The 464,106-nt window shown below is 50.7% G+C and overlaps 65 protein-coding genes, 2 long non-coding RNA genes, 48 other non-coding genes and 3 pseudogenes across 116 annotated transcripts; 65 read left to right on the top strand and 53 right to left on the bottom strand.

The window, feature by feature from the left end:
* Window positions 1-8,182: 8,182 nt before the first annotated feature.
* Window positions 8,183-15,570, top strand: LOC100091501 (low affinity immunoglobulin gamma Fc region receptor III-like). The gene is made up of 5 exons (XM_029055502.2): window positions 8,183-8,312; window positions 9,813-9,833; window positions 11,988-12,245; window positions 12,486-12,740; window positions 14,298-15,570. Exons 1-5 carry the CDS (start codon window positions 8,282-8,284, stop codon window positions 14,771-14,773), a joined length of 1,041 nt encoding a protein of 346 aa, XP_028911335.2. The 5' UTR covers window positions 8,183-8,281; the 3' UTR covers window positions 14,774-15,570.
* Window positions 15,571-20,645: 5,075 nt separating this feature from the next.
* On the top strand, window positions 20,646-29,725 carry LOC100090849 (high affinity immunoglobulin gamma Fc receptor IB-like). Its single transcript, XM_029055501.2, has 5 exons — window positions 20,646-21,421; window positions 22,997-23,017; window positions 26,620-26,880; window positions 28,251-28,535; window positions 29,417-29,725. Exons 1-5 carry the CDS (start codon window positions 21,391-21,393, stop codon window positions 29,539-29,541), a joined length of 723 nt encoding a protein of 240 aa, XP_028911334.2. The 5' UTR covers window positions 20,646-21,390; the 3' UTR covers window positions 29,542-29,725.
* A 4,938-nt stretch (window positions 29,726-34,663) lies between these two features.
* LOC120638152 (low affinity immunoglobulin gamma Fc region receptor III-like) lies at window positions 34,664-40,474 on the top strand. 2 transcript variants are annotated; one of them, XM_039910782.1, is made up of 5 exons: window positions 34,664-34,899; window positions 36,117-36,137; window positions 37,144-37,404; window positions 37,636-37,920; window positions 39,591-40,474. In XM_039910782.1, the coding sequence occupies exons 1-5, from the start codon at window positions 34,869-34,871 to the stop codon at window positions 39,710-39,712; spliced, it is 720 nt and encodes a 239-aa protein (XP_039766716.1). In that variant the 5' UTR covers window positions 34,664-34,868; the 3' UTR covers window positions 39,713-40,474. The 2 variants fall into 2 exon arrangements, with proteins under 2 accessions (XP_039766716.1, XP_039766717.1); XM_039910783.1 differs by lacking the exon at window positions 36,117-36,137.
* A 2,003-nt stretch (window positions 40,475-42,477) lies between these two features.
* LOC100085993 (histone H2A type 1-H) lies at window positions 42,478-48,206 on the top strand. The gene is made up of 3 exons (XM_029055500.2): window positions 42,478-42,482; window positions 42,855-42,878; window positions 47,758-48,206. Exons 1-3 carry the CDS (start codon window positions 42,478-42,480, stop codon window positions 48,188-48,190), a joined length of 462 nt encoding a protein of 153 aa, XP_028911333.1. The 3' UTR covers window positions 48,191-48,206.
* A 3,261-nt stretch (window positions 48,207-51,467) lies between these two features.
* Window positions 51,468-58,800, top strand: LOC103169645 (low affinity immunoglobulin gamma Fc region receptor III-like). The gene is made up of 5 exons (XM_007665291.4): window positions 51,468-51,707; window positions 53,010-53,030; window positions 54,181-54,447; window positions 57,067-57,321; window positions 58,638-58,800. Exons 1-5 carry the CDS (start codon window positions 51,479-51,481, stop codon window positions 58,763-58,765), a joined length of 900 nt encoding a protein of 299 aa, XP_007663481.2. The 5' UTR covers window positions 51,468-51,478; the 3' UTR covers window positions 58,766-58,800.
* Window positions 58,801-64,370: 5,570 nt separating this feature from the next.
* Window positions 64,371-64,848, bottom strand: LOC100093382 (histone H2B type 1-O). The gene has a single exon (XM_001514690.4). The coding sequence runs from the start codon at window positions 64,814-64,816 to the stop codon at window positions 64,436-64,438; it is 381 nt and encodes a 126-aa protein (XP_001514740.1). The 5' UTR covers window positions 64,817-64,848; the 3' UTR covers window positions 64,371-64,435.
* Window positions 64,849-65,095: 247 nt separating this feature from the next.
* On the top strand, window positions 65,096-65,663 carry LOC100093253 (histone H2A type 1). The gene has a single exon (XM_001514662.4). The coding sequence runs from the start codon at window positions 65,120-65,122 to the stop codon at window positions 65,510-65,512; it is 393 nt and encodes a 130-aa protein (XP_001514712.1). The 5' UTR covers window positions 65,096-65,119; the 3' UTR covers window positions 65,513-65,663.
* Window positions 65,664-67,809: 2,146 nt separating this feature from the next.
* Window positions 67,810-68,192, top strand: LOC100093250 (histone H4). Its single transcript, XM_001514647.4, has one exon. It carries the CDS (start codon window positions 67,851-67,853, stop codon window positions 68,160-68,162), a length of 312 nt encoding a protein of 103 aa, XP_001514697.1. The 5' UTR covers window positions 67,810-67,850; the 3' UTR covers window positions 68,163-68,192.
* A 197-nt stretch (window positions 68,193-68,389) lies between these two features.
* On the bottom strand, window positions 68,390-68,946 carry LOC100093379 (annotated as a pseudogene).
* Window positions 68,947-69,117: 171 nt separating this feature from the next.
* On the top strand, window positions 69,118-69,547 carry LOC100093239 (histone H2A type 1). The gene has a single exon (XM_001514562.3). The coding sequence runs from the start codon at window positions 69,149-69,151 to the stop codon at window positions 69,539-69,541; it is 393 nt and encodes a 130-aa protein (XP_001514612.1). The 5' UTR covers window positions 69,118-69,148; the 3' UTR covers window positions 69,542-69,547.
* Window positions 69,548-71,205: 1,658 nt separating this feature from the next.
* Window positions 71,206-72,355, bottom strand: LOC107547715 (histone H1.4-like). The gene has a single exon (XM_016226983.3). It carries the CDS (start codon window positions 72,294-72,296, stop codon window positions 71,628-71,630), a length of 669 nt encoding a protein of 222 aa, XP_016082469.2. The 5' UTR covers window positions 72,297-72,355; the 3' UTR covers window positions 71,206-71,627.
* A 5,965-nt stretch (window positions 72,356-78,320) lies between these two features.
* Window positions 78,321-78,703, top strand: LOC100093232 (histone H4). The gene has a single exon (XM_001514496.4). The coding sequence runs from the start codon at window positions 78,360-78,362 to the stop codon at window positions 78,669-78,671; it is 312 nt and encodes a 103-aa protein (XP_001514546.1). The 5' UTR covers window positions 78,321-78,359; the 3' UTR covers window positions 78,672-78,703.
* Window positions 78,704-80,246: 1,543 nt separating this feature from the next.
* On the bottom strand, window positions 80,247-80,686 carry LOC100093370 (histone H2B type 2-E). Its single transcript, XM_001514455.5, has one exon. It carries the CDS (start codon window positions 80,650-80,652, stop codon window positions 80,272-80,274), a length of 381 nt encoding a protein of 126 aa, XP_001514505.1. The 5' UTR covers window positions 80,653-80,686; the 3' UTR covers window positions 80,247-80,271.
* A 234-nt stretch (window positions 80,687-80,920) lies between these two features.
* LOC100093226 (histone H2A type 1) lies at window positions 80,921-81,404 on the top strand. The gene has a single exon (XM_001514438.3). The coding sequence runs from the start codon at window positions 80,954-80,956 to the stop codon at window positions 81,344-81,346; it is 393 nt and encodes a 130-aa protein (XP_001514488.1). The 5' UTR covers window positions 80,921-80,953; the 3' UTR covers window positions 81,347-81,404.
* A 6,147-nt stretch (window positions 81,405-87,551) lies between these two features.
* On the top strand, window positions 87,552-92,027 carry LOC100093369 (procathepsin L-like). The gene is made up of 7 exons (XM_007665288.1): window positions 87,552-87,677; window positions 88,425-88,547; window positions 89,979-90,134; window positions 90,684-90,908; window positions 91,072-91,240; window positions 91,359-91,476; window positions 91,928-92,027. Exons 1-7 carry the CDS (start codon window positions 87,552-87,554, stop codon window positions 92,025-92,027), a joined length of 1,017 nt encoding a protein of 338 aa, XP_007663478.1.
* Window positions 92,028-93,975: 1,948 nt separating this feature from the next.
* LOC100093222 (histone H4-like) lies at window positions 93,976-94,290 on the top strand. The gene has a single exon (XM_001514290.2). It carries the CDS (start codon window positions 93,979-93,981, stop codon window positions 94,288-94,290), a length of 312 nt encoding a protein of 103 aa, XP_001514340.1. The 5' UTR covers window positions 93,976-93,978.
* A 746-nt stretch (window positions 94,291-95,036) lies between these two features.
* On the bottom strand, window positions 95,037-95,504 carry LOC100093365 (histone H2B type 2-E-like). The gene has a single exon (XM_001521636.5). It carries the CDS (start codon window positions 95,469-95,471, stop codon window positions 95,091-95,093), a length of 381 nt encoding a protein of 126 aa, XP_001521686.1. The 5' UTR covers window positions 95,472-95,504; the 3' UTR covers window positions 95,037-95,090.
* Window positions 95,505-95,763: 259 nt separating this feature from the next.
* LOC100093220 (histone H2A type 1) lies at window positions 95,764-96,186 on the top strand. The gene has a single exon (XM_001514230.4). The coding sequence runs from the start codon at window positions 95,789-95,791 to the stop codon at window positions 96,179-96,181; it is 393 nt and encodes a 130-aa protein (XP_001514280.1). The 5' UTR covers window positions 95,764-95,788; the 3' UTR covers window positions 96,182-96,186.
* Window positions 96,187-98,631: 2,445 nt separating this feature from the next.
* Window positions 98,632-99,403, bottom strand: LOC107547714 (histone H1.4-like). The gene has a single exon (XM_016226981.3). The coding sequence runs from the start codon at window positions 99,351-99,353 to the stop codon at window positions 98,676-98,678; it is 678 nt and encodes a 225-aa protein (XP_016082467.1). The 5' UTR covers window positions 99,354-99,403; the 3' UTR covers window positions 98,632-98,675.
* A 6,885-nt stretch (window positions 99,404-106,288) lies between these two features.
* LOC100093210 (histone H4) lies at window positions 106,289-106,687 on the top strand. Its single transcript, XM_001514136.5, has one exon. The coding sequence runs from the start codon at window positions 106,317-106,319 to the stop codon at window positions 106,626-106,628; it is 312 nt and encodes a 103-aa protein (XP_001514186.1). The 5' UTR covers window positions 106,289-106,316; the 3' UTR covers window positions 106,629-106,687.
* A 382-nt stretch (window positions 106,688-107,069) lies between these two features.
* LOC100093356 (histone H2B type 1-O) lies at window positions 107,070-107,497 on the bottom strand. The gene has a single exon (XM_001514042.2). The coding sequence runs from the start codon at window positions 107,487-107,489 to the stop codon at window positions 107,109-107,111; it is 381 nt and encodes a 126-aa protein (XP_001514092.1). The 5' UTR covers window positions 107,490-107,497; the 3' UTR covers window positions 107,070-107,108.
* A 257-nt stretch (window positions 107,498-107,754) lies between these two features.
* LOC100093204 (histone H2A type 1-like) lies at window positions 107,755-108,230 on the top strand. Its single transcript, XM_001514006.5, has one exon. The coding sequence runs from the start codon at window positions 107,778-107,780 to the stop codon at window positions 108,168-108,170; it is 393 nt and encodes a 130-aa protein (XP_001514056.1). The 5' UTR covers window positions 107,755-107,777; the 3' UTR covers window positions 108,171-108,230.
* Window positions 108,231-111,930: 3,700 nt separating this feature from the next.
* LOC114808004 (histone H4) lies at window positions 111,931-112,322 on the top strand. The gene has a single exon (XM_029055183.2). It carries the CDS (start codon window positions 111,963-111,965, stop codon window positions 112,272-112,274), a length of 312 nt encoding a protein of 103 aa, XP_028911016.1. The 5' UTR covers window positions 111,931-111,962; the 3' UTR covers window positions 112,275-112,322.
* An 844-nt stretch (window positions 112,323-113,166) lies between these two features.
* LOC100093353 (histone H2B type 1-O) lies at window positions 113,167-113,633 on the bottom strand. Its single transcript, XM_001513886.4, has one exon. The coding sequence runs from the start codon at window positions 113,603-113,605 to the stop codon at window positions 113,225-113,227; it is 381 nt and encodes a 126-aa protein (XP_001513936.1). The 5' UTR covers window positions 113,606-113,633; the 3' UTR covers window positions 113,167-113,224.
* Window positions 113,634-113,906: 273 nt separating this feature from the next.
* LOC100093161 (histone H2A type 1-like) lies at window positions 113,907-114,362 on the top strand. Its single transcript, XM_001511136.2, has one exon. The coding sequence runs from the start codon at window positions 113,931-113,933 to the stop codon at window positions 114,321-114,323; it is 393 nt and encodes a 130-aa protein (XP_001511186.1). The 5' UTR covers window positions 113,907-113,930; the 3' UTR covers window positions 114,324-114,362.
* A 1,567-nt stretch (window positions 114,363-115,929) lies between these two features.
* Window positions 115,930-116,750, bottom strand: LOC100093195 (histone H1.4-like). Its single transcript, XM_001513912.5, has one exon. It carries the CDS (start codon window positions 116,695-116,697, stop codon window positions 116,026-116,028), a length of 672 nt encoding a protein of 223 aa, XP_001513962.1. The 5' UTR covers window positions 116,698-116,750; the 3' UTR covers window positions 115,930-116,025.
* A 5,914-nt stretch (window positions 116,751-122,664) lies between these two features.
* On the top strand, window positions 122,665-123,040 carry LOC100093192 (histone H4). The gene has a single exon (XM_001513870.2). The coding sequence runs from the start codon at window positions 122,696-122,698 to the stop codon at window positions 123,005-123,007; it is 312 nt and encodes a 103-aa protein (XP_001513920.1). The 5' UTR covers window positions 122,665-122,695; the 3' UTR covers window positions 123,008-123,040.
* A 513-nt stretch (window positions 123,041-123,553) lies between these two features.
* Window positions 123,554-124,020, bottom strand: LOC100093349 (histone H2B type 1-O). Its single transcript, XM_001513760.5, has one exon. The coding sequence runs from the start codon at window positions 123,986-123,988 to the stop codon at window positions 123,608-123,610; it is 381 nt and encodes a 126-aa protein (XP_001513810.1). The 5' UTR covers window positions 123,989-124,020; the 3' UTR covers window positions 123,554-123,607.
* A 261-nt stretch (window positions 124,021-124,281) lies between these two features.
* On the top strand, window positions 124,282-138,877 carry LOC100093191 (histone H2A type 1-like). The gene is made up of 2 exons (XM_001513819.3): window positions 124,282-124,669; window positions 138,767-138,877. The coding sequence occupies exons 1-2, from the start codon at window positions 124,292-124,294 to the stop codon at window positions 138,779-138,781; spliced, it is 393 nt and encodes a 130-aa protein (XP_001513869.2). The 5' UTR covers window positions 124,282-124,291; the 3' UTR covers window positions 138,782-138,877.
* On the top strand, window positions 126,400-126,811 carry LOC100093188 (histone H3-like). Its single transcript, XM_029055170.2, has one exon. The coding sequence runs from the start codon at window positions 126,401-126,403 to the stop codon at window positions 126,809-126,811; it is 411 nt and encodes a 136-aa protein (XP_028911003.1). The 5' UTR covers window position 126,400.
* Window positions 127,290-127,960, bottom strand: LOC100093183 (annotated as a pseudogene).
* LOC100084219 (histone H3) lies at window positions 135,332-135,814 on the top strand. Its single transcript, XM_029055189.2, has one exon. It carries the CDS (start codon window positions 135,361-135,363, stop codon window positions 135,769-135,771), a length of 411 nt encoding a protein of 136 aa, XP_028911022.1. The 5' UTR covers window positions 135,332-135,360; the 3' UTR covers window positions 135,772-135,814.
* Window positions 138,347-138,835, top strand: LOC100093180 (histone H2A type 1-like). The gene has a single exon (XM_001513680.4). The coding sequence runs from the start codon at window positions 138,389-138,391 to the stop codon at window positions 138,779-138,781; it is 393 nt and encodes a 130-aa protein (XP_001513730.1). The 5' UTR covers window positions 138,347-138,388; the 3' UTR covers window positions 138,782-138,835.
* A 3,423-nt stretch (window positions 138,878-142,300) lies between the features above and the next one.
* MCM10 (minichromosome maintenance 10 replication initiation factor) lies at window positions 142,301-167,576 on the bottom strand. The gene is made up of 20 exons (XM_029055121.1): window positions 167,531-167,576; window positions 166,051-166,110; window positions 163,974-164,282; window positions 162,364-162,471; window positions 161,390-161,533; window positions 159,332-159,509; window positions 155,765-155,930; window positions 154,552-154,719; window positions 154,244-154,360; window positions 153,713-153,912; window positions 153,477-153,577; window positions 151,877-151,987; window positions 151,659-151,764; window positions 150,690-150,918; window positions 148,168-148,315; window positions 147,026-147,144; window positions 145,952-146,065; window positions 144,691-144,836; window positions 143,819-143,861; window positions 142,301-143,066 (listed from the first exon to the last, which is right to left on the bottom strand). The coding sequence occupies exons 2-20, from the start codon at window positions 166,055-166,057 to the stop codon at window positions 142,983-142,985; spliced, it is 2,598 nt and encodes an 865-aa protein (XP_028910954.1). The 5' UTR covers window positions 166,058-166,110; window positions 167,531-167,576; the 3' UTR covers window positions 142,301-142,982.
* Window positions 167,577-170,912: 3,336 nt separating this feature from the next.
* On the top strand, window positions 170,913-171,426 carry LOC114808000 (histone H3). The gene has a single exon (XM_029055171.1). It carries the CDS (start codon window positions 170,956-170,958, stop codon window positions 171,364-171,366), a length of 411 nt encoding a protein of 136 aa, XP_028911004.1. The 5' UTR covers window positions 170,913-170,955; the 3' UTR covers window positions 171,367-171,426.
* Window positions 171,427-172,574: 1,148 nt separating this feature from the next.
* Window positions 172,575-189,916, top strand: LOC100092203. The gene is made up of 3 exons (XM_029055191.2): window positions 172,575-172,903; window positions 175,291-175,630; window positions 189,544-189,916. Exons 1-3 carry the CDS (start codon window positions 172,597-172,599, stop codon window positions 189,860-189,862), a joined length of 966 nt encoding a protein of 321 aa, XP_028911024.1. The 5' UTR covers window positions 172,575-172,596; the 3' UTR covers window positions 189,863-189,916.
* LOC100089376 (histone H2B type 2-E) lies at window positions 173,935-174,401 on the bottom strand. The gene has a single exon (XM_001512933.4). The coding sequence runs from the start codon at window positions 174,361-174,363 to the stop codon at window positions 173,983-173,985; it is 381 nt and encodes a 126-aa protein (XP_001512983.1). The 5' UTR covers window positions 174,364-174,401; the 3' UTR covers window positions 173,935-173,982.
* On the top strand, window positions 179,811-180,607 carry LOC100681347 (histone H1.4-like). Its single transcript, XM_003430273.4, has one exon. It carries the CDS (start codon window positions 179,864-179,866, stop codon window positions 180,548-180,550), a length of 687 nt encoding a protein of 228 aa, XP_003430321.1. The 5' UTR covers window positions 179,811-179,863; the 3' UTR covers window positions 180,551-180,607.
* On the bottom strand, window positions 180,765-181,546 carry LOC100093165 (histone H3). The gene has a single exon (XM_001513310.4). The coding sequence runs from the start codon at window positions 181,506-181,508 to the stop codon at window positions 181,098-181,100; it is 411 nt and encodes a 136-aa protein (XP_001513360.1). The 5' UTR covers window positions 181,509-181,546; the 3' UTR covers window positions 180,765-181,097.
* Window positions 184,510-185,002, bottom strand: LOC100093173 (histone H2A type 1). The gene has a single exon (XM_029055174.2). The coding sequence runs from the start codon at window positions 184,956-184,958 to the stop codon at window positions 184,566-184,568; it is 393 nt and encodes a 130-aa protein (XP_028911007.1). The 5' UTR covers window positions 184,959-185,002; the 3' UTR covers window positions 184,510-184,565.
* LOC100093163 (histone H2B type 1-O) lies at window positions 185,243-185,678 on the top strand. The gene has a single exon (XM_001513488.4). The coding sequence runs from the start codon at window positions 185,262-185,264 to the stop codon at window positions 185,640-185,642; it is 381 nt and encodes a 126-aa protein (XP_001513538.2). The 5' UTR covers window positions 185,243-185,261; the 3' UTR covers window positions 185,643-185,678.
* An 812-nt stretch (window positions 189,917-190,728) lies between the features above and the next one.
* Window positions 190,729-191,192, top strand: LOC100093170 (histone H2A type 1-like). Its single transcript, XM_001513380.4, has one exon. The coding sequence runs from the start codon at window positions 190,744-190,746 to the stop codon at window positions 191,134-191,136; it is 393 nt and encodes a 130-aa protein (XP_001513430.1). The 5' UTR covers window positions 190,729-190,743; the 3' UTR covers window positions 191,137-191,192.
* A 2,108-nt stretch (window positions 191,193-193,300) lies between these two features.
* Window positions 193,301-193,711, top strand: LOC114808073 (histone H3). The gene has a single exon (XM_029055498.1). It carries the CDS (start codon window positions 193,301-193,303, stop codon window positions 193,709-193,711), a length of 411 nt encoding a protein of 136 aa, XP_028911331.1.
* Window positions 193,712-199,288: 5,577 nt separating this feature from the next.
* On the top strand, window positions 199,289-199,642 carry LOC100093160 (histone H4). Its single transcript, XM_001513274.3, has one exon. It carries the CDS (start codon window positions 199,310-199,312, stop codon window positions 199,619-199,621), a length of 312 nt encoding a protein of 103 aa, XP_001513324.1. The 5' UTR covers window positions 199,289-199,309; the 3' UTR covers window positions 199,622-199,642.
* A 2,306-nt stretch (window positions 199,643-201,948) lies between these two features.
* LOC107547716 (histone H1.4-like) lies at window positions 201,949-202,929 on the bottom strand. Its single transcript, XM_016226984.3, has one exon. The coding sequence runs from the start codon at window positions 202,893-202,895 to the stop codon at window positions 202,233-202,235; it is 663 nt and encodes a 220-aa protein (XP_016082470.1). The 5' UTR covers window positions 202,896-202,929; the 3' UTR covers window positions 201,949-202,232.
* A 13,832-nt stretch (window positions 202,930-216,761) lies between these two features.
* Window positions 216,762-217,124, top strand: LOC120638155 (histone H4). The gene has a single exon (XM_039910785.1). It carries the CDS (start codon window positions 216,765-216,767, stop codon window positions 217,074-217,076), a length of 312 nt encoding a protein of 103 aa, XP_039766719.1. The 5' UTR covers window positions 216,762-216,764; the 3' UTR covers window positions 217,077-217,124.
* A 767-nt stretch (window positions 217,125-217,891) lies between these two features.
* On the bottom strand, window positions 217,892-218,349 carry LOC100093150 (histone H2B type 2-E). Its single transcript, XM_001512753.4, has one exon. It carries the CDS (start codon window positions 218,325-218,327, stop codon window positions 217,947-217,949), a length of 381 nt encoding a protein of 126 aa, XP_001512803.1. The 5' UTR covers window positions 218,328-218,349; the 3' UTR covers window positions 217,892-217,946.
* Window positions 218,350-218,612: 263 nt separating this feature from the next.
* On the top strand, window positions 218,613-219,122 carry LOC100093148 (histone H2A type 1). The gene has a single exon (XM_001512977.3). It carries the CDS (start codon window positions 218,662-218,664, stop codon window positions 219,052-219,054), a length of 393 nt encoding a protein of 130 aa, XP_001513027.1. The 5' UTR covers window positions 218,613-218,661; the 3' UTR covers window positions 219,055-219,122.
* A 6,703-nt stretch (window positions 219,123-225,825) lies between these two features.
* On the bottom strand, window positions 225,826-226,383 carry LOC100093142 (histone H2B type 2-E). The gene has a single exon (XM_007665289.3). The coding sequence runs from the start codon at window positions 226,351-226,353 to the stop codon at window positions 225,973-225,975; it is 381 nt and encodes a 126-aa protein (XP_007663479.1). The 5' UTR covers window positions 226,354-226,383; the 3' UTR covers window positions 225,826-225,972.
* Window positions 226,384-226,647: 264 nt separating this feature from the next.
* On the top strand, window positions 226,648-227,250 carry LOC100093145 (histone H2A type 2-C). The gene has a single exon (XM_001512953.4). The coding sequence runs from the start codon at window positions 226,691-226,693 to the stop codon at window positions 227,078-227,080; it is 390 nt and encodes a 129-aa protein (XP_001513003.1). The 5' UTR covers window positions 226,648-226,690; the 3' UTR covers window positions 227,081-227,250.
* Window positions 227,251-227,269: 19 nt separating this feature from the next.
* Window positions 227,270-227,815, bottom strand: LOC100680946 (histone H2A type 2-B). The gene has a single exon (XM_003430278.4). The coding sequence runs from the start codon at window positions 227,774-227,776 to the stop codon at window positions 227,384-227,386; it is 393 nt and encodes a 130-aa protein (XP_003430326.2). The 5' UTR covers window positions 227,777-227,815; the 3' UTR covers window positions 227,270-227,383.
* Window positions 227,816-228,092: 277 nt separating this feature from the next.
* LOC100093337 (histone H2B type 2-E) lies at window positions 228,093-228,521 on the top strand. The gene has a single exon (XM_003430272.3). The coding sequence runs from the start codon at window positions 228,108-228,110 to the stop codon at window positions 228,486-228,488; it is 381 nt and encodes a 126-aa protein (XP_003430320.1). The 5' UTR covers window positions 228,093-228,107; the 3' UTR covers window positions 228,489-228,521.
* Window positions 228,522-229,252: 731 nt separating this feature from the next.
* LOC100093154 (histone H4) lies at window positions 229,253-229,650 on the bottom strand. The gene has a single exon (XM_001512871.3). The coding sequence runs from the start codon at window positions 229,618-229,620 to the stop codon at window positions 229,309-229,311; it is 312 nt and encodes a 103-aa protein (XP_001512921.1). The 5' UTR covers window positions 229,621-229,650; the 3' UTR covers window positions 229,253-229,308.
* A 1,813-nt stretch (window positions 229,651-231,463) lies between these two features.
* Window positions 231,464-232,158, top strand: LOC100093134 (histone H1.4-like). The gene has a single exon (XM_001513062.2). The coding sequence runs from the start codon at window positions 231,490-231,492 to the stop codon at window positions 232,156-232,158; it is 669 nt and encodes a 222-aa protein (XP_001513112.2). The 5' UTR covers window positions 231,464-231,489.
* A 1,077-nt stretch (window positions 232,159-233,235) lies between these two features.
* Window positions 233,236-238,873, bottom strand: LOC100093334 (histone H3-like). The gene is made up of 2 exons (XM_039910864.1): window positions 238,792-238,873; window positions 233,236-234,050 (listed from the first exon to the last, which is right to left on the bottom strand). Exons 1-2 carry the CDS (start codon window positions 238,871-238,873, stop codon window positions 233,602-233,604), a joined length of 531 nt encoding a protein of 176 aa, XP_039766798.1. The 3' UTR covers window positions 233,236-233,601.
* Window positions 238,874-240,648: 1,775 nt separating this feature from the next.
* On the top strand, window positions 240,649-241,553 carry LOC100076871 (histone H1.4-like). Its single transcript, XM_001505637.4, has one exon. The coding sequence runs from the start codon at window positions 240,701-240,703 to the stop codon at window positions 241,370-241,372; it is 672 nt and encodes a 223-aa protein (XP_001505687.1). The 5' UTR covers window positions 240,649-240,700; the 3' UTR covers window positions 241,373-241,553.
* An 802-nt stretch (window positions 241,554-242,355) lies between these two features.
* Window positions 242,356-242,828, bottom strand: LOC100076913 (histone H2A type 1). Its single transcript, XM_001505543.4, has one exon. The coding sequence runs from the start codon at window positions 242,790-242,792 to the stop codon at window positions 242,400-242,402; it is 393 nt and encodes a 130-aa protein (XP_001505593.1). The 5' UTR covers window positions 242,793-242,828; the 3' UTR covers window positions 242,356-242,399.
* Window positions 242,829-243,079: 251 nt separating this feature from the next.
* Window positions 243,080-243,546, top strand: LOC100076942 (histone H2B type 1-O). The gene has a single exon (XM_001505608.4). It carries the CDS (start codon window positions 243,113-243,115, stop codon window positions 243,491-243,493), a length of 381 nt encoding a protein of 126 aa, XP_001505658.1. The 5' UTR covers window positions 243,080-243,112; the 3' UTR covers window positions 243,494-243,546.
* A 604-nt stretch (window positions 243,547-244,150) lies between these two features.
* Window positions 244,151-264,061, bottom strand: LOC100080645 (annotated as a pseudogene).
* On the bottom strand, window positions 251,224-251,627 carry LOC100080622 (histone H2A type 1). Its single transcript, XM_001506251.4, has one exon. It carries the CDS (start codon window positions 251,614-251,616, stop codon window positions 251,224-251,226), a length of 393 nt encoding a protein of 130 aa, XP_001506301.1. The 5' UTR covers window positions 251,617-251,627.
* TRNAE-CUC lies at window positions 253,305-253,376 on the top strand. The gene has a single exon. It is a non-coding gene; the product is annotated as a tRNA-Glu (tRNA).
* On the top strand, window positions 253,870-253,941 carry TRNAD-GUC. The gene has a single exon. It is a non-coding gene; the product is annotated as a tRNA-Asp (tRNA).
* Window positions 256,032-256,103, top strand: TRNAG-GCC. Its single transcript has one exon. It is a non-coding gene; the product is annotated as a tRNA-Gly (tRNA).
* Window positions 260,111-260,570, bottom strand: LOC114808002 (histone H2A type 1-like). Its single transcript, XM_029055176.2, has one exon. The coding sequence runs from the start codon at window positions 260,534-260,536 to the stop codon at window positions 260,144-260,146; it is 393 nt and encodes a 130-aa protein (XP_028911009.1). The 5' UTR covers window positions 260,537-260,570; the 3' UTR covers window positions 260,111-260,143.
* On the top strand, window positions 260,820-261,285 carry LOC100089126 (histone H2B type 1-O). The gene has a single exon (XM_001511875.3). It carries the CDS (start codon window positions 260,851-260,853, stop codon window positions 261,229-261,231), a length of 381 nt encoding a protein of 126 aa, XP_001511925.1. The 5' UTR covers window positions 260,820-260,850; the 3' UTR covers window positions 261,232-261,285.
* Window positions 264,062-267,267: 3,206 nt separating the features above from the next.
* TRNAN-GUU lies at window positions 267,268-267,341 on the top strand. Its single transcript has one exon. It is a non-coding gene; the product is annotated as a tRNA-Asn (tRNA).
* Window positions 267,342-268,976: 1,635 nt separating this feature from the next.
* On the top strand, window positions 268,977-269,048 carry TRNAD-GUC. Its single transcript has one exon. It is a non-coding gene; the product is annotated as a tRNA-Asp (tRNA).
* LOC120638156 lies at window positions 268,983-283,783 on the top strand. The gene is made up of 3 exons (XR_005659661.1): window positions 268,983-269,048; window positions 278,062-278,064; window positions 283,771-283,783. It is a non-coding gene; the product is annotated as an uncharacterized LOC120638156 (long non-coding RNA).
* TRNAG-GCC lies at window positions 269,455-269,525 on the bottom strand. The gene has a single exon. It is a non-coding gene; the product is annotated as a tRNA-Gly (tRNA).
* LOC100090698 (histone H2A type 1) lies at window positions 271,989-272,469 on the bottom strand. Its single transcript, XM_001509561.4, has one exon. The coding sequence runs from the start codon at window positions 272,441-272,443 to the stop codon at window positions 272,051-272,053; it is 393 nt and encodes a 130-aa protein (XP_001509611.1). The 5' UTR covers window positions 272,444-272,469; the 3' UTR covers window positions 271,989-272,050.
* Window positions 272,764-273,146, top strand: LOC100087345 (histone H2B type 2-E). Its single transcript, XM_029055665.2, has one exon. It carries the CDS (start codon window positions 272,766-272,768, stop codon window positions 273,144-273,146), a length of 381 nt encoding a protein of 126 aa, XP_028911498.1. The 5' UTR covers window positions 272,764-272,765.
* On the bottom strand, window positions 274,876-274,947 carry TRNAP-AGG. The gene has a single exon. It is a non-coding gene; the product is annotated as a tRNA-Pro (tRNA).
* TRNAG-GCC lies at window positions 277,105-277,175 on the top strand. The gene has a single exon. It is a non-coding gene; the product is annotated as a tRNA-Gly (tRNA).
* Window positions 278,083-278,154, bottom strand: TRNAD-GUC. Its single transcript has one exon. It is a non-coding gene; the product is annotated as a tRNA-Asp (tRNA).
* On the bottom strand, window positions 279,463-279,545 carry TRNAL-CAG. The gene has a single exon. It is a non-coding gene; the product is annotated as a tRNA-Leu (tRNA).
* TRNAF-GAA lies at window positions 282,364-282,436 on the bottom strand. Its single transcript has one exon. It is a non-coding gene; the product is annotated as a tRNA-Phe (tRNA).
* TRNAK-CUU lies at window positions 283,756-283,828 on the top strand. The gene has a single exon. It is a non-coding gene; the product is annotated as a tRNA-Lys (tRNA).
* A 1,661-nt stretch (window positions 283,829-285,489) lies between these two features.
* On the bottom strand, window positions 285,490-285,563 carry TRNAI-AAU. Its single transcript has one exon. It is a non-coding gene; the product is annotated as a tRNA-Ile (tRNA).
* Window positions 285,564-292,095: 6,532 nt separating this feature from the next.
* TRNAL-UAG lies at window positions 292,096-292,177 on the top strand. The gene has a single exon. It is a non-coding gene; the product is annotated as a tRNA-Leu (tRNA).
* Window positions 292,178-296,197: 4,020 nt separating this feature from the next.
* Window positions 296,198-296,269, top strand: TRNAD-GUC. Its single transcript has one exon. It is a non-coding gene; the product is annotated as a tRNA-Asp (tRNA).
* A 977-nt stretch (window positions 296,270-297,246) lies between these two features.
* TRNAR-CCG lies at window positions 297,247-297,319 on the bottom strand. The gene has a single exon. It is a non-coding gene; the product is annotated as a tRNA-Arg (tRNA).
* Window positions 297,320-302,142: 4,823 nt separating this feature from the next.
* TRNAV-CAC lies at window positions 302,143-302,215 on the bottom strand. The gene has a single exon. It is a non-coding gene; the product is annotated as a tRNA-Val (tRNA).
* A 3,534-nt stretch (window positions 302,216-305,749) lies between these two features.
* Window positions 305,750-305,822, bottom strand: TRNAR-CCG. The gene has a single exon. It is a non-coding gene; the product is annotated as a tRNA-Arg (tRNA).
* Window positions 305,823-306,513: 691 nt separating this feature from the next.
* On the top strand, window positions 306,514-306,585 carry TRNAP-AGG. Its single transcript has one exon. It is a non-coding gene; the product is annotated as a tRNA-Pro (tRNA).
* A 3,039-nt stretch (window positions 306,586-309,624) lies between these two features.
* On the bottom strand, window positions 309,625-309,698 carry TRNAN-GUU. Its single transcript has one exon. It is a non-coding gene; the product is annotated as a tRNA-Asn (tRNA).
* A 3,412-nt stretch (window positions 309,699-313,110) lies between these two features.
* Window positions 313,111-313,183, bottom strand: TRNAV-CAC. The gene has a single exon. It is a non-coding gene; the product is annotated as a tRNA-Val (tRNA).
* A 1,683-nt stretch (window positions 313,184-314,866) lies between these two features.
* Window positions 314,867-314,940, top strand: TRNAI-AAU. Its single transcript has one exon. It is a non-coding gene; the product is annotated as a tRNA-Ile (tRNA).
* A 2,540-nt stretch (window positions 314,941-317,480) lies between these two features.
* TRNAR-CCG lies at window positions 317,481-317,553 on the bottom strand. Its single transcript has one exon. It is a non-coding gene; the product is annotated as a tRNA-Arg (tRNA).
* Window positions 317,554-318,286: 733 nt separating this feature from the next.
* Window positions 318,287-318,359, bottom strand: TRNAK-UUU. Its single transcript has one exon. It is a non-coding gene; the product is annotated as a tRNA-Lys (tRNA).
* A 620-nt stretch (window positions 318,360-318,979) lies between these two features.
* TRNAP-AGG lies at window positions 318,980-319,051 on the top strand. Its single transcript has one exon. It is a non-coding gene; the product is annotated as a tRNA-Pro (tRNA).
* Window positions 319,052-320,775: 1,724 nt separating this feature from the next.
* Window positions 320,776-320,849, bottom strand: TRNAN-GUU. The gene has a single exon. It is a non-coding gene; the product is annotated as a tRNA-Asn (tRNA).
* A 3,602-nt stretch (window positions 320,850-324,451) lies between these two features.
* TRNAG-GCC lies at window positions 324,452-324,522 on the bottom strand. The gene has a single exon. It is a non-coding gene; the product is annotated as a tRNA-Gly (tRNA).
* Window positions 324,523-325,224: 702 nt separating this feature from the next.
* On the bottom strand, window positions 325,225-325,296 carry TRNAP-AGG. Its single transcript has one exon. It is a non-coding gene; the product is annotated as a tRNA-Pro (tRNA).
* Window positions 325,297-326,305: 1,009 nt separating this feature from the next.
* Window positions 326,306-326,378, top strand: TRNAK-UUU. The gene has a single exon. It is a non-coding gene; the product is annotated as a tRNA-Lys (tRNA).
* A 4,228-nt stretch (window positions 326,379-330,606) lies between these two features.
* Window positions 330,607-330,679, top strand: TRNAV-CAC. Its single transcript has one exon. It is a non-coding gene; the product is annotated as a tRNA-Val (tRNA).
* A 1,485-nt stretch (window positions 330,680-332,164) lies between these two features.
* On the bottom strand, window positions 332,165-332,238 carry TRNAI-AAU. Its single transcript has one exon. It is a non-coding gene; the product is annotated as a tRNA-Ile (tRNA).
* A 1,096-nt stretch (window positions 332,239-333,334) lies between these two features.
* On the top strand, window positions 333,335-333,405 carry TRNAG-GCC. The gene has a single exon. It is a non-coding gene; the product is annotated as a tRNA-Gly (tRNA).
* Window positions 333,406-333,802: 397 nt separating this feature from the next.
* Window positions 333,803-333,876, top strand: TRNAN-GUU. Its single transcript has one exon. It is a non-coding gene; the product is annotated as a tRNA-Asn (tRNA).
* A 1,642-nt stretch (window positions 333,877-335,518) lies between these two features.
* Window positions 335,519-335,590, bottom strand: TRNAP-AGG. The gene has a single exon. It is a non-coding gene; the product is annotated as a tRNA-Pro (tRNA).
* Window positions 335,591-336,954: 1,364 nt separating this feature from the next.
* Window positions 336,955-337,028, bottom strand: TRNAI-AAU. The gene has a single exon. It is a non-coding gene; the product is annotated as a tRNA-Ile (tRNA).
* Window positions 337,029-340,276: 3,248 nt separating this feature from the next.
* On the top strand, window positions 340,277-340,349 carry TRNAV-CAC. Its single transcript has one exon. It is a non-coding gene; the product is annotated as a tRNA-Val (tRNA).
* Window positions 340,350-341,197: 848 nt separating this feature from the next.
* Window positions 341,198-341,270, top strand: TRNAV-AAC. Its single transcript has one exon. It is a non-coding gene; the product is annotated as a tRNA-Val (tRNA).
* Window positions 341,271-342,158: 888 nt separating this feature from the next.
* Window positions 342,159-342,232, bottom strand: TRNAI-AAU. The gene has a single exon. It is a non-coding gene; the product is annotated as a tRNA-Ile (tRNA).
* A 1,731-nt stretch (window positions 342,233-343,963) lies between these two features.
* On the top strand, window positions 343,964-344,036 carry TRNAR-CCG. The gene has a single exon. It is a non-coding gene; the product is annotated as a tRNA-Arg (tRNA).
* A 378-nt stretch (window positions 344,037-344,414) lies between these two features.
* Window positions 344,415-344,487, top strand: TRNAV-CAC. Its single transcript has one exon. It is a non-coding gene; the product is annotated as a tRNA-Val (tRNA).
* Window positions 344,488-345,650: 1,163 nt separating this feature from the next.
* TRNAI-AAU lies at window positions 345,651-345,724 on the bottom strand. Its single transcript has one exon. It is a non-coding gene; the product is annotated as a tRNA-Ile (tRNA).
* A 719-nt stretch (window positions 345,725-346,443) lies between these two features.
* On the bottom strand, window positions 346,444-346,526 carry TRNAL-CAG. Its single transcript has one exon. It is a non-coding gene; the product is annotated as a tRNA-Leu (tRNA).
* Window positions 346,527-347,376: 850 nt separating this feature from the next.
* TRNAR-CCG lies at window positions 347,377-347,449 on the bottom strand. The gene has a single exon. It is a non-coding gene; the product is annotated as a tRNA-Arg (tRNA).
* Window positions 347,450-351,326: 3,877 nt separating this feature from the next.
* On the bottom strand, window positions 351,327-351,409 carry TRNAL-CAG. Its single transcript has one exon. It is a non-coding gene; the product is annotated as a tRNA-Leu (tRNA).
* Window positions 351,410-352,610: 1,201 nt separating this feature from the next.
* On the bottom strand, window positions 352,611-352,684 carry TRNAN-GUU. The gene has a single exon. It is a non-coding gene; the product is annotated as a tRNA-Asn (tRNA).
* Window positions 352,685-354,097: 1,413 nt separating this feature from the next.
* On the top strand, window positions 354,098-354,169 carry TRNAA-CGC. Its single transcript has one exon. It is a non-coding gene; the product is annotated as a tRNA-Ala (tRNA).
* A 2,646-nt stretch (window positions 354,170-356,815) lies between these two features.
* On the top strand, window positions 356,816-363,695 carry LOC114808143 (40S ribosomal protein S3a). The gene is made up of 6 exons (XM_029055859.2): window positions 356,816-356,926; window positions 357,107-357,210; window positions 361,518-361,705; window positions 362,663-362,871; window positions 363,105-363,214; window positions 363,526-363,695. Exons 1-6 carry the CDS (start codon window positions 356,865-356,867, stop codon window positions 363,645-363,647), a joined length of 795 nt encoding a protein of 264 aa, XP_028911692.1. The 5' UTR covers window positions 356,816-356,864; the 3' UTR covers window positions 363,648-363,695.
* LOC114808353 lies at window positions 361,796-361,866 on the top strand. The gene has a single exon (XR_003756199.1). It is a non-coding gene; the product is annotated as a small nucleolar RNA SNORD73 (small nucleolar RNA).
* LOC114808364 lies at window positions 362,947-363,017 on the top strand. Its single transcript, XR_003756210.1, has one exon. It is a non-coding gene; the product is annotated as a small nucleolar RNA SNORD73 (small nucleolar RNA).
* Window positions 363,696-368,514: 4,819 nt separating the features above from the next.
* Window positions 368,515-383,287, top strand: CD244 (CD244 molecule). The gene is made up of 9 exons (XM_029055858.1): window positions 368,515-368,626; window positions 372,690-373,010; window positions 373,646-373,912; window positions 377,197-377,343; window positions 379,196-379,263; window positions 380,939-381,007; window positions 381,534-381,599; window positions 382,249-382,308; window positions 383,189-383,287. The coding sequence occupies exons 1-9, from the start codon at window positions 368,575-368,577 to the stop codon at window positions 383,267-383,269; spliced, it is 1,131 nt and encodes a 376-aa protein (XP_028911691.1). The 5' UTR covers window positions 368,515-368,574; the 3' UTR covers window positions 383,270-383,287.
* A 2,388-nt stretch (window positions 383,288-385,675) lies between these two features.
* On the bottom strand, window positions 385,676-390,749 carry LOC114807943. The gene is made up of 3 exons (XR_003755941.1): window positions 390,563-390,749; window positions 387,256-387,329; window positions 385,676-385,873 (listed from the first exon to the last, which is right to left on the bottom strand). It is a non-coding gene; the product is annotated as an uncharacterized LOC114807943 (long non-coding RNA).
* A 2-nt stretch (window positions 390,750-390,751) lies between these two features.
* Window positions 390,752-409,145, bottom strand: LOC103169027 (the record flags this gene model as incomplete). The annotated part of the gene is made up of 12 exons (XM_029055497.2): window positions 408,857-409,145; window positions 407,937-408,023; window positions 406,762-406,878; window positions 405,088-405,224; window positions 402,809-403,018; window positions 397,947-398,133; window positions 396,094-396,354; window positions 395,139-395,459; window positions 393,838-394,110; window positions 392,114-392,230; window positions 391,650-391,691; window positions 390,752-390,897 (listed from the first exon to the last, which is right to left on the bottom strand). Coding segments are annotated over exons 1-12 (2,187 nt in total), but the record flags the coding sequence as incomplete, so codon positions are not given.
* Window positions 409,146-432,121: 22,976 nt separating this feature from the next.
* CD48 (CD48 molecule) lies at window positions 432,122-441,611 on the top strand. Its single transcript, XM_029054613.2, has 5 exons — window positions 432,122-432,689; window positions 436,257-436,568; window positions 437,179-437,490; window positions 439,944-440,204; window positions 441,386-441,611. The coding sequence occupies exons 1-5, from the start codon at window positions 432,629-432,631 to the stop codon at window positions 441,466-441,468; spliced, it is 1,029 nt and encodes a 342-aa protein (XP_028910446.1). The 5' UTR covers window positions 432,122-432,628; the 3' UTR covers window positions 441,469-441,611.
* Window positions 441,612-464,106: the final 22,495 nt, after the last annotated feature.

Here is a 464,106-nt window from a genome sequence, read left to right as displayed (position 1 = left end):
CCTTCTTAAACACCTCGGGTGGTTGCCTATCGACCTCCGCACGAAACAAAAACTTCTCACTCTAGGCTTCGAGGCTCTCCGTCACCTTGCCCCCTCCTACCTCTCCTCCCTTCTCTCTTTCTACCGCCCACCCCGTAGACTCCGCTCCCCCGCCGCCCACCTCCTCACCGTCCCCCGTTCTCGCCTGTCCCGCCGTCGACCCCTGGCCCACGTCCTCCCGCGGTCCTGGAATGCCCTCCCTCCTCACCTCCGCCGAAGTAACTCTCTTCCCCTCTTCAAAGCCCTACTGAGATGTACATCATCCTGATTCTATTTATTTGCCGTTGTTTTTATGAGATGTTCTTCCCCTTGACTCTATTTATTGCCATCGTTCTTGTCTGCCCGTCTCCCCCGATTAGACCGTAAGCCCGTCAAAGGGCAGGGACTGTATCTGTTGCCGACTTGTACATTCCAAGCGCTTAGTACAGTGCTCTGCACATAGTAAGCGCTCAATAAATCCTACTGAATGAATGAACCTCCTCCAAGAGGCCTTCCCAGACTGAGCTTCCCCTTTTCCCTCTGCTCCCTCTGCTGCCTCTCTGCCCCCCCTTCACCTCCCCTCAGCTAAGCCTCCTTCCCCCCCTTTTCCCTCTGCTCCCCCCCCTCCCTTCCCCTCCCCTCAGCACTGTGCTCGTCTGCTCGTTTGTATATATTTTTATTACCCTATTTATTTTGTTAATGAGATGTCCATCCCCTTGATTCTATTTATTGCTATTGTTTTTGTCCGTCCGTCTCCCCCGATTAGACTGTCAGTGGGCAGGGATTGTCTCTATCTGTTGCCGAATTGTACGTTCCAAGCACTTTGTACAGTGCTCTGCACATAGTAAGCGCTCAGTAAATACTGTTGAATGAATGAATGAAAGTGTCAGAGCCGGGATCAGACCCCAGGTCCTCTAACTCCCAGGCCCGGGCTTCTTCCACTAGGCCACGGTGATTCTCTAGACTTGTGAGTCCTGTGTGGCGGGAGTCCTTTGCCCGGCTGACTATCTTGTATCTTCCCCAGGGCTTAACGCAGAGTCAGTCCACAGTAAATACCACCTCGAAACTAACTCTGGTCTCTGCAGCGGGTGTGAAGTGGGTGTGAAGTGGGTGTGTGGGGAGGAGACAGCTTTCTACCCCCATTACACTCTGTCCAAGTTTTCTCCCAATAGTCAATCAATCAGTCGACGGTACTTATAGAGTCCTTACTCTGCGCATGGCACTGTACTAAGCACTCGGGAGAGTACGACGCAACAGAAATAGTGGAACCGCTTCCTGCCCCTAACGAGTTTACAATCTAGCCTAGTTTACAGTCTAGTCTGGTCTGATCTGACTCCGAAAATCCCCCTGACCCCCCGATAAAGACCACCCCATGTTCCTTGGGGACAGATAGGGCTCTCCCACAAGATATGAGAGTCTTGGAGAGGGTCCATCAATTAATCAATGGTATTTATTGAGTGCGAGCTCGCTGGGATATGGGAACGAATCTCTGTTGTAGTGTACTTTCCCAAGCGCTTAGTACAGTGCTTCGCACCTGGTAAGCGCTTGGTAAATACCACGGATTAATTGATCGCTTACCGCGCGCAGCTCACTGTACTAAGCCCTTGGAGAAGACCCACCCAATCCTATTTTTCTTGGCTTGTTAGCCTCTAGAAGCCCATCCCAAGTCCCACACCGATTGTTCCCTACCCAAGAGCCCCCCCAACGCCCCCCTGATTTCCCTCTGCCCCTGACACTCCAAATCTGTGGCGCCTGGAGCTATCAGCTCAAGGAAGCCAAAAAGGCCACACCGAGCCATTCGGTTTCATGTACTTGGGCCGGTTTCTCTTCCTCTTCCTGCTCCACTTGACCCTTGAAGTAAAATCTTGTGATTCCTTTTAGGTTCATCGGGTTTCTCGGCAGGAACAGGGATATTCCTCTTCTGGGCTGCCAGAAGCTTCCGGAAGGAGCCGGGGAGAAGGGCGAAGGGGGAGCGAGGGGTGTGTGTGGGTGTGTGTAAGCCGCAGATCGCCGCTGGTGGAAATCCAGATGTCAGGCTGAAACTTTGTCCGCTTCAGGTTTATCCTTGCGTTCTTCAACTCTGCCTTCTCCTCTGCCCGATAAATTTAATTCTCCACCCTTATCGACACCCTTGCCCATCGTCCTTTCCAGTTGTTCCAGACATTTAACTCCTTCCTCAAACCCCCTCTCTCAGTCTCCTCCCTCATCCCTTGCCCCTAATAACCTGGCCTCCTACTTTACTGAGAAAATTGACACTATCAGGTGTGATCTCCCTAAAATTTCCCCTATCCCTCCCCACTCCCTCCCCCAGCCTGCCCCTTCTCCAACTCTCCCATCTTTCCCAGCAGTATCTCTAGAAGAGAAATCCTGCCTTCTCTCAAAATCTACGCCATCCCCCTGCGCATCTGACCCCATTCCCTCGCACCTCATCACAACTCTTGCCCCCTCCCTTCTTCCCTCCCTAAGCCATCTTCAACGGATCGCTCTCCAGTGGCTTCTTCCCCACTGCTTTCAAACATGCTCGTGTCTCCCCTCTCCCATCTTCCTCCAGTTCCTCTTCCTTGGCTTCCTCCAGTTATTGCCCCATCTCCCACAGACCATTCCTCTCTAAACTCCTTGAGCAAATCGTATACATCCGCTGCCTCAAGTTCCTCTCCTCCAATTCTCTCCTCGACCCCCTCCAATCTGGCTTCTATCTCCTTCACTCCACAGAAAGCGCCCTCTCGAAGGCCACCAGTGATTTCCTTCTTGCCAAATCCAACGGCCTCTACTCTACCCTAATCCTCCTCGACTGCTCAGCCGCCTTTGACGCTGTCGACCAGACCCTTCTCTTAGAAACAATAACCAATCTTGGCTTCACTGACACCGTCCTCTCCTGGTTTTCCTAGCTCTCCGGCTGCTCATTCTCAGTCTCTTTCACGGGCTCCTCCCCTGCCTCCCACCCACTGTGGGACCCTCCTCTTAAACGGACCTTCTCACTGTACCTCGACCTCGTCTGTCTCAGCTCCGACCCCTCGCCCACGTCCTGCCTCTGGCCCGAAACCCCCTCCCTCCTCCTTACCTTGGGCAAGCCACTTCACTTTTCTGGGCCTCAGTCGCCTCATCTGTAAAATGGGGATTCAGTCATTCAATCGTATTTATTGGGCGCTTCCTATGTGCAGAGCACCTTACTAAGCGCTTGGTTTGTACAAATCGGTAACAGAGACGGTCCCTGCCCTTTGACGGGCTTACGGTCTAATCGGGGGAGACGGACAGACGAGAACAACGGCAATCAATAGAAGCGAGGGGAAGAACATCTCATTAAAACAATAGCAAATAAATAGAATCAGGGTGACGGACAACTCATTAACTAAATAAATAGGCTGATGAAGATATATACAATCGAGCGGACGAGTACAGTGCTGAGGGGATGGGACGGGCGAGGGGGAAAGGGGGGAGAAGAGGGTTTAGCTGCAGAGAGGTGAAGGGGGAGGGTAGAGGGAGCAGAGGGAAAAGGGGAGCTCAGTCTGGGAAGGCCTCTTGGAGGAGGTGAGCTTTCAGTAGGGTTTTGAAGAGGGGAAGAGAATGAGTTTGGCGGGGATGAGTCTGATGTGGGACGGGGGCTGTGCCCAACCGGATTTATAGCAACTCCAGCGCTTAGTACAGTGCCCGGCACACAGTAGGCGCTTAACAAGTACCAGAGTTAGAGTGTCACCGAGGCCAGAAGGGGGCGCTGTTAGGCCACCGTTGGCCTTCTGCAGAGGTAACAGGAGAGAGCAGCAAGGCTTTTCGTTTGGGTTCCCCCTCGGGGCCCTTCCTTCCTCCTGTCCAACCCCCTTTGGGTCCGTCCCTCCAAACCCGGAATGGTCCCCAAGGCTCTCCGATGCCAAGCCGGTGTGGATGTGCGGGTCCCTGTACTTTAGGGAAGCAACGTGGCCTAGTGGAGAGAGCACAGGCCCTGGCAGTCAGAAGGTCGTGGCTTCTCATCTCCGCTCTGCCCCTCGTCTGCTGGTTGACATTAGGCTAGTCACTTCACTTCTCCGGGCCTCAGTTTCCTCATCTGAAAAATGGGGATTGAGACCGGGACTCTGTTAAGCACTTACTACGGGCGCCGTTCTAAGCGAAGATACAGGGTAATCGGGTTGTCCCACGTGAGGCTCACGGTTAATTCCCATTTTACAGGATGAGGGAACTGCGGCACAGAGAAGTTAAGTGACCCGCCCACAGTCACACAGCTGACAAGTGGCAGGGCTGGGATTCGAACCCATGACCTCTGACTCCCAAGCCCAGGCTCTTCCCACTGAGCCACGCTGCTGATGCCTGCCACATAGTAAGCACTTCATAAATACCGTGATTATGATTATTATTTCACAAATACTTGTGACACAGGCTGCTCCCTGTCAGACCGGACAAAACGGCTTCTTTTTAAAAAAAATAGTATTTGTTAAGCGCTTACTGTGTGTTTACTTAGGCACTGTACTGAGCACTGGGGTAGATAGAAGCACATCAGGTTGGACACAGATCACATGGGACTCACAGCCTCAGTCCCCATTTTGCAGAAAAGGGAAATGAGGCCTAGAGAAGCAAAATGATTTGCCCAAAGTCCCACAGCAGACAAGTGGCAGAGCCGGGATGAGAACCCAGGTCCTTCTTATTCCCAGACCGTGCTCTATCCACTAAGGCACGCTGCTTCCCAAACTGATGATCTTGTAACTATCCCAGCACTTTAATATAGTACCTGGTACGTAATAAGCGCTTAACAAATACCATAAAAAAGGAGACTGTTTCATCTGCCTAGAGTATGTCTATCCCAGTGCTTAGTACAGTGCTTGGCACATAGCAAACCCTTAGAAGATAGCACAGTTAGTATAATTATTATCTGGGGTGCAAGGAGGAGGAGACAGGATAGAAGCTGGGGAGAAGGTCGAACTCCATTTTCCCTCTGGGTTTGAGACTGAATCAGCTGGATCACCACATGGAACTTTCATGCGATTCACTCAATTGTATTTATTAAGCGCTTACCGTGTGCAGAGCACTGTACTAAGCGTTTGGGAGAGTATTATGCAACGGTAAACAGTGACAATCCCTGCACACAATGAGCTCACAGTCTCGGGGGGGGGGGGGGGGAAGGGGACGGGGGGGGGGTGTTATCCCCTGAGCCATCAACGATGAGACATGAGACAGAACCATGGTGGGGCGGGGAGGAGAGGGGGGTTGGTTGGGAGAATTCTAGAAACTTCTGGCCACAGCAGCTTGGGCCCGCTGGGGGAAGTGAGAGGTCCCAGCAACCTGAACTGGGAGAGGGGCTGGGGGGAAGAGGGGCACTCATCTGTAAACTCAGACTGTAAACATATCTCAGTCAATCAATCAATAATTGAGCACTTACTGTGTGCAGACCACTGTACTAAGAGCTTGAGAGAGTAGAATATAGTCATAAACAGACACATTCCCTGCCCACAGTGAGCTTACATAGAGATGTGTCTCTAGACCGTAAGCTTGTCTCTAAATTGAAAGCTCACAGTGGGCAGGGAACATGTCTGTCAGCTCTGTTATATTGTTATAGTGTAGTCTCCCAAGCGCTTAGCACAGTACTTTGCACACAGTATGCACCCGATAAATGAGATTAATTGACTGATACAGTGAGAGAGGCTTTCAACCTGTCTTCCTTCCTTTCCTTTGGGGGTAGATGGCTGGGAAGCAGTGTTGCCTAGTGGACGGAGCCCAGGCTAGGGAGTCGGAAGACCTTGTGTGGTAATTTCCCAAGGGCTTAGTACAGGGCTCTGCACACAATAAACACTTAGTAAATACGATTGATTGATTGACCTGGCTTCTCATCCAAGCTCAGCCGATTGTGTGACCTCAGGCAAGTCACTTAATTTTCTCGTGCTTCAGTTCCCTCATCTGCAAAATGGAGATTTAATATCCGTTTTCCCTCCTGCGTAGACTGCGTCACGTAGGACCCTTTTGTTCCGATAAAACGATACGTGTTAAGCATTTACTATGTGCCAGGCACCATATTATCATTCTATTAAGTGCAGGGGTTGACACAAGCTCATCAGGTTGGAGCCCCTGTCCCACGTGGGGCTGGCAGTCTTAATCTCCATTTTACAGATAAGGGAACCGAGGTTTAGAGAAGTGAAGTGACTTGCCCAAGGTCACAGCGGACAAGTGGCGGAGACAGGATCGGAACCCAGGTTCTTCTGATTTCCAGGCTCTATCCGTTAAGCCACGCTGCTTCTCAGACTACTAAGGCCCAGGGCAGGATGCGTACACTGAAAAGAGGAGTGAAAATGTCGATAGAGCCAGTGACGACGGTAAGCAGTAAACAATAAACTGCTAACCACACGAGCTTTTTTAGGTAGCTGAAGGGATGACGCGAACAGAGGATGAATCAGACAGGGGATCTAGAGTCGCTAGCCAACTGAGGGCCGAGGTGGATCGGGATTAAACGGGCCTCTGCTCTGCCTGCCCTGTTGAGATGGGGAGGAGAAAGAAATCAGGCAGAGGGTCTCCTGGAAAGCTTGCCTGCTGTGTGAGCTTGGGCAAGTCACTTCACTTCTCTGGGCCTCAGTTCCCCCCATTTGAAAATGGAGATTGAGACTGGGAGCCCCAGGACAGAAGTGGACTGTGTTCAACCTGATTAGCTTGTTATCTTTCCCAGCGCTCAGTACAGTACCTGGCACATTGTAAGCTCTTAAATACCATAAATAAAACAGAACAAAATAGTTGGCGAGGGTAGTGAGGCTTTAAGTTATCTCCCAACTCTTCTTCCACCCCTTTTCCTCTCTCTCTCAGCCCCTTCCTCCCTCCCTCCCTCTCCCACTTCTTCCCTCTTTCAGCCCCTTCCTCCTTCACAACGCTCCTCCCTCCCTCCCTCACACCTCCTTCTCCCTTTTCTCTTTCCTTCCCTCCTCCTTCCCTTGACCTGCTACTGTCATTCAATGTCTCCCACGACCCTGGGGAGGAAATCCAACCGGTCTCCACGTCCTCTTCTTTCCAGGCTTGTCCTAGAGCCAAGGCTGGAATGGAGGAGCCGGCGGGGGGGGGGGGGGGGGCGGGGGAAGAGATTGAGGGGAGGTTGGGGCAGCTAGAGGCACAGCTGTAGGCTTTTGGGGGTTCCCCCTAAATTTTACCCTCCTGCCACTTCCTCTCCCTCTTCAGGAACCCAGCTAATTCATTCTATCCCAACCCACCAGACTTTGATCTGGCATGTCCCTGCCCAAATCCATGCAGAGATCACCAGTTGATGGTATTTTTTTTTAATGGTATTTGTTAAGCGCTTATTATGTGTCAGCCACTGCACTAAGCACTGGGGTAGATAGGAGCAAATTAAGTAGGACACGGTCCCTGTCTCACATGGGGCTCGTAGCCCCAATTCCCATTTTACAGATGAAGTAACTGAGGCCCAGAGAAGTGAAATGACTTGCCCAAAGTCTCACAGGAGACAAGTGGCAGAACCGGGATTAGAACCCAGGTCGTGCTCTATCCACTAGGCCATGCGGCTTCTCCCAGTCGATCAATCAAGGGTATTTATTGAGTTCTTACTGTATGCAGAGCACTTTACTAAGTCAGAAGGACCTGGGTTCTAATCCTGACTCTGCCATATTTCTGCTGTGTGACTTGGGCAAGTCACTTCACTTGTCTGGGCCTCAGTTCCCTCATCTGTAAAATGGGGATGAAGACTGTGAGCCCCCAGTAGGACAGGGCCCGTGTCCAGCCCGATTTGCTCGTACCCGCCCCCCGGCGCTTAGTACAGTGCCTAGCCCACAGTAAGCACTTAACAAATACCACAATTATTACTGTCATCGATTAACTCGAATGGACACCTCCCACTGGGAGAAAGCCACCAGGCTAGGAAGCGGGAGGACCTAAAGAGCCTAACCTCAGTTTCCACGGGCATTTCTCAGCAATGATCTCCCCCAGATCCCTCTCAGGTTTTTATTACCCCTCACCCCCGTTTTACAGATGAGGAAACTGAGGTCCAGAGAAGTTTCACAACTAGCCCAAGGTTGCACAGGAGACCAGTAGCACAGCTGGGACCCAAAACCCGGGCCTCTCAACTCTTTCCACCAGACCGCACTGCCCCTCCAGTTTCTCTTTTGATTCACCGGGCTCCGCCGAGGAGTCTATCTTCAAGAAACGGCCAGGGAAGCTGGTTGGGTGAGAGAGGAGTGAAGGCAGAGTGGGGAGTTTCCTTCCTCTTTTCTAATGCTGCCTTAGGCATTTCAGCTACCGGGGGGGCCCCATTCCTTGGGCCGCTCCCGACCGGCTTCATCCGAGGACCATGTGGCTGTTGGTAGCCCTGTCAGTCCTGGGTGAGTAGGGGGTAGGGGGCCGAGTGTGGGATGGGTTGGTCGCCTTCCGGCTGTTGGTTCTGCCTGTATTTCGTGTGTGTGTGTGTGTGTGTTAGGAGGGAGCAATTGAATTGCCTCTAGAAAGAGCAGGCCACCAGCTCTGAGTGGACTCAGGATACGGCAAATCCTGGATCACGTCCTCTGGACCCTCCCGGGCCGAGAAGCCGGGTGGCTCAGCGGAAAGAGCACGGGCTCTGGAGTCAGAGGTCACGGGTTGGAATCCCCGCTCGGCCACTGGTCAGCTGTGTGACCGGGGGCAGGTCACTTAACTTCTCGGTGCCTCAGTTACCTCGTCTGTAAAATGGGGATTAGGACTGTGAGCCCCACGTGGGACAACCTGATTCCCCTGTGTCTACCCCAGCGCTTAGAACAGTGCTCGGCACATAGTAAGCGCTTAACGGATACCGACATTATTATTATTATTATGGAGCCCGGGCGTGGAAGTCAGAAGGACCTGGCTTCTCACCCCCAGCCTCTGCCACTCATCTGCTGTGTGACCTTGGGCGTGGCTCAGTGGAAAGAGCCCGGGCCTGGGAGTCAGAGGTCACGGGTTCGAATGCCGGCTCTGCCACTTGGCAGCTGGGTGACTGTGGGCAAGTCACTTCACTTCTCTGTGCCTCAGTTACCTCATCTGGAAAATGGGGATTAACTGTGAGTCTCACGGGGGACAACCTGATTACCCTGGATCTACCCCAGCGCTTAGAACAGTGCTCTGCACCTAGTAAGCGCTTAACAGATACCACCGTTATTACTTTGCTTCTCTAGGCCTCGGTTCCCTCAGCTGTAAAATGGGAATGAAGACCGTGAGCGCCTTGTGGAACGTGGGCTGGGTCCAACCTGAGTAGCTCATATAATAATAACGATAATAACGACGAAGGTATTTGTTAAGCGTTTACTATGTGCCAAGCACTGTTCTATGCTCTGGGGTGGATACAAGGTAATCAGGTTGTTCCTCGTGGGGCTCACAGTCTTAATCCCCATTTTGCAGGTGAGGCAACTGAGGCACAGAGAAGTGAAGTGACTTGCCCAGAGTCCCGTAGCCGACAAGCGGCAAGGTCGGGATTAGAACCCTTGACCTCTGACTCCCAAGCCCGTGCTCTTTCCATCAAGCCACGCTCCTTCCCTAATCCAGCCCGGCACTTAGTACAGTGCCCGGCACACAGTAAGTGCTTAACAAATACTGAAAAAACAGAAAAAGGAAGGGGGAAGGGGATGACGAGGGAAAGGGAGGGAGGGAGAGGTCTTGCCATTGGCCCTCCGAGACCCCATCGTAACAGCAGGATACAGGAGACAGGTGAATGGCAACTGGAGTGGGCGAGGGGGCGGGTGGGAGGGAGTCTGGTCCGTGGATTCCCATGTAACCCCTGTGCCCATCCCGCCCCGGGCCTGTGATCATTCAACTTCCCAGTTTCACCCGCTCTGCAGGATCTGAGCTCATCTCTGCTCTGTGCTCTTTTGCAGCTACAGGAAACGGTGGAATCGGTAAGTGTGCGTGTGTGTTCGCGTGCTCTGAATTCTCAGAAATCCTCGGACCCTTCCCGGAAAGCCCGTCGGCCCATGCCCGATGTCGTCGCTGGTCTGTTCCCATCCAGCGTCTGCCTCAGTGGCAACAGGGTCCCCGCAGGAACCGGGTCCCGGCTGCCCTGCCGGACCAACGTTCTCATGGGCCATCCCGGGGGGGAGTTGATCATCCAACCCCTCTCCTCCTCCCTAGCCTTTCCTCTAATAACTGGGTATTTGTTAAGCGCTTACTATGTGCCTCTGTACTAAGCGCTGGGGTGGATACAAGCAAATCGGGTTGGACACAGTCCCTGCACTACATGGGGCTCATGTTTCAATCCCCATTTTACAGATGAGGTAACTGAGGCCCGGAGAAGCAGCGTGGCTTAGTGGAAAGAGGCCGGGCTTGGGGGTCAGAGGTCGTGGGTTCGAATCCCGACTCCGCCACTTATCAGCTGGGTGACTTCGGGCGAATCACTTCACTTCTCTGTGCCTCAGTTACCTCGTCTGTAAAACGGGGATTAAGACTGTGAGGCCCCACGTGGGACAACCTTCTATCTCCTCCAGCGCTTAGAACAGTGCTTGGCACATAGTAAGCGCTTAACAAATTCTATCGTCATTATTCTGCCTCCCAGGCCCGTGCTCTATCCATTATGTCATGTGGCTTCTAGTGCCTTAGTGTGGACTACTCTTCCGTACATTCATCCGTACCCTTCTGGCCCACCTGCTATCCCCCCTCCTCTCTAGATGTCCCCGCAAACCCAAGCCACCCTCTGTCTGACTGCAGGACGAGGGAAGGGAATATGATTGACTAACTGTGCAGGAGCACTGTACTAAACGCTTGGGAGAGTACAGCGCAACAGAGTTGCTAATCGTGTCCATAAGGAGGCCAGTTTTGCTTATCTCGGTTCTGAGAGTTTCCGGGCAGGGCTGTTGGCCTTAACTGAGCTGAAAGGACCCCAGATTGGGTTGGTTTTTTTTTTTTAGAATGGTATTTGTTAAGCACTTCCTAAGTGCCAGACACTGTACTGAACGCTGGGGTAGATAAAAGCTAATCAGGTTATACCCGCTCCCTGTCCCACATTGGCCTCCACAGTCTTAAATCCCATTTTACAGATGAGGTCACTGAGGCGTGGAGAAAGGAAGTGACTTGACCAAGGTCAGCCAGCTGACAAGTGATTAGAACACAGGTCCTTCTGACTCCCAGGCCCTGACTGTATCCGTCAGGCGACATTCTTCTCTGGAGCCCCATTCCGCTTTACTCCATATATTAAAGCTCCCTCCCCTCTCCACCCTTGGCGATTCCCAACCTCTGTACTCAAAATGAAAAGGTCCCACTAGGAAGATTGAAATCCCACAAAACCCAAAGGAGATGGGCTGTGTGAGCGTATTGTTGGCATTTCCTTAAATCTCCCCGTAGTCTGAGGTGGAAGTTGAAAAGGGCAGCCTCCCAGTCGACAGAAGGAAGCATTTCTTCTCTAGGTGGGTGAATTTGTTTCCCAAAGGAAACTGGACTGGTCAACAGGTTCTAGACTGTAAGCTTGTCCTCTAGACTGTATGCTCCCTGTGGGCAGGGAATGTGTCTACCATTGCATTGTGTTCTCCCAAACGCTTAGTACGGTGCTCTGCACACCGTAAGTGCTCAATAAATTCGACTGAAAGAATAAATTCACAGACGAGTGGTCCCTAAGGGGGAGAAAACTAGGGGTAGAGAGAGGAAAGTTAAAGGGATGAGAGGAGGGTGTCCAAGCCAGCATGGCATAGTGGATAAGAGCACCGACCTGGGAGTCAGAAAGTCACGAGTTCTAATTCTGGTTCTACCACTCATCTGCTGTGTGACCTTGGACAAGTCACTTTACTTCTCTGGGCCTCGGTGACCTCATCTGTAAAATGGAGATTGAGAACCGTGAACCCCACGTGGGACAGGGACTGTGTCCGACTTGATTTGTTTGTATCCACCCCACACTGCATGGCACATCGTAAGCTCTTAACAAATCCCATCATTATTATTACTAACCAAGAAGGACAGAGGTCCGGGACAGTCGGGTCCAGGACAATCGGCTCATGATTTTGCGATGGAGATGGAATGTTGGGCTCCTGTCTTTAAATGGCTCTCCCCTCTCTATCCCTCCTAAGCTGGTGCCCAGAAGTCTAGGCTGACCCTGGATCCAATATGGGTCAATGTGTTCACTGGGGACAAAGTGACCCTGAAATGCGATGACCCCAATTCACCGGGGATCACCCCCACCCAGTGGTTCCATAATGGTACGGCCTTGGAGACCCAGACCCCCAGCTACAGCATCGGGGCCGCCACCTTGGACGACAGTGGGGAGTACCAGTGCCAGATGGGGGACTCCAAGAAGAGCGACGTCACGCGGCTGGATGTGAGCCAACGTGAGTGAGGAGGTCGAAGGGGCTGAAGCTGGGGGGCCGGAAGGGAGACGGGGGCTCCCCAAGGGAACGGGAAGGAAAGAGAGTTTGGAATTCTCTGTCCGGGTCCTCCATTGGGGGTTGGAATCTGCCCGCTTAGGCTCGGGTCCGATTCAGATCCCCGGGCTTGGGAGAGTTTAAGAAATAAGGAGCGGTCAACCCGACAAGGCTCCAACCCCTGTGGCTCTGCCGTGTCTCTTCTAGATTGGCTACTCCTGCAGACGTCTGGCTGGGTGTTCCTCGAGGGTGAACCGGTGTTCCTGAAATGCCACAGCCGGAAGTACCAGACCTTGACCAAGGTGACCTTCTTCAAAGACCAAGAAGTAAAACGGTTTTTCAGGAGGAATTTCAACTTCTCTATCCCCCGTGCCACTCACAGTGACAGTGGGTCCTACCACTGCAGAATATGCATGGGCAGCCAAGACTACGAGTCGTTACCCATCTACATCACCGTCCAGGGTGAGGATCAGTCCAGCCCTACAGGAGGTGGGTGTAGGGGATCCGTGGGCTGGTCTGAAGAGCAGAGTAGCGGGAACCAGGGAGGAAAGTGGACCCTCCTAAGAGTCTCTAAAACTCCCTAAAGTGCAAAGGCCAGATTGAAGAGAGTGACATTCACTCATTCATTCAGTCAGTCATATTTATTGAGAGCTTATCGTGTGCAAAGCACTGTACTAAGCACTCGGGAAAGTACAATGTAACAATAAACAGACTCATTCCCAGCCAGGTGACAACCGGATAGCGGATCGAGCCCAGGCCTGGGAGTCCGAAGCATCTGGGTTCTAATCCCAGTTCCATCACTTGTCTGCTAGGTGACCTTGGCCAGTTCGCTTCACTTCTGTGGGCTTTGGATACCTCGTTTGTAAAATCAATCAATCAGTAGTATTTATTGAGTGCTTGCTATGTGCAGAGCATTGTTTAGATCACTTGGGAGAGTATGAAACAACAAAATTAGTGGTCACGTTCCCAGCTGATACAGGCTTATTGTTTAGAGGGGATAAATCGGGATAGATACTGTCAAATGGGTGGTGTCAAACCCGATTAGCTTGCATCTACCCCAGCTCTTAGTACAACCTGACAACCTGATAACCTTGTACTTATTCCAGCACTTAGAACTGTGCTTGGCACATAGTAAGAGCTTAGCAAATACCATCAAAATATCATCATTATTATTGCAGTGCCTGCCACATAGTAATTCCTTACAAATACCTTTAAAAATGCTTAGTAGAGTGCATTGAAATCAGTGGCCACTTAATATATGGTATTAGTTTCATCATTATTATAGTATCACGGTGTGATATTAAGCACTCATTTCTAGACTGTGAGCTTGTAGTGGTCAGGGAATGTGTCTACCTCCTTTTTGTATTGTTCTCTACCAAGTGCTTAGTACAGTGCTCTGTGCACAGTAAGAATGAGAAGCAATGTGGCCTAGTGGATAGAACCCAAGCCTGGGTTCACGAAGGTTCACGAAGGTTCTTCTTCGTGAACCTTCTTCTTCTTCTTCTTCTTCTTCGTGAACCTTTTTCTTCGAAGGTTCACGAAGGACCTGGGTTCTAATCTTGACTCTGCCACTTTGCTGTGTGACCTTGGGCAAGACACAACTTCACTCTGCCTCAGTTCCCTCATCAGTAAAATGTGCATTAAGACTGTGAGCCCCATGTGGGACATGGACCGCGTCCAATCTGATTACTTTGTATCTACTTCAGGGCTGAGAACAGTGCCTGGATTATAGGAAGTGCTTAACAAATACCATAAAAATAAATATTATTAACTGATAGATGCCAAAGCACCACACAAAGTACTGGGGTAGAACCAAGATACTCAGGTCAGACGCAGGCCCCCTCCCACACAGGGCTCACATCTAAGAGGTAGGGAGAGAGCAGGGATATTATTCGTATCGTATAGAGGAGGAAACTGAAGCTGTGTTAATCGGTAGCATCTGGAAGCCCCGGATATCTTCACCACCCATTTCCCAACCTTGATCCCAAAGACTGGAACTGTTCCCTGTCTCCTCTTCAGGTACCTCATCTTCATCCTGGATCCACATCCTTGTCTCCTTGGCAGTGGGACTCCTCTTTGCCATTGACACGGGCCTGTATGTCATTCTGCGGAGAAGGCTCGGCACACCGGAGACCAATAGGAAATTTCTAGAAATAAATGAGTGCCAAGAGAGCGGAGCCCATTTACCCCTTTCCCCGGAGGCCAAGAAAAGCATCGGCGGCAGTGGGAGGACACGATCCAGCCCTCCTTCTTCCCCTCCTTCGCCTCCGCCTCCGAGGACCCCCACCCCTGCTTCTCCCCCTCCTCCAGCTCAGGCCCCCAGGAGCCCCAAGAGGCTGCAGTTGGAGTCATCTCTTCCTTTCCTTAGCTCTTCTCCTAAAACTAGCACTTCCAAATCAGAATACCAACTCTTCCCACCCACATCCTGTCCTCCCCCAGACTGTCCAATCCCCGGAGACACCACCAACCCACCTCCCACCGTCCCAAGCCCGTAACCTCGGTTTTATCCTTGACTCATCTCTCTCGTTCGACCCACGCCATCGGGGGCTTTCACCGAGTCCTGTCGGTTCTTCCTTTGCAACATCTCTAGGATCTGTCCCTTCCTCTTCACCTGAACTGTCATCACGCTGATGCAATCACTTAACATATCACACTTTGCTGCATCACCCACCACTGACCTCCCTACTTCCTGCCTCGCTCCACCCCAGTCCTCTGCTGCCCGATTCGTTTTTCTCGAAAAAAACCCACCAAAAAACATTCAAACCAGGGCTCCCCATCCCTCAGAAGCCTCCAAGCGTTACCCATTCAGCTCCATATCAAAAAGAAACTCTTTGGCTTTAAGGCCCTCAATAAGCTCTCTCCCTCCTACCTTACTTTGTTGATTTCCTCTTTCATCCAAACTACACATTTAGTTCCTCTAACTCTAGTCTACTCACTGTACCTTCATCTCATCTGTGTTCCCACTGACCCCTTCGCCCACATCCTCCCTCTGGTCTGGCACTCTCTCACCCTTCATATCTGACAGACCACAATGCTGCCCCACACCAAAGCCCTACTAAAAAAAAAACCTCCTCCGAGAGGCCTTCCCTAACTAAGCCCTCATTTCCCTTATTCCCCTTCCCATCTGTGGGTCCTGTGCACTCAGCTCTGTTCCCCTTCAGCAATTGATATTCACCCACTCTCAGCACCACAGCACTGGTGCACATATCCTAGACTCTACCGTTTCCCCTTTTGGTAATTTATTTTAATTTTATTCTAGATTGTAAACTCATTGTGGGCAGGGAACGTATCTACCAACTCTGTTATACTGTGCTCTCCTAAGCCCTTAGTACAGTGCTCGGCTCATAGAGAGCACTCAATAAATATCATTGTTTGATTTACCTGTATTTTTCCCCTCAAGACTGTGAACACCTACCACTCTTTTTTCCCCTCAAGACTGTGAACTCCTACCATTCTACTGTATTGTAGACTGTAAGCTTGTTGTGTACCTGTTTATTGTTGTATCGTACTCTCCCAAGCGCTTAGTACAGTGCTTTGCACACAGTAAGCCCTCAGTAAAAACGATTTAATGATTGAACGACTTGGACTCTTCTTCAGTAAATACCACTGATCGATTTTTCGGCTCCTTCCTCGTTCCTTGAAGAACAACGTGCCTTAGTGAAGCAGCGTGGCTCAGTGGAAAGAGCCGGGCTTGGGAGTCAGAGTTCATGGGTTTGAATCCCGGCTCCGCCGCTTGCCAGCTGTGTGACTTTGGGCAAGTCACTTCACTTCTCTGTGCCTCACTTACCTCGTCTGTAAAATGGGGTTTAAAACTGTGAGCCCCACGTAGGACAACCTGCTCACCTTGTACCTCCCAGCGCTTAGAACAGTGCTTTGTACATAGTAAGCGCTTAACAAATACCACCACTTTTTAAATTTTTATTTTAGTGGATACAGCACTGTCCTGAGAATCGGAAGGACCTGCGTTCTAACGTCAGCTCCGACGCTTGTCTGCTGTGGGACCTTTGGCAAATCACTTCGCTTCTCTGTGCTCGTTTCCTCATCTGTAAAATGGGGAATGTCTATGAGCCCCACGTGGGACACCCTGATTCCTTGTATCCGCTCCAGCGCTTAGAACAGCGCTTGGCACACAGTAACCGTTTAACAAGAACCATAATTATTATTATCACTATTATGTGGGACATGGACTGTGTCCAACGTCATTACCCCCGTTTAGACCGTGAGCCCGTTATTGGGCGGGGATTGTCTCTATCCGTTGCCGAATTGTACATTCCAAGCGCTTAGTACGGTTCTCTGCACATAGTAAGCGCTCCATATATACTATACTGAATGAATGAATTCCCGCGTAACTATCCCAGCGCTTGGTACAGGGCCTGGCATATAGTAAGCACTGAACAAAGGATATTAAAAAATAAAATCGGCAACTCTAACCCCGTCCACCAATGAGCAGCGCGGAACTGAGTGGCGGACCTGATAGAAAACTGATCATCCCACGTCCGCCCCTCCTCCCGGCGCCTGAAGTCTTAGCGAACAGTGAGCGACTTAGCGAACAATGAGCTTTGCGCTGCTGGTGCTGGGGCGGTGGCGCGTTTAGCGCAGTGTCAGAAGGGGAGCCATGGTCTCTCTTCCCAGCTCCGTCGGGTAAGAGACCCCGGGTTAGGTTAGGTAGAGGGTTAGGGGCCCCCCGAAGTGAGAGACGGGGCTCCTCCCGCCTCCTCCCGTTCACGGCCTACTGCCCTCCAACATCTTAAGGACGGCGAAGTGGTCCAGGGAACGGTTCTCCCCGCCTGCTTTCGTCCAGTTCAGCCCTGAACTCATTCGTTCAATCGTATTTCTCGAGCGCGCATTCTGTGCCAAGCACTGGACTAAGCGCTTGGGAGAGTACAATAATGTCGGTATTTGTTAAGCGCTTACTCTGTGCCGAGCACTGTTCTAAGCGCTGGGGTAGACACGGGAATCAGGTTGTCCCACGTGGGGCTCACAGTCTTCATCCCCATTTTACAGATGAGGTAACTGAGGCACCGAGAAGTTAAGTGACTTGCCCAAAGTCACACAGCTGACAAGAGGCCGAGCCGGGATTCGAACCCATGACCTCTGACTCCAAAGCCCGTGCTCTTTCCACTGAGCCACGCTGCTTCAACGAACTGATCCATTCTTTGCCCATAGCGAGCTCAGTTCGTTTCTCAGAGGCAGCTTGGTATCTAAGGTTAAAGGACTTGTTTCTGCAAAAGCTGCGTGAACTTGGGCATGTCACTTCACTTCTTTGGGACTCAGTTGTGTGTCGACTGTGAGCCCCACGTGGGATATAGACTGTTGTCTAACCTATTTAGCCTGGGACTCAGAAGGTCACTGGTGCTAATCCTGACTGCCATTTGTTGGCTGTGTGACCTTGGACAAGTCACTTCACTTCTCTGTTTTTCAGGTCCCTCATCAGTAAAATGAGGATTGAGACACTGAGCTCCACATGAGACAGGGGATGTGTCCAACTCGATTTGCTTGTATCCACCCCAGATCTTAGTACAGTGCCTGGTATGTAGTAAGCACTTAACAAATACCATTATTATTATGAGTTTGTCAGCCCTTAGTTAAGTGCCCGGCACAAAGGAAGTGCTTAACAAATGTCCCCCACCCCCTAAAAAGAATGCTATGGAATGTAATGAAGATTTAAAGTCAAGTTTGTTTGGCAGTCGGGTGTTCGAACACCTGCTCAAAAGTCACCGATGATCTTCTTGCCAAATCCAAGGGCCTCTACTCCATCCTAATCCTCTTTGACCTCTCAGTTGCCTTCAACACTTTTGACCACCCCGTGCTCCTGGAAACATTATTCCGCCTCGGCTTCGTTGACACCGTCCTCTCCTGGTTCTCCTCCTATCTCTCTGGCCGCTCATTCTCGCTCTCCTTCGTGGGCTCCTCCTCTGCTTCCCACCCCCTAACTGTGGGAAGGGGGTCAGTTCAAGGTTCAGTTCTGGGTCCCCTTCTATTCTCCAACAACACCCGCTCCTTGGACAACGCATTCACGCCCATGACTTCAACTACTATCTCTAAGCAGATGACAACTCAAATCTTCATCTCCAGCCCTGATCTCTTTCCCTCTCCGCAGTCTTACATTTCTTCCTGTTTTCGAGACATCTCTACTCGGATGTTCTCCAGTCACCTCAAGCTTAACATGTTCAAAACAGAACTCCTTATCTTCTCACCCAAACCCTGTCCTACCCATGACTTTCCCATCACCGTAGAGGTCACCACCATCCTTCCTGTCTCACAAGCCCCTAACTTTAACGTTTTCCTTGACTCCTCTCTCTCATTCAATCCACATATTCAATCCATCGCTAAATCCTTTAGGTTCCACCTTCACAACATTACTAAAATTCACCCTTTCCTCCCCATCCAAACTGCTTCCCTGTCAATCCAATCATCTTAACCTGCCTGGATTACTGTATCAGCCTTCTCGCTAACCTCCCAGCCTCCTGTCTCTCCTCACTCCGCTCTATATTTCACTTGGCTTCCCGGATCATTTTTCTATAAAAACGTCCAGGACATGTTTCTCCGCTCCTCAAGAACCTTCAGTGGTTGCCCATCCACCTCCACATCAAACAGAAACTCCTCACCATCTGCTTTCAAGCACTGGATCACCTTGTCCGCTCCCACCTCACCTCACTACTCTCCTAGTACAACCCAGCCTGTGCACTTCACTCCTCTGGTGCTAACCACCTCATTGTACCTCGATCTCATCTATCTTTCTGCCAATCTCTCACCTATGTCCTGCCTTTGGCCTGGAACACCCTCCCTCCTCAAATCTGACAGACAATTATGCTCTCCCCATTCAAAGCCTTATTGAAGGCACATCTCCAATCCAAGCGCTTAGTACAGTGCTCTGCACATAGTAAGCGCTCAATAAATACTATTGAATGAATCTCCTGCGAGAGGCCTTCCCTGACTAGGCCCTCCTTTCCTCTTCTCCAATTCCCTTCTGTGTCACACTGACTCATCCCCCCTCCCTACCCCACAGCACTTATGACCATATATGTCATTAATTTCTAATAATATCTCTCTCCCTGTCTAGATTTTAAGATTAATTTGGGCGGGGAATATGTTTATTGTTCTTTTGTACTCTCCCAAGCACTTAGAACAGTGCTCTACACACAGCGAGCACGCAATAAATACGATTGAATGTATGAATGAATCACTCAATTTGCTTCCAATTGAGGATGCTCAAAACTTTTAAGCCCAGAGATAAGCGAGGTGGGGAAGAGGATGACAGTTTCTGACCTGATCTGTAAATATTTCTGTCTGACACCTCCCGTTAGAGGGTAAGCTCCTTGTAGAAGGGTAATGTGTGTTGTATATCATGTGTACCTACCCTAGAATTTGGTACATTTGCTTAGTAGATACTTCATAAATTTCATGACTACTCCTACCGCAAGCCTGGGGAACTTTCTCAGGTCCTTGGTGAAGTGCATTGTTTCCAATGACTGCTCAGTAAGTATTATCACTACTAATTAAAAAAAATGGTATTATGAACTTACTACACGCCAGGCACTGTGCTGAACGCTGGGCTAGACACAGTCCAACTGAAATGCGGTAGAGATGTTCTTCCCCTTGACGCTGTTTAGTGCCATTGTTCTTGTCTGTCCGTCTCCCCCGATTAGACTGTAAGCCCGTCAAACGGCAGGGACCGTCTCTATCTGTTGCCGACTTGTTCATCCCAAGCGCTTAGTACAGTGCTCTGCACATAGTAAGCGCTCAATAAATACTATTGAATGAATGAATGAATGAATAGAGTTGGTAAACATGATACCCGCCCATGAGAAACTTACAGTCTAGAGCGGGAGACGGACAAATAAACTGAAAAGCAGCATGGCTTAATGGCAAGAGCCCGGACTTGGGAATCAGAAGACGTGGATTCTAATCCTGGCTCCACCCCTTGTCTGTTGCGTGACCTTGGGCAAACCACTTAACTTCTCTGTGCCTTAGTGATCTCATCTGGAAAATGAGGGTTAAGACTGTGAGCCCCACGTGGGACGGCCTGATGACCTCGCATCTACCTCAGCACTTAGAACAGTGCTTGGCATATAGTAAGCGCTTAACAAATAGCGTAATTATTATTATTAATTTTTATTTAAATTAGAAATGGGGAAATGGCAGGGTATAAGGATGTATACGCAAGTGCCGTGGGGCTGAGGATAGGGCGAATGCCGTTGTCAAATGCCGTCGAGTTGTTTCCGACCCGTGGCGGCTCCAGGGACAGATCTTCTCCGCAACACCCCATCTTCATTTTGGTATGTAGTCCATAGAGTTTTCTCAGCAAAAAATACGGAAGTGGTTTACCATTGCCTTCTTCCAAGCAGTAAAAACTTGAGTCTCCGCTGTTGTCTTTGATCAAAATTTTGATCCCTTGATCACCCGCCTTTGACTCTTTCCTATGCCGTTGCTGCCCAACGCAGGTAAATCGACTTTAGCTGATGCTTCGGCTTAGACCATTCCATTCTGGGTAGCTCTGGCGAGAGAGTATCTCTCAGTGCTCTATGCTCTAAGCTTCATCGACGTATGTAAACTTTCCTGTCACAATCAGGAATTGATCCATAGGTGAGAGCACATAGTAAGTGCTTAACAAATACAACAATTACTATTATTATGGATTAACTCAACTGGACACCTTCCACCAAGAGAAGACTTCCACGCCGAGGAAGCGTGAGGATGTAGAGAGTCGCTTTAACTTCGGTTTCCGCAAAGATTTCCTGGCTACGATCTCCCTGGGTCCCTGCGAAGGTTGGTCAGGCTTTACTCCCCCCCGACCCAGCCCCATTTTACAGATGAGAAAACTGAGGTTCAGAACAGTTTCACGACTTGCCCAAGGTCACACAGCAGGGAAGTAGCAGAGCTGGGATTAGAAACCTGGATCTCTCTAATCTTGCCACCAGACCCCGCTGTCCCTTCAGTTTCACTTTTGATTTTCCGGGTTCTGCTCAAGAGTCTATCTTCAAGAAATGGCCAGGGAGCAAGGCTGATTGGGTGAGAGCAATTGGGGGAGTTTCCTTCCTCTTTTCTAATGTTGCCTTAGACATTTCAGGGCATTCCTTGGATTGCTCCTGCCGTCGACCGACTGAGGACCATGTGGCTGTTGGTAGCCCTGGTGGTCCTGGGTGAGTTGGGGGTCGGGGGCGGAGTGTGGGATGGGATGACAACCTTAGTCTCACCTTCCAGCTCATGGTTCTGCCTATGAAGTGTGAGTGAGTGTGTGTGTGTGTTGAGAAGAAGCAGTTGAACTGACTCTAGAACAGGCCACCAGCTCTGAGAGGGCTCCAGATGCAAGAAGTCATTCATTCATTTGTTCAATCATTTATTGAGCGCTTACTGTGTGCAGAGCACTGTACTAAGCACTGTACTAAACGAAGTCCTGTCTCGTGTCCTCTGGACCTTCCCGAGCCGAGAAGGAGCATGGCCTAATAGATGGAAGACAGGCCTGGGAATCAGAAGGATCTGAGATCTCATTCTGTCTCTCCCATTCACCTGTTGTGTGACCTTGGACAGTCACTTTGCTTCTCTGGGCCTCGATTCCCTCAACTATAAAATGGGGATGAAGACCATGAGCCTCACTTGGAACGTAGGCTGTGTCCAAGCTGATTCACTTATATCTATCCCAGTGCTTAGTACAGTACCCGGCACACAGTAAGTGCTTAACAAATAATAATAATGATGGTATTTGTTAAATGCTTACTATGTGCCAAAGATTGTTCTAAATTCTGAATACTAAAAAAAAAAAAAGTGGGGGGAAGGAATGAACCAGGGAAGGAGGGCAGGAGAGGTGGTTTCATTGGCTCTCTGGAGGATTCAGGCAGCAGGTGAACGACAGTGGGTGTGGGCATGGGTGAAGGGGTGGGTGAGAGGGAGTCCAGTATGTGGACTCCTGTTTAATCTATTCTTCATTCCACTGCCCGGATCATCTTCCTAAAGAAACGCTCTGGGCCTGTCACTCCCCTCCTCAAAATCCTCCAGTGGTTGCCTATCAACCTTCGCATGAAACAAAAACTCCTCACTCTTGGCTTCAGAGCTCTCCATCACCTTGCCACCTCCTACCTCACCTCCCTTCTCTCTTTCTATTGCCCACCCTGAACGCTCCGCTCCTCTGCGGCTCACCTCCTCACTGTCCCCTGTTCACGCCTATCCCGCCATCGACCCCTGGCCCACGTCCTCCCGCTGTCCTGGAACGCCCTCCCTTCTCACATCCGCCAAACTAACTCTCTTCCCCTCTTCAAAGCCCTACTGAGAGCTCACCTCCTCCAGGAAGCCTTCCCAGGCTGAGTCCCCCTTTCCCTCTGCTTCCCCCTCCCCCCCACCCTCTGCTCTTCCCCCTTCCCCTCCGCACTGTGCTCATTTGCATATATTATTTATTACCCTATATATTTTGTTAATGAGTTGTATATCCCCTTGATTCTATTTATCTTGATGATGTTTTTGTTTTGTTCTGTTTTGCTCTGCCGTCTCCCCCGTTTAAACTGTGAGCCCGTCATTGGGCAGGGATTGTCTCTATCTGTTGCTGAATTGTACGTTCCAAGTGCTTAGTACAGTGGTCTGCACAGAGTAAGTGCTCAATAAATACTAGTGAATGAATGAATAATCCCTTTGCCCATCCCTCCCTGATCCTGTATTTGCTCAACTTCCCAGTTTCACCTGCTCTGCGTGGTCTGAGCTCATCTCTGCTCTGTGCTCTCTTGCAGCTGCAGGAAATGGCAGAACGGGTAAGTGTTTGTGCCTGCTCTGAATTCTCAGAAATCCGTGGGACGCTTCCCAGAGAGAGACTGATGTTTTCATCCAGAGTCTGTCTCCGTGGCAACTGGAAGCTAGGAGGAAATGGGTGCACTGGCTGCACTCCTGGGTCAATGTTCTCATAGGTCATCCATCACTTCTCCTCCTCTCTAACCTTCTCTCTAGTGATTCAGCGTGGACTACTCACCCATGCATTCATTTGCACCCTCCCTAACCTTTTCTCTAGCGACTCAGGGTGGACTACTCATCTGTGCATTCATCCGCACCTTTCTAGCCCACCTGCCATCCCCCTCCAGTGTCTGTCACTCATGACAAAACAGCTGTCGAGAGGACAGAGGGCTGCAGCCTCCACCATGAATGGTCTGTTTTGGGGCGGGGCTTGGGGGTATTTGTTCAGTGTTTACTTTGTGCCAGGCACTGTTCTAAACACTGGGATAGATATAAGGTGGTCAGTCAGTTGTGTTAGCCGATTGTATTTATTGAGAGCTTACTGTGTGCGGGGCACTGTACTACGCGCTTGGGAGAGTACAGTCTCACAATAGAAGAGATTGCACACAATGAGCTTACAGTCTGGAGGGGGAGATGGACAATATAAATTAAGACAGTACAGATATGTATATAAGTGCTTTGGGGCTGGGAGAGGGGATGAGTAAAGGGAGCAAGTCAAAGTGGCTCAGAAGAGAGTGAGAGAAGAGGAAAGGGGGGCTTAGAGAAGACCTCTTGGAGGAAATGGGCCTTCGATAAGGCTACGGGGGAAGATTCATCAGTTAGATATGAAGAGGCAGGATGTGGGTGAAGTGTTGGTGGCCAGATAGATAATAACGTTGGTATTTGTTAAGCGCTTACTATGTGCAGAGCACTGTTCTAAGCGCTGGAGAATCAGGTTGTCCCACGTAGGGCTCCCAGTCTTAATCCCCCTTTTACAGATGAGGTAACTGAGGCACAGAGAAGTTAAGTGACTTGCCCACAGTCACACAGCTGACAAGTGACCGAGCTGGAATCGAACTCATGACCTCTGACTCCAAAGCCCGTGCTCTTTCCACTGAGCCACGGCCCAGAGAAGTGAAGTGACTCGCCCACGGTCACACAGCCGACAAGTGGCAGAGCCGGGAGTCGAACCCATGACCTCTGACTCCCAAGCCCAGGCTCTTTCCACTGAGCCACGCCGCTTCCCTATAGATGAGATGAAGGTCCGGTGAGAAAGCATTAGAGGGCCAAAGCGCATGGGCTGCTTTGGAGTAGGAGAGCAGCAACCCGTCACCCTCACGTTCACGGCTTTTTGAGTTGGGGTCTCAGTTACCTCATCTGTAAAATGGGGTTTAAGATTAAAAGGATTAAGATTAAGGGGATTAAGAGTGTGATTTATGAATCGATGCCTTGATCATGGCAGGAAAATTTGCGTACGCTGATGAAGCTTAGACTCAAGCTACCCAGAATGGAAAGGTCTAAGCTGAAGCAGCAGATAAATTCGCTTTACCTCTGCTGAGCAGCAGTGGTTTGGGAAAGAGTCAAAGGCGGGTGATCAAGTGATCAACATGTTGATCGGAGACAACGGCGGAGACTCAAGGTTTTACTGCACGGAAGCAGGCAATTCATTCATTCAATTGTATTTATCGAGCACTTACTGTGTGCAGAGCGCTGTGCTAAGCGCTTGGAATGTACAATTTGGCAACACATAGAGACAATCCCTGCCCAACAACGGGCTCACAGTCTAAAAGGGGGAGACAGGCAGCAAAACAAAACAAGTAGGCAATGGTAAACCACATCCGTATCTTTACCAAGAAAGCTCTAGGGACACACAGACCTTATGACAGAAGATGGAATGTTCTGAAGAGGGAGTCAGAGGTCGTGGGTTCTAATTCTGGCTCCTCCACTTGTCATCTGTGTCACTTTGGGCAAGTCACTTAACTTCTCTGTGCCTCAATTACCTCATCTGTAAAATGGAGATTAAGACCGTGAGCCCCATGTGGGACAACCTGATTACCTTGTATCTACCCCAGTGCTTAGAACAGTGCCTGGCATATAGTAAGTGCTTAACAAATACCATAATTATTATGGAGTCGCTATGGGTCAGAATCAGCTTGATTCATTCATTCAGTCGTATTTATTGTGCGCTTACTGTGTGTAGAGCACTGTACTAGGGCTTGATGACATTTTGAAGAAGAGGAGCGAGCACCCATGTGGGCAGGGACCGTGTCCAACCTGACTGACTTGTACGTACCCCAGAGCTTAGGAGAGTACATACTAAGTGCTTAACAAGGATAGTAATTTATGTATTTATGTATGTATGTATGTATGTATTTATTTATTTATTTATTTATTTATGTATTTATGTATTTATGTATTTATTTATTTCCTCCCCATTGTCATCATCACCATCATCATCATCAATGGTATTTATTGAGCTCTCAAAACTTGTCATGGGCAGGGAATGTGTCTGTTTATTGTTGTATTGTAGTTTCCCAAGCACTTAGTACAGTGCTCTGCACACAGTAAGTGCTCAATAAATATGATTAACTGACTGTGTGCAAGAGAACTTTACTAAGCGCTTAGGAGAGTACAATTCAGTAGTGTCAATAGTCACTTTCCCTGCCCACAGGGAGTCCGACCTTGCTTATCCCAGGTCTGAGAGTTTCAAGGCAGGACTGATGGGCCCTAACTGAGCTGAAGGGACCCCAAACTGTGTCTTTTTTATGGTATTTGTTAAGCATTTACTAAATGCCAGGCACTGTACTAGGCGCTGGGGTAGATATAAGCTAATCAGGTTGGACAGATTCCATGTCCCACATAGGGCTCATGATCTTAAACCCCATTTTCCAGATGATGTAGCTGAGGCTCAGAGAAGTGAAGTGATTTGCCCAAGGTCACCCAACAGACAAATGGTGGATTTGGGATTAGAAACCAGGTCCTTCTGACTCACAGGTCCCTGCTCTACCCACTAAGCCATGCTGGGAGTCAGAAGGTCGTGGGTTCTCATCCCGGCTCCATCGCTTGTGGCTGTGTGACCTTGGCAAGTCACTTCTCTCTGCCTCTGTTACCTCATCTGTAAAATGGAGATTGAGAACCGTAATAACAATAATAACGTTGGTATTTGTTAAGCACTTACTAGGTGCAGAGCACCGTTCTAAGTGCTGGGGAAGATACAGGGTCATCAGGTCGTCCCACGTGAGGCTCACAGTTAATCCCCATTTTACAGATGAGGTCACTGAGGCACAGAGAAGTGAAGTGACCTGCCCACAGTCACACAGCTGACAGGTGGCAGAGCCGGGAGTCGAACCCATGACCCCTGACTCCAAAACCCAGGCTCTTTCCACTGAGCCACGCTGCTTCCCAACGAGCCCCACACGGGACAGGGGCTACGTCCAACCCCATTTGCTTGTATCCGCCCCAGCGTTCAGTTCAGTGTCTCGTACAAAGTAAGTGCTTAACAAATATCATCATTATTAATATTAACCAAGGAGGGTGGAGGTCCAGGACCGCCAGCTTATGATTTCACCAAGCATCCTGTTGCCTTGGAGACGGAATCTTGGGAATCCCGCTCTTAAGTGGGTCTCCCCTCTCTCTCCCCCCTAAGCTGGTGCCCAGAAGTCTAGGCTGACCCTGCATCCAAAGTGGGTCAATGTGTTCATTGGGGACAAAGTGACCCTGAAATGCGACGACCCCAATTCACTGGGGAACATCACCACCACCCAGTGGTTCCGTAACGGTACGGCCTTGGAGATCCAGACCCCCAGCTACAGCATCCGGGCCGCCGCCTTCGACGACAGCGGGGAGTACCGGTGCCAGATGGGGGACTCCCACAAGAGCGACGTCATGCGGCTGCATGTGAGCCAAGGTGAGTGCCGAGTTCCCAGGGGCCGAGGTTGGGGGGGTGGGGAGGGAGACGGGGGCTTCCCAGGGGAACGGGAAGGAATAGGAGTTTGGACCTGTGTTCGTGTTCCGGAAGAAAAACCTCACAAGAAACACCTCACAGAACCTCACAACCTCACAACTCAGTGTTGTGTTAGAGCGGGTGTGTCCGAGACACGTTTATTACTAGTAGCGTTTCTTCTAGCCAGAGTAGGGAGTGACGGACGGGATTTCCTCGGCTAGACAAGGCCAGCTCAGCTCTAAGCAATCCAGAGTTTCTTCAGCTACAGCTGGTACAGCATCAAAATTGATCGGAAATTTACAGTGCAGGATAAATACACTAGGAAGGGCAGCAATAAGTCCACAGGGGAATTTTCCCATCCAGCCCCTGCTTTGTTCTCTAGGTTGATTAGATCCCAGGAGCAGGGCCAGATTCCTGATTAGATCAAGGGAGTAACTTCATCTGGTTTTAAGGTTATATGCTGCTTCTTCTGGAAGACCAAAGAATGAAGGAAAGAAGATAATAATCCTTGTGGTATCTGTTAAGCACTTACTATGTGCCAGACACTGAACTAAACGCTGGGGTGGATGCAAGCAAATTGCGTTGGACACAGTCCCTGTCCTAAATGGAGTTCGCAATCCCCTTTTTACAGATAAGGCAACTTTGGCCCAGAGAAGTGAAGTAACTTGCCCAGGGTCACTCAGCACACAAGTAGCAGAGCCTGGATTAGAAGCAGCATGAAGCAGGATGGTGTAGTGGATAGAGCGGGGACCTGGGAGTCAGAAGGTTATGGGTTCTAATCCTATCTCCACCATTTGTCTGCTGTGTGATGTGGGGCAAGTCACTTCACTTTTGTGGGCCTCAGTTACCTCATCTGAAAAATGGGGATTGGGACTGTGAGTCCCATGTGGAACAAGGACTGTGTCCAACCTGAGTTGTTTGGATCCACCCCATTGCTTAGTACAGTGCCAGGCACATAGTAAGTGTCTAACAAATACCACAATAATGATAATAGTAATTATTATTGTTAATAACGCAAGAACTTCTGACTCCCAGGCCTGTGCTCTATTCATAAGGCCATGCTGCTTCTGTGTTGTGAATTGCTTGCCTTGAGTTAATCAAATAACATACCCAGAGGCAATCAAGCAGACCTAGAGCTGAAACGGCTCTGGGAGAGAAGGGGGGGCAGATGCAAGACCTTGACCATTGTGCTTCTACAGTGTCCATTAGGGGATGGGGTCTGCCTGCTTAGGCTGGGGTCTGATACGATCCCCGGACTTGGGAGAGATTGAGAACAAAGGCGCGGTCAATCCGACTGGCCTCCGGCCCCTGTGGCTCTGCCGCGTCTCTTCCAGATTGGCTACTCCTGCAGACTTCCGGCTGGGTGTTCCTAGTGGGCGAACCGGTGGACCTGAGATGCCGCAGCTGGAAGGACCGGCCCTTGACCCGGGTGACCTTCTTCAAAGACCAAGAAATAATGAAGTTTGTCACAAAGAATTCCATCTTCTCCATTCCCCATGTCACTCGCAATGATCGCGGGTCCTACCACTGCACAGGACATCTGGGCAGCCAACTATTCGAGTCATTACCCATCAACATCATCGTCCAGGACGAGGACCGCCCCGCTGAAGGAGGTGGAGGTATGGGATTGGGAGGCTGGCCCGAAGGGCACAGGGACGGGAATTAGGGAGGAAAGTGGATCATCCTAAAAGTCTCTAAAACTCCCTAATGGGGAAAGGCCAGATTGGAGAGAGTGGCAGGTGGCAACTTCCGCTCCCCTCCCCCACACCCTCTGCTCTTTCCCCTTCCCCTCCCCTCAGCACTGTGCTCATTTGTATATATTATTTATTACCCTATTTATTTTGATAATGAAGTGTACATCTCCTTGATTCTATTTATCTTGGTGATGTTTTCCTGTTTATGTTTAGTTCTGTTTTGCTTTGCCGTCTGTCTCCCCCGTTCAGACTGTGAGCCCGTCATTGGGCAGGGATTGTCGCTATCTGTTGCCGAATTGTACAATCCAAGCGCTTAATATGGTGCTCTGCACATAGTAAGTGCTCGATAAATACTACTGAATGAATGAGTGAATGAAACTAGAGAAAAGGCATGACCTAGTGGTTAGAGCATGGCCCACCCCACCCCAATTTTTACTCCTTTCCCCCTCATCCTGCTCCCCTCAGGAGGCTGCCATCTGGAGCCCCCATTTTTAATAATAATAATAATAAATATGGCACTTTAGTGCTTACTATGTGCCAAGCACTGTACTAAGCGCTGTGGTACATCCATGTTAGGTGGACCCAATCCCTGTCCCACCTGGGGCTCACACTCTTAATCCCCATTTTACAGATGAGGGAATTGAGGCCCAGTGAAGTGACTTGCCCAAGATCGCACAGCAGACGTGCGACGGAGCCCGGATTAGAACCTATGACCTTCTGACTCCCAGATCCATACTATGTCTTCGCCCGCCCCATTTCCAAACCCTGATCTTAAAGGCTGGAACTGTTCCCTGTCTCCTCTTCAGGTACAACCCCATCTTCATCCTGGATCCACATCTTTTTCTACTTGGCAGTGGGACTGCTGTTTGCCACTGACACGGAGTCCATATATCAATCCGCGGAAAAGGTTCTGGACACCAGAGACAAATAGGTAAAGTCCAGAAACAAATGAAGAGAGTGGGGGCCATTAAAATGTTCTCCCGAGGGGCCAAGAGCAACATTGACAAGTACTGGTAAGCACTGAGAAGCAGCTTGGCACAGTGGAAAGAGCCCCGGCCTGGGAGTCAGAAGGTCATCCCTGATTCACCATTGCCTGCTGTTTGACCTTGGGCAAGCCACTTCACTTCTCTGTGCCTAATTTCCCTCATCTGTCAAACGACGGTGAGCCCCATGTGGGACAGGGACTGTGTCCAACCCGATTTCCTTGTATCCACCCCAGCGCTTAGTAACCATCCTCCCTCTCTCAGAAGCCCGGAACCTCGGTATTATCCTCGACTCATCCCTCTCACTCGACCCACGCCTTCCGTCTTTCACTGAGTCCTGTCGGTTCTGTCTTTGCATTACCTCTGGGATCTGTCGTTTCCTCGCCCACCGAACTGCCATCACGCGGATCCAAGCACTTAACATATCCCACTGACTGCTGCATCAGCCTCCGCACTGTCCTCCCTACCTCTGGTCTCTCTCCACTCCAGTCCTCTGCTTCCTGGATCATTTTTCTTAAAAAACAGTTCAACCCAGGTCTCCCCACCCCTCAGAAACCTCCAAGCATTGCTCATTCATCTCTGTATCAAACAGAAACTCCCTACCATTGGCTTTAAGACCCTCCATTAGCTCTCTTCCTCCTACCTTACTTCGTTGATTTTCTCTTTCAGCCCAGTCTACGCACTTTGTTCCTTTAACTTTAATCTACTCACTGTATCCCCAACTCACCTGTGTCACCACTGACCCCCTTGCCCACATCCTCCCTCTGACCTGGGACTCTCTCCCCTTTCATATCTGACAGACCATAATGCCGCCCCACTCGAAAACCGTACTAAAATCACATCTCCTCTTAAAGGCTTTCCCTGACTATGCCCTCATTTTCCCTATTCACCTTCCCTTCTATGTGGCCTCTGCCCTAGGATCTGTACCCCTCCAGCAACAGATATTCACCCACTCTCAGCCCCACAGCACTCATACATACGTATCCTAGATTCTGCAGTTTCTCATATCATTTCTACCATTTATTCATTTTAATTTTATTCTAGTCCGTAAGCTCACTGTTGGCAGGGAATGTATCTATCAACTCTGTTATATTGTACTCTCCTAAGTCCTTAGTATAGAGCTCTGCACATAGAAAGTGCTCAATAAATACCACTGATTGATTTATCAGTAGGCCTCCCCCTCAAGACTGTAAACTCCTACCAGGTTTATTGTATTATGTTGTGTTGTACACTCCCAAGCCTTCTATATATAACAGGAGCTCAATAAACACCACTGATTGATTTTCTGACTCCTTCCTCCTTTCTTAACCCTCGTTCCTTGAGGAGCAGGGCAGCCTAATGTATAGAGCACTGGCCTGGGGTCAGAAGGACCTTCATTCATTCATTCAGTCGTACTTATTGAGTGCTTACTGTGTGCAGAGGATTATACTAAGCACTTGGGAAGTACAGTTCAGCAAGAAATAGAAACAATCCCTGCCCACAATAGGCTCATAGTCTAGAAGGGGAGAGGCAAACATCAGAACATCAGTATCAGGCATCAGTAGCATCATTATAAATGAAAAGATTTATAGATATGTAGATATACACACAATAAAAATAAATAGAATTATAGTTATAAATATGTACATATATGCACACAAGTGCTATGGAACGTGGAGGTGGGTAGAGCAAAGGGACCTGCGTACTAGTGCCAGCTCTGGGACTTGCCTGCTGTGTGACCTTGGATAAGTCACTTCCCTTCTCTTTGCTTCAGTTATCTCACCTATAAAATGAAGACAATGAGTGAGCCCGTTATTGGGTAGGGATTGCCTCTATCTGTTGCCGAATTGTGCTTAGTACAGTGCTCTGCACCCGGTGAGCGCTCAATAAATACGAATGAATGAAGGTGGGACATGGATTCCGTCCAACCTGATTACCAGACACCTTCCCCAGCACTTAAAGCAGCCACAACAAAGCGTTGTGGGTGGAGATTGTCACTGTTCATTGTTGTATTGTTCTTTCCCAAGCAGCGTGGCTCAGTGGAAAGAGCGCAGGCTTGGGAGCCAGAGGTCATTCATTCAATAGTATTTATTGAGCGCTTACTATGTGCAGAGCACTGTACTAAGCGCTTGGAATGAACAAGTGGGCAACGGATAGAGACAGTCCCTGCCGTTTGACGGGCTTACAGTCTATGGTTCCGAATCCCGCCTCTGCCACCTATCAGCTGTGTGACTGTGGGCAAGTCACTTTCCTTCTCTGTGCCTCGGTTCCCTCATCTGTAAAATGGGGATGAAGACTGTGAGCCCCTGCCTGGGACAATCTGATTACCTTCTTTCTCCCCCAGCGCTTAGAACAGTGCTCTGCACACAGTAAGCGCTTAACAAATACCAACGTTATTACAGTGCTCAGCAGGCAGGAAGCGCTTAGTAGATACGATTGAATGAATGATTGAATATTGAATGAACGAACGAACGAACAAATGCAATTTAAAAAAAACCCAACCCAACCCTTTCACCAGCCTAACCTTTCTGACCAATGGGAAGCGTAGAACTGCTGGGCGGACCTGATAGGGAACAGATCAGCTCACGTCCGCCTGACCATGCTGGCTCCTGCCGTCTTTACGCGAATCATAAGCTCAGCACTAGCGGTGCTGGGGCGTCGGTGCGTCTATGGCAGCGCTCGCAGGCGGTTCCTCCCCACTCCCCCCATCCGCTTCCAGCTCCTTCGGGTAAGAGAACGGACGAGTGTCCGCAGCCCCGGAGCGGGAGCCCCCCCCCCCGCCCCCCGAAATGAGAAACAGGGCTCTTCATTCATTCATTCATTCATTCATATTTATTGAGCGCTTACTATGTGCAGAGCACTGCACTAAGCGCTTGGGATGAACAAGTCGGCAACAGATAGAGACGGTCCCTGCCGTTTGACGGGCTTACAGTCTAATCGGGGGAGACGGACAGACGAGAACAATGGCAATAAATAGAGTCGAGGGGAAGAACATCTCGTAGAAACAATGGCAACTAAATAGAATCAAGGCGATGTACCCTCACGGCCTACTGGGCCTCCTTGGAGGAGGGCGAAGTGGCCCAGGAAACAGTTCTTCAGCCTGTTCTCGTTCATTCACTCGTATTTATTAAGCACCTACCGTATGCGGAGCATTTTATTAAGCGCTTGGGAAAGTACAACAATAAGGAGTGACAGTCCATGCCCATAATGAGCTCGCAGTCTGGGGGTGGGGGAGACAGACATCAATACAAATAGACATCAGCACAAAGAAATAAAATTACAGATATATACTTAAGTGCTGTGGGGTTGGGAGAGTTTGGCACTGAATTCATTCCTCAGGGTCAACATGGCATTCAAAGATGAAATCAAAGGACTTGTTTATGCAAATGCACTTTCTGTCTGATGTGTGACCTTGGCAAGTGACTTCATTTCTCTGGGACTTAGTTATCCTATTTGTATAATGGAGATTGGCTATGAGCCCAGGTGGGGCATGAGCTGTCGTCCAACCTGTGTAGTTTGTATCCGCCCCAGCCCTTAGTACAGTGCCTTAGCACATAGTAAGTGCTTAACAAATACCAGCATTATTATTATTATTATTATTGTTACTGATTAATTCAACCGGACATCTCCCGTCAGGATAAAGCCACAAGGCTGAGAAAGTGTGAGGACCTACGGAGTCCCTTTAACTTCAGTTTCCGTAGGAATTTCCCGGCAGTGATCTCCCTGGGTCCCCGTGAAGGTTGGTCATGCTTTATTTACCCCCCCAACCCCATTTTACAGATGAGGAAACAGGTCCAGAGAGGTTTCACAACTTACCCAAGGTTACACCGCGCACTAGTAGCGGAACTGGAACCCGAAACCCGCGTCTTTCAACCCTTTCCACCAGACGACGCTGACCCCCAGTTTCTCTTTTCATTCATTCATTCTTTCAAACTTATTTATCGAGTGCTTACTGTGAGCAGAACACTATACTAAACGCTTGGGAGAGTACAATAGAACAATAAACAAACACTTCGCCTGCCCACAATGAGCTTAGATTCTAAGCCTCCTCATTTTAACTCCTCCACCACTGGCATCTTTGGTTTTGGTGAGAAGAGGAAGAGTACAAATTTAGGGGGAAGAGGTGTGTGGGAGAGAAGATAGGTGAGAAGGTTGTGGTCAGAGAGAGGCATTTCAGAGTTGGTGAGGGTAGAGATTGTGCAGTGGCTAGAGATGAGCTAGAGTGGGTGTCCAAGTTGGTGAGTGGGGGAGGTTGGGTGGAGCAGGAGGTCAGTGGGGTTGAGGAGTGATTGAAGAAGGGCGGCGGGAGGGTCGTCGGGAATATCTATGTGGGTCTTGAGGGTCATCGGGAATATCTATGTGGGTCTTGAAGTCCCCAGGGATCAATGTCGGCATGGAGAAAGAGAGAAGGAATGTGAGAAAGGGCTCAAAATGGTTAAAGAAGTTGGCGGCGGGACCTGGGGGAAGATAGATGACCGTTACTAGAATCAAGAGTTGGGGTAGAGGCGGATGATATGGGCTTCAAAGAAAGGGAAAGAATGGGATGCGGAAGATGGAATGGCTCAAAAGCCGAATTGGGACGTGAGAAGGAAACCGACACCTCCTCCTTTCCCTGTGATCCTGGGGGAGTGGGAGAAGATGAAGCCCTCTCTGAAGAGAGCAGCAGGGGAAACCGTGTCATCTGGGGGGAGTCAGGTTTCAGTGATGGTGAGAAGGAGCAGTGGCTGAGTCAGGAAAAGATCAAGGATGAAGGGAAGCTTCCCCACGATGGAGCGGAGGATCCACGGGCCACACTTGTTTGAAGACGTCGGGTGGGGCTGGGGGGTGGCGAAGAACGGGGGAGAGGACGGCACGAGGGTTGCCGTCCCTCGTGAGAGAGGTCGGATGGGAGTGAGTTGACAGGGCCCGGCTCGGGGGTGGGGAACGAGGGGTGGGGCTGTAACAGAATGAGAGCGATGAGGCAGAGAGGAGGAATGGGAATGACACAAGGGGTGGGTAGGGGTTGGGTGGAGGAAGGGAAGGGGGAAGTGTGGAGGAAGGAGAGGACTGGGCTGAGTCAACTGGTGAGGGGGTCGGAATTGAAGGGTCTTGGTGGGGTCAGTGAGGTTTAAGCCTTGCAGCGGCTCCGTCGAAGAGTCTCTATTAAAGAGTCGGCCAGGCAGGGAAGCTGGTTGGGTGAGAGCGGAGCGAAGGCCCAGTGAGGAGTTTCCTTCCTCTTTTCAAATGTTGCCTTAGGCATTTCGACAACCCACTGCTCCATTCCCTGAGCAGCTCCCGCAGGCTTCGTCTGAGGATCATGTGGCTGTTGGTAGCCCTGTCGGTTCTGGGTGAGTCAGGGGTCGGTGGCTGATTGTGAGAGGGGTTGGCGACCTTAGTTTCGCCTTCTAGCTCATGGCTCTGCCTGTAGTATGTTTGTGTGTGTGTGTGTGCGCGCGTGTGTGTTGGGAAGGAACAGTTGAACTGGCTCTTGAAAGAGCGGGCCGCCAGCTCTGAACGGGCTCTGGATGCCGGAAGCCCTGGCTCACGTCCCCTGCAGCTTCTTGAGCCGAGAATCGGCGTGGATAGAGCACGGGTCTGGGAGTCCGAAGGACCTGGGTTCTAAATCAAGCCCACAGTCTTGGCTCCTCTTATGCAAACTTCTCACTGTACCTCGATCTCATCGACCTCGCCTCCGACCTCTCACTCCCATTCTGTGTCTGGCCTGGAGCACCCTCCCTCCTCATATCTGACAGACGATGACTCTCCCCCCTTTTAAAGCCTTATTGAAGGGACGTCTCCTCCAAGAGGCCTTCCTTGACTAAGCCCTCTTTTCCTCTTCTCCAACTCCCTTCTGCTTCACCCTGACTTGCTTCCTTTATTCATCCCTCCTCCCAGCCCCACAGCACTTACGTAAATATCGGTAATTCATTTATTTCTATTAGTGTCTGTCTCCCCTTCTAGACCGTAAGCTCACTGTGGCCAGGGAATGTGTCTGTTTAATTGTTCTACTGTACTCTCCCAAGCGCTTAGTACAGTTGTCTGCCTGCAGTAAGTGCTCCATAAACCTGATTGAATGAATGAAGGGATGTATCCCTCCTCCACCACTCATCTGCTGTGTGACCCTGGGGAAGTCACTTCACTTCTCTGGATCTCAATTACCTCAACTGTAAAATGGAATGAAGAGTGTGAGCCCCATGTGGAACATAGGCTGTGTCTAACCTGATTTGCTCGTATCTATCCCGGTGCTTAGTACAGTGCTTGGCACACAGTAAGCACTTAACAAATACCATTTTAAAAAAGGGAGAGGGTAGGGGATGATCCGGGCAAGGGAGAGAGAGAGAGGTCTTCTCATCGGCCCCCTGGGGCCTCAATGTAACAAGAGGGTACCGGAGGCAGGTGAAGGGCAAAAGGTGTGGATGTGGGCGAAGGTCAGAGGCAGGGGGTGGTCCGAGGACTCCTGTGTAACCACTGTATCCATCCTTCCCCGACCCTGTGATTGTTCAACTTCCCAGTTTCATCTGCTCTGCAGGATCTGAGCTCATCTGTCTTCTGTGCTCTCTTGCAGCTACAGGAAATGGGGGAATTGGTAAGTGTGTGTGCATGCTCTGAATTCTGCATTCTCAGAAATCTCTGGGGCTCTTCCCAGAAGGACATCGGCCCATGCCCTACGCCATCGCTGGTCTGTCCCCATCCGGAGTCTGCCTCCTGGGCAGCACGATGCTTGGAGTAACCGGGTACTGGCTGCCCTTTCAGACCAGTGTTCTCATGGGTCATCCCGGGGAGGAGGAGCGGCGTCATCCAACACCTCTCCTCCTTCCTGACCTTTTCTCTAGTGCTTCAGCATGGACCACTCATCCATGCGTTCATTTGCACCCTCCCTAATCTTTCTTCTAGTGACTCAGAATGGACTACTCATCCGTGTATTTATTTGCCCACCTGTTCTCTCCCCCCTAAGCAGTAAAAGCCCATCAGGGATCCCTGGCTAGATCTCCCCAAGCTCAAGCCACCCTCTCTTTCTGACTGCGGGCAAGGGAGAGGGGAAGAGAGGAGGGAAACAGTCAAGATCTGCACCAAGAGGCTCAGTGAGTGGGCTTCATTTCCACCCAATGCAGATTTCATGTTTATCTGGAGGACAGAGATTTCCATAGTGAGTGGGGTCAGGGAGAAGGAGAAGGGAGGGGCGACTTCCTCCTGGGGATGGCCGGAAGGAGTCAGGAGAGTCTGAAAAATAACTTTCGGATGTGCCAAACCGTGGGGATAGAGGAAGCCAATGCTCTTTCAGGGTCATTTCCATGGCTACTTGGATTGGGCCCTCAGTCTCTTAAAGGGAAATGCGGATGAAGAGTGTGAGCCCCATGTGGGACAAGGACTGTGTCCTACCTGACTGACCTGTATCTACCCCAGGACTTAGAGCAGTGCTTGGCCCATAGTAAGTGCTTAACAAATACCATCACTAGCATTATTATTATTAACCAAGAAGGATGGAGATCCGGGACAACCAGCTCATATTTTCGCCAAGCATCCCTTTGCCATGGAGACTGAATCTTGCATTCCCGTTCTTGAGTGGCTCTCCCCTCTCTATCCCTCCTAAGCTGGTGCCCAGAAGTCTAGGCTGACCCTGCATCCAAAGTGGGTCAATATGTTCACTGGGGACAAAGTGACCCTGAAATGCGACGACCCCAATTCACTGGGGAACATCACCACCACCCATTGGTTCCATAACGGTACGGCCTTGGCGATCCAGGCCCCCAGCTACAGCATCCGGGCCGCCACCTTCGACGACACTGGGGAGTATGAGTGCCAGATGGGGGACTCCCAAAAGAGCGACTCCGTGTGGCTGGACGTGAGCCAAGGTGAGTTCCGAGGTCCAACGGGCCGAAGTCGGGGTGGGGGGAGGGAGAAGGGGGTTCCCCAGGGGAACGGGAAGGACCAAGAGTTTGGAATTCTCTGTCGTCCTCCACTGGAGCCCGGCCTGCTTAGGCTGGGGTCCGATTCAGAGCTCCGGGCCTGGGAGAGTTTGAGAACGAACGTGCGGTCAACCCGATGGGCCTCCAGCCCCTGTGGCTCTGCTGCGACTCTTCCAGATTGGCTACTCCTGCAGACCTCCGGCCGGGTGTTCCTGGAGGGCGAACATGTGCACTTGAGATGCCGCAGCTGGAAGAACCAGAACTTGGTCAAGGTGACCTTCTACAAAGACCAAGGAATAATGAGGTTTTACAGCCACAATTCCAGCATCTTCATCCCCCATGCCACTCACAGTAACAGCGGGTCCTACTTCTGCAGGGGATTCTTGGGCCAGGGAATCTATTCGTCTTTGCCTGTCAAAATCACAGTCCGGGCTGAGGGCCAGCCTGCTTCAGGAGGCGAAGGTAGGGGTTCCGTGAGCTGGTCGGAAGGGCACAGGGGTGGGAACAAGGGCGGCTTAGTGGCAAGAGCGCAGACTTGGGAGTCAGAGGTCATGGGTTCTAATTCTGGCTCCGCCACTAGTTAGCTGTGCGACTTTGGGCAAGTCACTTCACCTCTCTGCGTCTCTCTTACCTTATCTGTAAAATGGGGATGAAGACTGAGCCCCATGTGGGATAACCTGACTACCTTGTATCTCTCCTGGTGCTTAGAACAGTGCTTGGCACATAGTATGCGCTTAGCAAATACTGTCATTATTATTATTATTATCCTCTTAAAAGACTCTAAAACGCCCTAAAGGGGAAAGATCCGATTGGAGGAAGTGACATTCATTCATCATTCATTCAATCGTGTTTACTGAGCACTTACTGTGTGCACAGCACTGTATTAAGCACCTGGGAGAGTACAGTATATTCACTGTTATATTTACGACAACAATAACGTTAAGAATTAATTATTAATATTATTGATTAATAAATAATGAATAGTAATCATAGCATTATATGTATAATATTTATTTTTATAAACAGACACATTCCTTGCCAGGTGACAACTTCTCCTACTACCTAGAGAAGCAGCGAGGCCTAGTGGATAGAGCGTGGGCCAGGGTCCCAGTCCCATCGCTTGTCTGACGGGTGACCTTGGGCAAGTCACTTCACTTCACTGGGCCTCGGTTACTTTGTTTGCAAAATCAATCAGTCGACAGTACTTACTGAGCGTTTGCTATGTGCAGAACAATGTACTAAGCACTCGGGAGAGTATGATATGACAAAATAAGCAGACGTGTTCCAGCCTAGAGGGGATAAATTGGGATAAACCCTGTGACAAGGACTGTGTCACACCTGATTACTTGAATCTCCCCCAGCGTTTAGTACGGTGCCTGGCACATAGCAAGCGACTAACCAATACCTTTAAAAAAAGTGCTTAATAGAGTGTATTGAACTCAATGGCCGCTTACTATATGGTATTTAGTGTCATCATTATTCTAGTGTCATAGTTTTAGGGTATTAAGCATTTACCTCTAGACTGTGAGCTCGTAGTGGGCAGGGAATATGTCTACCTCCACTATAGTACTGTTCTCTCCCAGGACTGTGCTCTGCGCCTAGTAAGTGTGAGAAGCAGCGTGGCCTAGTGGATAGAGCCCAGGCCTGGGAGTCAAGAAGGACCTGGGTTCTAATCTTGCCTCTGCCACTTGTCTGCTGGGTGACCTTGGGCAAAACAGTTAACTTCCCTGAGCCTCAGTTCCCTCATCAGTAGAATGGGGGTTAAGACTGTGAGCTCCATGTGGGACACGGACCGCGTCCATCCTGATTGCTTTGTACCTACCTCAATGCTTAGAGCAGTGCCTGGCATATAGCAAGCGCTTAACGAATACCATAAAAATAAATAAACGTGATTAATTGGTAGATACCACAGCACCGTGTAAAGTACTTGTGTAGAAACGAGATAATCACATCCGACACAGGCTCTGAGCCACATAGGGCTCACATCTAAGAAGTAGAGAGAGAGCAGAGTATTATATCTATTTTATAGAGGAGGAAACTGAGGCACAGAGCGACCATGTTAATCAATAACTTCACCGTCCATTTCACCACCTTGATCCAAAGGCCGAAACTCTTCCCTGTCTCCTCTTCAGGTACAACCCCATCTTCGCTCTGGATCCACATCTTTTTCTACTTGGCAGTGGGAATCCTGTTTGCCATTGACACGGGCCTGTATGTCACTCTGCGGAAAAGGCTTTGCACCAGAGACAAATAGGAAGAGTCCAGAAAGAAATGAAGAGAGTGGGGCCCATTAAGATTTTTCTCCCGGAGGCCAAAAGCAGCACTGACAACAGGGGAAGGGAGCGATCCAGCCCTTCTTTTCCCCTTCCTCCAGTTCAGGCCCCCAGGAGCCCCCAGAGGCTGCGGTCGAAGTCAACTCTTCCTTCCCTTCGATCTTCTCACGGTAGCACTTCCGAATCAAAACTCTTCCTCTTCCTCCCCGAGACTTTCCCATCGCCGGAGACCCCGTCAACCTCCCTCCCTCCCTCCCTCCCAAGCCCGGAACCTCGGTATTATCCTCGACTCATCGTTCAGCCCTCGCCTTCGATCTTTCACCGAGTCCTGTCGGTTCTCCCTTTACAACGTCTCTGTCCCCTCCTCTTCACCTGAACTGTCACCACGTGGATCCAAGCGCTTATATACCACTTGGCTGCATCGGCCTCCTCACTGACCTCCCTACCTCGGGTGTCTCCCTACTCCAGTCCTCTGCTGCCCGGATCATTTTCCTCAAACAACAGTTCGACCCGGGCCTCCCCACCCCTCAAAAACCTCCAAACGCTGCCCATTCATCTCCAGAAAGTCTTTGCCATTCGGATCAGATCTCTCAGATCTCTCCCTCCTACCTTCCTTTCCTGATTTCTTCTTTCAACCCAATCTCCACACTTTGTTCCTCTCCCTTTAACGTGTTCACTATACCTCCATCTCATCTGTCTCACCGCTGACCCCCTTTGCCCACATCCTCCCTCTGGCCTGGGACTCTCCCCCTTCATATCTGACAGACCACAATGCTCCCCTCTCCAAAGCCCTACTAAAATAAATATCCTCCGAGAGGTTTTCCCTAAGTCCTCATTTTCCACATTCACCTTCCCGTCTTTGTGGCCTATGCCCTTGGATCTCTATCCCTTGAACAGTTGATATTCACCCACTCCCAGCCCCACAGCACTCGTATACATATTCTAGACTCTGACATTTCCCCTGTCGATAATTTATTTTAATTTTATTCTAGACTGTAAACTCGCTGCGGGCAAGGAACGTATCTATCATCTCTGTTATGTTGTACTCTCCTAAGCCCTTACTACAATGGTCTGCACTCAGAAAGTGCTCAGTAAACACCACTGATCGATTTAACTGTATGTCTCCCCCTCAAGACTATAGACTCCTACCACTCTACTATATTATACTCTCCCAAGCCTCCTGTACACAGAATAAAATCCATTGATTGATTTTCTGGCTCCTTCCTCTTTCCTTAACTCTCCTTTCTTGAGGAGCAGTGTTTCCTAGTGGATAGAGCCCTGGCCTGAGAATCAGAAGCACCTGCATTCTAGGGCTTTATCTGCTGTGGGACCTTGGGCAAGTCATTTCATTTCTGTGTGCTTCCGTGACCTCATCTGTAAAGTGGGGAGTAAGACCGCGAGCCCCCTGTGGGACGTGGACCGTGTCCAACGGGATGATGGTGTTCTTATCCCAGCGCTCGGTACACTGCTTGGCTATCTAGAGAAGCAGCGTGGCTCAGTGGAAAGAGCCCGGGCTTGGGGGTCAGAGGTCATGGGTTCGAATCCCGGCTCTGCCACTTGTCAGCTGTGTGACCGTGAGTAAGTCGGTTAACGTCTCTGTGCCTCAGTTACCTCATCTGTAAAATGGGGATTAACTGGGAGCCTCACGTGGGACAACCTGATTACCCTGTATCTACCCCAGCGCTTAGAACAGTGCTATGCACATAGTAAGCGATTAACAAATACCAAGATTATTGTTGTTGTTCTTCTTTCTTCTTCTTTCCTCTTCTTCTTTTTTCTTTCTTCTTCTTCTATAGTAAACGCTGAAGAAATGTAGTAAAAAAACAAACCCAACTCCTTTTCCAACCCTAACCTCTTCCGCCAATGAACAGAGCGGAACAAAAGCAGACCTGATAGGAAACAGGTTTGCTCACATCCGCTCAACCAGCCTGGCTCTTGACATCTTTGAGCAAATAGGAAGCTGAGTTTTCCTGGTGCTGACAGCGCCCGTTTATTGCCGTGATACTTTCATCCCTGTCGGGTAAGAGAACGGATGCGTGTCCGCAGTCAGGGAGCGGGACCCACCTGAAGTGAAAAAATAGTAATAATAATGGTGGTATTTGTTAAGTGCTCACCATGTGCCAAGCACTATTCTAAGACCTGGGCTAGATACGATAATAATAATGTTGGTATTTGTTAAGCGCTTACGACGTGCAGAGCACTGTTCTAAGCGCGGGGGTAGATACAGGGGAATGAGGTTATCCCACGTGAGGCTCACAGTCTTCACCCCCATTTTACAGATGAGGGAACTGAGGCACAGAGAAGTGAAGTGTCTTGCCCACAGTCACACAGCTGACAAGGGGCAGAGTCAGAACAAGGTCATCAGGATATCCCAAGTCGGGCTCATAGTCATAATCCCCATTTTACAGATGAGGTAACTGAGGCCTAATGATGTGACTTGCCCATAGTTCCACAGCTGATAAGTGGCGGAGCCGCGAAAGACGGGGGCTCCTCCTTCCTCCCCCCCCCCCCCCCCCCCCTGCTCACGGCCTGCTGCATCTTCAATGTCCTTAGGGGAGGGTAACAGTTCTAAAGACCGTTTTCTCCCCGTTCATTCACTCAGTCGTATTTATTGAGCGTTTAGTGGGTACAAAGCACTGTACTAAATGCTCGGGAAGTGCAATGTAATAAGCAGACACATTCCCTACTATAACGAGTTCCTGTTTGGCACTGAATTCGTTCCTGAGGGACAGGATGGCATCCAAAGATGAAGTAAAAGGACTCAGTTATGCAAAAACAGTTTTTGTGTGACCTTGGCAAGTCACTTGACTTTGAGCCTTTTTTTACTTCATCTGTAAAATGGGGATGAAGACTGTGAGCCCCTTGTGGGACATGGACTGTATCCAGCCTGATTATATATACCCCAGTGCTTAGAAAAGTGACTGGCACGTAGTAAGTGCTTAACAAATACCATAAAAAAAGAGTGCTTAGTAGTAGACTGTAAGCTCATTTTGCACAGGGAATGAGTGTAGTAACTCTGTTATATTGTCCTATTGTATTTTCCCAAGCACTTAATAGATTTTTCTGCACAGATAGTGCTCAATAAATACAACTGATTGATTGATGATTGGTTGATTAGCCCAGAGGCAAAGGAGAAGCAGAGAGGCGGCAGGGAGCTGAAGCCTCAATCAATAGTCAATCAAGGATGACGAGGCTTCCCCCCAGTCAAGATTCTGACCCTCTAGAAGCAGCATGGCCTAGTGGGTAGACCATGGCCCTGGGAGTTAGAAAGACTGTACTAAGTGTTTGGGAGAGTCCAATATAACAATAAGCAGACACATTCCCTGCCCAGAGGGAGCTTAAAGTCTAGAAGATGGGGGAGACAGACCTTAATATAAATAAATAAATTACAGATATGGACATAAATACTGTGGGGCTGGGAGGGGGGATGAATAAAGGTAGCAAGTCAGGACAATGCAGAAGGGAGTGGGAGATGAGGAAAAGGGGGGCTTAGGGAAGGTCTCTTGGAGGAGTTAGGCCTTCAATAAGGCTTTGAAGTGGGGAGAGTAATCATCTGTTGGATATGAGGAGGGAGGGTTTTCCAGGCCAGAGGCAGGACGTGGGCGAGAGGTTGGCAGCGAGATAGATGAGATTGAGGTACAATGAGGAGGTTGGCATTAGAGGAGTGACGTGTGTGGACTGTAGTAGGAGAGTAGTGAGGTGCGGTAGGAGGGCACAGACCGCCTGAATGCTTTAAAGTGGATGGTGAGGGGTTTCTGTTTATTAATGTTGGTATTTAATGTTGGTATTTGTTAAGCGCTTACTATGTGCCGAGCACTGTTCTAAGCGCTGGGGTAGACATAGGGGAATCAGGTTGTCCCACGTGGGGCTCACCGTCTTAATCCCCATTTTACAGATGAGGGAACTGAGGCACAGAGAAGTTAAGTGACTTGCCCACAGTCACACAGCCGACAAGTGGCAGAGCTGGGATTCGAACTCATGAGCCCTGACGCCAAAGCCCGTGCTCTTTCCACTGAGCCACGCTGCTTCTCCAGTTGGATGGAGAAGAAAGGGTGAATTTTAGCGAAGTTGTGACGGTTGAAATGACAGGATTTAGCAATGGGTTGAATATGTGGGTAGAATGAGAGAGAGAAGTCAAGGTCAACGCCAAGGTTACGGGCTCGTGAGACAGAAAGGATGGTGGTGCTGTCTACAGTGATGGGCAAGTCAGGGGGAGGACGGGGTTTGGGTGAGAAGATAAGAAGCTCTGTTTGAGACATAAATTAAGTTGAGGTGATGGCAGGACATCCAAGTAGAGATGTTTTCAAAGCAGGACGAAATATGAGACTGCAGAGAGGGAGAGATTAGGGCTGGAGTTGGAGGTTTGTTTATCACCTGCAAGGAGGCGATAGTTCGAGTCATGGGAGGAACGAATGAGTTCTCGGAGGAAGTGAGTGGGTATAGATGGAGGAATAGAAGGGGTCCCAGAACTGAAGTTTGAGGAACCCCCAAAGTTAGGGGTGGGAGGCAGAGGAGGAGCCAGCAAAAGAGGCTGAGAATGAGAGGCCAGAGAGATAGGAGGAGAACCAGGAGAGGATGGGGTCAGTGAACCTGGGGTTGAATAACGTTTCCAGGACAAGGGGGTGGACCACAGTGTAGAAGACAGCTGAGGGATCGAGGAGGGTTAGGATAGAGTAGAGGCCGTTGGATTTGGCAAGGAGATCATTTGTGGCCTCTATAGGCTAGAGGGTGAGAGAGACATTGATAAAAATCAATCGGTGGTATTTATCGAGCGCTGTACTAAGCACTTGAGAGACTACAGTGCAATAGAATTAGCAGACACGTTCCCCGCCCATAACGAGTTTACAGTCTAGAGGCTGAATGAATAAATACATTATAGATATATATATATAAGTGCTGTGGGCCTGAGGGTTTGAAGATGAGGAAGTTGTGGTCTGCTGGTTGGGAAGGCTTAGGAAGTTCAAAACAGGAGGATGGGCATAAACCGGAAGTCAGAGGCAGGAGAGACAAGAGCGAGGAACAGTGATTCGGTTTGCTCTTTTCGTTTGTTCGTTCCGCTGCTTTTTGTTCAGCGCTTACTCTGTGCCAGGCACCGTTCTAAGCCCTGGCATAGATGCAAACTAAATAGGGTGGACACAGTCCAAGTCCCCCACGGGGCTCACGGTCTTGTTCCCCACTTGACAGATGAGGTCACTGAGGCACAGAGAGGTTAAGTGACTTGCCCTACGTTCCACAGCGGGCAAGTGGTAGAGCCAGGATTAGAACGCAGGCGCAGGTCTATCCACTTTGTGACGAAAATGGTGTGTGAAAGGAGTTCACCTTGGGCCGGACCTAGGCTTCCCGTGGGGATCAATCGCTCAATCAACCGAATTTATCGAGCACTTACTGTGTGCAGTGCACTGTACTAAGCACTCGGGAGAGTATCCTACAACAGTTGGAAGACATGTTCCCTGCCCACAATGAGTTTACAGTCTAGAGGGGGAGACAGACATTAATATAAGTAAAATAAAATTACGGATATGTACGTAAGTGCTGTGGGATGAGGGAGGGGTGGATGAAGGGGGGCAAATCCAAGTTCAGGGGCGATGCAGAGGGGAGGGGGAGAAGAGGAAAGGAGGGTTTAGTTGGGGAAGGCCTCTTGAAGGAGATGGGCCCTCAGTAAAGCTTTGAAGCGGGGAGAGAATGTTAGGATTTTAGAACTCACCCAGACGAATCAGACTGAGGTGTCCAGGGCCCAAATAAGTCCTCTTTGGAACCCAATGGTAGCACCAGGCCGAGATAGGGCCCGGTGCAGCATGGCTTAGTGGTTAAAGCCCGGGCCTGGGAGTCAGAAGGCCCTGAGTTCTAATCAATTTGTCAGCTGTGTGATCTTGGACAAGTCACTTCACTTCCCTGGGCCTCATTTACCTCATCTGTAAACTGAGGATTAATGCTGGGAGGCCCATGTGGGACATGGACTGTGTCAATCATACATTCATATTTACTGAGCGCTTACTGTGCGCAGAGCATTGTGCTAAGCGCTTGGGGAAGCACAATACAACAATAAACAGACACATTTCCTGCCCACAAAGACCTTACAGTCCAACCCTTTAGCTTGTATCAACCCCAGCGCTTAGTACAGTGCATGACACACAGTAAGTGCTTAACAAATGCCATCGTTATTTTATGGTCATGACAGCCTTAAAATCCCAGACAGGATGGAGGCTGAACAGTAGAATGGGAGGCATTTTTTTTTTAAATGGTATTTTTTTTAATAGTGTTTGTTAAACCCTTACTAGATGTCAAGCACTGTTCTACGCGCTGGGGTAGATACAGGTTTATCGGACTGGACGCGATCCCTGTCCGATTTGAGGCTCACAGTCTTAATCTCCATTTCCCAGATCATAGTAATAATAGTATTTTTTAAGAGCTTATTATGTGCCAGGCACTGTTCTAAGCGTTGAGGTGGATACAAGCAAATTGGGTAGGACAGAGTCCCTGTCCCACGTGGGACTCACAGTCTCAATCCCCATTTTACAGATGAGGGAACTGAGACCCACAGAAGGGAAGTGACTCACCCAAGGTCACAGAACAGCCTCATGGCAGAGCTGGGATTAGAACTCGGGTCCTTCTGTCCCAAGTCCGGGATTTTTCCACTAGGCCACGCTGAGCTCTGGAGTGGATACATGATAAGGTGTCTCAAGACTAGTGCTGGAGAAAGCCCCAAGACCTTCCTCCAAGGGTGTGAAAAATGGTGTCCGTGGTTTTTAAAAACTAAGATTTGAAAGTTAGCACCAGATATTTGCCTGGGAAAGAGATTCAAGCTGAGAGTTGGGAGTGCTTGGAGCTTGTTCATCTCCCAGCCAGAAAGGGAGTTTTCCCATCTCTGTCCATGACCTCACATCTCCCTAACCACTAGGTCACTCAGTCAGTCAATCGTACTTATCGAGCGCTTACTGTGTGCCGAGCACCGTACTAAACGCTTGGGAGAGTACAATATAACAATTTAGCAGAAACAGCCCCTTCCCCCAACGAGCTTATAGTCTAGAAACTTACAGTATTTATTTCTAGAGAAACAGATAAAATTACTAAGTGGCAGATCAACCTTGCCTAGGTCATTGAGGACACCTGCCTGTGAAATTTGAGTAGTTATAATAATAATGATGGCATTCGTTAGACACTCACTATATGCTAGACACTGTTCTAAGCGCTGGGGTTGATACAAGCTAATCAGGTTGGACACAGTCCAAATCATCCATTCATTCAATCGTATTTAATGAGCCTTATTGTGTGTAGAGCACTGTACTGAGCTCAAGGAAAGTACAGTTCAGCAACAAATACAGTCCTTCTCCCACATGGGGTTCATAGTCTTAATCCCCATTTTCCAGAAGAGGCAACTGAGGCACAGAGAGGTGAACTGTGGGCAAGTCACTTAACTTCTCTGTGCCTCAGTTCCCTCATCTGTAAAATGGGGATTAAGACGGTGAGCCCCACGTGGGACAACCTGATTCCCCTATGTCTACCCCAGCGCTTAGAACAGTGCTCGGCACATAGTAAGCGCTTAACAAATACCAACATTATTATTATTTGCCCAAGAACTCACAGCAGACAGGGTGTGGAGCTGCGATTAGAACCCATGACCTTCTGACTCCCAGGCCCATGCTCTATCCACTACACCACGACCGAGTGCTAATTAGGGAGAGAACACTGTACTTAGCACTTGGGAGAGGACAATAGAACAATATAACATATTGTTCTCTCCCAAGTGTTTACTACAATGCTCTATCCCCAGTAAACGCTCAGTAAATATCACTGATTGATGTCTCTAGGCCTATAAACTTCTCTCTATACTGTCACCTTGTTGTGGGTAGGGAATATGTCTGTTTATTGTTCGGTTGTACTCTCCCAAACCCTTAATACAGTGCTCTACCCACAGTAAGCACTCAATAAGTTCAATTGAATGAATGAACGAGGCCCTTCACGCCATTTTCTCAGTGAAACACTCCCCAGGCGGAAGAAGCCCCGTCACTACTTTTGGCCGGCTAAGTACCGCCCGTCCCGGCCTGCGGTTCCCCCTCGGCCACAGGCACCCTCTGCTCCTCAAGGGGGATTACCCCGAGAGGGCCGGGGGCGCCACGCCCGTCTACCCGGCCCCCGTGCTCGAGCACCCGACGGCCGAGATCCTGGAGCTGGCGGGCAACGCGGCCCGCGACAACAAGAAGACCCGCATCATCCCGCGGCACCTGCAGCTGGCCGTCCGCAACGACGAGGAGCTCAACAAGCTGCTGGGCAAGGTCACCATCGCCCAGGGCGGCGTCCTGCCCAACATCCAGGCCGTGCTGCTGCCCAAGAAGACCGAGAGCCACCACCAGGCAAGGATCGGGACTCCCAGTTGCAAAACCCAACCACCGGAAACAGAGGACTCTTCTCAGAGCCACCCTTGCTCGGAAAAAGAACCGACTCCCGCTCTCTCGGCCTAGTGAGTGCACCCTGCGCTTGTCACGGATGAGGTCGTTTTTACGTGGTTTAATGATAATCTACGAGGAACCCGGGAGGCTGACCAGTGGAAACCTCACGGACGACAGCAAAGACGCACTCGCTTTGGCCTTGCGGCACAATTGCCCGCAAGCTCTGAGCCTCCCCCTCTTCTGTTCCTTTTCCCATGACAGAGCAGTTTCTCTTAGAATAACGTCACGCAGGCTTCCTGTCTTCTCCCCAGCCAGTGCGGCCTGGACCTCCTACAAATGTCCGTCGATCAACCATCTATGGTATTTGAGCGCTTACTGTTGTGCCGAGTGCTGTGCACCTGTGGATAGAATGTGGGCCTGGGAGTCAGAAGGACCTGGATCCCCGCTCCAACACTTGTCTGCTGGGTAACCTTAGGCAAGTCGCTTCACTTCTCTGGGCCTCAGTTACCTCATCTTTAAAATGGGGATTAAGAGGGTAAGCCACATGCGGGATGGGGACTGTTTGCTTGAATCCACCCCAAAGCTCAGTACAGTGCCTGGCACATAGTAAACTCTTAATACTACTACTACTAATTATGGTATTTGTTAAGTGCTTACTATGTGCCAAGCACTGTTCTAAGCGCTGGGGTAGATACAAGGTAATCAGCTTGTCCCACGCGGGGCTCACAGTCTTCATCCCCATTTTACAGATGAGGTAACTGAGGCACAGAGAAGTGAAGTGACTTGCCCAAGGCCATGCAACAGACAAGCGGCGGAGCCAGGATCAGATCCCAGGTTTGTGCTCTCCATGTTGGACTGTCTGACTCGATGATCTTGTATTATCACTCCAGCACTCAGCCCAGTGCTTGGTCACTCAATCAGTAGTATTTATTGAGTGCTTACGATTTGCAGAGCACTGTACCTAGCACTTGATACGCAGTATGCACTTAAATGTATGTCTTCCTTATTACTTAATGTTATAATTCCCCTTTTCTGTTTGGTCCCCAGTGAACTAAAAGTCTTCGGTCTGCCAGGAGGGCCAATTCAGTGCCGCGATCCAGTTCGGAGTGTTCCAAACGTGGTCTCCATCTGTAGGGCTGATCCAGTGATCTTAGATTTTTCAGGTCTGAAACTATGGTGGTCAAACTTTCAGAGGAACAGGCACCTGCCTGGGTGTTCACACACCCCCTTCTCCAAAATAAGGAAGTAGAAAATGAACAGAATAACCATTTCCTCATAGGTAGAAGCCTCTGAGATGTTTGTTGATGCCCGGATGAATCCACTGCCCACTTGAATACAGAAGTCTGTGGTTGGTAAAGGCTTTTTATGCATGTCTGCCCTGTTGGACAGTAAGTTTCTTGTAGGCAGGGGATGTGTTTCATTTCTGCTGTCCATTTCCAAGCACTTAGTAAGCGCTCTAGAATATAAGCCCCCTCTAGATTGTAATAATGATAATGATGATGATGGTATTTAAGTGCATACTATATGCCAAGCACTGTTCTAAGCGCTGGGGTAGATACAAGGTTGTTCCTCATGGGGTTCACAGTCTAAATCTCCATTTCCCAGATGAGGTAACTGGGGCACAGAGAGGGTTAAGTGGCTTGCCCAACGTCACAGAGCAGACAAGTGGCGGAGGCGGGATTAGAACCCATGTCCTCCGACGCCCAAGCCTGGGCTGTTTCCACAAAAGCCACTCTGCTTGGACTGTAAGCTCACTGTGGGCAGGGAACGTGTCTACCGACTTTGTTTTATTGTACTCTCCCGACAGTAATTATGATAATAATAATTAAGGTATTTGTTAAGTGCTTACTCTGTGCCAAGCACTGTTCTAAGTGCTGGAATGGACGCAAGGTTTGGACACCGTTCCTGTCCCGCATGGAGCTCCCGGTCTAGGTAGGATGGAGTGGAATTTAATCCTCATTTTACAGATGAGGAAACTGAGGCGCCAAGAAGTGAGGTGATTTGCCCCAGGTCACCCAGCAGTTATGCACCAACTAATAAATAAATACCATTGATTGATTAGTACAGTGCATTGCACTAATGGGTGTTCAATAAATACTGTTACCCCTTAAGAGAAGCAGCATGGCTCAGTGGAAAGAGCACAGGCTTGGGAGTCAGAGGTCGTGGGTTCAAGTCCCGGCGCCGCCACTTGTCAGCTGTGTGACTTCGGGCAAGCCACTTGACTTCTCTGGGCCTTAGTTACCCCATGTATAGTGAGCCCCACGTGGGACAACCTGATCACCTTGTATCCTCCCCAGCGCTTAGAACAGTGCTTTGCACATAGTAAGCGCTTAACAAATGCCATCATTATTACTAGTCACTATTAATGCTAACTACTCTTCTAATCCTGGGTCCCCCACTTGTCTGCTGTGTGACCTCGGGCAACCCACTTTACTTTTCTGTTCGCCAGCTACCTCATCTGTAAAATGGGGATTAAGGCTGCGAGCCCCACAGGGACAGGGCCTGTGTCTTACCCGACTTGCTTGTTTCCACCCCAGCGCTTAGAACAGTGCCTAGCGCGAAGTAAGTGCTTAACAAATACTACGATTCCTCTTCTTCTTCTTCGTCTTATTTCTACGGCTATTACTACTTTTGCTTCGAAGCATCAATTCCCAGACTGATCAAGGGCTAAGAGCAGTCAGATGGTTGGACAGTGCTCTGTACAGAGTAAGCGCTCAATAAATATCATTGATTGAGAAATGAATCCAGGAAATTCCCACCAGTGGTGATTATTTTTTCACGGCATTTTTAAGCACCTACTGTGTGTCAGACAGGGTTCTACCGCTGGGGCAGGTACAAGTTAATTAGGTCAGACAATCCCTGTCCCTCATAATAATAATAATGATTAATTATGACATTCGTTAAGCGCTTACTATATGTCAGGTGCTATTCTAAGCGCTGAGGTAGATGCAAGCAAATCGGGTTGAACACAGTCCCTGTCCCATCTAGGACTCACAGTCTTAATCCTTATTTTACAGATGAGGGAACTGAGGCACAGAGAAGTTAAGTGATTTGCCCAAGGTCACACAGCGGACGTGGCAGAGCTGAGATCAGAACTCATGACCTTCTGACTCCCAGGCCCCGGCTTTATCCCTGCTGCTTCAGCCCCGCATGGGGCTGGTGGTCTAAGTAGGAGGAAGAGCAGGTATTGAACCCTCAATTTACAGTTGAAAAAACCGAAGCGCAGAGAAGCGAAGGGACTCCCAGCAAGCAGCCGGCGGAGCTGGAATTAGAACTCTGGTCTTCTGACTCCCAGACCCGGGGCTCTTTCCTCTAGGTCACGTCGCTGCTCCATTTTGGTAGCTGAGGATTTCCCTCTGGATGCCTTTTGGACCCTCCCTGGGGGAAGAAGGAATTCTTGGGGTGCCGGCGGGAAACGCGGGCATTTCCCAGAAAGGGAAGCTAGTGAGGGTTAAGAACAGAGTTGGGGTAGCTTGGCTTCCTTCCTCATTTTTTTCGACTTGTCTCAAGAAGCTCCCTCACCCTGGCGCCAGTTCTTCTGGGAGGCTCACAGTGATCATGTGGCAGCTGATGACTCTGCTGATACTGGGTGAGTTGAGTTTCCGGTTTTTGAGGCTTTAGGAGAAGGGGGACTGAGACCTTGGGGGGAGATGGGGGAGGAGAGCGGGGGGCAGGGAGGAGGCCTTAGAGCGGTTGATGTGACCAGGGTAGCCTGAGCCTGGCTACCCGCATTTCAACGCCTGATGGAAGGCCCATCTCCTCCAAGAGGCCTTCCCTGACTGCATCCTCTATTCCTCTTCTCTCCCTCCCTTCTGCCTCGCTCCCTTTATTCATCCCCCCTCGCAGCCCCACAGCACTTATGTCCATAACTGTCATTTATTTATTTCTATTCAAGTCTGTCTTCCCACCTCTAGACCATAAGCTCGCTGTGGGAAGGGAGTGTGTCAGTTTATCGTTGTCTTGTATTCTCCCGAGTGCTTAGGACAGTGTTCTGTACACATTAAGTGCTCAATAAATACTACTGACTGACTGATTGACTTCTCTGCTGGTGTGAGACTTCTAGTGACAGGAAGAAAAGGGCAGAGCTGGCTCTGGGCAAGCTGACTGTGGTGGTGACTAAGTAACAATGGGGAACTGAGCACGAGCCTAAGGACAGTTTTTTCAGGGTATTTATTAACTGCTTACTATGTACCAGACACTCTACTAAGGGCTGGGGCAGATACAAGTTAAGCAGGTTGGCCACAGTCCCTGTCCCGCAAGGGGCTCACAGTCTTCATCCCCATTTGACGGATGAGGGAATCGAAGCACAGAGAAGTGAAGCGATTTGCCCAAGGTCACCCAGCAGACAGATGGCGGAGCTGGGATTAGAACCCAGGTCCTTCTGACTCCCAGGCTCGGGCTCCACTCACTAGGCCATGCTGCTTCAGGATCCAGGAGCATCCTGAGGATTAGGAAAGGGGGAAAGAGAGGCAGCTGTTTAAGGTTTGGGAGATGGAGGGGTCGCATTAAAGCATCTTGGGGTACCCTGGGGAATATCTGTAATTTATTTATTTCTATTAATGTCCTTCTCCCCCTCTAGACTGTAAGCTCGTTGTGGGTGGGGAAACGTGTCTGTATATTGTTGTATGCTCCCAAGTGCTTAGTACAGGGCTCTGTACATAGTAGGTGCTTGCTAAATATGATAGAATGAATGAAAGGGTGATATTTGTTTGCGGGGGGAAGAGCAAGGCTGGGAAGCAAGGATGGGCAAAGTGGGTTGCGCTGTGAGCAGATTCCTTGGATCCTTGGTGTCGGGCCGGGTACCCCCCTCCTGTGGCAACTCCACCCCCGCCAGATGATCCCCCCACTCGCCCTTACCTGCCGTTGACTCATCTCCTCTGCTTTCTTGCAGCTTGCCGTAGTGTGAGAACAGGTGAGTGAGTTGGACACTTTTTCCAAGAGAAACATTTGCTATCTTCACCCCGAATGTCACAGGATATGATGAAAGAACTGCCCTGCAGGGAGAGCAGGCCGCCCTCGCCCAAACCACAAACGGGTTCCTCGTGTATCTGTCTGCCCGAACCCACTGTCCTGGGGAAACCAACCGGTCAGTGAGTCTCACCCACCCACTCTCCCCTTGGAAGTGGGCCCAGGCGCAGCCGAGCCCTTTCTAGCGCAGAATGTGAGAGTCCATCTAAGTCCCGTTTCCCTGGGTGATCCCCGACGGCACCTACCAGGGAAGGTGAACGTGTTTCGTTTTGTTTTTAATGAGTTCAGCGCTTACTATGTTCCAGGAACTGTACTGAGCGCTGGAGAAGATACAAGCAAATCAGGTCAGACACAGTCCATGTCCCCCACGAGCCCCCCGGTTTTTCATCCCCATTTTACAGATGGGGTAACTGAGGCACAGTGGAAGTGAATAACTTGCACAGCTGACATGAACTGTGTCCAGCCTGATAATCTTTTATCCTACTTCAACACTTAGTACAGTGCCTGGCATAAGTATGTGCCAGGCACTGTACTAAGCGCTGGAGTGGATATGAGCAAATCAGATTGGACACAGTCCCTGTCCCACATGGGGCTCACCATCTTAATCCTCATTTTACAAAGGAGGTAACTAGGGTCCAGAGAATAAGAATAATGGCATTTCGTTAAGCGCTTACTACGTGCAAAGCACTGTTCTAAACGCTGGGGGGGGGGGGATACAAGGTGATCAGGTTGTCCCGCGTGGGGCTCACAGTCTTAATCCCCATTTTACAGATGAGGGAACTGAGGCACAGAGAAGTGAAGCGACTTGCCCAAAGTCACCCAGCTGACAAGTGGCGGAGCTGGGATTAGAACCCATGACCTCTGACTCCCAAGCCCGTTCTCTTTCCACTGAGCCACACTGCTTCTCTAAGTAAAGTGACTCCCCTGAACTCAGACAGCAGACAGATGGTGTCACCAGGATTAGAACCCATGACCTCCTAACTCCCAGGCCCATGCCCTTGCTTCCCGGCCCGGCTTCCGCATCCCCCTTTCCCCGCTCAGGCAGCGTTTTGGGGGTCCCGTCCCTCACCTGTTCTCTCCACCCTGCCTCCCAGCCGACCTTCGCAAATCCGTGGTGACCCTGAATCCGCCGTGGGTCAATGTGATCAGGGGGGACCCAGTGACCCTGAGCTGTTCGGATCCCGGCTCCCCGGGGGACGCTGGCACAGTCACTCGGTGGTTCCACAACGGCACGACCATCCAGGAACGGACCTCCAGTTACAGCATCCAGGCCGCCAGCTCGTCCGACAGCGGGCGGTACTCGTGTCAGAAGGGGGACTCTGCCCAAAGTGACCCCGTGAATCTGGATGTGATGGGTGTCGGTGAGTGCGGAAACTGATGAGACAGCGGTTGGGGTGGAGGGTCAGAGATTGGCCGAGAATGTCCCCGGGTGGGGGATGGGTTTGAGACGGCCTGTCCGGGCTCTGATGTGTGAGGGGAGAATATACAGCAAGGGGCGGAATCATAATAATAATAAGCGCTTTGATAAGCGCTTACTACGTGCCAGGCACTGTGATAATAATAATAATAATGTCGGTGTTTGTTCAGCGTTTACTATGTGCGGAGCAGTGTTCTAAGCGCTGGGGTAGATACGGGGTAATCAGGTCGTCCCACGTGAGGCTCGCAGTTAATCCCCATTTTACAGATGAGGTAAGTGAGGCACAGAGAAGTCAAGTGACTTGCCCACAGTGACTCAGCTGGTGGCAGAGCCGGGAGTCGAACCCACGACCTCCGACTCCGAAGCCCAGGCTCTTTCCACTGAGCCACGACTGTACTTAAAGCTGGGGTGGATACAAGTAAATAGGACTGGACACGGTCCCAGTCCCATGTGGGGTTCACAGTCTCAATCCCTATTTTACAGATGAGGGAACTGAGGCACAGAAAAGTAAAGTGACTTGCCCAAGGTCACACACAGACAAGTGACTGGTGGCCCCGTAGGCCTCGGGAAGAAGGGAGATGTGCGAGCTATAGTTTCTTACGAATTATATCTGCCTCCCCCTCTTGGTTCATGTTTTGGATGCTGGGGTTGTCTTGTTTTTTATAATGATAATAATAATAACGATGGTATTTGTTAATTGCTTACTATGTGCCAAGCCCTTTTCTAAACACTGGGGGGGATACACATTAATCAGGTTGGACACAATCCCTATCCCACATGGGACACTCGTGGCTTAGTGAAAAGAGCACAGACTTGGGAATCAGAGGTCGTGGGTTTTAATCCTGGCTCTGCCACTTGTCTGCTGTGTGACTTTGGGCAGGTCACTTGTCTCTGCCTCAATAACCTCATCTGTAAAATGGGGATCAAGATGATGAGCCCCACATGGGACAATCTGATTACCTTGTACCTACCCCCAGAGCTTAGAACAGAGCTTGGCACATAGTAAGCACTTAACATATGCCATCATCATCATCATCATCGTTTTAAAGCAAAGGCAACTGAGGCACAGATATTTTAAGTGACTTGGCCAACACACAGCAGACATGGGGCAGAGCTGGGAATAGAATCCAGGTCCTTCGGACTCCCACGCCTGCTCTATCCACTGATGGTATTTGTTAAGTGCTTACTACATGCCAGGCACTGTACTAACTGTTGGGGTAGATACAAGCTAGTCAGTTTGGACACATGTGGCTCATAGCGGCTCAGTGGAAAGAGCCTGCGCTTCGGAGTCAGAGGTCATGGGTTCGACTCCCGGCTCTGCCACTTGTCAGCTGTGTGACTGTGGGCGAGTCACTTAACTTCTCTGTGCTTCAGTTACCTCATCTGTAAAATGGGGATTAACTGTGAGCCCCTCGTGGGATGACCTGATTACCCTGTATCTCCCCCAGCGTTTAGAACAGTGCTCTGCACATAGTAAGCGCTTAAAAAATACCAAGAATATTATAACCTTAATAGGCATAGAGAAGCAGTGTGGCCTAGTGGCTAGACCCTGGGCCTGGGAGTCAGAAGGACCTGGGTTCTCATCCTGGCTCTGCCACCTGACTGTTGTGTGACCTTGGACAAGTCACTTCTCTTCTCCATGCCTCAGTTCCCTCATCTGTCAAATGGGGATTAAGACTGTGAGTCCCACGTGGGGCAGACACAGGTTCCAACCTGAAAGCTTGTATCTACCCCTGCACTTAGTACAGTGCCCGGCATATTCATTCATTCAATTATATTTATTGAGCGCTTACTGTGTGCAGAGCTCTGTACTAAGCACTTGGAAAGTACGGTTCAGCAACACAGGCAATCCCTGCCCAAAACGAGCTCGCAGCCTAGGAAGAATCACTGGGGTAGACACAAGGTAATCAGGTTGTCCCACATGGGGCTCACAGTTTTAATACCCATTTTACAGAGGCGGTAACAGAGGCACGGAAAAGTGAAGTGAGTTGCCCAAGATCACACAGCAGACAAGAGGCGGAGCCGAGATTAGAATCCATGACCTCTGACTCCCAAGCCCGCGCTCTTCCGGCTAAGCCGTGCTGCTCCGTGATTTGTAATTATTAGCTGCCCCCAACCACTCACTCCGCGCATTTGATCGAGAGCTGAGCGGTGGGGAGAGTCCGAGCCCAGCCCGGACGGTGGCCTGGCCCCTTCACGGGCCCCGGGGGGTTCAAAGCGCTGGGGTAGACACAGGGCAATCCGGCCGTCCCACGTGGGGCTCACGGTCTTAATCCCCATTTTACAGATGAGGTAACTGAGGCACCGAGAAGTGAAGTGACTCGCCCAAAGTCACACAGCTGACAAGTGGCAGAGCTGGGATTCGAACCCATGACCTCCGACTCCAAAGCCCATGCTCCTCCCACTGAGCCACGCTGCTTCTCACCTCACCGTGGGTAGGGAACGTGTCCGTTAGTTCCATTATCCTCCCCCAAGGGCTTAGTACAGTGCTCTGCGCCCAGTAAGTGCTCAATAAATACGACTGTCTGACCAACTTTAACTCTTTCGACTCTGTTTCTTCCAGACTGGGCGAACCTGCAGGTTAACGGCTACGAGTTCCCAGAGGGGGGGAACCTGTCTCTGAATTGCCGAGGCTCGAGAGACGTGTTCAGTAGAGATTACAAATTCTTCCGCGACGGCAAGACCTTGAAATACTCCTTATTTCCCCAGCACTTCATCTCCCATCTTAACTCCAGCCACAGCGGCTCCTACCACTGTAGCATCCGATCAAGAGATTCGCCTCCCATTACCATCACCGTCAAGGCTGGCATTTCAGCAGGTTGGTAACGGAAGCGTCAAGGTGGGTCCTAGGGGGACTGAGGATGGAAGGGGGCGGCTTCTCCTCCTTTCTCCTCCTTCCTTCTCCGTCTCTCATCTACCGCTCCCCTCCAAGAGTCCAAACCCTCGCTGTCTATCGGCCCACATGGGACAACCTGATTACCTTGTATCGACCCAGAGCTTAGAACAGTGCTTGGCACATAGTAAGCGCTTAACAAATACCATCAGTATTCATCTGGAAAATGGGGCTTAAGACCGTGAGCCCCACGTGGGACAACCTGATTGTTTGCACCTTCCCCAGTGCTTAGAACGGTGCTGGGCACGTAGTAAGTGCTTAACAAATATCGTAATTATTACTGGCCAGCCAGTGAGGCAGTTGTATTTATTGAGAGCTTACTGTGTGTACAGCACTGTACTAAGCGTTTGGGAGAAGCAGTGTGGCTTAGTGGATAGAGCCCCGGCCTGGGAATCAGAAGGATCTGGGTTCTAATCCTGGCTCTGCCACTTGTCTGCTCTGGGACTTCTCTTCTCTGGGCCTCATTGACCTCATCTGGAAAATGGGGATTAAGACTGGGAGCCCCATATGGGACAGGGGCTGTATTCAACCTGATTAATTTGTATCTACCTTAGCGCTTAGAACAGTGCTTGGCACATGGTAAGCGCTTAATAACAAGTACCATTCATTAATTACATTTTATTTCATTCATTCATTCAATCATTTATTGAGCGCAGAGCACTGTACTAAATGCTTGAGTCATTACAAAACAACAATAAACAGACACATTCCCTGTATTTATTGTACACTTTACTGTGTGCAAAACATTGTACTAAGCTTTTGGGAGATTACAGCATAACAATAGATGGACACATTCTCTGCCCACAATGAGCTTAGAGTCTAGCGGGGGAGACAGACAATAATACAAATAAAGAAATGACAGATATTATTTCAATTCAATTCAATAGTATTTATTGAGCGCTTACTATGTGCAGAGCACTGTACTAAGCGCTTGGAACGAACAAGTCGGCAACAGATAGAGACGGTCCCTGCCCTTTGACGGGCTTACGGTCTAATCGGGGGAGACGGACGGACGAGAACGATGGCAATAAATGGAGTCGAGGGGAAGAACATCTCGTAAAAACAATGGCAACTAAATAGAATCATTTATTATCAATTATTATCATTATCGCTATTATATTGTAACAATAAACAGACACATTCCCTGCCTACAGTGAGTTTACAATCCGAGGGTGGGGATTAGCAGTGCTGACGGTACATTGTACCCCCACATCTCAAACTGTTTTGTCCCTCCCTTTTAGTAAAGCCAAGTCACTTTCGTTCCTGGATTTTCCTCATTTTCTACCTGGTGGTGGGACTCCTGTTTGCCGTGGATACATTTCTCTGCGTCACCCTGTGGAGAAGGCTCAAGAGTCCGGTGTGGCAGTAGAAGCCTCAAGTAATGAACCAGTACGAAGAACCTCAAGGGAACCTCATTTGAGCAAGCGTGGCCTAGTGGATAGAGCCCGGGCCCGAGAGTCAGAAGGACCTGCGTTCTAATTCCGGCTCCGCCGATCGTCTGCCGGGTGACTCTGGGCAAGTCACTTCTCTATGCCTCAGTTCCCTCATCTGTAAAATGGGAATTATGCCCGTGAGCCCCGTGTGGGCCAGGGACCGTGCCGATCCTGATTACTTCTTTGTGCCTCAGCTACCTCATCTATAAAATGGGGATTAAGACCGTGACCCCCACTGGGGACAGGGACTCTATCCAAGCTGATTACCTCTCTGTGCCTCAGTTAGCTCATCTGTAAAATAGGGATAAAGACGGGGAGCCCCATGTGGGACAGGGACGGTATCCAACCTGATTATCTTGTATCTACTTCAGCGCTTAGTACAGTTCTTGGCACATAGTAAACGCTTAAAGGATACCATAAAAAAACGAAATTCCTAGCCTGTAGGGCAGCGTCGGCCTTGTATCTGTTCCTGGCATCTGTCCACGTTCCCCCCGGCTGGTCTCTGTGGCAAAGAAACATTTCAGTCCTTTCGTTTGGGTCTTGGGGCGAGAGGTCTCTCGTTCATTCAATCATATTTATTGAGCTCTTACTATATGCAGAGCCCCGTACTAAGCACTTGGGAAAGTACAACTCAACAAATAGTGACATTCCCTGCCCACAAAGAGTTTACAGTCTAGAGGTCTTTGAACCTGTCCAGGCCCTCATGATCAATCAATCAATGGTCGTTACTGAGCACCTACTATGTGCCCAGCACTGTACTAAGTGCTTGGGAGAGTAAAATAGAGTTAAAGATCCTATCCTTGACCCTCAAGGAGTTTGCCATCTAGAGGACCCTTCCCACAGGCTCTCCTCAGTGGTCCAGCAAGCGATCGATTTGGAGGCAGTGTGGCCTAATGGAAAGATCACGAGGCTGGGCGTCAGGAGACCCTGCTCCAGCTCTGCCACTGACCTACCGTGTGACCTTGGCCGAGTCACTTAATCTCTTTGGGCTTCACTTTCCTCATCTGTAAAGTGGGAGTCAGATTTGTGAGGCCTGTGTGGGACAGGAATTAAGTTGGATCTCAATCCTTGTACCTACTCCCAAGCTTAGCACATAGTAAGGACTTAATAAGTGCCATTATTGATAGTCATTTTGATGTGGATCCAGTGATATGGGTGAATAGATACCTTCCTCAGAGAAACAGCCCAGTGGATAAAGCACAGGCTTGGGAGTCAGAAGGACCTGGGTTCTAATCCTGAGCTCCGCCACCTGTCTACTGGGTGACCTTGGGCAAGTCACTTCATTTCTCCGGGTCTCCATTACCACATCTGTAATGGAGACTTTCTAGGCTGTAAGCTCGTTGTGGGCAGGGATGTGTTTATTTTTCTTTTGTTCTCTCACAAGCACTTAGTACACGGGAAGCAGCCTGTCTCAGTGGAAAGAGCACGGGCTTGGGAGTCAGAGGTCATGGGTTCGAATCCCGACTCCGCCACTTGTCAGCTGTGTGACTGTGGGCAAGTCACTTAACTTTTCTGTCCCTCAGTGACCTCATCTGTAAAATGGGGATTAAGACATTAAGCCTCACAAGGGACAATCTGATTACTCTGTATCTACCCCAGCGCTTAGAACAGTGCTCTGCACATAGTAAGCGCTTAACATTACAGGGCTCTGCATACTGTAAACTCTAAATAAATACAATTGAAAGAATAAAATGGGAATCGAGACTGTGATCCCTATGTGGGGTAGGGACGGTATCCAGCCCGATTTGCTTGCACCTATCCCAGCGCGTAGTACAGTTCCTTGCACATCGTGAGGACTTAACAAATACCACAATTACTATTATTCGCTGGGAGAAGTGGCAAGCGAGGTATTTTTTATCATATTTCATGCCAAATCCCAATCTTTGGTCCTTCTTTTGATATACCAGGGAATCCTTGTTCCAAAGGTCTTTCTGTGGCCCTAAAGAATTCTATTACACTTAAGGCGTCTTCTCATTTGCAGATTTCACATCTTGTGGGAGACTTACCTTACCTCAATTACCTCACTGCCTCTTCCTCTCCCCTTAAACCTCTGAAGTGCTCTTACTTGAATAGAGATTATAATCAAGCTTGGATTTCAGCGCTTAGTACATTATACTTGAGAGAGTACAATAGAATTTGTACTTAAGATCTCTGCCTTTGATCATTTGACAATCTATCAGGATTAAAAAGCCCATTTCCACGCTCTGTCATTAAGTAAGGAAAGGTCTTGAGTAAGTGATTGCAAGGTGTTAAAAGCCCATTTCCACGCTCTGTCATTAAACAGGGAAAGGTCTTGAGTTTGTGATTGCAAAGTGTTAGGATGTGAAGGGAAACCCTTTGAAAATTGAATGTGTAGATGTGTACATCAAACAAAGTAATTCGTAATCTTTTCATGTTACATGTTTGTATTACTACTTGATCATGTTTTTGAATTATTCAATCACCATTCAAAAATAAAAGTGTATATTGGTTAATTTTGGGGGGGTCTTGGCTATAAATTAATGTACTTTGAATTCCAATAGGAAACTAGACTTGGCTTAACTCTCTTGCTTAAGCCTCAATTTTCATGGCATCAATTGAGAACGCTAGCTGGGGTGTATCAGTAAAGGAATGAACCCCTTTCTTGGACGTTTCTCCTCTGGAGAAGAGGATGAAGGTCTGGGGTGTGGGTAATCATGAATCAATCATATTTATTGAGCGCTTACTGCGTACAGTAAGCTTGGGAAAATACGCTATAACAGAGTTGGTAGACGCATTCCCCACCAGCAAAGAGCTTTATCATCGTTATTAGTGTTATGCACACAGTAAGTGCCTAGTAAATACTATTGAATAAATACGATTGAATGAATAATGGTCTTTGTTGAGCACTTGCTATGTGCAGAGCACTGTACTAAGCGCTTGGGAGAGCACACTATCGCAGAGTTGGTAGGCACAGTCCCTGCCCACGACGAGTTATGCTATCCTTAATAATGATAATAATAATGTTGGTATTTGTTAAGCGCTTACTATGTGCCGAGCACTGTTCTAAGCGCTGGGGTAGACATAGGGGAATCAGGTTGTCCCACGTGGGGCTCACAGTCTTCATCCCCATTTTACAGATGAGGGAACTGAGGCACAGAGAAGTTAAGTGACTTGCCCACAGTCACACAGCTGACAAGTGAGAAGCAGAGTGGCTCAGTGGAAAGAGCATGGGCTTTGGAGTCAGAGGTCAGGAGTTCGAATCCCAGCTCTGCCACTTGTCAGCTGTGTGACTGTGGGCGAGTCACTGAACTTCTCTGTGCCTCAGTTCCCTCATCTGTAAAATGGGGATGAAGACTGTGAGCCCCACGTGGGACAACCTGATTCCTCTGTGTCTACCCCAGCGCTTAGAACAGTGCTCTGCACATAGTAAGCGCTTAACAAATACCAAATACCAAGTGGCAGAGCTGGGATTCGAACTCATGAGCCCTGACTCCAAAGCCCCGTGCTCTTTCCACTGAGCCACGCTGCTTCTCGGATCCTTCTTCTTGGACTCCCAAAGAGACGCTTTAAAATCTAGATTCTCAACCTGGTGTTGTGGGCAGTTGACTTCTTCAAGGGGGAGATCACACAATATACTCCTGGGGATCCCCAAGCACCTTGTATAAAACTCCTTTATTGTTTTCCCAAAGAAAATTCCCAGAGCCATTGGATCCAGGCCCAAGCATGACTGTGAACTGCGATTAGGGGTGAAAGAGGTAAAGGGAAGGGTGATTTAATAATGATGGCATCTGTTAAACGCTTACTACGTGCAAAGCACTGTTCTAAGCGCTGAGGTGGGGGATACAAGGTGATCAGGTTGCCCCACGTGGGGCTCACAGTCTTCATCCCCATTTTACAGATGAGGGAACTGAGGCACGGAGAAGTGAAGTGACTTGCCCAAAGTCTCACAGCTGGCCAGCGGTTTAGCCGGGATTAGAACCCACGACCTTTGACTCCCAAGCCCGGGCTCTTTCCACTGAGCCACGATAGCAGCGTGGCCTAATGGATAGAGCCCAAGGCTGGGGAGTCAGAAGGACCTGGGTTCTAATCCTGACTCAGCCACGTGTCAGCTGCGTGATCTTGGGCAAGTCACTTCACTTCTCTGGGCCTTAGGTCCCTCATCCCTAAAATGGGGATAAAATGCGCGACAGAGACTGTCCTACCCGATTTGCTTGTATCCCCACACAACGCTTAGTACAGTGCCCGGCGCATCGTAAGCGCTTAAGCACCAGTTTGAGGGCATAAGGACCGACCCCCTTCAATTTAGAAAAGGGGCACGCTGAGACTGTGAGCTTGTGGCGTGCAGGGATCATACCTACCAACTCTGCTGTATTGTACTCTTCCAAGCGCTTAGCACAGTGCTCTGCGCACAGCGCTCAATAAATGCCACTGATTGACAGACGTGGGTGGACATTCTACCAGAAGAAGGGGACAGAGAGAGGAGGCCAACCCACTTTTTGGAGCCTGCTTGGTCTCGGGCTCCATCTTCTGTCAAAATACGAAACCTTTCCGCTGGAAATTTGGGATTCGATCCCTCCCGTCTCCGGCGGATTTGAATACCATCGTATTTATTGAGCGCTCGCTGTGTGCAGAACAGTGTACTAAGCGCTTGGGAGTACGCTAAAAAGGCACATTCCCTTTATCCACATATGCCAATGGATTTTAGCCTAGCTTTAGAGCGACCTATTGGAAAGCCTCATTTTATTTGTATTGCTGTCCGTCTCCCTCCCCTGTAGACTTGAAGCTCGTTGCCCTCCCAAGCGTTTAGCACAGTGCTCTGCACACAGTAAGCGCTCAATAAACAGTCAAATGCAGAGCACTAATAGGGGAGAAATTTTGTTAGGAATTGTTAAGCGCTTCTGTGGTAGGGGGTCCTACGCGCTGGGGTGGTGGCTTAACGGAAAGAGCCCGAGCTTGGGAGTCAGAGGTCGTGGGTTCTAATCCCGGCTCCGCCATTCGTCAGCTGCGTGACTTTGGGCAGGTCGTTTTCACTTGTACGCCTCAGTTGCCTCCTCTGTAAAGTAGGGATAATAATGTTCGTACTTGTTAAGCGCTTACTATGTGCAGGGCACTGTTCTAAGCGCTGGAGGAGATACAGCGACATCAGTCAGGTCGTCCCACGTGAGGCTCACAGTTAAACCCCATTTTACAGATGAGGAAACTGAGCCTGGGGGGGGGGGTCACACGAGGGACAAGCTGATGACCTCGTTTCTATTCCAGCGTTTGACAGAGTAAGCGCTTAACAGAGCGAAGCAGCGTGGTTCAGTGGCAAGAGCCCGGGCTTTGGAGTCAGAGGTCATGGGTTCGAATCCCCGCTCTGCCACTTGTCAGCTGGGTGACTGGGGGCGAGTCACTTCACTTCCCTGTGCCTGTTACCTCATCTGGAAAATTGGGATGAAGACTGAGCCCCACGTGGGACAACCTGATTACTCTATCTCCCCCAGCGCTTAGAACAGTGCTCTGCACATACTAATCGCCTAACAAATACCGATACTATTATTATACCGTTATCAGCCCATAGAAAAGAACTACAGCAGTTTTGCGAGCGAGTGGGTGGCTCTGAAAAGAGCCTTTGGGTTCGTTGAGCGAGAAGCCTCAGGGGCAGCTTACTTGGAGCTGGTGTACTTGGTGACGGCCTTGGTGCCCTCGGACACGGCGTGCTTGGCCAGCTCCCCGGGCAGCAGCAGGCGCACGGCCGTCTGGATCTCCCGGGACGTGATGGTGGAGCGCTTGTTGTAGTGCGCCAGGCGGGAAGCCTCGCCGGCGATGCGCTCGAAGATGTCGTTGACGAACGAGTTCATGATGCCCATGGCCTTGGACGAGATGCCCGTGTCGGGGTGGACCTGCTTCAGCACCTTGTACACGTAGATGGAGTAGCTCTCCTTGCGGCTCCGCTTGCGCTTCTTCCCGTCCTTCTTCTGCGCTTTGGTCACCGCCTTCTTCGACCCCTTTTTGGGGGCTGGGGCGGACTTGGCGGGGTCAGGCATGGTTGCTACTACTGCCCCTCACAGACTACCAGTAACAATACCTCTCCGTCGAAGGGCCCTCTTATTTATAGGATTCCTTATGTAAATGAGGGTTTGATTTTGCTTCAATCTGATTGGAGAGTAAGCGGGAGTTCCGTATGCAAACGACAGGATTCCAGTTCTGCTTTTCTATTGGATAACACGAGCAGGGTTCATTCTAGCCAATCAAAACGCTTCACTTTGACTCCTCGCAGAACGTATAAAAGGACCGCGCTCGCACTTTCTTAATATTTTTTCTACTTGATTTTGTTGGTTGTTGCCGCTATGTCTGGTCGGGGAAAGCAGGGAGGTAAGGCGCGCGCCAAGGCCAAGACCCGCTCGTCCCGGGCCGGGCTGCAGTTCCCGGTGGGCCGCGTCCACCGGCTGCTGCGCAAGGGCAACTACGCGGAGCGGGTGGGGGCGGGCGCGCCCGTCTACCTGGCCGCCGTGCTCGAGTACCTGACGGCCGAGATCCTGGAGCTGGCTGGCAACGCGGCCCGCGACAACAAGAAGACCCGCATCATCCCGCGGCACCTGCAGCTGGCCATCCGCAACGACGAGGAGCTCAACAAGCTGCTGGGCAAGGTCACCATCGCCCAGGGCGGCGTCCTGCCCAACATCCAGGCCGTGCTGCTCCCCAAGAAGACCGAGAGCCACCACAAGGCTAAGGGCAAGTAAAGCCGGAAAAACCTAGATTTCTCAAACCCACTGAAACCAAAGGCTCTTTTCAGAGCCACCCACCCTGTCAAAAAAAGCTGTTACTACTGAATTTTTGCAGGGGATGTTGACAGTGTAAAATGCTACTAACAAAAAACTCTTTCCCACCAAAGATGTGTTCATTCATTCATTCACTAGTATTTATTGAGCGCTTACTATATGCAGAGCACTTTACTGAGCGCTTGGAATGTACAAATCGGTAACAGAGACGGTCTCTGCCCTTTGACGGGCTTGCAGTCTAATCGGAGAAGACTGAGCAATTGTGTGCTAAACATTTGTGCCAAATGCTGTTCTAAGCTCGTGGAGTGCAAGTACAGTCAGGGTGGGATACGGTAGTCCCTGTCCCTCATGTTCACATTTCTGATCCCCATTTTATAGATGAGCTAACTGAGTCACCTGCCCATTTTCACTCAGCGGATGAGAGAGGATCAGAACCCAGGTCCTTGATTTCCAGGCCTGTGCTGTATCCACTAGACCATGCTGCTTCTTGTCTTAATCGTCTCTGACCCATAGCGACACTATGGATACATCTCTCCCAGAGCGCCCCATTCTCCATTTCCATTCGTTCTGGTAGTGTATCCATAATTTTTTTGGTAAAGATACAGTAGTTTACCATTGTCGCCTTCTGCGCAGTAAAGCACCCTCGACTCCCATGCCGCTGCTGCCCATCACGGGTGAGTTTTGACTTGTAGCAGATTGCCTTCCGCTCGCTAGCCACTGCCCAAGCTACTAATGGAATGGTAGCCTCTGCTTGAGTCTCCCTCATGGGTTCGAATCCCGGCTCGGCCACTTGTCAGCTGTGTGACTGTGGGCAAGTCACTTAACTTCTCTGTGCCTCAGTTACCTCATCTGTAAAATGGGGGTGAAGACTGTGAGCCCCACGTGGGACAACCTGATTCCCCTGTGTCTACCCCAGCGCTTAGAACAGTGCTCTGCACATACTAAGCGCTTAACAAATACCAACATTATTATTATTAGCCGAGACTGGTAGATTACTGGAAATCTGTAGGTGTGACCTTGAGAGGGGATGCTGCTTCTAGTCAACTTCAAGTAGGTAATAGCCAGTTCACTAAATTAATGTTAGAGAAAGCTAATAGTTGATATCTGGGGTTGAGCTCCTAAGACATGAGATCGCAGAGTTGTAGCCTTGCCTCAACTTTATAACAGCTCTGATCTTAGTACAGAGGATAGGAGTAGGCGAAAAAGGAACAACAGTGAGATGAACGTGAGCTGCTAACTCATTTATTTACTAGCTGAGGCATCCATTCATTTGCATTTCATTCAAACGTATTTACAGAGCACTTACTATGAGCAAAGCACTATGTGAAAGCAATGGGGGAGCCAGGGTCAGCTCCTCTAGATCTAGGAGCATTCATGCTAATAGTCTCCCTGATAATTAAAATTCAGCTTTCAGTCCTGAACGTTATATTGGGAGACATGAAAAGATGTTCTCGAATGCAATTAAAAATAGGAGCAGTAACTGGAACGCTTTAACCATCAAACAAGAGTCCTAATGAATTGGATTATCGATGAAATGGTAATCAACCACGTCCCAACGTGGGATTTTCTAACGTTTTCATCCAATCAACTCGGACATTTCATTATCAGAGGCCCGGGTAAGCCAGTTCTATGTGATTCTCACTGCTGTAGAGGTAATTTTTGAATGCAATCTTCGCCCCCTATCAAGTATGCAAATTCAACTGATTGAAGCGAAAATTGTTTAAATAACGTCCTTGCAGGCCAGAAACATTTTTGAATCCAGACCAGTTCATTTAAGTCTTCCCCAACTAAGCCCTCCTTCCCCCAACTCCTTATTCATTCATTCAGTCGCATTTATTGAGCGCTTAGTGTGAGCAAAGGACTGTGCTAAGCGCTTGAGAGAATACAACATAACAATAACCAAGCACAGTCCCGTCCACAACCACCTCACAGTGGAAGAAAACCAGTGAAATTTTCGAACAGAATGCAAACATGATATGCTTAATGGAGACGGGGGCGAAACGAAAACCAGACAAAAATCTATAAAAGGTAAAAGGTTTGCCTTCTCTACCCTCGCCTTCTGTGAACTTAAGCGCTTAGTACAGTGCTGTGCCCAGAGTTAAGTGCTTAATAGAGATGAATAAATGAAATGTGACCGTTAGAAGCGTTTAGAAAAGAAGGGGCGGGGTTTGAGGCGGGGCGGACCTCGTGAACGCTGGTTTCAATCAGGTCCGACTTTGGGCTATATATAAACGGCGGCGCGCCGTTTTCTTACCGTTGTTCTTTGGGTTTTGAGGGAATAGTCTTTTAGCCTTTCAATATGTCTGGGCGTGGTAAAGGCGGAAAGGGACTGGGAAAAGGCGGTGCTAAGCGGCATCGGAAAGTGCTGCGGGATAACATCCAGGGCATCACCAAACCCGCTATCCGCCGTTTGGCCCGTCGTGGAGGAGTCAAGCGCATCTCCGGGCTGATCTACGAGGAGACCCGCGGGGTGCTCAAGGTTTTCCTGGAGAACGTGATCCGCGATGCCGTCACCTATACGGAGCACGCTAAGCGGAAAACCGTTACCGCTATGGATGTCGTCTACGCCCTTAAACGCCAGGGCCGTACTCTGTATGGCTTCGGTGGCTAAACTTTTCTTTTATTAACCCAACAAACTAAAAGGCCCTTTTCAGGGCCGCCCACAGTATCACTTAAAAGAGCTGGAGCGTTCAATTTATGTAAGCTATTACTAAGCTGGTCAAAACTCCCAACTATAAGGACGTCTAGGTTATAGTGTTGAAGGATGGTTAAGGAAGGTAAAGAGAATCTTGACTTCCGTTGTGGTGTAACCGTTGGGAGGTGAATCAGGTGTACAGGTCACCTAACGGGTAGCCAAAGGGTAGTTGCTACGGCCTTTTCGTGAATGAGTATGTGGGGCTGAAGGGAGGTTTTAGTTTTGGAGCGAGAAGCATAGATATAGTACTTAGAGCTGGTGTATTCGGTGACGGCCTTGGTCCCTTCGGATACGGCGTGCTTGGGTTGCTCCCCGGGCAGCAGCAGGCAGACGGCCGTCTGGATCTCCCGGGACGTGATGGTGGAGCGCTTGTTGTAGTGCGCCAGGCGGGAAGCCTCGCCGGCGATGCGCTCGAAGATGCCGTTGAGGACGAGTTCATGACGCCCATGGCCTTAGACGAGATGCCCGTGTCGGGGTGGACCTGCTTCAGCACCTTGTACATGTAGATGGAGTAGCTCTCCTTGCGGCTTCGCTTGCGCTTCTTGCCATCTTCGGCGTTTTGGTCACTGCCTTCTTGAAGCCCTTTTTGGGGGCTGGAGCGGATTTGGCTGGCTCAGGCATAGCGTTAAGAAACGACTACGGCTCTTAAAACAGCGCCTTCTTTGCGAGGAAGGTAAACTTATGAATTCTGGTTAAAAATAGCTCATTCTGATCAGAGGATGCTCTTTATTTTACGCAAATTAACGGATTCTAAATCCTACACCTTATTGGATGACCATAAAATGGAAAAATTTTAACCAACCAAAAGACTCCCTGCGTTACCTATATAAGGTCACTGTTTTACTGAGGTCTTAATATGTTTTTAGGATTCTTCTGAAGGTTGTTGGGTCTTGCCATTCACTATGTCTGGCCGCGGAAAGCAAGGAGGCAAGGCTCGCGCCAAGGCCAAGACCCGCTCGTCCCGGGCGGGGCTGCAGTTCCCGGTGGGCCGCGTCCACCGGCTGCTGCGCAAGGGCAACTACGCGGAGCGGGTGGGGGCGGGCGCGCCCGTCTACCTGGCCGCCGTGCTCGAGTACCTGACGGCCGAGATCCTGGAGCTGGCGGGCAACGCGGCCCGCGACAACAAGAAGACCCGCATCATCCCGCGGCACCTGCAGCTGGCCATCCGCAACGACGAGGAGCTCAACAAGCTGCTGGGCAAGGTCACCATCGCCCAGGGCGGCGTCCTGCCCAACATCCAGGCCGTGCTGCTGCCCAAGAAGACCGAGAGCCACCACAAGGCCAAGGGCAAATAAAGCCGGGGAATGCCAGACTCCTCAAATCTAGTGAAACCAAAGGCTCTCTTAAGGGCCACCAACAACCTCAGAGAAGGAGTTGTTCCCTGTTTCATTGTGTTCAATAGACAATGAGTTGTCTATGCAAATATAAGTGGAAAGTCAATACTAACTCACAAACTACTACTAATGGAAGCGCTAGTGTTTTTATTTGGGGGTGATAATTAGCCTAATCAAAGCATCAGTCTTCCAAACCATATTCGTTGTCCCCAAACTCCAGACACTTTTTGAGGTTTGCACAGAAGGCAGGAACCGAACATTTTCTCACGCATTGCCCTCCAAACTTGTTCAAAAATCGTGCCTTTGTACATAGCGTACGGAGGTTGGATGAAGGGAGGATAGTGGTGGGAGCTCTCAATGTGGGGAAGACTAGTGAAAAAGAACAAATTTAAATCAATAAGCACGTCCCTTGGGAAACGCTCAGTCACAGAAAAGCAATGTTGGTGATAGTGCAGGGAGGCCGCGATTGCTCTGAAAGAGGTGATTGGTGATCGTTCCCAACAGAATTGTTGAGCAGGCATTCCCAACAGAATTGTTGAGCAGGCACTGAATCCCCATTTTACAGATGAGGAAGCTGAGGCATAGAGAAAGGTCAGTGAGGCATGTATCTTGCTCGAGGTCATACAGCAGGCAAGTGGTGGATTTGGGATTAGAACCCAGATCCTTCGACTTCTAAAAATAAAAATGGTATTTGTTAAGCGCTTACTATGGGCCAAACAATGTTCTAAGCACTTCCAGCTGATCTTTGCTGACCAAAAGGAGGTAGAGACCCTGAAAAATAAAATATCTCAGAACTCCATGTAATGCCAAAACAGAGGAACAATGAAGTCCTGGGATTTAACTATGAAGGCGAGGGGAAATTGGCGCGCGCGGGAGCTTTATCCAGGAGAGCGGCACATTATAAAGAGGATTGAAAGTCCCCAATCCTGGAAGACGACGGGAATTTCGTCTCTTTTCACAGCCAATGAACAAGAACCTCTATCCATATAAGAGGTGGAACAGCTCAAAACTGCTCCTATTTCCAGGAGGGGCGAGCAAAATCGAGTAATCACGTAGTTATGGCACGTACCAAGCAGACGGCCCGCAAGTCCACCGGGGGCAAGGCGCCCCGCAAGCAGCTGGCCACCAAGGCGGCCCGCAAGAGCGCCCCGGCCACCGGCGGCGTGAAGAAGCCTCACCGCTACCGGCCCGGCACCGTGGCGCTGCGGGAGATCCGCCGCTACCAGAAGTCCACCGAGCTGCTGATCCGCAAGCTGCCCTTCCAGCGGCTGGTGCGGGAGATCGCCCAGGACTTCAAGACGGACCTGCGCTTCCAGAGCTCGGCCGTCATGGCCCTGCAGGAGGCCAGCGAGGCCTACCTGGTGGGGCTCTTCGAGGACACCAACCTGTGCGCCATCCACGCCAAGCGCGTCACCATCATGCCCAAGGACATCCAGCTGGCCCGCCGCATCCGCGGAGAGAGGGCTTAAATATTTCATCGCAATCACCAATCTCGGATACCCAAAGGCTCTTTTCAGAGCCACCCACATCTTCCGCTGAGGTGCTGTGTCACAAATTACATGGTCATTTAGAACTCAATGGGGGTGAGCAGGTTAAAAATACCTGCCTGATGCCGAGGATAAATAGGGTGGAGAAAATGAGCCAAGTTGGCGAAAGGCCCAGTTTTATTAAACGTTAAACAGAGAGATCCGAGGGTTCTAATGAGGTTCCTGCCCCACATGAGCTCCCACTTCGAGGATGATGTAGCAGGCACATAGAAGGCCCCAGGGCATACAACAGCAGCGACGGAGCTAGCATTCAATGTTGGCGGGGCGTCTAAGTTGGATGTGTAAGTAAATGTGTATTTGTGTTAATGTCTTCCTTTCTAGACTCGCTGAAGTTAGAGAATGACTGTTGGACTATACTAATTGGTCTGCAGAAAAGAAGCGCTCAAAAACTGATGGAATGAACCCCCACCCCCCCACAAAATGTTTTTAGCTCTTTTTCTGAAATTTGTGGGTGGCTCTGAAAAGAGCCTTTGTGGTCCTAGAGTTCGCAGTACAGCACCTTACTTCTTCTTGGACGCAGCCGCCTTCTTGGACTTGGTGGTTTTTGGTTTCGCAACCTTTGGCTTGGCTGCTTTAGGCTTTACCACTTTAGGTTTGGCGGGGCTTTTAGCCGCTTTTTTGGGCTTGACAGCTTTGGTCTTTTTCGGACTCTTGGCCGCTTTCTTGGCTGCCACCGCCGCCGGCTTCTTGGCTTTCTTCGGAGTCTTTTTCACGCTCTTTCTGGCCCCGGAAACCGCAGGCTTCTTGGGCTTCTTGGCAGCGCTGGCGGGTTTCTTGGGCTTAGCCGCGGCCGCCGGTTTCTTGGCTTTGGGCTTGGCCTTGCCCTCGGAGCCGGCCGCCTTCTTGTTGATCTTGAAAGAGCCCGAGGCGCCGGTGCCTTTGGTCTGCACCAAGGTGCCTTTGGCGACCAGGCTCTTGAGCCCCAGCTTGATGCGGCTGTTGTTCTTCTCCACGTCGTAGCCGGCGGCGGCCAGCGCCTTCTTCAGAGCGGCCAGGGACACTCCGTTGCGCTCCTTGGACACGGACACCGCCTTGGTGATCAGCTCCGACACCGAAGGACCCGCGGCCTTGCGCCGCGCTCCGCCCGCAGGCTTCTTGGCCTTCTTCTTGGCCGGAGATTTCTCCACCGGTGCCGGGACGGCGGGTGCAGCAGGAGCCGTTTCCGACATGGTGATAGGTCTTTGTCCTCTAAAACCGCAAATAAAAAAATAAGCCCCGCAAAAGAAAGTGGCAGCCACTAGTGTAAACGGACCCCCTCGGAGGGTTGTATTTATAGGGCGGAGCTGCGCTGTGATTGGTGCGCTCTGTAACCCCCTCGCTGGCCGCCAAGGACTTTCGTCTGGGCTCACGAGTTGTGTTTGTTCCTCCCGAAAAATCCAAATAAATATAAATCCCCCCACATGTAATCCATCATTTTTTGACCGGAAAACTACTAGGAGACGCTAAATATTCGGACTCTTTCTTTTGGTCCATGAAATAGAAAGCGCGTTGATAAAAATGCTGAAAGTCTCCTCAGGTGTGGACAAAACTCAGTGGGCAGGAATAGAACTTTCTATTTTCTTTCTCTATAATATACTGTTTTTTCTTCCCCGCGTTCTGGGATCGCTGCCATAGTGTTCCACGGGTTCCCTAGCTCCGATCTGCGCTCTGAGTAAAGTTCAGATCGCAATATTTTCACGATAAACCTTCGTCTCCGCGAGACAAGTAACACAAACTCCTCGGGCACGTTGCTTTGGAAATTGTTGGCTCCCGGGGTCCATAAAACTCGCTTAGTTTCACCGTGAGCGGGTCCCGAACCTAGTCGACTTGGTTTTCTGTGCCAGAGCAGCCCAAGGAGAATACACATTTTCCTTTTTTTTTTGTTTCGTAGCAGTTTTACATTGGTTTTGACTCGCCTTCCTATTCATCGATCTCATTCGTGTCTCCCCGTATTTACCATTGGATTGTAAATTCCTCGAGGCCAGGGACCATGACTTGACATTTTATCTCAATCTATCAATTAATCAATGGTAATTATTGATCGCTTACTATGTCCAGAGCTTGGGAGAATGCAACAGAATTATCAGACGTTCTCTGTTCACAACGAGGTCACAGTCTAAAGGGGCTTTGGTCTTTAGGACCTAGAACAATGCAGTTCAAACTAACATTCAACAGCAATTAACATTTTCATATTTATTTCCCTGCAATTTTTTGAGAGACTGTCCTCCCCTCTAGACTAAAACTCCTTGAAGGTAGGGAGCATGTATAAAGTCTATTACACTGCGTGATCCAAGATCGTAGTAAAGTGCTCTCTCCAGAGTAAGACTTCGTTACCATTATTATGGTATTTCTTGAGCTCTAACTGCATTTCAAGCAATGGTATTTATTGAGTGCTTACTATGTGCAGAGCACCACATATATAGTGTAAATGCCTGTCTACTTCTTTTGTTTTGTTGTCTGTCTCCCCCATTCTAGACTGTAAGCCGTTGTTGGGTAGGAATTGTCTCTATCTGTTGCCTGAATTGTACTTTCCAAGCACTTAGCAAAGTGCTCTGCTCCCAGTAAATGCTCAATAAGTACAATTGAATGAATGAATGAGTGAAGGGGTGAATATCAAGTGCTTAAGGGATACAGATAAAAGTGCAAATATGCTTCCATAAATATGAGATTAATAATAGGAACAATAACAGGTAATTATAGGAAGCAGGATAACCTAGTAGATAAGGTTTAGGCCTGTAAGTCAAAGTTACCTCAACTGTAAAATGGGGATGAAGACTGTGAGCCCCATGACGGACAGGGGCTGTGTCCAACCTGATTACCTTGTATTTACCCAGTAATAATTATGGTATTTGTTAAGCGCTTACTATGTGCCGAGCACTGTTCTAAATGCTGGGATAGATACAAGGTAATCAAGTTGTCCCATAAGGGCCTCACAGTCGTAATCCCCATTTTCAGATGAGGTAACTGAGGCACAGAGAAGTGAAGTGACCTGCCCAAAGTCACACAGAAGACAAGTAGCAGAGCTGGAAATAGAACCCATGTCCTCTGACTCCCAAGCCTGGACTCTTTCCACTGAGCTTGGAACAGTGATCAGCATATAGTAAGCACTTAACATATACTATGATTATTATGATTATTATTAAGACCTGGGTTCTAAACCCGGCTCTTCCATTTACCCATCGTATGACCTTGGGCCACTCACTTAACTTCTCTGTGCCTCAGTTTATGCAACTTCACAAATGAGGATTCAATATCTGTTCTTCCTCCTTAGACTGTGAGTACCGTGTGGGACTTGATTATCTCGTATCTGTCCCCGTGCTTAGTACAGTGGTTGGCACAGAGTAAGAGCTTAACAAATACCACAGTTCTCATTATTATAATTATTAGGTGAGAAATAGTGTGCTAAACGCTAGAGTGGATACAAGGTAATCAGGTTGGACAAAGTGATGATGCTTCAAAGCTCTGCCTTTGTTACTGGGAGGTGGTAGAACAGAAAGACCGTGAGCTCCACATGAGTCAGGGACTGTGTCCAGGCTGGCTACCTTTTATCTACCCCAGAGCTTAGAACAGTGCTTAACACCTAGTAAGCGCTTAACCATTATCATCATCATCGTCATCATCACAGACCTCTGCTTTCCTGGAGAGGAGTCACTATACTTCAAAACACGAGAATCATCCTTAATGATATTCATTTGGAGAAAAATGCCTGCACAAGATATGACATATCATTATACGTTATTACCTGGCTATTAAATGCTTCACAACCACAGTGACCTGGAGTACAGTGCTGGTACAATAAATATGATTGAGTGAATGAATCAATCACTTCATTGGTGGTCTTTATTGAGCTTTATATTAATTGCTTGGAAAATGCCGCCCACCTCCTCACCGTCCCTCGGTCTCGCCTATCCTGCCGTCGACCCCTGGGCCACATCCTCCCTCGGTCCTGGAACGCCCTCCCTCCTCACCTCCGTCAATCTAGTTCTCTTCCCCTCTTCAAATCCCTACTTAAAGCTCACCTCCTCCAAGAGGCCAACCCAGACTGAGCTCCCCCCTTTTCCCCTCTGCTCCCTCTACCCCCCCCTTCACCTCTCCGCAGCTAAACCCTCTTCTCCCCCCTTTCCCTCTCCTGTCCCACCCCCTCAGCACTGTACAGTTGGCACTCAACTGTATATATCTTCATCACCCTATTTATTTTGTTTATTTTGTTTAATGAGATGTACATCACCCTGATTCTATTTGCCATTGTTTTTATGAGATGTTCTTCCCCTTAACTCTATTTATTGCCATTGTTCTTGTCTGCCTGTCTCCCCTGATTAGACTGTGAGCCCATCAAAGGGCAGGGACCGTCTCTATCTGTTGCCGACTTGTACATTCCAAGCGCTTAGTACAGTGCTCTGCACATAGTAAGCGCTCAATAAATACTATTGAATGAATTGAATGAATGAATGGAGGCAATTCCTACCCACTAGCTTTACACTCTTCAGGGGTAGATAGATATCAAACTGCAGAGGCACATAATTAATCATTGGATTGGTGTGTTATAACTGTGGTATCTGTTAAGCACTTACTACGTGCCAGGCACTGTACTAAGTCCTGGGGTGGATACAAGCAAAACTGGGTTAGCAAATTCATTCATTCAATAGTATTTATTGAGCGCTTACTGTGTGTAGAGCACTGTACTAAGTGCTTGGAATATACAATTTCACAAATTGCATTGGACACAGTCCTGTCCCACACGGGCTCACAGTCTCAATCCCCATTTTACAGATTTGAGGAAACTGAGGCACACAGAAGTGACTCACCCTAAGGTCACACAACAGACAAGTGGCAGAGCCGGGATTGGAATCCATTAGAATTGACTCCCAGGCCAGTGCTCTATCCACTATACCATTACATATGTCATCTTTGATCTTGGCACTGAGGTGCCTCCTTAACGTTTCTCACAAATGTCAGAATTCTGTCTGCTCATTTCATATTAAATTGCTCACGTGTGCCAGCAAGAGAAGCCTCCTGGGGTTAATTTTTTTTATTCTTTTGAACACACTATGATAGATACTGAAAGTCAGGTTGGATTGTCTCCATATGTGATTCTAGAGCTCCATGGAGACCAACCCATAGTACGAAGTGATTATCGAGTTCTGGAGTTCCTGGCTGTTCATTAGATTGGGAACATCTCAAGGGCAAAAATTACATCTCATCGTTTCGTTCTTCTATTTTTTTTAATGGTATTCATTAAGCGCTTCCTAGGTCAGTCAGCTGTAAGTCAATTGTAGCTACTGAGCACGTATGTTCTACTTCCCAAGATTAGCAAGATTTCAGGGCCCCCAGGCTATCAAAAAAGGAGCTTCTGTGATACTGTTTATATTCGGATCTGAATTCAACGTTAATGGCCATTGTTAGGTTTTCTGCATGAAGAAATTTGAAGAACTGCAAAACTCAGCTTGTTTTGGGGAGAGAAGTGGCTCTTTGTGTTTTTATCAGTGTTTTCAGTCTACCTACCCAATCTATAAAAATCGTAATGGCACATTTTATAAATATAAACCTGGGCCTGGTGAATAACTTCATAGGCAAATGAAAGATGCGATGTAATATTAATGAGAACAATCCTTGTCTCTACTGAGGCTAAGTCTAACTTAACAACTCAGAAATAATGATGGTATTTTTTAAGTGCTTACTATGTGCCAAACAATGTTTTAGGCACTGGGGTAGTGAGGTTGGATACAGTCCCTCATCCAAATAAGGCTCACACTCTCAGTCGTCACTTTACATATGAGGTAACTGAAGCCCAGAGAAGTGAAGTGACTTGCCCAAGTCACACAGCAGACAAGTGGGGGGGCTCCCATTTTATGTCTTTATTGAAACTCCCATTTTATTTCTTTAGCCAAACAGAATGAGCAAGGTCAAAAATGAACAAAACCGGCAGTAGCAAACCAAACCATACTGTTTAAGATGGGCCAATCATACTGTTTAAGATGGGCCAATCTTCCTTGCTCTTTAAATATCTGTAAAAACCAGGCTAACTGGTTACGGTCTGAGTAGATCGTAGTCACTTCATAAAATGGGCCAATTTCAAGATGAACTCCACCAACTCCGAAGAATCAGAACCAATTTTAATGAGAATGGTACTGCACGAAATTTGCCTTTTCCTAATCCTGATTATCTTTCTACAGAAACGCTCTGGGCATGTCACTCCCCTCCTCAAAAACCTTCAGTAGTTGCCTATCAACCTTCACATGAAACAAAAAATCCTCACTCTTGGCTTCAGAGCTCTCCATCACTTGACCTACTCCTACCTCACCTCCCTTCTCTCCTTCTCTGGCCCACCCCATACACTCCGCTCCACTAACGCTAGCCTCCTCACAGTGCCTCGTTCTTGCCTGGCCCGCCATCGACCCCTGACCCACGTCCTACCATGACCTGGAATGCCCTCCCTCCTCACATCCACCAAACTAACTTTCTTCCCCCCTTCAAAGTCCTATTGAGAGCTCACCTCCTCCAGGAGGCCTTCCCAGACTGAGCCCTCTCTTTCCCTCCTCCCTTCCCCATTCCCCCTACTCCCTTCCTCTGCTCTTCCCCATTCCCCTCCCACAGCACTTGTGCATATTTGCATATATTATTTATTACTCTATTTTATTAATGATGTGCATATATCTATGATTCTATTGATCTTGATGGTACTGGTGCCTGACTGCTTGTACTGTAAGCCCGTCAAACGGCAGGGACTGTCTCTATCTGTTGCCGACTTGTTCATCCCAAGCGCTTAGTACAGTGCTCTGCACATAGTAAGCGCTCAATAAATACTATTGAATGAATGCTTGTTTTGCTGTCTCCCCCTTTTAGACTGTGAGCCCGTTGTTGGGCAGGGATTGGGCCGAATTATACATTCCAAGCGCTTAGCACAGTGCTCTGCACACAGCAAGCACTCAATAAATATGAACGAACGAACGAACGAACGAACGAACGAACGAACGAACGAATGAACGAACGAATGAATGAATGAATGAATGAATGAATGAATGAATGAATGAATGAATGAATGAATGAATGAGTGAGTGAGTGAGTGAGTGAATGAGTGAATGAGTGAATGAATGAGAAGCAGGAAAGGGGCGTGATTACAGAGTGAACCACGTGATGTGCTACGGGTTGGTGGTTTTCAATCAGGTCGGACCATCTCTTATATAATTAGATTGACTGCTCTTTTGGCCTTTACTCGGTATTCGTTAGTAAGTGTGCGACTTTAGCTCTTCATTATGTCTGGACGTGGTAAAGGGGGCAAAGGGCTTGGGAAAGGAGGTGCTAAACGGCACCGTAAGGTTTTGCGGGATAACATCCAGGGTATTACTAAGCCTGCTATCCGCCGCTTGGCCCGTCGCGGAGGAGTTAAGCGTATCTCCGGTCTGATCTACGAGGAAACCCGCGGGGTGCTGAAGGTTTTCCTGGAGAACGTGATCCGGGACGCCGTCACTTACACGGAGCACGCCAAGAGGAAGACCGTCACCGCCATGGATGTGGTCTACGCCCTTAAGCGGCAGGGCCGTACTCTCTACGGCTTTGGGGGCTGAGCTGCCTTCAACATCCACTACAAGAAAGCAAACAAAGGTCCTTTTCAGGGCCGCTAAATAATCCAGAAAGAGCTGAGCACTCGCTCCTGTAACTTACCGCAATGTGTAAACCAACCGACACGGGTTTAGTGTTGGCTACTTAAAGCTGTAACGCCTGGGGCAATTAAAAAGTAATTGCTTGGGTTTAGACCCTGTCCCCATGGGGTTCACACTAAGAAGCAGCGTGGCTCAGTGGGAAGAGCCCGGGCTTGGGAGTCAGAGAGCATAGGTTCGAATCCTGGCTCTGCCACTTGTCAGCTGTGTGACTATGGGCAAGTCACTTCACTTCTCTGTGCCTCAGTTACCTCATCTGTCAAATGGGGATTGGGACTGTGAGCCTCACGTGGGACAACCTGATTACTCTGTATAACCCAGCGCTTAGAACAGTGCTCTGCATATAGTAAGCGCTTAACAAATACCAACATTATTATCTCCCATTTTACAGATGAGGTAATAGGCACAGAAGTGAATTAAGGCTAATTGCCATGCAGCACGATAGTCCTGAATTAGAACCTAGGTCCTTCTGATTGTCAGGCCCAAGATGTTTGCACTAGTCCTGATTCTCTTAAAACTCCGCTAACGTTAGTTGACAAGTGTTTTGTGCATAGCTTAGGTATTGGGAATATTCAATCTTTGGTAAAAAAAAAAAAAAAAAAAAAAGGAAATAATGGTAAATCGCACTCGTGAAAGAGCAGTTAAGCCATATTGTGGGTTGTGCAATTTTTAAGTGTTCGAAAAGCTGGTGAAATGACTCTTTAGTGAACGTAGGCATTTGGAAAGGGGATGAGCCACTGGTAGGGGACAATATTACGAATTGATTCCTAGTTTCAAGTGGTTTGATGTTTTCAAATTTCCTTTTGTGGCTACCTCACCTATCGATCAGCCAAGTCCATTTTTCTCCTATAGTAGTAAACTAAAATTGAAGTGATGATGCCCCCCTCCTTATCGTGGCACAAGGTTTGAAACTGTATCTGGAAGCAGCCCCGGAATGGAGGTGTTACCCTAAATGTTTCATCTCAAAACGTAGACACCCAACGTTAGCGCTTACTCAACGATTATGCTAGTAACGAAATGAGTGGTATAGCTTTTACGATGTCAGGTGTGATTCTGAATAGTCTTTGTGCTTAATTCATTTTAGTATTTATGAGCAGTTCACTCAGAACGGAGGTAGTTGGTGATGCCATTAGTGATGTCATTGGCCAAATCCCTGGCCAGCAGCGTTTGTCCCAAAATTGCCAAATCTGCATATAGCATAGTAGTTATAAATAATGATGACATTTAAGTGCTATGTGTCTAGCACCGTTCTAAGAGCTAGGGTAGGTACAAGTTAATCAGGTCGTCCCATGTGGGGCTCACAGTTTTAATTCCCGTTTTACAGATGAGGTAACTGAGGTAGACAAGAAGACCCGAAGTCAGACAGCCGTTAAGTAGCAGAGCCGGGATTAGGAAAAACCTGACACCATTACAGATTGAGACAAAAGCGACTATAGCTCATTTCAGGAAGATGTGGGTGGCTCTGAAAAGAACCTTTGGTTTCAGGGTGAGAAATCGGATGGTCGTTTTACTTGGAGCTGGTGTACTTGGTGACGGCCTTGGTGCCCTCGGACACGGCGTGCTTGGCCAGCTCCCCGGGCAGCAGCAGGCGCACGGCCGTCTGGATCTCCCGGGACGTGATGGTGGAGCGCTTGTTGTAGTGCGCCAGGCGGGAAGCCTCGCCGGCGATGCGCTCGAAGATGTCGTTGACGAACGAGTTCATGATGCCCATGGCCTTGGACGAGATGCCCGTGTCGGGGTGGACCTGCTTCAGCACCTTGTACACGTAGATGGAGTAGCTCTCCTTGCGGCTCCGCTTGCGCTTCTTCCCGTCCTTCTTCTGGGCTTTGGTCACCGCTTTCTTGGAGCCCTTTTTGGGGGCTGGAGCGGACTTGGCGGGTTCAGGCATTGTGAGGGAGACCACACAGCAAACAACACGATAACGACATGTCGACTTTGGCGGGTCTGTCACTACTTAAAGGGCACATATGCAAATTAGGGCTTTAGTCTACGAAAATCCTATTGGAGGTTACCGGTCGTCACGTAATGCAAATAAGAGGATTCTAATCGCTGCATTCTATTGGTTAAACCTCACATTTGTAACCAATTAAAGGCTTCATTTGTGCTTCTAGCGTAAGCTATAAATTCGCCCCCTTGCTTTCTTCATTTATACTTTTGTGGAGTCTCTTCGGGAAGCACATACGTTCACGATGTCTGGTCGAGGAAAGCAAGGCGGGAAGGCTCGCGCTAAAGCCAAGACCCGCTCGTCCCGGGCGGGGCTGCAGTTCCCGGTGGGCCGCGTCCACCGGCTGCTGCGCAAGGGCAACTACGCGGAGCGGGTGGGGGCGGGCGCGCCCGTCTACCTGGCCGCCGTGCTCGAGTACCTGACGGCCGAGATCCTGGAGCTGGCGGGCAACGCGGCCCGCGACAACAAGAAGACCCGCATCATCCCGCGGCACCTGCAGCTGGCCATCCGCAACGACGAGGAGCTCAACAAGCTGCTGGGCAAGGTCACCATCGCCCAGGGCGGCGTCCTGCCCAACATCCAGGCCGTGCTGCTGCCCAAGAAGACCGAGAGCCACCACAAGGCCAAGGGCAAGTAAAACAGGACTCCTGAGTTTCTCCAAGCGACGGCAACCAAAGGCTCTTTTCAGAGCCACCCATATTTTCAAAAAAAAGGTTGTAACATGTAAGTTCTTAAATATGAACTCCTTTGCCGCTTATTTGATCAAGATTAATTATGGGTTCCCATTATGTGCAGGCTATGAATCATTCTGCAGATTGGATACAATGCGCTTGGAAGGTTTTATTGGAATAATTTGGGCAAGGTCTCCTCCCACAACGGCCCTAACTGCTAGAGGCTATTCGAGTTCTGCCTAGAAGTCTTGATGTAGCATTAATTGTACACCGTGAGTAATTAGTAAAGTGCCACGAAGGGCTTTAACAAATACCTACGTGACACAGGAGACGAATGCATGCTCAAATACAAAGTAAGTAATAATTTGGCATCAGGCAATGACAAGATCAAAACATTCAGCGCTGCTGACCAAGTTCAAGCGAGGTACTCCATTTACTTGTGATGGCATTTTCATTCTCTAACCTCCCCTCTCCTTTCCCCCAGGCTCCATTGTTCATGCGGGAAACATAACCGTCCGCTAGTAGTCTACTCAGAGCCGTTTTAAAGCATAAACATCTGAAAAATTTATGAATCTCTCTAGGTGTTTTCCTCACTAGAAAGGCCAGCAAGAGACGCACCACTAAAATCGGTGAGCTCGGGTTACTAAATTAATAATGGAAACGGCACTAAACGCCCTGACCAATCTGGTTTCGGCGCGGGCTTTTCAAACAACAGGAAAAGCCCACGAAATGGAAAAGGGGGAGGGAATGGCTAGTAGGAGAGAGATGAGCTATGGTGGATTCCCAACAAAGGATATTGTTTTAAATCAGTCGATTTTCCTAGTGACGCGAAAGTGGTTAATATGCGCTATCGAGCTATAATTTAATAACGAGAGAAGCAAAGAGACGTGCCCAGTCGGATGCTTGGGGGAGGGCCAAGTAGAGCGGATTTTTAAATTAAGAAAGTGGGAATTTGAATGGCCATTCATTAACCAACCAAATTGAAGAATGAGGCCGCGTTTTGAAAGGAAAGCCAATCAGAGCAGAGCACTGGACTGTCGCATGTTGCCATGTCCAATCAACGCAGGCTATTGTCTATAAGAGTAGGCAGCGCGCGCTTTCCACTTATTTTTCTTTATCATGGCTCGTACGAAGCAGACGGCCCGCAAGTCCACCGGCGGCAAGGCGCCCCGCAAGCAGCTGGCCACCAAGGCGGCCCGCAAGAGCGCCCCGGCCACCGGCGGCGTGAAGAAGCCTCACCGCTACCGGCCCGGCACCGTGGCGCTGCGGGAGATCCGCCGCTACCAGAAGTCCACCGAGCTGCTGATCCGCAAGCTGCCCTTCCAGCGGCTGGTGCGGGAGATCGCCCAGGACTTCAAGACGGACCTGCGCTTCCAGAGCTCGGCCGTCATGGCCCTGCAGGAGGCCAGCGAGGCCTACCTGGTGGGGCTCTTCGAGGACACCAACCTGTGCGCCATCCACGCCAAGCGCGTCACCATCATGCCCAAGGACATCCAGCTGGCCCGCCGCATCCGCGGGGAGAGAGCTTAATAACCTAGAGAGTCTACTTGCTTCACAATCTAACGGCTCTTTTCAGAGCCACCCAATTTCCTATTCAAGGACTGTAATGCTGTCACAACATTTTTTTTAATGTGTTGATTTGATTGCCTTTCAATTCAATAGTATTTATTTGAGTGCTTACTATGTGCAGAGCACTATACTAAGTGCTTGGAATGTACAGTTTGGCAACAGATAGAGACAATCCCTGCTCATCGACGGGCTTAGATGACAAGATGTGTTTTAAGTTCACATGGTAGGTAAGAGGCACAGACAGGATTAGAACTCAGGTCGTCTGACTCTCAAACTCACACCCTTTCCACTAGGCCCCACTGCCAAATTGTACATTCTAAGCGCTTAGTGCAGTGCTCTGCCCATAGTAAGCGCTGCTCAATAAATACTAATGAATGAATCAACACTACCTTTTCACATAGTAGGTGGTTTTGAATCCTCCTGAGGGGGAGAGGGAGTCAGATCATGGGTTCTAATCTCAGCTCCTTGTCTGCTGTGTCATCTTGGGCATGTCACTTTGTTTCTCTGTGGCTCAGTTGCCTATTTGTAAAATGAAGATTGAACCTGAACCTCCAGGTGGAACAGGGACTGTATCCAACCTGATTTGCTTATATGTACCCCAGTGCTTAACATAGTGCCTGACACATAGTAAGTGCTTAAACACTACAGTTATTAAGTGATGATGGGTGTGGTGGGTAACTATCATCCTAACCATTGGATTGTCCTGCGTCTGCCATGACTGGGCCTGTCTAGATGTTTTCCACTGCCCCATCAGGGGAGTTGTCTGTTTTCTCACTATACTGCTAATAGCAATTCATGACATGTGTTGAGTGCTTACACTGCAGAAAACAGTTCCAAGCACTTGGGAGAATGAGAGTTGCTAGAAATTACTTCTTCTCTTAAGGATAATAAAAATGACTAATAATGATTATTGTATTTGTTAAGCTCTTTATTCGTGCCCAGCACTGGGGTAGATGCAAGATACCTCCTACTTCACCCCCCTTCTCTCCTTCTACAGCCCAGCTGGTACACTCTGCTCCTCTGCCACTAATCTCCTCACGGTGCCTCATTCTCACCTGTCCCACCGTCGACCCCTGGCCCATGTCCTACCACTGACCTGGAGCGCTCTCCCTCCTCACATCCACCAAACTAACTCTCTTCCCCTCTTCAAAGTCCTACTGAGAGCTCACCTCCTCCAGGAGGCCTTCCCAGACTGAGCCCTCCCTTTCCCTCTGCCCCTCCTCCCGTCCCCATTCCTCCTACTCCCTCCCTCTGCTCTACCCCTTCCCTTCCACACAGCACGTGTATATTTGTATATATTATTTATTACTCTATTTTGTTACTGATGTGTATATATCTATGAGTCTGTTTATCTATTCTGATGGTATTGATGTCTGACTATTTCTTTTGTTTTGCTGTCTGTCTACACCTTTTAGACTGTGAGCCTGTTGTTGGGCAGGGATTGTCTCTATAATAATAATGTTGGTATTTGTTAAGCGCTTACTATGTGCCGAGTACTGTTCTAAGCGCTGGGGGAGACACAGGGGAATCAGGTTGTCCCACGTGGGGCTCACAGTCTTAATCCCCATTTTACAGATGAGGGAACTGAGGCACCGAGAAGTTAAGTGACTTGCCCACAGTCACACAGCTGACAAGTGGCAGAGCTGGGATTCGAACTCATGAGCCCTGACTCCAAAGCCCGTGCTCTTTCCACTGAGCCACGCTGCTTCCAAATTGTACATTTCAAGCGCTTAGTACAGTGCTCTGTAAGCGCTCTATAAATACAGTTGAATAAATGAATGAAAGATAATCCATTCGGGCAACTAATACTAATAATGATGGTATTTGTTGAGTGCTTATTGTGTGTCAAACACTCTTAGTAAGTGTTGGAGTAAATACAAGATAAGTCTCATAGACTATGAGCTTGTTGTGAGCAGGAATGTGTCTGTTATTATGTTGTACTTTCCCAAGTGCTTAGTACAGTGCTTTGTACATAGAAGGTGCTCAATTAATATGATTGAATTGCATAAATACAATACATTGGGATCACAGTTTAAGTAGGATTCAATCCACATTTTACAGTTGAGGAAACTGAGATACAGAGAAGTAAAGTGGCTTGCTCTGGATCACACAGCAAACTAGTGGTGGAGCTGGGATTAGAAACCAGATCCTCTCTGACTCCCAGGCCCACATTCTTTTGACTAGGTCTTGCTCCTGCAGTTACAAGAGCACCTGAAATTCCTTTCATCCCTGGTTGCTGATGCTGCCATTACCTGATCAATAAAAATGAACCAAATCAAGATGGGAAATTAGTGCAACCTCCTGAGAATAATAATTATGGTATTTCTCAAGTTTTCACTATGATCCAAGCACTGGGATAGATACAAGATTGTCCTCTCACCCGAAGTCCCTGTCCAACATGATTATACTGTATCTACCCCTAAATGTGGTAGAATGCCTGGCACAGCTGCATCTCATCTGTAAAATGGGGATTAAAACTATGAGCCCCATGTAGGACAGGGACTGTGGTCTTTCATTAGGCCAAGAGGGCAGGGTTCACCATGGAAGGGTGATGAGAGGGAACAGAGGAGCTTGTTCTCTCACTAATTCCTGCAAGATCATGGAAGAGACATAGCTAAGTGTGCTCTGCCAACTAAGGGAAATTGTTGCGTAGTTTCCCTGGGAGTTCAGCTGGGCCGGAAGGAGGATGCCAAAAGCTTGGAAATGTTTCACTGGACGTCTGGTTCCTAGAGGCCGAACACTTCTAAGGTTTGTTTCCCTGCACAGAAGTGCTACCGAGATGATACTAATAATGATAATCATAAATGCGGGTTTTTTTAAGAGCTTGCTAAGTGCCAGGCACTGTACTAAACTCTGGGATCAATATAAGCAGATCAGATTGGACCAATCCCTATCCCACGTGGGGCTCACAGTCTTAATTCCCATTTTCTAGGTGAGGTAACTGAGGCCCAGAGAAGTGAAGTGACTTACTCGAGGCCACACAGCAAACAAGTGGCAGAGATGGGTTTAGAACTCAGGTACTTCTGACTTCCAGGCCCAAGCTCTTTCCATTAGGCCATGCTGCTCATGGAGGACTTAATCATAGGCATCTGCCCGGCGGGCAGAAAGGATTATCTCTTCTGGATGCGGAGCGAAGGAGTCACTGGCCAAGCTCTGGCCCCAGTAGGGCCACACATGTCTCTTTCTGCAGCTCAGAGACTTCAGGTTTCCTCCAATGGAGAGAAGCTGACCATGGGGTTCAGCGTTCCTCTGAGGGGGTGGGTGAAAACTGAGCTCAGGGTTGAGCTTTTTTATCTTCACGCTGACTTCTATAATGTCCCCTCAGCTCTAGGCCTCTGCCTTACCTGGTGCTCACAATCAGCTGAGAACTGAATAATAATAATGGTATTCATTAAGCGCTTACACTGTGCCAGGCACTGTACTAAGTGCTGGGTGGTTACAAGCCAATCAAGATGGACAGGGTTCCTGTCCAATATGGGGCTCATGTCTCAATCTCCATTTGTCAGATGAGGGAACTGAGGCCCAGAGAAGTGAAGTGACTTGGCCAGGGTGACACAATTTCCCCGGGATCTCACAGGGGCAGCTCAGCCTGGCAGCTGATGATGGGCATCGAGAATCTGCATTGATGCCAAACTTCAGGAAACAGACAATGCCCTGAGCCTGCTGGGGATCCCCTCAGGACCATCCCCACTGTTCACAATTAATGTTGGTGTTTATTAAGTGCTTACTATGTGCCGAGCACTGTCTCTGGCACCCCCTAAACAGCTTCCCAGGGCGATGATATGGTTTGAACTTGTCCCTGAAGCCCCTTGAGCGTGATTCTAACTTGGTTGATCCTCCAACCTTGGACTGAGATTCAAAACAATCAGTGAACGCCACTGATTGAATTAGGCCGGAGACAATGCAATCAGCCCTGTCGAAAGGGGTTGAGGGCTAAGGGAGGGGTGGGAGAAGCTGATGTCCCACAGGATAAAACTGGTATTTCTTCACTCCCTGGGTCCCCACCCAAGCCCTCTCCCGGGTATTACACCCAACAGGAGAGAGGGGTGACACCGGCGCCCCAAGGACTGACTGGCACGAGGGCTGCCTCCCCCCGGACCGAATAGGAGCTGGTGACTGGTGTGGCAGAGTCAGGCAAGGCCTGGTATGGGCCCTGAGGAGTCATTCACACCCTCCAGCTCAGGGGGGTTAACTGGTTTAGGGTCAGTGCTGGAATGTGATCAGAGGAGGAGGGGAAGGGGAGAGGCTGGGTCTAGAGAAGGAGCATAAAAGGAGGGAGGGAGGCCAAAGCGAACCAAACTCTCAGGGTGCTCTCAACATTCTTTCAGAACGGCAACTCTCTTCAAGTGAGTCCTGGGCCATGGTGAGGGCATCTAACAGGATGGAAGGGGCAGGACCAGGGAGACAGTCTTGGTGGGGAAGATGAGGAGAAAGGGCAGAAGTGTTTGGGGGTGGGGGGGAATCCTCTGCTCTGAGGGGTGGGCCTGCTTGAGTCGGAGGGGCACGAGAAGGTGGATTCTGGCCCGGAAACATGTCCAGTTTGTGTCCTGTGGGAAGAGCCGCTGAACAGTTTCCTCCCTGTTACTCTGTAGGGGACAAGCCATGAAACTGCTTGTGTGTCTGCTGTCCCTGTGCTGGGGTTTAGCAGTCAGCGCTCCGCTGGGTGACTCTGAACTGGACAAACACTGGGAGCTATGGAAGAACTGGCACCAGAAGAGCTACCACAAGGTGAGAGATGTTATCTGAAAGAGTCGGGGATGTGAGATGCTCTATTATCAGTTGGGGTTTGTCTCTAAAATATATCTGCCCACCTCCCACACTGAGAACCTGGGGACTGAAATCGTGATTGAACTGTTCATGATGTATTTTCGTTAAAGGCAGGTCTGTTAATTCTGTTGTATTGTACTCTCCCATGCACTCACGCAGTAAATGCTCAATAAGTACCACTGATTTATCGGTTGATTCATCCCAGTATCTAACACAGTGCTTGGCTTAAAGGAAGCACTTAAAAATACCACAACCTAGAGTCAGGTTCAGGCTGAATTGGACAGTGTCCAGTTTTATCAATCAGGTCATCATTTCCGAGAGGTTTACCATGACTTAGCCCACATTTCCTTTTCTCCCACTCCCTTCTATGTCCCCCTTGCATTTAGATTTTCACCCTTCCTGACCCCATCCTCAGCCAAGCACTTTTGTATATATTCATAATTTATAATATGTCTGAGATTCCTCCTCTAGACTATAAACTCACTGTGGGCAGGGAGCATATCTTCCAATTCTGTTACATTGTTTTCTCCCAAGCACTTAGAACAGTACTCTTCACACAGAAAGAGCTCAGTAAATGTGACTGGTTACTGAGGTCTCTAAACAATGGGACAAAACAATTCCTAAGACTCAGAAAGGAGCCCCAGACTGGAGAGAAAGGTCATAAAAGTGAAAACTCAACCAGGCTCTGATTTCTGGCTTTCCCTCAAGGCGGAGGAGGGCTGGAGGAGAATGGTGTGGGAAGAGAACTTGAAGGTAATTGAACTGCACAACCTGGAGCAGAGCCTGGGGCTCCACACCTACCAGCTGGGAATGAACCAATTTGGAGATCTGGTGAGTATGGGTAAGGCCCAGGGGGTTCGTTCCGAGGGAAGCAAAGTGGCCCAGTGGATAGAGCCTGGGCCTGGAGTCAGAAGGCCCTGGGGTTCTAATCCCATCTCACAGCTTGTCTGCGTGTGACCTTGGGCTAGACACTTACTTCTCTGGGCCTCATATCTCATCTGTAAAATGGGGACTAAGACTGTGAGCTCCTTGTGAGACAGGGATTGGGACCAATTTGATTAACTTGTGTCTACCCCAAACACTATAATAATAATAATAATGATAATAATAATAATGGTATGCGTGGCTCAGTGGAAAGAGCACGGGCTTTGGAGTCAGGGCTCATGAGTTCGAATCCCAGCTCTGCCACTTGTCGGCTGTGTGACTGTGGGCAAGTCACTTAACTTCTCTGTGCCTCAGTTCCCTCATCTGTAAAATGGGGATTAAGACTGTGAGCCCCATGTGGGACAACGTGATTCCCCTATGTCTACCCCAGCGCTTAGAACAGTGCTCGGCACATAGTAAGCGCTTAACAAATACCAACATTATTATTATTATTATTAAGCACTTACTGTGTGCCGAGCACTGTTCTAAGCTCTGGGTAGTTACAAGGAAATCAGGTTGTCCCAAGTGGAGCTCACAGTTTTAATCTTCATTTTACAGATGAGGTAACTGAAGCACAGAGAGATTAAGTGACTTGCCCAAAGTCACACAACTGATAAGTGGTGGAGCTGGGCTTAAAACCCATGACCTCTGACTCCCAAGCCCGTGTGCTTTCCACTAAGCCACTCTGCTTCTATGGATACACTACCAGAGTGTTCTGAGAGCCCGGGGACTTAAATCGTGACTGAACTGTTTATAACATATTCTTGCTGATGGAGGTGGGGTATTCGGGAGGAGATGTGTCCGTGGTGTCGCTATGGCTCTTAGACGACTCGGCGGCTTAAGACAAGTCAAGACCCCCAGTATTCAATACAGATTAGTTTGTATCAACCCCAGTGCTAACAGTGCTTGACACACAATAAGCACTTAACAAATACCATTGTAATAAAGAGAACCTGGAAACTCCCTGTTGGACTGTACTTTCCTCAATTTATAATGACTGTGGTATTTTTTTAAGGGCTTACTTCACGCAAGCCACTGTACTAAGCGCTGGGGTGGATACAAGCAAATCAGGTTGGATACAGCCCCTGTCCCATATAGGGATAACAATCTCAAGCCCCATTTTCCAGATGGGGAAACTAAGGAGCAGAGAAGTGAAGTGAATTGCCCAAGGTCACCCAGCAGAGAAGTGGCAGCCAGGATTAGAACCCTGGATCATCTGACTCCCAGCCCCATGCTCTATCCACTACGAAATGCTGCTTCTCCTCTGCCTGGCGCCCAAGCTCAGTGCTCCGAACAATCCCATGGATGCTCAGTCTGCTCTGTTATTGCTCATTTCAGACCAACGAAGAGTTCCAACAAATGCTGATCAGTGAAAGACACTTCTCGGAGGGAAACAGGATCAACGGCTCGGCGTTCCTGGAAGTCAACTATGTCCAGGTCCCCACGTCGGTGGATTGGAGGGATCACGGATACGTGACTCCTGTGAAGAACCAGGTATAAGCTCTTTCAGTTGGACCCAGGAACCAATAGGCTGATAAACTGAATTCTCCCTGTGGGCCACCTGAGGGGGAAGATAGGATCATAGCCCTGGTACACCGGTCATGGCTGCTCCCAAATTAATTCACTCCATCCTATTTATTGAGCGCTTACTGTGTGCAGAGCACTGTACTAAGTGCTCAGTAGAGTACGAAATAACAGTAAACAGATACAATCCTTGCCCACAACGAGCTTACAGTCTGGAGGGGGAGACAGACTGTAAGAGAAATAAATAAATTGCGAATACGGACCTAAGTGCCGTGGGGCTGGGAAGGGGGGATGAATAAGGGAAGCAAGTCAGGGTGACGCAGAAGGGAGTAAGAGAAGAGGAAAAGAGGGCTTAGTCAGGGAATGGCTGATAAAAGAGCAGATCAGCAGCTCTGGGCATGGGGTGCTCACTTTTCACAAATGTTCAGGCTTTTCTCTCAGCAAAAGCAATCTTGGGATTGACCATAGCAGCCCTATTTCCCAGCAACCTCTCAAGCGATCTTCCTGTCTCCCCCTCAGGGTCACTGCGGATCCTGTTGGGCCTTTAGCACGACCGGTGCCCTAGAGGGTCAGCTTTTCCGGAAATCGGGCCGGCTGGTCTCCCTGAGTGAACAGAACCTGGTGGACTGCTCTTGGCAGCAAGGGAACCAGGGCTGCAATGGGGGGATCGTGGATTTCGCCTTCCAGTACATCTTGGAGAACCGGGGCATTGACTCAGAGGACTGCTACCCTTACACGGCCAAGGTTGGTGGAAATTCTTCCCGGTCCCTCAAGTTTAGTTGTACTCTACAGTCCCCTGAGAATCTGGGAGTCGATGCAGCTTCCGTGGAGCTGGACTGTCCCAGTAGGAATTCCGGGACCTGTTTGGTGGCCTGTGGGATAAGCTGGACTTTCCTTTCTCCTGCAGGACACCGCCCAGTGCGCCTTCAAGCCCGAGTGTGCCACGGCTCGTGTGACTGGCTTTGTGGACATCCCTCCCCACAGCGAGGAGGCCCTCATGAAGGCCGTGGCCACCGTGGGGCCTGTCTCCGTGGCCATTGATGCCCATCCCACCTCTTTCCGCTTCTATCAGTCAGGTGAGCCCCTTTCTCGCCTCTGAGTTCGGCTTCGATCTTGTTCCTTCTTGTATCCGTGAGGGACGGGGTAGGGGTGGGGGCTTCGGTTTCATTTTTGACTGTAGCTTGCCTTTTCTAGGAATTTTTTATGAACCTAAGTGCAGCAGTGAGAGGCTGAATCACGCGGTCCTGGTGGTTGGCTACGGCTATGAGGGAGAGGATGAGGCTGGAAAGAAGTATTGGATTGTGAAGAACAGGTACACGGGGTGTGATGGGTGGGCTTGGAGGCCCTTCTGATTGGAGGAGAGAAGAGGCACGGTCTGGCACATCTTTCTCAACTCCGGACTGTCTGCAAGGCATTCTAGGATTTTCAGACTCTTCTTCAGCTCCCCTCCAAATTCATTTTTCCAAATGATCTGTCCAGTCTAGAGCTGATACCTTGGAGTGTGGTCAGGGTTAGAATACCCACAGGATATTTGGGCATCTGTGGAATAGGCTGACATTTCTACGGTTTTCCAGAGGGAGCCCGGACAGAGACATCACTGCCCTACTCCTTCCCTGACTGCTACAAAGGACACCTCCTTTGCAATGGCTCAGCCTGCAAGGTGGAAGTGGTCCAGACCTGGTTAGGGGCCTGCAGGGGCAAGTTCTCAGCTCAGACCCCGTCCGGACCCCACCTGCTCACTCGGCTGCTCTGTTTCCTTCCAGCTGGGGCAAGCAGTGGGGAGACCATGGCTACTTTTACCTGTCTAAGGACCGGGGCAACCACTGTGGCATTGCCACAACTGCCAGCTACCCTCTGCTGTGATGATGACACACGTGTTCCTGAGACCCACCCCTCCGGCCCCAAAACACTGCCTACGAGGGACCTGGCTGTGTAACTAAGACATGGCCATAGAGGAACTGTTCACCTCCCAGCTCCCGGAAGGTCTTATTCTGTGTAATCTTGTCTCTATACTGTAAACTCGTGGCTTTATTGTGTTGTACTCTCCCAAGCACTTAGTACAGTGCTCTGCACCCAGTAAGCACTCAGGAGGCCTGGAGGCCTGATGCTATCTGGATGTTCGTATTTGGAATTTGTATATCCCTAATTTGTCAACCTGCAAATAAATTTTCTTTTCTAAAGACAAATCATATCATGGTGTCCTGGTGGAGTGAGTGACTCAACATCCTTAGCAGAAGGCAGAACTTCTTTTGGAGGGTGGTGGGAAAAGAGAGAGGGCCATTATGCCCAGGCTGAGGTGGGGGGCTCGGTTAGTGAGGATTAGGAGGGGCTGATCACAAATAGGGTAGGGGTCTTGCACATGTCTACTGTGTGATCTAGGACAAGTCTCTTCTCTGGGCCTCAGTTACCTCATCTGTAAAAGACTGAGCCCCATGTGGGACACGGACTATGTCCACTGCTTAGTACAACACCTGTCACAAAATAAGTGCTTAATAAATACCATTAAAAAAAGAAACAGAGTGGCCTAGTTTCCAAATCTATAAATAGGAACTAACTCCCTTTTACTCCTAATTTAGGCTGTGAGCCCCATGTGGGACAGGAACTATATCCAACCTGAGTAACTTGAATTCTAGTACTTAGTACGTTGCTTGGCACATAGTAACTGTTTAAGTATCATTAAATAAAAACAACCAAGTACCATAATGTTGAATTTTGCATCACACTGCGGGAGAAGATAAAGCCGGCCCTCTGGTTTCTCGCCTTGTCTGCTCTGTGACCTTGGGCAAATACTTCACTTCTCTGGGTCTCTGTTCCTTCATCTGGAATAGTAATAATAATAACAATAATTCTGGAATTTGTTAAGTGTTTACCGTGTGCCAGTCATTGTACTAAGTGCTGGGGTGGATGTAACCAAATCGGGTAGGACACAGTCCATGTCCCACATGGGGCTCACAGTCTTAATCCCCATTTCACAGATGAGGGAACTGAGGCTCAGAGAAGTGAAGTAACTTGCCCAAGGTTATGTAACAGACAAATGATAGCGCTAACTATGTGCCAAACCTGTTCTAAGTGCTAGGATGTGAGTCCTTTTTGCGGACAGGGACTGTCTAACCTGAGTATTTTACAACTACCCCAGTACTTAGTATAACTCCTGGCACATAGTAATCGCTTAACAAATACCCCCCTAAAAGCGGGGTCGGGGGGGGAGGGAAACAGCTTGGCCTAGTTACCTAATCTGTAAAATGGGAATTAACTTCTCTTGCATTCTAATTTAGACTGTGAGACCCATGTCTAACTGGGTCCAACCTGATTAACTTGATTCCCAGCGTTTAGCAGTGTTCTTGTCAAATAACGAGTGCCATTAAAAAACAGCAACGAAGTACCATATTGATGAACTGTGAATCACATAGTGGAAAGAGACAAAGACCACTTCTGGTTTTCTACTACCTGTCTGTTGTAGGACCTTGGCCACATCACTAAACTTCTCTGTGCCTCAATTCCCTCATGGGGATTGAACGCGATCCCTACGTGGGACAGGGGTTATGTCCGACCTGATTATTTTGTATCTACCCCAGCTTTCAGAACAGTGCCTAGCACATAGTAAACACTTAACAAATCCTTTTAAAGGCAGATTAAAAATCCCACCACCAATGAAGACCTAATGTTAAACTGTGAACCGCTTTGTGGGAGGAGACAAAAACCAGGTCTGATTTCCCGCCTTAATTCCGGGTTTCATTCAGGTCTAACTATTGCTTATATAAGGCGAGAAACAGGCTACTGCTTACTGCAGTTTGGTTGTGGTTAGTATTTAATCATGTCTGGCCGCGGTAAAGGGGGAAAGGGTCTGGGAAAAGGGGGTGCTAAGAGGCACAGGAAGGTGCTGCGAGATAATATTCAGGGCATAACTAAGCCTGCTATTCGCCGTTTGGCCCGGCGTGGAGGAGTTCAGCGCATCTCTGGGCTGATCTACGAGGAGACTCGTGGGGTGCTTAAGGTTTTCTTGGAAAATGTCATCCGGGAAGCCGTCACCTACACGGAACACGCCAAGAGGAAGACCGTCACTGCCATGGATGTTGTCTATGCCCTCAAGCGCCAAGGTCGTACTCTCTACGGCTTCGGTGGCTAGGCTTTCTTAATAGCCCATAATATGAAAAGGCCCTTTTTAGGGCCGCCCACCATATCACCTGAAGAGCTGCAACTTTAGGTTTCTAAAGTGAACGGGTAACGCGTACCGTTTCTTCTATACTGTAAAACCACTTTTCAGGTTGCTTATTTTGGATATAAGTTTTGAGGAAAGTTATGCGATCTTCTTTATAATAGCAGTGGAGACCCATCCTAAAAGTTTGGACTAATCCAAGTTGTGGTGCCATTTTATGAGGATTTATTTTATAAGGATAGGAGCCTGGTTCGTCAGAGAGGTGTGCATAGTTCTGAAAGGACAGTGATCAGACAGTATAGAACTGGTGGTTTATTCTCAAATTGGAACTGGAAGATGATCAAGTCAATCGCAATTTAGAGCAAGCTTACTTACGTTCGCTGTAGGAACTGTGTCTTCCCAAGCAGCGTGGCTCAGTGGAAAGAGCCTGGGCTTGGGAGTCAGGTCATGAGTTCGAATCCAGATTCTCCACTTGTCACCTGTGTAACTGGGCAAGTTACTTAACTTCTCTGTGCCTCAGTTACCTCATCTGTAAAATGGGGATTAACTGAGCCTCATGTGGGGCCACCTGATTACCCTATATCTACCCCAACGCTTAGAACAGTGCTCTGCACATAATAAGCACTTAACAAATATTATTATTAAATGACCTTTAGGCAACTGGAAGCATTTCATCCTTAATAAAAGTGCTCATAACTCTTTTGAGGGAAAGTGTGGGTGGCTCTGAAAAGAGCCTTTGGGTTCAGAGTGCGAGAAGGCTCGCGATCGATTTACTTGGAGCTGGTGTACTTGGTGACGGCCTTGGTGCCCTCGGACACGGCGTGCTTGGCCAGCTCCCCGGGCAGCAGCAGGCGCACGGCCGTCTGGATCTCCCGGGACGTGATGGTGGAGCGCTTGTTGTAGTGCGCCAGGCGGGAAGCCTCGCCGGCGATGCGCTCGAAGATGTCGTTGACGAACGAGTTCATGATGCCCATGGCCTTGGACGAGATGCCCGTGTCGGGGTGGACCTGCTTCAGCACCTTGTACACGTAGATGGAGTAGCTCTCCTTGCGGCTCCGCTTGCGCTTCTTCCCGTCCTTCTTCTGCGCTTTGGTCACCGCTTTCTTCGAGCCCTTCTTGGGCGCCGGGGCGAATTTAGCGGGCTCAGGCATCTTGGAAGAGAACACTAACAGCAGTGATTCAGGGAAGAATAGAGCAGCTAGCGGAGCCACAGTACTTAAATTGAACGTATGCAAATATGGGTTGGACTCTGTGAAATCTCATTGGAGGACACTCATCGACGCGTAATGCAAATGAGAGGATTCTAAGCGCTGCATTCCATTGGTTAATACAACATGAGGCATTTCTGACCAATTAAACGGTTTCATTTTGGCTCCCGATACAGACTATAAATAATCCTTGTAGTTCTTTATGTGTTCACTGTCTTCTAGCCACTTAGAGACTTATATAGCAGTCAGTTCTTATCACCATGTCTGGACGCGGAAAGCAGGGAGGTAAGGCGCGTGCTAAGGCCAAGACCCGCTCGTCCCGGGCCGGGCTGCAGTTCCCGGTGGGCCGCGTCCACCGGCTGCTGCGCAAGGGCAACTACGCGGAGCGGGTGGGGGCGGGCGCGCCCGTCTACCTGGCCGCCGTGCTCGAGTACCTGACGGCCGAGATCCTGGAGCTGGCGGGCAACGCGGCCCGCGACAACAAGAAGACCCGCATCATCCCGCGGCACCTGCAGCTGGCCATCCGCAACGACGAGGAGCTCAACAAGCTGCTGGGCAAGGTCACCATCGCCCAGGGCGGCGTCCTGCCCAACATCCAGGCCGTGCTGCTCCCCAAGAAGACCGAGAGCCACCACAAGGCCAAGGGCAAGTAAAGCCGCATCGAAGTGCTACGATTCCCGTAGCCAAAACCCTTGAAACCAAAGGCTCTTTTCAGAGCCACCCACTCTCTCGAAAAAGAGGGCTGCTCACGTGTTTTGTCCAGCGTTTCGTAAAATTGATTTCGGTATAAATAACTAGTAGAAGTCGACAACAATTTGGGGAGAGTCCAATCCCATTCAAATGTTACTTTAATTACGGATTGCAGTAAAATAGTTTCACTAAATGACTTTAGTACTAGTACTTTAAGACGTTAGTAAAGTTTTACTAAAGTTGCTTCGCTTAGCCCATGAACGCCATCACCCTGTCCCCAAAATTTATGTACATCCTTTGGAACTATTCTGCATCCCAAAAATGCACTTATTTCATCTAGCAGAGGATAGCTGGGTAGGGAAAACTCACAAAGCCAACTCAGAAAACATAACTTTTCTCACCGGATGCCTGTGCCCCCTCAGTAATTTTCCCCTTCAGAAATTGTTTCCGAATTTCCAAGCTCATTCCTGTGGAAGGTATGCCCGCTTTGGTCAGGGAGTGGGCCTACCAACTCAAGAGCTAAGTACAATACACTGTAGGCGCTCCATATGAGATTCATTGATTTATTCATTGATTTATTCATTTATTCATTGATTTATTCCAGTATTACAGAGGGAAAGAGGGATTAGAACTGAATTTTCTAAGGGAACCGAACAGTAGTAGGGCAGGCTTTTCAAAATAACAGAAATAAATGACAAAAGCAAGGCAGAGAGAAAGACAACTGGGTAGTGGGAGGAGGAATAGCATGTTGGAAAGAAGAAATACGTAAAAATGGGGCTCGGAGTAATTTAATTTCAATGGGAAGTGGGAAACAAATCACCGAAGAGGTAATTCTACTGGCTCTGCAAAAAGCAAAATCCAAGGCAATGGCTTTGAGGGAGAGGAAATGGGCGGGGAAATTAACCTTGAAAGTAAAAGGAGAAGGAGGGGTAGAGGGAGGGGGCTTGAAGGCATTATTTATTATCCAATCGAACAAAAGAATGCTTAAAAAAACCGCGGTTTTGAGTACCCAATCATGGCAAAGGGCGGAAATTTTAAATCTTTTCGCATCCAATCAAGGGAGATCTTTGGCTATATATATACAACGATAGCAGCAACAGAGCTTATTTTGCCTTTCAGTATTTCTGAGGAGGTGTTTAGGTAGTAGAAGATGGCTCGTACCAAACAGACCGCTCGTAAATCCACCGGCGGCAAGGCGCCCCGCAAGCAGCTGGCCACCAAGGCGGCCCGCAAGAGCGCCCCGGCCACCGGCGGCGTGAAGAAGCCTCACCGCTACCGGCCCGGCACCGTGGCGCTGCGGGAGATCCGCCGCTACCAGAAGTCCACCGAGCTGCTGATCCGCAAGCTGCCCTTCCAGCGGCTGGTGCGGGAGATCGCCCAGGACTTCAAGACGGACCTGCGCTTCCAGAGCTCGGCCGTCATGGCCCTGCAGGAGGCCAGCGAGGCCTACCTGGTGGGGCTCTTCGAGGACACCAACCTGTGCGCCATCCACGCCAAGCGCGTCACCATCATGCCCAAGGACATCCAGCTGGCCCGCCGCATCCGCGGAGAGAGAGCTTAAATATTTCATCGCAATCACCAATCTCGGATACCCAAAGGCTCTTTTCAGAGCCACCCACATCTTTCGCTGAGGTGCTGTGTCACAGATTACATGGTCGTTTGCAACCAAATGGGGAGGACAGGTTAATAATTAAAGCTTCCATTTTCTATAAAACGCTGTGCTGGCGTTATCAAGTCTTAGGAGAGTTGGTGAAAGGTGGATAGAGCACAGTGTTTGGGAAGTTAGTAAAATTCATTCACTCAATAGTATTTATTGAGCGCTTACTATGTGCAGAGCACTGTACTAAGCGCTTGGAATGAACAGGTCGGCAACGGGGGAGACGGACAGACAAGAACAATGGCAATAAATAGAGTCAAGGGGAAGAACATCTCGTAAAAACAATGGCAACTAAATAGAATCAAGGCGATATACAATTCATTAACAAAATGGTTTCCCTGCTCCCAAGGAATCGTCAACAATATGGGTTTTAAATGCTGCCCTCGTCTGCGAGAGCAAATCAATGTGAGCCCCCACCCAGGATAGGGACTGTGTCCAACCCGATTTGCTTGTATCTTCCCTAACGCTTAGAGCAGTGCCTGGCACCCAATAGTAATGAATACCAGAGTGTATCCGAAAATGGACCACGGAGAAAAAATTCACTACTAAGTAGTTGATTCCCCTTAAACTGACTGTAAATTCCTTCTGGGTAGGCAATGTCTGCTAATTCTTATTGTGCGCGGTCACCTGCTCACCATAAGGATTCTGTAACTACCGTTAATATGTAAGGAGGCTGCTTTATCTCCCTCTCGCCAGAGAACAAAGTAGTAACAGTGTGTACTTGGCTCTTTATCTGAGATCTATGGGTGGCTCTGAAAAGAGCCGTTGTGGTGGAAGACAAAGTTTAAGGCAGGACCTTCCTACTTCTTCTTGGCCGCCGCTGCCTTCTTGGGCTTGGCTGCCTTAGGCTTTGGAGCCTTCGGTTTAGCCGCTTTGGGCTTGACGGCCTTAGGCTTGGCCGGACTTTTGGTTGCTTTTTTGGGTTTGGCTACTTTGGCCTTTTTGGGGCTCTTGGTAGCTTTCTTGACTCCCGCCGCCGCTGCCGGCTTCTTGGCTTTCTTCGGGGTCTTTTTCACGCTCTTCTTAGCTCCGGCGGCCGCCGGCTTCTTGGGCTTTTTGGCGGCCCCGGCGGGTTTCTTGGGTTTCGCGGCGGCGGCCGGCTTCTTGGCTTTGGGCTTCCCTCTGTCTTCTCCGGCCGCTTTCTTGTTGATCTTGAAAGAGCCCGAGGCGCCGGTGCCTTTGGTCTGCACCAAGGTGCCTTTAGTGACCAGGCTCTTGAGCCCCAGCTTGATGCGGCTGTTGTTCTTCTCCACGTCGTAGCCGGCGGCGGCCAGGGCCTTCTTCAGGGCGGCCAGGGACACGCCGTTGCGCTCCTTGGATGCCGCCACCGCTTTGGTGATCAGCTCGGAGACCGAGGGACCCGCGGCCTTGCGCTTGGCTCCGCCCGCCGGCTTCCTGGCCTTCTTCTTGGTCGGGGCCTTCTCCGCCGGGACCGGGGCTGCGGGAGCGGCCGGTGGAGCGGGAGCCGTCTCGGACATAGCGACTGCAGTCGGGAAAAAAAATTCCCAAAAAGAGAAAGTCAGACGAACCCAAAGAGTGAGAGACCTTTGCAAGCGCGGGGTGTATTTATAGGGCGGAGCTGCGCTGTGATTGGTGCGCTGTCCAACCCGCCTCGCTCCCGGCCCAGACCTCTCCGCTCGGCTCCGGAGTTGTGTTTGTTACCTCTCAAAAAACGATAAATATCGAAAATTCTCGGGACTACTTGGACTTGATTTCTAGCGGTATATGAGGGGAGAACCCTCAAGCTTCCCTCGGTATCCTTTTCATTCGTGAAACCACACGCTTTCGTTCAAAAATCTGGAAAAATCCCTTCGGTTGCAGGCGAAATTCGGTCAAGATGGACAAAACTTTCCGATTTCATCGTAAATTGCTAATTAACCATTATACCTGCGGTTGTCGGACCACTTGGGGTTGATTCCCTAGATCCTTGGACTCTGTACTGGACAGAAAGCCAGCAGCTGCTCCCGAAATTTTCGGGATAAACTCGTGTCTCCGTGGGGGAAGTAACACAGCTTCCTCGGTGGCTTTGCCTGAGTAGGTGAAAGCTCTGCTTTCGCTCAGATTCATTTAGTTGCGGGGAATTGGGGGTCCCTGGTGGGTTTTACTGGGGGCAGGGGCTCTGAGCACGTACCTAGGCGGCATCATGGCATTTGTCGGTCGTGAATCCGTTTTTTTTAATCAGTCAAGGGGTCAAACCGGGATTTTTATGTTCCCAAGGACTGGGAATGGAGCAACTTCATCTTTTTCTTTCAGGCGTAACAAAGCAGGTGGGGAAAAAGTTAATAATAATAATAATGGTATTTGTTAAGCGCATTCTATGTTCCAAAGACTGTACTAAACGCTGGGGTAGATACAAGGTAATCAGGTTGTCCCACTTGGGGTTCACAGTCTTAATCCCCATTTTTCAAATGAGGTAACTGAGGCACGGCAGAATGAGTAGTGAGGGTGAGTGGGAGGAAAGTGAGGAGTCTACGGGTGAGAATATTGTCCTGTGTAAAATGACACATCCAATCTATGACCACCATTAGACACCATTCCTGCCCTTTAAAAGCTTACTAAACGCTTGGGAAAGTATCATACAACAGATTTAGCAGACATATTCCCTGCCCACAGTGAGTTTTTAATCTGTATTTCCTTATATACAACTTCAGCATGTGTGTATATATGTTCATACTAGTAAAATTATTATTATTATTGTTATTATTATTAATAATAAACTGCACATTCAGAAAATCTGAGTAGTCCCTGTCCTACTCAGTCAGGACAACTATATGGTGCAACTCAGATACTCAAATGGACAGGCCCAATGGGTCACTACCCGGAAATCCACACATAATTGATCCATAATTAACAAATACCATCATCATTATTATTATCATTATTATTAAATCACCACATCCTGACATCATGGTCCCACAGACCTTCCCCGACCCATAGGACCTGACCTCACAAGCCTTGTAATGTAGGAATGTGAGTTCAAAGCCCATGCTCTCAGGTCTAGCAGCTGTCAATCAATACTCATTGTCAAAAATCTATATAATAATAATAATAATGATGGTATTTGTTAAGCACTTACAATGTGCAGAGCACTGTTCTAAGCGCTGGGGTAGATATAGGGTAATCAGGTTGTCCTACGTGAGGCTCCCAGTCTAAATCCCCATTTTACAGATGAGGTAACTGAGGCACAGAGAAGTTAAGTGACTTGCCCAAAGTCACACAGCTGACAAGTGGCAGAGCCAGCAATCGAACCCATGACCTCTGATTCCCAAACCCGTGCTCTTTCCACTGAGCAACACTGCTTCTACAATCTCCTATTCACTAAGTCAGATTTAATGGCACATGGTGGTAGATCTTTATACAATCAATCCAAATCCAGAACCATTCAGTCACCAATATTTAATCAAATTGGAGATAATATCAAACAATAGCCAATAATCAGAATATGATTATACGGGGCTTGGGGGTGAGGGAGTCAGAATAGGACTCTTCTCTGGTGTTATCAGTGAAACTGGACCATCCAATCACACCCTTGACTGCCACTGCCCACTCTGATCTGCCATCCTAGCTCTTTAGGGAAAGGGGAACTGGGCCTCTGAGATGGAGGTGATTGGGCTGGTCTGGGAGCTGTTTTTATGGGAGGGGAAACCTGATTGTGCTCTGCTTTGTGTGGGAGGGGATAGCAGGGAGAGAGAAAGAGAGGCTCAGTGGACGGTGGAACCCCATTTGATGGGAAAATTGATGGGGGGCAGTCTCCCCTGGCGCCGGAGCCCTAAGAACAACACTACACAAATCCAGATCTTCAAAATGAGTGTTTCCAGAAGGTCTGTAAAGGGGAGAGCATTGGGAAGCTTGGCACAGAAGAAACATTTACTAATTAGCACAATTATTATGATGGTTTGGACACAGGAGACATCCTGGGTGAGAGAGAAGCAGTGTTGCCTCCTGGATAGAGCACAGGCCTGGGAGTCAGAAAGACCTGTGTTCTAATCCCCGTTCTGCCACTTGTCTGCTGTCTGATGTTGGGCAAGTCACTTAACATCTCTGTGGCTTAGTTACCGCCTCTGTAAAACGAGGATGAAAAATGTGAGCCCTTTGCGGGACCAGGACCATGTCCAACCCAACTTGCTTGTATCCATCTCAGAGTTTAGTACAGTGGCTGGCACATGTAAGAGCTTAACAAATACCACAATTATTACTGTTATCATTATTATTCATGGTAAGTTACTCTAAGAGGAACGAACAGTGAGAGCTAGGTGTAGTGGGAGAGGAGTAAGGTCAAGTGGGAAGGATGAAATTGAGTGAGTTCCTTAAAGCCAAAGGTCAGAGGTTTCTGCCTCATCTGTCTTGTCAGGAAGTTCAAGAATTAGGGAGGAGGGAGGGTCGAGCCCCAATCTTCCACTTCCAACAGGGCGGAGGATGTCTGTAAATCTACCAAACAATCAGCTGTATTCATTTAGGGTTTACAGAGTACAGGGCACTATACTAACAGCTTGAAAGAGTGCAAAATATCAGAGATGGAAAACATGTTTCCTGCTCACAAGAAGCTTATCTTGTAACTACCACAGTGCCTTGCACACACTAAGGCTTAACAAATAAAACCACTATATCAATCAATCAATCAATCAATCAATCAATCAATTACATTTATTGAGCTCTTACTGTGTGCAGAGCCATGGAAATGGGGATGATCGAGGGGGAAGGGGAGGAAAGAAAGGGCCCTGTTACTCTGTGGATAAGGATGGAGGATGAGGAAGGGAGGAAGTGGGTTTAGGAATCTATAACAAGTGGAAAAGCACAGGCATGGGAGTGAGAGGACCCGCTGTCTACTCCCAGCTCTGCCATGTGCCTGCTGTGGGACCTTAGGCAAGACACTTTTCTGGGCATCAGTTTCTTCATCTGTAATATGGGGATTCAATACCTGTTCTCCCTCCTACTGGATCCCATGGGCATCAGGGATAGTGTCTGACCTGATTATTTTGCATCTACTCCAGAACTACAGTGACTGGAATATAGTAAGCATTCTTTATTTTAATGGTTTCTGTTAAATGTTTACTATGTACACTGTACTAAGCCCTGGGGTAGACACAAGGAAATCAGGTGGGGAAGCGACCCAGTAGATAGCCCAAGAGCCTGGGAGTCGGGAGATCTGGGTCTAATGCTGGCTCTGCCACTTGTCTGCTACGTGACCTTGGGCAAGTCACTTAACTTCTCTGAACTTCCTTTAAATTCTAGCTCAGGACCACTTCCTTCAGGAAGTTTCCCGTGATGACCACCACCCACTAGCCCAGTCTTTGTCCTCCTCCTTCTCCTTCTCTCTCCCCAATCCCTGAACCTACCCTTGTCATGACAAAAACCTTCACAACTTACTCCTGTGGGCAACATGTCTCTCTTGTCTCTGCTATGTTTTCTATGAGCAGGGAATTACTGAATTTTCTACAAGATCTCAAGATCCTGGTTTTATAAACCCCCTAGTGCTCAGAACAATCTTTCCTGAATGAGGGGCCAGGAAGGAGATCTCAGGGAAAGATGGAAAACCATGGAAAGAGGGGGATCATATTATGACCTCGTCGAGCAGAGACTCGCCCATCATTGTCAATTTGAGCAATGTCCCATGCAGATTCTGCCACTCTTTCATCCTTTCCGTGGTGAGAAACTGGACCCGGTAGAAGTACCAGCTCCCATCTACCTTCGTCAGGTCTCTGATCTGCAGAGACCCGGTACGTTTCTCTGGGTCCCTGACCAGAGAGTGGAACCACCGCTTGTCCAGAGTGGAGTCGAAGATCACTGGCTCGTGGAAATCCTTCCATATCCAGATGAGGGTCACCTGTAGGGGCCGGACCAGCCTCCAGGTGTGGAAGAAGCTGCAAGGGAGGGTGATGGCATTGCCCTCGGGGGCCAAGATATCTGGGGTCTGAGCCACGCCATAGTTTCCTGCAGAGATACCGAGGGAGACAGAGACCGTCTGGCTGCCCAGGCTGGTGGGGGAGATCCCCGGTCTCTGCCACTCAAGAAGATCTCGGGCAGTGGGTGGGTGCAAAGAGGCAAGTGTGAAGCTTCTCAGGATGGCTAGGTCCTAGGGAAGGGAAATCTGGGGGCTGTGGGCTGAGCCCCGGGGACTAGGTGGGCAGAGGGCACCTGATCCCAGCCCCAGTGGCTGTTGGGGTAACACTGGGACAAACTTCCTCTGCTGTCTCTCAGTTTTCGGGGCACAAATAACACTACCCTTTACTAGGCCCCCACCACCTTCCATGAACCCAAACACAGACACACACACACATACAAACACACACACAAGCCTTCAGCTCACCTTGCTCTTGCTCCACACTCCAAAATGGCCACCCCAAGCAACTACAAAGCCAGGAGAGGCCTCACTGCCCCACCCCTAGCGAAGTTGCTGGGGGTTCCTGTCCATCCTCCCCCTTTCTTTCTGGTACTCACAAACCAGGAGGAGGAGAGATGAGTGGCCTGATTCTGTCAGGGAAATGAATAGTCAGGTGAGGAAAGAAAGTCTTCCCCCCACACCACCAAATGCCTCACCCCCCCCTGGATCCCCAGATATGCTGGAGTCAGGACTCTGCTGCCGAATTGTATATTTCAAACACTTAGTTCAGTGCTCTGCACATAGTAAGCGCTCAATAAATACTATTGAATGAATGAATGAATGAATGACCTGGCTGTAGCAGGTATGGGGGTGAGCCCTAGAAGGGGCAGAAAGAGGCAGAAGCTTTAATGTCCCCAGCCCCTGGCACCAGAAAAGAGTGGGGTATGTTGGTGTCGGAAGGTGGTAAGAAATCAGCCATTTCCCCTTGTAAATTCTTCTTTCCTCTTCTGTAGAAAACTTCCATGACCTTCCTTGCATGGGTTTCCTAGTTCTCAAATTCTCTATCTTTCAGACCACCCACCACACCTCTGCCCATGATTGCTTATGGCTACACCCTCTGTTCCTCCTCCCTCTTTACTTTTTAATAGTATTTGTTCAGCACTTTCCTTATGTCAGGTACTGTACCAAGTTAATCAGATTGGATATAGTCCATTGCCTATATGGGACTCCCTATCTTAATCCCCATTTTACCGATGAGGGAACTGAGGTTCAGAGAAGTGAAGTGACTGGCCCAGGGTCACACAGCAGACAAGTGTCTGCTAAGGGAAACAGCATGCATAATGGTTAGAGCACAGGCTTGGGAGTCAGAAGGTCATGGGTTCTAATTCCAGTTGCCCCCTTGTCTGCTGTGTGGCCCTGGACAAGTCAATTAACTTCTCTGTGCCTCAGTTATCTCATCTGTAAAATGGGGATTAAGTCTGTGAGACCCATGCAGGACATGGACTGTGTCCAACCTGATTTGCTTGTATCCACCCCAGGGCTTAGTACAGTGTCTGGCACATACTAAGCACTTAACAAATACCATCATTATAAGTGGCACAGTCAGAATTAGAGCACTTGACCTCCTGACTCCCAGGCCCGAATTTCTCTTTGTCTCGTTGCGATATCTGTAAAAGGGGGGGGTATGTGTCCCTTGATTATCCAGAGGCCCAAAATGGTGTACTAATGTTTTTTTATGGTTTTTTTTATGGGGAATCAGCCACTGTGTAAAGGAATCCCATAGTGAAACAAACGCATTCATAGGATCTTCTGGTCAGTATCTATAAATATCTATAAATGATATCTATAAACTGTGAGCTATTTCAGGGCAGAGAACGTGCTTTGCTTATGTTATATCTTCCCAATGCCTTTCCACTTAGGCATTCAGTAAATACCAATGATTAAGTGATTAATTGTTTAAAAACATCGCCGGATAATGCTTGAATGACAGTGGCTGGCAGTATTGACTGCTCGTTTTATCCTAGGGAATCGAGGAAAGCAGGACAATGCTAGAGAATTGAAGCTTAGTGGTCTGAAAGGCAAGCAAAACGAAGCTTTCTTTCCATTACTTCTGAAAAAAGAGTGGCTTCCGAACTGATATGGAACATGGACTATATCCATACCGATTACCTTCTAACTACCCCAGTGCTTAGAACGGTGCCTGGCACATAGTAAGTGCTTAACAAATACCATTTAAAAAAACCCACCCAAAAGACAATTCGCCTGATTCCCCGCCCCGTGCATTTTCCAATAGGCCACACTGCTATAGCAGTCTCATGAGTTTTCTCGGAAAGACCTACAGATGAAATCGAAAACTAAATATTTCTCCTTTGAGGGAGCAGTGAAATATCGGCAACAGTACTCGGTTGGATTTCAATACATTTCGGCTGCCCTCTTTTCCCCCCTCCTTTCGGCTCCCCCCTCCCTTTCGCGCGATTCGATCCCACGTGACCACAGGAGCCGAAATTCGAAGCCCGCCCGCGCCCTTTCAGTTTCCAATCCGGTCCGACCGCGGGCTATATAAGTGCGCGTTGCGGGGGCGGGAAGGTAGTTCGTTTCAGACGTCTAAGCTTTAGTCAGCATGTCTGGTCGTGGCAAGGGAGGTAAGGGCCTCGGAAAGGGTGGCGCTAAACGCCACCGTAAAGTGCTGCGCGATAACATCCAGGGTATCACAAAGCCCGCCATCCGAAGACTAGCCCGCCGCGGCGGAGTCAAGCGCATCTCCGGCCTCATCTATGAAGAGACCCGTGGGGTGCTCAAAGTGTTTCTGGAGAACGTGATCCGCGATGCCGTCACCTACACGGAGCACGCCAAGAGGAAGACCGTTACCGCCATGGATGTGGTCTACGCTCTCAAGCGCCAGGGCCGGACTCTCTACGGTTTTGGTGGTTAAAATAGCCTGTGTTTCCTTATTCTGACAAGAAACCCAAAGGCCCTTTTAAGGGCCAACCACATTCTCACTTAAAGAGCGTAGACTGGGGAAAAACTAAGAATGGGAATAGAAGAATTTTCTATTAATAAAAAAACTGAAGGGGAGGAGTATATTCTTGGGAGGTAAATCCTCATGAACTGTTGAGGCCCAGGGAAATTGACCAGCTCATTCTGGTTCCCAGGGCCGTGCTTTCTTTAGAGGCTGTCTTCACTAAATTATAAGCGCGTAAGGGCCTTCGTATCCCGTCGTCATCAGTATTTTTAGAGCGCTATGTTACTAGCGTACGACGGAGATGACTGTTCTAAAGAGTCATACACGATGGTAGATACAAGCTAAAACACGGGGGCCAAAGGTAGTGATGCATTATAGCCCTTCCGAGAATACGTGGGTGGCTCTGAAAAGAGCCTTTGGGTTCAGAGTGCGAGAAGGCTTGCGATCGATTTACTTGGAGCTGGTGTATTTGGTGACGGCCTTGGTGCCCTCGGACACGGCGTGCTTGGCCAACTCCCCCGGCAGCAGCAGGCGCACGGCCGTCTGGATCTCCCGGGACGTGATGGTGGAGCGCTTGTTGTAGTGCGCCAGGCGGGAAGCCTCGCCGGCGATGCGCTCGAAGATGTCGTTGACGAACGAGTTCATGATGCCCATGGCCTTGGACGAGATGCCCGTGTCGGGGTGGACCTGCTTCAGCACCTTGTACACGTAGATGGAGTAGCTCTCCTTGCGGCTCCGCTTGCGCTTCTTCCCGTCCTTCTTCTGGGCTTTGGTCACCGCTTTCTTCGACCCCTTCTTGGGGGCGGGAGCGGATTTCGCGGGGTCAGGCATACTGAATTCGTGGCTCTTCAGTCAAGATTTGTACTTGTTGACGGACAGCTAACGATACTTATAGGGGGCATATGCAAAATAGGGTTTCCCTGTTCTCGATTTGATTGGAAAAAACACGGTGACTGTAATGCAAATAAGGGTTTTCTAAACCTCTCAATCCTATTGGCTTGTAGGGCAGAGACCATCCCGAACAACCAACTGGGGCTTCTCACTTAATCCTTGCGAAACGTATAAATATACTCCAGATCACCCCCATTTTACATAGGCATTAGTTTAGTGTCTTTAAGCATGTCGGGCCGTGGAAAGCAGGGAGGCAAGGTTCGGGCCAAGGCCAAGTCCCGCTCGTCCCGGGCCGGGCTGCAGTTCCCGGTGGGCCGCGTCCACCGGCTGCTGCGCAAGGGCAACTACGCGGAGCGGGTGGGGGCGGGCGCGCCCGTCTACCTGGCCGCCGTGCTCGAGTACCTGACGGCCGAGATCCTGGAGCTGGCGGGCAACGCGGCCCGCGACAACAAGAAGACCCGCATCATCCCGCGGCACCTGCAGCTGGCCATCCGCAACGACGAGGAGCTCAACAAGCTGCTGGGCAAGGTCACCATCGCCCAGGGCGGCGTCCTGCCCAACATCCAGGCCGTGCTGCTCCCCAAGAAGACCGAGAGCCACCACAAGGCCAAGGGCAAATAAGCCCCACGCGGAGTAGCCGAGAAACAATCTGAACCCAAAGGCTCTTTTCAGAGCCACCCACACTATCAGTTAAAAAGAGTTGAGCATTTTGAATCGACCCTCGTTGCCGAAGAGTGCCTCGCCACTGGAAATATTTCATTATTCGGGGGGCTCGTCAACTGGGAGAAGTTTGTAAAAAGGAGCGAAGGCAAGTCCTGCAAGTTTTGGTTACTAGTCTTCACTTTTTAACGATTGCTTTGTGTGTGACCTTGAGCAAGTCACTTAACGTCTGTTTCTAATTCCGCATCTGCAAAATGGGGATTTGATGCCTCTTCTCTCCCAGGTCTGAAATGTGAGCCCCATCGTGGGCAGGGACTGTCTCCTACTTGACTAATTGCTATCTCACCCACGGTTAGAATAGTGCTTGATACAGCAGAACGGGCCAAGGGAGTCACGAGGATCTGGATTCTAATCCCGGATCCACCGTGTACTTGCTGTGTAACCTTGGGCAAGTTACTTCACTTCTCTGTGCCTCCGTTCCCTCATCTTCAAAATGGGGCTTCAATACCTGTTCTCAATCCTAATTAGGCATTGATCCCCATATGAGACCTAATTATTTTGTATCTGCCTCTCCAAGTCCCCCTTTCCTCTTCTCCCACTGCCTTCTGCATCACCCTGACTTGCTCCCTCTGCTCTTCCCCCCTCCCAGCCCCACAGCCCTTATGTACATATCTGTAATTGTTTTTTATATTAATGCCTGTCTTCTCCCCTCTAGACTATAAGCTCATTGTGGGCAGGGAAAATATTTATTGTTGTATTCTCCCAAGAGTTCAATACAGTGCTCTGCTCCATAAGCGGTCAATAAATACGATTGAATGAATGAATACCCCAGTGCTTTGGACAGTGCTTGGCACATAGTAAATGCTCGGCTAACAATAATAGTAATGATGATAATATTTGTTAAGCCCCTATTTTGTGCCAAGCACTGTTGCTTTCATTCAATCCCCCTGTAGACTGCAAACTCATTGTGGGCAGGGAATGTCGCTGTTTATTGTTGTATTATACTTTCCTATGCCCTTAGTGCAATGTTCTGCACACAGTAAGCACTTTATAAATACGTTTGAATGAATGTGTGCAGCGTAGTGTTCTAAACACTAGGGTAGATGCAAGGTAATCGGGTTGGACGTAGTCCCTGCCCACATGATTAGAACCCATACCATCTGACTCCCAGGCCCGTGTTTTTTCCACTATGCCACACTGCTTCTCATTGTTCAAGTACTATGATGATGATGATGATGATATAGTAAGCGCTTGACAAGTAAGAAGCAGAGTGATGTAGTGAATAGCACATGGGTTTGGGAGTCAGGTCATGGGTTCTAATTCTGACTCTGTCGCTTCTCTGCTGTGTGACTTTGGGTAAGTCACTCAACTTCTCTGTGCCTCAGTTCCCTCATCTGTGAGACAAGGACTATTATATTGTATCTAACCCAGTGCTTTCAAACATGCTTGTCTCCCCTACCTTAAGAAACCCTCTGGCTCCTTCCAGTTATTGACCCATCTTCCTCCTACCTTTCCTCTCCAAACCCTTTGAGCGAATTGTCTCCGTCTATTTTCTGTGTTCCAATTCTCTCTTTGGCCCCCTCCAACCTGGTTTCTGCTGGCTACATTCCACAGAAACTGCACCCTCAAATAATCTTTCCGAATCCAACCGCCCTTACTCAATCCTAAAAAAATCCTCAACCACTCAGGTGCCTTCAACACTGTCGAACACCCCCTTCTCCTGGAAACATTATCCAAGTTTGGCTTCAACTTTCCTCTAGTGCTTCTCCTCCTAACTCTTAGGCTGCTCCTTTCTCAGTTTCCTTCGCAGCCTCCTCTGCTGACTCCCACCCTTTAACTGAGGCCTTCAAACCTCAGTTCTGGGTCCTTCTGTTCTCTCTCTACACCCACTCCTCTCTAGAGAACTCATTTGCCCCTCTAAGATGCCATCTCTGACCAAGCCCTCATTTCCTCCTCTCCTACTGCCTTCTGTACTGCCTTTGAGCTAGGATTTGCCACCTTTATTCACCCTTCCCTCTGTCCAATAGAACTTTTCTTATAGTATTTGTTAAGAGCTTGCTCTGTGCCAGATTCTGTAATAAAATCTCAGGGAAGATGCAAGATAAGCATAGACTTAATCCTCATTTTACAGAGAAGGGACTTAAATATCAGAGAAGTGAAGTGATGGGCAGGGATTGCCCCTATTTGTTGCTAAATTTTACTTCCCAAGTGCTAGTACAGTGCTCTGCAACACAGTAAGTGCTCAGTGAATATGATTAAATGAATGAATGAATTAGTGAAGTGGCAGAATGGGCATCAGAACCCAGGCCCTTCTGATAATGATGATGATAAATGGTATTTGTTAAGTGTTTACCATATGCCAAGCACTGTTCTCAGCGCTGGGGGCGATTACAAGATAATCAGGTTGTCCCACATGAGGCTCACAGTCTTCATCCCCATTTTACAGATGAGGTAACTGAGGCACAGAGAAATTAAGTGACTTGCCCAAAGTGACACAGCTGAAAAACTGGCAGAGCCTGGATTAGAACCCATGACCTCTGACTCCCAAGCCTGTGCTCTTTCCACTGAGCCACATTTCTGATTCCCAGGCCTGTGCTCTTTCTGCCAGGCCATCCTCCTTCTAGATATGTACTTAATGTTTGTCTCCCCCTCTAGACTGTTAATTCATTCTAGGCAGTGAAAGTGTATACAAACTCTGTACAAACTCAGTCTTAATCCCCATTTTACAGATGAGGTAGCTGAAGACCAGAGAAGAATAATAATAATAATATGAAAATAATAATGATAACTACAGCATTTGTTAAGTGCTTAGTATGTGCCAGACACTGTACTAAGTGGTGGGGTGGGAACAAGCAAATTGGGCAGGATGCAGTCCCTGTCCCACAATGAGCTCACGGTCTCAATCCCCAATTTACAGATGAGGAATCTGAGGTCCAGAGAAGTGAAGTGACTTGCCCGAGGTCACTAAGCAGACAAGTGGCAAAGCTGGGATAATAATAATTGTGATATTCAGTTACCTCATTTGTCAAATGAGGATGAAGACTGTGAGCCCCATGTGGGACCTGATCACCTTGTATCCGCCCCAGAGCTTAGAACAGTGTTTTGCACATAGTAAGCGCTTAACAAATGCCATCATTATTATTATATTTGTTAAGCGCTTACTATGTACCAGGCACTGTACTAAACAGTGGGGCGGACACAAGCAAATCCGGTTTGAATTATTCTTTGGTTCCACGGGAACCTGTTTCAATTCATTCCTCATTCTCATTCAATCAATCAATCAATCAGTAGTAATTATTGAGCGCTTACTATGTGCAGAGCACTGTACTAAGCGCTTGGAATGGACAAATCGGTAACAGATAGAGACAGTCCCTGCCCTTTGACGGGCTTACAGTCTAATCGGGGGAGACGGACAGACAAGAACAATAGCAATAAAATTCTCGTGTCCATTTTCGAAACGATCGATGAAATAAAAGTGTGAAACTATAGAAATAATGAAAAAATGAAAATGCCATCCTCCACAGTCTTCTCCCCCTTACCCCATTTTCTTTTTCCTCCCCCTCCTGCCTTTCACCATCAACCTCAGATCTTGAACTCAACCCTCCTCCACTGCGGGGGGAGGAGGCTGCAGCTGCATCAAGTTTCCCGCCTCTATCTAGGGGTTTCCAATCAGGTCGGGTCGGGAATAATATAAGGAAGAGGGGAAAAAAGCGGCAGCATCATTTGGTTGGGGACTTTTCCCATTTAGTCGCGATGTCAGGACGCGGCAAGGGGGGAAAGGGGCTGGGAAAAGGAGGTGCCAAGCGGCACAGAAAGGTTTTACGTGATAATATCCAGGGCATCACCAAGCCTGCTATCCGCCGTCTGGCTCGCCGTGGAGGCGTCAAGCGCATCTCCGGGCTGATCTACGAAGAGACCCGCGGGGTGCTCAAGGTATTCTTGGAAAATGTGATCCGGGACGCTGTCACCTATACGGAACACGCCAAGAGGAAGACCGTTACCGCTATGGACGTGGTCTACGCTCTCAAACGCCAGGGCCGTACCCTCTATGGCTTTGGCGGCTAGATTTGCTTTTCAATTGCCCGCAGTACCAAAGGCCCTTTTCAGGGCCGCCCACAATGTCATATAAAGAGCTGGAGCCTAAGATATACAAAATAGGTCAATAAGGCCTCTATGAAATTTCAAGGTGAAGGGTAGGGAGTGCTTTTCAGGGCTTGGTAAAGATAAGACAGTGCGCCTAGAAATCTCAGGTCTGAAGTTGATGTAACTGGAGTACCGCCTTCTTTTATCGGGGTGATCAAGTTATGACGCGTCAATGCAGTGACTGGGCTGAACGCTTGACAGAGTACAATAGAATTCGAAGCCCATAGTGAGTTTATGTATTCAGGCGGGAAGTCTTGGAGTGCTAGCATATGAATGTGGAAGCAATGGTCAAAGCACTGCATTTGTCCCCCTTTCCGCCCTTCCCCTCTGCCCTAGGCTTGCTTGACTACGAGTGGTATGCCTGATGACTTGATCCAAGCAAATCGGGTAGTCAAGAGGAAACTATTCCCTTGTAGTATCTACTTAGAACAAAGTCCAGGGCTCAATGGAAAACTGGCTTTCTACCCTAAAGTATCCTATTATATCCTTATGAATGCTGCACCAAGTTTGTATTGGTTGAAACTGAGCTGGCATGGAGTAACAGGAATCTCTGCCTCTCACCCACCTCTGCCTACTTGTGCCAAAAGAAGTGTCTGACATATGCTCTTTAATTAAATACAACACAATCTGTAAAAAGCTTTTCTCCCAGTTTTCTATATAACAAAAACTGTTAGGCGCTTCCTATCTTGCGAGCTCTACATATGTTAAGATGCTAAATGACTTTTGGTGACACAGCGAATAAGACATGTTAACTTCTTAAAATGGTTGGGATAAAAGATGGGAATAGCAGTGTATTATAGCTCTCTTGAGAAGATGTGGGTGGCTCTGAAAAGAGCCTTTGGGTTCGTTGAGAGAAAAGCCTCGCGGTCAGTCTACTTGGAGCTGGTGTACTTGGTGACGGCCTTGGTGCCCTCGGACACGGCGTGCTTGGCCAGCTCCCCGGGCAGCAGCAGGCGCACGGCCGTCTGGATCTCCCGGGACGTGATGGTGGAGCGCTTGTTGTAGTGCGCCAGGCGGGAAGCCTCGCCGGCGATGCGCTCGAAGATGTCGTTGACGAACGAGTTCATGATGCCCATGGCCTTGGACGAGATGCCCGTGTCGGGGTGGACCTGCTTCAGCACCTTGTACACGTAGATGGAGTAGCTCTCCTTGCGGCTCCGCTTGCGCTTCTTCCCGTCCTTCTTCTGGGCTTTGGTCACCGCCTTCTTCGAACCCTTCTTGGGGGCGGGAGCGGATTTCGCCGGGTCAGGCATTATAAGATTCAATCGCTCTCTCAAGCACCTAGGAAAATGCTAATTTCTGGTCGGCACACTGATACTTATGGGGGGCGTATGCAAATAAAGGCTCGAAATCTGCTAGCCTGTAATTGGATGGAATTTAAAGTTTCGTCATGAACTGAGAGATAATATGCAAATATTAGGATTCTAATTCAGCTCTCCTATTGGTCTATGTAGTGATATTTCTAGACCAATTAGAGTATTTCACTTTGACTCCTGCGTTGTCTATAAAAACGGTGAACTAATAGCACCCCTTTCTCATTTCTGTTTTAGCTTCGATTGTTAGTGCTTTTGTACTACTATGTCTGGCCGTGGAAAGCAGGGTGGAAAGGCTCGGGCCAAGGCCAAGTCCCGCTCGTCCCGGGCGGGGCTGCAGTTCCCGGTGGGCCGCGTCCACCGGCTGCTCCGCAAGGGCAACTACGCGGAGCGGGTGGGGGCGGGCGCGCCCGTCTACCTGGCCGCCGTGCTCGAGTACCTGACGGCCGAGATCCTGGAGCTGGCGGGCAACGCGGCCCGCGACAACAAGAAGACCCGCATCATCCCGCGGCACCTGCAGCTGGCCATCCGCAACGACGAGGAGCTCAACAAGCTGCTGGGCAAGGTCACCATCGCCCAGGGCGGCGTCCTGCCCAACATCCAGGCCGTGCTGCTCCCCAAGAAGACCGAGAGCCACCACAAGGTTAAAGGCAAATAAACTCCACTCGCAGTGGCAGAGAGAAACAGTTTGAACCCAAAGGCTCTTTTCAGAGCCACCCACACTTTCAGAAAAAGAACTGAATGCTCGCTATTACTCCTAAAGCAGCTCGATAGTTCCTTGTCCCTAGTGTGCCAGATAACTACAGTTGTCACGTTCTTATGAAAACATTTTACTTAGAACAGATTTTTCCCATAAAGAAGTCAACCCAGACCTGTAGCTGGCAGTTAACATCCTTAATGTTTACCCATAGAATCAATTAGCTAGAAACAATATAAGATTTTAATCTACAATCATTTTCGAGATGAACTTGTTTACATCAACTAAGATGATCTAGAAGATTATTTCCGAGGAACGAGCATTGTTACATACCTATGGTTCACTTTATTCGTGTTTGTTGCTATGTGCACGGGAAGGAGATTGTAATGATTTTCCCCCTAGCCAAGGAACAGGGAAATCTGGACTGTATACAATGGGACAATAACCCGCTGCTATCCACTCTAGGCAAAGCGCGGGTTTTTCCAAATAAGGCAAACGAAGACGCGCCTACTACCGCCACTCTGAGAAAGTAGCCCCTCTGGAGTAGCATTTTCTATGTTGGGGATTGTGCGCAGATCTAAACAGAATACGAAGAGAATAGAGGAGGCGGGGAATACATTACCCAATCACGAAAAAGTGCGGGATTTTCAAATATCTCTCCATCCAATCGAGGAAGACATCTGTCTTTATAAAGAGGGAAAAGGCTGTTGCTGCTTACTGTTCTTACCGTCAACTAGTTGGAAGATATGGCCCGGACTAAGCAGACGGCCCGCAAGTCCACCGGGGGCAAGGCGCCCCGCAAGCAGCTGGCCACCAAGGCGGCCCGCAAGAGCGCCCCGGCCACCGGCGGCGTGAAGAAGCCTCACCGCTACCGGCCCGGCACCGTGGCCCTGCGGGAGATCCGCCGCTACCAGAAGTCCACCGAGCTGCTGATCCGCAAGCTGCCCTTCCAGCGGCTGGTGCGGGAGATCGCCCAGGACTTCAAGACGGACCTGCGCTTCCAGAGCTCGGCCGTCATGGCCCTGCAGGAGGCCAGCGAGGCCTACCTGGTGGGGCTCTTCGAGGACACCAACCTGTGCGCCATCCACGCCAAGCGCGTCACCATCATGCCCAAGGACATCCAGCTGGCCCGCCGCATCCGCGGGGAGAGGGCTTAAGTGTTCCCGAATAAGCATTCTTTTGATTATACCACCCAAAGGCTCTTTTAAGAGCCACCCACACAGTCTTTAAAGAGTTGTATCACTGCACCCTCAAACGTGGTGTTTGTTCAGCCCCGATTTGTCTCTTGCCGAATTGTACTTTTCAAGGGATTAGTACAGGACTCACCTAGTAAGCGCTCAAATATGAATGAATAAGCTGGGATTAGAACTCGGGTCCGGGTTGCTTTCTTACCACCCGTGTCTGAGTTTTCTCTATGGAACAGCTTCACCCCCTTTCCACTAAGCCCTCCTTTTCTTGATGTGATGTGTCTCCTCATAAGAGCTCACTGACTGACAAAATACACCCCCCTTCAGGACAGGTAACCCAAATCAGGACAGTGAGATAAACAGCCAAGTACACCTTTTACCCGGTTCATAAACCAATGTATTTAGCTCTTTCTCTGAGATCTGTGGGTGGCTCTGAAAAGAGCCGTTTGGGTGTAGAACATAGGAGTAGTCACTTCCTACTTCTTCTTAGACGCCGCCGCCTTTTTGGGTTTGGCCGCCTTGGGCTTCGCAGCCTTAGGTTTGGCCGCTTTGGGCTTCACAGGCTTCGGCTTGGCCGGACTCTTGGCTGCTTTCTTGGGCTTAGCCGCTTTGGCCTTTTTCGGACTCTTGGCCGCCTTCTTGGCCCCCGCCGCCGCTGCAGGTTTCTTGGCTTTCTTCGGGGTCTTTTTCACGCTCTTTTTGGCCCCGGAAGCCGCAGGCTTCTTGGGCTTCTTGGCGGCGCCGGCCGATTTCTTGGGCTTAGCCGCGGCCGCCGGTTTCTTGGCTTTGGGCTTGGCCTTGCCCTCGGAGCCGGCCGCCTTCTTGTTGATCTTGAAAGAGCCCGAGGCGCCGGTGCCTTTGGTCTGCACCAAGGTGCCTTTGGCGACCAGGCTCTTGAGCCCCAGCTTGATGCGGCTGTTGTTCTTCTCCACGTCGTAGCCGGCGGCGGCCAGCGCCTTCTTCAGCGCGGCCAGGGACACCCCGTTGCGCTCCTTGGACGCCGCCACCGCCTTGGTGATCAGCTCCGACACCGAGGGACCCGCGGCCTTGCGTTTGGCTCCGCCCGCGGGCTTCTTCGGCTTCTTCTTGGTGGGCGTCTTCTCCGCGGGGGCCGGGGCTGCGGGCGCAACGGGAGCCGTTTCGGACATCTCGAGAAAGTCCGGTCCTACGAGAAGGGGACAAAAAGGCAAAATAGAAAGTGACAGGAGCTGATGTGGCCCTCCCCTCGGCGCTCAGTCTATTTATAGGGCGGAGCTGCGCTGTGATTGGTGCGCTGTCCAGCCCGCATCGCAACCACTGAGGACTCTGCGCTCAGCTCCCGAGTTGTGTTTGTTAAGCATCAAAAAAAGTCAAAAATATCAATATTGGACGAATAAATCCATCCGCTTTCTCTCTCGGACTCTATAGCGAACTCTCAGGTTCCCCCCAGGCTTCTTGGGATTTTGAAAACCTGGCGTTTTATGCCGTAAATCTGCAAGGATCCGTGCAGTTCGGGACAAAATTCAGTCGAGAGAAACAAAACTTTCCGTTTTCCTTATAAATTCCCAATTAATTTTAAAACCTGCCGTTGCCGAACCCCTTGGGGTCGATTGCCTAGGTTGTTAGCTTCCTGCGAGTCCAGAAAGCTAGCTGTTACCCCCGAGATTTTGGGTACAAACTCGAGTCTTCGTTGGGGAAGTAACACAGGCTCTTCTGTAGCTGGGCCATTGTATTTGAACGCTCCCTTTGGCTTAAACTCCTTTAGTTTAGGGAAATTGGGGTGATTAGGGGTTTGACTTTTGACTTGGTCCCTGGGCAGGTATGCCAGACTGTTTCCCTGGGGCTGGAGCTCATAAAATGGCCAATTTCGAGGAGTTAGAGGATTTCTTCCGACCAAGGGTTGGTGGAGGAAGGCTCTCTCACTTCTTACAATATAGGGAATCTGTTTAGTAATAAGGGGAAAGTGTCTGGATTGAGACGGGACATATTAACCTTTTCTGATGGGCTAAAGGAAACCACAGTAATTTATGTATCTGGGCATTTCCAGTCAGTGTCCACGGGAATTCCAGGGGAATTTTGTGTTTTGCATCATCCTTGCGCTTAGATTTGTTCCCCTTTATTTACCCCTCCCTCAACTCCACGGCATTTATGTACATGCCCGTAATTTATTTATTTAAATTAATGTCTGTCTCCTAGACTGTAAACTCGTTGTTGGAAGTCGGTCAGTCAATAGTATTTATTGAGTGATTAATTTGTGCAGGGCTGTGTACTAGCGGATGGGAGAGGGCGATATAATAGATGCATTCCCCAACCACAACAAGTTTACAGTCCGGAGGAACTACAGGTAGGGAATGTGTCTACCAACCCTGCTTGTATGGATATATTGTAGACTACCAAGCACTTAGAACAGTGCTCTGCACAAAGTAAGGGTTCAATAAATACGATTGATTGATTGATGTTGGCTTCACAACAGATGAGAAGATGCAGCCACTGGGCTTCTGCAATTAAGTGACTGAACTTAACAGGATAACGTGGCGGGAAGTGGGTGAGAAAGGATTCTAGGAGAGTTCGGGAGAATCAACAATAACAATTAACTTGAGGTACAAATCTGAGTTGAACGCAAGTAAATGTCGAACCCTAATTTCCTGCCAATTGGACATCCATCCTAATGGATCGTAATCTATCCAGATCCCTATCAATTTACTGATAAATTCAGGAGATTTAAGAGTGAATGGGCCATGCTGCCTCATTCCCCTACCTCTTCTTGCTTTTCTTACTGCTTCCACATCCCCCTGCCCTCCAGCTATTCACTCTCTAATCTCTCCTTCTCTCTCTCATTCATTCATTCAATCGTATTTATTGAGCTCTTACTGTGTGCCCAGCACTGTACTAAGTGCTTGGAAAGTACAATTCGGCAACAGGGACAATCCCTAACCTTCAGCGAGCTCACAGTCTAGAAGCGGGGACATGGACAACAAAACAAAACAAATAGATGAGCCTCAATAGCGTCAATATAAATAAATAGAATTATAAATATGCACACAACATTAATAGAATTATTCGAAAGATGAATATGTACTTATACACACAAGTGCTGTGTGTCAGGGAGGGGGTAGAGCCGAGGGAGGGAGTAAAGGCGATGGGGAAGGGAAGAGGAGAAGAGGAAAAGAGGGGCTTAGTCAGGGAAGGTCTCCTGGAGGAGGTGAGCTTTTAGTAGGGCTTTGAATGGGGAAAGTGAGCTAGTTTGGTGGATGTGATGAGGGAGGGCTCTCTCTCTCTCTCTCACACACACCCATCAACTCTCACTGAACAGAACGACCAGTATTGTACTGTACTTTTCAACGATGAATTCTGACCCATATGATAATTTGGGTATCAGACGCTGGAAAGAGCAGGGGCCTCAGAAGCAGCATGACCTTGTGGGTAGAGAATCTACCAGGGAGTCTGCAGGACCTAGCTTCTAATGCCAGCTCCGCCGTTAGTCAGATGGGTGACCTTGGGAAAGTCACTTCACTTCTCTGTGCCTCAGTTACCTCATCTGTCAAATGGGATTTAAAGCCGTGAGCCCCACGTGGGACAACCTGATCACCTTGTATCCCCCAGCGGTTAGAGCAGTGCTTTGCACATAGTAAGCACTTAACAAATATGACAATTTATTTTTTTAAATTTCTTTTGTATCTACCCCGGCGCTTAGTACACTGCTTGGCACATAGTAAGCAATAACAAGTACCATAATAATAATAATAATAATAGTTAGGAAAGTTCTTTGACTTCCAGCCAAGAGCATTCTCCAAGACCCCTGTTGGCTTTAAAATGAAACCCTCCAGGTCAACTCGCTTCATTTGGGGCTCCGTATATTTAGGCTTGGAAGGGAGTTAGCTGGATCTCTCTCAGTGATACTAACTAAGAGCTTACTCTGTGTAGAGCACTGTACTTAGCATTTATCATGAATCAATCTGTGCAGAGCACTGTGCTAAACCCTTGGGGTAATGCTGCATAATTAGTGGACATAATCCCTGCCCTCAGTGAATTCCCGGTTTAGCAGGGTAGCCTAATTATTTTACGCTATCTGTTATTACAGATAAGAGGAAGATGGAAAAGAGGTAAGTATATGAGCTGGTGAGTTCATTTTGGGCAGAAATGTCTGTTATCATATATATATATATAGGTATTTGTTAAGTGCTTACTATGTGCAGAGCACTGTTCTAAGCGCTGGGGTAGATACAGGGTAATCAGGTTCTCCCACGTGGGGCTCACAGTCTTCATCCCCATTTTACAGATGAGGTCACTGAGGCACAGAAAAGTTAAGTGACTTGTCCACAGTCACATAGCTGACAAATGGCAGAGTCGGGATTCGAACCCGTGACCTCTGACTCCCAATCCCGGGCTCTTTTCACTGAGCCACGCTGCTTCCCATATTGTACTCTACCAAGCACTTAGCACAGTGCTTTGTACAGTATAAGTGCTCAATTAATGCAAATGAATGATTGAATGGTACTGAAGTAAAGAAGTTTATAAAATCCACACAAAAATGCTCTCTCATTGGTTTCTCCCTCTGTCAGCCTCTCTTCTTCTACCTTTCTCACCTTCAAATGGAGTCATGAGGCAACTCAGCATAACTGTAACTTCTCTGGGCCTCAGTTACCTCATCTATAATATAGAAATGATAGCTGCTTCTTCCTATACCACAGGGATCTTACGAGGACTGCAAGGTCACTGTGGGCAGGGAACGTGTCAACCAACTCTGTTAAAGATTTATATTGTACTTTCCCAAGAGCTTTTTACAGTGCTTTGCAGATACGAAGCCCTCAGTAAATACAATTGATTGACTGATTGATTAAATGAGACCATGGATATGACAGGGTCTGGGAAAAATAAAAGTGTTCGACAAATAGGAAGCGTGGCTCAGTGGAAAGAGCATGGGCTTGTGAGCTAAAAGTCATGGGTTCGAATCCCGGCCCTGCCGCTTGTCAGCTGTATGGCTGTGGGCAAGTCACTTCACTTCTCTGAGCCTCAGTTCCCTCATCTGTAAAATGGGGATTAAGATTGTGAGCCTCATGTGGGACAACCTGATTACCCTGTATCTACCCCAGACCTTAGAACAGTGCTCTGCACATAGTAAGCACTTAACAAATACCAACATTGTTATTATTATTATTAATCATTATTAGGCCTGGTGTATCAGAGGACCTGGGTTCTATTCCTAGCTCTGCCACTTCCCTACTGGGTAACCTTGGACAAGTCACATCTATACATTCTCCCTTCTACCTGGGGAGTGAGTGAGATAGGGGCTCTGCACAAGCTGATTATCTTTTATCTACCCCAGCACTCTGTAACCTGCTTGGCATATAGAAAGTGCTAACAAAGCACAATTATGATCATTTTTATTATTGAGAGAGGCCATAATTACCAACACCATTGCCCAGTTTTCCATAATTTTACCCCCAGATCTCAAACCCTCACCAGACTCCCAATTTCCAAGCAACTCTAGCCTGTCATTTTTTTCCCTCAGCCCCACAGTTTAGAGCTGAGTTATCCCTAAATCAGGGAAATCAAAGAGAGATGGTACTGTGCTTTAAAGGTGTTGAACCCCATGTGGGAAATGGACTATGTTCAACCTATCTGGATCTCCCCTAGTGCTTTGAAATGTCATATAATAAGTACTTAACTTACTATAAGAAAAAAACATAAAAAAATGGAAATCTGGCTACACTGGTTGCAGCAGGGAGAGGGGAGAGGAAGGGGGGCAAGATTTGGGACTGATAGAAGTTATAAGGGCAAGATAGAGCAACAAATGAGAAAGGATGGGTTGAGGACAAGGCAGAGTTGAGAGCAGGGCGCTACTAATATTAATTATGGTATTTATCCAGCACTTACTCTGTGTCAGGCACTGTACTAAGCCAGGCACTAAGCCCGGCACTATATTGGCTTCCTTTGCTCTCAAAACATACAGGGCCCTAAGCACCAGACTGTGAGGACAAGTAGATGGTTCCCTGCCAAAGAAATACCTTCCTATTTTGTTTTTTATGTCATGCGTTAAGCGCTTAGTATATGCCAGGCATACAAGTTAAGCAGTTTGGACACAGTCCCTGCCCCACCTGGGCCTCACAGCTTTAATCCCCATTTAGGTAATTTAGGCACAGAGAACAGAAGTAATTTGCCCAAGGTCACACAAACAACAGAGAAGTGATGGATCTGAGATCGAAACCCAGGTCATCTGACCCCTAATCCTGGACTCTTTCCACTAAACCACACTAGTGCTGTTTTCTGAGTCAAACTCTCCGTCACACACATCCGGTAAAGTCCGATGCTGTTTTCTGACTGTCAGGAAAAGTCCAGGTCTGTGCTTCACCGGATGAAATTATTGTTTCCCCCCTGGTGATTTTCAAATTCATTCTCCGCCACCTGTCAGCTGTGTGACCTTGAGCAACTCACTTTACTCCTCGGTGCCTCAGTTACCTCATCTGTAAAGTAGGGATTAAGACTGTGAGGCTCACGTGGGACAACCTGATTACTCTGTATCTGCCCCAGCGCTTACAACAGTGTTCGGCACATAGTGAGAGCCTAACAAATACCAACATTATTCTTCTTCAGATGGCCGTTCTTAGATGACTGTCCTTTTGACGCTATTGATGTCTACCTGTTCTTTGTTGTCTGTCTCCCCCTTCTAGACTGTGAGGCCGTTGTTGGGCAGGGATTGTCTCTGTTGCCGAATTCATTCATTCATTCAATAGTATTTATTGAGCGCTTACTATGTGCAGAGCACTGTACTAAGCGCTTGGAATGTACAAATCGGTAACAGATAGAGACAGTCCCTGCCCTTTGACGGGCCTACGGTCTAATCGGGGGAGACAGTCTAATCGGGGGAGTCTAATTGTACTTTCCAAGTGCTTAATACAGTCTCTGAACACAGTAAGCGCTCAATAAATACGAATGCAGGAATGAATGAATAAATAAAACGGATGAGCAAAGCCCAACGGGGGGAAAGGGGGCGGGTCACCTTTTCTGTTTACCGAGAGTCAATAAGGGGGAGGATCCACCCCGTCTGGCTTTCCCGCCTTCTCTTCAAGGTTTCAATCACGTCGGAACCATGGTTATAAAAGATTTAGTCGCAAGCCTGTTTAGGTTACTTTTCTGAGGGTTTTGTGGTCTTCTACTTCTGCTGCCATGTCTGGACGGGGAAAAGGCGGAAAGGGACTTGGAAAAGGGGGTGCTAAGCGGCATCGGAAAGTACTGCGGGATAACATCCAGGGCATCACCAAGCCCGCTATCCGCCGTTTAGCCCGTCGTGGAGGAGTCAAGCGTATTTCGGGGCTGATCTACGAGGAGACCCGCGGGGTGCTCAAGGTTTTCCTGGAGAACGTGATCCGCGACGCCGTCACCTACACGGAGCACGCCAAGAGGAAGACCGTCACCGCCATGGACGTGGTCTATGCGCTCAAGAGACAAGGACGCACGCTTTACGGCTTTGGAGGCTAAACTTTCCTTCCTATTCAACAATTCCAAAGGCCCTTCTCAGGGCCACCCACTTTCTCACTCAAAAGAGTTATTCGCTTAGTCTAAGTGCGTATTTTCTAAAGGGGGCTAGAGTTGGCCCTCACTTCGTAGTTATGAGTTCAGTTGTATTGAGCGCTTACGGTGTGCAGGACCCTGCACTAAGGCTTTAGGGAAGTGTAATACAGTAAGGAGTCAATTTCTGCCCACATGAGCTCCCAGTCTAGAGGGGAATACCGTAGAGAATGTTGGTTATTAACACTATTAGGTCCCCTTTGCCAGTGAGCGTCTCAGCACCGGTCATCAGAAAATCAGTTTCATGTAAGATCCCAATGTTTCTTGCATAAGTCTTCCACGTCCTCCGACTCCCATTTCCCTCGATCCCGTTCCCCTCCGGTTAAGACTACTCTTATTGATATCAACCTATATCCAACTCGAACGTTTATTAGAAATAAATGATCACCCTCACAGGATGCAGAGAAGAAAATAACGATTGAGCTCAGGTAGCACAGTTCTTTCGGAGAAAATGTGGGTGGCTCTGAAAAGAGCCTTTGGTTTCAGGGTGCGAGAAGGCTCGCGATCGATTTACTTGGAGCTGGTGTACTTGGTGACGGCCTTGGTGCCCTCGGACACGGCGTGCTTGGCCAGCTCCCCGGGCAGCAGCAGGCGCACGGCCGTCTGGATCTCCCGGGACGTGATGGTGGAGCGCTTGTTGTAGTGCGCCAGGCGGGAAGCCTCGCCGGCGATGCGCTCGAAGATGTCGTTGACGAACGAGTTCATGATGCCCATGGCCTTGGACGAGATGCCCGTGTCGGGGTGGACCTGCTTCAGCACCTTGTACACGTAGATGGAGTAGCTCTCCTTGCGGCTCCGCTTGCGCTTCTTCCCGTCCTTCTTCTGCGCTTTGGTCACCGCCTTCTTCGACCCCTTTTTGGGGGCTGGGGCGGACTTGGCGGGGTCAGGCATTTTAGGGAATATCTACCGATGGTGTCCTCAAAAAGAATACCACTCATTTGGTCTCTCCACCCGTACTTATAGGAGAGGAATGCAAATACGGTTTTCACCACTGTTCCATTTGATAGGTCCTAAAACATGCAAATATAGGGATTCAAATTCCCAGTTTCCATTGGACAAGTCATAGGGGCGGATGGACCAATCAAATGTCTCTCTCGTAAGCCTGCTACAAGGTATAAAAGAGCACCGCAGCGGCGAGGAATTCGCTTTCTTTATAGTCCTTCATAGCAATACTTCCCGCGTGCTCTTGTAGGCATGTCTGGCCGTGGAAAGCAAGGCGGGAAGGCTCGGGCCAAGGCCAAGTCCCGCTCGTCCCGGGCCGGGCTGCAGTTCCCGGTGGGCCGCGTCCACCGGCTGCTGCGCAAGGGCAACTACGCGGAGCGGGTGGGGGCGGGCGCGCCCGTCTACCTGGCCGCCGTGCTCGAGTACCTGACGGCCGAGATCCTGGAGCTGGCGGGCAACGCGGCCCGCGACAACAAGAAGACCCGCATCATCCCGCGGCACCTGCAGCTGGCCATCCGCAACGACGAGGAGCTCAACAAGCTGCTGGGCAAGGTCACCATCGCCCAGGGCGGCGTCCTGCCCAACATCCAGGCCGTGCTGCTCCCCAAGAAGACCGAGAGCCACCACAAGGTTAAAGGCAAATAAACTCCACCCGCAGTGGCAGAGAGAAACAATCTGAACCCAAAGGCTCTTTTCAGAGCCACCCACACTTTCAGTTGAAGAGTTGGGTCACTTAATATTGTTTATTGATGTCTGCTTCCCAAACGTGAAGAAGCCTCGCTAATCACATAGGGTTGCCAATGAGCATCACAACAGCGGGAACATTTCTTACACCGGGGTAGTCTCAGATGGCGAGCTTATAAAAAAGTGAGTAAAAGCCCCTACAGCTTTTTTCCTGGATACAACGTAATTATAACCAATGAAAAAATCAGCTCCGGGAGGGAAGGTATGTTCGGGAATGGATGATCAAGTGATTTTTTGAAAATTTATGACAAGGGGAATTTTAAAAACTAAAGTGGAATCACCCAATGAAGCAAGTAGGCAGTCCCTTTATTTGGGCGGGGAAATAGCTCGTCTAAAGAAGGGAGGGAAATGGAACAGCTGCGAAACGGTGGCCAGCGGCGGGAAAGGCGGAGTTGGAGCCAGAATTTTTCATGGGAAGCCAATCATTCATTCATTCAATAGTATTTATTGAGCGCTTACTATGTGCAGAGCACTGTACTAAGCGCTTGGGATGAACAAGTCGGCAACAGATAGAGACAGTCCCTGCCGTTTGACGGGCTTACGGTCTAATCGGGGGAGACGGACAGACGAGAACGATGGCAATAAACAGAGTCGAGGGGAAGAACATCTCGTAAAAACAATGGCAACTAAATAGAATCGAGGCGATGTACAATTCATTAACAAAATAAATAGGGTAACGAAAATATATACAGTCGAGCGGACGAGTACGGTGCTGTGGGGATGGGAAGGGAGAGGTGGAGGAGCAGAGGGAAAAGGGGAAAATGAGGGTTTAGCTGCGGAGAGGTAAAGGGGGGATGGCAGAGGGAGTAGAGGGAGAAGAGGAGCTCAGTCTGGGAACGCCTCTTGGAGGAGGTGAGTTTTAAGTAGGGTTTTGAAGAGGGAAAGAGAATCAGTTTGGCGGAGGTGAGGAGGGAGGGCGTTCCGGGACCGCGGGAGGACGTGACCCGGGGGTCGACGGCGGGATGGGCGAGACCGAGGGACGGCGAGGAGGTGGGCGGCAGAGGAGCGGAGCGTGCGGGGTGGGCGGTAGAAAGAGAGAAGGGAGGAGAGGTAGGAAGGGGCAAGGTGATGGAGAGCCTCGAAGCCTAGAGTGAGGAGTTTTTGTTTGGAGCGGAGGTCGACAGGCAACCACTGGAGTTCTTTAAGGAGGGGAGTGACAGACCCAGATCGTTTCTGCGGGAAGATGAGCCGGGCAGCGGAGTGAAGAATAGACCGGAGCGGGGCGAGAGAGGAGGAAGGGAGGTCAGAGAGAAGGCTGACACGGTAGTCTAGCCGGGATATAACGAGAGCCCGTAACAGTAAGGTAGCCGGTTGGGTGGAGAGGAAAGGGCGGATCTTGGCGATATCGTAGAGGTGAGACCGGCAGGTCTCGGTAACGGATAGGATGCGTGGGGTGAACGAGAGAGACGAGTCAAGGATGACACCGAGATCGCGGGCCTGAGAGACGGGAAGGATGGTCGTGCCATCAACGGTGATAGAGAAGTCTGGGAGAGGACCGGATTTGGGGAGAGCGCGACTTTAGAAATGTTTTTCGTCCAGTCATGACGGACTTCATCCTATATAAGCCGGTACAGCCTTTTCTCTTTAGTTCCTGTTGTAGGGTCGAGTACTAGCACAATGGCTCGTACGAAGCAGACGGCCCGCAAGTCCACCGGGGGCAAGGCGCCCCGCAAGCAGCTGGCCACCAAGGCGGCCCGCAAGAGCGCCCCGGCCACCGGCGGCGTGAAGAAGCCTCACCGCTACCGGCCCGGCACCGTGGCGCTGCGGGAGATCCGCCGCTACCAGAAGTCCACCGAGCTGCTGATCCGCAAGCTGCCCTTCCAGCGGCTGGTGCGGGAGATCGCCCAGGACTTCAAGACGGACCTGCGCTTCCAGAGCTCGGCCGTCATGGCCCTGCAGGAGGCCAGCGAGGCCTACCTGGTGGGGCTCTTCGAGGACACCAACCTGTGCGCCATCCACACCAAGCGCGTCACCATCATGCCCAAGGACATCCAGCTGGCTCGCCGCATCCGCGGCGAGAGGGCTTGAATCTCCCTTTCAGCTTGTAAGATTTAACCAAAGGCTCTATTCAGAGCCACCCCACGTTCTCATAAAATAGCTGTACTGTCAGCGCTCTCCTATTCAAGGAAAGCTCAGGTTACCTCCCCCTAGAGTCTCTTGCGTCTGCAAGAATTCTGCAGTTCTCCGTGCACCTCCCCCAACCTGTACTTTTTCTAGAAGCATGTTTATTCCCCTCTTTTCCCTCAATTATTGTTCTTGTCCCCTACTATGTGTCAAGCACCATTGGACAGTCCCTCTCCCCCACGGGTTTCAGTCTCTTCCCTTTTTATACAGGAGGCAACTGAGAAATGACGGAGATCAGCACCCAGGTGCTACCTCTCCAACGATTCCGAAGGGGATGTCCCCGCCTCAGTACAAGGTGTACTCAGCCCTTTTTTTTGAAACTTGTGGGTGGCTCTGAAAAGAGCCTTTGGGGGTAAAAGAGAAATATCACGAGGAAAACCCCTTATTTCTTCTTGGCAGCCGCCGCTTTCTTGGGCTTGGCGGCCGTCTTTGGTTTCGCCGCCTTGGGCTTAGCGGCTTTGGATTTCACCGCCTTCGGCCTGGCCGGGCTCTTAGCTGCCTTTTTGGGCTTAGCGGCTTTAACCTTTTTCGGGCCTTGGTGGCCTTCTTGGGCCCCGCCGCCGCTGCAGGTTTCTTGGCTTTCTTCGGGGTCTTTTTTACAGACTTCTTGACACCCGCTGCCGCTGGGGTTTTAGTCTTCTTCGGAGTGCCAGGTTTTTTCGGTTTAGCCGAGGCCACCGACTTCTTGGCTCTGGGCTTGGCCTTGCCCTCGGAGCCGGCCGCTTTCTTGTTGACCTTGAAGGAGCCCGAGGCGCCGGTGCCTTTGGTCTGCACCAAGGTGCCTTTGGCGACCAGGCTCTTGAGCCCCAGCTTGATGCGGCTGTTGTTCTTCTCCACGTCGTAGCCGGCGGCGGCCAGCGCCTTCTTCAGCGCGGCCAGGGACACCCCGTTGCGCTCCTTGGACGCCGCCACCGCCTTGGTGATCAGCTCGGACACCGAGGGACCCGCGGCCTTGCGTTTGGCTCCGCCCGCCGGCTTCTTGGCCTTCTTCTTGGCCGGGGATTTCTCCACCGGTGCCGGGACTGCGGGTGCAATAGGGGCCGTTTCGGACATGATCGCTGTGCTCAAAAACAAAGCGAACACAAAAAAACGGGAATCAACAATGCGAAAAGCGAGCGTCACCGCCCGGTGTATATATAGGGCGGAGCTGCACTCTGATTGGTGCGCTCTGCCACCCTCCTCGCCGGCTGCCAAAGATTCTCCTCTCAGCTCCCGAGTTGTGTTTGTTACAGCTCGGAAAAAGGAAATTATAATAAAATCTCATAAATAGTTTCCCTCGAATTCTATCTCATAATGAAGCCAGAATCCTCAGGATTTACTCGTTTTCTTTTTGCCTCAGGAAATGAAAGAATTTAGGCCGAAACTCGGTAAGAGCCCCCTCGACAAGCACCAATATTCATCCGACTGGAATGACAGTTTTAGGATTCTATGGAAATTGCTAATTGATCTTAATAGCTGCGACTACCGGACCCCTTGAGAGTGATTCCGTAGGTCCTTGGCCTCCGTCCTGGTTAGAAAGCCAGCTCCTCTCCCCCCAAATTTCATGTTAAGGTCGAGTGTCTTTGGGGTAAGTAACACAGACCTTTCGTTCACTCTGACCATGTAGCTGAAAGCTTTGCTGTAACTCAAACTCTTTGAATTTAGGGAAAAGGGGGTTACTGGAAGCTCGACCTCGGAACCCCATTGCTGAACAGGGTCCAGGGCGGCTTCTAAGGGTTTTGTGTTTTTCACTAGGGATCTTAGAGTCATATCTGGGGGTACGGGAGGTCTGATTCTACCCTTTAGAAAAACATGTGAGGGAGAGTGCTCTTGGATGAGAACTGTACCCCTTAAACACTTGAGAGTCACCCCACCCCCAGCCCCATAGCACTTATGTACATATCCTTATGCTCTTCCATTTCCCTGTCTTTAACTTATTCTAAGGTTTGCTTCCCTGTGTATACTGTAAGATCCTTATTGTTACAGATCACATCTATCAGTTCTGTGGAACTGTATTTTCCCAAATCTTCAGTATAGTCTTGTGCACACAGCAGTCATTACAACTGATTTTTAAAAGTCCTTGAGGTTCATTAGTTTCCTCCCCGGCTTGGATCTTTACCAATTCATTCTTTCTGGTAATAATAATAACCATGGTATTTGTTAAGTGAAGTGAAGCAGTGTGGCCTAGTGGAATAGCACGGGTCTGGGAGTCACAACCTGGATTCTAGTCCCTTTCTGCCACTTGTCTACTGTACGTCCTTGGGCAATTCACTTAATTTCTCTGTGCCCCAGTTCCCTCATCTGCACAGTGGGAATTCAGTATCTGTTCTCCTTCCTACTTAGACTGTGAGACCTGATTATCTTGTATCTACCCCAGCACTTAGTTCAGTGCTCGACACCTAGTATGGGCTTAAAAAGTACCACAGTTACAATTAGGGCTTTACTCTGTGCCAAGCACTCTACTAACTGCTGGGTTAAATACAGCAACAGCAAAAGATCAGACACAGCACTGTCCCCACATGGGACTCGTGATCTACTTGTTATTAACAATAATAATAAATACAATTGTGGTATTTATTAAGCACTTACTATACACCGAGGTCTGTACTAAGGACTGAGGTACATACGAAGCAGTCCTTGTGCCACAATAAGACTCATATTGATCCCCATTTTCCAGATGAGGAAACTGAAGCCTAGAGAAATTAAGTGATTTACCTAAGGTGAGCATGCAGGCAGTGTCAATTAGCCCTCCTTTTTGATCACTATTTCTTTTCTCTTCCTCCCTTTAAATATGGGTCTACTACAAATCGCCTGGTTTTCCTTGTGGTGGAGGGGGAGATCCTTGATCAACTCCCATTCCTCTCCCACCTCACCACCACACCCTAGTTAAGGACGTTTTATCTTCTCAGCTGGAGTACTGTACTAGCCTCGTGATTGGACTCTCAGTCAATCAGTCACTGAATCGTATTTATCGAGCACTTAATAATAATGATGACAATGGCATATGTTAAGCGCTTACTATCTGCCAAGCACCATTCTAAGCGCTAAGGTAGATACAAGGTAATCAAGTTGTCTCATGTGGGGCTCACAGTCTTAATTCCCATTTTACAGACGAGGCCATTGAGGCACAGGGAAGATAAGGAATTTGCCCCAAATCACACAACTGATAAGTGGAGAAGTCGGGATTTATAATAATAATGTTGGCATTTGTTAAGTGCTTACTATGTGCAGAGCATTGTTCAAAGCCCTGGGATAGATACAAGGTAATCAGGTTGTCCCATGTGAGACTCACAGTCTTAATCCCCATTTTCCAGATGAAGCAACTGAGGCACAGAAAAGGTAAGTGACTTGCCCACAGTCACAGAGCTGACAAGTGGCAGAGCAGGGATTCAAATCCATGACCTCTGACTCCCAAGTCCAGGCTCTTTCCACCGAGCCACGCTGCTTCTCTGACTTCTCTCTGCTTACGGTATGCAGAGCACTGTATTTAGCATTTGGGAGAGTACATTATTACAATACTCCCTGCCCCCAGAAAGCTTACAGTCTAGAGGTGGAGACAGACATTAATACAAAAAAATAATTTATAGATACGTACATAAGTACTGTAGGGCCAGGAGGCAGGATGAATTAAGGGAGGAAATCAGGGCAACTTGGAAGAAAGAGGAGGAGAGCTTAGTCAGAGAAGGCCTCTTGGAGGAGATGTTCCTTTAATAATGCTTTAAAGACAAGGTGTGCCCAATCAAAATATCCAGGCAAGATGAGAATCAAAAGAGGCCTACGGCAAGATTCTGGTTTTCTAAACCAAGCTTCCTGGCTCATTTCCTCATCACCTGGAATTCTAGTTCTGTGAGAACACCGACCTAAAGAGCCACCATGATTTACCCTGAACATGACTGGAGCTTCACTGTAGGCTAGAGTCCCAATCCCTTTGCAACATGGGCTTTTCAAATATTACCGCACCCGATTTAGGAAAACATAGTATTCGCTCACCTCCATTCAAGCCTTAACAGGAGCAGGGAGAAGTAAATCCCAAACTGCTTGGATTCGGGAGCTGCGTAAAAATTGCTAGGGGTCAGGGTTTCATTGAAGGAGGACAGATGGCTAAACAAAAGAGCAGCTTTTATACCATAATCGTCAGACTTCAGTCGCTGCCATTGTTCTTATGAACGATTATTAGTTGATAATTTTCCACTGAGTTCCTCCATTTCAGTAGGTTTCACCACGACGACTAACCCTGATACCTTCTATGCTTAATTTCTTTATTGTAGTAAGAAATAATAATAATAATAGTATTAGTTTAGCGCTTACTGTGTGTTAAGCACTGTTCTAAGCTCTAGGGTAGGTACAAGGAAGTCAGGTTGCCCCACGTGGGGCTCACAGTCTTAATCCCATTTTACAGATGAGGGAACAGAGAGACAGAGAAGTGAAGTGACTTGTCCAAGGTCACACAGCAGACAAGTGGCAGAACTGGGATTGGAACCCATGTCCTCTGACTCTCAAGACCCTGCTCTTTCCACTAAGCCACACTGCTTCTCTAAGAGAGGAGAGAAATGAAACTGAACCTTTTAATTCACAAAGCACCTAAAACCTCATAGTGAGAAAATGAAGCACTATTTATAAGGGGACAAGGGATTTGGGGGAAGCAAATGAGAAGGAAAGCCCCATTCATCTTAAATGGTAAAATAAAATAATTCATAGTACGTGTGATGAAAACGAAAGAAAAAGACACCGCCATGCCTACAAATAAAATTTATAATTATAAATAAATAGAATAGAACTGTCGTCGGGCGGGTTAGCGGGGAGCAAAGTGAGTGAGTCGTGGTGACGTGGAAGGAAGGCAGCTGAGGAAACGTGGGGCTCAGTCTGGGAAAGGCTCTGGGAAGAGGTGCACCTTCAGTAGGGTTTTGAAGGGGGGAAGAGTGATTGTCTGGTGGATTTGAGTAGGGAGGGTGTTCCAGCCCAGAGGTAAGACATGGCCCAGGGGTCGACAGTGGGACAGGTGAGAACAAGGCACAGTGAGGAGATTAGCGGCAGAGGAGCAGAGTGTGCGGGCTGGGATGTAGGTGCCCGCCCCTTGAGTAGGTAAGCCGAGCCACCCTGGCGGGCAGGGAAACGACCTCCTCCCTCTCCCCCTTCTCCCCTTCCTCCTTCTCCTCCGCTCCTTCCTCTTTGCCCCTCACCATCCTCCTCTTCTCCTCCCTTTTCCCTCTCTTCTTCCTCCTCTTCCCCACCTCCTCCTCTGCTCTCCCTCCTTTTCCCTCTTGTCCCCTCCTTCCTGTTCCTCCTCTCCTTCCTTTTCCTCCTCCTTTCTCCCTCTCCTGCTCCTTCCCTCTCCGTCTTATCTTATTCCTCCTCCTGCCCCCATCTTTTCTTCCTCCTCCTTTTCCTCCTGCCCCTTTTTCTCTTCCTCCTTTTCTTCCTCCCCCCTTTTCCTCTTCTTCCTCCTCCTTCTCTTCCTCTTCCTCCATCTCCTCCTTCCTTTTCCTTTCTCCTTCGGCATTCTCTTTCTTCTCTTCCTCCTCCTCCTTCCAGACTGAGCTCCCCTTTTCCCTCTGCTCCCTCTTCTCCCCCTCTCTCCTTCTCCCCCTTCCTTCACCTCTCCTCAGCTAAGCCCTCTCCCCAATCCCTTCCCATCCCCTCAGCACTGTACCCGTCTGCTCAACTGTATATATCTTCATTACCCTATTTATTTTGTTAATGAGATGTACATCACCTTGATTCTATTTATTTGCTATTGTTTTAGTGAGATGTTCATCCCTTCCATTCTATTTATTGCTATTGTTCTTGTCTGTCTGTCTCCCCCGATTAGACTGTAAGCCCATCAAAGGGCAGGGACTGTCTCTATCTGTTACCGATTTGTACATTCCAAGCGCTTAGTACAGTGCTCTGCACATAGTAAGCGCTCAATAAATACTATTGAATGAATGAGAGAAGGGAGGTGAGGTAGGAAGGGGCAAGGTGATGGAGATCTTTAAATGAATGAATGATTTAATGGTATTTGTTAAGCATTTCATTCAATAGTATTTATTGAGCGCTTACTATGTGCCGAGCACTGTACTAAGCGCTTGGAATGAACAAGTCGGCAACAGATATAGACAGTCCCTGCCGTTTGATGGGTTTACAGTCTAATCGGGGGAGACGGACAGACAAGAACAATTGTGTCTCAGTTCCATTTTGAGGCTGTCACTATTTATTGCGTCCATCAATCCAGAGAGGAACATTTATAATAATAATGATAATAATGTTGGTATTTGGTAAGCTCTTACTATGTGCAGAGCACTGTTCTAAGCACTGGGGTAGATACAGGGTAATCAGGTTGTCCCACGTGAGCCTCACAGTCTTCATCCTCATTTTATTCATTCATTCATTCAACAGTATTTATTGAGCGCTTACTATGTGCAGAGCACTGTACTAAGCGCTTGGGATGAACAAGTGGGCAACAGATAGAGACAGTCCCTGCCGTTTGACGGGCTTACGGTCTAATCGGGGGAGACGGACAGACGAGAACGATGGCGATAAATAGAGTCGAGGGGAAGAACATCTCGTAAAAACAATGGCGACTAAATAGAATCGAGGCGATGTACAATGCATTAACAAAATAAATAGGGTAAAGAAAATATATACAGTTGAGCGGACGAGTACAGTGCTGAGGGGATGGGAAGGGAGAGGGGGAGAAGCAGAGGGAAATGGGGGGAAAAGAGGGTTAAGCTGCGGAGAGGTGAAGGGGGGGTGGTAGAGGGAGAAGGGGAGCTCAGTCTGGGAAGGCCTCTTGGAGGAGGTGAGTTTTAAGTGCTCAGTGCTTAGAACGTGCTTGACACATTTACTATGTGCCAAGCACGTTCTAAGCACTGAGCACTGCTCTAAGCCCATCTTTTCCCAAAAATATTCAGGAACATAACTATCATATCAAGGCACCCTTTTAGAATTCCATGACCTTTTCCCATCCAACCCCCACAGTGACATCCTAGAGCTGTAGCCCTAGATGAACTCTGGCGTACATCTACCATGAAAAATTTCTTACTTGGCAAAGGTCAAATAAGTAGCATGGCCTGGTGGAAAGATCATGGACCTGGGAATCAGAGGACCTGGGTTCTAATACTGGCTCTGCCACATGACTGCTGCGTGTCCCTGAGCATTACTTAACTTCACTGTGCCTCAGTTACCTCATACATAAAATGGAGACTAAGAGGGTGAAACCCCCATGGGACTTAGACTGTGTCCAACCTGATTAGCTTTTATTTCATTTATTTATTCTTTCAAATGTATTTATTGAGCACTTACTATGTGCAGAGCACTATACTAAGAGCTTGGGAAAGTACAATAAAACAATAATAAAGAGTGACAGTCCCTGCCCACAACAGGGTCAAGTCTAGGTTGGGATCTAGTACCACTTTGGGAGTCTAACTAGTGACCTATTTATTCATTCAATCGTATTTATTGAGTGTTTACTTTGTGCAGAGCACCTATGATTCTCCCCTTCTCCCAACACCCTCTCCTTATATATTATTATTATTGTAATGTTACTTGTCAAGCACTTACTAGGTGCCAAGCACTATTCAAGCTCTGGGGTAAACACAAGCCAATCAGGGAGGAGAGAGACCCGCACTACATGGGACTCATAGTTACCCCAGCCTTTTAGTACAGTACCTGGCACATAGTAAGCACTTGACAAATACCAATTAAAAAATATAAAATTAGCTCCAGAGGGAGCCACAGGATCCACTCTACCCAAAAAAGGTGGTAAGTACCTTTTACAGGGCTTAAAGGATGAAATGCCATCTTCCCCTGTTAGAGTAAAACGGTACGATTTTAGGGCCAGATTCTTCTCATTGCTGATAAAGCAAATCACATCTCTTCAGTTACCTAAATTAGAAAACAAAAGCGTGTTCCTCCTGATTTTAGACTCTAGGCAGATTTATTCTTCTCCCTGCCTCAGTTCAAATCTCTTAAAACAAAGATTAAGACTGTGACCCCCCACATCGGGCAGGGACTGTGTTCAAATCGATTGTCTCGTAGTGGGCCCCAACCCTTAGTTCAGGTCCTGGAACGTAAAAAGGGTTTGACAAATACCAAATAAAACCCCTCCAAAAAGTCCCTGTGAGGCTCTGCAGTCATTAGCAGTAACTGTTTCCATCAGAATGTAGACTTTGTAACGCTCTGATTCCCAATACGAAATTGATAGACCATGAAAATAAAATGCGGGAGAGATAGCAGACGGTGAATGGAACAAAGGACACATAATCTGTTTCGATAAAATGGGCGGGGGGGGGGGAACCACGAGGAAGAGGTGCAACGAGAGAGATTACAGAGAGATTAGTAAATCAACGAGCTCTTTGATGACAAGGAGGATTGTAACAGTAACCAATCAGAAGACAGCGTGGTAGTAACCAATCAACGAGCTTCTTCGCCTATATAAGGAGCTTCAACGTGCGCTCGGCTTCACTAGCCCTTGCAGTGGTCAACTGGGACTAGTTATGGCTCGTACGAAGCAGACGGCCCGCAAGTCCACCGGGGGCAAGGCGCCCCGCAAGCAGCTGGCCACCAAGGCGGCCCGCAAGAGCGCCCCGGCCACCGGCGGCGTGAAGAAGCCTCACCGCTACCGGCCCGGCACCGTGGCGCTGCGGGAGATCCGCCGCTACCAGAAGTCCACCGAGCTGCTGATCCGCAAGCTGCCCTTCCAGCGGCTGGTGCGGGAGATCGCCCAGGACTTCAAGACGGACCTGCGCTTCCAGAGCTCGGCCGTCATGGCCCTGCAGGAGGCCAGCGAGGCCTACCTGGTGGGGCTCTTCGAGGACACCAACCTGTGCGCCATCCACGCCAAGCGGGTCACCATCATGCCCAAGGACATCCAGCTGGCCCGCCGCATCCGCGGGGAGAGGGCTTAAAATTTGTTCTATCTAACGAAACCAACGGCTCTTTTCAGAGCCACCCACATCTTTCGCTGAGGTGCTGTGTCACAGATTACATGGTCATTTGCAACCGAAGGGTTTGGGCGAATTAAGTTTTCATCATCTATTCAATAGTATTCATTGAGCGCTTGCTATGTGTAGAGCACTGTACTAAGCGCTTGCAACGAACAAGTCGGCAACAGATACAGTCCCTGCCGTTTGACGGGTTTACAGTCTAATCGGGGGAGGATCACTCTAATCATGATGCTGGCAAGGACAAATGGGGTGGGGAAAATGAACCAGGATGGCCAAAGTTTCAACTTTATCAGCATTAGACAACCAAGTTTAGCCGGTCGGCCGCATCTGCTGCGGGAGGACTTAAATTTATCCTTCAAAGTGCCCTTCTTATTATTCCATCCAAAGATTCTTATAACCACTGTCCCCAATTGCACTGGAAAGGTGTAATCACTTTAACAGTTGATATCAATGTTTTGGAGTAAAGTAAGATGGACACAGCATATCCTAGTCTGTACATTACTCCTAATGTTTTAAGCTTTGCGAGCAGGGAATGTGATTAATTCGGTTAAATTGCACTCCCAATTGGTCAGTACACTGCTCTGTGCACAGAAAATACTTGGTAAATACGGTTGATTAATTTCATGGGGCTCACAGCTTAATCCCAGTCTTACAGGGCACAGTCACCGAGGCACAGTCTTCCAGTCCGTTGTTGGGTAGGGATTGTCTTTTCCCAAATTGCAGTTTCCTAGTGCTCAGTACAGTGTTCTGCACACAGTAAGTGCTTAGTAAATGCAGTTGAATGAAAGAATGAATAGAGAAGTTAAATGAGTTGCCCAAAATGACAGCAGACAAATGTTTAAAGTGGGATTAAACATTTTAAACCAGGATCTGATTCCAGGGATTTCCAGGTCCATGCTCTTTCCTCTAGGACCTCCTACTTCTCTAGGTTTTTTTGGCCTTCTTTACAATTTGCCTCTTGATACTGACAGATAGTTCACTACTTGTGACTAAAGGTCTAGTGAGAGTTGTCAATTATATTTATTGAGCACTTTCAGCCTACAGAGCACTGTATTAAGTGCTTGGGAGAATATAACAGTCACATTCCCCGCCCACCATGAGGTTAGAGAATAGAAGGGGAGACGGACATCAATATAAATTGCTATATGTTAGAATGTGTTATTTACTGAGTTTGAATTTTAGTCAGAAGAGAAAGGTAAAATCATCTAGGTAAGAACACAGAAAAAAAGGGAGATCTGTATATGAATTTGTGTTTAATAGGATAAGAAACATTTGAGAAGCAGTGTGGCCAAGTAGAAAGAAGACAGGCCTGGAGATCAGAGGATCTGGGTTCTAATTCTGCATCTGCTGCATGTCTGTTTTGTGACTTGGTCAAATCACTTTAGTCTTCTATGCCTCAATTGTCTCATCTGTAAAATGGGAATTAAATACCTGATTTTCCTCCTATTTAGATTCTGGGTCCCATGTGGGATAGGGACATTGTTCAACCTGATTAACTTATATCTAACCCAGCACTTAGAGCAGTACTTGACACATAATGGGTGTTTTATAAGTACCATAATTTAGTACTGATGACAATTTAGGGGTAACAGTCAATGCAAAGAATCAGCAACTTAAGCCTTAATCATCTCCATTTAGATGCCGTTGAATTTATGATGCTCATTGCCTTGGACGAGATGCCCCTGTCCGAGTGGACCAGCTTCAGCACCGGGTACACGTAGATGGATTAGCTCTCCTTGCTGCTCTGCTTGTGCTTCTAGCCATCTTTCTTCTGCACTTTAGTAATGACTTTCTTAGACCCGTTTTTGGGCGCTGGAGCAGATTTAGCTGGCTCAGGCACAACGAGCACTTTTTGTTCTCCCTAAGAAAGTAGGGGTGTGTACCTTATGCTATTGATGCCTATTCGTTTTGTTGTCTGTCTTCCCCTTCTAGACTGCAAGCCTTTTGTTGGGCCTCTGCCTGTTGCCTAATTGTACTTTCCAACCTCTGAGTACAGTGCTCTGCGCACAGTAAGCGCTCAATAGATACGACTGAATGAATGAACACAATGCGATTGAATGAATGGATGGATGAATGAATGAATAGCTGATCACCTTAGTTAAGGAGCCTGCATGTAAATTAAGTATCCCAGGCTACTTGTTTTGTTGTCTGTCTCCTCCGTTTAGACTGTGAGCCCCTTGTTGGGCAGGGATGGTCACTATCTGTTGCCGAATTGTTCATTCCAAGCGCTTAGTACAGTGCTCTGCACACAGTAAGCGCTCAATAAATACGATTGAATGAATGAATTACATGATTGAATGAATGAATGAATAGCTGGTCACCGTAGTTACGGAGCCTGCATGCAAATTAGGTTTCTCTAGAGCTTCTCCCTATTGGACAAGAGGGGAAGGCGGAAATGCAAATGAGAGGATTCAAAATCTCACTCTCTATTGGTTGTCGACTTTGGCAGGGCCAATCGACCAATCAAATACCTCGCCTTCGTGGCCGCGCTCATCCTATAAAAGGGTGCGGTTTTCGCCCCGTCTGCATTTTGTTTTCCGTTATTGGGGAGACGTAGCTCTTGGCTTCGCTGGTCGCCATGTCCGGTCGCGGAAAGCAGGGCGGAAAGGCTCGCGCCAAGGCCAAGTCCCGCTCGTCCCGGGCCGGGCTGCAGTTCCCGGTGGGCCGCGTCCACCGGCTGCTGCGCAAGGGCAACTACGCGGAGCGGGTGGGGGCGGGCGCGCCCGTCTACCTGGCCGCCGTGCTCGAGTACCTGACGGCCGAGATCCTGGAGCTGGCGGGCAACGCGGCCCGCGACAACAAGAAGACCCGCATCATCCCGCGGCACCTGCAGCTGGCCATCCGCAACGACGAGGAGCTCAACAAGCTGCTGGGCAAGGTCACCATCGCCCAGGGCGGCGTCCTGCCCAACATCCAGGCCGTGCTGCTCCCCAAGAAGACCGAGAGCCACCACAAGGCTAAAAGCAAATAAGTTCGAGGAAAACCCCTACTTTTAACCACCTCCCCCCCAAAGGCTCTTTTCAGGGCCACCCACCACCCTCGATGAAAAAGCTGTTGCATTTTTTCCGTTCTCTTTTTAATAGCACTAATCCTTTAGAGAGAGGAAGGCTCTTGGAGAGCCTTCAGCACAAGGTGATTCGCCACAACGTTGTCTTCATTACACTATTTTATTGTTGAGATGTACGTCACCTTGATTCTATTTGCAATTGTTTTAATGCGATCTTTCCCCTTGATTCTATGTATTATTGCTATTGTCTGTCTGCCCCGATCAGACTGTAAGCCCGTCAAAGGGCAGGAACTGTCTCTGTTACCGATTTGTCCATTCCAAGCGCTTAGTACAGTGCTCTGCACATAGTAAACGCTCAATAAATACTATTGAATGAATGAAAGTCAAAGTCTCTTTTTGGAGTCATTCACACCGTCAAGGGAAAAAAAACCGCTGTTACTCCCGTTTTATTGTGTCCAGATCGGTAACTGAGTCCAGCCGAGCAGAGGCCTTATCTCTTTTTTTTCTTTTTTTTTTTAGGGAGGACACTGCTTCCTAACCCCTGAACCAGCTAACTCTGGTTCTGTGCCCAAGAAAGGGTCAAAGAAGGTGGTGACAAGCGCAGAAGAAAGATGGTAAGAGGAGCCAGCGGAGCCGTGGAAAGGGCTACGTTTACTTTTATTATTATTGAGTGCCGTCGAATCGTTTCTGATTCAGTTACTCCATGGATATACTTTGTCAAGAACGTCCTGTCCGGTGGCAGAATGCGCAACCTTACTGGTTTTTCGTTGTCATTTTAGTCTCATCTAGCTGCCGGTCTGCCCCTTCTACGTTTTACCAGGACTTTTCCTAGCATTAGTGTCTTCGCCAGAGAATTAGTCCTCCTGATGGTGTATCCAAAATTTGCTAATCTAAGTCGAGTCATGTGGCCTTCCAAAGACCACTTTGGTTTAATCTGCTCCCAAATCCAATTATTTGTTTTGCGGGCAGTCCGTGGTATTCTCAAAAGCCTTCCCCGCCACCACTTTCCCCGAATTCCTGTTCTTTCTATACTGCTTTTGCAAGTTCGGCTTTCAGATCCGTACATCGTCACTGGAAATACCATAGAGTTGACAATTTGTACTTTTGTGGTAGTTGTTACATCAGCTCATGTCATGAGTTTTTCCGGGCTCTTCATAGCAAGTTTTCCTAACATTAATCTTCGGCGTATTTCTTGGCTACTAGTTCCTTTATTATTGATTATCGATCCCAGAATAATGATAATGTTGGTATTTGTTAAGCGCTTACTACGTGTTCTAAGCGCTGGGGGAGATACAGGGTAATCAGGTGGTCCCATGTGAGGCTCACAGTCTTAATCCCCATTTTACGGATGAGGTAACCGAGGCACTGAGAAGTTAAGTGACTTGCCCAAAGTCACCCGGCTGACAGGTGGCTGAGGCGGGATTAGAACTCAAGACCTCTGACTCCCAAGCCCGTGCTCTTTCCACTAAGCCACGCTGCTTCTCCATAATAATGGTATTTGTAAGTTCTTACTATTCCAAGCACTGGGGTAGAAATAAGTTAATCACGTTAGACACAGTCCCTAGTCCCACAGCGGGCTCCTTGTCTAAATTTCCATTTTACACGTGAGACCCAGAGCAGTGAAGTGAATTGCCCAAGGTCACACCGCAGAAAGGCGGTGGAGCAGAGATTAGAACCCAGGTCCTTCTGACTCCCATGCTCTTGCTTTATCCACTAGGCCAGGTGGCTTCTTGGTTGTAGACTCATTAGCTCACCTCCTCCAGGAGGCCTTCCCAGACTGAGCTCCGCTTTCCCTCTGTTCTACCCCTCCCCATTCCCCCCTCCCCCCAGGACTGTGCATATTTGTATATATTATTACTCCATTTTGTTAATGATGTGTATATCTCTATGTGTATATATGTGTATATCTTCTATTTCTCTTGATGCTTCATTCATTCATTCAATAGTATTTATTGAGCGCTTACTATGTGCAGAGCACTGTACTAAGCTCTTGGAATGGACAAATCGGCAACAGATAGAGACGGTCCCTGCCCTTTGACGGGCTTACGGTCTAATCGGGGGAGACGGGCAGACGAGTACAATGGCAATCAATAGAGTTGAGGGAAACATCTCATAAAAACAATGGCAAATAAATAGAATCAGGGTGATGTATATCTCATTAAACACAATAAATAGGGCGATGAAGATATATACAGTTGCGCGGACAAGTACAGTGCTGAGGGGGTGGGACGGGAGAGGGGGAGGAGGAGAGGGAAAAGGGAGAGAAGAGGGTTTAGCTGCGGAGGGTAGAGGGAGCAGAGGGAAAAAAGGGGGGAGCTCAGTGTGGGAAGGCCTCTTGGAGGAGGTGAGCTCTCAGTAGGGCTTCGAAGAGGGGAAGAGAGTTAGTTTGGCGGAGGTGAGGAAGGAGGGCGTTCCAGGACAGCCGTAGGATGTGGGCCACGGGTCGACGGCGGGACAGGCGAGAACGGGGGACGGTGAGGAGGTGAGCGGCAGAGGAGCGCAGTGTGCGAGGTGGGCAGTAGAAAGAGAGAAGGGAGGCGAGGTAGGAGGGGGCAAGGTGACGGAGAGCTTTGAAGCCTAGAATGAGAAATTGTTGTTTCGTGCGGAGGTCGATAGGCAACCACTGGAGGTGTTTAAGGAGGGGAGTGACATGCCCAGAACGTTTCTGCAGGAAGATGAGCCAGGTGATGTCTGCGCCAGACTGCTTGTTTTATTTTGTTTTGTCTTGCATTGCTGTCTGCCTTCCCCCACTTAGACTGTGAGCCCGATGTTGGGCAGGGAATGTCTCTGTTGCCAAATTGTACATTTCAAGTGCTTAGTACACTGCTCTGCACACAGTAAGCACTTAATACTGTAATATCCCCGCTTCATATCAAGCAACGTTGGATAGTAGCTAGCTTGAGCATATTCACTAGCCCAATATGGGCTCACTTTAGCCAGGGCAGTTAGATTTCTTCACCTCTAAAATGAGGATGTTGCCCTAGTTAACCTCAAACCTTCACTCATTCAATCATATTTATTAAGCACTTACTCTGCGCAGAGCACTGTACTAAGCACTTGGAAAGTCCTATGTGGCCTTCGGAATCCATTGTATTTTGCTTAGCTATTAGCACCTTTTTTGTAATGAATTTAAATTGCAAAAGAGAGTCCCTTAAAGGGTCAGAGGCTTATAATTCTCCTGCATCTATTTAGGGACTGAGTGAATGCTCTATTTGGATGATCAGACTGGCCCCGCTAGAGCAACCCTTGCTTTTAGCTCCTTTTTTGAGGTCTGAGTGGCTATGCCCGATTTAATACTGTACCCAGCACTTGGTAAGTACTTTAAGAAATACCACAACTGATCATTTGCTGTGTGGGGCAACCAAGGGTGAAGGTTCTGGTCCAATATCTCCATGGTCAATAACTGAGTCCTTGACACCATCAGCAGTTGAGTTTTGGAGCTATAAAAACTGACTGTCCCTGGGAAGAGAGAGTAATCGGAAGCAGGTTTTACTGGGAAATATTTATTGTCGTTTTTAAAAAATATACTGTTTGCCAATGCCTTTTGCCAGTTAGTCGGCTATTCTTCCCTCAAAATACAGGCTGTGCCTTTCCTGTCCTTGGCAGGAGGTGGGCAGGGTTTGACACTGGGAAGGGAATCGGCCGCGGAGACGGCCAGAAAGGGATGGTGTCGCCCTCTGAGACAACACATTTCATTGACATCGGTGACAAGGGAAAACTTAAGGGATGGAAGACAGGCGTTCGTAGGACAAAAAATGTGGGGAAATGTTTTTGCTTTGACAAACAGGTAGGGCACGAGTAGTTGCTTTAGGGGTGAGGAGGGAGAAAGAGGTTGAGTCAATCGATGACACCTTCTTGCCTCCAGCATATCTTCAAGGCAACAAGCGGTAGAGGCTTCCAGCACCATCATCCTTCCGGAGATGGAGTACACCGATTACGAACTCCGGGAGCAATCAACACACGCTCGGCCGTTCCCCGATCCCCCACGCCTCTGTTGTTTGAACTCCGTTGGAGCATCGAGGTACGTGTTTCAAAATCAGGGAGCTGCGCGTCTTCCGACGCCGCATCCCATCCCACGTTCATAGATGTGGGTTGCCGATTTCAATCCTCGCAAACAAATCGCTAAAATCTCAGGCTATCAGTGATCATCACACTTGGGTGCGTGCTATTGCAGGCTGTTCAGAAACCGGGGGTGCTCTTCTCCTCGAGGTAGCAGCGTCTCGGCACCGATTTTTGGTCCAGATTTCTCCTGGGGGAAGGAGAATGAGATCGGTGTGAGGAGGTCAGGCCATGAGGGATCCCGATACCTATTTTTTTGGTATCAGTTAAGCGCTTACTAGGTGCCAGGCACTGTACTAAGTGCTGGGATAGATACAAGCTATTCAGACTGGTCACAGTCCTCGTCCCACATGATAATGGTCCTTGTTAAGCGCTTACTGTGTGTCAAGCACTGTGTCTAGCATGTGAGGCTCACAGTCTTCATCCCCATCTGGAAGATGGGGATCTTTTATCTTCCCCCCTAGACTGTAAGCTCGACGTGGACAGGGAACATGCCTACCAACTGCAGTAATAATAATGTTGGTATTTGTTAAGCGCTTACTATGTGCAGACCACTGTTCTAAGCACTGGGGTCAGGTTGTCCCACGTGAGGCTCACAGTCTTAATCCCCATTTTACAGATGAGGTCACTGAGGCACAGAGAAGTGAAGTGACTTGCCCACAGTCACACGGCTGACAAGTGGCAGAGCCGGGATTCGAACCCATGAACTCTGACTCCCAAGCCCGGGCTCTTTCCACTGAGCCACGCTACTTCTCAAAGTAGTAGTAAAGCGCCAGGTGTGACCCCGGGTGAGTCTTTTCACCTCTCTGGCCCGAAATCGTATTGCAATTCTCCCAACTCTTAGTGTCCTCTCCCTTACGCTTAGTACAGTGCTCTGCCCGCAGTAAGCGCTCAATAAATGCCCACGATTGACTGGGGATGGCCGGACGGGAGGTTACTTACCTTAAGCATCCCGTCCCGCTCCCACTTGAAGAGACCACAGTTGCTGAAATGGGAAGGAGAATCATCAGAGGTGTTGCCGTCTGCGGCAACCCCACCAGTCCCCATTTTCCAGATGAGGTAACCGAGGCCCAGAGACGTTAAATGACTTGCCCAAGGTCACGCAGTAGACGAGTGGCGGAGCCGGGATGACCTTCTGACTCCCAGGCTCTATCTACTGTGCCATAGTGCTCCTTGCCACGTCTGCCAGGTGACCTTGGGTAGGTAAATGGGGATTACGACTGTGAGCCCCATGCGGGACTGGGACCGTGTCCCCCCCGATTTGCTTGCATCCACCCCAGTGCTTAGTACAGTGCCTGGCACATAGTAAGCGCTTAACAAATGCCACAGTGATTATTGTGGGCAAGCACTGCTAGCTTTCTGTCGACAGACACTGTCTCTCCCCACTTCAATCAGTCGATTGTATTCACTGAGCACTTTTGATCTGAGCAGCGGCGTAAAGTATGGACTGGAGGCGGGAGAGACAGGAGGCGGGGAGGTCGACGCGGAGGCTGATAGAGCGATCGACGGGATGGGATAAGTGCTTGGATTAACGTGGATTCGGTTTGGATGGAGAGGGCGGATCTTAGCAGCGCTTTGCAGGTCGAGGCGACACTTCGTCCGGATCCGAACTGCTGACCGAACAGAAACGTTGGGTCCACGTTTCCCCACTCCTCAAGAGCCTCCAGGGGTTGCCCATCCACTCGGACGTCAAAGAGAAACTCCTCCCCATCGGCTTTAAAGCCCTCCATCCCCTTGCCCCTTCCTACCTCACCTCGATACTACCGTCCCAACCCAGCCCACGCGCTTCGCTCCTCTAACGCCAACCCGCTTACCTGCAATGCTTCTTGGGGAGCCTGTCCAGGGAGACGCTTCGGTTGCCGCAGGGGCATTTGAAGAAACGCTTCAGCCCGTCGTGCCACTGATAATTGTGGTTCTCGCTGACGCAGGTGTCCAACGGCTTGAGGTGGGTGTAGCTACACTGTACCCAAACCAGAAGAATAATTAGATTAATAATAATGATTATAATGGCATCTGTTACGGGCTAGGTGCCAAGCAAATTGGATTGGATGCAGTCCCTGAGTCACAAGGGGCTCACAGTCTTCACCCCCATTTTACAGATGAGGGAATGATAATAATTATTATCATTATGGTATTTGTTAAGCGCAGTCTCTGATTCAGAAGGGGCTCACAGTCTTCATCCCCATTTTACAGATGAGGGAATGATAATATTTATTATTATGGTATTTGTGAAGCGCAGTCCCTGAGTCGCAAGGGGCTCACAGTTTTCATCCCCATTTTACAGGTGAGGGAATAACAACAATAATGGTAATAATGATAATTATGGCATCTGTTAAGCACAGTCCCAGAGTCACAAGGGGCTCACCAGTCTTCATCCCCATTTTACAGATGAAGGAATAATAATAATAATTATGGTTTTTGTTAAGTGATTACTATGTGCCAAGCGCTGGGGTAGATACGAGGTAATCAGGTTGTCCCACGTGAGGCTCACAGTCTTCAACTCCATTTTACAGATGAGCTAACTGAGGCACAGAGAAGTGAAGTGACTGACCCGAGGCCCGAGAGGCAGAATGGGGATTAGAACCCACGACCTCGGACTCCCAAGCCCACGCTCTTTCCACTGAGCCACGCTGAACTGAGGCACAAGAGTTAAGTGACTCGTCCAAGGACCTTCCGACCGCCGGGCTCTACCCGCTAGGCCACGCCGCTTCTCGGTGTATTCGCGGCGAATGTTAAATTCCGGGGCCGTGGGGCAGGATGGCCCTCTTGATAAAGTCGGGGTTCGCTTCTGCTGCGACCCTGCACCCCGCCTGGCCGCACCAGCCCCCCTCCCGGAGGGCGGAGGCAAGATTTCCGGATGCCACCGTCAGAACGCGTGGGGAGCTCTGGGAGGCTCCAAACCTCGAGGAACGGCCGGGAGCGGAGGGGATCGTCCCTGACAAGTCGCACTGCTCTGCTGTCGCGGTCGCATCCACCCAGAGTCCTCTGAGTTCTCGCCCTGCCAAGCCAATGGAGGCGCTCCCCTCCCCGTCACAGGCCTCGGGGATCTGCGCTCACCCTTCCTCGGACACTCACCGTCTTGCACGTGACCACCCGGCACTTGACCTCCTTGGTGTTCCTCATCTTCTCCTCCATCTGCTCTTTCTTCACCAGAGGCTCGAAATAGCGTTCCTGGAGCTCCGCCTCGGCCTACGAGAACATCGCGGGGCGTGGGGAGAGGAGGAGGGGGGTGCTTAGGATGCTGCCCCCGAGGCCTCACGTACTCTGTCGACACTTCGGGTCCCTCCCTCCGTCTCCCCGGTCCCGGTGGAAGCTCCTCGCACGGAGGGATCGTGAGTTCGGAGCGAGCGCTTAGCACGGTGCTCTCCACCCCGTCGGGGCTCAATCAGTTGCATTTATTGAGCGCTTCCGGTGTGTAAGCGGTTGGGAGGGGACAGCGTAACGGAGCTGGTAGACCCGTTCCCTGCCCACCACGAGCTTACAGTCTAGAGTCAACAGTCAATAAATAGGATATTAATACTAATAATCGTGGTATTAAGTTTTTACTATGTGTCAGGCGCTGTACTAAGCGCTGGGTGGACACAGATCGGGTTGGACGCAGCCCCTGTCCCACTTGGGGCTCACAGTCTCGATCCCCATTTTCCCGATAACGGAGACCCAAAGTGAAGTGACTTGGCCAAGGTCACGCAGCAGACGAGTGGCGGGGCCGGGATTAAAAGCCAGGTCCTTCTAACTGCCAGGCCCATGCTCTATCCGCTAGGCCATGCTGCTTGTCTTTGATTCCCCCGACTAGACCATAAGCTCTTAGAAGCAGGGATCATGTCTTCAAACCCTATCGAATGCCCCCGAAAGCTCAGTTCAAGTGCTCTGTACCTAGAAGACTGTAAGCTCTTTGAGGGCGGGAAGTGTCTAGCTATTGTACTCTCCCAAATGTTCAACACAGTGCCGTTCACCCAGTAGACGCTCAATAAATATTACTGACGGACTCCCCTGCCAGTCTGTGAGGTCCAACAAGCTCCTTGAAGGAAGGGATCGTCTCGGTGGCTCCTTCGGTAAACAGGGAGATGGTCTCCACGGCTCCCGCCCGCTCAGAGATGGGTGGGGAGAAAGATTTCAAGCGCCGGATTGGCCTGGTGGGTGGCCCCTCACCTGCTTCAGGACCCCCGTGTGTTTGGACCTGGCTTTCAGGATGGTCTGGAACTCCTCCGATTCCAGGTAGGCCAGCTGTTCACGTCGCCTCTTCTGGGATGGTTCCAGGTCGTCTTCGCCTGGGGGGAGGAGAGAGGGAGAGGGGGAGATGGAAGTGGGGGGAGGAAGAGACGATGGAGGAAGAGAGAAAGGAAGAGGGGGAAAGAGAAGGATGGAGAGAAAGAAGGAAGGAGAGAGGGATGGATCGGGGGAGAAAGACACATCAAGCCTAAACGGTGGCTTTCTTTGGGCCCTTGTTTTGCTGTCTCCCCCGCTTCTAGACTGTGAGCCCGCTGTGGGCAGGGATTGTCTCTTTTTGCTCCTGAATTATACTTTCCAAACGCTCAAAACAGTGCTCTGCACACAGTAAGCGCTCAACAGATACGATTGCAAAAATGAACGAATGGGCCCACCAAAGCAATGGGTCCGGTGGAAATGACGCACTCCACCGTGGTGGTGTGCGAATCTCCCGGGAGACCGGCGGGCTGCTGACGGGGCCAACGGAGACAACCTGGTCCCCGCTCACGGTTTACGGCCACCGTCTCCCTCGGTTCCCTCGTCTGCAAAATGGGGAATTCAATCCCTGTTTTCCCTCCTGCTTAGACTAAGAGTCCCGTGTGGGGCCTGATTAGCTTGCATCTATCCCAGTGCTTAGTACAGTGCTTGGCTCAAGGAAACCGCTTTAACAAATATGACAACCGTTGTAATTATTGTTAAGTGACTAGCCCAAGGTCACCCAGCTCTGGGAATAGAAAGCAGGCCTTCTGACTCTCAGGCCCAAGCTCTTTCCAGAGTGGGAAGAAGAGACAAGACAAGAAGAAGGCGCGCAGGCTAATGGATGGAGCCCGGGCCTGGGAGTCAGAAGGACCCGTGCACTAACCCGAGCTCCGTCACGCGTCTGCTGGGTGACCTCGGGCGGGTCGCTTCACTTCTCTGGGCCTCCGCTCCCTCATCCGTAAAATGGGGATTGAGACTGTGAGTCCCACGCGGGACAGAGACCGAGTCCGACCCAATTCGCCTTAGCGCTTAGGACGGTGCCTGGCACATAGTAAGCGCTTAACGAATACACGATCGGGACCGCTCGGTTAGGGCGGGAGCCGAACCTGGTGGCGAGGAGGTAACAGCGTTGATTTCGGCCCGCTCGGCGACTTCCAGCACCTGGCCGGGATCCCGCTCTTTCCGTTTCACACCGTTGGGGTCCGACTTGGGAAGGATCTGGCCCTTGGCCCTCAGCTTGGTGATGGCGGCGAGCTGGGGAGGGGGAACGATATTAATGGTAATTACGATAGCGATCGTCACGTATAACGGTGATCACCAGAGAAGCAGCATGGAGTAGCGGATAGACCGGGGGCCTGGGAGTCAGGAGGTCATGGTTTGGATCCCGGCTCAGCCGCCTATCTGCTGTGTGATCTTGGACGAGTCACTTCACTTCTCTGGGCCTCAGTTAGCTCATCTGGAAAATGGGGATTGAGACCGTGAGCCCTGTGTGGTACAACCCGATAGGCTTGTAGCCACCCCAGCGCTTAGGACAGTGCCTGGCACATAGTAAGTGCTTAACAAGTACCGTAATTATTATTAAGCCATTTCAATTCTCTGTGCCTCGATCACCTCATCTGTAAAATGGGGATTAAGACTGTGAGCCCCACGTGGGACAACCTGACTACTTTATATCTACCCCGGTGCTTCAAACAGTGCTTGGCACATAGTAAGAGCTTAACAGATATCATCATTATTATTGTTGTGCTTTTTGTTAAGCGCTTACTGTGTGCCCGGCACTGTACTAAGCACTGGGGTGCTTAGTTCCCCATTCACCCCATCACTCCTTGCTTCCACCCCATCACTTATTACGATTAGAAGCACGGCACGCTAATCAGTGGCTATTTCTGGGTGGCTCACCCTTCACCTTGACTTTATCAAGCATCGTAGACAAGGGCATTATTGGGCTGGTGAAGCAAGTTGGGGATTATAGATCCCTAACCAGGAGAATGGAGGCTAATCAATCAAACAATTCATCGTATTTATTGAGCGCTTACTGTGTGCAGAGCCCTCTACTAGAGCCTCTCCCAGGCTGCCTGGGAGAGAAGGACATAACAGAGTGGGTAGACACTCTCCCTGCCCAAAGCTCACAGTCTAGAGAGGGACATCATTATTAATAATTGATCATTCTTATTAATAATCATGTCATATTACTAATAATAATTCTGGGACTTAAGTACTTACTATGTGCCGAGCACTGCTCTAAGCACCGGGGTGGATCAAAGTTATTCGGGTTGGACACGGTCCCTGTCCCACATGGGGCTCACGGCCTAAATAGGTGGGAGTAGGATTTGATCCCCATTACCCTATTTTGTCATTACCCTATTTATTTTGCTAATGAGATGTACATCACCTTGATTCTATTTATTTGCTATTGTTTTAATGAGACGTTCATCCCCTTGATTCTATTTATTGCTGTTGTTTTTATCCGTCTCCCCCGATTAGACTGTAAGCCCGTCAAAAGGTAGGGACTCTATCTGTTACCGATCTGTACATTCCAAGCGCTTAATATAGTGCTCTGCACATAGTAAGCGCTCAATAAATACTATTGAATAAATGAATGAATGAATCCCCATTTTCCGGATGAGGTAACTGAGGGAGGCACAGAGAAGTGAAACGACTTGTCCAAAGTCACACAGCAGGCATGTGGCAGAGCCGGGATCAGAACCTCTTGTCAGTGGGTCACCCCGCTTCTCGATATCATTAATACGATGAATAAGTGACAGATGGGTACGTAAGTGCCGTGGAGCTGAAGGAGGGGTAAATAAAAGGAGCAAATTCAGGGGCAAGGGTGACCCGGAAGATCAGTGGTATTTCTTGAGCGCTGACTTGACGGGGGTCCTGTCCTAAGCGCTCGGGAGAGTCCTGTGCGATACGATGAGCAGATACGTTCCCTGCCCCCCGCCAAGGAAGCAGCGTGGCTTAGTAAATAGAACATGGGCTTGGGAGTCAGGAGGACCTGGGTTCTAATGCCAGCTCTGCTGCGTGACCTTGGGCAAGTCACATCACTTCTCTGGGCCCCAGTTCCATCATCTGGAAAATGGGGATTAAGACTAGAAGCCCCTTGTGGGACAGGGACTGTCTGACCTCAGGGCTTCGAACATAGTAAGTGCTTAACAAATACTAGTGATATTATTATTATGTGGGACAGGGACTGTGTCTGACCCGATTATCTTCTATCAACCTGAGCCTTAGAACAGTGCTGGGCACATAGGAAGCATTCATTCAATCGTGTTTATTGAATGCTTACTGTGTGCAGAGCACTGTACTAAGCGCTTGGAAAGTACAATTCAGTAACAAATAGAGACCATCCCTACCCAACAGGCTCACAGTCTAGAAGGGAGAGGCAGACAACAGAACAAAACAAATAGGCATCAATAGCATCAAAATAAATAGAATTATAGCACTTACCAAACACCCCAATTATTATTATTATTATTATTATTGCGTGCAGAACGCTGTCCTAAGCGCTTGTGAGAGTCTGGTACAACCCTGCCTACAATGAGCTTACAGTCTGCTGGGCAGGGAGGAAACCCCCCAAGCTAAACTTCAACCGGGCCAAGGTGGTCGGGGGGGAAACACCGCTTACTTTTTTGGCTTCGGCGGAGGCGCTCAACTTCGGCCGCGGGCGGGGAGAATCGTCGAAGAGGAGGACGTCGTCTCCCTTGGAGAAGCCGCGGCCCAGCTTGGGGATCGGCGGGGAGGCTTTTCTCGCCTCCTCGGGATTCTCGGTCCAAGGCGGTGGGGACCGAAGGGGAGGCCTGTCAGGGGAGGGCCCCGGCGGCCGATTCTGCCCTTCGGCGGAGCTCTGGAGAAACCTGGAACGGTCGACGATGGGGAGCGTGCTCAGAGCCCGAGAGGTGTGCCCGATCCGTCCGTGATGTATATTGCACCAAATTCATCTGCGCAAAATTAGTGCTCCGCAAATGGGGGGTATTTAGTAAACCCTCGATCAATCAGCAGATGGGATTTAGTAAGTGCTCAAACGGTGACACTTTAGTCAGCACTCAGTGAATCAAAAGTATTTAGTAAGTGCTCAATCGATCAATAGGATCTAGTGAGCGCTCAATCGATGGAATTTCAAAAAAGCCTCAGTGATACTTACTGAGGGCTTACTACTAATAATAACAACTATGGTATTTGTTCTAAGCACTGGGGTAGATGCAAGGTAATCAGGTTGTCCCACTTGGGGTTCACAGCCTTAATCCCCATTTCCCAGCTGAGGTAACTGAGGCACAGAGAAGTTAAGTGACTTGCCCAAAGGCACACAGCTGACAAATAGTTACTCTGGGCATAGCCCTACAGAGAGCACTTAGGACAGTACAATATAACAACATAACAGACACGTTCCCTGCCCACAGTAAGCTCACGCTCTATAAATACCACTGATCGAGTGCTTATTTTGGGCAAAGCACTGTACTACGGTTTCAGGAGAGGCTCGGTAGACACATTCCCCGCCCACAGTGAGCCACGGCGATCGATCGGTACAGTGCCCCGCACGCAGTAAGCGCTCAGGACATAGGATCGAATGAACAAATGAAATCCCCGCGGCCCTCACCGCTCCTGTCGCTCTTCCGACCGCTTCTTCCTCATCTCCAACATCTGCTGCTTCTGCTGTTTCAGCAGGGCCGAGGCCGAGATGGAGCGGATGGGAGCGGTGGTTCCTGAAACCCGGGCCCCCCGCTCAGTGAGGGTCTCGCGGAGGGTCCGGGGCCGCCCGGGGCGAGGGTGGCGAGGTGGGGGAGGGGACGGCCGGGGGGGGGGGTGGGGAAGTACCTGGCACCTTCGCCTTGGCTAGATGCTGCTTGAGGTTTCTGGCCCCGAACGTAGGTAGATCCATGAGCTCCTTGAACTCGTCCGAGCACGCCAGAGTCTTCCGCGGGAGACCTGCCACGCACCGCCAGATCAGCACCCCCCACATCAGGGCAAGCCGGGGAGGCATATGACACCCCCAAAGCCCCAACCCATCAGTCCTTTATCCCAAGAGCCAAGCAAGTCTGGGCTTAAATACGCACACGCCATCAAGCGCTTACTCTATGCCAGGCACCGGCCTAGGCGTTGGGGTAATAATAATAATGTTGGCATTTCTTAAACGCTTACTTTGTGCAGAGCGCTGCTCTAAGCGCTAGGATAGATACAGGGTAATCAGATTGTCCCACGTGAGGCTCACGGCCTTCATCCCCCCTTTCCAGATGAGGGAATTGAGGCACAGAGAAGTAAAGTGACTTGCCCACGGTCACACAGCTGACGGGGGGCAGAGCCGGGATTCGAACCCATGACCTCTGGCCTCCCAAGCCCGGGCTCTTTCCACTGAGCCACGCTGCTTCTACTAGGGGTAGATACGAGCTAATCAGTCAGGCCTCTTGGAGGAGATGAAGCAGCGTGGCCCAGCGGATAGAGTGCGGGCCTGGGAGTCAGAAGGACCTGGGTTCTTAATCCCTGCTCTGCTTCTTGTCTGCTGGGTGACCTTGGGCAAGTCACTTCACTTCTCTGGGCCTCAGATCTGGAAAATGGAGATTAAATCCTCCTCCCTCACACTTTCGGCCCCACGTGAGACAGGACTGTATTCAACCTATCTATCCCAGCCCTCGGAACAGGGCTCGACACGGCGCAAGCGCTTAGTAAACGCCATGATAAAATGTTAATTATCTACCCCAGTGCAGCGTGGCTCAGTGGAAAGAGCACGGGCTTTGGAGTCAGGGCTCATGAGTTCGAATCCCAGCTCTGCCACTTGTCGGCTGTGTGACTGTGGGCAAGTCACTTAACTTCTCTGTGCCTCAGTTCCCTCATCTGTAAAATGGGGATTAAGACTGTGAGCCCCACGTGGGACAACCTGATTCCCCTATGTCTACCCCAGTGCTTAGAACAGTGCTCGGCACATAGTAAGCGCTTAACAAATACCAACATTATTATTATTATCATTACAACAGCGCTTGACGGAAAGGGCTTGAAAAATAATAATGATGATGATGATGGCATTTGTTAAGCGCTTTCTATGTGCCAATCTCTGTTCTGAGCGTTGGGGTAGATACAGAGTAATCAGGTTGTCCCCCGTGGGGCTCGCGTTCTTAAAACCCAATTTCGAAATGAGGTAACTGAGGCCCAGAGGAGTGACCTGTCCAAAGTCACACAGCTGATAAGTAGCAGAGCCGGGATTAGAACCCATGACCGCCGACCACGTGCCCTTTCCACTAAGCCACAATAATAATTATAACAACCTCTCCCAGCGTTTAGAACAGTGTTGGCTCAACGGGTACCGGCAAAAAAAGGAACGTGCGTCTTGCGCTACTGAAATATCACTTAATGGGAAGGAGGGGGAACCCCCATCGTGGATGGGGTTCGGGCGGTGGGGGGGTGGGGGCGCCCCACGACTCACCCAGCTTCTCCCTGGTCTCCTGAACGACGGCCCGTGAGCCCTTCACCACCAGATGGGTCAGGGTGGTCTGCGTCTTCTTCTTGGGAGCCGCCGCGGCCGCGCTGCAACGGCCGGAGGGACCCGGTGAGCGGTCCCGAGCCCCCTCCCAAGCGTTTAGCGCAGTGCCCCGCGCACAGTAAGCGCTCAACAAATACGACCGAGCGAACGAACCCTCGCCCGGGCCCCGCCCGCCTTACACAGAGGCCGCGTAGGAAGCCGAAGACACCCCTCCGTAGTAAAACCCGTCCTGGCACAGCCTCTCCTTCAGGCCGGCCCCCCGCCGGGCCATCTTCTTGGGGACCCGGCCCCCCGAGAACGAAGACTGCAGGTCGGCTCTCTTGGCGCTGAGCTTGCGGTACTGAGACTGCACGTGATACTGGCAAAACTCGCAGTCGCTCTGAGAGGCGGAAGAGGCACGGCGTGAGGGGCGGCGGAGCGGATGGAGCCCGGGAGTCGGAAGGTCGTGAGTTCTAGTCCCGCGCCGCCGCCTGCCTGCCGCGCGACCTCGGGCAAGTCACTTCACTTCTCTGGGCCTCGGTTCCCTCCTCTGGAAAACGGGGATTGGGACCGTATCCACCCCAGCGCTTAGTAAAGTGCCAGGCACGTAGTAAGCGCTTAACGAACGCCGGGATTATCGTGATTATTGTTAGGAGGGGTTCTAAGGCAAAGGAAGGGGGTGCCCCTCTCAAGCTCGACCCGCCAGCCCCCGCGGACGATGCAGTACCCACCAGGTTGACGGTCTGGGTGCAGGGCTCCCCATTCTTCTTCTTTGCCCGGCAGGTCCCCAGATCCAAGGCCTCTCCCACGATCAGGATCTTCTGAGCGTGATCCACCGTCAGGCAGACCTAGGACATGGGCAGGACACGGGGGGAGGAGGAGAAGGAAAAGGAAGAGGAGGAGGAGGAAGAAGCCGGGGAGAGACCGGGAATCCCTAATCGACACTGGAAGCTCCCTGAGAGCTCCAGTCCGTCCTTGCCTCGGCTGTGCCCGGTGCGTTCTTCTACGGAAACGTTCAGTCCTTCCCGCCCTCTCTCACCTCGTCCGAGCCCTCTTTCGGCTTCATGGGGTTGGCGTTGAGCAGGCCGATGACGGTGCCCTTGTCCGTCTTCCAGTGCTCCCTGTGAACCTCCCCGAACAAGAAGAGCGACACGGACTTGTCCAGGTTGTGCAGGTCGTTCAGGCTCCAGATGCTGAAGGTCTTCCCCTGCAGGGACCAGATCGGTCCATTCGTTCATTTGTTCAATCGTATTTATCGAGCGCTCACTCTGTGCAGAGCACTGTCCCGAGCGCTTGGGAGAGGACAGTGTAACAACCAACAGACCCATTCCCGGCCCACAAAGAGCTCACTGACCGGGCGCTTACTCCGGGAGGAGCGGCCGACGAGGGCCCTGCCCACAATGGGCTGCCATCTAGAAGCGCCATACCTGTAATCTATTATATATCCGCAATTCATTTCGTCATAATAACGCTAAAGATGATGGTGCTGGTTTAAGCGCCCACCATGTGCCAGGAACTGGTCTAAGTGCCGGGGTGGATACGAGCAAATCGAGTTGGAAAAGGCCCCTGGCCCAAGTGAGGCAAACTGAGGCCCAGAGAAGTCAAGCGGCTTGCCCAAGGTCACCCATCAGACAAGTGGCGGAGCCGGGATTAGAACCCATGACCTGACTCCCAGGCCCAAGTTTTATCCACTACACCATGGTGCTCATATACACAAATACATACGGAAACACATATACCCGTGTGTGTGTGTGTGTGTGTGTGTGTGTGTGTTTTATTGGGCTTGCTATGTGCCAGATCCCGACTCTGCCCCTCGTCAGCTGTGTGACTGTGGGCAAGTCGCTTCACTTCTCTGTGCCTCAGTCCCCTCATCTGTAAAATGGGGATGAAGACCGTGAGCCTCACGTGGGACAACCCCGTTCCCCTGTATCTCCCCCAGCGCTTAGAACAGTGCTCTGCCTGTAGTAAGCGCTTAACAAATACCAACATTATTACAATTATTATACTGTACTAGGCGCTGAGGCGGATACAAGGTAATCTGGTCACATTCCCCGTCCCAGAGGGAGGTCACGGTCTTCACCCCCGATTTCCAGATGAGGAAACCGAGGCCCCGAGAAGTGAAGTGACTGGCTCAAGGTCACACAGGAGACGAGTGGGGAAGCCGGGATTAGAATCCAGGTCCTCGTGGCCCCGCTGGCCCGGGGCTCGCTCAGAGCCCTCCCCCGACCCCGGAATGGAAGGAGATGGCTCACGCTGCTGGCGCTCTGCGGGGTGACTTTGTTCAGGATGACCCCGAACGTCACCCAGTCCATCTGGTCCAGGTTGCCGCTGGCCAGCTTGTCCCGGAGCTGAGGCAGGCGGATCAGCTTCCGGCCCGCCATCTTCCGACACATCTCCTCCGACGACACGCGGGGTCTCCTGGCGGCCCGGAGAAAAAAGCCCAAGTGTTCATCAGTGGCATTTTTTGAGTGCTTTCGGGGCCCGGAGCGCTGTGCTAAACCCTTGGGAGAGGAGAATAGGACAGGGTTGGTAGACACGTTCCCTGCCCACAACGAGCTAGAGGGGAGACAGAGATGAGGGCTTACTGGGTGCAGAGCACTGTACTAAGCACTTGGGAGAGGACACTGTAACACCGTGAACGCACCGTGGGTAAGAGAATTGTCTGTACTGTACAGTGCTTTGCACATAGTAAGCGCTCAATAGATACGAGGAAGTGAATGAATGAATAATAGAGTTGGTAGACCTGTTTAACTGTCCAAAAGGAGCTCACAGTTTAGAGGAAGTTCAAGCTACAATCAAACAATGATATTTATTGTGCCTTTATTGTGGACACACTGTTCTAAGGTCTTGGGAGAGGACACGTTAAAAGAGTTGGTAGACCGCCCCGGCACTTAGTACAGTGCCTGGCACGAAGAAAGCCTTACAGATACCATTATTATTTATTGAGCTCTTGCTGGGCGCAAAGCACTGTCCTAAACACGTGGGAGAGAATACTACACCACAGAGTTGGTAGACACACTCCCTGCCCGCAGAGAGCTTCCAGGGAGACAGACATCAGTGTGCTATTTATTGAGCACTTACTGGGTGCAGAGCACTGTACTGAACGCTTGGGAGAGGACACTATAACAGAGTTGGTAGACACACTCCCTGCTCACAAGGCGCTTCCAATCTAGATGGGGACAACCAACCCTTTCATCCTTCAACACAAGGGACTGTGGTCGATCTGTTTCTCTCCAATCCAGCCCGGCGCTCCGGCTTAATAAACAGAATAATTATTCCCCAGCAACCACACACATCCACGACCCCGATATCAATTCTTTTTTCTTGCTCACTGCTGATGTACTTACCCTGGGCATAGATCTTGGCACGCAGGACATGCTTAACGTAATAATTAGTTATTCCCAAGCATCCGCACATCCACTACCTCAATACCCGTTCTCTGATCCGTTTTCTTGTTTGTTGCTGATCTATTTTCCTCCTGGGCATAGATCTTGGCACACAGGACGTGCTTAATCCATATAATATTATCATTCCCAGGCACACCCACATCCATTCCCCCGATACCAATTCTTTTCCCGTTTTGTTTGCTGATGATCTATTTACCCCTCTGGAAACAGATCTTGACACGCAGGACATGCTTAATGTAATACACTGATGATAATAACGATTACGTCCACAATCTCGATGCCAATTCTTTTCCCTTTTTTTCTTGTTAGCTGCTGCTGTACTTTATCCCTCTGGGCACAGTTCTTGGCATATAGAACATGCTTAATATAATAATTATTATTCCCAAAGAGCCACACATCCACGGCTTAAATACCAATTCTTTTATCCGCGTTCTTCTTTGCTGCTGATCTACTACAGCCCTCTGGGCCCAGCTCTAGCTACGGAGGAGATGGTTAATATAATAATTATCCTACCCAAGCATCCACACGTCTTCTTCCCCAGTATCAATTCTCTTATCTATTTTCTTGTTTGCTGCTGATTTATTTATCCCGGACATAGATCTCTGCACTGAGGACGTGCTTAATACAATAATAATTATTCCCAAGCGGCCAGACGTCCACTACGCCAATTCCAATCCTTTTATCTGTTTCGTTTGCTGCTCGCCTCTTTAGTCGGTCAGTCAGTTGCAATCATCGATGACTTACTGTGTCCAGACCACTGTACTAAGCGTTTGGGAGCGTACAATATCACAAGCTGCCCCCGATCTTAAAGTCTAGATGGGGAGACGGTCCATTAAAGGAAATAAATGAATGACGGACACGGACATTAGTGCTGTGGGGGCTGGTGGATGAATAAAGAGAGCAAGTCAGGGTGACGGAGAAGGGAAAGGGAGAAGAGGAAGGAGGGCTACGTCGGGGAAGCCCTCTTGGAGGAGATGGGCCTTCGATAAGGCTTCGAAGTGCGGGAAGAATAACTGTCTGCAGGATATAAGGAGGGAGGGCGTTCCAGGACGGAGGCGGGACGTGGGTGAGAGGTCGGCGGCCAGATAGGTGAGATGGAGGCCCAGTGAGAAGGTTGGCATTAGAGGAGCGAATTGTGTGGACTGGGATGGAGCAGGAGAGTGACGAGGTGAGGTAGGAGAGAGCAAGGCGATCGAGTGCTTTAAAGCCGATGGCGGAGGAATTTGTTTGAAGCGGAGGTGGATGGGTAACCACTGGAAGTTCTTGAAGGGCGGGGAAAATCGGCCTGAGCCGTCCTGTAGAAAAACGATCTGGGCAGTGGAGTGAAGTAACTCTGTTTCATCACCTTCTCCCCAAGCGTTTAGGGCAGTGCTTTCCATCCAGCAAGCGCTCAATACATACTACTGACTTCCTGAAAGCAGTGGTGGCTGATGGCAGGTAAGGGGTCTACCAACTCCCTTATGGTGTACTTTTCCAAGCGCTTAGCACAGTGCTCTGCACACAGTAAGCCCTCGATAAATACCACTGACTGATTGAAATCAAGAGTGGCGGATGAAGGCAGGGACTATGTCCACCTACTCTGTCATGCTGTACTTTCCCAAGTGCTCAGCACGGTGCTCCACACACAGAAGCAGAAAAACAGCGTGGTGGAGTGGAGGGAGCAGGGGCCCGAGAGTCAGAAGGTCATGGGTTCTAATCCCGGCTCCACCACTTGTCTGACCTTAGGCAAGTCACTCACTTTTCTGTGCCTCAGTTACGTCATCTGAAAAAATGGGGATTAAGAGTGTGAGCCCAATGTGGGATGGGGACTGTGTTCCTACGTGACTAACAACCATCTACTCCAGGGCTCAGAACATACTAAGCGCTTAAAAAGCTCTATTATCAATAATAATAATCACTCAAATACCAGGGATCGGTATCATTCCTTACGGCTTCTAGTACGCATACCATGCGAGCCAGACCAGACCATCCCTCCCTCATTCATCCATTCAATAGTATTTATTGAGCACTTACTATGTGTAGAACACTGTACTAGGTGCTCCCTCCCCACCCGATCAAGGATAAGAGTCCCCTCAGAGGGGCTGACCAGACCTGCAGAATCTGGCCTGGAGGAGACCCCTCACGGTGGGGGAGGGAGGGGGGGCAAAAAGCAGCAGCCTGGGAGTCAGAAGGCCGTGGGTTCTAATCCTGACTCCGCCACTCATCTGCTGTGTGGCCTTGGGCCGGTCACGTCACTTCTCTGGACCTCAGTCTCCTCATCTGGAAAATGGGGATTGAGACGGGGAGCTCCACGTGTCCAACCCGATCTGCTTATATCCACCCCGGTGCTTAGTCCGGCGCCTGGCACGTAGTCAGCGCCGAACAAATCCCGCAATTATTAGAGACGCGGCAGAGATCCGCAGAGACGCTGACCTTAATCGAAGGCCGGAGAAGGCCTCCACGGGGACCGCCTGGCTGTTTTTTCCGGGGGATTTTCCGGGCGGCCCTGCGCTCCGGTGTCCGGGCGTCCAGTTCGTCTTGTTGCCAGGCACGGACCGGAGAGGCTGGGCAGGTCCACTCGGGGCGGGGGCCACCGGCGGCTTCCGCTGGGCTGGAAACAAGCGGGGACTCAATCGGTCAATCCACCAATCAGTCAGTCAATCCATCCATCAATTCATTCATTCATTCACATTTATTGAGCACTTACTCTGTGCAAGGCACTGTACTAAGCGTTTGGGAGTGTACAGTAGAACAACAGACACCTTCCTGCCCACAACGAGCTCACAGTGTCGAAGGGGAGAGAGATATTATTATAAACAGATGAATAAATACCGTCTAACCGCTTGGGAGAGCATCATAAGAAAGGGATGGTCGATAGGTTCCCTGCCCACAATGAGCTTACAGTCTAGGTAGTTCAAGCTATAATCAATTAATGGTACTTACTGAGCGCTTATTATGTGCAGAACACTGGTCTAAGCAATGGGAGAATCCGATACATAAGAGTTGGTAAATAATAATGATAATACTAATGGCATTTGTTAAACACTTGTTATGTGCTAAGCACTGTACTAAGCGCTGGAGTGGATATAAGCAAATCGGGTTGGATAAAGTCCCTGTCCCGACAGGGCTCACAGTCTTATGCTCACATTTAACAGATGAGGTAACTGAGGCACAGAGAAGTGAAGTGATTTGCCTAAGGTCACACAGCCGACAAGTGGCGGAGCCGGGATTAGAACTCATGACCTTCTGACTCCCAGGCCCGGGCTCTGTCCACTAGGTAGAAACTTTCCCTGCCCACAGTGAGCGTTCAGACTAGAGGGAATAATAATTGAGTTGTTTCTTAAATGTTTACTCCTGAGCGTGAAAACCACATACCAGGACATGGACCTGGCCCAATCCATCAATCAGTCAATCAATTGCATTTATCGAGCACTTGTTCCGTGCAGAGTAATAATAACGATAATAAAAATGATATCTGCTAAGCGCTTAGTATGTGCCAAGCACTATTCTAAGCGCTGGGGGAGATACAAGATAATCAAGTTGGCCCACGAGGGGTTCACAGTCTTCATCCCCATTTTACAGATGAGGTAACTGAGGCACGGAGAAGGGAAGTGACTTGCCCAAAGTCACACAGCAGACAACTGACGGAGCCAGGATTAGAACCCACGACCTCTGACTCCCTAGCTCACGCTCTTTCCACTGAGGCACGCTGCTTCTTAGCACTCTGAGAGCTCAGGCGAGTACAACACAACAGAGTCGGTGGACAGGTTCCCTGCCTTCACCCGCCACTCTGTTTTCACTCAGTGGTATTTACTGAGTGCTTACGGTGTGCTAAGCGCTTGGGCGAGCGCCACCACAGTCGATAGACACGTTCCTCGCTCTCGATGAGAAGCAGCGTGGCCTAGTGGATAGAGGACGGGGCTGGGAGTCTGAGGACCTGGATCCTCCTCCTGGCTCTGCCACTTGTCTGCTGTGTGACCTTGGGTGAGTCTCTTCTCTGTGCCTCAGTTACCTCACCTTCATAAAGAGGATTAAAGCCCCATGTGGGACAAGGACTGTGTCCAACACCATTGGCTCGTATCTAATCCGGGCACTTAGTACAGTGCCCGGCCCTAGTAAGCGCTTCACAGTCTGGAAATGTTATTTCTCTACGCCTCAGTCTTCCTTTCTGCACAATGGGGATTCGATTCCTGTTCTCTCTCCCCCCTTAGATTCAATTCCTGTTCTCCCTTCCCCTTAGACTGTGAGCCCCGTGTAGGAGGGGCCTCCATCCAATCCGTCTTAAGTCTACCGCGGCGCTTCGTACAGCGCCTGGGACATAGCGAGCGCTTCTCGAACACGAGTGAAAAACAAAATTTCGCCTTCACCTCATGGAGGGGGCCCACAGGAACTTCGGTTGCACACGCCCTCTCCACCCGGCTGCCCCTTCGAGGGGGCTTTAGGGGGACAACCCGGCTCCTACCCCCAGCCACCGGGGGCCGGGCAACCTACCCGCAGGGGCGAGCCGCTTGCTTTTCGGCAAAGCGGGGACGTCCAGCTCGGTCGAAAAAGTGTCCGACTCCCGGAGGTTCTGGATCTTCTTTTCCCTCAGGGGGGCGGGTGCGGATCTGCCTGCGTCCGCGACGACGTAGCCAGCTATAAACCGACCCGGAAAAGGCGCTGAGAGTCGACTCGCCCCATCGATGGTATTTACTGAGCGCTTGCTCTGCGTCAGTCCGTCGGTCAAAGGAATTTATTGAACGCTTACTATGTGCAGGGCACTGTATTAAGCGCTTGGGACGGTCTGATAGATGCTTTCCCCGCCCACAACGAGCTTACGGTCTAGAGGGGGAGATCGGACAGTAATAGAAATAAAGAAATGACAGATACGGATGTAAGGGGCTGCGGGGATGAGGGGGAGGTGAATATCAAGTGCATAAAGCAGACCCTCCTTGAAAGGGAGCAATGTATAAATTGCCATTATTACATTTTCCCTGGCACTTAGTACAGCACTTAGGACTTAGCAGCCTTTCAATAAATGCTACCGATGGGTTGATTAATAAGGCTTCTTGTCTCTCTCTCCAACTGTAAGCTCCTTGAGGGTAAAGAACATTCATGTTACTTCGACTGTACTCACCCCTTAGTAGGCATTGAAGAAATACCACCGTTCACTCATTCAATCGCATTTATTAAGCCCCTACTGTGCGCGGAGCACTGGACTAAGCGCTTGGGAGAGTCCACTACGGTGGACATCTTCCCGCTCCACAACGAACTTACAGTCTGGAGGGGGAGGCAGACATTAATGTAAATAAATAACTGATATCGTTAAGTGTCGCGGGGCTGGGAAGGGGGAGGAAGAAAGGGAACGAGTCGGGACGACGCAGAAGGGAGAGGGAGAAGAGGAAAGGAGGGCTTAGTCAGGGAAGGCCTCCTGGAGGAGAGGCGCCTTCGATAAGGCTTTGAATCGGGGGCCAGTCATTTCTTACTGAGAGGTTTCCGGGGAGGGGGAGGCGGGCTGGCCGACTTGCTGATGGTCGTCATTTTCAGCTGCTCCTGTAACATCTTCATCTGCTTTTGAAGTTTCCGCAATTCCTCTGGGGGAGAGAAAGGTCAGAATGAAGGCCAGAGAGAGAGAGAGAGAGAGAGAGAGAGAGCTAAAATGCCCCATCGTCACACTGCAAATGTGGCATTAAAGTCCCAAATAAGGGATAAATTCAGGAAGCGGCTTCCAAATATTTGATATTCGCCCCACGCCCAACGCCACAGCGCTTAGGGTCATAGTTTTAAATCATAAATTATTTGTTTAGATTAATATCTGTCTACCCCTCTAGGCTGTAAAGCTCACTATGGGCAGGGACTACGTCTAATTGTTAGAACAGTGCTTGGCACATAGTAAGCGCTTAACAAATACCAACATTATTAATAATTATATTATTACAATATAGTATATAATTATATATTGTATAATTATATTACATTATTATAATAATAATGTTGGTATTTGTTCAGCGTTTACTATGTGCAGAGCACTGTTCTAAGCGCCGGGGTAGACACAAGGGAATCGGGTTGTCCCACGTGGGGCTCACAGTCTTAATCCCCATTTTTACAGATGAGGTAACTGAGGCAGAGAGAAGTTAAGTGACTTGCCCACAGTCACACAGCTAACAGGTGGTGGAGCCGGGATTCGAACCCCTGACCTCTGACTCCAAAGCCCGCGCTCTTTCCACCGAGCCCTTATTACTGTATCCTCCCAAGCGCTTACTACAAGTAAGCACTCGATAACTACCATTGAGCCATCGTTCGATTGAAGAGCACAACTGAACCTCATCGATTTACATTATCTTCTCTTTTTCATGTCTGTCTCCCCCTCTAGACTGCAAGATTTTGATGGGCAGGGACCATGTCTGCTAATTCTCTGGTAGTGTACTCTCCTGAGTGCTTAGTACAGTGCCCTGCACATAGCAAGCGCTCAATAAATATCACCGAGCGATTGATTGAATAAAGTATCTCACTCACAACTGAACCCGCGAATCACGTCACTCATTCGTTCCTATTCACGTCTGTCTCCCTCTCTAGACTCCAACTTCTTTACGGGCAGGGAATGGCGTGGTTCAGTGGAAAAGAGCCCGGGCTTCGGAGTTAGAGGTCATGAGTTCGACTCCCGGCTCCGCCACTTATCAGCTGTGTGACTGCGGGCAAGTCACTTCACTTCTCCGTGCCTCAGTTACCTCATCTGTAAAATGGGGATTAAGCCTTTGAGCCTCACGTGGGACAACCTGATTACCCTGTATCTACCCCAGTGCTTAGAACAGTGCTCTGCACATAGGAAGCGCTAACAAATACCACCATTATTATTACCATCTCTTTTGTACTGTACTCTCCCAAGCATTCAGTACAGTGCTCTGCACATAGCGAGCACTCAGTAAATACCAATGAGCGATCGAGTGACGTCTGTCACTCCCCAAAATTCCATCGATCGAGTGATGGAGTGAACTATCTCTTTCCCGACTGAACCTTCGCCCGACAACGCCCGCCGGAAAACCCAAAACTTCGGTGCGATGGAATCCAGGCCCCTTTATCCCGGGGGGACTGTTACCTTGCAAATCCTCGTTGCTCTTTTGGGGTGCAGGCCCGGGGAGGCTCTTGGGCTCCTCTGCCCCCTCCTCATCTTCAGAGAGGTCACCCACGTCGCCGAAGAGCGTGGCCACATCCTCTCTCCGGTTCTCCTTCTCCTCCTCCACGGGCTCCTCCTCCACGGGTTCCTCCTCCACGTAAGCTTCGCCGTCGTCCTCCGCATCAAAGAGCTCATCGTAGTCGTCGGGCTGGCCCACCCCGGGACCGCCGGGACCCCCGTCCTCGTTCTCCTCCAGGAGGGCGGCGAGCAGGGCCAGGTCATCCTCTTCCCCTGCACAGATAATAATGATAATCCCGGTATCTGTTAAGCGCCTACTACGTGCCCGGCACTGTTCTAAGGGCTGGGGGAGATACAAGGTTATCAGGTTGTCCCAGGTGGGGCTCACAGTCTTAATCCCCATTTTACAGATGAGGGAACTGAGGCCCAGAGAAGTTAAGTGACTTGCCCCAAATCACAGGGCTGATAAATGACGGAGCCGGGATTGGAACCCACGACCTCTGACTCCCAAGACCTACGCTTTCCACTAAGCCACGCTCCTTCTCTGATGGAAACCGGGGTCACGGCCTTCAATCCACCCATTAGTACTTCTTGAACGCTTACTGATAATCATAATTCTAGTAACAGTTCAGCGCTTAATAATAACAATGCACTAGTGCAGAGCACTGTTCTAAGCACTGGGGTAGATATAGGGTAATCAGGTTGGCCCATTTGAGGCTCACAGTCTTAATCCCCATTTCCCACATGAGGTAACTGAGGCACAGAGAAGTTCAGCGACTCGCCCACAGTCACACAGCTGACAAGTGGCAGAGCCGGGATTCGAACCCATGACCCCTGACTCCCAAGCCCGGGCTCTTTCCACTGAGCCACGCTGCTTCTCTAAGCTTACTTGGCTTACTGTGGGCCAAGCACTGTACTAAATGCTGGGGTGGATACAAGCTAAGTGGGTTGGACACAATCCCTGTCCCACCTGCGGCTCACTGTCTTAATCCTCCATTTTATGGAGGAGGTAACTGAGACCCAGAGAAGTGAAGTGACTTGACCAAGGTCACAAAGCAGACAAGTGGAGGAGCCGGATTAGAACCCAGGTCCTTCTGACTGGCAGGTTTGGGCTCCATCCACTAGGCTACAGTGCTTTCCATACTGTGGGCAGGCCAAAGTCCTAAGCGCTTGGGAGAGTAGGACACCACGATAATAATGGACATATTCCCTGCAGGGATGGTCGCTTGCCACAGAATAATAAAAATGTCGGTATTTGTTAAGCGCTTACTATGTGCCGAGCACCGTTCGAAGCGCTGGGGTAGATGCAAAGTAATCAGGTTGTCTCACATGAGGCTCACAGTTAATCCCCATTTTACAGATGAGGGAACTGAGGCACCGAGAAGTTAAGTGACTGCTGACAAGCGGCAGCCCCGGGATTCGAACCCATGACCTCTGACTCCGAAGCCCGTGCTCTTTCCACTGAGCCACGCTGCTTCTCTTAGCACCAACGACCATGACCGTGACGACGTCCTTGGAGTAGCACTGACTCCTAGTGACCGTACTAGCCTCTCCCCACACTAGTTAACTCAGCCCACCTATAATTCGTCGTGGGCAGGGAACGCGTCCGGTTATTGTTGTAGCTTGCTCTCCCCAGGTTTTCAAAAAGTGCTCCACACACGGTAAGCTCTCAATAAATGCGATCGAATGAATCACTGACATCGTAAGTGCTCAATAAGTACCATTAATTATCTGACCACCCAGTACCCGGAAACGCAGCACAAGAATAGCGGACAGAGTCTGGGAGTCAGAAGGTCATGAGTTCTCATCCCGGCTCTGCTGGGTGCTGCTGGGTGACCTTGGGCAAGTCACTTCACTGGGCCTCAGTTCCCTCATCTGTCAAATGGGCACTGAGACTGTGAGCCCCAAGTGGGACAGGGACTGTGTCCAACCCGATTTGCTTGCAGCCACCCAGTACTTAGAACAGTGGCTGGCACGTAGTAAGTGCTTAACAAATGCCGTAATTATTATTATTACTATTATTATTCCACCCTGTACTCACCATCCATTGTGTGAAGGTGGGACCTTCCGGAGAGTGGGAAAGCGGACCAGGTTGCCTTCACTGAAAAACGAGAGAACACCTGCATTAGACAGGCCCAGCAGGGCCTTTGCTAACAATACTAATAATTGTGGTGTTTGTTAAGTGCTTGCTATGCGCCAAGCACTGTACTAAGCGCTGGGGTGGATAGAAGAAAATCAGATTGGACACAGTCCCTGTTCCCCTTGGGGCTCACGGTCTTAATACAAAAGCAGCATAGCCTAGTAGAAAGATTTTACAGGCCTGGGTGGCGGTCAGATCACCGAGGTTTTAATCCCAGCCCCACCATTCGCCTGTTGCGTGAACTTGGGCAAGTCACTTAACTTTTCTGTGCCCCGGTTTCCTCGTCTGTAAAATGGGGCTCCTCTCTCCCCCTTTGATTGGGAAACCATAAGGCGCTGGGACAGGACCACCCTGATTTTCTCACATCACTTAGTATTATGCTTGGCGCTGAGTAAAGGCTTAGCAGATATCACTATTATCGTTCTGTGTCCGTCTCCTGCACTAAAGTACATCTCTTTGAGGGGAGGGGTTGCTTCCATTAATTACATTTTACTCTCCCAACCGCCTAGTGCAGGGCTCGGCACACAGTCAGTGCTCAATTAACATTACTGATTAATAAAATGACCAAAGTACTATTGGTTTACATAATTGCCTAAATCACTTTACAAGGGTCCGTGAGGTTGGCCCCATTCCCTGTCCTCGTCCCTATCAATCACTCAGTATATTTGTTGGTGCTTGCTATGTGCAGAACACTGTACTAAGCGCTTGGGAGAGTACAACTGAATTGGCAGATGCATTCCCTGCCCACAACAAGCTTCCATTCTAGAAGGGAGATGTAAGCAAATCCCCTCTCCCTCGCCTAGTCTTTTGGCTACCAGGATTCAAGGTTGAAAAGATCAAGTGATGAAGAGAAGCAGCAGAGCCCAGGCCTGGGAGTCAGAAGGATCCATTCATTCAATAGCATTAATTGAGCGCTCACTATGTGGAGAGCGCTGTACTAAGCGCTTGGAATGCACAATTCGGCAACAGATAGAGATCTGGGTTCTAATCCCACCACCGCACCTTCCCTGTGAGCGCTTAGTTCAATGCTCCGCTCCTAGCGAGCTCTCAATAAATACTATTGAATGAATGCTGTGCGACCTTGGACAAGTCACTTCACTTCTCTGGGCCTCAGTTACCTTCTCTGTAAAATGGGGATTGAGACCGTGAGCCCCGTGTGGGCCGGGGACTGTGTCCGACCTGATACAGAGCAGTGCTTGGCACACAGTAAGTGCCAAAAAGGACCGTTATTACTATCATTTGCGCGTACCTACCGCAACGCTTAAGGAAGAGTTTTTAAAATACCGCGCTTATTATTATTGCTCTTATTATCATTATTATTAGTAGTAATAAGACTAGCTAGATCCCGTTCCCCCCGACCTTAGAGGCGCCCCACACTCACCCCTGCGCTGCGAACAGGCCCCCAATCCGAAGGGCGCCAAAATTTTAACGAGGCCCCGCCCCCTGCGGGTCACGTGTCCCTCCAGACCCTCCCGGATTGGCTGATGGCCACAGAGGGCGCCACAGCCCTCCCGCCCCCGCTCCCTGGCCGAGGAGTGGGATCACGTGACGGCGGCCATGTTTGTTCGGGGCAACTCCATTTCCGGTGTCCGATTCGCTGGCATTGGTTCATTCATTCATTCATTCATTCAATAATAATAATAATGTTGGTATTTGTTAAGCGCTTCCTATATGCCGAGCATTGCTCTAAGCGCTGGGGTAAATACAAGGTAATCAGGTTGTCCCACGTGAGGCTCACAGACTTAAACCCCGTTTTCCAGATGAGGTAACTGAAGCACAGAGAAGAGACTTAATAGTAATAGTAAGTCCCTGTCCCACGTGGGGCTCAGAATCTCAATATCATGGATCGATTGATCGATTGACTGACTGATTAAAAGTTGACGGGTTTGTTGGCAAACCAGGCGAGGGAAATGAAGTCATGGGCAGGTCTTATCCCGGCGATTGCCCCTTATGGCCACACGATGGGAGTAGAAGATCAGATAATAAACCCAAATCCTTGAAATTTCTTTGACCCAACTCGGTAGGTCAATCACTCGTATTTATTGAGCGCTTATTATGTGCAGAACACCGTAATAAGCGCTTGTAACGGACACACTCACCTAACCACAACGAGCTTACAGTCTAGCCCGGGAGTCAGACATTAATAGGAATAATTATGGTACTTGTTAAGCCCTCACTGTGTGCCAGGCACTGTTTTAAGCACCGGAGAAGATACAAGTTCATCCGGTTGGACACAGTCTCTCAGTTTCTCAAACCAGGGCCCTGAAACCTTCCTTTCAGCCCTGGAGGCAGCAATCCACAGCTCGTTAGCTGTCCCTTTTTGACTTGTGAACATGCAGCTTTTATCTCCTTTCCCTTCCACCTGGATCCCTGTCCTGGCCTATTTCCCAGATCCTCTTACCTCTCTACCTCTCACCAACCCCCAGGCCCGGGGTCGAATAAGATTAAATGAATCTTATTCAGGGCAGTTGAATATGATTAAATGAATGAATGAACTTGGGGCAAAAACGGAGAAAGGAGAAACTCCCCGCTCCCCTTACTGTGGTATTTGTTTAAGTGCTTATTATGTGCCAAGTATTATACTAAACACTGAGGTACAAGCAATATATATGGATCTGACAAAGTCCCTGTCTCATTTGGGGTTCACAGGCAAATTAGGAGGAGCGGTAGTATTTAATCTCAATTTTATAAATGAAGAAACTGAGGCACAAAGAAGATAAGGGCCTTGCCCAAAGTCACAGGAGCAGCCAAGTGACGGAATGAGGATTAAAGACCAGGACCTCTGAGTCCTAAGCCTCTGCTATTACCAGTAAGCAACGGATAACAATTATAGTACTTGTTAAGAGCTTACTGTGTGCCAAGTACTGTTCTAAGCACTGAGGTAGACACAAATGAATCAGTTTGAACACAGTACCACAGTCCCATGTGGGACTATATGATATTCACATCAAAAACAAGTAAACAGGTTGGACACAGTTCCTGTCCTATGTGGGGCTCACCGTCTTAATCCCCATTTTAAAGATGGAGTAACCAAGGCACCGAGAAATGAAGTGACTTGCTCAAGGTCACACAGCAGACAAGTGGCAGAGGCAGGATTAGAACCCAGGTCCTCTCACTTCCAGGCCTGGGCTCTAGCCACTAGGCCAACTGCTTATGTAATTGACTAATTTCTTAGTTAGTACTAATAGACAAACTTAACACCGTGAGCAGCAAACTGTCTCCCTCCATGCCCCAGAGGTTTACCCCCCCGTTTCCTTTTTTGACAACAAGAAAGATACTCTGTATGTACCACAGCACTGAGAGCACTGGTAGAAACATAGTACGTACTTAACAAAATATCAGTTTTTAAAATACAGGTAATTAGGACCAGAAAATGATGACAAAGTAGATCCAAGCACTTATCCTATCAAACGTTGATTACTATATCAGCCTCCTTTTTGACCTCCCTGCCTCCTGTCTCTTCCTACTCCAGTCCATACTTCACTCTGCTGCCCGAATCATTTTTCTACAAAAACGTTCAGTCCATTTTGCCCCACTCCTTAAGAACCTCCAGTGGTTGCCCATCCACCTCTGAATCGAATAGAAACTCCTTACCACCGGCTTGAAAGCACTCGATCACCTTGCCCCCTTGTATCCTACAATTACTCTCCCCCTTGAAAGCCTTATTGAAGACACATCTCCTCCAAAATGCCTTCCCTGATTAAGTCCTCTTTTTCTTTTCTTTCTCTCCCTTCTGCATCTCCCTGACTTGATTCTTTCATTAATTCACCCTCCCAACCCCACTTAACATACACATAAGTAGTTTATTTCTATTAATATCTGTCTCACCCTGTAGATTGTAAGCTCCTTATGGGCAGGGAATGTGAGAGTTGTAGTCTTTTCCCCTCTTCAAAGCCCCACTGAGAGCTCACCTCCTCCAAGAGGCCTTCCCACACTGAGCTTCCCCTCTTCCCTCTGCTCCCCCTCCGCCCTCCGCTCCTCCCCCTTCCCCCTTCACCTCCCCTCAGGTGAGCCCCCTTTCCCTCGACTCCCCCCCTTCCCTCCCCTCAGCACTGTGCTCATTTGTATATAGTTTTATTACCCTATTTATTTTGTTAATGAAATGTACATCCCCTTGATTCTATTTACCGTGATAATGTTGTCTTGTTTTTGTTTCGTTCTGCCGCCTGTCTCCCCCGATTAGACTGTGAGCCCGTCACTGGTCAGGGATTGTCTCTGTTGTCGAATTATACATTCCAAGCGTTTCCTACAGGGCTCTGGACATAGTAAGCGCTCAGTAAATACTATTGAATGAATGAATGAATATTGTACTCCTCCAAGCGCTCAGTACCGTGCTCTGTACACACTAAGCGCTCAATCAATAAGAGTGACTGACAAGAATCTAGAAAAGTACCATTTAAGGAACACCGTTAGGGAGGAACAGGAAAAAAATAGGATTTAGTCAAAGGAAAATCCGAACGTGAAGCTGAAGTGGACGTGGGTTTCTAAATCACTAAAAGTGACCAAAGTGCTTAAAAATAGACCGATTTATAAATTAGGGGTGCTCAACACGAGGCTAAAGAGGAAGAAGGAGACGGGAGGGAGGGGGGACAGTAAAAGGGGATCTAATTGTCCAATCAAAATACAGCGGTGACGTGCTGAGTCGGATTTGGAAGGGACCAATCAGATCAGCCCCCGGGGTCTGTGTATGTTACGGCACCCAATCAGAACGGATTACGCTCTATATAAGCAGGCAGCCCGGGGTGGGCTTCCTACTTTTTAAAAAATCTACTTCGGTGCTATTTGAATTTCATCTTTTGTAGTACCATGGCTCGTACGAAGCAGACGGCCCGCAAGTCCACCGGGGGCAAGGCGCCCCGCAAGCAGCTGGCCACCAAGGCGGCCCGCAAGAGCGCCCCGGCCACCGGCGGCGTGAAGAAGCCTCACCGCTACCGGCCCGGCACCGTGGCGCTGCGGGAGATCCGCCGCTACCAGAAGTCCACCGAGCTGCTGATCCGCAAGCTGCCCTTCCAGCGGCTGGTGCGGGAGATCGCCCAGGACTTCAAGACGGACCTGCGCTTCCAGAGCTCGGCCGTCATGGCCCTGCAGGAGGCCAGCGAGGCCTACCTGGTGGGGCTCTTCGAGGACACCAACCTGTGCGCCATCCACGCCAAGCGGGTCACCATCATGCCCAAGGACATCCAGCTGGCCCGCCGCATCCGCGGAGAGAGGGCTTAAGTGTCCATTGCACTACAGGGGAGGAGAATCAGGAAAACACAAAGGCTCTTTTCAGAGCCGCCCATAACTTCACTGAGGGGTTGTTACACGTGTCTATAGAGTGTCCAAATTCTATTCCTTATTCGGGACATTAAACTAGTACTAAAAGAACTTCTACCGTAAGCACACAGTTTTGCAGGGCGTTATCGCCGTTTGTAACTTGGTTTAGTGCGATACAGGACCTAGGCTCGTCAAAGCGTAGAGCACAGGACATACGTGGGGCTTGTAAAAATAAGCTTTTCTCTGACCATTTCTCTCGTTGCTAGCTCTTGCCCTCAAATCACCATGTGAAGAAATTTCTCCCTTTACTCAATGAGGCCTGGCACTGTAGAGCAAGGTAAACGTTGGGTTTTGGTTTTAAAGCTAGATTTATTTTTTTTTTGCATCAAATCCCTGGAATGTGGGGTCCTGAGACCGAGGCTTCTCTTATCGATTCAAATCACAGATGTGCCTTCCAGTTATTAGCTATACCGGAAGCCCCTATAGAAATTATTAAGGCGCAAATGCTCAACTAGTAATTGACCAGCTGAATGACTGTTACTCAAGGTGTTGCACCGTCACTTGGTCTTTTCAATTTCACAAGGGCTCTTTTTTTTAAGTGTCGGTGTCCCGAAGTCTCCAAATCCATGTGGAAACAGAACGATAATTTTCCTTATATGGTATCAGTTAAGCGATTTCCATGTGCCAGGCACTGTTTTGGGCATCGGAGTAGATACCCCCTAACTAGACTGGACATAGTCCATATCCCACGTGGGCCTCCCAACTCAGTCTTTATCCCCCTTTGTAGATTAGGGAATTGAGGCACAGAAATGAAATCCCCAAGGTCCCAGCAGACACGTGGCAGAGGCGGGATTAGAACTCAGGTCTTCTCTCAGGCTTATTCCACTAGGGGGATCTTCCTAGTCAGAACTGCCGACCCGATGAGAATCGGCTCAGTCTGAACGGGGGGCAGGAACCCCAAAAGGGCACCGTTTCTTTATTAAGAAACGGCATGATAGATTTCTCCCGCCCCCTAAATTTCTCCATCTTTTTCCTCCGTCTCTTCCTGCCTCTCGCGAACAAAGAAAAGGGGCGGGGAGAACGGTTTCCCTCCCGCGCCCTTTCAGTTTCCAAAGAGGTCCGATAAACCTTCATATAAGCTTGGGGACGGGGAGGACGCTTTTACTCTTTGTAACTTTGACTTTTGCAGCCATGTCTGGTCGTGGTAAAGGGGGAAAGGGCCTTGGCAAAGGCGGCGCTAAGCGGCACAGGAAGGTTTTACGTGATAACATCCAGGGTATCACCAAGCCTGCCATCCGCCGCCTGGCTCGCCGCGGTGGGGTCAAGCGGATCTCTGGGCTGATCTACGAGGAGACCCGCGGGGTGCTCAAGGTTTTCCTAGAGAACGTGATCCGGGACGCCGTCACCTACACCGAGCACGCCAAGAGGAAGACCGTCACCGCCATGGATGTTGTGTACGCTCTGAAACGGCAGGGTCGCACGCTCTACGGATTCGGCGGTTAAAGACTTGAATAGCCTTTTGAAAAAAAAGAAAACCCAAAGGTCCTTTTCAGGGCCACCCACAGTGTCACCCAGAGAGCTTAATTGGCACTTTTCCTGAGGTGAGTGATTTCGACGGGCAAGAAGTGGCTTTCTGAGGAAGAAACTCCGAGTATGTTAGAGGCAAAGGAAGGGACCGAGTAATGTGCTAAAAGTGGGAAACGGGGAGGTCAGTGAGGGTAGGTGCCCGCAAGTATTTGAGTAGCAGCCCATGGGTGTCAGTGGGAGTTGGGGTTAGCCATGGTAGCAAATGTGATACTGGCTATGTCCACCTAATAATTGTATTTTTCAAGTGCTTGCTATGTGCTAGGCACTGTTATACGGTGGGGTGGATGCAAAAAATGAGGTTGGCTATGTCCCGGTCCCACATGGGGCTCACAGCTCAATCCCCATTTTACAGATGAGGGAACTGAGGTCCAGAAAAGTGAAGTGAATTGCCCAGGGTCACAGCAGGCAAGTGGCGGAGCTGGGATTAGAACCCTTAAACATCTGTCCACTACCCCATGCATAAGTGCCCACCACTTGAGGATAATCAAGTCCCACTAGCAGCTCACAGTCATTCTACACTTTTTTGCAAGTGAAGGACCCTGAGCCACAGCACTGACTTTTCCAAAGTCACAATTCCTGCCTCTCTCCCCTAGGCTACGGCGCTTAAGTAACCAGTGGAGAGTCTCAAAACACAAGAGATTGAAACTCTTTTTACCTCCGTTTTAGGACCAGGAAAAGGGTAAAGGTATCACAGACCTAATGTCACATCGCGCAATTGGTGGACGTTTTCCAAATAAGATAGCTGGCCCTGGGAACCATTACGGTAATGGTACGAGACCTTACTGGTATTTGCAGTTGGTTCATTCCGTAATTCCGTGACCTTGCAGGTAGCAAGACACCCTTACCAACTTTTCCTTTATATTTAAGGGAAAAACGCATGCAGCATTTTAAATCTAGACAAAGCAAGTGACTATAGCTCATTTTATGAGAGGTGTGGGTGGCTCTGAAAAGAGCCTTTGGGTTCGTTGAGCGAGAAGTCTCACTGCTAGTTTACTTGGAGCTGGTGTACTTGGTGACGGCCTTGGTGCCCTCGGACACGGCGTGCTTGGCCAGCTCCCCGGGCAGCAGCAGGCGCACGGCCGTCTGGATCTCCCGGGACGTGATGGTGGAGCGCTTGTTGTAGTGCGCCAGGCGGGAAGCCTCGCCGGCGATGCGCTCGAAGATGTCGTTGACGAACGAGTTCATGATGCCCATGGCCTTGGACGAGATGCCCGTGTCGGGGTGGACCTGCTTCAGCACCTTGTACACGTAGATGGAGTAGCTCTCCTTGCGGCTCCGCTTGCGCTTCTTCCCGTCTTTCTTCTGCGCTTTGGTCACCGCTTTCTTGGAGCCCTTCTTGGGGGCCGGAGCGGACTTGGCCGGTTCAGGCATTTTTACAGCAGAACAAACTCTCTATTTGTCTCAAAAGAAAGTAAACGTAAAGCGCCCTGTCCCCACTACTTAAAGGGACGGTATGCAAATTAGGGTTTTACTCAACGACGATCTCATTGGAGGATACTTATCTCCAATGCAAATGAGCGGATGCTAAACTCTGCATCCTATTGGGTCATTTTCCAACTTGCATTTCTGACCAATGAGGGCTTTCAATTTGGCTCCGGGAACAGACGATAGTTAGTACGCTCCGTGGGCTCGCTCACAGCTTCCTTATTTCTTAGGGGTTGTATTCGCTGCAGTTTTTCTTCAAAATGTCTGGCCGCGGAAAGCGAGGAGTATCTTTTCGGAGCCACCTACGTCTTCAAGGAGGGAGCGCTTTGTCATTCATTCAAATCCATGATGTTTGTTGATACCAGGAAACCCCAAAACGAGATATTCAAATTCACGGACTGAAGAGAATGGAGACCGTTAGTGAAGGACAACAGGAAAGGTGAAAAAGTTGAGGATTGGATATCCTGTTTCCACAGTAAAGCGGGAAAAGCTAAGAATCCCTGAACTCAGGGATCCTATCACTATCCTATCACTACTCAAAGTTCGGGCTCAAAGTAAGAGGCCAATTAGAGTGGCCAATCACAGGGCTTGTAAGCAGTTTGGAGACAACCAATCAGAGAAGAACGCGCGTTTTTCAAATTTCCAGCCAATCAATTAAAAGGAGTCTCTATATAAGAAGAAAGCAATTCTTTTCTAAGCATTACTAGAAGGTTGTTCCTACTATGTGACTTTTTTCTTCTGCTATGATCATTTCCTGCAGTGGGGTTAAAGACATTCCCCTACTCATCTAATTGAGCTGTAGTGCATTCGATTGGCATAGGGGCTAATCGTCTAAGTAGTAGCCGCTACCTTATTGTTCCCGGTTGGAGTGAGGTACCTCGACAATGGCTCGTACGAAGCAGACGGCCCGCAAGTCCACCGGCGGCAAGGCGCCCCGCAAGCAGCTGGCCACCAAGGCGGCCCGCAAGAGCGCCCCGGCCACCGGCGGCGTGAAGAAGCCTCACCGCTACCGGCCCGGCACCGTGGCGCTGCGGGAGATCCGCCGCTACCAGAAGTCCACCGAGCTGCTGATCCGCAAGCTGCCCTTCCAGCGGCTGGTGCGGGAGATCGCCCAGGACTTCAAGACGGACCTGCGCTTCCAGAGCTCGGCCGTCATGGCCCTGCAGGAGGCCAGCGAGGCCTACCTGGTGGGGCTCTTCGAGGACACCAACCTGTGCGCCATCCACGCCAAGCGGGTCACCATCATGCCCAAGGACATCCAGCTGGCCCGCCGCATCCGAGGCGAGAGGGCTTAAATCCTTTGCCCAATACCCCATGGCTCTTTTAAGAGCCACCTACATTTTCCATGGAAGTGCTGTAATGACATTATTTATCAATCTTGGGAGGGTTCGTAAATGAGTGGCATGTTTACAGGTGATTTAATCCCAAATTTTCTACTTTGCCCATAGTAATGCCACACACTAAATAGGATTGATTGCGAGGGGCTCATAGTCTAATCTCACTTTTACAAATATCTTCTCTATGACTTAATGACATTAAGTTGCCCAAGATAATAGTGACTATAACTCTAATCTAGAGAAGCAGGGTGGCTCAGTAGATCCAGCCCGGGCATAGAAGCCAGAGGTCATGAGTTCTAATGCCAGCTCTGCCGCTTGTCAGCTGTGTGACTTTGGCCAAGTCACTTCACTTCTTTGTGCCTCAGTTACCTCATCTGTAAAATGGGGATTAATTGTGAGCCTCACGTGGGACAACCTGATTACCCTGTATCTACCCTAGCTCTTAGAACAGTGCTCTGCACATAGTAAGCGCTTAAATGCCAACATTATTATCATCCCCTGTTACTATGTGATCTCTCAAAGGGAATTCAAGCTATAATCAATCAGTGATATTTATTGAGTGTTTGTGTTTGCAGAGCACTGTATTAAGCACTTTGGAGAGGGCTGTATAACAGAGTTGGTATGGTTGTATAACCCAGTTACTCTCTCGGCTTCAAAGCCCTACTGAAGGCACAGCTCCTCCGAGAGGCCTTCCCTAACTAAGCCCTCCTTTCCTTTTCTTCCATTCCCTTCTGTGTCACCTTGAGTTGCTCCCTTTATTCATCCCCCCACCCTGCACCACAGCATCTATGCACATATCTGCATTTTATTTATTTATACAATAATGACGGTTTTTGTTAAGTGCTTACTATGTGCCAGTCATTTTACAAAGCACTGAGACACTCCGTGTTAATGTCCATCTCCCTCTCTAGACTGTAAGCTCATTGTGGGCAGGCAATGTGTCTGTTTATGGTTCTATTGTACTCCCCCAAGTGCTTAGTACAGTGCTCTGCACACAGTAAGTGCTCAATAAATATGATTGAATGAACTTTTGACTGACAGGCTGCCCCATTGTCATAGTGGACTACTTGACCCTCTCACTACCAAGTTTCTCCTCTCTACTCCAGCTATATGCCTCTTCCTAGCCTTTTTCTTTTTTTTTAAAGGTATTTCTTAAGCACTTTCTAAGTGTCAGGCACTGTACTAAGTGGCAGGGTAGGTACAAATTAATAGAGTTGGATGCAGTCCATGTCCCACTTGGGCTCAGAGTCTTAAACCCCATTTCACAGAGGAGATAACTGAGTCACAGAGAATTTAAGTAACTTGTTCAAGGACACAGGGCACATAGAGTGGGGATTAGAGCTCTGATTCTCTGACTCCCAGATCTGAACTCTATCCACTATGTGACAATACTACTGTTGGAGAAGTACACTGGAGAAGTACTGTTGGAGAATACACTGCTGGAGAAGCAGCGTGGCTCAGTGGAAAGAGCATGGGCTTTGGAGTCAGGGCTCATGAGTTCGAATCCCAGCTCTGCCACTTGTCAGCTGTGTGACTGTGGGCAAGTCACTTAACTTCTCTGGGCCTCAGTTCCCTCATCTGTAAAATGGGGATTAAGACTGTGAGCCCCACGTGGGACAACCTGATTCCCCTATGTCTACCCCAGCGCTTAGAACAGTGCTCGGCACATAGTAAGCGCTTAACAAATACCAACATTACTGTCCTTTTTGATTTATTTAAATAATGATAATAATGATGTAAACAACAGCAATAACCATAATGGTGATATTTGTTAAGTACTTTTTACATGCTAGAATGGTAGCAAGTGCTGGATTAGTAATGGTAATTATGGTATTTGTTAAGCACTTAATTATGTGCCAGGCACTGTACTCAGCACTGGGGTGGATACAAGAAGATCAGGTTGGACCTAGTCCCTGTCCCACGTGGGGTTCACAGTCTCAATCACCATTTTACAGATGGAGGAACTGAGGCCCAGAGAAGTTAAGTGAGTGGCCCAAAGTCACACAGCTAACAAGTGGCAGAGTCGGGATCAGAACCCATGACCCTTGATTCCCCAGCCCAGGCTCTTTCCATTTCTCATTGGTTAGGTAGAAGATAATCAGATCAGACACAGTGTCTCTTCCTCATGAGGCCTCCAGACTACTTAAGAAGGGTGAACAGGTATTTTAATCCCCATTTTACAAATGTGGAAAACTGAAGTGAGGCAGTTAAGTGACATGGCCAAAGGCATGCAACAAAGTGGCTGAGATGGGATTAAAGCCCAGGTCCTCTGACTCCTAGTTTGAATCAATCAATGGCATCTATTGAGTGTTCACTGTGTGCTAAGCACTGTACTCAGCACTTGGGAGAGTGCACTACAGCAGAATTTGTAGACATGTTCCCAGCCTAGAATTAGCTTGCAGGCTCAGGGGGGAAACAGTCACCAAAACAAATTGTGGAAATGTAAATTGCTATGGGGCCGAGTGGTGGGTGAATAATAATAAATACTTATGGCATTCGTTAAATGCTTACTAAGTGCCGAGCACTGTTCTAAGCACTAGAGTAGATACAAGGTAATCAGGTTGTTCCACCCTGGGCTCACAGTCTTATTCTCCATGGTACAGATGAGGCAACAGAGGCACAGAGAAGTTAAGTGACTGGCCCAAAATCACACAGCTGATAAGTGGCAGAACTGGGATTAGAATCCATGACCACTGACTCTCAAGCCGGTGCTCTTTCCACTAACCCACACTGCTGCCAGGAGCTGAAAGGGAAGTAGCATGGCTTGGTGGACAAAGCTTGGGCCTGGGAGTCAGGAGGACCTGGGTTCTAATCCTGCCTCTGCCACATGTTGGTACTATTAATGTTATCACGGTATATGTTAGGGGCTTACTTTGTGCCAGGCAGGCACTGTACAGAGCGCTGGGGTGGATCCAAGCAAATAGGGTTGGACAGAGTCCCTGTCCCATGTGGCGCTCACAGACTCAGTCCCCGTTTTCCAGATGAGGTAACTGAGATGCAGAGAAATAAAGTGACTTGCCCACGGCCGCAGACCAAATGGCAGAGCTGGGATTAGAACCCCAGAGCCTAGTACATAGCAAGTGCTTAACAGATGCCATTATTATTGTTATCATCATTATGATCATCAAGTAAAGCACCCTGCAAACTGAAGAAGTCAATTCACTCATTTGACGACAGTGGTGATGTTGGTGATTTTGTGATAGTGATGTTATTTAAGTAAGGGATTTTGAGCTTTACAATAAAATCCCACCTAAAACGTTTTCTCAACCCTCAGAGGGGATATTTAAGCTCCCCTATCACCTCCTCTCACTTTGCTCCTAATAAGTGTGTATTTTGTGTCTGAGGGAGAGACAGAACGGCCCAGCCCCTGACTTACGGGTCACAGAAAACCTGAATTTATTCCAAAGCTCCGGATGCATCATTCCCAAACACCGTGAAGCCACCTCGGTACCACCTCAGGGACCCAGGTCCAAGGAGACGACCCCCCCAGGTGACCTCCATTTCCCTAAACTAAACATGTTTGAGCAATACGGGAGCGTTCAGCTCCACGACCAAAGGGACCGAGGAGTCTGTGTTACTTCCCTCACGGAGACCCGAGTTTACCCCGACGATCCCGAGGGCAGAAGCTATTTTCCAGGACGAGCAGGAGGCCAAAGACCTAGAGAATCACCCACCCGGGATCCGGAAGCCCCACCTATATAGATTCATTAATAATTTAGAAAGAAAGTCGAAAGTTTTGTGCTCGGCGCCTGGATATTGCCGTTCAGCGGGGGGATTCTTGCGGGTTCTAGAGTCGAGGCTTTACCTTTTTTCTTGGAAAATCAAACCGATGGAGGCCCAAGAGCCCCCTGCTCGATTTCGGAGGGAAATTGGGTGAGATGCTATAGGGAAATATGAAATGCTTCACCTTTTTTGGACGGGAACAAACACAACTCGGGAATCTGAGGGAGCGTTTCTGGCCGTCGGCCAAGCGAGCTGGACAGCGCACCAATCACAGCGCAGCACCGCCCTATAAATAAGACCCGCCGCAGAAGCGGGTTCATTCATACAACTTCTTGTTACTTTCGTTTTTTCGCGATCTTTTTCGGGCAGATTTGTTTTTTTCTACCATGTCGGAGACAGCTCCCGCCGTACCCGCCGCTCCCGCAGCCCCGGCCCCCGCGGAGAAGGCCCCGGTCAAGAAGAAGGCCAGGAAGCCGGCGGCGGGTGGAGCGCGGCGCAAAGCCGCGGGTCCCTCGGTGTCCGAGCTGATCACCAAGGCGGTGGCGGCGTCCAAGGAGCGCAACGGGGTGTCCCTGGCCGCGCTGAAGAAGGCGCTGGCCGCCGCCGGCTACGACGTGGAGAAGAACAACAGCCGCATCAAGCTGGGGCTCAAGAGCCTGGTCGCCAAGGGCACCTTGGTGCAGACCAAGGGCACCGGCGCCTCGGGCTCCTTCAAGATCAACAAGAAGGCGGCCGGCTCCGAGGGCAAGGCCAAGCCCAAAGCCAAGAAGTCAGCGGCCGCGGCTAAGCCCAAGAAATCGGCCGGGGCCGCCAAGAAGCCCAAGAAGCCCGCGGCCTCCGGAGCCAGGAAGAGCGTGAAAAAGACGCCCAAGAAAGCTAAGAAGCCTGCAGCCGCGGCGGCCGGAGCCAAGAAATCTGCTAAGACCCCGAAGAAGGCCAAGGCTGTTAAACCCAAGAAAGCGGCCAAGAGCCCGGCCAAGCCTAAGGCGGCCAAGCCCAAAGCGGCCAAGCCCAAGGCTGCGAAACCCAAAGCGACCAAGCCCAAAAAGGCAGCGGCGGCCAAGAAGAAGTAAGGTGTTTATCTCGTTGCCTTTCTCTTGAACCCCAACGGCTCTTTTCAGAGCCACCCACAGATCTCAGGAAGAGCTGATTACACTCTATTGCATCACTGGTGTTTTATTGGGCGTTTAGTTGCAGCGCAGGGGAGGGAAACCGGAAGGCCTCGGGGGGTGGGGGGGGAGGCTGTCTGGATGCTCAGCGAAGCATAAAGGGTTTTGGAGACATGTCCCCGCCCCGCAATTTATCCACCTAGCGTTTAATATACAGTGCCTGGAACGTTATTAAATTCCTATCCCGATTTTACAAGCGAGGTAATAAGCACAGGTAATAAGACAAAAGTAAACTTTGCTAAACTTCAAATACCCAAAGATGCCAGGTGAATTGCGCGGGTTGGAACACGGATACCCAACACCACCTATTATCTTCCCCCTCATCTGGAGACTCCTCTCCCACTTACAGTCCACATACTGCATTTTTTCAATGTGGCAGCCCCTCAGGGAATATGGGAGTGGCTCTTAAAAGAGCCTTTGGGTGTTGGAAAATCAGGCGGCGGCAGGAAATCTACGCCCGTTCCCCGCGGATGCGGCGGGCCAGCTGGATGTCCTTGGGCATGATGGTGACCCGCTTGGCGTGGATGGCGCACAGGTTGGTGTCCTCGAAGAGCCCCACCAGGTAGGCCTCGCTGGCCTCCTGCAGGGCCATGACGGCCGAGCTCTGGAAGCGCAGGTCCGTCTTGAAGTCCTGGGCGATCTCCCGCACCAGCCGCTGGAAGGGCAGCTTGCGGATCAGCAGCTCGGTGGACTTCTGGTAGCGGCGGATCTCCCGCAGCGCCACGGTGCCGGGCCGGTAGCGGTGAGGCTTCTTCACGCCGCCGGTGGCCGGGGCGCTCTTGCGGGCCGCCTTGGTGGCCAGCTGCTTGCGGGGCGCCTTGCCGCCGGTGGACTTGCGGGCCGTCTGCTTCGTACGAGCCATCGCGGAAACAAGAGATCACAAAAAGCAGCGAAAGGAACACTTTGTAAATGGGCCGACTGCTGGCTCCTTATATAGACGAAAGTCTGAATTGATTGGTCAAAAGAACTTCCTTCTCCTCCTCGCTCTATTCTCATTGGTTGTCATTTCAAAACCAGAGCTTCATTGTAGAGCTTGAATAGGTCGAGAATCGTCCCCTCACTTCACCAATCTCTCCTTCTCCCTCCCCCCTCTTTGCTATAAATTCATATTTCCGTAAATTGTCTTCCTCGAAACCCAAGATACACGACCGACCGACTGAGCGCTGCTTGTGAGAAGCAGCGTGGCTCAGTGGAAAGAGCATAGGCTTTGGAGTCAGGGCTCATGAGTTCGAATCCCAGCTCTGCCACTTGTCGGCTGTGTGACTGTGGGCGAGTCACTTAACTTCTCTGTGCCTCAGTTCCCTCATCTGTAAATAGGGATTAAGACTGTGAGCCCCACGTGGGACAACCTGATTCCCCTATGTCTACCCCAGCGCTTAGAACAGTGCTCGGCACATAGTAAGCGCTTAACAAATACCAACATTATTATTATTATTATTATTAAAATTAATAATAGTAATAACGATAATAATAATGAGTGTGGTACATGTTAAGCGCTTACTAGGTGCCAAGCACTCTGGGGTGAATACAAGGGTGGAAAAAAAATGTTACGACCTCTGCGTTGCGTATAAAAACGACATGTCAGAGACGAGGTTATTACTGTCTGCTGTGTGACCTTGGGCAAGTCACTAAACTTCTCTGTGCCTCAGTTACCTCATCTGTAAAAATGGGGATTAAAAACTGTGAGCCCCATTTGGGACAATCTGATTACCCTGCATCTACCCCAGAGTTTAGAACAGTGCTCTGCACATAGTAAGCGTTTAACAAATACCATAATTATTATTATTACTACTAGAGCTTCTTCCAGGACTAGTAGTAAGAGACTGTTGAGTGGCAGAGATTACCCTGGTAGTCAAGGCCAGCTCCGTTCCGATTAAACCAGAGCTTTCAGCATCTAATTTAATCAAAGAACAATACAGGATAAATAGATCAGGATGGGCATCAACTCCCCTTGGGGTGTGTTTTTCTACATCGTTCTCAAAGTGATTAAGCACACTCAACCCCACTAAAGGAGTAGCTTTTGTTTTTAGCTACTTCTACAGAAACAAAGTGAAGATGGGTTGTTAACCAGAGGCAGGCCTGCAGCTGAGACTAAATGCAGGTTAATGCAGGACCTTGGCCATTATGCTGCTACAGGAGCAAACCAGGTAGGACAAAGTCCCCAACCCATGTGGGCCTCGGTCTCAATTCCCGTTTTACAGATGAGGTAACTGAGGCACAGAAGTGAAGTGACTTGTCCAAGGTCACACAGAAGACATGTGACAGATGAAGGAGTAGAACCCATAACCTTATGACTCCCAGGCCTGTGCTCTACCCACTAAGCAATACTGCTTCCGTAGTATGACACATTTCCCTTTTTCCCTGGCACTAAAAATTTGGTTCCTTTCAGGTTTTCATAACATTCAACCTTTTTCCCTTTCCCCCTATCTCTCCAGTTCAGGACTTTATTTTAGACGATTTGAAAAGCCAGTGTATCCAAATTGACTTTACACTCAGAACCTCTGAGGGGTGAATGATCTAAAAATGGACAAGAATGGGGGCTCTTTTTCCCAGTCTACTTTTTCATTTAAAAAACAGAATCTCCTTACCCTCGGATTTCAAAGATCTAATCAACTCTTCCCTTCCCAAATGGACTGCACAGGTCTCCTAGTTCACACCCAGCACACTTCAATCCTCCAACTGAGATCTCTTCTCTCCCACCACTGACCCCTGACTAACCCCTGTCCACCCTTTGGCCTGGAACTCCTTCTCCTTTCTTATTTAACCATTCAACTATCTGTTCATCTTCAAAACTTTCCCAAAAATCACCTAAAAGCAGCGTGGCTCAGTGGAAAGAGCACGGGCTTTGGAGTCGGAGATCATGGGTTCGAATCCCAGCTCGGTCACTTGTCAGCTGTGTGACTCTGGGCAAGTCACTTCACTTCTCTGTGCCTCAGTTACCTCATCTGTAAAATGGGGATGAAGACTGTGAGCCCCACGTGGGACAACCTGATTCCCCTGTGTCTACCCCAGCGCTTAGAACAGTGCTTGGCACATAGTAAGCGCTTAACAAATACCAACATTATTATTATTAAAAGCAGTGTGGCCTAGTGGAAAGAGTAGGGACCAGGGAGTGAGAGGATCTCATTTCCAAATCTAACTTTGCTACGGGTTGGCTGTGTGACCTTGAGCAAGATACCTGTCTGTGCCTCAGTTCCCTATAAAACGGGACTTCAACTCTACTCAGCCCCAATGGGCCAGGGAGGGTATCCAAACCAATCAACTTGTATTTACCCCAGTGTTTAGTACTAAGTGCTTACTAAGACAAGTACAATAATAATTACCTCCTCCAAGAGGCCTTCAATAGCTAAGGCTTCATTTCCTTTACTCTCCACTCTGCTTATAATAATAATGGCATTTGTTAAGCGCTTACTACGTGCAGAGCACTGTTCTAAGCACTGGGGTAGATACAGGGTAACCAGTTGTCCCACTTGAGGCTGTCAATCCCCATTTTAAAGATGAGGTAACTGAGGCACAGAGACGTTAAGTGACTTACGCAGGCACACAGCTGACAAGAGCTCATGATACAGGCTGGGTTCCATCACCCTTAAACACTACATCACTCATCACACGTATATTCATATCCTTATACACTGCCACTATTCATCTCAGTGTTTGTCCATTTCGTCTTGGACAAGGCTGCGTTCTTTGGACAAGGAATGTACTAACTCTGTATTCTACTCTCATAAGTGCATTAGATTTTAAACACTCAATACCATGGATCAATCCATTTAAAATCTGTAACGAGACTGTCCCCCTCCCCCATTTCGCTTGATTTCATACCGTATTGCACAACTCTTTTTTGAGGCTGTGGGTGGCTCTTAAAAGAGCCTTTGGTTTCAAGTCGGGATTCGAAGAATCCTGGAGATCTGCTTGGACCTTATTTGCCTTTAGCCTTGTGGTGGCTCTCGGTCTTCTTGGGGAGCAGCACGGCCTGGATGTTGGGCAGGACGCCGCCCTGGGCGATGGTGACCTTGCCCAGCAGCTTGTTGAGCTCCTCGTCGTTGCGGATGGCCAGCTGCAGGTGCCGCGGGATGATGCGGGTCTTCTTGTTGTCGCGGGCCGCGTTGCCCGCCAGCTCCAGGATCTCGGCCGTCAGGTACTCGAGCACGGCGGCCAGGTAGACGGGCGCGCCCGCCCCCACCCGCTCCGCGTAGTTGCCCTTGCGCAGCAGCCGGTGGACGCGGCCCACCGGGAACTGCAGCCCGGCCCGGGACGAGCGGGACTTGGCCTTGGCCCGAGCCTTCCCGCCTTGCTTTCCACGGCCAGACATGCCTACAAGAGCACGCCGGAAGTATTGCTATGAAGGACTATAAAGAAAGCGAATTCCTCGCCGCTGCGGTGCTCTTTTATACCTTGTACCAGGCTTACGAGAGAGACATTTGATTGGTCCATCCGCCCCTATGACTTGTCCAATGGAAACTGGGAATTTGAATCCCTATATTTGCATGTTTTAGGACCTATCAAATGGAACAGTGGTGAAAACCGTATTTGCATTCCTCTCCTATAAGTATGGGTGGAGAGACCAAATGAGTGGTATTCTTCTTGAGGACACCATCGATAGTTATTCCCTAAAATGCCTGACCCCGCCAAGTCCGCCCCAGCCCCCAAGAAGGGCTCGAAGAAGGCGGTGACCAAAGCGCAGAAGAAGGACGGGAAGAAGCGCAAGCGGAGCCGCAAGGAGAGCTACTCCATCTACGTGTACAAGGTGCTGAAGCAGGTCCACCCCGACACGGGCATCTCGTCCAAGGCCATGGGCATCATGAACTCGTTCGTCAACGACATCTTCGAGCGCATCGCCGGCGAGGCTTCCCGCCTGGCGCACTACAACAAGCGCTCCACCATCACGTCCCGGGAGATCCAGACGGCCGTGCGCCTGCTGCTGCCCGGGGAGCTGGCCAAGCACGCCGTGTCCGAGGGCACCAAGGCCGTCACCAAGTACACCAGCTCCAAGTAAACTAGCAGTGAGACTTCTCGCTCAACGAACCCAAAGGCTCTTTTCAGAGCCACCCATAGTTTCTCAAAAAGAGCTATAATTGCCTTAATTTATTTTTTGAGATAGTACCGTATTCCACCGAACGCTTAAAGAATGTACACCCCACTAGGCTAAAAGTGTGGCAGAATGCTGTAGAGTTATGAACTCCAACTCCTTTTCAGGGAGTTTCAGATTGTAGACCTGCTCTGAGTTAGAAACTCTGTAATACTGCGTGGCCTGAAACATCTACCTTCGTCGGGGAGAGGTGGACCTGCCTTGAGCTTATTAAACAGCTTTCCTCAGGGCCTAAAGCAGTTATTAGTTTGCTTCTCCCATATTCTTGCTTGTTCCCCATACTCTACATTTTTTCTTTCCATGGGATAGGCTTTAGCATCTGTATCACCCACTAAATTACATGTTCCTGGAGGCCCGGGATTCATTCATTCATTAAATCGTATTTATTGAGCGCTTACTCTGTGCAGAGCAATGTACTAGGTGCTTGGAAAGTACAGTTCAGCAACGAAGAGAGACAAATTCCTGCCCAAAACTGGCTTACAGTCTAGAAGGGGGGAGATGGGCATCAAAACAAGTAAACAGGCTTCATTAGCATCCATATAAGTAGAAATATATGTATCAGTAAATAGGCATTAATTATAAATAAATGGAATTATAGATGTATACATATTTACACAAATGCTGTGGGGCAGAAAGGGGAGATAGATCAAAGGGAGAGAGATGGGGACGGGGCAAGGTGAGGAAAAAATGGGTGCTTAGTCTGAGAAAGGTTCCTCAAGGAGTGAGCATTCAGTAGGGCTTTGAGGGGGGAAGTGTCTTAATTTGGCGGATTTGAGGAGGGAATGGCATTCCAGGCCAGAGGTAAGATATGGGCCAGGGTTTGACAGCGGGACATGGGAGAAGGAGGCCCAGTTCATTCATGCATTCATTCAATAGTATTTATTGAGCGCCTACTATGTACTAAGCTCTTGGAATGTACAATTCAGCAAAAGATAGAGAAAATCCCTGCCAATGACAGGCTCACAGTCTAAACGGGGGAGATGAGAAGGTTAGTGACACCAGAGGAGCAGAATGTGTGGGTTGGGATGTAGAAGGAGAGAAGGAAGGTGAGGGAGGAGGGGGCAAGATGATGGACAGCCTTGAAAACGATAGTGAGGAGTTTTGGGTTGATAGGCAACCAGTGGTGATTTTTGAGGTGGGGGGGGGGGGTGACATGCCCAGAATGTTTCTATAGAAAGATAATCCTGGCAGCAGAGTGAAGTATAGACTGAAGTGAGGAGAGACAGGACTCTGGGAGATCATCAAGGATGCTGCTGCAGTAGAGTGCTTCGGTACTTAAGTACTAAGCAGTACAGTGCTTAGCACAGTATTCTGCACATAGTAAGCCTTAAATAAATACCACTGATTGATCAATGGGGATGTTAGCAGAAGCCATGGGAGCACATGAGTTTTCAAAGAGAGTGTAGGAGAGAACTCAGAAACGAGCCTTGGAGGACTCCCACAGATAAGAGGCAGAGCCTGTGAGACAGAAGGATCAGAGATATAGTGGAACCAGGAGAGGATACCTTCAGTTAACCCTTATCTGAATAATGTTTTGAGGAGAAGTGGGGAGTCGTCCATGGGTTTCAAAGCATCTTTAAGCATTATAATCATATTATCTTGTACCTACCTCAGCACTTAGAACAGTGTTTGATGCACTGTAAGCCTGTAATATATACCATTAAAAAAGGAGGATTAGGATGGAGTAGCGGCTTAAGCTTTTAGTACGGTGTAACACACATTAACTGGCGCTCAATAAATGCCGTTGACTGAATTTGGAGAGGACCCAGTACTGCTGTTGAAGTCTCGGAGATATTCAGTGGCCACCCCTAAAAAAGCAGGTCTTCTCTAGCTGGCAGTTGTGACACCTTCAATAGAGAATTCATTCATCCATTCATTCAAAAGTATCGATGGCTTTCTGTGTGCAAAACACTGTATTAATGTGGCTCAGTGGAAAGAGCACGGGCTTTGGAGTCAGGGCTCATGAGTTCGAATCCCAGCTCTGCCACTTGTCGGCTGTGTGACTGTGGGCAAGTCACTTCACTTCTCTGGGCCTCAGTTCCCTCATCTGTAAAATGGGGATTAAGACTGTGAGCCCCACGTGGGACAACCTGATTCCCCTATGTCTACCCCAGCGCTTAGAACAGTGCTCGGCACATAGTAAGCGCTTAACAAATACCAACATTATTATTAAGTGCTTGGGAGAGCACAATACAACAATCAACAGACACATTCCCTGCCCACAAGGAGAGAAGGCTGGTGGATACTGTTCACAGCTCTTTTGTGACTCCCTTTGGTCTGAGAACGTTCCTAAGCTTGATTCCACATAGGTTTGTCACAGCTTATTTTTCTCCTCTCCTCCAGCCCTCTGCCTTTTCCCAGCCATAGTGGAGAGACCTAGAGGGTCCCTCTGAACCGGAGATAGCGATTTAAAAAGGAATCTTCTCTTTCTTTCTAAAAGGTCAGGAGTTTTTAGGGATATTGTTGATTTAGGGGAAAGGAAAGCCAGGATTCAAGGATGACCCAACAGGGAAAAGAAAAAGTTAAAGCAAAGCAGAAAAAAAGGAATTATATTGCGGGGCTCAGTTCCAGGGGCTTTGGAGAGGCGCCCAGTTGAAATGTATTATCTTCATTCAGAGGAAATTAGATAAGTAGGGTGGCCTGGTGGATAGAGCAGGCCTGGGAGTCAGAGGAACCTAGGTTCTAATAACTCCTCAGCAAACTGTTTGCTGTGTGACCTCGGGCAAGTTCATTAATTCATTCAATCAATCGTATTTATTGAGCATTTACTGTGTGCAGAGCACTGTACTAAGCATCTGGAAAGCACAATGCAGCCATAAAGAGAGACAATCCCTGCCCACAATAGGCTCACAGCCTAGAGGGGGAGAGACAGATATCAGTATAAGTAAACAGGCATCAATATAAATAGAATTATAGATATATGATTTAACTACTCTGGACCTCAGTTATCTGTAAAATGGGCATTTAAATTTTGAGACCCACATGACAGACATCAATATAAGTAAACGTGACTCAGTGGAATGAGCCCGGGCTTGGGAGTCAGAGGTCGTGGGTTCTAATACCGCCTTCGCCACTTGCCAGCTGTGTAACTTTGGGCAAGTCACTTCACTTCCCTGTGCCTCAGTTACCTCATCTGTAAAATGGGGATTAAAACTGTGAGCCCCAAGTGGGACAACCCGATCAGCTTGTATCCCCCCAGCACTTAGAACCGTGTTTTGCACATAGTAAACACTTAAATACCACCATTATTATTTTTATTATTATTAAACAGGCATCAATATAACTAAATAGAATTACAGATATAAGGCTTAACTACTCTAAACCTCAGTTATCTATAAAATGAGCATTTAAATTTTGAATTCCACGTGGCATGTGGACTGCGTCCAACTTAATCGGGTTGAATCCACCCCAGAGTTTAGTACAGTACCTGCCACATAGTGAGCGCTTAACAAAACCCACAAAAAATATAAACTTTAAAAAGCCTGGGGTTGCATCAACTCAAAAACCGCTGGGGTTGCGGAGAGAGGGAGAGAAAGATAGAAATCTCTTTAAAAAAATCGCGATGAGGTATGAATTAGAGAAGGTAAGGTGAAAATGGGACAGCAATTAAGAAAAAAAAAGGGGGTTTTCCAGGCTGTTATCAAATTGAGTCTTTTTCCTGTCCTCGCTTCCTTCCCGACTTGAAATCAGAGAGGGCGGGTGCTTCCCGCCCGCGCTCTTTCAGTTCTCAAGCAGGTCGGACGTCAGGGTTTATAAAGAAGTGACGAAAAGAGTTCCACAGTTAGTTTTCTACTTGTGCTTGCTACAGCGCCAACATGTCTGGACGGGGGAAGGGTGGTAAGGGTTTGGGAAAAGGGGGTGCCAAACGCCACAGGAAGGTGCTCCGCGACAATATCCAAGGCATCACCAAGCCCGCCATCCGCCGCCTCGCTCGCCGTGGCGGTGTCAAGCGTATCTCTGGCCTGATCTATGAGGAAACTCGCGGTGTTCTCAAGGTTTTCCTGGAGAATGTGATCCGCGACGCCGTTACCTACACGGAGCACGCCAAGAGAAAGACCGTTACCGCCATGGATGTGGTCTACGCCCTCAAGCGTCAAGGCCGCACTCTTTATGGATTCGGGGGTTAGATTTCAAGTTGTATTGGTGGACAAAGAAAAACACAAAGGCCCTTTTCAGGGCCGCCCACAAATTCGTAAAAAGAGCGAGTTGCACTGTTTTTGACTCATTTCCCTTAAAGTGCTGGGGGTAAGTAACTTCGTTGTGAGTTACGTGCATAGTACAATTTTGGCTATTACAGTGTATTGATTATCGATAACGATTAGGCTTTGTGAAGCCTGCGTTGAGATTGAGGAAGAATTTGCCGCCTCCGCTTGTGAGGTGGCAGTTGTTTTATGGTAGCGAGAAATATCCTAGCGGAGGAAGCCTGGCCACAAATTAACACTCGGCAAATGGACTGTGGAGTTGTGCAGGGATTAAGACAGCCGCACGTGGAACAACGCTCCCCTCGTCCCCCTTCCCCTCCCCTAAACTGAGCCCCCTTTCCCTCTGCTGCTCATAGTAAGCGCTCAATTAATGCTATTGAATGAACGACCTATATCTACCCCAGCATTGTACGCATAGATGGAGTAGCTCTCCTTGCGGCTCCGCTTGCGCTTCTTGCCATCCTTCTGCGCTTTTGTCACCGCTATCTTGGAGCCTTTTGGGGGGGCTGGAGCGGATTTGGCGGGCTCAGGCATAGTGTCTCTGTTCTCACCGTTGCTCAAACAATAGTTATCAGAAACAACTTATCGCGACTGTATGCAAATAAGGTTTTGGGTTTTCCTCGTTCCAATTGGCCAGCACCCGCCGACACGTAAGACGAGTAAGCTCTTTTCATTGGTTAATGAGGTGCGAACCAATCAAACAGCTTCGTTGGCATCCCTTCAAGTGCTATAAAAGACGGGCAGCTACGCTCAATCTCACAGTTTTCTCCTCGACTTCAACTTGCTGCCTTTTTTTTTCTTTCAATATGTCCGGCCGCGGCAAACAGGGAGGCAAGGTTCGGGCCAAGGCCAAGTCCCGCTCGTCCCGGGCCGGGCTGCAGTTCCCGGTGGGCCGCGTCCACCGGCTGCTGCGCAAGGGCAACTACGCGGAGCGGGTGGGGGCGGGCGCGCCCGTCTACCTGGCCGCCGTGCTCGAGTACCTGACGGCCGAGATCCTGGAGCTGGCGGGCAACGCGGCCCGCGACAACAAGAAGACCCGCATCATCCCGCGGCACCTGCAGCTGGCCATCCGCAACGACGAGGAGCTCAACAAGCTGCTGGGCAAGGTCACCATCGCCCAGGGCGGCGTCCTGCCCAACATCCAGGCCGTGCTGCTCCCCAAGAAGACCGAGAGCCACCACAAGGCCAAGGGCAAATAAGCCCCACGCGCATTAGCCGAGAAGCAATCTGAACCCAAAGGCTCTTTTCAGAGCCACCCACACTTTCAGTTAAAAGAGTTCGTGGCACATATTTACTTTCTATATTCTCTTAAAAATCAAAAGGAAAAAGCTAGAACCCAGATTATTTGACTCCCAGACCCGAGGTCTTTCGCATAGGCTTCAGCTCTTTAATCCGTTATTATTTGAATTCTATTCTGACAACCCATCCCTCAGAGCTCTTGGCGGGAAAAACAGCTGATGCTAGATACATCATATTTAAGAACAAACCTGTTGCACTATAAATACTGTCACCCACCACATAGTAAGCACCTAATACCACCTAAAGAACGAAAATCGAGGTGAGACTCCTTGCCAGTGAGAACACCTGAAATATTTCGTCATCGAAGGGGATCTCAAATTGCGAGAGCAGTTTGTGTAGAAAGGTAAGGGTAAAAGCTCCTCTCCCATAGCATAGTAATAATAATGTTGGTATTAAGCACTTAGTATGCGCAGAACACTGTTCTAAGCGCTGGGGTAGATACAGGGTAATCAGGTTGATCCATGTGAGGCTCACAGTCTTAATCCCGATTTTACAGATGAGGGAACTGAGGAACAGAGAAGTTAAGTGACTTGCCCAGTCACACAGTTGACAAGTGGCAGAGCCGGGTTTCAAACCCATGACCTCTGACTCCCAAGCCCGTGCTCTTTCCGCTGAGCCACCCTGCTTCTCTAGTAGTCCATAGTAGTAGTAGTAATAGTAGTAGAATAGTAGTCAAACTCTACTGTTTGGCATTGTTCTGCTAAGTGTTCATGTACCATCGCATGGGGCCATAAAAAGGGAGAAGAATTGTTTGTGGTATTAGGTGCTTACTATGTGGTGGGCACTGTACTAAGCGCTGGGGTGGATCCAAGCGCTCAATAAATACGATGAATTGTTTGATTGATTAGCCTCCATTCTCCTGGTTAGGGATCTATAATCCCCAACTTTCTTCACCAGCCCAATAATGCCCTTGTCTACGATGCTTAATAAAGTCAAGGTGAAGGGTGAGGCACCCAGAAATAGCCACTGATTAGCGTGTCGTGCTTCTAATCGAGGGGGGTGGTGCCCCCGTCCCACGTGGGGCTCAGTCTCATTCCCATTTTACAAATGAGGTAAGCGGACCAGAGAAGTAAAGTGACTTGACCAAGGTCACACAGAAAAACGGTGGGATTTTAACTCATGACCTTCTGAGTCTCAAACCCATACTCTATCATTATGCCATGCTAGTTCTCCCAGTATTTAAACCCTATTATATAATTGAAGAAACAGGCCCAAGAAAGTAAGCGCCTCGTTCATGTTTCCCCAGTAAGCAAGGTACAACTAGAACCCAGATTATTTGACTCCCAGACCCGAGGTCTTTCGCATAGGCTTCAGCTCTTTAATCCGTTATTATTTGAATTCTATTCTGACAAACCATCCCTCAGAGCTCTTGGCGGGAAAAACAACTGATGCTAGATACATCATATTTAAGAACAAACCTGTTGCACTATAAATACTGTCACGACTAGAATTTTTCAGAGCCCAAACAAAAGCTGGCGACTCTGGAAGAATTTAAAATGATCACCTTAGTGGTCCGGTTGGGGTAGACATTCATTCCACTGATCGTATTTATTAAGCCCTTACTGTGTGCAGAGCACTGCACGAAGCGCTTGGGAAAGAGCAATAGAACAATAAACAGTGACAGTCCCTGCCCAAAACGAGCTCAAAGTCTCGAGGGGGGAGAGGAATCTGAGGGCTAAATCTAGAAATGGGAAGAATGTGAAAAATATGAGTAAAATAGCTCGAGGTTTAGGGCACGGCTACTTGGGCAGGGGGGTAGGACGAGACGGGTGATTGGGCATGAAAATTCGTCTGTAAAAGGAAAGTAGGTGGGCATGGAAGGGGGGGAAAACGGGGTGGAGCTAGATGGGGGCGGATTTTGTTCACTCATTAGCCAATAAAAGGTAGAAATGCTATAGACGGCACACGACCACTAAGCACTGCTTGGCTACCTGAAACTTACATTGTTGTCAACCAATCAACAAGAGATTTGGGTTATATAAGGGAACAACAGTCGCCCTCTAAGCATTCATTTGTTTAAGAAAAAGTAATTTTGGATTCAGCTATTGTGTTCTCTATTGCCCTATGGCTCGTACCAAGCAGACGGCCCGCAAGTCCACCGGGGGCAAGGCGCCCCGCAAGCAGCTGGCCACCAAGGCGGCCCGCAAGAGCGCCCCGGCCACCGGCGGCGTGAAGAAGCCTCACCGCTACCGGCCCGGCACCGTGGCGCTGCGGGAGATCCGCCGCTACCAGAAGTCCACCGAGCTGCTGATCCGCAAGCTGCCCTTCCAGCGGCTGGTGCGGGAGATCGCCCAGGACTTCAAGACGGACCTGCGCTTCCAGAGCTCGGCCGTCATGGCCCTGCAGGAGGCCAGCGAGGCCTACCTGGTGGGGCTCTTCGAGGACACCAACCTGTGCGCCATCCACGCCAAGCGCGTCACCATCATGCCCAAGGACATCCAGCTGGCCCGCCGCATCCGCGGAGAGAGGGCTTAGGCTTCTTTCTGTGCCCCTTCGGCTTTTGCCAACCCCAAAGGCTCTTTTCAGAGCCACCCGCTTTCTCGTTAAAGAACTGTAACTGCTGCTTGTTCATGTTCCAAACGTATACTGTTGTCGTGGTCCTTAAATTACTCTCACGGTCTCCGGATCTCGCTAGTCAAAACCCTTAAGTTCTAATTATCGGGCGGCCCAAAGGCTTTTCAAAGCCATCCACAATTTTATTGGGGTTAAGGGTAACGGCGGGGGCGGAGAGGGTAGCATTGAATCCCTGAAAATAGGACGGGGGAAAAAGGGATTAAATCCTATTTCCCCCTATTTGTGAGCCCCATGTGGAACAAGGACTGCATGCAACCTAATTCTCTTGTATCTTAATTCTCTAAACTGTAAACTCCTTGTCAGCCGGCAATGTGACTGTCTATTGTGATATTGTACTCTCCCAAGCTTTTAGTATACTTTTCTGGACATAGTAAACAGTCAATAAATATGATTGAATGAAATAATGAATAAATGAAAATTCCCCAGTGCTCAGTAAAGTGATTGGCACATTTTCTAGACCATTAACAGGGTATGGGCAGAGAAGGAGTTTAATAATAATAGTAATTATGGCATTTGTTAATCACTTACTACATGCCAAACACTGTTCTAAGTGCTGGGGTAAATACAAGGTAATCAGGTTGTCCCACGTGAGGCTCACAGTCTTAATCTCCATTTTACAGATGAGGTAACTGAGGCCCAGAGAAGTAAAGTGGTTTGCTCACGGTCAAACAGCAGACAAGTGGTGGAACCGGCATTAGAACCCACCTCCTCTGACTCCCAAGCCAGTGTTCTTTCCACTGAGCCACGCTTCTTCTCATACCTACGAACCAACTCCGTGCTTAACAAGTACCGAAGTTATAATAGTACAGTCGAACGCCTCACTCATAAGCATCCACCATTTCATTTTCATATAAATTGGTAGAATTCTATAGTTTGTAGGTGATCCCTGGGGACTTTAAGAAGTGTGAAACATGATTCCCCTAGACTGTAAGCTTCTTGTGGAGAGGGACCATGCTTACCAATTCTTTTATACATGCGCTTTTCCCAACACTTAGTACAGTGCTCTGCACACAGTAAGCACTCAATAATGCTACTGATTTCTTCCCCCCAAGAAACTTGGAGGAGAAAAGAAAACACAGTAGCATAAATGAGTTTACATGCTAAGTCACATTCAGTTCATCATTCAGTAGATGGAGAAGTGGACAAATTAATCAATAACAAATATGCAAATGGACCCACTAGAAAGTGTAACTCAGGGATATACATTTGGTTACCAATTATCATTAATTTTTTGTGGTATTTGTTAAGCACTTACTATGTGCCAGGCACTGTTCTAAACGCTGGGGTAGATACAAGGTAATCAGGACACTGTTCATATCCGCACATGGGGCTCACAGTTATAATCCCAGCTTTACCGACGAGATAACCGAGGCACAGACAAGTGAAGTGGCTTACCCAAGGTCACACGACAGAGCCAACACTAGAACCTAGAGCACAGTACTAAGCATCTGGGAAAGCACAGTATAAACAGTGACATTCCCTGGTCACAGTATATCCAGCATAACTCAGGACCTATTCATCCAGGATCCTCAGTATGTGGAGAATTGCTTTTTTGGATACTATAGTTTTTATTAAATTATTAATAAGTCTTTCAGTAGTGCAGTGGTTAATACTTGTCAACAGACTCAGTTCCCCTTTATGTTCCTTGACTTTTTTAATGCTAATTTTTAAGCATTCACTATGTGCCAGGCACTGTGCTGAGCTGAGGAAGATACAAACTAGTCAGGTTCATTCATTCATTCAGTTGTATTTATTGAGGGCTTACTGTGCGCAGAGCACTGAATTAAGCACTTGGATCCAATTCAGCAATAGAGACGATCCCTGCCCACAGTGGGCTAACAGTCTAGAATGAGGGAGACAAATATCAAAACAAGTAAACAGGCATCAATATAAATGAATAGAATTAGAGAAATATGCCTCTATACATGAGTGCTGTGGGGCAGAGAGAGGGGGGAAGAGCAAAGGGAGGGGGAGCTGAAGAAAAGGGGGCTCAGTCTGGGAAGACCTCTTGGAGGAGGTGCACCGTCAGTAGGGCTTTGAAGGGGTGAAGAGTGATTGTTTGGCGGACTTGAGGACGGAGGGTGTTCCAGCCCAGAGGTAGGACGTTGGCCAGAGGTCGGCTGTGAGACAGGCAAGATGGAAGTAGAGTGAGAAGGTCAGCATCAGAGGAGTGGAGTGTATGGGCTGGGATGTAGAAGGAGAGAAGGGAGGTGAGGTAAGAAGGGGCAAGGTGATAGAGAGCTCTGAAGCCAATAGTGAAGAGTTTTTGTTTGATATAAGGGTTGATAGGCAACCACTGGAGATTTTTGAGGAGGGGAACGTTTTTGTAGAAAGATAATCTGGGCAGCAGAGTGAAATATGGATTGAAGTGGGGAGAGGCAAGGGGTTGTAAAGTCAGAAAGGGAGCTGATGCAGTAATCCAGTTGGGATAGGATGAGTGATAGTCTCAACTGTATTTCTGGGTGGCCTTTGGAAAATTCATTCATTCATTCATTTAATTATATTTGTAGAACGTTTATTGTGTGAGAAGCACTGTACTAAGCGCCTGGGAAAGTACAATACAACACTCATTAGTGATATTCCCTGCCCACAATGAGTTCACAGTCTACAGCAAATTAGTTGACCTCTCTGGGCCTTGGTTTCCTCATCTGTACAACGATGACAAAATTCCTTTTCCCCTACATCTTAGGTTGTGAGACCCATATGGGATAGTGCTGGTATCCAATATGATTACATACATCTACTCCAGTGCTCTGGAACATAGGAAGTTCTCGATACGATGACAATTATACCTTGTGTTTAAATAATATTTTCTTTTGCATTACAGATATCTTCAATACTTTCTTTATGATCATGCCATCTGGATGATGGGGAATACATCTAGTATCATGTCCATATGAAGGTTAAAACTATACCTCGTGTTTCGCTAGGCTAAACGCTGCATAACTCAATTTCTGACAATTTCCCTGCGCAGATAGGAACTGAAAAGGGAGCTTTGCTGGATGGCTTTGAAGGCAACGCAGACAGGGAAGGGTGAGGGGAGGTTGATGTAACCTCGCCTAAATAAAAAGAGCATGGGTCTGGGAGTTAGAATTTCTAATCCTGGTTCTACACCTGTCTGATCTGTGGCCTCAAGCAAATCACTTAACTTCTCTGTGCCTCCGGTTACTTCAGTTGTAAAACTATGAGACAAGGACTGTGTCCACCCTGATCATCTTATATTTACCCCAGCATGTAGTACAGTGCCTTGCACATTGTCAGGGTTTAAGAAATTCCATTTATGACTCTCCTCTGCTTCAGAGTCCTCCAAGAGGCCTTTCCTGACTAAGCCTTCTTTTTCTCTTCTCCCACTCCTTTCTGCCTCACCCAGTCTTGCTCCTTTTTTTCATCCCCCCTCCCAGCCCCACAGCACTTATGTCCATATCCGACATTTAATAGTTATGGTATTTGTTAAGCACTTAACTATGTGCCGGGAACTGTACTAAGCACCACTGGGGTGGATACAAGCAGCTCGGGTTGGACACAGTCCTTCTCCCACGTGGGGCTCACAGTCTCAATCCCCATTTTACAGATGAGGTCGCCGAGGCCCAGAGAAGTGAAGTGACTTGCCCAAGGTCACACAGCCAAGTGACGGAGGCGGGATTACAACCCATGACCTTCTGACTCTCAGGCCGGGGCTCCAGCCACTACGCCACTCAGCTTCTCAATATATCATTTATTGATATAAACCTCTGTCTCTCCTATAGACTGTAAGTTCTTTGTGGGCAGGGAATGTGTCGGTTTATTGTTCTATTGGTTTCTCCCAAGCGTTTAGTACAGTGCTCTGCACACAGCGCTCAATAAATACGACTGAATGAATGTGAGTGTGTTGCTATTAGGCTCTAAGGCCACAGGGTGGCAGCAGAGCTTCGTACATTATATTAATGCCATAAATAAGAGGTTTTACCGCCCTCAACTCCTCTCCCCCAGATCCCATTTTCTCCTCCTTCCCTCCCGTCCTCCATTTGCAGGACAAAAGCTTCCAGAATCGGGGATCTCAAAACGAGCACAGAACATCTCAAACAAAACCGCATCCAACCTGATTCACTTGCACTATGCCAGCACTCGGAACGGTGTTTGTCAAAGAGTAAGTACTTAACAAGTACCATAATTAGAAGAATCAGTGTGTTTTAGTGGAAAGAGCCTGCCCTTGGGAAACAGAGGTCGTGGGTTCTAATCCCGGCTCCGCCACTTGTCTGCTGTGATTTCTTCACTTCTCTGGGCCTCAATTCCCTCATCTGTAAAATAGGGATTAAGACTGTGAGCCCCACGTGGAACAACCTGATTACCTTGTATCTGCCCTAATATTTAGAACTGTTCTTGGCACCCAGTAAGCGCTTAACAAATGCCATCATCATCATTATCGTCGTCGTCATCATCAACAAAACTGAGTTGTTCACAGCTCTTTTGCAGTTCGTGACAGCTATCACACACATTCGTGACCCCTATCACACTCTCCACACCAGTACCCAGCAACTAGCTGTCTTCCACTACACTGGACCTCGTCCAAGTGGCAGCAGAGAATATGATCAGTGCGACCGGAGGGCGATGGAGGTGAAAGAAAACATCTCTCTCCTCTTCTAAACGTTCGGGGGATTCTGGACAGCACTAGTAAAACCATAAATGGGGGCGGGGCAGAGAAGAGATCTACTCTTCCGGGTAATGGCAACGCGAGGAAGAGCAGTTTATAGGGAAAGAGATTGTTGGCAGGGGGAGGGATGGGTCTGAGGAAAATGAAGCACATTTGAGAAGCAGCGAGGCCTAGCAGAGAGTCAGAAAGACCTGGGATCTATTCCTGCTTACGCTACTTGTGACCTTGGGCAAATCCCTTTACCTCTCTGTTACTCATCTGTAAAATGAGAATTAAGACTGTGAGCCCCGTGCGGGAAATTGACTGCATCCAACCTGAGTAGTTTGTTTCTACCCTAGTGCTTAATACAGTACCTGGCACCTACTAAGCATTTCACAAATACAATAAAAGAATAAAAGATCTTCAACGCATTCACCGATTTCGCTGAGAGAATCCAACACGTCTTGTCTACCCCATCGACCAACCCTATTTATTGATCCCTTACTGCCTGCGGAACACTGTACTGAAGTGTTTTGAAGCAAACGATAGAAGACACATTCCATGACCACAACGAGCTTGCCGTCTAGATGGGGAGACAGACATTAATCTAAACGAGTTACAAATACGTACGTGAGCACTTTTCAGATGGGGGAAAGGGTGAAAATCTCTTCACGGATTACAAAAGCAACTGTGAAATAAACGATGAACTCAGGACATGAACTGGCATAGTTAAGGCACCCTTTCCCCTCCCCCGCGTGAACAAAGGCCGCTGAGGGAGGGAAAGGCAGTTTTTTCGCGCCCTTTCAGTTTTCAAACAGGTCCGCCGATAAAGGTTATAAGCCAGGCAGCTGGGCTACTGTTTCATAGCGCGAAAGGCTTAGCTTCTAATCATGTCAGGGCGCGGTAAGGGAGGCAAAGGCCTTGGAAAAGGAGGAGCTAAAAGGCACCGGAAGGTTTTGCGCGATAATATCCAGGGCATCACTAAGCCCGCTATCCGTCGCTTGGCCCGCCGTGGAGGTGTTAAGCGCATCTCTGGTCTCATCTACGAAGAGACCCGCGGGGTGCTCAAGGTTTTCCTGGAAAATGTGATCCGGGACGCCGTCACCTACACGGAACATGCCAAAAGGAAGACTGTCACGGCGATGGATGTTGTCTATGCCCTCAAGCGCCAGGGCCGCACCCTCTACGGCTTCGGCGGCTAAGTAGATCTATCCTTCTCAGGATATCAAACCCAAAGGCCCTTTTCAGGGCCACCCACAGTATCAGCAAAAGAGCCTAAGGGCACTGCTGTGTTTACGCCTACTCGATATTGGTACAAGCGTCTAGTCCAATAGTCGGCATTAGGGATGAATAGGTGGTTCAGCGTGCGATGTAGCCTCGTGGAGGAACTGATGAGAGGACTGCAGCTTTCTGGTTTGTAAATGTCGTTTCTCATAGAAAAGCCTTGGTCTCTTACGTCCACTTAATTCCCCACGCTGTTTGTCGTGTAGAGTTTGCTTCATCTCTAAAAGAAGTTCTCTCCTTTGAAGTCCTATGTAGATGGTTACCATGTCTGAAATACTTAGATTGTATCAACTACAATGCCCTATAAATGGCAAGTAGTGCTATTAATAAGCACCATATTGGGTTTATGAGGTCTCAAGGTTTTCCTTCCAGATTTGTCATTTTATGTCGATCCTCACAACTGTAAATTCTACTTATTTTGATTATCCTGTTTGTAAATGAACGCATATTTTGTCTTCCCTTTTTCTTCAAGGTATTAGGGGCTTATGTGCTATGCACAGTAAGACGCTAGTCAGGTTGGACCCAACCATTAATGCAAGATGGGGTCTCGGTCCTAATTCCTATTTTACAGATTAGGTAACTGACAAGAAGTGAAGGGACTTGTCCAAGGTCACACGAGGCAAGAGGCGGGGCTGGAATTAGAAATCAAACCTTGGTCCTCTGACTCCCAGGTCTGTGCTGTTATCCACTAGGTCAAGCGACTTGTGTAAACTCATTATCTACTGTGTGGCACACTACTAAGTGCTTGGAAGAGTACAATATAAGCTGGTAGGCACATTTCCTAGCCAAAAAGGCTACCCGCATTTAAAATTCATTTACTACTCGCTGCGACCGGAATAATCAGGCAGCGTTTGATATGAAAACCCAAAGCAGATCGATACATTGTCTACTAAGAGCTTTAAGTCTTTACCCAGCACTTAGTACAGTGTTTGGCACATCGTAAGCGCTTAACAAATACCATCATCATCACTTACACCAAAAGAGCAAAAGTTGACAATATTACTCGGGGGTAATCCTTGGTCTGGGAGTGGAATAGCATCCTTCCTGCCCAATCCAGTTGAGTGTCGATTTTTCTAAATCCTATACCTAGAAAAGCCCGCGACCTGGTTCATGGAGGAGAGGCGGGGGACATGACGTAATTTATTTAGAAGCAAGACCAGGTATCTTTGAAAACTAGAATAAATACAATTACTTGAAGTAATGCAGTTTCACAGAGTGGGGCTGAAATTGTGGAATTGAATTGAATTGAAGACCGGGCACCTGGTATTCGAGGAGAGGAGGAGGAGATTGGGATGGGAAATTAGGGCAGGGTTGGAAAAGGGCCGTTCTAGTCCAATCAAAATGGAGAAATAATTCTGAAGTCACTCTCAGGAACGAACCAATGAAAAAATTCGGCGGAGCATTCGAATGGTATGGCGTCCAATCACCTCGGCCCTTCGTCTACATAAAAGTCAGCCTAAGCAACCACTTGCTTCGTTTTCCTACTGGAGAAACGTGCTACCTCTTAACTCTCCTGATCATGGCTCGTACGAAGCAGACGGCCCGCAAGTCCACCGGCGGCAAGGCGCCCCGCAAGCAGCTGGCCACCAAGGCGGCCCGCAAGAGCGCCCCGGCCACCGGCGGCGTGAAGAAGCCTCACCGCTACCGGCCCGGCACCGTGGCCCTGCGGGAGATCCGCCGCTACCAGAAGTCCACCGAGCTGCTGATCCGCAAGCTGCCCTTCCAGCGGCTGGTGCGGGAGATCGCCCAGGACTTCAAGACGGACCTGCGCTTCCAGAGCTCGGCCGTCATGGCCCTGCAGGAGGCCAGCGAGGCCTACCTGGTGGGGCTCTTCGAGGACACCAACCTGTGCGCCATCCACGCCAAGCGGGTCACCATCATGCCCAAGGACATCCAGCTGGCCCGCCGCATCCGCGGGGAACGGGCATAAATCTTGCTAATCACACCACCCAAAGGCTCTTTTCAGAGCCACCCATATCTTCGTTAACGGAGCTGTATGACTTGGAGCGGTTTATCAATTCTTAAACTGGTAGGATTTTAGCTGTTACATGTCTTTGTGGTGCGCTTAGGGACTAAAAGTTCGTTTAGTCGTTTAACCAGGGGGCGTAACTAGCCCCGCCAAGGTCGCCTACGTGACAAAACTCGACTGACAACCCTCCCAATGAGCCCCAGTGTCCACACAAGGTTATGAATTTCCCCGTCCCCGAAAAGCTTAGTGGAAAGAGGACAGGTTCTAATCCCGAATTGTGCCACTTCTCTACCTCACTGTGACAACCACGTGGGATAACCTGATTCTCTTCCTTACCTTCCCCACCCTCAGCTGTTACTCTGATATTCCGGGATCCATATACACGCGCCACGCAGCACTTTAGAAATAAGCCTATACCAAACCTGGCGCCAAGTGCCTCTTTGGCCCCAAGCCAAAGTCGACTCGACCCACAACTCGCAGTGCGTTTAGCCCTTTGTTTGAGATCTGTGGGTGGCCCTGAAAAGAGCCGTTGGGGTTTCGAATAGTCTGGGGCCAACTCCTTACTTCTTCTTGGGCGCCACTTTCTTAGGCTTAGCCGCTTTAGCCTTGGCAACCTTGGGCTTCGCCGCTTTGGGCTTCACCGCCTTCGGCTTGGCCGGACTCTTGGCTGTTTTCTTAGGCTTCGCGGTTTTGGCCTTTTTCGGACTCTTGGTGGCCTTTTTGGCTCCCGCTGCCGGCTTTTTGGCTTTCTTCGGGGTCTTCTTCACGCTCTTCTTCGTAGAGGCAACGGGCTTCTTAGGCTTCTTAGCGGCGCTGGCCGATTTCTTGGGCTTAGCCGCGGCCGCAGGTTTCTTGGCTGTGGGCTTGGCCTTGCCCTCGGAGCCGGCGGCCTTCTTATTGATCTTGAAAGAGCCCGAGGCGCCGGTGCCTTTGGTCTGCACCAAGGTGCCTTTGGCGACCAGGCTCTTGAGCCCCAGCTTGATGCGGCTGTTGTTCTTCTCCACGTCGTAGCCGGCGGCGGCCAGCGCCTTCTTCAGGGCGGCCAGGGACACCCCGTTGCGCTCCTTGGACACGGACACCGCCTTGGTGATCAGCTCGGACACCGAGGGACCCGCGGCTTTGCGTTTCGCCCCGCCTGCCGCCGCCGGCTTCTTCGCCTTCTTCTTGGCCGGAGACTTTTCGGGGGCCGGGGCTGCGGGCGCAACGGGGGCCGTCTCGGACATGACGGTGAGAAATAATCCTAAATGGAAGAAAGACACTGCGACTAATGTGGCGGGCCGGCCGAGGTCGGGGGTATTTATAGCGCGGAGCCGCGCTGTGATTGGTTGCGCTGTCCAGCCCTCCTCGTTGCCAGCCAAGGACTCCCCTCTCGCCTCCGGAGTTGTGTTTGTTCCAGCTCGAAATAGGTCAAATATTAAAACTTTCCCCCAACCGATTCGCCCCATTCAGCCCCGGAAATGAAGAGAGGACCCTCCCGTCCCCCCTGAATGTCTCTCGATGAAAAACCCAAAACGCTTTCGATCAAAAAGCCGCCAGATAGCCTTCCGTTCCCCTCAGGATTCACCCGAGAAGGACAAAACTTTCTCATTTCCCGGGAAATCGCCAATTAACCTTTGTCACCGTGGCCGGCGGACCCCTTGGGGATGAATCCCTGGGTCCTTGGCTTCTCTCTTGGGCAGAAATCTAGCTTCTGCCCCCGAGATTTTCGGGACAAACTCGTGTCTCCGTGGAGGAAGTAACACAGCCTCTTCGGTCGTTTTGCCTGTGGAGATGCACGTTCTGCTGTTTCTCCAGCTAGTTTACTTTAGGGAATTTGGGGCTCACGGCGAGGCGGGGTTTGAGTTAGGGCTGGAGAGCTTGACCAGGTAACGAGACCTATTTTTAGTGTTTGGGGCTGAGAAATCGGAATGCGATTGATGCCTGTCAACTTGTTTTATTTTGTTGTCTGTCTTCCCCCTCCCCCCACTCTGGACTGCGAGCCCATTGTTGGGTAGGGATTGTCTCCATCTGTTACCGAATTGTACTCGCAAGCGCATAGTACAGTGCTCTGCACACAGTAAGCGCTCAATAAATACGATTCAATGAATGAATAAATCTTTGAGGAGTTCAGGCGATTTGATCGGGTTTCCTGCATCCCAGGGGACTCATAATAATAGTCATAATAATGATGATGGCATTTGTTAAGCGCTTACTCTGTGCCAAGCACTGTTCTAAGCGCTGGGGTAGGGCGGTTGGTTCAGTCTTCTATCCCTCAGACGCATTAATAAGGGATTAGTTTGGGGGTAATTTTCCTAGGCGTGGAGGTAAAGAAGCCTGTAGGAGAGTGGGTCCGTTGAAGAATTGGGAAAAGAAAACAATCTGCTCGCAAAAGAGCAGCAGAAGTGTGCCTCGCTCTCCCCTGAACCACCGCCAACCCCTAAGCCAAGTCCTGCCTCTGGCCTGGAACGCCCTCCCTGCTCTAAGGATGATGATGGTATTCGTTAAGGGCTTACTATGTGCCAAGTACTATTCTAAGCGCTGGGGTAGATACAAGGTCATCAGGCTGTCCCACGTAGGGCTCACAGTCTTCATCCCCATTTTACAAATAAGGTAACTGAGGCCCAGAGAAGTTAAGTGACTTGCCCCAAGTAACACAACTGATAAGTGTTGGACTGGGATTAGAACCCACAACCTCTGACTCCCAAGCTGGGCTCTTGCCACTCACCCACTCTGCTTTTCTATTCTGTCAGACAACCACTCTCCCCCGCTTCCAAGCCTTACTGAAGGCCCATCTCCTCCAAGAGGCCTTCCCAGACTAAGCCCCACTTTTCCTCATCTTCCACTCCCTTCTGCGTCACCCTGACTTATTCTCTTTGCCCTTCCCTCCTCCCAGCCCCAAATCACCTATGTAAATATCTGTAACTTTATCCATATTGATATCTGTCTCTCCCACTCTAAACTGTGAGCTCATTGAGCACAGGCAATGTGACTGTGTATTGTTGTACTGTACTTTCCCAAAAGCTTAGTGCCGAGGACAGTGTAAGTGCTCAATAAATACGATTGAAGGAATGAATGAGAGGCAGGAGGAAAATCAAGAAAGCACCGGGGCTGTAAATTCATATACTAAGTGGAGGGGAACCTCTTTGCGATCAAAAGATTCTGGATGGGCAATCGATCAATCAATCAATTGAATGTATTGAGTTTTTACTGTGTGCAGAGCACTGAAGTAAGCAATTGGAAGAGTACAAAATAACAGAGTTGGTAGAGATGTGTTCTGCCTACAGTGATCTTACAATCTAGAGGGACTGCTTGGTGGAGAGAACTAGGTTTCTTCATCTCCATAAGTAGCAAGAGCAAACAGCAGGAGTTTTCTGGGTTCTACTAGGTCGGGGAGGTTTAGGACTGAGCTGAGCCTGAGATTTTGTCAGGATGCCATTATAGAAATGAAGCCGAGAAGGCAAAATCCAAATTACAGGCAGCCTACAAGAAGTAGGAAGATGGGGTACTAATCCACCCCATTTCCCAGACTGCCCTTAGTACTAACATATCAGGAGGACTTAGATTCTAATCCCAGAACTGCCATTTGTCTGTAGTGTGATCTTTCATTCATTCATATTTTTTGAATTGAGCACTTATCGTGTGCAGAGCACTCTATTAAGCGCTTGGGAGAGAACAGTACAGCAGTCACATTCTCTGATCTTGGGCAAGTAGCTTCATTTCCCTGTACCTGTTACCTCATCTGTAATTAATTAATTATGGTATGCATTAAGCACTTACTATGTGCCAGGCACTCTACTAAGTGCTAGATACAAACCAATCGGGTTGGACACAGTCCCTATCCACGCAGGGCTCTCAGTCTTAATCCCCTTATGAGGTAACTGAGGAACAGAGAAGTGACTTGCCCAAGGTCTCACAACAGACAACTTGTGGAGACAGAATTAGAACCCATGACTTTCAGATTCCTAGGCCCATGCTCTAGCAACTATACCACACTCTTTCTCTGTAAAATGGGGATTAAGACTACGAGCCCCATGTGGGACATGGACTGTGTCCAAGCAGGGATTAGCTTGTGTCTATCACAGCCCAAGTACAGTGCCTACCACATAGTAAGCACTTAATAAATACCACAAAAAAGCAGGTATATGTCATTACCAAATACCTGGACCTAGATGGAGATATTGATCCCACCAAAAAATCTAGATTATTTTATGTCCACACTAGCATTTACCACAGTGCTTGGTTCCTAATAAGGGCTTAAAGAATACCTTCATCCTTATTTGTATTCATATTTTATGGGCCCACCAATCCAATCAATCAATCATATTTCCTGAGCATTTACTCTGTGAAGAGCACCATTCTAAGTGCTTGGTTGAGGGTAATATAACAATATAATAGAATTTATTCCCTTCCCCAAATTATCTTACAGTCTAGAGGGAAATCACCATTATTTCCCCATGACCTCTCTCTTAGGAAAGAATCTTCTGAGGAAATCCACACATGCTTCAGTGTTCTCTCATCAACAGCATAACTATCTTCACCATCAATATCCTCCTTATTATAATCATGATTATTGTGATTACTGTTATTGTTTTCTATAGAGTGCCTTGACCTAGGGATTCATTATGTCTAAGGAGACACTTGTGTGTCAATGAATCATAAATTCTTCCGGCAGGGGTCTACCTCATTCAATCAATCAATAAAAACAATGCTATTCATTGAGTGATTACTATGTCCAGAGTACTGTACTAAGCACTTGGAAGAGAACCATGCAACAGAATTAGCAGATGCGTTCTCTGCCCTTAACAAGATACAGTCAGAGGGGAGTCAGCATTATTGCCTCTTGATCTCTCTCTTAAAAAAGCATCTTCTGAGTCTGCTCTGAGGTGGAGGAGGGTAAATGTCCTCTTGAACTTCTAGCTGTTAAGACACAATTACTTTGAAAGGCATTTGTTCAGCGCTTACTATGTGTCAGGTGCTGTAAGAAGAGCTGGGGTAGATAGAAGCCGATCAGATAAGACGCAGACCCTGTCCTACATGAGGCTCACAGTCTTCATCCCCATTTCACAGATGAGGGAAATGAAGTACAGAGACGTGAAGTCATTCAATCGAATTTATTGAGTGCTTACTGTGTGCAGAGCACTGTACTAAGCGCTTGGGAAGTACAATTCAGCAACACAGACAATCACTGCCCACAACAGGCTCACAGTCTAGAAGGGGGAGAGAGACATCAAAACAAGTAAACAGGCATCAGTAGCATCATTATAAAGTGACTTGACCAAGGTCAGACAGCAGACAAGTGGTAGAGGCAGGAATGGAACCCAGGTCCTTCTGACTCTCAAGCCCGGGCTCTATACGTTAGGCTGCTCTGCTTGTTACGACACCTACCTGACTGGATTGCACGCAGTATATATGCACTGCCAGTATTACAAACAATAACAACTGTGGTCTTTCTTTATGAGCTTAGTATCTCCCAAGAACTGGGGTATATAATCAAGTTAGTCACAGTCCGTGTTCTACATGAGAAGCAGCTTGGCTCAGTGGAAAGAGCCTGGGCTTGGGAATCAGAGGTCATGGGTTCTAATCCTGCCTCCACTGCTTGTCAGCCGCGTGACTTTGGGCAAAGTCACTGAAACTTCTCTGTGCCTCAGTTACCTCATCTGTTAAATGGAGATTAAATCTGTGAGCCCTGTGTGGGGCAACCGGATTACCTTGTATCTCGCCCAGCGCTCAGAACAGTGCTTTGCAAGTAAGTTAGTAAGCACTTAACAAATACCACCATCATCATCATCATTATGGGGTTCCCAGTCTGAGAGGGAGGGACAACAGGACCTCATTTTACAGGAGAGAAAACAGAGAAGTTAACTGATTTCCCCAAGGTCACACACCAGACAAGTAGATGAGCAGGAAATGTATGTCAACTCTGCCTCAGTTGCCTCATCTGTAAAATGGGGATTGAGACTGTGAGCCCCATGTGGGACAGAGACTGTGTCCCACCTGATTTGCTTGTACCCACCCCAGTGCTTAGTACAGTGCTTGGTACATAGTAAGCACTTCACAAATACCATTATTCTTATAGTAAGAACTCAATGAATACCACTGATTGAGAACAGGGATAATAGTAATCATTATCATCATGGTATTCATTAAGTGCTTACTCTGTGCCAAGCACTGTTCTAAGCGCTGGGGTAGATACAAGGTTATCAGGTTGTCCCATGTGGGGCTCACACTTTTATTCCCCATTTTACAGATGAGGTAACTGAGGCACAGAGAAGGGAAGTGACTTGCCCACGGTCACACAGCTGACAAACAGCTGAGCTAGGATTAGAACCCATGACCTCTGACTCCCAAGCCCGAGCTCTTTCCACTAAGCCATGCTGCCTCTAAAAATAATAATAATACTGGTATTTGTTAAGCACTTAGTATGCACCATGCACTGTTCTAAGTGCTGGGAGAGATACAAGGTAAATAGTCTGTCCCTCATGGGGCTCACAGTCTTAATCCCCATTGTACAGATGAGGGAACTGAGGCACAGAGAAGAAAAGTGACTTGCCCAAAGTCACACAGCTGACAAGTGGCAGAGCCTGGATGAGAACCCATGATCTCTGACACCCACGCCCCTGCTCTTTCTGCTAAGCCACAAAGTCAGGTCCTTCGACTCCCTGGCCTGAGCTCTTTCCACTTTCATCTTTACCTATGTTTTTTTTTTTAAAGGATATTTGTTAAGTACTTACTATGTGCCAAGTACTGTACTAAGCACTGTGTAGATGCAAGCTAAGTACTTTGCTCACCATCCATGTCCATATTAGTTACATTCCTCTTTTTCCTTGTTGGGTAAATTTAAATTACTTAAGCTTTAATCCAATGTGCTACCCGTACTTTTTCCCAGATTTTTTTTTTTTTTTTGCTTGGAGATTTCTTTGGAGAACTGAAGTGCAGAGAAGTAATGTGGTCTAGTGGGTAGAGCACGGGTCCGAGCAGTCAGAAGGACCTGGGTTCAAATACTGCCTCTGCCACTTGTCTCCCGGGTGACCTCTTACTTCTCTGTGACTCAGTTCCGTCATCTGTAAAATGGGGATGAAGACTGTGAGCCCTATGTGGGAGAGGACTGTGTCCAACCTGATTCGCTAATATCAACTCCAGTGCCTAGTACAGTGCCTGGTATGTAGTAAGTCCTTAACAAATACCATAAAAAAAAAACAAGAAGTCACCATAGCTGAGGAAAACACAAGTGCTATGTAAGGAGAGAGACCCATCTGGCTAAGAATGGCTGAAGGATTCTTGATTATTAGGCTTCAGATTACTAAATGTTTCTTCCCCAAATGTCTTTCACCATGTGCAATGTAATCTTTAATAAAAAGACAGAGATTTCCTTACACCATGAGTACTCTTACCAGATTTACTGGAATGAGAACCTGCCATCAAATAGTTTCTTACCTTTCGTGAATACTGTTTTAAAAGCTGAAATTTATTTTAATGAGGAAGTCTGAACTTGTAACCCAGCTAAGAGTCTCTTTGATGTCACTGAAAGTTTTATATGAGTTGAGAGGACTGGGAAGATAATAATAATAATAATGGTAAGCATTTACTATTATTATTATTAGTTAAGCACTGACTGTCTGTCAAGCCCTGTTCTAAGAACCGGGGTAGGTACAAGTTAATCAGGTTAGACACAGTCCCTGTTGCACAAGGAGCAAGTAGGAAGGAGAACAGGTATTTGATCCTAATTTTAACCTGGGGAAACTGAGGCACAGAAAAGTTAAGTGATTTGTCCAAGGTCACACAGCGAGCAGTCGGCAGAGTCATGATTAGAACTCGGGTCCTCTGATTTCCAGGCCCAAGTTCTTTCCACTAGGCCATGTTGCGTCACTAATGATGATGATGACAGTTGTTAAAGTGCTTACTATGTGCCAGGCACTGTTCTAAATGCTGGGGTAGATACGGGAGAATCAGGTTGTCCCACATGGGGTTCACAGTCTTAATCCCCTTTTTACAAATGAGGTAACTCAGGGACAGAGAAGTTAAGTGCCTTGCCCAAAGTCACACCGCCAATTCCCAGGCCCATGCTCTTTCCACTAGGCTACGCTGCTTCACTAATGTAGGTACAAGATCATCAGACCACACTCCATCAATAGCATTTATTGAGTGCTTATTGTGAGCAGAGTATGTACTAAGCATTTGAGAGAGTACAATATAATAAATAGACACATTTTCAGCCCACAACAAGCTTACGGTCCCTTTTCCACATGTGGCTGATGGTCTAAGAGGGACTCAGAATGGGTTTTTAATCCCTAAAATTTCACTTGTCTTGTCTTATGCCATCAAGTCGTCTCCAACCCAGAGAGATTCCATGGACAGAATGCCTCACCTCCATCTGCAAACATTCTGGTGGTGAATCCCTAGAGTTTTTTTGATCCCCAAGTAGTTTACCATTGCCTTCTTCCGTGGAGTAAACTCGAGTCTCCGCCCTCGACTCTCTCCCATGACGCTGCTGCCCAGCAACGGGTGAGTTTTGACTTGTAAGCAGATTGCCTTCCCTTCACTAGCCACTGCCCAAAGCTGGGAATGGAATAGGTCAGCCTCTGTTTGGCTCTCCCGCCCGTATTCCAGACTGGTAGAATACTGGGAACTCTCCAGGTGCCATCCTGAGAAGAGAAGAGTCACCTGCACAAAGAATCCTGTCCACTGTGGGGAGTGAAACCGCCCCCCCCCCCTTGTTTTCCATCACTACAGTGGAAATTCCTTCTGGGTAGGAACTGTATTTTGAGCTTCTGGGGTTGCCCATCCACCTCTGAATCAAAAAGACACTCCTCACCATCAACTTGAAAGCCCTCCATCACTTTGCCCCCTCCTACTTCACCTCACTACTCTCCTACTACAACCCAGCCCATACACTTCGCTCCTCTAATGCTAACTTTCTCACCGTTCCTTGATCTCATCTATCTCACCGCTGACCCACATCCTACCTCTGGCCGGGAATGCCCTCCCTCTTCATACCCGACAGACAAATATTTTCCCCCAACTTCAAAGCATTGTTGAAAGGCCCTCCTCCAAGAGGCCTTCCCAGACTAAGCTACCTCTTTCCTTTTCTCCCACTCCCTCTGTGCCACCCTGACTTGCTCCCTTTATTCATCCCCCCACTCAGTCCCATAGCACTTATGTACATATCTCTAATTTTATTTATTTATATTAAAGTCTGTCTCCCCCCCGTCTAGATTGTAAAGTCATTGTGGGCAGAAAATGTGTCTTTTAATTGTACTCTCCCAAGCGCTTAGTACAGTGCTCTGCACACAGTAAGCACTCAATAAATACCCTTAACTGAACGAATGATTGATTGGCGAAGTTTGAGGAAGCAGCATAGCCTAGTAAGAAGAGCATAAACCTGGCATCAGAAGACCTGGGCTTTCACCCCAGTTCTACCACAGGTCTGCTCTGAGATCTGGGGCAAAATTCAGTGCCTTAGTTTCCTCATATTAAAAAGAATGTTAAATCCTCACACCTCCCACTTAGAATGTGAGACCCATATGGGATAGGGACTGTGTTCCAATTTAATTATCTGGTATTTAATCCAGTGCTTAGTAAAGTGCTTGGCACCTTGTACCACAATCACTTTTAAAATAACATCCGATTCACAAAATGGCCCAGCAAAACTTACTTTGAATTTTGGGAGGGTTTTGTTTCATCTCATCACCTAAAAACTGGTCCCAGCTCTGCCAGCGGCCTTCTGTGTGACCTTGGAAAAGTCGCTGAACCTTTCTGGTCTTCAGTTTCCATATAATTATCATTATTACAATCATTATTCTGGTATTCACTAAGCACTTACAATGTGTCGATCACTGCTCTAAGAGTTGGGGTAGATACGTTGAGTGCTTATCGTGTGCAGAGCACTGTACTAAGCTCTTGGGAGAGTACAATATAACAAACACATTCCCTGCCTGCAACAAACAGTCTAGAGGGGGAGGCAGATATTAATATAAATAAATAAACTTACAGATATGTACATTAGTGCTGTGGGGCTGGGAGGGGGAATGAATAAAGAGAACAGGTCAGGGCGACGTAGGATGGAAAGGGAGAAGAGGAAAGGAGGGCTTAGTTGGGGAAGGCCTCTTGGAGGAGATAGAGTCACTGTCCTTCTTGGGCTCGCAATCTAAAATGTGGATGAAATACCTAATCTGCATCATAACACTGGTATTTGCTAAACACTTCCTTGGTGCCTGGCACCATTTTAAGTGCTGGGGTAGATATGAGATAATCAGGTTGGACACTCCAAATGGGGCTCAGAAGTCTAAATCCCCATTTTACAAATGAGGGAACTGAGGCACAGTGAAGTGAAGGGACTTGCCCAAGGTCACACAGCAGACAAGTGGCAGCCCCAGATTTAGAACCCACATCCTTCTGACTCCCAGGCCATAATCTTTCCATGAGGCCCACAGCTTCTCCCAGATAGCAGTGGCATCTGATTCTGATTAATTTCTGTCATGAATGAACCACTTGGAAAGATTCGGGCTTGAAAAGGACTCGACCATCTGGATGCTGATGATTCCCAAATCTACCTCTCCAGACCTGACCTGGCCTGTCTGCTTGTTTTGTTTTGTTGTCTTTCTCCCCCTTTCTAGACTGTGAGCCCATTGTTGGGCAGGGATTGTCTCTATCTGTTGCCAAATTACACTTTCCAAGCGATTAGTATAGTGCTCTGCACACAGTAAGGGCTCAGAAAATACGATTGAAGGAATGCAGAAATGACCTTTTGCTTTCTCTGCAGTCTCTCATTTCCTCCAACTTTCATCGATGTCCTGTCAACACCTCCAACTTCATGTGTCCAAAATAGAACTCCTCTCCTCACCTTCCTTCCCCAAAATCTGTCCTTCCCCTGTCTTCCCTATCACTATAGGCAATACGACTATCCTCCTTGTTTCACAAGCCTGTAACCTTGGGCTCACTCATTCAATCCACATATTTAATCTGTCACCAAATTATTTTGCTTCTATCTTCAAAACTTTTCTAAAATCCAGGCATTCTTCTCCATCCAAACTGGTATCACACTGTTCCAAGCACTTATCCTGTCCTGCCTTGACTATGAGAAGCAGTGTGGCCTAGGGGCCAAAGGATGGGCTTGGGAGTTAGAGGACGTGGGTTCTAATCCCAGCTCTGCCACTTGTCTGCTGTGTGACTTTGGGCAAGTCACTTAACTTCTCTGGGCCTCAGTTACCTCATCTGTAAAATGGGAATTAAGACTGTTAGCCCCATGTGGGACAACCTGATTCCCTTGTCATCTACCCCAGTGCTTAGACCAGTGCTTGGCACAAAGTAAGCGCTTAACAAATACTGTAATTGCCATTATCATTATTCCATCAGCCTCCGCACTGACCCCCTGGCCTCCTCTGTCTTCCACTCTCTTGTATAGAAGGACTATTAAAGCCACAAACTTGTAATAATTGTGGTATTTGTTGAGTGCTTACTTTGTGACATGCACTGGGTGGATATAAGTAAATTGGGTTGGACGCAATCCTTCACCCATATGGGGCTCACAGTCTCAATCTCCAGTTTACAGATGAGGCAACTGAGGCACAGAGAAGTGAACTGATTTACCTAAGGTCACACAGCAGACAGTGGTGCCAATGTTTTGGTTTCTGAGTGGAACATATGGAAATTCTCAGAGACATAGGGGAAATTACAGCCACTTTGTAAAGTAAATACTACCCCTCATCATAAGGCCTTGCGCCATAAATGCAGCCAGGCTTGTCAGTGCTAGGAAATAACTGTCACGTATGAAAATAAACGCCCTCCCTCCTCACCTCCGCCAAACTGATTCTCTTCCCCTCTTCAAAACCCTACTTAAAACTCACCTCCTCCAAGAGGCCTTCCCAGACTGAGCTCCTCTTCTCCCTCTACTCCCTCTACCACCCCCTTCACCTCTCCGCAGCTTAACCCCCTTTTCCCCCCATTTCCCTCTGCTCCTCCCCCTCTCCCTTCCCATCCCCTCAGCACTGTACTCATCTGCTCAACTGTATATATTTTCATTACTCTATTTATTTTGTTAATGAAATGTACATCGCCTCGATTCTATTTAGTCGCCATTGTTTTTACGAGATGTTCTTCCCCTCGACTCTATTTATTGCCATTGTTCTCGTCTGTCCGTCTCCCCCGATTAGACCGTAAGCCCGTCAAACGGCAGGGACTGTCTCTATCAGTTGCCGACTTGTTCATTCCAAGCGCTTAGTACAGTGCTCTGCACATAGTAAGCACTCAATAAATACTATTGAATGAATGAAAATATCCAAGTAACTTTAAAGGCAGAACGAGAGGGCTATGACTGTCCTCTTTTTGAGTGAAATTCCAAACACAGCCACTGACCCACATGGGGCTCAGAGTTTAGTTTATTGTTATATTGTACTCTCCCAGGCACTTAGTATATGGCTCTATATACCATTGAATGAATGAGGTGGCTGAGTCAGGATTAGAACCCAGGCCTTTAGAATCCCAGGCATGTACTCTTTCTGCTGACCATTCAGAGAGAGCTTTGTAAATGTTCTGAAGACGGTAAACAGTCAGTAAATGCAATTGATTGATTGATTTTACTGTCATTATTATTGTTATTTTAGATTCCCCTTTAGCCATTAAAAAAGTATATAGTTCCAGATCACATATTCGCTTTCCATTGGATTCTTTGGAGCACTGACCCATTGCGTCCTGAGACGCAGGACGGTGTGGTGGATAGAGCCCAGGCCTGGAAGATGGAAGGTCATGAGTTCTTATCCCGGCTCCACAATTTGTCTGCAGTGTGACCTTGGACAAGTCACTTCACTTCTCTGTGCCTCAGTTCCCTCACCTGTGAAATGGGGACTGAGACTTTGAGCCTAATATGAGCTAGGGTCCTTGTCTACCCCGATTCGCTTGGGACAGTGACTGGCACATAGTAAGCACTGAACAAATACCATAATTATTAATAATTACTACCCTCCCACCCACTCCATCCCTCTGTCCCTCCTTTAACCCCACAATAGGCAAAATGCTCATGCTCTTTCCCAGCAACTACAGGCTGTCACCGATGAGGAAACAGTGACTGGAAATGTCTCTTGGTTTATGCCTCCAGGGTAAGACTGTGTCCCTGGAATTTCATCCACCCTGTCTGCAAAGAAGAAATTAAAGCGATTTTCAAAGAGGGGCCCAATTCCAAAAGCTCAAAGCAGTTGTCTGACTGAGAGGCCATTTTCCAAAACTAAAGATTTTTCTTTCGGTTTCTTGTTTGTGATATTTGTTAAGACCCTACTATGATCAAGCACTGCTCTGAGCATTGGGGTAGAAACCAATCAGGCCGAAAATCATCCCTGTCCCATATGGGGTTCACAGTCTAGGTAGGAAGGAGAAAGTGTCTACCACCTGTTAAACTATACTCTCCCAAGCTCTTACTACAGTGATCTGCACACAGTAAGCGCTGAATAAATACGACTGATTGATTGAGAACATTCATTCATTCATTCAATAGTATTTATTGAGCGCTTACTATGTGCAGAGCACTGTACTAAGTGCTTGGAATGAACAAGTCGGCAACAGACAGACAGTCTCTGCCGTTTGACGGGCTTACAGTCTAATCAGGGGAGACAGACAGACAAGAACAATGGCAATAAATAGAGTCAAGGGGAAGAACATCTCGTAAAAACAATGGCAACTAAATAGAATCAAGAACAGATATTGAATTCCCATTTTACAGTTGAGGAAACTGAGGCGCAAAAATAATACTAACTGTGGTATTTGTTATTGCTTACTAAGCGTTGGGGTAGATACAGGGAATTCGGGTTGGACACAGACCCTGCCCACATAGGGCTCAGTCTTAATCCCCATTTTACAGATGAGGCACAGAGAAGTTAACTGACTTGCCCAAGGTCACACAGCAGGCAGGTGACAGGGCCAGAATTAGAATCCAGGTCCTCAGACCACCACTTGCTTGCTGTTTCTAAGTGGCTTTCCCCAGATCACACAGCATCCCCACTTTTTGCTCGATACACTTTCCAAATTCATAGTTAAAGCTGAAGACTTAAAGCTGTAAGACTGAAGACTAAAGACTGTAAGCCCGGTGTGGGCAGAGATTGTCTCTCTGTATTGCTGAATTGTACCTTCCTAGCGCTTAGTACAGTGCTCTGCACATAATAAGTGCTCAATAAATAGGATTGAATGAAATAAATTATCTTTGAGGCACAGAAATGCAGACGGCTCTACGTGGTTCTCCCCTCTCTATTTCTCCTAGCGCTTAGTACAGTGCTCTGCACATAATAAGTGCTCAATAAATAGGATTGAATGAAATAAATTATCTTTGAGGCACAGAAATGCAGACGGCTCTACGTGGTTCTCCCCTCTCTATTTCTCTTCCCTCCCCTCCCCTTTTATCCCCTCTTTTCCTGTCCTCTTTCCTCCCCCTCCTCTCTCCCCACTTTCCTCCCCTCCTCTCTCCCCACTTTCCTCCCCTCCTCCCTCTCCCCACTTTCCTCTCCTTTCCCCTGTCCTCCCCTCCTCCTCTCCACTTTCTCCTCCTCCTCTCCCCACTTTTCTCCCCTCCTCCTCTCCCCACTTTCCTCCCCTCTTCTCTCCCCTTCTCCATCTCCCCTATCTCCGCTTCCCTCCCCTCCATCTCCCCTTCCCTCCACTCTTCCCCCCTCCTTCCCCTTCTCTCTTCCCTCCTCCCCTTCTCTCTCTTGCTCTCTCCTCCTCTCCTTTCTCCCCCCTTCCTCTTCCCCCCCGCCCCCATCCTTTCTCCTCCATCTCCCCTTCACTCTTCCCTTCCCTCCTCTCTCCACTCCACTCCACTCTTCTCCTCTCCTCTCCCCTCCACTCCCCTTCCTTCTCTTCTCCTCTCCTCTCCCTCTCCTCTTCTCTCCCCTCCCCTCCTCTTTCCTCCTCCCTCCCCTCCATCTCTCCCCTCACCTCCCCTGACTCCTATCCCCTTTGTCCTGCTCCTCTCCTTTGTCTCTCTCCCACCAGCGCGGAAGACCCACGTGATCGATCCCAAGCCCTGTGGCGCTTTAGGTTTCAAACCGGTCAGGCCCCAGTCACTATAAGGCTTTGCAAAGGCCGTAATCGCATACTCTTCTACAGTAATTGTAGGATTCGGAGTTGCAATTATGTCCGGTAGAGGAAAAGGTGGTAAAGGCCTTGGGAAAGGGGGTGCTAAGCGGCACAGGAAGGTTCTGCGCGATAACATTCAAGGCATTACTAAGCCCGCTATCCGCCGCCTGGCTCGTCGTGGTGGCGTTAAACGTATCTCCGGGCTCATCTACGAGGAGACTCGTGGGGTGCTAAAGGTTTTTCTGGAGAACGTCATCCGCGACGCCGTCACCTATACCGAACACGCGAAGAGGAAAACCGTTACTGCCATGGATGTGGTCTACGCGCTCAAGCGCCAGGGTCGCACTCTGTACGGTTTCGGCGGTTAGGATTCCAACAGCCTTAGTTAGAACTTGCTCAAAGGCCCTTTTCAGGGCCGCCTATTTTGTCACTTAGAGAGCCGTAACTAGGTGACACCTACCTAACTCTAAGGTTATATTGTGAAAAATTTAAATTGATGGCAACTCAGAATACCTAGGAAGATATTCTGAGACAACGTATACGGATGGAAGCGGGTTTGACTTCATTCTCTATTAATGCACTAGCCAGGAGGGGAGAGTGGTTGCCTAAAACTTTACCCTAACGATTTACATGAGGGAGACTATCAATAAAATGGGTGAGTCGGGAAAAACAGTTAAGTGGTTACCTTTTTCCCAATTCTCCAGAATCCCGTATTAAAAGCAGTTGACCTCAAAATCTCCTCTCCCTGCTTCCCTCTGTAGGCCTTGCACTTTTGTACTTCTCTCTATAGCAGCTACGTACGTATCCAGAATTTTAGGTTACTCCTATCGTGTCTCCCCATTTAAACTGTCGGTAGAAAACCCGTTTAGAGCATTCCTCTCCAAACGCTTATAATGATGATGGTATTAAGCGCTTACTATGTGCACAACACTGCTCCAAGCGCTGGGGGTGGGGGGCTACAAGGTCATCTGGTTGCCCCGCGTGGGACTGTCTTAATCCCCATTTTACAGATGAGGGAACAGGCAGAGAAGTTAAGAGACTTGCCCAGCGAGCTGACAAGTAGAGGAGTTAGGATTAGAACCCAGGACCTCCGCCCTGCATCTCATTACAGTGCTTATAATACTCCATACACAACAGTCGCTTATAGAGAAGTAGTGCTCAGACCCTTCATTATGAAAAGGTGGGTGGCTCTGAAAAGAGCCTTTGGTTTGAGAGCGCGAGAGGCCTCCCGATCGTTTTTACTTGGAGCTGGTGTACTTGGTGACGGCCTTGGTGCCCTCGGACACGGCGTGCTTGGCCAGCTCCCCGGGCAGCAGCAGGCGCACGGCCGTCTGGATCTCCCGGGACGTGATGGTGGAGCGCTTGTTGTAGTGCGCCAGGCGGGAAGCCTCGCCGGCGATGCGCTCGAAGATGTCGTTGACGAACGAGTTCATGATGCCCATGGCCTTGGACGAGATGCCCGTGTCGGGGTGGACCTGCTTCAGCACCTTGTACACGTAGATGGAGTAGCTCTCCTTGCGGCTCCGCTTGCGCTTCTTCCCGTCTTTCTTCTGGGCCTTGGTCACCGCTTTCTTCGACCCTTTCTTAGGAGCTGGGGCAGACTTTGCCGGTTCAGGCATCTTGGAAATGGTTTAACAGTAACAAGAAGTACACTGATTTCGCCTCCGGGTTACGCTTATTTATAGACACTCTATGCAAATCAGGCCTTGAGATTTGCTTCGTTGTGATTGGGCGTTTTTCAAAGATGCTGCCATCATTGGCTGAGCTCTATGCAAATTAAAGGATTGTAGGCGCATATTTCCATTGGCTGCTGAAACAAAGACTGTCTTAGGCCAATAGAAAACCTTCCCTTTCCCTACCAGCACAAGCTATAAATGTCCCTTAAATAAAGTGCTTTGAGTCAGCAGTTTATTTTGTTCTACGCAACTACTGCAGGAAGGCTCCTTTGTCGCCATGTCTGGACGCGGAAAACAAGGAGGCAAAGCCCGTGCTAAAGCTAAGTCCCGTTCCTCACGGGCTGGTCTGCAGTTCCCGGTAGGGCGTGTGCACCGGCTGCTGCGCAAGGGCAACTACGCGGAGCGGGTGGGGGCGGGCGCGCCCGTCTACCTGGCCGCCGTGCTCGAGTACCTGACGGCCGAGATCCTGGAGCTGGCGGGCAACGCGGCCCGAGACAACAAGAAGACCCGCATCATCCCGCGGCACCTGCAGCTGGCCATCCGCAACGACGAGGAGCTCAACAAGCTGCTGGGCAAGGTCACCATCGCCCAGGGTGGCGTCCTGCCCAACATCCAGGCCGTGCTGCTGCCAAAGAAAACTGAGAGTCACCACAAGGCCAAAGGAAAGTAAAGCTGCTGCAAAATAAACCGGGTTGTTAAATCCTCCATGAAACCAAAGGCTCTTTTCAGGGCCACCCACACTCTCATAGAGAGAGCTGCTACCATACTCGTAGTATGTAAATCAACCCTATACGACTGCACCGACTTTAAAAAACTGGCATTTTATCAGTATTACGCGTATCTAGAATCAACGAGAAAATTGGTACAATTGAGGTCCTCGCTTATTCCAATTTGCAGTAATAAGCAGGGAAAGACAAGTTGATTCCCTAAAACCTTAAATTAAGACCGGGGGTCTAAATAGAAATACCTAATAGGGTATTTACTATATGTTAAGCGGTGGGTAGATGCACAGTTCTTGCCCCACCTGGGGCTCACATTAATACCCATTTTACAGATGTAGCTGATTTTTTAAACATGGTTGGAAATAGTGCGAGATATTCGCCATTCATACAAATGCCCTTTTGTGGATTTTTGTGTGGGTGGGTTTCCATGGAACCTTACCGTTCAAGTTATTAGAGCCGCATCACTCCGGTCTCCTGCCCATTTTGCTCTCAAGGAGGTTTTGTACACACTGTGAAGAGAATACAAAGCCTGGGTCCGGATGAAATGGGGAAAGCCAACAACGGACGATTCCCGGTTACCGTACATTATTAAATCCCCAAAATTAAAAAAAAAATTGGAAGGAGGGGGGTGGGTGAAGCCCATCAAGCTTAGGCCCTGTGTGTAATGGTGAGTCATGCCCAATGAAACCGTAGGGTGGGGAGAGTTTTGAAATCTAACCAATCATCGAAGAGCGCGGGCACGCGAAAGTTGCCTCGTCCAATCAAGTCAATGTGTGTGCTATATAAGGGCCAGCAGAGGTTCAACTTCCTACTGACTTTCTTCAAGTGGACGTTTTAGGTGCTCCCCTGGTTCTCTTACTATGGCTCGTACGAAGCAGACGGCCCGCAAGTCCACCGGGGGCAAGGCGCCCCGCAAGCAGCTGGCCACCAAGGCGGCCCGCAAGAGCGCCCCGGCCACCGGCGGCGTGAAGAAGCCTCACCGCTACCGGCCCGGCACCGTGGCGCTGCGGGAGATCCGCCGCTACCAGAAGTCCACCGAGCTGCTGATCCGCAAGCTGCCCTTCCAGCGGCTGGTGCGGGAGATCGCCCAGGACTTCAAGACGGACCTGCGCTTCCAGAGCTCGGCCGTCATGGCCCTGCAGGAGGCCAGCGAGGCCTACCTGGTGGGGCTCTTCGAGGACACCAACCTGTGCGCCATCCACGCCAAGCGGGTCACCATCATGCCCAAGGACATCCAGCTGGCCCGCCGCATCCGCGGAGAGAGAGCTTAAATCCCTGACGTCCCTAATCGCCCTACCTCTACATTACCCAAAGGCTCTTTTCAGAGCCACCCACGATCTCACGAGGAGTGGCTGTAATGTGGTAATTTAACAGTTAAACGATTTCATAAACTCATGTTGGGGGGGTCTGGTGACCTTAAATAATGTTGGCGTTTGTTAAGCATTTATTATGTACAAAATATTGTTCTTAGTGTGGGGGTAGGTGTAAAGTAATCGCGTTGTTCCACACGGGGCTCAGTCTTATCCCCATTTTACGGAAGAGGTAACAGACAAATTAAGTGGCTTACTGCAGGTCACGCAGCAGGAAAGAACTAGAACCCACGTCCTGACAACCAAACCCGTGCATTTTCCACTAAGCTACGCTACTTCTCAAAGTATATCGCTTTTATTAGCGAAGTGTGCTCACATCCACTTCGTCCAGCGCTTACCACTTCGTAAATCCTTAACACGAACGTTGAAATGGCTATTTCTCTTTCCGCAAGGTTTATAAAAGGAGCCTCTGCTTTTGGTGGCCGCCATTTCGTGAACTGACAAAATGGTTTCTTCATCCTGCGGCTGCACTGCGGAATCACATCTTGTTGCCCTGCTTTAAGATGGCCGCTTCCTGTGTGTTTTTCTTGGAGGAAGTTCTCGAGCGATAGTTGCCATTACCAAAGATGGCACTGAGCTGCTGCAGAAAACCCTGCATTTTTTTTCTTTCATTTGTTAAGCCTTTATTATATGCCAGGCATGCCCTTTCCCAGATCTTTCACTTGCCCCATTTGCAGAGAAGAGGTTATGTCCCTTATTACCATCCAGCCTCTCAATCAGTCTGGTATTTACTGAGTTCTATGTGTGCAGAGAACTGTACTAAGCACTAGAGAGAGTATGGTACGATAGAGCTGATAAACATGATCCCTGTTCTCAATATTAGTAATGATTATAATCTTGGCATTTGTTAAGTGCTTACTATATGCCAAGCACTGGGGCATATTCAAGATAATCAGGTCCCACATTGGGCTCACAGTCAAAGTATAAGGGAGAACAGGAATTAAATCCATATTTTTCAGATTTGAGGCCCAGAGAAACGAAGTGACTTGTCCAAGGTCACACAACAAACAAGTGGCAGAGTTGGGATTAGAACCCGGGTCCTCTGACATCCAGGCCCATGCTCTTTCTATTAGGTCAAACTGCTTCTCGGGCAGCATGTTAAAATAAATTACATAAGGTAAATGACAAGGTATCAAGCTATGTTTGTAAATGTTCATTCATTCATTCAATAGTATTTGTTGAGCGCTTACTATGTGCAGAGCACTGTACTAAGCACTTGGAATGTACAAATCGGAAACAGATAGAGACAGTCCCTGCCCATTAATGGGTTTACGGTCTAATCGGGGGAGACAGGCAGACAAGAACAATGGCAATAAATAGAGTTAAGGGAAAGAACATCTCATTAAAACAAGGGCAAATAAATAGAATCAGGGTGATGTACATCCCATTAAACAAAATAAATAGGGTGATGATATATACAGTTGAGCAGACGAGTACAGTGCTGAGGGGAGGGGACGGGAGGGGGGAGGAGCGGAGGGAAAGGGGGGAGAATGTGAAACTGAGGGTGGATGAATATCAATTGTTTAAGGGGTATAGATCTAAGTGCATAGGCAAAGCGGAAGGTAGGGTGAGAAGGGGAAATCGGAGCTTAACCACAGAAGACCTCTTGGAGGAAATGTGATTATAGGAGGGTGCTGAAGCAGGGGAAAGTGGTCTTCTGTCTGATATGAAGGGGGAGGGAGTCCCAGGCCAGGCCAGAGGAGGAGGTGTGGTCAAGGTAATAATAAAAATAATAATGGTATTAAAGTGGTTATTGTGGGTCAAACACAGTTCTAAGTGCTGGGTTGGATACAAGGTAATCAGGTTGTCCCACATGAAGCTGACAGTCTTAATCCCTATATGACAGATGAAGTAACTGGGGCCCAGAGAAGTGAAATAACTTGCCCTAGGTCATACAGCAGTCAGCAGCGAGATAGATGAGATCGATTTAGAGTGAGTTGGCTTTAGAGGACCAAAATTTGCAGACTGGGAGATAGTCTGTAGACCGTATACTCGTGAGCAGGAAACGTGTCTCCCAACTCCGTTACAGTGCTCTGCATACAGTAAGCCCTCGCCAAATATCATTGCCCGATTCATGGTGGAGACCAGCGAGGTAAGAGAGGAAGGGGAGAGCTGATCAGATATCTTAAAATGATGGTAAGAGGTTCCCCTCTAGTCTGTTGTCTGATTTTGGACAAGTCAATTCACTTCTCTGTGCCTTAATTTCTTCATCTGTCAAATGGGGATTCAGTCTTACTCCCTTCCTCCTACACTGTGAGCCCAAGGGGACAGGGCCTGTGTCCAACTGGGTAAAATTGTACATTACCTGGCGCATCCTCAGTGCTTGACAAATACCATAAAAAATACATAGATTGACTTGGCATCGATTGCTGAAAGAATGTATTTCTCCATTAGCATTTACAAAACAAATTTGCCAGTAAACTGGATACAGTGGGGTGGGGGAGGGGGATTCCCTTTTGCTGCAGTGAAACAGAAGGTGTATTCTAGAAGAACCTATTTTATTTATATTTTTGTAGCCTCTGATTTGATGGAAACTGTCGGTTTATGTGATAGTTTCCACCCCGACCGGCATTTTTATATACAACTCCCTCCATGATTTTTATGTCTGCCATGAGCTGAATTCACGCTTGCTGCTCATCGTTATTTTACTTTATTAAATAAAACACACAAGAACACTAACTAAAACGAGGCAGAGGCTGGGAAACACTAAAGAATGAGGCGTATCTGCCTCTGTGCACATGGCTGCTTCATTCTATTCTATTCATGGGGCTCACACTCTCAATCCCTATAAGGTAACTGAGGCTCAGAGAAGTGACCTGCCCAGGTCACACAGCAGAAAAGTAGCAGAGCTGGGATTAGAACCCATAACCTTCTGACTCCCAGGCCTGTCTGTGCTCTATCCACTATGCCATGCTGCTTCTCCAAGGTGCCTCTCTCCCATTCTGTATCCACTCTCAAGATTGTTGAAAAGCACTCCTCCTTCGCTATGGAAAGTATTGGGAGAGGAGTGACGGAAAAAAGAGCTATTATGACCTGAGCTTTTAGACTGTGAGCCTGTTGTTGGGCAGGGATTATCTCTGTCTGTTGCCGAATTGTACATTCCAAGTGCTTAGTACAGTGCTCTGCACATAGTAAGCTCTCAATAAATACGATTGAATGAATGAATGAATTTCTGAGTCAGAAGGACCTGGGTTCTAATCCCAGCTCCTCCACTTGGTGTTGGCCTCAGGCAAATCACTTCACTACTCTATGCCTCCGTTCTCTCATCTGCAAATTGGGGATTCATACCATGAGCCCCATGTGGATCAGGGACTTTGTCCAACTCGATTTGCTGGTTTCCACCCCAGTGCTTAGTACAGTGCCTAGCACATAGCAAGAGCTTAACAAATACTATTATTATCATTGAAGCTAATAAGGTTGGACACCAACATGGGGCTCACAGTCACAGTCCCCGTTTTCCAGATGAGGTAACTGAGACGCAGGGAAGTGAAATGATTCACCCAGGTTCACACAGAAGACAAGTGGCAGAGCCGGTATTAAAGTCCAGATGCTTCGGACTCCCAGGCCTGGGATCTAGCCACTTGGCCACAACAGTCACCATTTCTCATGGAGAGTCAAGCAGGTAATCTCGGGGTGGGTGACACAAGGAGGATGATGTTTTATTCTGGGTGTGGAAAGCTGCTCTGGGAAAACAGTCTGAGATTGAAATACAGCAAGTGGGGATAGGATTGATCACCTTGCCTTGGGGGAGGGAATCTGTCCGGCCTGATTAACTTGTATTCATTCAATTCATTCAATAGTATTTATTGAGCGCTTACTATGTGCAGAGCACTGTACTAAGCGCTTGGGATGAGTTGTATCTATCTCAGGGCTTAGAACAGTGCTTGACACATAGTAAATACTTAATAAATAAAATAACAATGATGATGACGATCATCCCCATCGTGCAGCTTTAACAAAGCAAATAATGTGGCAGTGGCTAAGCACTCGCTATGTGCCAAACACTGTTAGGCATTTAGGTGAAAACAATTCAGTCACACTAGCTGGGCTCAGTCTTATAGGGAAAAAGGACAGTTAATAATCCCCATTTTACCATAAGGATATTGAGGCATAGCAGGCAGGTGGTGAATCCATAGCTAGAACACAGGTCTTCTGACTCACAATTCTATTCTAAGCCCCTCTTCGGGACACATTTCCCTGGAACTTTCAACTCCCCCAGCCTCCATCCCTTCCCACCAGAGATGACTTCTCCCCCAGCTTAGTTGCAAATAAGGAAGGTAGCAGAACAGTGACGGAGACAGGGTGGGCCGCGATCAATCAATTAATAAATTAATCGAGGCCCGGTACTTCACAGTTGGGACAGTACACTACAACAGTTAGCAGACATGTTCCCTGTCCTCAGTGAGCTTACCATCGAAAGAGGGAGATACTAAAGTACATAACATTTAGCATAATTTAAAGGTATGTATATAAATGCTGTGAGGTTGACGGGGGAAGGGGGGTGTGAATATCAAATGCCCAAAGGCATTTTCACAGATCCAAGTGAAAAGACGGGGGAGAAGGGAGAGGGAGCCGCACACTTAGACCAGTGCTCGGCACATAGCAAGCGCTTAACAAATACCAACATTAAAAGACAGCTTAATCGGGGAAGGCCTCTCGGGAGACCTGTGACCTTATAATGCTTGGAAACTAATGGTTATTTATTGAACACTCACTATGTGCAGAGCAGAGATGGTCCCTGCCCAAAGCCTTACACTGGGCAGTGGATAATTGAGAGCTTCAGATGGGCTTGAGAGTTAGAAGGTCCTGGGTTCTAATCCCTCCTCCACCACTGCTCTATGTGACCTTGGCCTAGTCACTTTACTTCCCTGTGCCTCATTTCCCTCATCTGTAAAACGGGGATTGAGGCTGTGAGCCCCACGTGGGACAAGGACTTGATTCGCTTGTATCTACCACAGCGCTTAGTACAGTGCCTGGCACATAGTAAGAGCTTAACAACCACCACCGTGGGTTGGCAAATATCGGCATATCAAAAAATTACTTATATATACTTAGGTGCTGTAAGTCTGAGAAGGGGTGAATAAAGGACAAGAGGTTGGATGAGTGCTTGGGGTACATGGACAAGGATGCAATTTGAGGAAAGGTGGTGGGAAACGCCAGATTCCCGGCCTAAAAAGATGCCAAAGGAGACACGCATGAATCACTCCACCACTCGGCAGCTTTAGTGCCATAGGCGGAATTCCTTAGGTCGGTGCGTGGGCGACCCAAATTTGTTAGTGGACTAGCTAAAAATAATACACTGAAATCCGATAATCAAGAATAAGCTTCAGGGATATTGATTATAAGCAACGAATACACATATAATTCACTCGTAGCTAACACAATTGATGCTTACCCTGGAACACCAGGAAAAGGGCAACAGCTGCTCTCTGTGAGATAGTGGGCGGCTCTGAAAAGAGCCTTTGGGTTCAAAGTGCGAAAAGCCTCCCGGTCGTTTTACTTGGAGCTGGTGTACTTGGTGACGGCCTTGGTGCCCTCGGACACGGCGTGCTTGGCCAGCTCCCCGGGCAGCAGCAGGCGCACGGCCGTCTGGATCTCCCGGGACGTGATGGTGGAGCGCTTGTTGTAGTGCGCCAGGCGGGAAGCCTCGCCGGCGATGCGCTCGAAGATGTCGTTGACGAACGAGTTCATGATGCCCATGGCCTTGGACGAGATGCCCGTGTCGGGGTGGACCTGCTTCAGCACCTTGTACACGTAGATGGAGTAGCTCTCCTTGCGGCTGCGCTTGCGCTTCTTCCCGTCTTTCTTCTGCGCCTTGGTCACTGCTTTCTTAGAGCCCTTCTTGGGGGCCGGAGCCGACTTGGCGGGCTCAGGCATTACGACAAGACAAAAAGGATCGAAGACGAAAAAGAAAAAGAACAAAAAAAGGCCCTATTTGCCTCCTTTTATATCCCTCGTATGCAAATGAGGTCGTCTAAGGAGCCTCTTTTCTATTGGACAAAACGACGAAGGGGTGACAGGGCATGTGAATACCCCAAAAATTGCCTGAATGCTTTTCTCTCATTGGATAAATTTTAAAACTAGCCTGGGCCAATAGCCTTATTTCGATACTAACCCCGCCCCCCTGGAAGGCTATAAAGAAGCGTTCCGGGCTCATTTGCCGTTTTTCTCTTCTCCGCTTGCCCGTGTAGTGTGAGTCTGTCTGTCTTTTGCAATGTCAGGCCGTGGGAAGCAAGGTGGAAAGGCTCGCGCTAAGGCCAAGTCCCGTTCGTCTCGGGCCGGTCTGCAGTTCCCGGTGGGCCGCGTCCACCGGCTGCTGCGCAAGGGCAACTACGCGGAGCGGGTGGGGGCGGGCGCGCCCGTCTACCTGGCCGCCGTGCTCGAGTACCTGACGGCCGAGATCCTGGAGCTGGCGGGCAACGCGGCCCGCGACAACAAGAAGACCCGCATCATCCCGCGGCACCTGCAGCTGGCCATCCGCAACGACGAGGAGCTCAACAAGCTGCTGGGCAAGGTCACCATCGCTCAGGGCGGCGTCCTGCCCAACATCCAGGCCGTGCTGCTCCCCAAGAAGACGGAGAGTCACAAAGCTAAGGGCAAGTAAATCAATTCTGCTCGTCAGCAAGCGCCCGGATAACAACCACCAAAGACCCAAAAAAGGCTCTTTTCAGAGCCACCCACAACCATCAAAAGAAGGGCTTGTTTCGCTCTTTTCTGTGTAAAAGTATCTCGTCCGTTTTCACCATTAAATTATTAAACGATTATACAATACCATGAAACCGGATTCTTTTCTAGCGACTTTGAGCTTTGAAGGTTTACTAGCTCCTTTATTTGACCTTTTGGGTGGCTCTAAAAAGAGCCTTTGAGGAAGAGGTAGCCGAATTAGTGAACGGAAGGGGTTTCCGAATTATTTGCCCTTGGTAGGCTTATGGCTCTCGGTCTTCTTAGGCAGCAGCACGGCCTGGATGTTGGGGAGGACGCCGCCCTGAGCGATGGTGACGCCCCCGAGGAGCTTGTTGAGCTCTTCGTCGTTCCTGACGGCCAGCTGCAGGTGGCGGGGGATGATGCGGGTCTTCTTGTTGTCGCGGGCCGCGTTGCCCGCCAGCTCCAGGATCTCGGCCGTCAGGTATTCGAGCACGGCGGCCAGGTAGACGGGCGCGCCCGCCCCCACCCGCTCCGCGTAGTTGCCCTTGCGGAGCAGCCGGTGGACGCGGCCCACCGGGAACTGCAGTCCGGCCCGGGACGAGCGGGACTTAGCTTTAGCGCGGGCTTTACCACCTTGTTTGCCTCGGCCAGACATACCGACGGGAGATGACCGCACGACTTCTTCCTAAAGGAATAGAAAACGGACTGAGGGCAAGCATGAGCTTACGGCAATTTATATGGACTGCTGGCCGGGTAGAGGAGAAGTCTTTGATTGGCTCAAAGAAGCGCTGGGGGAAATAGCCAATGACAGAGAGAAATTAGGATCTAAATATTTGCATATACGAGGATGACGACAGAAGTAACAAAGCCCAATCGGAAAAAGACCATAGGGGAGAGTCATTTGCATATATTCTCTATAAGTACCAGGAACTGGGCCCTCCGTCGAGCTTATTTTCTTTATCTTCCTTGGAAAATTCTCTTTCGTAATGCCTGAGCCCGCCAAATCGGCTCCGGCCCCCAAGAAGGGGTCGAAGAAAGCGGTGACCAAAGCGCAGAAGAAAGACGGGAAGAAGCGCAAGCGGAGCCGCAAGGAGAGCTACTCCATCTACGTGTACAAGGTGCTGAAGCAGGTCCACCCCGACACGGGCATCTCGTCCAAGGCCATGGGCATCATGAACTCGTTCGTCAACGACATCTTCGAGCGCATCGCCGGCGAGGCTTCCCGCCTGGCGCACTACAACAAGCGCTCCACCATCACGTCCCGGGAGATCCAGACGGCCGTGCGCCTGCTGCTGCCCGGGGAGCTGGCCAAGCACGCCGTGTCCGAGGGCACCAAGGCCGTCACCAAGTACACCAGCTCCAAGTAAAGCGATCGTGAGGCCTCTCGCACTTTGAACCCAAAGGCTCTTTTCAGAGCCACCTACTTTGTCCGTAAAAGAGCTACCACTAGATTCTGCATGCTACTAGGTAGGATTGCCGTCCTTTTTTAGATAGGGGTTCTTTTCTGGCCCTTTGCAGCTGACACTTGGGTCTCTTTTTATAACTTCAGCAGAAGCGACCCATGGCAATTTCCACTTTTAAGATTAGACTAAAAAAAATTCACTTTGGGCTGCGAAGTAATGAACCCTATGGTTCTTATCCTCCCTGTCAGTCGCCATCAGTGGCTGACAAGTTTTACAGTTTGCTGCGGTGTAAGGTTGGGTGGACCTCCTTTTACTTAGAAATCTTACACTACAAAACTTACCCAGTGGAACTGCTCGGCGATGGGTTGGTCAGTAGTCGAGAATAAATTAAAAATCGGTGGGAATAACACATTTGGTAGGTTATTGATCATTTTATGGCGCAGGCCGGAAGGCAGGCATAGTTCTTTGGACCCTTTTGCCCTTTACAAATTAACACAACAACGTTATTAGACTACCCGAAGATCCTACGGTGCCCAATTCTTCCCCACACCCCCTTAAGTTTCATTTGCTTCTCAACTTACTTTGACATACTAACAGACTACCTAATCGCCCCTTCTAAGAAAGTACCATTAGGTTGTACCACCCCTTCTGGAAAAGAAAGTAGCATTTTGCAGCAGTCATTCAGGGGTAATGTAAAATTTAGCGCACGGCTCTTTAAGGAGAAAAGGTGGGTGGCCCTGAAAAGGGCCTTTAAGTATGCTATTGAGTCGAGAACGAAAAAAATTTAACCACCAAAGCCGTAGAGAGTGCGACCTTGGCGTTTCAGGGCATATACGACATCCATGGCAGTGACGGTCTTCCTCTTTGCGTGTTCCGTGTAGGTGACAGCGTCCCGGATCACGTTCTCCAGGAAAACCTTAAGCACCCCACGGGTCTCCTCGTAGATGAGTCCGGAGATACGCTTGACGCCACCACGGCGAGCCAGGCGGCGAATAGCAGGTTTAGTGATGCCCTGGATGTTATCGCGCAGGACTTTCCGGTGCCGTTTGGCACCTCCTTTGCCCAGACCCTTTCCGCCTTTACCCCGTCCTGACATCTTGCTATAGTTATCAGCCAACGAGCGAAAAAAGAGAGCTAACTGGTAAGGCTTATATAACACCGAGCCGGTCCTGTTTGAGAACTGAAAGAGCGTAGGAAGGGCGGGGTCGCAAAGGAGGCGGGTTTCAGCAAATTTACGTGGGAGCGGAGATCAGAGAAACGCCTCTTGCTTCATCTTGCTTATTCTGCTTATTGGTTCCCCGAAGCCTAAAGTATCTGGGTTCTGAAATCAATTGGACTTACTTCAGATTCAGATTTAATTGTTCCCTCTATGTAGCAGATTTGGCGTTTCTGGAGAACAGGATTAGAAACCGCGCTCGTCACCTCTGTGTCCTTAAAAGCGCTTCGCTGCCTATAGAGGAAATTCATAGATGACGTAGAATGAAGTGGAAAATAGGGTGATAAGGCGAGAGATTAGTCAAGGAAGGCAATTTGCAAAACAATGTGTGTGCTTCTCTCTCCCATTAGACTGAAAATTCATTGAATTAACGGATCATTTAAAAAGGTGATTATTCCTTCTCATTTTACTACCACTGCCAATATTGCCTTCTCTCTCCACCTCATAGCTTCCCACATGTCTCGTTACCTCTTCTACCCCGTTCAAGGATTTTTTTCACGCTCCTCAGCCCCCTTAGCATTTAAGTATATACATATCGTGGATTCTATTATTCCCCATACATGAAATCTACTTTAGGATCTCTCCGCTGTCAGATTACACATTGCTGGAGATCATGGATCATGCCTAGCAATTTTACTTTCATGAGTGCTTAGTGTATCGCTCTGCGAACAGTAGATGCCCAGTAATGTTAATGTTGGTATTTGTTAAGCGCTTACTACGTGCCGTGCACTGTTCTAAGCGCTGGGGTAGATACAGGGTAATCAGGTTGTCCCACGTGAGGCTCACAGTTAATCCCCATTTTACAGACGAGGAAACTGAGGCCCAGAGAAGTGAAGTGACTTGCCCACAGTCACACAGCTGACAAGTGTCAGAGCCGGAATTCGAACCCATGACTTCTGACTCCGAAGCCCAGGCTCTTTCCACTAAGCCACGCTGCTTCCCCAATATATACCAGTATATATGCCTTCCCCAGTATATACCAGGGATGGATCGATTGCGTATTATTGCTGACCGTGAACTCTGCAAGAACTGTTCTGACATCTCCCTGCAGACCTGATTTCAGCTCCAGCGTTGCTTAGCGATTCTGTAAATGCTAAAGAATTTTCTCCCAACCTTTTGGGAGACCGAGACCTAAAGACATTCCAATCCAGAGTTAAGTCTGGGACTCAGCTAAGTAGGGTGGATATACCCGAGAACCCCCTTCATCCACTGGTAAAACGACGTAGCAGACTGTGTTACTTCCCCCAAGAAGACACGGGTTGGTCCCGAAAATTTCGTGTGCAGGAGCTGGCTTTCCGGACAGAACTGAGGCCAAGGACCTCAGGAATCCAGGGGATGAGGTTGAAGAACGGCTGAAAAAGGAGGAAATTTCTAATTTACAAAGGAAAATGAAAATGCTATTTCCCTTGACAGAATCGTGAAAACGGATGAGGGATTTCTTGAATATTTTTCTCATAAAACGTCCGTCTGTGTGAACCAGAACAAACGTATCTGAAACCTGAGAGTTCTCGGGTCATTTTATGATTGAAATGAGTGCATTCCAGGTGGTTAATGGTGGTATATTTTGAGGTTTTTGAAATGCAACAAACACAACTCGGGGGCTGAGCGATGAACTCTCGGCAGGCAGCGAGGCGGGCTGGACAGCGCACCAATCACAGCGCAGCTCCGCCCTATAAATACACCCCGCGGTGCCAGCAGGTCCACACTGGTCATTTTCGAGTTTTTTCTCGTTTCTTACGCCTTAACACAATGTCTGAAACGGCTCCTATCGCGCCGTCTGCTCCGGCCCCCGCGGAAAAGTCGCCGGCTAAGAAAAAGGCCAAGAAGGTGGCGACGGGCGGAGCGCGGCGCAAGGCCGCGGGTCCCTCGGTGTCCGAGCTGATCACCAAGGCGGTGGCGGCGTCCAAGGAGCGCAACGGGGTGTCCCTGGCCGCGCTGAAGAAGGCGCTGGCCGCCGCCGGCTACGACGTGGAGAAGAACAACAGCCGCATCAAGCTGGGGCTCAAGAGCCTGGTCGCCAAAGGCACCTTGGTGCAGACCAAAGGCACCGGCGCCTCGGGCTCTTTCAAGATCAACAAGAAGACGGCCGGCTCCGAGGACAAGGACAAGCCCAAAGCCAAGAAACCGGCGGCCGCGGCTAAGCCCAAGAAATCCGCCAGCGCTACCAAGAAACCCAAGAAGCCGGTGGCTTCTGGGACCAAAAAGAGCGTGAAAAAGACCCCGAAGAAGGCCAAAAAAGCGGCAGCTGGAGCCAAAAAAGCGGCCAGGAGCCCGATGAAGGCCAAAACTGCAAAGCCCAAGAAAACAGCCAAGAGTCCGGCCAAGCCCAAGGCGGTAAAGCCCAAAGCTGCCAAGCCCAAGGCCGCAAAACCCAAAGCTGTCAAACCCAAAAAGGCAGCGGCGCCCAAGAAAAAATAAGGTGTTTATACTATTTTATCTTATACCCTCAACGGCTCTTTTCAGGGCCACCCACAGATTTCAATGAAAGAGCTAAAAACACTTTGCATTGCTTTTGGGGTGGGGAGCTCGGTGGAGAGAAAGGAGTTACCTCGTTAGTCCGAGTTAACGACCAAATGCAGCCTCCAGAAAATAATAGACATTCGGGAAACCTGGTCATTAGTGATGATTAATAGAGATAGAGAAGCAGCGTGGCTCAGCGGAAAAAGCACGGGCTTGGGAGTCAGAGGTCATGGGTTTGAATCCCAGCTCTGCCACTTCTCAGCTGTGTGACTTTGGGAAAGTCACTTAACTTCTCTGTGCCTCAGTTACCTCATCTGTAAAATGGGGATTAAGACAGTGAGCCTCATGTGGGACAACCCGATTACCCTGTAACTATCCCAGCGCTTAGAACAGTGCTCTGCACATAGTAAGCTCTTAACAAATACCAACATTATTAATTAGTGATAATGTGGTTATTGGATTCTGAGGCACCAAAAAACCTAAGGTGCCACGATATCTTGCCTAGTTTAAATTTTATCCTTACCTTGTTTGCTGGTCCTGTTTCATCGGTCTTAGGTTTGCCTCCTAAAAGACCTTTGAGGTTTCGGGGCCTTGATGAATTTTCATTCTTTCCCAGCTCCCGCGATTTTGCATTCCAAGTTTTAACATTACTATCCATAATGTCCAACTCCCAAAGGCCACCCGGCCTCAAGTCCACACCCGGCCCCATTCATCCCCTTTCTTTTCCACTTCTGTCCCGCCCTCTGGGAACGGATTTACCGAGTAACCCTTGAAAGCTGTAGGTCCTCCTACAATTAATTAATTCATTTAGTCATATTAACTGAGCGCTTACTATGTGCGGAACACTATACTAGGCGCTTGGAAAGTACAATTCGGCAACAGAGACAATCCCTACCCTACAACGGGTTTACAATCTAGAAGGGATAGACAGGCAACAAAACAAGAAAACGGACATCAATAACATCGATATAAATAGAGTTATCGATATATACACATCATTAATAAAATAAATAGAATAATAAATATGTACTCAATTTCTATCGGCCTATACAGAATGGTACAGAGCTACGATCGCTATGATTTAAAATCAAAAACGGAGCCATGCTACCCTTACTTTGAGTGCTGTGGAATAAAGGTGATAAAGACCAGTGATAAAGGTCTAATGACTGCAAGGACAAACTTTGTAGCGGGAGACAGCTCTTACAGGATGAATGTAGATTGAGTCAGTGTGATGCAAAAGACTCCCTCTAAGGCTCGTTGTGCACTGGAAACATGCTTACCAAGTCAGCTGTACTGTACTCTCCCCAACACAATAAGCGCTCAAATACGATTCACTCACTCTTTCAGGCAGCGGATCTATCCTGATCATATCGGTGGCTCTGAAAAGAGCCTTTGGTTTCGTTAGAGCAGAGGGATAGAGAGCAAGACTTCAGGCCTCTCGCCTCGGATGCGGCGGGCCAGCTGGATGTCCTTGGGCATGATGGTGACCCGCTTGGCGTGGATGGCGCACAGGTTGGTGTCCTCGAAGAGCCCCACCAGGTAGGCCTCGCTGGCCTCCTGCAGGGCCATGACGGCCGAGCTCTGGAAGCGCAGGTCCGTCTTGAAGTCCTGGGCGATCTCCCGCACCAGCCGCTGGAAGGGCAGCTTGCGGATCAGCAGCTCGGTGGACTTCTGGTAGCGGCGGATCTCCCGCAGCGCCACGGTGCCGGGCCGGTAGCGGTGAGGCTTCTTCACGCCGCCGGTGGCCGGGGCGCTCTTGCGGGCCGCCTTGGTGGCCAGCTGCTTGCGGGGCGCCTTGTGACCGGTGGCAGTGGGTAGTGCACAGGCCTGGGAGTCCAAAGGACCTGGGTTCTAATCCCGACTCTGCCACTTGTCTGCTGTGTGATCTCGGGCAAGTCACTTCACATCTCTGGACCTCAGTTCCCTCATCTGTAAAATGAGGATTGAGACTGTGAGCCCCACGTGGGACAGGGACTGTGCCCAACCCGGTTTGCTTGTATCCACCCCAGCGCTTAGTCCAGTGCCTGGCACATAGTAAGCGCTTAACAGATACCACAATTATTAAGATACCTGATGGGAGAAGGAGGGGAAGTGTTCGATGTTCACGAGCAGAAAGGAGCCTCAAAAAAGATGTTAACAATAGCCAAACTCTCCTCCCATGATCTCCAAAAAGATTTCATAGCCCAGTTTTAGGAAGCTTGTCCTGGATGTGAGGAAGTGGGGAAAAGACGATTTTCTCTCTTTACTGCTGTATTGTACTTTCCCAAGCTCTGAGTACAGAGCTCTGCACGCAGTAAGCTCTCAATAAATACGATTGAACGAATGAATTAAAGTCACTTTTGTAATAATAAGGATTAGTATGGTACTTGTTAAACTCTTGCTATGTGCCAAGGTTTGTTCTGAACTCTGGGGAAGATACCAGATAATCGGTCCCACATATAGCATTCATAATCAAAGAGCGTAGGATTTCATCCCCCTTTTACAGACGAGGTAATTGGGGCACAGAAAAGTTAAGTGTTTTGCCTAAGGTCACACAGCAGACACGTGGCGGTTAGAATTAGAACCCAGGTCCTCTGACTCCCAACCCAGGCTCTTTCCACTAAGCCACCCTGCTTCTCTTTATAGACCGTAAGTTCCTCGTGATCAATACTTAGACTGTACTTTCCCGAGCGCTCAGTTCAGCTCTGTGACCTTAGCAAGCGAGTAATAAATTTTGCTTGTTTCTTGTATTATCCTCTACTCCCATCATGTGGACATTTACAGCAATAGCGAGGATAATAGCTGCTTTCACTTCACTTCCCCCTCTCAGCTCCAAATAATTTCAACCCTAATAATAATAACGATATTTGTTAAGCGCTGACTATATGTCAAATACTGTTCTAAGAGCTAGGATAGATACATGCTAATCAGGTTGCCCACTTGGGGCTCACAGTCTTAATCTCCATTTTACAGGTGAGTTAACCTGAGACCCAGAGAAGTGAAGTGACTTGCCCAAGGTTACACAGCAGACAAATGGTGGATCCGGGACTGCAACCTAGGTCTTTCTGACTCCCAGGCCCGGGCTCTCTCCATTAGGCCACACTGCCTCCTTATCTTCCCTACCTTTCGGCAGGGGCACAGGAGTCTCCCTTTGCAATATCCCTAATCTTTTCTAAATCACGACCCTCTAGTTATATCAGGTAGCAAAGGCTCAGGGAGGTGCCCTGCCACTCACTATTGAATTCCTGGTAACTTATTTTCACCCATCTCTCTGGAAATACGTCAAAGTGGAAATGATGTTTTTCTATTCTGTGGAGGGAAGATGTAGAGAAAGAAGGAAGCTGCAAATGAGCAAACAAAAGGGAAATAATGTAGCCTAACGGATAGAGCCCGGGCCTGGGAGTCGGTAAGATCTGGGTTCTAATCCTGGCTCTGCACGGATGGTGTACGACTTGATTGGCTTGTCTCTACCCCAGCTTTCAGAACAGTGCCAGACACATAGTAGGCACTTGACAGATTAAAGCAAATTTTGCAAGATGCTTTTGGTTTCATTGCCAAACCAACCCTTCATCCAATTGACCAGTGAAGCAGAGAAGAGGGACTCCACCATGAGAAAATAAGCAAATAAGTTAGGGCCAGAGATTCAGGCTTCCAAAAGGAGGATCCTCTGTGAATTTCCCGCAAAAAAAAAAAAAAAAAAAAATGATTGTCATCCATCTAGGGGTAAAATTGAACTCAACATGCTTTAAAGAGAGGAAAGGACAAACCCCTCCCCCCCAGATCAATCAATCGTATTCCTTGAGTGCTCACTGTGTGCACAGCACTGTACTAAGAGCTTGGGAGAGCACAACGCAACAACAAACTTGTCCATCATGAGTTTCCAGTCTAGAGGGAGAAACAGACATTAATATAAATCAATTATGGATATGGACATAAGTGCTGTGGGGTTTGGTGGGGGCGAATATAGGGAGTGAGTCAGGTGATGCTGAAGGGACTGGGACCAATTTACCTGGGACTGGTTTGAATTTACCCCAGTCCTCAGTAGAGTGTTGGTATTTGTTAGTATTTGTTAAGCGCTTACTATATGCAGAGCACTGTTCTAAGCGCTGGGGTAGAGACAGGGGAATCAGGTTGTCCCACGTGGGGCTCACAGTCTTCATCCTCATTTTACAGAGGAGGGAACTGAGGCACAGAGAAGTTAAGTGACTTGCCCACAGTCACACAACTGACAAGTGGCAGAGCTGGGATTCGAACCCATGACCTCTGACTCCAAAGCCCGTGCTCTTTCCACTGAGCCACGCTGCTTCTCAATAATGTTGGTATTTGTTAAGCGCTTACTATGGGAAGAGCACTGTTCTAAGCGCTGAGGAAGATACAGGGTAACCAGATTGTCCCACGTGAGGCTCACAGATTTAATCCCCATTTTACATTTTAGAGTGCCTGGCACATACTAAGCGCTTAACAAACGCCATTTGAAAAAAAGAAATGAAGGTTAAACAAGCAGCTAAAGGGTCTTGACTCATCTGTAAAATGGGGATGAAAACTGTGAGCCCCACATGGGACAACCTGATCACCTCGTATCCCCCAGCGCTTAGAACAGTGCTTTGCACATAGTAAGCACTTAACGAATGCTACCATTTATTTAGAGAAGCAGCGTGGCTCAGTAGAAAGAGCATGGGCTTTGGAGTCAGAGGTCATGAATTCAAATCCCAGCCCTGCCACTTGTCAGCTGTGTGACTGTGGGCAAGTCACTTCACTTCTCTGGGCCTCAGTTACCTCATCTGTAAAATGGGGATTAAGATTGTGAGCCCCACGTGAGACCACCTGATTCCCCTGTGTCTACCCCAGCGCTTAGAACAGTGCTCTGCACATAGTAAGCGCTTAACAAATGCCAACATTATTGTTATTATGACTCTCTGAGGTTGCGACAGTGCTTCAGTCTTTATTACACACAGTCACAATTATCCATTAATTAGGGAATTTAGCACCTCTTCCACCTAAAAGAGTTACAACATTGTGCTAAGCCGCGGGGAAGAGACAGATAATCAGTTCGGTCACAGTTTCTGACCCACGCGGGGTTCACAATACAGGGAAAGCCAGAATCTTCTCCGCATTTTAGAGATGAGGATGATGATGATGACAATAGTTAAGCACTTACTATGTGCAAAGCACTGTTCTAAGCGCTGGAGAGATACAAGGTGATCAGTTTATCTCACGTGGGGCTCACAATCTTAATTTTACACATCCCATTTTACAGATGAAGTAACTGAGGCACAGAGAAGCTAAGTGACTTGCCCAACGTCACAGAGCTGACAAGCGGCGGAGTCGGGATTAGAACCCATGACTCTGACTCCCAAGCCTGTGCTCTTTCCACTGAGCCACGCTGCTTCTCAATGAATGCCTCTCTAGACATGAGGAAGGGAAGGGACAGAGAAGTGATGTGATCCATTCATGGTCACACAGGCGACGGGCAGAGCGGCAATAAGAAATAAGGTTTTCTCCTTCTCGGTCCTGTGCTCTTTCCACTAAACCTACAGCCTTGAAAAGCATGAAGATGGACAAGGACCTGTCCTTATTTTATGGTATTTGTTAAGCAGTTACTATGTGTGAATCACTGTTCTAAGTCCTGGTATCTCCCAGTTAATCAGGTCAGACACAGTCTCTTTCCCACAAGGGGCACACAGGCTAAGTAAGAAGGAGAACAAATACTGAATCCCCATTTTACAGTCGAGGAAACTGAGGCACACAGAAGAGAATTGATTTGGTCAAGGTCACAGAGCAGGCAAATGGCACTGCTGTAATGAGAGGACAGGGCCTCTGACTCCCAGGACTCTTTTTTTTTTTTCTACTAGGCCATGCTGCCTCCCAAATGGGAGAAGATCTATTGATCACCACAATTCCAGATACTAGGTCCACCCCCCAACCCCCCCAACCTCCAACCCAACTGCAAGCTAATTTTTCTCAGGGTGTTGGCAGGCCAAGATAGAGAAGAGAGAGAAGCAGAGGAAGCAGGGTGGTCTAGTGGATAGAGCCCAGGCTTGAAAGTCAGAAGGAACTGGGTTCTATGACCGCCTCCACCACTTGTCTGCCGTGTGACCTTTGGCAAGTCATTTCACTTCTCTGGGCCTCAGTTACCTCATCTGTAAAATGGGGATTAAGACTGTGAGCCCCATCTGAGACTAGGACTTTATCCAACCTGATTAGCTTGTATCTACCCTAGCACTTAGAACAGTTTTTGGTACTTAGTTAAGTGCTTAACAAATACCATTATTATTATCATTATTATTATCAATGGTGTCGAGCATTTTGGAAAAATAAAAGTGCTAACTGATTTTGGTATTTGGTATTTGGTATGGTATTTGTTAAGTGCTCACAATGTGCCAGGCACTTTACTAAGTACTGGGGTAGATGCAGGCTAATCAAGTTGGACACAGTCTGTGCCCCATAAGGCACATAGTCTTAATTCTCATTTTACAGCTGAGGTAACTAAGGCCCAGAATAGTTAAGTGACTTGCTCAAGATCATACAGCAGACAAGTGGCAGAGCAGCAGTAGAAGCCAGTTCCTGACTACCCGATCCATGTTCTATCCCCTAGGCCATGCTGCTTCTCACTATAGACATTCAAGGCACTCTCGTGATCATCATATGAATTCTTGGACTCATTGTCTCTCTTCTGAACCTGTAAATGGAACATGGCTTACTTCCATCACCATTTCCCACACCTCCTCCTTTTCCTGTGTCACTCCCAACCCTCCTTCCTATTGGAACGCCCTCGTTCCAATATATCCACTATCCACTATATAGAGCAGGAGCGTGGAAATCAGAAGGTCGGCGCAGCTTCGCCACTTTGTCTGCTGTGTGACCTTGAGCAAGTCACTTCACTTTTCTGGGCCTCAATTACTTCATCTGTAAATTGGGGATTGAGACTGTGAGCCCCGCATGGGACAGAGACTGGGTCCAACCCTGAATTGCTTGTATTCCCCACAGTGCTTAGAACAGTGCCTGGCACACAGTACGTGCTTAACCAATACTATTTTCTTTGTGCCCTGTCTCACAGTCAAACCCTCCCCTTCCAAAAGGTCACCTACTCCACCAAGCTATTTGTCATTAACCATTACCCCAAAACCTGTTCTACTATCCTTTTAATTTCCTCAACACTCTTGAGCACTTACGTATTTAGAAATCTAGTCGACCTTGGGACCTTGGGAGTCAAGACATCTGGATTCTAATCCCGGTTCTACCTTTTGCCTTGGACAACTCACTGAAAATTTCTCTGTGCCTCAGTTTCCTCTTTGCAAAAAAGGGGATTCGACACCTCTTCCCCTTCATACTTACACTGTGATCCCCATGTAGGACAGGAAATATGTTTGAAGGCATTGTCTTTTATGTACTGCAGCTCTTCATATAGTGTTTGGCGGATAGTCGAGCTTAATGAATACCACTATGATATTATTATGAACTATTATTGTTAGTGCAAATGGACAGGGAACCTGTCTGCCAACTCTGTGCTGTATTCTCCCAAAGGCTTAGTACGGTGCTCTGCACACAGTAAAAGCTCAATAAATGGTATTGATTGATTTCAGTTTATAATTCCTGGCACTATTTAATGATTGCCTGCAAGTGAATATAGGACCCTAAGCTTCTCATTTGCCTTTTAACTCTCTGCGGACAGGGATTGGGTCCAGTACGAATTCTATATGTTGCCCGGTACCATTATTTTACATCCATAATATCCAAATGGTCAAATTGGGCCAAGGGGAAAAAACAGAGCCGCCCCGCCCCCAGCCCATGGAAGATAGAGATCCCTTATTGACCCTCTGACTCCCCAAATTTGCGGATTCACAACCTCCAAATGTCGCGAAATCGCCCGGGCACCCCCTTGGAGTCTCGACCCCAAGACTAAACCCCCAGGGACCCCAATTTCCCTAATTTAAATGAGTCTGAGCACCAGCAGAGCTGGCGCTTAAACAGGCAAAGCGACCAAGGAGCCTGTGTTACTTCCCCCACGGAGACAGGACATTGTCCCGAAAATCTCGAGGAAAAGAGTGGGCTTTCGGGACAGACCCGCGGCCAAGAACCTAGGGAATCAGCCCCAAGGGGTCCGACAGCCCCAAGTAGAAAGGTTAATTAACAATTTACGCAGAAATAGGCAAGTTTTCTCCCTCTGGGCTGGATCCTGCCTTGAACCGAGGGGGTTCTCCCAGGATTCCAGCCCGAAGCTTTATGTTGCGGGAACCAAACTAGAAACGGGAGAAGCCTGGGGGTCGTATCTAACGGAATCGCTCGAAAAACAGTCCTTCTGCCGAGAGGAATTGTGAATATTTTACCTTTTCCGAGAGGCAACAAACACAACTCGGGAGGCGAATGTCGCGTCTGCGACTGGCGGCGAGGCGGGCTGGACAGCGCACCAATCACAGCGCAGCTCCGCCCTATAAATACACCCGGCCTCGGCAGCGGGGGCCCATTCGGCCAACTAGTTTGGCGACTGCTTTTTGCGTCTGGGATCTTCTTAGCCCTCGTCATGTCTGAGACGGCTCCAGCTGCCCCCGCGACCCCGGTCTCGCCCGCCCCCGCGGAGAAGACTCCGGCCAAGAAGAAGGCCAGGAAACCGGCGGCGGCGGGCGGAGCGCGGCGCAAGGCCGCGGGTCCCTCGGTGTCCGAGCTGATCACCAAGGCGGTGGCGGCGTCCAAGGAGCGCAACGGGGTGTCCCTGGCCGCGCTGAAGAAGGCGCTGGCCGCCGCCGGCTACGACGTGGAGAAGAACAACAGCCGCATCAAGCTGGGGCTCAAGAGCCTGGTCACCAAAGGCACCTTGGTGCAGACCAAAGGCACCGGCGCCTCGGGCTCTTTCAAGATCAACAAGAAGGCCGCCGGCGCCGAGGGCAAGGCCAAGCCCAAGGCTAAGAAGGCCGCCGCCAAGCCCAAGAAAGCGGCCGGGGCCGCCAAGAAGCCCAAGAAGCCGGCGGCCTCCGGGGCTAAGAAGAGCGTGAAGAAGACCCCGAAGAAAGCCAAGAAGCCGGCAGCGGCCAAAAAGGCAGCCAAGAGCCCGAAAAAGGCCAAAGCCGCAAAGCCCAAAAAAGCGGCTAAAAGCCCGGCCAAGCCGAAGGCGGTGAAGCCCAAAGCGGCGAAGCCCAAGGCCGCAAAGCCCAAGACGGCCAAGCCCAAGAAGGCAGCGGCGGCCAAGAAGAAGTAGGGAGGGCCTGCGCCAACTTTCTCCTACACCCCAACGGCTCTTTTCAGAGCCACCCACCGATCTCAGAAAAAGAGCTTAAATGCACGGCGTCACTGCCCTATTCCATTGTGGGAGGGAATGGGGAGAGGTCACTAACCGGGTGCCATACTGTTTCCAAAGCGGTGAATAAATATGGTATGTGTTAAGCGCTTACTATGTGCAAAGCACTGTTCTAAGCGCTGGGGGATACAAGGTGGTCAGGTCCCACGTGGGACTCACAATTTTAATCCCCATTTTGCAGATTAGGCCACATCTCAATCTAAATGTATCTTTCAAGTAGGAGGAGGTTGGGAAGTTTTAAGAGGATTCAGAGTTCAGTCCTGTGTATTTAGTAACCAAAAGGAAAAGATTTGAAAGGCAAGGTAGCGAGTTAAGTAATCTTACTGGAGAAATTGCACTGCTCTCGCTTCTAATTTGAGCAGCCCACCAATTTGCCTGAGTTACCGGTAGCGCTAACGGTATGCAAAGCGTTGGGAGAAAGTGCCCACCGGTTCCTGTACTAAGGCAGGGATGCAAAATGCCACAACACGAAAAATCACGAAGTGCGCGGGAACAACTGTTGGGAAGCTGCATAGGGCAGATAAATGAGCTGGAAAGAAGCATCGTTGAAAACAGACTTGGGTTCTAATCCCGAAAGTGCTATGTAATAATGTTGGTATTTAATATTGGCTATGTGAGCTTCACTTCTGGGATTCAGAATGAAAAACCCCATGTGGCACATGGATTTTTATACAGCCACTATAATTTCTCCTCAGAGGAAGTGATTGTTAACAGGGATTTCAGAATAAAGGCAATAGAGGCAATCTCCCTCTACTCTAGTGCTTAGCCTGGCTTAAGGCCTGTCATTAAAGTTGAAGCAATGGTCCCCAAAAATACCAACTAACGCAACAGCTCTTTCACTGAGAGTTGTGGGTGGCTCTGAAAAGAGCCTTTGGTTTCAGGTTATTTAGGTGGAAACGTAGGAATCCTACTGTTCCTCCTCAACTTTTTATTTGCCCTTAGCCTTGTGGTGGCTCTCGGTCTTCTTGGGGAGCAGCACGGCCTGGATGTTGGGCAGGACGCCGCCCTGGGCGATGGTGACCTTGCCCAGCAGCTTGTTGAGCTCCTCGTCGTTGCGGATGGCCAGCTGCAGGTGCCGCGGGATGATGCGGGTCTTCTTGTTGTCGCGGGCCGCGTTGCCCGCCAGCTCCAGGATCTCGGCCGTCAGGTACTCGAGCACGGCGGCCAGGTAGACGGGCGCGCCCGCCCCCACCCGCTCCGCGTAGTTGCCCTTGCGCAGCAGCCGGTGGACGCGGCCCACCGGGAACTGCAGCCCGGCCCGGGACGAGCGGGACTTGGCCTTGGCCCGAGCCTTTCCACCCTGCTTTCCACGGCCTGACATAATTCCACGAAGCTGTTTCAAACAGGTGCAGCAGGAAAAACTAAAATAGATTGGGAATGCGGCCTTTACCGCCTCTTTTATACCTTTTGGGGGTAGTTAAATGGAGCTGTTTGATTGGCCGGAGTTAATTGGGTTGTCAGCTACCAATAGGAGGTAAGGATTAGAATCCTCTCATTTGCATCAACTCATCACAGCACATCGTCCAATTGAAATTAAGTATACCGACGACCTAATTTACATATCGTTCGGTATAAATAATGGGACTGTAGTTTAAAATGTTCATTCCTCCTGCTTTTTTGTTAGCGACCTCTTTTCACATTATGCCTGATCCGGCGAAATCCGCTCCCGCCCCCAAGAAGGGCTCGAAGAAGGCGGTGACCAAAGCGCAGAAGAAAGACGGGAAGAAGCGCAAGCGGAGCCGCAAGGAGAGCTACTCCATCTACGTGTACAAGGTGCTGAAGCAGGTCCACCCCGACACGGGCATCTCGTCCAAGGCCATGGGCATCATGAACTCGTTCGTCAACGACATCTTCGAGCGCATCGCCGGCGAGGCTTCCCGCCTGGCGCACTACAACAAGCGCTCCACCATCACGTCCCGGGAGATCCAGACGGCCGTGCGCCTGCTGCTGCCCGGGGAGCTGGCCAAGCACGCCGTGTCCGAGGGCACCAAGGCCGTCACCAAGTACACCAGCTCCAAGTAAATTGACCTTCCGATTCCGCACCCTGAAACCAAAGGCTCTTTTCAGAGCCACCCAAGGATTTCCTAAAGTGAGCTATAACATTTACCCACTTTCACTTACTGGCTGTCATAAGAGTCTTCACTCCTTTCCGGAGTTTCCAATTTAGGAAAAACAGCCAGTGATTTTACAATATACGAAAAGAAATCAGTAATTTCTCGAGTCTCTTATTGAACTTTCCTGCTTCCCCAGCGGACGTGAGCAAACACGGTCACTCCCTCTTGCAATTTTCTTGATCGACCAACAGTCTGGGATAACTACATGTTAATGGGGTACAGGGTTTTAATTCATCCTTTATGAGAGCACATTCCCTACTTACTAGGAAAACATAGGAGTTAGGTAATGGGCTCTAGTCCCCACTCCCGAAAGAGCACGGGCTTGGGAGTTCTAACCCCACCCCCCCCCCCATTTGTTTACTGCGTGACCCTGAAACTTAGCCGAACCTCATCTGTAAAACGGGCATTGAGATTACTACCTAACCCAATCTTGCTTGGGTTCACCTCAGCACCTCGCACACAGTAAGCTTTTAAACACACGCACTTCAGCCCAATCCCCTTTTCGTTTTACTGAAATACCCTCCACAACCTTCAAGAATGTTCCAGCTCTTTGCTTGAGAAAGTGGGCGGCCCTTAAAAGGGCCTTTGGGTTTTTGCTGTGGTTTTGAGAAGAGCTCCTACAGCTCAGCCGCCGAAGCCGTACAGAGTGCGACCCTGGCGCTTGAGCGCATAGACCACATCCATGGCGGTGACAGTCTTCCTCTTAGCGTGCTCCGTGTAGGTGACGGCATCGCGGATCACGTTCTCCAGGAAAACCTTGAGCACCCCGCGGGTCTCCTCGTAGATGAGACCAGAGATGCGCTTGACGCCCCCGCGGCGAGCCAGGCGGCGGATGGCGGGCTTGGTGATGCCCTGGATGTTATCGCGGAGCACTTTCCTGTGCCGCTTAGCACCGCCTTTCCCCAGCCCCTTACCACCCTTCCCGCGCCCAGACATGATGCCCTCTCTAATCCTCCTCTAATGAGTAAACTAGAAGCCGCTCAGCCGTGCTTATATAGCCAAGAGATCGACCTCGTTGAGAACTACAGAGACACCACCTGATATTATGTCATTGCTTCTTTCGCCTCTGATTGGCTCTTCATCTGAGGACTCCATTTCCCCCTCCTCTGCCTAAAAAACGTTTCTTCACCTTATTCACCTCAAGTGGGGGGGTTGGGGTCATCAATCCGGCCCCCCCATCCTCAACTTAATTGGGGATTGGGTTATTGATGATTATAATAACAGTTATTATTACTAAGGGGGTTGCGGTTATAATTATTATATATTACAAATTCTTACATAATGCATCATATTATAATAACTATAGCATTATTATTATGGCTATTACTAAGGGGATTGAGTTATTCGACTCCCGGGAATGTGTGCATAGCACTGAACTAGGCCCTTGAGAGAGTACAGTAAGTATAGGAGGGAAAGCAAGTTCTGAATCCTCATTTTACAGGTGAGGAAACTGAGCCACTGAGGTTGATTCAATATAGATTGCAGCAAAACTCCCTTTCCTATATGCCCCAGTAGCTCTGAGTTGGTTTATTATCATAATAATCATTATATATTATATCATATGTTATTATATATTATACATTATTGCTACGGGGGTTGGGGTTAGCAATCCGTAGACTTCATTAGGGGAGGGGGGGCCACTTAAATTTTGATTAGAGGGGTTTTATTTATTTTTTCATTTTATGATTATTAGACTGCCTTTGAATAATGGACATTCTGACTCTGGGAAGAGTATCTGCCCTGTTCCTACAAGGGTTACCATGGCAGTGGAGGAGTGGGACTGAGAAGGAGCAGAAGCAGTAAGGCCTAATGGTAAGACCGCAGTCCTGGGTTAAAGGGTTCTAAGGCCAGCTAGACCAAATTGTGTTTGTGACCTTGGGCAAGTCACTTAACTTCTAAATGTCTCAGTGACCTCACCTGGGAATTAAATCTTCCTCCCTCTAACTTTGACTGTGAACCCCACGTGAGACAGGATCTGTGTCCAACCTGCTTATCTTGTATCTACCACAGCTCTTGTTACAGTGCCTGGCACATAGTAAGCACCAAGTACCATTAAAAAAAAAAGCAAACTGACTTCTCCCAAATCATCATCATCTCTGTAACCTCCTAGTCACAGCTTCTGAAGGAGCTAAAGTCCAGGCACTCCTCCCCACCCAAGACCATCACCCCCTCTAAAACTGGAGTCAGTCAGTCAGTCAGTCAATCGTATTTATTGACTATTTACTCAGTGCAGAGCACTGTGCTGAGCACTTGGGAGAGCAAAATATAACCATAAACAGAAACATTCCCTGCACACAGTGAGTTTACAGTCTAGAACAGGAGACAACCCCAAAGAGGTAACCACAGCCACACTGATGGCAACGCTTCGCTTTTTATATCGCAAGGTTAAAAGGGATTCTTGATTCTTTTCTGTGACAGGTGTTGATGATTACTGCAGTATTTGGAAGTGTTTACTATGTGCCAAGCACTGGATTAAGTGCTGGAGTAGATATAAGGTAGTCAGGTCGGACATATTCCTTCCCTGCCCCACATGGGGCTCACAGTCTAAGTATCTATCAATTAAATTAACTGAACGTATTTATGCATTCATTCATTCACTCCTATTTATTGAGCACCTGCTGTGTGCAGAAATCTCAGACAGAGTTCTTCATCTTCCCTCCCAAACCCTGTCCTCTCCCTAACTTTCCCATCATCATGGACTGCACAACCATCCTACCCATGACACAAACCTGCAAAGTTGGTGACATCCTTGACTCTGCTCTCTTATTCACCCCACACGTCTAATCCGTCACCAAAACCTGCCGGTCTCACCTTTGCAACATCGCCAAGATCTGCCCTTTCCTCTACATCCAAACCACTACCATGTTAGTACAATCACTCAACCCATCCCAACTGGTTTACTGCATCAGCCTCCTTTCTTGCCTCCCAACCTCCTGTGTCTCCCCACTTCAGTCCATACTCTGCTGCCCTGATTATTCATTCAATAGTATTTGTTGAGCGCTTACTATGTGCAGAGCACTGTACTAAGCGCTTGGGATGAACAAGTCGGCAACAGATAGAGACAGTCCCTGCCGTTTGACGGGCTTACGGTCTAATTGGGGGAGACGGACAGACGAGAACAATGGCAATAAATAGAGTCAAGGGGAAGAACATCTCGTAAAAACAATGGCAACTAAATAGAATCGAGGCGATGTACAATTCATTAACAAAATAAATAGGGTAACGAAAATATATACAATTGAGCGGACGAGTACAGTGCTGTGGGGATGGGAAGGGAGAGGTGGAGGAGCAGAGGGAAAAGGGGAAAATGAGGGTTTAGCTGCGGAGAGGTAAAGGGGGGATGGCAGAGGGAGTAGAGGGAGAAGAGGAGCTCAGTCTGGGAACGCCTCTTGGAGGAGGTGAGTTTTAAGTGGGGTTTTGAAGAGGGAAAGAGAATCAGTTTGGCGGAGGTGAGGAGGGAGGGCGTTCCGGGACCGCAGGAGGACGTGACCCAGGGGTCGACGGTGGGACGGGCGAGACCGAGGGACGGCGAGGAGGTGGGCGGCAGAGGAGCGGAGCGTGCGGGGTGGGCGGTAGAAATAGAGAAGGGAGGAGAGGTAGGAAGGGGCAAGGTGATGGAGAGCCTCGAAGCCTAGAGGGAGGAGTTTTGGTTTGGAGCGGAGGTCGATAGGCAACCACTGGAGTTGTTTAAGGAGGGGAGTGACAGGCCCAGATCGTTTCTGCGGGAAGATGAGTCGGGCAGCGGAGTGAAGAATAGGCCGGAGTGGGGCGAGAGAGGAGGAAGGGAGGTCAGAGAGAAGGCTGACACAGTAGTCTAGCCGGGATATAACGAGAGCCCGTAACAGTAAGGTAGCCGTTTGGGTGGAGAGGAAAGGGCGGATCTTGGCGATATTGTAGAGGTGAGACCGGCAGGTCTCGGTAACGGATAGGATGTGTGGGGTGAACGAGAGGGACGAGTCAAGGATGACACTGAGATCGCGGGCCTGAGAGACGGGAAGGATGGTCGTGCCATCGACGGTGATAGAGAAGTCTGGGAGAGGACCGGGTTTGGGAGGGAAGATGAGGAGCTCGGTCTCGCTCATGTTGAGTTTTAGGTGGCGGGCCGACATCCGGGTGGAGACGTCCCGGAGGCGGGAGGAGATGCGAGCCCGAAGGGAGGGGGAGAGGACAGGGGTGGAGATGTAGATCTGCGTGTCATCTGCGTAGAGATGGGAGTCAAAGCCGTGAGAGTGAATGAGTTCACCGAGGGAGTGAGTGTAAATGGAGAACAGAAGAGGGCCGAGAACTGACCCTTGAGGAACTCCGACAGTTAAAGGATGGGAGGGGGAGGAGGCTCCGGCGAAGGAGACCGAGAATGACCGGCCAGAGAGGTGAGAGGAGAACCGGGAGAGGACGGAGTCCGTGAAGCCAAGGTGAGATAAGGTATGGAGGAGGAGGGGATGGTCGACAATGTCAAAGGCAGCAGAGAGGTCAAGGAGGATCAGAATGAAGTAGGAGCCATTGGATTTGGCAAGAAGAAGGTCATGGGTGACCTTAGAGAGAGCAGTCTCGGTAGAGTGGAGGGGACGGAAGCCAGATTGGAGGGGGTCTAGGAGAGATTATCTTTCTACAGAAAAGTTCTGGGCATGTCACTCCCCCAGTTGTTTCCTATCAACCTCCATATCAAACAAAAACTCCTCACTATTGGCTTCAAAGCTCTCCATCACTTTGGTCCTTTTTATCTCACCTCCCTTCTCTCCTTCTCCATCCCGGTCCGCTTACTCCGCTCCTCTGGTGCTAGCTTTTCACTGTGCCTCATTCTCATCTGTCCTGCCATCGACTCCGGGCCCACGTCCTACCTCTGGCCTGGAACTCCCTCCCTCCTCAAATCTGCCAAACAATCACTCTTTCCCCTTCAAAGCCCTACTGAAAGCTCACCTCCACCAAGAACCTTCCCAGAATGAGCCCCCCTTTTCCTCAAATCCCCCTTCCCTCTGGGTCGCCTCGACTTGCTCCCTTTGCTCTACTCCCCTCTCCTCATCCCACAGCACTTATGTACATCTGTATATATCTACAATTCTATTTGTATTGAAGTCTGTTTATTTGAATTGATGTGTATATATCTATAATTCTATTTATTTGTATTGCAACCTGTTTACTTTTTTGAAGTCTGTCTCCCCCCTTCTAGGCAGTAATCCCTATGTGGGCAGGGCTTCTCTCTTTATTTCCAAATTGTACTTCCCAAGCTCTTAGTACAGTGATCTGCATACAGTAAGCATGCAATAAATACAATTGAATAAATGACTAAGTGCTTGGAAAGTACAATTCAGCAATAAAAGAGAGATAATCTCTGCCCATTCCGTGCTTACAGTCTTGAAGTAGGGAGAAATCAAATAAGGAAACAGACATCAAGAACTTACCGGGTGCAGAACATTGTGCTTGGGAGAGGACAGTATGACAGTATAACAGACACATTCCCTGCCCACAGTGAGTTTACAGACTAGAGGATCAGCTCTCAGGAATGAGGGGGCAAGAGCAAAACAATTGAGAATTAAGGTCCCTAATAACCCTGCACCTACATGTCTCTGATGGATCTCTTATTAATTGGGACACCCCTTAATTGGAAAAAAGAAACCTCAAAATAAAAAAAAAAAACACCCAAACACTAACGTTGTGGAGCTGGGTGGGGGGAGGAAAGAACAGAGGGAGGGCTCCCAAACACCGTCCTGTTCTAAACAGTGGAACAGATACAAGGTAATCAGGGACTGCCCCACCTGTGGCTCAGTCTTTATCACCACTTTAGATATAGTAACTTGAGGCACAGAAGTTAAGTAACCTGGGCAAAGTGACAAAGAACATGGGGCAAAGTAGGAACTCTTTCCACTCACACTACTGCCTTAACTAATTGAGGACTTATTGTGTGCAAAGCACTTGAGAGAGGACAATTACATCAAATCTATCCCTGCCCAAAATAAGTTCCCATGGTGCTTAAGCCTTTGCCATGATACAAGGTTGGACATCCAAGGAGAACCACTCCACTACGTTTCTTACTTACATAGCTGGATCAGTACGTTTCACTGTTTCTTTAATGTAACGGCTCTTTAATGAGTAGATGGGTGGCTCTGAAAAGAGCCTTTGGTGTTACTAGAGCAAAGTGGAAAAGATTTAAGCTCTCTCGCCTCGGATGCGGCGGGCCAGCTGGATGTCCTTAGGCATGATGGTGACCCGCTTGGCGTGGATGGCGCACAGGTTGGTGTCCTCGAAGAGCCCCACCAGGTAGGCCTCGCTGGCCTCCTGCAGGGCCATGACGGCCGAGCTCTGGAAGCGCAGGTCCGTCTTGAAGTCCTGGGCGATCTCCCGCACCAGCCGCTGGAAGGGCAGCTTGCGGATCAGCAGCTCGGTGGACTTCTGGTAGCGGCGGATCTCCCGCAGCGCCACGGTGCCGGGCCGGTAGCGGTGAGGCTTCTTCACGCCGCCGGTGGCCGGGGCGCTCTTGCGGGCCGCCTTGGTGGCCAGCTGCTTGCGGGGCGCCTTGCCGCCGGTGGACTTGCGGGCCGTCTGCTTCGTACGAGCCATAACCAACAAGCAAAATCACTTCAGAAGCTCGAAAGAGAAATAGAAAGAGGCGCCTTGGCCTCTCCTATTTATAGAACTAGCCCTCTCCTCATTGGTCAGCAAATTTCGAAAATCCCGCCCAAACAGACAATTGGCTCCTCCGCCCCAATCCTTTCAAGGATCATAGACGCCGCTTTTTGATTGGCTTAGGCGTCATTCCTTCCTATTCTCCCCTTTTTATCTCCTCGTTAGTCATTTTAACTGCTCGTGGGTTTTCTTACCCGCCGACCTACGTTCTTCTTTACTTTCCCACCATGAAAAACTGCACGCTTAAAGATAACCAGATCTTACTCGCCTCCCAGCCAACTTTTTTCTAAAACTTTATCAACTTTCAGAAACGTCCTGCCCGCGGTCAGACCTCAATGCCCCCCAAAACGGGGGGGAGTATCCATTTACCATTTGAAAAGCCCGCGTTGAGACGGGATTGGATGATTTTAGGAAACGTTTCAGGGCCTCCCTTCCACGGGAAAACCAGTGTTGAACTCGGTTCTCAATTTTTGTTGAGCCAATGCATATATAGCTTTTTTAAAACTGAAAAAACTATTCTGAAGAGAGATTTATGTAACCTTTCCCATAAAGATTCTAATCCCAGCTCCGCTACTTGACAGCTGTGTGACTTGGGGAAAGCCATTTCTCTGTGCCCCAGTTAACTCATCTTCATCTGTAAAATGGAGATTAAGATGAGTGCCACGTAGGACAACCTGATTGCGCTATCTAACCCCAGCCCTTAGAACATGGCTCAGCAAATAGTAAGCTCTTAAATACCACTATTGTTATAATTAGAAATAAAGGCAAACAACGCACAAATTAGGGAATGTCCAAATAAATCCCCACCGTCCCCCGACCTGAAAGCTACAAGCCTAGCGTTTGATTTCCTGTACGTGAGACCCCTATTCTTTGGAAAGGTTGGGGCTTGGAATATATAGGTTTGAAAACTGCCACGGCAAGTGCTTCATCTCTTAATCTGAGAGTGTGGGCGGCTCTGAAAAGAGCCTTTTGGTTTCAGAAGCTTTTTTTAAATTAGACACAGGATAAATAAGGACTTCATTTGCCCTTGGCCTTATGGTGGCTCTCGGTCTTCTTAGGCAGCAGCACGGCCTGGATGTTGGGCAGGACGCCGCCCTGGGCGATGGTGACCTTGCCCAGCAGCTTGTTGAGCTCCTCGTCGTTGCGGATGGCCAGCTGCAGGTGCCGCGGGATGATGCGGGTCTTCTTGTTGTCGCGGGCCGCGTTGCCCGCCAGCTCCAGGATCTCGGCCGTCAGGTACTCGAGCACGGCGGCCAGGTAGACGGGCGCGCCCGCCCCCACCCGCTCCGCGTAGTTGCCCTTGCGCAGCAGCCGGTGGACGCGGCCCACCGGGAACTGCAGCCCGGCCCGGGACGAGCGGGACTTGGCCTTGGCCCGAGCCTTTCCGCCCTGCTTTCCACGACCAGACATAGCGATAAGACTTTTCTTCCTAGCGGCAAGTAGAAAATGCTAAAAAAAAAAACCTGCTTCTAACCGGGTGCTTTTATAGGTCGTATAGGTAGGCAAACGAAGTCTTTTGATTGGTTAGATTTCATTATCATACTGGCCAATAGAAAGCCAGCTTTCGAATCCCCTTATTTGCATACAAGTTAACCCAGTTTCTTCCAATCAAAAGAAAGTATAGACAAAACCTTATTTGCATACACTCCCTATAAATACCGGACCGCCGGGAGCTGGCTACACTATTTTCTCCATTGGCTAATTAAATTAAGATTTTCGGTATGCCTGAACCAGCCAAATCAGCTCCAGCCCCCAAAAAGGGCTCTAAGAAAGCGGTGACCAAAGTCCAGAAGAAGGACGGGAAGAAGCGCAAGCGGAGCCGCAAGGAGAGCCTACTCCTCTACGTGTACAAGGTGCTGAGCAGGTCCACCCCGACACGGCATCTCGTCCAAGGCCATGGGGCATCATGAACTCGTTCGTCAACGACATCTTCGAGCGCATCGCCCGGCGAGGCTTCCCGCCTGGCGCACTACAAACAAGCGCTCCACCATCACGTCCGGGAGATCCAGACGGCCGTGCGCCTGCTGCTCGCCCGGGAGCTGGCCCAAGCACGCCGTGTCCGAGGCACCAAGGCCGTCACCAAGTACACCAGCTCCAAGTAAAACGACCGCGAGGCTTTTCGCACTCCGAACCCAAAGGCTCTTTTCAGAGCCACCCACACCGTCTCAAAAGAGCTTTATCGCTTCTGTTTGACTTCCAAATTATTGTGTGGGGGGAATATTTAAAGCAAGTCCTGCTCTTGAGGTCAGCCAGTGGGTTTCATTTGCCCCGTTTGAATAATAACTTCCTACTTAAATATTTTAAGCTTTCGTGTGTTAGAGTAAGACGGAGGCTGCTTAAAAGGGTGGCAAATGCCTACTTTGCCTTTTAGGGAAGGAAATTTTAATGCGTTATTTCTTAAAAAATTTACTGTGACCACTTTTGCCCCCACCCAGGATCGGTCCGAATTCACTCGGTTCAGTTCCTAGGGGAATTGAAAGTTCTCCATTAAGGGATTAACATTGTTGGGAAGCGTTCTTAAAGAAATAACTACCGAAGGCGGGAAACAAGACTTGGGAGGGCGGGAAATTCAGAAACAAAAGGCTAATATAGAATTGGGCGCTAGGGGGTGGGCTCCTACCGCGAATATCTATTATTATAGTATTTGTTAATAATAATAATTACTGTGGTATTTGTTAAGTGCTTACTATGTGCCAAGCACTTGGATGTATTCAAGGTGATCATGGTGAATACAGTTGGGTCTCACAAGTCTAGATGGGAGGTAGTAGGATTTAGACTCTTTTTTACAGCTAAGGAAGGTGAAGCACAGAGAACCTAAGCGATTTGCCCAAACTCACCCAGCAGGCGCGTGGGAGAGCTGAAGTTAGAACCCAGGTCCTGTGACTCCCAGGCTCGTACTCTTGCCCAGGCTCGGAATCTTGCCATCTGGCCATGCTGCTTCTCAAGGCAATCTCCATTGCTGAGGCGGATCCAATTCATTTGTTCACCGCTTCGCTTTCATAGAAACTCCTGCCTTAAGCTTGATTTTCTTATCTGGATTCTGTGGGCGGCATTGACATTTTGCATGATATGCTCTGTACGAAATGCATAGGTAAGTTTCCCTGGTGGTCTAGTGGTTAGGATTCGGCGCTCTCACCGCCGCGGCCCGGGTTCGATTCCCGGTCAGGGAAGGAAATTTTTTTTTTCCCCTTACACACAATGGAATCTCCTTTTCTAAATTGTAAACAACTATGAACCAAGGATTTTTCAAGCATTCGTCCTCTGCTGCTTCCTCCCCTGAGCCTCTGGTCTGTAGCTTTTTGCGGCCAGGAAACGATTCTACTGTGTTTTATTGTATGCTCCCATGCGCTTAGTGCAGAGCGCTGCTCACCGTAAGCCCTCAGTCAATACGATTGATTGCTTGATTGGTGGCTATCCCGGCAAACGCTAAACCTAAAGCCTTGCCCTCGTCCGTTGAAATTATCCGAGCTCCCACCCTGTCACTAAGGGATCTTTCTCCGCTAGTGTGAACAAACTAACCCAGGAGGCCGCATTAGATGCTAATATCAACCTCGATTTAGCATCCCGCACTAAGGCTAATTGTTACAAAGCGATCCTGATTGTTCTGTTTGCCTTCCTATGCTTTTGTGAAGGAGCACAACTTCAGGTTTTCTTATAAAGTCATCCTCGTTAGTATAGTGGTGAGTATCCCCGCCTGTCACGCGGGAGACCGGGGTTCGATTCCCCGACGGGGAGGCCTTAATATTTTGGCGAGCCTTTTGTTTTGATGCTTGTTGGTAAGCGCTTGCTTTGTGGCTTAACAAATACCATCATTCATTCATTCATTCCTTCGTGAGCAAAGGGGTTGTGTGGTTGGAAAAGCTAAAGAGGTGAGATCGTAGTAGAAAGGATATTACCTGGGGAGAAGAAACAATTAACCTGAGAAGTACTCCTAGAGGAGGAGAGCTCCCGTAACGCATTCCGGCGATGCCAGAGGAGAAGCAGGATGTCTCACTGGATAGAGCATGGGCCTTGGAGTCAGAGGACCTGGATTCTTGCCCCAGCTCCACCACATACCTGCTGTGTGATCTCGGGTAAGTCACTTCACCTTCCTGGATCTCAATTCCCTCACCTATAAAATGAGGATAAAGACTGGAGACCACCTAGGCCTGGAAGTCAGAAGGACCTGGATTCTTATCCCAGCTCCGCCCCTTATCTTCTATGTCACCTTGGACAAATCACTTAACTGCGTCTCAGTTACCTCATCCGTAAAAGGGGATTGAGACTGTGAGCTCTATGTGGAACAGCGTCTGTATCCAACCTGATTAGCTTTATCGACTCCCGGGATTAGTACAGTGCCTGGCACATAGTAAGCTCTCAGTAAATGTACCTTTTTTTTAAAAAAAAAAAAAGGAGCCTCAAGTAGAACTTGGACTACATCAAACCTGATTAGCTTGTATCTACCCTGATGCTTAGTAGAGTGCCTGGCACATAGTAAAGCGCTTAACAAATAATTAACGATCCTCTTCCTAGTTGAAAGAGCCCGGCCCGGGAGTTGGAGGACCTGGGTTCTATTTCCGGATCTGTCAGTTGCTTGTTGTGTGACTTTGGTCAAGGCGTTTAACTTCTCTGTGCCTCGGTTTCCTCAACCGTAACATGGGGATTAAATACCCTCCTACGTGGACGGTGACCCCTGTGAGGGATAAGGACAGTGTCCGAACTTATTAACTTGTACCTAGTCCAGGATGTTAGACACATAGTAAGAGCTTAAAAAATACCATGAAAAAAACCTACCCCCAACCAGAATGTTTAAACCTTCTAGTTCTGTTGGCTAGCCACCCTTACACTTCTGCCCCTCCCCTGCTCTGCTTTGTCTAGAATCAAAACACTGAGATCCTACAACTTTCCAAGTATGTGCATCCTGCTTCTCTCCCCACTGCAGTCATTAATTCATTCACTCAATTGTATTTATTGAGCGCTTACTGAGTGCAGAGCACTGTACTAAGCGCTTGGGAGAGTCCAATACAACAACAGACACATTCCCTGCCCACAATCACAGTCGAGAGACCCGAGTCAATTGCCCACACATCCTCCCTCCCCGGCAAAATCCTGCCTGAATCTGAACTCCCTAAACAATTTGAATAACCCACTATCCCCACAACACATTAATATACGTCATCATCAGCCGTATATATTTATATTAATGCCTGTCTCCCCTTCTAGACTATAAACTCGAAGTGGGCAGGGGACATGTCTACTAACTGTTATATTGGACTCTCCCAAGAGCTTAGTACAGTGCTTTGCATACAGTAGCTCTCAATACAGACTGACTGAGAACTGTATTAGGCGCTTGGGAGAGTACAATACAACAGAATTGGTAAAAAAAAATTCGCTGCCCACACCGAACTTACAGTCTAGATTCAATCGATCCAACTGACTATGAGCAAAGCCACTGATAAAGGATAGTTGCTAACATATCCCCTGTTGCTTTTCCTATCTGAATTTATGTAAGCAGATGGATATGGGGAACTCCCTTGAGTGAAGATCAGAAGGTCATGGTTCTAATTCCGGCTCCGCCGCTTGTCTGCTGTGTGACTTGGGGCAAGCGACTTGGGCAGTGACCTTGGGCAAGAGATCCAGATCTCTGCGCCTGCAGTTCCCACATCTGTAAAATGGGGATGAAGACTGTGAGCTCATAGTGAGACACAACTGATGAACTTGTATCTACCCCCAGCGCTTAGAACAGTGTTTGGCACATAGTAAATGCTTAACAAATGCCAACATTATTATTATTATTATTATACGGTTTAGTTTGATAAAAGGTATGCATAAAAGCTGTTTCTGTAGCATTGGTGGTTCAAGTGGTAGAATTCTCGCCTGCCACGCGGGAGGCCCGGGTTCGATTCCCGGCCAATGCATTGGTTCTTTTTAATTTTGGGTTGCAGCCCAAATCATTTTGAAATCAATCCAAAAAAAAAATTTCTGTAAAAATCATTCAACACCATCCTTTCCCGCTGAATACTGTCGCTTTAGAATGGAGTAGAAAGTTTGATGATGTCAGAAGAGGGAAAAGAAAGAAAAATTAATCTCCCCGTCGGGGAATCGAACCCGCGGTCTCGCGTGACAGGCGGGGATACTCACCACTATACTAACGAGGATGTGAATAGGAGGTTTTTTTTAAGATTTCAGTTCTTCGAAAAAAGACATTCCAAAGTGGTTATTGTGTCTTTATTATCAAGGAATGTGTCTGCTTATTGTTATATTGGACTCTCCCAAGCGCTTACAGTGCTTTGCACACTGTAACCGCTCAATAAATAGGACTGGATGGAAGAATGCATAAGCGGATGAATGAACGAACGGACGGACGGACGGACGGACGGATGGACGGATGGATGGATGAGTTCATATTAGTAGAATTCTACAGAAACGCTCTGGGCATGTCACTCCCCTCCTCAGAAACCTCCAGTGGTTGCCTATCAACCTAAGCTTGAAGCAAAACCTCCTCACTCTTGGCTTCAAAGCTCTCCATCACTTGGCCCCCTCCTACCTCACCTTCCTTCTCTCTTTCTACTGCCCACCTCGTACACTCTACTCTTCTGCCGCTCATTTCCTCACGGTCCTTCGTTCTCGTCTGTCCCGACATTGACCCCTGGCCCACGTCCTTCCTGGAATGCCCTCCCTCCTCACATTCGCCATACTAACTTTCTTCCCCTCTTCAAAACCCTATTGAAAGCTCACCTCCTCCAGGAGGCCTTCCCAGACTGAGCCCTGCCTTTCCCTCTGCCTCTCCTCCGCTCCCCATTCCCCCTACGCCCTCCCTCTGCCCTACCCCTTTTCCCTCCCCTCAGCACTCGTGTATATATTATCTATTACTCTATTTTATTAATGATGTGTATACATCTATGATTCTCCTTATCTTCATGGTATTGATGCCTGACTACTTGTTTTCTTTTGCTGTCTTTCTCCCCCTTTTAGACTCTGAGCCCGTTGTTGGGTAGGGATTGTCTCCCTTGCCGATTTGTACAATCCAAGCGCTTAGTACAGTCCTCTGCATACAGTAAGTGCTCAATAAATATGAATGAATGAATACCTTCAATTCTCTGCTTTAGGCATTGCTTATTTCCCGGGCCTTCTGGATAAGAGAATGCTCTCCCTCCTCACATCTTCTAAACTAGCACACTCCCCCCCTTCAAAGCCCTACTGAAGGCTCACCTCCTCCAGGAGCCCTTCCCAGACTACGCCATTTTTGCTTTTGCTCCAAGCCCCCCCCCCCCAGCACGTGTTTATATGTACATATTTATAATTCTATTTATTTTATTAATGATGTGTAGACCTCTATAATTCTATTTACTTATATTGATGCCTGTCTCTCCCCTTTTGGACTGTGAGTCTGTTATAGGCAGAGACTGTCTTCACTTGTTGCTGAATCGTACTTTCCAAGCGCTTAGTAAAGTGCTCTGCACACGGTAAGCATTCATTAAATACGATTGAGTGTATGAGTAAATAATAAAATAAGGTCAGTAGTGACATCACAGCTCCTCTGTGGACACGTGAGCGGCTCTGAAAAGAGCCTTTGAGTATTGCAGTTCGAATTGGATGAGGCTTTAAGCCCTCTCGCCACGGATGCGGCGGGCCAGCTGGATGTCCTTGGGCATGATGGTGACCCGCTTGGCGTGGATGGCGCACAGGTTGGTGTCCTCGAAGAGCCCCACCAGGTAGGCCTCGCTGGCCTCCTGCAGGGCCATGACGGCCGAGCTCTGGAAAGCGCAGGTCCGTCTTGAAGTCCTGGGCGATCTCCCGCACCAGCCGCTGGAAGGCAGCTTGCGGATCAGCAGCTCGGTGGACTTCTGGTAGCGGCGGATCTCCCGCAGCGCCACGGTGCCGGGCCGGTAGCGGTGAGGCTTCTTCACGCCGCCGGTGGCCGGGGCGCTCTTGCGGGCCGCCTTGGTGGCCAGCTGCTTGCGGGGCGCCTTGCCCCCGGTGGACTTGCGGGCCGTCTGCTTCGTTCGAGCCATGACCTAGAAAGCACAACCACCCAGAAGAGATAGGGGAAAAACGATGGGTCATCCTCTTAGCGCGGAAGCGCTTTATTCACAACGTCGCGTCCCGTTTGGATGCAGCAATATTTAAAATTCCCTCCTTGTGAGCCGCTTGGATTCTTCTCCTCATTCATTCCGGTTTCAGCTGGACAGTCTCTTGGGTTATTGAATTTCCAAACCCCTGCACTTATTATTTCACCTTATAATAATAGTAATTGTATTTGTCAAGCGATCACTACCTGTCAAGCACTGTTCTAAGCGCTGGGGTAGATACAAGGAAATCGGGTTGTCCCACTTGGGGCTCCCAGCCTTATTCCCCATTTTACAGATGAGGTAACTGAGGCACAGAGAAGTTAAGTGGCTTGCCCAAGGTCCCACAGTAGACAAGTGGCGGAGTCGGGATTAGAACCCATGACCTCTGACTCCCAAACCTATGCTCTTTCCACTAAACATCGCTGCTTTTCCTCTTTCTCTGCAGCCTGACCTACCTGATTCTTCAATTCATTCATTCAGTTCATTCATTTGCGTTTATTAAGCACTTACTATGTGCGGAGCACTGTACTAAGAGCTTGGGTAAGTACAATACAATAAAGAGTGACAATTCCTGCATCAGAAATCGTCTCTAAATTGTTCTTAGGTAGGGTATAACATGCTGCAGCTTAGTCAGCAATGATATCTCGGGCAGACTCGCGTCCGCAATTGAAAAGGAACCAATTACATACACATTCAGTTTGTAAAGTTGATTGCTTTTGAGAATTTCATTTGGAGAAGTGGGAAATGGTTTATTCATTCATTCATTCATTCATTCATTCATTCAATCATATTTACTGGGCCCTTACTGTGTCCAGAGCACTGTTCTAAGCGCTTGGAGAGTACAATTCAGCAACAAAAAGAGACAATCCCTGCCCACAACCAGCTCACAGCCTAGAATAGGGAGACAGACATCAAAACAAGTAAACAGGCATCAATAACATCAATATAAAAAACTAGAATTTGAAATATCTATACACATCAGAAAAAATAAAACAGGCATTAATATGAATACATAGGATTATAAATATGTACATATATACATAAGTGTTGTGGGGCAGGGATGGGAGTCGAGCTAGTTGGGGCAGGGTTGGGTCGGGGGGAAGCTGAGGAAAACGGGAGCTTAGTTTGGGAAAAGAGATTCCATACTAGGTACTAATGTCTGCTATCAGAGAAAGAATCATCACAAGGTGAAAACCTGACAAGAAATAAGTTTTATAAGGTTTGATTATCTTCTATAAGATGATTGGAGAAGCACCATGGTTTAGTGGAGAAAGCACCGGCCTGGGGTTCAGGAAATCTAATCCTGGCTCTGCCACTGTCTGCTGTGTGACATCAGGCAAGTAAGTCACCTCGCTTCTCTGGGTCTCATTTACCTCATCTGTAAAATGGGGATTAAGAGTGTGAGCCCTGAGTGGGATCAGATAAGGGATGAGGCACAATAAATACGATTGAATGAGTCAACGAACAGGACTGTATCCAACCTAACTTGTATCTACCCCAGTGTTGGGCAGAGTAAACGCTTAACAAGGACCATAATAATTTTTCTATAACCTTCTTAAACTTCCAACAGGGTGAAAGTTGGCCCATTTCTACTTTTCTCCAAACCCCATATTCCTCGGTAAAACACTTGTTGATAATACACACTTAACAAGGGGTATTGCAGGAATGCAACTATCAGGTTGCAGAACAGAAATCAGCTTCGATTTTGAAAATTCGATAGTTCACTGCCTGGAAAACACCTAGGGACCAGTGGTCAAAAGGCTGCCCCCTAAGAGATGACTGGAGATAGAGTAACAGCTCTTTTGTGAGAATGTGGGTGGCTCTGAAAAGAGCCTTTGGTTTCAAGCTGTCTGTCCTTGTTCTTATTAGGTTGTTGTTTCTTGAATTTATTTGCCCTTGGCCTTGTGGTGGCTCTCGGTCTTCTTGGGGAGCAGCACGGCCTGGATGTTGGGCAGGACGCCGCCCTGGGCGATGGTGACCTTGCCCAGCAGCTTGTTGAGCTCCTCGTCGTTGCGGATGGCCAGCTGCAGGTGCCGCGGGATGATGCGGGTCTTCTTGTTGTCGCGGGCCGCGTTGCCCGCCAGCTCCAGGATCTCGGCCGTCAGGTACTCGAGCACGGCGGCCAGGTAGACGGGCACGCCCGCCCCCACCCGCTCCGCGTAGTTGCCCTTGCGGAGCAGCCGGTGGACGCGGCCCACCGGGAACTGCAGCCCGGCCCGGGACGAGCGGGACTTGGCCTTGGCCCGAGCCTTTCCGCCCTGCTTTCCTCGACCAGACATGGCGACGAATAGTATAAAATCCAAAGCTTGTTTACTAGAAAATAAAAACGTAGAGTGAGGAGTTGAGCTAAGCTTTCTTATAGAATTTGAAAGGATCCAAAGGGAGCGATTCTATTGGCCAGAGCATCCTTTGTCCTCCCAGCCAATAGAAAGATGACATTGGGATCCTCTTATTTGCATACGAAACAATAGTATCTCCTCCAATCAGAAAGGGCAATCCAGAAAACCTCATTTGCATGTGAGCCCTATAAAGGTAGAGCCCCGGAGAGGAAATAATATTGTTCTCTAAGTGGGTCTGTCTGTAGTCTCCTGATATGCCTGATCCCGCCAAATCCGCTCCCGCCCCCAAGAAGGGCTCCAAGAAAGCGGTGACCAAGGCGCAGAAGAAAGACGGGAAGAAGCGCAAGCGGAGCCGCAAGGAGAGCTACTCCATCTACGTGTACAAGGTGCTGAAGCAGGTCCACCCCGACACGGGCATCTCGTCCAAGGCCATGGGCATCATGAACTCGTTCGTCAACGACATCTTCGAGCGCATCGCCGGCGAGGCTTCCCGCCTGGCGCACTACAACAAGCGCTCCACCATCACGTCCCGGGAGATCCAGACGGCCGTGCGCCTGCTGCTGCCCGGGGAGCTGGCCAAGCACGCCGTGTCCGAGGGCACCAAGGCCGTCACCAAGTACACCAGCTCCAAGTAAAACGACCGCGATCCTTCTCGCACCCTGAACCCAAAGGCTCTTTTCAGAGCCACCCATATAATCTCAAAAAGAGCCATATTCACTTTTAATCCTAACCCTCTCTTCAGGCTCGCATCTCTTCCTGCCTCCAGGACGTCTCCACCTGGATGTCGGCCCGCCACCTAAAACTCAACATGAGCAAGACTGAGCTCCTCATCTTCCCTCCCAAACCCGGTCCTCTCCCAGACTTCTCTATCACCGTGGATGGCACGACCATCCTTCCCGTCTCTCGGGCCCGCGATCTCGGTGTCATCCTTGACTCGTCCCTCTCGTTCACCCCACACATCCTATCCGTTACCAAGACCTGCCGGTTTCACCTCTACAATATCGCCAAGATCCGCCCTTTCCTCTCCACCCAAACGGCTACCTTACTGTTACGGGCTCTCGTTATATCCCGGCTAGACTACTGTGTCAGCCTTCTCTCTGACCTCCCTTCCTCCTCTCTCGCCCCGCTCCGGTCTATTCTTCCCTCCGCTGCCCGGCTCATCTTCCTGCAGAAACGATCTGGGCCTGTCACTCCCCTTCTTAAACAACTCCAGTGGTTGCCTGTCGACCTCCGCTCCAAACAAAAACTCCTCACTCTAGGCTTCGAGGCTCTCCATCCCCTTGCCCCTTCCTACCTCTCCTCCCTTCTCTCTTTCTACCGCCCACCCCGCACGCTCCGCTCCTCTGCCGCCCACCTCCTCGCCGTCCCTCGGTCTCGCCCATCCCGCCGTCGACCCCTGGGTCACTTCCTCCCGCGGTCCCGGAACGCCCTCCCTCCTCACCTCCGCCAAACTGATTCTCTTTCCCTCTTCGAAACCCTACTTAAAAATCACCTCCTCCAAGAGGCGTTCCCAGACTGAGCTCCTCTTCCCCCTCTACTCCCTCTGCCATCCCCCTTTACCTCTCCGCAGCTAAACCCTCATTTTCCCCTTTTCCCTCTGCTCCTCCACCTCTCCCTTCCCATCCCCACAGCACTGTACTCGTCCGCTCGACTGTATATATTTTCGTTACCCTATTTATTTTGTTAATGAATTGTACATCGCCTCGATTCTATTTAGTTGCCATTGTTTTTACGAGATGTTCTTCCCCTCGACGCTGTTTATTGCCATTGTTCTTGTCTGTCCGTCTCCCCCGATTAGACTGTAAGCCCGTCAAACGGCAGGGACTGTCTCTATCTGTTGCCGACTTGTTCATCCCAAGCGCTTAGTACAGTGCTCTGCACATAGTAAGCGCTCAATAAATATGAATGAATGAATGGATGGATGGATGGATGGATGGATGGATGGATGGATGGATGGATGGTATCCTGTCAATTACTTTACTTCTGGTCTATGTGCTATGCGAAATAGGGGCTGTATTCAGTCGGATTTATTGAGCGCTTACGAATACCTATATTTGTACCTATCCAAGCATTAGAGTACTTGTTCAAATTAAAGCTAAAGTGCTGTTGTAGAAAAAATAATTTCGGTTGAACCTCCAATTTGTTCCATATGGAGCTCACCTTAATCTGCATTTGCAGTCAAGTGCCTTGTCGCACAGCAGGTAAGTGGGGGAACCGGTATTGGACCCCAGGGCTTAAGCCTACCAGGTCACACTTGGTGTTAGGTACACGGTGATAATTATATTGGTTAAACGCTTACTAAGGTAATAATACAATTATTGCAGCGAAGGGAAATGACCTGCCCCAAGTCACCCAGTAGAGAAATGGCAGTGCTGGGATTAGAACCCAAGTACTATGACTTTCAGGCCCATACTCTTTTCCACTAGGCCAATATATCTGGCTGTCTGAACTGGCCTTTCAGAGATCTAAGATGGTCTACCACTTACCTCTCGGGACACAATCATAGCCGCTAGTTCCCATCTTCCCCCTATCCAGTGAATAGAGGTGGGGAGATATACCCGTGATTCTTAAGCATCCTATTCCACTACATCTGTGGCCCAGAGACTGTTCTGAACCCTTAACTCGGTTGGTTGGCCTCTGCCCACCTCCCTAGGCCTTGGAAACGTACCCAAAGTAACTTGAGGCCAAAACTTCCACTCCGCACCCGCGATCTTGCCCTGCCCGAGTTTTTCAAACCAACGTCTACATGGGTTCAATAGCTTCCAACACTTGAATGCCTTCCGCCGATTTTAACCGTCTACACTCCCTATGCTTTCAACCACCTGCAGGCCCAACAGGTTTCACCCCGCCGGGGTCCACCGACAGGGGATAACGGACCATGCCTTGGCCTATCTTAACAAAGAGTTACGCGTTTCACGGTGCAATAGGAGCAAATTGAAGCGAGCTAAATAGGCTCGTTAGCGAAAGAACTAGAAATAATTAACTAGTTCGTACTCCATTCCCCCCCATTAAAAGCTCCATCATTCTACCTGGTGGTTTTGCATCGTTTCAGCTCTTTAAGTGAAAAGGTGGGTGGCCCTGAAAAGGGCCTTTGTAGAGCTATGGGGTCAGAACTGGACTTGGATGTTTAGCCGCCGAAGCCGTACAGAGTGCGTCCCTGACGCTTGAGCGCGTACACTACATCCATGGCGGTGACGGTTTTCCTCTTAGCGTGTTCCGTGTAAGTGACGGCGTCGCGGATGACATTCTCCAGGAAAACCTTAAGGACCCCGCGGGTCTCCTCGTAGATCAGCCCGGAGATGCGCTTAACTCCTCCACGGCGAGCCAGGCGGCGGATGGCGGGCTTGGTGATGCCCTGGATGTTATCACGGAGAACCTTGCGGTGCCGCTTTGCACCTCCTTTCCCCAGCCCTTTACCTCCCTTACCCCGGCCTGACATGGTGGTGAACAGAATTGAAGCAGCGCAAACAAAGCCTTTTTACTAAAGTAAGGCGGAAAGCGGCTCCACTGCCTTATCATATGCTTTTGCGGACCTGATTGAACACCGCAGACACGAGGTCCGCCCCCAGTTCGTCCCAACCCCGCCTCTTCCACTACGTGCTTTTCAGACCCACCCACCTCCTCAGAGCCAGGAGTTTCCTCTCCCACAGCGCTACCCTGACAGCGCCCCTAAAATCCGACCTCTCCCTCGGGAATCAATCTATCCACCAGTAGTATTTATTGAGCGCTTATATGCAGAGCATTGTAGTAAGCGCTTGGGAGAGTAAGCGCTTGTGTCTGTGCCGAATTGCACATTCCAAGCGCTTGGTACAGTGCTCTGCACATAGTAAGCGCTCAATAAATACTAATGAATGAATGAATGAGAGTACGGAGAAGCAGCGTGACTCAGTGGGAAGAGTGTGGGTTTAGGAGTCGGAGGTCATGGGTTCCAATCTCGACTCTAACACCTGTCAGCTGTGTGTCTTTGAGCAAGTCACTTAACTTCTCGGTGCCTCAGTTACCTCATCTAAAATGGGGATTAGGATTAATCACGTGGGACAACCTGATTATCCTATATCTACCCCAGCGCTTAGAACAGTACTCGGCACATAGTCAGCGCTTAACAAATGCCAACATTATCATTATTACTACAATATAGCAGATTTAGCAGGTACGTTCCCTGCCCATAATGAGTCGTTAGTGACTTGCCATGGAATTCTCATTCATTCAGTCAATCGCCTTTATTAATTCAACGGTATTTATTGAGCTCTTACTGTGTGCAGAGCACTGAACTAAACGTTCGGAAGATACAATTCGCCAACAAATGGAGACAGTCCCTACCCAACAACGGGCTCACAATCTAAGAAGAACTCTCTTTGCTGGAATGGTGCAGTAAACGGTTGCCTATTTCTTTCACAAACTCCTAGAACGTGTCATCTACACTCGCTGCCTGGAATTCCTCAACTCCAACTCTCTCCTGGACCCCTTCCGATCTGGCTTTCCGTCCCCACCACTCCACCGAGACTGCCCTCTCAAAGGTCACCCATGACCTCCTTCTTGCCAAATCCAGTGGCTCCGACTCTATCCTAATCCTCCTCGATCTCTCAGCTGCCTTTGACACTGTCGACCATCCCCTTCTCCTCCACACTTGGCTTCACGGACTCGATCCTCTCCTGGTTCTGCTCTTATCTTTCTGGCCATTCATTCTCGGTCTCCTTCGCGGGCTCCTCCTCCTCCTCCCATCCACTAACTGTAGGGGTTCCTCGAGGGTCAGTTCTTGGCCCTCTTCTGTTCTCCACCTATACTCGCTCCCTTGGTGAATTCATTCGCTTCCACGGCTTAAACTATCATCTCTACACAGATGACATCCAAATCTCCATCTCCTCCCCTGTTCTCTCCCCCTCCCTCCAGGCTCGTATCTCCTCCTGCCTCCTGGACGTCTCCACCTGGATGTCTGCCCGCCACCTAAAACTCAACATGGTCTAAAACTGAGCTCCTCATCTTCCCTCTCCCTGACTTCTCTGTCTCCACCCTCTGCTCCTCCCCCTTCCCCCTTCGTCTCCCCTCGGCCCTGTGCTCATTTGTATATATTGCTTATTACCCTATTTATTTTCTTAATGAGGTGTACCTGCCCTTGATTCTAATTATCTTGATAATGTTGTCTTTTTTTTGTTTTGTTGTGTTCTGTTTTGCTTTGCTATCTGTCTCCCCCGATTAGACTGTGAGCCCGTCATGGGGCAGGGATTGTTTTCTATCTGTTGCCGTATTGTACATTCCAAGCTTTTAGTACAGTGCTCTGTACATAGTAAGTGCTCAATAAATACGAAAGAAAGAAAGAAAGAAAGAAAGAAAGAAAGAAAGAAAGAAAGAAAGAAAGAAAGAAAGAAAGAAAGAAAGAAAGAAAGAAAGAAAGAAAGAAAGAAAGAAAGAAAGAAAGAAAGAAAGAAAGAAAGAAAGAAAGAACAGTAAGTGTTTAACAGATACCATTTAAAAAAAATACTCTAGCCCACCCTCCCCAGTCCCCAGGAAGGGCAGTTGAGTATCCCCAGCAGGGGCCTACAGGACGGACTCCCAGAACACTTCCATTGTATCCCAGATTTCTCCTAACGCAAAGAGGGAGAATCAGGGTTAGGGGAATTCCCACTTTTATGGGATTCCCCATTTTCCAGACACAAAGTCTGTCCCTTGGTCCCATCAGATAATTCTTAATTCCCACATCAGCGCTATTGCTGTTGTGGCTTTTTGTTTGGGTTTTGGTTTGCTTTGCTTTGTTTGATTTTTGGTTTTATTTTAGTTTTAATTGCATTCATTATGTGCTTACTATGGGTCAAGCACTCTTCTAAGTGCTGGGATAGACACAAGTTTATGGGATTCGACACAATCCCTGTCCCAACTGAGACTCACAGGACTTCAATATTCACCACCATGCATTCGCTTGTATCCACTCCAGTGCTTAGTACAGTGCCTGGCACCTATTAAGCCTTAACAAAAGCCATCATTTTTATTATTGTTATTAATAACAAATACCACAATTTTTGCTAATAGTAGTACTTGGACATCCGATTTCCAAGCACTAAAATTACCTGTGTTTGCAGCAAAATCACTCACCTCCCCGTCGGGGAACCGAAGCCCCATCTCCCGAGTGACAGGCGGGGATACTCACAACTATACTAACGAGGACCTGAGTGATAGATTTTTTAGAATTTCGGTTCTTCCAAAAGAGACATTCCAAAGTGGTTATTAGTGTCTTTATTATCAAGGAATGTGTCTGGTTATTGTTATATTGGACTCTCCCAAGCACTTACAGTGCTCTGCACACAGTAAGCGCTCAATAAATAGGCCTGGATGGATGGATGAATAAGTGGATAACTGAATGAATGAATGGATGGATGGATGGATGGATGGATGGATGGATGGATGGATGGATGGATGGATGGATGAATGAATGCTATCAATGAATAACAATGCTATCAAACTCCCAGAACGTTCTAAAGAGAAAATCCCAAGACTCCCACAATTTTTAAAAATTTGCTTAAAAGCAAGGGTAGAAGAATGTGCCGCTATTTAGGCCGGAAAAAGGGAGACTGAAGAAAGCTTTGACAACCTCCAGAAGCAACGATTCCTGATCCTTTAATTTTTTTCCATGCGTTCTTCCACATTTAAAGATATCCCCAAAAATGAAGCTTGTGGATGTCTCTGTGGCGCAATCGGTTAGCGCGTTCGGCTGTTAACCGAAAGGTTGGTGGTTCGAGCCCACCCAGGGACGATGATTTTTCTTTACTACACCTTCAATTTTGTTTCTGGCTCCAAATCCTCACTGACTCATGTAAGCAGGGGTATACCTTCTGCCATTTTCATGGCAAAAAAAAAGACCTCACAAGGGCAAGCCAATTATCCATCCCAAAACTTACTGTTTCTCCGAGGTTGGACACCACACAACTACTGAGGGAATCCAGCTAGATTCTAAACTCCTTGAGGACAGACAAGTGTCCTCTTGAACACCTCTGGGCATGTGGCCTGACATGAGTTGGGAGTCAGGAAACAGACCTGAGTTTGCATTTCAGCTCTGCCCTCACCTGCAGTGTACTTTGGGAAAATCACTTCATCTCTCTAGGCCTCAGTTTTCTCATCTGTAAAATGAGGATACCATGCTCCTTAGATTCTCAACCATGTAAGAGACAAGGACCGTAGCCATTCGTTCGTATTTATTGAGCGCTTACTGTATGCAGAGCACTGTACTAAGCGCTTGGGAAGTACAATTCAGAAACAGAGACAATTCTCTCTGATCTCATTATCTGTATCTACTCTAACCTTTAACCCAGTGCTTTGATGATAACAATAATAATAATAATATTTGTTAAGTGCTTACTGTTTGCCAGGCACTGTACTAAACACTGTAGTAGTTACAAGATAATTGGGTTGGACACAGTCCCTGTTCCACATGGGGTTCAAAGTCTTAATCCCCGTTTTACTCATGAGGTAAATGAGGCACAGAAAAGACAAGTGACTTCAAGGTCACACAGCAGGCAAGTGGAAGAGCCTGGATTGGAACCCATGTCCTGTTTCTCCCAGGCCCGTGCTCTTTCCCATAAATCACACAAACTGTTTCCTATCATTATTCTTAATAATTAGCCAGATACTGTACAAAGCCCTGGCGTAGAAACAAGTTGTTAGATTCGATACATTTCCTGTCCCACAAGGGGCTCACAATCTTATTCCCCATTTTATAGATGAGGTAATAGAGGCCCAGAGAAGTGAACTGACTCCGGCGAGGTCACACAGCAGATAAATGGTGGAGGCACTAGGCCACGCATCTCTAATCATCCTTATCACTGTCTCCGGATAGATCTTCACTGGAGAATAAGGACACAGGACTGGGTCCTGGAGAAAGTCAGAACAGTTTAGAGATTTGCCTTTCCTCTTATTCCAATCTAAACTCCTGGATCAGGATTTGAACCTCATTTTCCCCATCCTTGTCCCTCCCTCAACCCATGCCCCCTTTGTCAGTCACCTCAACAATACGGACGATGAAGCAGGGTGGTCTAGTGGGAAGCAGTGTGGCCTGATGGTGGATAGAGCACAGGCTATGGAGTCAGAAGGACCTGGGTTCTAATCCAAGCTCTGCCACTTGTCTGCTGGGTGACCTTGGATAAGAAATTTCCCGGACCCTTGGTTAACTAACTCATCTGTAAAATGGGGGCTAAACCTGTGAACCCAATTAATTGGTATCTACACCAGTGCTTAGTAGAGTGCCTGGCCTATAGTTAGGGCTTAACAAATACCACAATTATTATTATTATTGCTAACGAAGGTGATTCGAATCCTCCAAGAAAATTAGATTTCGAGGGCATATTCTCGAAAATGTATTTGGAGAGAAAATGCAAAACACTTTATACAGATTTCCTCGTTAGTATAGTGGTGAGTATCCCCGCCTGTCACGCGGGAGACCGGGGTTCGATTCCCCGACGGGGAGGTTAACGCATTTTTTAAAAAATATAAAAAAAAAGTTAATGCGTTTATTATCTGTCAAAAACTGCTCTAAACGCTGGGAGAGGTACGAGATAATGACGTCGGACAGAGTTCCTAATCCCTCATGGGGCTTCCAGGGACTAGGACTGAAAATTTGCAAAATGTCCCATCTACAGTCTAATCTAGCTCTGCCACATGTCTGCTGTGTGACTTCGGACAAGTTACTTCACCTCTCTGAGCCTCGGTTCCCTCATCTGTACAACGGGGATTAAGACTGTGAGCCCCATGGGGGACAGGGACTGGGTCCCACCTGATTAGCTTGTATCTACCCCGTCGTATAGTGCCTGGCATATAGTAAGACCTATCAAATACCATTTTTTTTAAAAAGTGTGGATTGACAAAACAGACTTTGCATTGGCCGGGAATCGAACCCGGGCCTCCCGCGTGGCAGGCGAGAATTCTACCACTGAACCACCAATGCTTGATAATTATACTTTCTAGGACCACCCTTATTACTTTGGTCCACCACAGATTTGCATTTTATTTAAATTTTTTTTAAATTTGGCAGGTCACTGGAGCAGAGAAACGATCCTTTTAGAGTTTCAATCACTTCCTCTTTCTCCTCTCAAACTCACCCTAATATGGAGGTTATTGCATTGTACTAAGAACATGGGAAATACGAAAGAGAAATATAAAATAGCAAGTCCACGAGACCTTACATTCTAACAGGGGACCCAGACACAAAAGCAGTGGAATCAGAATAAATAAATGGAAAAGTGAATGCACTACGTTCCTCTCGAGAGAAATAATTTTTACTCAGAACATAGACAATAGGAGCACTTGAAATCAAAGAATAGAAAACAAGGACATTAAAAAGGTAAAGTCCATGGAAGGAGTTATGGGGGAGAGCGGGGAAACATGCTACTGCTTGGTTGGTGTTTCAATATATTGCCATCCCGTACACATTTTGGATGAATGGAAGAATACATTTATTTGTATTGATGCCTGTCTCTCCCCCACTAGTCTGTGAGCTCATGTGGGCAGGGAATGTCACTGGTTATCATTGTAGTGTTCTTTCCCAAGCGCTTAGCACAGTGGAAGCACGGGCTTGGGAGTCAGAGGTGATGGGTTCTAAGCCCGGTTCCGCCGCTTGTCAGCTGTGTGACTTTGGGCAAGTCACTTAACTTCTCTGTGCCTCAATTACCTCACCTGGAAAATGAGGATTAAGACTGTGAGCCCTACGTGGGACAAACTGATCACCTCGTATACCCCTCTCCCCGCCCACAGCGCTTAGAACAGTGCTTTGCTCATAGTAACCGTTTAATAAATGCCATCATCATTACAGTGCTCTGCACACAGTAAGTGTTCGAGAAATACGAATGAATGAATCCACATTCTATATGGTGTGACTTCCACTTTCTCTTTTTCCCCTAAACCCGCGCTTTTTTGTCTCTGTTTTTGAAAAGCCCGCGCTGATCCACGATTGGTCAGAACGATTATAGGCGGGAGGTTTCCGAGAGAAACGCTAGATCCCGAGCGTCCCCTTGTGAATCTTTCGTGGAGTTTGAGGATTATGTGAGAAGAAAGGCAAAACTGAAATTTCACAACCCGCCCATTTTATTAGGTGTTTGCGCATCCAGGCCTAGGTAACTGCTCATATTACTACTACTATTAATAATAATAATGATGTTTGTTAAGCGCTTACTACGTGCCAGGCGCTGTTCTAAGAGCTGGGGAGGTTACAAAGTAATCGGGCTGGACACAGTCCCTGTCCCACACAGGGCTCACAGTCTTAATACCCTATTTATTTTGTTAATGAGGTACACCTCCCCTTGATTCTATTTATTGTTACTGTTTCTGTCTCCCCCGATTAGACTGTAAGCCTGTCAATGGGCAGGAAATGTCTCTATCTGATGCCGAATTGTACATTCCAAGCCCTTAGTTCAGTGCTCTGCACATAGTAAACGCTCAATAAATACTATTGAATGAATTTTACAGATGAGGGAACTAAGATAGAGTTGACTTGGACGAGGTCGCACAGCAAATGGCGGAGCCAGGGTTAAAACCCATGACTTACTGACTCCCAGGCCCATGTTGCTTCTCTAAATTAAGCTACTAGAGACTGAATTTATTATAAACTATTATGATTTATTTATATTAGTCTCCACCTCTTAACTATAAGGTCTTTATGGGCAGGAGATGGGTCTGCTAATTCCCTCACATTGCACTCTACCGAGCGCTTAGTACAGGACTCTGCATTTAGTAAAGCGCTCAATGAATATAATTGATCTAAGTCTCCCGCCCAGACTGTAAAGTCGTTTAGGAATGGGAAAATGTTCGCCAATTCTGTTGCACTCCCAAGTTTAGTACAGGGCCCTGCCGGTGATAAACGCTCCATAAATGCCAGATTGATCGAAACCCCCTCGCGTTTCCCCAAGCTCCCTTCCTCGTGAAACAGAGAATTGGGTGATAATTACGACTATCCATCCAGAAAGAACCTTAACCGCACCTACTTATTCGGTGCTAAAACATGAGAGCAGCATGCTTTAGAGAGAAGCCGCATGGCTCAACGGAAAGAGCCCGGGCTTGGGAGTCAGAGGTGGGTTCTAATACCGGCTCCGCCGTTTGCCAGCTGTGTGCCTATGGGCAAGTCACTTAACTTCTCTGTGCCTGTTACCTCATCTGTAAAATGGGGATTAAAACTGTGAGCCCCATGTGGGACAACCTGATCACCTTGTATCCGAACAGAGCTTTGCACTTAGTAAGCGCTTAACAAATTCCACCATTATTATGTTCGCAAACAACTATTGAACTTGATAGATCACAGGTATTGAGGGCTTATTAAGTGCAGAACACTGTAACAAACGAAAAACTAGCAGACGCGTCTGCAGCTTCCGGATAGAGTAAGAGTATTACCTCTTTTTCTGAGGGCGTGGGTGGCTCTGAAAAGAGCCTTTGGTTTCAAGTTGTCTGTCCTTGTTCTTATTAGGTTGTTGTTTCTTGAATTTATTTGCCCTTGGCCTTGTGGTGGCTCTCGGTCTTCTTGGGGAGCAGCACGGCCTGGATGTTGGGCAGGACGCCGCCCTGGGCGATGGTGACCTTGCCCAGCAGCTTGTTGAGCTCCTCGTCGTTGCGGATGGCCAGCTGCAGGTGCCGCGGGATGATGCGGGTCTTCTTGTTGTCGCGGGCCGCGTTGCCCGCCAGCTCCAGGATCTCGGCCGTCAGGTACTCGAGCACGGCGGCCAGGTAGACGGGCGCGCCCGCCCCCACCCGCTCCGCGTAGTTGCCCTTGCGCAGCAGCCGGTGGACGCGGCCCACCGGGAACTGCAGCCCGGCCCGGGACGAGCGGGACTTCGCCTTGGCCCGAGCCTTTCCTCCCTGCTTTCCACGGCCCGACATACTACGAAAAAAAACGCGGAAAACACAGGCAAAAAAACAAGATAAAATAAGGAGCGGCCCGTGCCTGAGCTCTTTTATAGCTTATGGCAGGACTCTAAAGGAGGCGTTTGATTGGACAGAAGTCGCTTTGTCACTTCAACCAATAGGAAGTGGACATTAGCATCCTCTCATTTGCATTACCTAACTAAAAGCATATCCTCCAATCAGAAAGAAATGTTCAGAACACCTCATTTGCATGCTGCCTCTATAAGTAGAGGCGATCTAGCTGACTTAGCAGTATTGTTCTTAAAGGAAGAAGAGGTGTTCTATATTTTCTTCTACCATGCCTGAGCCCGCCAAATCCGCTCCCGCCCCCAAGAAGGGCTCCAAGAAAGCGGTGACCAAAGCGCAGAAGAAAGACGGGAAGAAGCGCAAGCGGAGCCGCAAGGAGAGCTACTCCATCTACGTGTACAAGGTGCTGAAGCAGGTCCACCCCGACACGGGCATCTCGTCCAAGGCCATGGGCATCATGAACTCGTTCGTCAACGACATCTTCGAGCGCATCGCCGGCGAGGCTTCCCGCCTGGCGCACTACAACAAGCGCTCCACCATCACGTCCCGGGAGATCCAGACGGCCGTGCGCCTGCTGCTGCCCGGGGAGCTGGCCAAGCACGCCGTGTCCGAGGGCACCAAGGCCGTCACCAAGTACACCAGCTCCAAGTAAATCGATCGCGAGCCTTCTCGCACTCTGAACCCAAAGGCTCTTTTCAGAGCCACCCACATTTTCTTAAAAGAGCCTTGTTCACTACATTTCGGTTGGCAGGCTAGACTCTAGTGCTAAATTTAACGGTATCGAGCGCATTCTGTGTGCCAAGCACTGCGTTAGGCGTTTGGGAGTGTACAGGCATCGTAGCCTAGTGAAGAGTACGAGTCTGGGGGTCATTCATTCAATAGTATTGAGTGCTTACTATGTGCAGAGCACTGTACTAAGCGCTTGGAATGTACAATTCGTCAAAATGTCAAAACGTGGGTTCATATTATCAGCTCTGCCCCTTACCCTGCTATGTGTCAGTTCACTTCTTTGGGCCTCAATTATCTCATTTGTACTAATAATTGATGGTATTTGGTAAGCGCTTACTATGTGCTGAGCACTGGGGTAGATGGTTGTCTCAGGAAGGGTTCACAGTCTTAATCCCCATTTGACAAATGAGGTTACTGAGGCAGAGAGAAGTTACGTTACTTGCCCAAAGTAAAACTGGGGACTAGGACCGTATCCAGTGTGGGACAGTGGCAGTCTTATCGCATTTTGTGCAGAACACTGTACTAAACGCTTGCAACAGACACGTTGCCTACTCATAATGATTTTACAGTGTAGCTCATCAAGGGCAGGTGTTCAGTTGCCCCTTAGTTCCCTAATGGCCGTTTCTCATCTTTTCTGACGCTGTTTAATCTCGAGTACTTGAGTGGAGATTTACCTCAGTCCGATTTCTTCTCGGAAGTGGGATCGATCAATTGCTGAACCAGTCGCCTTAGGTCGACAGGCAGAGAGATTCACAATCGTAGGGATAGTATTAAGGGTTTATGTGCAGGGTGCTGTGCTGAACGCTGGGAAAGAGTACGTTTGAGATACTGTGGCCTAGTGGAGAGAGCTCAGGCCTGGGAATCAGAGGCACTGGGCCCCAAACCCAGCCCTGCCACTTGTCTTTTGTGTCACCTTTGGCAAGTCACGTCACATCTCTGGGCCTCAGTTCCCTCATCTGCAAAATGGGGATGCAATGCCTGTTCTCCCTCCTTCTTAAGACTGTGGGATTTGATCTTAATAATAATTATGGTATTTTTTAAGTGCTTACTATGTGCCAGGCACTGTACTAAGCACACTGTACAGGCATTTCAGGTTGGGCACAGTCTCTGTCACACATGGAGCTCAGGGTCTCATTCCCCATTTTATTGTTAATAATAATAATAGTATTTGTTAAGTGCTTACTATGTGCCAAGCACTATTCTAAGTGCTGGGGCAGACACAAAGTAATTAGGTTGGACACAGTCCCTGTCCCAAATGAGTCTCACACTCCTAATCCCCATTTTACAGATGAGGTAACAGGTATAGTGAAATTACTTGCCCAAAGTCACACAGCAGACTCCAGCCTTACTACAGTGCTTGGCACATAGTAAACGCTTAACAAGTGCCACAGTTATTACTTATTATTCTTTATTATTATCATTATTAGGTATAAGTGAGTTTTTTGCTCAGTAAAATAGCTCTAAGAATAGGAGAGGGAAGGGGAGTTGGCTCCAGGCAAGTCAGAAAAAGCACACAAAAGACTCCCTGGCCACAGAGAAAGGAGAACATCTAAAAGCAGAGTATTCTGGTTCACGGTTGTTGAGAATATTTCTCCCTGGATAGACAAGGCCTGAGTTTCCTTTGGGCTGATAGAGATTTAAAAAGTAAAAATGGGCTCGTCCGGGATTTGAACCCGGGACCTCTCGCACCCTAAGCGAGAATCATACCCCTAGACCAACGAGCCAGCTGCTTAAGTGATGTAGAGACGATTTAATCCAGCTGTGCTGCGGGTTGAATCTTTGCCAAATTTCCAAAGGCCTTTCTAAGCGGATAAACATGCAGGAAAAGTAAAGATGGAAGCTTCTGCTCACTCGGCACCATCAATCAGAGGTATTTATTGAGCGTTCACTATGTGCAGAGCACTGTACGAAGCGCCTGGGAGAATACGATACAACCAAATTAGCAGACACGCTCCCTGCCCCTAACGATCTTACAGTCTAGAGGGGGAGACAGACGTTAATATGAACAAATAAGTAACTTGCAATATATAACTGAAAGATACGTGCATAAAGTTTAAGTGGGAGGGGGGGTTGAATCCATTTTACAGATGAGGTAACTGAGGAACAGAGAAGTAAAGTGATTTGCCAAGGTACACAAGCCGACATGTGGGAGGATTAGTTCCCAGAATTAGCAAACATGTTCCCTGCCCATCATGAATTTAGAGCCTAGAGTCTCCCTCAACATGGGGCGGAAAGGGAGACATATTATGCAGAAATTTTTAGAACCCCACTGCTGTGAGGAAGTGGGGAAAAGGGGCTGCGGAGCTGTATCAAGGAGAGTGAGAGCCAGCTGAGGGTTTGGTAGAGAAAACTTCAGTGAACCTCCTCTGATTTCCCGAGCTAATAATAATAATAATGATATTTGTTAAGCATTTACTATGTGCCAAGCCCCGTTCTAAGCGCTGAGTAGATACGAGGTAATCAGGTTGTCCCACGTGGGGCTCACAGTCTTAATCACAGGTGAGGGAACTGAGGCACAGAGAAGTTAAACGGCTTGCCCAAGATCACACAGCAGAGGTGGCAGAGCCAGGATTAGAACCCATGTGCTCTTTCCACTAAGCCCTGTTTTCCTCTGCCTCCCCTCACCCTCCTTTTTTTCCATAGTATTTGTTAAGCGCTTAGTGTGCGTCAAACACTGTTCTAAACGCTGGGGGGGGAGATACCATTTAATTAGGTTGGACACATTCCCTGTCCCAGTTGGGCTCACAGTCTAAGTAGGAGGGAGAAAAGGAAATTCCATTTTAAGGTTGTGGAAACTGAGGCACAGAGAAGTCCATTCATTCATTCCTTCAATCCTATTTATTGAGCATTTACTGTATGCAAAGCACTGTACTAAGCGTTTGGGAGAGTACAATATAACAAGTGAAGTGACTTGCCCAAGGTCACCCAGCAAACAATTAGCAGTGTCGGGATTAGACTCCAGGTCCTCCTAACTCCCAGTCCCGTGCTCTTTCCACTAGGCCACCCTCTTCCAAACCCCCTATTTTTCCACCTTTCTATAATATATAGATCAATGCTATTTATTGAGCGCTGTGTTGCAGAGCATCGTACTAAGCGCTTGGTAGAGTAGAATATAACGATATATAAATATATGTATTGTGTTTTTCTTTCCTGCTGGACTGGAAGCTCCATGGAGGCAAGGATCAAGTCTACTGATTCTATTCCACCCTCCCATAGGATTCTAAGCACAGGAGGAGCTTAATCAATATGATCAATTAATAATGGATTGATAACTGACCGAACTCCGCGAAGCTCAGAACTTTTCACTGTGAAACTATTTCGTGCTCCCTCCTTCTAGAGTGTAAACTCTTTGTGGGTTTATGTGTCCACCAACACAGATATGTGTCTACCAACTAAGTAATATTGGAAAGGCAGCGTGGCTCAGTGGAAAGAGCCCGGGCTTGAGAGTCTAGAAGGCATGGGTTGAAATCCCGACTCAGCTACTTGTCAGCTGTGTGACTTTGGGCAAGTCATGCAACTTCTCTGGGCCTCAGTTACCTCGTCTGTAAAATGGGGAGTAAGACTGTGAGTCCCATGTGGGACAACCTGATCACCTTATACCCTCTACAGCGCTTAGAACAGTGTTTTGCACAAAGTAAGCGCTTAGCAAATACCATCATTATTAATATACTCTCCCAAGAGCTTAGACAAGTGCCCTGCACACAGTAAGTTCGTTGAAGGCAGGGAATGTGTCTATTGTTGTATTGTCCTCTCCCAAGCGCTTAGTACAGTGCTCTGCACTCAATAGGCACTCATTAAATAACGATTGATTTTCAAAAATCTTTTATCCGCTTCAGGTCCCATTATCATGGTAAGAGTAAAGGAGGGAAGTTGAGGCGTGAGCATTGGTGGTTCAGTGGTAGAATTCTCGCCTGCCACGCGGGAGGCCCGGGTTCGATTCCCGGCCAATGCAACCTTACTTTTTTTTCTGGCTCCGGACTAATAATTGTCCCCTTATAGTCTGTTTCAATAATAACGATAATAATGATGGTATTTGTTAAGCACTTACTATGTGCCAGGCACTGTTCTAAGCGCTGGGGTAGATACAAGTAGATCGGGTCGTCCCACGAGGGTCTCACAGTCTTCATCCCCATTTGACAGATGAGGTAACTGAGGCACAGAGAAGTTAAGTGATTTTCCCAAAACTATACAGCGGATAAGTGGCGAAGCCGGAATCAGACCATGACCTCTGACTCCCAAGCCCGGGCTCTTTCCACCAAGCCACCCTGCTTCTCTGCTTCAACTATGAACCCTCCCCGCCCGACCCAATTCTGTTAAACGCTTACTCTATGCTAGGCACTATATTAGGCGGTGGGGTAAACAGGTTGGACACAATCCATGTCTCTTTAGGGGCTCGTAGTACGAGAAGCAGCGTGTTATAGTGGCTGGAGCATGGGCCTAGGAGTAAGAAAGTGATGGGTTCTAAAACCGAATCTGCACTAGTCTGCTGTGTGACCATTTCACTTCTTTGTGCCTCAGTTATTTCATCTATAAAAAAGGAGATTAAGACTGTGACCCCCAAGTGGGACAACCTGATTATTACCCCAGCGCTTAGTAGAGTGCCTGGCACATAGGAAGCGCTTAGCAAATACTATTTCCATTATTAATAAACCCCATTTTACTGATGAGATAATTGAAGCCGGAGACTTTGCTCCTCTGGGGTCTTCGAGGACACAAGACATTCAGGGGACGAATCCCTGGGATGGATGGTGAAAGCGGTTCTGTGAGTTTTCAAAGAAGTGATTTGTCTGCGTTTCCCCGGAAGCCCGGGCTCTGGGAAAAGTTTTTACAAGAAAAAGAGAGTGAAAAAAGTTTTGCACCTCCCCGTCGGGGAATCGAACCCCGGTCTCCCGCGTGACAGGCGGGGATACTCACCACTATACTAACGAGGAGCTTGCTGGTGGGGTTTTTCCAATTATGTAGAGGTAGTGAAGGCTGGAATATGTATTTTGATAGTATCAGTTAAGTGTTTATTACGTGCCGGGCACTGAACTCTGGAGTAGATACGAACTAATCAGTCTTGTATTACAGTCTTAATCCCCATTTTTAGAGATGTGATAACTGGGGTACCAAGAAGTTAAATGACTTGACCAAGGTCAAACAGCACACACATGGTGGAGGCAGATTTCCAGACTGAGCCCCCTTTTCCCTCTGCCCCTCCTCCCCTCTTCCCCAACCTCTGCTCTTCCCCCTTCCCCTCCTCTTAGCACTGTGTTCATTATTTATTCCCTATTTATTTTGTTAATGAGGTGTACATCTCCATGATTCCATTTATCTTGATGCCGTTGTCTTGTTTTTGTTCTGTTCTCCTTTGCTGTCTCCCCCGTTTAGACTGTGAGTCCGTCATTGGACAGGGATTGTCTCTATCTGTTGCCGAATTGTACATTCCAAGCGCTTAGTACAGTGCTCTGCACATAGTAAGGGCTCAATAAATACTATTGAATGAATGAATGATTTTGCAAGCCATCGAGGACTGAACCCAGATCAGTGGCGGGCGGGGAGGAGACGAGGTTCTTGGTGATTTCCAGAAGTTCCCCCGTGGCAGTTCCATGCTCCAAACCCCTAGTGAATCCCGAAATTAGGGCAGAGGGATTCTCAACCTCGGGGGAGGGGAGACGGAGCCCTGGGAGAGATGAGGCTCGACGACAGAGCGGTACATTTAAGGATTATTATGATTGTGGTGTTTATAAATGTTTTCTATTTGCCAGGCACAGCACTAAGTGCTGGTCCTACGAGGGTCTCCCAATTCATTCATTCAACCGTGTGTGCAGACCACTATACTAAGCGCTTGTCCCAGCTCTGCCACTTGTCTGCTAGGCGACCTTGGGCAAGTCACTAAAACTTCTCTGGACTTCAACTACTTCATCTGTAAAATGGGGGTTAATACTAGGAGCCCCATGTGGGACTTGGATTGTGTCCAACCTGATTATCCCAGCGCCTAGTACAGTGTCTGGCACAAAGTACGTGCTTAACGAATACGATATTAACAGGTATTTAACCTCAATTATACAGATGAGGACACTGAGGCACTGAGGCGTGAAGTGACACAGGAAGACTTGGAAGAGGGAAGAGAGAGGACCTCAAAAAGTGGGTGACCCCTTCTTTGTTGAGATGATGAGGCGCAAAAGCAAGCTATAGACGGATCTGGAGCTTGGTGTCTCCGGAGAGACAAACTGGGATCCTCAGCAACGAAAAACGATTGTCAGAAGTGGGATTCGAACCCACGCCTCCAGGGGAGACTGCGACCTGAACGCAGCGCCTTAGACCGCTCGGCCATCCTGACTCACATTTGAGCAACTTACACATGTGGGATGTGGTAACCCGTTTTTACATCGGATTGTGAGTTCTAATCCCCATTTTAAAGCTGAGAAGTAGATGGCTTCCTGGCAAGAGCATGACCTTGGAAGTCAGACGACGTGGGTTCGAATTCCGACTCTGCCACTTGTCTGCTGTGTGACCGTGGGCGAGTCACTTATCTTCTCGGTGCCTCGGTTACCTCGCCTGTAAAATGGGGATTTAGACTGTGAACCCTATAGGGGACAACCTGATCACCCCAACTCTTAGAGTAGTGTTTGGCACATAGTAAGCGCTTAACAAATATTATAACTGCTATTAATTATTATTATTAGATGAGAGAACTGAGGCACAGAGAGTGCCCAAGGTCACACAGCAGACAAATGTTCATGCCTTCCTTCTAGACTTTGAGCCTGTTGTGGGCCGGGATTGTCTCTGTTGCTGAATTATACTTTCCAAGCGCTTAGTACAGTGTTTTGCATACAGTAAGCGCTCATTAAATACGATTAAATGAATGACTCCCAGGCCCGTGCTCTATCCACGAGGCCATACTGTTTCAACACATGTGAGCCGCTCTCACAATTCCGGGCTTTGTTATCTCCTTCCTGTCCAGGGACCCTCCACTTTCATCCCCAGTGGGATTTTTGAGACCTCGTTTCCCTGTGGTCCTCCCTATTCTTCGCGGCGCAGCAGCTTTAACGTGTGCTTGCAGGTTCTAGGGAACAGTGGGCAGTGCAGAGAAGAATCAATCAGTTGTGTTTATTGAGCGCTTACTGTGTAACTAGCAATGTTCTGAGTCACTCAATCGTATTATGTATTTCTTTATTTATTAAGAGCTCTGGAGAAGCCAAAAATACAGTTGGTAGACACGCTCCCTGCTGATAACGAGCTTACAGTCTAGAGGCTTTCCCCTTCAAAGCCTTACTGAAGGCCTGTCTCCTCCAAGAGGCCTTCCCAGACTAAGCCCCACTTTTCCTCATCTCCCACTCCCTTCTATGTTCTTCTGACTCACTCCCTTTGCTCTTTCCCCCTCTCCCCGCCCCACAGCACTTACATATAAAGCTGTCATTTTGCTTATTTATATTGATATTGATGTCTGTTTATTTGTATTATTGATGTCTGTCTCCCCCCACCCCCAACCAGACTGTGAGCTCGTTGTGGGCAGGGATTCTCACTCTTTATTGTTGTATTGTATTTTCCGAAGCACTTAATACAGTGCTCTGGACACAGCAAGCGCTTAATAAATACGATTGAATGAATGAATAAATGAATAGAGAGAGTTAGGAGAAGGGTAAGAACTGCGTTATTTGGGATTTCCTGCCTCCGGAGATCCTTTCAACCCCTGGAAAAGGCAGTGAGAGGAGATAGGGATAGTTCAACAGAGAGGCTTCTGTGGAGACCGAAAGAGGAAAAACTTCCCTCTTTTTCCCATGCCTCTGTATTTCTCTGGCTCCCCATCTCCCTCCTCCCCACCCCCGTCAGCCTCTAGACGTATAATAATAATAATAATAGTATTTGTTAAATGCTTACTATGTGCCAGGCAGAACACTAGAGTGGATACGATCAAATCGGGTTGGACACAGTCCCTGACCCTCATGGGGGCTTCCAGCCGCAATCCCCATTTTACAGAGGAGGTAGTGAGGCACAGAGAAGTGAAGTGACTTGCCCAAGTTCACACAGCACACATGTGGTGGAGCTGGGATCAGTGATCAGTCTCCCCATTCCCACCTCTCCCGCTCTCTGCTCTTCCCCCTTCCCCTCCCCTCAGCACTGTGCATATTTGTATATATTATTTATTACCTTATTCATTTTGTTAATGAGGTGTAAATCTCTATGATGTCTGCGTTAGACTACTTGTTTTGTTTTGTTCTGTTTTGCTTTGCTGTCCGTCTCCCCCGTTTACACTGTGAGCCCTTTATTAGGCAGGGATTGTCTCTATCTGTTGCCCAATTGTACACTCCAAGCGCTTAGTACAGTGGTCTCCACATAGTAAGCGCTCAATAAATACTTTTGAATGAATGAATGAATAATAATTGTGATATTTCTTAAGAGCTCACTAAGTGCCAGGCAATAAACTAAGAAAATCAGGACTGTGTAGACCTTAGCCCAGGGGGTCTTAATCCCCATCTTAGAGATGAGGTAACAGGCACACAGAAAAGTTGTGACTTGCCCAAGGTCTCACAGTAGACAAGCAGCAGAGTCGCAATTAGAACCCAGTTCTTTCTGACTCCCAGCCCTTTGCTCTATCCACTAGGCCATGCTGCTTCATCAGAATAAACAAAGCGAAAGGGGAGGACAATCACTCACCACGTGACTGCAACCGCCCCAGCAATCAATCAATGGCATTTATAGAGCGCTTACTACGAGCCGAGCGCTGTACTGAGCGGTTGGGAGAGTACCATATAACAATATTGGGCACTTTCTTACTCCCAGATCCATGCTGCTTCTCATACCACGAGCCCCAAGTGGCACATGGATTGCGTCCAACCAGATTACCCCAACGACTAGTACAGTGCCTGGCACGGAGTAAGCGTTTAGCAGAATTGGGTCTTTGGGGTGAAGGTTGATAGGTGAAGGTTGAAGGAAGTCGGCCCCAGCGCCCCCCCGAAAAAAACTTTTAAACTCGCTGGGGGCAGGGAATATCACTCTTAATTGTTGTAGTGGCCTTTCCCGAGCGTTTAGTACAGTGCTCTGCACCCAGTAGGAGTTCGATAAATACGATGGAATGAATGAATGAGTGAAAAATAATAACGGAGAGCAGTTCCTCGCTTTATCAGAGAAGGGATTTGCGCGGGGAAAAAGGTAACTGCCGAAACCCGGGATCGAACCAGGGACCTTTAGATCTTCAGTCTAACGCTCTCCCAACTGAGCTATTTCGGCCCGTGAAGCTAGAGGTTCCAGTCACCAGTACTGGTCACGTGCCTGAATAACCAGCGGCCTACCGGGGAGTCGTGTCATTGTATGGCTTTTTTCCCCTCCCTTTCCTGAATTTATCCGCATCCTGTTAGCAGATCAGTTCATTCATTCATTCAACCCTATTTATTGACCGTTTACTGTGTGCGGAGCACTGTACTAAGCGCCCGGGAAAGTATAATACAGAGCACCGCCCCTCTTTCGCTTGAACAACAGGGAGCAGTGCGGAGAGAGGCCCGCGGCTCCGCCATCGTGGGAGAGAGAGATCTGGGGAGGGCAGATAATATTAGTCTTCTTCTTATTATTCTTGGTGTTATTACTGATGATGATAAGAAGAACCTTGATAATGAACATGATGACGGTGATCATAACGATAGTTGTATTTGGTAAACGTTGGGATGGGTTCTAATCCCGGCTCTGCCACCTGTCTGCTATGTGACCTTGGGCAAACCGCTTCACTTTTCTGGGCCTCAGTTACCTCATGTAAAATGGGGATCGAGACCGCGTGCCCTCTGTGGGACAGGGACTGTGTCCAACCTGATTACTTTGTAACCACCCCAGCGCTTAGTACAGTGCCTGGCACATAGCAACCTCTTAACAAATGCCGTTATTATTATTATTATTACGTGTAACAACCCCAGCGCTTAGTATAGTGCCTGGCACATAGCAACCGCGTAATAAATGCCATTATTATTATCATTATTAACTTGTAACCACCACAGCGCTTAATACAGTGCCTGGCACATAGTAACCGCTTAACAAATACCACTATTGTTATCACTATTATCTTGAAACCACCCCAGCTCTTAGTGCAGTGCCTGGGACACAGTAACCGCTTAACAAGTACCTTTATTATTATTATCTTGTAATCACAGTGCCTGGCACAGAATAACCGCTTAACAAATACCATTAATATTATTATCTTGTAACCACCCCAACGCTTAGTACAGTGCCTGGTACATAGTAAGTGCTTAACATATATCATAATTATTATTAGTATATTATGCCCCCGAGCACTGTACTGAGCCATGCAGTCGATACAAGATAATCATAGAGCTCAAGGTCTAAATAATCCTTCTCTCCCCGCTGTAAATTCCGGCATTTCTCTGGCTCCATCCTAAGGGCCTGGGCACTTTTTGAGGGCGTTGGGAGGGGATGCCAATGTAAAAACTGCGAAAAGATCGGGTAGGCCAGGAGTTGGAAGGAAAAAGAAAGAGAAATCACTTTCGCAACCCCTGGATCCTGGGAGAGTTTGGATATGGTCACTGAAAAGCTAATCGTCATGTGCCCGGCTAGCTCAGTCGGTAGAGCATGAGACTCTTAATCTCAGGGTCGTGGGTTCGAGCCCCACGTTGGGCGCTAAAAACTTTTTCATTTCCAATTAGGTCTCACTAGGAGTTAATTCGGAAAACGTCCCCATGCACCACACCTCCGCATCTGCCCTTTTCTTTTGTACCTTAATTATCTTTTTGGCAATAAATCTATGGTGTTTCTAGAATGCTTACCATCTTTAGGGCACTTTAGGGTGCTGAGCAGCATGGCCTAGGGGCAAGAGCACGGGCTTGGAAGTCGTGGGTTCTAATTCCGCTTTTGCCACTTGTCTGCTGTGTGACCTTGGGCAAGTCACTTCGCTTCTCTGTGCCTCAGTTACCTCATCTGGAAAATGGGGATTGAGACAGTGAGCCCCGGGTGGGACAACCTGATTTGCACCTGATTACTTTGTATCTACCCCAGCGTTTAGAACAGTGCCTGGCACATAGTAAGCACACAGTAAGCACTTAACAAACACCATAATTATTATTATAATCGAAGAGAGTTTCCTGCCCACAAGGAATTTACGGCATAGAGGGGGAGAAAGGTATTGAAATAAATCTCCGACGCCGACAACACCAACCAGTAAATCGTGTTGAGCCCTTAATGTGTGCAGAGCACTGTACTAAACACTTGAGAGAGTATAATATAACGGAGTTGGTAGACACGTTCCCTGACCATAACAAGTTTACTGTCTAGACAGGGAGACAGACAGGAATATAATATGAATGTAACAATATTATAGATTTAACAAAAAGTGGAGGATATTGCACGGGCTTGAGAGTCAGAGGTTGTGGGTTCTAATCCCAACTCCACCACTTGTCAGCTTTGTGATTTTGGGCAAGTCATTTTACTTGTCTTTGCCTCAGTTACCTCATCTGTAAAATGGGGATTAAGACAGTGAGCCCCACGTAGGACAACCTGATTACTTTGTACTACCCCAGCGTTTAGAACAGTGCTTAGTACATACCATTATTATTATTACTATTATTATAAGTGCTGTGGAGCTGAGGGAGGGTCATGGGTCCCAATCCCGCTCCACCACTTTTCTGCTGTGTGACCTTGGATCTGTCACTTCACTTCTCTGTGCCTCAGTTATTTCATCTTTAAAATTGGGATTGCTCCTGGGAGATCCACTTGGGTCAGGGACTGTGTCTGACCCGATTTGCTTGTATCCACCCCAGCGCTTAGTACAGTGCCTGGCACAGAGTAAGCGCTTAAATAACATTGCTATTATTATTATTATTACTATTAAAGGGTGCAAATCTAAATGCAAGGGCTATGCAGAAGGGAGTGGCAGAAGAAGAAATGAGGGCTTAGTCAGGGAAGGCCTCTTGGAGGAGAGGCGCCTTCAATAAGGCTTTGAAGGTGGAAAAAGTGATATTCTGTGGAATATCTGAAAACAGTCTGAAAATTTCGGATACCTTATCCTCAATCTCCTCAATATTACGCTGAGAAATCGCGTCCATAAAGGAGCCGGTGTGACGTGAGAAACCCGATCTCTTCGAAATCCTTTGCATTTTCTTCCAGGGATTTCACTAGCTTTCGGCCTGCTTTCCAGGATAAGCGCTTATGGACTCTGTCGCCACTGAAAAGAAGACAAGATTTACGACCTTCAGCACTTAGTACAGTGCTCTGCGACACAGTAAGCGCTCAATAAACACGACCGAATGATTTGCGGGGGGGAGGGGGAAAAAAAAAACCTTGAGTGGCCCGTACGGGGATCGAACCCGCGACCTTGGCGTTATTAGCACCACGCTCTAACCAACTGAGCTAACCGGCCCCTGGGCTGCAGGCTTTCTTGCAGTTTGGAAATGGGTATGGTAAGTGTGCAGTGCAAGTTAAAATGAATTAATTTGTTCATTGAATCGTATTTATTAAGCGCTTAGTGTGTGCAGAGCACTATACTAAGTGTGTGCTCATTTGTATATATTATTTATTACCCTATTAATTTTGTTAATGAGGTATATATCTCCTTGATTCTATTTATCTTGATGATATGATCTTGTTTTGTTTTGTTCGGTTTTGCTTTGCCGTCTGTCTCCCCGGTTTAGACTGTGAGCCCGTCATTGGGCAGGGATTGTCTTTATCTGTTGCCGAATTATACAGTCCAAGCGCTTAGCACAGTGCTCTGCACATAGTAAGCGCTCAATAAATACTATTGAATGAAAGAATGAATAAAATACAACAATGAACAGTGAAACTGCCTGCCCACAATGAGCTCACAGTCTGAGGGGGAGACAGACATCAATACAAATAAATAAAATGACAGATATATAAAGCAGGGCTGGGGGGGGTAAGGGGAAGAGCAAAAGGAGTAAATCAGGGAGACGCAGAAGGGAGTGGGAGATGAGGAAAAGTGGGGCTTAATCTGAGAAGGCCACTTGGAGGAGATGGGCCTTCAATAAGGCTTTGAAGTGGGGGGGATACTGTACTAAACACTTGGGAGAGTACAGTATAAAAGAGTTGGTAGACACGTTCCATGCCACAGCAAGCTAACAGTCTGAAAGGGGAAATAGACATAAATATGGATAAATTATGAATGTATGCGTAAGTGCTCTGGGGCTGAGGGAGGGGTAAACGAAGGGTGAAAATCCAAGTTCAAGGGCAACGCGGAAGGGAGCGGGAGAAGAGGAAATGAGGGCTTAGGCCGGGAAGGCTTCCAGGAGGAGATGTGCCATCGAAAGGTGGGGAGAGTGAAACTCTATCGGATAAGAAGAGGGAGGGCGTTCCAGGACTGAGGCAGGAGAGGGGTGGGGAAGTCGTGAGCAGGGATTGTCTCTATTTGTTGTTGTATTGTATTTTCTAAGCACTTAATACAGTGCTCTGCACACAGTAAACGCTCAATAAATACGATTAAATGAAAGCTAAACGAGATCAGGGCACAGTGAGCAGGCTGCCATTAAAGTAATAAAGTAATTACTCATTAAAGTAATAAAGTTTTAGACAATCTCAGCGAGGAGGTCAGGGCAGCACGGGAGAATACTTTGTGTTTGTCAAAGATTTGGCCTAGTGACATGCCCTTCTTATCGTCCAAGTCCTCCTAAAACCCGACCTCCTCCAGTAAGCCTTTCCCCATTAACTCCCAAAGCTGCAACCGATCAATCACAATAACACCTATGGATCAATCAATCAATCAATCAAGATATTTATTGAGCACTTACTGTGTGCAGAGTACCATACTAAGTGCTTGGGAAAGGACAATATAACACTGTAACAGGCGCATTCCCGGCCCACAAAGAGCTTGAAGTCTAGAGGGGAAGACAGACATTATTATAAATAAATTACAGATATGTTCATAAGTGCTGTGGGGCTGGGATGGGGGATGAATAAAGGAGGAAAGTCAGGGTGAAGCGGAAGGGAGTGGGAGACAAGAAAAAGAGGGCTTTGTCAGGGAAGGCCACTTAGAGGAGATATGCCTTCAATAAGACTTTGAAGGAGGGGGAAATAATTGCCTGTTGGATATGAAAAGGGAGTAAGCACTCAATAAATACGGATGGATGGATGGATGGATGGATGGATGGATGGATGGATGGATGGATGGATGGATGGATGGATGGATGGATGGATGGATGGATGGATGAATGGATGATGAATGGATGGATGAATGGATGGATGGATGAATGGATGGATGAATGGATGGATGAATGGATGAATGAATGAACAGGCCCATAGGAAAAATGAAGCAAAAATACAGGAGACAAGGGTGACAATCAAAGCAACCAGAGCAACAGAGTTCGGTAGGTGTTTTTATAGTATTTAATAAAAATGGTATTTGTTAAGTGAGAAGCAGCATGGCTTAGTGGAAAGAGCACAGGCTTGGGAGTCAGAGGTCATGGATTCTAATTCCGGCTCCACCACTTATCAGCTGTGTGACCTTAGAACAGTACTTTGCACATAGTAAGTGCTTAACAAATATCATAATTGCTTGCAGGGGTAGATACAAGGTAATCAGGTTGTCCTACGTGGGGCTCACAATCTTAATCCCCATTTTACAAATGAGGTAACGGAGGCACAGAGAAGTTAAGTGGCTTGCCCAAGTTCACATAGCAGACAAGTGATAGAGCCGGGATTAAAAACCACATCCTCTGCCTCACAAACCCGTGATCTTTCCCTTAAGCCATGTATTTGTTAAGTTTTTACTGTGTGCCCGGCACTGTAGTAGATAAAGATAAATGGGTTAGGCACAGTTCCACGTGGGGCTCACAGCCTTAATCCCCATTTTACAGATGAGGGAATTGAGGCCCAGAGAAGTGAAGTGGCTCACACATCAGACAAATGACAGACCCGGAATTAGAACCTAGGTCCTCTGACTCCCAGGGCCGTGCCTTATCCACTAGCCCAAGCTGCTTCCTGGTGGCCCAGACCAGCAGTCACAGAAGAAACAGCCACAACCATGAAGGACAGGTTTCCAACATTTTAAGAGGTTATAAGGCCTCATGTGGCCTGTGTTTCAGTCCTTCCTGGGCAGGACCAAGGGCTGGTGGGGGTCCAGGTGGCATTTGTTGTGCTGTTCTTTCTTGTATTTTTCTTTCTCAAGCACTTAGTACAGTGCTCTGCACACAGTAAGTGCTTAATAAATATATTGAATGAATGAATGAATGGACAGGCAATCGATTAATCATATTTATAAAGGCCCTACTGTGTGCAGAGCTAAGCTCTTGGGAGAGGACAAAATAACAGAGTTGGTAGACATATTCCTACCCACAGTCTGTTTATTCATTCATTCATTCAATAGTATTTATTGAGCGCTTACTATGTACATACCACTGTACTAAGTGCTTGGAATGTACAATTTGGCAACAGATAGAGAAAATCCCTGCCCATTGACGGGCTTACAGTCTAATCGGGGGAGACAGATGGACAAAAACAAGACACCCTAATCGCAATAAATAGAATCAGGGGATGTACACCTCATTAACAAAATAAATAGGGTAATAAAAATATATACAAATGAGCACAGTCCTGAGGAGAGCGGAAGGGAGAGCTGGGGAGACAGATTTCAGTTTAAATAAATTACAGATATGTTACTAAGTGCTTTGGGGATGAGGGAAGGGTGAATAAAGGGAGCAAACCAGAGTGATGCAGAAGGGAGTGGGAGAAGAGAAAATGAGGGCCTAGTCAGGGAAGACCACTTGGAGGAGATGTACCTTCATTCAGGTTCTGAAGGTGGAGATAGTAACTATCTGTTGGACATGAAGAGGGAGGCCTTTCCAGGTCAGAGGCAGGATGTGGGCAAGAGGTGGGTGGCGAGATAGATGAGGTCGAAGTACAGTGAGTAGGTTGGCATTAGAAGAGCGCAGTGTGTGGGCTGGGTTGTAGTAGGAGAGCAGTGAGGTGAGATGAGATGGCAAGGTGATCGAGTGCTTTGAGTTTCTATTTTATGCGGAGGATGATGGGCAACCACTGGAGTTTCTTGAGGAGCGGGGAAACATGGACTGAATGGTTTTGTCGAAAAATGATCCAGGCAGAAGAGCGAAGTATAGACTGGAGAGGGGAGAGACAGGCGGCGGGGAGGTTAGTAAGGAGGTCGATAAAGTCAAAGCTACGGTCGAGTTTAAGGATAGCAGCCAATGGCTCATTCATTCACTAGTATTTATTTAGCGCTTACTATGTGCAGAGCACTGTACTAAGCGCTTGGAATGTACAAATCGGTTACAGATAGAGACGGTCCCTGCCCTTTGATAGGCTTACAGTCTAATCGGGGGAGACAGACAAGAACAAAGGCAATAAATAGAATCAAGGGGAAGAATATCTCATTGGAGCAGAGGGCAGAAAAGATTAATTTTGTTGTTACTGTACCTGCCTAAATGCTTACCACTTACTAGGTGTTTAGTAAGTACCATGGATGGTCCTGGGTTCTAATCCCGGCTCCACCACTTATCTGCTGGTGGATTTGACCTTGTCCAATTTGTCCAATTTGACCTTGGACAAATCACTTCACTTGGGCCTGGAAGTCAGAAGGTCATGGGATCTAATCCCAGCTCTGCTACTTGTCTGCTGTGTGACCTTGGGCAAGTCACTTAACTTCTCTGTGCCTCAGTTACCTCATCTGCAAAATGGGGAATAAAATTGTGATCCCCATGTAGGGCAGGGACTGTGTCTAACCTGAATACCTCGTATCTACCCCAGTGTTTGGGGTAGAACAGTGTTTGGCACACATTAAGGGCTTAACAAACACCATAATTATTATTATTATTCTCTGGGCTTCAGTTCCCTCATCCGTGAAATGGGGATTAAGACTATGAGCCCTATGTAGGACAGGGACTGTGTCCAAACTGATTAGCTAATATCTACCCCAGTGCTTAGTACAGTGCCAGCCATGTAGTAAATGTTTCCCAAATACCATTTTTTAAAAAGCTGTATTTATTTAGTGCCTGCTATGTGCACAAAGCTGTACTAAGTGTTTGGCAGAGTATGCAATGCAGTTGGTAGACATGTTCCCTGCCCACAGCAATCTTACACTGTAGAGGTGGAGACAGGCATTGACATATAATAAATAAATTTGCATGTTGTAGGGCTCAGGCAGGGGTGAATAAAGTGGGAAAATTGAAGTGCAAGAGCAGTGCAGAAGGGAGTGAGAGAAGAGAAAATGAAGGCTTAGTCAGGGAAGGCATCTCAAAAGAGATGTGCTTTTAATAAGGCTTTTAAGAAAGGGAGAGTGAATGTCTTTCTGATATGAAGAGGGAGGGTGTTCCAGGCCAGAGGCAGGACTTTGGCAAGGGGTCAGCAGCAAGATAGAGGAGATGGAGGCACAGTGAGACGGTTGGAATTAGAGGAGCGAAGTGTTGCAGGCTAAGAGAGTAGTGAGGTGAGGTAGGAAGGGGGCGAGGTGATTGAATGCTTTTAAAGCTGATGGTAAGGAGTTTCTGTTTGATGCAGAGGTGGATGGGCAACCACTGGAGGTTCTTGAGAAGTAGAGAAATACAGACTGCACGGTTTTGTAGAAAAATGATCCGGGCAGCAAAGTCAGGTATGGACTAGAGTGGGGAGAGACAGAGAGGTCAGTGAGGAAGCCAATTCAGTAATCAAAGATAGGATAAATGCTAGGATTAACGTAATAGCAGTTTGGATGAAGAGGAAAGGGTGGATTTCAGTAATGTTGCAAAGGTTAAACTGACAGGATTTGGTGACAGATTGAATATTTGAGTTGAATGAGAGAGATGAGTCGACGATTACGCCAAGCCTTCTGAGACAAAGGAGGATGGCGGTGCTGTCTACCGTGAGAGAAAAGTAGGTGGGCAGGAACAGGATTTGGGTGAGAAAATGAGGAGTTCTGTTTTGGATTTGTTAAATTTGAGGTGTTGGGGGGAAGTCCAAGAAGAGCTGTCCTGAAGGCAGGAGGAAATGCAAGATCGCAGAGAGGGAGAGAGATCAGGGCTGGAGGTGGAGATCTGGGAATCATCCGAATAGAGAAGGTAGTTCAAGCCAGGAAGATGAAATGACTTCTCCAAGGGAGTGGGTGCAGAATGGAGAAAACAAGGGGATCTAGATGGGATGGGAGTGGAGGAGGAGCCTGTGAAACAGACAAAATGAAAAGCCAGGGAGATAGGAGGAGAACCAGGAGAGGACAGTGTCAGTGAAGCCCAATTTGGATAATGTTTCCAGGAGAAGGGGGTGCTTGACAGAACTGAAGACAGCTGAGAGGTCAAGGGGAATTAGGATGGAATAAAGGCCATGGGATTTGACAAGAAGGAGATCTTTTGCGTCCTTTGAGAGGGCGATTTCTGTGGGGTGAAGGGAGAGGAAGCCATATTGGAGGGGGTCAGGGAGAGAATTGGAGGAGAGGAAGTGGAGGCAACGGGTGGAGACAGCTCGCTCAAAGGAGTTTGGAGAGGAATGGAAGGAGGGAAATGGGGTGATAAATGAAGGGAGCCATGGTGACGTGGGGGGGGGGTGGTTAGGAAAGGGGAGACAGCAGTCGGGGGGAAAATAACCCACTGGAGAGTGAACAGCTGAAGATGGTGGTCAGGGAGGGATGGATGGCTATGCACCACCTCCCTACTCTTGAGTTTTTTTCCGGTGTCAATAAAAAGCCAATACTTGACAACCCAATTCTGGCTCCAGGATGGTGCCAACTGGCTATGGGAGAACCACTCCGTTATCTCCTGTGCTCTTCTCCCCTTCCCCCCGTCTGGAGCTCTGTTTTGGAGAACGATTCTACACCCCTCCCCGGGGTATCCCGTTATCGATGGAGTCACAGCACTAACGTCATCGTGACAGTCTCGCAAACAAGGATCCGGAACACGTTTCCCTGTAACAGAGTGAGAACGAGAACCTTACCTGGATGTGCTTGGTTTTTCTTATTATCTGCTGGTAGCGTGGCCGAGCGGTCTAAGGCGCTGGATTTAGGCTCCAGTCTCTCCGGGGGCGTGGGTTCGAATCCCACCGCTGCCACATGCACTTTTGCACCTCTACACGGACCTGTGAGTGTGGTTCATTTCCCTCAGGAAATTTAAACTGTAGTCGACTGAGGGGCAGGAGTTGTGTCAATTCCTTCTATAACTTTTCTTTATGGTAATTCATACTGTGTGCAGAGCACTGTCCTAAGCGCTTGGGAGAGGACACTATAACAATAAACAGACACATTCCCTGCCTACAACAGGCTTACAGTCTAATAATAACAATAATAATGATGGTGGTTGTTAAGCGCTTACTATGTGCCAAACACTGTACTAAACGCTGGGGTGGATGCAAGCAAATCGGGTTGGACACGGTCCCTGTCCCGCATGGGGCTCACAGTCTTAATCCCCTTTTTACAGATGAGGTAACTGAGACACAGAGAAGTTAAGTGACTTGCCCAAGGCCACACAGCAGACAAATGGCAGAGTCGAGATTAAGGAGACAGACACGAGTAAAAATAAATAAATAAATTACAGAGATGTACATAAGTGCTATGGGGATGAACAAAGGGAGCAAGTCAGAGCGAGGCAAAAGGGAATGGGAGAAGTGGAAAGGGGGACTTAGTCAGGGAAGGCCTCTTGGAAGAGATGGGCCTTCAATAAGACTTTGAGGCGGTGGAGTGTGGGCCTTCAATAAGACTTTGAGGCGGTGGAGTGTAAACGTCTCTCAGATTTGAGGAAGTCACGACCATCATCGTGATAAAAAATGTCTGAAATCGGGCAAAAGTCATCAGGGCAATCTCCAAGCATGTAAAACCCAAGGGATGGATGTTTATCTCCCTCTCTACTCTCCCAAGCGCTTAATACAGTGCTCTGCACACAACAAACCCTCAGTAAATACCATCGGTCGATTGACCGATTGATCCAGAATGCTCCACGAACAATAAATAGTCATAGAAACAAAGAAATGGAAGGAGGATTCATATTTGGTGATTTGAAGGACTTAGACCTGTACAGTGCCTGTGCAGTCGTGGAAGAGATTGTGGGGGGTTGAACTGTGCAGATGGCTGGTGGCCACAAAGTCTGGGGATCACAGTCTACAAGGGAGGGAGAATTGGGATCCCCACTTTACAGATGAGGAAACTGAGGTGAAATGATTTGCCCAGGGTCACACAGAAGGCCAGTGGCAGCCAACAGGAGAAAGGCCCAGGATATTTGCCCTGGGGAAAGGCAGTGGAAGTAGAATGCCAGCTTTTGGTAGGGCGATTAGGAGAAGCAGTGTGGCATCCTGGAAAGAGCCCAGGATTGTGGCCTCTGGAACCTGGATTCTAATCCCGACTCTGCCGCTTGTCCGCTGGGTGATTCATTCATTCATTTAATCGTATTTATTGAGTGCTTACTGTGTTCAAAGCACTGAACTAAGCACTGGGAGAGTAAAATACAACAACAAACAGACACATTCCCTGCCCACAATGAGCTCACAGTCAAGAGGGGGTGATCTTGGACACATCACTTAACTTCTCTGAGCCTCAGTTTCCTCATCTGTAAAATGGGGATTAAGTGCCTATTGTCCCCCACCACTTAGACTGTGACCCCCATGTGATCCAGGCACTGTGTCCAACCTTCCCAACAATCATCTTGTATTTATCCCAGTGCTTAGTACAGTGCTTGGCAAATAGTAAGTGCTTAACAAATATGATGATGATGATGGTGGTGATTATAATAGCAGTCATAATCATCTATTCATTCAAGGTACCCAGGCTGGGACAATGAGCATGACACAGGACAGATGGGGGATAATGACCTTGGGTGTGCATGAGTGTAGGGGGGTGGGGGGGTTTGGGGTGACTATGGGTCACTGCTATGTCTTCTAGGGGAGTCGTGGAGATATGGTGTCCTCTATGTCTGCTAGGAGAGGGGTTTGTGTGTGGCTATTCTAGGGGTTGCCATCAGAGAAGCCTGCGTCAGCAAAGCACCCACACTGAACCCTATCTGTAATAATTGCCTGCCGAAAAGATTTGGGGATCACCCCTGTCTTCAGAAAGACATGTTCCCTAAGGCCAATATGGGGAAATGTAGATCACCTTGATAAAGGTGAAGGAGTTCTTCTTCTTATTATTATTAATATTGTTGTATTAATTAAGTTTTTACTATGTGTTAAACACAGTTCTTAGCGCTGGGGTAGATACAAATTTATCAGGTTGGACACAGTCCCTGTTCCACTGTGGAGCTCACAGTCTAAGTGTGTCAATCAATGAATCAATCAATCAACTGCTAAGCGCGAATGGGAAATCTGGAGGTCCCTGGTTTGGGCTGCTCTGCCCCTGGACTTGCCCATTCTCACTGGTGTCGCCAAGACAGAATAGAGCAGGCTCCCATGAGGTAACAGAGGAGGAGCTTGAAGTTTCCCTGCTCTTAGGGAAGCAGAGGCCAGGACCCCCTCAACCCCCACCAACCTCACCCCCTCCTACGTCACTTCGCTACTCTCCTACTGCAACCCAGCCCGCACATTTCGTTCCTCTGGTGCTAACCTTCTCACTGGACTTCGATCTCTTCTATCTCACCACAGACCTCTCACCCATATCCTGTCTCGGGACTGGAAAGCCCTCCCTCCTCAGATCCCACAGACAATTACTCTCCTCCCTTTCAAAGTCTTACTGAAGGCCCATCTCCTCCAAGAGGCCTTCCCTCACTAAGCCCCTTTCCTCTTCTCCCACTCCCTTCTGTGTCACCCTGACTTGCTCCCTCTGTTCATCCCCCTTTGCTCCCTCTGTTCAACCCACAGGACTTATGTACATATCTTTAACTTATTTATTTCTATTAATATCTGTCTCCTTCTCTAGACGGTAAGCTTGTTGTGGACAGGGAATGTGTCTGTTGTATTGTTATGTTGTACTCTCCCAAGCGCTTAGTACAGTGCTCTGCACACAGTAAGCACTCTATAAGTACAATTGCATGAGTGCGTGGCTCAGTGGAAAGAGCCTGGGCTTGGGAGTCAGAGGTCATGGGTTTAAATCCCAGCTCTGCCACTTGTCAGCTGTGTGACTGTGGGCAAGTCACTTAACTTCTTTGTGCCTCAGTTACCTCATCTCTAAAATGGGGATTAAGACTGTGAGCCCCACGTCAGACAACCTGATTACCTTGTATCTACCCCAGTGCTTGGAACAGTAAGCGCTCAATAAATACTATTGAATAAATACTATTGAATGAACAGTGCTTGGCACACAGCAAGTGTTTAACAAATACCATAATTATTATCATTATTGTCACCCACCTCCTGGGATTCAGAGGACCTGGGTTCTAATCCCAACTCTGCCACTTGCCTGCTACGTGACTTCACTTCTCTGTGCCTCAGTTACCTCATCTGTAAAATGGGGATTAATACTATGAGCCCTATGTGGGACACAGATTTGTTCCAACCTGATGATCTTGAACCTGTCCAGTGCTTAATACAGTACCTGATATATAGTAAGAGCTTAACACATATCATTTAAAAAAACAACCCTTCCTTTTTCTTGGAGTCCCTCTCCTTTCCCATCCCTCAGGCCATTGCTCTCCCTATCTCCAGGAGTTTTGGTGGATCCAATAACGGTGAATGGTCCTTCAGGCCATCGGCCTTCGAGTCAACCCCCGATTGCGTGCAATATTTAAATCCACCCCCCACGACCACCAGACAATTAGTCTCCCCCCCTTCAAAGCCTCACTGAAGGCCCACCTCGTCCAAGAGGCCTTTCCAGACCAAACCCCACTTTTCCTCATCTCCCACTAGCATCTGCGTCGCCCGGACTCGCTCCCTTTGCTCTTTCCGCCCCAAGGCATTTAGGTAGATATCCGTAATTTTATTTATTTATATTGATGTCTGTTTATTTGTGCTGTCTATCTCTCCCCCTCTAGACTGTGAGCTTGTTGTGGGCAGGGATTATCACTCTTCATTGCTGTTTTGTACTTTCTCAAGAGCTTAGTACAGTACTTTGCACACAGTGATGGCTCAATAAATGCAATTAAATGAAGTAATGCATGACCACTCTCCAGACAACCCTTCCTCTCGACAATTGGAAAACTTTAGGTAACCTGTTCCTCGTTAGTATAGTGGTGAGTATCCCCGCCTGTCACGCGGGAGACCGGGGTTCGATTCCCCGACGGGGAGGAGGGAACTCTTTTTTCCCCCATCTTTTCCTGCAAATATTTTCCCCCAATTCCTTGGTACCTCGGGAGATAGCAGCGCAGAACTTGCGCCCAATTTAAAGCAGCCTGACACGTCTGCCAGTTTAGACACTAGCGTTGGCCTTCAAAAGTGGGACCCCCCCCCAACAAAGCAAAGGAAAATCTGGCTTCTTCCCGCTCGTTCCTTTCTCCTCTCCACTTCACCGAGCCTCTTCTCCATCTTCCCGGCTTTCCCTCTTCCCTCTCGGCGTCGCTTCTATTCTGTTGGCTCCTTTTATATCCGTGAACCGACAGCACTTATATACATATCTGTAATTTATTTAGATAAATTTCTGTCTCCTCCCCTCTAGACTGTAGACTCATTGTGGGCAGGGAATGTGTCTGTTTATTGTTGTATTGGCCTCTCCCAAGCGCTTAGTACAGTGCTCTGCGCACAGTAAGCGCTCAGTAAATATGAAGGGATGGATGGATGAATGGATGAATGGATGAATGGATGAATGAACCCTTCACTTTCTGGTCTTCGGGAGAAAGGGAGGAGTGTTTTGATTTTGGGTTTTTTTTAGATGTGATAGCTTGACTTACGTAGTCGGTTCGATCCCCGTCCTCCCCTCGTTTTTTTTATTTTTGGTTTTGTTTTTGGTTTTGATTGTGTTTTTATGGTATTTGTTAAATGCTCATTATGTGCCAGGCACTGTACTAAGCACTAAGATCGATACAAAACAAGACAGGCACGGTCCGTCCCATGAGGCTCACGGCTTTAGGCTCCCGTCTCCGGGAAGCACGGAGGAGGGAAAAAGGGTCGCAGAACATTGTCTCCTTTTGCGTGAAAACAGATTTCTCCAAACGATTTCGGTGGATTGCGGGCAGGAAAGGAGCCGATCCTGGTGGGGTGATCGGGGGCATTAGGAGAGTAAGAAGGAAAAAAATAAATGAATATATCCCGGAGGAAAAAAAAAATTCCGACCACGAAGGGACTCGAACCCTCAATCTTCTGATCCGGAATCAGACGCCTTATCCATTAGGCCACGCGGCCACCCGGAGGAAGAGCTCTTCATGGCCATCTATATCCTAGGTAAATCAGTTCTACCAGCTTTAAAGTTTTTTGTTTCTGATTTTCGGATCTACGAAAGGGTGAAAAAAAAGGATCACTGCAATAAGTGGAGAGTAACATTCAGACAGCAATAAAGGCATTTATTTTAGAGAAAATCTCTCTCTCTCAACTCTCTCCTCTATCTCCTGCGCAAATGTTGTGGGAGTGGGTTGCATCAGAAGGGCTTAGTGGATAAAAATAATAATAGTAATAATAGCAATAATTAGGGTTATGTGCCAAACACTGTACTAAGCCCTGCGGTAAAGACATTAAAATCCGATCAGACATAAGCACTGTCCCACAAGGAGTTTTCAGGCTAAGCGGTGGGAGGGAAGTACAGGTGTTTAATCCTCATTTTGCAGATGAGGAAACTGAGATACAGAGAAGGTAAAGGGTTTGCTCAGGGTCACACAGCAGGCAAATGGAGGAGCAGGAATTAGAACCCAGGCTAATAACTGTGAACTCCGGGTGGGCTGCCACACGATAAATATGATTGATTTGAAGTTGTAATTTTAGTAGGATTCTGAATAGGAGAGAGTAGTGGTCTCTTTCGGCCTCTCTCTCCCTTTCCTTCTTTCTTTGTTTCTCTTTCTGTCTCTCAAATAGAGACAGAAAAGATAATGTCTGAATGTTTTCCTCTGTCTCTCCACACCTCTATTTCTTTTTCAGCCTTTCTCAGTATATTTTTTCTCCCGCTATTTCTAGGTCTCCCTTTCTCCCTTATTTTCTCTCTTTCTCTTTCCATCTTTCCATCATTTTGTTTCAGGCCATGAGCTCTGAGTGACAGCCACGACCTGAGGGAGTATGTGTTGCTTATTCATTTACGTCCGTAACCCCTAAGTACTTGATAATCACACCACACCCATCCTCCGAACTCTTACGTCTCTATCTTATTAATAACCACAATAATTATAATGATAGTATTATCACAATAATAATAATATAATAATAACAATACTTGTTGAACGCTTACTATATGCAAAACACTGTAGTAATCGCTAGGGTAGATACAAGATAATCAGGCCGGAAACAGCGCCTGTCCTCATGGGGCTCACAATCTGAGTAGCAGGGAGGGGGATTTAATCCCCATTTTAAAGATGAGGAAATTGAGGCCCAGTTAAATTAAGGGAGTTGTCCAAGATTTCACCTTATAATAATAATAATGTTGGTATTTGTTAAGCGCTTACTATGTGAAGAGCACTGTTCTAAGCGCTGAGGTAGATACAGGGTAACCAGATTGTCACATGTGAGGCTCACAGTCTTAATCCCCATTTTACAAATGATTGAGGCACAGAGAAGTTAAGTGATTTGCCCACAGTCACACAGCTGACAAGTGGCAGAGCCGTGATTCAAACCCGTGACCTGTGACTCCCAAGCTCGTGCTCGTTCCACTGAGCCACGCTGCTTATCTGCAATTTGTTTTAATGTCCTCTAGACCGTGAGCTCATTGTGGGCCGGGAATGTGTCTGATGTTATATCATACTCTCCCGAGCGCTTAGCGCAATGCTTTGCACACAGTAAATGCTCCGCAAATACGATTGAATTGAATTAATGTCAGCTTCCCTCACCAGACTGAAAACTCTTTAAAGACAAGGATCGTGTCTTCCAATTCTGCTGCATTGCCTTTATCCAAAACTTAGTACAGTGCTCTGCACAGATTAAGATCCCAATAAAAACTGAATAGAGAAACAGCATGACCTAATGAAAAGAGCACAGGCCTGAGAGTTCGAGGACCTGGGTTCTATTCCCGGCTCCGCCACGTGACTGCTGTGTGACCTTGGACAAGTCACTTAACTTCTTTGTGCCTCAGTTTCCTCATCTGTAAAATGGGGATTAAAATTCTACTCTCTCCTACATAGCGAACCCCATGAGGGGCAGCGATTGTGTTAATCGATCAATCAATCGTAGTTATTGACTGTTTACTACGTGCAGAGCACTGTACTAAGCGCTTGAAAGAGTACTATATAACAATATACCACCGTCCCAGCTCACAACGAGTTTACAGTCTACAGGGTGTCCAACCTGATAAACTTGATACCACCCCAATGCTTATAGCAGTGCTTGCCACATAGGAAATGCATAGCAAACACTATAATAATGAAAATAAAATTAATAATGATTATTATTCATTAGAAGGACTTGGGTCCTAAGTCCGACTCTGCCACTTTTCTGCTGTGTGACCTTGGGCAAGTTACCTCACTTCTCTGTACCTCAGTTACTTCATCTGAAAAGTGGGGATTAAGACTGTGAGCTCCATGTGGACAGGGACTGTGTTCAATTTGTTATGATTGTATCTACCCCAGCGCTTAGAACAGTGTTTGACACATAGTAAAGGCTTAAAAAATACCCCTATCAATTGGTGGATGGAACATTGTAGAACCGCAGAAAATTGCGTTAAAACGTGTGGAAAAAAGGCCAGTTAGCTCAGTTGGTTAGAGCGTGGTGCTATTAACGCCAAGGTCGCAAGTTTGATCTCCGTATGGGCCATTGGATTTTCCATCCATTTTCTTCGATTCTAGTAGATTACAAGAAGGCCAAGGGTGCACCTTGGTTTTTCCTAAAATAAGAAAGCTGAGGATATCTTTACTTCTCTGGTATTGTACCCGACCTCGACCAAGCCAGGCCCCTTTGGTGGCCCCTGTTCATTCTGGAAATGAGACTTGGAAATCTCCCTTTTTAGAGGTAACAAAGGGGATTATTTTACTTTAATGTCCCCCCTGTCTGTCTCTAACCTGTAAACAGGCAGGCATCATGCTTACTAAACTCTAATATAACAATAACAATAATAATAATAATGGTCTTTGTTAAGCACTTACTATGTGCCAGGCACTGTTCTAAGCGCTAGGTTGGATACTAGCAAGTCGGGTTGGACACAGTCCCTGTCCCACATGGGGCTCACAGTCTCCATTTAACAGCTGAGGTAACTGAGGCCCAGAAAAATGAAGTGGTTTGCCCAAGGTCATGCAGCAGACAAGTGATGGAGTGGGGATTAGAACTTAAAACCTGCACTGTACATACCCCCAGCTACATAAAATGGGTATGCAATAGATAGAATATTGATTATTAATTGATTAATGGCTGGGAATAGTAACAGGCCTGAACAGGAGCTTTGTTAGAAGGCCCAGGAATGAGGGGAGAGGTGAAAGAGAAAGAAAAGGAGAAAAAAGATCTGGAAGGGGGACAATTACAACCACAAAGGGACTCAAACCCTCAATCTTCTGATCCGGAATCAGACACCTTGTCCATTAGGCCACGTGGTTATATGTTATAAAGTTTTAAGGAACTGTGAGGGGCCTTTCCACAACTCTCTCCTCTGAGCCATGGTTCCTCTGTATGCCGTTTTTCTGTGGAAAAAAGGAGCAACTTTCTCTTTACTTCTTCCAGCTCTTCTCTCTGTTCCAATCCACTCCCGGGGTCGGCTGCACTTCTTATTGCTGTTTCCCCCTACCGGTCCTTGATTACCGTATGTCTCCTTGGTGACCTCGCTGCCTCCCACCTCTCCCCATTCCAGTCTAAACTTCACTCTGCAGCCCGGATTAATTTTCGACAAAAACGTTGAGGACATGTCACCCCGCTCCTCAAAAAACTCCAGTGTTTGCCCATCCACCTCGGCATCAAAAAGAAACTCCTCACCAATGGCTTTAAACCATTTAATCAACCTCTTACCTCACTTTCTACTCTCCTACTACAACCCAGCCCACACACATCGCTCCTCTAATGCTAAACTTCTCACTGCACTTCCATCTCGTCTATCTCGTCGCCGACCCCTAGCCCACGTCCTACCTCTGGCCTGGAATGCCCTCCCTCCTCACACCCGACAGACAATGACCTCTCCCCACCTTCAAGGCCTTATTGAAGGCCCACCTCTTCCACGAGGCCTTCCCTAAGCCCTCCTTTCCTCTTCCCCCACTCCCTTCTGCATCTCCCTGACTTGCTCCCTTTATTCATCCCCCCTCCCAACTGCACACCATTTATGTCCATATCTCACCTCCTTCAGGAGGCCTTCCCAGATTAATCCCCCTTTTCCTCTGCTCCTCCTCCCCCCGCATCCCTCTGCTTTACCCCCCCGCCCCACAGCACTTGTGTGTATATATGTACATATTTATTATTCTATTTATTTTATTAATGATGTGCATATGTCTATAATTCTTTTTAGATATTTGTTAAGCACTTGAGGTAACTGTTGTTGTTATTGATGCCCGTTTACTAGTTTCGATGTCTATCTTCCCCCGCTCTAGACTATGAGCCAGTTATTGGGCAGGGATTTTCTCTATATGTTGCTGAATTGTACTTTCCAAGTGCTCTGCATACAGTAAGCGCTCGATAAATACTATTGAATGAATGACTAAGCGCTTGGAAAGTACAATTCGGCAACAGATGGAAACAATCCCAACAACGGGCTCACAGTCTAGGAGTGAGGAGACAGACAACGAAACAGAACAAAAAAAGTAGACAGGACAGGCATCCATAGCATTAGTATAAATAAATAGATTTATAGACATATGCACATCAATAATAAAATGAGTAGAATAGAAAAAATAAGTAGAATAATAATAATACAGCACACAGTAAACGCTCAAAAATACGACTGACTGAGTGATTGGCAGGGGGTCGCGACCCCCGGGAGTGGGAGTTGACGGAGTTGACGGTGGTTTCGTTCACATTCCTCGCCCTGATCTGTTCGATTGCGGCCTGAAGAGGGTGGAAACGTTGTTCCCGTGAACCCACGAGAGAGAAAAATTTTAAATGACCCAAAAAGTTAAGAGTGTTTCCGCCCGGTTTCGAACCGGGGACCTTTCGCGTGTGAGGCGAACGTGATAACCACTACACTACGGAAACCTACGTTGTGGACTTTTCCCCGTGTCCTCCCCTCTGACGCGGCAGAATCGCAAGTGGACAAATAGATTTTTCTATTCTTCATTCATTAATAATAACATAATAATAATGATAAATATATTTGTTAAGCGCTTTCTATGTGCCAAGCACTGTTCTGAGCGCTGGAGAAGATACAAGGTAATCAGGTTGTCCCATGTGGGGCTCCCAATCTTAATCCCTATTTTACAGATGAGGGAATTGAGGCACAGAGAAGTGAAGTGATTTGCCCAAAGCCACACAGTTGACAAGTGGCGGGACCGGGATTATAACCCATTCAGTCGTATTTAATGAGCGTTTACCGTGTGCAGAGCACTGGACTATGTCTTTGGAAAGCACAATTCAGCAATGGAGGCAATCCCTGCACACACCGGCCTCACAGTCTAGAAGAGGAGAGAGTCATCAAAAGAAGTAAGAAGGCATCATTCATTCAATCGTATTTATTGAGCGCTTACTGTGTGCCGAGCACTGTACTAAGCATCAACAGAAATAAATAGAATTATAGATATATATATGCATCAAAACCAGTAAACAGGTATCAATAGAAATAAGTACAATTATAGATATATACATATATACATAAGTGATGATCAGGTAAAACAGGAACTGTGTTCCATCCGATTGCCTTAAAGTTACCCCAGACCATAATAATAATAATAATAATGATAATAATAATAATGGTATCTGTTAAACGCTTACTATGTGCCAAGCATTGTTCTAAGTGCTAAGGTAGAAGCAAGGTAATCAGGTGGCCCAACATGGGGCTCACCTTAGTGCAGTGATGGGCACATTTTAGCAAATATAATCACAATCATCATCAGCATGATAATGTATTTCATTGTGATTTTGCTCGAAGAGAATTAATTACTCCTGTCTTGATAGCAGTAAACCATGCTGGTCAGTTCTTAGCCAAGGCCTCCCAGTTTTCAGCCGGAATGCAGCACCGTGTGAGATTTTGTTTTACTGGGCCCTTAAAATGCTTCCTCTGCCCTCCTTCCTAATTTCAGGTCACGTTTGTGGAATGGTTTGGATTTCTTCGTGCTATTTCCTGGTTATAGATAACTGCGATCGGCGATATAGATAGCAGCAGGTTAGCTCGGTTGGAGTGTTCAGAGCCCTATTCTAAGCGCTTGGGAGAGGACAAGTCAACAAAAATAGGAGACATTTTCCTTGCTCAAATTGAACTTGCATTCTGGAGGGAGAAGAGTTCCCGCCCCTTTTCCCCCTCTAGACTGTAAGCTCGTTTTGGCCAGAGAATGTTACAGTTTATTGTGTTGTACTTTTCCGAGTGCTTAGTACAGTGCTCTGCCCACAGTAAGGGCTCAATAAATACCACTGAATGAATGAACTGGGGACCTTTCGTGTGTTAGGCGAAGGTGAGATCCACAATTATTATTAAGTGCCGTCAACTCTATGACCCACTACACAGCGGTAACCAATAAATAAAAATGTCACTGGAGCGGGACAAACGAGAATTCTACCCATAATTAATGTTGTTATTATTAATAATAATATGAAGCAGCATGGCGTAGTGAATAGAGCACGGGCCTGGGAGTCAGAAGCCATGGGTTCTAGTTCCAGCTCTGCCATGTGTCTGTTGTGTGACCTTGGGCAAGTCACTTCACTTCTCTGGCCTCAGTTCCCTCATCTGGAAAATGGGGATGGAGACTGAACCCCGTGTGGGACAACGACTGTGCCCAACCGGATTTGCTTGTACCCACCCCAGCCCTCAGTATAGTCCCTTTACATTCCATTATTAAGTGCTTTGCACACAGTAAGCGCTCACTAAATACGATTGAATATTAGTATTTATTAAGTACTTTTTATGTGTCAAGCAGTATTCCAAGTGCTGGAGTAAAGCCAAGCTAATCAAGTTGGACGCAGTCCCCTGAACCACCAGTACAGTGCGGGGAGGTATTGTCTCTCTTTGTTGCTCAATTGAACTTTCCAAGCGCTTAGTACAGTACTCTGCAAACAGTAAGCGCTCAATAAATACGATTGAATAAATAAATGAATCTACTAACTACTAAGTGACAAGGTCGCGCAATTGATTCTGTGTGAGCTACTTGTGCTATGATCCACTTTTTTTTTCGGCTCTAATGGAGTACAAAAAGGCCGAGGGTGAATGAGTCAACCCAAAAGTTGGCGGCGTCGATTTCGGGGAAGGAAAAGGCTCGCAAAGTTGTTTTCTGGAATTGAAAGGTCGCCCCTCTGGCCCCAGTCTTGAGAGCAACAAAGGAAGGTCGAGACGGGACACAAAAGTCAGGATGGGACAACTCCTTTCTTTAATTTATTTTAGCGTTCTTCCTCTCCATTTGGTTAGCAAACAGGCCTCATGTCCACTAGCTCTACTGTGGACACCCACGTTTGCACGAAGTAGGTGCTCAATAAATAGTATGAATCGATTGATCGATTGGAGAATGCTGGTGGGTCACGCTGGTTAGGGAATGAAGCAGGATTGAACAGGAGCTGGGCGACCCGGAGGTGACCCGGGAGGTGAAGAAGAAGGAGGAGGAGGAAGAAATGGTGTAGAGCACGGGCCTGGGAGTCAGAAGGTCATGAGTTCTAATTCCACTCCACCACTTGTGAAGGTCATGGATTCTAATCCAGCTCCTCCACCTGCTGTGTGACTTTGAGCAAATCACGTGGCTTCTCTGTGCTTCAGTTACCTCATCTGTAAAATGGGGATTAAGACTATGAGCCCTACGTGGGGCAACCTGATCACCTTGTATCCCCAGTGGTTAGAACAGTGCTTGGCACATAATAAGTGCTTAACAAATGCCATTATCTTCTAGACTGTGAGCCTGTTGTTGGGTAGGGATTGTCTCTATTTTGTTGCTGTATTGTACTTTCCAAGCGCTTAGTACAGCGCTCTGCACACAGTAATTGCTCAATAAATATGACTGAATGAATTAATTAACTAATTCTCTGGGCATCAGTTACCTCATGAGTGTGAATCCAATGTGTGACAGGGACTGTGTCCAACCTGATCATCTTGTATCTATCCCGGCGCTAAAACCAGTGCTTGGCACATAGTAAGTGCTTAACAAGTACCACAATAATAATAATTATTATTATTGTTATTACTTCTCCTTGCCTCAGTTACCTCATCTGGAAAATGGGGATTGAGATTGGGAGCCCTACGTGGGACAGGAACTGTGTCCAACCTGATTTGCTTGTACCCACCCTAGTGCTTAGTACAGTGCCTGGCACACAGTAGATGCTTAATAAATACCTTAATTATTATTATTCTAATCCAGGCTCCACCACGTGTCAGCTATGTGACCTTGGGCTAATCATTTCACTTCTCCGCGCCTCAGTTACCTCATCTGGAAAATGGGGACTGAAACTGTGAGCCCCACGTGGGACAGGGATTGGGTCCAACCTGATCACCTTCTATCTCCCCCATAGTTTGGCCCATAGTGAGCGCTTAACAAACCCTAAGAGGGGAAGGAGGAGGGATAGGAGAAAAGGGGAGAAACTTCCCACCAAGAAAAGACCTAACCACGAAGGGACTCGAACCCTCAATCTTCTGATCCGGAATCAGACGCCTTATCCATTAGGCCACGCGGTCGTAGATGAAGGAAGGAAAAGAATGTCTCAATGCGACTCTAGTGATCTGCGCGGGGGGGTGGGGGTCTTCCTGCACTTCTCCCCCCTAGTTATGCCTCCTTCGGTCTCCACTCATCGGTGGAGAAAAGAGGAAACTTTGTTTTGTCTTCTGCCAACTCTTCACCTTGCTCCCATCCTCTCTGTCTAAACTTGAACCCTGGACCCTCAGAGTCAAAATCTGATGCTGGACCGACCGAATAGAAAGTGCTGGTACAAGACGGAGTGGAGAGGTCCATCTGTCGTACTTATTGAGCGCTCACTGTGCGCAAAGCACTGGACTAAGCACTTGGGAGCATACAATACAATAGAAGAGAAGCAGCATGGCTTAGTGGAAAAAGCACGGTCTTGGAAGTCAGAGGACGTGGGTTCTAATTCCAGCTCCACCAATCGTCTGCTGTGTGACCTTGGGCTAACCATTTAACTTCTCTGTGGCTCAGTTATCTCTTGTGGAAAATGGGGATTAAGACTGTGAGCTCCAAGTGGCACAATCTGATTACGTTGTATCTACCACAGCGCTTAGAAGAGTGCTGAGCACATAGGAAGCGCTTAGATGCAATTATTATTATTACTATTATCTAAACCCTTCAAAAATGCAAATCCTTCCATGGAGAATCTTTTCCTTCAGGAGAAGTGCCTGCCTCATATTACATCTTGGCTCGTTGGTCTAGGGGTATGATTCTCGCTTAGGGTGCGAGAGGTCCCGGGTTCAAATCCCGGACGAGCCCATTTTTTTTTCCATTTTGATTCTTCTCGAGTGGGTTCTCAGAGCTCTCCTCGATTCGAGAGATATTGATAGCGCGGGCAAGTGAGACCAAGGGGAGCCTGTTGAATTTTGAATGGCGTAATTTGTCTCCCCCATTCTAGACTGTGAGCCCGTTGTTGGGTAGGGAATGTGTCTTGTGTCGAATCGTACTTTCCAAGCGCTTGGTACAGTGCTCTGCACAAAGTAATTGCTCAATAAATATGATTGAATGAATGAGTGAATTGGGGCATTCCCTGGGTCACGACCCTCCCTCAAGAGGACGCAGAGACCCCCCGAACTAGCTGGGTTGGCCCATGACTAAGGGGAGCAGACCCACCCTCACCTCTTAGGGGTCCAGACCTTGATTCCACCCTTTGCTTTCCATCCAAATTGCTACCATCCGTGAATAAAGCAGAGGAAGCCCTCTCTAGACCTTGAACTCATTATGAGCAGGGAATGCATCTGTTTGTTGTTATATTGTACTTTCCCAAGCGCTTAGTACAGTGCTTTGCACACAATAAGCGCCAATAAGCACTCAATAAATAGGATTGAATGAATGAATCCTAACTTGTATCTACCTCCTCGCTGACCTCCAGGTCTCCTGCCTCTCCCCGCTTCCAATCCATTCTTCACTCTGCTGCACGGATCATTCATCAACAAAGGGGTTCAGTCTATGTCTCCCGACTCCTTAAGAACCTCCAGTGGCTGCCCATCACCTCCTTAACACGACCACTAAATCAGCTTGCCCAATCGTATCTCACCTTCCTAATCTCCTACTACAACCCAGCCCTGACACTGGCCCTTCTGGGCCAGTTTGCTCACTTTGCCCCAGTCTCGTGTATCTCGCCATCTACTCCTTTCCCACATCCTCCCCTTGGCCTGGAATTCCCTCTCCTTCCATATAGGCCTGACCATCACTCTCTCTACCTTCAAAGCATTATTAAGTTCACATCTTCTGCAAGAAGCCTTCCCTGATTAAAGCTTTCTTTCCCTCATCTTGTTCTTTCTTCCGCGTCTTCTGTGCACTTTGACCTGTGATCTTTGAACATTTGATATTCACCCCCAGCTCCAATCCCACAGCACTTATGTGCATATCTTTAAATTATATATGATAAATGACATTTATTCATATTGCCTATCTCCCCTTCTAGACTCTAAGCAGGTTATGGGCAGATAATGTGTCTGCTAATTCTGTTGTATTTTATTTCCCAAGGGCTTAATACAGTGCTCTGCACATAGTTAGTGCTCAATGAATTCCACTGATTGATTGATTCAACCCACAGACACCCATAAACCCCCTGAGATGGATTCCGATTACTGGAGCAATCCATGTGGATAATCAATCAGTCAATTATATTTATTTCCTCTTCTCTCACTCCCTTCTGTGTCTCCTTATGTTTAGATTTGCAATTTCCACCCTCCAATCCCAGGCTCACAGCACTTACATACATGTCCATAAAGTATTTATTTTTATTGATGTCTGTCTCCTGTCTAGACTGTAAATCTGTTGTTGCAGGGAACATGTTTACCATTTCTGTTACACTCTTTTCTCCCAAGTGCTTAGTATAGTGTTCTGCACAAAGTAAGTACTCAATAAATATTATTGATTGATTGATTGATTGCTAATAATCCAAGTACTGTACTAAACACTGGAGTAGATACAAGATAATCAGGTCAGACACAGTTCCAATCCCAGGTTGGCCTCACGGTCTAAGTAGGACAAAGGACAGGAATTGAATCCCCATTTTACAGCTTGGCCACCAAGGCCTAGAGAGGTGAAGTGGCTTTGCCAAGGTCACACAGCAGAAAAATGGCAGATCCGGGAGTACCCAGGTGCTCTGACTCCCAGGCCAGTGCTCCGACTCCCAGGCCAGTGCTCCTTCCACTAAGCCACGCTGCTTATACTTCTACTGTTGCTGCTCCTCATCCTCTTTCTCCTCTTTTTCTTCCTCCTCTTCCTTTTATCCTCCTCTTATTTCCCTTCTCCTCATCCTCCTCATTTCTCATCTCTCTTCTTCCTCTCCTCCTCCCCTTCCTCCTTCTCTTCTTTTTCCTCTACTCCTCCTATTCTCTCCTCCTCCTCCTTTTTCTTCCTCCTCCTCCTTTTATTCTTCTCTTCATCTTCCTCTTTTCTTCCTCCTTATCTTTCCTCCTCCTTCCATTTTTCCTCCTCCTCCTCGTTTTCCTCGTCCTAGCCCTCCCCCTCCTCCTCCCCCTCCTCTTCTCTCCCTCATCTCTTCTCCTCCTCCTTCTCCTCCAGCACCCACTGATCAGGGAGACACAGAATTTTTATAATAGAGGAAGCAGTTCCCGGATAGGGCAGTGTAAAAGAGCTATTCTGAGGAGATTTATCTCCCCTTTACATTCACGTTAACAATGATTAGGTAACTGATTTCTCGCTGAAATCAGTTGGACTGAGTCGTCCAGTTCGGGAGAGGAAGCAGAGGAACCATACAATCCTGACTCCGTCACTTGTCCGCTGTGTGACTTTGGGCAAGTCACTTCACTTCTCTGGGCCTCAGTTACCTCATCTGGAAAATGGGACTTAAGACTGTGAGCCTCATGTGGGACAACCTGATTACCTTGTATCTACCCCAGCGCTTAGAACAGCGCTCGGCACATAGTAAGCGCTTAACAAATACCAACATTATTATTGTACCTCCTCCCCCACCCTTGCCCCCATCCCCAGCGCTTAGAACAAGTGTCTGGCACATAGTAAGGGCTTGACAAATAGCATCATTATTATTATTATTATTATACAATGCCTGAGAGATGCCCAGTGCTTCGTGACGTCGGAGCACTTCAACCAATCAGAGCGAAGATGGGAAAATATTCTAAGGAGACTCCCACCGCATGGTCCCCAAGACTCGACTCCGACGCTCTCTAATGGGTCAATTCATTATCATTCAAATGAATGCTATTTAATGAGGTTTTGTTGCTGAACGAATCTGATGAACAGAGCACTGAAGGGAACGAGTCTGGTGAGCACTTTTGTTTTCTGATTTAAAATAGTATAGCCATTCGTCCCTGGGTGGGCTTGAACCACCAACCTTTCGGTTAACAGCCGAACGCGCTAACCGATTGCGCCACAGAGACCTGCCTTAGAGGAATTATCTTCATTCATTCAGTAATCGATCACTTACAATAGTGTTCTATCAATAATCAAATTAATTGAACACTTACTATATCCAAAACACTGTTGGGTGTGTACTTTCTGTTCAACTCTGTACTGTTCCAGGTCAATACAGCATAATCTGTTCTTGAAGATGCTGCAGTTATTTTGTTACAATAATAATGCTAATAACGACAATTGTGGTATTGGTTCAGCCCTCACTATGTGCCAGACACTATAATAAGTGCTGGGAAAGATACGCATAGGGTTTACAAGTTTAATCCTCATTTTCCTGATGAAGAAACTGAGGCACAGAGAAGGAAATAGACTCGCCCAGGGTCACACAGCAAACAAGTGGAGGAGCCGGGATTAGAGCCCAGATCCTTGTTCTATCCACTAGGCCATGCTGCTTCTCTAATTACCTAGTATATAATTATCAACAATGATAATGGTGGCATTATCATAATTGCTAAACATTGACTTCATCCGAGGCACTGTGCTAAGAGCTGGGGTGGATGTAATACAATCAGAATGTATTGGGAATTAGAAACGTCGAATCAATTAGGAATTCGTTTTTATAACGAATCTCCCTGAATAAATCACAAAGTTGCCTTCCACCTCTGAGCCACCGTTTTACGGTCTCTGACACGAAATAGCCCCTTTTTCCTGCTGTCACAAGGAGGTGACCCACAACGAGTTTACAGTCTAGAGGTTATGCTTCGAAAGTAGTTTGAAATAACATTCCATAACATGGGGGAAATTGACTAAAGCATTTTGTGGGGATTTGAATACAGAATCAATCTGGGCCTTGGATCATTATGCAGATTTGACTTCCAAAAACACATTGATGCATTGGCCAGAAATTGAAACCGGGCCTTGCGAGTGACAGGTGAGAATTTTACCACTGAACCACCAATGCTCTGAGGACTACCTTTCCCGTGTGGCCTTATCACTGAACTAAGCGCTCGGGCTTGTACTGAGCTGTTTTAGGGTCGAGAGTTAACCTGGAAAAGTTATTTGCAGACCTCTGAAGTAATAAGGCCTCCCCGCCCCCGACATTTTCAGGCCTGAACCCTGAACCTGACTATATTGCCCAACCCCCTGCCCCTCCCTCTACCCCCCAGCCCATTCTGGCCTCCCCCAAATCCACCTCCGATTCCCCTGGTGTCCTGAACAATGACCAATTTTAGAGAGTTTTAATGCCTCCTTCCCCTCACTTATCTGCTGCTTCAAAACTCCAGCCGCAGGCCTTCATCCCACACCCTCCCCTTGTTGGCCAGACAAATTGTTCCTCCTCTATCGATCAATCACTCGATCCCAAATAATGTCTGTGTGACTATGCGCAAAAGCACTATACTGAGCTGTAAGAAGGTATACTAGAACTCGTACACTCAAAGTCTAGGTAGGGTATATGTGTAATTGTCCTTCAGATACAGTCAAGTCTCTTCACCTCTCTGTGTCTCCGTAACCACATCTGTAATAATAATAATAGTAATGATATTTTGTTAAGCGCCCTTTTCCTTCCTAACTTGGTAGTCGAAAGTGTTTTGCCTTCTGGAAATGAAAGCCTGGAAGTCTCCCCTCTGCTCCGAATTTGGAGGATGAGGAAAGGAGAGACGAGAGCAATGACCAGAGCAGGAAATGGGCTTCCTCTTGTCTGTATTTTATGTTTTGGGCTCTAATCTTCTAGACTGTGAGCCCGTTGTGGGGAGGGATGGTCTCTGTTGCTGAATTGTACTTCCCAAGTGCTTAGTACAGTGCTTTGCACACAGTAAGTGCTCAATAAATAAGACCGAATGAATAATCTGCCTTCACCTCTTGCCAGCTGTATGACTTTGGGCAACTCACTTCACTTCTCTGGGCCTCAGTTACCTCATCTGTAAAATGGGGATGAAGACTGTGAGCCCCACGTGGGACAACTTGATTACCTTGTATCTAACCCCAGCGCTTAGAATAGTGCTTGGCACATAGAAAGTGCTGAACAAATATTATTATTATTATTATTATTATGTTATTAGTGTCTCCCTCTCTAGTCTGTAAGTGAACAAGCATTGTGTCTACTAGATCTACCGTACCCTCCCACCTCTGCACAAAATAGGTGTGCAATAAATAAGATTGACTGATTAATTGACTGATTGATCAGTTGGAGAATGTGGTGTGTGTCCCAGTGGGTCACAGTGGTTGGGGATTGTAAGGGGTCTGAACAGGATCTGGGAGTCCCGGAGGTGACAGGAAGGTGAAGGAGAAGGAGGAGGAAGAGGAGAGGAGGATAAAAGGTGTTGGGTAGGAGTAAGGGGGAGTGGGTAAACCTTCCACCAAGAAAAACTGCAACCTGTAAGGTCTTGAATCCTGAACCTTCAAAGTCTTATTGAAGGCTCACCTCCCCCAAGAGGCCTTCCCAGACTAAGCCCCCCTTTTCCTCAGCTTTGCTTCCCCTCAGCGTTTCCCCAACTCGCTCCCTTTGCTCTAGCCACCTCTCTCAGCCCCACAGCACTTGTGTATGTATGCATATATCTATAATTCTATTTATTTGTATTGATGCCTGTTTACTTGTTTTGATGTCGGTCTCTCCCCGCCCCAGGCTGTAAACTCAGTGTGGGCAGGGATTGTCTCTCTCTATTGCTGAATTGTACTTTCCAAGCTCTTAGTACAGGGCTCTGCATACAGTAAGAGCTCAGTTAATACGATTGAATGAATGAATGAATGAATGAATGAATGAATGAATGAATGAATGAATGAATGAATGAATGAACCTCCTGATATTGAATCAGACACCTTAGCCATTAGGTCAGAAGGTCGTATCCTAAAGGGCATTATGGTACTTGTTAAGCGCTGAACTGTGTGCCAAGCACTGTTCTAAGTACTAGGGTAGATACAAGTTAGGTTGGACACAGTCCTTGTTCCACATAGGGCTCACAGTCTTCATCCCCATTTTACAGATGAGGTAACTGAGGCCCAGAGAAGTGAAGTGACTTACCCAAGGTCACACAGACGTGGTGGAGCCGGGATTAGAGGCGCCACCCCACAACTCCATCCCCTGGGCCAGGCCTCCTCAATCAATCAATCATCCATTCTTTCAATCGTATTGATTAAACGCTTGCAGTGTGCAAAGCACTGTACTAAGCGTATGGGACAATCCGTGGAGAAAAGAGGAAACTTTCGCTTTTTTTTCTTCTAAATCTCCCTGCCCCTATCCGATCCTAAGCTTGACTAGACTGCTCATTGCTGCGGCCGAGAAGCCCCAGCCCGAGCCCTAGGGCTGTCCTGCCGGAATCAGGGGGCTGCCAGGATGGTGGATCCGCCCATATCGTCCCCTGGTCTTCTTAGCTTCTCAAGACGGTGGAAACGTTGTTCCCGGGAACCCACAGGTGAAGAAAATTGAAAATTAAGATCCACTGTTTCCGCCCGGTTTCGAACCGGGGACCTTTCGCGTGTGAGGCGAACGTGATAACCACTACACTACGGAAACTCACAACTGCACCTTCTTTCACACGTATTTCTCCTCTGATGGCCGCTGAGCTAGAGCCAGGAAAAACATCTCTTTCTAATAATAATAATAATAGTACTTTAAGTGCTTACTATGTGCCAAGCACTGTTCTAAGTGCTGTGATAGATGTAAGGTAATCAGTTGTCCCGCGAGGGGCTCACAGTCTCAATCCCCATTTTACAGATGAGGTAACTGAGGCACAGAGAAGTTAAGTGACTTGCCCAAAGTCACGCAGCTGGTAAGTGGGGGAATTGGAATTAGAACACATGACCTCTGACTCCCAAACCCGCACTCTTGCGACTGTCACGTCAGTCAGTGAATGCAGAATATTGATTACGTGCAAGAGCACTATACTAAGCGGGGGGAGAGTCCAATACAGCTAGAGGGGACGCACAAGGATGTCCTTTGTGATTGTTGTCTTTGTTTAATGCTTACAGTGCCCGCGGCTGTTTCCACTTTGGCTTCCTCATTTCTCGTTCCTTTTGGAGCTGGTGATCATCTAGGACAATAATAATCCTGGTATTTGTTAAGCGTTTACTATGTGGCAAGCACTGTAACAAGAACTGTGACCGATAATAATAATAATAGTACTTGTTCAGCGCTTACTATGTGCTAAGCACTGTGGTACATATAAATTAATCACGTTGGATGTCGCCTCTGTCCCACGTGGGGCTCATAGTCTCAATCCTCATTTTAATAATAGTAATGGTGGTATTTGTAAAGGGCTTCCTATGTGCCAAGCACAGTTCTAAACGCTGAGTTGAGGTACAGAGGAGGTTACAGATGAGGTAACTGAAGCACAGAGAAGTGAAGTCATTATTCATTCACCCATTCAGTCGTATTTGAAAGCTTACTGTGTGCAGAGCACTGTACTAAGCTTGGGGAGAGTACGATGCAACAAGAAACAGACACATTCCCTGTCCACAGCTAGTTTACAGCCTGGGGGAGGGGGCCATCAATACAAATAATAAATTACAGATATGGACAAGGTGCTGTTGGGATGAGAGGGGGGAAATACAAAGGGAGGAAGTCAGAGCGACACAGAAGACAGTGGGAGAAGAGGAAAGGCCTCTGGGAAGGCCTCTTGGAGGAGATGCGCCCTCAATAAGGCCTTGTCATACAACACTCCAGCGCCGTAGACCTTCAGTTTGGTCTGCGGTCTATTTCACTGGCCCCACGCACTGTTTTGACCGCCTCCCGTGGATGTGCTGCCCTCCTTCATTCCGTTTTCTACTGACTTGTCTCTCACGGTCTCATTGAGCTGTGTGCAGATTGGGTAACAAAAATTCTGTGACAGCGTTTAGCTCTGTGTGGCCAACACAAACTTTTGGGTGTGTGAAAGTCTTCCTTGGTTCCCTCCTGAAGATCACCTCGGTTCTCTTTAAATATATCATCATTCCCTTAAGCCTGGTTGCTTTGGGGCAGCAGTTTTCCATCATTTGCCTATGGTATTTCTGGGATAGAGTTGTCTTGTGATCGTGCAGTATTGTACTGTCCCAAGTGCTTAGTACAGTGCTTTGCAGCGGGTAAGCACTCAAAACATACCATTGACGGATCGATAAAGCCTAGCTCTTTCAGGGAAATAGTTCACACATATTTTCATCTCGTTTTGGAAGCATTCAATGCTATGAGCACAAATAATTGCAGTTAAACGCTTGTTGCAGAGGCCGGTTAGCTCAGTTGGTTAGAGCGTGGTGCTAATAACGCCAAGGTCGCGGGTTCGATCCCCGTACGGGCCACTTACGTTTTGATCCAATTCACTTCAGCTCTAACCGGCTGCAGCGGGCAGAAAGTTTGCGAGCATCAGGCCCCGCCGATAATAATACTACTAATAGTACTTGTTAAGCGTTTGCTGTGTGCCATACACTATTCTAAGATCTGGGGTGGATCCAGGTTAAGCCGGTTGCAACCAGTATCTGTCCCACATGGGGCTCACACTCTTAATCCCCATTTTACAGATGAGGTAACTGAGGCCCAGAAAGGTTAAGTGATTTGCCCGTCACAAAGCAGACATGTGATGGAGTCGGACTTGGAATCCAGATCCTTCTGATTTCCAGGCCCTTGCTCTACCCATTATGTGACACTGCTTCTTGTTTATTCTAGAAATGAAAGGATGGAAGTGTCCTCCGAGAGGCCTTCCCAGACTGAGCTCCACTTTCCCTCGCCTCCCACTCCCTTCTGCGTCGCGCTGACTTGCTCCTTTTGTACATAGTAAGCTCTTAATAAATACCATTATTATTATTATTATTATTCCCTTCTCTCAGCCCCACAGCACGTATATGCATAGCTCTCATTTTATTTATTTCTGTTGATGTCTGTCTCCCCCGCCTCTGGACTGTTCGCTCATTGTGGGCAGGGAATGTCAATATTTATTGTTGTATTGTACTTTCCCAAGTACTTAGTACAATGCTCTGCACACAGTAAGCACTCAATATATACAATTAAATGAATGGATTAATTTATTTATTTATTTGTATTGATGTCTCTCTCCCTACCCCTGGAATGTAAGCTCATTGAAGGCAGGGAAAGTAAATGTTTATTGTTACACTGTACTTTCCCAAGTGCTTAATACAGTACTTTGCACACAGTAAGCTCTCAATAAATACGACTGAATGAATGAAGTCTCCTCTGGGCCCCAGTTTGGAGAGCGACAAAGGAGAGAGAGGGGCCATAAAAACTGGGATTATATTTCCTCAAATCTGTATTTGATTTTAGTGTCTGTCCCCCTATCCAGCCTGTAAGTGGACAGGCATAATAATAATGTTGGTATTTGTTAAGCGCTTACTATGTGCCGAGCACTGTTCTAAGCGCTGGGGTAGACACAGGGGAATCAGGATGTCCCATGTGGGGTTCACAGTCTTAATCCCCATTTAACAGATGAGGTAACTGAGGCATAGAGAAGTTAAGTGACTTAATAATGTTGGTATTTGTTAAGCGCTTACTGGGTGCCGAGCACTGTTCTAAGCGCTGAGGTAGACACAGGAGAATCAGGTTGTCCCACGTGGGGCTCTCAGTCTTCATCCCCATTTTACAGATGAGGGAACTGAGGCGCAGAGAAGTGAAGTGACTTGCCCACAGTCACACTGTTCTAAGCGCTGAGGTAGACACAGGAGAATCAGGTTGTCCCACGTGGGGCTCTCAGTCTTCATCCCCATTTTACAGATGAGGGAACTGAGGCGCAGAGAAGTGAAGTGACTTGCCCACAGTCACACAGCTAATAAGTGGCCTAGCCGGGATTCGAACCCATGACCTCTGACTCCAAAGCCCGTGCTCTTTCCACTGAGCCACGCTGCATCATCTCTACCAATTCTACTGTGCACTTTCACCTACCTTGCACAAAGTAGGTGTTCAGTAAATAGTATCGATTCATTGATCGATTGAAGAATGCGGCGTGTGCCCTGGTGGGTCACCCTGGACTGAAGAGGAGCTGGGAATCCTGGCTGTGATCGCGCAGGTTCAGGCATTCATTCGGAGTTACTGAGCGTTTACTGTGTGCAGAGCATTGTACTAACCGCTTGGGAGAGTCCACTACAACAATAAACAGACACGTTCCCCGTCCACGATGAGCTTACAAACAATCACACCTATCCGGCCAGCGTGTCTTAGTGGAAAGAGGCCGGGCTTGGGAGTCAGAGGACGTGGGTTCTAATTCCGACTCTGCCACTTGGCTGCTGTGTGACCCTGGGCAAGTCACCTAATTTCTCAGGGCCTCCGTTACCTCTTCTGTAAAATGGGGATTAAAACTGAGCCCCACGTGGGACAACCTGATTCCCTCTACCCCAGCGCTTAGAACAGTGCTTGGCACATAGTAAGTGCTTAATAAGACCCATTATTATTATTATTATTCTTAAAGCCCTACTGATGGCTCACCTCCTCCAAGAGGCCTTCCCAGGCTAAGCCTCCCTTTTCCCTCCCCTCCGCTTCGCCCCGACTTTCTCTCTTTGCTCTCCCCCTTCTCCCCGCCCTCAGCACTTGTGTATATATGTACATAGCTATAATTCTATTTATTTATATTGATGCCAGTTTACTTGTTTTGATGTCTGTTCGCCCCCTCTGGACTATAAACCCGGTGTGGGCAGGGATTGTCTCTCTTTATAGCCGAATTTTACTTACCAAGCGCTTAGTCCAGTGCTCTGCACACAGTAAGCGCTCAATAAATACGATTGAAGGAATGAATGAATAAATATGGTCTCGAGGTGAAGGAAAAGAAGGAAGAAGAGGAAGAGGAGAAGTAGGAGGGAGAGGAGAAAAGGAGGAACTTCCAAACTTGTAAAAGTTGCAACCACGAAGGGACTCGAACCCTCAATCTTCTGATCCGGAATCAGACGCCTTATCCATTAGGCCACGCGGTCCGGGACACTAGGAAGTAGCATGATTTAGTCAAACGAGGATAGGCTTGGGAGTGAGAGGTCGTGGGTTCTGATCCTGCGTCCGCCATTTTTTTCAGCTTTGTGACTTTGGGCAGTCACTTAACTTCTCTGTGCCTCAGTTACCTCATCTGCAAAATGAGTTTTAAGACTGTGACCCCCACTTGGGACAACCTGATTACCTAGCATCTATCACAGAGTTTAGAACAGTGCTTGGCACAGAGGAAGCGCTTAAAAAATACCATCATTATTATTAGTAACTCTCAGCGTTGCTATAGTGAGCTACTAAGGGACTTTCCACCAGCTCTCTCCCCCGGTGAAAATTTCCAAAAAGGAAAAGCTACACCACAAAGGGACTCGAATCTTCAATAATCTGATGCGGAATCAGACGGTTTATCCATTAAAACTGCAGAGTTTTCACCCACTTTCAAACGGGGAACGTTTAGAGTGAGAGGTGAAGATGATAACCACGACTCTACGGAAAGGTCACTTTATATAATTGCCCCTGTAAACACATCAGAGAACCGCTGGACCAAAATCCCAGAAATTCTGACAAGTTTTACCTGATGGGTAGATGGATTCAGACACAGTTGACGTGGACCCAGCACGGTGTCGAAGCTAGGCCGCGTAGCGCCAATGCTCTCCGTGTTAGCAGAGGGAAAAACGCCAAATCCCAAACGGGGACGTGGTCAGGTGGGAGGGAGGAAAAAGAACAAGCCGCCCGAACAGGGACTTGAACCCTGGACCCTCAGATTAAAAGTCTGATGCTCTACCGACTGAGCTATCCGGGCTCTGAAAAGTACTTTTGTAAGAACTCTTTAGACTGAAACTGTGCGTCTTCTCCTTGAAATTTGTTCTGTCTTTAATTTCCAGGAGCAGGAATCGGGCTACTAACTAAATGACACTCTTCCAACCACTTGGAATTAAATATTCTAATGTGAATGAAATGTTAAAGATGGGTACGTAAATGCGGGGGGCTGGATAGGTGAGTACACGAGTGCTAAGTGGCAGTGGAGGGTGAAATGGGGTGGGAAGATGATGATGATGGTATTTGTTAAGGGTTTACCATGTGCCAAGCACTGTTCTTGAGGAATTAATCAGGGAAGGCCTCCTGGAGGAGATGTGATTGGAGAAGTTCTCTGAATATGGGAAAGGCTTGGGTCTGTCGAATGTAGAGAGGAAGGCATTGGCCTTTCCCTAGAGCTTAGTACAGTGCTTTGCTCCCAATAAGCGCTCAATAAAGATGAATGAATGAATGAATGAATGAATGAATGAATGAATGAATGAATGGAAGGCAGCCGCCTCGGGCCTCCAGGGGGAGACCCCAGGGGGTCCTACCTGTTGCTGTTTTTCCGGCCCCGTCCAGAGACCCCCCCGAGGTCAGAATATAAAGTTTGCAAACAGTTGTATCGGCTCGTTGGTCTAGGGGTATGATTCTCGCTTAGGGTGCGAGAGGTCCCGGGTTCAAATCCCGGACGAGCCCTCTTTAATTAAAAAAGAAACCAACTGATTTTTCTTGAGTGGATTCTCAGTACAGTTCAATAAATAAGGTTGAATGAATGAATGATCAGAACCCACCAACGGAAGACAGTTGCTCTCTCCATCTCTCCAAAATCCTTTAGTTGGTCGGTCAATTGTATTTATTGTGCACATGCTGTATGCAGAACACTGTTATTATATAATGCATTGAGTACATTCTATTAAATATTATACTGCTGTAGTGTACTCTCCCAAGCTCTTAGTACGGTACAGTAATGCAATTGACTGGCTGACTCTGGCCTGGAATTCTCTCCTTCTTCATATCCGACAGATATCGCCTCCCACCTCACCTCACTACTCTCCTACTACAAATCCAGCCCGCTCACTTTCTTCGTCTAATACTAACCTCCTCAGTGGACCTCGATCTCCTCTATCTCGCCACCGACCTCTCTTCCACATCCTATCTCTGGCCTGGAACGACCTCCCTCCTCATATCAGACAGATAATTGCTCTACCCCACTTCAAAGCCTTAACAAAGGCCCATCTCCTCCAAGAGGCCTTCCCTGACTAAGCCCTCCTTTCCTCTTCTCCCACTCCCTTCTACGTCGCCCTGACTTGCTCCCGTCATTCATCCTCCTTCCCATTCCCACAGCACATATGTATCTGTTTATATCTGTAATTAATTTATTTATTTTTGTATACAAATGTCTGCCTTGATGCTGTTGATGCCTGTCTACTTGTTTTCTTTTGTTGTCTGTGTCCCCCTTCTAGACTGTGAGCCCCTTTGTTGTGTAGGGATTGTCTGTAGGGATTGTCCCTATCTGTTGCCGAACTGTACTTTCCAAGCGCTTAGTATACTGCTCTGCACACAGTAAGCGCTCAATAAGTACGATTGAATGAATGAATGCCTCACCTTCTGGCCTGTAAACTCGCTGTGGGCAAGGAACGTGTTGTGTTGTACTCTCCCAAGCGCTTAGTGCTGTGCTCTGCACACAATAAGCGCTCAATAAATACGATTGATTGGTTGATTGTTTCTCTTCTTTTTCCTTCTCTTCCTCCTCCTCTTGTGCCTCTTTCTCCTTCTCCTTCTGGGCAAGTTTAACTTCTCCATGCCTTAGTGACCTCATCTGGAAAATGGGGATTAAGACGGTGAGCCCTCCCTGGGACAACCTGATTATCTTGTATCTACCCCAGCGCTTAGCAAGGTGCTTGGTACATAGTAGGCGCTTAACAAACCTCATCACTATCATTATTATTATTCTCCTTCTCCTCGAGCATGCAAGAATCAGGGAGATGCAGATTTTTTTTTATAATGGGGGAGCAGTTCCTGGTTAGAGGACAGTGTAAAACGACTATTTCTGAGGGCGACTTCTCTCCCCTTCATTATCGCTGAAAAATAATGTACCAATAATATACCAATGTACCAATTCCCCTCTGAAGGGGAATTAGTTAGGAAGAGGAAGCGGAGAAATTATACGACGTTTGAGAGGTTCCTTGTGCTTCGGCACATCAGACTATTTCAGCCATTCAGGACAAAGATGTGAAAATATTTTACAGAGGCTCCCCGCGAAAGGGGTGACAGTTCGCTTCGGAGGCTTTAGTGACATAGTCCATCGATCAATTTTATTTATTGAATGTTTTCCCCAGAGCTCCTGGTGCTCAAGGAGTCCGGTAAATGAGGAGGGTGAGGGAAAAATGAGGGAAAAAGGGAGAAACAAACAAATCCAGCGTCCCTGGATGGGCTTGAACCACCAACCTTTCGGTTAACAGCCGAACGCGCTGACCGATTGCGCCACAGAGACCTACTTCTTAAAATTAATCCTCACCAATTAGGTAATCGATGAATTACGATACTGTTGGGTGTGCTAAGTGCGGTATTAAACTTTGAGCTTTTTATTATGATTAATAGTAATTATTAATTATAGATCATAATTGTTATTGATAATGGTATTTGTTAAGCGCTTACTATGTGCCAAACACAGTTCTAAGCGCTGGGGGGGATACAAGGCAAGCAGGTTGGCCCACATGATGATGATGGTATTTGTTAAGTGCTTACCAGCTGTGTGACTGTAGGCAAGTCACTTAACTTCTCTGTGCCTCAGTTCCCTCATCTGTAAAATGGGGATGAAGACTGTGAGCCCCACGTGGGACAACCTGATTCCCCTGTGTTTACCCCAGCGCTTAGAACAGTGCTCTGCACATAGTAAGCGCTTAACAAATACCAACATTATTACTATGTGCCACGCATTCATTCATTCATTCAATAGTAATTGAGAGCTTACTATGTGCAGAGCACTGTACTAAGCGCTTGGAATGTACAATTCGTTAACAGATAGAGACAATCCCTGCCCAATGACGGGCTCACAGCCTAAATGGGGGAGACAGAGAGCAAAGCAAAACAGAACGAACAAAAACAAGACAACATCATCAAGATAAATAGAATCAAGGGGATGTACACCTCATTAACAAAATAAATAATATATACAAATTAATAATAAATAATGTATACAAATGAGCACAGTGCTGAGGGGAGGGGAGGGCGGAAGAGCAGAAGGTGGGAGAGGAGGGGAGCGGGAGCAGAGGGAAAGGGGGAGTTCAGTCTGGGAAGGCCTCTTGAAGGAGGTGAGCTCTCAGTAGGGCTTTGAGGAGGGGAAGAGAGCTAGTTTGGCGGAGGTGAGGAGGGAGGGCATTCCAGGACAGCAGGAGGACGTGGGCCAGGGGTCGATGGCGGGACAGGCGTGAACGGGGAACGGTGAGGAGGTGGGAGACAGAGGAGCGGAGTGTGCGGGGTGGGCAGTAGAAAGAGAGGAGGGAGGAGAAGTAGGAGGAGGCAAGGTGATGGAGAACTTTCAAGTCCAGAGTGAGAAGTTTTTGTTTGGTGCGGAGGTTGATAGGCAACCATTGGAGGTTTTTGAGGAGGACGGTGACACGTCCGGAGCGTTTCTGTAGGAAGATGAACGGGGCAGCGGAATGAAGATTAGACTGGAGTGGGGAGAGACAGGAGGAAGGGAGATCAGAAAGGAGGCTGACACGATAATCCAGTCGGGATATTATGAGAGCTTGTACCAGCACGGTAGCTGTTTGGATGGAGAAGAAAGGGCGGATCTTGGCAATATTGTAAAGGTAAGACCGGCAGATGTTGGTGACGGATGGGATGTGTGGGGTGAATGAGAGCTGAGTCAAGTACGACACCAAGGTTGCGGGCCTGTGAGACGGAAAGGATGGTCGTGCCATCCACAGTGACGGTGAAGACTGGGAGAGGACAGGGTTTGGGAGGGAAGATAAGGAGCTCAGTTTTAGACATGTTGAGTTTTAGGTGTCGGGCAGACATCCAGGTGGAGACGTCCAGGAGGCAGGAGGAGATAAGAGCCTGGAGGGAGGGGGAGAGAACAGGGGAGGAGATGGAGATTTGGGTGTCATCTGCATAGAGATGATAGTTGAAGCCGTGGTAGCGAATGAGTTCACCAAGGGAGTGAGTAGAGATGGAGAACAGAAGAGGGCCAAGAACTGATCCTTGAGGAACCCCTACAGTTAGTGGATGGGAGGGGGAGGAGGAGCCCGCGAAGGAGACCGAGAATGAACGGCCAGAAAGATAAGAGCAGAACGGGGAGAGGACCGAGTCCGTGAAGCCAAGTGTGGAGGAGAAGGGGATGGTCGACAGTGTCAAAGGCAGCTGAGAGATCGAGGAGGATTAGGATAGGGTACGAGTCATTGGATTTGACAAGAAGGAGGTCATGTGTGACCTTTGAGAGGTCAGTCTCGGTGGAGTGGAGGGGACGGAAACCAGATTGGCGGGTGTCCAGGAGAGAGTTGGAGTTGAGGAATTCCAGGCAGTCAGTGTAGGCGACTCGTTCTCTAGGAGTTTGGAAAGGAAGGATAAGAGGGAGATGGTAGGATAATTGGAAGGGGAAATGGGGTCGAGAGAAGGTTTTTTTAGGATGGGGGAGACATGGGAATGTTTGAAGGTAGAGGGGAAGAAACCATTGGAGAGTGGATGGTTAAAGATAGAAGTTTAGGAGGGGAGGACGCACTGTTCTAAGCCCTGGGGGAGGGACAAGGTTGTCCCACATGGGGCTCAGTCTTAATCCCCATTTTATAGATGAGGTGACTGAGGCACAGAGAAGTTAAGTGACTTGCCCAAAGTCACACAGCTGATAAGTGGCAGAGTCAGGATTAGACCTAGACCGCTGACTCCGAAGCCCGTGTTCTTTACACTGAGCCACGCTGCTACAGATATTTTATTCTACTCCCTCTTTTTCTACTTATTATTAGAGTTATTACATTATTATCAACAATTATAATGGTGGTATCGTGTTTGTTCAACATTTACCATGTGCCTTCAAGCACTAAGAGCTGGGGTAGGTGTAATACAATCAGAATGTATTAGGCAATAGGAATGTCGAATCCATTAGGCAGTAATATTCCTACTAATTAGAAATTTGCTTTTACAACGAATGTCTCCGAATAAACCACCAAGTTGCTCTCTATCTCTCAGCTACCGTTCTATCTTCTCTGTCACGAAATAGCTACTTTTCCACGCTATCACATCAGGGAGTTGAAAAAGTCTGTCTTCTAGATCTTCGATAGTATAGTGCTGATTATCCCCACCTGTCACGCGGGAGACTGGATTTTTTTCTATGCCATACTCAGCCTGCCCTTTAGACCATGCACAGATAAGATAATCAATCCATCAATCAGTCAATAATCAAGCAAACATTTACTGAGCGCTTACTGAGTGCAGACCATCGAACTCAGCGCTTGCGAAAATGCAATATAACCTTTGGTAAACCCAACCCCTGCCCACAGAGAATTTACAGTCTATAATAATATAATAGTATTCGTTAAGCGCTTACTGTGTGCCAAGCACTGTTCTAAGCGCTGGGGGAGATGCACGGTAATCAAGTTGTCCCACGTGGGGCTCACAGTCTTACACTGATGGTATTGATGCCTGTCCACTTGCTTTGTTTTGTTTCGTTGTCTGTCTCCCCCTTCTAGACTGTGAGCCCGTTAGGTAGGGATTGTCGCTATTTCTTGCCGAATTGTACTTTCCAAGCGCTTAGTGCAGTGTTGTATACACAGTAAACGCTCAATAAATACGATTGAAAGAATGAATGAATAATCCCCATTTTCCAGATGAGGTAACTGACGCCCAGAGAAGTAAAGTGACTTGCCCAAAGTCACACAACTGACAAGTGGCAGAGTGGGGATTAGAACCCACGATCTCTGACTCCTAAACCCGTGCTCTTTCTAGAGGTTATGCTGCGAAAGTAATTTGAAACAGCCTTTTGCCACACGGGGGAAAATGCCTAAAGCATTTTGGGGGGATTTGATACCAAAATCAATCTGGACCTTGGACGCTTTAAGCTGTTCCGCTAATACTTACTAGATCTCCAAAAGATTCCGCTGCATTGGCCGGGAATCGAACCCGGGCCTCCCGCGTGGCAGGCGAGAATTCTACCACTGAACCACCAATGCTACGAAAAATGGAGTTGCCACGTAGCCTTATCAATGTCCTCCGACATCGCTGCTCTTTTTAGCATCGGCAATTAAACGGGAAAAATTCTTCGCCGACCTGCCTGAAACCTAAACTTGATTACAATCCCCTCCCCCCCTTCCCTTTATCACTCCCTAATCCCTTCAATCCTGGCCGCCCCCACCCCACCTCCGGCTCCCCAGTTTTGCCCACTTCCCCCAACCTGCTTCCTCTTCTCACGGGAAAGAGCACGGGCTTTGGAGTCACAGGTCATGGGTTCGAACCCCGACTCTGCCACTTGTCAGCTGTGTGACTTTGGGCAAGTCACTTCACTTCTCGGTGCCTCAGTGGCCTCATCTGTAAAATGGGCATTAAGACTATGAGCCCCACGTGGGACAACCTGATTCCCCTGTGTCTCCCCCAGCGCTTAGAACAGTGCTCGGCATATAGTAAGCGCTTAACAAATACCGACATTATTGTTATTATTATTTTCCCCCTCTCTGCTTCTTCTGGCCTGCAATTGCTGTTTTGGAGCTTTTTAACACCTCCTTCCATAGACTTAGCCTCTGGTTCAAAACTCCTTCCTTGGGCCTTTATCCCGGAGTCATCAGTAAATACCCACCGAATCGAAGCAGGGTCTTGGAACCCACTCAGAAAAAAAAAAAAAAATCAAACAAATTACAAATAAATAAATTTTTAAAAAGGGGCTCGTCCGGGATTTGAACCCGGGACCTCTCGCACCCTAAGCGAGAATCATACCCCTAGACCAACGAGCCGATACCATAAGTCCTCGTAATTGTAGTTGATGAGGCGAATAGGGATGGATTTATTGTGAAACGTTTCTTTGATTGCAGTTCTTATAGCTCTTAGTGGGGGGTCTCTCGGTTGCAGGGAAGGAATGGTAAACGGGCAGAAACACCAGTGTTCCTCCTAGTTATTTCACTAGTCAGTCGATCGCATTAATTGAGCCCTTACTGTGGGCAGAGCACTGTACTAAGCGTTTGAGAGAGGACAGTACAACACTATGACGGTCACATGTTCTGTCCACAACGGGGAATCATGGGTCCTAATGTCTGCTCCGCCACTTCATTCATTCATTCAATCGTATTTATTGAGCGCTTACTGTGTGCAGAGCACTGGACTAAGCGCTTGAGAAGTACAGTGCAGCAACAGAGACAGTCCCTGCCCACAACGGGCTCACAGTCCAGAAACTTGTCTGCTGTTTGACTTTGGGGAAGTCACTTCTCTTCTCTGGGCCTCAGTTCCCTCATCTGTAAAATGGGGATTAAGACTATGAGTCCCACGTGGGACAGGGGCTGTGTCCAACACGGCTTGCTTATATCCACCCCAGTGCTTAGGCCAGTGCCTGGCACCTAGTAAGCGCTTAACAAAGACCAAAATAACAATACTTAATATTAATAGAATGACCAGATAATCGAGCCTATCCAGGAGTACAAGGCTGCCATCGCGTCTACGCAGCCCCAAATCCAATACTTGAGGTCTTTAAATATGTACATTTACACATCTCCAAGTATGTATATAAATTTAAATTTTACATTATGAATTATTTCTTTATGTTATTGAGTGCCTCCCCCTGTAGATTGAAAGCTCTCCGTGGGCAGGGAACTAGTTTCCTGTAAGGTCGTTGTGGGCAGGGAATGTATTTATTGTTCTCTCCTAAGTGCTTATAATACAGTGCTCAGCACACTGTAAGCACTACCAAGACTACTATGCCCGTGTTTTTGTCGTACCATCTATAATATTTCTTCAAAACTGGACTTATGAGCCCGGATAGCTCAGTCGGTAGAGCATCAGACTTTTAATCTGAGGGTCCAGGGTTCAAGTCCCTGTTCGGGCGGGTAAAGCTTTTTCCTCTTTGATAAGAGATACTCGTCTTAAATCCACCACCCAGTTTTTTTAAAATGGTATTTGTTAAGCATTTACCGTGTGTCAAACACTATTCTGAGAGGTGGAGTATATACAGACGAATTACACTGGACAGAGCCCTGTCCCGCATGGGTCTCACAATTTAAACGGGAGGGAGAACAAGAGAACTGAGGAATAGAGAAGTGAAGTGACTTGCCCAAGGTCACACAGCAAGGAATTGGATGAGTTGGGATTAGAACCCAGGATTAGGACCCAAGAGTAAAGGGAGCGAGTTAGGGCGAAGCAAAAGGGAATGGGAGATGAGGAATAGGGGGGCTTAGTCTGGGAAGGCCTCTTGGAGGAGATGGGTCTTCAATAAGTCTGGACGAGGGGAAGGGGAGAGTGATTGTCCGTCGGATATTAGGAGGCGAGGCCTTCCAGACCAGAGGCAGGACGTGGGCCAGGGGGCAGCGGCAAGACAGGCGAGATGGAGGCACAGTGAAAAGGTTAGCACCAGAGGAGCAAAGTGTGCAGGCTGGGTTATAGAAGGAGAGAAGCAAGGTGAGGCAGGAAGGGGCAAGGTGATGGAGAGCTTTGAAACCAATGATGAGGAGTTTTTACCTGATTGATGAAGAGGAGTGCTTTGAAGTTTTCAATTCATCTCTCTATTTCCCGGTTCTCCGCTCTCTTATCCCACTACATCCCAGCTCTCGTTCTTAGTTCCTGTCAAGGCTCTTACTCCTCTGCCAGGGTGCCAACCTGTAGCCCGCCCCCTCCCCCACTCTCTGGAATTTCCTCCCCTCTCATATCAGGCAGACCACAGCTCTCCCCTTCTTCAAAGGCTTTCTGAGATCTCACCTCTAACTAATCTTTCATCTTTCCGCCTTGGTTCTCCCAACTGGCGCCCTGGCCCTCCTGCGGTACCAAGACACCGAAATACGCACAACCTTCCTTATTTCCCTATATTATTTCCACTGCTGCTCCCCCTGTGTTCCTTCCTCCAACAAATGGATGGGTGGGGAAATAAGGGCTTAATCAGGGAAGGCCTCTTGGAGGAGATGTGCCTTCGATAAGGCTTTGAAGGGAGAGAGCGTCATTGTCTGTTGGATATGAAGAGCGAGGGTGTTCAGGCCAGAGGCGGGACACTGGGGAAAGGTTGGTGGCGAGATAGATGAGATGGGGGCCCAGTTGGTGCAAGAGGAAGCCAAGTGCGTGGGCTGGGTTGTAGTAGGAGAGCAGAGAGGTGAGGTAGGAGGGGACAAGGTGATAAAGTGCTTTAAAACCAAAGGTAAGGAGTTTCTGTTTGATGCACCGTCGGGTGGGTAACTGAGGGGAGGTACTTGAGGAATGGGAAAATGTTTTTGTAGAAAAAAAATATTGGGCAACTCAACTTCAGTTCTCTGCTCCTCTTTTCCCTCATCTGTAAAATGGGGATTCAGTTCTCCTCCCTCCAACTTGAACTGTGAACCCCATGTGTGACAAGATCTGTATCCAGCTTGGTTATCTTGTATTGACCCCACCACTTAGTACAGTGTTAAGCACATAGTAAGCGCTTAACAAGTACCATAATTATTGGAAACCTGGCGTCCTATAATAGAGTCAGTCTCCCCACATCGAAGCTATGCCCATCGCACAGCTAATTATTTGTTTATATAAATGTCTGTGTTCCCCTCTAGACTGTGAGCTCACTGTAGGCAAGGGAATGTATCTGATGTTATACACTACTCTCTCAAGCTCTCAGTACGGTGCTTTGCACAAGGTAAATGCTCAATAAATACAATTATTGATAATAATAATAATGATAATAAGCCAAGTGGGACACTTCAGGAAAATGGATAGCAAGGTTGCCTAACAGGTCCAGTAGAGCCAGCTGAAATTGGGAAACGGGAGGCAAGAAGGGCAGAAAAAGCACTTAAAGGATATAGTCAACAAAATCTCAGACCGTGCTAGCTCCTGGCAGAAAATAAGGATTCACTGGCCAAGGACTGACAGCATGGCTCATCCCTATCAAGAAAAGACTAGCTCGCTTTGAGCAAAATAACAATAAAAGAAACTATTATCATTATAATGGTGCTTGGCACATAGTAAGCGCTTAACAATACCATCATTATTATTATCGTGATGTTTGCTAAGCGTTTACTATGTGCCAAGCACTGTAATAAGCGCTGGGGTAAATTCAAGGCCATCAGATCGGACACAGTCCCTGACCCACATTACCACAAGCTTCATAAGGCATGAGAGCCGAGGGGCCAAAAGTGAAAACAGCGCCAGGCACTGAAAATATGAAACAAAGACGACTAGCCTCTAGACCTTAACCTCGTGATGGGCGGGGAATGTGTCTGTTTACTGTTGCAGTGTGCTTTCCCAAGCGCTTAGTACAGTGCTCTGCATACAGTAAGCGCTCAATAAATACGATTGAATGAATAAATGAACACAAAGAACAGCCTTTTGTGTACCTAACGTGGCGGTGACTCATTGGCCTTTTCAGCCAAAACGCGGTCATAGTGAACTTTAGAATAATAATATTAATAATAATAATGCTATTCGTTAAGCGCTTCTTGGCCCTCTTCTGTTCTCCATCTCTACTCACTCCCTTGGTAAACTCATTCGCTCCCACGGCTTCAACTATCATCTCTAAGCAGATGACACCCAAATCTCCATCTCCTCCCCTGTTCTCTCCCCTTCCCTCCAGGCTCGTATCTCCTCCTGCCTCCTGGACGTCTCCACCTGGATGTCTGCCCGCCACCTAAAACTCAAAATGTCTAAAACTGAGCTCCTTATCTTCCTTCCCAAACCTTGTCCTCTCCCTGACTTCTCCGTCACGGTGGACGGCACTACCTTCCTTCCAGGCTCACGGGCCCGCAACCTTGGTGCCGTCCTTGACTCAGTTCTCATTCATCCCACACATCCAATCTGTCACCAACACCTGCCCGTCTCACCTGTACAATATCGCCAAGATCCGCCCTTTCCTCTCCATCCAAACGGCTATCTTTCGGGTACAGGCTCTCATAATATCCCGACTGGATTATTGTGTCAGCCTTCTCTCTGACCTCCCTTCCTCCTGTCTCTCCCCACTCCAGTCTATTCTTCATTCCGCTGCCCGGATCGTCTTCCTACAGAAACGCTCCGGACGTGTCACCGTCCTCCTCAAAACCTCCAGTGGTTGCCTATCGACCTCCGCACCAAACAAAAACTTCTCACTCTAGGCTTCAAAGCTCTCCATCACCTTGCCCCCTCCTACCTCTCCTCCGTCCTCTCTTTCTACTGCCCACCCCGCACACTCCGCTCCTCTGCCGCTCACCTCCTCACTGTCCCCCGTTCACGCCTATCCCGCCGTCGACCCCTGGCCCACGTCCTACCACTGTCCTAAATTACCTCCCTCCTCACCTCCGCCAAACTAACTCTCTTCCCCTCTTCAAAGTCCTGCTGAGAGCTCACCTCCTCCAGGAGGCCTTCCCAAGCTGAGCTCCCTCTTTTCCCTCTGCTCCCCTTCCCCTCCTCACCCCACCCTCCGCTCCTCTCCCTCCCCTCAGAGCTGTGCTCATTTGTATGTATTATTTATCACCCTATTAATTTTGTTAATGAGGTGTACATCCCCTGATTTTATTTATCGTGATAATGCTGTCTTGTTTTTTGTTTCGTTCTGTTTTGCTCTGCCGTCTGTCTCCCCCGATTAGACTGTGAGCCCGTCAATGGGCAGGGATCGTCTCCATCTGTTGCCGAATTGTACATTCCAAGCGCTTAGTACAGTGCTCTGCACATAGTAAGCGCTCAATAAATACTATTGAATGAATGAAAGAATACTATGTTCCAAGCACTGTTCTAAGCGCCAGGGTAGATACGAGGGTAATCAAGTTGTCCCTCGTGAGGCTCACAATCATAATCCCCATTTTCCAGATGAGGCAACTGAGGCACAGAGAGCTTAAGTGACTTGTCCAAGGTCACTCAGCCGGGATTAGAATCTAATCCACGTTCCACCACTTTACGGGCAGTGGTGTCTTCTTGGAATCCGTAAGACAATTATACATCTATCCCAGCTGGTCTATAAATCCCTTGTAGTCCTCTAGCTGTATTGGACTCTCCCAACGCTTAGTACAGTACTCTGGCACATAATCAGCATTATGGTTTCAGTGGCCGACTACTAGAAAAAGATCTATTTGTCTGGATATTCGTCAACTGCCATCAGAGAGGCGTGTACAGTTCCCCCCTATGAGCCAGCGGTTTCCGTAGTGTAGTGGTTATCACGTTCGCCTCACACGCGAAAGGTCCCCGGTTCGAAACCGGGCGGAAACACTTTTTTAAAAAAATTATTTTTATTTTAAATTTTCCTCTTTCGTGGGAATGGCCCAGCTCCCCGATCCTCCCAGGACAGCTCCGACCCTCGGGGGTCGCGACCCCTGACCCAAGATTGGGTCTGGGGCTCCAAGAAGAGGAATCAGCTGAGTCCGGAAGCGGATCGGGGCAGAGAGAAGAGTTGGAATAAATAAGGGAAGTGAAAGTTTTCTCTTTTCTCCAGAAATGCTCGGCGCTCGGAGGAGGCATGTGGCTCGTGGCTCACTAGAGACGCGTTAAGAGCCCCCTAGAACACGACCTCATGGCCTAATAATAATAATGGTATTTGTTCATTCATTCATTCATTTAGTAGTATTTATTGAGTGTTTATTATGTGCAGAGCCCTGTACTAAGGGCTTAGAATGTACAATCCGGCAACAGATAGAGACAATCCCTCCCCAGTGACGGGCTCACAGTCTAATCGGGGGAGACAGGCAGCAGAGCAGAACCGAACAAAACAAAAACAAGACAACATTAACACGATAAATAGAATCAAGGGGATGTACACCTCACTAACAAAATAAATAGGGTAATAACCTGTACAAATGAGCACAGTGCTGAGGGGAGGGGAAGTGGGAGGAGCAAAGAGTGGGGGGAGTGGAGAGGGAGCGGAGGGAAAGGGGGACTCAGTCTGGGAAGGCCTCTTGGAGGAGGTGAGCTCTCATTAGGGCTTTGAAGAGGGGAAGAGAGTTAGTTTGTTAATGTTTCATCTCTCATCTCTCTCCCTATATCTCTCCCATGATGATGATGATGGCATTTATTAAGCGTTTAGTATGTGCCAAGCCCTATTCTAAGCACTGGGGTCGATATAAGGTAATCAGGTTGTCCCAAGAGGGGCTCATAGTCTTAACCCCCATTTTACAGATGAGGAAACTGAGGTCCAGAGAAATTAAGCGCCTTGTCCATCATCACACAGCAGACAAGTGGTAGAGCCAGGACTGGAATCCACGTCCTCTGGCTCCCAAGCCTGTGCTCTTTCCCTTAAGCCATACCGCTTCGTCTTGGCCGAATGAATAAGTCGTCTGATCCGGCGTTTAGTACAGTGCCTGGCACAGAGTAAGCGCTTAACAAATACCAACATCATCATCATCATTCCGGAAGATTGAGGATTCGAGTTCCTTTGTGGTTGTATTTTCTCTTGTTGGGGTTTGACATCTTCCCCTCTTCTCCCCCCCTCCCTAGCCCCGACTCTACCCCGAATTCCCACCTCATCCCTTTACTCTTCCCCCTCTTTCTCCTCATTCAGCTCCCCTCTCACTCCCCCCTCCTCTTCACATCTGGTACAGCATAACTCACAGGGTACACGCCATATTTTCCAATCTATCATATTGATTGATAGATCAGTATCCATCAACACTACCTAACGCGCACCTACTTTGTACAGAGGTCTGTTTGTACAGTGCCTGGAGGTACCTAATTCGAATCGAAAGAAAATCAAAAGAGAAATGGCCCGTACGGGGATCGAACCCGCGACCTTGGCGTTATTAGCACCACGCTCTAACCAACTGAGCTAACCGGCCAACACGACAAAGTTTTCTACCATGTCCAACCGCGATTACATGTACAGAATTGTATTTGTTCAAAAGACGTGTAAAACAGACAGGATTCATCAATCAATTAATCAGTAGTATGCACTGAGGCCTTATTATGTGCACAGCACTGTACTAAGTGCTTGGGAGAGTACAATACAACACAATGACCGGACACCTTCCCTGCCCATAACGAATTTACAGGAATTTACCACCCTGATTTCCACGAACTGTACTAAGAATTGGGGTAGATAGAAGAGAATCATGGTGCCACATGGAGCTCATAGCCTAAGTAGGAGGGAGAACAGGTATTGAGTCTACATTTTGTAGAGGAGGGAACTTGGGCACAGAGAAGTTAAGTGACTTGACCAAAGTCAGTCAGCTGAAAACATAAACTGTGGCGTGACCTTCTCATTCAATCGTATTTATCGAGCCGTGTGCACAGTACTCTACTAAGCGCTTGGAAAGTACACTTCGGCAACAGATAAAGACGATCCCTACCCAACAACGGGCTCACAGTCTAGAAAGGGGAGATAGACAACAAAACAAGGCAAGTCGCTCCCAAACGGGTCGTTGTTCGGGAAACGACCTGCCAACCCCAGACAATTAAGATTATATCTCGTAATTTATTTATTTGTATTAATATCTGTCTCCTCTTCTAAACTCTAAGCTCGTTGTGGGCAGGGGATGTGTCTGTTATATTGTTGTGTTGTGCTCTCCCAAGCGTTTAGTATAGTGCCCTGCACACGGAAAGGTCTCAGTAAATACGATTGACACTAACTGCAGCCCAAAGGAAGCGGAGAGGGGTAGAAGAGTGAGATGTTGGGGGAGCAGGAGGTGGGTTGGGGGTGGCCAGGACAGAATGGGTTGGGGGGAGGTGGAAGGGCAGGGGGACGGGCGCTGCAGTCACATACAGGTTTCAAGCAATGAACTGCCTGAAAATGGGGGAACCCTTAATACTTCGGGGGTCGGCGAAAAACTTTTCCCGTTCAACTCTCGGCCCTGACACAACGTAACACAGCAAAACTGCAAGTCTACCCGAGCTCTTAGGCCATTGATGAGGCAACGTGGAAAGCTGACTTTGGTAGCATTGGTGGTTCAGTGGTAGAATTCTCGCCTGCCACGCGGGAGGCCCGGGTTCGATTCCCGGCCAATGCAGTGAAACCTTTTGCGGGCCTAGTAAATATTATCGGAACTGGATAAAGGGTCCAAGCCCCAGCTTGATTTTGGTATCAAATACCCCCCCACACCCCCAAATGTCCCCATGTTGCAGAACGCTGTTGCAAGTTACTTTGAAAGCTTTACTTCCACTCTTTAAACTCGCGGGCAGGGGGCGTATTTCCCAACGGTTATACTGTGTTCTCCCAAGCGCTTAGTACAGTGTTCTGCACGCAGTAAACGCTCAGTGAATACGATTGTTTGCTTGCTTGATTATTTATATATTGACTGATTGGTTGTTTACCTTGACGGTGCATAGACTAAAGGGCAGGTTCAGGTTGGCACGAGAAGCAAAATAAAGCAAAATAAAAACATCCCGGTTGGGGTTGTTTCTTAAGTCTCTGTGGCGCAATCGGTTAGCGCGTTCGGCTGTTAACCGAAAGGTTGGTGGTTCAAGCCCACCCAGGGACGGCAGCTTTAGTGTTTTAAATCAGAAAACAAAAGTCCTCCACCGCTACGTTCTATTCAGTGTTCTATTCACCAGATTCCTTCAACAACAGTCTCTGGGGAAAAAACCCGCTCATTAAATGGCATTCACTGGAATGATAATGAATTGGCATAGTAGAGAGCCTAGGAGTCGAATTGTCTGTTGCCCCATAGGGACCGTAGTGGGAGCCTCGTTAGAAGATTTGTCCATCTTCGCTCTGATTGGCGATTCAGTGGGTATATTAGTGATAATATTGATGATGATGGTATTTGTTAAGCGCCTACTATGGGCCAAGCACTTTTAATAACGTTAACAGAAAGGGAAGATAAATCTTCCTCAGGATGGATAGTCCTTTTACACTGCCCTCCCAGCGAACTGCTCACCCTTTCATAAAAATTCCGTGTTTCCCTGATCAGTGGGTGCTCTAGGAGAAGGAGGAAAGAGGAAGAGTACGAGGAGTTGGGATTTGAGGTGTTGCCTATAGAGATGGAAGTGGGTGGAACACTCCCACTAGACTGTGAGCTCGTTGTGGATTGTCACTCCTTATTGCTGTATTGTTCTTTCCCAAACGCTTAGTACAGTATTGTGCACAGATTGAGCGCTTAATAAATACAACTGAATGAATAAATGCTGAGTGACCGAAGGGGGTTGCATATCCAAGGGCAAATGCGACGCGGAAGGGAGTGAGAGAAATGAAAATGAGGGCTTAGTTGGGGAAGGCCTCTTCGCTTTTAATGAGGCTTTGAAAGTGGCGAGGGTGTTCATCAGTCGCATAATAATAATAATTATGGTATCCGGGGTAGATACATGGTAATCAGGTTGTCCCGCGAGGGGCTCGCAGTCTCAATCTCCATTATACAGATGAGGTAACTGAGGCTCAGAGAAGTTAATCGACTTGCCCAAGGTCACACAGCAGTCAAGTGGCAGAGCCGGGATTAGAATCCACGTCCTCTGACTCCCAAGTCTGGAGGGATCTGGAGGGAAGATGGGAGAGATATAGGGAGAGAGATGGGAGATGAAGCAGGGAAACCTTCCAGGAAGAGACGTGATTTGTGGAGCACTTTGAAGATGGAGAGAGAGCAACTGTCTTCCATATGTGAAAGCGTAAACTCTTCCCTTTATTTAGACTGTAAGCTCCTCTTACGCAGGGAACGTGTCCACCAAATCTGTTATGTTGTATTCTCCCAAGCGCGTAGAACAGTGCTCTGCGCACAGGAAGGGCTCAGTAAATTCCACTGATTGACAATGACCTGCTCGGGTAATCCGAATCATTCATTCAATCGCATTTATTAAGTGCTTACGGTGTGCAGAGCACTGTACTAAGTGAAGAACACTGTACTAAGCGCTTGGGAAAGTACAATATAGCAATAAAGAGTGACGATCCCTGCCGAAAACGAGTTCACAGTCTAGAGACTGTGCCCAAGGGGAGCGGAGTTGGTGCGGGTCGGAAGGAAGTCTCTGGGTCCTCGAGAGTGAGGGGTGTGATCAAGGGGATGCACCAAACCACATAGTTAAAACTTCAACAGGCTCCTCTCCGCCTTTCATCCTCGCGCCGTCAATATCTCCCGGATTGCGGAAAGTTTTGAGAAGCCACTCAAAAAAAAATCGAGTTTCTTTCTAAAAAAGGGGCTCATCCGGGATTTGAACCCGGGACCTCTCGCACCCTAAGCGAGAATCATACCCCTAGACCAACGAGCCGTCTTGCAATGGCCTTCACCCCCTTCTCCCTTGAAGGAAATGATTCTTCATTGAAGGCTTTGTGTTTCCAAGTCCTAGGAAACGTCTAGACTCCGATCCCGGGGTCCGGCGGAACTGGAAAAACAGCAACAGGCAGGACCACTGGGGTCTCCCGCTACGTCCGGGGAGACGAAATCAATACAAATAAATAAAATTACAGATATGGACATAAATGCTGTGGGCCTGGAGGATGGAAGAACAAAGGGAGCAAGTCAGGGCGACACAGAAGGGAGTGGGAGATGAGGAAAGGTGTGCATTGGATGCTGTATAAGTTGACATCTCAGTAGTTTAGTATTTATCACATTTACCTCATACTAGAAAGGTTCCTGCCTCGAAATAGGGAGGAAACCTTGTAAATTCTATTTTTTCCTTTCCCTTGGATTCCTGAAAAGGGCCTTTCCACAGTCATGAACCCCAGATATCAGACCGAGGCGGGGAGGGGGGCAATATGGCCACAGCCAGCCCCCTGTCTGCTCAGGATAGACCCGACCCTTGGGGGTTGTGACCCCTGACCCGGGGCTGGGGCTGGGGCTTCTCAGGAACAACAGCAATGAGGAGTCGGGCCAAGCCCGGTAATGGAATAAGGCAGAGAAAAGAGTTGGAAGGGAAAAAGCAACAGTTTTCTCTTTTCTCCAACGTTGAGCAGAGGCTAGAGGAGGCATGATATGGAGGAAAGAGAGGTGGGAAAACCCCTCTTAGCTTACCGGACCAGCGCTGGGATCCCACTGTCATACGGCCATGAGGTCTAGTGGATCAGTTGTTTGATTCCGGATCAGTCCCTTCCTGGTTGCAGTTTTTCTTGATGGGAGGTTTACTCTCCCTCCCCCTTCTTACCCTCCCCCTCCTTCTTCTCCTCATCTTCCTCTTCTCCTTTGCCTCTGAGGTCACCACCAAGGCACCCTCCTCCTATTCAGGCCTGCTGTGTGACCCACCAGGACATCCGCCACATTGTCCGATCAATTAATAAAGACTATTCATTTTGTGAGCGGACACATTAACTATTTATTTGTATTGATGTCTGTCTCCCTGCCCGCCACTCTTTTCCAGGAGGCAAACAGCCCTCAGCCCTCAGAGTCCCCCGATTAGACTGTAAGCCCGTCAAACGGCAGGGACTGTCTCTATCTGTTGCCGACTTGTTCATCCCAAGCGCTTAGTACAGTGCTCTGCACATAGTAAGCGCTCAATAAATACTATTGAATGAATGAATGAATGAATGACTGGTTTGGTAGAGCTCGGAGACAAACCCAGGGAAGGAACTTAGTGGTTGACCCACCCTCTGCCTCCTACCCCATTTTGAGCCGAAGGAAAATGATTCAAACCATAAGTGGCCCGTACGGGGATCGAACCCGCGACCTTGGCGTTATTAGCACCACGCTCTAACCAACTGAGCTAACCGGCCAAGACGGTGATTGTTTAACCACAATTATCTGTGGTCATGGAATTGAAAGCAGCCAAGATATTTAAAAAAGGTATTTAAGCTATTTCCCTGAAAGAATTAGGCTTTATCAATCCTTACTCGGTGCCAAGCACTGGACTAAGCGCTTGGGAGAGTACAATACAAAACGATTACCAGACAACTGACCTGCCCTTAGCAAGTTTACAGTTTAGCGAGGGAGACAGACATTTTACCTCCCTGATTTCCAGAAAACGTACTAGGAGTTTGGGTAGATGCAAGATAAACGGGCCCTATCTGGGGCTAATAATCTAAGTAAGAGGGAGAACAGGCATTGAATCCCCATTTTGCAGATGAGAGAACTTGGGCACAGAGCAGTTAAGTGATTTGCCAAGGTCACTCAGCAGATAGACGGTGGAGCTAGGATTAGAACCGAGGTTTTCTGACTAACAGGCCTATGCTCTTTCCACTAGGCCACAGTGCTCCAGAAGGACAGTTATCTGAAGGGCAATTTTACATATATCCCAGCTAGGCTTTGAGCTCCCTTTGGATGGGGATTGTGTGTCTTATCTTATGCTGTCGAGTCATCTCCGACCCATAGCGACTCCACGGACACATCTCTCCCAGAACGCACGACCTCCAACTGCGATCGTTCCGGTAGTGAATCCATAGAGTTTTCTTGGTAAAAAAAAATACAGAAATAGTTTACCATTCCCTTCTTCGGCGCAGAAAACTCGACTCTCCGCCCTCGACTCTTTCCCATGCCGCTGCTGCCCAGCAAGGGTGAGTTTTGACTGGTAGCAGATGGCCTTCCACTCGCTAACCACTGCCCAAGATAGGAATGGAATGAGCAGACCTCTGTTTGACTCTCCATCCCGTAGTCGAGAATGGTAGAGTTCTGGAAACTCTCCAGGTGCGATCCTTAGAGGCAAGGATAATGTGTACCAGCCAATCGATCAATCAGTCGTATTCAAATGTGCAGAGCACTGTACTAAGCGCTTGGGAGAGTACAAATAAAAATATAACAGCATATTTCCCACAGCGAGCTTCCAAAATTTTTGTAGTCTCCCAACGCTTAGGAAATCCCAAGTACCAACAATATGCAAGACGAGAAGTCCGATTTCCACTCACATTCCCTTTCTCATCCCTCCTTTATCACCCCGCAAGACTGGGACTCAGAGGGAAGACTTCCAGCTTTTCATTTCCAGAATAAACACGAGCTGTCATGGGGGGCTGGCTCGGGCGAGCTCAGTGAAGGGAAAGGCTCCCAAACTTTCTAGTCGATGACCCGTCGGCTGTCTTGTTTTATTCCATTAGCACCGATGGGAAAATGGATCAAAATGTTAGTGACTCATATGGGGATCAAACCCACAACCATAGCATTATTAGCACCACTCTCTAGCCAACTGAGATAACCGGCCACCCTATTGTAGATATTTCCCCCCATTAGCCTCTTTCCCATGGTTTACTGGGCACAACGTTTCCACAGTTTTCAGTCTGCAAGCTGCTGCTTCCAGCACATCCCTAGGGCCTCTCCAAGTGAACCAGGTGCGTGGGTTCAAGTCCCTTCCTGGTTGTAGTTTTTCTTGTTTCCCGCTCCCCTTTCTCCCCTTTCTCCCCTTCCTCTTCCTCCTCTTCCTTCACCTTCTCCCACTCTTTCTCCTCTCCGGTAGAGTCATGCCTATGCCTTTACAGACTAGAGAGAGAGAGACATGAATGAATACAAGCTAATCAGGTTAATTATTATTATTATCTTGATATTTGTTAAACGCATACTATATGTCAAGCATGATGTGTCAAGCAATCAGGTAGGACACATTCCCTATCCCACATGACCACAAGCTCCATTAGGAAGGAGAAATGAGGAGGCCAAAGTGGAAATAGCCCTAGACACTGCAAACATTAAAGGCAAAAACAAAGGATGTGCTTTTGCGTGCATAATGTAGCCGGAGCTCGATGGCCTTTTCAGCCAAAACACAGTCATAGGTGAACTTTACTGGTGATAATGTTAATTAGTAACTGTAGTATTTGGCAAGTACTAACCGTTGTCCACAAGAACCAACAGACTGGCAGCCAGGCCTATGGAGCACAACTGAGATGACAAGAGTGACTCCATTTTAGTGATTCCAGGTCTTCCTTCCATTTTATGATCCCCTCCAGTTTGTTTTATGATCCCTTCCAGTTTGTGAAATTGTCGACCCCCAGACAAGAAAGAGAACCACAACATTCCTTTGACTCCCATGTGAAGAATCCGTGATGACTTCATGTCGTTAACCCCTGACTGCAGCTGCTAATTGTCGACTGCACATCTGCTTATCTCCAGAAAATAGGAACTGAACCCAGGAACTGATGGTGAACTCCCCCATTCCTCCCTTCCTCACTAATTGCCTGTATGCTTCAATAAAGGCAGTGTTCTGAGGGAGACTCGGGACTGCACGCCACTCGTATCCCACTGGGATGAACGGACGTATAGCCACTTTCCTCCTTTCCACGCTAAACCGACTCCTGTCTCCGCGCCTTTCTAGCTATATCACCACCTGGGATAATCGATCCCTATGATCGGAATTGCCGATCTTCACTCTGACACTTTCAGGTTATTTTTCAAGGACAATAACTACGTGTCAAGCTCTGGGGTACATACAAGAACAACCGATCCCACATGGGGTTCATAGCCTAAGTAAGAGGGAGAACAGGTGTTGAATCCCCCTTTTGGAGGTCAGGAAACAGGCACAGAGAAGTTAAGGAACTGGCCCAAGGTCACACAGCAGGTAGAGGGTGGAGCTGGGATTAGAATCCAGGTTGTCTGACTCCCAGAGCCGTGCTCTTTCCACTAGATCACCTTGCTTCAGGAGGACAGTTATCTGAAGGACAATTCCACATACATCCCAGTTAGACTTTGAGCTCCTCGAGGGTGGGGATGTGTCAACTCTATTGTACTCACCCAACGCTTAGCACAGTGTTCTTGTTCATAATCAATATTCTGGAGTCAGTGATTGATAGAGCCCGTCAGCTGTGCGACCGTGGGCAAGTCACTTAACTTCTCTGTGCCTCAGTGACCTCATCTGTAAAATGGGGATTAACTGTGAGCCTCACGTGGGACAATCTGATGACCCTGTATCTACCCCAGCGCTTAGAACAGTGCTCGACACATAGTAAGCGCTTAACAAATACCAACATTATTAATTATAGAATTTGTAGGAGTATAGTTGTGGGATCATCCATGGAGAGGGTAGGGTTTATGACACTCATTATCTGTTTCCGTAGTGTAGTGGTTATCACGTTCGCCTCACACGCGAAAGGTCCCCGGTTCGAAACCGGGCGGAAACACTTCTTTTGAAATTTTCCTCGGAGGTCGCGACCCCTGACCCAGGGCTGGGGCTCCTCGGCAGCAGCAAAGAGGAGTCCAGCCGAGCCCGGGAAAGGAGCGGTGCAGAGAGAAGAGTTGTGCCAGGTGGGACACGTGAGGAGAATGGACGGCAAGGTTGCCTACCTGTTCCGCAGCAGGGTGAGCTGATACTGGAAAATTGGAAGCAAGGAGAGCAGAGGAAGCATTTTAAGGACACGGTAAAACAAAATCTTAGACCATGCTGCACCCCAGCTGCAAACTGGGGGTCACTGGGAGCGTGGAGAAGCAGCATAGAGAAGCCCCCCCTTCTATACTGTGAGCCCGTTGTTGGGTAGGGATTGTTTCTATCTGTTGCCGAATTGTACTTTCCAAGCGCTTAGTACAGTGCTCTGCACAGAGTAAAAGCTCAATAAATACGATTGACTGACTGACTGACTGAATGAATGAATGACTGGATGAAGCACAGTGTGGTTTAGTGGAAAGAGCCCGGGCCTGGGAGGCAGAGGTCGTGGGTTCTAATTCCGCTTTGCCTCTTGTCTGCTATGTGACCTGGGGCAAGCCACTTAACTTCTCTGTGCCTCAGTTACCTCATCTGTAAAAGGGGATGAAGACTGTGAACCCTACGTGAGACAATCTGATTACCTTGTATCTACCCAATGGCTTAAAACAGTGCTTGGCACATAGTAAGCGCTTAACAAATACCATCATTATTATTATTCTCTCCCAACGTTTAATACAGGAATCTTGCCCACAGTCAGTATGATGCATGTAATCATTGATCGTAGATCTTTATTTGATTATAGGATAATGGGAACAACATATCCTAGCGGTTTCCGTAGTGTAGTGGTTATCACGTTCGCCTAACACGCGAAAGGTCCCCGGTTCGAAACCGGGCGGAAACAATTTTTTTAAATTATTGTTACCATTTTAAGTATTTTTTCCCGTGCTTTCCCGGGAACAAACTTGCCACCATCGTCAGTCCGCAGCAGCCACTAACCGCACAGCCCTCGAGACGCGCCTAGGGCGGGAGAGTGATCCGATCCCTCACCCAGGGTCCGTCGAGGCCAGCCCCGGCCCTCGGGGGTCACGACCCCTGACCCGAGAGCTGCGGGCCACTCACTGGATTCACTCTGAGACCCACATCCCCCTTCTCTTCTTTCTTCCACCCAACCGCGTGGCCTACTGGATAAGGCGTCTCAATCCGGATCCTAAGATTGAGGATGCCTGTCCCTTCGTGGTTGTAACTTTTCTAGTTTCCCCCCTCCCCCTTTTCTCCTCCCCACTCCTCCTTCTCCCCTTTCTCTTCCTCCTCTTCTTCTACCTTCCTTCTCTATCTCCTTCACCTCTCCGGTCACCACCAGGGCTCCCAGCTCTTCAGGCCAGGCGCAGGCCTGCAGCCACATTCACCAACTGATCGATCAATCAATCAATATTGTTTATGGCCTGCCTACTTTGTGCAGACCTTGATATGTACAGTAGAGTTAGTAGATGTGATGCCTGCCCGTTCTTTCTCAAGCGCTTAATACAGTTCTCTGCACACAGGAAGCGCTCAATGAATGAATCCGATTGAATGAATGCAGAGGGACACAGACATTAAAATATAATACAGTGAGACAATAGATGGAAGCCCAATCTTGTCCCTTCTTCGACCCCCTTCAGAGTAGGGGGCCGGGCCCGGAGGGAAACGTCAAGTATTCCATTTTCAGAATGTAGATTAGATATCGCCGGGGGCTGCCTCAATCACGTTAAGCATCGCCCACTCCCTGGTTGGCCCTTCTTCAAAAGATAAATGGCCCGTACGGGGATCGAACCCGCGACCTTGGCGTTATTAGCACCACGCTCTAACCAACTGAGCTAACCGGCCGATATACCTCGTCTCCAATCGCAATTATCTGAGGCGCTAGCATGTTATGCTCCCAAGAAAACATGTAAATAGTTCTAACCCGCTACCCTGAAAAATAATAATAATCCTAATACTGTCAGGCTCTATGGAGTCAAGATATCTTTAAGGGGGACAGAGGTGATACGTCACCAGCTTCATGACCAAATGTTTGTATCGGCCACCCAGAGGTAAACTTCGTCGCAGAATTCCGCTACTTAGGCACCACAAGGACTATGATAGACGAGTCATTGGATTCTCTCAGCCGGCGCATAATAATAAATAATGATAATTGTATTTGTTAAGCGCTTACTATGTGCCAAGCACTGTTCTAAGCGCTGGGATAGATCCAGGGTGATCAGGTTGTCCCACAATGGACTCACACTTTTGATCCCCATTTTACAAACGAGGTAACTGAGGCACAGAGAATTTAAGTGATTTGCCCAAGGTCACACAGCAGACAAGTGGCGGAGTCAGGATTGAAACCCTCCTCACAACAGAGTGAGGTGGCAGTGTGATATCAGATTTCAGACCAAAGTAAAGGTCCACAGCATGGTAGTATTGTACTTTTCCAAAGCTTAGTACCGTTCTCTAGCACATAATCAATAGTCTAGATTCAGCGATTGACTGATAGAGAAAGATCTATTTGCCTATTTGTTGAGTGGCAATCAGAGAAAATATCCCGGCTGGATTACGGTGTCAGCCTCCTCTCTGATCTCCCTTCCGCCTGTCTCTCCCCACTCCAGTCTATTCTTCATCCCGCTGCCCGGCTTATCTTTCTGCAGAAACGCTCTGGGCATGTCACTCCCCTCCTCAAAAACCTCCAGTGGTTGCCTATCAACCTCCGCACGAAACAAAAACTCCTCACTCCGGGCTTCAAAGCTCGCCATCACCTTGTCCCCTCCTACCTCTCCTTCCTCCTCTCTTTCTACTGCCCACCCCACACGCTCCGCTCCTCTGCCGCGCACCTCCTCACCGTCCCCCGTTCGCGCCTATCCCGCCGTCGACCCCTGGCCCACGTCCTACCGCTGTCGTGGAATGCCCTCCCTCCTCACCTCCGCCAAACTAACTCTCTTCCCCTCTTCGAAGCCCTACTGAGAGCTCACTTCCTCCAAGAGGCCTTCCCAGACTGAGCTACCCCTTTTCCCTCTGCTCCCTCTCTCCCTCTCTGCTCTCCCTCCGCCCTCTGCTCCTCCCCCTTCCCCCCTTCACCTCCCCTCAGCTAAGCCCCCCTTTCCCTCTCCTCCTTCCCCTGTCCCTCTCCCTCCCCTCAGCACTGTGCTCATTTGTATGTATTTTTTATTACCCTATTTAATCGTGATTATGTTGTCTTGTTTTTTTCCGTCCGTCTCCCCCGATTAGGCTTTGAGCCCGTCATTGGGCAGGGATTGTCTCTGTCTGTTGCCGACGTTCCAAGCGCTTAGTACAGTGCTCTGCACATAGTAAGCGCTCAATAAATACCATTGAATGAGTGAATGAATGAATGAAAGGTTGCGACCCCTGACCCAGGGCTGGGGCTCCCCGGCAGCAGCAAAGAGGAGTCCGGCCGTCCCCGGGAAAGGACCGGAGCAGAGAGAAGAGTTGGAGTAAGGAAAGGGGAAGTTTCCTTTTTCTCCATCGATAAACAGCGGCCGGAAGAGGCTTGATCCAGGAAGGAGAACTGTGGGGAAACCCCTCATCAACTCACTAGAGCAGCCCTCAAAATCTCTATTGTACGACCGCGTGGCCTAATGGATAAGGCGTCTGATTCCGGATCAGAAGATTGAGGGTTCGAGTCCCTTCGCGGTTGTTGAAGTCATTTTCCCCTTCCCCCCTTTTTCTCCTGAACTCTTTGAGTGTGGGAATCGTGTTTCGAAAGAGGCCGGGCTTGGGAATCAGAAGAGGTGGGTTCTAATCCCGATTTTGCCTCTTGTCTGCTATGTGACCTTGGGCAAAGCACTTAGCTTCTCTGTGCCTCTGTTCCCTCATCAGTGAAATGGGGGTTAAGACTGTGAGCCCCATGTGGGACAACCTGATTACCTTGTATCCATCCCAGCGCTTAGAACAGTGCTTGGCACATAGTAAACGTTTACCATCGTTATTACAATTCTCTCCGAAAAATATAATTTGTCTAACTATGGTTCAGTGGCAATCAGAGGAACGGACGCCGTGAAACTAGCATGCAAGAGTTTCCGTAGTGTAGTGGTTATCACGTTCGCCTCACACGCGAAAGGTCCCCGGTTCGAAACCGGGCGGAAACATCTTTTATTTTCAATTTTCCTCTCCCGTAGGATCCCGGGAACAACGTTTCCACCCTCCTCAGCCCGCAGACGAGCAGACCAGGTTGCCTATCAACCTCCCTGTCGAACAAAAGTACCTCCCTATTGGCTTCAAAGCTGTTCATCCCCCTTGTTCCCTCCAACCTCACCTCCCTTCTTTCCTTCTACAGCCCACTCCGTTCACGGCTCCTCTCGTGCTAGACTGTGAGCCCTTTTTGGATAGGGATTGTCTCTTTTTGTTGTCGATTGTACTTTCCAAGCGCTTAGTACAGTGCTCTGCACACAATAAGCGCTCAATAAATGCAATTGAATGAATGAATGAATGAACCTTCCCCCTGGGCCTGGTTCTCACCTGTTCCCCCGTCGACCCCCGGCCCATGTCCTACCTCTGGCCTGGAATACCCTCCCTCCGCACATCCGCCAAACTAACACACTTCCCCCCTTCAAAGCCCTACTGAAAGCTCACCTCCTCCAGGAGGCCTTCCCAACTGAGCCCCCTTTTTCCTCTTCTCCTCCACTCCCCATTGCCCCGACTTCCTTCCTCTGTTCTACCCCCTCTCCCCACCCCACAGCACTTGTGTATCTATTTGCATATTTATTATTCTATTGATTTTATTAATGATGTGCATATATCTATAATTCTATTTATATTGATGCCTATCTACTTGTTTTGTTTTGTTTTGTTGTCTGTCTCCCCCCCTCTAGACTGTGAGCACGTGGTTGGGTAGAGATTGTCTCTATTCGTTGCTGAAGTGTACTTTCCAAGCGCTTAGTACAGTGCTCTGCACATAGGAAGCGCTCAATAAATACGATTGAATTAATGAATGGGGCCGGAACCACCATCCTGGCAGCCCCTCCGGTCCTCCCAGAGGGGAGGACCGCCCTAGGGTCGCGACCCCTGACCCTAGGGCGGGGCCTAGGGCTCCTAGGCAGCAGGATTGAGGAGTCCAGTCGAGGTCAGGAGCAGATCGGGGTAAGGGAGAAAATTGGGAAGAAGAAAAGAGAAATTGGCCAACGGCGAGGGCCAATTTGGTCGACTTTGGGTACGCTACCCCAGAAGGAGGAGCTCACAAGCATTCTGGTCGCCTTCCACAGTCTACTTTTACTCCTTATCAACTGAAGAAAAAGAGAAATAAGAACTCAGCTGGCCCGTACGGGGATCGAACCCGCGACCTTGGCGTTATTAGCACCACGCTCTAACCAACTGAGCTAACCGGCCAAGCGCCTGTTCTTATTTCAGCGCAATTTTCGGTGGCTGTGACATCAGATCTAGTCTTTTGTTTCTTTTCGAATTATTGGTTCTTCATCATCGCAGTCACACAAAGGGATTACGTGAGGGACTATTGGCAGGGAGAAAAGAAAAAGAGACTAAGAGAGAGATAAAAAGAGAGAAGGAGGGAGACGGAGATGACAGAGATGGAGGTAGATTGAGACAGAGAGGGAGTTGAAGGGGAAACAGAATTAGAGAAAGGGAGAATGGAAGGGAGACAGAGAAACAGATAGGGTGTGAGACGACCATCCTCTCATCTTTACCCTTTACTGAGCGAATACTGTGGGCAGAGTACTGTACTAAGCGCTTGGAATAACAGATTCGGTAGACACAACCACTCCAGGAAACCATTCCTAACTGCTCATCTCCCTCCTTGTGCAACATTTATGCAATTGAGCATTTACTCTCTAAACACCCTTCGCTAACATTTAAGTACATAGCCTTAAACTCAATTGTCTCTGGTAATTTAATGCTTATCTCCCCGGCTAGCTTGCAAATTCCTTTGGGGAAGAATAGTATTACTTATTCCCACGAACTCTCCCACTGGTTTTGTAATATGCTCTGCACCTCGCAAGAGAATAATAAATACAATCGATGCATGGAGTGATTAATGAATGAAGGTCGAAGATCTCTCCGAACAGAGAGATCGGAGACGGAAAAACATCAGCTGTCAGAAGTGGGATTCGAACCCACGCCTCCAGGGGAGACTGCGACCTGAACGCAGCGCCTTAGACCGCTCGGCCATCCTGACATACAAAGTAGAGCTTCTTTCCCTACATATTTCTGAAATACCAAAGGCAACATCATCTCTATTAAGTATATTGTACGTATCCACCTCATTCATTCATTCATATTTATTGACCACCTACTGTGTACAGAGCACTGTACTAAGCGCTTGGAAAGTATAATTCAGCAGTAAAGAGACAATCCCTGCCCACATCGGGCTTATAGTTTAGAGGAGGGGACACAGACATCAAAACAAGTTAACAGGCATCAATAGCATCAATATAGGTGTGCAATAAATAGTATTGATTGACTGATCAATTGGAGAATGCGACGCGTACCCTGGTGGGTCACGCTGGTTGGGGAATGCAGGAAGAGGAGAAAAAGAGTGGGGGAGAGGAGGAGGAGGTGGAAGAGAAAAGGGGTGGGGGGGAGGAGGAGGAGAAGACGGAGAAGGAGGAGAAAACGGATTGGGGAGAAAAGGAGGGGGAGGAAAAGAAAGGGGTTTGGGAGAGAGGAGGAAGAAGAGGAAGAGAAAGGGGGCGGGGGGGGAGGAAAAGGGGTGTTGGGGGAGAGGAGGAAGAGGATGAGGAAGAGAAAAAGGGTGGGGGGGAGAAAGAAGATGAGATAAGGGGTGGGGGTGAGAAAGATGAGGAGAAAAGGGGTGGGGAGAGAGAAAAAGGAGGAGGAGAAAAGGGGTGGGGGGAGAAAAGGAGGGGGAGGAAAGAAAGGGGAATGGCGGGGAGAGGAGAAAGAGGAGGAGAAAGAGAAAATGGGGGGGGGGGGGATGACGAGCTGGAGAAGAAAGGGGAATGGCAGGGAGAGGAGCAAGAAAGGGAGAAAAGGGGTTGAGGGGGGGACATTTTACACTAAGATTTCAACCACGAAGGGACTCGAACCCTCAATCTTCTGATCCGGAATCAGACGCCTTATCCATTAGGCCACGCGGTCACATCTTAGGCAAAAATTTCAGCGAAGGTCCAGTGAAGTACGATGGGACAGCCCACCACTCTTTCCCCCTTTCCCATCCTTCTTCCGTGCACCTCTCAGACATTTCTTCTTCCGGCTCTTCTTCCAGCTCAGGTCCGATCCCGATGTCGACTGGACTCCTCATTGCTGCTGCAGCCGAGGAGCCCCAGGCCGCGCCCTAGGGTCAGGGGTCATGACCCCCGAAGGCCTGGACTGTCCGGGGAGAATCAGGGGGCTGCCAGGATGGTGGGGTTTTTTATGCCTGTCTTCCCCCCTTCTAGACTGTAAGCCCGGTGTGGGCAGAGATTATCTCTCTTTATTGCTAAATTGTACTTTCCAAGAGCTCTGCACACAGTAAGCGCTCAATAAATACGATTGAATGAATAAATGAATGGTTCTGTGATCTGCTCAGCTGTGCCCTGGAGATGGTGGAAACTTTGAATTGTACTTTCCAAGCGTTCAGTCCAGTGCTCTGCACACAGTAAGGGCTCCATAAATACGATTGAATGAATGACAGAATGGAAACAGAAATGTTCCCGGGAGAGGAAAATTGAAAATTTAAACTCTTTCCACCCGCTTTCAGACCGGGGACCTTTTGCGTGTGAGGCGAACGTGATAACCACTCCACTATGGAAACCCGCATTGTCTTAAATCACCCGTACCCCCTTCTCTGATGCTCGACTATAACTGGACAAATAGATCCTCTTCTATCATTCAATCGTACTTATTCAATTGCATTTATTCCTTTGTATTTATTGAGCGCTTACTGTGTGCAGAGCACTGGACTAAGCGTTTGGGAGAGGACAATTCGACGGTAAACAGACACATTTCCTGCCCACAACGAGCTTACAGTCTACAGTTCAAGCAGTCACTGAATTCAGCACACCGATTATGCACAAGAGCAATTTATTAAATATTGGGAGAACACGGTATCGGTAGTTGACAAAATTCTCATCCTCAAGGTACTCATAGTACAGCTGGGATATATGTAAATTGTCCTTCGGATTCTAAGAAGATACGTAATTACTCAAAAGAGCGTGGTTTAGTGGAAAGAGCATGGGCTTGGGAGTCAAAAGATATGGGTTTTAATCCTGTCTCTGCCACTTGTCCTCTATGTGACCCTGGGCAAGTCACTTAACTTTTCTTTGCCTCAGTTACCTCATCTGTAAAATGGGGATAAAAATGGGAGGCCCCACGTGGGACAATCTGATCACCTTGTATCTACCCCGGCGCTTAGTACGGTGCTTGGCACATAGTAAATGCTCCACAACAATAATAGGAAATGCCCTGTGACTTTGGGCAAGCCGCTTAACTTCGCTATGCCTCAGTGACCTCATCTGTAAAATGGGGATTAAGACGGTGAGCCACTCGTGGGACAGCCTGATTACCATGTATCTACCCCAGTGCTTAGAACAGTGCTCAGGACATAGTAAGCGCTTAACAAATACCATAATTTTTATTAACATTAAATATCACGACCATGATGATGATTTCCTTTGTTGTTATTTTGCTCGAAGAGAGGTAGTCCTTTCTTGATAGCAGTGAGCCATGCCTCAGGTCTCCCAGCCCAAGAGATTATACAACACTACAACGCTCTGGGCCTTCACTGTGGTCTAAAACTGACACCACACTAGCAGCACACTCAGTTTGATTACCTCCTAAAGGATGTGATGGCCTTTTTCATTCCATTTTTGTTAACTTGTCTATCGTGGTATCATCGGTCCGTATGATGTCCCGGTAACAGAATTCTGGGATGAGTTCAGCTCTGCTTGGCCATTCCCAACTTTTGGTTGTGTGACCGTCTTTCTTGGCCTTCCTTTAATTATATATTATAATTTTTTCATTCCTACTAATGTCTGTCTCCCCCTCTGGAAGGTAAGCTCGCTATGGGCAGGGAAAGTGTCTGCTAATTCTGTTGTATTGTGCTCAATAAATACCACTGATCGGTTGATCGGTGCAGGCTGACAGATCACCTAAATTCTCTTTAAATAGAACAGTGCTTGGCACATAGGAAGCGCTAAACAAATACCATCATTATTGTTATTATTGTTATTATTATATCATCTGTCCCTACAGATTGGCTGTTTCAGGGTTCCAGTTGAGAACCACTTGCATTTCTTCTTGAGCTCCTAGGCTCAGATAATAGATCTGTATGGATCTGTATCTGTGTGGATCCGTAATCTGTATCCTAGGTTACAGATAATGGACGTTAAAAAAGGATTTATAGTGGCCGGTTAGCTGAGTTGGTTAGAGCGTGGTGCTAATAGCACCAAGGTTGCATCTTCGACCTTTTGATCCATATTTCTTCGGCTTGAATGGAGTAACCCAAAGCTCCTGCCATTTTTTTTTTTGTATTTTTCAATACAATCTTCTGTACTAAGCACTTGGGAAAGTACACTACAAATTATTGTATCGCATTATATTTTCATTTCTGTCTCCCTCTATAGCCAACAAGTCTACTAACTCCACCGTACTCTAAACAAAGTAAGTGCACAATCAATAGTATTGATTGTTTGGATGGAGAATGTGGTGTGTGTCCTCTAGACTATAAGCTCGTTATGGGCAGGGTATGTGTCTGTTTTATTATTATGTAGTACTTTCCTCAGCACCCAGTACAGTGCTCTGAACACAGAAAGCATTCAGTAAATATGATTGACTGCCCTAATGGGTCAAGCTGGTTGTGGACAGGAAAGTGTCTGTAGTACAGACACCCTTAGTACAGAGTTCTGCATACAGTGAGTGCTCAATAAATACAATTGATTGATTGGGCACTGGAGCAGGCCTGAACAGGAGTTGGGAATCTCAGCCGAGACCGGAAAGGTGAAGGAGAAAGACCGTCAGTTCGGTCTGGAATCTGATTCCACACAGCCACCACACTCCGTGTGACCACCTCCAAAAGCTGGTCTTCTTTATTCCGTTTTCTACTGACTCGTCTCTCACGGTGCTACCGGGTTTTGTGCTGCCTAGGTAACAGAATTCTATGGTGACGATTCGCTCTGGTCAATACAAACTTTTGTTTGTATGAATGTCTTCCTTGGTGCGGACTGAAAGATCACCTCCGCTCTCTTTAAATAATAACAATCGTGGTATTTGTTAAGCACTTGGGGGCCAGGCACTGTTCTAAGGGCTGGGGTGGATACAAGCAAACCGTATTGGACACAGTGGGGTCCACAGTCTCAATCCCCATTTTACAGATGAGGTAACTGAGGCACAGAGAAGTTAAGTGACTTGGACAAGGACACACAGCAGACAAGTGGCAGAGACAAGATTAAATGTTTCTTCAGTCTGCAAACGGTTTATAACAATTAATCCTTTAATCAATTGTATTTATTGAGCAATTACTGGGTGCAGAACACTATACTAAGCGCTTGGGAGAGCACAATATACCAGACTTGGTAGGTGCAACTTCTCCAGGAAACCATTCCTAACTAATTTCTAATCTCCCTCCTTCTTTTCCTTTTCCTTCTGCATGTCATAGCAGATGGAGCAGGGGCCTGGGAGTCAGAAGGTCATGGGTTCTAGTCTCATGGCCAACTCATTTTGCATGTACCCACCCCAGTGCCTAGTACCATTACTGGCAGATAGTAAGCACTTAACAAATACCACAATTATTAATTAAACCAGTGCCCACCTGAGGCGTGAAGACAGTCTAATCGTCTCCCCCGATTAGACTGTAAGCCCGTCAAAGGGCAGGGACTTTATCTGTTACCGATTTGTACATTCCAAGCGCCTAGTGCAGTGCTCTGTACATAGTGAGCGCTCAATAAATACTACTGAATGACTAGGAAGGCCATAGCCAGAGGCGGAAGTGGAGTCAAAATGGTTCCTGCTTTCGTTTCGGGTATGGAAAAGAGACACTTGTCAGGAGTGGGATTCGAACCCACGCCTCCAGGGGAGACTGCGACCTGAACGCAGCGCCTTAGACCGCTCGGCCATCCTGACTCGTTGCCTCTGTCACACTGGATACTTATAAAATTCCTAGACACAGCCCTTTCCTCGTTTTCTTTCTTGAGATATTTTCCTGTCCAATTCATTCATTCATTCATTCATTCAATCGCATTTATTGAGTGCTTATTTATCGAGTGCAAAGCACTGTACTGAGCGTTTAGGAGAGTAAAATACAACAATAAATAGATACATTCCCTGTCTACAACAAGTTTACAGTCTGGGGGGAAGACAAGACACATTCCCTGTCCAGGAGGGGATAGCTGGGAGCAATGTGGGAAGGGGGTGCTTGTTGAGCGCTTTCTATGTGCCAGGCACTGTCCTAAGCATTGGGGTGAATACAAGCTAATAGGGTTAGACATGGTCCTTGTCCCGCGTGGAGCTCACAGTCCTAATCCCCATTTTACAGATAAGGAAATTGAGGCACAGAGAAGTGACGTGATTTATTAGAATAATAATAATGACATTGTATTTGTTAAGCGCTTACTCAGTGCTAGGCACTGTACTAAGCCTTGGGGTTGATACAAGATAATCAGGTTGGACACAGTTCATGTCCCACATGGGGCTCACAGGCTTAACCCTCAATGTACAGATAAGGAAACTGAGACAGAGAAGTGAAGTGACTTATTAGAATAATAATAACGACATGGTATTTGTTAACCGCTTACTATATGCCAGGCACTGTACTAAGAGCTGGGGAAGATACAAGATAATCAGGTTATACACAATCCATGTCCCACCTGGGGCTCACGGTCTTAACTGCATTTTCTTACATACGAGGTAACTGAGGCACAGAAAAATTAAGTGACTTCCCAAAGGTCACACAACAAAGTGGCACTGTCTTGATTAGATCCCAAGAATGACTTCTTAGGACCATGGTAAGTAATAATAATAATGTTGGTAGGGTTGGAGGAGGAAGGAAAAGGCAGAGGACGGAGACAGGCAGATAAACACTGCCGGGCCCGTATGGGCCCCCGATCTAAGTCGGGGAGATTGGATCTAGAAACAGTATTTAAAAGTAGAAAACTCTGAATTTAAAGCATACAGTTGGCAAGTGATGGAGGGAAAGTTGAGCTGAGAATTACCGCTGGAGGTGATTATGGGCGGGCGAGGGAACCTGAGTCCAGAGGTGTTGATGAGAGTGAATTAGGTAAGAGAAATATAATCTCTTTTTTATTATTATTATTTAAAAACATTGCGTCCCTGGGTGGGCTCGAACCACCAACCTTTCGGTTAACAGCCGAACGCGCTAACCGATTGCGCCACAGAGACCTCCCTGCTACCGTTTTTTCCGTTATTCCTCCTCATCCCGATGACACCAGAAATTAAATCTATTTAGACGATATTAGATTTTTTCCATGAGGCCTTCCCTAACTTCTCAACTTCCTACCCTACTCCCCCCACCTCCTGCTTTCTTATAATAATAATGATGATGGTATTTGTTCAGCGCTTACTCTGTGCCAAGCACTGTTCCTAAGAACTGGGGGAGATACAAAATCATCAGGTTGTCCCACTTGGACAACCCCATTTTACAAATGAAGCAACTGAGGCACAGAGAAGTTAAGTGACTTGCCCAAAGTCACACCTGGTCTCAGACCCAAAGTGCTTAAATACTCCACCTCCTCCTCCTCCACCACAGCACCTTCATAATAATAATAATAATAATGTTGGCATTTGTTAAGCTCTCACTCTGTGCCAAGCACTATTCTAAGGGCTGAGGTAGATACAGAGCAATCAGGTTGTCCCACATGGGGCTCACGCTTTTCGTCCCCATTTTCCAAAGGAGGTAACTGAGACACAGAGAAGTTAAGTGACTTGCCCAGGGTCACACAGCAGACAAGTGGCGGAGGTGGGATTAGAACGCAAGTCCTCTTTCTATTAAGCCCGGCTTCTTCTCTATCCCAGCGTTTAGAACAGTGCTTGGCACTCATCCATCCATCCATCCATCCATCCATCCATCCATCCATCCATCCATCCATCCATCCATCCATCCAATCGTATTTATTGAGCGCTTACTGTGTGCACAGCACTGTACTAAGCGCTTGGAAAGTACAATTCGACAACAGAGACAATCCCTACCCAACAACAGTTTCACAAATACAACAACAACAAAAATAATAATAAACAAAAGTACATGTTTTGAATATATAATAACAAACAAAAGCAGCGTGGTTTAGTGGAAAGAGGCCGGGCTTGGGAGTCAGAGGACGTGGGTTCTAATCCTCGCTCCGCCACTTGTCTGCTGTGTGACCCTGGCCAAGTCACCTAACTTTTCTTTGCCTGAGTTATCTCATCTGCAAAATGGGGCTAAAACTGTGAGCTCTCCCCCACGTGGGACAGTCTGATCACCCTGTAATAATAATAATAATAATGTTGGTATTTGCAGAGCACTGTTCTAAGCGCTGGGGGATACAAGGTGATCAGGCTGTATCTACCCCAGCGCTTAGTGCGCGGCACATAGTAAGCGCTCAACAAATACCATGACAATAATTGGTATCACTTCACATTGTCGTTTTTAAGCGCTTAGTACAGTGCTCTGCATCCACTAACTGCTCAATAAATACGATTGAATGAATGAACAACCTCAGGTGCTGAGGGCCACTTTAGTCCCCAATCCAATCCTATCCAGAAGCGGGAAAGAAAAGATTTGGCAGGAAAAGGAGGACAGAGAAAGCAGGAAGAGGAGGGGATGTAGCTCAGTGGTAGAGCGCATGCTTCGCATGTATGAGGCCCCGGGTTCGATCCCCGGCATCTCCACGATTTTCCCTTTTTCCCCTCTCTCCCTTCAATCTGGCTCTGGCAAGCGGGGAGATGACCTTGCCGCCCTCCCCCTCCCTTTTCCTATTATCATCATCACTAACACTAATAATTAAAGTATCTGTTAAGCGCTCACTATGTGCCAGGCACTGTATAAGCGCTGGGGTGGGTAGAAGCAGTTGGGAGTCAGGGGTCGTGGCTTCCGATCCCGGCTCCGCCACTTGTCAGCTGGGTGACTTTGGGCAAGTCACTGCTCTGGGCCTCAGTGACCTCATCTGGAAAACGGGGATTCAGACTGGGAGCCCCGCCTGGGACAACCTGATTACCTTGTATTTACCCCAGCGCTTAGAAGGGCGCTTGGCACATAGTAAGCGCTTAAGAACACCATAATTATTGTTATTAGTCACTCAGTAAAATCACCGACTAATTGATTCAGACCCACGAGGGGCAGGGATTGGGTCTGATCTGACTATACCCTATACCTTGTAATAATAATAATAATGTTGGTATTTGTTAAGCGCTTACTATGTGCCGAGCACTGTTCTAAGCGCTGGGGTAGACACAGGGGAATCAGGATGTCCCACGTGGGGCTCACGGTCTTAATCCCCATTTTACAGATGAGGTCACTGAGGCCCAGAGAAGTGAAGTGACTTGCCCACAGTCACACAGCTGACAAGTGGCAGAGCTGGGATTGTACCCAGGCAGCAGTTCAATACTACAATAAGAGGAGGTCGAGAGGTGAGCTTGGGTAGATCAAGGGCCCCACGTGGGACAACCTGATCGCCTGTGACTGTGGGCAAGTCACTTCACTTCTCTGTGCCTCAGTTCCCTCATCTGTAAAATGGGGATTAAGACTGTGAGCCTCATGTGGGACAACCTGATTACCCTGTATCTACCCCAGCGCTTAAAACAGTGCTCTGCACATAGTAAGTGCTTAACAAATACCGACCTTATTATTATTATTGTACCCTTCCCAGCGCTTAGAACAGTGTATGGCACATAGTAAGCACTTAACAAATGCCAACATTATTATTATAGGACCTTGGGTCTAATCCTGCCTCTGCCACCCGTCTGCTGTGTGACCTCGGGCAAGTCACTTCACTTCTCTGGGCCTCAGTGACCTCATCTGTAAAATGGGGATTAAGACCCCCAGCCCCACGGGGAACACGGACTGTGTCCAACCTGATTCGCTTGCATCTACCTCAGCGCTTAGTACAGTGCCTGGGACATAGAGAAGCAGCGTCCTTGGGAGTCAGAGGTCATGGGTTCGAATCCTGACTCCGCCACTTGTCAGCTGTGTGACTGTGGGCAAGTCACTTCTCTGGGCCTCTGTTACCTCATCTGGATAATGGGGATGAAGACTGTGAGCCCCACATGGGACAACCTGATGACCTTGCATCTACCCCAGCGCTTAGAACGGTGCTCTGCACATAGTAAGGGCTTAACAAATACCAACATTATTATTAGGAAGCAGTGGAAAGAGCCTGGGCTTCGGAATCAGAGGTCATGGGTTCGACTCCCGACTCTGCCACTTGTCAGCTGTGTGACTGTGGGCAAGTCACTTCACTTCTCTGTGCCTCAGTTACCGCATCTGTAAAATGGGGATTAACTGTGAGCCTCACGTGGCACAACCTGATTACCCTGTATCTACCCCTCCCTCCTCACCTCTGCCAAACTGATTCTCTTCCCCTCTTCAAAACCCTACTTAAAACTCACCTCCTCCAAGAGGCCTTCCCAGACTGAGCTCCCCTTCTCCCTCTACTCCCTCTACCGCCCCCCTTCACCTCTCCGCAGCTTAACCCTCTTTTCCCCCCATTTCCCTCTGCTCCTCCCCCTCTCCCCCTCTCCCTTCCCATCCCCTCAGCACCGTACTCGTCTGCTCAGCTGTATATATTTTCACTACCCTATTGATTCTGTTAATGAAATGCACATCGCCTCGATTCTATTTAGTCGCCATTGTTTTTACGAGATGTCCTTCCCCTCGACTCTATTTATTGCCATTGTTCTTGTCTGTCTCCCCCGATTAGACCGTAAGCCCGTCGAAGGACATGGACTGTCTCTATCTGTTGCCGACTTGTTCATTCCAAGCGCTTAGTACAGGGCTCTGCACATAGTAAGCGCTCAATAAATACTATTGAATGAATGAATACCCCAGCGCTTAGAACAGTGCTCTGCACATAGTAAGCGCTTAACAAATACCAACATTATTAGATAGCATAAAAAAACCAAGTAGGATGGGGATTCAACTGTATATATTTTCATTACCCTATTTATTTTGTTAATGAAATGTACATCGCCTTAATTCTATTCATCTGCTATTGTTTTAATGAGATGTTCATCCCCTTGATTCTATTTATTGCTATTGTTCTTGTCTGTCCGTCTATCCTGGGATTAGACCGTAAGCCCGTCAAAGGGCAGGGACTATCTCTATCTGTTGCCGAGTTGCACATTCCAAGCGCTTACTATAGTGCTCTGCACATAGTAAGCGCTCAATAAATACTATTGAATGAATGGGGATGACGTCACGGCCCCCCTCCTTTCCGCCTCGCCCTCCAGTTCTCGCGAGGGTTCAGAGGGGTCCCTCTGTGATTGGCGGGGGAGCGGGAAGGGGCGGGGCCTCGCGGCCTCGCCCACCTCCCCGTCAAGGCGTCGCGCGGGCCCTACTTCCGGTCTCTTTTCCCTCGCGGCGGGCGCGATGGCCGTGGGGAAGAACAAGCGCCTGACTAAAGGCGGCAAGAAGGGGGCCAAAAAGAAGGTGTAAGTGGGGCGGTGGGGGGCCCCGCCGGGCTTGTCCCGCGGGTCTCGGGCGGCGGCGGGGGCCGGATGGAGGCGGATGGCGGCGGATGGAGCGGCGGGCGGGCGCGGGACCCGAGCGCGAGCCCCCGGCCGCCTCCTCCATCCGGGTCCCCCCCTCGTCACTCTGCCCTTTGACCCCAGGGTGGATCCCTTCTCCAAGAAGGACTGGTACGATGTCAAGGCCCCGGCCATGTTCAACATCCGCAACATCGGCAAGACCCTGGTCACCAGGACGCAGGGAACCAGTAAGTCTGCCGTCACCGCCCGGCGGAGAAAACCCAGGCGCCCGGAGGACCTGGGTTCGAATCCTGCCTCCCCTCGCCCCACCTGTGATGTGCATTCATTCAGTAGTATTTACTGAGCGCTTACTGTGTGCAGAGCACTGTACTAAGCGCTTGGGGTGGACAAGTCGGCAACAGATAGAGACAGTCCCTGCCCAGTGACGGGCTCACAGTCTAATCTGGGGAGACGGATAGCAATAGCAATAAATAGAATCAAGGGAATGGACATCTCATTAACGAAATAAATAGGGTAGTAAAAATATATGCAAATGATGGATGTGGCACTAAGAGTAATAATCGTGGCATTTGTTAAGCCCTTACGGTGTGCCAAGCACTGTTCTAAGCAAGCAGATCAAGTTGTCCCATGTGGACAACGATTAATGATAATGTTGGTATTTGTTAAGCGCTTACTATGTGCAGAGCACTGTTCTAAGCGCTGGGGTAGATACAGGGTAATCAGGTTGGCCCACGTGCGGCTCACAAATCTATCCCCAGTTTACAGATGACGGAACTGAGGCACAGAGAAGTGAAGTGACTTGCCCACAGTCACACAGCTGACAAGTGGTGGAGCCGGGATTAGAACTCCTGACCTCTGATTAGACTGTAAGCCCGTCAATGGGCAGGGATTGTCTCTATTGCCAAACTATATTCCAAGCGCTTAGTACAGTGCTCTGCACATAGAGCTCAATAAATACTATTGAATAAATACTATTGAACGAATGACCGTCTTCATCCCCATTTTCCAGGTGAGGTAACTGAGGCCCAGAGGAGTTAAGTGATTTGCCCAAGGTCACGCAGCTGACAAGTGGCGGAGCCGGGATTAAAGCTCCAAACTTCTGACTGCCAAGCTCGTGCTCTTTCCACTGAGCCATGCTGCTTCTCCAGTGCAAGTCATTGGGCAGGGATCATCTCTGTTGCCGGATTGTCCATTCCAAGCGCGTAGTACAGTGCTCTGCACATAGTAAGCGCTCCATAAATACTACTGAATGAATAAAGTCACTCTTAGAGAACCAGCGTGGTTTAGGGGATAACACGGGCGGCAAGATAAACGAGATTGGGGTACGGTGAGGAGAGGTTAGGATTGTCGGGCAGGGTGCGTAGGACACCACTCATTCTGCTTCCTGCAGGTATTGGGGTGATGGACCAGGAGGTGACGTGGCAAAGAGGGAGACTGTATTTGTACCCCAGGGACGGCACGGGCAGGAGGCCCTGGGCCCCGTTTCCCGTTGGGCAGGGCCAGGGAACACCTTGGAATCTGGGAGCTTGGGTTAGGGTGTCAGGAACAGTATGGGAAGCTCAAGGGACAGGGATCGAGTCTTTACAGAACCCGCGCCTGGGAGTCAGAAGGACCTGAATTCTACTCCCAGTTCCGCCGCTCCTCCGCTCTGTGCCTCGGACAAGTCACTTCAGGGCCTCAGTTGTGTCATCTGTAAACTAGGGATTAGGACTGTAGGAGCTCTTTGTGGGACGGGGACCGTGTCCAACCTGATTACCTTGAATCTACCCAGGTAGGTCCAGTGCCTGGCCCCTAGTAAGCGCTTAGCAAATGTCACAGTTGTTACTATTGCGCAGTGGTTAGTAGAGTGTGTCGCACAGAGAAGACCCTTAAATACTGTTGCTGTCACTGTAAAGGCCCAACATTGAGTGGGAAGAGCAGAGTTGTGCTATGGTTTGGATTTGGCGGCGAGTGTTTTTGTTTTATTAGAATTGGTTAAGCGCTTACTGTGTACCAGGCACTGTACTAAGCTCAGGGTGACCATTCAGTAGTATTTATTGAGCGCTTACTGTGTGCAGATCACTGTTCTAAGCGCTTGGAATGTACAAATCGGTAACAGAGACGGTCCCTGCCCTCTGATGGGCTTACAGTCTAATCGGGGGAGAGTCTGAACACTCTCCATGTCCCACGTGGGGCTCACAGTCTTCACCCCCATTTTACAGAACTGGGAACTGAAGCCCAGAGGAAGAGAAGTGACTTGTCCAAGGTCGCGCAGCAGACAAGCGGTGGAGCCGGGAGTAGAACCCAGGTCCCGGTTCAAGGAAAGCAGACTTGTTGGCCTGAGAAGACGTTCTCGTTGGTGTGCGTCTGGATCAGTGGGAGCGGTCGGCTAGCTACTGGACTGCGGCGGCACTGTACCAGACGCTTGGAGGCCATAGAGACATAAGACCTGCCTCTGAGGAGTTACAGTCCAACAGGGCAGACAAGAGGTCCTTCTGAGTGGCATTTTTTTATAGATGGTTTTTGTCGCGCGCTTACTACGTGCCAGGCAAGTAGACAAGCTATTCAGGTAGGATTTAATCGCCGTCCCACGTGGGGTTCACAGTCTGAGTAAGAAAAAGCGTGGGCCCGCAAGTCGGGATTGGGGTTCCAATCCCGGCTCTGCCGTTCATTTGCTGCGTGACCTTAGGCGAGTCAGTTCACTCGTCCGTGCCTCGGTTACCTCATCTGTAAAGTGGGGATGAAGCCTGAGCTCCGCGTGGCCTATCTAACTTGTTTCTACTCCATAGTAAACTCATTACCGATACCATTAAAAGAGAGAGAGAGAACTGGTGTTGAATCCCCATTTTCCAATTGAGGAAACTGAAGCACAGAAGAGCGACCTGCCCTAGGTTACCCAGTACACAGGTGGCAGGGGCTGGATTAGAACCCACATCCTCCGACTCCCAGGCCCGGGCTGTTTTCACCAGGCCGTGCGTGTTTTCTGTTGTATTCTCCCAAGCCTTGTGCCACGTCGGCCCTCGGTAAACCCCTTAGCTACTAGCTAAACGGTGCATGTTCACCAGTTCGGCGAGGAGTAATAGACATGCAGGAATGAAGATACTCTCCAGTCACTTGTCGGGCATCAACTCTGTGCGGAAGGCTGAGAGGGCAGTTTGAGAGCGTACAATTAAACGAGGAGACAGCATCCCACCGCTCGAGGAGTTTATACCGTAACTGGGGAGAAGGAGACTAAAGCAAGCTACAGGTAGAAGAAATAAGGAGAATAAAAATAGGGACGTAAACTCCTTCATTCCTTCATCGTCATATTTATCGAGCGCTTCCTGTGTGCAGAGCACTGAACTAAAGGCTTGGAAAGTACAGTTCGGCGACTGATAGAGACAACCCTGTCCAACAGCGGGCTCGCAGTCTAGAAGGGGGAGACAGACAACAGAAGAACAGCTCCTTGTGAGCTGGGAACACGGCGGCCCACTCCGTTATATTGTACTCGCCCAAGCGTTTAGTACAGTGCTCTGCACTTACTAAGCACTCAATAAATACCATTGATGGGGTTGAGTGCTACTGGGAGCATGGCCTAGTGGAAAGAGCATGGGCCTGGAAGTCACAGATCCTGGGTTCTAATCCCAGCTCCTCCACATGCCTGCTGAGTGACCTTGGGCAAGTCACCTGACTTCTCGCGCCTCAGTTACTTCATCTGTAAAATGGGGATTCAGACTGGGAGGTCGCTGGGACAGGGACTCTGTCCAACCTGATTCGCTTGTATCTCCCCCAGTGCTTAGAACAGCGCTTGGCACCTGGTGCTTAGAATACTTGGAGCAGAGCCTGGCGTCTGGTGGTTTGCAAGCACCGTAATTATTATAAATTACCAAAAACTGACGGGACTTGGAAGTCAGGTGGGGGTGGTGTGCCAGTTTAAATCAGGAATTGCCTGCCGCAGGGGTGAGTTGATTAGAGGGGGTGAGAGGGGGGAGGACTTTCCTGACTAGTGAGCAGCAAGCCTGTAAATCCTAATAATTGTGGTATTTATTAAGCACCTACTTCATGCCAAGCACTGTAGATACAAAATAATCATGTTGGACCCAGTTCCATATGGTTCACAATCTCTCTCATTCATCCGATAGTATTTATTGAGTGCTTACTATGTGCAGAGCACTGTACTAACGTGACTGGGTAAGAACCGGGTGGCACCGATAATAATCGTGGTGTCTGTTAAGTACTTACCGTGTGCTAGCCACTGTCCTAAGCGCTGGGGTGGATGCAAGCAAATCAGTTGGAACGCAATCCCCTTCTCACATGGGGCTCCCATTCTCGGTCCCCATTTTCGGGATGAGGTAACTGAGGCCCAGAGAAGTAAAGTGACTTGATTAAGGTCACTTGTGGGCAGGATTAGAACCCGCGATCATCTGACTCCCGAGCCTGGGCGCTTCTCAAGGGGAGCGGTCTGGGAAGGTCCCTTGGAGGAAGTGGCTCGGGGTTCCGGGAAGGCGCTGCCGTGTAGGGGCGGGAGAGGGGAGTCTCTCCTTCACCAGCCCGCTCCCGTCCTCCCGCCCTGTAGAGATCGCGTCCGACGGCCTCAAGGGCCGGGTGTTCGAGGTGAGTCTGGCCGACCTGCAGAACGACGAGGTGGCCTTCCGCAAGTTCAAGCTCATCACCGAGGACGTCCAGGGCAAGAACTGCCTGACCAACTTCCACGGGATGGACCTGACCCGCGACAAGATGTGCTCCATGGTCAAGAAGTGGCAGGTGGGCCCGGCACCGGTGGGGCGGAGGGGCGGATGGGGGGGCGTCGGCAGGGCCCCCGTGGTCCCCGGACCAGGGCAGGAGAGGGGCAGGGATACGTGATGACAAGATGTTTCGGTCCCAGATGACGTCCCGTGATTTGACTGTTGCATTTTTCTGACGTCCCGAGTGCTGCGGCGGAGGCGGGGACCGCCTTGTCCGACCGGTTGTCGATCAGTCGTGTTTATTGAGCGCTTAGTGTGCGCAGAGCACTGTTCGGAGCGCTTGGGAGAGTGCAGTACAAGAGTTAACCGCTTAGTACAGTGCTCTCCACACAGTAAACGCTCAATAGATCCGATTGAATGAATCGGCAGACCCGTTCCCTGCCCACAGCGCGCTTCCAGTCTAGGGGGGAGAATGGGAGCTTGCAGAATCTGCAGGGGGTTGAGGAGACTGCGGGACATTCTGGATAAAAGGCGGGGTGGACCAGTCTACTTGGGGGAGACTCTGTTGGGGGGGGGGGGGGGCGGCGCACGTGGGCTGTGACCCCGGGTTCGCTCAGACCGTACGTGGTGCGTGTGAATTGAGACTCGCGGGGGAAAGCGGAAAGCAAAGGAGATGAGTAAGAACTGGAGAACTGGGACCGGTGTAAAGCGGGGCCCCGGGGGGAAGAACGGGGTCCCAAAGAATAGCGGAAAGGAGAGATCGGGGGGGCAGGAGGCAAACCGGGAAGGAGATGGAGTGATCGTGTGGGATGGGCAGGCCCAATCTGATGGACGGCTGTCGCGGGCTCTCCCCCGGCGGGCGTCCGGCGTGGTGGGAAAGTGAGGGGCTAGGAGGAGCAGGGGGGTGGGCTCGGTCTCTGCCCACTCGGGCTCCTCCACGGGCCTGGCCCGGAAACCCTCCGGCGGGGGGGGGAGACGGGTGCGGGCGGGTCCTCCCTGGCCCTGACGGCCGGCCTGCGTCCGTCCCCGCCCGCAGACGATGATCGAGGCCCACGTGGACATCAAGACGACGGACGGCTACCTGCTGCGCCTCTTCTGCGTGGGCTTCACCAAGAAGCGCAACAACCAGATCCGCAAGACGTCGTACGCCCAGCACCAGCAGGTGCGCCAGATCCGCAAGAAGATGACGGAGATCATGACCCGCGAGGTGCAGACCAACGACCTCAAGGAAGTCGTCAACAAGTTGTGAGCGGCCGCCCGGCGGTGGGTAGGGGAGGTGGGGGGACCCCGGACCCTCGCTGGGTGGCGAAGAGGCGTGGGAACGGGTGATGACCACATGTTTCGGTCCCAGATGACGCCCTGTGATTTCACCGTTGCGATTTTCTGACGTTCCCACGGCGGGGCCGCCTCGCGGGGGGCGGGCCGGGGCGGCGAGCGGGGCGGGGGCGTCCGATAACGCGGGGGCCCGGCGTCCGCAGGATCCCGGACAGCATCGGCAAAGACATCGAGAAGGCCTGCCAGTCCATCTACCCCCTCCACGACGTCTTCGTGCGCAAAGTCAAGATGTTGAAGAAGCCCAAATTCGAGCGTGAGTGGAGCGGGAATCCTTCCCGTCGTCCCTGCTTAGAAGCGTCCGCGTCCCGTGGGCGCCGGGCGGGTCTTCCGGGTCGGGGGAAGGGTTCGATCCCGGCGGGCGGAGACCGTGGATGTGCTTCTGCTGTACGTTCTTTGCAGTCGATGGATGAATCGGTGGCATGTATTGAGCGCTTAACTGCGCGCGGAGCACTGGGCTGCCCCCGGATACGACCTCGTCACCACCGTTCCCTTCCCCGTCGGCCCTTCCTGGGGACCCTTGACCTCTGACGCTTGCCCCCCCCCCCCCCCCCCCCCCGTCTCCAGTGGGGAAGCTCATGGAGCTGCACGGAGAAGGCAGCGGATCCAGCAAACCGTCCGGGGACGAGACGGGAGCCAAGGTGGAGCGCGCCGACGGCTACGAGCCGCCCGTCCAGGAGTCCGTCTGAGACCGGCGCGTCCGTGGAATAAAGAGCTTCACGGCTCAGTGCCGCCTGGCCCGGCCTGGTTCCTCCGCCACGTCCCGCCCCCGGGGGAAGGGCGGGCACGTCCCGGCCTCCCACAAGGGTTCCAAAATCCCGGAATCCTTGTACCCGCCGATCGATCGTACACGTTTCGAGGGCTGAGTGAGAAACTCCGGACCAAACTCACGGTAATAATAATGTTGGTGTTTGTTAAGCGCTTACTATGTGCAGAGCACTGTTCTAAGCGCTGGGGTAGACACAGGGGAATCAGGTTGTCCCACGTGGGGCTCACGGTCTTAATCCCCATTTTGCGGATGAGGTAACTGAGGCACAGAGAACGGTACTAGCCGCTGTCCCTCTCGCTTAGCCTGTGAGCACCGTGTGGGACGGGGATTGGGTCTGATTTGCCTCCACTCATAATCTACACTAATAACATCATAATAATAGGGATTTGAGAAGCAGCGTGGCTCAGGGGAAAGAGCCTGGGCTTGGGAGTCGGCGGTCATGCGTTCGAATCCTGGCGGCTGTGTGACTGTGGGCAAGTCACTTCACTTCTCTGTGCCTCGATTGGCTCATCTGTAAAATGGGGATTAAGACCGAGCCTCACATGGGATAGTCTATCTGTTGCCAAATAGTCCATTCCAAGTGCTTAGTACAGTGCTCTGCACATAGTAAGCGCTCAATAAATACTATTGAATGAATGGGACAACCTGATGACCCTGTATCTCCCCCAGCGCTTAGAACAGTGCTCTGCACATAGTAAGCGCTTAACAAATACCAACATTGTTATTAGTGGATAGAGCACGGGCCTGGGTGTCAGGAGGACCTGGGTTCTAATCCCGACCCTGCCACTTTTCTGCTGTGTGACTCTGGGCGAGTCAGGTTGCTTCTCTGTGTGTCAGTGACCTCATCTGGAAAATGGGGTTTAAGACTGTAAGCCCTGTGTGGGAGATGGCCTGGGTCCAACCCGGTACAGCGCAGTCGGAGGGAGAACGGACATTATTCCCGTTTTACAGTTGAGGAAACTAAGGGCCAGAGAAGTGATATGACTTGCCCAAGGTCACCCGGTAGGCAAGTGGCGGAGACAGGATCAGAACCCGGGCCCCGGGCTCTTCACTCTGCTTCACATGCTTCCTATATCTACCGCAGCGCTGAGCACATAGGACCACTGTAGTCGTCATTAATATTTATGGTATGAAGTGCTCATTAGGGGCCAGGTGCTGAAATGATACAGTCCCTGTCTCACGGAGGGCTCACCGGCTCAGTCCCCGTTTTACAGATGAGGTCACGGAGGCCGGAGAAAAGTGACCTGCCCAAGGTCACCCAGCAGACAAGTGGCGGAGCCGGGATTGGAACCCACGACCCGATTCCCAGGCCCGTCTGTCCACGGCGCCGTGCCGCTTCCCATCCGGTGCTCTGCGCGCGGGGCTCACCCACCGGTTACGGACGGCCGAGCGCCGGGGAGAGTCCGGTGCCACGGAGTCGGTCGACCCGTTCCCCCGTGGGGCCCGACCGCTGTCCTGAGCGCTCGACCGAGGAGACTCCAGTTACGATGCGTCTTGCTCACCCGTGGGTGAAGAAGCGGAAGCTGGGTGGTCTGGCGGGCTTGGGAGTCCTTGGAAGGTCGTGGGTTCTAATCCCACTTGTCCGCTGGGTGACCTTGGGCAAGTCATTTCATGTCTCTTGGCCTCCGGGAGCCATCATCATCATCGTTGTTATTAGTAATGATAGAGGCTATTATGGGGTATTTCGGGGGAGGGAATCTCCAGAAGAGCCACAAGGAGGCAGTGTGGCCCCGGGTGCTCAACGTCTTCGGCTACACAATGTTTCGTTTTTTGTGGTATTTTACGGAAGCGCCGAGGAAGGCGCGAGCTAATTAGGTCGGACACGGTGCCTGCGATGCGCGGAGCTCGCACTCTAAACAGGAGGGAGTACGGGGCTCCCCATTCGACGGACGAGAGAACCGAGGCACCGAAATAGAATGACTGGCCCGAGGTCACGCGGTTGGCGGAGCTGGGTATAGAACTCGGGCCCTTCTGACTCCCGGGCCCAAGTCCTCTCGGGAAGTCAGCTCTTCGCCCCGATACCCTCGCCTCTTCTCCCACGCGCCTCCCCGAAATCTGAACGGTTCCCCCGGAGAAACCCCCAGTCTTTTGAGCCATCCAAGTTTAGTCGCCGTGCCCCACTTAAGCCTCCGCGCTCAAACATCCTCCCCTCGGTGACCAAACTGACGCTCTCAACACCGCCCTCTCTACCGACCTCGACCCCCTCGCTCCCCAGCCCTTCGTCGATCTCGTACCGCTAACCCACGGCCCCGCGACCCCGGCCCCGTCTGCTCGAGCCGCGGAGCGCTGCTGGCGGAAATCTAAATGTCAGGTCGACTCGGTCCGCTTTGAGTTTATCCTTGCACGCTTTAACGCTGCCCTCTATTCTGCCTGGCAAAATTCTCTACCCATATTGACCCCCACGCCCATCACTCTCACCGGTTGGTGCACGTATTTCATTTCCCCTTCAGGCCCCCTGTTCCCCCACCCCCATTCCTCACCCCGGTGGCCTGGCCACTGACTTTATTAAGAAAATGGACAATATCAGGGGTGATCTCCCTAAAATCTCCTCTTCCCCAGTGCCTACCCCATTCTTCAGCTCTCCCATCTTTCCTAGCAGTATTTCTAAAAGAGATCTGCTTTCTCTCAAAATCCAGCCCCTCCACCTGCACATCCAACCCCATTCCTTGGCACCTTCTCGAAACACCTGCCTCCTCCCTTCTTCCTTCCCTAACTGCCGCCTTCCAGCTCTCCAATGGCTTCTTCCCCTCTGCTCTCAAACACGTTTGTGTCTCCCCTGCCCTAAAGTAAAACCTCTCTGGACCCCACGGCTCCTTCCGGTTATCACCCCGCCTCCCTCCTATCCTTCCTCTTGGGCAAGTCGTCGACACCCGCCGTCTCAAATTTCTGTCCTCCGATTCTCTTCTCCACCCCCTCCGACCTGGCTTCCTTCCCCTTCGCTCCACGGCAATCGCCCTCTCGAAGGTCCCCGATGACCTGGCCAAATCCAAATCCTAATCCTCCTCGACCTCTCGGTTAAGACGCTGTCGACCACCCCCTTCTGTAAACGTAATCCACCGTCGCTTTCACTGACCCTGTCCTCTCCCGGTTCCACTCTTAAATCTCTCTAGCCTCTCTTTCGCGGGCTCCTCCGTCTCCCACCGCCCCAACCGGGGGGGTCCCTCGAGGTTCAGATCTGGATCCTCTTCTAATCTCCATCTACGTCCACACCACTCCCTTGGAAGACACGTCTCCGAGAGGCCTTCCCCGACTAAGCCCTCCTTTCCTTTTCTCCACTCCCTTCTGTACCACCCTGACTTACTCCATTCATCCCCCCTCCCAGCCCCACGGCACTTGCGTATATATCTCATTTTATCTATCTTTATTCATGTCTGTCTTCCCCCCGGACCGTAAGCCGGAGAGCTTGCCAAGTGGATTGGAGGGGTGGGGAGATGGGGAGGGGAGTCCGGGGGGGTCGATGGCCCAAAGCAGCCAGCTCTGTCAGCTGAAACAGGAAAAGGAGCCGCTTTGCCCGTGGAAGATTCCCCCCTCTCCCCTTCCCCACCCTCTGTTCTGAACAGCAGAGCCAGTGGGAAGCAGCGTGGCCTAGTGGATAGAACTCGGGCCAGGGAGTCAGGAGAATTGAGTTCCAAACCCCGCTCCGCCCCTCGTCTGCTCTGGGACCTTGGGCAAGTCATTTCACTTCCGTATTTCCCTTCCCTCATCTGGAAAACGGGAGATACGAACCCCGGCGTTTAGCGCAGTGCCTACCGCATGTACAGTTATATTTATTGAGAGTTTGCTGTACGCGGAGCACCGTACCAAGCGCTTGGGAGGTCCGGGATAACGGACGCATTCTCCGTCCACAGCGGGCTTACAGTCTAGAGGGGGAGACAGACGTCGATAGAAATACACGACAGATAAGGACCTAAGTGGCGCGGGCCGGTAAGGGGGATGAATGAGGGGAGCGAGTCAAGGCGATGCGGAAGGAACAGGCAGAAGAGGAAAGGGGACCTTAGAGAAGGCCTCTCGGAAGAGACGGGCCTCCGGTACGGTTTTGAAAGCGGAGATCCGTCGGAGGCCGGAGGGAGGACGTGGGCGAAGGGTCGGCGGCGAGGTAGGCGAGTTCAAGGCGTGGTGAGAAAGCATTAGAGGAGCGAAGCGTGCGGGTTGGGTCGGTGTAGGAGAGTAGCGTAGTGAGCGCTTAACAAATACCATAAAAGAAAACACAAAAAAGACCCAACCTAGAGAAGTTCCACCTCGGGCTCTTCTAAGCGCCGAACTAAGTCTTGGGGACGACGCTCCGCACGTGGCGAGGGCTCGACGGATACCGTCCATCGACCCGGGCCGGCGGAGGCCGTCCGGCGAAGCCCTTCGGGTTTGGGGCCGCCGTGTCCGGGGATTCCCCGGATCTGGGGGGCTCCCCGAGGGGCAGGTGATTGGGAGCGTCCCCCCGAGCTGAGGCGAGGGGGGGGTGGGGGGCTGCGAATTGGCCCTCCGCAGCCGGGACCTGCTTCTGCGCTCAGTTGCCCGCCCCTATGGGCAACCATCAGAGCTGAGAGATGAAACTTGAAAAAGCTTTCCCTTCCCACCCTCCCCCCAGAGCCCCGCACAGGAACACCCCCCCACACACACCCCCACCCCCCCCGCCCCGCTCACAGGAAGCTGCCGCCCAGAGGGGTAGGAGAAAGATTGGGTGAATCTCTCCGACTCGCCGACTCCCTAACTGCTAACCGACTGACTGACCGGGCCGCTCGGGCCGCTTCTCCGGGCCGAGCCCAGCCCCTATTCCCCCCGCCCCCCAAACACACACACACACACACACACACACACACAGTCGGGCCCCCCACCCCAACTCGTCTGGCAAGATGACGAGGACCACCTTCCTGCTCCTGCTCCTCTGGGCACGCCACAGCCAAGGTACGACCCCCTGGTTGGGGGTGGAGAGAGGGGTCCTGGGAGTGGGGGGCACCCCCTTCTCCGGGAGGGGGGTGAGAGTCGGGAGGGGTCGGGGCCGAGAGGCGACCCTCCCCCTCGGCTCGTCCGGACGCGGGCCTCTCCGACGGCGTCGGAGGGGACGGGCGACCCGGTTCTAGGCCCGGATCCGCCGGCCGCTCGCCGACCCTCGCTGGGCCTCGGTCTCCTCTGCGGAATGGGGACCCCCTTTTCGCTTGCACCCAGAGCGGGAGTCCCGTGCGAGGGGGAGCCGGCAGCCTAGGGGGTTGTCCCGGGCCCCGCTCCGGCACGGAGTCGGTGCAGGCGACGGCTCACGTGCCCGTCCGGCCGGGGGTTGCCCGCCGCCCTCGCCTCCGCTCTGGACCAAGAGACGACTCCCCCGCGCACGGGGCTCGAGGGACACCGGCGGCCGCTTAGGTCGGGAGTGGGGGCTCCGAGGGCAGAGAAGCCCCTCCCGAGGTGCCCCTCCTATGCCCCGAGGGGGTCCCGAAGGGCCAGAAGGAAAAGGAGGGAAGCGGGGGGGCAGCGGTCCAGGGGCCTCCGGAGGCTGCGTCCCGGACCTCGGCCCAGCTCGGGTAGTCCAGGGGAGAGACCGGGTGAACCGTGGGGGGAGATGAGGGAAGAAGCCAGGTGGCGATCCGGGACTCCCCCTTCCCCTCCCCTCGGCGCCGCGTTCATCTGTGTTTATCATTTCTCACCCTATTTATTTCGTTAACGAGGTGTACGTCCCCTTGATTCTATTGATCGCGTCAAAGTCGGTTTTGCTTCGTTCTGCTCTGCCGTCCGTCTCCCCGATCAGACCGTGAGCCCGTCACTGGGCAGGGATGGTCTCTGTCTGTTGCCGGGCTGTCCGTTCCAAACGCTTAGTACAGTGCTCTGCACGTAGCTCTCAATAAGTGCTTCTGAATGAATGAATCCCCGCCCCGACCGGGGGCGGGGGGGGGAGGCTGGACTCTGACCTTCCGGCCATCCCGCCTGGGTGGGGGGGTGGCGGTCGGGATTTCCTAGCATCCCTTGCTCCGGGGAAGCCGGAGGACCGGGAGCAGGAGGGAGAGGGAAACCCCTGCCTAGCCGCTCTCGGCCTCGCAGCTCGGGCCGGGAGGAGGGGAGGCCGGCGGGAGTCCCCTTGGCCGGCTGCTCGGGGCCCTGGATGGCCGTCTGGGGAATGACGGAATGGGGATGGGGGAGGAGAAGCAGTGCGGCCTAGTGGCTAGAGCCCAGGCCCGGGAGTCGGGAGCTCGGGGATTCTAATCCCGGCTCTGCCCCTCGTCTGATGCGGGACTACGGGCGAGTCACTTCTCTGGGCCTCGGTTCCCTCAGCCGTTCTAGGGGGATCGAGACCGTGATCCCCGTGTGGGCCAGGGACTGGGTCCGACCACTTTTGCTGGTCTTCACCCCCCAGCACTTACACACGGCAAGCGCTTAACGACCGGCGTTGTTGTTATTATCTGGCGGTCCTGCCCCGCTGGTAGCGTCTCTACTCGATCAACTGTATTTACTGAGCGCGTACAGTGCGCAGAGCACTGTACCGAGGGCCGGGGAGTACCGAGCACCGAGGGCTCCGCCGCGTATCTGCCGTGTGACCTCGGGCAAGTCACTTTCCTTCCTTCATTCAGTCGTATTTAGTGAGGGCCCACTGTGTGCGGAGCACGGTGCCAAGCGCCTCTCTGTGCCTCGGTCACCTCACCCGTAAAATGGGGATTGAAACTGTGAGCCCCAAGCGGGCCGGCGACTATGTCCAACCCACTTTGGCTGGACCCACCCCGGCGCTTGGTACCTTGTCAGCCGTGTGACGGTGGGCAAGTCACTTCACTTCTCTGCGCCTCAGTTTCCTCATCTGTAAAATGGGGATAAAGGCCGTGAGCCTCACGTGGGACGACCTCATTCCCCTGTATCTCCCCCAGCGCTTAGAAGAGTGCCCTGCACGTAGTAAGCGCTTAACAAATCCCGACATGATTATTACAGTGCCTGGCACGTAGTAAGTGCTTAACAAATCCATAATTATAACAGAACAATGAAACAGATCCCTACTCCCTCATTCTCCTCTGTCCTGGGGTCCTTCCCTCCGCCTCCCCACTCCCCTTCCCCCCACCAACCCTGCAGCTTTCATTCGTTCAATTCGATCGTATTTACGAAGCGCTCACTCGGTGCAGAGCACCGTACTAAGCAGTTGGGAAAGTACAATACAGAAATTAACAATCCCTGCCCACGACAACCCGGGCTGCTGAAGAGGCGGAGTTTCCCGAAATCCCAGTTTCCTCCTTTGCGTTTCCCCGCCGGCCCCAGAAAGGCCTCAAATCCCCTTCTTCCGGCCCAGACGCTCTTAACGGGCTCCCTGATCCCGATCTGTCGCCTACCGGAACCCAAGCGCTGGACCCAAGGTGCCGGAGACGGGGACCCCCTTCCGTCTGCCCCCCCCCCGGGTCGGCCCCGCCTGCCGAATCGCGCCCGCTTTGGACCCCGGCCCGGCCCCCGCCCCCGGCGGGCCTTCTCAAACCGCCACGGGAAGTGGCTTTAGCAGCAGCCATCTGCCCCTGCCCTCTTTTCCGTCTGTCTTCCCTCCCGGCCCGGGGAGGCGGACCCTGACCTCGCAACCACGACAGATAATCATAATTATGGCGCTCGCTAAGCGCTTACTATGTGCCCACCACTGTTCGGAGCGCTGGGGGAGATACAAGTTAATCAGGTTGGACACGGTCCCTGTCCCGCGTGGGGCTCACGCCCTCAACCCCCATTTTACAGATGAGGTAAATGATGATCATGATAATAATGCTGGTATCTGTTAGGCGCTTACCATGTGCAGAGCACTGTTCTAAGCGCTGGGGTAGACACAGGGGAATCGGGTCGTCCCACGTGGGGCTCACGGTCTTAATCCCCATTTTCCAGAGGAGGCGACTGAGGCACAGAGAAGTGAAGTGACTTGCCCACAGTCACACGGCTGACAAAGGTGCGGAGAAGTGAACGGTAGTAGTAATCATGGTACTCGCTAAACGCTTACCATGTGCCGAGCGCCGTTCCGAGCGCCGGAGTAGATACGAGTTTATCGGCAAGTCCCTGTCGCACGGGCGGCTCACACTCTTTATCGCCATTTTACAGAGGAGGTAAATGAGACACGGAGAGGTGGAGAAGAATAATAACGATCACGGTACTTGTTGAGTGCTTACTATGTGCCGAGCACTGTCCTGAGCACCGGAGTAGATACGAGTCAATCAGGTTGGCCCACAGGGGTTTCCACTTCTAATCCCCATTTTACGGACAAAAGAACCGAGGCCCAGAGAAGTGAAGTGACTCGTCCGAGGTCACAGAGCAGACAAGGGGCAGAGCCGGGGTGAGAATCCAGGCCCGGGCCCTATCCATTAAGCCGGATTGGGATTTGGGGGAGGGAAGGCGGGATCTGCCGGGATGGGGGACGGTTTTGGGGGGGGGGGGGGACCCTGGTGGAAGATGTCCGCTTTGCCCACCGGAGGGGAGATGATAACGATTGGTATCTGTTAAGCACTTACTACGTGCAGAGCACTGCTCTAAGCGCCGGGGTAGGTACAGGGTCATCAGGTTGTCCCCCATGAGGCTCACAGTTAATCCCCATTTTCCAGATGAGGTTAACCGAGGCACAGAGAAGCGAAGTGACTTGCCTAAAGTCACCCAGCTGACAAGTGGCAGAGCCGGGATTCGAACCCATCACCTCCGCCTCCCAAGCCCGGGCTCTTTCCACTGAGCCACGCTGCTTCTCTGATAGCCCACCCCCCTTCCGGGAAGGGCACGGCTGGGGGGGCAGGGAGGAGGAGAAGGGTCAGGTCGAGGCAGGGACCGGAGGCCTCCACCCTGATTCGCTTACCTCCACCCCGGCGCTTAGTACAGTGCCCGGCCCACGGTACGCGCTTAACAAATACCACAGGTGTTATTACCGTTAGCGGGGCTCACCGGCTCAGACCGAGAACGTCTGAGGATTTCCTTCCGAGGAGACGCCCCCCTTCCCGCCGCCCATCCGCTCGGCCCGGTCTCTTCCCGTTCTCTCCTTTCCCCCCAGGTTCCGCCTCAACCGTGAGCGTGAACGGCGTCTTGGGGGGATCGCTGTGGCTGCATCCCCCGACCCCGCTTCGAGCGGCCCTAAAAGTCGAGTGGTCCAGACTGTCCCCAGACCGACCAATTTTCCGGATAGTGAGTTGGGAGAACTCAACAGCGGGGCCCGACGAGGTCCGGGTTTCTGCGGGCGGTTACCGCTTCAGCCCCAAGAACTTTTCCCTTCAAATCCTCCAAGTGGAGAAGGACAGCGGAGGGCTGTATGAAGTGGACATCACAGACGGGAGCGGTCAGAAGACCAAGACGCAGTTCCACCTCTCCGTATTTGGTGGGTGTCCCCGATGGGGTCGTCGAACCGTGCTTTCCGAGCGCTAAGTATTCATTCGTTCATTCAGCAGCATTTATTGAGCGCTTACTGTGTGCAGAGCACCGGACTGAGCGCTCGGAACGGACGAATCGGCCGAGTACGGCGCTCGGCGCGGACGGGCGACTGAACGGGTCGAGCGGGGTCGACCGAGGCCTCCGGCGGGAGAGGGGCCGCGTCCCTTCGTTCGTTCATTCAGTATTTATCGAGCCCTGACTGCGTGCGGAGCACTGGACTAAGCGCTCGGAACGGACAAAACGGCAACGCCTGCTGAGGCCGGAGCGCCGCGCCGAGCGCTTGGGAGAGCCCGACGGACCAAAAAGCCCAGGCTTCCTGCCCGCCCGGATTTACCGTCCGCCGGTCTTCCGGCGGCGGCGGCGCCGCGCGACCTCGGTGGCGGTGGTCGTGGTGAAAATCCCGGCGGGGGGCGGTTGACGACCCCGGGGGCGGCGATGACGGCGACGATGGCGTCCGTCGAGCGTTCGCGGCGTGCCGAGCACCGTTCTAAGCGCCGGAGCGCCGCTGGGAGCGCCGGGGGGTGACGGAAGCCCCCCGTGGGCCTCCCCCGACCCCGATCTGCTGGGAATCTCTGCTTCCAGATGCCGTCCGGACGCCGAGTCTTCGGGTGCGGTACGGCAGCGGGAAGGCCGACCGGTGCCTGGCGAACCTGTCCTGCTCCACCGAGGGCAGGGGTCCGGTGGCGTTCTCCTGGTACGCCCGGGCGAAGCCCAAGCGACTGGCCGGGAACTCCACCCTCCTGGAGCTGGCGTTGGACGTCGCCGGCCCCCCGAAGTCCTTTGCCTGCAACGTCAGCAACCCGGTGGCTTGGGCCCAGGCGGAAATCGCCGTTCAGTGTCCGCGGCAGGGTGAGCAGGGCGTCGCCCCCGTCGCTCGACGGGCCGGTCGTTCGTTTTTCATTTTCCGTGGTGTTCGGTTAGACGCTCAGTACGCGTCCGAACGCTGTCGGGCGCTCGCCGTGGGCGTGTACCCAACGCTGGGGAAAGCGGCGTGCGGCCGAGTTAACGTTAATGAGGTGGGTATCTGTTAAGCGCTTACCGTGCGCCGAGCGCCGTTCTGAGCGCCGGGGGAGACACAGGGGAATCGGGTCGTCCCCCGCGAGGCTCCCGGTCTTCATCCCCATTTTGCAGATGAGGGAACTGAGGCACAGAGAAGCGACTCGCCCACAGTCACACAGCTGACAGGTGGCGGAGCCGGGATTCGAACCCATGACCTCTGACTCCCAAGCCCGGGCTCCTTCCACTGAGCCACGCCCCTGTCCACAAGGGACTCAGGGTCTACGGGGGGGGAGACGTCTTTTTTTTTTTTTTGCTCTTTGGTGAGCGCTCACTAGAGCAGCGGCGTGGCTCAGTGGAAGGAGTCCGGGCTTGGGGGTCAGAGGTCATGGGTTCGAATCCAGGCTCTGCCCCTTGTCAGCCGTGCCACCGTGGGCGAGTCACTTCACTTCTCTGGGCCTCCGTGACCTCATCTGGAAAACGGGGATGAAGACCGGGAGCCTCGCGGGGGACGACCTGACGACCCCGTATCTCCCCCGGCGCTCAGAACGGTGCTCGGCGCACAGTAAGCGCTTAACGGATACCGACCTCACTAACGTTACCATCGCGGCGCTCCGCGCCCCGTAAGCGCTCGCTAAATACAAACGACTGATTTTACCGACGAGATAAGGGAGGCGCGAGAGAAGCGAAGCGACCCGCCCGAGGTCACCCAGCAGACGGGTGGCGGGGCCGGGACTAGAACCCAGGTCCTCCGCCTCCCAGGCCCGCCCGGACTCTTCTGGTTAGGCCACGCCGCTTCTCATCTTCCCGGGGAAATCCCCCATTCGCTCTTCTGGGGCTTCCTGCCCCTTCCCGCTGCCTCCTGAGGAGCCGGGGGAAGGAGAAACTCTAACTGCTTTGTTCTCGGGGCTGATCTTACTCAGCCGCACTTACCGAGCGCTTACTGCGGGCAGAGCACTGTACTCAGCGCTCCTGGAGAAGGAGGTGGGAGATGGGCGGGGAGCGTGTCTACCAACTCCACACTGTATCGTCCTCTCCCCAGTGCTTAGAGAAGCGGCGGGCGTAGCGGCTAGATCCCGGGCCCGGGAGTCGGAGGTCACGGGTTCGAATCCGGGCTCTGCCCCTTGCCAGCCGTGTGACCGTGGGCGAGTCGCTTCGCTTCTCTGGGCCTCAGTGACCTCATCTGGAAAATGGGGATGAAGACCGTGAGTTCTGATGCCGCCTCCGCCGCTTGTCTGCCGGGTGACCTTGGGCGAGTCACTTCTCTGGGCCTCAGTTCCCCCCATCTGGAAAACGGGGGCTAAGGCCGGGAGCCCCACGTGGCACAACCCGATGACCTCGTCTCTTCCCCGGCGCGTAGGACAGGAAGCGCTTCCCAAAGGCCATCCTTATTATCAGCGACGTTGGTATCTGTTAAGCGCTCACTACGTGCAGGGCACCGTTCTAAGCGCTGGGGTAGACACGGGGGAATCAGGTGGTCCCACGTGAGGCTCCCGGTCTTCATCCCCACTTGACAGATGAGGTCACTGAGGCGCGCAGAGAAGTGAAGTGACTCGCCCACAGTCGCACAGCCGGGATCGGAACCCATGACCTCTGACTCCCAAGCCCCTTCCACCGAGCCACGCTGCTTCTCTAAATGTTGGTATTTGTCAAGCGCTCACTACGCGCAGAGCGCTGTTCTAAGCGCTGGGGTAGATACAGGGGAACGGGGCTGTCCCACGTGAGGCTCGCGGTCTTCATCCCCATTTTCCAGATGAGGGAACTGAGGCCCAGAGAAGTGAAGCGACTCGCCCACGGTCACACGGCTGACAAGGGGCAGAGTCGGGCTTCGGACCCGTGACCTCTGAGTCCCAAGCCCGGGCTCTCTCCACCGAGCCGCGCCGCATGCGTTCGATTGACACCGGGCCCCGAAGGGGCCGAGAAACCCGAAGCTCCAGGCGAGGGTCACCTTCACACCTGGGTCAGACCGCGGGCCCGATCTCGAGTTCAAAGCCAACGGAAGGAAACTCTTGGTGTTGTCCGGGGGCGGGGGGAGAGAGGAAGCCGGCCCGTCTGCGGAACCTAGGTCGGCAGGACGCTTTGTTCGCAGAAGTATCGGCGGGTCTCGGGGGGGGGCGGGGCGGGGGCCGGGGTTCGGTGCGGATAGGGGGTCCGTGCGGAGGCCCAGATGGGCCAGGTCAAGGAGGATGACCGTCTCTCGGTTCGTTCGTCCCGTCGTATTTATTGAGCCCTCACCGTGTGCAGAGCACTGGCCTAAGCGCTGGGTTCCCGGGACCTCCTCGGAAACTCCAAACTCTCCTATCAAGCGAAAGCTCCTCGCTACTGGCTTCGAAGCCGTCCATCCCCTCGCCGCCTCCTACCTCGCCTCCCTTCTGTCCTTCTCCGGCCCGGCCCGCGCGCTCCGCCCCTCTGCCGCCTCTCGCCCGTCCCGCCGTCGTCCACGTCGCCCCCGTCCCCCCGCTGTGCCGGAACGCCCTCCCTCCTCCCCTCCGCCAAACTATCACACTTCAAAGCCCTACCGAGAGCTCACCTCCTCCGGGAGGCCTTCCCGGACCGAGCCCCCCTCCTCCTCCGCTCCTCCTCCCCGGCGCCCCGACACCCTCCCTCTGCTCTACCCCCCCTCCCCGCCCCACGGCACTTGTGCGTCTCCGTACGTATTCGTTAACTCCGTCGATTTTATTGACGACGCGCGTAGATCTAGAATCCTATCTGTTTGTGTCGATGCTACCGACGCCCGTCTACTCGTTTCGTTGTCCGACTCCCCGCTTCTAGACGGCGAGCCCGTTCTCGGGTAGGGATTGACTCTGGCTGGGGCCGAATCGCACTTGCGAGTGCTCAGTCCGGTGCTCCGCACGGGGGAAGCGCTCAATAAATACGAATGAACGAATGCCGTCGCCGTGGAGACAGATCCCCGGGCCCGCCGGCCCGGCCCGTGGCTTACGCTCCGACCTCTCCATTCCTCCCGTCTCCCGCGGCCGGAGAGGAGGAGAAGGGGGAGGGTCCGGCCCTCGGGGGGGGGGGCCCAGGGTCCCCAGAATGGCAGCCCGGAGGTCCCCCCCGCCCCCACCCCCGGCCGCGTTTCGCCTCTGGGGCGGACCGTCTGCTCAGACCCGTCGCCCGCTTCCTTCCTCCTTCAGCTTGGTGGTTTATCCCCGCCCTGGTTCTCGCCGCATCCACCGTGGCCGCTCTGTTCTGCCTCCTCGGCTGCCTCCTGGTGAGGAAGAGGAGGAGGAGGAGGAGGAGGAGGAGGAGGAAGATGGAGGAGATCGCTCCGGCCACCTTGGGTGAGCGCGGGGAGTCGAACCCAAGCCGGGGAGCCGGCCCGCGGCCCCGCCGACCCCATCCTCGACCCGCTGGGGACCGGGCCTCCCGGCTCCAGCCAAGTCCCCGCGTCTGTCGGACTGCAGCCCCCCCCCGCCGCGGAGCGAGCCGGACCCCTTCCGGGCCCCGGGGGGGGACGTAAGCTCCTCGCGGGCAGGGGACGTGTCCGTTCCACTGTCACGTCGGACTCCCTCGAGCGTTTAGTACGGCGCCCCGCACGTAGTCGGCGCTCGACAAATACCGGCATTATTACCGTCGACCGACCGGTTGACTGAGGAGAGGTGGCCGGCCTCCTCCCTGAGCAAACCCAGTCTCGGAGACTCGACCTCTCCGTCCCCCGCCCCCGGTCGGGCAGCCCTTGGGCCCGTCTGTCATCCGCCTCGTCCCATTCCGTGGCTCGACCCCTAACGGTCCCTTTTTGATTTTAATGGCGTTTGTTAAGCGCTTACTATGTGCCGGGCGCTCTCCTGAGCGCTGGGGTAGATGCAGTCACGATCCGGGTCCCCCCCGCGGTGGTTTCTCATCCCCATTTTACAGACGAAGGAACCGAGGCCCAGAGAAGCGAAGTGGCCCGAGGTCACCCGCGAGACAAGGGGCGGAGCCGGGATTAGAACCCGGGGCCTTCTCGCTTCCGGGCCTGGGCTCTATCCCCTAGGCCGCCCTGCTTTTCAACCGGTCCCTAACAGTAGCCCGTTCAAGTCCACCTCCCTGGCTTGTTGGCTCCGGGGGCGAGTCGAGTTCCTGACAGGGAGAGCCCCGCCCTTGCAGACCACCTTGCCTCCACCCCCCCCCCCGACCTCTCCAGGGGGTCCTAGTCTTGACGAGGGGGACCTGCCTCTTCCCTTCCGTCCCAAAAGGCGGCCCGGGGCGGGGGAACGTGGATTTGCAGCAGGTGGGACGAAGGGTAGACCTCCGAAAGGACCGATGATCACCTCTGGCGGCGACCGGCAGGGAAGGGCGCAGTGCTTCCTTCATTATCGCCGTCATCGTCGTCATTATGATTCATAATAGTGATCAGAATCCGTCGCATTTACTGAGGGCTCACCGTGTGCCCAGCACTGTACTAAGCGCTTGGGAGAGTACGACAGAAGGAGTAGCCACGTTCCCCGCCCGTAACGAGTTTGTTGTTTTTCTTCTGTTAAGCGTGTAAACCCTTAACTCTCTTGTTAAGCGTGTAAACTACGCGGAAACTCGTTGTGGGCGGGGAATGTGTAAAACCGACTCTGTCGCACTGTACTGTCCCAGGTGCTTAGGACAGTGTTCTGCACACAGGAAGCGCCCAGTAGACACCACTGATGACGAGATGATGACGGGCCCGGGAGGCGGCGGTCATGGGTTCCAATATGTGTGACTACGGGCAGGTCACTTCTCTGTGCCTCAGTTATCCCATCTGCGAAATGGGGATTAAGACTGTGCCCCCCACGCGGGACGGCCTGATGACCCTGCATCTCCCCCAGCGCTCGGAACAGTGCTCCGCACGTAGTAAGCGCTTAACAGATACCAACATTATTATTCTAAGCGCCGGGGTAGAGACAAGTTAATCAGATGGGACGGAGTCCCTGTCCCGCGAGGGGCCACAGGAGGAGGGAGGACCGGGATTGAATTCTCATTTTACAGTTGAGGACACCGAGGCCCGGAGCGGTGAGGCGACCTGCCCAAGGTCACCCGGCGGGCAGGCGGCGCAGCCGGGATTAGAACCCGGGCCCCGACTCTTTCCAGCAGGCCGCGCTGCTTCTCCCTCGGGGCAGAGCCGCCCGGGCCAACGGGTTGCCCTCCGAGCGGGGTCACGTCCGCCCCCGTTTCTTCCTCTTCCAGAACGGACCCTGACCGACTCTCTGACGGTTTATGAAGAGGTGGGAGACGACGGGCTGAGGACGAACAAAGTACGTCCCCTTGGGGGAGATGGGGGGAGAGGGGTCGGAGAAAGATCTCTAGCCAGCCCCCCCCCCCCCCCCGCCACCTCTCCGTCCCCGCTCCCCCGATGCTCGACCCCCTCCCCCCGTCGACCCGGCGGATCGCCACTCCTCCCCCCCCTTCTGAACCTTCCCCGGTTGACCCCGCCCTCGGCCCCGCGGCACCCGGCCGCCGTCGGGCGGTGATGGCCTCCATCCGTCGCCGGATCGTACTTCCCGAGCGCTCGGCGCGGCGCTCTGCGCCAGGCGAGCGCCCGGTGAACGCGATCGAATGAATGAGCGGCCGTCCGAATCCTTGAATTTCACGTCCGCCTCCCCGTCCGGGCCGCAGAGGGCGGGGGACGCGGCTACCCGCTCCGTCACCGTGCGCTCGCCCAGGCGCCTAGCACAGCGCCCCGCGTGCCGAAAGCGCCCGATAAACGCCATCGGTCGGTCGATTTTGACGGACAAAATGCCGCCTCCTCCTCCAAGCCTTCCCCGTCTAACTCCCGATCACCCGGGTCACCCCTGACTCTCGGTCACCTCTAGCGCATCGGTATTTATTCACCCGGGCGCTTAGTACGATGCTCCGCACATACCAAGCGCTCCGTAAGCGCCACCGATCGATCGATCGATCGACACCTTCCATCGCCGTTTACTCGTTCCCGGATATTCCGTCGTTCAGCGGATCGATTCGGATTATTCTGACGTTTTTGCGTCCTCCCCATTATTCTGTAACGGCATTCGTTAAGGGGCTCACGATCCGTCATTCAGTCGACCGATCCGTTGGATTTATCGAGCCCTTGCTGTGGGCAGAGCGCTGTACCGAGCGCTTGGGCGAGTACAGCGCAGCGGAGTCGGTAGACACATTCCCCGCCTGCCACGATACTTAGGTGCCGAGCACTGTTCTAAGCCCTAAGGGAGATACGGATCAGTCAGGTCGCACCCCGTCTCCGTCCCACATGGGGCTCACCGTCTAATAAGTAGGAGGGAGAACGGGGATCGAATCCCCGTTTTAGCAAGTTGAGGAAACCGAGGCGCGGAGAAGTGACAGGACTTGCCCCGGGTCACACGGCGGATAAGCCGGGATTAGAACCCGGGGTCTCTGACTTCCCAGCCCGGGCTCTCTCCGCTATTCATTCATTCAGTAGTATTTATTGAGCGCTTACTCTGTGCAGAGCACTGTACTAAACGCTTGGAATGGACAAATCGGTAACAGAGACAGTCCACTGCTTCCCATTTGAGCGAAATCTCCCGTTGTGCGTTCCCAGGCGCTCAGTACAGAGCCCTGAATGCAAGAGGTGCTCCGTGCATGCTCGCGCTTCTACGGGATCAACAGGATTTATTGAGCTCCTACCGTGTGCAAGACTAGCATCACGGCCAAGCGGGTAGAGCGGGGGGCTGGGAGGCAGAAGGCCGTGGGTTCTAATCCCGGCTCCGCTACTTCTCTGTCGTGTGACCTTGGCCAAGTCACTTCACTTCGCCTCAGTTCCCTCATCTGTAAAATGGGGGTTGAGCACGCGAGCGCTCAGTACGGAGCTCCGCGCTCAATAAATACGATCGAATGAACGAATCGGGGGGGGGGGGGGGGATAACAGAGTAGAGGATGTTCGGGTGAGCGTTGTGGGGCTGCCACCTCACGTTTATCTTTTTGTCCCGCGCGCAGAGGAAAAGCGGCCACAGAGGAGGCCAAGATGATGTCACCGTATATTCCACGGTCCACCGCCAAACCCAGGTACGCCGGCCCGCAGCCCGGGCCGCGTTCGAACTCGAGTCCCGGAGACGGGAGGGGCTCTCTCTGTCTCCCCGCCGCTCTCCGCATGCTCCCGAGCCCACGGGGAGCGGCGGGGCGTAGCGGATGGCGCACGGGCCTGGGATCTGGAAGGTCACGGGTTCTAAGCCCGGCTCCGTCGCTTGCCTGCTGCGTGACCTCGGGCAAGTCACTTCACCCCTCTGGGCCGCTCACCTCATCCGGAAAATGGGGATCGAGAGCGTGAGCCCCACGGGGGACGGGGACTGCGTCCAACCCCGTTCGCCGCCCCGGTGCTCAGTACAGCGCCTGGCCCGTAATGAGTGTCTAACAAATACCGTGATATTATCGTCATCACATCTCTCTCTCGACCTTCCCGCCCCCTACCTCTTGCTCGCGCTCCCCTCCTCGGTCTGCGATCCCCTGCCTCTCCCAAGCGCTCGGTACAGTGCTCCGCACCCAGTGAGCGCTCGACGAGTACGATCGAACGAACGAGAGGTCTCTCCCCTAGGACGCGCCGCTTCCCACGCCTAATGCGGATTACACGGTGTATTCGTCCATCCAAAATCCCAAACATGTAAGTCTCCCCCGTGAGGGGAAGCGGGGGGCCTATCATCCCCCTCCCCCTCCCCCCCGGAGCCTCGGTTTCCCCCGGGGGCCGGGGGAGGTGAAGGAAGGAGAAGGTGATCGTACCCCCCCCCCCCCGCCGCGTGTGTCTGATTGCTTCTGCCCCTTCGCGGGGGGTGGTTCGGGGCCTACTCGCCGAGCTCCCCTCCCGCCCCCCGACAAATCCCCCGCTATCCCGACCCTCCCGTGCCTCCCCTTCCTCCCTCCCCGCACTTGCCAGCCGCCCCCCGGGACCACCGGGCCATCCGGGGGTTTCGGTTTTTCAGCCCCTTCTCGAGGGGTGGTTCGAGGCCTACTCGCTAAACTCCCCTCCCGCCACCGCCCCCCCCCCCAGATCCCCAGTGTCCCAAGCCTCCCGTGCCTCCCCTTCCTCCCCCGCCCCCCGCTTGCCGTCCGCCCCCCCCCGTGACCACCGGGCGATCCGGGTTTCGGTTTCTCAGCCCCTTCGCGGGGGGTGGTTCGAGGCCTACTTGCTGAGCTCCCCTCCCCCCTCCGATCCCCGATATCCCAACCCTCCCGTGCCTCCCCTCCCCCGCCCCCCACTCGCCATCTGCCCCCCCCCCCGTGACTACCGGGCTGTCCGGGTTTCGGTTTTGCAGGCCCCCAGATCCAAGCAGAGGACCCCAATCCGCCCCCCTTCCACCACCGTCTACCAAGAGGTGAGCGCCTCCCCCAGGGTGGGCGGGACTCCCCCGTCCCACCCCCCGTGACCCCTCCCCCCTCGGTGAGCCCTGTCTCGATGACCCCAGGGCTCTCAGGGGGACCCCCCCCGCCCCCCGCCCCCGCCTCCGTAATAATGACGGTATTTCTTAAGCGCTCCCTGGGTGCCAAGCCCCGTCCCGAGCGCCGGGGTGGATACGACGCGGTCGGGTCGGCCCCGGTCCCCGTCCCATCCGGGGCTCCCGGTCTTGATCCCCATTTTCCGGATGAGATGTCGGAGGCCCGGAGAGGCGGAGCGACCCGCTCCGGGTCACGCGGCGGACGAGCGGCGGGGCCGGAATCGGAACCCGTGACCTCGCGACGCCCCCCGCCCCGCCACGCCGCTTCTCCCTCCCTCCGCTCGTCCGCCGGGCGACCCGGGGCGGGTCGCTTGGCTCCCCTGGGCCTCAGTGCCCTCATCCGGAAAACGGGGACGGAGACGGCGGCGGGCCCCGGGGGGGCCGTGTCCAACGCGATCGGCTCGCGGCCGCCCCGGCGTTCGGTGCCCGGCGCGTAGCGAGCGCCCGACGGACACGGCGCGTGGCTTGGCGGGGAGAGCCCGGGCCTGGGAGGCAGAGGTCGTGGGTTCCGATCCCGGCCCCGCCGCCTGTCTGCTGTGTGACGTTGGGCGAGTCACTTCGCTTCTCCGTACCTCATCTGTAAAAATGGGGGCGAAGACACGTGAGCCCCACGTGGGACAATCCGATGACCCTGTATCTCCCCCAGCGCTTAGGCCGGTGCTCTGCACGTAGTGAGCGCCTATTACCATAATGATAATAATCATCACAGCATCCAACCTAAAAAACAACCCCCCCCCTCCCTCTCCTCCCCACCCGGCAGGTCGGATGGGCCCGCTCTGCCAACCCGGGAGCTTCCAGACTGTCCCGCAAGGAGCTGGAGGCATTTCACGTCTACTCCTAGCGCCGGCCGGGCCCGCCTCCGCCCCCCGCCCCCCGCCCCCCCGTTTTCCGGGGCGGGGGGGGGTCGTCCCCGGGGTGGGGGAGCGTCATTCGGGGGACGCCGCGGCCTCGCGGAGCCATCGGGTCGGAGAGGGGTGGGAAAACCACCCCGACCCACGGAGCTCGCGGGCTTCAACGCGGGTTTCCACGGGGCGCGGGGGCTCCGCGGCGGTTCTCCGCCCGCGCCGCGTGGCCTCCCCCTCCCGCCCCCCCCAGCCTCTTTACAGCCCCCCACCGACCGGAGGGAAGATCGTGACCCAGTGGATAAAGCCCGGGCCCCCGAGACCGGGGACCCGGGTCCCGGTCCCGGCTCTGCCGCCTCCCCGCTGTGGGCGGCTGGGCAAGTCACTTCACTTCTCTGGGCCTCAGTTGCCTCGACTGCAAATAGGATCCCCGTTCGCCCTTTCGGTTAGAACGCGAGCCCCAGGCGGGACGCGGACCGTATCCGCACTGACTCGCATCTGCCCCAGCGCTTGGTACGGCGTCCGACACACGGTAAGCGCTTAAATACTACGGAGAGAGTGTACGATATAGTATACCCCATATGTACAGGGATGGGGCCTAGGAGAGAGAGCCCAGGCCTGGGAATCTGAGGCCCCGGGTTCTAAACCCGGCTCCGCCACGGGTGCGCTGGGTGACCTTGGGCGAGTCGCTTCACTCCTCTAGACTCTAAACCCGTTACGGGCAGGGAACGTGTCCCCCTAATTCTGCTGCACCGTACTCTCCCGAGCGCTCAGTACGGCGCCGTGCCCGTAGCGAGGGCTCAGTAAATGCCGCCGATCGACGGACGGATGGATTCTCTGGGCCTCGGCTCCCTCGTCTGCGAAATGGGGATTCCGTACCTTGTCGGGCAAGTCGTTTCGCTTCTCTGTGCCCCGGTTCCCTCATCTGCGACGTGGGGATGGAGACCGCGAGCCCCACGTGGGACAACCCGATGACCTGGTGTCTACCCCGGCGCTTAGAACGGCGCCTGGCACTTAGTAAGCGGTTAACGAATACCATCCAAAAAGAACCCCGAGGTTCCAGTCTAGAGGCTGGGAAAAACAACAAAGAGGAAGGAAGGGACAAGGGAAGAGGAGGGGGATCGAGGATAACTGTGGTATCTGTTAAGCGCCGTCTGCCGAGCGCTGCGCCGAGCGCCGGGGCGGATACGAGATAACCAGTCAGTGGTCTGTATCGAGCATCCATCCATTCGTCCGATAGTATTTACTGAGCGCTTACTATGTGCCGAGCACCGCACTAAGCGCCCGGACCGGACGGTTCGGCGACACCTACTACGCGTAGCGCATTGTACTGAGCACGTGGGAGAGGACGGTAGGGCGTAATCGGGCCCGGGGCTCCCTAAAGGGAGATCTTACGCCCCCCCCCCGTTTGACAGATGAGGAAACTGAGGCCCGGAGCCCTGAAGGGACTGGCCCCGGATCGCACGGGCCGGCGAGCGGGGGAGGGAGGAAGAGGGCGGGGGCGGTGCGGCCCCGGCGACCAGGGATGTGGGCTGGCGGCGTCGGGGGCCGGGGAGCCTGATTTCCTGGTAGCGGGGGTGGGGCGGAGGGGGGCTCCCCCGGGGCCGGGGGGCGGGCGGGGGGGGGGGGGGCTGGCGTCCCGGTCCTCCCTTAAAGGAACCAGAGACAGCTTCGCCTCTTCTCTGCTAGGCCTTCTCTCCCCGGCCCCCAGAGGGGACGATTAATAATAAACAATAATACTGACGGCATCCGTGAAGCGCTTACTGCGTGCAAGCCCTGGGGAGGATACAAGGTGATCGGGTTGCGCCACGCGGGGCTCACGGTCTTCATCCCCGTTTTACAGATGGGGGAACCGAGGCCCAGAGAAGTGACGCGACCTGCTCAAGGTCACGCAGCCGACAAGCGGCGGAGCTGGGATTTGAACCCACGGCCGATCTTAATCTCACGATTGAGATAATAGTAATAATCACTGGGGAGTTAGTTGTTTCAGAGAAGCAGTATGGCTGTGGGGCTAAAGCCCAGGCCGGGGAGTCAGAAGGCCGTGGGTTCTGGTTCCGGCCCCGCCACGCATCCGCCGCGTGACCTGGGGCAAGTCGCTTCGCTTCTCTGTCCAGTGCCCCGCGCGGAGCGAGCGCGGGGGAAATACGGCGGACGGATCCCTCCTCTGGCTTGTACGTATTTATTGAGCGCTTACTGCGTGCAGAGCACTGTACTAAGCGCTAGGAATGTACAGTTCGGCAACAGGTAGAGACGATCCCTGCCCGACGACGGGCTCACGGTCTAGAAGCGGGGGGACAGACAGCGAAACAAGCAGACAGGCATCAATAGCAGTCTCCGGCCCCGGTATTTAGCGAGCGCTTACAGCGTGCAACGCACTGTACCGAGCGCTTGGCAGAGTACGGTACGACAGAGTGGGGAGGGACACGATCCTTTCCCCACAAGGAGCTCATCATCCCCAGCGGGAGACGGACATTCCAATAAATCACGGCCCACCGCCGTAGAAAATCGACAGCGCAAAATCCACGGTGAGAAGCGGGGTGCCAGTTGTCAGCTGTGGGACCGTGGGCAAGTCACTTCACTTCTCGGTGCCTCGGTGACCTCGTCTGGAAAATGGGGATGAAGACCGTGAGCCCCACGCGGGACGACCTGATTCCCCCGTGTCTACCCCGGCGCTCAGAACAGGGCTCCGCACGTAGTAAGCGCTTAACAGATACCAACATTATTCTTATTATTGGCGGGTAGAACCCAGGCCTGGGCGTCAGGAGGACCTGGGTTCCCCTCCCGGTTCCGCCCCCCCCCCGTCCGCTGAGTGTCCTTGGGCAAGTCACGTCGCTCCTCTGGGCCTCGGTTCCCTCGTCTGGAAAATGGGGATTAAGACCGTGAGCCCCACGAGGGACGACCTGATGACCCCGTGTCTCCCCCAGCGCTTAGAACGGTGCTCGGCGCACAGTAAGCGCGTGACAAATGGCAGCATCATCTGGAAAACGGGGATTGAGACGGTGAGCCCCACGTGGGACAGGGACCGGGTCCAACCCCAACAGCCCGGATCTACCCCGGCGCTCAGTACGGCGCCCGGCACATAACGAGCGCTTAACAGATACCATCGTAGAAAAACCCCAACAACAAAGAAGCGCTTGGGAGAGGCCAGCGTAGATTCGGTAGGCACGATCTCTGCCCACAAGGAGCTTACGGTCTAGAGATCGCCCAGCAGGCGATCAGTAAATACCATCGGTTGAGCCGATTGATTTATTTCGATTCATGTCTGCTTCCCCCGCCAGACCGTAAGCTCGTCGCGGGCAGGGAATGTGTCTTTCACTGTTATACCGTCCCCTCCCGAGTGCTTAGTACGGGGCTCTGCACACCCTGAGCGAGCCCGTTGTTGGGTAGTAATAATAACGTTGGTGTTGGTTAAGCGCTTGCTACGTGCAGAGCACTGATCTCTGTCCCACGTGGTGAGGCTCGCGGTCTTCATCCCCATTTTACAGATGAGGGAACTGAGGCCCAGAGAAGTGAAGTGACTCGCCCACGGTCACGCAGCAGGGATTGTCTCTGTGGCCGAACTGTACTCTCCGAGCGCTCGGTACAGTGCTCTGCCCACGGCGAGCGCTCAGTGGGTACGGTCGAATGGACGGACGAAAGCACACGCGCATACGCCCACCCCCCGCCGCCTCTGGCTCTGACCAATCAGCCCCTTCCTCTGAAGAAGTCACCTCCTCCGGGAGGCCCTCCCAGATGGTCCCCAGCCCGGTCAGGCTATTCCCTCCCGTCGGTGATTTAAGTCGATGAAGGTCGAGCGGGCCCGAAGGTCGAGTGGGGCCTAACCGTGGTCTCGTCTGATTAGCTGCCCCCCCCCGAGGGGAGGAGCGAGGGGTCGGGGGTGGTCCTCGCTCAGCGGAAGACCCCCCCAAGGGCCGGGGAGGCCGGCGGAAATCGGGACGGCGTGGGGACCCCCCGCCCGCCCCCCGCCCCCCCGCCCGGTTCTCACCTGCGGGGGCTCCTTCCAGATGCCGCGGATGGTCAGGGGGTCATTTCCGCCCCTGCCCCGTGGGAGGGGGCTTCCTGAAAAATCCGTCGGTGGCATTAATCGAGCCCTTTTTTAATACGGCGATTTGTTAAGCGCTTACTACGTACCAGGCGCTGCACTGAGCGCTCGGGGTAGCCAACGAGCCCATCGGGTTGGACCCAGTCCCCGTCCCGCACTGGGCTCGCGGCCTCGATCCCCGTTCTTCGGACGGGGGAACCGAGGCCCGGAGAAGCCCGGCGACTTGCCCGTAGGAAGCACTTGACAAATACCGTTATTATTAATTATCATTATTATCTGTGTGCGTCCAGTACGCCTGACCCCGTGGATCCGTCAGAGGTGTCTCCTTCCGACCAGGAGGATAACCGTAAAACCCAATCGGCCGAGCGGCGGAGACGGGCTGAGGAGCCGGGTCCTTCTGGCTCCCGGGCCCGGGGTCTAGCCGCCGGGCCACGCTGCTCCGAACGCTTCCCGTGTGCGGAGCGCTGTGCTAAGCGCTTGGGAGAGGACGTCACGACAGAGTCCGTGGAGACCGACAGCCCTGGGGGGTCCTGGAGCGGGCGGAGGTGACTGGCTGCCGGTCACGGGACCGGAAAGACGGGAGTCCCGGGTTTCGGGTTCTTCTGATGATATGCTAAGCGCTGCGTTTGTGCCACGTACCGCAGCGGGCGCCGCGGTAGATACGAAACTTAGGTGGGACACGGTCCGTGTCCCACGTAGGGCTCACGGTCTTTATCCCCGTTTTCCGGATGAGGTAACTGAGGCCCAGAGAAGTAATAATGTCGGTGTTCGTTAAGCGCTTACTGTGTGCGGAGCACCGTTCTAAGCGCTAGAAACAGGGTGGTCGGGTTGTCGATCCCCATTTTCCAGATGAGGGAACTGAGGCCCAGAGAAGTGAAGTGACTCGCCCACAGTCACGCAGCTGACAAGCGGCAGAGTCGGGATTCGAACCCGTGAACTCAGACTCCCAAGCCCGGGCTCTTTCCACTGAGCCGCGCTGCTTCTCTAGTGACAACGTTGGTATTTGTTAAGCGCTTGCTATGTGCAGGGCACCGGTCTAAGCGCTGGGGGAGATACGGGGTCATCAGCTTGTCCCTCGTGAGGCTCACGGTCTTCATCCCCATTTTCCAGATGAGGGAACCGAGGCCCGGAGAAGCGAAGTGACTTGCCCGCAGAAGCGACGTGGCTCGCCCAGGATCCCGCAGGAGACAAGCGGCAGAGCTGCCATTAGAACCCGGGGCCTCCGGCTGCCCGCTGGCCCAGGCTCGCTCCACGAGGCCCTGCTGCTTCTCGGCCCGCCGTGGTGACCTTGGGCGAGTCGTTCACTCCCCCGGGCCCTCCGTTTCTTCGTCTGTAAAATGCAGCTTAAATTTCCCGTCGTCCTCGGGCTTAGGACGCGAACCGAGTGTGGGGCAGGGCCTGAAAAGCGGCGTGGCCTAGCGGATGGAGCAAGAGCCCGGGAGGCAGAGGAACCGGGCTCTGCCGCTTGCCGACTGCGTGACCCTGGGCGAGTCGCCTGCCTTCGCGGTGCTGCTGTTTGCTCATCTGGAAAATGGGGATTCAGCCCCCCTTCTCCCTCCTCCTAAAACTGTGAGCCCCGGTTTGGACGAGGCCCGGGTTTGACCTGATTATCTTGTATCGATCCCCGGTGCTTGGTGAAGCGCTCGGCTCGGAGGAGGCGCTCAGTCGATAACAGTAATAATGCTGGTGTCCGTTGAGCGCTCACTAGGTGCCGAGCACCGTTCTAAGCGCTGGGGGAGACACGGGGTCATCGGGTTGTCCCGCGTGAGGCTCACGGTCTTCATCCCCATTTTACAGATGGGGGAGCCGAGGCACGGAGAAGTGAAGTGACTTGCCCGCCGTCACCCAGCTGGGGCGGGGACGGGATTCGAACCCACGACCTCCGACTCCCAGGCCCGGGCTCTTTCCACCGCGCCACGCCGCCTCTCTTACCGTTATCGTTATTACTACTACACTTAGTACTGGATCTCTGACGGTGAACCCCGTGCGGGACGGGGACCGCGTCCAACCTGATTAGCTCGGATCTACCCCGGCGCTCGGTACGGTGCCTGGCGCTGAACGAATACCGCGATTATCACTGTTCCCGGGGGACTGGGTAGGGGGAGTGTGGGGGCCGGGGACTGACTTTCTCCCCGCGCCCCGTCCTCAATCAGTCAATCGACGGCAACTACTGAACGCGTACCGTGCGCAGAGCACCGTACTGAGCGTTTGGGAGGGGACGATCCGGCGAGACCCGCCCCCCGCCCGTCGCGACCTGTTCCCGACTCACCCACCCCCGACCCCCGACTCACTGTCTTCCCCCAGCCCGGCCTAGCGGCCGGTAGGTCGGGAGGACCTGGGTTCTCATCCCGGCTCCGCCCCCCTGTCTGCCGCGTGACCTTGGGCGAGTCACTTCGCTTCTCCGAGACTCACTTCCCTCATCCGCGAAGTGGGGGTTAAGACCGCGAGTCCCAAGTGGGACAGGGACGGGGTAAGCGCTCAACAGGTACCTTAAAAAACAATAAAGACTCCACGTCGCACCAACCGAACCGTGGCTCTCCCCATCCTCGAAGCCCTCCTGAAATCGCTCCTCCTCCGGGAAGCCTCCCCCCCGTTCACCCCCCTCCCCCGGGGACACTTTTCCAACTCCCCTCTCAGCTCTCACAACCCCCACCGGTGTATTTCCGCCTTCACCGATTTCCACACCCTGCTGTTTAGCCACTCCTTCCTCCTTTCTGGACTTCATTTGACCGTCGGTCTCCCCCCGCGAGACTTCCCGTCTCACGGGCCCGTGACCTCGGCGTCAGCCTCCTCTGATGCCGTCTCACCGTACCCGGGCTCGTCTACCCGGCCGCCAACCTCCCGGAGCGCCCTCCCTCCTCGGAACCGGCAGACGCCGACCCTCCCCCCGCTTCGAAGCCTTACCGAAGGCCCGCCTCCTCCGAGAGGCCTTCCCTGACCGAGCCCCCCGTTTCCTCTCCTCCCGCTCCCTTCTGCGTCGCCCCGACTCGCTCCCTTTATCCACCCCCGGCCCCACGGCACTTCTGCCCGTCTCCGTCGCCGATCCGTTTCTGTTGGCGTCCGTCTCCCCCTCTGGACCGTCAGCTCGCGGTGGGCGGGGAACGTGTCCGTTTATCGTCGGACTGTCCTCTCCCGAGCGCTCGGTCCGGTGCTCCGCACACGGCGAGCGCTCAACAGATACGACCCAACGGATGAGCTCGGTCCGCCCCGGCGGAGCGGCGCGGGAGCGGTCACCGCGGGAGAGACCCACCTGGTCGGCGGGGGCGTCCGGGCCGGATCCGGCCGGCCGGCCGGGGCCCGCGAGCTCGTCCCCGGAGACCCCGGCCTCGGCGTTGAGGGAGTGTTCCGACGTCCTGGCCGAGGAGACGCCGGTCCCCGAGCTGTCCTCGGAGTCGGGGACCTGCCGGGGGCCTCTCGCCGAACCCTCCGGTTTGGGGTCCGCGGCGGGCGGGAGGGCGGGGTGGGCGCCGGGGTCTCCCAGGCCGCTGGCGGGGGCCGGCGGGGGCCCGGCGGGCACCGTCCCGCTCTCCTGGCCTTCTCCGTGCTCCATCAGGCACAGGGTGTTTTCATTTTCCCCCGTCTCTGCTGGGAAGGGCAGGGAAGAGCGGGGTCACGGGCCACGCCGGACGCCGAGAGCTCGGGCCGGGGGCCGGGGGGTCGGCCCGTGCTCACCGGCCCCGACCCCAGAGCTCGGGGTGGGGGTGGCCCGGGGATCCGGGGCCGGGGGGGGCCGGAGAGCTGGGGGTGCTGGGCTGGGGGGGGATGCCGAAGGAGTAAGCTCGTTGTGGGCAGGGAACGGGTCTGTTTATTGTCGTATTGTCCTCCCCCAAGTCCAGTGCTCTGCACCGGGTGAGCGCTCAGTAAGTACGACCGAATGAACGGATGAGAAGAGGAAACGGAGAGAGGGGAAGAGATTCGAGACTACAAGCCCGCTGTGGGAATGGATTGTTTCTCTTTCTTACTGCACGCTGAATGCTTAGTAGAGAGCTCTGCATCCAGGAAGCGCTCGGTAAATACGATTGAATTGAATGAATGATGAATGAAGGGGGGGAGGAAGGAGGGAGGAAAGAGGGAGAAAAAGGTCAAAGAAGGGAGGAGAGGCAAGGTAGCACACAGTGAGCCCTCAATAAATACGCCTGGATGAAAGAGAGAACGCCCCAGAGTCTGAGGAGGGTCTTCTTTGGATCGTATTCATCGATGCAGAGCACCGTATTAAGCGCTCGGGAAAACACAACGCCACTGTAAACAGTGACGTTCCTCGCCGCGGCCCAGAAGCTCCCGCCTTCCCACCCCAGTCCCTTCCCGGCGGGTCACAGTTTGGGGGGGGAAGGACTTACCCGCATTCGTGGTCCAGGTGGTTCCGGAGGGCAGATAGGAGCCTGAGAGATAGAATCGCGGCGTAGCGGACACCCGTTCCCTTTCTTCGTCCCCCCCCCCCCCTTCCCGGTCCCACCCCGTTTTTATGTCCAGATCCGTCATTTATCTATTTCTATCAATATCTGTTTACCCCCCGAGACCGTAAACGCGCGGTGGGCAGGGAATGGATCCGTTTAGCGCCGCATCGGACTCTCCCGGGCGCTCAGGCCGACGTCCCGCTCACGGAAAGCGCTCGGAAATCACGGGTGAACGAACGGGCCAACTGGCTCTCGGTGGAGTGAGCTCGGGGGGCCCGGGGACGCTCCATAGATACCACGGATTGACGGATCGGTTGATTGAGACGGAGACGGGGCCAACCCCCGGGTGCCCGGGGAGGGGTGGGAGGAGGAGGAGGGTCACAGGGGGAGGGGACGCGACCACCTACAATGCCTGTGCTGTTTCCGGATGTACCAGGCCAGGAAGAGCACCAGCGGGAAGACGACGAGGACCAGGACGGCGATCCAGGGCAGCGGGGAACGCTGGACCTCGGGGTTCCGATTCCCTGGAGAGAGGAAACGACTGTGATCATAATTATGGATTTTGTTAAGCGCTCGCTCTGTGCCAAGCACCGTTCTAAGCGCTGGGGTACCTACAAGACAATCGGGTTGGACACGGTCCCCGTCGCACGCGAGGCTCCCGCTCTTAATCCCCGTTTTTACAGACGAGGTATCTGAGGCACTGAGAAGAATAATAATAATAATAATAATAATGATGGTATTTGTTAAGCGCTCACTATGTGCCAAGCACCGTTCCAAGCGCTGGGGTCGATACGAGGTGATCAGGTCGGACACAGGCCCCGTCCCACCTGCGGCTCGCAGTTTTAATCCGCCTAGTGCGGATGAGGTAACCGAGGCGGAGTGCCCGAGGTCGCACAGCGGACAAGGGGCGGAGCCGGGATTAGAACCCACGACCTCTGATTCCCAAGCCCGCGCTCTTGCCACTAGACGCCTCTCTCCTGCCCCCCCCCCCCTCGGCTACCAGCCCCAGCCCGGGGGGTCCTGACCGGAGTCCGTGCGCGGGTGCGACTGCGTGTTCGCGTGTGCTTTCTGACTCCCCCACCGGACTTACTTCACCCCAACGCTCCTCCCTCACCTCTCTGCTCTCCTACTCAGAGAAGCAGCGTGGCTCAGCGGAAAGAGCCCGGGCTCGGGAGCCAGAGGTCACGGGTTCGAATTCCGGCCCCGCCACCTGTCAGCTGTGGGCAAGTCACTTAACTTCTCCGTGCCTCGGTTACCTCATCTGTAAAAAGGGGATTAGGACTGTGAGCCTCAGGCGGGACAACCCGATGACCCCGTATCTCCCCCCAGCGCTTCGAACAGTGCTCTGCACATAGCGAGCGCTTAACAAATACCGACGTTATTATCATTATTATGACTCCATCCCGGGCCGCACGCTTGGCTCCTCCAAAGCCCATCTTCTCACTGGGCCTCCATCTCCTCTACCTCGTCGCTGACCTCTTGCCTGCCTGCCGCCTCCGGCCCCTCCTCGCATCCGACGGACGACGACTCGCCGCCCCCCCCCGCTTCGAAGCCTTATCGGAGGCCCGTCTCCTCCAGGAGGCCTTCCCTGACCGAGCCCTCCTCTCCTCTTCCGCGTCGCCCTGCCTCGCTCCCTTTATTCATCCCCCCTCCTCGGCCCCACACCGCTTACGTCCCTGTCGTTTATTGATTTCTATTAACATCTGTCTACAGTGAAAGCTCGTCGCGGGCAGGGTGCGTGACCACCACTTCGGTTTATATTGTCCTCTCCCAAGCGCTCAGTACGGGCCTCTGCACACGGTAAGCGCTCGATAAATACGATTAATTGGCAGCTCCTCCAGGGCGCTAAAGCGGGGAGCCTCTCAGCCCAGAGACCCCTGAAAGTCCCTTCCCAATCAGTGGTACTTACCGAGCGCTCACTGCGTGCAGAGCGCCGCGCTGAGCCCTTGGGAGAATACACTAGAGCAGAATCGGCAGGCGTTTTCCTTGCCCAGAACGAGCTCCGCTAATTCCCCCGGCGGCTTAGGCCTCCCCAGTTCCCCCCCCCCCCCCCCCCGAGAACGGAAGCTTCCAGACCGAGCCGGGATATCTCTCCGTCTCCCTCCCCGGCTCCCGGGGGCGGCTCTGGCACCTGGACAGGGGAGCCGGTCAGCGGGGACGGTGCGGGAGTTGTTGCCGACGGGGTTTGTGACCGTGCACGTGTAGTCTCGGGGAGGGTCCCCGGGCCTCCGGGAGATGGCGAGGACGGAGCCGGCGGGGGACAGGGTGGCCCCCGGCCCCGGGGGCGTCCAGCTGAAGGTCACGTCGTCGTCCCCCCCGGCCACGGAGCAGGTCAGGGTGAAGGTACAGTGGCCCCGGTCAGACGCCGCGGGGTTCACCGTCACCGAGGGCTCCCCCGGCCGACCTGTCGGGGGACACGCGAGTCTCAGGTGCCGAGAGGGGGACCCTCCGGCCCCCAGATCTTCCCGGGTCGGAAGCCTCCCCTCCCTCGTGCGTAAAACACCTCCTCCGGGAGGTCTTCCCGGCGTAGACCCTCCGACGGTTCCCGCTCTGCGGCGTGTGTTTTGGGGGCCCCTTTGGGATCCGGTGTCCCTTGGGTTTCCCCATCTCCCGATGGCCCGTCTCCCGCATCAGACTGACAGGTCCCCCCCGGGGGGCGGGGGCAACGGCTCCTCCTCCCTCTGTCCCTCCCCCAGTGCCCAGCGCAGTGTGCGTACGTGTATCCCGTCTTCCTCCTCCCTCTGTCCCTCTCCCAGTGCCCAGCACAGTGTGTATGTTCGTGTGTGTGTGGGGGGGGGTGTTTTTATGTGTGCGTGCGTCCCATCTCCCCATGATAATGATGGTATTTGATAAGCGCTTACTATGGGTCAAGGACTGCTCTAAGCACCGGGGTAATTACAAGGTAATCAGGTTGGACAGAGTCCCTGTCCCACCCGAGGCTCCCGGTCTTCATCCCCGTTTTCCGGATGAGCGAACTGAGGCCCAGGGAAGTGAAGTGACTGGCCCAAGGTCACACGGCAGACGTGGCGGAGCCGGGATTGGAACCCGCGACCTCTGACTCCCGAGCCCTGGCCATTATCGTATCACGCCGTTGTCATGAATGATGATAATAATGACGACGATGGTATCCGTTGAGCGCTCACTAGGTGTCAAGCACCGGTCTGAGCGCCGGGGCAGACACAAGGTAATCGGGCTGTCCCACGGGGCTCCCCCTCTTAATCCCCATTTTCCAGACGAGGGAACCGAGGCACGGAGAAGCAGAGCGACTCGCCCGGAGTCACCCGGCTGACGGGTGCGAGCGCTTAGTACGGCGCCGCGCTCACGGGAAGCGCTCGATCAACGCGATCGAAGGAACGGTTGGATGAACGTCCCGCCTCCCCCAGCGGACCGCCCCCCGCCCCCCCCCCCCCGAGGGCAGGGGCCGAGACTCACGGTAGACCTTCAGGAGGAAGCCCCCCAGGGCGGTGGGTCCGGGGCAGGAGAAGGCTCGGTAGACCCCGGCGTCCCGGGGCTCCAGCCCGCTGACCTCCAGGCCCGGGTCCGACGGGGAGACGCTCAGCCGCCCCTCGGCCCGTCCCTCCGCCGCCGTCGCCCCGGGAGGGGCGCCCGGGGGCTCCGCCGTCACCACGGAGCGGGCGGACACCCAGACCACTCTCCCCCGCGGCTCCGAGACGTTCAGGCCCAGCTTGACCTTCGACCCCACGGCCCCGATCACCGTCACCAAGGTCGAGGGTCCTCCGGGGGTCGCCGGCCCTGCCGACGGAGGGAGGGAGGGAGGTTCCGGCCCGGGGGAGCCCCCGCCCCGGCTTGCGCCCTCCGGGCCGGGGCCCCCCGGGCGGGAGGATCCCGGAGCCGCTCGCCCTCCGTCCCCTCCGGGGCTGCCCCCCGCCTCTTCCACGAGGCCTTCCCTGCCCGAGGCCCTCCTTTCCTCCTCTCCCCCTCCCTGCCGCGTCCCCCTCGCGCTTGGATTCGCCCCCTCCGTTCGCCCCCGACCCGGCCCCGCAGCGCTCACGTCCGCATCTGTCGGTTATTTATTTCTCCTCTTGTCTGTCTCCCCCTCTCGACCCTCAACTCCTCGCGTGCCCGTTGAACCGTTACGGCGAACTCTCCCGGGCGCTCGGTCGTGCGCTCGGTCGATACCGTCGACTGACCGATTCCCCGACTCCCACTCCCACCCCCCGCCCCCAGCGGGTTCCTTCCCCCGCTGACCCCGTCCCCCGCCCTCGTCCTCCCTCCCGAGTGCCGGCGTAAAATCCCGCTCTCCCTCCCCGCTCTCCTTCCCTCCCGGCCCGGCCCGGCCCTCCCTCCAACCGGCCCCCGAGGCGGCCCCGAAGCGAGGTCTGCCCGGGCGCCCCCGGTCCGTCCTTGACGCCGTGGGCCCCGGTACCTGTACAGAGCCGCTCGGCCGGGACGGTGCGCGAGGCGTTGCCGGCGGGGGTCCTGGCCGTGCACGTGTAGCTCAGGTCCCGGACGTCGCACAGGGAGCGGGAGACGTTGAGGACGGGGCCTTCGGAGGGCACGGTGGCCCTCGAGGACGTCCAGCCGAGAGTCACGCCGGCTCCGGCCAGGGAGCAGGTCAGCGTGGCGTCGCAGACGCCGCTCTCGGACACCGTGGACCCGATCGAGACCGAGGGCTCCTCCGGCGACCCTGTGGGGGGAGATGGCGGGGGGGGGGGGTGTCTCGGGGAGGAGGTGAGGGGCCGCGGCGGGACCCCGGGGGCGGTCCCGGCGGTGCTCCGTCGCTGACGATGACGGTCACTGTGGTATCCGCTAAGGGCTCAGTGATGATAATCACGGCATTTGTCAGGCGCTGACTACGTGCCAGGCGCCGTACTAAGCCGTGGGATGGATACGAGCAGATCGGGTTGGAAACTGGCCCCCTCCCGCGTAGGGCCCATTTTACAGATGAGGTAACTGAGACACCGAGAAGTAGAACGACTTGCCCAAAGTCCCCCAGCAGACAAGTGGCGCAGCCAGGATGAGAATCCATGACCTTCTGACTCCCAGGCCCTCTCTCTATTCGCTACGCCGTGCTGCTTACCGTGGGCCGGACACCCGGCCGCGCGCTGGGGTGAATACGAGAGAATCCGGCGGGCCCCGTCCCACGTGGGGCTCACATTCTCGATCCCCCTTTTACGGATGAGGTCACCGAGGCCCGGAGAAGTGAAGTGACTTGCCCGAGGTCACGCGGCGCGCACGTGGCGGAGCCGGAATTAGAACCCGTGACCTTCCGATTCCCGGGCCCGGGCTCTATCCGGGTCACTTGTACGTAACGTACGACATATCGTATGATATGATAAAAATGCATCCCATCGTATTTAGCGAGCGCTTACTGTGTGCAGGGCACCGTGCTAAGCGCTTGGAACGTACAGTTCGGCAACAGATAGAGACCGGCCCCGCCCGACGACGGGCTCGCCGTCTGAAAGGGGGATAAAAAGAATAAGAACCGTGGGATCTGTGAAGACGGGCAAGCCGCTTGACTTCTCTGTGCCTCAGTGCCCTCATCTGCAAAATGGGGATGAGGACCGTGAGCCCACCTGATGGCCCCGTATCTCCCGCGGTGCTTAGAACGGTGCTTGGCACGTGGTAAGCGCTTAACAAATGCCATATCGTTATTATTACTTCTTGGAAGACCTGTACCCTTGCCTACAAGCAGCTTAAAGTCTCCAGGGGGAGATCGTAGAGAAGCAGTGTCGCCTAGTGGGTAGAGCACGGGCTCGAGAGGCAGAAGGACCTGGGTTCTAATCCCGTCTCCGACACGTCAGTCGATCGAGCGTTTACCGTTCGCGGAGGACTGTCCTAAGCGCCGGGGAGAGTACCGTACGAGGGAATCGGCCCTTCCTCTGGGCCTCGGTGAGCTCATCTGTAAAACGGGGATGAAGTCTCTCGAGGGACGGGGCCCGCGTCCAACCCGATCGGCTCGGATTTACTCGTCCGTTCAGTCCTATTCATCGAGCGCTTATTGCGTGCGGAGAACCGTCCTGAGCGCTTGAGAGGGTACGATTCGACGATAAGCAGACACCTCCCCCGCCCGTGCAGAGTTTACGGTCTAGACGTCTTGGATCTACCTAGGTTTTCAGTCTTGGATCTATCCCAGCGCTTAGTACGGTGCCTGGCACATTGTAAGCGTTCAGCGAATAACGTACGCACGCGCAAAAGATATATATATATATGTGTGTGTGCCCAGAGCGCCGATTCCCTCGTACGGGGCCGGACGCCCTCTCCACCCCCTGGACTTACCGGGCCACGGGCAGAGGAGGAGCAGGAGCCCAAGCCGGTGGTCGGGGGCCATGACGGGGGAGGAGGAGGAGGCGGCGGGACCCCCGAGATGGGCCTCGCGGCCGTCGTGCCCGCCCTGAGCCCCGGGCGACTCAGCCGGCCGCGGGGAGGGCGACGGACGGGAAATATGAAAGGGAGCGGTTTCCGCCTGCGGTGTTGGGGGGCCCCTCCCCTCCTCCCCTCCGACGGCGGCCCCCCCCGCCCCGGCCCCCAACTGCCCCGGACCCTCCGTCCTAGGGGCGCCGGCGGAGGCTCTCTGGGACCGGAAGCTTCTCGCGGACGGGGAACGCGTCCACCGGCTCCGTCGGACCGTCCTCTCCCGAGCGCCTGGTACGACGCTCCGCACCCGGGAAGGGCTCAGTAAATACCGCTGGTAGTGGATTGAGCAAGGGGGGGGGGGGGGGGGCTATCGCGCGTTTAATACGGTGCCTCACACGTGGGGAGGCAGCGTGGCCTAGCGGAAAGAGGACGGGCCTGTCTTCCGATCCCGGCTCCGCCGCTCGTCCGCTGCGTGACCCTGGGCAAGTCTCCCCACTTCTCTGGGCCTCGGCTCTCCTCTTCTTCCTCCTGCTCAGACTGCCGAGCTTCATGCGAGACAGGGGCGGTGTCCAATTTATATCTGGCCCGGAACAGCGTTTGACACCTGGGAAGCGCTTCATAAATACCCTAAAAAAAAAAAATCTTCGACTGATTGACGGCCGGAAGGCAGATTAATTGCTTTCACTAATCAATAAGGACCGTTCATCGATGCAACGGGGACCTGACGGTCTGAAAGTCTGAGACCAAGCTTTCGAGGGCCAGAGAGAGCCCTCTGCTTTTTCTTACCGATGACAGTCAGTCCATCGATCGTTTACTAGAACGATCGCGGCATCTACTAAGCGCCGGGGCTTAGACTGGACCCGGGGCGCGCCCTCTGAATCCCCTTTTTCCAGATGAGGCAACTGAGGCCCAGAGAAGTGAAGCGACTCGGCCAAGGTCCCGCGGCAAGACGCGCGGCAGAGCGGAATTAGAACCCAGGACCTTCTGATTCCCACGCTGCTTCATCCATCCGTTCATTCGATCGTATTTATTGAGCGCCTACTATGCGCAGGGAGCCGCGCGGGCTCAGTGGAAAGAGCGGACACCGGGGGTTCAAATCCGGGCTCTGCCAACTTGTCAGCTGGGTCACTTCACTTCTCTGGGCCTCAGTGACCTCATCTGGAAAATGGGGATGAAGACCGGGAGCCCCACGTGGGACGACCCCGATGGCCTTGCGTCCTCCCGTCCCAAGATCGAACGCCGTGCCGTGACCTCCCGGGGCAGCGGGCGGAATTCGGAAGTCAGGGTGGGACCCCGGCCCCGCAACCCGAACTGCCAGATCGACAAGCCTCGCCCCCGTGCCGATCAGGTCGGGACCGGAGCCGGGGGGGCCGGGTGGGGGGGAGAGGGCAGATTTTGGATAGACTGAGGCCGGACGCTGGAACGGCCCAAGGGCACAGGTGATAAATCCCCGCCGCCCGTGCAGAGGACCCGGACTCGCGGCAGTCGGTGGCAGGTCGACTGCGTCCGGAGCGTGAGAATAATAATAATAACGTTGGGATCCGTTAAGCGCTTACTACGTGCCGAGCACCGTTCTAAGCGCTGGGGTAGCTACGGGGTCATCGGTGTCGTCCCACGTGAGGCTCACGGTCTTAATCCCCCTTTTGCAGACGAGGGAGCCGAGGCACCGAGAAGCGAAGCGAGCTGCCCAAAGCCACCCAGCCGCCGAGGGGCCGAGCCGGCGTTCGAACCCATGACCTCCGCCTCCAAAGCGCCCGCTCTCTCCACCGAGCCGCGCTGCTTCTACGGAAGGCCGCTCGGCCTGCCGCCGCGTGAGGGGCCGTGGGATGGGGGAGTGGCCCGTCCCGCTGAACGCTCGTGGGGTTGGAAGCCGGACGCTTCGCCGCGGATATGGAACGATGAAGTGGATTTGACGCCCAAGTGGGCGCCTCCCGAGTGGGCCGCCTCGTCGAGCGCGAGTGGCACGTAGGTGGGTTTGACGCCTGTGCAGGTGACTCGGAAGTTAGAGGAGTCAGAAAAGTTAGAGAAGCGGCGTGGCTCAGTGGAAAGAGCCCGGGCTTGGGAGGCAGAGGTCATGGGTTCGAATTCCGGCTCTGCCGCTTGTCAGCTGTGGGACCGTGGGCAAGTCACTTCCCTTCTCAGTTCCCTCATCTGTAAAATGGGGATTGAGACCGTGAGCCTCACGTGGGACGACACCGATGACCCCGTAGCTGCCCCAGCGCTTAGAACGGTGCTCGGCACAGAGTAAGCGCTAAAGGAACACCCACGTTATTATTATTATTATTATTATTATTATTAAAATAGGGATTAAAAATTGTGAGCCCCACGTGGGGCAATCTGATCAGCCCGTACCTACCCCAGCGCTTGGAACGGTGCCTGGCCCACGGTAAGCGCTTAACAAATACCATCGTCGTTATTACTGGAGCGACCCCGTGGATATACTTTCTCCGGAACGTTCCGTCCGCTGCCGTAATCCGCAACCTTTCTGACGGTTCTTCCGTCGTGGTTGGGGTCTCTGTCCATCTAGCCGCCCCGTCCGCCTGTGCCGCCCTTTCCCCGGACTTCTCCTAGCAGTAGCCTCCTCTCCGGAGAATCCGTCCCCCCGATCGTGCGTCCAAAATACGCTCCTCTGAGCGGAGTCGTCCGGCCTTCCGCAGACCGCTTCGGTTTAATTTGCACCAGAATCCATCCGCTCGTCTTTCGGACAGTCCACGATGTTCGCAAAGACCTTCTCCGACACCACATCTCGAAAGAATCGACGTTCTTACCGTCCTGCTTTTTCACGGTCCGGCTTTCAGATCCTTCATGCCGACACCGGAGACACCACCGGACTGACCATTTGTATTCCTGTGGCAACTTGGCACATAGTAAGCGCTTAACAAATACCGTCATCGGCGTGGCTCGGTGGAAGGAGCCCGGGTTTGGGAGTCAGGGGTCATGGGTTCGAATCCCTGCTCTGCCACTTGGCAGCTGCGCGACTGTGGGCGAGTCGCTTCACTTCTCGGTGCCTCAGTTACCTCATCGTAAAATGGGGATGAAGACTGTGAGCCCCACGTGGGACGACCTGATTCCCCCGTCTCCACCCCAGCACTTAGAACAGTGCTCTGCACATAGTAAGCGCTTAACAAATACCAATATTATTATTATTATTATTATTATTATTCTAAAGCAGCGTGGCTCAGTGGAAAGAGCCCGGGCTTGCGAGCCAGAGGTCATGGGTTCGGCCGCTTGCCAGCCGTGTGACCGTGGGCAAGTCACTTCACTTCTCTGCGCCTCAGTTACCTCGTCCGTCAAATGGGGATGAACCGTGAGCCTCACGTGGGACGACCTGATGACCCCGTACCTCCCCCAGCGCTTGGACCAGTGCTCTGCACACAGTAAGCGCTTCACGAATACCAACGTTATTATTATTATTGTTGTTATTATCTGGCGGCGTTCCCGTCGCCAGGAGACGCGAGTCGATTCCCAAGCTGGGTAGCGATTTGGAGAGCGCGGGATTTGGCGAACGGACCTTGTCGGGGGCAAGCGGATCTCGGCGCAGGCGCGTCTGTGGGTGTCGTTTATTCGGTGTCTTGTCGGTAACATAAATCGCTTTTTTTTAAACAAGCGACGGGCCCGAACGTTTTGCTCCCCTTCTCGGCCGTGGCCCCAACCCACCCACGCTGGTCGGCGCAGAGGTTTCTAGACTGCAAGCTTGATGTGGGCAGGGAACGTTTCTCCCGACTCTGCCGTACTGGATCCTCCCGAGCGCTTAGCCCAGTGCTCCGCAGACAGTAAGCGCTCGGTGAGTACCATTCAACTGACTGTTTATCGCTTGGGCTTCCTCTAGACGGTCGGTTCCCTGCGGGCGAGGAACACGTCTCCCGACTCTCTTGTACTGGATTCTCCCTACTGTCCTCTCCAAGCGCCTAGTACAGAGCTCTGCACACAGTAGGCGCTCAACAGATAAATGAACGAATGACCGAGAAGCGGCCCGGCCTAAGCGGGTAGAGCCCGGGCCCGAGAGTCAGAAGGAAGTGGGTTCCAATTTCCGCTCCGCCTCGTAATAATAATATCGATGGGATTTGTTAAGCGCTTACTCTGCGCCAAGCACCGTTCTAAGCGCCGGGGTAGACACAAGGGTAATCGGGTTGTCCGACGCGGTGCTCGCATTCATAATCCCCATTTTCCTGATAACTGGGACACAGAGAGGTTAGGTGACTTGCCCAAGGTCACACGGCGGGCAAGTGGCGGAGCGGGGATTAGAATCCAAGTCCTCCGTCTCCCAAACCCGTGCTCTTCCCGCTAAACCACGCTGCTGCTCTGCTGCGTGACCCCGGGCAAGTCACTGCATTTCTCTTGTGCCTCAGTGACCTCCCCCGGAAAATGGGGATGAAGACCGTGAGCCTCACATGGGACAGGGACGGTGTCCGACCCGGTGCGTGGCACGCAGTAAAGGCTTAACAGACACCACACAAACGAAAAGAGCACTCAGTACAGTGCTTTGCGTACAGTAAGCTCTCAACGAATACCACCGATGGACTGACGGGGCGAAGGGGCGCGAGGGAGGCGCGCCCGCAGACGCCGGCAAAGCGCAGTCGCGCCCAGAGACGTCCCGAAGGCTCGGGATTCCGGGAGTCGAACCAAAGCCGGATCCCTGTTATCCACAGCCGAGGAGGCGGTCCAGGGGAGAGCGCGGTTAACCGAAATCCCCGGATAATCCAAACCCGGCCTCCACCCGCTTCATCTCTTTGGCCTTCCCCGCGGAGCAGCCGGGGAGGGGAAGAACGGAGGGGTGGGCTCGCCTCCCGCCCGCGCCGTCGGACGACGGACCGGGGGCCGGCCTCGCGGGCCGGCGGTCTCCGCGCGTCGTCGGTAGCGTCGTCCAGGCGGAAGGCGGGGAGGGCCCTTCCTTCTCTTTCCCGGGCGGGACGGTCCTCGGCTCGGGTGAGGTTGCGGTAGGGGCGAGACCCGGCGGAGGCCGGTTTCTGGGGGACGCTCGGTCGCTGGCCCTTCTGGGAAAAAGAACGAGGAAAACAAAGAATCTGAAACGTCACCGACCCCTCCGGGTCCCCCTTCTTCCGGGTCTCCGGCTTCTACGTCGATCCATCGGACGTATTTATTTAGCGCTCCCGTCGTGCCGAGCACTGTACTGAGCGTCTGGGAGAGGACGCTGTTCCGATAGACACAGTCCTGGCTCCCAGCGAAACAGCCTGGCGTAGGGGCGAGAGCCCGGGCTTGGGAGCCGGAAGGACCCGGGTTCTAATTCCGTCTCCGCCACTTGATGACGACGGTTATCCGTTAAGCGCTCGCTCTGTGCCAAGCACTGTTCTAAGCGCTGGGGTGGCTACAAGGTAACGGGGTTGTCCCACGCGGGGCTCGCAGCCATAATCCCCATTTTCCAGATGAGGTAACCGAGACACGGAGGAAGGGAAGTGACTTGCCCGAGGTCACACAGCGGACAAGCGGCGGACGAGGGATCAGAACCCACGTCCTCTGACTCCCAAGCCCGGGCTCTTGCCGCTAAACCACGCTGCTTCTCTGCCGCGTGACCCCCCGGACAGGTCGCTTCACGTCCCTAGGCCTCAGTGACCTCATCTGGAAAATGGGGATCGGGACCGCGAGCTCCGCTTGGGACGGGGACCGTGACCCACCCTATCCGCTCGTATCCACCCCGGCGGCGCTTAGTACGGTGCCCGGCACATAGTTGAGCGCGTAATGATAGCGTGATTATTATTATTCCGGAAGTCAAGCCTCTCCCTGCTCCCCAGCGGACCTCCTTTTCCACCCCGTAATCCCCCCGCTTTTCCACGCACCCCTCGGAACTCTGGACCTCGGACGCTAGGCCCGGTTCGGCCTCGGACCCGCTCCCCGCGCCCTTCCGGAGGCGGGGCAGTGAAGGGGGTGGCAGATCAGGGTCCGGGGGGGGGGCCCGACGGGTCACTCGCCACTCTCGCGCTGTGCACGACTGCGTAGACGGAGTTCTTCTCCTCCTCCTCTGGGACCTTTTGGAAAGTGGGAGCCGTAGTAAATAGTCAATCACGTATATTAGACGCTTACCGCGCGCAGAGCACTGTACTAAGCACTCGGGGGAGTACGCTAGCACAGTGCCTGGCACACAGCAGGCGCTTCGCCTGAGATAATAAGGCCGTGAGCTCGTTGCGAGCGGGGATCGTCACTCTTCGTCGGCGCACTGCACTTTCCCAGGCGCTCGGCACAGTGCTCTGCGCACGGTAAGCGCTCGATAAGTACGATGGAATGAATTATTACTGAGAAGGAGCACGGAGCAGCGGATCGAGGACGGGCCCGGGAGTCAGAAGGTCGTGGCCTCCAGACCGGGCTCTGCCACCCGTCTGCCGTCTGACCTCGGTCAGGCCGCTTCGCTTCTCTGTGCCTCAGTTACCCCATCTGTAAAATGGGGATTGAGACCGGGGGACAGGACCTGTGTCCGCCCCGATTTGCTCGTATCCACCTCAGCGCTTAGAACGGCGCCTGGCGCGCAGCAGACACCTAACAAATCCCATAATCGGGACGATTATTATTAGAGAAGCAACGTGGCTCAACGGAAAGAGCGCAGAAGACGTGGGTTCTGATCCCAGCTCCTCCACTTGTCTGCTGCGTGACCTTGGGCGAGCCACTTCGCTTCCCCGTGCCTCAGTTCCCTCGTCTGCAAAATGGGCATGAAGACCGTGAGCCCCACGTGAGGCGACCCGATCACCTTCTGGCTACTCCGGCGCTTAGAAAGTGCTCTCTCCACTAAGCCCCGCTGCTGCTGCACCAAGCGCTGGGTTGGATACGAGCAAATGTCCCACCTGGGGCTCACGGTCTTAATTCCCATTTTCCAGACGAGGGAACCGAGGCCCGGAGGAGCGAGGTGACTCGCTCGAGGTCACGCGGCGGACAGGCCCGTGAGCCCGGGCTCCTTCCGCTACGCCGAGCCGCCTTCCCCCGGAAGCCGCCCCGTCCCGGGGTCGGACGCCCCCCCCGCCCCCCCCCCCGGCCCCCCGCCTCTTTCCCGCGATGGATTCCGGGCTCCGCGCCCGCCCCAGTCCCGCAGGTGGGGACGGGGAGGGCGCGGAGTTACCTTGGCCAGTCGGGGGGTAGCCGGAGTGCTTTTCGCGGCCGCGGGGCCTCCCGCGGGGTCCCTCCGGGGGACCGGCTCGCACCGGACGGACACCGTGGCCACCGCCGGCGTCTCCGCCGCCGTCCCGACCGTCGATCCTGTTTCACCGGCGACGACGGCGGGAGTTGAGCGCTTACTGCGCGCCGGGCGCCGTCCTAAGCGCCGGGCTCACCCTCGTAATCCCCCGTTTCCCGGGAGGGGGAACCGAGGCCCGGAGAAGTCACGGCAGACACGCGGTAGATGCCGAGGGGAGTCTTTCTGACTCCCGGGCCCGGGCTCTAGCCAACAGGCCGCACTCGGGAGGTCAGCATAATAATGTCGGTATTTGCTAAGCGCTTACTACGTGCCGAGCACCGTTCTAAGCGCTGGGGTAGACACAGGGGAATCAGGTCGTCCCGCGTGGGGCTCACGGTCTTCATCCCCATTTTCCGGATGAGGTCACCGAGGCACCGAGAAGTGAAGTGACCTGCCCACGGTCACACAGCTGACAAGGGGCCGAGCCGGGATTCGAACCCGTGCCCTCCGACGCCAAAGCCCGGGCTCTTTCCGCTGAGCCGCGCCGCTCGACAGCTCGGTGTAAACGAATCAGTAGACGTGGTCCCCGTTAGAGAAGCGGTCCCTGGGGCTCAGAAGCATCCGGGTTCCCGCCCTGGTCCTGCCGCTCGTCCGCCGTGTGACCTCGAGCAAGTCACTTCACTTCTCGGGGCCCCAGCTGCCTCATCTGGAGAACGGGGACGGAGACCGCGGCCAACGTGATCGGCTTGGATCTACCCCGGCGCTCAGCGGAGCGCCTGGCGCGTAACGGGCGCCCAGCGGCGCCACCGTCACCGTATGGACGAGCGAGTGACGGATACGTGCGTCGGCGCCGGGGGGGCCGATCCGAGGACGCAGAAGGGAGTCGGAGAAGAGGGGACGAGGGCTCAATCGGGGAAGGCCTCTGGGACCGCGAGCCCGTCGCCGGGCGGGGCTCGTCTCCATCCGGTGCCGACCCGTCCGTTCCGAGCGCTGGGTACAGTGCTCCGCGCGCGGCCGGCGCTCGGTAAATACCGGCGAACCAGTGAAAGGGAGGGGATGGGCCTTCGATGAGGCTGGGAAGGCGGGGGGGAGTGACCGTCTGGCGGATTCGGGGCGGCGGGCCGGCGGGAGAGAAGGAGGAGGCGGAGGCCCGGCCCGGAGGTCGGCGACAGTGGGGCGGAGTGTGCGGGCGGCCTAGGAGAGCAGCGGGGCGAGGCGGGAGGGGACGGGGCGGCTGACGGCTCTTAGGCCGGTAGCGAGGAGTCTGCGTCGGCTGCCAGGGAGGGAGACGCGTCGCCTCGCCTCGGCCTCCCCCCGGCCCGCCCCGCTGCCCACCGGAAGCAGCGTGGCTCGGTGGAAAGGAGCCAGGGCTCCGGAGTCGGGGGTCCCGGGCTCGACTCCCGGCTCTGCCCCTCGTCGGCTGTGTGACCGTGGGCGGGTCGCTTCACTTCTCTGCGCCTCGGTTACCTCGTCCGGAGACTGGCGATCGGCTGTGAGCCTCCCGTGGGGCGACCCGGTGACCCTGTATCTACCCCGGCGCTGAGAACGGTGCTCTGCAGAGAGTAAGCGCTTAACAAATACCGCCGCTATTATTATTATTATTATCATTATTATCATTACCTCTGGCCTTTCGTTTCCGGCGGATCCTAGAGGAAGAGCAGGCTCCCGCCAGGGACCAGAGCGAGCGGCGGGAAGGCCGGGGCCGGGAGGGTCGGGAGGTGCCCCGCGGGCTTCCGGCTGAAGGGAGAAAATCCTGGTAGACCCCGGGGACGGGGGTTAGAGGGGGCCGGGCGGGACCCCGGGGGCAGCAGGGGCACACGGGCGGGGGCTCGCTCGCCTGATAACGATGATGATAATAGTGATTCTGCTATTAAGCGCTTTGGAGACGCAACGGGGCTCAGTGGCGGGAGCCCGGGAGTCAGAGGTCGTGGGTTCCGATCCCGGCCCCAGCCACTCGTCGGCTGTGCGACTCCGGGCGGGTCGCCTCGCTTCTCGGTTCCCTCGTCTCTAAAACGGGGATGAAGCCTCGGAGCCCCACGTCGGACCACCTCATATCTCCCCCCCGCCCCCCCCGCGCTCAGAACGGTGCCCGGCACGGAGTGAGCGCTTAACAGAGAGCATCGTCGTCACCGTTACGATTGTTATTACCACGTGCCGGGCACCGTACTGAGCTCTGGGACGGAGCCCGGGGTGGTCCCCGTCCCACCCGGGGCTCAATCCTCGTCTCACGGGTGCGGCGACCCGAGGCGCGGAGAAGTAAAGTGACCCGTCCGAGGTCGCTCCGCGGACGACGGGTGCGGCCGGGAGGGGGAGGTGACGGATTTTCGTCGGGCCTTCGGTAATAAACTTGTCTCAAATCCCCGCGACCTCAGATCGGCTTCTAACGATCCTAACGGGGATTATTATTAACGATGACGTCGGCCTCCCGTAACCATCGCTGTCGATATCGCTGTCAGTAATAATAAGTCCACTAATAATGATCACAGTCCTCCGGAGCATAAGTGCGCCGTGGGCGGGGAACGCATCCGCCGCACCTGTCGCGAAGCCCCGTCGTATGGCCGTGCGACCTCGGGCAAGCCGCTCGACTTCTCCGTGCCTCAGCTGCCTCATCCGGAAGATGGGGATTGAGAGCGTGAGCCCCGCGCGGGACAACCTGATCGTCTCGGGTCTCCCCCGGGGCTTAGAACAGTGCTTGGCACGTAGTGAGCGCTTAATAAATACTAAATAAATAAATAGTCGGCGCTCAGTAAGTAGGACCGATGGACGGCGGGGGGGGGGGGGGGGGGGGCAGGTACCTGGACAGAGGATCCGGTCGGCGGAGACGGTGCGGGACCCGCTGCTGACGGGGTTGGTGGCCGTGCAGGTGTAGCCCGGGGGAGGGTCTCCGGGGCCCCGGGAGACGTTGGGGACGGGGCCGTCGGGAGACCCCCCCCCCCGGCCCCCGGAGACGACCAGCTGAACGTCTCGTTGTCCCCTCCCCCGGCCACGGAGCAGGTCAAGGTCACTCGCTCCTCCGTCGGTGAACAGTTCACGGACACTCGAGGCTCCTTCAGGTCCTCCGGGTTCCGGGGGAGAAGCGAGATGCGATCATGATGATGATGGTGATGATGATGATGGCATTTGGTGAGCGCTTACTACTGGCACGGCGGAAAGAGCCCGGGCTCGGGAGTCAGAGTTCACGGGTTCGAATCCCGGCTCCGCCGCTTGCCAGCTGTGTGACTTTGGGCAAGTCACCTCACTTCTCTGGGCCTCAGTGACCTCATCTGCCCGATGGGGATGAAAACCGTGAGCCCCGCGCGGGGCAAACCGATCACCTCGTATCCGCCGGCGCTTAGAACGGCGCTCCGCACGTAGTAAGCGCTTAACAGATACCACCATTTATTTTTCAGTTATTTCTCTGCGTCACCCTGACTCGCTCCCTTCATTCTCCCCCCGTCCCCAACCCGTTCATTCATTCGGTCGTATTTATTGAGCGCTTACTAGGTACAGAGCACAGTACTAAGCGCCCGGGATGGATGTCCCACGCCACTTACGCCCGTAACCGTCACGTATCCATTTATGTCGACATCTGCCTCCTCCCCTCTAGACCCCAGGCTCGCCGTGAGCAGGGAACGTGCCCGTTTATTGCTGGATCGGACTCTCCCAAGCGCTCGGCACAGCGCCCTGCGCCCGGTAAGCGCTCCACAGATACGGTCGAACGAATGAGCCAACTGACCGAAGACCCTCGGGCTGTAGCGGAAGATGTAGGAAGCGTCGGCCGTGTGGACCCCGGCGTCTTCCGGGGTCAGGGCGCCGATCCGCAGGGACGGGTCCTCGTCCGGTAGGTCCGTCCGTCCGGAAAATCGGAAATTCGCCGCCCGAAGCGGGTCCGAATGTCCCGGGGGTCCCCGACTCGCCACGGCCGACGTCGTGTGCGACGCCCAGACGACGCTCCTGACCCGGAGTCCGGCCGGGACGGGCAGGGGGAAGGCGACCGAACCTCCCGCGGCCCTGATCAGATCCATGACCTCTCCGGAGGCATCTGCGCAAATAACATTTGTAATGATTGCCCGATTGTTTGGGTTTTTTTCTCCCCCCGATCTTACCTCTTCAGCATCTACTATGTGCCGGGCGCTGTACTAAGCGCTGGGGTAATAGTGATGACCCGGGGTGGATGCGAGCAAATGGGGTCGGACACGGTCCCCGGCGTACGTAGGGCTCACGGTCTCGATCGCCGCTTTCCAGATGAGGTAGAGAAGCAGCGGGGCTCGGTGGAAAGAGCCCGGGCTTCGGAGTCGGAGGTCACGGGTTCGAATTCCGGCTCGGCCGCTCGTCAGCCGTGGGACCGTGGGCGAGTCGCTTCGCTTCTCTGGGCCTCAGTTCCCTCATCGGTAAAATGGGGATTAAGACCGCGAGCCCCACGTGGGACGACCGGATTCCCTTGTGTCTACCCCGGCGCTTAGAACAGTGCTCTGCCCGTAGTGAGCGCTGAGCAGATCCCAACGTTATTATTGTTATTATTATTATTATTATTCCCCGAGGCACAGAGAGGTAGAGCGACTTGCCCAAGGCCACCCAGCGGAAGCGTGGCGGAGACGGGATTAGAACCCATGACCTTCTGACTTCCAGACCTGGGCTCCAATCGGGCTGGACGCCGTCCACGTCCCACTGGGGCGCACGGTCTTCGTCCCCGTTTTACAGCTGAGTGAACTGAGGCCCAGAGAAGCGAAGTGACTCACCCAAGGTCACGCGGCAGACCAGTGGCAGCCGGGGGATCCGAAGCCAGATCCCTCTGGCTCTCAGGCCCGGTTTCTCTCCACTGGGCCGCGCGGCTTCCCCGCGCTGAGCGCTGCGCCGGGCGCTGGGGGAGGTACCCGGCAATCGGGTCAGACGCAGTCCCCGTCCCACGAGGGGCTCGCCGGCCAGGTCGGAGGGACCCCGTTTGCCAGGTGAGGAAACTGAGGCCCGGAGATTTTAAGGGGCTCACCGGGGGTCCCACTGCAAGTAGGCGGCGGAGACGGGATTGGAACCCCGCTCCTCCGACTCCCAACCTCTTTCCACTGGGCCACGCTGCTTCTCAGATGGGTGTCTGATCCCCATTTGACAGATCTGGAAACCAAGGCACAGAGAGGGTAGGCCATTTGGCCAAAGACACAGAGGAGGCTAGGGGCAGAGCTGAGATTAGAATCTGGGGTCCTTCCCGCCCCACCCCAACCTTCTGTCTCCCAGGCCTTCAAGTTTCAAAAGCCCCCAAGAGAAACGACGACGGAAAATCAGCCTAGAGGACAGGGCCGGGACCCGAGAGCCCGAAGCCCTGGGTTCTAATTCGGGCTCTGCCCGCCCGTCAGCAGGTCACTTACCGTCTCTGTGCCTCAGTTACCTCATCTGGAAAACGGGGATCAGGGCTGTGATAATCTTGCCTCTCCCCCGGCGCTTAGAACGGCGCTCGGCGGATAGGCGACGCTTAACAGATGCAACTGTCATCGTCATCGTTATCTGCCGTGTGACCTCAGGTGAGTCGCTTCGCTTCTCCGGGCCTCGGTTTCTCCTCCGTAAAATGGGGACGCGGTCCCCCGCTCTCCCTCCTCCTTGGAGTGTGAGCCCTAGGGGGACAAAGATTACATCCAACTCGATGACCGTGCGTCTACCCCAGCACTTAGTACGGTGCTTGGCGCGCAGTGAGAGCTTGAAGAGTATCGTTAATATTAACCGTCCCCCCCCCCCCCCCGATCCCCTCAGGGGTCCCCCAAAGAACTTCGCAGCCAAAGGGGTCCACCCGCATCCCGTCACCCGACCGGACTCAGCGAACGCTGAATTCGCTCTCGTCTCTCTCACCGCCGACCTCTCGCCCGCCTCCGGCCTAGGAAAACCTCGTCGCGTATCATTAATGATGATGGTATTTGCTAAGCGCTCACTCTGTGCCGAGCACCGTTCCGAGCGCTGGGTGAGATAGAGGGTCATCAGGTTGTCCCACGTTGGGGCTCACGGTCTTCATCCCCGTTCTACAGGTGAGGTGAGCGAGGCCCAGAGATAGCGGCGTACCCAGGCTCGCGCAGCAGACAAGTGGCGGAGGCGGGATTGGAACCCACAGCCTCCGCCTCCCGAGCCTGGGCCCTCCCCACTAAGCCGCGCCGCTTCGTATCTCACGGTATCACTCTCCCCACTTTCAAAGGTTTAATGAAGCTACGTCTCGCTAGGGGCGGGGAAGGTATAGCGTGGCCCGGGGGACAGAGCACGGGCTTTGGAGGCGGGGGCATGAGTTCGAATCCCGGCTCGGCCACTTGTCAGCCGTGGGACCGTGGGCGAGTCGCTTCCCTTCCCCGGGCCTCGGTTCCCTCATCCGGAGAATAATGGGGATTAAGACCGGGAGCCCCACGTGGGACCACCTGATTCCCCTGGGTCCACCCCAGCGCTTAGAACGGTGCTCGGCGCATAGTGAGCGCTTAACGAATACCAACATTATTACTACTGGAGAAGCAGCGTGGCTCAGTGGAAAGGGCCCGGGCATGGGTTCGAATCCCGGCTCGGCCACTCGTCAGCTGTGGGACTGTGGGCGAGTCGCTTCGCTTCTCTGTGCCTCAGTTACCTCATCTGGAAAAGGGGGATGAAGACCGTGAGCCCCACGTGGGACAACCCGATTCCCCCGTGTCTCCCCCAGCGCTTAGAACGGTGCTCGGCGCATAGTGAGCGCTGAACGAATACCAACATTATTATTATCTGCTTTATCGTTCTCTCGTACTCTCCCAAGTGCTTAGTACAGTGCTTTGCACTCGGTGAGCGCTCAGTAAATACCGTTGAATGAATGAACGAACGAACGAAGGAAGGAACGAATGAGCATCTCCTCCGAGAGACCTGCTGGTGTTTATTTATTTCTATTCATCCGTCTCCCCCTCTAGACCGTAAGCTGCTGGTGGCCGGGGAAAGAGCCGTTTAGTGTCCTACGATACTCTCCCAGTCGCTTAGTACAGTGCCCGGCACCCAGTAAGCGCTCAATAAATATGAGCGAATGAACGAATAGAGAGAGGAAAAGGATAAGGGTTTAACAAATACCACGATAATTAACTGTCACCCCGTCCCGCCTGGGCTCCCCAAGCAGAAGCAGGGTGGCTCGGTGGAAAGGGTGGGAGTCGGAGGTCGTGGGTTCGAATCCCGGCTCCGCCGCTTGTCAGCTGTGTGACTTCGGGCGAGTCGCTTCACTTCTCCGTGCCTCAGTTACCTCCTCTGCAAAACGGGGATTCAAACCCCGTGAACCCCACGCGGGACAACCCGATCACCTCGTATCCCCCCCCCTCCCCCCGGCGCTTAGCACATAGTAAGCGCTTCACGAATACCATCGTCAGTACGGCCCAGTGGACGGAGCGGGGATCCGGGCCTCAGGAGGTCATGGGTTCCGATCCCGGCTCCGCCACCCGTCGGCCGTGGGACCCCTCTTCGCGTCGCCTCATCTGTAAAACGGGGATGGTAGGCCTCGAGCCCTACGTGGGACAGGGCCGACCCGAGTTGCCTGTATCCACCCCGGCGCTCAGTACAGCGCCTGACATATAGTGAGCGCTTAACATAAACCATCGGCAGCGTTATCGGTGAGCACCAGGCTGGCGGCGGGGCTCGCCACATCCCGTGGCCGGACCCGGCTAGGTGGGCTGCGAGGGGGAGAGCTTTTTCCGTCGTCGGCGGGTGGGTCGCGGGGGCGGCTCTTACACTCGGCCCCTGCTAGATACCCCAGCTGTGGAAGGATGTGGCTTTCCTAACGTCTAATGTTTGCGGCGACACCTCGCTCTACCAGGTCGGAGCCTTTCAGAGGTCGCCGAGAAAGCGGCGAGGCCTTTCCGAGACGCCCCTCTGAGGCACGGGCTCTGGGCAACTGAGGCACGGAGAAGTGGAGTGACTGGCCCGAGGTCATTCAGCAGGCAGTGGGCGGAGGTGGGATTGGAACCCAGGCCCGGGCCCCGTCCGCTTTTCCTCTTCCCTGCCCGGCGTCGCCTTCCCTCTCCTCTCCCCCAAGAAGCCCCTCCGTCGCCTCTCCTCTCCCGGCCGGCCCAGCCCGGCCCACGCCCGATCCGGAACGACAGCAGAAATCTCGGGGTTCCGGCGGAAAGGGCCGGGGGTCGGAAGACCTGGGTTCTAATCCCGGCTCGTTGGCACAGGGCCCGGCAACCCGGTGAGCGCCCGATGAACCCGACTGGCTGGATTTATCCTCTCTGGGCCTCGGTCTCCTCATCTGCGGAATGGGTGATCGATCGACTGTACATATTTCCGTTACCTTGTCTCTTCGGTTAATGAGACGTACGATCGCCTCGATTCCATTTATCTGCTATTGTTTTTCACGAGCCGCCCATCCCCTCGATTCTATTTATCGCCATCGCTCTCGTCCGTCCGTCTCCCCCGATTAGACCGCGAGCCCGTCAGGGGACGGGGATTGTCTCTATCTGGTGCCCGATTTGTCCATTCCTAAGCGCTTAGTCCGGTGCCCTGCACGTAGTAAGCGCTCAATAAATACTACCGAATGAACGAATGATCCCCGCTCTCCTTTATTCTTCGTAACGGTGGGCTTTTGGGGCACTCGCTCTGTGCCAAGCGCTGGACTCAGCACTGGAGTAGATGCAAGATTGGGTAATGATAATAATAATGTTGGTATCTGCTCAGCGCTCACTGTGTGCAGAGCGCTGGTCTAAGCGCTGGGGGAGAGGCGGGGTCATCGGGTCGTCCCACGTGAGGTTCACAGTTAATCCCCATTTTCCAGGTGAGGTAACTGAGGCCCAGAGAAGGGGAGTGACCTGCCCACAGTCACACGGCTGACAAGTGGCAGAGCCGGGTAGCTGGTCACAGTCTCTGTCCACGAGGGGCTCGTGGTCTACGTCGGAGGGAGGAGCGGTATCGAATCCCCATTTTACAGGTGGAGGAACCGAGGCCCGGAGCAGCTGATTGATAGCGACGATCATAATAACGGTATCTGTTAAGCGCTTACTATGCTCCGGGCACCGTACTGAGCACTGGGGTGGATCCGGGCCGATCAGGTTGGACACGGTCCCCGGCCCGCACGGGGCTCCCAGTCTTCATCTCCATTTTGCAGATGAGGCAACTGAGGCCCAGAGAAGTGGAGCGACTTGCCCGAGCTCGAGAAGCAGCGTGGCTCAGGGGAAAGAGCCCGGGCTTGGGAGTCCGCGGTCATGAGTTCGAATCCCGGCTGGGCCACTTGTCAGCTGCGCGACCGCGGGCGAGTCACTTCACTTCTCGGTGCCTCAGTCGCCTCGTCTGGAAAATGGGGGTTAACTGCGAGACAACCTGATTGCCCTGTATCTACCCCAGCGCTTAGAACAGTGCTCGGCCCCTAGTAAGCGCTCAACAAAGACCAACGTTATTCACATTATTAAGAACCCTCGGCAGGCAGTCGGCCGGGGTGGGATTAGAACCCAGGTCCCCTGATTCCCGAGCCCGGGCTCTATCCACTAGGCCTCAGTTGGAGACCTCGATTTTCCTTGCACTAGAATCACGACCCCCCCCCCCCCCGCCTCGGCTGAAACACCCCAAGCCCCAGCGCCCCCCGAACCCTCCATCACCGGCCCTGACGAGAAGTGGGCTGTTCACGGGAAGCGGCGTGATGTAGTCCTGAGAGTCCGAGGTCGTGGGTTCTAATCCCGGCTCCTCCACGCGTCCGCCGGGTGACCCCGGGGCAAGTCACATCTCCGGGCCTCAGCGACCTCACCCGTGAAAAACGGGGCTCGAGAGCGTGAACCCGATGAGAGAAAGGGACCGCGTCCAACCCGACCGACTCGTATCTACCCCGGCGCTTAGAACAGCGCTTGGCACATGGTAAGCGCTTAACAAGCACCGTCGTCACGATGATTTATCAGCCACTCACTGTGTGCCGGCCACCGTATTGAGAGCTGGGGTAACTGGGTTGTTCACGGTCCCCGTCCCGCGTGGGGCTCGCGGTCTTCATGTCCATTTTGCAGATGAAGAAACCGAGGCCCACAATAGTAAAGAGACTTGCCCAGGGTCACCCAGGAGCCGAGCGGTGGAGCCGAGATAATAATAATAATAATAATACTAATAGTAATACCGTGGTTTCTGTTAAGCCCGTACTATGTGCCGAGCACTGTTCTGAGCTCTGCGGGGGAGACGTGGGCCCCGCTCGGTGGAGAGGGCCCGGGCTTTGGAGGCAGAGGTCATGGGTTCGAATCCCGGCCCGGCCCCTTGTCAGCTGTGTGACTTCGGGCAGGTCACTTAGCTTCCCGCTGCCTCCGTTACCTCGTCTGTAAAATGGGGATTAAGACGGTGAGCCCCACGTGGGACCGCCCGATTCCCCCGTGTCTCCCCCAGCGCTTAGAACGGTGCTCGGCACGTAGTAGGCGCTTAACAGACACCAACATTGTTATACGCGGTAATCGGGTGGGACACCGTCCCCGTTGCTCTCCATTCTATCTATTGCTATCGTTCTCGTCTGTCCGTCTCCCCCCCCCCCCCCCCCCGATTAGACCGTGCGCCCGTCCGAGGGCAGGGACCGTCTCTGTCTGTTACCGATTTGTCCATTCCAAGCGCTTAGTACGGTGCTCTGCACATAGTAAGCGCTCAATAGAGGCTACTGAATGAACACGGGGCTCACAGTCTTAAACCCCTTTTTACGGAGGAGGTAACTGAGCCGCAGAGGAGTGAAGTGACTTGCCCGAGGTCACGCAGCGGACATGTGGGAGAGCCGGGATTAGAACCCAGGGCCCAAGCCTGGGCTCTCTCCACTAGACCACCCTGCTTTTCGTTCCAATTCCACCCAGACTGGAGCTGCCAACCCGTCTAGCCCCGGTCTGGGTCAGCTGAGACCGGCCCGGGAGCCCGTTGTTGTTGGGTAGGGTCTCTGTCGCTGTATTGGCCTTCGCAAGCGCTTAGTACCCTCTCCGAGGTGAGCGTTCAATAAGTACCGCTGAATGAACAAGCCGTCCAAGCTCCACCAATTAGTGCCAAACCAGAGGGGCCTTCCCCATCCCCCGGCAATCCAGCGCCGCTAACGTCTCCCTCCCCCCAGTTTAGCCTCCGGCCTAGTCCCGTTGGGAGCGGGAAACACGTCCGCCGGCCCTGTCCTCTACCGAACGTTCAGTCCAGTGCTCTGCACGTGGTAAGCGCTCAGTAGATACCGGCGATCGGGTGGGCTTACTTGTCTGCGGGCGGAGGAGGACCGGTATCCACAGGCCCGCTCCCCGCACGGCCCCCCCCACCCGGGTCGGGGCGCTCAGCCCGGGGCCCGGCGACGGTAGGACGTTCGGTACACGTGCCCGCCGGTCCGGCCGAGGCTCTCGGTGGCTCAGGCTCAACCGATCTGATCCGTTCTGGTTTTAAAAGGGGAAGCCCTGAGGGCTCTGAGTTTCAGTCACCGGTCGAAAGCGTGTGCTCGTGGAGTTTCCTCTGATTCGCTCACACTCGTCTAACGCTTACTACGCTCAAGGCACTGCCCTAAGCGCCTGGGAAAGTCACACTTCACCGGCCGCTTACCGGTCGCGAGACACCAAGTGTTTGGGAGAGTACAGGATCGCGATAGACGGACGCATTCCCTGCCCACAACGAGCTCACGCTCCGGGGGCGGGGGAGACGGACATTAATATAAGCAAATAAATAAATAATAATAACGATGATGGTATCCGCGAAGCGCTGACTATGTACCGAGCACCGTCCGAAGCGCCGGGGTGGACACGAGGTAAGCGGGTCGTCCCACGCGGGGCTCACCGTCTTATTTCCCGTTTTCCAGATGAGGGAACCGAGGCACGGAGAAGCGAAGCGACTTGCCCGCGGTCCCACAGCGGACGAGTGGCCGAGGCGGGATTAGAACTCACGCCCTCTGACTGCCAACCCCGCGCTCTTGCCACTGAGCCCCGCCGCTTCGCGCGTCCACTTCGGCCTCATCCGGAAAACGGGGATTCAGTGGCCGTTTTCCCTCCTTCTTAGGCCGGGAGTCCCACGTGGCCGCCCCTTTTCTTGTAATAATAATAATAATAACGATATCGGTATCCGTTAAGCGCTTACTACGTGCCAGGCACTGTCCTAAGCACTGGGGTGGATACAAGCCACAGTCCCTGTCCCCCACGGGGCTCACAGTCTCAACCCCCGTCTTCCAGATGAGGTCACTGAGGCCCAGAGAGGTGCAGCGACTTGCCCCAGGTCACACGGCAGACCGGTGGCGGAGCCGGGATTAGAACCCATGACCTTCTGTCGCCCAGGCCCCTTGCTCTATTCGCTACGTCAGGCCGCTTCTCTCGCGTCCACGCCGACGCTTAGCACGGCGCTCGGCGCCCAGTAGGGAAGCACATAGGCTCAGTGGAGAGGGCCCCGGGTTGGGAGTCGGAGGTCGTGGGTTCGAATCCCGGCTCGGCCACTTGTCAGCCGGGGGACTGCGGGCAAGTCGCTTCACTTCTCTGGGCCTCAGTGACCTCCGTCTGGAAAATGGGGATTAACTGTGAGCCCCATGGGCGACAACGTGATCGCCCTGTATCCACCCCAGCGCTTAGAACAGTGCTCCGCACATAGTAAGCGCTTAACAAATACCAACATGATTAGATTAGACCGTAAACCCGTCACTGGGCAGGGACCGTCTCTATCTGTTGCCGGTTTGTCCATTCCAAGCGCTTAGGACGGTGCTCCGCACCTAGTAAGCGCTCAAGAAATACTATTGAATGAATGTATCGACCCCGGTGCTCTGCACGTAGTAAGCGCTTAACAAATACCAGCATTATTATTATAGTAAGCATTTAACCAGTGCAACTGTGAGGACGCTTTTCATCCTGGCTCTGCTGCTGGGTGTCCTTGGCGCGTCGCTTCCCTGGGCCTCAGTTTCCTCATCCGTAAAACGGGGATGAAGACGGAGCGCCCCGTGTGGGACGGGGATCGGGTCCAACCTGATTAGCTTGTATCCACCCCAGCGCTTAGTACAGTGCTTGGCCCAGAGTAAGCGCTTCCCAGAGACCACCAAAAATAAAAAAGGGGATTAACAACTTGCCCGAGTGCAAAATAGCCCTGCGCTGAGAGGGGTGGGAGTCTTGAATAACATTAATAATAAAAATATGGTACTTAATCATTGTGATACTGGTTTAGCGCTTACTATGTGCAGAGAGATGGACGGGCAAGCGGTGCGAGAGCCCGGGCCTGGGAGTCAGAAGGATCTGGGTTCTAATCCCAGCTCCGCCACAGGTCTGCTGCCTGACCTTGGGCAAGTCGCTTCACTTTCCTGGGCCTCGGTTACCGCCTCTGGGAAATGGGGATCGGGACTGCGGAACCCGTGTGGGCCAGAGATTCTTTTGCTTTTCTTTTCAGAACTTATTTAATACGGGTCTTGGCATTATTGCCTCCCGGGGAAATCCCGCTTTCGGGATTGAACGCTGCTCCAGTCATAATTGTAATATGATATAATATACGTTCCCCTCTCATTAGGCGCTGACCTCGTGATAAAAAGAATCGCAAATCAGGTCTGGTTTAATTTTTCTCCTCGGACTCTTCATTCCTCCTCGCTCAAAGCCCCTTAAGAATTCTAAAGTCTAAAATGGGTTTTACTTTAAAAAATCCCACAGATCTTCCCCCCCCTCTAGACTGTGAGCTCGTTGGGGGAGAGAACGTGTCTACCAGCTCTGTTATCTACCAACTCTCTTTTATTGTACTCTTCCAAGCGCGCAGTACAGTGCTCCGCACGCGGGAAGCGCTCAGTAAATACCACCGATCGATCGATGGATCGACAGATAATCGGCGCAATCGGCGACTGTTCTAGTTGGAGATGTAGGGTGGCCTAGTGCATAGAGCCCCGGCTGGGAGTCGGAGGGAGCTGGGTTCTAATCCCAGTTCCTCCCCTTGCCCGCTACGCGACCTGCGGCCAGTCTTCTCTGTGCCTCGGTGAGCTCCTCTGTAAAATGGGGATTAAGACCTGAAACCCAATGTGGGACAGAGACTGGGGCCAACCCAATTACCCCGTATAATAACGTTGGTATCTGTTAAGCGCTTACTATGTGCAGAGCACTGTTCTAAGCGCTGGGGTATCCAGGGTCACCAGGTCGTCCCACGTGAGGCGCACGGTCTTCATCTCCATTTTACAGATGAGGTCACTGAGGCGCAGGGAAGTGAAGTGACTCGCCCACAGTCACCCAGCTGACAAGGGGCAGAGCCGGGATTCGAACCCCTGACCGCGGACTCCCAAGCCCGGGTCCTGTCCACTGAGCCGTGCTGCTTCTCTTTATTTAATCCCAACACTCAGTACAGTTCCTGACATGTAGTAAGCGAAACGAATGCCCCGGTTATTATTCTTACTGTTCCGGTTAAAACTGAAAGTGTGAAGGGAGGGAGATTTAGAGAAGGTTTTTTTTTTTTTTTTTAGGTGGTTACTGACATTCTTGCAAAAACCTGGGGCTTTCCGGCACTGCGCCTGTTCTCGGGGACTGCTTCATAAATAGCACTGCGCTGAGAGTGGTGGAGTCTTTAATAATATTAATAATAAAAGTATGGTCCTTAATAATTGTGATATCTGTTAGGCGCTTACTACGTGCCAGGCACCGTACTAACCGCCGGGGTGGCTCCGAGCCAAATGGGTTGGACACAATCCCCGTCCCACGGGGGGGGGGGGGCTCGCCGTCTCGAGCCCCATTTTACAGTTGAGGGAACCGAGGCACAAAGAAGGGAAGTGACTTGGACCAAGGTCACCCAGCAGACAAGTGGCGGAGCTGGGATTTGAACCCATGACCTCGTGACTCCCAGGCCCGGGCTCTCTCCACTCTATCCTTGAGTAGACTGTAAATTCACTGTGGGCGGGGAACGAATCTGCCAACTCTGTTGACTCCCCAGTGCTTAGTATTAATAATAATAATAATAATGTTGGTATTTGCTATGCGCTTCCTCTGTGCCGAGCACTGTTCTAAGCGCTGGGGGAGATACGGGGTCATCGGGTTGTCCCACGTGGGGCTCCCACTCTTAGTCCCCGTTTTACAGATGAGGTCACTGAGGCCCCGAGAAGTGAAGTGACCCGCCCACAGTCACACAGCTGACAAGTGGCAGAGCCGGGAGTCGAACCCACGACCTCTGACTCCCAAGCCCGGGCTCTTTCCACTGCTTCCCAGTGCTCTGCCCACAATAAGCGCTCAATAAATTCCACCGATTGATTGACTATGTCTTGAACTTCCTCTAGACTGTAAGCTCGTTGTGGGCGGGAACTTTTTTTGAATGACATTCATTCATTCATTCAATCAATCGTATTTATTGAGCGCTTCCCGTGTGCAGGGCACTGTACTAACCTCTTGGAAGACTGGAATACAACAATAAACAGACCTACTACGTGCCAAGCACTGTTCTAAGCGCCGGGGTAGATCGAAGCTAATCCCAGTCCCTGTCCCACACGGGGCTCACGGTCTTCGTCCCCATCTTACGGATGAGGGAACTGAGGCGCGGAGAAGTGAAGTGACTTGGCCAAGGTGACACAGCAGACAAGCGGAGGAGCCGGGACGAGAGCCCGGGTCCTTCCGACTCCCAAGGCCGTGCCATATCCACGCCGCTTCTCCACCGCCTCTTCCAACGCTCAGCACGGTGCTCCGGCACGTAGCCGGCGCTCGGCAAACCCCACGGATGATGACGATAACTCCCTCCCTCGATGGTTATTTATTGAGCGCTCACTGGGCGCAGAGCACTGTACTAAGCGCTTTGGATCGGACAATTGCCGATCCCCGAATTGACAGGGATCCTCGAATTGACTGGAAGCTCGCTGTGGGCGGGAAACGCGTTCACCACCTCTGTTCCATTTCTACACTGCCCTCTCCCCACCGCTTAGTACGGCGCTCCGCGCACGGTGAGCGAGCGCTCAATAAATACGACTGACCGATTGATTGGCACCAACGGCTTCAGGAAGTGAAAACGGCAGGAGGTATTCTGGACGTCTACACCTTGCATCGCTGGGTCTCAGAAGCCACGGTTTCTTTTCCCTTAAACCGAATATCCTGGATGATCTTCTCTAGTGGATTCCGAATGCGCACTTCTCTCGGAGAAGTGAAAAACGAGTGATATAAACATTTATTTCACTTACTATCTGTAATTTATTTATTCACCTATATCGCTGTCTGTCTCCCTCTGAAATTTATGGACTTAGCCACACTGTCCGTCTCCCTCTAGGCCGTAAACCCACTGCGGGCAGGGAACGTGGCTGTTTATGGTCTTACCGTGCTCTCCCAAGCGCTCAGTACGGCGCTCTGCGCGCCGTCTGCGCTCGATAAATGTCATCGGATATACGAAGGGGAAGCGGCGGGTCGGATGGGAGGTGGGGAGGGTGGGGGAGGAAAGTCTAGGAGGGTGAGGAGAGGGGAGAAATTGGGATCCGTCGGCCGTATGAGCGCTCGTTGCCTCATTATGTTCGAGAGGAGGGGAGGTTCGCGCACAATCGGTGGGATTTATTGAGCGCTTTCCGTGAGCAGAGCACTGGCCTAATAATAATGTTGGTATTTGTTAAGCGCTTACTATGTGCAGAGCACTGTTCTAAGCGCCGGGGTAGACACAGGGGAATCAGGTGGTCCCACGTGGGGCTCGCGGTCCTCATCCCCATTTTCCAGATGAGGTAACTGAGGCCCAGAGAAGTGAAGTGACTTGCCCACGGTCACACAGCCGACAAGTGGCCGAGCCGGGCTTCGAACCCATGACCTCCGACTCCACAGCCCGTGCTCTTTCCACTGAGCCGCAGCTGCTTCTCGTGAGCGCTTGGCAATAATAATAATAATGTTGGCATTTGTTAAGCGCTTACTATATGCAGAGCACTGTTCTAAGCGCTGGGGGAGATACAGGGTCAGCAGGTCGTCCCGCGTGAGGCTCACGGGTAATCCCCATTTTCCAGATGAGGGAACTGAGGCCCAGAGAAGTGAAGTGACTCGCCCGCGGTCCCACAGCTGACAAGTGACCGGGATTAGAATCCGCGACCTCTGACTCCCAAGAGCGTGCTCCTTCCACTAAGCCACGCCGCTTCTCGTTCGTACTGTATTTACTGCACAGTGACTCCGGGCAGAGCACTGTACTAAGCGCTTGGGGGAGGATTTCCAATCTCGCAGTGAGGGGAGACGTAGTACAGAGCCATAGGGTCTATTTTTTTTAGGTTCGACGCTCACTACGTGCCAGCCACTGTACTAAGCACGGGGGTAGCTAATCCGGTCGGACCCACTCTCTGCCCCACCCGGCGTGCGCCGTCTGGGTTGAGGAAACTGAGGCCCGGAGAAGTGAAGTGACTCGCCCAAGACGACTCAGCGGGCAAGTGGCGGAGGTGAGATTAGAACTCAGGTCCTCGGACTCACAGGCCCGGACTCTTCCCACTAAGCGTCGCGGATAGCTTTATTGATCGACTGATCCCTCGAGACTGTAAACTGGCTGTGGGCAGGGAGCGCATCGGCCAGCTCTCTTCTACTGTACTCTGTACAATATTAATAACTGTCCTGGAATATTAATGATTGAGAAGCGGCGTGGCTCACTGTGGAAAGAGCCCGGGCATGGGAGTCAGCGGTCACGGGTTCGAATGGAGAGTGTTCAAACTCTCCCCCGATCAGACCGTAAGCCCGTCAGAGGGCGGGGACTGTCGCTATCTGTTACCGATCTGTCCATTCCGAGCGCTTAGTAAAGTGCTGTGCACGTAGTAGGCGCTCAGTAAATACTACCGAACGAATGAATAGCTGAGGAAACTCCCCGCGCAGCGGCCCGGGGAGCCCCCGGAGCCGCTCTGGGGGAGTCTTGGATTCCGTTCCTATAATGTCTCTCTGTTCCCTATCCTTGCCGGGAACTCCGGCGAGAGGAAGGATGGAGGAGGTTTCTCTTTCTTTCTCCTTAGCTTCCCAATCCCCAGCCCAAGGACCCCAGAGCTGATCCCGATTCGGCCTCGGTTTCTCCATCCGTCCAACGGGGAGGGCCGCCGTGGGGACGGAGACGACGGGAGGGAAGGAAGAGGAGAGAGGATGAGCACCGGGAGTCGGGGGAGCCGGATCCGAGGCCCGGCCCTGCCTTCGATTCGCCGAACCTCTCTGGGCCTCGGTCTCCCCGGTCTGGGAATTGGGGATTGGCTCCCGCTTGCCCTCTCTCTCAGAGGATGAGGGCCAGGGGGCAGGGGGATTGCCGGCCCGGCGTAGTGGCTAGAGCCCGGGCCCGGGAGTCAGAAGGTCACGGGTCCGGTGCCGGCTCCGCCACCCGTCTGCCCTGCGACCTCGGCAACGTGGCTTGGCTTCTCCGGCCCTCGGTTACCTCATCTGTAAAACGGGGGTTGCGGCTAGGAGCCCCACAGGGGACAGGGGCCGCGTCCACCTCGATTCGCTCGCATCCGCCCCGGCGCCTGGTACGGAGCCCGGCGCGTGGGAAGCGCTTCAACGGACACCGTCATCGCCATTATTCTTGATGACGAGGGGCACCCAGCTGGGCACGCTGAGGGGAGGGAAGGGGGCAGGGAGGGAGCGGGAAATCTGTGGCGGGGGGGGGGGGGGACACCTCGTGCCGAGGGGATTACCCTAATATCACGATGAGGGGCACCGCGACCCAGTGCGCCGAGGGGGATGAAGCGGGCCCGAGGAGGGGGACTTGGCGCCGAGGGGATCGTCGAAACGGCCGAGACCCAAGGGGCTGAGGGGAACGAGGAAGGGGGGGGGCTACACCTCCTGCCGAGGGGCTCGCCGCGATGTCACGACGAGGGGCACCACAGACTAGCGCGCTGAGGAGAATAAGGAGGCGGGGAGGAAGTTGGCAGGGGAGGAACAGGATCCGGGGTCACCCCACCCTCCCGCACTTCCTCTTGTCTGGGCCTAAAAGAAGAGCCGGGCACGAGCAGGCCTGAACGGCTACCGACCGGCCCCGGCTGGCCCGTCGACTGAACGGTGGCCGAAATGGCTCCTCCGGGCCCCCGAGAGGGCCCCGGACTGGGACTTCCTCCTTTCCCCTTTCCCCGCTCCCTTCTGCGTCGCCCTTCCGCTTAGATTTACTCCCTTTATTCGCCCTTCCCTCAGCACCGCGGGACGTACATCCACGGGACGTGCGTCCTCTATACCGCTATCCATCTCTCCCTCTAGACCGGAAGCTCCTTTCATTCGATCGGATTTACGGAGCGCCGACCGGGTGCGGACCCCCGTACTAAGCGCCGGGGAGGGTGCGGCAGAACAACGGGCTGACGTCGGCGGGCGGGGAAACGCGCCCACCAAGTCCGTTATACGTTATGTGCCCCGCACGCGGCGAGCACGCCATAAATACGATGGATCGGTGGGTCGAGTGATTCGCGAATTATCCATCTATATTAATGTCCGTCTCCCCCTCTGTACCGGAAGCTCTCTGGGGGCGGGGGACGTGTCTACCGACTGCGTTGCAGCGCATTCTCCCGAGTGCCTGGTCCAGTGCTCCGCGCACGGTAAGCGCTCAATAAATACGACTGACCGATTTCCCACTTAGGCCGTAAAAAGAATAATAACGATGACGTCGGCGTTTGTTAAGCGCTTACTACGCGTCAAGCGCCCTTCGAAGCGCTGGGGTAGATACAGGGTAATCAGGTTGTCCCCCGTGGGGCTCGTCTTCCTCCCCGCTTGACAGACGAGGTAGCCGAGGCACAGAGAAGCCAAGTGACTTGTCCGAGGTCGTTCAGCCGACAAGGGGCGGGGCCGGGATTAGAACCCATGACCCCCGACTCCCAAGCCTGTGCTCTTTCCACTGAGTCACGCCGCTTCTCGTAAGCTCCCTTGGGGTGGGGATCATCTCTATCAGCGCTGTCATAGTGCGTTTTCCCGAGCGTTTAGTACGGTGCTCTGAACACAGTAAGCGCTCAGTAAATACCCCTCATTGATTCTCCCGTACTCTCCTAATTGCCCAGGGCGGTGCCCTCCTCCTTTCCCCAGTACCCTGCTCTTTCTCCAGTAGGTGTCCAAAACAGTGCTCTCCACACAGCAGGTGTCCAGTACAATGACCTACACCCACGAGGGCCCAGCACGGAGCCCTGAAAGTAGGGGGCGTCCGGTATAGTAATTCGATTAGACTGTGAGCCCGTCAGCGGGCAGGGATCGTCTCGATCTGTTGCCGAATTGTCCGTTCCAAGCGCTTAGGCACAGAGTGAGCGCTCAGCAGCAGCGTGGCTCAGTGGAAAGACCCCGGGCTTGGGAGTCAGAGGTCATGAGTTCGAATCCCGGCTCTGCCACCTGTCAGCTGCGGGACTGTGGGCGAGTCACTTAGCTTCTCTGGGCCTCAGTTCCCTCATCTGGAAAATGGGGATCAACCGTGAGCCTCGGGTGGGACAACCTGATTACCTTGCATCTGTTAAGCGCTTACTATGTGCCGAGCACTGTTCTAAGCGCTGGGGTAAATGCCAACATCGTTATTAATAAATACTATTGAATGCATGAATACCCGGCAGGTATTCATTGAAATCGGTGCTCGATCATTGTGCGATTTGGTTGTTTTTTTAACTGTAATAATAATAATAATAATAATAATAATAATGTTGGAATTTGTTAAGCGCTTACTTGGTGCAGAGCACTGTTCCAAGCGCTGGGGTAGACACGGGGTAATCGGGTTGTCCCACGTGAGGCTCACAATCTTCAGCCCCATTTTACGGATGGGGGAACTGAGGCCCAGAGAAGTGAAGTGACTTGCCCGCAGTCACACAGCTGACGAGGGGCAGAGTCGGGTTTCGAACCCACGCCCTCTGACTCCCAGGCCCGGGCTCTTTCCAGGGAGCCACGCTGCTTCTCTACTGGACTGGGCTGGACTGGATACCCGAAAGTCAGTTAGGACACAGTCCCTGCCCCATGCGGGGTTCACAGTCTAAGAGGGAGTAGGATTTAACTCCCATTTTGCAGATGAGGCAACTGGGGCACAGAGCAGTGAAGCGCCTTGCCCAAGATCACACAGCTGGAAAGTGGCGAAAGCCCAATTGGAACCCAGGTCCTCCGACTCCCAGGCCCGCGCTCTTTCTTCTAGGCCATGCCGTCTTCCTGTCTGTCAAACTCTCACTAAGGGCCGACCGCTGTATTAAACGCCGGGGTAGATAAAGTATAATGACGACGGTATCTGTCAAGCGCTTACCGCGTGCCAGGTTCTGTACTAAGCGCCGGGGCGGACACGAGCGAATCCCGTTGGACACAGTCCCCGTCCCGCCCAGACTCAATCCCCATTTTCCAGACGAGGTGACCGAGGCCCAGAGAAGGGAAGTGCCTTGCCCAAGGTCACACGGCGGTCAAGAGGAGGAACCGGGATTCGAACGCGTGACCGCCTCCAGACTGGATCGGATCCCTGTTCCCCAAGGGGCTCATTCGCCCGATGCACGCAGCACGGCGCTGTGCACCTTGCAAACGTCCAGTACGGTGCTCTGCAAGCTCCCCCGCGGCCCGGAAACCCCCCAGTCGTAGTTAGCTTCATAATAATGATAATGACGTTGGTATCTGTTAATAATGTCGGTATCTGTTAAGCGCTTCCTCTGTGCCGAGCACTGTTCTAAGCGCTGGGGGAGATCCGGGGTCATCAGGCGGTCCCACGCGAGGCTCACCGTTAATCCCCATTTTCCAGATGAGGCAACTGAGGCCCAGAGAAGGGAAGTGCCTGGCCGGCAGTCGCACAGCTGACAAGTGGCAGAGTCGGGATTCGAACCCAGACCTCTGATTTACCGAGCCCTTCCCAGTGAGGAAACGCCTGCTCGCTTCTCAGATGGGCCAGTAACTACATCCTGCCTCCACTTCCTCTCTCGTAATTGCAGATTTCTCCCTTCCTCCCTCTGCGCCTTCGCTTCTTTTCTCTTTCCCTTCTGCATCGCCCCGCCTCGGTCCCCTTATTCATCACCCCCTCCCCAGCCCCACAGACCTTACATTCACTCGTATTTATTGAGCGCCTACCGTGTGCGGAGCACCGTATCAGGCGCTTGGAAAGGACAATTCGGCAACAGATAGAGACAATCCTTACCCCCCAACGACTCACAGTTTAGAAGAAAAATAGTGTTTCCGCCCGGGGACATAATAATAATGATGTTGGTATTTGTTAAGCGCCTACTATGTGCCGAGCACCGTTTCTAGGCGCTGGGCTAGACACAGGGGAATCAGGTTGTCCCCAAGCGGGGCTCACAGTCTTCATCCCGATTTTACAGACGAAGTAACTGAGGCACCGAGAAGCGAAGTGAGTTGCCCACAGTCACGCAGCTGACGAGGGGCAGAGCCGGGATTCGCATCCATGATCCCCGACTCCCAAGCCCGTGCTCTTTCCACTGAGCCACGGATCAGCGTCATCCACATGGGGCTCACGTTCTTCGTCCCCATTTTACAGGTGAGGCCCTGAGAAGTGACTCGCCCAAGGTCACACCACAGACCAATAGAAGAGGCGGGATTAGAACCCAGGCTCTCTCCACCAGGCAGAGCTGCTTCTCAGCTGCTTTACTGTTGATGGATCGATGTCCGTATCTGTCATTTATTTCTTTCTGTTCACGTCTGTCTCCCCCTCTAATAATAACAATAGTGTCGGTATTTGTTAAGCGCTTATTATGCGCAGAGCACCGTTCTAAGCGCTGGGGGAGATACAGGGTGATCAGGTTGGCCCCCGGGAGCCTCGCGGTTAATCCCCATTTTCCAGATGAGGGAACTGAGGCACAGAGAAGTGAAGTGACTTGCCCCGCGGTCACACAGCTGACAAGTGGCACAGGCGGGATTCGAACCCGTGACCTCTGACTCCCAAGCCCGGGGAAGGGAATGCGTCTGTTCTACTGTTCTAGTGTACTCTCCCAAGCGCTCATCACAGTGCTCTGCACATAGTAAGCGCTCAGTAAATACCATAGACGGAGCGGATGGATTCAGTCTGACCCCTGGTGGTCCCCCCCGCTCTCTGCACCCTTAGTGATTAGAGCCCCGGCCTGGGAGTCAGAAGGCCGTGGGTTCTAATCCCACCTCTGCCTCATAATCATAATGTTGGTATTTGTTAAGCGCTCCCTATGTGCCGAGCACTGTTCTAAGCGCTGGGGGGAGATACAGGGTCAGCGGGTTGTCCCACGGGAGGCTCACAGTCTTCATCCCCCTTTGACAGAGGAGGTCAACTGAGGCCCGGAGAAGTCAAGTGACTGGCCCGAAGTCGCACAGCTGACGGGTGGAGGAGCTGGGATTGGAACCCATGACCTCCGACTCCTACGCCCCGGCTCTTTCCACTGAGCCACGCTGTCGGTACTTGGTAAGGGCCGACTGTGTGCCAAGCACTGTTCTAAACGCCGGGGTAGGTACAAGGTCATCAGGTTGTCCCACGTGGGGCTCACAGGCTTCATCCCCCGTCTCACAGACGAGGTAACGGAGGCACGGAGAAATGAAGTGACTTGCCCAAGATCGCACAGCCGACAAGTGGCGGAGCCGGGATTAGAACCCACGACCTCTGACTCCCAAGCCACTAGGCCGTGCTGCTTCTCATGGCTGCCGTGTCACCTCGGGCAAGTCACTTCACTTGTCTGGGCCTCACTTATCTCATCTGGATGAAGAGTGCGAGCCCTATGTAGGACAGAGACTGTATCCAACCTAACTCGTATCTACCCCGGCGTTCAGTATAGTGTCCGGCACGTAGCGCTTAACGAGTACCACAATTAATATCATTGTTATCATTACGAGCTCGGTCCCCGGGAGAGACAGTGTGGCCTCGTGGAAGGAGCACGGTGCGGGCCACAAGAGACCTGGCTTCCAATGCCGCCGCTTGCCAGCTCTGCGCGCTGGGCCTCGGTTTCCTCATCCGTAAAATGGGGATCCACTAGGGCAGCAGCTTGGCCTAATGGCCAGAACCCGATTCTGGAGGTCAGGAGGTCATGGGTTCTGATCCCCGCTCCGCCCCTTGCTTGCTGCGTGACCTTGGACAAGTCACTTCGCTTCCCCGCGCCTCAGCTACCCAGTCACTTTACTTCTCGGTGATTCGGTTCCCTTATCTGTAAAATGGGGATGAAGACTGTGAGCCCCGTGTGAGACGGGGATTGCGTCCAACCCGATTATCTTTCAGTGCTTAGTACAGTGTCTTAAACGTAATAAGCGCTTAGCAAATACCACAGTTATTATTAATAATAAGCAAGTGTTTCAGAAATACCACATCCGCAAGGGGTGGAGGTGGCTAAAGGGTGTCACTTTAATGTGAGCCCCAAGTGGGTCAGGGAATGTGTCCAACCTAATTTGCTCGATTCCACCCCAGCGCTTAGTACAGTGCCTGGCCCTTGGTGAGTGCTTAACAAATGCCGCAATTATTATTATTCTTATTATTATTTAGCCCTTTAATAAAAAGCATGAGATCGCGGTTGCCTACGATGTGTTTTGGGCACTTTCCAGCGTGTCAAACTCTCGGGGAGATAGGGAAGACCCGTAACTGGGAGGGATAACGTGAATGAAGAGCAAAAATAGATCACCGATTTGACAAAGCAAGATAACCGCTGAGGCCGCACGGTCTAGCGGGACCTGCCCCACCCTGGGAGTCAGAGGACCTGGTTTCTAATCCCGGCTCTGCCACTTTTCTGCCGTGTGACCTTGGGCAGGTCACTGCGCTTCTCCGTGCCTCGGTTCCCTCATCTGTACAATGGGGATTAAGACTGGGAGCCCCATGGGGGACAGGGACTATGTCCAACCCGGTTTGCTTGTATCCACCCCAGTGCTTAGAACGGAGCTTGGCACACAATAAGCGCTTAACAAATACTATTATTATTATTACTATTATTATTATCTGCCCCAGTGCTTAGAACAGTGCCTGGCACACAGTAAGCACTTAAACAAACACCACAGTTCTTCTTATCGTTATTGTTATTGTCGTTTGCCCCAGTGCTTAGAACAGTGCCTGGCACACAGCAAACGCTTAACAAATACCAGTTATCATTATCATCTGCCCCATTGCTTAGAACAGTGTCTGGCACACAGTGAGCACTAACAAACACCACAATTCTTCTTCTTCTTCTTATTGTTATTATTATCTGCCCCAGCGCTTAGAACAGTGCCTGGCACACAGGAAGTGCTTAACAAATACTATAGTTATAATTACTATTATTATTATCTGCCCCAGCGCTTAGAACAGTGCCTGGCACACCGTAAATGCTTAACAAATACCAGTTATCATTATTATTATTATTATTATTATTATTATCTGCCCCGGTGCTTAGAACAGTGCCTGGCACACAGTAAGCGCTTAACAAATACCACAATTATTATTACTATCACCTGCCCCAGCGCTTAAAACAGTGTTTAACTGGCACATAAGTAAGGACTTAACAAACACCATTATTATTATTATTATTATTATTATTAGCAAAAAGAGCCTGGACCCGGGAGTCAGAGGACCCGGTTAGAGAAGCAGCGTGGTTCAGTGGAAAGAGCCCGGGCTTTGGAGTCGGAGGTCATGAGTTCGAATCCCAGCTCTGCCACTTGTCAGCTGTGTGACTGTGGGCGAGTCACTTCGCTTCTCTGGGCCTCAGTTCCCTCATCTGGAAAATGGGGATGAAGACTGTGAGCCCCGCGTGGGACAACCCGATTCCCCTGTGTCTACCCCAGCGCTTAGAACAGTGCTCTGCACATAGTAAGCGCTTAACAAACACCAACATAATAATAATAATTACTCTCCTCTCTGCCACTCGTCCGCCGTGTGACCTAGGGCAAGTCATTTGACTTCTCTGTGCCTCGGTTCCCTCCTCTGCAAAGTGGAGATTCAATTCCTATTCTCTCTCCTACTTAGACTGTGAGCCTCATGAAGGATCTGGTGGTCTTGTACCTTCCCCCCACTTAGTACAGTGCTTAACACGGTGATGATGATCATTAATAACCAGCCTGACATAGTAATAATAACAAAATAGTAATGTTGACATCTGTTAAGCGCTTACTATGTGCCGAACACCGTTCTAAGCCCTGGGGTAGATACGGGGTAATTACGTTGTCCCACGTGAGGATCACAGTCTTCATCCTCATTTTACAGATGAGGTCACTGAGGCCTTAGAGAAGTGAAGTGACTTGCCCACAGTCACACAGCTGACAAGTGACAGAGCCGGGATTCGAACCCATGACCCCTGACTCCCAAGCGCGGGCTCTTTCCACCGAGCCACGCTGCTTCTCGTAAGTAAATGGGCGGCTGTGGGAAGGCCGGGCCTTCAGGCTTCTCCCTCTATATACCCGCCGGACGATCCCTCTCTCCCGTTTTCAAAGACTTATCCAAGGCCCGTCTCCTCCCAGAGGCCTTCCCCGACTAAGCCCTCCTTTCCACTCCTCCCGCTCCCTTCCGCGTCACCCTTGCACTTGGATTTGCTCCCTTTGTTCGCTCCCCCTCAGCCCCGCGGCACTCACGTCCGCACCCGTCGTTTACTTATTCGTATAATGTCTAGCTCCCTCTCTAGACCGTAAACTCGTTTTGGTCAGGGGACGCGTCCCCCAACTCTTATGCTATCCTTCTCCAAGCCCTCAGTGCGGCTTCCTGCACGAGGTAAACGCTCAATCGCTCGGATCGATGGATTGGTCGATTCAGGCCATCCAACTTTGGGTCTGGAAGAGCGGCTTTTCCCACCGGGGTCTTCCGGGGCTCTCTACCGCTGAAAACCTGCTGAGCGGGACCTTTCTCGCCTTGGCCCTCTCCCGACTCTCCCACCCCTCCCCGCTCTCCCGTCCAGCCCACTGATTCGGTGGAAATTCTGGAATTTCGCCACCCGGAGAGTGGGTCACAGGGAGGGGGAGAAAGGGAGAGAGGTGTGAAAAATGGGGGGAGAGACAGAGATGGAGGAACCACATCTGCAATTCCTCTTCCTCTTCCTCCTTTTCCTTCCTTCTTCCGCTAAACCCGGGGGCGAGAGGTTGAGGGGGCGGCCTCTGCTTGCCGCGGGCCGGAGCCCCCGTCGTTATTTTGCTCGGTCCCTTTCCCGCCCAATTTTTTCCGCAGAAGAAACGTCTTCCGAGAGTTACATGAAATCTGGATTCTGAGAATGGCCAGATGTGGTCCGCGAGACTCAAGGTCCCGGCTCTGCCTCGAGCGGCGAGGAGCCGTTGGGGCGGCCACCTCCGGAGGTCCGCTCTGGACATCCCCAGACCCTCCCACCCATCGGACTGGGGCACCCCGATAGGCGGGGACGGGTCCCGTTGGTTCTCTCTCCCGGACCCCTAAGGTTTGAATGTTTTTCACTTCCAGTGGGCCCAGCGCTGAAAACTCTAGCCGATCCAATCAGAATCGTCATGAAACTTTTCTCTTCCTGCCCCTTGTCTCAACCACAGCCCTGGGGCGGGGACGGGAAGTAGAAGGAAGTTGGTGGGGCAGAGACCGAAGTAGATGGTTTCCGAGTGGGCGCTCTAAGGGAGGGTAGGGCCGGCCAGCCCCGGGGGTGCTCGGGGGGCTAGGTGGTCCGAAAAACGGGCAGGTGACTCCGTGGCTGCTGACCCTTCCGGCCCCGTGGCGTACGGGCCCCGTGACCCCAAGCCCTCCGTCTGCCACCCCCCGTCCCGCGCCACCTTAGAATGTTGTGGCGTCTCCGCTGAAGGAAACGAGGAGGCCTTCTTATCCGGTCGTCTCTGGGACTCCCATCTTCACCCATCGGTCCCTGAAGAGTACCATGTTCCTCGGGCCGCTGCCTTGGCCGTCGCTGCTGCTTCTGACCTGGAGCGTCTCGGGAGGTGCCGTAAGCCCCCTCCTCCCCCGGGGTCTCGGGGGGGTCTTTCTTGAAAACAACAGGGTGGGCCGTTGGACGGGAAGGAAGTTGGCGGGTGGCTATAGAAAGGGCCGGGTTTTCAGGCCCGCGTCGCTGGGCTATCGGCTCCAAACGGGGTCTCGGGGGCGGGGAGGGATGGATGGGTGGGCGGGCGTTCCTCCGCGGGGACCAGGCCCCGACCCTCAAGCTGACCCTGACCGCTCCCAGAATCGGGCTCCGAGTGCTGGAACTTCATTTCTTCCTAATGATGCCGCAGATTCATCGTGGGGATAGACTTAAATCTTTCTGGCCTCGATCAACTCTGTGCATTTTCTCCGAGAGCCCCTCGTGGGAGAGGGACGGCGTCCGATCCGACGACCTCGTATCTGCCCCAGCGCTTAGTGTAGTGCGCGGCACGTGGTAAGCGCTAAACAAATAGACAACATGGCCCGTTGGATAGACCCTGGATCTAGGAGTCAGAGGATCTGGGCTGGGGCATCCGTTAAGCACTTCCTATGTGCTAAACACTCTAGTAAGCGCTGCAATATTATTAACGTTATTATGGTATTTGTTAAGTGCTTACCATGCGCCAGGCACTGTACTAAGCGCCGGGGTGGATACCCCACACATCCAATCCGTCGCCGAAACCCGCCGGCCTCACCTTCCTAACATCGCCAAGATCCCCCCCTTTCCTCTCCATCCAAACCTCTACCACGTCCAATCACTCATCTTATCCCGCCTGGATTACTGCATCGGTCTCCTTTCTGATCTCCCAACCTCCCGTCTCTCCCCGCTTCAATCCATACCTCGTTCCGCTGCCCGGATTATCCTTCTACGGAAACGCTCTGGACGTGTCACCGCCCTCCTCAAAAATCTCCGGCGGTGGCCTATCAACCTTCGCACGAAACAAACGCTCCTCACTCTGGGCTTCAAAGCTCTCCATCCCCTCGCCCCCTCCTACCTCTCCTCCCTTCTCTCTTTCTACCGCCCGCCCCGCACGCTCCGCTCCTCCGCCGCCCACCTCCTCGCCGTCCCCCGTTGTCGCCCGTCCCGCCGTCGACCCCCGGGCCACGTCCTCCCGCGGTCCCCGAACGCCCTCCCTCCTCACCTCCGCCAAACCGACTCTCTTCCCCTCTTCAAAGCCCTACTGAGAGCTCACCTCCTCCAGGAGGCCTTCCCAGACCGAGCCCCTCCTCTTCCCTCTGCTCCCCTTCCTCTCCCACCCTCTGCTCTTCCCCCTTCCCCCCTCCAGCGCTGTGCTCATTTGTATATATTACTTATTACCCTCGCCTCGATTCTATTTATCTTGATGATGTTGTCTTGTTTTGTTCTGTTGGGCTTTGCCGTCTGTCTCCCCCATTTAGACGGTGAGCTCGTCACTGGGCAGGGATAGTCTATCGGTTGCCAAATTGTCCATTCCAAGTGCTCTGCACGTAGTAAGCGCTCAATAAATACTATTGAATGAATGAATGAATGAACCTCCATATCAAGCAAAAACTCCTCACTCTTGGCTTGACTCCTCACTCCATCTCCTTGCCCCCTCCTACCTCACCTCCCTTCTCTCCTTCTCCATCCCAGCGGGCACACTCCGCTGCTCTGGTGCCGCTAACCTCCTCACTGGGCCTCATTCCCGCCTGCCCCGCCGTCGACCCCCGGCCCCCGTCCTCCCTCTGGCCCGGAACGCCCTCCCTCCTCACCTCCGCCAAACTGGCCCACTTTCCCCCTTCAAAGCCCTACTGAAAGCTCACCTCCTCCAGGAGGCCTTCCCGGACCGAGCCCCCCTTTTCCTCTGTTCTCCCTCCCCTCCCCATCGCACCGACTCGCTCCCTCTGCTCTACCCCCGTCTCCACCCCACAGCACTTGAGCATATATGCTCATATTTATAATTCGATTTATTTTTATTAATGATGTATATGTATCTATGATTCTCTTTATTTATCCTGATGCTTTCGATGACTGCTTACTTGTTTGGATGTCTGTCTCGCCCCCTTCTAGACTGTGAGCCCGTCGTGGGCAGAGATTGTCTCTATTTGTTGCTGAATTGTACTTTCCAAGAGCTCAGTACAGTGCTCTGCACGCAGATCAGTGAATGAATATAAGCAAATCCAGTTGGACACGGTCCCCGTCCCACGCGGGGCTCGCGGTCTCAATCCCCGTTTTACAGATGAGGTAAATGAGGCACAGAGAAGTTAAGTGACTTGCCCAACGTCCCACAGCGGACAAGAGGCAGAGATGAGATTAGAACCCAGGACCTCTGACTCCCAGGCCCACGCTCTCTCCACTAGGCCAGTCGATACAATATAATCAGGTCAAGCACGGTCCCCGTCCCACATGGGGCTCCCGGTCTCAGTCCCCATTTTCCAGAGGAGGGAACTGAGGCCCGGAGAAGTGAAGTGACTTGTCCGAGGTCACACAGGAGACAAGTGGCAGAGCTGGGATTAAAACCCCTCTGGCTCCCAGGCCCGGGCTCTAGCCACTTTGTTATATTTGAGTCCCCCAAGCGCTTAGTACAATGCTTTGCACGCCATAAGCGCTCAATAAATACGATGGAATGAACGAACGACTAGACCGCGCTGCTTCCCATCGACTGGTCGATTGCCGTGTTCTCTCCCCGGCTGCTGGTACACGGCCTTGCGCACTCAGTAGACTCTCGGGGAAATCTGATAAGAGCGGAGGGTCGGGAAATAGGCCTCGCTAACCAGATCTCTTTTTTGGGTTGTTTTTAATGGTATCCGTTAAGCACTTACTTGGGAAGCAGCACGGCCTAGTGGCAAGACCGGCTTTGGAGTCAGAGGCTGTGGGTTCCAATCTTGCCTCCGCCCCTCGTCTGCTGGGTGACCTTGAGCAAGTCACTTCACTTCTCTGGGCCTCAGCTGGAAAAGGGAGATTGTGTGTGAGCCTCATGCGGAGCAGGGACCGTGTCCGTTTGATTACCCTGGCTCAGTGGCAAGAGCCCGGGCTTTGCAGTCAGGGGTCATGGGTTCGAATCTCGGATCGGCCCCTTGTCAGCTGGGTGACCGTGGGCAAGTCACTTCACCTCTCTGTGCCTCAGTGACCTCATCTGTAAAATGGGGGTTTGAGACTGTGAGCCCCACGTGGGGCAACCTGATTCCCCCGTGTCTACCCCAGCGCTTAGAACGGTGCTCTGCACATAGTAAGCGCTTAACAAATACCAACATTTTTTTTTTTTACCCCAGCACTTAGAACAGTGCTTGGCACACAGTAAGAGTTTAACAAATACCATGATAATGATAATAATGTGTATGTAATAATAATGGTATCTGTTTAGTGCTTACCAGGTACCAAGCACTGTTCTAAGTGCCGGGGTAGATACGAGGCAATCAGGTTGCCCCGTGGGGGGCTCACAGTTTACATCCCCTATTTTCCAGATGAGGGAACTGAGGCACAGGAGAAGTGAAGTGACTCGCTCGAGGCCACCCAGCAGAGAAGTGGCGGAGCCGGGATTAGAACCCAGGTCCTCCTGCTTCCCAGGCGCCCCCCCCCCCCCCCCCGGGCTCTATCCACTAGGCCTCGCTGTTTCTCCTCTCCGTAGATTTATCGACTAAGAAGGTGGTTGGAATAGTCAATGAATCCGTGCTCCTGGAACCCACCGTGGTCCTCCCCGAACGTTATCAAGATATCGTCTGGGACTTCAACGGCAGCCGGGAAATCCTAGAATGGAAAAATAACGGGGACGGGAAGCCAAAGTTCTACGCGCACTACGAGAAACGGGTCACGTTCCACCAGAACAACGGCTCCCTGTGGCTGAACTCTCTACGGAAAGAAGACAGCGGACTGTACCATCTCAAGGTGACACACCTGGACAATATTCAGGAGCGTTGGACGGTCAACCTGAGGGTGTACGGTAAGAGATCCCGATGGGGCCCGGCCGAGGTCGCGGGGGTCCGGGGGGAGACTGGGGCCTGACGGGAGGGGGAAGGGGAGATGTCGGTCTCTCGCTTGGCGGATGTGGGAATTTCAGCCTCCAATTCCAGCCGATCCACACCGCCTCCTTTATCCGTCCCCCCTCCCAACCCCGCAGCCCTTAGGTCCAGTTCTGTCATTTATTTATTCCCATTAATGTCCTCTAGACCGTCAGCTAGCCGCGGGCAGGGAGTGTGTCTTTTATATCCTTCTACTGTCTTCTCCCAAGCCCTTAGTACGGCGCTCTGCCCACAGTACGAGCTCAATAAATGATGATGATGGTATTTGTGAAGCGCTTACTAGGTGCCGAGCACTGTTTTAAGCCCCGGGGGAGATAGGAGGTAATCAGGGAGTCCCGCGTGGGGCTCACAGTCTAAATCCCCCATTTTCCAGATGAGGGAACTGAGGCGCAAGAGAAGTGACCTGCTCAAGGCCACCCAGCAGAGAAGTGGCGGAGCTGGAATTAGAACCCAGGTCCGCCCGATTCCCAGGCCCCCCCCCGCCCCCCCCGGGCTCTATCCACCAGGCCCTGCTGTTTCTCCTCTCCGTAGATTCATCGGCTTTGCGAGTGGTGGGAGTAGTCGATGGATCCGTGTTCCTGGACCCCCCCGAGGTCCTCCCCCAACAGTACCAAGATATCGTCTGGGACTTCAACGGCAGTCGGGAAATCCTAGAGTGGAAAAAGAACTGGGACAGGAAGCCAAAGATCTACGCGCACTACGAGAACCGGGTCAGGTTACCCCAGAGCAACGGCTCCCTGTGGCTGACTGATCTACGGAAGGAAGACAGCGGACCGTACAATCTCAAGGTGACATACGTGAACGATGTTCAGGAGCGCTGGACGATCAACCTGATGGTGTATGGTAAGAGATCCCGAGAGGGCCCGGCCGACGTTGCGGGGGTCAGAGGGGAGACCGGGACCTGACGGTGGGGGGCGAGGGGGAGATGTCGGTCTCTTGCTTGGGGGTCTCCTGTGGGAATTTCAGCCTCTAAGACTACCCGATCCACCCTTCCTCCTTTATTCATCCCCCCTCCCGGCCCCACAGCACTTGGATCCAGATCTGTCATTTAATAATAATAATCACGGTATTTGTTAAGTGCTTACTGTGTGCCAGACACTGTACTAAGCGCTGGGGTGGGTACAGGCGAATTGGGTTGGGTACAGTCCCTGCCCCACATGGGGCTCACAGTCTCAACGCCCATTTTCCTGATGAGGCAACCGAGGCACGGAAAAGTTAAGCGACTTGCCCGAGGTCACCCAGCAGACGGGTGGCGGAGCTGGGATTCGAACCCACGTCCTCTGACTCCCAAGCCCGGGCTCTTTCTGCTGAGCCTCGCTGCTTCCCAATAAATACGATCGAATGAATGACTGAATGAATGACCTGTAAACTCACGGCTACCGATCGATCAATAGGATTTATCGAGCGCCTAACTCTGTGCTGAGCACTGTACTGAACGCTTGAGAGAGTGCAATGTGACAGCCTCGTTCTCTGCCCGCAGTGAGCTTAGAGGCGCAACGGGGTTGTGGATCGATCGATGGTACCTGTGGAGTGCTTACTCTGTGCTGAGCACTGGACTAAGCACTTCAAGAGTGAAATGAGGGATTTACTGAGCGCTGCGTGCAGAAGCAAGCACTTGGGAAGGGGATGTATAACATAGCTGACCCGCACGTTCACTCTCCCAAAATGAGCTTCCTCTATTTATTTATATTAATGCCTATTTACTTGTTTTGATGTGTCTATATCTATAATTCTATTTATTTGTATCGACGCCTGCGAGCAAGAGAGAATCCGGGCTTGGGAGTCAGAGGTCATGGGTTCGAATCCCGGCTTCGCCACTTGTCAGCTGTGTGACTCTGGGCAAGTCACTTCACTTCTCTGGGCCTCAGCTCCCTCATCTGTAAAATGGGGATTAAGACCGCGAGCCCCACCTGGGACAACCTAATGACCTCGTTTCTACTTCAGCGCTTAGAACAATGCTTGGCACATAGTAAGCGCTTAACAGATATCATTATTATTATCATTATTGTTTTGATGTCTGTCTCCCCTCTTCCAGACTGTAAGCCCGGTGTGGGCGGGGATTGTCTCTCTTCATTGCTGAATTATACTTCCCAAGCGCTTAGGACAGAGCTCTGCACACAATAAGCGCTCAATAAATGGGATTGAATGGATGAATGAATGAATGACAGGGGATGTGTCGACTGACTCTGTTGTAGAGAGAGGCAGCGTGGCTCAGTGGAAAGAGCCCGGGCTTTGGAGTCAGAGGTCATGGGTTCGAATCCCGGCTAGGCCACTTGTCAGCTGTGTGACTTTGGGCAAGTCACTTAACTGCTCGGTGCCTCAGTGACCTCATCTGTCAAATGGGGATTAAGACGGTGAGCCCCACGTGGGACAACCTGCTTCCCCTGTGTCTACCCTAGCGCTTAGAACGGTGCTCCGCACGTAGTAAACGCTTAACAGATACCAACATCATTATTAATATTATTATCGTCCTCTCCCAAGCGTTTAGTCCAGTGGTCTGCACATGATAGAAGCAGCGTGGCTCAGTGGAAAGAGCCCGGGCTTGGGAGTCAGAGGTCACAGGTTCGAATCCCCACTCTGCCACTTGTCAATTGTGTGACTGTGGGCAAGTCACTTCACTTCTCTGTGCCGCAGTTGCCTCATCTGGAAAATGGGGATTAAGACCGTGAGCCTCACGTGGGACAACCTGATGACCCTGTATCTACCCCAGCGCTTAGAACAGTGCTCTGCACGTAGTAAGCGCTTAACAAATACCAACATTATTATTACTAGAGCAGAGGGAGCAAGTCGGGGTGATGCGGAGGGGAGGGGCAGCCGCGGAAAACGAGTTTACAGCCCAGAGAGGTGAAGTGACTTGCCCGAGGTCACGCACTGCAGGTAAGTGAGGGGTCCGCCCAAAGGCCCGCCTGTGACCTCTTCGTCTGCCTCTCCCTCCACACTTGGGGAAGCAGCGAGGCTCAGTGGAAAGAGCCCGGGCTTGGGAGTCGGAGGTCACGAGTTCAAATCCCGGCTCTGCCACTTGTCCGCTGTGTGTCTGTGGGCACGTCACTTCACTTCTCTGGGCCTCAGTGGCCTCATCTGTAAAATGGGGCTGAAGACTGCGCGCTTAGAACAGTGCTCTGCACATAGTAAGCGCTTAACAAATACCAACATTAAGTCACTTCACTTCTCTGGGTCTCAGTTACCTCATCTGTAACCTGATTACCCTGTAGCCACCCAGCGCTTAGAACAGTGCTCTGCACAGAGTAAGCGCTTAACAGAAGCCAACATCGTGATTATTATTCCCTTCCCACCAGACAAAGTGAATAATGTCACCGTGAAGGTCATCGACCAGACCCGGATGGATGGGAAGTGCAATTTGGTTCTGGAATGCCAGACCGGAACTCCGGGACCACTCAAGTTCATCTGGGGATTCAACAACACCCTTTTTCTGGGCAATCGGACCCTCAACCTCACGAAGAAGATCCAGGGACAGTCTCTCTGCTTCACCTGCCGGGTGGAAAACCCCGGCAGCTCGGCCAAGAGCAACATCTGCTTTCCCGATTCCTGCGTTCCAGGTGAGGTGTGGGGAAGGGCCCGTCTGAGGAGGGAGAGCTGGCCGGTCCTGGGAATCAGGTGACCTGGGTTCTATTCCTGGCTCTGCCATTTTTCCTCTTCACGGTATGCGTTCAGCGCTTACTATGTGCCAGGCACCGTTCTAAGAGCCGAGGTAGATCCAAACTACCCTGGCCCACATGGGGCTCACAGTCTTCATCCCCATTTCACAGACGAAGGAAGTGAGGTAACTTGGCCTGCCGTGTGGGCCTTGGGCGAGTCACTTCCCGTCCCCGTGCCTCAGCTTTGGGTCTACCCAGCTCTTGGTGAAGCAGAAGGGAGTGGGAGAAGAGGAAAAATGAGGGCTTAGTAGGAGAGGAAGGCTATTACAACAGATTGGGCAGACGCGTTCCGTGCCCGCAAGCAGCTTACGGCCTAGAGGGGGAGACGGACATTAAAACCGATGAAGGATATGGGCGTAAGTGCTGTGGGGCAAATACAACAAGTACCTGCAGATCCAAGTATAAGGGGGAGGCAGAAGAAAGAGGAGGTAGGCGTGGTGAGGGTTCACAGGGAAGGCCTCTTGGAGGACGAGCGATTACAGGAGGATTCCAATCCGACTCCAGCACCGCGTTCGGGCCTAGCGGATAGAGTTCGGGCCTGCGAGCCAGAAGGACCTGGGTTCTAATCCCATCTCCGCCCCTTGTCTGCTATGTGACCTTGGACGAGTCATTCTCTGTGCCTCAGTTCCCTCATCTGGAAAACGGGGAATGAGGCTGGGAGTCCTATGTGGGACAGGGACTGGTTCCAACCCGATTATCTTGCATCTGCCCCAGAGTTTAGTACAGTGCCAGACACATAGTAAGCGCTTAACGAGTACCATCGTTATTATCATTGTCATTATTATTTCCTGCGTTCTCCAGGTCCGATCTCAGTCATCCCCAGGGCCATGCCCCCTCTCCTCACCCCGCGACCCCTGAAATGCCCATTTCTTGGAAGCCTCAGGGCTGCCCGCTTCCTCCAGAAAGACTCCTCACGTGGATGAGAGAAGCTTCTAGCCGGCTGCGGGCTCATAATACGTACCCCTGATCGCTCAGTCGATTATTAGCTATATTTGCCGAGCACTCACTGCGTGCGGAGCGCCGTGCTAAGGGGTCGGGAGGGTACGACCGAGTGGATATCGATGGGTTTCTTCTTCCGACAGGTTCCTCGGCCGAAGCCAGGTGCTCCTTATGGCTGGCCGTGCTGATTACCACCGCCCTCGGCCTCCTCTTCTCTCGCCGTTAGACGCCGTCACCGCCGGGACGGAGTCCTGCTGACCGGAGAGCGGTCAAGAAACAGTGGTGCTCAGAAACCTGGGAAAGTACAGTATGACGAGAAACCGGATTGTACTTTGCAAGCACTTAGTACAGTGGTCTGCACACAGTAAGCGCTCAGTAAATACAATCGAGTGAAATACGATTGAATGAATGAACAGACATTTAAGGGACTGTCATTCATTCATTTATTCAATGCACTTCATTCATTCGATCGTATTTACTGAGCGCTTACTAGGTGCAGAGCACCGTACTACAGTTCGTCAACAAATAGAGACGATCCCTACCCAGCGACGGGCTCACAGTGTAGACGGGTAGAGACGGACAGCAAAACAAGTAGGCAGTCATCAGTAACATCAGTATAAATAAATAGAATTATAGATACTCATTCAATAGTATTTATTGAGCGCTTACTATGTGCAGAGCCCTGTACTAAGCGCTTGGAATGAACAAGTCGGCAACAGATAGAGACGGTCCCTGCCGTTCGACTGGCGTACGGTCTAATCGGGGGAGACGGACAGACGAGAACGATGGCGGTAAATAGAGTCGAGGGGAAGAACGTCTCGTAAAAACAATGGCGACTAAATAGAATCGAGGCGATGTACATTTCATTAACAGAATAAATAGGGTAACGAAAATATATACAGTTGAGCGGACGAGTACAGTGCTGAGGGGATGGGAAGGGAGAGGGGGAGGAGCAGAGGGAGATGGGGGGAAAAGAGGGTTAAGCTGCGGAGAGGTGAAGGGGGGGCGGTAGAGGGAGTAGAGGGAGAAGGGGAGCTCAGTCTGGGAAGGCCTCTTGGAGGAGGTGAGTTGTAAGTAGGGTTTTGAAGAGGGGAAGAGAATCAGTTTGGCGGAGGTGAGGAGGGAGGGCGTTCCGGGACCGCGGGAGGACGTGGCCGGGGGTCGACGGCGGGATAGACGAGACCGAGGGACGGCGAGGAGGTGGGCGGTGGAGGTGCGGAGCGTGCGGGGTGGGCGGTAGAAAGAGAGAAGGGAGGAGAGGTAGGAAGGGGCGAGGTGACGGAGAGCCTCGAAGCCTAGAGTGAGGAGTTTTTGTTTGGAGCGGAGGTCGATAGGCAACCACTGGAGTTGTTTAAGAAGGGGAGTGACATGCCCAGATCGTTTCTGCGGGAAGATGAGCCGGGCGGCGGAGTGAAGAATAGACCGGAGCGGGGCGAGAGAGGAGGACGGGAGGTCGGAGAGAAGGCCGGCGCGGTAGTCTAGCCGGGATTTAACGAGAGCCCATAGCAGTAAGGTAGCCGTCTGGGTGGAGAGGAAAGGGCAGATCTTGGCGATATCATAAAGGTGAGACCGGCAGGTCTCGGTAACGGATAGGATGCGTGGGGTGAACGAGAGAGACGAGTCAAGGATGACACCGAGATCGCGGGCCCGAGAGATGGGAAGGACGGTCGTGCCATCCACGGTGATAGGGAAGTCTGGGAGAGGACCGGGTTCGGGAGGGAAGATGAGGAGCTCGGTCTCGCTCATGTTGAGTTTTAGGTGGCGGGCCGACATCCGGGTGGAGACATCCCGGAGGCGGGAGGAGATGCGAGCCCGAAGGGAGGGGGAGAGGACAGGGGCGGAGATGTAGATCTGCGTGTCATCTGCGTAGAGATGGTAGTCAAAGCCGTGAGAGCGGATGAGTTCACCGAGGGAGTGAGTGTAAATGGAGAACAGAAGAGGGCCAAGAACTGACCCTTGAGGAACTCTGACAGTTAAAGGATGGGAGGGGGAGGAGGCTCCGGCGAAGGAGACCGAGAATGACCGGCCAGAGAGGTGAGAGGAGAACCGGGAGAGGACGGAGTCCGTGAAGCCAAGGTGAGATAAGGTATGGAGGAGGAGGGGATGGTCGACAGTGTCAGAGGCAGCAGAGAGGTCAAGGAGGATCAGGATGGAGTAGGAGCCATTGGATTTGGCAAGAAGGAGGTGATGGGTGACCTTAGAGAGAGCAGTCTCGGTAGAACGGAAGGGACGGAAGCCGGATCGGAGGGGGTCTAGGAGAGAATGGGAGTTAAGGAATTCTAAGCATCGATGGTAGACGACTCGTTCTAGGATTTTGGAAAGGAAGTGTAGTAGGGAGATAGGGCGATAACTGGAGGGGGAAGTGGGGTCGAGAGCGGGTTTTTTTAGGATGGGGGAGATACATACACATCATTAATAAAAATAAATAGAATTATAAATCGGTACGCACATACGCAAGTGCTGGGAGGCAGGGAGGGGATGATAATAATAATAACGTTGGTATTTGTTAAGCGCTTACTATGTGCCAAGCACTGTTCTAAGCGCTGGGGTGGACACAAGGTAATCAGATTGTCCCACGTAGGGCTCACAGTCTTCATCCCCATTTTACAGATGAGGTAACTCAGCCACAGAGAAGTGACTTGCCCAAAGTCACACAGCTGACAAGTGGCAGAGCCGGGACTAGAACTCATGTCCTCTGACTCCCAAGCCCGGGCTCTTCCCACTGAGCCACGCTGAGCGAACCGGGGCAATGGGGAGGGGAGGGCGAGCAGAGGAAACAGGGGGCTCAGTCCGGGAAGACCTCCCGGAGGAGGCGAGACTTCAGTAGGGCTTTGAAGGGGGGAAGCGTGCTAGTTTGGCGGATTCGAGGAGGGAGGGCATTCCAGGACATGGGCCAGGGATCGAAGCGGAACGAGCGAGAACAGGCGCAGTGATTTCTCTTCTACTGTACTCTCCCAGTGATTTCTACAGTGCTCGGCACATAGTAAGTGCTCAAAAAATACAATTGATTCAAAAAAAAGAGAAACCCACTGGGCTGTGTCCAACAAACTCACCGGATTCCCGTGCTAATTAGATGGTGAGATTTTGGGAGATGGTAAAGGTCGGTTACACATAAGAATTGTGGTATTCGTTCAGCTCCCCTTATGGGTGGAGCCCTGTAATAATAATAATAACAGTGGTATGTCACTCATTCAATCGGATTTATCGAGCACTTACTATGTGCAGAGCAATCTACTAAGAGCTTAATAGTAATGATGGTATTTGTTAAGTACACACTATGTGCCAAGTACTGTTCTAAGTACTGGGGTAGATGCAAGGTACTCAGGTTGTCCCTCATGGGGCTCACTGTCTCAATCTCCATTTTACAGATGAGGTAACTAAGGCAGAGAGAAGTTAGGTGACTTGCCCAAAGTCTCACAGCTGACAAGTGGTGGAACGGGGATTAGAACCCACGACCCCTGACTCCCAAGCCCGTGCTCTTTGCACTGAGCCATTTGTTAAGCGCTTTACTATGTGCCAAGCACTGCGGTAGATACAAGCTAATCGGGTTGGACACTGTCCGGGTCCCACATGAGGCTCACGGTCTTAATCCGGTTTTACAGATGAGGGAACTGAGGCACAGAGAAGTGAAGCGACTTGCCCAACTGGTGTGTTTTTAAATACCATACAAAGTGTCATAGGAAAATTAATCATGGTAGCGATTAGACTATAATCCCGTCCAAGGGCAGGGACTTCTCTTTCTGTTACCGATTTGTACATTCCAAGCGCTTAGTACAGTGCTGCGCACAGAGTAAGCGCTCAGTAAATACTATTGAATGAATGATAGGAAAATGAATAAAGAAAATAATAAAAAAATCGTAAAAGATTTCTAATGTTTTCTTTAAGAAAAAACTGGCAGGCGGATGGAAAACACAGGTCCTGGGTGGCTCATTTCGCAAGTGTACTGGAAAAAATTCTGCCTCGTATACTTTTAATGTTTCAGGAGACTGCTATATATCTAATTTCTTAATCATACTACACATGGGCTGAGTTGTAATGAAATAGAGATATGTTAAAATAAAAAGAGGACTTGATGTATGAATTCTTACATAGAAAGGTGGCAGAAATCTACTCCATAAACTAGACCCGCGCGTCTTCAAAAATATATTTGAAATCTAATATTTAAAGTCTTTCAACAAACTCAATCTCAGGGGGCAGGGTGGAGGGGATGGGGGGCGGTGGGTCTTGGGCAGAGAAGGCCAGCAGCCTACTTGCACCTGAGGTGAAAAAGGGGACCTCTAAGCCTGATGCAAAGTGAATTTGGGATAAAATTAGAATAATTTTTTTTTTGCTTTGTGGGATTTTTTTAATGGTTTGTGTTAAGCGCTTACTGTGCGCCAGGCACTTTACTAAGCACTAGGGTAGATATAAGCTAATCAGGTTGGACACAGTCCCTGTCCCACATGGGACTCAAAGTCTTCACCCCCATTTTACAGATGAGGGAACTGAGGCACAGAGAAGTGAAATGACTTGGCCAAGGTCACTCAGCAGAGAACTGGCAGAACCAGGATTAAAACCCAAGTATCTCTAAACCTCGGGCTCGGGGCTCTAACCACTAGACCACACCGTTTCTCTTCTGCCTCTCGTTATCATTCATTCATTCAATCGTATTTATTGATCGCTTACTGTGTGCAGAGCACTGTACTAAGCGTTTGGAAAGTACCGTTCGGCCACAGATAGAGACGATCCCTACCCAACAACGGGCTCAGAGTCTAGAAGGGGGGAGACAGACAACAAAACAAAACGAGTAGACAGGCATCCATCATCAACAGAGTTAGGGGGCAAAATGTGGCGAAAGAGGCCTGCATTAGCACGGGTCCATTTTTAAACAACCAGGAAGGAGCTTTCACAAGCCCGGAAGTTTGGGCGAGGTTTTCAAATCATTCTATTTGGGGCATTTATTTTTTCGGGACCACATCTCCGAGTCCCCAGTGAGTCTCCCACAAGAACAGGGGAAAAATCTCCCCAAGAATCCCAGGAAAGAGAGAAGGAGAGGAGAGAGTGAGCGACTGTTTAATTAGGCCTCATGGCTTTCAGTCAGGGTTTAGGAGCCAAGTTATGGCAAGCGTGGGGTCTTTTGTAATGCTCCGCAGAAAGGAAATTGAAATCTCTTTTCCATTTTAATCACCGCTGGGTCCGAATTCTGACCATTTCAAGAGTTTAGAGAAGAGGTCTCGCAAGAGGCGTTACAGCATAACAGTTCTGCTCATTTCAGTCGATCGGTCGTATTTACCGAGCGCTTACTGTACGAAGCTCTCGGGAGAGTACGGTCCGACAGAATTAGCAACCGTGTTCCTTGCCCAATTTACTCTCCACAGGATTTACTCAATCCCCATTTTACGGAAGGGGAAACTGAGCAACATCAACGCTTTCTCTCTTTCCCTCTCTCTCTCTTTATCTCTCTCTTTCTCAACTCCAGGCAAAATTTCTCCCAGGCTTCGGTCAATCAATCGCATGAATTGACGTTTCTGTGCAGAGCATTGGACTAAACGTTTGGGAGGAATTTTTAGAGCCCGGGCCTGGCAGTCAGAAGGTCGTGGCTTCTAATCCCGACTTCGCCACTTGTCTGCCGTGTGACCTTGGGCAAGTCACTTCACTTCTCTGCGCCTCAGTTACCTCATCTGAAAAATGGGGATTGAGACCGTGAGGCCCATGTGGGACAGGGATGGCATCCAACCCGATTTGCTCGTATCCATCCCAGCGCTTAGTACCGGGCCTGGCACTTGGTAAGCGCCTAACAGATATCGCAGTTATTAAGATTATTATTACTGTACCTCCTCCGGGGAGCCCTCCATGGTTCACTCCAGTCCTCGCCTCAGTTCCCCTCAGAGCTGAGAGACCCCAAGGCAGTCGGCGGGATTGACTGAACGCCCACCTGGTGCCGAACTCTGTAGTGAGCACTTGGGCGGGCGTGACAGTTCCTTTTTGAGCCAGCCAGTCAGTCGTATTTATCGAGCGCTTATTGTGCGCAGAGCACTGTACTAAGCGCTCGAGAGAGTACAATAAAACAATATAGCAGACATCCCCTGCCCACACGATCCCTACCTTCCATCAGTCAATCAGTCAGTTGTGTTTACTGAGCTCTTCCTGTGTGCGGAGCACTGGACTAAGCGTTTGAGAGAGGACCACGCGCCAATATAACAGACACATTCCCTGCCCACAAGGAGCTGACAGTAATGATAATAATAATGATGTTGGTATTTGTTAAGTGCTTACTATGTGCAGGGCACTCTTCTAAGCGCTGAGGTAGATCCAGGGTAATCAAGTTGTCCCACATGAGGCTCGCAGTTAATTCCCATTTTACAGATGAGGGAACTGAGGCCCAGAGAAGTGAAGTGACTTGCCCACAGTTGGTATTTGTTAAGCGCTTTCTATGTGCAGAGCACTGTTCTAAGCGCTGGGGTAGACACAGGGGAATCAGGTTGTCCCACGTGGGGCTCACAGTCTTAAACCCCATTTGACAGATGAGGTAACTGAGGCCCAGAGAAGTGAAGTGACTCGCCCACAGTCACACAGCTGACAAGTGGCAGAGCTGGGATTCGAACCCATGACCTCTGACTCCCAAGCCTGGGCTCTTTCCACTGAGCCACGCTGTGGGGGGTGGGGGGGGGGGAAGACAGTCATTAGTATAAATACATAAATTAAGGATGTGGTCAAAAGAGTTGTGGGCCCTGGAGGGGGAACAAATAAAGGGAGCAAGTCAGGGTGACGCAGAAGGGAGTGAGAGAAGATGAAATGAGGGCTCAGGGAAGGCCTCTTGGGGGAGATCTGCCTTCAGTACACCCCAAAACTCCAGTTGTTGCCCATCCACCTCCGCGTCAAACAAAGTCACACAGCTGACAAGTGGCGGATGTGGAATTAGAACCCACTACCTCTGACTCCCAAGCCCGGGCTCTTTCCACTGAGCCACGCTGTTTCTCGAATCGCTCTTATCTCGCCATCAAACCAGCGCCCACATCCTGCCTCTGGCCTGGAACACCCTCCCTCCTCAAATTCGACAGTTACTCCCCATCCTGCAAAGCTTTATTGAAGGCGCATCTCCTCCAAGAGGCCTTCCCAGATGAAGCTCCCCTCCACCTGTCCTCTTCTCCCACTTCCTTCTGCGTCACCCTGACTCACTCCCTTTTTCCACGCCCCCTCCCAGCCCCACAGCACTTACGTCCATATCTGTAATTTTTTATATTAATATCTGTCTTCTCCCTCCGTAAGTTCATTGTGGACAGGGTCTATTTGTTGTCATGTTGTACTCTCCGGAGCTCTTACTACAGTGCTCTGCACACGGTTAGCGCTCAATAAATACGATCGAACGAATGAACGCCAAAGATCGATTAATACACAGCTCTGCCCACAGTAGGCATGCAGTTAATACCCGAGATTGATTGATCAATACACTGCTCTGACCAAAGTAGGGACACAATAGATACCAATGATTAATTAATAATGTCAGTATTTGTTAAGCGCTTACTATGAACGGAGAAGCAGCGTGGTTTAGGGGAAAGAGCCCGGGCTTTGGAGTCAGAGATCAAATCCCGGCTCTGCCACTTGTCAGCTGTGTGACTGTGGGCAAGTCACTTCCCTTCTCGGTGCCTCAGTTACCTCATCTGGAAAAGGGGGATTAACTGTGATTAACCTGCAAGCGCTTAACAAATACCAACATTATTATTATTATCATGTGCAGAGCACTGTTCTAAGCGCTGGAGTAGATTCAGGGTAATAAGGTTGTCCCACATGAGGCGCACAGTGTTCATCCCCATTTTACAGATGAGGAAACTGAGGCCCAGAGAAGTTAAGTGACTTGCCCACAGTCACACAGCTGACAAGCGGCGGAGCTGGGATTCCAACCCATGACCTCTGCCTCCCAACCCCGGGCTCTTTCCACTGAGCCACGCTTTGATTAGTCCAGTGCTCTGCACACAGTAGACACACAATCTAAACTAGCGATTGGTGATAAATATTCTGCTTCGCACCCAGCGGGCCCACGGTGATTCATCATGATTCATCGGATCGTATTTATTGAGCGCTTTCTCTGGGTAAAGCACTGTACTAAGCGTTTGGGAGAGGACAATACATCAGCCCATTCCCGCTGCCAACACATTCCCAGTCTAGAGGACTCTCCATCCCTCCCGCTCCGACGCGTTTAAAGACGGAAACGCATTTTTTAAATCCTCTCGACCGGCTTTGGAAGTGGATTTGAGTCAGCATGCAGGCAAACTAATAAAGGTAAGACAGCGCCACATAAATCGCTCACGTAGACTGGCGGAAAAATACGACCGGTAACCACAAGGCACAGAGTTACGAGAGTGTGGGCAACCCAACGGAAATGCTACATCAATATCTACCCAAGGCCTGAGGTGTCACTGCATAAAAATCAGCCATCGGGGTCGTTGGCTCGATCGATTGATTGACGAAGCGACCGTTGGAGTGTCGAGGCAGTGTAGCCTAGTGGAAAGAACCTCGGTGCGGAGAGGCAGAAGACCTGGTTTCCAGTCCCTGCTGCCGGGTGACCTCGAGCAAGCCGCTTAACCTCTCTGGGCCTCCCTTTCCTCATCTGTAAAATGGGGATAAGAGTCCCTCTCTCCCCCCCTTCTCTGGTAGCTCCCAGTGGGACGGAGACAGGGAAAGAGTTTAATGAATAGCACAGCGCTTGCCCCAGCATAAGCGCTTTTTAAAAAAAGCCGCTTCACTTCTCTAGGCCTCAGTTCCCTCATCTGCAAATTGGGGTTTAAGACTGCGAGCTCCACGAGGGACGGGGACCGTGTCCAACCTGATTAGCTCGGATCGACCCCAGCGCTTAGTCCAGTGCCTGGCACATAGCGTTTAACAAATACTATTTGCAAAAAGGAGCTTCCGGTCTACAGGGGAAGACACCCCTTGCCCGTCAGGATCCCAGAAATATGTGCTGATTCTAGTGTCGCCCCATAATTTTTTATCTCGGGGGGTGTCCAGGTGAAATCTCGATTGATTTAAGCGCTTAGCACACCGTAAGCACTCAGTGCGGTTGATTGAATGAATTTCTAGCTCAGGGGGCGGTGGGTGGGGTTTGGGGGTTGGGAGAGGTTGTCACTAAACTGAAAGTGAATAGAGAGGAAAATGTGAGTTGGGTGTCGAAGAGGCTGTTTGGGCATTAGGTGAAGTGGAAAGTCGCAACTCTCCAGCGAACGGAGGTGACTAGGAGGGTGTGTGGGTGTGGGTGATTAATAATTATGGTATTTGTTAAAGGCTTACTATGTGCCAAACCCCGTGATCCGCTTCTCTCCCCACCCCTTCGCCTCCCCAAGACCTGGCGACATCCCCCCCACCACCCCAAGACCGGAAGCAGCACGGCCTAGGGGCAAGAGGACGGGCTTGGGAGTCGGAGGATGTGGGTTCTAATCCAGCCTCCGCCCCTTGTCTGCTGTGTGACCTTGGGCAAGTCACTTCACGTCTCTGGGCCTCAGTTCCCTCATCTGTAAAACGGGGATGAAGACTGTGAGCCCCGGGGGGGGACGGCGTCTGTGTCCAACCTGATTACCTTGTATCTACCCCAGCGCTTAGAACAGTGCTTGGCACCTAGTACGTGCTGAACAAATAGTAAGTGCTCAGTACAGGGCTCTGCACACGGTAAGCGCTCGATAAATACGATCGAATGAATGAATGAATGAAGACCAAAGGCGGGCCGGTTCTGGCTGGGTGGCTGGGCTCGGGTGGTAAACTGAGGCCACCCCCAGGTTCTCCATCGGCCGGCGGGCTGGGGGGGAGGTGTCAAGGGGCGATCAGCTTGGCGGGACCCCAGCGGGTTCTGGGCCGCGGCTTTGGCCCAGAATCCTCCCAGGGGGAGCCGGGCCCGGGCCGGCCCAGGCCGGGAGGCTCTGGACAAACTACCAGGGCGGGGCTGGGAGCCAGGGTCGCCACACATGGCCCCTCCTCCATCCCTCCCTCCCTCCATCCATCACTCCTTCCATCCCTCCATTCCTCCCTCCCTCATCTATTCATCCATCCACCCCTCCCTCCATCCATCCACCCCTCCCTCCATTCATCCCTCTCTCCCTCCCTCCATCTCTCCCTCTCTCTCTCAGCCATTCATCCATCCCTCCCTCCCTCATCCATCCCTCCCTCATCCATTCATCCATCCCTCATCCATCCCTCCCTCATCCATTCATCCCTCCCTCCCTCCCTCCATCCATTCCTCTCTCCCTTCATCCATCCCTTCATCCCTCCCTTCCTCATCCATTCATCCATCCCTCTCTCCCTCCTTCGCCCACCCCTCCCTCCCTCCCTCCATCCACCCCTCCCTCCTTCCATCCGTCCATCCTTCTCTCCCTCTCTCTTTCAATCAACCATCCATCCATCCATCCATCCAACCAACCATCCATCCATCCATCCATCCATCCATCCATCCATCCATCCATCCATCCATCCATCCATCCATCCATCCATCCCTACCTCCCTCCCTCATCCATCCACCCCTCTTTCCGTCCCTCCTTTCCTCCCTCTCTCCCTCCCTGCCTCCCTGAGGGCGGGGAAGGCGGAGGCTGATACAGGCCATGGGCAGCAGAGGGGGCCGTCCTGCTGTGGGAACGCTTGAGTTTGGCCGGGTTAGACAGCAGTCCTCCTCAGTGACACTTACTGAGCGCTTCGGGCGTGCAGAGCACGGTACTAATCGCTTGGGAGACTACAGTACAACAGGGTTGACAGACACATTCCCGGCCCACAGTGAGCTTACAGACTAGAGAAGCGGCGTGGCTTAGTGGAGAGAACCCGATCTTGGGAGTCAGAGGATGTGGGTTCTAATCCCTGTCTGCTGTGTGACCTTGGGCAAGCCACTTTACTGCTCTGGGCCTCAGTTCCCTCATCTGTAAAATGGGGATTAATTCTGTGGGTCCTAGGTGGGACGGCCCGAGTACCTTGTATCTACCCCAGCTCTTGTGCTTGGCACACAGTAAGCGCTTAACAAATACCATCATTATTAGTAGAGGGAGAGACAGACACTAATAGAAATAAATAATTGATAACGTCATTTTTAGATAGAGAAATCTTAGTGCGGCAGTCAAAATAATAATAATAATAGTGACAAGCACTTATGAAATATCATGATCGTTATGGTTTTTATTATTGTTACTGTGATTATTATTATTCTTTTTGCTTAAGATGGGCCAATCGTCACAGAAACACTAAGGTAGATGGAATTTAATAAGGTCAGCCGCAGTCCCTGCCTCACATGAGGCACACAGTCTGAATCGAAGGGAGTGCAGGTTTTGAATCTCCATGTTACAGAGGAGGAAACTGAGGTCCAGAGAAGTCGTGGGGATTGCCCGGGGTCACACAGCAGGCACGGGGTCCACGTTGGCACCCACATCTCCTGACAGACGAGTGGGGAAGCCAGGTTCCGATCCCGGGTTCCTCCAGGATGATGGGACATGCTAATCGGGGAAGGCTTCTTGGAGAAGGCGGGTCATCAGGAGGGCTGTGAAGCGGAGGGGAGCCGGGACACTGTAGTAGGTGGAGGAGGGGGGAAAGGAGGGCCTGTGGTCTGCTCGCCTTGATTCGGCTGTGATTGGCTGAGGATGGGCAAGTCCCTGGCTCACTCGTTCGCCTTGACATCCCCTTCGTTGAAAAGCAGTTGCCCAAAAAAGCCAAAACAGCCCAGAAAATTACAACATTCCCTTGGCTCATTCGTCCATCCATCCATCCTTCCATCTATCCATTCATACAGCTTGGCCTCGTGGTTAGAACACGGGCCTGAGAATCAGAAAGTCATGGGTTTAATCCCGGCTCCGCCACTTGTCTGCCGTGTGACCTTAGTCGAGTCACTTCACTTCTCCAGTCCTCAATTGCCTCATCTGGAAAAGGGAGATTAAGACTGTGAGCCCTATGTGGGACAGGGACCGTGTCCAACCCGATTATCTCGTTTCTACCCCAGCGCTTAAACAGCCCCTGGCACATAGTAAGCGCTTAACAAATACCATATTACTAATTATTATTTATCGAGCCCCTGCAGACCCTACCGACGGCCGGATTCGGGACTCGAACCCAGTACTTACGATTCCCAGATCTAGGCTCTTTCCACCGAAACGACAGCAGGGTCATAGAAATGCCTTGATATCCAGGGATACAAAAACACCGGGGAATGTGGAGACACACCCATTTGATGGTTTGGGGAACCAAATATACACGTTTGACGTTAGAACCTGTTCTCTTTCACCTTCTACTCAGCAAAAAGTCACCTGGTTTTCGGCAGAGCTGTCATTATCAATGCTAAACTGCCTTGGTTCTAATCCCTCCTTCAAAGCCTTCAAAATATTATCTTCCATCACTATTATTTGAGTATTAATTCATATGGCTTAGTGGAAAGACTGTGGGCTTGGGAGTCAGAGGACGCGGGTTCTAATCCTGACTCCGCCACTTGTCTGCCGTGTGACCTCGGCCAAGACACTTAACTTCTCTGTGCCTCAGTTACCTCATCTGGAAAACGGGGATTAAGACTGTGAGCCCGACGTGGGACAACCTGATTAACTCATGTCTACCCCAGCGTTTGCCACATAGTAAGAGTTTAACAAATACCATCATTATTATTATTATACACAAGGGTTACTGGAGTACTAATTCGTATATGAGGGATTGTGTCTACCTTACTGTTCTCTCCCAAGTGCTTAGCACAAAGCTCTGCACACAGTAAACACTCCGTAAATGCCATTGATTGATCGATTGATTGGAAGGCTGTTTACTCGATTCAGATTCTGACCACACTATAGAAAAAGCAGGCCGGAATCGTGGAGAGAGTACAGAACTGGGAGGCAGAGGATCTGGATTCGAATCCAGGCTCCACCACTTGCCTGCTGTGTGACCTTGGGCCACTCACTGAATAACTGTAGCATTTGTTAAGCGCTTACTATGTGCCAAGCACTGTAACTAAGCCCTGGAGTTGATACAAGATAATCAGGTCCCACACGGGGCTCATATTCTAAGTAGGAGGGAGCACAGGCATTGAATCCCTATTTTGCAGGTGAGAGAACCAAGGCACGGAGAATAAAAAAAAAAATTGTTAAGCGATTAATATGCGTCAAGCACTGTTCTGAGCACTGGGGTAGATACAACCCGGTAGGACCCAGCCCCTGTTCCTCACTGGGCTCACAATCGTAATCCCCATTTTACAGCTGAAGTAACTGAGGCCCAGAGAAGTGAAGTGACTTGCCCAAGGTCACACAGCAGACAAGCGGCAGAGCCAGTCAGTCGAACTTCTGACTCCCAAGGCGGTGCTCTATCCACTACGCCATGCTGCCCAAGGTCAGGCTTAACTTCTCTGTGCCTCGGTTTCCTCATCTGAAAAATGAAGATTCGCTCTCTGTTCTCCGGCCCTTTCAGGTGGCGAATCCCATACGGGACAGGAACTGCATCTTTCCTGATTATCCTGAATATCCTCCAGTGCTTAACACAAAGTAGGCGCTTGACCAATACCGCAATTATTATTATCGCCAAACTAATTCTCTCGCCAAACGCGTCTTCAAAACCCTACTGAAAGCTCACCTCCTCCAAGAGGCCTTCCCACACTGAGCTCCCCTCTTCCCTCTGCTCCCTCTGCTCCCCTTCTACCCCCCCCCTTTCACCTCTCCTCAGCTAAGCCCTCTCTTCCCCCCTTTCCCTCTGCTCCTCCCCCTCTCCCCTCCCCTCCCCTCAGCACTGTACTCGTCCGCTCAACTGTATATATTTTCATCACCCTATTTATTTTGTTAATGAGAAGTACATCACCTTGATTCTATTTATTTGCTATTGTTTTAATGAGATGTTCACCCCCTCGATTCTATTTACTGCTATTGTTTTTGTCTGTCCGTCTCCCCCGATTAGACCGAAAGCCCGTCAAAGGGCAAGGGACTGTCTCCATCTGTTACCGATTTGTCCATTCCAAGTGCTTAGTGCAGTGCTCTGCACATAGTAAGCGCTCAATAAATACTATTGAATGAATGAATGATTATTCTAGATGCTATCTTTGCCAGAAGCAAAAGATCCCCTTGAAAAATCCCTCCCTCTCATCCAAAAATTTCTCCATTCCCATCAGCGGTTCCCTCAGAAAAGCAATGTCGGGACCGCTGATTCTTTGGGTGGGGTCCGATCTGGGGGGGTGGGGTGGGGTGTGGAGGGATGTGTGTTGGGCGGGGGGGGGAAATTCCCAGCCTGGCTTTGACAATCCCCAAAAGGAAACCCCTGGTCAAGGGTACTGGCGTGACCACACCGCGACGTCTTCAAGCTCACTGTCCAGGAGGTTGTGACACAGGCTTACATCGACTGTGAACCCCAAGGGGGAGGGGGACGGTATCCGACCCGATTAGCCGGCATCTACACCTAGGGAACGCCTAACAGATATAATAATGATAATAATAACCTCGGTTGAACGGAAGCCGGTGCCCTCCCCTCAGCCCGTCGCTGCCTGGGAAACAACCCTTGCTTCTAGGCCTCGCCGGGTGGAACCAGCCTTCCTGTCGCACCGGAGTTGGTGGCACCTCGGTTTACCTCGCTGGAATGATGACCGCGGTATTTGTTCAACCCGTACTGTGTGTGCCAGGCACCGTGCTAAGCGCTGGGGTGGGTCCGAGCAGGTGGGGCCGGACACAGTCCCTGGCCCAGAGGGGGCTCACAGTCCAAAATCTCCATTTTGCAGTTGAGGAAATTGAGGTTCAGAGAAGTGAAATCGCTGGGCCGGGGTCACCCAGGGGGCAGGTGGCAGAGCTGGGATTAGAACCCAGGTGCTCTGACTCCCGGGACTGGGCTCTTTCCATTAGGCCATTAAGCTTCCCCATTGTACCTGCTGAGCACCTACTGTGTGCACTGTACTAAGCGCTTGGGAGTACACCATCATATTAGTAACAATAATACTTCTGGTATTTAAGCGCTAACTATGTACTAGGCACTGTACTAAGCGTAGTAGATATGATTCCTACCCTCCAGGGGCTTAAAATCTAAGAGTAAAGCTCCCCCTTTTATGTCCACCTTACCCCCAGGGGATGTGCCCACTCCAAGGATTTTTTTCTGCTTCCTGCAGCTTTGGAGAGCCACCCCCACCCCTAATCGTGTCTCAGTGGAAAAAGCAAGGGCTTGGGAGTCAGAGGTCGTGAGTTCGAATCCCGGCTCTGCCACTTGTCAGCTGTGTGACTGTGGGCAAGTCACTTCCCTTCTCTGGGCCTCAGTTCCCTCATCTGTAAAATGGGGATTAACTGTGAGCCTCACGTGGGACAACCTGATTACCCTGTACCCCGGCGCTTAGAACAGTGCTCTGCACATAGTAAGCGTTTCACAAACAGCAACATTATTAATCACCTTGATATGCCCCAGGGCCCGAAGCAGAGTTATAGTAGTGATGATAATTGTGCTATTGTTAAGCACTTACTATGTGCCAAGCACCCCACTAAACAGTGGGGCAGACAGAAGGTAATCGGGTCCCCCATGGAGCTGGCAGTCGAAGTAGGAGGGAGAATGGGTAGTGAATCCCCATTTTGCAGATGAAGGAAATAAGGCACGGAAAAGCGAAGTGACTTGCCCAAGGTCACGCAGCGGATCAGCGGCAGAGCCGGGGGATTAGAAACCAGGTCTTCTGTCTCCTAGGCCCAGGCTCTTTCCACTCACTAGGCCGTGCCACTTCTCAGATTCAGGCCGCAGGCAGGACGTGGGCGAGGTAGGCGAGATCGAGGTACGGCGAGAAGGTTGGTATTAGAGGAGCGGAGTGTGCGGGCGGGGTTGGAGTAGGAGAGCGGCGAGGCGAGGTAGGAGGAGGCGAGGCCACTGAGCGCTTTAAAGCCGACGGTGAGGAGTTTCTGTGTGATGCGGAGGTGGATGGGCAACCCCTGGAGGTTCTCGAGGAGAGGGGAAACACTGACTGAACGTTTTTGTAGCGAAACGATCCCGGCAGCGGAGTGAAGGCTGGACTGGAGTGGGGAGAGACAGGAGGCAGAGAGGTCAGCGAGGAGGCTGATCAAGTCATCTAGGTGGGTTAGGATGAGTGCTTGGATTAACATGGTAACAATATGGATGGAGCGGAAAAGACGGATTTTATTGACGTTGTGGAGGTTGAGCCGACAGGATGTGGTGACAGATTGAATATGTGGGAGGAATGAGAGATGAGTCGAGGATAAGGACAAGTTCGGGGGTTTGGGAGACGGGGGCCGGGGAGGGGGGATTAGTGGTGTTGCCTACAGTGACGGAAAGGCGGGAGGAGGGCAGGGATAAGGTGGGAAGATGAGGACTGCTGTTTTGAGCAGCAGCTATGCCCCGGGATTCAGAGGGCCTGGGTTCTCATCCCACCTCTGCCACTTGCCGGCCGTGAGGCTTCGGGCAAGTCACGTCACTTTCCTCCGTGGCTCAGTTTCCTCATCAGCAAAATGGGGATTAAACCGTCCCCCCGGTCGTACTTAGACCGTGAGCCCCGTGGGTGACGTGGGCTGGGTCCAACCGGATTATCTTCCTCTCCACCCAGTGCTTAGTACAGTGCGAGGCATACAGGAAACGCTTAACAAAAACCACTTTTTCATTTTTAAAGTGGTGGAGCCTGGAGTTTGGGGAGGGGGCGGTTCCTGAGGAACCGCCTGCCACCTCAGCAATCGTCGGGCCACCTTGGGTCGGGGGGGCGGGGGGGGAGGTCTGGGTGATTGGCAGGCCAGAGGAACCTGAGGATTTGAGGCACAGAACCCTTCCGGGTTGATTATCGTGGCACTGACCTCAGCCTGTGTTTCCCCTGTGCTTTCCCCAGGCTGCAGTCGAAGGGGGCGGCCTGGTCTTTCAGCCCAGCCCCCGGCCCTCCTGGCTCCCCGGGGGCTTTTTCTTGGTCTGTATGATCCAAATAACTACCGCCTCCCCGGGACAGGGGAGACCTGGCCCCCCAGGGGCCGAGAGAGACGGGGAGGTGGGGAGGGAGGGCAGGGTCACATGTTGCTGTCAAGTGGGATGTTGGGTGGAAGGGAGCTGACTTGGATTCATCTGGGACCTCTGGGTATCAAAGAGAGGAATTCCCCCTCCTCTCCCGGTCCCTTAAAGCATTCTGGGACCATGGCCAGTCACTTCCCCTCTGGGAGTAGTGACTGACTCGTCTGGGAAACGGGGTCGGAGGTCCCCTCCCCCGCCCCACCCCCTCCGGGGCCCTTTCCCCAAGAAGATGCCGGGAGGTTCCGCAGGTTCCGAAAGCCCCCGGCCCGGGCCTGGTTTATTCCAGGTAAAATCTGGATCCCCGGGGAGAGGCGAGGGCAGACATCCTGACTCCGCTTGACAGGAATCTGGGCCTCTCCGTGGAGACGCCGGGCAGAAAGGACCGACCCAGAAGCGGTGAGGCCTAGCGGATAGAGCAAAGGCTTGGGAGTGAGGAGGACCTGGGTTCTAATCCTGACTCCTTCACTTGTCTGCTCTGTGACTTTGGGCACTTCTCAGTGCCTCAGTTACCTCGTCTGTAAAACGGGGATTAAGCCCGCGAGTTGGACATGGATTGGGTCCAACTTGATTATTTTGTATCTACCCAGCCCTTAGAACAATGCCTGGTGTAAAATAAATACCATGAAAAAGTGCTTAACAAACACTATTTTTATTATTATCCTTAATGCTTCTGTCACCGACCCCTTCTCCTGCCTTAGCCCGGGAATCCTTTGGGGGCCGGTCGCCAGGTCTAATTCTCACCTCTGTGGTGCTTAGTACAGTGTTCTGCCCACGGTAGTAATAATTAATGTTGGTATTTGTTGGTATTTGTTAAGCGCTTACTATGTGCCGAGCACTGTTCTAAGCGCTGGGGTAGACACAGGGGAATCAGGTTGTCCCACGTGGGGCTCACAGTCTTAATCCCCATTTTACAGATGAGGGAACTGAGGCACCGAGAAGTTAAGTGACTTGCCCAAAGTCACACAGCTGGCAAGTGGCAGAGCTGGGATTCGAACTCATGAGCCCTGACTCCAAAGCCCGTGCTCTTTCCACTGAGCCACGCTGCTTCTCCAATAGAGTTAGTAATAGTAGAAATAGCAGCGATAGCAGGAATATCAGTAGTAGTACTACTACTAATAATAATAACTGGGGTATTTATTAAGCGCTCACTAGGTGTCAGGCACTGTACTAAGCGCTGGGGTGGATTCAAGCAAATCAATTTGGGCACAGTCCCCGTCCCACCTGGGGCTCACAGTCTCAATTCCCATTTTACAGATGAGGTGACTGAGGCTCGGAGAAGTGAAGTGACTTGTCCAAGGTCACACGAGTGGTGGATCTGGGATTAGAACCCATGACCTTGTAACTCCCAGGCCCCTGCTCTATCCACCAGGCCATGCTGCTTCTCTAGGCCCCGTTTAGACTGCGAGCCCGTCATTGGGCAGGGATCGTCTCTCTCCGTTGCCGAACTGTATATTCCAAGCGCTTAGTACAGTGCTCTGCACACAGTAGGTGCCCAATAAATGCTATTGAATGAATGAATAATTATAATAATAATGGCATTTGTTAACCACTTACTATGTGCAAAGCACTGTTCTAAGCACTGCAGGTTGTCCCACGTGGGGCTCACAGTCTTCCTCCCCATTTTCCAGATGCGGTCACTGAGGCCCAGAGACGTAATGGACTTGCCCGAGGTCACACAGCAGACAAGTGGCAGAGCCAGGATTAGAACCCACGACCTAGGACTCCCAAGCCCGGGCTCTTTCCACTGAGCCACTCTGCTTCTCTAAGACGAGAAGTCTGATTTCCACTGGGGCTCAGAGGGAAGACTTCCAGCTTTTCAGCATTCCTAATAGGAGGAATGGTGGTGAAAGGAATAAGTAGGAGTACTATAAAATATAGTGTCCTCTCCCCAATGCTTAGCACAGTGCTCTGCAAACAGTAAGCGCTCAATAAATATGACTGACTGTAGAAGCAGCAGTAGTATTCGTTCATTCTTTCATTCATTCGTATTTATTGAGCGCCTACTGTGTGCAGAGCCCTGTACTAAGCGCTTGGAAAGCATAATTCAGCAACAAAGAGAGACAATCCCTGCCCACAACGGGCCCACAGTCTGGAAGGGGGGAGACAGACAGCAAAAACAAGTCAGAGGCATTAATTGCAACAATATAAATAAATAGAATTATGGATACGCACAAAGCAGCATGGTTTCAATGGCCAGAGCCCGGGCCTGAAGTCAGAAAGTCATGGGTTCTAATCCCACCACCGCCAGTTGACTGCTGGGTGACCTGGGGCAAGCAACTTCACTTCTCTGGGCCTCAGTTACTTCATCTGTTAGACGGGGATTAAGACTGCGAGCCCCATGTGGGGCAGGGACTGTGTCCAACCTGATTAACGTGTCTCTACCCCAGGGTTTAGAACAGTGCTTGGCACATAGTAAGCGCTTAACAAGTACCGTGATTATTATTATTCGTAAGAGTAATTGTAGCAACAGCAGTAGCAATATTAACTCAGGAGGATTGTTCAATCCCAGAAGGCCCCTGGGCATTGGCCTGCTTCATTCGTTCAATGGTATTTATTGAGCGCTTCCTGGGTGCAGCGATGGCGGTCTCATGGGGTCAACCGGACCCTCTGCCCTTTCCAACGTGGGGGTCAAGGCGGGAAGGACCTCACCCTCCCTTTTTCCTTCCCTCCACTAATGCCACCTCCAGTGGTGTCACACCCACGCCCTGGGAAAACTCATCCCCCCCAACACACACTTCAGGGACCACCTCTATGCGGATGATTCCCAAATCTCCTTCTCCAGCCCTCTCTGCAGTCTCGCATTTCATTCATTGGATCGTATTTATGGAGCGCTTGCTGTGTGCAGAGCTCTGTACTAAGCGCTTGGGAAGTACAATTCGGCAACAGATAGAGACGATCCCTGCCCGCAAGGGGCTCACAGTCTAGAAAGGGGGGGAGACAGGCATCAGAACAAGTAAACAGGCATCAGTAGCGTCATTATGAATCAATAGAATTATAGAGATATCGACAGCATTAATAAAATAAATGGAATTATCATTATATGCACATATATACACAAGTGCTGTGGGGCAGGAAGGGGGGTAGAGCAGAGGGAGGGAGTCGGGGAGATGGGGAGGGGAGGAGGAACAGGGGAAAGGGGGGGGTGGTTGAGTCTGGGAAGGCCGCCCGGAGGAGGTGAGCTTTCAGTAGGGCTCCGAAGGAGGGAAGTGTGCTGGTCTGGCGGATTTGAGGAGGAAGGGCATTCCGGGCCAGAGGTAGGCATTTCCTCCTGCCTCTAGGACATCTCTACTTGGATGCCCCGCTGACAGCTCACCTCAAACTAAAAATGTCTATACTGGAACTCTTCACCTTCCCCCCACCTCCCCGCCAACCCTGCCTTCCCACCGTCTTTACTGTCACTGTAGACAGCACCACCATCCTCCCTGTCTCTCAGACCTAAATCTTGGCATCATCCTTGACTCACCTCCCTCAGTCGACCCACATATTCGGTCTGCCCCCGAATCCTGTGGGTCCCACCTTCACATCTCTAAAATCCGCCCTTTACTCTCCATCCAAACCCGCTGCCACGTTAATCTAAGCACTCCTCCTCTCCCTTGATGACTGCCTCAGCCTCCTCGCTGACCTCCCTGCCTCCTGTCTCTCCCCACTCCAGTCCATGCTTCATCCTGCTGCCCGGATCATTTTTCTAAAAAGAAAAAAAGTTCGGTCCACGCCTCCCCACTTCCACGCCTCCCCACTTCTCAAGAACCTCTAACGGTTGGCCGGCCACCCCCGGGGCAAACAAATCTTCCTCACCATCGGCTTCAACTACTCAGTCAGCAATCTTCCTCCTACCTCCCCTCGCCGCTGTCTTGCTACAACCCAGCCAACCTACTCACTGTCTCACAGTCCCATCTCCCTCTCGCCAACCACGTCTCTCCGCCTCTGCCCTGGAACGCCTTACCCTTTCGTATCTGACAGACCACGCTCTTCCCTTCTTCCAAACCCTCTCCGAGAAGCCTTCCCTGACTGACCTCTCATTTCCCCACGCTACTGGCCCTCCCTTCTGCATCACCGAGGGTATTTATTGAATGCTTACTGTGTGCAGAGCACTGCACTAAGCACCTGGGAGAGTAAAATGTAACAGAGTGGGTGATACACCGTAGACTTGGTTCTGTTTCCCTAAACACTTCAAGATTCACCCCACCCCAGCCCCACAGCACTTATGACCCTATTCATTCATTCGCTCATGTTTATTGAGCACTTATTATGTGCAGAGCACTGTACTGATCACTCGGGAGAGTACAGTACAACAATAAACAGACACATTTCCTGCTCATAACAAGCTCAGCGTCCAGCATTCTTATACTCCCCCATTCCATTACCTGTAACCTATTTTGACGTCTCTCTCCCCCTCTAGACCGTAAACTCCTGAGAGCAAGGATCGTGTCAACTAATTCTATTTTCTTGTACTCTCCCTAGCGCCTAGTACAGTGCTCTGCTCACAGTAAGGGCTCAATAAATAGAAGCAGCGAGGCCTAGTGGAAAGCACCCGGGCCAGGAAGTCGGAGGACTTTTTTTTCTTTTTTTGGCATTTGTTAATCACTTACTCTGTGCCAGGTACTGTACTAAGCGCTGGGGTGGATACGAGCAACTCGGGTTGGACACAGTCCCTCTCGCACATGGGGGCTCACAGTCTCCATCCCCAATATACAGATGAGGGAACTGAGGCCCAGAGAAGTGAAGTGACTTGCACGAGGTCACCCAGCAGGCAAGTGGCGGAGCCGGGATTAGAACCCAGGGCCTTCTATCCACTGTCACGAGCTCTGCCATCTGTCTGCTGGGTGACCTTGGGCAAGTCACCTCCTCTGTCAAATGGGGATTAAGACCGCGAAACCCACATGGGACAGGGACTGTGTCCATTCCGATTAGCTTGTATCTACCCTGGTGCTTAGTACAGTGTCTGGTACGTAGTAAGCGCTTAATGAATACTAACGCTGATACCGATAATAAGAAAGAAAGAAATATCATTGAACGATTGATCGATTGACTGATTGATTGCTTAGTTAGCTCAGCCCGGGTGTTACCGGACCCACGGAGGGACGGAGCGGGTGGTCAATTACGTCCCACTAAATCGCGTCACTCTCCAGCCCGGCCGAGGCTGAAAACTTCCTCGGGTTTCAATCCATGGTATTTTTACTGAGCGCTCACTGCGTGCAAAACACTGCACTAAGTGCTCCGGAGAGGGCAATACGACAGGTTTTTTGGTTTTGTTTTGTTTTTATGGGATATGTTAAACCCTTACTGAGAGCCAGGCCCTACGCTAAGCGCTGGGGTAAAGCCAAGCTGATCAGGTTGGGCACAGTCCCAGTTGGGGCTCACAATCTTAATCCCCATTTTACAGTTGAGGAAACCGAGGCCTAGAGAAGTGAAACGACTTGCCCGAGGTCACGCAGCAGACGAGTGGCAGAGCCGGAATTAGAACCCAGGTCCTTCTGACTCCCGGGCCGTCCCCTGCCCATCAGGAGCTTAGAGTTTCCGGATAGGCCCCAATCAATCAATCGATCGTCTTCATCGAGCGCTTAATGTGCGCAGAGCACTGAGCTAAGGGCTTGGGAGAGGACAACACAACGGAGAAGCAGAGTGGCCTAGGGGAGAGAGCCCGGGCCTGCGAGTCGGAAGGATCTGGGTTCTGATCCCGGCTCCTCCACTTGTCTGCCGTGTGACCTGGGGCAAATCACTTCACTCCTCCGGGCCTCAATTCCCTCCTCTGCAGAGAGGGGATGAAGACAGCGAGCCCCCCGTAGGACGACCCGATAATGTCGTATCCATCCCCGTGCCCGGCACGCAGTAAGCGCTTAGCAAATACCAGCAAAAAACCCAAAAATAAACCAACAAAAGATGAGCTTCCAGCCTCGGGATGCCTCTCCCACCGCCCCTCTTCTCTCCCCCGTCCCCC

This window comes from Ornithorhynchus anatinus, chromosome X5 (assembly GCF_004115215.2).
Source record: "Ornithorhynchus anatinus isolate Pmale09 chromosome X5, mOrnAna1.pri.v4, whole genome shotgun sequence".
Classification (NCBI taxonomy): Eukaryota; Metazoa; Chordata; class Mammalia; order Monotremata; family Ornithorhynchidae; genus Ornithorhynchus; species Ornithorhynchus anatinus.
This window is presented reverse-complemented; position numbering and strand designations above follow the sequence as displayed.

Excerpts from the sequence above, each read along its gene's own strand:
- LOC100091501 (XM_029055502.2), top strand. The coding sequence starts at position 8,282 with ATGTGGCTGTTGGTAGCCCTGTCAGTCCTGG. Across the intron at positions 8,313-9,812 it reads GGTAGCCCTGTCAGTCCTGG|CTACAGGAAACGGTGGAATC; the intron begins GTGAGTAGGGGG and ends GCTCTTTTGCAG. Across the intron at positions 9,834-11,987 it reads TACAGGAAACGGTGGAATCG|CTGGTGCCCAGAAGTCTAGG; the intron begins GTAAGTGTGCGT and ends ATCCCTCCTAAG.
- LOC100090849 (XM_029055501.2), top strand. The coding sequence starts at position 21,391 with ATGTGGCTGTTGGTAGCCCTGGTGGTCCTGG. Across the intron at positions 23,018-26,619 it reads TGCAGGAAATGGCAGAACGG|CTGGTGCCCAGAAGTCTAGG; the intron begins GTAAGTGTTTGT and ends CTCCCCCCTAAG. Across the intron at positions 26,881-28,250 it reads GCGGCTGCATGTGAGCCAAG|ATTGGCTACTCCTGCAGACT; the intron begins GTGAGTGCCGAG and ends CGTCTCTTCCAG.
- LOC120638152 (XM_039910782.1), top strand. The coding sequence starts at position 34,869 with ATGTGGCTGTTGGTAGCCCTGTCGGTTCTGG. Across the intron at positions 36,138-37,143 it reads TACAGGAAATGGGGGAATTG|CTGGTGCCCAGAAGTCTAGG; the intron begins GTAAGTGTGTGT and ends ATCCCTCCTAAG. Across the intron at positions 37,405-37,635 it reads GTGGCTGGACGTGAGCCAAG|ATTGGCTACTCCTGCAGACC; the intron begins GTGAGTTCCGAG and ends CGACTCTTCCAG.
- LOC100085993 (XM_029055500.2), top strand. Across the intron at positions 42,879-47,757 it reads AAAGGAGAAGCAGAGAGGCG|TACCGCCCGTCCCGGCCTGC; the intron begins GCAGGGAGCTGA and ends TGGCCGGCTAAG.
- LOC103169645 (XM_007665291.4), top strand. The coding sequence starts at position 51,479 with ATGCCTTTTGGACCCTCCCTGGGGGAAGAAGGAATTCTTGGGGTGCCG. Across the intron at positions 53,031-54,180 it reads TTGCCGTAGTGTGAGAACAG|CCGACCTTCGCAAATCCGTG; the intron begins GTGAGTGAGTTG and ends CCTGCCTCCCAG. Across the intron at positions 57,322-58,637 it reads CAAGGCTGGCATTTCAGCAG|TAAAGCCAAGTCACTTTCGT; the intron begins GTTGGTAACGGA and ends CCTCCCTTTTAG.
- LOC100093382 (XM_001514690.4), bottom strand. The coding sequence starts at position 64,816 with ATGCCTGACCCCGCCAAGTCCGCCCCAGCCCCCAAAAAGGGGTCGAAG.
- LOC100093253 (XM_001514662.4), top strand. The coding sequence starts at position 65,120 with ATGTCTGGTCGGGGAAAGCAGGGAGGTAAGGCGCGCGCCAAGGCCAAG.
- LOC100093250 (XM_001514647.4), top strand. The coding sequence starts at position 67,851 with ATGTCTGGGCGTGGTAAAGGCGGAAAGGGACTGGGAAAAGGCGGTGCT.
- LOC100093239 (XM_001514562.3), top strand. The coding sequence starts at position 69,149 with ATGTCTGGCCGCGGAAAGCAAGGAGGCAAGGCTCGCGCCAAGGCCAAG.
- LOC107547715 (XM_016226983.3), bottom strand. The coding sequence starts at position 72,296 with ATGTCGGAAACGGCTCCTGCTGCACCCGCCGTCCCGGCACCGGTGGAG.
- LOC100093232 (XM_001514496.4), top strand. The coding sequence starts at position 78,360 with ATGTCTGGACGTGGTAAAGGGGGCAAAGGGCTTGGGAAAGGAGGTGCT.
- LOC100093370 (XM_001514455.5), bottom strand. The coding sequence starts at position 80,652 with ATGCCTGAACCCGCCAAGTCCGCTCCAGCCCCCAAAAAGGGCTCCAAG.
- LOC100093226 (XM_001514438.3), top strand. The coding sequence starts at position 80,954 with ATGTCTGGTCGAGGAAAGCAAGGCGGGAAGGCTCGCGCTAAAGCCAAG.
- LOC100093369 (XM_007665288.1), top strand. The coding sequence starts at position 87,552 with ATGAAACTGCTTGTGTGTCTGCTGTCCCTGTGCTGGGGTTTAGCAGTC. Across the intron at positions 90,909-91,071 it reads GCTACCCTTACACGGCCAAG|GACACCGCCCAGTGCGCCTT; the intron begins GTTGGTGGAAAT and ends TTTCTCCTGCAG. Across the intron at positions 91,477-91,927 it reads TATTGGATTGTGAAGAACAG|CTGGGGCAAGCAGTGGGGAG; the intron begins GTACACGGGGTG and ends GTTTCCTTCCAG.
- LOC100093222 (XM_001514290.2), top strand. The coding sequence starts at position 93,979 with ATGTCTGGCCGCGGTAAAGGGGGAAAGGGTCTGGGAAAAGGGGGTGCT.
- LOC100093365 (XM_001521636.5), bottom strand. The coding sequence starts at position 95,471 with ATGCCTGAGCCCGCTAAATTCGCCCCGGCGCCCAAGAAGGGCTCGAAG.
- LOC100093220 (XM_001514230.4), top strand. The coding sequence starts at position 95,789 with ATGTCTGGACGCGGAAAGCAGGGAGGTAAGGCGCGTGCTAAGGCCAAG.
- LOC107547714 (XM_016226981.3), bottom strand. The coding sequence starts at position 99,353 with ATGTCCGAGACGGCTCCCGCTCCACCGGCCGCTCCCGCAGCCCCGGTC.
- LOC100093210 (XM_001514136.5), top strand. The coding sequence starts at position 106,317 with ATGTCTGGTCGTGGCAAGGGAGGTAAGGGCCTCGGAAAGGGTGGCGCT.
- LOC100093356 (XM_001514042.2), bottom strand. The coding sequence starts at position 107,489 with ATGCCTGACCCCGCGAAATCCGCTCCCGCCCCCAAGAAGGGGTCGAAG.
- LOC100093204 (XM_001514006.5), top strand. The coding sequence starts at position 107,778 with ATGTCGGGCCGTGGAAAGCAGGGAGGCAAGGTTCGGGCCAAGGCCAAG.
- LOC114808004 (XM_029055183.2), top strand. The coding sequence starts at position 111,963 with ATGTCAGGACGCGGCAAGGGGGGAAAGGGGCTGGGAAAAGGAGGTGCC.
- LOC100093353 (XM_001513886.4), bottom strand. The coding sequence starts at position 113,605 with ATGCCTGACCCGGCGAAATCCGCTCCCGCCCCCAAGAAGGGTTCGAAG.
- LOC100093161 (XM_001511136.2), top strand. The coding sequence starts at position 113,931 with ATGTCTGGCCGTGGAAAGCAGGGTGGAAAGGCTCGGGCCAAGGCCAAG.
- LOC100093195 (XM_001513912.5), bottom strand. The coding sequence starts at position 116,697 with ATGTCCGAAACGGCTCCCGTTGCGCCCGCAGCCCCGGCCCCCGCGGAG.
- LOC100093192 (XM_001513870.2), top strand. The coding sequence starts at position 122,696 with ATGTCTGGACGGGGAAAAGGCGGAAAGGGACTTGGAAAAGGGGGTGCT.
- LOC100093349 (XM_001513760.5), bottom strand. The coding sequence starts at position 123,988 with ATGCCTGACCCCGCCAAGTCCGCCCCAGCCCCCAAAAAGGGGTCGAAG.
- LOC100093191 (XM_001513819.3), top strand. The coding sequence starts at position 124,292 with ATGTCTGGCCGTGGAAAGCAAGGCGGGAAGGCTCGGGCCAAGGCCAAG.
- LOC100093188 (XM_029055170.2), top strand. The coding sequence starts at position 126,401 with ATGGCTCGTACGAAGCAGACGGCCCGCAAGTCCACCGGGGGCAAGGCG.
- LOC100084219 (XM_029055189.2), top strand. The coding sequence starts at position 135,361 with ATGGCTCGTACGAAGCAGACGGCCCGCAAGTCCACCGGGGGCAAGGCG.
- LOC100093180 (XM_001513680.4), top strand. The coding sequence starts at position 138,389 with ATGTCCGGTCGCGGAAAGCAGGGCGGAAAGGCTCGCGCCAAGGCCAAG.
- MCM10 (XM_029055121.1), bottom strand. Across the intron at positions 154,720-155,764 it reads CCCCGCAGAGCGCCAGCAGC|GGGAAGACCTTCAGCATCTG; the intron begins GTGAGCCATCTC and ends TGGTCCCTGCAG. Across the intron at positions 150,919-151,658 it reads TCGGAAGAGCGACAGGAGCG|GTTTCTCCAGAGCTCCGCCG; the intron begins GTGAGGGCCGCG and ends CGACCGTTCCAG.
- LOC114808000 (XM_029055171.1), top strand. The coding sequence starts at position 170,956 with ATGGCTCGTACGAAGCAGACGGCCCGCAAGTCCACCGGGGGCAAGGCG.
- LOC100092203 (XM_029055191.2), top strand. The coding sequence starts at position 172,597 with ATGTCTGGTCGTGGTAAAGGGGGAAAGGGCCTTGGCAAAGGCGGCGCT. Across the intron at positions 172,904-175,290 it reads CACGCTCTACGGATTCGGCG|GTACCTCGACAATGGCTCGT; the intron begins GTTAAAGACTTG and ends GGTTGGAGTGAG. Across the intron at positions 175,631-189,543 it reads CTCTTCGAGGACACCAACCT|CGCCAACATGTCTGGACGGG; the intron begins GTGCGCCATCCA and ends TGCTTGCTACAG.
- LOC100089376 (XM_001512933.4), bottom strand. The coding sequence starts at position 174,363 with ATGCCTGAACCGGCCAAGTCCGCTCCGGCCCCCAAGAAGGGCTCCAAG.
- LOC100681347 (XM_003430273.4), top strand. The coding sequence starts at position 179,864 with ATGTCGGAGACAGCTCCCGCCGTACCCGCCGCTCCCGCAGCCCCGGCC.
- LOC100093165 (XM_001513310.4), bottom strand. The coding sequence starts at position 181,508 with ATGGCTCGTACGAAGCAGACGGCCCGCAAGTCCACCGGCGGCAAGGCG.
- LOC100093173 (XM_029055174.2), bottom strand. The coding sequence starts at position 184,958 with ATGTCTGGCCGTGGAAAGCAAGGCGGGAAGGCTCGGGCCAAGGCCAAG.
- LOC100093163 (XM_001513488.4), top strand. The coding sequence starts at position 185,262 with ATGCCTGACCCCGCCAAGTCCGCCCCAGCCCCCAAGAAGGGCTCGAAG.
- LOC100093170 (XM_001513380.4), top strand. The coding sequence starts at position 190,744 with ATGTCCGGCCGCGGCAAACAGGGAGGCAAGGTTCGGGCCAAGGCCAAG.
- LOC114808073 (XM_029055498.1), top strand. The coding sequence starts at position 193,301 with ATGGCTCGTACCAAGCAGACGGCCCGCAAGTCCACCGGGGGCAAGGCG.
- LOC100093160 (XM_001513274.3), top strand. The coding sequence starts at position 199,310 with ATGTCAGGGCGCGGTAAGGGAGGCAAAGGCCTTGGAAAAGGAGGAGCT.
- LOC107547716 (XM_016226984.3), bottom strand. The coding sequence starts at position 202,895 with ATGTCCGAGACGGCCCCCGTTGCGCCCGCAGCCCCGGCCCCCGAAAAG.
- LOC120638155 (XM_039910785.1), top strand. The coding sequence starts at position 216,765 with ATGTCCGGTAGAGGAAAAGGTGGTAAAGGCCTTGGGAAAGGGGGTGCT.
- LOC100093150 (XM_001512753.4), bottom strand. The coding sequence starts at position 218,327 with ATGCCTGAACCGGCAAAGTCTGCCCCAGCTCCTAAGAAAGGGTCGAAG.
- LOC100093148 (XM_001512977.3), top strand. The coding sequence starts at position 218,662 with ATGTCTGGACGCGGAAAACAAGGAGGCAAAGCCCGTGCTAAAGCTAAG.
- LOC100093142 (XM_007665289.3), bottom strand. The coding sequence starts at position 226,353 with ATGCCTGAGCCCGCCAAGTCGGCTCCGGCCCCCAAGAAGGGCTCTAAG.
- LOC100093145 (XM_001512953.4), top strand. The coding sequence starts at position 226,691 with ATGTCAGGCCGTGGGAAGCAAGGTGGAAAGGCTCGCGCTAAGGCCAAG.
- LOC100680946 (XM_003430278.4), bottom strand. The coding sequence starts at position 227,776 with ATGTCTGGCCGAGGCAAACAAGGTGGTAAAGCCCGCGCTAAAGCTAAG.
- LOC100093337 (XM_003430272.3), top strand. The coding sequence starts at position 228,108 with ATGCCTGAGCCCGCCAAATCGGCTCCGGCCCCCAAGAAGGGGTCGAAG.
- LOC100093154 (XM_001512871.3), bottom strand. The coding sequence starts at position 229,620 with ATGTCAGGACGGGGTAAAGGCGGAAAGGGTCTGGGCAAAGGAGGTGCC.
- LOC100093134 (XM_001513062.2), top strand. The coding sequence starts at position 231,490 with ATGTCTGAAACGGCTCCTATCGCGCCGTCTGCTCCGGCCCCCGCGGAA.
- LOC100093334 (XM_039910864.1), bottom strand. The coding sequence starts at position 238,873 with ATGTTCCATTTACAGGTTCAGAAGAGAGACAATGAGTCCAAGAATTCA. Across the intron at positions 234,051-238,791 it reads GAGTGCCTTGAATGTCTATA|ACCCAGGTCCTTTGGACTCC; the intron begins GTGAGAAGCAGC and ends GTCGGGATTAGA.
- LOC100076871 (XM_001505637.4), top strand. The coding sequence starts at position 240,701 with ATGTCTGAGACGGCTCCAGCTGCCCCCGCGACCCCGGTCTCGCCCGCC.
- LOC100076913 (XM_001505543.4), bottom strand. The coding sequence starts at position 242,792 with ATGTCAGGCCGTGGAAAGCAGGGTGGAAAGGCTCGGGCCAAGGCCAAG.
- LOC100076942 (XM_001505608.4), top strand. The coding sequence starts at position 243,113 with ATGCCTGATCCGGCGAAATCCGCTCCCGCCCCCAAGAAGGGCTCGAAG.
- LOC100080622 (XM_001506251.4), bottom strand. The coding sequence starts at position 251,616 with ATGTCTGGTCGTGGAAAGCAGGGCGGAAAGGCTCGGGCCAAGGCCAAG.
- LOC114808002 (XM_029055176.2), bottom strand. The coding sequence starts at position 260,536 with ATGTCTGGTCGAGGAAAGCAGGGCGGAAAGGCTCGGGCCAAGGCCAAG.
- LOC100089126 (XM_001511875.3), top strand. The coding sequence starts at position 260,851 with ATGCCTGATCCCGCCAAATCCGCTCCCGCCCCCAAGAAGGGCTCCAAG.
- LOC100090698 (XM_001509561.4), bottom strand. The coding sequence starts at position 272,443 with ATGTCGGGCCGTGGAAAGCAGGGAGGAAAGGCTCGGGCCAAGGCGAAG.
- LOC100087345 (XM_029055665.2), top strand. The coding sequence starts at position 272,766 with ATGCCTGAGCCCGCCAAATCCGCTCCCGCCCCCAAGAAGGGCTCCAAG.
- LOC114808143 (XM_029055859.2), top strand. The coding sequence starts at position 356,865 with ATGGCCGTGGGGAAGAACAAGCGCCTGACTAAAGGCGGCAAGAAGGGG. Across the intron at positions 356,927-357,106 it reads AAGGGGGCCAAAAAGAAGGT|GGTGGATCCCTTCTCCAAGA; the intron begins GTAAGTGGGGCG and ends CTTTGACCCCAG. Across the intron at positions 361,706-362,662 it reads CCATGGTCAAGAAGTGGCAG|ACGATGATCGAGGCCCACGT; the intron begins GTGGGCCCGGCA and ends CCCCGCCCGCAG.
- CD244 (XM_029055858.1), top strand. The coding sequence starts at position 368,575 with ATGACGAGGACCACCTTCCTGCTCCTGCTCCTCTGGGCACGCCACAGC. Across the intron at positions 373,913-377,196 it reads CGTTCAGTGTCCGCGGCAGG|CTTGGTGGTTTATCCCCGCC; the intron begins GTGAGCAGGGCG and ends TTCCTCCTTCAG. Across the intron at positions 381,008-381,533 it reads CGGTCCACCGCCAAACCCAG|GACGCGCCGCTTCCCACGCC; the intron begins GTACGCCGGCCC and ends TCTCTCCCCTAG.
- CD48 (XM_029054613.2), top strand. The coding sequence starts at position 432,629 with ATGTTCCTCGGGCCGCTGCCTTGGCCGTCGCTGCTGCTTCTGACCTGG. Across the intron at positions 432,690-436,256 it reads GACCTGGAGCGTCTCGGGAG|ATTTATCGACTAAGAAGGTG; the intron begins GTGCCGTAAGCC and ends TCCTCTCCGTAG. Across the intron at positions 437,491-439,943 it reads GATCAACCTGATGGTGTATG|ACAAAGTGAATAATGTCACC; the intron begins GTAAGAGATCCC and ends CCTTCCCACCAG.